Consider the following 530,641-nt stretch of genomic DNA (forward strand, 5'->3'; position numbering starts at 1 on the left):
TGAAATCTGTGTTCACAACAAAGTCTGAAACCAGGATGTACAGTACGTTTATTCTAACTCTAATGATATACTTTTGTTGCTGCCTTCCAAATAAAAGATTAGCATAACTTTTGGCTGGTCTTTGACTGAAGGTGAATTACCAGGCAAAATAAATTGACCCTCTCTCAATTATCATGCATGCATTCATTCACTTACACATATAAGTCAATACTGTTATGTGCGCATATTATGTAAAACAATTTGATTCCAAACATTTATTCCCAGTCATGAGGATGACTGTATTGTAAGATTTGTCTGTAAAATATACTAAGTGTTTTCCATACAATTCAATGTAAAGGAAATTTTTGCCTCCTCTCACATTAACTTTGCCCAGGTGTAATCTTGTCTCATTCCAATAATCTACCTAAAAATGATCCCTAAATATGTTGAGGAAATAACAATGCTACTCTGCAGCTCTTAAGCTTTCATATTAGTTCTTGTAAGAACATTGACAACTGGTTCAGACCCACTTCAAGGTATGGGTGCTCTCATTGGATGTGTTTACTGTAGAATCCTGTGAATACTGCAGCTATGTAGGAACAGTAAATTGCAATAGCTTAGATCAGAAGACTGCACTGTATAAAATCTGGTATACCACTGGCTTCTGGTTCCTATATTGCTTTGACAGTCTAGGAAAATTAGTATTGGACTTAATTTGTCCTGTCTGTATCTAGACTAAAGAAAATTTTTAGATTCCAGACTATTTATTTCAATCCAGTAAGTCATCCTCAATGAGAAATGTCAAACCTGATTTTTCTCATCAGGTATACTAAAACAATCCGCCCACCCTCTCTTTCAGCTTTACATGCAACTCTAAACAAATAGGTTTTCTGATGGAAGAGATCAATGACTTTAGATGATACACAATTTTATGTCTTTATAAGTAACGTTTCTACACTGAAACATGAAAGCTCCACTTAAAAAAATTAATATTGTTTTCAAAGCAATATATGCATTTATTATAAATGAACAGAATTCATTTGAGACATCGATTTTTCAAATGAAAGGATTAAAATAATCCCAACATTAAAACCAAAACAAAAGCATTTTATCTTCTCACATCTTTATTACATATTTTATAATCCTAGCCCAATAATCACTCTTGTACTTTTAGATCACAAATTTGCCTTTAAGTAACAAATAATACACTTAAGGCAGATTTGCCTTATAGGTGGCCTCAGCTTCTAAACACCACTACACTGCTTTATATAAAAAAACAAAAATCACATAGAAGAGAACCTAGTGACATCTTTCTTGGTACTTTAGATTTGAAAACTGCATAATAAATTGAGTTCCCATAAAATTTTGCCCTTGGGATAGGAAACAAACACTACTACTATTTTATAGTTGCCTTTATCTGATTTGATTGGATGCAGTTATAATAGTATTAATAACATAACCTTTAAATTTGTGACGGAAAACCAATACTTTATATTCACTCCTCATAAAAGGTTCAACAGCAAGCATAATGAGGAGCCATTATAAAAATCATATTGTGAAATATTACTTTAACTCATAATTCTGCTTATATAAGTGTATGCATATCACAGTTAACAAATACTATTTAATTATCAACACATATGCAAAAGCATTCTTTGATTGCATTAATAGCAGTAGGCTAGACAGCATTAAAGCTTCCTTCTCTGATCTTCTGGTCATTAGTACAAACTGAGAATTTTGAAACTATTTGGTGATCCCAGTCTTTGGGGGAGGGTTAATATCACAAAACCTCCATGAGAACAATGGGCTCAGGTGGAAGACTTTGAAGACTAAAAGCCTTACAGTTAAGGCAGAATTATCACTAGTAGATCTTAGGGAAACAGGAATGCAACCAGAATCACTCAATTTATTTATTAGAAAGCAAGATTCATTAAATCATTCCTCTTTTAGAAAAATATCTTTAAACTTTTATATTTTCAAATGTTCTTTTTCTTAAAGAACATAAAAAATTAAGATATTTGTGAAAATAAACATTTCGAATACACTTGTTTCTCTTCATTTTCCCCTTTCAACGGAATTCTTCTCATCAAGCACAAATGTATTAATCTTTAAAGCAAGACAAACTCTTCCATGCTAAATCTTTTTAATCGTTTCTTTTCATCCTCTGAAAAAAGGTCTTCTTCATTGGTTGTAGTAGATGTAAAATCATAGTCTCTGGAATGACCATTTACAAAAGTAAATAAGGGATATTTCTCCTTAGAAGAAAATTTCAGCATCTGTAACAGAAAGTATAGAAGAATTCCTTATTGGATGCAATAGTGCACACTAAGACCACATGACAAATCTACCGTTTTAGCCCTGAACCTCCCCTGTTAGCTTCTTTCATTTACATTCACCCAGTGCTATTCCTTTACCTGTTCTGGCTAAAAGACAAAAAATGATTAGCATTGTATTGCTTATTTATAGGTAAATACATGCTTCTTCATTAGGATTAAATCATCAAAGAATATGCTCACTCACACCTCCCACTTCCCCAAAGTAAGTTTTCTGGTCACATTAGTTTGAAAAAATACTAGAGAGTTAGGTTGTAATTTATCTTCTTTAGGTAGTAATAGACAATGAAACAAAATGGTATCACTGACTATGGTAAAATACTGTAAAAGAGTGTTTGGTAATCTAGGCAGTAAACTGAGTCAGAAGGTCCATTCTAATCTCTGTTTTGTAACTTACCTTGATGTGACCTTGGACACATCACTCTACCTGAATAACATCTATAAAACAGGGCAATCACTGCTTGGCTTTTTGGCTAAGATCAAGAGTATAAAAACAGAGCAAAAGAAATCCAATTTTTCTACCTCAGAGAACTGTTAAGAAGATCAAAAGCAATAATATAAAGTTATTTTTAAAAAATAACTTTGGTCTTTTCAAAGATTCTCTTTTAAAAAATATTTTAAGTAAACTATTTCTACAATAATCTAGTCAACATGAAAAATGGTCTTCTCACAAATAGTAATAATCCACATTTTACATATTATCTTCTAAAGTTACACTACATACAAAAAAAAGGCAATACCTAGAATTTTGTGAGGATACTCACAATCTTTATAGCCCATCAATTTGGAATTCACAAGTATAACATCAACAATTTTAAATATTTCTGTTAAACAAGTTCTATTCAAAAATTTTAATGATTTTCCTTAAAAAATGAATTAAACACTTTGAATAAAGGATGTTCTGACAAAAAGAAATTTTCAATAGGTAATCAGGGCCACAGGGATTCCGAAAAGTTACTATGCAATTTACAGAGAATGCTAAAAAGAATACAATATTTACATATATCATAATTGTTGTCAGTTAAATGCAATTTGTTTTTAAAAGATAATTTCAGAGGTAAAACTACATTGTCTCAAATGTCAACATTCGCCTGAAGGATCATCAATTTCTTATATATTACATTTATAGATTCTCTTGAAACATGGCCAGATAGGTAGGCCTAGCATATGATATAAAATTAAAAATATTTCAATGAGACAGCTATATAAAACATATTTTTAACTGAATGGAAATGAACCATTTAAAAACAATCAATATTAACAAAACTAGACATGACGAAAATCAGATCCTATAGTTCATACTGTGCTTATTTATACATTGCTGAAATTTATTTATATCCTACAAAAGAGGTAAGAGACAAGAGCAAAAATGTGTAAAATGAAAAATAAGAGGCAGAGACTATCGGCATCTGATTAATCATCTTTCACCTCCAGCCAACAGCTAGAATATAGTCCAAAAACTGTTGTCATTTTTATATTCATTTAATGTCACTTGTAAAAGTCCAGCATCTAACGGGCAAGTATCCACATATCATTTTGAGATCAACACAGCAGAGTTAACATTATCATCTCTTAGTCCTTTCTTTCAAGATTAAGAAAGGAGTTATCCGGGTTTATTAATACAGGACTAAGTTGCTCATCAAAGTTAAGATTCAAATCTGTGTCCCAGGTGAAAAAAAATGTCAGAAAGGAACGCGCTACCCTTTAATTTAAAAATGCATCTACTTTTTGCAAATCTTTTTGCAAATGGTCTCCTTATGCACAATATTTATTGATTCAGGCTTGGAGAATTATTTTCCAAACTTTCCTGAGTTTATGTAAATATTTTAAAGAGTATCAAATTAACAATATATTAAAGGTTTACCCAAATGAGTTGAAAATTTATGTCCACATAAAATCCTACACATGGATGTTTATAATAGCAGCTTTAATCACAATTTGATTCTGAAATTTTAAAATGTAAAAAGGTTAGTGTTCTATTTTATATTACAAGAATGGCTACACTGTCAAAACCTTAAAAGTCCTTCCATAATGGATGATATAAAATCCAAATGAAAAAATACAATTTAGGCTATCTATGTCACATGGAGACACTATACAAAATAAAAGTTAATCTAAATTATTTGAAAACTTGGAAAATGTTTATTATATAATCCTAAAAAAACAAGATATAAGCCAGGCACGGTGGCTCACACCTGTAATCCCAGCACTTCGGGAGGCCAACGCGGGCGGATCACGAGGTAGGGAGATTGAAACCGTCCTGGCTAACACGGTGATATCCCGTCTCTACTAAAAATACAAAAAATAAGGTGGGCACTTACAGTCCCAGCTACTCGGGAGGCTGAGGCAGGAGAATGGCGTAACCCAGGAGGCGGAGCTTGCAGTGAGCCGAGATCGTGCCACTGCACTCCAGCATGGGTGACAGAGTGAGACTCTGTCTCAAAAAAAAAAAAAAAAAAAAAGATATAAAGTTATAAAATTTAGTTTCAATTATGTTAAAATAATTTCAAATATATATTTTGAAAAGACTGAAAGGAAAGATAACGAAATATTGTTATCTCTGAATGAAATAGTGATTTTTCTCGTGTGTGTCTCTCTGTGTGTGTGTGTGTGTGTCTACACACACACTTGTATTTTCCAAGCTTCTTTCTTTTGAAACATACTCTCACTCTGTCGCCCATGCTGGAGTGCAGTGGCATGATCACGGCTCACTGCAGCCTCGACCTCCTGGACTCAAATGGTCCTTCTACTTCAGGCTCCCGAGTAGCTGGGACTACAGGTATGTGCCACCGTACCTGGCTAATTTTGTATTTTTTGATGCACATGGGGTCTCACTATGTTGCCCAGGCTGGTCTCAAACTCCTGAACTCAAGTGATCCATCTGCCTCTGCCTCCCAAAGTGTTGGGATTACAGGCATGCGTCACCACGGCCAGCCTATTTTTCAAACTTTCTAACATGTAATTCTTCTATTACATAGTAGGAGAAAACTATTATTTAAAAAAATTTTTAAGGTAACTGAATTAACCATCTCATAGTTGTTTTTTAAAAGGGAATTCAGTGGTTTGCTCAACAACTTTAGAACAGGCAATTCTACACTCTGTTATATTGTAATAACACAGCTAAAGAAAAGCTACACTGAATCTACTTTATTAGCTAAAAGGCAAAGCATAGATTTCAGGAGATCAAATATTTTTATCACACGTACTGAGTTGACAGGTTTCAGAATTTACAAAGGAAAAAGCTGGAGAACAGAAGTTAAGCAATGTATACCATAATAAAGCTAGTAGTTGGCAGGACAGAAATAGAACCAGGAGATGATCGCTTCTCCTCAAGCCAAAACTTTTTCCACTAGTCCCTGCCACCACATATATAAAATTATACCCAGTACAGGGCAGTGTACAGCTATGTAGCATATATTCACCACACTAGAGCTATACCCTATGTAGTGGTTAAGCTCTAAAGTCAGCCCATATTGCAAAATCAAGCATTGTCAAAAATCACCTTTAACAAGTCTTTAAATTGCTTAAAGGGTGATATGCATAATCTTGTGCACACAACCCTGTTCAGTAATATGTGTAAATGTAAAATATATAGTAATGTAAATAGTACAGTCATGTGCCACATAATAACATTTCAGTCAACAAGGACCACATACGACAGTGGTCCTATAAGATAATGGAGCTGAAAAATTCCTATCACCTAGTGTTGTCACAGCTGTCATAATGTCATTCCACAATGCATTATTCACAAGTCTGTAGTGATGCTGGTATAAACAAACCGATTGTATGGCAGATAAAATTATGTACAGTACATAATATTTGATAATAAATGACTTAGTGGTTTAAGTATTTACTATACAATATTTTTTATTATTTTAGAGTGTACTCATTTTACTTTTTAAAAAAGAAATTACCTATAAAACAGCCTCAGGCAGGTGCTTTAGGAGGCACTGCAGAAGAAGGCACTGTTATCATAGGAGATGACAGCTCCATGTGTGTTACTGTCCCTAAAGACTTTCTAGTGGGACAAGACGTGGAGGTAGAAGATAGTGGTATTGATGATCCTGACCCTGGGTAGGCCTAAACTAATGTGTATGTTTGTGTTTTCATTTTTAACAAAAAAGTTTAAAAGGAAAAAAATTTAAAAATTTAAAAATAGAAAAAATCTTAGAATAAGAATAGAAAGAAAATATCTTTGTAGCGCTGTACAATGTGTGTTTTAAGCTAAGTGCTTATAAAACAGTCAAAAAACTAAAAATAATTTAAAAGTTTATAAAGTTAAAAAGTTACAGTAAGATGGTGAAACCCCATCTCTACTAAAAATACAAAAATTAGCCAGGTGTGGTGGTGGGCACCTGTAATCCCAGCTATTTGGGAGGTTGAGGCAAAGAACTGCTTGAACCTGGGAGGTGGAGGTTGCAGTCAGCCAAGATTGCTCCACTGCACTCCCGCCTGCAACAGGGCGAGACTCCATCTCAAAAAAAAAAAAAAAAAAAGTTACAGAAAGATATGGTTAATTTATTATTGAAGAAATATAATGTTTTCTCATAAATTTAGTGTAGCCTAAGTGTACAGTGTTTATAAAGTCTACCATAGTGTACAGTAGTGTCCTAGGCCTTCACATTCACTCACCATAGACTCACTGATTCACCCAGAGCAACCTCCAGTCCTGCAGGTGCCATTCATGTAAATTCCCTACACAGGTACACCATTTTTTAATTTTTTATACCATCTTTTTATAATATATTTTCTATGTTTAGATACATTTAGATACACAAATACTTACCATTGTGTTATAATTGCTTCTAGTATTCAGTACAGTAACATGCTGTACAGATTTGTAGTCTAGGAGCAACAGGCTATACAGGTTGACTACTCCTTACCTGAAATGCTTAGGACCAGAAGTGTTTCCATTTTGGATTTTTTTCAGATTTTGAAATATTTGCATTATATACACTTACTGGTTCAGCATTCCAAAGCTGAAAATTCAAAAATCCAAAATCTGAAATCCTAAATGTCCCAAACAGCATTTCCTTTTGGTATCATGTCAGCACTCAAAATGTTTTGAATTCTGATGTATTTTGGATTTCAGATTTTCAGATTAGGGATATACTCAACCCATCCATACAGCCTAGGTATGTGGTAAGCTATACCATTCCAGGTTTGTGCAAGTACATCCAATTATGTTTGCACAACAATGAAATCACCTAACAACACATTTATCAGAACATATCCCCATCATTAAGCAATGTATGACCGTATATAATAAAGAGTATACATGGAAAAATATATTCCTGTTTTTTATTACAAGAGCTCATATAGTTAAACTAAGCTAAGTGTGCAAGTGATGTTAACTATCCTATTTCCTCACTACAAAATCTTAAATCCTTGTATCCAACTTTTACCCCTCACTGTACTTAAAACACTCTCTTAAAAAAATACTTTTCTTCTAGCCCTCAAATAAAAAGGCCTGTTATTAGTTTCTATTATTTCTACTGCAATCAACACTGCTGAGTATTTCTTTCTTAAAATACCATTTCCCTGATTTCTGCGATATTTTGCTTTCCTGTTTTTCCTTCTATTTTCTGAACGATTTATTCTCCATCTCCTCCTTCATTGACCCTACTTATTTCCACATCCCGAAATGCAGATAAAAATCAATTGTTCCTTTATCTTCTCTCTACATTCACTCCTTCTATATTCTCTTCCTTAATATTATCTACTATCAGTCTCAACAATTTCTCTGCAGGCTTTATTATCATCCATGTTTTTGCAGATGGGAGAACTGAAATATTGAGGGATTAGGTGACTCGTATAAGGTCACACAATTAGTAACTGACACAGTCAGGATCTGAGCATAGGTAGTTTTGTTCTGGTGTAACCATTACCACCTCCAGCAGTAGTCAGTGGAGGCATGACTGCAACATCAATTTAAATTGATCATAAAATTTCCATTTCTTCCTCCTAAAAGTAGCTCTCTTCCAGACTTCTCCATTTCTATCAATGGCAACATCATTTACATTAATTAGGAATATTTTGTTGCAAGTGACAAATAAATAAAAAATAGAAAACAAAAACAACAATTTCAAATAATACGAACTGTTTTCACCAGTCTGACATTGCTACTTTGATTAATTGATATCAGATGAACAGCTTCTACAATTCTCTTGACCTTTCTCTCTGAATCAAATAGGACTGTTGAAACCCCAAGTGTTAGTTTATATTCAATGAAGGGGCAGGTGGATGTAAGAGAACAGCACTGCATCTACATCCCATTACAGCAGGAGAGCAAAGCATTCCCAGAAACTTCCAGCACACACCCACTTATATTTCACTTACACCAAAGTGTTTCTAAAGAAATAGGAGACTAGAAAAATGAGTATTTGGTGGATACTGTCACTGCAAACAAAATCAGGATTCTTCAGCAAAAAAGAAAGAGGGATGAGTATTGAACAGATAACCAATGGTGTTTGTACACCATTCAGAGATGAGAACCACAATAAAAATAAAACCGGCTCATGTGCTCGGGAAGGACTGGAAGGTTTCTTTAGGATGTGTGGTCAGAAAAGACCAAGCTGCAACCTGAATAACCAGCAGTGCCCAACCTTTCAGGAACAAGGGACCGATTTCATGGCAATTTCTCCATGGACTGGGGGGTGGGGATGGATTCAGGATGATTCAAGTGCATTACATTTATTGTGTACTTTATTTATATTATTACATTGCAATATATAATGAAATAATTATACAACTCACCATAATGTAGAATCCATCAGAGCCCTGAGCTTGTTTTCCTGCAACTAGACTGTCCCATCTGGGGATGATGGGAGACAGTGACAGATCATCAAGCATTAGATTCTCATAAGGAGCATGCAACCTAGATCCCTTGCATACGCAGTTCACAATAGGGTTCACACTCCTATGAGACTCTAATGCCACCGCTGATCCGACAGGAGGCAGAGCTCAGGCTGTAATGTGAGTAGTGATAGGAATGGCTGTAAACACAGAGGAAGCTTCGCTTGCTAACCTGCCGCTCACCTTCTGCTTGCGGCCTGGTTCCTAACAGGCCACAGACTGGTACCAGTCCGTGGTCCAGGGCGGGGACCCCTGTGAATGACAATAAGGAACCAGACATAAAAGTTCTGGGTGAAGAGCACTCTAGGCAGGGAAATCAGAGAGTGCAAAGGCCCTAGGATGCCAGCACACTTTGCATATTCAAAGAACAGAAAGCAAGCCAGTGTGGCTTGCAGGTAGAGGAAAACAGTAAGGGTGGTACACAGGGCCAGATCACTCAGGTCCCTATAAGCCAAATTAACACAAGATATAGGTTTCACTGCTCCCTTAAACAGTCTACCTCATAAATATCCTACCATAGATTTCCCACAACATTTGACCTTGGTGGTTCTGCTCAGGATGTTTCTATCATCTAGCCATCCTTCATACTTCTTGTCTGATTGTACTAAACTCCATCAGTACTTAAAGTTCCAGTCCAAGTTCCACTGACAACTATCTCACTCTACAGTGATTATTCCCTTCTCCAAAGTCCTATACATTTGTCTAGTACAATGTAAGGATTACAAACATGCACTGTGGAGCTAGACAGTATCAGCTCAAAACTTGGCTGATACTTATTAATCAAATTACTATACCTGTCTCATTTTCCTTAGCTGTGAAATGTCAGTAATGATAGTATCTATCTCACAGAGTTGTTGTGCAGATTAAATCAGCTAATATATGTAAAGTACTTAGAAGATTGCCTGGCATCTAATGTGTTGGCTTTATCATTATTATTGAACTATCATAATATTAGTCTTCTGGCATTTAATTGTACAGTCATTTATCTTTAACATCCATTTCATGTCTCCCCAACTAAACTATAAGCTGCTGAAGATTTTAAAAGAACTCAGTTTCTATCATTAGATCCCAGAAGTATAGAAGACCTAAGAAAGTTACAAAGTCCCTCACATTTCATGTGGAAAACACAGAACCAGAAGGAGGACCTCTAGGTGAACATAAGCCTGAAACACTAAAGTGATTTCAAAAAGACCTTTACGAAAATAGTGATGGGCATGGGAAACTCTGTACCACTGGAGAAAATGGGAGTAATTGTCCTAGAAGGGGAAACAACCCTATTCTCTTACTCGACTATAGAGCAAACCTATTCTCTTACTCTGTAAGACTACATACAGGCTGATTTCAACTCACCAAAAGAAGAAAGTTTTTAGCAATAAGGGTCTATCTGAAAATTGAAAATACTTCCAGGAAAAGTCATTAGCTCACTATAACCTGAAATAACGATTAGATACTCAACTGTCTGGAACATGGACTGATGTATAAATAGGGGACTACACAGCATAGTGCTTATGAGCACACAGTCTTGAGTTACTGTCTCAGGTGAATCGCAGTACCACCATTTATTAGCTGTGGCCTTTGTGAAAACTGCTAAACCTTTCTAAATATAAGATTCCTTATCTGTAAAATGGAGACAAAAGTAACTATCTCAGAAGGTTTGGTTGGTTAAATGAGATAATATACCACAGGTGAAGACTCAACAAATGTTAGCTTTGGACCAAACAACTTCTAAGATCTCAGGGATTCAATGGCTATAACATAAATTGTGTTTTGCAGCTAGAACTCAACTAGCCACTTGTAAATTTTTCCCCTGTGTTGATATACATTCTACAATCAAGTAATTCATTCCCTAGTACATTTTCATTTGTGATTTTCTGTCCTCAAACACCAGCACTACTAGGTAATAAGATTAACAATGAATCGGCAATGTTTATCCTTGAATGACCAAATGATTAATAATCATTAAATTGAGAACAAATGAAAAAAATAAGAATAAAAGGGGGTATGAGATAAAATAAAAAAAATCTACATCAGGCCATTTACAACACAACAGAGCAGGGGAAATGCAACCCAAGTTTGTGAGTTAGGAAGGAGATGTTTCAGTGGGATACCCATGAAAAGTAAGCAAATTCGTCTTGCGGAACTTGAAGAGCAACAGTATACAAAGGCCAGAGACATCACGGAAAGCAGAGGGTAGACCCAAAAGGAAAACCAAGGGAACTGACAAAAACTTGTATGAACTCAATTCCCAGGTCCCTCCTTGCAACCAATACCCTTCTTCACCCCCTCTCCAGCCATCCCCCATATAGGAAAATGAAGATTTATTCTTTGGAAAAACTGAATAGAAAATGATATGAACTCCAGTACACTAGACACAGTGATGACTTCAGAAGCTGAGTAACTGTCAGTCTAAAAATAGGAAACCGTAGGGTCCTCGGTATCCTTCACTTCCTGCTCCTGGAGCTCAAGCAGACAACATATATTCATTCCACAGGCTCTTAAGATACGGCAGAACTTTTCTTTGAGAAAATGAAACAACTCCAGAGAAAAGACCACCACTTACTAACATGTGGGGGTTACCCAACAAAAAGGCAAGTTCATTATATGATCATCCTAGTATGAAAGTTAACAGCTAAAAAGACAAGTTCAAACACATGGAGCTTCTACTCAGCTTTTTTCTGCCTTACTATTAAATATAAACAGAGAGAAGGTCACTAGTCATTTGGGGGAAAGCATATAAAGGAAAACCAGATGATTAAAAGAAAAAACAGCTGGACGTGGTGGCTCACGCCTGTAATCCCAGCACTTTGGGAGGCTGAGGTAAGCAGATCATGAGGTCAGGAGATCGAGACAATCCTGGCAAACACGGTGAAACACTGTCTCTACTAAAAATACAAAAAATTAGCCGGGCATGGTGGTGGGCGCTGTAGTCCCAGCTACTCAGGAGGCTGAAGCAGGTGAATGGCATGAACCCGGGAGGCAGAGCTTGCAGTGAACCGAGATCATGCTGCCGCACTCCAGCCTGGGCGACAGAGCAAGACTCCGTCTAAAACAAACAAACAAACAAAAACATGAAAGAGTCCAGAAGGAAGCATAAACAACAAAAGAAACAGAAGAAAACTTCAAAATTACTATAATTAATTTTCTAGGGGAAAAGAGAAACTACATCCACAAAAAAGAAAAGAATTACATGAAAAAAGAATAGAAAAAAAAATCAATAACAACTAAAAATGTAAGCATCCTAATTGAAATTTAAGAACAATAGAATAGGTAGAAGGTAAAGCAGAGGGAATCTTCCAGGACAAAAATATGAAGACATGGGAAACAGAAGGAAAAAAGAGAAAAATTAGGGAGCAATTCAGAAGATCCAAACTGTAGAATAAGGGTTTCAGAAGGTAAGAACAAAGAGAAGAAACAATTATTTTTAATTTCAAGGAAATTTCCCATAATGGAAGCAGGACAATCAATGACAAAGAATGCAAACCAAGACACATAATGAAGCTTCAAGATATTAGGGATAAATAACTGTAGCTGGCTGGGTACAGTGGCACATGCCTGTAATCCCAGAACTTTGGGAAGCTGAGGCAGGAGGATTGTGTGAGCCCAGGAGTGCAAGACCAGCCAGGGCAACATAGTGAAACCCTGTCTCCACAAAAAATGTAAAACTTAGCTGTTGTGGTGGTACACACCTGTGGTCCCAACTAGTAAGGAGGCTGAGGTGGGAGGATGGCTTGAGCCCATGAGGTAGGGGCTGCAGTGAGCTATGATTGCACCAATGCACTCCAGCCTGGGCAACACAGCAAGATCCTGTATCAAAAATAAAAATAACAGTAATAATTATAGCTAATATTTTAGTGCTACTATAAACCAAGCACTAGTCTATTAAATCTTTAATCCTCATAGTGATGTTACAGAGAAAGGTAGCTATTAGTATTTTCATTCCATGAGAAAGCTGATGCACAAAGAAGGGAAGCTGTGTGACTAAAGATACACAGCAATTAGGTGATAGAGCTGGGATTCTAACCTAAAAACTTTCAGAGAAAAAAAAAATTCATTTGGAGGAAAATAATGCAGAATGACATTAACTTCTTAACAACCCTAAATGCTAGAAGGGAGTGGAACAATGCTTCTAAAGTTCAGGGGAAAAATTATTTTCATTTTAGAATTTTGTATCCAATTAAAGTATCAATAAATTAAAAGATAAAGCTGGTCAACATGCAGGAATCCAAAAAATTTACCATCTATGCATGTTTTCCATAGGAAGGTACTACAAAATATGCTCCAGCAAGAGAAAGGAATAAACTAAAAGATTCAGAAGATAGGAGATCAAATACAGGAAAGTGGCATCAGGAAGTTCCAAACTGACCACTCCGCACCAGGCCTAGAGAACAGTTAAGACAAGAGTGAACAGAAAACAGAAATGAGCAGATCTCCAGGAAAAAAAAACAGATTTTTTCCTATGTTTATAATTATGAAAAACTTACCGCTAGGTAGTTGACAGATACAACTGAACATTTAGAAAAAAAATAAATAGGTAAAAACAGAACTAAGGATATGAAAAAAGGGGGAAGGAGTACTAATTCCAAGATATACAAAGGACAGGAAAAAAGAAATGTAATCATAGCACATTATGTGATTAGTAAACAGTATTATGGAGGTGTAATGTGAACACTGAATAGTGACTAACCAAAATCTGTTTTATAACTGTACTGTGAGTATGGCTAGGAGAAGAGAAACAAGGTGAAAGGGTGTGGGAAGACCGTTAAATCCTCAAGTACTATAACTGAAAAATAACAAAGAATGTTTACAATGGACTAATCAAGAAATTGCAGAATAAGCACATTACAGCAGGTCCCCAAATAATGTCATTTCGTTCAACGTTGTGTGATTATAATGTTCATGAAGAAAAAAAATCACTTCCCAGCCACAGCCATCTGTGTGAAGTCTGCACATTCTCCTCATGCCTGTGTAAGTAGGTTATTCCAAGTTCTCTGGTTTCCTTTCGCATCCCAAACATGAGGTGAGCTGGTGTGTCTGCACTGATCCAGTCTGGGAGAATAGTGGGGTGTGTGTGAGTATACCTTATGCCGGGTAGCTTCCCACCTTGCGTCCTGAGCCTCCAGAAGAGTCTCCGGCCACCTACAACCTGAACTGAATAGGCCAGCTGGAGAATGAATATATACAAATTATTGCCAAATAAAAATGTGTAAGGTATACAACAATCATACAAATGCTTAACAATAAACACGCGGCAACAAAGCGCTCAGTGAGCCTGCCAGATTTGTAATTGTTATGGAACTGTGTGGTGGTAGGAGGTGCTTCTTACAATTTTCGCTTTGCAAACTATTCCTTGATTTAACCCACCACCACAACTGCTGTCGCTCACTGATCCACCAACAACTGTAAGATAAACAATTATCTTACATTTCTTTTTTTCTAAGCTTTGTTTTTCTTGGAGTTAGTATTCCCATTCCTTTTCTCATTTCCTTAGTTCTCTTTGTAGCTATTTATTTTTTAAAAATGTTCCGTCATCTGTGAAATACCTTAATCTTTCTTAAATACAAGTACAGCTCATATTTATTTCAATGTTTAATATTAGAAGTATTTAAGTCTTTATTTGTAAGTTTGGTGATGCTTCTGTGACAAGAACTATGTCTTAGGAACTTAACTCTTGTTTATATCAATTATCCTATGGTAAAACCAGTTCCATTTTGTATCGTTTCATTTAAAGTCACAGTTTCCAAGAACCTATCAATGATGTTAAGGGAAGACTTATTGTTCTTAGAAATGCAGAGGTAAAATTCTAAATAAATAGCTAAAAGAGTTAAAAGTGAATATCTCTGAGGAGGTATTCTGTGGAGTGGGAAGTAACATGGCAAGGGACCCCTGATTTTCAGCATAAGCCTTTTATTGCAATTTCCATTTTTAAAGTTAGTGTATGCCCTACTTTGATAAATATGAAAATTAATTTTTTGAACAAAACATATTTTGAGTTGTGCATTGAATAAAAGGACTATTCCAGTTTTAAGATAAATACACAGCAATTTAAGGAAAATAGAAGAACTAGGTAAAAACACACTGTAGATTTTCTATAACTCAATCACTGACCTCTTTACTAACTTATAAGTAAGACAACTTTATAACAAAGTCTCTTTAATTCATTTCTTCATTCAACAAATATTATTTACTGACCTTCTACAATGTGATAGCCAGTGCTAAGCACTGGGGATACAAAAATAAACAAAACCAACAAAATCCTTCCTTGTTGAGATGACATTCCAGTGGAATAAAGAGATGATAGATAACTAAACAGAATGTGTATATATATATGATACAGCAGAATATATACATATATGTGTATAGTGATATGTGCTAAGGAGAAAAAACAATGAAGGAAGGGAATTCCAAATGTTTAAAGGATGCCCAGGGAAGACCTAAGAATGTGACACTTGAGTAAAGATCTGAAAGAAGGGAGAGAACCATGAGAATATCTGTAGGAAGAGAATGCCAGGCACAGGAAACAAACAAAACCCATGAAACAGGGGTGGGCACTGATCATTTTCAAGGAGACTAGTGTGCCTGTACTCAAGAGAGTTAAGGAAGAATGATAGGGAATGAGCTCAAAGAGGCAGCAGGGAGAAGCAGAGATTCCATTTACATAAAGCCTTGTGGGTTTGTAAGAGTTGGGGCTTTCACTCTGAGTTAGAAAGCTACTGTAAGATTCTTTAAAAAATTAACATAATCTTAGTTACACTCTAAACAAAATCACTCTGGCGGCTATGTTGCTTCTAGACTGTGGACAGAGCAAGGGAGATCAGTTAGGGAGCTACCGGAATAATTTCAAGGAAGATGTGAAGATGGGCCAGGGTAATAATGAGAGTGGTGAGAAATTATCAAATTCTAAGTACATTTTAAAGAACAGATGATGGGATTTGCTGATGCGTATGACATGGGGTTCGTGAGACAGAGCAAGGGATCCAGTTTTTGGGCTAAGCACCCAGGAAAATGGAGTTGTCATTTATTTAATAATCAAATTCTTTTCATTTGTTATTTTACTTCACTTTTATAATTTACTTCAGTACCATAATTTCTTTGGATGAATAGAAGATACAACTTTAATCTCATGTCTCTCTAAATAGTACTCATGGCAAAATTCTAATGAAATACAGAAACAAAACTTCTGTGTTACAAATTTTAAAAATATTTTTAGTTTATAGTCACATCTTACACCTTAAAAAAATAGCTAAAACAAGTATTTTATAAATATAATAATTAGGAGCATCATAATGGAGTAGCTTATATCAAATCAACCCTACCACCAAGAACCGCCACAAGAAATGGATGAAGTACAGCCAGGTGCAGTGGCTCACACCTGTAATCCCAGCACTTTGGGAGGCTGAGGTGGGTGATCACCTGAGGTCAAGAGTTCAAGACCAGCCTAGCCAACATGGTGAAAGACCAGCTGTACTAAAAACACAAAACTTAGCGGGGCATGGTGGCAGGCACCGGTAATCCTAGCTACTCAGGAGGCTGAGGCATGAGAATCACTTGAATCTGGGAGGCACAGGTTGTAGTGAGCCAAGATCGCACCACTGCACTCCAGCCTGGGGGCCAGAGTGAGACTCCGTCTCCAAAAAAAAAAAAAAAAGGATAAAGTATGATAGATAAAACAACTGTTGGAAAGCATCTGAGAGCAATTAAGACAATTTAAGTCTTGAGAAATAAAAATCTTAGAGAGGCAAAGTCTATTAAGAAATGAGAGAAGCCAGTGATAATGGAATAAATATCTTTAAGATACTGAAAGAAAACAATTGCTAACATGGAATTTTATATCCAGTAAAAATATCCTTCAACAACAAAGGCAAGCTCTTCCTCTTCCCTTCCCCTCCCAAACAATTCATTTTTAAAGCCACTAGACGGGGCTGGGCAAAGTAGGTATGCATGTCCAGGTGGAGGTCAAGTGGGTATGTCGAAGACAGATTGGAACCTGGCAGACAGCAGACATCACTTTAACCAAGGGGTCAAAGTTAGCATCACCAATAAAGAGACAATAAAAATCACACGCCAATCACCAGGAAGCAGTCAAAAAAACATAGCATCACTTTGGTGATATATCTGGCAAAGATGTATAACCTGAAATTAATGAGGAAACTGTACAGACAAACCCAAATTGAGAGGACAATCTACAAAATTTTCAAAAGTGTCCTGTAAAAAACTAAGAAACATGTATCCTGTTATCTTAAAAAATATAATGTGAAAATCAAAAAAGATGATTAACTGCTCCAGATTAAAGAAGATTAAAGATGCATAAATGTAACATATTATTGTGAACTCAATCTTTTTGCTACATAGACATTATTGGGACAACTGGTGAAACCTGAATAATTTTGGGGGAATTAAATGGTGATAATGTACAATGCCACTTTCCTGATTCTGATAGTTATATTGTGATTATGTAGGAGAATGTCCTTATTTCTTAGTAAGAAGTACACACTCAACTATTCAAGGGTAATGGGGCATCATGCTAACAATTTATTCTCAAATGGTTCAGGAAAAAATTATTTGTATTATATTTACAACTTTTCTATAAATTTGCTATTGTTTCCATTTTTAAATGAAGGCATAATAAAGATGTGTTCAAACAAAAGCTGAGAGAATTTATCACCAGGTAACAGCACTAAAAGAAATAATAAAGTTCTTCAGAGAAAAGTGAAATGATCCCAAAAGGAAGCAGAGTAAAAACAGGAAAAAAAATGAAGGGCATCAGAAAGGGTAATACTGACTCTTTAAAAAAAACACAATGCCTTGTGGAATTTAAAATCCTACAGGATTCAAGTATTTGATGACACAAAGTACAAAAACAGAATTTAAGGTAAGAAATATTACTAAGAGATAGAGGAACATTTAAAAGTTGTAATTCAATAGGAAGACCTAACAGTCCTAAGTTTGTATGTAACTAATAACAAAGCCTCAAAATGTATAAAACAAACAAACAAAAAAGATCTTAAAGGAGAAACAGACAATCTACCATCACAATTGGAGACTTTTATAACATGTCTTTCTGTAATTTAAAAATGATATAGCATGGCCGGGCGCGGTGGCTCAAGCCTGTAATCCCAGCACTTTGGGAGGCCGAGACGGGCGGATCACAAGGTCAGGAGATCGAGACCATCCTGGCTAACACGGTGAAACCCCGTCTCTACTAAAAAATACAAAAAACTAGCCGGGCGAGGTGGCGGGCGCCTGTAGTCCCAGCTACTCGGGAGGCTGAGGCAGGAGAATGGCGTGAACCCGGGAGGCGGAGCTTGCAGTGAGCTGAGATCCGGCCACTGCACTCCAGCCCCGGCGACAGAGTGAGACTCCGTCTCAAAAAAAATAAAAAAATAAAAAAATAAAAATGATATAGGAAAGAAAAAAGAACATAAAATATTTCAACAACATAATTACTCAGACATGAGGGGAGGTAGGGAGGAAGATTATTAACAGGAAGATTAGAGACAGTGCTAACTAGAACTATTCCAAAGAGATGCTGAAATCTGAAGAAGGCGAAGAACAGAAGAATGGTTGTTTTGGAGGCACTCCATTAAACCTGATTTCATCATATTCATCTGACCTTCAAATTTTCTACTCTCAACTCTCCTAGACCATTCGCCTCCCTGTCCACAGGGATTTCCACAGTTGACCATTTCAATGAAATAAAAGATACTACTAAACTGACTTGAAATTCTGCTCTCCCCATCATGCCAAACTCTATTGTTCCCTTTACCTACTCCTAATTCAAGGCTTTCAAGAGTCTTAAAGCAAGACATGAAACTCTATTAGGTCCATTATGATTAGAAAGACACTTACTCTTCTCCTGGTGATTTTTTACTCATTGTGTGGTGGATCTAAATAGGGCAGGTTTCATGGACATGTTAAGATCCTCACAGAAAATGCAGTGAATACATACTATTAAACATTTTTTGCACTCCCCAAATTAAATTATGTCTCTTCTATTTTTCTTCCTCAAGACACTGTATTTTCTTCTTGATGAAACTTTTAACTTTTGTTATACACTTGTGTGTTTAATGTCCACTGGACTGTAAGTTCACGAAGCCAGGAGTCTCAACTATCTTGTTGACCACTGCATATCCAGCTCTAGACAGTCATTCAACAAAATGGACCCTTACTATGAGCTGGGCACTGTTCTAGATGCTTTAGGATATGTCAGTGCTTTGACTTACAGTTTCTGTTTGTTTTTTATTTATTCCCAATGCTTCAGTATGACTTATGCTTTTTTTGTTCTGTTTTATTTTGAGACAAAGTCTCGCTCTGTTGACCAGGCTGGAGAGGAATGGCACAATCTTGGCTCACTGCAACCTCCGCCTCCTGGGTTCAAGTTATTTTCATGCCTCAGCCTCCTGAGTAGCTGGAAATACAGGCACACACCACCATGCCTGGCTAATTTTTGCATTTTTAGTAGAGACGGAGTTTCACCATGTTGGCCAGGCTGGTCTTGAACTCCTGACCTCAGGTGATCCGCCCACCTCAACCTCCCAAAGTGCTGGGATTACAGGTGTGAGCCACCATCCCCTGCCCAGTATGACTTATGTTTTGAAAGAATTACGGGGCTGCTGAATTGAGAACCAGCTAGAGGCAGGGAAGTGAGGCTTGGAAACTACATAAGAGATCACTAAAGTAACGACAGTGTCTCAGACCAGTGTTGCAAGAGCAGTAGGGAGGGTGGTGAAAAGAGGTCTGATTCTAGATATACTTTGAATCTACAATTTGTTATGAGATATGAGAGAGAGAAGGGAAGTAAGAATAATCCAAGGCGTTGGCCTGAGCTGACAGTGGATAAATTTGCAATCAAATGAGATAAGGAAAACTGTAAGCGAAACAGGATTCAGAAGGAAGATCAGGAATTTGATTTTGGAAGCGTATGCCAGACATACAAGGGACACTGAATAGCAACTGGACATTATAATCTATAATTTGGAAAATAATTTTGGGCTAAAGATACGATCTTGGATTATAATTGATATTTAAAGCTATATGACTGGATGAGTTCATCAAGATAAAGAAGATATCAGAACTAAAGGCTAAGCCCTAAGCTACCTCAACATTAAGAGGCTGGGGAAGAAAGCAGGCAAAGAAGACTAAAGAAGGAGCAATCAGTGAAGAATGAGAAAAACCAAAACAGTTTGGTGTCCTGGAAGCCAATGTGAAGAAGATGTAGGAAGGTGAAGTGGATGTTCACCTATAGCAAATGCTTCTGTTATGACAAGTAGAATGAACTCTGAGCTTCGACCAATGGACTTGGCAACGTAGGGTCATTAGTGACCTTGAAGAGGAATTCTGGTGGAGTCATAGGGATGAAAGCACTCAAGTATTTGCTGACTAAATGAATGATCGTATTAATGAACTTTTTCCATTAATTTGTTCTCCTGGTCACCTAGATGTAAAACAGACTTGTTAGTGAGCTCTCTCTTTCCCTTGCCACTTTCTAAGTGGCTGTCTTACTGATTTACCTTCACAAACTTTCTCAAAGTACTTCCTTCCTCTTTAATTCTACAGCTTCTGTACTAATCTAGGTCCTTGAAGAAGACATTGAAATCAATGAAGAAAAATCAGACTCTTTGATAAATTATGCTAAAATAACCATTTGTCCATGTGAGGAAAAAAAGATATCTACTTTAAAACATATACAAGTTCTAGACTGGGCGCAGTGGCTCACACTTGCAATTCCAGCACTTTGGTAGGCTGACGCAGGAGGATCACCTGAGGTCAGGAATTCAAGACCAGCTTGGTCCACATGGTGAAACCCTGTGTCTACTAAAAATACAAAAATTAGCTGGGCGTGGTGGTGCATGCCTGTAATCCCAGCTTCTAGGGAGGCTAAGGCAGGAGAATTGCTTGAACCCGGGAGGTGGAGGTTGAAGTGAACCAAGATCACACCCCTGCACTCCACATTGGGTGACTGAGCAAGACTCCATCTCAAAAAAAAAATAAAACATATACAAGTTCTATATGTGAAACATAAAACTTCCAGAAGGAGTATAGAATATGTTTATGACTTTTGCTTATTAAAGATTTCAAAAGCCATAAAAGTGTTATTAATTTGAGTATATTAAAATTAAAGACACAATTAACAAGTAAAAATAGTGGCATAGGAGAATATATTTGTAACACATAAAGCCAACAAAGCAGAAGTATCTAGAATTATAAAGATTTCCTTCATATCAAATAGCCCTATAGAAAAATAGAGAAAAAGAATGAATGGGAAATTCACAAAAGAGGAAACAAATGGGCAAATAAACTTTGATTAAATGTTCAACCTTAGTATCAATCTGGGAAATATAAATTAAAACTACAAAGAGGTACTATTCATATCCACAAGATTGGTTAAAATTTTAAAGTTTGACAATATCAAGTGTTAATAAGGATGTTAAAGAAATTCTTATATACTGCTTGGCATGATCACTCTGGAGAGTATTTAACAACATACAGCAAACCTAAAAATACGCTTATCTTATGACCCAGAAATTCCACTGTAATGTATCTAGTATATCTAATGTAACCCTGCTTAAAGTATTATACATACACAAAGAGATATGTACAAGAATATTATTTAAAACATTATTTGTAATTAAACAAATAAAACAAGGAGTTTTAAGTTCTCAGAAACAAGCCAGATGACCATCAAAGAAAGTAAGTTTAAATAAGAAGAGTGTATTACAGAATGGACCACTATTCAGCTGTTTAAATGAATAAGCTAGACCAACATGTACGGTTACATAAATAATCTCTAAGTCACTGTTAAATAAAAATGTTGCAGATGAATATATCTCTTTATATAAAAAATTAACAAAAAATTTAATAAATGTAAAATAATATTGTTTATGGATATATAAAGTATGGGTATGATACACTAATTCAGGATAGTGATTGCCACTGGGAAGGAAGAAAAGGAATAAGATTGGTGGACGAAAACACACTTATTAATTATATATGTAATTTTCTTAAGCTCAGTGGTAATACATGGGTATTTATTATATTATTCTCTATATTTCCGTATGCCTGAAATTTTAAAATTAATTTAACAAAATCAACATATTACTAAAGTACAACTTCTTCAGCCTTCATTCAAGACTCTCCATGGTATTATTCTAATCTACTTTTCTAGCCTCTTCCTTCAGTATTTCCTACAGCAGTGTTTCCCAAAACTCAGAGACTTATATACCTCTTTCACTATTTTTGTTATGTAGCCATCTCTATCATGATTAATATTTTTCTTTTCATCATTTTTAACTTAAATAGCCTTGTACAAATCAATAAATAATATTTAAGGCCGGGCGCGGTGGCTCAAGCCTGTAATCCCAGCACTTTGGCAGGCCGCGACGGGCGGATCACAAGGTCAGGAGATCAAGACCATCCTGGCTAACACGGTGAAACCCTGTCTCTACTAAAAACTACAAAAAACTAGCCAGGCGAGGTGGCAGGCGTCTGTAGTCCCAGCTACTCGGGAGGCTGAGGCAGGAGAATGGCGTGAGCCCGGGAAGCGGAGCTTGCAGTGAGCTGAGATCCGGCCACTGCACTCCAGCCTGGGTGACAGAGCGAGACTCCGTCACCAAAAAAAAAAAAAAAAAAAAAAAAAAAAATTTAATATGCCAGTTAATATAAGTATTAAAATGTTTGTCCTAGTGCCACCTAAAAACAAGTGTCACATTTTGGGATGCTCTGTCTTATGCAAGTGGTTCTCAAATTTGGCACACAAGATTGTGTGGGAGGCTTGTCAGAAATGGAGACTCTCAGGCCACACCTTTAGGGATTCTGATTCAGGCAGTCAGAAGCAGAAACCCTGCCTAATATGAAGCCTTGGCACCTACCAAGTTGGACTACTTGCCATTCTCTAGACAAACTCTCCACTTTCCTTCTATACTTTTCCTCTTGGTATTTCCTCAGCTTGAAGTAACCCCTCTCTTTCCCTAAGCCAGCAGAAATTAAGCCTATACATTAAAGCCCTTCTTAAATATGACCATCACAATAAAGTACTTTGACTTAGATGTGACATCTCTCTCGTTTCAACCCTCTTCTTTCCTCTATCAATTTATTTCTATTTCCATATGGATGCTTATCATATTCAATGTAATATATGTCTACTTGTCTTATTCCCGCTACTGAAGTATAAATGTTACTTGAGGATGGAAGCTTTACACCTTGTTCTAAAGCAGAGATTGTATCCTGGTCATTTTATGCTCTGTATATGATAGTTATGCAGATACTTGCTAGACTGAATTCTGCTAAACACTGAATCAGTTTAACAATTTTTATTAATATTTTAAAATCATATAGCATAAGGAGTTATTCATTCACAGGGTATTACGAATTAAACATGAGACTCTAGACTAACAGCTTCATTTTCAAAATAAGAAAACTGAAAATATATATCTTATATAGAAACAAATAATTTTAAGTTAATTTAATTTTTAAAGGTTAAAAAAAACTGGTCGAACTAAAACTGCCCAATTCAGTTTTTAAGAAAAAAAGGCAAGTGCTTAACTTATAACCTTCCAGGCAAAAGAAACTGACTGTGTTATTAACTGACATGGTGAGTTTTGGATACTGCTACAAAAAGCTACTCACTTAAGAAGAACAGTATTATTACAGCAAAGTTAATTGATTCTTACACAATTCTCAGTACTGCCAAAAGACATTTCAATATAATTTCTCTTTACCTTAATGCATATTATTCTGATGCTCAAGAGTAATAATTTCTAAGTATTTTTCCAATGTAAAAACCATAACTGTCTTTAATTAGAAAATATCAACACACAACTCATTAATTTTGTTTTTTTTAATTTGCTAATAATAATCTGGTTTGTTTCTATTCTAGGAGTCAACTGCTTTACTGTTTTAAACGTATTTATTTTAGTCCAGATAGAAAATAAATGAATAGAAACAGAGAAATAGGACTTTTTAATGGAAAATGTTCATCAACATCAATAAATATCACAATATCACCTGTATTTGTATACTTTAGCATACACATGATACTTTGTAAAGACAAAAAACTGTCAAATTAAAATATACAAATGCATATACTAATTTCCAGTAATAGGAGGAAAGATGAAAAATATATATTTTGTTATGTTCACCTGGCCTTCCATGTTGAAAAAGGAGAATGAAAAGAGAACAACTGTGAGAAATGAAGACTATGGAATGGTTCTCACATATCTCATTTGCTCCTTTCCTCATTCACTTTTCTGTCATATTCCTGTTAAATTTCCTCTTTCATATGGCAGGTCAAGTAAACTAAATCTAGCTTATATGAAACATTTTATTTATCATTCCACTTTTACACTGTAAAAACAAAATTTCAACTCACTATGTCCACTTTCCCGAATAAAATTAACTGGAAATAAAGCAGTAATAAGTTACTATTATACATAAGCTCCAGTTAAGAATTCTGAGGTCAGGAGTTCGAGACCAGCCTGACCAACATGGAGAAACCGCGTCTCTACTAAAAATACAAAATTGGCCAGGCATGGTGGCACATGCTGTAATCCCAGATACTCAGGAGGCTGAGGCAAGAGAGTTGCTTGAACCTGGGAGGCAGGGGTTGCGGTAAGCCGAGATCGCGCCATTACACTCCAGCCTGGGCAACAAGAACGAAACTCGGTCTTAAAAAAAAAAAAGAATTCCCAAAAATAACTAGTATTGGTCTTACTTACCATAAAATGATAGCCTAACTATTGATACAAATAAAGAGAGCTATCTAAGTATGCTTGCTTCTTTAAAAAGTAGTATTTTTTTTATTTTCTAAAGTACTAAATATAGAGAGCTATTAAGGTTCCATAAATGTTTTAGCAGTACTCAAGGACCAAAAAAATGTAGAAGTATAAATGTAATGAGAAGAAGTTAAATAAACCTCTTTCAAAGATCCTATAAGTAGAATAGATCAGATTAGACAAGCTTATTGGAAGGTAAAAACACAGCTCATTTGATATAGCAGTTCTGAGAAATCCAAAAATACCATTTCTCTTTTTAAAAAAATCAAAGAAGCATTTGGACTAACAAGAAATAATGCACAATTTGGCTTGATCAAATACTTCATTAATTTTTTTCCTACCCCTAAGGGATTGCCCTTTTAAAATCTTCTTCAAATAGAATATAACCTAATTGCTTGCACAGGTCTACAGTTTGCAAAAGGATTTTTATTTCAACAGTGCCACCTAGTGGACCAATCACTACTTTCAACTGGTCACTAGTTTATTTCATTTGCCTCAAACGCTAAGATTCCTCAAATAGCTTTTTTTTTCAGTTCACAATACTCCTAATGATATTAACATTCGAGGAAATTTTTAAAAATATCATAATTTACAGATTTTTACCTTCTGACAGTCTGTCTCTAATAAAATTAGGTCATTTACAAATACAATATTTTAAATAAAGGTACCTTGGTGATTTCTTCAGAAGCTCGTTCGAAGTCCTGAACATTTCGACAATAAAATCCTATTGTACAGCTGGGATCCATTTTTCGAAACGACATCTTTTTGGGAGAAGGGCAGTGGAATGTCTGTAATTTTTAAAGTTCTTTAGGATTAATTTATCTTTATTTGATAGACAAGTTTATATAAAACTATTATTTAAAATTTTCTATCTAGCTTTTTCTCATCACTATAAACATGATTTTCAAATGGTGTTTTAGTTCATCCTATGCAGATGGTCCTCCCCACTCTGCAAAACTATAAAACACAAGAGCCAACTTTTGTATATATTTAATTTACCAAATTTCAGCCTTTTGTGACATTAGTGCCATTCTGCAAAAGAAAGGAAGCGTGTCAAAAGTGGTATGCATTTCTAACACTTGAAAACACGAAAAAGATATGCACAGCCTAGTACAAGGCTTGGAATCGAGTTAGTCATTTCTATTAAAATGCAGTTAAGTCTGTTTTGTTGGAGATTTTGGGTAATGTTTACTTTTTAAACAAATATACAGATTCAGGTAAATGTTCTATATTGACATAAAAACAGGTCAACTTGAGGGGTTTAGCAATTCACACAATTAGTACATAACTGCATATTCTTCAACTTTCTCTTTGAGTGTGCTTTAATTCTTGTTTCTTCTCAGACAACAGGCTGGAACAGGTGAAACCATTCCATTATGGTCCTTGCTCTCTTTCTCATCAGTCCTTTTGTCTCTTTAGTTCACTTTTCTCCAACAGACACAGTGCCACAGATATAAATGGGCTGGGGAGGCTGCCCTAGTTTCTCTACTGTCTTGCTAATGGATTTGGCTAGAGTTTGGCATCTTTAGGGAATACAAAAGTAGAAAAAGGGCAGAATATAAAAGTAATCATTGCAATCTTTATGTTCTTCACAATCACACCTTAGTACTATGTTTAAAAAATTTTTTTAATGCTTAAATGCTTTGCCTGTCCTTAAAAATCACTGATGTGACCAAGTCTTTTTCTGTATGTAGAAAAAATAAGTTTGTGTTAAAAAGAACGTAAGACGATATATTCATATTTATATAAATAAACTAAGGATATACAAAAATTAACAAGTTTGTGGGAAAGGGAGAGAACTGGGCAGATAGGAGACAAGTGTGGGAAATATTTGAATTAAAGAACAAGCTCAATTAAGAAATAATCTAGGAGCTGGGTGCTATGGCTCCCATGTACAATCCCAGCTATTCAGGAGGCTGAGGCAGGAGGACTGCTTGAGCCCAGAAGTTTTGAAGCTGCAGTAAGACATGATCATGCCACTACACTTCAGCCTGGGTCAGAGGGCAAGATTCTATCTTCATTAAGGGGAGGGGAGGGGAAGGGGGAGGAGGAGAAGCAGAGGAGGGCAGGGGAGTAGGGGGGAACAGAGGGGTAGGGGAGGGGTGGGGGTAAGGGAGAGGAGGGGAGCTGGATTTGCGCTCATAAAGTTATAATTTCCCTACATTCAATGCCTAAAACTAAGGGATTTTTAACTTCATGCTATCTATTAAAATGCAGAAAAACAAGTTGTCATATTTGTTATGTTCATGGTGAAATCAATTAAAGTCACTCTCTCCCTGTACATCCTAGTGACCCAATTTGTACCCCATATCATCACCAAAAGATATGCAAAATATACACATTCAAGCTGCTTTTTTTCCAATGAAAAGTTCAATTGCATATGAGATTCAAATCCAATAATATGTCAGTTAATATAGGCCAAAAAACGAGTTTTCAAAACTATGACTTCTGCAAAATGCTTAGCTAACTTACTTTACACACTGAGATTCAACCTAGCTAGACTGGAACCTCCATGGCACTAAGTCAATACAAGTATAATCTTAGTTGGACTTTTTCTAACATTGATCCACCTGTTATATTTGCAAAGAAATATTTAAAACAGATCTAGAAAAGCACAGAAAAGCTAAACAAACTTGTTAATCAACAATTTACAGAAGAATGAGTATATTAGGGTATACACCATAGTTCTAAGTCATATTTGTAAGAAATTATTCTACATACACAGTGTCTACAAATAACCATTTCCCCAGCTCATTCCAAAGACAATAACAAGGAATGCTTCTTAACTTTTTTTCCAGTTGGAGATAAGGAGGGCCAAAAGCTTGTACATGGTCTAATAATATATTTTTGAACTCATCTACAAGGGTATCCTATATTATAGTAAAGCACTGGTAAAAAGTTTTCGTGTAAGAACTTGAGTAAGGCTCATGCCTGTGCCCAGAAACTCAGGAGGTTGAGGTGGGAGGATTGCTTGAGTACAGAGGTTTGAGACCAGCTTGTGCATCATAGCAGGACCCTATCTCTAAAAAAATTTTTAAGTAGCCAGGTGTGGTGGCGTTCACCTATAGTCCCAGCTACTTGGGAGGCTTAGGTGGGAGAATCGCGTAAGCCCAGGAGTTTGAGGCGCCAGTGAACTATGGTGGTGCACTGCACTCCATCTGCACTGGGTGACAGAACAAAACGCCATCTCTAGAAAACAAAACTTTTTAAATTTTAAAAGGCTTTTCATGTAGGAACCAATAATACTAAACCAGCATAGTCTTATTACTATCTCACTGTATTGACTATAATCATCATAGATAATAACAAATACTAAATTGTTATTCATTGTTGTTTTAATATCTACAAAGAACTTTTAAAATATTCACAAAAACACAGATAGAAATCTCTGATCACTGAAACTGCTATTGGGTATTGCTGCATGAGCACTAGGACTCATACAACAGAGGCATTTTATATCATTTAAACTTTTTTTTTTTTCTTTGAGATGAAGTTTCACTCTTGTCGCCCAGGCTGGAGTGCGGTGGTGCAATCTCCGCTCACTGCAACCTCCGCCTCCGAGGTTCAAGCAATTCCTCTGCCTCAGCCTCTCGAGTAGCTGGGATTACAGGCACGTGCCACCACGACGGGCTAATTTTTTTTGTATTTTTAGTAGAGATGGGGTTTCATCATGTTGGCCAGGCTGGTCTCAAACTCCTGACCTTAGGTGATCCACCCACCTTGGCCTCCCAAAGTGGAGGGATTACAGGCAGGAGCCATCATGCCTGGCTATTCATATCATTTTGTTCACCCAAGAAGATTCTAAGGCCAACCAACATGAATTTACAATTCGCAATTGTTGTCTATTGCAGAACAAGTTAAACTTTCAAATATTTTCCTGATTCAGGGCTATGTTCACTTCATGATAATTTTTGAGTTATGCACTTAAGATTTTTTTTTAATTTTTAAAATTCAATGGTAAGAGGAGTAGCATCTACTTGACAAACGCACTTTAAGGAGTATTCACTAGATACACTTCTGTAACAGTGATTCTGGAAATACTGGCCAGGGAGAATCAATTCCCATTTATTTCAATTTTTGATACATTATTTACCAATTGCCGTAATAGTTATTAGGCATCTACAAAATGACAGGCACTATTCTAAGCTTATTGTTTAGAATAGTGAAGTCTAATTACCTAAACATACAAAAACAACACTGAAACATATGCTTATAGGTACAGCTATGCTATTTTGGTGATTCAGATGAAGCTTCCTAAGACAGTTAATTAGAAAATACCCTTACTAAAAAGTACCTACTGATAATTAACCCAAGACAGTTAATTAAAAAATACCCTTACTAAAAAGTACCTACTGATAATTAACCGGGTATGGTGGCACGCACCTGTGGTCCCAACTACTTGAGTGGCTAAGGTGGGGAGATTGCTGAAGCCCAGAAGGTCAAGGCCACAGTGGGCTGTGATTACACACTACACTCCAACCTGAGTGGTAACAGAGCAAAACCCTATCCTCCACCCAAAAAACAACACAAAAAAACCTACTACTAATTGCAGTACACATGTGTAATTCATAAAGGGTATTATCTTTCACTGATGAATTCACTCATCCAATCTATCTAGATGCCCACACACATAATTCTAATAGCTTTACTGCCACTATTTCTGAATTTCCTAAGATAGATTAAAACAGTTACCACTGTATGAACCTCCTAAAATCTGACATTTGGAATTGGGGACCCAGTAATCAGAACAAACTAACATGTCTATTAATAAAGCTTTTCTTACATACCCTCACTGCCAAAGCCCATTTGGGGTCTCTTCTCATTCCCTTCTAATTTCAAGTTGCTCTTTGATGACTTTTGTTTAAGGTTGTTCATGCTGCTCCTCTGAACCTCATTTTCTGTTTGAAAATTACAGTGTGAGTTTCTACATTATAATGTGCCCTCACACCGAACCATGTGCCTTCATTCCTCACTCCTAACCAAAGATATCCCTGGCATATCTTCACTACTAGACTTAGGATCCAAATATAACTGCTGATGCTCACTTCACAATGTGTTAAAAACTCAGTGAAGATAGCTAAAAATGACGAAGAGTCTCTTAAAGGTTAGTATAGAAATTCAATAGTATATACTAATTTATTTCAGAAGAAAATGTCACAAGAATTAAACATTAATAGAAATGTATATAATCAAAACACTTGGAACCACAGAGAAGAAGAATTCAACAAAGGACTCAAGAGTTTAGGACAATCCCTTGCACCTAGAAAATGCTCATTAAAAAAGAAAGATATGAGTTAGTCTGATTTGGTTTCAAAATGTTAAGAGTTCAATTCTAGAAATGTAGAAATTCAACACTATAAGAGCAACAAAAGATGCAATCTGTTTAAATCTCTTCTTCAATCTCAAATATTCTCATATCATCCCACTTCCTTAAAATTTCACAATCTATTAGATTTAGAGCACTCAAAATATCAAAAGACTACCAGCAATTATTTATGTGGAATCAATGGACGATTTAAGATTTCAATTTCTCCATCTATTAACCAAAAAAAAATACTGATCCAAAAAGTTCCCTACAAAAATGATTTTAATAACTGAAGTATAATTGTGGTTTTAGAATATGCATATAATTTTTTATATTAACTACAAAATTTCACTAGCTATAAATATACAAGCAGTATAGCGAAGCGAGGATGGTTAGTAATACAGGGTAGTTAAAACACCTTCAACTGGTGTATTATAAACTTAAAAGATGATTAAAAGCAAAAAGTGAAATTTTATTCCTCTACAACTTGATATAATTTTTATATTATACTTTCATAGGAAAACAAGTGATGCTACTAACTAAAATAAATCCCTTCATTGCAGAAAAATAAAAATTTTTAACAGGAATTTTCCACATAGATTAAGATATTCTACCACAATCTCAAAAATATAACATCTATAAACCCATTCTATAAGTGTCCCAATATATAAGAAATATTTCTGTGCATTTAAAAAGTCAATTTTAACAAATTTTACCTTACACAGTAAAATCTTAAAAGCAAGTATTCCTTTCCATTTTCACTATTCACTAGCCTACTTCAAACCTTTATTATTAATAAGTCCCTCCTGGAGTGTTGCAACAGTCTCCCAATAATGAGTTGAAGCCTTTCTAATTTTGATTGTATACACATAGCCAGGATATACATTTGCTTGGTATCTTTGCAGTCTCTCAAAATATCAGATGGATAATCTCTCTCTATTGGCCAAAATAATCAGACCAATAATCTTTTAATTTGCTTATTTAGGTAATACTAAAATATTAAGAACAATTTTCATCTAAATCTCAAGTACCTACTGTTTATAAGGAGTCAATTTGGCAGTGATCTACTGGAAATGTAACTTGGACACACGAATCAGTGCTACAAGACCACAAGGCAGAAAGAGAATTACAATGTAGTTCATATGGCACAATTATTCTGTAGTGCCTTCCCCAGTATCAATCAGTCAACTAGCAAATATTTATTAAGGTGCAAGATACTATGAAAGAACAAAATAGGCCGGGCGAGGTGGCTCAAGCCTGTAATCAGGAGATCAAGACCATCCTGGCTAACACGGTGAAACCCCGTCTCTACTAAAAAATACAAAAAACTAGCCGGGCGAGGTGGCGGGCGCCTGTAGTCCCAGCTACTCGGGAGGCTGAGTCAGGAGAATGGCGTAAACCCAGGAGGCGGAGCTTGCAGTGAGCTGAGATCCGGCCACTGCACTCCAGCCTGGGCGACAGAGCGAGACTCCGTCTCAAAAAAAAAAAAAAAGAAAAAGAAAAAAAAAAAAGAAAGAACAAAATAGACCTGATGTCTGGCCTCCAGATGCTTATACTTTAATTGAAGTAATAGTTTACAAAGGATGCCAAAATGTTTTATAATATATCTTTCTGAACCAGATTTTAACCTTGTGGTTTATCTATTTTCAACATTCTACCTCTTAAATACTATTAGGTGTTAATATTAGCTAGCAAGCAATTACTAAAACAAAGTATTCAACTACATTTGCAACTCACTGAGTCCTTGAAAATTAGTGATCCATGACACTCAAGTGATTTAAATTATTTTATTCTGTAAAATTACTTTAGTCTGTAAAAGCACCAACTGGGAAAACAATCAAAACCATGTAATAATTACATGTTTCATTTATGTACTCTCAAATTTTTATGAAAAAATACTGGATCACAAAATGACCTATATAAAGGAAAAGAAGAGGTTAAGAAATAAACACTAAAAAAAAAAAAAAAAATTAGAAACCCAACTAAGCTCTTGAAAACTTCCAACTAAAGGCTAAGATTTAATTACTGTACTCAAAGCAAAATAATTTAGCAGATAATCTCATTAAGTCGCTTTGTTACTCTAACCTGTCTATCCCCTTCTATTTTTCTTTTTTTTTAAACAGGCCTAACATTTTAAATTCTTCAACACTGTTTAGCTGTCTCTATACAAAATTACTTGGAGACTTGATCATTTATTTTAGTACGGCCAGGGTTTCTAACGAGTTAGAGACAAAGATAAATGAAGAAAAAAGTATATCATAAATTAAAATTCAGCAATAAAGTACTTAACCTTTGACCACTGTGTTAATTATGGTTCTATAAATCAGTAAAATATTGATTATTAACCAGTAGTTATAATACTATAAAAGTATAGCTACCTAGCACATCTCTAAATAATTAGTTTACTTCATATGGTAAGAAAACAGTATCAGCTCTTTATCCATAGTACCTCAAGAGGGAAATCCTTTATGCTGACATCTACAAAAGATTGGCAGTAATGAGGATCCATGTAAATCAAACTGTCATCTACAAGGACAAAACAGAAGACAAGTAATTCAAAAAACACCTTATTATTACACCGCTTACAATCCAATTTCTATGTAGAATAGCTGAAAAAAATCTGGGAGTAACAGCTTGCCAGACTGATACTCATTGACTGAAACATAGGTTTGCACAGGATAGATTAACTTTTGCATAATCAAACATGCTTGTATAAGCAGAATTTTTATAAAGTGATGAGACTGTCATTTAATTTTTGGTGATAAAATTACTTTCACAAACACACAATTATATTCTACAGTTTGCATATGAAAAATGTATTGCACTTCTTTATCTTGACAGGAAGAACATATTGCTTGTCATTTTATCATCAACTTGCACCACTAAAACTGGTAAAAAGTAAATGTGTAAACAGCAACTGCCAGAATGTGGCAGCAATGTCTTCTGAAGTTTAGTGCAACCAATAAATTATGCCTTGTTTATGCAATAACAGAAATTAAACATACATTTTACAGAATCTAATTATGTTGTGGACCAAATGACAAATGAGTGGCTATAGTAGGACTGATGAATGTATAAGGTACTCTCTTTGCTCTGTTAATCATCCTGTTTCCAGATGATCTCATATTAACTTTCTGATTTTTAAAAGAAAATAATGAAGAAATATATTTTACTAAATCACTAACCTTGAAATCCAGCAAAGTAATATGACTGTTTGGGTTTGCCACCAATAATACCCACACAATATTCCAAGCTTAAAATACCCTGCGCCAAAAAAAATTAATACAGATTTAGTCAAGAGACAAGTGGTAATTATTCAAAGCAAACCAATTTCTATTACTAATATTAGTAGTTCCCAAATTTACCACTACCAGTTATCATTTATATTACATTTGCACCCAGGTTCTGAAATCCACTTGTCTTCCAAACTGCCTTCCTCTTCTTTAAATCACTCAACATTAACATGACAAATCAAATATTTTGATCAGCATGTTGCTCAACAACATTAAACAACTACTACATAGAGAGATAATCAATTTTATCACCTTAAGGCAATAAAATTCTTGCCAAAGCCAATACACTTAGCCTTCCAGTTAGCTGGTGCAGCCTCACTGTGATCAACGTAAAATTTTTGTCAGGCTTTTTGAAATGCTAACAATAGTTCTTAGACCTTATTGCTGTTTTCATTGAACCTTGAGTCTTAGAATCGCAAACTGAAAGCCATTTTCTAATCAATGGCATTCACTCAAATTTTTTATGCTACTTCATTTGAAATAAATATAAAGAGTAATGAAAACAACTTAATCCAAGGAAAATAATAATTATTACTGCATTTAAAGCCAATTTATTTTACTAATCATAAAATATCAGGAATACCACAATAAATTATTTAATACACCCCTCAGCAATCTATTCTAAGTAGAACTCTAAGTTAGGCCAAATCAACTCTATATCTTTTTAAAAACATGTCCAATTGAGTAAGTTTAAAATGTCTAGTGGAATGAATTAATGTCTTATCAATAGTTCCTGCAATAATTTTGATATATCCTATAAAACACAAATAATGATAAAGTATAGGTTATAAAATCCCAAAACCATTAAACAATAGTTAAGCTTTCCTTCTCTTAAATGAGAGGATGTTTTGAAATCTATAGGATACAAAAATAAAGAATATATGGACAAATGTTCTTTTTCCTTTAACAAGTAACCAAACCATAGAGAACACACAAACATACAGGAAATACAGAAAAAAGTAAAACTTTTCCAAAATTCCAACACCAAAGCTCATCATTATTAACATTTGAGGGAATACCTTCTTAACATCTGTCTATATTATATATATACACACAGAGATTTACAAATACAACTTTATATATGTGAAATCTCACAACATATGCCATTGTAACCTTTTGTTGCTCATTATGTCATGAATATCTTTTCCTATCAATAAATAGAAATCTATATTAACAATATGTAGTAGCTGAAAAATATTCTATTTTATGATGACAACAAAATGTGCTTTAAAACTTTCACTATAAATATTTAAGTCGTTCCAAGTTCTCACTGTTATAAGTAACCCTCCACTATAGTTTGAACATTTTTATTCCCTCCAAAATTCATGTGTGGGAACTTAATCCCCAATACAGTGTTGAAAGCTGGAGCCTGTGGGGAGGTGTTTAGAAGTCATGAGGGCAGAGCTTGCATGAATGAGATATCAGGTTAAAATCTTACAGCTAACTAAAAATAAAGATAAAATTGTATCAAAAATCTCAATGTTGCTATAAAAAGGACTTGTAGGAGTGGGTTCTCTCTCCTGCTTCTCTGCCACATGAGGACAGCATTTACTCCCTTTCGGCCCTTCTGTCTTCCACCATGTGAGAGCGCAGCAAGGAGACCCTCATCAGATGCCAGTGCCTTGATCTTAGATTTTCCATCCTCCAGAACTGTGAGAGAATAAATTTCTGTTCTCTATAAATTACTCAGTCTCCAGTATTCTGTTATAGCAGGAAAAAATGGACTCGGACACCCTCTAAAGAACAACCTTGTATATTTTTAGTATTGTAAAAATATCATAAAGTTTTTTCTGAAATGGAGAGCTGCAACTGAAAAAAGTTAAATAAAACAGAGAAGGCATATCAGGTTAAAATCTTCGAGCTAACTAAAAATAAAGATAAAATTGTATCAAAAATCTCACTAAATAGTAAAAAGTTACTTATCAATAAAGAATTCTACTGTTTTCCCCCTAAATAAAAATCCTTAATACAATTAGAGAGTGCCTTACTTTACCGTGAGGCAGTCTAATCAGTTGAAATGCAATGTTTATATCATAGAGACCTGTGAGGCAGTGAAAGTTCTGTCTCTTACAACTGAGAAAAGAAAGAAAAAAATATATAGCAAGGATTGTCACTGACTCTCCTCAGAAAACAAATGGTTTTAAGTAATGGAAGAAAGACTTTGGTTCTTGACATCTGTATTTCCCTTGCAACACTCTCCTCAGAAAACGAATGGTTTTAAGTAATGGAAGAAAGACTTTGGTTCTTGACATTTGTATTTCCCTTGCAACGCATTAGAGCAATAGGTTTAGCAATAAATGCTTAGAAGCAGATTAGGAGCTAGAATGCCATTACATATAAGAGGCTGCATCTTTGGATTGAAACACTTTTCAGTTCCTAAAAGAGCTTCTTCACAGTTATTTTTCTAGTGGTGAAAATTTATTGAGCTGTATCCATGAAGCAATAAATAAGACTGAAGTAATCAGTCAAAAAGAAAAGTCCTAATTTGTCTCACTGAAGAAAAAGAACATACTGGATTTTTTTCATTCCAGGTCCTTAAAAATATATACATACATAAATAAATAAACCTCCTGTGGTAAGGTCTAATAAAGCACACAACAAATTTCCTTCTTCTCATACAATGTAGCAGAATGCTATGTTGGCACTATCTCTGAAATACCTTGTTTAATAAGTTTGAAAAATAGAACTAAACAGTAAATTTTAGATTCACCAATGTACATTGGTTTGGCAGGAAAAAATACAATGGCTGACCATATATGAAAAAAAGAAAAAAAAAATTTTCTTTTAGGGCTAATGAACACACTACCTTTTCACTTCTAAGTGAATACCTCTTTACATGCTCTCATTTGGGCTTTGACTCAACCATTCCCTCTGGCCAAACATAATATCTATCATATAACCTACTCCACTTAACCATTACAGCCATTTTTACCTAACTGGAAAATCAAAATGTTTCATCAGTCACTGCTCTCCCACTTTAGTGGACTACAGTGTATATAGAGTTAGTAGAAGTTCAAGAAAATGTTACCTTTCAAAAAGTTCATGTGTTAGAGAAAAATATGAAAAACTTAAGAGTCAAGAAAAGTCTAGTCTCTGCTACCAGTTTGCTATCTGAACTTGAATATATCACTTAACTTCTCTATGTCTTTTAGATAAATTTATATTGAAAAGTATTATAAAAATTAGGGTTAACAAATATGTATTGAGTAACTCCTATATGTTAGGTACTGAGGCTTCACTTTAACAGCTTAACCATAGTTTGTTTCACTACAAAAAGAAAAGTCCTAATTTGTCTTGCTGAAGAAAAAGAACATCCTGGATTTTCCTCATTCCAGGTCCTTAAAAAAATTAATATAAATAAATAAACCTCCTGTGGTAAGGACTAATAAAACACACACCAAATTTCCTTCTCCTCATACAATGTAGCAGGATGCTACATTTCACTACAAACCATGGTTAAGCTATTAACCATGAATCACTCAAGAGCATTAGGCAGTGTGACCATCTGATGAATACTATCAATACCACCAAATAGCAAAGTCCTCAGTCAGATGAAACATGCCTGAAGCCATCTGCAGCCCATTCCACCAGGAATGAAACTTTGGCTAAAGGAATCAGTTCCAAGACTGCATCAGTTTCTAATCATCTCATGGTAGTAGAGAAGGCAAAAAAGAATCCAGTTCAGATTTGATTAGAAGAACCCACCTAGAGGTGACAACATGTCAGAAGTCTCAAAACCCTCAACAGCTTCTCTACATGAAGTGGTTTACAGTTTCTCACACTGCACCAATAACCCTACTAAAGATACATGTCAGACATCAAAACCTTACCTTTATTTGGAAGATTAATATGTCATTGATATATCACAGTATTGTTACTGTAACAAATGTGCTTCCAAAATCTTAGTAACTATTAAGAAAAGCCTGTATAACAGCTAAAAAACTTCCATGTATCATATGTTAAAAACAATTGCTTTAGATTTCTAGAATTAGCACAATCTACCCTGAGAACAGATGTTACAACTAAATATACAGAGACCATAATATGGGATTAATGCCTCATGGAAGGAACAAATTGTTATTAATCATAAAAGACAGATCCAGACTTTATTTCAACATTACTATATCCCATAACACTCCAGTTAAAGAAGAATTCCAACTATTGCTACAAAAAGAGACTACTAAAAAATGAAGAATTTTATTGAAACTACGAAAAAATCTAAAAACTTTCACCTTAATCAGAAACTATTTCCAAGATATTTTATCGTAAGTGAATGTCTTGGTGCCCAAAACAAGATAACATAACTACACAGATTCTTTTGGTGCAAGAAACCAAACAATGTGCTCCACAAAGAACCGATTTTTAACTGGCTAAGATGAAAAAAAACAAAGTTGGAACTCCTCCAAATACTATCTTCATATGTTCATTATTTCTATCTACATAAATAATCTCATCTCTTATTGACATCATGGTGTCACAGGAAACATATTATGAGATAATACAGCAGTAATAGAGTTTTTTCAATAATTAATGTGATATAGTTTAATGCTAGTTTTATGAATAAAGATACATACTTAAAATTACAAATAAGAATAATGAAACTGTAACTATATTACAGGTTATGATTATTGCTGCATTTGTGTCTCCCTGATTAGCTACAAAGATTAAAAGGCTTTTCATTGTTATAGAACACTGTGCTCTTCAACTCACATTGGTCTTATAATACTGAAATTTAAAATCTCTAATGTCAAACTTTACGACATACAACTGTAAAATCATCACTACTCATTTAACAGAAAAAAAAATTGCAAACCTTCTATATTTTTCATATTAGCTAGTATTGCCTTAAAAAAAATCAGCGCTTATTTCATACCTTCACAAATTCTAAGTAGTCGGTGTTGGTTCTTTCTCCACCAAGTCTAACAGGAACTAGAATAATAACAGCTTTGTCATCTGCGTTATCAGAAGTCATGGAAGCACTCTGTTTATCAATTACATCACAATTGTAAACTGAGAAAAACATAATGAATATGTATTAAATTTTATATAAAAGTGATTTTCAGAAATATTTTTACCCAAATTTATCCTCCACCCGCAATGGACAGTTGGCTATGTCATCTCTGGCATCACCAGAAATGTCTTAGTAAGTTAAAAATACCACTAGGATAACTGGCTAGCCATACACAGAAGACTGAAGCTGGACCACTTCCTTACACCATGTACAAAAATCAACTCAAGATAGATTAAAGACTTAAAGGTAAAACTCAAAACTGTAAAAACCCTAGAAGACAACCTAGGCAATACCATCCTGGACATAGGAACAGGCAAAGATTTCATGACAAAGACACCAAAAACAATCTCAACAAAAGCAAAAATTGACAAATGGGATCTAACTAAACTAAGAGCTTCTGCACAGCAAAAGAAACTATCAAAATAGTAAACAGATAACCTATTGAATGTGAGAAAATATTTGCAAACTAGACATCTGACAAAGGTCTAATATCCAGCATCTGTAAGGAACTTAAACAAATTTACAAGAGAAAAACAAACAACTCCATTAAAATGTGGGCAAAGGACATTCAAAAGAAGACATACATGTAGCCAATAAGCATATTTTAAAAAGCTCAATACCACTGATCATTAGAGAAATGCAAATCAAAACCACAATGAGATACCATCTCACACCAGTCAGAATGGCTATTATTAAAAAGTCTAAAGGTAACAGATGCTGGCGAGGTTGTGGAGAAAAGGGAATGCTCATATACCACTGGTGGGAGTGTAAATTAGTTTAACCATTGTAGAAAAGAAGTATGGCAATTCCTCAAAGAGTTAAAAACAAAACTACCATTTGACCTAGCAATCATTATTGGGTATATACCCAGGAAAATATAAATCATTCTACCATAAGGACACATGCACACGAATGTTCACTGCAGCACTATTCACAACAGCAAAGACACAGAATCAACCTAAGTGCCCATCTGACAGATTAAAGAAAATGTGGTACATACACACCATGGAATACTATGCAACCATAAAAAAGAATGAGATCACGTCTTTTGTGGCAACATGGTTGAAGCTGGAGGCCATTATCCTTAGCAAACTAACACAGGAACAGAAAACCAAATACTGCATGTTCTCACTTAAAAGTAGGAGCTAAATGATTAGAACTCTCGAACACAAAGAAGGGAACAATAGACACTCGGGTATACTTGAGGGTGGAGGGTGGGAGGAGAGAGAGGAGCAGAAAAAATAACCACTGGGTACCAGGTGTAATACCTGGGTGATGAAATCATCTGTACAACAAACACCCGTGACATAAGTTTACCTATCTAACAAGTACCACATGTGCCCCTGAATCTAAAATAAAAGTTTTAAAAAAATACCTATCTGATTTATGTATTCAATAGATACTTATTGACAGCTAGCTACTATATGACACTGGGCTTTCAGCAGTAGGCAAAACAGAAAAATTCCCACTCTCCTTGAGCATGCATGCTCATGGAGGAAATACACATGGTGATGTGTGTTTTGAAAAAACAAAGAGAGAAGGGTAAACAGGAAATGCTGAGGGCAAGGCAATTTAAAATAAGGTGGCCAGGGAAGATCTTATGAGAAAGTAATATTTGAGTCAAAACCAAAAGAAAGAAACCAAGTAATACACATTCCTAGGGGAAAAGCATTCCAAGTTAAAAGATCAAAAACTACAAATATCTTAAGGCAGAAGTATAATTAGCATGTCCCAGGAACAAGAGGACAGTCTTCTGGAGGGAAGTAAACAAGGGGTACAGTAGGAGGAAATGAGATTAGAAGATAACATTATATAGAGGAGAATGAAGACAGATTGTGTGAACTCTTGAAAACCATTATAAAGACCAGTTTTTCAGTGATGGGAAACCATTGAAGAATTGTTTAGGGATGTACTAATCTGACTCATAGTTTAACAGCCTGTTTCCTGTGTTCATAATAGACTGCACAGGCAAGGGGCTGCTCTGCCTATGGAGTAGCAATTTTTTTATTCCTTTACTTAATAAACTTGCTTTCATTTTACTCTAAAACTAAAATAGGCTACAGGGGCAAGGGCTACAGCACAGAGAATAGTTACAAAGCCATTGCAGTTATCCAGCAAGAGATGATGGGGGCTTGAACAAAGGTAGTAACTGTAAAAACAGGGAATGGTCGGCGGGGCACGGTGGTTCACGCCTGTAATCCCAGCACTTTGGGAGGCAGAGGTGGGCGGATCACGAGGTCAGGAGATCGAGACCATCCTGGCTAACACGGTGAAACCCCATCTCTAGTAAAAATACAAAAAAATTAGCCGGGCGCGGTGGCGGGCGCCTGTAGTACCAGCTACTTGGGAGCCTGAGGCAGGAGAATGGCGTGAACCCGGGAGGTGGAGCTTGCAGTGAGTGGAGATCACGCCACTGCACTCCAGCCTGGGTGACAGAGCTAGACTCCATGTCAAAAATAAAATTAAAAAAAAAAAATAGGGAATGGTCACTTACAGGTAGTAGAAAGTGATCAGTTCAGCCAAGCGCGGTGGGTCATACCTGTGATCCTAGCACTTTGGGAGGCCAAGGTGGGTGGATCACTTGAGGTCAGGAGTTCGAGGCCAGCCTGGTCAACATGGCGAAACATTGTCTCTACCAAAAATACAAAAAATTAGCTGGGCATGGTGGCAGGCACCTGTAATCCCAGCTACTCGGGAGGCTGAGGCAGAAGAATCGCTTGAACCTGAGAGGCGGAGGTTGCAGTGAGCCGAGATCATGCCACTGCACTCCAACGTGGGCAACAGAGTGAGACTCTATCTCCAAAAGAAAAAAAAAAAGTGATCAGTTCATGTATCTGAAGATAAAGTAAGGACTCACTATTAAATGTAAGATGTGAGAGAAAAAATTGAGTCACAGGTGATTTGAAGGGTTTTGGTTTAAGCAAACCATTTGTAAATGGTTTGCCATTTACAAAGACATGGAAGACTGGAGGAGGGGAAAATATAGGAGGGAGAACTGGGAATTCAGTTTTAGACACGGTAAGTTTGAGATACTTGTTAGGTAAACAGAAAGGTTGAGTAGACAGGGACATATGCAACTAGAGCTTGGAGAGAGGACTAGGATGGATCTATCAATTTGGGAGTTACCAACATGCAGATTACCATCTGCATTATAAAGCCACGAGACTTGGTGAATTCAAATCAGCATAGACAGAAAAAGAGATGAGATGAAGTCTAAATGCTGAGCACTAAAACAGCATTTTTAGAAATCAAGGAGATGAGGAAAAACCAACAAACGAGGCTGTGAAGGAGTGAATAAGGAGGTAGAGGGAAAATCTACAGAGTAGTGTCTAGAAATCAAGTAAACAAAATGTTGTAAGGAAGAAGAGGAAAGAGTCGACGCTGTCAAATGCTACTGACAGATTGTGTGATATGAGGACTGAGAAGTTACTACGAGGCTTAGAAAGATTAAATTATTGGTAAGAGCAGTTTTGGGGTGGGCACAATGGCTCATGCTTTTTTTTTTTTTTTTTTTTTTTTTTGAGATGGAGTCTCCTTCTGTCTCCCAGGCTGGAGTGCAGTGGCACGATTTGGCTCACTGCCGCCTCCACCTCCCGGGTTCAAGTGAAACTCCTGCCTCAGCCTCCCGAGTAGCTGGGACTACAGGCACCTGCCACCACATCCAGCTAATTGTTTTATTTGTAGTAGAGATTGGATTTCACCATATTGGCCAGGCTAGTCTCAAACTCCTGACCCTGTGATACCCCCGCCTCGGTTTCCCAAAGTGCTGGGATTACAGGTGTGAGCCACCACACCTGGCCAGCTCATGTTTATAATCCCAGCATTTTGAGAGGTTGTGGCAGGAGGATCACTTGAAGCCAGGAGTTCAAGACCAGCCTAGGCAACACAGCAAGACCCCCCCATCTCTATAAAAAATTTCAAAATTGGCCAGAGATGGTGATGCATGCCTTTAATGCTAGTTACTTGGGAAGCTGAGGCAGGAGCAACACTTGAGCTCAGGAGTTTTAGGTAACAGTGAGCTATGATTGCACCACTGCGCTCCAGCCTGGTCAACAGAGTAAAATCCTGTCTCAAAAAAAAAAAAAAAAAAAAAAGAGAGAGAAAGAGAAAAGAGCAGTTCTGGTAGGGTGTTGGGTATGACAGTCTAAGTACCACAGTTCAAGAGAAAATAGGAGGATTTGGTAGAAGCAAAGATAGACAAAATTTTATTTTATTCAAATTAAAGTAGTTTTATTCAAAACATACTTTACATCCGTACTCCGTGTCAGTTGAATGAAACTCTTCTGATCTTCCCAGAAGAGCTGAATAGGAAATTCTGCCACTTCTGTCCCAGTTCTTTCCTTTAAATTCCAAATTTAGACTGAGCTATCAAATTCTTCTCTTCACCTAACTCCCCTATCTCCCATAGTCAATTGAAACCAAAGCTACAAAAATGCCATGGTAGCTCTCCCTCATCAGGATGGAGATTGCATTCTTACCCTTCATCTTTAATCAACACACATTTATTGAGGACCTGCTATTTATTGATGTATTCTATACTAGAGAAGTATACAATAAATAAGATCCTGACTTCAAAGAATGTCGAGCCCAATCGTTTGGTATTTTCCCTCCACTTCCAATATAAATGTAAGGGCTATGACATAATCCAATTCTGTAACAGAGGCTCATTACAGCAGCAAATCTCAACCAAATGATTCTGACACCTTACTTCTACGCTTGCTACCTCAACAATCATTATATATAAGAAACAGATAATTATAAGGTGATATCACAAGTGAATTACAAGTACAATATTTAATAGAAGTATTGCCAAAATGTTACAGACCACAGAGGAAAAGTAAACTAATTCCGCCTAACAAGAGTTGGGAAAGACTGCCAAAGGTGTAACCTTTGTGCATGTTCTTGAAGAATGAATCAGACTTAACAAGAGGCATTCTAATAATAAAGAGCATTCCAAGCAGAGGCAATAATATGCACAAAGGCATGGGGATAAAGATAATGACACCATGTCTAAGGAATGGCCTGAGGGTGGAAAATACTTTCGTGTACTGTGTATGGAAGATAGTGTTAGAAGGTGATGCTGGAAATGTAGTTCAGGACAAATTATATAAAGGACTTCATTGTGCTTCATATGCCAAGATAACATGAGACTACAGTTAATGGGCATTCATTCATTGGTTTGTAGATAAAGGGACATGATCAGCTTCTTTTGATCAGATGGACCAAAAAGGGAAGAGAGACAGGGAAATCAAGTTAAAGTCCAAGCAAGAAGTAAGGGTCTGATCTAAATCAACGAGAATGGAGATGAGAGAACAGATTTCAGGACCATTTTCTTAAATGTTGACTGACTAAATATAATATAAGCAACGAAAAAGCGGTCAAGAATAAGTGGGTTCTACTTAGGACTTGAGTACATAGGTGGACATGCCACTATTAGTCAAGAGAAAATAGAAAGAAAAAGGGGTGGGACCGAGGGAAACAGTAAGTGTACTTATAAACATGCTGAATTTGAAGTGTTTGTAGAATATGTAAGTGGAGATATTTGAAAGGTGGCAGAAAATATGTGTTATCACATTTTGACTCTGGTAGGATTAGAAATGTAGTTTTTTGAGACAGAGTCTCACTCTGCTGCCCAGGCTGGAGTTCAGTGGCACAGTATCAGTTCACTGCAACTCCGTTTTCAGGGCTCAAGTGATCCTCCCACCTCAGCCTCCCAAGTAGCTGGGACTACAGGCATGTCACCACCATGCTCGACTCAGTTTCGTATTTTTTGTAGTTATGGAGTTTCACCATGTTGCCCAGGTTGGTCTCAAACAGCTGGGCTCAAGTGAGCCCCCCCACCGTGGCCTCTCAAAGTGCTGGGATTACAGGCATGAGCCACCATGCTCGGCCCTAAAAATGTACTTTTAAGTCCGAGTACACAGTACATAGTCCTAAGTATTTAAAGCCATAAAAATAGATGCAATTACAAAGGAAGAGAACACAGAATAAGAAAAAGAGAAAATAAATGGAAAACAAAACCTTTAAAAACACGAATGAAGACAAAGGCGGAATAAATCATTGATAAAATCTAGTTTCACTTAATTCCTAATCTCATAGTCTATCAAATTATACAAATACAAGTTCTCCCTTTAGGAATCTTAAACATGAACGACAAAAATTTTAAGAACTACTTCAAATTACACAAGCCATTTCTATAACAAGGAACATTGTAATGTTTGCTTAATTAACTATATGTAGCAAATATCTAGGCTGACTGTGTCAATAAAAGCACAAAAGGCAAATTCATACATTCATTTAATGATTACTTGTTCAGGTATATCCTTAGGCTTAATTAGAACTATTTAACACAGCAAATATTTTGCAAGACTTCCTACTTGAAAAACAAACATAGTACCTGCAAAACTCATATACTTATCTGAAAATTTAGACCTTTTTTTTTCATATGGCTATAATTATGGATATTAGTCTTTCTTTACAAAGAAATTAACCTTAACAAAAGGCCAAACAAAAATGCATGAATATTTGGTAACTATTATTACATACTACAAACACTAGCTGGTTATCAGGGTAACCTTAAGCATTTTATAGATTGTATTAAAACGTGATTGAAATATATTTAACTTTTCTAAAACATTAACATATTTTATTATTGTAACAGTATTCCTGTAAAAAATACACTTAACAGCATGAGGTGGCTAAGCCATTTTTATTTTATTAAGAATTAAGGTGTCGGCCCGGCGCGGTGGCTCACGCCTGTAATCTCAGCACTTTGGGAAGCCGAGGCGGGCGGATCACAAGGTCAGGAGATCGAGACCATCCTGGCTAACATGGTGAAACCCCGTCTCTACTAAAAAAATACAAAAATCTTAGCCGGGGGTGGTAGCCGGCGCCTGTAGTCCCAGCTACTGGGGAGGCTGAGGCAGGAGAATGGCGTGAACCTGGGAGGCGGAGCTTGCAGTTAGAGGAGATGGCGGCACTGCACTCCAGCCTGGGCGACAGAGCAAGACTCCGTCTCAAAAAAAAAAAAAAGAATTAAGGTGTCTATTTTATCCGCAACAAAGTTTCAAAATTACTACAGGTTGCTCATTCCTAATCCAAAATCTCAAACTTTAAGAGCACAGCATTTTTCACAAGTGAAAAATTCTACATGTGACTGCATGTGACGGGTTGCCATCAAAACATGGGCAAAACTTTGTCTCATGCACAAAATTGTTAAAAATAGTGTATGAAATTTCCTTCAGGCTATGTGTATAAGGAGTATACAAAACATAAATGAATTTCATGTTTAGACTTCAGTTCCATCCCCAAGATATCTCATTATGTACGTGCAAATATTGAAAGGTCCAAAAAAATACAAAATCAGAAACACCTGTAAATCAGAAACACCTGTGGTCTCAAACATTTTGGATAAAAAATAACCTGTATAGAGAGTGATCATCAAAAAGAAAACCCAAAACAATAGAACAAAGCAAAACTGGACAATAGCTGCATCATTATTAGATGATTTACTGAAGTATTAGTGAGAAATATATTCAATTCCTCATAAGATAAACTAAGAATTTTCTTTCCTTGAAACACATCCACCAATGAAATGATACCCAGCATACATGCAGCCCAAATATATACCTATGTTACATTTTCCTGCCTATCTCTTTTAAAGTAATTATTTGAAATGCTGAAATTCTTTGAGAATTTATTTTAATATCACAACTAAAAATTCATAGTATGTATTCAATCAAAAAATATTTTTATTAAGTGCTTACTACATTTAGGAACAAAAATGTATAAGACATGGTCCCTACCTTCATAATCATTTACAGTATTACTGGGATAAGCTAAACACATATAAAAAGTATGACCAAATAAAACAGATAAAAATTAGAATTATATACATTCCTTACCTGTACAATCTTGTGCAACATAAATAGTTATTCCTTGTAAATCAGGGTGTCTTGCTTCTTCAACTGCTTTTCTGAGAAAATAATAAGCATTATCCTTCAAAATCCTAACATTTCCTATTGGTAACTAAAGATTTAATTTAAGAAGGAAAAAATGCCAGCAGTTTTGTGACTTTCCTATTTAATTCATAGTGTCTGCTGTCAAAAACTATTATCTGAATGGTATCAGACATCAGACTAAAATTTTCAAAGTTGAATATTACATTAAATTATTCAAAGAACATTAAAACATAAATTACAAAATACATTTTAAAAATTATTGGGTATAAAGCTCTACTCCTCTCCCTCCAAAACGAAGGATTTCTCTCAACCACTCACCTTACCAGTGGTATGAATATGCTGCAAGATTTGCTGCAAATTAACTTACATTACTGACTAGAAGTCAATTACTGTGTCTGTCCTCTGGTACACTTAAGAAACTTTTCATTCTTTAAACAACAGCATGACTTATTTCCTTCATTCAAAAACCTGTACGACCTAAACAAATGAATTTCCTAATTTCAAGTCTTGAAATTATATAAGTAAAAATGTAAATTAAACAATATTCCTAAGTATAATATTCTCAATGCTGTACATGACGTGAAAAAAACACAGTATCTGTAAACAGTGATTATGCAAATTGTGGATATATAATTTTATTTAACTGTATATGTAATTATTTAATTTAAAATGTCCTATTATTCATGTTCCTATGTGATAAGCACATAGAAGAAAGATTGGCAAACTATGCCCATAAACTGAATAAAACCTGTGTCCTGTTTTTATACCATCTGCAAGCTAAGAATGGTTTTGACAGTTTTTTTTTTGGTTTTTATTTTTGAGACAGAGTTTTGCTCTTGAAATTATACAAGTAAAAATATAAATTAAACAATATTCCTAAGTAAGTATAATGTTCTCAATGCTGTACATGATGTGAAAACAATCACAATATCTGTAAACGGTGATTATGCAAATTGTAGAAATATAATTTTATTTAACAATATATGTAATTATTTAATTTAAAATGCCCTATTATTCATGTTCTTATGTGTTAGTGTAGAAAAAAGATTGGCAAACTATGCCAATAAACTGAATAAAACCTGTGTCCTGTTTTTGTACCATCTGCAAGGTAAGAATGGTTTTGACAGTTTTTTGTTGTTGTTGTTGTTGTTTTTTGAGACACAGTTTCGCTCTGCCGCCCAGGCTGGAGTGCCCTGGTGCGACCTTGGCTGACTGCAAGCTCCGCCTCACCGGTTCACGCCATTCTCCTAACTCAGCCTCCCGAGTAGCTGGGACTATAGGCACCCGCAATCACGCCCAGATAATTTTTTGTGCTTCTTTTTTTTTTAGTAGAGACGGAGTTTCACCGTGTTAGCCAGGATGGTGTCAATCTCCTGACCTCGTGATCCGCGCGCCTCGGCCTCCCAAAGTGCTGGGATTACAGGCGTGAACCACCGAGCCCGGCCTGTTTTGACAGTTTTAAAGGACAGGAGGAAGAGGAAAGATGGTCAACAGAAACCTTTACAAGACCTGTGAAGCCTAAAATATTTACCATTGACACTTCACAGAAAAAGTTTGCTGTCCCCCGCAGTAGAGAACATCTTGAAGGGTAGAAACTATGCTTTTATGATTATGCTCTTATAAATGTCATACCAAGTTGGAATTGATATATTATTAACAATCAAATTAATAACATTAGGCAAATACTTTTCAGCTGTAAGCATCTGACCTATAAAATATAGGAGCATGTTATGCAAAAGTGCTTTGTAATGATTTCAAATTTATACATGATTTTAAATGGAGTAAATTTAAATCACATGCTATACTTTTATGAAATATTAATGATTTAGTTTATAACAAAAATGGGATACACACACAAATAAGATAATTTTTTTTAAAACTTGGTATCGAAATAAATGGTACATAAAAAGCTGAAGTAAAGTGAAATTCGACTTTCAACTTTTTTCTAACTATCCTGAATGTCACAGATCCTTTACTTTTACCATGATATAATTATATTATTAATAGTGCCATACATTTACAATTCACAAGAATTTGATGTGTGCAAAGAAATGCTGAAAACATCAATTTTAGCTCTTGACATTTCATTACACTATCAGTACATTACAGCCCCCAGGTTACACTATTAAAAAAAAAACTATAATGTTATGCATGTTCCAAGGTTGAAAGAGATGTTAGTGTTTAGAGCATTTCAATAAGGTATTCTAATGAAAACTTGGTTAGAAAGAGACCTGGCATATCTATATCTAAGAGAAAGAGAAGAAAAATTTGTCAGTAAATAAATTAAATGTAACTTGAGCCGCAATAGGTCTTCTTTTTTCTTTATAGGCAAATGAAAGCGTCTTTATCAACATTCTCATACAGTTAGACTATTAAAGTTCCAATTATATATACAAATTGCAAAAATCAGTATCTCTTGATCCTGGGGACCTCTATCACAAGAAGAAAGATTTTAAAACAATTTACCTTAAAATGTGAGCAACCACAGCTGGTCCATACCAATCTCCTGCTTTTTTCCCAGACTTCTTTCCATATTCTATTAGTTGATGTAAGCCAAAAAGAGCCAAGGGGGAATCACCAAACCAAGAGATGATTTTCCTGTGATAAACTTCATTTCGCATTTCATGATCATCTGAATATTTCCCAATTGTTTCCTTCAGAGAAATTGTTGGGGTTTTGAGTTCTCTTTCCCCTGAAAGCGATGCTTCAAATGATGCAGTAAATTTTTTGACAGTGTGGGAAGTCCATGACTCAGAGTCTGAATTTTCAATATTCAAAGCATCAGGCCAGGTCCAAGCTATAGTAGTTCCAAAGCAAAGTGTTCAGATCTTTTAAATAGATACTTAAACAATTCTACTAAAATAAATATGTAGCATTTAAGGTCATTTGGGTTACTAAGATAGTAAATTCAAAAACAGGCAAATATATGGAAACAAAAAGTAGATTAATGGTTGCTTATGGAGAGGTATTGGGAGTGGCTGCTAATGAGTACAAGGTTTCTTCAAGGGATGATAAAAATGTTCTAAAATTAGATTTATGGTGATGATTGTGGAACTCTATAACTATGCTAAGAACCATTGAATTGTTCACTTGAAATGAGTGAATTTATGGTACATAGGTTATAGCTCAATAAAACTGCTTAAAAAACAAAGGTACAAGACAACAATATGCCAAAATATCAATGATGTTTATACCTTAATGGTATTATTCTCTGTACTTTTTTGTAGTTTCCAAAATTTCACATAATCAAGAAAAAAATTATAAAAATACAAGACAAAAGAAAGAAAAAATAGTAACCTTGGGTAAAAATGGACAATCCCAGGTGTTCTTTTTTCTGTTCTTTGACAGTGCTGAGATAAAATAAAGACTTTTATATTTCATTATCAGACTGCTTATCAAACATCCAGTCTTGACTATCCAAAGGCACAATAAACATACTTACTGACATTTATGATACTCATAAGAGATATCTTCAGAAAGTGGATGTTTTGATTATATGTTAAAATAGAAGTCTGACCATGGCAGTTTGAAATTTTTTTCAAAATATTTTCCTCTACATTTCTTCAGAATAACTTAATCATTATTAACAGAGTAATAACAATTCTCTAACAGTTAATAAAGGAAATCATAAAAGATCAAAGACCTCGAAAAATCAAATATATCCATTATGTCACTATTTTGAATAACAAGAGAATCCCCAAACATGCATATAATTTTAAGTTAACAAAATAAGTCACAGATTCAGAGATCTAGTGAGGACTGAAAAATATTCCAATCTTTGCCCACAACTGCACAAGACTATAAATAAATCATCCCAGAAAACCATTTTAAAAATTATTTTTCCTTACATTTTCGACACCATTCTTCAATAAACATTCTCTCTAAATAATCTCATCAATAATCTCTACAAAAAAGTTACTAAATATATGCCATGCATTGTAGGGATACTGTCTTAGCACTTATAAAAATCTGACAGTATTTAATAATCAAATGATATCCTAAAATTGTAAATTAAAATATTTCTGTAAATGTACATATTAAAAATGGACTAACACAAAGGTGGCACATTAGGAAAAACATATATATGTAAGTTAAGCATCAACGACATTTTTTAGGGTCTAAAACTGCATGATGACCTTATTAAGAATATGTCTAGTGCCAGGCACAGTGGCTAACACCTGTAATCCCAACCTTTTGGGAGGACAAGGTGGGATCATCACTTGAGCCTAGGAGTTCAAGGCCAGCCTGGGCAACATAGTGAGACCACATTTCTACAAAAAAGTTTAAAAATTAGCTAAGCATGGTGGCATACACCTGTGGTCCCAGCTACTGAGGAAGCTGAGGAAGGAGAATAGCTTGAGCCCAGGAGTTCGAAGTTGCAATGAGCTATGATTACATCACTGCACTCTAGCCTGAGCAACAGAGTGAGACCCTATTGCTAAAATTTTTTTTTTAATTTAAAAGAGTATGTCTAATCGATTTAATATAACTGAGTATAATCACACTAATAAAGATAAAAAAATACTTTTAAGCCATTATTGACATGTAGGGAGAAAATAAAGAAACCAGAGTAAAGTCTCTTAAAATTTCAAAAATACTACATATCTCCCCAAAGTCACTGTTACTGACCTGCCTAGGACTTAACTAAACTGGAGATAATCCAGAGTTCAACCAAAAGGAAAGAAAAACAGTAACAACAATAAAATCCAAAGGGTACTAAAAATTGAACTAACTTAACTCATAATGGTGACCAAGAATAACAGGTATATTTAACCTGCATTTTTGAAAAGGGAATCAGGAAAGTTTACATATAAGTCATATCTGACACAGTTCAAAAAAAACATGCAATACCCCAAATTAGTTACAACTCCTTAGAAAACCTCAGTCAAGAAATTAACCTCAGGGAATTTCATGCAGTTTGTAAGCTGGAATTCAAATGGAAAAATATCGACGACAAAAACAACACCAAAAAAAAAAAACAGAGATTTGATTTACCTCTACCCAGAAAGTGTAGTATGAGTCCTTGAGCCAAGAGCATCTGGCCAGTTCTCAATGTGCAGCCCCACCCACAGTCTGTTGTCAAAGCTGAGCCTTCTATTTGAGGGAATTCTTCCCTGTAGGTCAGCCATATTCTAGAAATGAAATCTTTACGAAATTCTTCTACATTTCCTGCAATTACGTGATCCTCTATTGTACATCCCGATCCTGCAGGTAAGGTTTTATCTTCATCTAAAAAATAAACATATGGTCTAAAGAAAACCAGAGAAATGTCTATAATGGTAACAAACATTATCATTACTGTCTTAAGAGGTGAAGTATGTCACAATCTTTCTAATCCTTTTTTCTAATTTTAAAAGATAAATCTTATTCTGCCTATGAAAATCAAGTTAGAATGAATGCTGAAATGTTTTACATACTGTAGCGTTAACTAATATAAGGTATTATCAATAATACTCGTTATTAATAATAATATCCTAATTCTATACATAATTAACTCTTTGAAGAGGGGACACAGACAAGGATTATATTAGATTTCTTACCGGAAACAAAAGAAGATAGTGCAGCAACATCTTTAAGTACGGAAAAAAACAATCATTAACTCAGAATCCTATACGCAGCAAAAACATCTTTCAAAAACAAAGGCAAAATAAATACTTTTCCAGACATACAAAAGCTGGAAAAAGACATCACCAGCCGACCTGCATTAAAAGAAACCTTAGCCAGGCATGGTGGCTCACACCTATAATCCCCAGCACTTCGGGAGGCTAAAACAGGAAGATTCCGGCTGGGCACGGTGGCTCACACCTGTAATCTCAGCACTTTGGGAGGCCAAGCCAGGTGGATCACTTGAGGTCAGGAGTTCAAGACCAGTCTGGACAACATGGTGAAACCCCATCTCTACTAAAAATACAAAAATTAGCCGGGCATGGTGGCAGGTACCTGTAGTTCCAGCTACTCGAGAGGCTGAGGCAAGGGAATCGTTAGAACTCGGGAGGCAGAGGCTGCAGTGAGCCAAGACTGTGCCACTGCACTCCCGCCTGGGCAACATAGTGAGATCCTCATTTCTACAAAAAATAAAAAATTAGCCAGGTGCGGTGCAGATACTTGGGAGGCTGAAGTGGGAGGATCACTTGAGCCAGGAGGTTGAGGCTGCACTGAGCCATGATTAAACCACTGGTCCAGATGGAAATACAGATTCACACAAAGGAATGAAGAACACCAAACATGATACCCTCTTTGAAGGATATTGGACTATTCAAAACAAAATAATAGCAATTTACTATGGGGTGTGTAACATATAAATAAGTAAAATGTGTGGGGTGCATAACATATAAATAAGTAAAATGTATGGCAATAATATCATAAAGACCAAGAGGGAGAAGGTGAAGTATACTGTAAGGTTCTTTACTACACGTTAATTGGTATATCACTTGAAGGCACACTGTGATAAGTCAGAGATGTATACTATAAACCTTAAACCACTAAAATAACAATAAAAAGTTATAGCTAATAAGACAACAAAAGAGATAAAAGAGAATCATAAAAATAATCCAAAAGCAGGTAGAACGGGAAGAAAAGAGAACAAAGAAAAGATTTAACAAATAGAAAGCAAATGATGACATGATATATTTAAACCTAGCTTTATCAATAATCATATTAAATGTAAATGGTTTAAACATATTTATTTATTAATTTATTTATGTATTTTTAGTTTTTGAGAAAGAGGCTCATTCTGTCACCCAGGCTGGAGTGCAGTGGCACAATCTTGGCTCACTGTAATCTCCGCCTCCAGGATTAAAGCAATTCTTGTGCCTCAGCCTCCTGAGTAGCTGTGATTACACGTAAGTATGCACCACAACGCCAGGCTAATTTTTGTATTTTTAGTTGAGATGAGGTGTCTCCATGTTGGCCAAGCTGTTCTCAAACTCCCGGCCTCAAGTAATCCACTTGCCTCGGACTCCCAAAGTGTTGGGATTACAGGCATGAGCCACCGTGCCTGGCCCTAAATACCTTAATTTAAAAGGCAAGATTATCAGATTGAATAAAAAAGCACGACTCAGCTAGTACTTCCTATTAGAAACATATTTTAAATGTAAAGACACAAATAAAGTGTAAAGTATGAAAAAAGATACACCATGTAACTTTAAGCAAAAGAAAGCTGAAGTGGCTATATTTTTATTATTATTATACTTTAAGTTCAGGAATACATGTGCAGAACGTGAAGGTGTGTTACACAGGTATACACACGCATAGTGGTTTGCTGCATCCACTGACCCATCACCTACATTAGGTATTTCTCCTAATGCTATCCCTTCCCTAGTCCCCCACCTGCCGCAAGTCCCTGGTGTGTGATGTTCCCCTCCCGGTCTCCATGTATTCTCATTGTTCAACTCCCACTTACGAGTGAGAACAGGCAGTGTTTGGTTTTCTGTTCCTGTGTTAGTCTGCTGAGAAGGATGGTTTCCAGCTTCATCCATGTCCCTGCAAAGGACATGAACTCATCCTTTTTTATGGCTGCATAGTATTCCATGGTGTATATGTGCCACATTTTCTTTATCCAGCCTATCATTGATGGGCATTTGGGTTGGTTCCAAGTCTTTGATACTGTGAACAGTGCCACAATAAACATACATGTGCATGTGTCTTTATAGTAAAATGATTTATAATCCTTTGGGTACATACCCAGTAACAGGATTGCTGGGTCAAATGGTATTTCTGGTTCTAGATCTTTGAGGAATTGCCACACTGTCTTCCACATGGTTGAACTAATTTACACTGCCGCCAACAGTGTAAAAGCGTTCCTATTTCTCCATATCCTCTCCAGCATCTGTTGTTTCCTGACTTTTTAATGATCACCATTTCACTGGCATGAGATGGTGTCTCATTGCGGTTTTTATTGCATTTCTTTAATGACCAGTGATAATGGGCTTTTTTTCATATATTTGTTGGCCACATAAATGTCTTCTTTTGAGAAGTGTCTGTTCATATCCTTCACCCACTTTTTGATGGGATTGTTTTTTTCTTGTAAATGTGTTTAAGTTCCTTGTAGATTCTGGATATTAGTCCTTTGTCAGATGGAGAGATTGCAAAAATTTTCTCCCATTCTGTAGATTGCCTATTTACTCTGATGATAGTTTCTTTTACTGTGCAGAAGCTCTTTAGTTTAATTAGATCCCATCTGTCAATTTTGGCTTTTGTCACCATTGCTTTTGGTGTTTTAGTCATGAAGTGTTTGCCCATGCCTATGTCCTGAATGGTATTGCCTAGGTTTTCTTCTAGAGTTTGTATGGTTTTAGGTCTTATGTTTAAGTCTTTAATCCATCTTGAGTTAATTTTTGTATAAGGTGTAAGGAAGGGGTCCAGTTTCAGTTTTCTGCATATGGCTAGCCAGTTTTCCCAATACCATTTATTAAATAGGGAATCCTTTCCCCATTTCTTGTTTTTGTCAGGTTTGTCAAAGATCAGATGGTTGTGGATGTGTGGCATTATTTCTGAGGCCTCTGTTCTGTTCCACTTGTCTATGTATCTGTTTTGGTTACTGTAGCCTTGTCATATAGTTTGAGGTCAGGTAGTGAGATGCCTCCAGCTTTGTTCTTTTTGCTTAGGATTGTCTTGGCTATGCAACCTCTTTTTTGGTTTCATATGAACTTTAAGGTAGTTTTTTCCAATTCTGTGAAGAAAGTCAACGGTAGCTTGATGGGGATAGCATTGAATCTATAAATTACGTTGGACAGTATGGCCATTTTCATGATATTGATTCTTCCTATCCATGAGCATGGTATGTTTTTCCATTTGTTTGTGTCCTCTCTTATTACCTTGAGCAGTTTCCTTGAGGAGAACTTCCTTGTAGTTCTCCTCGAAGAGGTCCTTCACTTCCCTTGTAAGTTGGATTCCTAGGTATTTTATTCTCTTAGTAGCAATTGTGAATGGGAGTTCACTCATGATTTGGCTGTTTGTCTATTATTGGTGTATAGGAATGCTTGTGATTTTTGCACATTTTGTATCCTGAGACTTTGCTGAAGTTGCTTATCAGCATAAGGAGATTTTGGGCTGAGACAATGGAGTTTTCTAAATATACAATCATGTCATCTGCAAACAGAGACAATTTGACTTCCTCTCTTCCTATCTGAATACCCTTTATTTCTTTCTCTTGCCTGATTGCCCTGGCCAGAACTTCCAATACTATGTTGAATAGGAGTGGTAAGAGAGGGCATCCCTGTCTTGTGCCGGTTTTCAAAGGGAATGCTTCCAGCTTTTGCCCATTCAGTATGATACTGGTTGTGGGTTTGTCATAAATAGTTCTTATTATTTTGAGATACGTTCAATCAATACCTAGTTTATTGAGAGTTTTTACCATGAAGCAGTTTTGAATTTTATCAAAGGCCTTTTCTGCATCTATTGAGATAATCATGTGGTTTTTGTCATTGGGTCTGTTTATGTGATGGATTACGTTTATTGATTTGCGCACGTTGAACCAGCCTTGCTGCATCCCAGGGATGAAGCCGACTTGATCATGGTGCATAAGCTTTTTGATGTGCTGCTGGATTCGGTTTGCCAGTATTTTATTGAGGATTTTCGCATTGATGTTGATCAGGGATATTGGCCTGAAATTTTGTTTTTTTGTTGTGTGTCTGTGAAGTGGCTATATTAATATCAGACAAAATAGACTTCAGACCAAAGAATTCAACAGGAATAAAGAAGGTCATTTCAAAACTACTAAGGAGTCAATTCATTAAGAAACAATAATTCTAAATGTTTATGTACCTAATAACAGAGCTTCAAAATAGTTAGTCCTCACTTAATGTTGTCAAAAGGTTCTCAAAAACTGTGGCTTTAAGCAAAATGATGTACAATACAATCAATTTTTTTCTCATCATTGTTATAATGAAATGAAGTTGAACAAAAGGATGTTGAGGACCTGTGTATATCATTTCACTTAATATCGCAGTTTCCAAGAACCTATCTGTGACATTAAGTAGGAATTACTGTAAAGGAAGCAAAAACTGATAGAACTTCAGGAAGAAATAGACAAATCCACAATGACAGATGTTAAATCATTTTGGTCCCTGAGATACAACTGGTATACCAGAGATAACCCTAAAGTAATTTTTCCTTAATGGCTCTTAGGCCCATCATGTCCTGGTCATCTGAGAGAAGCCCTGAAAAAATCCTAGCCAGGTGATGGCATGCGATCTGTGGAAAGATGAGGCTTATTAAAAATAAAATAAATTCTTAATTGTTTTCTTCATAGACAGATCACAGACAAATTGCAACAATTTTTTTTACTTTTGGTATTTGGTCTAGATAATACTACGAGGGCCATTTGGATTTATATACTATACACCTTGACATAACAGTGCATAGCATGATATAATGAGAAGGAAAAACTGCATAATACAAGGAAATATGTTTGTAGCTCAGAAAGGTAGGATACGTTTAAAAGCTTGATAAATCAGGACAGATTCAGCATTGTTAAAATAATCTAATTTTTGCAACCATGTTCTAATATTACTAGAAATTAAATAACAGAGACAGAATCAAGTTTAAGAATCTTGTATTAAATTCTTATGAATGAATTCACTGTAGATGACTCAGAGGGTAGTAGTGATATAAAACCACTGTGGCTGAAAGCCGCTACCTTCTAAGCACTTAGACTTGTGAGATATCAGAATGTCAATGCCTTCAAATAGAAAGGGAACTGAAACAAATGAACGAAACTATCCATCAGATAAACACCATAGAAAATGGGAGTTGAGTGACACAGCTAAAGTAATTTCACTAAAATCCTTAGCAAAAGTAACTACTAGAAAATTTCTCTATGATAGAAAAGGAGATATTAAAGAATCAAGAATTTAAGTAGGAATATGATCCAGTTAGAAATACATTTCAAATATTAATTTGAATTCATGCCTTTATAAGAAAAACACTGAAAACTTTTATCTGTTCTAGCTTGTCCACTGAAATGGCCTGGGTCAATATCATCCCCACAAAGCACCTTTGCACTCAGATTATGGTCTCTAACACTTTTTCTGCTAAAGAAAAAAAAAAAAACAACGAGGACTCAGTGGGAAATTGCTAGCTTCCTATCTGATACTGTAAAGTACAAAGTGGGTCTGAACATGTGGTTTGCAAGAAAACAAGATGTCTCATAAGATTGATATGGATTTGTTGAAAGATACAGAAGCAAATCTCAAAGGACCTTCCACTGGCCAATGTCATGACAATTTGAGCATCAAAAGATTATCGGTTGAGATCAACCAACATACAGTAAATGTGAAAAGCCATAAGTCTGTAATGACAAAAAGAAAATGTTAGCATTAAAATATCTTAAATGAGGTGAAGAGAATATTATATTTCTGTTGAGGCAACAAAGAAAGTCTTGACAAGGCAGGGCAATAACCTCTAGACATGTGTTAAGAACTAAAAATTCACCAAAGTGAATATTTTTCTAGTTATTTAATGTCTCTCATCTGCTGGACTGTAAGTTGCTTGAGAGTAAAGATTGTGTGTTTCATACCTTTAGCAGTAACCCCAGTGCCTGGCACATAGTAAGCTCTCAATAAATATTTGTGGAATGAATGAATAACTTTATCCATCTAATCCTCTTCTTGTGAATACTTGTTTCCAACTTTTTATTAAAGCTACAATAAATTTCTTGTACATGTGTTTTCCACACATATGGAGAACTTCTCTGTAAATACTTAAGGGTCTTAGAAATGCTGGGTCGTAAGTTATACATATTCTCTATTTTTCTATGTACTCGCAAATTTCTCACAAACCGGTTATACCAATTTACCCTCCCACCAGCAGTGTTTCAGTTCCTATTTCTTCATACCCTTGCTAACACTTGGTATCATCAAACCTTTAAATTTTTGTATATTATATCTGATAAGTAAGAATAGTATCTCATTTTAATTTGCATTCCCCTTATTACCAGGATATGCATTTTCTTATATTTGGCCATTCAAGTTTCTAATTAAACAGCACCTTTTCGTGATCTTGGCTCATTTTTCTTGGGTTGTTCAAGTTTTTATATTCAATGCACATTCATTTGTGGTTCTTTATTGTTGTGGAGACTAATCTTTTCTGATACATCTTCACACATACTATAATATGTATGCATAAATATAATATATATTTATATTATTATAAATATATATTATATATTATATTATCTAAGTGATATATAATTATACTGTATAATTATATTATGTAATTATATAATTATACAGTATGATTATACAGTATAATTATATAATATAATTATGATTATAGATTAGGTTATATACACTATACGTCTATGTCTATGTATATATACACATGTGTATACATATACATATATATTTTAAATACATATGTATTTATGTATTTGTATATACACACATATATAAACATATACATATATTTAATGTAATATATTGTACATATATTTATTATATATGTATATACAGATTTGTATAAATATCATGTGGATATTTTAAATTTTATCTGGTCAAACTGATTAATATTTCCCTTTATAGACTGTGTTTTATAGTTTATACAAGTTCTTCTTGGCTGGCACAGTGGCTCAAGCCTGTAATCCTAGCCCTTTGGGAGGCCAAGATAGAAGGACTACTTGAGCCAAGGAGTTTGAGACAACCCTGGACAACATAGGGAGACCCTGTCTCTACAAAAAATAAAAATAAAAAATTAACTGGGTGCGGTGGCACACACCTGTGGTCCCAGCTACTTGGGAGGCTGAGATGGGAGGATCATTTGAGCCCAGGGAGGTCAAGGCTGCAGTGAGCCGTGATTGTGACACTGCACTCCAGCCTGGGCAACAGAGCAAGACACTGTCTCAGACTATAAAAAATAAGTTCTTCTCTACTCCAGTATCATAACTATTCGTTCTATAAAACAATGCAATTTAGTTTTAGCACATATCATGGAGCCACAGCAAACAGCACATATCACAGCATCAGTAAATGTAGACTAGCTGCTGTTAATATGATTGCTTTTACTTTTGTATTCTTACCACTCTAGTAAAAATGCTCTCTCAAAAGTCATCAGTAATTTCTCATTGCCAGACCCTACACTGTCTACTCAGGCTATTTCCTGCTCTATCTCTTTTAAGCATTTATACACTTTGTAAAAACCCCCTTTTCCTGCAAATGTCCTTCCTTTGGTTTCTACAGTAGTATACTATTGTGAATTTTGTGCTATATATTGCCTTTCCTTTCTCAGTTTAATTCACTGATCCTTCTTCAGTATATCCTTAAAGACAGATATTTTCCACGTATACTTTCCATCAATGTGATCTTATCTATTGGCCTTAAATGCCACCTTGCTGGGGGGGCGGGAAACTTAACAAATCAATATGTCTATCCTTCACTTCCACACAGCCTATCTGAAATAACACATACCTGAATTTAAATTATCTTCCCCCTAAAATTCAGGCTTCCTCTAGTATACCACTTTTGGTTACCAACACTATCATCCAAGATGGAGATATTTAAATATTTGTTTCCCCTCTGTCTTCGAAGACCCCAAATCCAATCATCTGCCAGATGCTGTTGATGCTACCTTAAAATATTTCAAATCCGTCCTCTCTTTTCCAGATCCATTGCCCTATATCAAAGTCATCATGTCCTGCCTGCTGACTTTCAATTCTTTTACATTACCATCAGTTATCTTTTTAAAGCATGAAATGGAAAAACACGTCCTTTTAGTCTACATTCAACACTTCACTTCTGACACCAAACGTGTGAAGGTTTTTCCCACACCAACCGATATTCCAACTCTCCAGACACCAACCAGGAATCCCATACTTCAATTATGGACTAACTACCTAAAGTTAGCACAGACCCCACAGGTTAAGGGCTGTCCCATAAGATCAATCTCCACTTCAGATACCAATCATCAGAAGTAGGTTCCAGATTACCCATACTTCCGTCCAACTTGGCTACAAATCAGCGGTTCCCACTATCCCCTCCTCAGGTTTGGTAATTTGCTGTGATGACTCACAGAACTCAAGGAAACACTTGGTTATATTTTGCCATTTATTATAAAGGATGTCACAAAGAATACAGATGAAGAGGTACACAGAGCAAGGTCTAGAAGGGTCCCAAGCACAGGAGCTTCTGCTCCCATGAAGTTGGAGTGTGTTAACCTCCCAGGAGGTGGATGTGTTCACCAACCCAGAAGCTCTCCATATCCCATACTTTAGGGATTCGTATGGAGGCTTCATGACATAGGCATGATAAATTATCAACTCAATCTCCAGCTCCTCTTCCCTTCCCCAGAGGATTGGGAATGGGGCTGAAAGTTCCAAGCTTCTAATCATGGCTTGGTCTTTCTGGAGACAAGATGCCATCCAGAAACCAACAGAGTCACTTCATTAGAACAAAAGATGCATTCTAATCACCCAGGAAATTCCAAGGGATTTAGGAGCTCCATATGAGACACTCCCATCACCCCCATTACTCAGGAAATTCTAAGAGTTACCAACTGTGTTAGGAACTGGGATCAAAGACCAAACACTAGAACAAAAGATGTTCCTAGTACCCCTACCACTTAGGATATTATAAGGGTTTTAGGAGCTCTGAGTCAGGAACAGGGGACAGAAACTAATATATATAATTCCTATGATTTCACAAGCATATATTCAGTTATGATTTTGATGTGCTCCTTCTGGGCATGATCAGTGTCCTAGCCAGCATTTGTTTGAACCAAAAATGATATGACATGTAGAAGTCCAAAGCTAGCCCTAAGGTTTCTGCCAGTTCTTCACAGCTTAAGGTCATGGTCCTATGTGCATTTAGCTCTTGCAATGAAAATGTGTTGTTTTTTTCATCCCAGATGCCAAATTTAACCTTTTTCCAGAAAAATTCCTCTTACATCAAATATTTCATGAGCTTAACTGACTTTACTGAAGATCAGGGACAATAACAAGGAAACCTCTCAATGGACATAACGCCTCCGGCCGCCTTTCTGGCTCGCTCTCTTTTCTTATCCCCTCTTCCCACAGCTTTCTCCTTTCCTATATCCCCAATCCTACTCCAGAAAAGAAGTCTTGTATTTCCCTCTTTCATAGCTTCTTTATAATTTACTTTTCATCTCTTGATTTTTCAAAGTATTTATTCCAAAATATATATAATAACACTATCCTAAGAATAACTCTAATAACTTTAATTTTTGCATTCATAAATAATATCACTTAAAATGCTTATATGTATCAGACATATAGATACAAACCCATACTCTCAACCATACGTATTGCTGTGTTGGTCCTCAGCCCAAAAAAAAAAAAATGACCTAGCTCTTTAGCACAGCACTCAAGATCTTCCTCTATAATTTGGTCCTTTTCAGAATTATCTCCTACCATAGCTAAACTGGACATCTCTCTGTCTCCTAAATATGCCCTTTAATATCTCACTGCTATTGCTTTCATTATGCCATTCTATTTACCTGAAATGCATTCCTTCTTTATCTATCAAATTCCTACTTATCCTTCAAGATTGTTGTAAGGACTCAATGAGTTAATACATGTAAATTATTTAGAATACCACTTGGCACATTATAAATGCTCAACAAATGTCAGCTGTTATTACTACAAGCCATTTAAAAGGTTTTAGAAAATTGCTAATAAATGATATACCAAAATAGGTCAACCAAAAATGAAAATCCATGGTAACAACGTACTGTAACACATATTCACTCTCTCTCTTTCTCACACACAAAACATAAAACCAAGTAAGGACGTATATTTAAAAGAATGCCAGTATTAGAGACACAGTCTTGGTTTAAATTTCAGCTCTGCCACTTAATACCCATGTGACTTTGGACAAATTATTTAACTTCTCAAATTTCCTGCCTTCACATTCATAAGATGGGAATACCTAAATCTATCTTGTAGGTTTGTTGTGAGAATTAAAGATATTTCCTCAAGAGCCTAGCATGGTGCCTGGCACCCATTGAGTGACACGAATTATTAAAAAAAAATATAAGAAAATTACTGAAAGAATTAGTATACGTAGAAATTCAAAACCATCAAGTAAAGTCAATTTCAGATACTGAAACATCCTTAAGAATTGAAAAAAATTATCATTTTTAGATTAACTAAGGTGATACTTTTAATTATCAAAGAATGTGACAAAGAATATTAACATATCAATTCAAATAATATTTACTTAGTACTCATACTATAAGTCCAAAATCACGGGAATATAACAAAAGATGACAAGATCCTTATCCTCAAGTAGCTAACAAGAAACCCAAATAACAAATTAATATATCATGGGTTATAAGAAATACAAATACTTAATAGAAATATTGCAAAAGTAGATTAATCTAGAAATAAAATAATAAAAAGTTACATGATGATTTCTACAAAAATTTTTCAATGATTCACAAATTTTGCACTTACCTTCATATTTAAAATGGTAACATTTTCCAAGCAATAATACAGGAGAATTTCTACTAAAATACGTCTTTGTTTTCAACACCCAACCTAACAATAACAACAAAAAAAATTTTGTAATTAAAAGACTTCAGACTAAAAGTACAGCAGCATTTTCTTTTATTTAATTTCAAACCATTAATTATTATTTATGGATGTGCATTTTTTGGCAACAGTTGCAAAATACAATATTTGTACAATGAACTGGAAATACAGGCAATTTATGCTAGTTTCAAATAAAGTTAACAATTTTCAACACACTTTAAAAACTATCCAACTAAAGGGCAAAAGAAAGAAAAAAATTTTAATTTTAATTTATTTTCAGATAGCTCACAATGGTCTTTACCAAGTTCTCACAATGTTCTTATAGTACAAAATTTAAACTGCCAATTGTGTTTTTCCTGAATTTGCATTATCAAGGGGTTATACTGAATTCTGTTTTCACACTTATTTTATGAATACGAGCTTTTTTTCTGTTGAAGCTGGTTCTGCCCAAGTACCTGGCACAGAAATGAGGCTGCCTGAAATTGTACCTGAAAAGCCAAGGTATTATCATCACCTCAAATTCTATATGCTTTAGAATGCTAAAAAAAAAAAAAAAAAAAAAAATTACACAAGCCATGAGGATATTAATATACTCTAGCAACTTAAAAAAAAAAAAAAAAAATCAGGTGCAGTGGCTCACGCCTGTAATCCCAGCACTTTGGGAGGCCAAGGCAGATCACGAGGTCAGGAGTTCAAGACCAACGTGGTCAATGTGGTGAAACCCTATCTCTACTAAGAATACAAAAAAAATTAGCCAGGTGTGGTGGTGCGCACCTGTAGTCCCAGCTACTCAGGGGACTGAGGCAGGAGAATCACTTGAACCTGGGGGGCGGAGATTGCCGTGAGCCGAGATTGCACCACTGTACTCCAGCCTGGGCAACAGAGCAAGACTATGTCTCAGAAAAAAAAAAAGACCACATCATATGCTTCAGTTTCTAAGCTTTCTAAGCAATGTTTATGATGATACTTGGCTCTTTCTTCAGGAGATATTTTTAACTACATTCCTTATAGAAATATTTCATTCAAAGTAAAGTATGCCATTTATTCTCAAGTAATTGTCAGTGACTTAAGAGGGAAGATGATAAATATTGCCAAACATTTCTTTGGATTTATACAATTTTCAAAACATGATACTTACTATATTTCATGTTGTTCCAAGCAGACATAAATTTAGTTTTTAGCTTGTCAACTTCATCTGTTCCTGTAGCCTCCATATTCAAATTCTAAAGGAAAAGCCATCACTTGATTGCATTCTTCTGTAGAGTTTAATCTTTTATACTGACTTAAAAAATTAAGGAAAAATAAGTAATTACTACATATATGGTTATATGGAGCCATGCCTGTTAAAGTTACTTAAGTAATTAAATACAATCTAAACTGGAAATGAACAATTTCTCTTTTTACGGTAAGAAATAAACAGGAAACCAATTTATCATTTTATAAACAGAAATCTTATAGAGTAAGATATTCTATATTTTAATTACAAAAAACCTTTACTACCAAATATACAACAATAAACCTATCATGCAAAACCAAGCAATAATCTCCCCCAACTGCTCACAGTTGAATACAATAAATCAATTTAGGAACACAGCTCTGCTCTGGTGCACTGGCGCAAGTGAGAATATCCAAGATTTGTTTTATCTGTAATTAGAGAAGGTGATTTGAAATCTTATTAAAAAAATCTTGACTATCTTCAGAATGGAAGCTTCCACTTATATTGATTAGTCACTACTTTCACATAAAGTCTAATTACTTTGTTTTGTTTTTTAAATAACATATTTCCTACATTTCCTTCCTATCTCCATACTGCAGCACTTAAAAAAATAGAATGGCTTAAATTTATAATGGAAAATGTTGTCTTACTTTAAAATAGAATAAATGTAGCTCATAAGTGTTTGTTTTATTACTGACTTCAGGGAAAACTGAGATGTGTGATATAATCTGAAAAGGAACAAATTATCACTGAAAATGCTTGTGCTTATTTGCAATAATTCACAGTTTACTTTTCAAGAAAAGAATGCTACACAGAACATTACCCTTTTAGGATTATAAATATCTACTCAAAAATATTGATACATTCATTTCTCTAACAATAGACATTCCATTTTATAATATGCATTAAAAGTTACCAATTATACATCATAGTTCTGAGCCAGGAGAAGGCATGGTCTATTCCAAGAACTTAAAAAGTCAATGTGACCAGAAAACAGAAAAGTCTAAAAAAGTGGCATGAGATGCGGCTATAGGGTTATACAGATGCCAAAGCACAAAGCGCCTTGTAGACCAGGTTAAAAAATTTGTTCTTCATCCTAAAAGCAATTTGTTTCAAACAGGAATATCATAACCAGATTCAGTAGGTTGGTTTGTTTTACTTCAATAGCAGCATGGAGAAGAACATGGAAAGGAACAAGAGTAGATAATGAGTTTACTACTACAGGTTGAGTATCCCTTATCCAAAATGCTTGGAACTGGGAGTGTTTGGATTTCTATTTTTTTTAAACATTTGCATTATATATACTTACTAGTTGAGAATCATTAATCCAAAAATCCAAAATCCAAAATGCTCCAATGAGCATTTCCTTTGAGCATCATGTTGGCACTCAAAAAGTTACAGATCCTGGAAAATTTTAGATTTCTGATTTTCGGATTAAGGATGCTCAATCGATATTATACAGGACTAGGAGATGATAGCTTGGACTGGAGCAGTGAAGATGGAGAAATGGATATCTGAGGAAACATGTAGAAAATTCAGTAAGTCTTGGTGATACAATGGATATGGAAAGTAAAGAACAGGGATATGCCAAAGATAAACCCAGGGTTTGGTCGGGGAAACTAAACAGATGGTGCCAATCACTGAGATAGAAAACATCAGGAGAGTGAGAGGTTAGAGGGAGAAGATTATGAATTTTGACTTGAGATATGTGGTATTTAAGATGTCTCTGAGAAACACAAGCAGAGAGCCATTCTTTTCCTTTTTTTTTTTTTTTTTTTTTTTTTTTGAGATGGAGTCTTGCTCTGTCTCCCAGCTGGAGTGCAGTGGCGCAATCTCAGCTCACTGCAAGCTCTGCCTCCCCAGTTCATGCCATTCTCCTGCCTCAGCCTCCCAAGTAGCTGGGACTACAGGTGCCCAACACCACACCTGGCTTAATTTTTTGTATTTTTAGTGGAGACAGGGTTTCACTGTGTTAGCCAGGATGGTCTCGATCTCCTGACCTCGTGATCCACCCACCTCGGCCTCCCAAAGTGCTGAGATTACAGGTGTGAGCCACCTCGCCAGCTTTCTCTCTCTTTTTTTTTTTTTTTAAGACAGAGTCTCGCTCTGTCACCCAGGCTGGAGTGCAGTGGCGACATCTCAGCTCACTGCAATCTCCGCCTCCCAGCAGGCTGGTCTTGAACTCCTGACCTCGTGATCCAACCACCTTGGCCTCCCAAAGTCCTGGGATTACAAGCATGAGCCACCGCACCCGGCCATTCTTTTCTTTAATCATTAAATTATTGCCAGGCACTGTTCTAGGCACTGCAGGTACAGCTGAGACAACAAAGGCAATTAAATACCTGTTCTCTTGGAACTTATACTCTAGATATATTCTCGGGATGTCAATCAACTGGACAGTTGGATATATAGATCTGGAACTCAAAGGAGAGGTATGGGCTAGGCATATTAATTTGAGAACTGCTGATATATAAATGAGAATGAAAGCTATAAACACATTCCTCAAGGACTCTGCTTTGTTTGTTTGTTTATACCCCTAGCACTTGGCATAGTTCCTGGTACTTAAGGATGATGATATTTAAGGCCCTTCATGAAATAACCTCTGCCTACTTACTCGGCTTCCTCTTTTACTACTTCACTTGCAGCAAATGCTGAAACCACATTTACTATTAATATCAAAGCTTCCTGAACTTGGTATGTTATCTGGTACCTCATGCCTTTGCATCTGTTCCCTCTACCTCAAGTGCCTTACTACTCACCCTCACTGTATGACTACCTTACTATCACAGAGTCCCTGAAACTCAGCTTCAGTTTCACTTCCTCTGGTAAGACTGGTAAGATTTCCTGACTACCCTCTCTAAACTGTAAACTAAGATAGGTGTCCTCCACTTAGTTCTCATAGGATCCTACGTTTTCCTGTATCACCACACTCATTGCACTGTACTGTAACTGAGTGTCCTTAAATTCTGCCTGGCACACAATTGGTTCTCAAAAATATTTATTAAAGGAATCAGTGAACTGATATGAAATATAGGTACATCACTAGCAGCACTCTCACCAGAATTAGAATTTTTTTTAACTGACACTAGAATAAAGAAAAGGAAAGAAGAATTTTCCTCAAGAAAACTGCATACATAATTTAGCAAAATCTGGAAAAGCAAGAAAAGGAAAAGAGTTTATAAAATGTGTGAATTATATATAGTGCATCCACATGATGGATTATACATCCATTAAAAATGTCTCCGAAAATGGGGAAACACTATGCAGAATCTGAAACTTATGTATCATACGACACAGGCAAGGGCAGGGACAATGGAGGGGGAATGAAGGGAGTTAGAAAGTAAGAAAGAAGTATACCAAAATGTTAAAAGTAGTTTCTGTGTGTGTGTGTGTGTGTGTGTGTGTGTGTGTGTGTTTTATACCACAATTGCCCACATCTTAAACAAAAGCATTTATTTGTAGAATTTAAAAAAATTATTTTTAAAAAGTCACCAAGCTTGATCTTCTAGATCCAAAATTTTTAAATGAGAGAATGTACATGCAGGTATCTTCTTTCTAAGTCTGAAAGAAAGAAGGCCACAGGGAAGACTTTGTTTCAGACAGTTCCCATCACCAGTCATCCAGAATACTCTGGACAGCTCACAGCAAGTGTGAAAATCAAGATGCCTTAAACTGGATGGGGAAAAAATGAAGATAGTGCACAATTAGACATGTTAATATGAGGAAGTCTGCATCTTAGATAATGACTCCTAAGTAAATACATAAGCAAGATAAGATACTGTGACAAATCCGTGGAGGCAGAGAGTAGAAGGATGGTTACCAGAGGCTAGGAAGGGTAATGAGAGGGTTGGGAGGTGTGGGAATGGTTAATGAGTACAAAAAAAAAAAAAAATAGAATGAATATGACCTAGTATTTGACAGCACAACGGGGGATTAGAGTCAATAATAATTTAATTGAATATTTAAAAATAACTAAAAGAGCATAACTGAATTATTTGTAATACAAAGGATATATGCTTGAGGGAATGGATACCCCATTTTTCATGATGTAAGTATGACACATTTCATGCCTGTATCAAAACGTCTCATGTACCCCATAAATATATACACCTACTAAGTACCCACAAAAATTAAAATTAAAAACTAAGAAAAGATGCTGTGATAGATACAGAAATTAATGAAACAAATATTCTAACCTCAAGGCACTTACAGTGGAATAAATTGTTGAGTTGTTATTTCATATTTTTGGTCAAAATTCCTGCTATGTAGCTACACTATTTACTCAGAGCAACTTTACCTCCAAACTTGAAACAACTGAAATGCCTTTGGAACACATCCTTAACTATTCTATGAAAATACTTTCATTATCATTGTTAGAGTAGTTGAGAACAATAAAATTATTATTATAAGGTTAAACTAAACATGAGTTGTTGCTAGTTTAATAAATAATTCAGCATAGTTACTTTTCATATGACTAAAATCAAATTCCATTCTTCCGTAAAGACTGAAACCCACTTTATTTCTGTAAAAAAATTAAAATGGAGCCAGGCATGGTGGCTCACACCTGTAATACCCACACTTCGGGAGGCTGAAGGGGAGAACTGCTGGAGCCAAGGAGTTTTCAAGACCAGCCTGGACAATGTAGCGAGTTTTTCTCCCTATAAAATTAAAAATTAGCCAGACATGGTGGCGTGCAACTATAGTCCCAGCTACTGAGGAAGTTGGGGGATCACTTGAGCTGAGGAAGTTAGGGCTGCAGTAAGCAATGATTGTGCCACTGCACTCCAACCTGGAAGACAGAACAAGATCCTGTCTCAAAAATAAATAAAAGCCTGGCGCAGTGGCTCCCGCCTGTAATCCCAGCACTTTGGGAGGCTGAGGTGGGCAGATCACGAGGTCCGGGGTTCAAGACCAGCCTGACCAACATGGTGAAACCCCCATCTCTACTAAAAATACAAAAATTAGCCAGGTGTGGTGGTGCACACCTATAATCCCAGCTACTCAGGAGGCTGAGGCAGGAGAATCACTTGAACCTGTGAGGTGGAGCTTGCAGTGAGCTGAGACCGTGCCACTGTACTCCAGCCTGGGCAACAGAGCGAGACTCTGTCTCCAAAAAAAAAAAAAAAAAAAAAAACAAAACAGATATTAAAATGGCTATTTCTAAAAATCTTAACTTTGGAGAAATCATAGATTATCTTAAAAGATGATCCCTTGAGCCATGGTGGAAAGTAATACAAACTGAGACACTTTATAAAGGATAACCAAAAATTCCTATTGAAGAGGAGAGTTGCCTTACCACATATTAAAACACACTCTAAAACTACAGCAAAGTTTAGTACTATTTAAATTTATTTTTCTTATTAGCACAGGATGACACTGAATAAAACATAATGGAGAGCACAAATATAAACCTAAGCATATTTAAGAATTTAGTACCAAAAAGGAAAAATACTTCACATGAGTGAGAAAAGATGGCTAATTTAATAAATAATGCTAAAATAATAAGCTATACAGTTTTTAAAATAAAGCTAAATGACTACCTCAATAAATGATGAATTCTAGATGAATCAAATTTTAAATACAAATGCAAACACGTAAGAATATGTGCACATACTCCAAGGAAACATAGATTTAAATTATTTTTTAAATCTTGGGGTAGAAAAGGCCTTTCTGGCTGGGCATGGTGGGGCTCATGCCTGTAATCCCCACACTTTGGGAGGCCGAAGCGGGTGGATCACCTGAGGTCAGGAGTTCAAGACCAGCCTGACCAACATGGTGAAACCTCGTGTCTACTAAAAATACAAAAAAATTAGCCAAGCGTGGTGGCAAGCACCTGTAACCTCAGCTGCTTGGGAGACTGAGGCAGAAGAATTGCTTTAACCCGGGAGATGGAGGTTGCAGTGAGCTGAGATTGTGCTACTTCACTCCAGCCTGGACAACAGGGCAAGATTCCATCTCAAAAAAAAAGAAAAGGTTTTTCCAAGTGTGGTATACGAAACCAGAAATCAGACAGTAAAATGTAATTAAATAAAAATGAAAACTTTGTAAAGAAAGAAGAAAAACAGCATGAGGTTCAGTTACAATCCAACAATAAGGGAAAAAGTTCAATACCAATTACATATATTGAGTTAATGTCCTTAATATACAAAAAGGTCTTATAAATCAATAAGGAAAAACCTAAACAGAAAAAAAGGCAATTGGAAAAAGAAAAAAGCCATAAACATACGAAATATTTTCAACCTTACTATACCTAAGAAATGTACATTAAATGAATTTTTTTCATCACCACAAGAGATAAAACTGCCAATCCTGAACAAGCATAATTAACAATAACATAACTATTTCTCAAATTATTAACTCATAAACAATAACATAATTATTTCTCAAATTATTAACTCTTTGATGGCAAAGAATAGCACAGCCAGCACATAACAGACACAAAATCATCTGCTGATGACTAAATTATGGCATATATGTATTACAATGATATAGATCTATATTTATCACCATAAAAAGATATCAAAGGCATGGAGTGAGAAAAAAAAGGGAACAGTATGAATATAACTTATGCATGTTGATAGATACATATCATATATGTATATACATACGCCCACACATGTACATATACACATAAAACAATGTCTAGAAGTTCATAATGTTAGTTTCTTTTTCTTTTTCCCCGAGACAGAGTCTTGCTCTGTTGTCCAGGCCAGAGTGCAATGGTGCGATCTCAGCTGCAACCTCCCCCTCCTAGGTTCAAGCAATTCTCCTGCGTCAACCTCCAGAGTACCTGGGATTACAGGCATGCACCACCATGCCCAGCTAATTTTTGTATTTTAAGTAGGGACAAGGTTTCACTATGTTGGCCAGGCTGGTCTCGAACTCCTGACCTCAGGTGATTCGCCCACCTTGGCCTCCCAAACTGCTGGGATTACAGGCATGAGCCACCGCACCCAGCCCATAATGTTGGTGTCTAAGAAATGAACCTCTACTTTGACTTTCCTCTTTGCATTTCTCTTTATTTAAATTGTTCACATTGAGCCTCTTTTAAAAAATACCAAAATTATTTAAAAGTAAACTGCTCAAATAAAAAACTGAATACACTAAATTACAAATGTAACCAGGTTATATTAAATTCTAACAATACAACTGAAACTGCTGGACTAAAAAATTGACAGAGAAGACATCCTATTACAAAATTCCTAAACAGCTGCAAAGTTAAAATGCTGAGACATTTTTTTTCTCCTTTTTAAGATAAAGAACCTTATTCTTGTGATTCTTAAAGACATCAGATTCAGCTATTTAGTCATGTGAAAATTTAACTTCCTCAATTTAATTGCCCATGGCAACTCTAGCTAAATAAAACAACTGGGAGGATTATTCCTTGTTAATTCATAATTTTTGTTTCTCCTTAAATGGGGTAACATTTGGAAAGAGAAAAAGTAATAAATTAACGCTTTGTTCTATTAAAATATTTTATTTATGTTTGTCTCAGATAAGCCAAGGAAAGTAAGACAAACAGTACTTTTAGTTTAACTGTAAATGAGAAAACAAAACAAAACAAAAAAAAACCACACAAATGAGGAAACCACTTTCCTGGTTTTGTAAAAAAAAGAAATTAAAATGCATTTGTCTACAAAGCATAAAGAAAAGTAATAATTTAGCCATTACTCAGTGTATTTCAATCCCTGGAGCAGTTAAAATACCTGCTTTCACTGCCCCGGTGATTAACTGATAGCCAAAATTCTTGTTTATTCTATGTGGTGTCATAGATTCTCAGTCTGGAAAAGCATCGAAATAATATACTTCACAATTTCCAAACTATTTTTAGAAGGTGCTTATTATTTCTTTAAAAACTATGAGAAATCATTAAATATTCTCTTTCTTTTTTAAGTAAAAAGGGGTCTCCCTCTGTTGCCTAGGCTGGACTGTGCAGTGGTGCAATCATAGTTCACTGCAGACTTAAACTCCTGCATTCAAGCAATCCTTCTGACTCAGCCCCCGCAAGTAGCTGGGACTACAGGCACCCATCACCATACCTGGCTTAGAGAAATTACTAAATCTTTTTTCAAGCAGATGTTCTTTACTAACACATACTACAACAACCTTATCATCTGCCATCTTCATATTTCTGTGCATTGTTAACATTCTAACAAATCCATTTTAACTAGATGATAAAAGTATTAGAGAGAAAACTGTATTTTTTTTTTTTTTCTGAGACGGAGTCTTGCTCTGCCGCCCAGGCTGGAGTGCGGTGGCCGGATCTCAGCTCACAGCAAGCTCCGCCTCCCGGGTTTATGCCATTCTCCTGCCTCAGCCTCCCTAGTAGCTGGGACTACAGGCGCCCGCCTCGTCACCCGGCTAGTTTTTTGTATTTTTTAGTAGAGACGGGGTTTCACTGTATTAGCCAGGATGGTCTTGATCTCCTGACCTCGTGATCCGCCCGTCTCGGCCTCCCAAAGTGCTGGGATTACAGGCTTGAGTCACCGCGCCTGGCCTAGAGAAAACTTTATTTTATCCTATCTCAGTAAATGAAGATAAAGCTAACAGATGAGGTTTATTCCTAACTTTACTGTTAATGATACAAAAAGCACAGTGAAGACTAAGCAGAATTCTTTTGGAGAGCAGAGCTACAACATTTGATATGAAAATTATCGATTGAGACCTAGATGTCATTTTTAGAGTCACTTTTCTAACCAATAACCATACATTAAGATAGTCAAAAAATTGTAAACTGATAAATGTAAAGAGTACTCAAATCAATGTACAAGAAGGGCAGGTGAAGGTAATCAGCCTCTCCCATCTAGCAATAAGTAGACTACTTTATCCACTGAGGATTTAAGGCCAAGTAAATGCTCCTGGCAGAACTTTAGGGACAAAGTCTATGGAATACATCTCAGTCATATGGTGCAATGGGTAAAAACGCTGCACACCTCTGGAATTTGCGAATGCTTGGACATCTTCCTCAAATAGTATTCTGCTGTTAAATGAAATATAGGTATTGATTTAGAATTTTTTATGTGCTTTTAGCTATATCATCAAATAAAATGAACCGTGAAGTCTACTCTTTTATCTATTGTATGTAACCTTTTCTACCTGCTTGCATTTTTAGTAACAAATATCAATCCCTTATCTAATCCTGAAGGTCTCTAATACAATGGGCTATCATCTTTGCTCTCATTTCTTCTTTCCCTCTTCTTTGTTTACAGAAACATCAATTATTGTGTCCATTTCTATTCCTTCTCTTCACCTATATCTGCCAATCTTCTATCTTCATGCACTGAACTTGTACTCTATAAATGGTCAGTTTGTAAATTCTTTTCCTTATCTTTTTAAAAAGTGGCAAATATGAAGGGGAGAGCAATAGTAATAATATTTATGTGCAATGTCCCCTTTCAGAGCTAAGGGGTAGGCAAGGTACATAGCAGTAAGAGATAAAGACAAAAAGACTGAAAAAAGGAACAGCAACACAATAAAGGCAGGACATGCAAGTTCAGAAAATGGTTTTGAAAAGAAGAATAAAGGGCTGATAGCAGAGAGACTAATAAGATAGTTTTGCCTCAAGAAAAATCTTATAGACATTCTTAGGACTCCTCAGGATCACATCCTCCAATAAAAAACACTGAATCAATGCCCCGCTACTTTATAATGACAACTTAAATAAAATACCAATGCATTCTTCTCTTAAATCTAACGAGTAAAATATACATGAAAGAAGCTAAGTATTAAGCAGACACACATTTATGGTCACACATGACTTCTACCAAGTTCCTCACACCCGGCTTGTGGCAAAAACCTCCACTTGTGCAGCACTGCATATTACACGTTCACAGACTGTGCAAAGTCATCATCATAACCAACTTAAATAAGATGTAAGGAGTTTGAATGACCTCAATCATGTACTTGAAGACCAAAATAAGAATTATTAATACATCTAGGCTATTTTTAAGATAGCGTTAAGCCTTGATCTTATCTCTAAGAACATAATATTTACCACACAGTTGTTTGATAAATACATTTTAATTATGTCAGGTTCTTGGTAACCTCTGATAAGTCGAAGGTAACTACGAATACTTGGAGCCTCCATACTTCAAAACGCAACTTTTCAAGCTCTTAATATTAACTCATGGTGTTAACCTCTTATACAGAGATAGTAGTCTTTATATAAGAGGTAACACCATGGGTTAATATAGAGACTTATATAGAGTCTTATACAGAGATTTACCGAGTCTTATATAGAGACTGCTATCTTTATATAAAAGGTAAAGAGTCAAATCATTTAATTAATAAAGTGTAATTAACCCCTACAAGAAATGAAGGATGTAAGAATCTCAGAACTGAAAGAGAATTTACAAAGCATCTAATAACTAACACTTTTTTTGTTTTTTGGTGTTTTGTGTGTGTGTTGGGTTTTTGGGGGTTGTTTTGTTTTGTTTTGTTTTTTGAGACAAGGTCTCACTCTGTTGCCCAGGCTGGAGTGCAGTGCCAAATGCCCTGACCTCTCAGGCTCAAGTAATCCTCCCACCTCAGTTCCCTAGTAGCTGGGACTACAGGCAGGCACCACCACGCCTGGCTACTTTCTTCAATTCTTTGTAGAGATGGGGTTTTGCCATGTGGCCCAGGCTGATCTCAAACTCCTGACCTCAAGTGATCCGCCCGCCTCAGCCTCCCAAAGTTCTAGGACTATAGGCATGAGCCACTGCGCCTGGCACTAGTAAGTATTAATATTAACAGTAGTTCTGGACCATCGTCTCACACAATACAAGCTATCACTAATCTTTCCTAATCAATAGTACTTGGGTGGAGAGGAGTAGTGAAAGAAAACGTGTAAATTTTAAAAAATACAAAAAATCACAGCCGGGCGCAGTGGCTCACGCCTGCAATCCCAGCACTTTGGGAGGCCGAGGCGGGTGAATCACGAGATCAGGAGATTGAGACCACCCTGGCTAACATGGTGAAACCCCATCTCTACTAAAAATACAAAAAATTAGCCGGGTGTGGTGGCGGGCGCCTGTAGTCCCAGCTACTCAGGAGGTTAAGGCAGGAGAATGGCATAAATCCAGGAGGTGGAGCTTGCAGTGAGCCGAAATCACGCCACTGCACTCCAGCCTGGGTGACAGAGCGAGACTCCGTTTCAAAAAAAAAAATCACTACCATCTTGAAAGCTGTGATCTGCTCTCTGGTTCAGACTCACTAATAACTAGCTACTAATTGGGTTCAACCACCTGTACAGTAACAAGATCTCCTTTACAACAACATCCTTGCCAACTGCAGTCCCTCAGCCTCTGACTGAACACTTGCTTCTAGAAAAGGGAGGTCGGCACTGAATGAATATTGTACTAAACTCAAAATACGCTATAAATGTAAAAGCCTGACAATGTTTTAAACTGTGTATTTTCCTATCCGTTCTAGAGCATCCATAACTGTCTTAGAGTATCCATAGTAACTACATGATACCTGCTAATTTTAAACAACTAGATTTGCTACAATGATATTATGTGGAACCAAGTTTCTGTCTACACATTATTTTCACTAGATGGTCCTGGTTGTAACCTCTGAAACTAATCCTTCCATTGGAGAGCCCATCTGATGTTTAAAGACATACCTCCTAACCTCCCTAGCCCCCAGTCTTCTCTTTTCTACATTAAATGTCCCAATTCCTTCAACTGATCAGAAGACTGTCTATGAGTGGTAATGAGAGCCTCAATCAGGGTACCGGTGAGAGGATTAGAAATGAGTAGGTAAGGCAGGGCGTAGTGGCTCATGCCTGTAATCCCAGCACTTTGGGGGGCTGAGGCAGGTGGATCACGAGGTCAAGAGTTCAAGACCAGCCTGGCCAAGATGGTGAAACCCCGTCTCTAATAAAAATACAAAAATTAGCCAGGCGTGGTGCCAGGTGCCTATAATCCCAGCTACTCAGGAGGCTGAGGCAGAGAACTGCTTGAACCCTGGAGGCAGAGGTTGCAGTGAGCCGAGATTGTGCCACTGTACGACAGCCTGGGTGACAGAGAGACACTCTATCTTAAAAAAAAAAAAAGAGTAGATAAAAGTAACAAGTTGACACGGTAGACCTAGCAACATCATACAAATATATGGATGTGTATATGCCCACACACAGGAGAGGAGACTAAAGTGACTATGAGATTTCAGGTCTAATGTCTAGGAGGATAATGGTTCCATTAACTGAAACAGAACCCAAGTAGAGAAGACTAAGGTGAAGATAGGAAATTCAGTTTGAGATACAGTGATTTCGAGGTATGTAATAAGTAAATATGAATGTTATCATGGTGCCTTTAAGAGGTGACTGGATAATGGGGGTTCTGCCCTCATAAATAAGTTAATTCACTCATGGATTAATGGATTAACAGGTTATCAGAGGAGTGGGACTGGTGGCTTTATAAGAAGAGAAAGTTGGCCGGGCGCGGTGGCTCAAACCTGTAATCCCAGCACTTTGGGAGGCCGAGACGGGCGGATCATGAGGTCAGGAGATCGAGACCATCCTGGCTAATACGGTGAAACCCCGTCTCTACTAAAAAATACAAAAAACTAGCCGGGCGACGAGGCGGGCGCCTGTAGTCCCAGCTACTCGGGAGGCTGAGAGAGGAGAATGGCGTGAACCCGGGAGGCGGAGCTTGCAGTGAGCTGAGAGCCGGCCACTGCACTCCAGCCTGGGCGGCAGAGCGAGACTCCGTCTCAAAAAAAAAAAAAAAAGAGAAAGTGAGACTTGAGCTAGTGTGTTTAGCTCCTTCACCATGTGATGCCCTGCACCACCTCAGGACTCTGCAGAGTCCCCAACAGCAAGAAGGTCCTCACAAGATGCAGCTCGTCAACCCTAGACTTTTCAGCTTTCATAACTATAAGGAATAAATTCCTTTTTTATATAAATTACTCAGTTTCAGTTATTCTGTTATAAGCAACAAAAGACAGGCTATGACAATAGATAAGATCATTTCCAAGGCCCACTATATTAGTTACTCTTGCCAAGAAAAAGATGCATTCATATTACTGAAGCTAGTACTACATGTAATGTAAACACAAAATATAACATTTATTCATCAAGTATTTGAATGGTTACTCCTACAAGGCACTGAGGGAGATACAATGGGCCATGAAACCTAGTTCCTGTCCTCATTAATCTTCCATTCTAACAAGCAAGATGGTTATAACTAACCATAAGGCTGAATGTGGTTATATCTCACAATAGAGATATAAAGTATTGTAACTATTAAGAGACATATTTTCCCCCTTTCCAATGAGAATATTCACACATGAATAATATCACAGGGTAAAATACAACAAGCATTCTTCAAATACAAAGAAGAAGGACTTAAAGAAAAACATAAATCTTTCCATTCTGGTTATAAATACAGGAAAACATTAGACCTATTACTTGGGAATTAAGTACCCCTAACAATTATGTCTATTGTTAAAGATTAATGCTTGAATTGTATCAGCAGTTAAAAGAAGAGCATTGTTTAAAATGTTCACAAACACAATTGTTTTGGCTTACAAATGGAATCACTCGATGTCACTTTTCTTGCATTCCTTATTTTAAATAATATTACAACTGAAAAAATAGAGCTGCAAGTTTAGAGCCTTACAAGTCTTCAAATTGAATATTCTCCAGCTGATATAAATGTTCTAGAGTTCCCTATAACTATATATTATGATAAAGTTTTAAATTATGTCACTTTAGTAGTTTTACAGATAACTGATTTTACAAAGAGTCTATTAAAAAGTAATTTAGTAGGAACCTAACTATATTTTACATTCATAACATAATCACACAGAAAAAAATAATTCAAATAATTTTGAACACCTACTTTGCCTATATATACCTTTAGTGGGATTATTCTAAGAACATAAAATGGAAAAAAAAAAAATCCTTACTTGGTAAATCTGCTGCTGGAAGCAGTATCAGTCAGTCTAGTAATTCCAAAACTATTTTATGTGTATTGTAGGATAGGTCAGATGAGTAAAAAACAGTGATATAATTGAGAATCAGAATTCTCTCTTTGGGAAAACAGATATAAACAAGAACTGGAAGGAAGTGATGAGAACTCTGCAGTGTTGAATTTGAAATGAAGGTATCCTATGAACTCATGATTTCTTAAAAAATGTATATGTTGGCCTGGTGCAGTGGCTCATGCCTTTAATACCAGCACTTTGGGAGGCCGAGGCAGGCAGAGTATCAGAAGTCGGGAGTTCGAGACCAGCCTGACCAACATGGAGAAACCCTGTCTCTACTAAAAATACAAAATTAGCTGGGTGTGGTGGTGCATATCTGTGATCCCAGCTACTCAGGAGACTGAGGCAGGAGAATCACTTGAACACGGAGGCAGAGGGTGTGGTGAGCCCAGATCCGCCACTGCACTCCAGCCTGGGCAACAAGGGCAAGACTCTGTCTCAAAAAGAAAAAAAAAAAATGTGTATATGTGCGTCCATTTAAAAGGTCCAGAACCAATGACACCCCAGTAGCAAAGAGCATATTAAATACCCAGATCTTGTTTTTCCTTTCTTTTCTTTTTTTTTTTTTGAGATGGAATCTCACTCTGTCTCCTAGGCTGGAGTGCAGTGGCGTGAACTCGGCTCACTACACACTCTGCCTCCCAGGTTCCCGCCATTCTCCTGCCTCAGCCTCCCAAGTGGCTGGGACTACAGGTGCCCGCCATCACGCCCGGCTAATTTTGTGTGTGTTTTTTAACAGAGATGGGGTTTCACCGTGTTAGCCAGGATGGTCTTGATCTCCTGACCTCATGATCTGCCCGCCTCGGCCTCCCAAAATGCTGGGATTACAGGCATGAGCCACCACGCCCGGCTCAGATCTTGGTTGCTAAGTATCATTTTCCACTAAAACAAACCAGGATTCTGTGGTAAAATGGCTTATTCCATGTATTGAGCAGGAAATTTACAAGGTGAGGCTGGAACATCTCATTGTGCAAATATGAGTAAGAAAGTGCTCAAACACCAATGTGGACATATCCAAAGGTCATGGGAACTAGCTTGAAGGATCTACTACTGACCAGATTTGAGATAATTTAATCATCGAAAGGAACAATGGTAGCAAATTATAGCACACTGCATAGCTTTTGAAAGAAAGGATCCTTGGGTACACAGTGACACTAAAATAAAAGAGAAGAGAAAGCTCTTATTTAGAGAAGAGAACCAGGAAATGTATGTAGGAATGACAGAAGTGGGAAATCACTATTTGGCAACCACCGATGCTTTTATTAATGACCACTAAAATCACTGGATAGGAAAACAAAACCTGCAAAACAGAATATCCACATGACCTCAATTTATCACCCCTACAGATTATTAAATTCAAAAGGGAAAACGTACTTTCAGAATATAAAACTCTGGCTAAACTAAGTGATCCAAACTTAATCACCAATCATGGAATAAACCATCATTATGTTAATCGTAATACGATTAAATGGAAAGTTCAAAATATCACCCATGTAATAGTAAAAAACAAACAAAAACAAACCCCACAATTATTCAATCTGAAACTAATTGTGAGGAAAAATTCAGATAAATCAATTTTGTGATGCATTCTACCTGAAGACAAAAAAAGAAAAAAAAGGTAAAGATTGTTCTAGATAAAACAGACATATAAGTACTAAATACAATTAATATCTTTAATTGGATTCAGTATTTTTGTAATGCTACAATGACATTACTGGGATATTTGGAAAAATCTAATTGTTGAATATGGACTGTACATTAGACAATATTATCATATCAAGGTTAAATTATTTGGATATGCTAATGGCATTATAGTTATGTAAAATAATGTGCTAGTTCTTAGGAGACGCATGATGAATTATTTGGGGGTAAAGTGTGATGTTTCCACCTTACTTTCAAATAGTTCAGGAAGAAAAAGTGTGTGTGTGTGTGTGTGTGTGTGTGTGTGTGTGTGTGTGTGTATTTATAGAGAGAGAAACAGCACTTGTCTAACAGCAAGGAATGAGAGTAAAAGAGGCACAATGTTAACAACTAGTGAATCTAGATAAAAGGATATACAGGTATTTGTCATACTACCATTTCAATGTTTTTATAGGTTTGAAAGTAAAAAGAAAAAAATAAGGGAAAAAGGTAGAAGTTAGGTTGATTTTAGAGCAGCTAATCAGACTTCATAAAGAATAACTACTCTTCACCCTATTCATAAGAGCTAAAAGCGAGTTCAAGCTTCGAAAAGGTTTGGCTAAAAATAAAGGTAATAATCCTAACAAACAATAAGTAATCACAAACTATTCGCCCTAAGTTTCCCATCACAGCTGTAAACTATACATAATCTCAGAATTCTGTGAAAGATTAGTTATGTGGTTTATCTGGGACAATAGTGAATAAGCAAAACTATTTTATATATTTTCTCCAAATCTAAATACCAAATAAATTTTTTTTCTCAAATTGAGTTTTATTAGTTACAAGGTATCCTAAAATTAAAATGGTGTCACAGGAGTCAAGATGATCTTGGACCCAGTATCACTATAATAATAATGATAATAAACACTTAAAATCTGTACCAAGTATTTTATTAACCTATGTACATATATCATCTCATTTAATTCTCACAACAATTCTATAAGGCTGGCACTATTATTATCCTCATCTTATAAATTAAAAAAAAAAACAAAAGGCTTGGAAAAGCGGTGTAACTTCTTCAAGGTCATACTGCTAGTATATAGCATATGGAGACTGTGAATCCAGGCAGTCTGACACCAAAGTCTCTTTGCTGTATACACTCTACCACTTTACTAAGAAATGTAAAATTTAAACAATAAACTATAAATCACTACTGTTTGGGTTCAATATCTATCAAAAATTACATGAATGAAGCATTTCAGAGAAAAATCAAAAGCATGTATTTTTTCCCTAGTGAATTTGTATTTATATATGTACCAAATGAATGAAGTTAGAATTTAACCAGATGCCAGTTTACTGCCAAATCTCAAGTGAAAATAAAGATGACATGTAACTGCATTATTCAGTTACTTACTCATATGTATAGTTTAATATATTACAGAGAGATTCAAAACAGAGACCAACGTATTTCCAGATGCTTTCATGTAGAACTCCACCCCTACTCAATCAAGAAAAAATGATACCAAAAAAACATATTTTAGGCATAGCATTACTCAAATATACAAAACTAAAACAATGACAAAAGGGTAAAAAATAACTAAGAAATTAACCTTAAACGCTGCTACCACAATAAAAAATACTAACAAACAAAGCATGTTTCCCAGATCTGGTCCTCTTTCAACGTTCTCTACCTCAGTGAACAGTGCAACAATCCTTCCAGTTATATAAGCCAAAAACCTAAGATTAGCCAATATCTTCCTCTACCTCACCTTCCATATCTAATCCATCACCCAGTTCCGCCTCCTGAACACCTCTGGAATCCATCCACTTCTCTCCCTCTTACCACCACCACCTTGTCCAAAATACCATCTCTCAACTGGGCTACTCCAACAATCTTCTAACTGGCCTCTCCCCATCCCCACTCTTATCCCCTCTGTAATCAGTCCTTCCTCTGTGTAACATCGAGTCCTTTTTTAACAGCATTTACTACAGTTGTAACCTTAAATTTCTTTGACTATTTATGTCTGTCGCCTCTGTTAGACAGTAAATTCTATAAGTGTAAAGACCGTATTTACTCACTACTATACCACTGTGGCCTAGAAGAGTGTCTAGTTAATAAATAAATGCTAAATGATTGAATGCATGTCAAAGATTACAATTTTATTTATAAATAGTCCAAAAAAATTAAAAAGTGCTTTATAAGGCGCACCAATTATTCTATATCACAGATTTTTACTTTTTTTTTTTTTTTGAGACAGGGTCCTAATTTCTACCTAACAATCCCTAAGCACTATTTAAATTCCAGATTAGATCTCATTCTCATGAAACATTCCCTAGTTATCTCTCTTCTCACTTTTAACATACTGAAACACTCCCATAAAATCTAATACATATTGACTATATTTTCTGCTTCCTGAAGGCAAAGTTTACATCTCATACATTCTGCCAGAGTATAAGCTCCCTAAGAGCAGGGACTTTTCTTGTTCACTGCTATATTCCGAGCACCTTGAAGAGTATCTGGTATGTAATAGCTGCTCAGTAAGCATGTGTTGATTTAATTTGCTTTATATATTTCAGGATAGAGCACAAATCCTTGCAGCTGTTGTAGTGGGAAGAGTAGAAAGGAACTGAAGTAAATTCCTTAAATTCTTCAAGTTTCAGTTTTTTTTTCATCTGTTAAATGTAAATAATAATAGCTTACTTAGTTGGAATAACTGAGCTAACGCTTTAAAAGCATCTATGCAGAGCTGAGGACAAGAGGATACTCTTACAAATAAATGTTTTGGTGATTTTGTGACAATAGTTAAATAGTAAGTAGTCACTAAATGCCTATTAAATGAATAAAATCTCAGGAGAAATATTAAGAGATTGAGTAATGGCTAGCTTATCTTTTTTTAATAAAAAATTATATGAGTAAATTTATTCTGAAATATATTTCGCCCAAATCATAAGTATGGCTGAAACCATTTCAGCATTTTGTGCATTAATTAGAAATAATCCCAATTTAACATTGTACCAATATTAATATTTATATTTTAATGACATGTATAGATCATATTTGATAGCTTAAAAAAGAATGATAGTCTTAGTATAAGAACCTCTTTAGTGCAATAATTGGAAGAGAAAACAAGCTGCAAACTCATTTCAGTTACGTGGCTCCCCAGAAAGAAAATTTCTGCCTTTTTATAAAACATTAGTGAACAGAACACGATGCTGTTCAACAGAACTATCAAAATGTCTAGAAATAATTCATAACCAATCACCATGAATACATTTTTTCACATACTTGAATCCTATTTTAAAGAAAAAGAGCATTAATTAAATTGCTTTTAATGACTTTTTGCTAAATTATACAGTTCCTTAGATTGGCCACTTTTTGACATGCGGTTCTAAAAATTTTATAGCGAATGAACTGATAATTCAATATAGCCTCAGATTATTGGACTAACTAGAAACTCTCCCCTGTTCAAAGAAGAGTTTTATCAATTTGAAACTCAGAAAATACATAGACTTTACCTTTCAAAGCCTTTCCAATCCCTCTGGGTACTCTCAATGGTTCATAATCTAATTACAAGTCACAAGCAAGCAAGAAAGATCATTCCCTTGTCTCTTTCTGCCATCAACTGACACAAAATCACTGCCAAAAATCCACTGGTGACATATGGTCCAAGCAGAAAAATGTAAGAAAACTCCTAAGTAATTCGGATATAAAAAGATGTAAGACGAGGTATTCTTCTCCAACTATAGTGTAGCAGTGAGCCCCATGTGGGTAAATAACCAATACAAAACGAAAAGGTAAGCCAAAGAAATCATAAGAAATATAAACTCAATAAGCAGTGATGCTGAGTTGACCGCTGAAAGTTCTCATATATGAACAGTCATTATATGTAAGAATTTATTCTAATTCTACACCTCCAACCTCAAAAGCCCTTAGATGCGGGTAGGGTTGGGAAGAGTTCACGGTGAGCGTGAACCAAATAAAGTGAATGAACGTTAATATTTAGATAGAAAGGCATTCATATATGCAAGGTAGTGTGTTATGGCTTGAAGCAGTAACAAGCACCAAAAAGGGAGAAAGAGGCTAGGAATGAGAACAGAGAGATAGTGGGGATCCAGTTATTATTACTTGCCTTTTTTTATTTTTTAAACGAGGAGAAACAGGGACGACAGAGCACTGGCATGAGGAGGGATCAAATGGATGCGATAGATCAGGGGAAAGGGTCTTGCCTGCAACATCTAAGAAAACCATAAGGAAAGGAGGAACAGCTGCCCACAGTTAGGCTTACGGTTTATCTCTGGAACCCAGGACAGAGCGAGGAAGAGTCAGAAGACAAATGACACTACAAAGGAGAGACAAGGGAGGGGCCAAAACCCTCAGAGAACCCAGATGGTTGGCCACAGGGTCTTCACCGAAGGCGGACTCCCCAAGAAACCCGGTCATTCGGGGACCAGAGACACTAAGTCCCAAACTTCTCGATTCCTCTAGCCTCAAGCCGATCCCTCACCGAAACAGAAGGACTGGAGAACTGTAAAAATGTACAGGAGCCACCAACCCGGGAAATGCTCCAGCTCTAGCAGCAGCCGCCACAAAAGCAGCCCGCACACACGCAGACGTTCCGACCTCAGCGCCGCAGCTACAGGTACTTTTAGTACGCCGGCCACCGTAGCAAGAGGAACCGCCTCCGCGTCAAAGCCATCAGATCAGCCACTTCCGGGATACGAAAGCCTTGCGATTGGCAGTAGCGATAGCAGCGGCGTAGAGGCCTCTGCTATGCTTACTTTATCCATCTCTTTTTCCCACCTGTTCGCCACCCCAAGCCGCTAATCCACCACCTGTGCAGCTAAGCGAAGAACCAGGAGAAAGTATCCATCTGTGAGCATTGTCACTCTGATACACAAACCACATTACGGCTGCCATAAATTCCTGTTGAGCACTTAGACTTCAACTACCAGCAGGCCATGCAGCATCACTCCCTTGCCTCTGGAGCAGGAACTGCAAGATCCAGCATGCATTGCGGCCCTCCTTCCTCGCACTCAGGACCAAGATAAGAGCCTCACCAAGCCTCACATTGATTTAAAAAAAAAAAAAAAGGCCAGGATGCCTTCTTATCCTGTTGTGAAGGAACTCTAAGCCAAGCCATAATTAGGACTGTAGGTTACTTATAAAACATCAAGGGATATGTGCACTTATTTTCCATATTCAGGTTATTTTCAAGCATTAAAACACAAGACAGCCGGGCGCGGTGGCTCGCGTCTGTAATCCCAGCACTTTGGTGAAAGCCCGTCTCTATTAAAAAAGTTAAAAAATTAGCCGGGCGTGGCGGCGGGCGCTTGTAATTCCAGCTATTCGGGAGCCTGAGGCAGGAGAATTGCTTGAATCCGGGAGGCAAAGGTTGCAGTGAGCGGAGATTCCGCCACTGCACTCCAGCCTGGGCGACAGAGCGAGGCTTTGTTTTAAAAAAAAAAAAAGAAAGAAAGAAAGAAAAAAGGACGGTCTGAGGATGCCTTTTTTTTTTTTTTTTTTTTTTTTGAGACGGAGTCTCGCTGTGTCGCCCAGGCTGGAGTGCAGTGGCCGGATCTCAGCTCACTGCAAGCTCCGCCTCCCGGGTACGCCGTTCTCCTGCCTCAGCCTCCCGAGTAGCTGGGACCACAGGCGCACGCCACCACGCCCGGCTAGTTTTTTGTATTTTTTAGTAGAGACGGGGTTTCACTGTGTTAGCCAGGATGGTCTCGATCTCCTGACCTCGTGATCCGCCCGTCTCGGCCTCCCAAAGTGCTGGGATTACAGGCTTGAGCCACCGCGCGCGGCCTGAAGATGCTTTTTATAACGTGTAAATTTCTGGCCAGGCGCGGTGGCTGTAATCCCAGCACTTTGGGAGGCCGAGGCGGGCGGATCACTTGAGCCCAGGAATTCGAGAACAGCCTGGCCAACAGGGTTAAAACCCGTCTGTACTAAAAATATAAAAAATTAGCGGGGCGTGGTGGGGGGCGCCTGTAGTCCCAACTATTCAGGAGGCTGAGGCAGGAGAATCACATGAACCCGGGAGGCGGAGTTTTCAGTGAGCCGAGATCGCCCATCTGCACTCCAGCCTGGGCCACAGAGCGAAACCCTGTCTCAAAAAAAAATAAAATAAAATAAAAGTAAAAATAAATAAATAAAATGGAAATTTTTATCTTCACTCCTAAATGATGTCAAGAAAAATACTGTTACTGTAAAATGTAATCCTATTCCGTTTTACAGTACCGCAGATTTTGTTGGAGCAAGGACTACCAGACATGCTTCTGAATTACATAGGAAATTACACTAAAAACTATGAAGTCTATACCACCGGACTATGAAACCACATGGGAATGAAAACTTTCAAGAATGAAGAGTTGAAAAGTTCAAAATTAAACTTGAAATTTTTTCAATTTTGTAATGGATTTGGTGGTTTAAATTATTTTTTTATTCTCACAAAAACAGGTAGCTGGATCTATTTATTTTTTAGTCATGTACTTGGACAACTAAATAACAAAAAAGCAAAGGGTATGATAAAATCACAAATGGCACACTTACTAGAGTGAGAAAACAAAGTAGTTTTCTTGCATGATTCCATTGCCTGTGGTTTCATGTTTCGAAATCCCCAAACTCTGTTCTGATTTTTTTTAGGAGAGAGAGCATGCATCTAACAAGCTGTTTAGATGCCTTTTTATAACTTTCGTAAAGACCTGGATTACAAGAATGCGTATATTTTATTTCTGGTATTGTGCATTAACAGGCCATGAGAAACAATGCTTGCATTCTTAAGATAACTATATAATTATACAAAAGTAAATTGTGTGTATACTACAGACTTGGGTTTTCTGTAGGTTTACCACAACAAATTTTAATTGGTTAGAAAAAAAGGAGTAGAGTACCTTTCGTTGTTACTTCACACAGAAGTCACAGGAGGAAACTATATTCTGCAACACTGACATGGCATCAGCTATCATACAAACTGCTTTCCAACTCTAGTGCGTTAAATTATGCAGCGCTAGCAAGTAAATATTTAAAATCTATGAGCATGGAAAATAATCTGCTGTTTTCCATGCTGATGCACCGAAGCAATATGAATGCAGTGAGAGAGGACATTTCCATTGGAATGATTCAAAGGTAATGTTGATAAACTATAATTAGGTGATCTGATATTCATAGGTGTTTGCTGTAAATAAACACAAAATTGCATCCACTTATTAGTGATGTTATTAAGGAAGCTTTAAAAATATGCTAAATATTTGATACACATATTTCTAAAGTCGTTTCCATGATCAATTGTGTAAATGAACATGAGAGTTTAAAGAGTACATAATTTATGTAATCGACTTTATGTTTTTTAAAGAGATTCTTACAGCTGCAGCACTCAGAGAGAATATTCTATCCTCTAAATGTGTCTTCACATTCCAGTTCAGCCAGTTGCCAACCATGCAAGAGTTAAAACTGGAGAAGCTGTTCATTTTAGTTCAACAAAAATAAAATGAGTGCTACTAACGGCAAGCCACTCTGTCTGGGCACTATAAGCTGTTTATGAAACACTGGTAGTTTTGAAAATTAGTTAAGATTTAAAGGGAAATTAAAAGCATACGTGAGCTTCATCAGAATAGAAAACAAAGTACAGTATGTATAATGCTGACTTTTAATAATCATCACACATTTGGTTAATTGAAACTTATAATAGCTAATATACCTTCTTAAAGGCAGGATCTGCATCTTAAACATCTGTGTCCCTCCCAGATCTATACACAGTACTTTGTGCAGAGTAACTGACTCTCGGTAAGTGTTTGTGGAAGTTCACGGTGATGACTAGGCCGGGCGGAGTGGCTCATGCCTGTAACCTCAGTACTTTGGGAGGCTGAAGCAGGCGGATAACTTGAGATCAGGAGTTCAAGACCAGCCTGGACAACGTGGTGAAACCCTGTCTCTACTAAAAATACAAGAAAAAATAGCCAGGCGTGGTGACATACGCCTGTAATCCCAGCTACTCAGGAGACAGAGGCAGAAGAATCCCTTGAACCCGGGAGGCAGAATGATCCGAGATTATGCCACTGCACTCCAACCTGGGCAACAGAGCATGACTCTGTCTCAAAAATAAAAAAAAAATTCACAGTGATGACTGAGGCCCTGAAACTCCCTTTCCATGAATACTGTGTAGTTTTAATGTAAGCAGTTTCTAACACTAGTGTTTTATTTTTTTATTAGTAATTCAAGTTGTATAATAAAATAACTATTAAAACCAGAATAATTAATCAGAATGTCACATTCAATAATCATGAAAGCAACAATTTATATATATGTGTGTGTATATATATGCACACACACACAAACACATACTGCTTAGTATGTGTATATGTGTGTGTGTATACTTGGTGTATATGTGTGTGTGTGTACTTATATATATATAATACATTTATAATATATAGGTAACATTTATGTTAAGAGTCAAGCCCTTTCTAAAATGTCATCGTATTCCAGGCATATACTTTGAAAGTATACCAACCATTCTAATAGCATTGATTGTGAGGCAGCTCCAGATTTTTGTTAGGAAACTTTTACTTCTTAACTTCTATCAAGTGTATTTCTTATCCATCTCCTTCCTGGTCCAGGAAAAGATGAAGATTCTATTAAATAAATGTATACCATGAATCCTTCATTGGGAATATTATGTTAAGCGACATTGAACTCAGCCTTGATGGAATGAATACCCTGTAGACTTCTAAAGCCTAAACAATTATTTTAAAGAACCCGGGAGGCAGAGGTTGCAGTGAGCCAAGACCATGCCACTGCAATGCCGCCTGGGCGACAGAATGAGACTCTGGCACAAAAAAAAAAAAAAAAAAAAAGAGAGAAAAGAAAACTTAGTGAAAACCCTTCCTCTTTTCCAAGTAACCTTATTTCTATCCCCTCTCTTACATCTTCAAACTTTCTCTCTCTCTCAACTATGCTCCCTTTAGTTCAGCAAACAAACATGCACAGAATCACCATAATTGTGAGAGCACCTTCAGTGGACTCACCTTTCCTGCTAAATGCAGTCACTCCCAATGCCCAGGCTGGAGTGCAGTGGTACGATCACAGCTCACTGCAGCCTCGACTTCCCAGGCTCAGGTGGTTCTCCCACCTCAGCCTTCTGAGTAGCTGGGACTACAGGTACACACCACCAAACCCAGCTAATTTTTTGTATTGTTTTGTAGAGAAGGGGTTTCGCCATGTTGCCCAGGCTGGTCTTGAACTCCTGGGCTCAAGAGATCCTCCTGCCTCAGCCTCCCAAAGTGCTGGGATTACAGGCATGAGCCACCGCACCTGGTCTGGTCTATTCTATCTTCTCTTTTTCTTTTCATAGCCACACTTCATCAAGTGCTACAAAGTAAACCTTAGCCTTCATGCAGCATGGGATCGCTTCACAGCAACTAGTATTTACGAAACACCCACAACTATGCTGGAAATATAGACAGAATTCGGTAAGAAGCTTATGGTCCCTCAATACAATGTGATAAATGTTATGATAAAAGTAAGGACAAGATATTAAGAGAATGAGGAAGGTCAGTTACTCTCAAATTGAGTGAGGACCCTAGAGGAGGAAGTTCCCAAGATGATTTAAATGACAAAAATAAGAATTAACTAGCTGTAGAAGAGGGAGGTTCAGCCAGATTAGGACAACCTGTAAATTTATTATAGCTGGAACATGAGAGTGGGGTGAATAGTATGATATAAGTCTGGAAAGACAAACTGGAGCTATTTCACAAAAAGACTTTGTAGGCCAGGCGTGCTATCTCACACCCATAACCCCAGCACTTTGGGAGGCCAATGTGGGTGGATCACCTGAGGTCAGGAGTTCAAGACCAGCCTGGCCAACATGGTGAAACCCTGTCTCTGCTAAAAATACAAAAATTAGCCGGGTGTGCTGGTGGGCGCTTGGAAGTCCCAGCTACTCGGGAGGCTGAGGCAGGAGAATTGCTTGAACCTGGAAGGAGGAGGAGGCTGCGTGAGCCGAGACTGCATCACTGCACTCCCACCTGGGTGACAGAGGGAGACTACGTCTCAAAAAAATAAAAAATAAATTTAAAAAAAGACTGTATACTATGATAAGGATCTTAGACTTTAACCTAAATATAAAGAGAACCATTTACGAGTGACATAACTAGATTGCATTTTAATCTGTTATTTGCTGTATGAAGAATGGATTGGGCTGGCAAGACCAATTAGGAGATTGTTTTCATAATTCAGTTTTTTACAATGAGAGATCTGAAATAAAGTAGTCTAGGGGCCGAAAGGTATTATATCTTTCCTCCCCGCCATAGGAGTCATGACCAACACTCGGGTAACAAAAGACAGGTTAACAAAAGAAAAGCATTACAAATTTATTTAATCAAAGTTTTATGTGACATGGGACCCTTCTGAAATGAAGACCCAAAAACCCAGGGAAAACTTCCCCTTTTTATGCTTAGATTTGATGAAGAGTGGACAGCCATGGAGAAATGCAATTAGACAAAAAGGAAATGATCTAATAGTAATTGAGTGGGGAAACCCAGTAGAGCCTGACTGTTCAGATTCTTCCTGCCCTCTTTGTGTGACATTCTTCCCTCCTGGGTACAGGTCAGGATTCCTTCTGGAATGTGGCTCTTATGATTTGCTTTCAGTCAAGGTAGGTCAGAGAATTCCTTTCAGGCCAGCTCCACCACTGAAAGGTGGGGAAAGATTAGAGTAGTATTTCTAGATTTTATGGCAGACTGTCAGGGAGAGGAATTCTAGTTCCTATGACCTGCCTTGGGGAAAAGGAATTCTAGTTTCTATGGCCTCCCTTGGGGAGAAAGGCAAGCAGGAGAAAGAAGAGCAGGAGAAGGTCAGAAAGAGATTTTGCTTCTGAACCCTTCCAACATTCTTCAAAGTACTCAGCGTGCCAAAGTGTCATTGTTTGGGGTGTTATCTTCCAAGCCCCAACAGCAGGGATAAGAGAAGAGTGAAATACTGACCAGAAATATTAAGATAATAGAATCAAGAGGAAGTGTGAGTGAAAGAAGGAGTCAAGGGAGACTCCCATATTTCTGGCTTTTCAATTTTCCACATGTTGAGTTAACGGAGTTGTCCCTATAGCTATGCCCAAGAGATAGTTAGATACAGAGCTCAAGGGGAAGATTTGAGCTGAATATATAGCTTCGTAAGTCATCCACTTTAGAGGATAACTGAAACCATGAGCATAGATAAGATTATCAGCCATGTAGATGGGGATATGAGCTAGTAACCAGGAAGTCAATAGGTGATAACACAGGTAGAGTGGAGAATAACATACACAAATGTCATGGAGTCCTTCAGAGGAATGGGATTTTAACATAAGAGCAGAGGAGTACTGGTTCAGATGCAGCACTGGAGAATGAAAAGAGAGCTGAACTCAGCCATTGACCCAGTATTCTGAATGAATGAGACCAAAAAACACAAAAAGCATAAATTCAAGGTTGCAGGGGAACAACATTTTCAGGGAAAGTTGGCATTCATTAAGACCAGGAAGCAAAGCAATAATTCTGAGGAAAATGAGGATGGAGCAGATTAGAACATCAAATAAGGAATGGAGAGATTTAAAAGGAAAAAAATATCAGGAGACTGGATCGTAGGAAAGGCACAGGTGACAAAGAAAAAGAAAGATGATGACCAAGAGGACAGAATATGAAGTATTATTCACCAGTCGTGGCTTCAAAACAGAAATCCTATATAAATCTGAGGTTCACCCTAGCCTGAAGAATGGTACAGCACGGATAAACTTTGAGCATTTTGTTAAGTGAAATAAGCCAGCTATGAAAAGACAAATACTGGCCGGGCGCGGTGGCTCAAGCCTGTAATCCCAGCACTTTGGGAGGCCAAGACGGGCGGATCATGAGGTCAGGAGATCGAGACCATCCTGACTAACACTGTGAAACCCCGTCTCTACTAAAAAATACAAAAAACTAGCCGGGCGAGGTGGCGGGCGCCTGTAGTCCCAGCTACTCAGGAGGCTGAGGCAGGAGAATGGCGTAAACCCGGGAGGCGGAGCTTGCAGTGAGCCGAGATCTGGCCACTGCACTTCAGCCTTGGCAACAGAACAAAACTCCATCTCAAAAAAAAAAAAAAAAAATGATTACAACAATAAACTTGATGTTATGTGTATTTTACTAGACACACACACACACACACACACAAATCAACTGGGTGCAGTGGCTCACACCTGTAATTCTAGCCCTTTGGGAGGCCAAAGTGGGAGGATCACTTGAGGCCAGGACTTCAAGACCAGCCTGGGCAATAGAATGAGACCTCATCTCTACAAAAAATTTTAAAATTAGCTGGGCCTAGTAGTGCAAGCCTGTAGTCACAGCTACTTGGGAGGCTGAGGCAGGAGGATCACTTGAGTCCAGGAGTCTGAGGCTGCAGTAAGCTATGATCGCACCACTGCACTGAAGCCTGGGTGACAAAGCAAGAGCTTGTCTCTAAAATAATAAAAAACAAACAAAAAATTGGAAGAAGAAAAGCAGTGCATGCCAAAACCATGCAATGACAGAAGAATGTTCTCTTCAACAAATGGTGATGGGACAAATGAAGTTGGACTCCTACCTCACACAATATACAAAAATTGAATTAAAATAGATGAAATACATAAATATAAGAGTTAAAATGATAGAACTTTTAGAAGAAAACATACAAGTAAATCTTCATGGCCTCAATTTGGTAATGGCTTCTTAGGTATGATACCAAAACAACCAAGACAGAAAAAATACATAGGCCAGGCATGGTGGCTCACATCTGTAATCCTCACACTTTGGGAGGCCAAGGTGGGAAGACCTCTTGAGCCCAGGAGTTTGAGATTAACCTGGGCAACATAGCAAGACTCTCTCTCTACAAATTTTTTTTAAAAATTATCTGGGCATGCTGGTGGTATATGCCTGTAGTTCCAGCTACTCGGGAGGCTGAGGCAGGATGATGGCCTGAGCCCAGGAGTTTGAGTCTGCAGTGAGCTATGATCAACACTGCACTCCAGCCTGGGTGACAGTGCAAGACCCCGTCTCAAAAAAAAAAAAAAAAAAATAGAAAGAAGGAAAAATAAATAAATTGGACTTCCTCAAACTGAAAATGTTCACGCATCAAAGGACAGTGAAAAGACAACCCACAGAATGGGAAAAAAATATTTGCAAATTATGTATCTGATAGGATCTAATATTCAGCATAAAGAACTCTTACAGCTCAACAACAAAAAGATAGCAACCCAATTAGAAAACAGGCGAAGGACTTGAATAGACATTTCTCCAAATGAGACATACAGATGGCCATTAAGCACATGAAAAGATGCTCAACATCACTAATCAACAGGGAAATAAAAATCAAAACTACATCAAGATACCACTCTTGTTCTAAGAATATAGATGTTGAATATGTTGTGGGAAAGTTGGTGCAACCACAGGAGAAGAGGACAAGGCTTCAAAGGAAGTGTATCATACTCACAAGTCCCAGAGGGGAGGGTGGTCCCTGCCTGTCTCACAGGACAATGTGAGAAGTACTAGGTTTGGACCAGGTAGCAGAAGACAAGAGCAAGGGGAAAATCTAGGTCAGAGTCTTTTTGGAGTTTCCATGGTAAAGACAAAGCAAGGCAGAGTAAACAGTTTAGGATTGGCTAGTTTGAATAATTCCAGGAGGCTATGGGCTATAAGAGTTATCTCCAGTTGCCTGGTACCTGGCTCTGGGACATTCAGGACAAGGGAATATTGGCTTGGGTGTGACAATTAGATAAGGAGATGGGTGATACGGTGAATAGATGCTGGACTGGTTGGTTTGTGTGAAAGGCATACTCCTAGGCAAGTTGTTATTATCTTTAGGAATTAGTTAGTCTGAGAAGGCTAATCTCCCCCAGAGTCAGCAAGGCTCTCAAATACCAGAACATCATGAATACAGAACATAGGAAAATAGAGTTAAAATAACATTGATCCTGTATAGATGCCAAATAGAAAAGTACAGAATCAAAGAAAATGCAGTTAGAACGTATTAGGATGGCTATAATAAAAAACTGAAAAATAGGAAGTGTTGGCAAGGATAAGATGAAATGAGAACCCTCGTACATTGCTGATAAGAATGCTTAATGGTGCAGTCATTGTGGAAAACAGTTTGGACATTTCTCAAAAAGAGTTACCTCAATAGAGTTACCATATAGCCTAACAATTCCACTTCTAAACATATTCCCAAAAGGATTGAAAATAGGGACTTGGCCGGGCGCAGTGGCTCAAGCCTGTAATCCCAGCACTTTGGGAGGCCGAGACGGGTGGATCATGAGGTCAGGAGATCGAGACCATCCTGGCTAACACAGTGAAACCCCGTCTCTACTAAAAAATACAAAAAACTAGCCGGGCGTGGTGGCGGGCGCCTGTAGTCCCAGCTACTCGGGAGGCTGAGGCAGGAGAATGGCGTAAATCCGGGAGGCGGAGCTTGCAGTGAGCTGAGATCCGGCCACTGCACTCCAGCCCGGGCGACAGAGCGAAACTCCGCCTCAAAAAAAAAAAAAAAAAAAGAAAAGAAAACAGGGACTCAAACAGACTATCATATGCCAGTGTTCATTGCAGCATTATTCACAATATCTGAAAAGTGGAAATAACCCAAATGTCCATCAACAGATGAATGGATAAACAAAATGTCATTTACCTATACAAAGAATATTATTCGGCTATAAAAAGGGATAAAGTACCAATACAACATGAGTGAACCTTTAAAGGGAAAGAAGACAGCTAAGGGAAAGGTAACGGAAAGAAGCTAAGGAAAAAGAAGACAGCTACAAAAGGCAACATATTGTAAGATCCAATGTATACGAAATATACAGAATCAGCAAATCCATAGCAGATTCATGTTTTCTGGGACCTGGAGGAGGGGCAAATGAAGAACGACTGCATAGTGGTCATGGAGTTTCTTTTTGGGGTGATGGGAACAATATGGAAGTAGATAATGGTGATGATTGTGCAACATTGAGAATTCACTAAATACCAATTAGCTGTATAGTTTGAAATGGTTGAAATGGTTAATTTCTGGTGGCTGTTGTGAGGTGACAATGTGCTAGCAGCCTTCACTCTCAGCACCTCCTCGGCCTCCGCGTGCACTCTGGCGGCGCTTGAGGAGTCCTTCAGCCCACCACAGCACTGTGGGAGCCCCTCTCTGGACTGGCCGAGGCCGGAGCCGCCTGAGGCGTAGAGTGAGACGCGCGGGCGGGAACCGGGGCTGCGAGCAGCGCTCGCCGGCCAGTGCGAGTTCCAGCGGGTGCAGGCTGGGGCTCAGCGGGCCCGCAGACGGTGCGGCCGGCCGGCCCCGCCAGCCCAGGGCAGTGAGGGACTTAGCACCCCGGCCAGCAGCTGCAGAGGTTGCGCTGGGTCCCCCAGCAGTGCCGGCCCGCATGGCGCTGCACTCTAATTCTTAGCTGCCTCCCGGCGAGGCAGGGCTCAGGACTTGCAGCCCACCATGTCCAAGCCCCACCTCCGCGGTGGGCTCCCCAGCGGCCCAAGCCTCCCTGACGGGCGCCGCCCCCTGCTCCGTGGCGCCCAGTCCCATCAGCGGCCCAAGGGCTGAGGAGTGCAGGCGAGGCTTGGGATTGGCGGGCAGCTCCGCAGGCAGCCCCAGTGCAGGATCCGCTAGGTGAAGCCAGCTGGGGTCCTGAGCCAGATGGGGACTTGGAGAACTTTTATATCTAGCTGGAGGATTGTATGTGCACAAATCAGCACTCTGTATCTAGCTAATCTGGTGGGGACTTGAAGAACTTTTATGTCTAACTAGAGGAAGGTAAATACACCAATCAGCACTCTGTGTCTAGCTCAGGGTTTGTAAATACACCAATCAGTACTCTGTGTCTAGCTGAAGGTTTGTAAATACACCAATTAGTACTCTGTATCTAGCTAACTCTGTGTCTAGCTAAGTTGTAGAACTTTTCTGTCTAGCACTCTGTGTCTAGCTCAAGAATTGTAAATGCACCAATCAGCCCCCTGTCAAAAATGGTCCAATCAGCACTCTGTAAAGTGGACCAATCAGCTCTCTGTAAAATGGACTAATCAGCAGGATGTGGGTGGGGCCAGATAAGGGCATAAAATCAGGCTGCCCCAGCCAGCCAGCAGTAACCGGCTCAGGTCAGCTTCCACACTGTGGAAGCTTTGTTCTTTCACTTTTTGCAATAAATCTTGCTGCTACTCACTCTTTGGGTTCATGCTGCTTATATGAGCTGTAACACTGCAAAGGTCTGCAGCTTCACTCCTGACAGCAAGACCACGAACCCACCAGAAGGAAGAAGCTCCAGATACATCTGAATGTCTGAAGGAAAGAACTCCGGACATACCATCTTTAAGAACCGTAACACTCACCGCAAGGGTCCACGGCTTAATTCTTGAAGTCAGTGAGACCAAGAACCCACCAATTCCAGATACACTATGAGGAGAGACTTCTTCTGCTTGAGAAAAGGAGAGGGAAGAATAGACTGGGCTTTGCTTGCACCTTAGGTGACAGTTTGGCCACAGCGGGGAAGAGTACTAAGTGGGCATTTGGGGTCCTTGATTCCAGGCCTTGGCTTGTGGACAGCATTTTTGGACCTATCCTGGGCCAGAAAGTGGCCCATTGTCCTGAAGGGTGAGTCCTAGGCCTGGCAGCACTCACTACAAGCTGACCGAAGAGCCCTTGAGCCTTAAGGGAACATTGGGAGTACCCTGGATTACTCCCATGGGCCTGTGGTGGTGGTGGACATGAGTAGAGACTCCTCTGCCTCAAGAAAGGGGAGGGAAAAATGGAAAAGACTTTGTCTTGTGGTTTCAGTGTCAGTTTAGCTGCACTAGAATAAAGTACCAGGTAGATTTTTAAGGTTTCCAGCTCTGGGCCCTAGCTCCCAGAAAGCATTTCTGGACCTGTGTATGGTGGAACTAGCTGCCCTGAAGGGAATGACACCAGACTGGCTGGCTTCACCACCTGCTGATTGTAGAACCTAGGGTTGTGACCAGACAGAGGCAGCATCCAGATACTTGTTACAGCATGTTTTAGGCAAGACCCAATGCTGTGCTGGTTTCAGTTCTGACCCAGCATAGTCCTAGCTGTGGTGGCCACAGGGGTGCTATGTCACCCTTTCCCCAGCTCCAGGCATCTTAGCACAAAGAGAAATACCCTATTTGTTTGGGAGAAGGTAAGGAAAGAGAAGGAGGAGTCCCTGCCTGGTAATCCAGAGAATTCTTCCAGATCCTATCCAAGACCACCAAGGTGGCACATCTATGAGTCTGCAAGAACCACAGCATTACCAGGCTTGGGATACCACCTAATGCAGATATGGCTGCAGTGATTACAACACTTTTAAATAATTTTTAAATACCTGAAAAGCCATCCCAAAAAGGACTGGTACAGACAAGCCCAAACTGCAAAGACTATAATAAATACCTAACTCTTCAATGCCCAGATAATGACAAACATCCACAAGAATCAAGACCATCCAGGAAAACATTACTTCACCAAATGAACTAAATAAGGCACCCAGGGCCAATTCCAGAGAGACAGAGATGTGTGACCTTTCAGACAGAGAATTCAAAATAGCTGTTTTGAGGAAACTCAAATCCAACATAACAGAGAAGGAATTCATAATCCTATCACATACATTTAACAAAGAAATTGAAATGATTAAAAAGAATCAAAAAAATTCTGGAGTTGAAAAATATAACTGACATACTGAAGAATGCATCAGAGTCTCAGTAGCAGAATTGATCAAGTAGAAGAAAGCATTAGTGAGCTTGAAGACAGCTCATTAGTTGTGAAAATACAGTCAGAGGGGCTAAAAGAAAAAGAATGAAGCACAGCCTACAAGATCTAGAAAATAGCCTCAAAAGGACAAATCTAAGACTTATTGGCCCTAAAAAGGAGATAGACAGATTGGGGTAAAAAGTTTATTCAAAGGGACAATAACAGAGAACTTCCTAAACCCAGAAAAAGCTCTCAATATTCAAGTACAAGAAGGTTATAGAACACCAAAGAGATTTAATCCAAAGAAGACTACCTCCAGGCATTTAATAATCAAACTCCCAAAGGTCAATGATAAAGAAAGAATTCTAAAAGCAGCAAGAGAAAAAAAAGAATAACATACAATGGAGTTCGAATATTTCTGGCAGTACGCTTTTCAGTAGAAACCTTACAGGCCAGGAGACAATGGCATGACATATTTAAAGTGCTGAAAGAATAGTATAGAATTCCCTTAAATAGTATATCTGATGAAAATATGCTTCAAACATGAGGGACAAATGAAGACTTTCCCAGATGAACAAAAGCTGAGAGATTTCATCAACATCAGACCTGTCCTGTAAAAAACGCTAGAGTCCTATAGTCCCATCATCAGATCTGTCCTATAAGAAACTTTCAGAGTGGAGTTCTTCACTCTGCAAGAAACTTCATTCTGAAATAAAATAACATTAATGAGCAATAAGAAATCATCTGAATGTACAAAACTGACTGGTAATATTAAGTACACAGGCACAGAATATTATAATACTGTATAGTACAATACAATATAATACAGTATATAATAAAATACTGTATATGATATACTGTATATCATATAAAACTATAATAATTGTGGTATGTAAACTACTCATATCTTAAGCAGAAGATGAAAAGATTAACCAATCATAAATAATAGCTACAGGCCAGGGGCAGTGGCTCAAGCCTCTAATCCCAACATTTTGGGAGGCCGAGGCAGGTGGATTACCTGAGGTCAGGAGTTCAAGACCACCCTGACCAACATGGTGAAACCCTGTCTCTACTAAAAATACAAAAAGTAGCTGGGCGTAGTAGCAGGTGCCTGTAATCCTAGCTACGTGGGAGGCTGAAACAAGAGAATTGCTTGAACCCGGGAGGCGAAGGTTGCAGTGAGCTGAGACCGGGCCATTGCACTCCAGCCTGGGCAACAGAGCGAAACTCCATCTCAAAAATAATAACAATAATAACAGCTACAACAACTTTTCAAGACACAGACAGTACAATAAATACAATAGAAACAATAAAAAGTTATAAACAGCAGAAAGATGAAGTATAGAGTTTTTATTAGTTTTCTTTTTGCTTGCCTGTCAGTTTGTTGGTTTATGCAATCAGTGTTAAGTTGTCATCAGTTTAAAATAATGAGTTGCTGGGCGCGGTGGCTCAAGCCTGTAATCCCAGCACTTTGGGAGGCCGAGACGGGCAGATCACGAGGTCAGGAGATCGAGACCATCCTGGCTAACACAGTGAAACCCCGTCTCTACTAAAAAATACAAAAAATTAGCCGGGCGAGGTGGTGGGCGCCTGTAGTCCCAGCTACTCGGGAGGCTGAGGCAGGAGAATGGCGTGAACCCGGGAGGCAGAGCTTGCAGTGAGCTGAGATCCGGCCACTGCACTCCAGCCTGGGCGACAGAGCCAGACTCCGTCTCAAAAAAAAAAAAAAAAAAAAAAGAGTTATAAGATACTGTTTGCAAGCCTCTTGGTAACTTCAAATTTAAAAGCATACAATGGATACACAAAAAAATGAATAATCTAATTGTACATTTTAAAATAACTAGAAAATATAAGGAGCTCAAACAACCCTGTAGGAAAAAATATAATAATCTGATTGAAAAACAGGCAAAATATCTGAATAGATATTTCTCAAAAGGAGACATACAAATGCCAAACAGGCAGATGAAAAGATGCTCAAATTCAATGACCATTGGATAAATGCAAATCAAAACTACAATGAGATATCATCTTACCCCAGTTAAAATGGCTTTTATCCAAAAGATAGGCAATAACAAAAGCTGGTGAGGATGTGGAGAAAAGGGAACCCTTGTACGCTGTTGGTGGGAATGTAATTTAATACAACCCCTATGGAGAACAGCTTGGAGATTCCTCAAAAAAACTAAAAGTAGAGCTCCCATACAATCCAGTAATCCCACTCTTAGGTATATACCACAAAAAATGGAAATCAGTATATCAAAGAGATATCTGCACTGCCATGTTTATTGCAGAACTATTCACTACAGCCAAGATTTGGAAACAACCTTCATCAACAGATGAATGGATAAAGAAAATGTGGTACATATATACAATGGAATACTATTCAGCCATTAAATAAAGGAAAGAGATCCTGTTGTTTGCAACGACATGGATGGAACCTGAGGTCATTATGTTAAGTGAGTAAGCCAGGGACAGAAAGACTAACTTTGCATGTTCTCATGCAAAGTTCTACTTGTGGGAGCTAAAAATTAAAACTGAACTCATGAAGATAGAGAGTAGAATGATGGTTACTGGAAGCTAGGGGGTTGAAGAGAAACTGGGGATAATTGACGGGTAAAAAAAAAATAGTTAGAAAGAATGAATAAGATGTAGTATTTGATAGTACAACAGGGTGACTATATAGTCAATAATAATTTATTTATTTATTTTTTTTCTGAGACGGAGTCTTGCTTGTCACCCAGGCTGGAGTGCAGTAGCACGATCTGCATTCACTGCACCCTCTGCCTCCCAGGTTCAAGCAGTCTCTCACCTCAGCCTCCCAAGTAGCTGGGATTACACGATACCTGGCTATTTTTTGTGTTTTTAGTAGAGATGGGTTTTCACCATGTTGGCCAGACTGGTCTTAAACTCCTGACCTCTAGTGATCTGCCCACCTTGGCCTCCCAAAGTGCTGGGATTACAGGAGTGAGTCACCATGGCCAGCCTAATTGTACATTTAAAAATAACTAGAAGAGTATAATTGGATTATTTGTAACTAAGGAATAAATGCTTAAGGTGATGGATACCCCATTTCCCCTGATGTGAATATTACACATTGTATACCTGTATCAAAATATCCCATATACCCCATAAATATATACAGCTACTAGGTACCCACAACAATTAAAAATAAAAAATTAAAATTAAAAAACAATGAATTTCATGTTATGTGTAATCATGTTATGTGCATTTTTTAAAAAACTGCACCAAAAAATAAAGTCCATCTTATGCTGGACATTTTGGATCTGAATGTGACACCTGGAAGAAGAGGTACTAAAAGGATAAAATCACATAATGTATGTAAAAGCTTCAAGCACACACAGCTACATAGGCAATACATAATATCTATTATTATTCTGAAGTAAATTAATATTAATCTATAGGTATTTGGGTTTATGACACAACAGAACAGCTGTAAGTCTCTAAAATAAGAAAATGCTGTTGCAGAAAAGTCGATGATGGTCTAGGCAATCTGTTTCAATACTGAGAAAGGAAAACTGCAGTCATTAGCTTACTTATAATCATTTAATTAATGCTTCTTATTATGATTATCTGTTTTAAAACAATAGATGTTAATGTTGGCATTTTAGATGATTTTATTTTAAATAGGATCAATAATGCTAACAAGAAATTCCATGTAAGTCTACACACAAGACTGTTATCTTCATGAAGTAAGAGTATCATAGCTCAGTAAAGTTTCAGTCTTTTGCAAAGAATAAAGATTGGTTGAATAAAACTAATTTTTTATTTTTATTGAAAACAATAGTATTAAAAAGGGTTATCTTGGGCCGGGCCCGGTGGCTCATACCTGTAATACCAGCACTTTGGGAGGCCGAGGCGGGTGATCACTTGAGGTCAGGAGTTCAAGATCAGCCTGGCCAACATGGTGAAACTTCATCTCCACTAAAATCATTAATACAGGCGAATGACTAAATGAATTATAACACACCAATAGAATACAATGCAAACAATTACAATCACATTGTAGAAGCACAGTTATTAATGTGGAAAATGTCCAAAACATATTGCCAATTAAAATAATTAAGCTATAATATTGTATGTTTGCTATAAAATATATTATGTATATGTATACACATATATATAAGGATTATAGCATTATGACTTTCAGTTTATGTTTACTTTGTGATTTTTCTGTTTTGATTTCTGCACTGATTAGAATTGGCAATATCTGTAGAAGATATTCCCTGTATTAATGATTTAAGTAGTTTCCAAATTTGTGATTTAATAAATACTGCTATCCTGTATGTCTTTGTTTATGTATGTTTTACTATAATTGTTTATTTCCCTAGAATAAATTTCTACAAGTGCTGTACTTAGGGAACGTCATTTGATTTTTAGACTCTTATACATATTGTCATCTGACGCTTAAGAAACTTTGATTAATTTATATTGTATCCATTGATGTAAGAGTATCTGTTTCCCTATTCTTTCTCCAACACTGAAGTATTAACATCAGTCTTAAATTTTGCCACTCTCATGGGTCTGAAGTAGTATCTAATTTTAATGATCATTTCTTTAGGGACTGTTTAGATCTTAAGCATCTCTTTATCCTTCCAATACTGTAGAAAGAGCTGGCTGGCTCCAAGGATATGTGTAAGGTGGAAACATTAGGAAATTTACCAGGCACTAATTCTTTTTTCAACTATTTAGTCCACTGTTTAACTTTTCCATTGAGTTTGTTATTTTAAAAGACTCTATTTTTTATATCTAGAAATTTTATCTAGTCTTCTTCAAATCTGCTTAGTCTTTTCAAATCATGTCTTGTTTTTTTCACCATTTTTAAATTTAAAAAATCACTCAACATTTTTATTTAATAGTCCCTATCAAATGGTTGTATTTCCAGATGTTCTCTGATTTCTAAGCTCTTGTATTTGCTATCTCATTCCTGATAAGTTGTTTCCTCCTGTAACTAGGGATTTTGACCACATCTCGAGCAAAATAAGCATCTAGCAGTGGCCTGAGTTTAAGGTGTGTTCCTTCAGAAAAGTTTCACAATTATAATTGAATCTCATTATTCAAAAGAGTCCATATCTGCAGGTTCACCTACTTGCTAAAATTTGTTTGCTACCCCAAAATCAATACATATGGCTGTTTCCCAGTCATCTGCAGACATTCACTTGTGCCGAGCTGTGAAAAAATTTGAGTCCCATGTGCACATTTCCAGCTGACGTCAAACAAGGCTAGGCTCCACCTTCTTTCAGCTCGTATACCGTAAACAAGTGTCCTTTCTCAGTATATTTAGTGCTACATTATTCACATTCTTGTGCTTTTCATTGATGATTTGGCTGTTTAAAATGGCCGCCAAACATAGTGCTAAAGTGCTGTCTAATGTTAACTCAGTGCAGGAGGATGTGCTGTCATTGTACACCTTAAATATATACATTTTTACTTGTCAGTTCTACCTCAATGAAGCTGGGGGGAAAAATACAGTTAAAGAAGAAAAGAGGCTGTGGTGTGCCTTACAGGGAGAATATTATTAGACAAGCTTTATTCAGGCATGAGTTATAGTGCTGTTAGTAGTGAAGTCAGTGTTAATGAATCAACAATACACATTAAAGAGGAGGGATTTAAACAAAAACACATAAAACAAGGTTATGCATACATTAAGATAAAAAAAAATTGTGTTGGCCGGGCACGGTGGCTCAAGCCTGTAATCCCAGCACTTTGGGAGGCCGAGACGGGCGGATCACGAGGTCAGGAGATCGAGACCATCCTGGCTAACACAGTGAAACCCCGTCTCTACTAAAAAATACAAAAAACTAGCCGGGCGTGGTGGCGGGCGCCTGTAGTCCCAGCTACTCGGGAGGCTGAGGCAGGAGAATGGCGTAAACCCGGGAGGCGGAGCTTGCAGTGAGCTGAGATCTGGCCACTGCACTCCAGCCTGGGCAACAGAGTAAGACTCCATCTCAAAAAAAAAAAAAAAAAAAAAATTGTGTTAAGCAAGCAGTGAACTGTGGGGAGAGGGCAGGTAGGTAACTTTGGTATCACTAAGCTGTATGGGGGAAAGGTGTTTCAGTTCTCAGATCCATTTTATTTTGTTTATTTATTTATTTATTTTATTTTATTTAGTTAGTTATTTTTGAGACAGTCTCACTGCATCACCCAGGCTGTAGTGCAATGCCATAATCTCGGCTCACTGCAACCTTCGCCTCCTGGATTCAAGCAATTCTCCTGCCTCAGCCTCCCAAGCACCTGGGATTACAGGCACACGCCACCATGCCCAGCTAATTTTTGTATGCTTAGTAGAGATGGGGTTTTGCTATGTTGGCTGGGCTGGTCTCGAACTCCTGACCTCAAGTGACCTGCACACCTCAGCCTCCCAAAGTGCTGGGACTACAGTTCAGACACATTTTACATTAATTGCTCAGCTTGAGGATCACTGCCATGTATGGAGCATACCTCCAGACCTCAGATCTGAATGAGAGTGGCTCAAATGACAAATTCTCAAGGGCAAGCCACTACCTCTTTTTTCTCTACTCTGGTTCCAGAAGAAGATAGATGTCTTTATCTCAGGCTTGCTTGCTTGCCTACTTTTCACTTAGCATTTCTATATATGTTTTAGCAAAAGAGTTTGGGCATTATCTTGTTCAAAATATTACCTCTATTACTTTTATTTATTTATTACAATTTTTTTTTTTCACCAAAGCCAGTTGTCCTGAATCTAGTACTTTTATAACTAGGAAAATATGCTATTGAGAGTCCAAATATACCCTGATCACCCAAGAGAGGAGGGAAGATGTACAACAAATACTTCAATAAAATCAGTATATTCTGCAAAAGAGAAAAATAAGAGGTAAGGCATTTAAGCATTATTATCCAGGAAATATAAAGTAGAAGGAGAGGCTGGGATTTGGATTTAGACAATTCTAGATGCAAAATCTACTTCTTTCCCTTATGCCTATGGGATCCTGGGCAAATTAATGAACATCCCTCATCTTCATTTTCCTCACCTGGAAAATAAGGACAACATGTACAGCTGAGGCTATGCTACATTAGGTATTTGCTGAGATGTCAATGACTAAGAGATTGAAGCAATGATATTCAAAGTGTGGCCTGCAGACTTCTGGGGTTTCCAAGACCCTTTCAAGAGATCCATAGTCAAAACTGTTTTCATAATAATGCTAAGGCATTGTATCGTTTTTACTATGTTGATGTTTGCACTGATGCTGCAAAAGCAATGGTGGGTAAAAGCATTGGAAACTTACTGGAATCGAGGAAGCAATGGTGGGTAAAAGCATTGGAAACTTACTGGAATCCAGGCAGTGGCACCAAACTGTGCTAGTGGCCATTGTTACTATTCATTGCCATGCACTCAAAGTAAAAAATGCCACTTTCATTTATTAATGTCACTGATAAAGCAGTAAAACTTTTTAATTTTATTGACTTTCAAGTCTTCAGTGAAAGGTTTTTGGGTGACAAAATGGGAAGGACAAATAAAGCACTTCTGCTGCACACCAAAGCAGGATGATTATCTTGAGGGAAAGCACTTGTGTGATTTTTCAAGTTGCCAGGTAAACTAGACAATTTTTTCTTGGAACACAATTTTTATGTGAAAAAGTAACAGATAAATTATGTTTACTCAGACTTTGGCATCTGGCAGAAATTTTTTCAAAAATGAATGAAGTGCTCCTGTTACTTCAAGGAAAACACCACAGTATTTCTTGCGGATGATATACAATTTTGAACTTTTAAGTGAAAATTAGAATATCAAAAAATTTTTATCTGCCACAGCGACCCTGTTAGCTTCCAAATACTAAAGACTTTCCTGACTAGGAAAATGCACAGGTGGCCAGGCGTGGTGGCTCAGGTCTGTAATCCCAGCACTTTGGGAGGCCAAGGAAGGCAGCTCATTTGAGCCCAGGAGCTCAGGACCAGCCTGGGCAACATGGTGAAACCCCAACTTTGCTAAAAATACAAAAATTAGCTGAGCAAGGTGGCATGCCTGTAGTGCCAGCTACTCAGGAGGCTGAGGTGGGAGGATTGCTTGAGGCTGACAGGTGGAGGATGCAGTGAGCCGTAATCACACCGCTTGCTTTCCAGCCTGAACAACAGAGTGAGACCCTGTTTCAAAAATAAAAATAAATTGTAATCCATTCCTCAGGAGTCTTGATCCTCCTTTCCGTCCTCTGTTTTTCTTCTCTCTATCCCTATAGGACTTATCACCTTCTAGCATTCCACATAATTTTTTTTTTTTTTTTTTTTTTTTTTTTTTTTTTTTTTTGAGACGGAGTCTTGCTCTGTCACCCAGGCTGGAGTGCAGTGGCTGGATCTCCGCTCACTGCAAGCTCCGCCTCCCGGGTTTACGCCATTCTCCTGCCTCAGCCTCCCGAGTAGCTGGGACTACAGGCGCCTGCCACCTCGCCCGGCTAGTTTTTTGTATTTTTTTTTTTAGTAGAGACGGGGTTTCACCGTGTTAGCCAGGATGGTCTCGATCTCCTGACCTTGTGATCCGCCCGTCTCGGCCTCCCAAAGTGCTGGGATTACAGGCTTGAGCCACCGCGCCCGGCCAGCATTCCACATAATTTACTTATTTCTCTGTTTGTCTATTTTCATCTATTTACATCTTCACTGATGTAACTCAAGCCTGTAAAACAGTGCCTAAGACATTGTAAGCATTACATACATATTCATTAAATTAACAGATGTTTGTAATAGTAATATCTTTTGTAAGTATATTTATAAAAACTTAAGATTATACTTCAAGCTCTTAAGTGTCATTATCATACGGTTATAATACATAAACTTCCTTATATTTTTAATTTTTTTCAATAAACCTGTGTTTTTAAAAAAAAATCAGTGTAGGCCGGGCACGGTGGCTCAAGCCTGTAATCCCAGCACTTTGGGAGGCCGAGACGGGTGGATCACAAGGTCAGGAGATCGAGACCATCCTGGCTAACACGGTGAAACCCCGTCTCTACTAAAAAATACAAAAAACTAGCCGGGCGAGGTGGCAGGCGCCTGTAGTCCCAGCTACTCGGGAGGCTGAGGCAGGAGAATGGCGTAAACCCAAAAGGCGGAGCTTGCAGTGAGCTGAGATCCGGCCACTGCACTCCAGTTTGGGCGACAAAGCGGGACTCCGTTTCTTAAAAAAAAAAAAAAATCAGTGTACACACACACACACACACACACACACACACATCTATATATGTATACACACTTAGCCCAGTCCAAATTTCTTTTTTTTTTTTTAAGACAGAGTCTCACTTTGTTGCCCAGGCTGGAGTGCAGTGGCAAGATCTCTGCTCACTGTGGATTCCGCCTCCTGGGTTCACACCATTCTCCTGCCTCAGCCTCCCGGGTAGCTGGGACTACAGGCACCCACCACCACGCCCGGTTAATTTTTTGTATTTTTAGTAGAGATGGGGTTTCACCATGTTAGCCAGGATGGTCTCGATCACCTGACCTCGTGATCCGCCCGCCTTGGCCTCCCAAAGTGCTGGGATTAGAGGCGTGAGCCACCGCTCCCAGCCAGCCCAGCTCAAATTTCTAACTGTGATACAAAACCCTCATCATTCAGAATTTATTCTTCTTTCATGCCACAGTAAGACTTTGGGGTTCTTTTTGTTTGTTTGTTTGTTTGTTTGTTTTTGAGACCGAGTCTTGCTCTGTTGCCCAGGCTGGGGTGCAATGGCGCAATTTCAGCTCACTGCAACCTCCACCTCCCAGGTTCAAGGGATTCTCCTGCCTCAGCCTCCCAAGTAGCTGAAATTTTAGGCGCCCACCATCACGCCCGACTAATTTTTGTATTTTTAGTAGAAATGGGGTTTTGCCATGTTGGCCAGACTGGTCTCAGACTTCTGACCACAAGTGATCTGCCCGCCTCAGTCTCCCAAAGTGCAGGGATTACAGGCATGGGCCACTGCACCCGGCCAACTTTGTGTGTTTATTAAATGCTGCTCACATTCTTCTTTGTTTTATCATTTATTATGTACATGCTTACCTCTCTGAGTAAATTTCAAGCTCTTCAAAGGCAAGCCAATTTGGCGTTCACATAGAACTCTAGTTAATTGAGTTTTTGACTGGCCATGCCACAAAGACAACATTTTAAAAGCTAGAATTTTTTTTTGTTGCTGTTGTTTTTGTTTTGTTTTTTTCTGAGACGAAGTTTCACTCTTGCTGCCCAAGCTGGAGTGCAGTGACGTGATCTCAGCTCACTGCAACCTCCGCCTCCCGGGTTCAAGCGATTCTCCTCCCTCAGGCTCCCAAGGAGCTGGGATTACAGGTATCTGCCACCACGCCCGGCTAATTTTTTTTTTTTTTTTTTTTTTTTTCAGTAGAGATAGGGTTTCACTATGTTGGCCAGGCTGGTCTTGAACTCCTGACCTCAGATCATCCACCCCTATCTGGGCCTCCCAAAGTGCTGGGACGATAGGGTAGAGCCACCGCGTCTGGCTCTAGAATGGATTCATTTTAAAAACTGCTATTTGTCATTCAGTGATGTAGCATGGTGGTGGCTCATGCCTGTAATCCCAGCACTTTGGAAGGCCGAGGCGGGCAGATGACCTGAGGTCAGGAGTTCGAGACCAGCCTGACCAACACGCAGAAACCTCGTCTCTACTAAAAATACAAAAAAATTAGCCAGGCGTTGGCCGGGCGCGGTGGCTCAAGCCTGTAATCCCAGCACTTTGGGAGGCCGAGACGGGCGGATCAGGAGGTCAGGAGATCGAGACCATCCTGGCTAACACGGTGAAACCCCGTCTCTACTAAAAATACAAAAAACTAGCCGGGCGAGGTGGCGGGCGCCTGTAGTCCCAGCTACCCGGGAGGCTGAGGCAGGAGAATGGCGTAAACCCGGGAGGCGGAGCTTGCAGTGAGCTGAGATCTGGCCACTGCAGTCCAGCCTGGGCGACAGAGCGAGACTCCGTCTCAAAAAAAAAAAAAAAAAAAAAATTAGCCAGGCGTGGTGGTGCATGCTACTCGGGAGGCTGAGGCAGGAGAATCGCTTGAACCCAGGAGGCAGAGGTTGTGGTGAGCACAAATCATGCCATTGCACTCTAGCCTGGGCAACAAGAGTGAAACTCCACCTCAAAAAAAATAAAAAATAAAAAATAAACTTTAAGTACTGCCACTAAATAAACATAATCCTGCCCAACTTTTTGCTTCTGTAGAGAAGCCAAAAAGTCAAGAGTTCTTTCTGGCTGCCTTTTTATAAAATACATAAAGCAGGCCAGCTATAGTGGCTCATGCCTGTAATCCCAGCACTTTGGGAGGCTGAGGCAGGTGGATCACTTGGGGTCAGGAGATTGAGACCAGCCTGGCCAACATGGCAAAATCCTTTCTCTACCAAAAATACAAAAATTTAGGTGAGCATGGTGGTGCACACCTGTAGTCCCAGCTATTTGGGAGGCTGAGGCACGAGAATTGCTTGAACTGGGAGGCAGAGACTGCAGTGAGCCGAGATCACCCCAGTGCACTCCAGCCTGGGCGACAGAGTCAGACCCTGACTCCAAAAAAAAAAAAATATATATATATATATATATATATATACACACACACACACTTAAACACACACACAAAATATACATAAATATATATAAAGCTAAGATTTTTTAATAATTATATTTTAAAAGTAGAGTTCTTATGATATCAAGAGTCAATATTAAGTTAGTAGCTTCCTTCTGAACCTTGCCCCAAGTCAAAGTTTGAGACCTGGCTTTTGGTTAAAGTAACAAATGGCCCAGTTTGACCCTTTCCTTTTCTTCCAAGCCCACTGAATTCCTGAGTCTCCAAATACCAAAAATAGTTCATCCTCTATCAAGACAGAGAGAGAGAGAGAGAGAGAGAGAGAGAGAGAGAGAGAGAGAGAAGGTTATTTTTAGATTCAGAGGAATCTGAAATTGGGCCAGGTTGAAATTTAGGCTAACAGAAGGAATGTTTATGAGCAATATTTGACTTACTGTCTTCCCCTGGAAAGCAGTGTAATGTAGAAAAAAGAGCATGGGTTTGTTAAAAATAATGTTTATGAATAGTTCATGATAACATGGAAATGTGCCTTGTTTGTAATAGTAAGTGAAAACAACTGAATAACAATTTATACTTGTAAAATAGTCACACCTCTGTTAAACAAAAAATGAAAAATTACAACTAGAAGAAAAAATATCAAGAAATACAGATCAAAATATCAACAACGTTGGCATTTAGATTATGAAACTTTGAATAACTCTTTTTTAGTGCTTTTCTGCATTTCACAAATCATTTATAATCTGTGTGTGTGTGTGTGTGTGTGTGTGTGTGTGTATAATTAGAAAATAGTAACTTTCAAAAGAATGAAAGGAAGTAAAAGAAGGAAAGAAAGAGAAAATGTGAGTTTTGGAGTCAGACTGATCTGAGTTCAAATCACCTAAAAGTTGAGACATGTTAGACAAGCCAAGGAGTATAATAATATTTAGTCCCTACTGGGTTCCAGGTGCCTTAGCAGTTCTGCCACTACCCCTGAGCAAAAAGAACTGCTACTCTGTATCTTCATGCTTCAGAGGGTCTTACATATAATATACCCTTTCTTTCTCTCTTTCACACACACACACACACACACAAAACAAAACAAAAAACACGTGTGCCTTCATCATTGTCTAACTGGTGCTCAGCACTGGCTCAGTGCAACCCTTCATCTTAAACATCTATTCTCAGGACTAACATTGTAACATTGTTCAGGCCCCAGAGAAATGCTTCTCCCTATCTCTTGCCCTACCAAAGGCAACTGTGTTCAAATGCTTTAATAGTTTGTGGGTTTTCCTGGTGGCAATATCAAAGATAAATACTGGGCCGGGTGCGGTGGCTCAAGCCTGTAATCCCAGCACTTTGGGAGGCTGAGACGGGCGGATCACGAGGTCAGCAGATTGAGACCATCCTGGCTAACACGGTGAAACCCCATCTCTACTAAAAAATATATATATATAAAAAACTAGCCGGGCGAGGTGGCGGGCGCCTGTAGTCCCAGCTACTCGGGAGGCTGAGGCAGGAGAATGGTGTAAACCCGGGAGGCAGAGCTTGCAGTGAGCTGAGATCCGTCCACTGCACTCCATCCTGGGGGACAGAGCAAGACTCTGTCTCAAAAAAAAACAAAACAAAAAAGGTAAATACTGCTTCAGAGCATGGAGAGGGCTTGAGTGGCAAAATGCTTAGGTAAGAAAAAAGACTAATTAATTAACTTAAATTCTTCCTCTCAGCATGAATGCAATAGATTCTTCCATAGCCAAGAATCATTTTCCATTAGAGCAAAGCATCCACTTACTTGCTTCTGCTCCTATTCCAGTTTGTGGTTCCTAAGTACTCACGAAGCAGCATGGTATTCACAAGAGTTATGTATTGTGACTATGGCAGGCAATCTTCTAAGATGGTCTCCAGTGATTCTCACTTCATTGTATTTATGCCCTTTAAAGTACTATGACTTCCATCTTGCTGGCAGACTCTCTCTATTTCTTTCCTGGCTCACATGCTTTGATGAAACAAGCTGCTATTGTTGGATGGACCCATATGGCAAACAACTGAAGGTAGCCTGGGACCAGTAGCTAGTAAAGAACGTAGGCCCTCAGTTCAACAACCTGCAAAGAACTGAATCCTGGCAACAACCACTGTGTAAACTTGGACACACATTCCTCCCCAGTCATGCCTTCAAATGAGACCAAAAACCAAAAACCTTGGCCAGCACCTTGACTGCAGCCTTCAGAGACCAGGAAGCAGAGGACCCACCTAAGTAAGCCATGGCAATTCCTAACCCATGAAAAGTGTGAGATAATAAATGTTGTTCTTTAAAACCACTAAGAGACTGGGCACGGTGGCTCACACCTGTAATCCCAGCACTTTGGGAGGCCAAGGCAGGTGGATCACCTGAGGTCAGGAGTTTGAGACCAGCCTGCCAACATGGCAAAACCAGTCTCTACTAAAAACACAAAAATTAGCCAGGTGTGGTGGTGGGCACCTGTTATCCCAGCTACTCAGGAAGCTGAGGCTGGGGAATCACCTGAACCCAGGAGGCAGAGGTTGCAGTGAGCTGAGATCGCGCCACTGCACTCCAGCCTGGGCAACAAAAGTGAAACTCCATCTCAAAAAACAAACAAACAAACAAAACACTAAGAGTTGGAGCAACTTGTTATGCAAAATAAATAATATAGCAAAAAAGAAAGATTTTGCAATATTAAACATTACATATTACTCTTAAATGTACATGTATACATGTATGTAGATCTAAACATAATAATTCATGAAGAAGTTTAACAATTCTTTACGTTGGCAACAAGACAAGCATTGCACATTAACAGTGCAAATAGTTTTACCTTTATAAAAATATTTAACAAGAGTTAAAGAAAATTAAAATTAAATACAATTAAATATTTTCAAAATATTAAATACATTTTTATTTTACTTGAATAATTTTTATTTTGTTAATAAAAAAATTTGCTTTAAATTTTAATAAATGAAATTAACAATTTCAGAAGAGGCTGGGTGTGGTAGCTCACGCCTTGTAATCCCAGCACTTTGGGAGGCCGAGGCAGGTGGATCACGAGGTCAGGAGATCAAGACCATCCTGGCTAACACGGTGAAACCCTACCTCTACTAAAAATACAAGAAATTAGCCGGGCGTGGTGGCGTGTGCTTGTAGTCCCAGCTACTCAGGAGGCTGAGGCAGGAGAATGGCATGAACCCGGGAGGCCGAGCTTGCAGTGAGCCGAGATTGCGCCACTGCACTCCAGCCTGAGCGACTGAGCCAGACTCCATCTCAAAAAAAAAAAAAAAATTTTTTTCAGAAGAAAAATAACTTAAAATACAAAAATAATTGTTATATTTTATTTATCTTATATTTTTATAAAATTTATGCAAATTTTATAACTTTTTTTATTTTTTAATTCCTCAGGCCATTTTACAATAAAATACAATTTGTGTAAAAATATTGATTATAATAAAATTTAATTATTTTGTTGAAATTAAGGGAAGAAAACTAATCCTATGGAATAAGCATGTGTGATGAGTTGAATTGTGTCCCCTGCTCCTAAAATTTACATGTTGAAATCCTAAACCCCAGTAACTCAGAATATGACGTTATTTGGAAACAGAATCACTGCAGATATGATTAGTTAAGGTAAAGTGAGATAATATAAGAGTAGGGTGAACTGCTAATCCTATATGACTGCTGTCCTTATTAAAAGGGGAAATTTGAACACAGAGACAAACATGCAGGGATAATTCTATGTGACGATCGGAATTATACTTTCCAGTAGAAGCATGAAACAGATCTTTTCTAGCTCCTTCAGAGGGAACATGGCCTTGTCAATGCCTTGATCATGGACCTCTGGCCTCTAAAATTATGAGATAATAAATTTCTGTTGTTTAAGCCACTCAGTTTGTGGTACTTTGTTATGGCAGCCCTAGCAAACTAATATAGTATGCAATAATTTATAAATTATGTATGTCTTTCTTTTATTACTTCTCCAAACATTGCCAGCCTATCAACAGGATACACAGTCACAAGCAATAATACTTAATAATAGTTGAGCTCAGTCAACTTTGATAGTCAATCAATTTGTTATTCATCAATTTGATGGCATTCAATAACAGAAAACCGTAAGTTTAACCATATTTCCCAATTTGTTATTATAAAAGTATATTTTAGACAAGGTGAAAGATTTTAAAAAGTATAGTTTTAGCTCTTATAATTAGGTCTATGATCAATTTTGAGTTCCATTGATATATGCTATGAGGTAAGAGTTCATTCTTGTGCAAATGGATATTCAGTTGTCCCAGTGTCATTTATCGAAAAGATTATATTTGCTCCACTAAATTGCATTGGCATGTTTGCTGAAAATCAGTTGCCCATAAGTTATGGATCTATTTCTGAACCTGCAATTCTATTTCGTTGATATATGTCTATCCTTATGCCAGCACAATACTGTCTTGACTACTATAACTTTGCTGTAGGTTTTGAAACTGGAAAATGTGAGTCCTCCAACTTTGTTCTTTTTCAACACTGTTTGACTCTTCTGGGTCTCTTGCATTTCCTTATGAAGTTTAGAGCAATCTTGTCAATTTCTGTATTAAAAAAAAAAAAAAAAAGCCAGCCAGAATTTTCATGGGAATTACACTGAATCTGTAGCTCAATTTCAAGAGTATTGACATCTTAACAGTATCAAGTCTTCCAACCCATGAACATAGATGCCTTTCTATTTATTTAAACCTCTAATTTCTTTCAATGATTTTTTTATGTTTTGTGTAGAAATCTTGCATTTCTTGTGTTAAAGTTATTCCTAAGTATTTTATTCTCTTTGATGCTATTGTAGATGAAACTGTTTTCTTAATTTCATTTTCAAATTACTTGTTCCTAGTGGATAGAACAACTGATTGTTGCATATTGATGTTGTATCATACCACCTTGAGTACACTAGTTTATAAACTCTAAAACTTTTTTGTGGATTACCTAGGATTTACTTTCTGTGTATGTGATGTCATCTGTAAACAGATAATTTCGCTTTTCTCCTTTCCAATCTGGATGTGTTTTATTTCTTTTTCTTAACTAATTGCCCTGATTAGAACCTCTAGAACAATGTTGAATAGAAGTGGCAAGAACAATATCTATGTCTTGTGTCTGATCTTAAGGGAAAAATCTTATTAGCTGTTGGACTTTGGGCAAGATAGCTAACTTCTATGGAGAAGTTTCCTTATCTGCAAAATGAAAATAATAATAGTACCTCCTTTATAAGGTTCTTGTGAAGATTATAAGAATCAACACAAGTAAAGTACATGGACCAGTGCTGGACATACATTGTTGGCTTTTATTAGGATCACTTTACTAAACATCATGTATACTGTCATCATCATTCTTAGCGTAATAGTCAAGTTGGCTAAATTTCAAAGAATAATTCCTAAACCTGGGTATCTGTGTTACAAATTGTAGCTTATATTAAAGATATCCTCCTTCATGCAAAGTATAACATGAAGGTTGGGCAGATTAAATAGGTCTAGAAAGTTGACCCTAGAGAGAGAATATTGGGCATAGAAACCTAACAAATTAAACAGATTTCAATGAGTTGCCAGTAGATGGCTCTCTTAATTTGCTATTTTATTTTGAGTTCAGATCTGTGCTTTTTTATATATTAAGTCACATCATCAAAAACTCCTGAAGAATGAGGCAGAGTGCTTTCCAGGAATTATCTAATTTATTTGCCTTTCTTCTGGTAGGATTTACCATTCACAGTTGTAAACACATGTGCAGAGAAACCTCCTCCGTCAACCTCTGAGCTGAGAAACCTCCTCAGCTATGGTTTTGTTTCTTTGTTTTTAATTAATAAAACAGGAGGAAACACTTTTGGATTTTGTTTTGTTTGGTTTTGTTTTGAGACAAAGTCTCACTCTGTCACCTAGGCTGGTGTGCAGTGGCGCAATCTCAGCTCACTGAAACCTCTGCCTCCTGGGTTCAAGCAATCCTCTCACCTCAGCCTCCTAAGTAGCTGAAATGACAGGTGTGTGCCCCCATGCCCGGCTAATTTTTTTAATTTTTAGTAGAGACAGGGTTTCACCATATCGCCCAGGCTGGCCTCAAACTCCTGACTCATTCGCCTGCCTTGTCCTCCCAAAGTGCTGGGATTATAGGCGTGGGCCACCACACCTGGTCTGGAAATGTTTTAATTAGAGCCTAGAATGTCAATTATTTTTATTCATCATGCTAGATGGATGAAAATAATTCATTTTTAAATGTTTCATAGACAATGAACTTCCAGTTTTTCTTGCTATCTCATTTCTTTTTAATAGCTTTAGACCTGTCTAATCCTTCCCTCAGTTTTTCTCTGTATTATAATAAAGCCTAGTAATGACTTACACAAATTTAACTTTTCTTTCATTTTTTAATTTTAGAGATAGGATTTCTCTATGTCGTCCAGGCTAGATTTGAACTCCTGGGTTCAAAGTGATCTTCCTGCTTCAGCCTCCCAAGTAGCTTGGACTACAGATACACAGCACCAGCCAGGCAAATCTATTTGTTCTTTAATGTATTGGTTAGCTGTTCAAGGCCTTTCTGTTCCTGTGGCACTTTGCCTTCATTTTATTATAATGTCATTTATTAGCACTGATTACTGTTACTACTAGTTCCTCAAATGTTTGGTGAAGCTATATCTTATTCTCTAAGACATTAGTTGTTGTGACAGATACATCCAGATGTTTGCCAGTTAAACCTTACAATGTATAGAGTTCATAGCCCTACCTACTGTTTCTGCAAAGTTCTAGAACTTATTTCCTGAGATTTATGTCTCTAAACTCCTAAACATGCCTGTGCTCTACAGTTCCATCCCATCCTAGGCCAGTTCAGAGGGGAAGGACAGACTCTTCCACTGGTTTCACAAAAAACCCACTTGTAGCCAAATACTTGATAAAAGTCTGCAGAGTTCCAGAAAGGAGTCACAGGACAAGGTGCTTAGTGTTTCACCAGTTGGGACAGTAGTTTGGTTTCACTTCATATTTTCTCTTCTTTACTTCTCTCCATTTCATCCCTGTATCTCCAGAATTAAAATAAATAAATAAATAAACTCAACCCTCTTTTCCACAGAACAGTTCTGCCAAGAGTCAGATGGCAAGTCCCTCAGATTCCTGAATTGATCCCATGGGTAACTCTAAGCTGGATGGCCTTTTAGGTACGTCCTGAATCAAAGCAAGAGGCCAGCCCTTTGTGTCCCTCATTGATCAGTCTTCGGATTCAAGGTGATCTGAGGGAGGAGGGATAAACTTGAGTGAGACACCTCTCTTTGTCTCAGAAAGAGACTCAACTATGAGCCATCAGCAGCCAACACTCCCAAAACCTGAAGGAAACCAGTGCTTCGATTCTAAAAGAGGCATCTGGGTAGTGCACTGTAGAATTCACTTCAGAGTCCATCTTCAGAAGAAAAAAGCAAGGTCCCAAAAGCAAGAAATAAACCCAGAAAAAGATATGAAGACCCAGCAACATTATCTGATTCCCTTAGCACAATTCTATTCCTGGAATTCCTAGGGACGTGAGCCAGTAGATTTCATTTTCTGCTTAGGCTGTTTGGAATTGGGTTTCTGGCACTTACAACTGAAAGAGTCCTGACTAACAATACCTTATGTTTGAAGAAAGCAGTAATCACTATTTCCTACTTCCTGCTCTTATCACAATGTTCGTATTATAATTTCTTTGTTTATACATCTGTTCTCTAACAAAATTATAAATTTCTTATAAAATCATATTAGATTGGTGCAAAAGTAATTGCTGTTTTTGCCATACTTTTATTCATCCTATCTCTAGCATCTATAGAAATGCATAAAGGTGATAGTGAATAAATATTTGTTGAATTAATGAATAAGAAAGTGCCAAGATTATAGACAATGAATGAGTATGGACATGAAAGAGTTCACAGGACACAATAAGTAAAGAAAGGGTAGTCAAAAATTGACTTATGAAAAAAATAGACTTGAAAGACATAACATTTGGGCTCTCAGAGTCACATCTCCTCTCTTAGTCCTACCTAAAGTGGAATTTAACTCATGATACTTAGATTTATTTATTTATTTACTTATTTATTTATGAGACAGAAATGCATTCTGTTGCCCAGGCTGGAGTGCAGTGGCACAAACATGGCTCACTGCGGCATTGATCTCCTGGGCTCCAGTCATCCTCCTGCCTCAGCCTCCTAAGTAGCTGGGACCACAGGCATACACCACCATACTTGGCCAATTTTTAAAAATTATTTATTCATTTATTTTTTTATTTTTAAATTTTGTCCTTAAGTTACTGGGGTGCAGGTGGTATTTGGTTACATGAATAAGTTCTTTAGTGGTGATTTGTAAGATTTCAGTGCACTCCATCACCCGAGCAGTACACACTGCACCATATTTGTAGTTTTTTATCCCTCACCCCCTTCACACTCTTCCCCTCAAGTGCCCAAAGTCCATTGTATCATTCTTATTATGCCTTTGTGTCCTCATAGCTTAACTCTCACATATCAGTGAGAACTTATGATGTTTGGTTTTCCATTCCTGAGTTACTTCACTTAGAATAATAGTCTCCAGTCTCATCCCGATCACTGTAAATACTGTCAATTCATTCTTTTTTATGGCTGAGTAGTATTCCATCATATATATATTCCATCATATATAATATATATATTCCATCATATATATAATATATATATTTTTTCCATCATATATATATGTATACACACACACACCCACACCATAGCTTCTTTATCCACTCATTGATTGATGGGCAATTAGTTTGGTTCCACGATTTTGTGACTTGTGAATTGTGCTGCTATAAACGTGTGTGCAAGTATCTTTTTCGAATAATGACTTATTTTTCTCTGGGTTAATACCCAGTAGTGGGATTGCCGGATCAAATGGTAGTTCTACTTTTAGTTCTTTAAGGAATTTCCGCACTGTTTTCTATAGTGGCTGTACTAGTTTACATTCCTACAAGCAGTGTAGAAGTGTTCCCTGTTCACAGCATCCATGCCAACATCTACTATTTTTTAATTTTTTGATTATGGACATTCTTGCAAGAGTAAGGTGGTATCACATTGTGGTTTTGATTTGGATTTCCCTGATCATTAGTGATGTTGAGCATTTTTTCATGTTTGTTGGCCATTTGTATATCTTCTTTCAAGAATTGTCTATGCTTGTCCTTAGTCCACTTTTTGATGGGATTGTTTTTTTCTTATTGATTTGTTTGAGTTCATTGTAGGTTCTGGATATTAGTCCTTTGTCAGGTATAGATTTTGAAGATTTTCTCCCACTCTGTGGGTTGTCTGTTTACTATGCTAACTGTTCCTTTTGCAGTGCAAGAGCTCTTTAGATTAATTAGATCCCAGCTATTTATCTTTTGTTTTTATTGCATTTGCTTTTGAGTTCTTGGTCATGAAATCCTTGCCTAAGCCAATATCTAGAAGGATTTTTCCAATGGTATCTTGTAGAATTTTTATAGTTTCATGTCTTAGGTTTAAGTCCTTAATCCACCTTGAGTTGATTTTTGTATAAAGTGAGAAATAAGGATCCAGTTTCATTCTCCTACATGTGGCTAGCCAATTATCCCAGCACCATTTGTTGAAAAGGGTGTTCTTTCCCCCCTTTATGATTTTGTTTGCTTTGTCGAATATCAGTTGGCTGTAAGTATTTGGGTTTATTTCTGGGTTCTCTAGTCTGTTCCATTGGTCTATGTGCCTATTTTTATACCAGTACCACACTGTTTTGGTGACTATGGCCTTATAGTATAGTTTGAAATCAGGTAGTGTGATGCCTCCAGATTTGTTCCTTTTGCTTAGTCTTGCTATGGCTATGGGGGCTCTTTTTTTGGTTCCATACGAATTTTAGAATAGTTTTTTCTTTTTTTTTTTTTTTTTTTTTTTTTTTTTTTTTTTTTGAGACGGAGTCTTGCTCTGTCGCCCAGGCTGGAGTGCAGTGGCGCGATCTCCACTCACTGCAAGCTCCGCCTCCCAGGTTCACGCCATTCTCCTGCCTCAGCCTCCCGAGTAGCTGGGACTACAGGCGCCCGCCACAGCGCCCAGCTAATTTTTGTATTTTTGGTAGAGACGGGGTTTCACCGTGTTAGTCAGGATGGTCTTGATCTCCTGACCTCGTGATCCACCTGTCTCGGCCTCCCAAAGTGCTGGGATTACAGGCGTGAGCCACCGCGCCCAGCTAGAATAGTTTTTTCTAACTCTGTGAAGAATGATGGTGGTATTTTGATGGGGATTGTGTTGAATTTGTAGATTGCTTTTGGCAGTACGGTCATTTTGACAATATTGATGCTACCCATCCATGAGCATGGAATGTGTTTCCATTTGTTTGTGTTGTCTATGATTTCTTTCAGCAGTGTTTTGTAGTTTTCCTTGTAGAGGTCTTTCGACTCCTTTATTAGGTATATTCCTAAGTGTGTGTGTGTGTGTGTGTGTATGTATATATATACATTTTTTTTTTTTTTTTTTTTTGCAGCTATTGTAAAAGGAGTTGATTTCTTGACTTGATTTTCAGCTTGTTTGCTGTTGGTGTATAGAACAGCTACTGATTTGTGTACATCAATCTTGTATCTGGAAAGTTTGCTGAATTCTTTTATCAGTTCTAGGGGCTTTCTGGAGGAGTCCTTAGGGTTCTCAAGGTAAACGATCATATTATCAGCAAACAGTGACAGTTTGACTTCCTTTTCACCAATTTGGGTGCTCTTTGTTCTTTCTCTTGTCTGACTGCTCTGGCTAAGACTTCCAGTACTATGTTGAAGAGAAGTGGTGAGAATGGCCATCCTTGTCTTGTTCCCATTCTCAGAGGGAATGTTTTCAACTTTGCCCATTCATTATTATGTTGGCTGTGGGTCTGTCATAGATGGCTTTTATTACATTAAAGTATGTCCCTTGTATGCCAATTTTGCTGAGAGTTTTAATTATAAAGCAACATTGGATTTTGTTTAATGCTTTTTCTGCATCTATTGAGATGATCGTGTGATTTTTGTTTTTAATTCTGTTTATGTGGTGTATCACATTTATTGACTGATGTATGTTAAACCATCCCTGCATCCCTGGTATGAAACCCACTTGATCATGGTGGATTATCTTTTTGATATATTGTTGGATTCGGTTAGCTAGAATTATTTTAGCACCTATGTTCATCAAGGATATTGGTGTGTAGTTTTCTTTTTTGGTTGTATCCTTTCCTGGTTTTGGTATTAGGGTGATGCTGGCTTCATAGAATGAATTAGGGAGGGTTCCTTCTTTCTCTATCTTGTGGAATAATGTTAAAAGGATTGGTACCAATTTTTCTTTGAATGTCTGGTAGATTTCTGCTGTGAATCCTTCTGGTCCTGGACTTTTTTTTGTTGGTAATTTTTTAATTACGATTTCAATCTCGCTGCTTGTTATTGGTTTATTCAAAGTATCTAATTCTTCCTGATTTAAGCTAGGAGGGTTATATTTTTCCAGGAATTTATCCATCTCTTCCAGGTTTTCTAGTTTATGTGCGTAAAGGTGTTCATAGTAGTTTTGAATGATCTTTTGTATTTCAGTGGTGTCCATTGTAATATCTCCTGTTTTGTTTCTTAGTGAGGTTATTTGGATTTTCTCTCTTCTTTTCTTAGTTAATCTTGCTAATGGTCTATCAATTTTATTTGTCTTTTCAAAGAACCAACTTTCTGTTTCATTTATCTTTTGTGTTTTGTTGTTGTTGTTGTTTCAATTTCATTTAGTTCTGCTCTGATCTTGGTTACTTCCTTTTTTCTGCTGGGTTTGGGTTTGGTTTGTTCTTGCTTTTCTTGTTCCTTGAGGTGTGACCTTAGATCGTCTGTTTGTGCTCTTTCAGACTTTTTGATGTAGGCATTAGGGCTATGAACTTTCCTCTTAACACCACCTTAGCTGGATCCCAGAGGTTTTGATAGGTTGTATCATTATTGTTATTTAGTTTGAAGAATTTTTAAATTTTCATCTTGATTTAATTTTTGACCTAATGCTCATTCAGGAGCAGGTTATTTAATTTCCATGTATTTACATGGTATAGAAGGTTCCTTTTGGAGTTGATCTCCAGTTTTATTCCACTGTGGTCTGAGAGAGTGCCTGATATAATTTCAATTTTCTTAAATGTATTGAGGCCTATTATGTGGTCTATCTTGGAGAAAGTTCTATGTGCTGTTGAATAGAATGTGTATTCTGTGATTGCTGGATGAAATGTTCTGTATATGTCTGTTAAGTCCATTTGTTCCAAGGTATAGTTTAAATCCATTGTTTCTTTGTTGACTTTCTGTCTTGATGAACTATCTAGTGCTATCAGTGGAGTATTGAAGTCCCCCACTATTACTGAGTTGCTGTCTATCTCATTTCTTAGGTCTATTAGCAATTGTTTTATAATTTTGGGAGCTCCAGTGTTAGGTGCATATATGTTTAGGATGGTGATATTTTCCTGTTGGACAAGGCCTTTTACCATTATAAAATGTCCTTCTTTATCTCTTTTACCTGTTGTTGCTTTAAAGTTTGTCTTGTCTGATATATAAATACCTACTCCTGCTCACTTTTGGTATCCATTTGCATGAATTGCCTTTTTCCACCCCTTTACTTTATGTGAGTCCTTATGTGTTAGGTGAGTCTCCTGAAGGCAGCAGATAGTTGGTTGGTGACTTCTTTTCCATTTTGTGGTTCTATATCTTTTAAATGGAGCATTTAGGCCATTTACAATCAATGTTAGCATTGAAATGTGAGGTACCATCATCATGCTGTTTGTCACCTGTGTACTTTGGTTTTCTTTGTTTTTTGTTTTTGCTTTTTAACTTGTATTTTTGTTTTATAGGTCCTTTGTGATTTATGCTTTAAAAAGGTTCTGTTTTGATGTGTTTCCAGGATTTGTTTCAAAATTTATAACTCCTTTTAGTAGTTCTGGCAGTAGTGGCTTGGTAATGGTGAATTCTCTCAGCATTTGTTTGTCTGAAAATGACGGTATCTTTCCTTCATATATGATGCTTAGTTTAACTGGATACAAAATTCGTGGCTGATAATTGTTTTGTTTGAGGAGGCTAAAGATAGGGTGGAAACTTCTCCCGCACACAGATCTTCAGCTTCTGCATTGGGGTGGGGGGTGTGTTCAGGAGAGGAGGGTCTCCCTTTCCCACTTCTGCAGTTGAGGCATTCACAGTATTTGGGGTGTCTCCCAGGTCCTGCAGGAGCAGTCTGCTTCTTTTAGAGAATCTGTGGGTACTCTCAGTATTGCTGGTTTGTTCTTACAGTCAATCTGGAGCTAAAATTCAAAGTCCAAGCCTCTGCATGCTGCTTTGTCTGGAGCTACAATCTAGTCCTGCCTCCCGTCCACCATGATTCCACAGTCTCCTTTGCCAATTTTTTCAAAACAATTTTGTAGAGATTAGGTCTTGCCATCTTGCCCAGATTGATTACTTAGATTTTTTTTATTTTTTTATTTTTTATTTATTTTTTATTTTTGAGATGGAGTCTCGCTCTGTTACCCAGGCTGGAGTGCTGTGGCTGGATCTCAGCTCACTGCAAGCTCCGCCTCCCGGGTTCACGCCATTCTCCTGCCTCAGCCTCCCGGGTAGCTGGGACTACAGGCGCCGCCACCTCGCCCGGCTAGTTTTTTGTAGTTTTTAGCAGAGACGGGGTTTCACCGTGTTAGCCAGGATGGTCTTGATCTCCTGACCTCGTGATGCGCCCGTCTCGGCCTCCCAAAGTGCTGGGATTACAGGCTTGAGCCACCGCGCCCGGCCTTACTTAGATTTTTTTAACATCAGGTAACTCTAGGTTGATATTTAAGCTAGGCTTGTAGAATACTCATTCCTTCTTAAAATATACTTTTTGCTTCCACTATGATTCTGAGCTCCATGTTCATTCTTGATCTTTTATTCGTTTGGTCCCAGACCTGTGCTGGACTCTGGGAATATAGCTGCAAGTATGATAGGAAGCCCAGCCCCCAGGGAGTATATATTCTAAAAAAGGAAGGCAGATTCTAAGCAAATAATTACAAATGCAAGCTATCACATTGTAACATCTTTTGTATTACAAAAGGTAATTATGGGATTGTATAGCAGGAGAGGATAACCTAAATTGTGAGATTAGGGAAACTGTACTTGAGAAAGTGATATTTTAACCAAAGGAAAAATACATGTTAGCTCCATAAAGAGAAAAGGAAACAGAATACAAAATAAAGAAGGCTGGGCACATGGGTCATGCCTGTAATCCCAGCACTTGGGAGGCTGAGACAGGTGGATCACCTGAGGTCAGGAGTTTGAGACCAGCCTGGCCAACATGGTAAAACCCCATCTCTGCTAAAAAAAAAAAAAATATATATATATATATATATATATATATATATATATATATACACACAAAAAAAAAAAATTAGTTGGGCGTGGTGGTGGGCACCTGTAATTCCAACTACTTGGGAGGCTGAGGCAGGAGAATTGCTTGAACCCAGATGGCAGAGGTTGCAGTGAGCCGAGATCGCACCATTGCATTTCAGCCTGGGTGACGAGCGAAACTCCGTCTCAAAAAAAGAAAAAAGAAAAAAAGAATACAAAGTAAAGAAATAGCAAAGTGAGAGTCTGAAGTGGTAGACAAACTCCAGGTTTAGGAAAGGTCCTAGAAACTCTTGCCAGTCATCTTGTCACCATGAAGGGAGTCAGAGTCATAGGCCAGGTTTTTTTCAGACTTTATCTTAAGGGCACAGGCAAGTCTTTGTAATGTTTAAAACTGAGAATAAGATTTGGTCAAGTGTTTATTGAATGCCGTGCCTTATTCTAACTGCTTACTTACTGATGTGACAAGTACTGTTCTAAATGCTTTACAGGTGCCATTATCTTCATGATATTATAAGGTATTTTCTGGGCTCTTCATCATAGTCGAGCAATTTGCTATCTACCTCTCTTCGAAGTGGAAATGACATGATCAGTTTTGAGTTCACAATGGAAAATGATTTAAAAGAGAGTATAGTTAGGATGTTTTTGGTTATAAATTATAAAAAAAGCCTAACTGAAAGAGGCTTTAACAATTGAGTTTCTTGGGTTATATAACTGTAAGTTCAGAGGTAGAATGAACAATGTCATGACGTCTTTCCATTTCTCTTGTTTGACTTTTGCATGATCTACTTCATCTTAAGGTTGGCTACCCTCTTGATCCCAAGATGGGTGCAGCAGCTTTCCATATTTCTTTGTTCATGCCTCTCTTGGAGGGAGAAACTTCCTCCAAGAAGCCCCCAACAAATATTTCATGGGATCTCATTGGCCTAAAATAATAAGGATGGTGAAGGGAATAGATAAATTCACTAAGTTAGTCAGTGAATTTACTAATTCAGTAGGAAATCAACAGGAATTCACTAAGTACCCAAGCTAACCAGAACCCACTCTTGGAACTGAGGGTGAGATTGCAATGCAATCTTTACAATGCTATCTCACCCAAATTAGATGGTTGAGAAGGGAAAGTGGTGTTTTTCCAAAGGAAATTTTGAGTACTGCTACCAAAGGGAGCAGAAATAGATGCTGGGCAGCAAACACATGCATCCATTTAGGGAGCAAGACTTGAGTCAGGGAGCCAGTTAGAATTCTTTGCAGTAATACAAATGAAAGATGAGAATGGCCTGGACAAGGAGAGGTCAGTGAAGGCTGAAAGAAGTGGACAAATTCATGTGATGCTTAAGAGGTAAAATGGACATGACTTGATAACTGGCTGAGAAGTATAAAAAATTGAGGGGACTAGGGCCAGGCGCAGTGGCTCACGCCTGTAATCCCAGCACTTTGGGAGTCCGAAGCGGGCAGATCACGAGGTCAGGAGATCAAGACCATTCTGGCTAACACAGTGAAACCCCATCTCTACTAAAAATACAAAAAATTAGCCAGGCATGGTGGCGGGCGCCTGTAGTTTCAGCTACTCAGGAGACTGAAGCAGGAGAATAGCCTGAACCCGGGACGCGGAGCTTGCAGTGAGCCGAGATTGCGCCATTGCACTCCAGCTTGGGCGACAGAGCAAGACTCCTTCTCAAAAAAAAAAAAAAAAAAAAAAAAAAGAGGGGACTAGTTACAAATGACTTCAGGATTAAAGTTTTCTCTTGCCCAAGCTGTGACAGAGTTAGCCTATATATTTAAATTATTAATTGGTCCTGAGTCCCTGAATAAGAAAAGCTTACCATAAACAAGTAAAAACAAACAAATAAACAAAAACCAAAGGAAAAAAATAAAGAAAAGCTTACCATAGGTTTCTTTCTGGATTGTTTGTTTGCTTGTTTGTTTTTGAGACAGAGTCTCGCCCTGTTGCCTAGGCTGGAGTGCAGTGGTGACGCAATCTCAGCTCACTGCAAGCTCTGCCTCCCGGGTTCAAGCAATTCTCCTGTCTCAGCCTCCCGATTAGCTGGGACTACAGGCGCCCACATCACGCCCGGCTGATTTTTTTCAGTAGAGACAGGGTTTCACCATATTGCTCAGGCTGGTCTCAAACTCCTGACCTCAGGTGACCCGCCTACCTCATCTTCCCAAAGTGCTGGGCCACTGTGCCCAGCTCTTTTTGCGGTTTTCTGAACTAAATGTGTAATTGGTTCCTTTACCCGTTAGAGTTCTCTCTTGTTCTTTTGGGCCCTCATATGTTTAATTCCATAATGTACTGCTTATCTGTACCATATTCATTCAAATACTAAGGTTATTTATATCTTAACATATTTATATATTAATACTACACTAGGCAAACATCTGACCCTTAATACAAACTATTGGTCAATGTATTGAAGTTAGAAATTACTTCAAAGTAATTTTTTGGTGTTTTTTTTTAAGTGTCACAAATTAGTATACCCAGAATTGAAGACACATATAGGAATGGCTGCTCAGCTGATCATTCCCCTGTGGCTTTTTCTGGTAAGAGATTCCAGATCCCTGGCCACAAAAATAGGCAGGATCCAGCCTGGATCAATTTAAGTTACTCACTTCCCTACGTGCAATGACACGTCCAAGGGGTGGGCTTATGATTCCTTTCTAGAAAGTTTTTAAACTGAAGGCGAGCAAAAGAAATTCCCTCGCTCCTAAAATGACTAAGCTTGAAAATGACGAAGCTTGAAAGAATTCAATTCCAAGTTACTTTGGCTGTGTACTCTTCACTAATTCAGCTCATCTATAGATGTTTTAACATCAGCATGCAGAAAGATTCAGAGACACAGATATGTAAAGGGGGAGAAGGGGTGAGAGAGAGAGAGAGAGAGAAAGTAAGAGAGAGAGAGAGAAAGAAAAAAAGAGAGAGAGAGAGTCAGAAATCATGAAATATGGTAGCATTTATATTCCTGGATCCAGATGTCTCTGGAGCCAGCTCTACTTCTGACCTTTCTGCAGTTTGATCATATGTTCCACAAAAGCAGGGATCCCAAGGGCCTAGGACATAATAGTCCATCCAGAAATAATTGTTGAGATAGAGACTTCACTTTGGACCATGATGGAGTGACAAGGGCCAGATTTATTCTCCCATCTGAGACAATTTTTAAAAATAGACCAAATATATGACACAATGGTTTTCAGACATTGGATATCAGGAGGTGGAAGGCAATGATCCCTAGAGAGAGAGAGTGATCACCCCACTTTCCTGCCTAGAGAGATTCCATATTATATTACAAAAAGGGGCAGCCCAAGTGGAGCCTCACAGTCTGTGAGCTGAGGAAATGGACCTGGGAGGAGACTGCTGCATAGGACAGCTCCAGAGATCTGTAGAGGGTCTTCCTTCATTGTTCAGCTAAGTATTGATCAGTGTGTGTATATGAGGAATGATCTGATGTGAGAGCTCTAAAAAAGCCTTCAACATTCATTACAGTTTATTTTGGGCAGACCTGTGTTCTGATTTGGGAAATAAATGTATCCATAGTTTCAAATGAATAAAAACTCTAATCGTTAAAAAAAAAAAAATCACTGAGGCTGGGTGTGGTGGCTCACACCTGTAATCCCAGCACTTTGGGAGGCTGAGGTGGGTGAATCATGAGGTCAGGAGATCGAGATCAGCCTGGCCAACATAGTGAAACGCCATCTCTACTAAAAATACAAAAATTAGCCGGGCATGGTGGCACACACCTGTAATCCCAGCTACTTGGGAGGCTGAGGCAAGAGAATCACTTGAACCTGGGAGGCGGAGGTTGCAGTGAGCTGAGATCAGGCCACTGCACTTCAGCCTGGGCAACAGAGCAAGACTCTGTCTCAGAAAAAAAAAAAAAAAAAATCATTGAATGAATGCGAATCAATCAAGTCTTTTTTTCCTTAAGCCAGTTCCAGCTGGGTTTCTGTAATTTGCAACCAAAGAATCTTAATATACCCTACAATTCCACTTCTCAGAGTTTATCTTCAGTGGCTAATGAAGGATTCTAGACACTTTAGTTATAAGAATGTTCATCATTTTGGCCGGGCGCGGTGGCTCAAGCCTGTAATCCCAGCACTTTGGGAGGCCGAGACGGGCGGATCACGAGGTCAGGAGATCGAGACCATCCTGGCTAACATGGTGAAACCCCGTCTCTACTAAAAAATACAAAAAAAAAAAACTAGCCGGGCGACGTGGCGGGCGCCTGTAGTCCCAGCTACTCGGGAGGCTGAGGCAGGAGAATGGCGTAAACCCGGGAGGCAGAGCTTGCAGTGAGCTGAGATCCGGCCACTGCACTCCAGACTGGGTGGCAGAGCGAGACTCCGTCTCAAAAAAAAAAAAAAAAAAAAAAAAAAGGCCGGGCGCGGTGGCTCAAGCCTGTAATCCCAGCACTTTGGGAGGCCGAGACGGGCGGATCACGAGGTCAGGAGATCGAGACCATCCTGGCGAACACGGTGAAACCCCGTCTCTACTAAAAATACCAAAAAACTAGCCGGGCGAGGTGGCGGGCGCCTGTAGTCCCAGCTACTCGGGAGGCTGAGGCAGGAGAATGGCGTAAACCCGGGAGGCGGAGCTTGCAGTGAGCTGAGATCCGGCCACTGCACTCCAGCCCGGGCGACAGAGCGAGACTCCGCCTCAAAAAAAAAAAAAAAAAAAAAAAAGAATGTTCATCATTTTAATGTTTGTAAACTCAAAAATCAGAAGCAAACCAGAAAATTGTTGTGCAAATTATGATAAATTTGTCTACTAAAATACTTAACTAACATGACATGTTAGTGACTTTTATTCTTTTTTCTTTTAACTTATCTGTATTTTCTGTTTTTCTACCACAAATTTGTTTCAACTCCTTTTTTTTAAAAATTTTTTTTGAGACAGAGTCTCGCTCTGTCGCCCAGGCTGGAGTGAAGTGGCGTGATCTTGGCTCACTGCAAGCTCCACCTCCCGGGTTCATGCCATTCTCCTGCCTCAGCCTCCCCAGCAACTGGGACTACAGGTGCCTGCCACCACGCCCAGCTAATTTTTTTGTATTTTTAGTAGAGATGGGATTTCACTGTGTAAGCCAGGATGTTCTTGATCTCCTGACCTCATGATCCACCCGCCTTGGTCTCCCAAAGAGCTGGGATTACAGGCGTGAGCCACCGTGCCCGGCCTCGACTCCTTTTATAAAAATGCCTGTCTCCTTAGTTGACCTCTGAGTGTCTAGGTTCTTTCTATTTTTTCTTTTTTCTTTCTCTCTTTCTTTCAGACAGAGTTTCACTCTTATTGCCCAGGCTGGAGTGCAATGGCATAGTATAGGCTCACCACAACCTCCACCTCCCGGGTTCATGCGATTCTCCTGCCTCAGCCTCCCGAGTAGCTGGGATTACAGGCATCCGCCACCATGCCCGGCTAATTTTTTGTATTTTTAGTAGAGACAGGGTTTCTCCATGTTGGTCAGGCTGGTCTCAAACTCCCGATCTCAGGTGATCCACCTGCCTTGGCCTCCCAAAGTGCTGGGATTACAGGCCTGAGCCACTGCGCCTGACCAGTTCTTTCATTTTTTGAGTTTCTGTTTCTGATCTAAAGTTTACCACTGATTTCCAATTTGTCTGTGAAGCAGAGAATACTGACACACTTTTAGTTGGTTGCATAATTCATTCCTTTCCCATTAAGATTATAGACTCCTCTTATTTCCCCAGATCCTTTTAAAGGTCTCTAATCTTTGCAGCTTTGCTGCATAACTGTTCATACTGCACACATACAGGCACAATAACAATCACTGAGTAGATGGTTAATCTTTCACTAATAGCCTAAGAAATAAATGCTGTATTGTCAAAGACATATGTTCAATAAATTGGGGCCAGAGATTTTAAACTTTTATCAAAACACATTGAAGCAGCTCAGTTATTAAGCTCCGAGATGTTTCCCAGTGTCTGGCTGACCTAATGCTTTGGCAAATACTGAAAGTGACCTATGTCCCTAGGGAGACACATGTTATGCTTAACAATTCAATGTCCCAGATATTCCAAAAAAGACCTGATTTCTTTCTTTGTTTTTCCATAACAAAGGTCATTCCTTTATTGGATTTTGACTTTCATATCTCTGGAAGGCTTTTCCTAGAAAATGAATTCATGTATAAAAGATCTCTAAACAAATTAATGCAGGAACAGAAAACCAAATACTGCATATTCTCACTTATAAGTGGGAGTTAAACATTGAGTACACATGGACACAAAGAAGGGAACAACAGACACTGGGGCCTACCTGAGGGTGGAGATAAGAGGAGGATAAGGATTAAAAAACTACACATCACATATTATGCTGATTACCTCAGTGACAAAACCATCCGTAAAACAAACCCCCATGACACATAATTTACTCATGAAACAAACCTGCAGAGGTACCCCCTTGGGCCCAAAATAAAAGTTGGAAAGAAAATAAGTAAATAACATATTTTGCTAGATTACAAATCTCTCTCTCTCTTTTTTTTTTTTTTTTTTTTTGTTGAGACAGGGTCTCATTCTGTCAGCCACGCTGGAATGCAGTGGCATGATTGTGGCTCACTGCAACCTCTGCCTCCTGGGTTGAAGGGATTCTCGTGCCTCAGCCTCCCAAGTAGCTAGGATTACAGGCATGCACCACCATGTCTGACTAATTTTTTTGCATTTTTAGTAGAGACGGGGTTTCACCACATTGGCCAAGCTAGTCTCTCACTCCTGATCTCAAGTGATCCACCCATCTCATCCTGCCAAAGTGCTAGGATTACAGGTGTGAGCCACTGCACCTGGCCTCAATTTTTAATTTAGAAAAGATGACTACCAATTCATCTTCAGGTAGGATAATGTGATATTACAGTAGGATCAAAAGAGATATGAGTGTTGTGGATATTAAAAATCAAATTGGGGCCAGGTGCAGTGGCTCACGCCTGTAATTCCAGCACTTTGGGAGGCCGAGGCAGGCGGATCACCTGAGGTCAGGAGTTTGAGTCCAGCCTGACCAACATGGTGAAACCCCGTCTCTACAAAAAATACAAAAATTAGCTGGGTGTGGTGGTGGATGCCTGTAATCTCAGGTACTCAGGAGGTTGAGGCAGGAGAATCATTTGTACCCAGGAGGTGGAGGTTGCAGTGAGCTGAGATTATGCCACTGTACCCCAATCTGTCTCAAATATGAATAAATACTTAAATAAATAAATGGAGGAAAGTTAAACTGTTCTGGTTGAAGAGAATATGAAAACCAGAAGCCCTTTATCCAAATTTGGTGGGTTACTCTTGCTTTTTTTCTACGTTTATTAAAGGAAAATTAGAACAAGAAAAAAAGAGTAAACATCACTAAAAATTCCACTACCTAGAGAACTGCTAATGAAATATAGTTTTTCAGACTCTAAAGAATGTCTTCAAATAAATTTGATCAGCAGACTGAAATATTTTTCCCATCTTTCCATGGGGCTGGGAGAGTGAGATTCTGGGCCAAGGGTCAAAGTGAAGAAAGAAAATTTTCTCATCAAATTCAGGAGGCAATGGCATGCATGGCCAGAAAGAGGAGACAAAGGCCAGAAGCTACTGGATGATGAATTCGATTGAACAGCCAGACTGCAGCAAACTCTGAGAGTGCTGGGTAATAGCTAAAACAGCAGGGCTGGAGGTCCTTTTGCTTGCCTTTTTATTGCCCAGCAACTGTAAGCTGTTGGTTCAATGGGAGTCATTTAAACAGGCGGGGTTATTAAGAAAATAAAGCTTGGAATGTGGCCATTTTGTTAAACTTATGAGACTGCAGGTATGAATTTTTGGTTAAAAGTTTTGACTGCCGTAAGAATGTTACTTCGAATATACTTTGAGTTGTAAGGTCAAAAGAAAGAGAATCCTCCTATACATTTTTTCATTTAATCGGGATGATTTTTCAAGTTTCTGCAAATATGGTAATTGTAATTTTAAAGCACCATGCATTTATTGATGAACAATATTCCCACTGAAAGAAATGTAAGTGAGTGAAGTTGCAATACTTTCTTTAAAGTTTTTATTTTTCCCCTAGGAAAAGAGTATTAGGGTATTTGATACCCCCGATTTCTCCTAATCTCTTATATCTCCAAGGCAAAAAAAGGAATATGACTTGCAAGAAATATTCTCAGGCCTGAGTAAACAGAGATTTTTCCACACCTGTTGTTTTAAAACATTACTATTAGGCCGGTAGCGGTGGCTCACGTCTGTAATCCCAGCACTCTGGGAGGCCGAGGCAGGGGGATCATTTGAGGTCAGGAGTTCGAGATCAGCCTGACCAACATGGTGAAACCCTGTCTCTACTAAAAATACAAAAATTAGCTGGGTGTGGTGGCAGGTGCCTGTAATCCCAGCTACTCAAGAGGCTGAGGCAGGAGAATCACTTGAACCTGGGAGGCAGAGGTTGCAGTGAGCAGAGATGGCACCATTGCACTTTAGTCTGGATGACAAAGTTAGACTCCCTCTCAAAAAACAAACAAAAAATTGCTATTATTTGGCCTGTTTTCCCTTCTCTTTACCAAATCTATAAAGAGATTATTAAAATATTAAAACCACCAGGCATGCTGGTTCATGCCTATAATCCCAGCACTTTGGGAGGTCAAGGCAGCTGGATAGCTTGAGCCCAGGAGTTTGAGTCCAGCCTGGGTAACAAAGAGAGACCCCGTCTCTACAAAAAACAAAAAAAATTATCGGGGCATGGTGGCACATACTTGTGGTCCCAGCTACTCAGAAGGCTGAGGTGGGAGGATCCCTTGAGCCTAGGAGGCAGAAGCTGCAGAGAGCCAAGATCATACCACTGCATTCCAACCTGGGTGACAGAACAAGATCCTGTCTCAAAAACAAATAAATAAGGCCGGGCGCGGTGGCTCATGCCTGTAATCCCAGCACTTTGGGAGGCTGAGGCGAGTGGATCACCTGAGGTCAGGAGTTCAAGACCAGCCTGGCCAACATGATGAAACCTTTCTCTATTAAAAATACAAATAAATTAGCCGGGCATGGTCGCGGGCCCCTGTAATCACAGCTTCTCGGGAGGCTGAGGCAGGAGAATTTCTTGAACCTGGGCAGTGGAGGTTGCAGTGAGCCAAAGGTTGCAGCATTGTGCCATTGCACTCCAGCCTGGGTGACCAAGAGCAAAACTCCGTCTCAAAAATAAATAAAATAAAAAATGCAAACTCAGATATTATTCTGATAGTCAAAAACATTTGTCTCAAAACTTTCAACCTATGTATGCCAAGGTTCAAAACCTTTCTGAAACAATTGATTATTGTTCTATATCCTTCACTAACCCCTTCCACACCACATCCATCTGGCCTGGGCTCAATGCGCCTCCTACGCATTCTTAGCATATCATTCCTACCTACCACCTTTGCATTAAAACGATCGGCTTATCTGCTTCTCTTTGGCTAAACTGTAAGCTTCTGTATGGAAAGAAAGCCTCCACAAACCCCAGATGAGACTGAATTCCCCTATTGTAATTGTCTACAATTCCCTATAGTTTTGCTTTATAATACTTATGCGTATGATTATATTTGTAACAGGAATGGCAATTAATGCTCTCTAGTCTTACATAACCATTATGGCTAAGGCTTTCTTTCACATACCATCAGTTTGCAATGTTTCATGCAAGAAGACAATGGAGCAATATCTTCAGTATTCCAAGGAAAATGGTTTCAAACTAGAATTCTATATTTAGCCAAGCTTTAATTCAAGTGTAGAAGAAAGACATTTGCAGATGTCTGTGTTAAAATTATACCCAACATGTACTCTTTCTCAGGAATTACTGGAGAATGGAAGCACAAAGCAAGAAGGCCAAACATAAAAGAAAAATAGAGGATCCAGAAAATAGGGACTCCAACACAAGCAGGAGAACCTACTCCTCAGGATGGGCATGCAGGAGATCCCAGAGTGACACCTACAAAACATTTCTAGAAAGCAGTCTATTCATGTTGGGGGCAGGGTTAACAGAGACCTCCAAGAAGGATGTTGTCACAAAATGAATAAAAATAAGAAACAACCAATGTATTTCAACATTGTGAAAGGAAATTTATAATTCTCGAAGAATGTTTGAGGATGAATTAGTTATAGGTACATAGAAAAGTAAGCAAACAATAGAGGCAATTATTAATTCCGGGAAAACCAAAAAAAAATTGTACAAGAGAGGAAATGTAGTCATTGTGCAATGCATGGTCATGTTGGATTAACCAAAAGTTGTGCAATGATGTAATTATATAGGGAGAAATGGAGGAGGAAAAGAATGTATGTGAATGTATTTATGATGAGGTATGGTGTGGGGAACATTAGAAGAGAGCTTAATCTTCATCTTCCATAGGAGGAAGCCAAAATATACGAAACTGAACAATCTCCAAATAACAGCAATACAAGAATGTTATTTAGGAAGACGGAGGCAAGTATCTGAAGAAAGAATTAATAAAATCTTTTAAATGTTGCCTTTGAGTACTGGGAATTGGGGGTAGAAAAGGAGAAACAGTGTACTGCTTTTTTCATTATAAGATTTATAAAATTATGTAATTTTAAAAACTCTGCACAAATATAAACCATTGTTTTAAATAAAAGAGCAAGAAACATTCAACCCTTTTTTTCAAAGTCTTTTGAAAATAAAAGGAATGCTGTGAGGAAACTGATGGGGTGTGAAAGAAAGTCTCAGCCTTAATGGTTATGTAAGACTAGAGAGCGTTAATTGCCGTTCCTGTTACAAATATAATCACACGCATAAGTATTATAAAGCAAAACTATAGGGAATCGTGGACAATTACAATAGGGAAATTCAGTCTCATCTGAAGCTTTCCATACAGAAGCTTACAGTTTAGCCAAAGAGAAGCCAATAAGCAGATCATTTTAACACAAAGGTGGTAGGTAGGAATGATATGCTAAAAATGTGTAGGAAGGGCATTAAGCCCAGCTTGGATGGATGTGGTGTGGAAGGGTTTAGTGAAGGATGTAGAATAATAATCAAATGTTTCAGAAAGGTTTTGAACCTTGGCATGCATAGGTTGAAAGTTTAGAGGCAGTCTGGGTGCAGTGGCTCACACCTGTAATTCCAGCACTTTGGGAGCCCGAGGCGGGCGGATCTCGAGGTTAGGAGATGGAGGCCATCCTGGCTAACACGGTGAAACCCCGTCTCTACTAAAAATACAAAAAATTAGCCAGGTGTGGTGGCACGCGCCTGTGGTCCCAGCTACTCAGGAGGCTGAGGCAGGAGAATTGCTTGAACCTGGGAGGCAGAGGTTGCAGTGAGCCGAGATCATGCCACTGCACTCCAGTCTAGGTGACAGAGCGAGACTCTGTATCAAAAAAAAAAAAAAAGTTCAGAGGCAAATGTTTTTTGACAATCAGAATAATAAGTGGTTTTGTTTTATTTAATTTATTTATTATAAATAAATATATGGAACACCATTATATATTTCTGTGAGACAGATGCAATAGATATAAAGAACCTCAAGAAGATAGATAATAGTAGGATTCACTAAAATAATTAGGAAGTGATGAGTTTTGAGTATTACCTTTGTTTTTAATATAATTTATTTCATTATAAGTTACAATAAACATTCTAAGTTTATTTAATTTTTAATAATGGTTAACCACTGCCTCATAAAATTTCTGAAAATAAACCATCTATTCTTATGAGCCAGTGTGAGCTGGCTCCAGCACTGTTGGAAATGTTATAATATCTTGAAATATTGGCCGGGCGCGGTGGCTCAAGCCTGTAATCCCAGCACTTTGGGAGGTCGAGACGGGCGGATCACGAGGTCAGGAGATCGAGACCATCCTGGCTAACACGGTGAAACCCCGTCTCTACTAAAAACTACACACAAAAAAAACAACTAGCCGGGCGAGGTGGCGGCGCCTGTAGTCCCCCAGCTACTCGGGAGGCTGAGGCAGGAGAATGGCGTGAACCCGGGAGGCGGAGCTTGCAGTGAGCTGAGATCCGGCCACAGCACTCCAGCTTGGGTGACAGAGCGAGACTCCGTCTCAAAAAAAAAAAAAAGAAAGAAATATTAATATTTGTGCTTTTTCTCTCCTGTACTTTTGAGGTAGGAGGCGGGACTTGATTCCAGGGGCGAGACTTGAATACTGGACTAGACTGAGTACTAGCTAAGACACTTTTTCACACTTTCTCCCTGGTGTTGCCAAGGAGAAAGCAGTTTTCAATCAGACCCACCCACCAGGGTGCCTTGTCAATTTACTGTCGCCATGGCAACACCTGTGTTATCACCCCTTTCCATGGTACCAACCATTCAAAAATTACTACCCCTTTTCTGCATAAACTGCCCCTTAATCTGCATACAATTAAAAGTAGTATAAATATGACTGCAAAACTACCCCAAGCTTCTACTCTAAGCCCTGTTCTGCAGGAGCACTCACTGAGCTGTAACACTACCTGTTCAACAAAGCTGTTTTCTTCTTTCTCTGGATTGCCCTTGAATTCTTTCCTGGGCAAGGCCGAGAACACTCGCTGGCTAAGCTCACTTTGGTGCTTGCCTGTCCTACATCACTTTCTTGCACTTGATCTTTTGCCTGTAACTCAGTGGTATCTATGCTGCCTTGAGAAGTATGACCGTTATAGTTGGAATGCAAATGGTAAGAAACAAAGGACCTGATTATGCATGGTAGATTAAAGATGTGCCTTCACCACTGGTTCTTCCTGAAATCCCAGTAATGTGACCCCATAAAAGGTATAAGCCAAAAAGGACCAACAGAAAGGGAGGGGAGACAATATAACAAAATTTGAAGAATGGAGGCAGGAGAATAAGTAAGAACAAATATTCCTATCTAGAGAAAACTCAAATCTAAACTTGAAGAGGAGGAGGGTAATAACAAGCTGATTTCATGCTGTGAATCACCCCAAAAGCTCAGGAATGGGGAATTAGAAAATAAAATTTGACAAAATCTCTGAGAAAGTAGAGCCAAAATATAAAAATGAAAATGAAAGCTGGGTGCGGAGGCTCACGCTTGTAATCCCAGTACTTTGGCAGGCCGAGGCAGGTGGATCACCTGAGGTCAGGAGTTCGAGATCAGCCTGGCTAACATGGTGAAATCGTGTCTCTACTAAAAATACAAAAATAAGCCGGGCATGGTGGCGCGTGCCTATAATCCCAGCTACTCAGGAGACTGAGGCATGAGAATAGCTTGAACCTGGGAGACAGAGATTGCAGTAAGCTGAGATCGTGCCACTGCACTGCAGTCTGGGCGACAGAATGAGACTTTGTCTCAAAGAAAAAAATAGAAAAGAAAAGAAAAGGAAAAAGAGACAGAAAATAGAAAAGATAAGAAAAAGACTTAGTTCAGCATCTAAATAATAAGAATTTCAGAAAGAAAGAATAGAGAAAACAGAGGGGAGGTAATAATCAAATGCAGGAAAATTTTCCACGACTGTATTGACTTTCTAGAGTGAGAGAGCCTGCTGTGCTCAGCATAATAGATTTTAAAAGACCCACACCAAAGCACCTGATGGGAAATGTTATTTACTAGGGACAAAAAAAGTTCCTAAACATTTTCAAAAAGAAAAAAAAGAGGCCACAAACAGATAGAATTAGAAAAGCATGGCCGTGTGTGGTGGCTCACGCCTGTAATCTCAGCACTTTGGGAGGCCGAGGTGGGCGGATCACGAGGTCAGGAGATCGAGACCAGCCTGGCCAACATGGTGAAACTCCGTCTCTACTGAAAATACAAGAATTAACTGGGCCTGGTGGCGGGCACCTCTAATCCTAGCTACTTGGGAGGCTGAGGCAGGAGAATCACTTGAACCCGGGGGCGGAGGTTGCAGTGAACCGAGATCATGCCACTGCCCTCCAGCCTGGGTGACAGAGTGAGACCCTGTTTCAAAAGAAAAAAAAAAAAAAAAGAAAGAAAGAAAATAAAAGAATTGGATTCTCTTTCTTTTTTTTCTTTTTTTCTTTTTGGAGAGCTGGTTGTTAAACATTTAGCAGTGCAACACTGTCTCTAATCTTCTCTATATTATAAAGTCTACGAGGGCAGTCACTTTTTCTGTTTGATTCCCCAAGACTCACAGTTTTATTACCTAGTAGGCACTCTATAAATATTTATTGAGTGAGTGAACGAAAGCTCAGGAATTTTGCCTTCTTCATTTTTATATCTGATAATAAGCACAGTCCTGACAGAGATGAAGCCCTGAAAAAAAAGTTTGCTGACCTGAACTGAACTTGTATCAGAGCCTCCCAATGCTGAAAACAATCCTATGACAATGCAATACCCATCCAAGAAAAAGAGTGAGAGGGTTTATTTCTTGAGGCACAAGGCGGGCAGTCACATGCTAATTTTCATGATTGCTTTGTAAGTTAAGTCACTTGTTGCAGTAAGCCCAGGGGGGAAGCCAGATCTCCTTCCTAAAACAGTACCCTATTCATTAGATTTTCTATTTGTCAGAGGCACCAGCATTTTCTGACACTAACGTTGGACAGGGGAGCTGGTTACTTGCTTCGTGGCTACAAGATTTTTACTTAAGATAAACGACAGTAAACCAGAGTTGGGAAGAATCAGATAAAGAAGAACAAATGTCTACCATTTAATGAGCACACACTATGCTCATTATAAAACCCAGGTTTAAATCCAGTAGCTCCTGTCAAAAACTGTATAAAGAAGGAATTATCCTAACATTACAAATGAAGATACCAAGGTTTAGAAAGTTTTGTGAATTTGCCTAAAGCATACAACTGATCATTAGCAATAGTGGGACTCAAAATTTGTCTTAAAACAAACCCCAGTATATTTTGAAATAAAAAGAAGTAAAACAACCTATTTTGCTGAGAGATAGGGAGGGATCCTGACTCCTACTTGCTGAACAAATTCCCATTGCACAAAACAAGGAGGTTTACAAAACCTTCTTCTAGGGTCACTGAACTCTTCCAAGCAACTGGATTGGAATTAAACTTGGCAAAGATTACTAAATGCCACCAGTGTTAGACAATTGAGAGTTTCTGCAGAACAGAATTCAAGAAAAATGAAACCAAAATTTTGGAAAGCACCTAAAGTGAGAGTCACGTAGGATTCAAAAGTCTAAGAAAAGCTTCCTGGCATTTGTGCTGCCCCAGCTGGAGCTGATAGAATTGTTTCTATTCTTTCCTGTATGTTGGAGGAGGAAGTAGTTGGGTTGTCTTTCTCGACTGTTGAGTGGGAGGAATAATACAGCATTATCAGAGAAAATGGCAAAAGAAAAAAAAGGGGGGGGGGGAGTTTTTTTTGTAACTGCTGTAAAAATAAATTCATATCTCTGTGGCGGAAGAACTTGGATTTGGTTTAGTAGGTAATTTGGAATGTTGTCCAGTGCATTTCAATGGGAAAAAATAAAATAATCTCAGAAACCTAACAGCCAAGACTATAGTGGTAGATTTTTTTTTAAAAGCTTCTAAGCCGGGCGTGGTGGCTCATGCCTGTAATCCCAGCACTATGGGAGGCTGAGGCAGGTGGATCACTTGAGGTCAGGAGTTTGAGATCAGCCTGGCCAACATGGCAAAACCTCTCTTTACTTATTCCCAGGTATTCAGGAGGCTGAGGCAGGAGAATCACCTGAACCCAGGAGGCGGAGGCTGCAGTGAAGCAGAGATCGCACCATTGCACTCCAGCCTGGGCAACAAGAGAGAAACTCCGTCTCAAAAATAGAATAGAATAGAATAGAATAGAATAGAATAGAATAGAGAATAGAATAGAATAGAATAGAATAGAATAGAATAGAATAGAATAAATAAAATAAAATAAAATGAAAGAAAAGTCTCCTGTAACACTTAGAGTTACGAGGAGTCCTGCATTTCTTGAGGAAATGAAATCTTTCACGATAATGAACACTTTGTGATTGAACATGTGTTTTCATTTTGCCCTGGTTGACTGTGTGGCAAATTAAATAACTTCTAGTTGCTACAGAATCATCCCCAAAATAAGAGAGCATTTTTCCTCCCTTTGGCAGTATAGAATAGCTTAGGACTTGGTGTTCTGTTTGTTAAGGTCTAGGATTCCTTAGTTAAGAGAATGCTGCTTCTGAAATCTAGGGTCTTGGAGATTTGCTGGACTGACGTTAAGACAGAAGAAGGGCCGGGCGCGGTGGCTCAAGCCTGTAATCCCAGCACTTTGGGAGGCCGAGACGGGCGGATCACGAGGTCAGGAGATCAAGACCATCCTGGCTAACACGGTGAAACCCCGTCTCTACTGTAGTAGAGCGCCTGTAGTCCCAGCTACTCGGGAGGCTGAGGCGGGAGAATGGCGTAAACCCGGGAGGTGGAGCTTGCAGTGAGCCGAGATCGCGCCACTGCACTCCAGCCTGGGCGACAGAGCAAGACGCCGTCTCAAAAAAAAAAAAAAAAAAAAAAAAAAAAAAAAAAGACGGAAGAAGCTGGAGCAGAGAAATATTTCCAGAGTAGGAAGAAGGGCAGTGGTAGCTCCTCGAGCTGTGGGGATCAATACTCTGCTCCCTCATGGTTGCCTGGAAATAGCAGGAATTTTGATAGGCATGGCCTTGTATGTACCTGGGGACTGAGTGCTAAGCTTCCAGCCTTCCCTCTGGAATGAAGGTCTCAGTTGCCAAGTCTGGCACAAAGGGAGTAGATGTTGTCTTCAATAGAGGCAGCTACCTTTGAATAGACTATATAGATTTGGACAATGTGTGTTTTACCAGCAAATCAGTGGATTCAGGACTCAGTATACACTCTTCCCCCACATCGGTTTTCCTGAATAATGTAAGCCTTAGAGCACTCTAAAAATAATTGATTAAATTATCAACTGTAATGGACTCGGGGGATTTAATTTAATCTAGAAAATAATTAAATGTGATATTTCCTACACTTAAGTTGTATTCATTATCTATCGCTGTGTAACAATACTACCACAAACTGAGAGGTTTAAAACATAAGTCATTTATTAAAGGCTTAAAACATTATTATTTATTATCTCATACAGTGAATCTGAATCATAACAGCTCAGCTTGGCTAACTTCTTGAGTTCAGCCTCGTGAAGCCCTAAGCAGAGAGCTCAACCAAGCCACCTAGATTTCTCCTTCTCCTTCTCCTTCTCCTTCTTCTTCTTTTTTTTTTTTTTAGACAAGGTCTCACTCTGTCGCCCAGGCTGGAGTGCAGTGGCATGATCAGGGCTCTATGCAGCCTCAACCTCCTGTCTCAAGTGATCCTCCTGTCTCAGCCCCTTGAGTAGCTGGGACCGCAGGTGTGTGTCACCATGCCCAGCTAATTTTTGTGTGTGCGTTTCTAGTAGAGACAGGGTCTCGCTGTGTTGCTCAGACTGATCTCGAACTCCAGAGTTCAAGCAATCCTGTCTTGGTCTCCCAAAGTGCTGGGATTACAGTCATGAGCTACCAGGTCCAGCCACTAGATTTATTCCTTTCTTCTTTTTTTTTTTTGAGACAGAGTCTCACTCTGTCACCCAGTCTGGAGTGCAGTGGCGTGATCTCGGCTCACTGCAAGCTCCGCCTCCCAGGTTCACGCCATTTTTCTGCCTCAGCCTCCTAAGTAGCTGGGACTACAGGCGCCCGCCACCACGCCCGGCTAATTTTTTGTATTTTTAGTAGAGACGGGGTTTCACCGTGTTAGCCAGGATGGTCTCGATCTCCTGACCTCATGATCCACCCGCCTCGGCCTCCCAAAGTTTTTTTCTTTTTTTGAGACACGGTCTTGTTCTGTTGTTCAGGCCAGAATGCAGTGGCATGAACGTGGCTCACTGCAGCCTCAATCTCCTGGGCTCAAGTGATCGTCCCACCTCAGCCTCCAAAGTAACTGGGACTACAGGCATGCACCACCAGGCCAGGCTAATTAAGAAAAAAAATTTTTTTGTAGAGATGGGGTTGCACCATTTTGCCCAGACTGGATTCAAACTCCTGGGCTTAAGCGATCCTCCCACCTCAGCCTCCCAAAGTGTTGAGATTAAAGCATGAGCCACCACACTCATTCCCACCTAGACTTCTGACTTACAGAACTGTGAGCTACTAAGAGGATGTTAAATTTGTTGTAATTTGTTATGCAGAAGTAGAAAATAATTACAATGCAGCTTTCTCTCTTGCTTGCTATGTTTTACCACACAGGTCTCATTTCTCTTTTTTAAATATGCGAAGCGTCTTTCTGCCTTAGAACCTTTGCACTTAGGTTTTGCTCTTCCTGAATACTCTAATATTAATGACTGGCTCTTTCTCATTCTTTCAGTGTCACTTAAATATTACAGCCTCAGGAAGTCCTTCACAGACTACCCTGTCTTAAATAGCACTCTCCCAACTTATCATCATATCTTCCAATTTATTTTCTTCATAGTATTAATATATAGCTCTTATGCAATTACTATGTGGCATACACAGTTCTAAGCACTTTACATGGATTCATTTATTTAATCCTCATAATAATCTCATGAGGTTATAAAGTAGATGCTATTAATATGCCCATTTACAGATGGGGAAACCGAGGCACAGAGATTCAGTCACTTGCAAAGACCACACAGCTAGTAAATAGCATAACCAAGATTTGAACCCAGGCAGTCTAATTCCAGAGTGCACACACTGAAAACTATATATCTTCTACAGTATTTATCACAATCTAAAAATCATCTTTTTATTTACTTATTTATTGTCTTTCTCTCCCTCCATACTCCTAACATACAAGCTTCTGGAAGGTAGGGATCTTATTTGTCCTTTTATGTAGTACCTGCTCAGCAAATATTTTGGGATGAATGAATGATTATTCCCATTTTTCAGATGACAAAAGTGATACCAGAGAAATTAACTAGCTTGTCTAAAGTCACACGGTTAGTATGTGGTAAAACCAGGATTTGTACCTGGGTCTGTCTAATGTCAAACCTGTGCCCTTAGCTCCTATCGCCTTCTTCATTAAATATAACAACTATAATAGTAATAATTAGATGCCAATTTCTTAATATGTGACATTGCCCCATAGTATGAATACAGTTTTTTCAATGAGCAAAATGAGTTATCCAAAATGGTTTCTTGGAAAATATTGTGACATTCGGGAAGGAAGCTCATCTTTGCTGTCCTATCACTTCATTTTGTGCTTTTCTGTTTTTCCTCCAGGGGACTTTTCTGGCACTTCCTCTGAGGCATTTTCTGGGTCAGGGAAATCTTTCTAGTGCCCTTCAACTGTCTCTGCCTACCCATAAGGCTGGCCTTGTGTCTAATACACACCAGCTTCTCTGCCTCTGAGGGGTTAGCCTTCCCTGGCCATGACATATAATAACTGTTTCCCTTTCCCTTTCTTTCCACACTAGTTTCTCTCTCATATAAGTGGCCCTTCCCACCTCCGAATACCCAAATTACAATGTATTTTAGAGAAAACTTTCTGCCCCCTCTGAAAACCTCCCTTCCTTGTGGTAGACCTCTGAGTGCTATATTCAGATTTTACTATAGATAGTTATCACTGGTTAAGGTCTCACAGCTGACTTCATTGACAAAACAACACAGTAAAGCCAAGATTCTGGCCTGCGAAACATTTCCTCAATAACCTGACATGAAACAAAGACAAGCACACTGAGGCATTTGGCCCAGGCTGCATGAGTCCATGGAAATTAATTGTTTGGTGATTTCCTGTACCTGAGGCACAAATGCTTCCTTTTCCAGTAATAGACTCACTAAAGCCTCTGTCAATGCAATGAAATTAGGGACTTCAAGGGCAGCCTGTATTCAGATAACCCTCAGTGGTAATTCAGGCTGTGAGGTTTGCAGGACCGACACATAGTTCATAAAGGAACCACAGGCCCTCCCAGTTTGAGGATTCTTGATTATAGTTCTGAATATTTCTGGAGGAGTGCTGGCCCTCCTATCAATGATTCCTTGCTGCTATTGCACCCCATGGAGTTCAGAGCCTATTTCTTACAAAGGAGAAAAAAAGTGGGTGTGGATAGTATGCAAATATAAGCTACCAAGGCATCCACATTCTTAAGCCTAACATAAAGGACCCTTTATGAATTGTGTATACACACACACACACATACACAAGCTTTATATATATTAAATTTTCTCTGTCCCTTATGAGGTTATTGAATTTTTAGGGAATGGACCAGGTTTCCTCAATACTTAATCTATTGTATGGCACATTATAAGCTCAATAAAATGTGTATTTAATAAAGAAATAAAAGATTTATCAAGTTGTATACATTATGTGCAGTTTTTTGTATTTTTTTTTTTTTTTTTTTTTTTTGAGACGGAGTCTTGCTCTGTCGCCCGGGCTGGAGTGCAGTGGCCAGATCTCAGCTCACTGCAAGCTCCGCCTCCCGGGTTCACGCCATTCTCCTGCCTCAGCCTCCCGAGTAGCTGGGACTACAGGCGCCCGCCACCTCGCCCGGCTAGTTTTTTGTATTTTTAGTAGAGACGGGGTTTCACTGTGTTAGCCAGGATGGTCTCGATCTCCTGACCTTGTGATCCGCCCGTCTCGGCCTCCCAAAGTGCTGGGATTACAGGCTTGAGCCACCGCGCCGGGCCAGTTTTTTGTATGTTAATCAAACCTCAGTAAAGTGTTTTTTTTTTTGTTTTTTTTTTAAAGAAACTTTTGGCCGGGCGAGGTGGCTCACGCCTGTAATCCCAGCACTTTGGGAGGCCAAGGCGGGTGGATCATGAGGTCAGGAGTTACAGATCAGCCTGACCAACATGGTGAAACCTGGTCTCTACTAAAAATACAAAAATTAGCTGGGCGTGGTGGCACGCTCCTGTAATCCCAGCTACTCAGGAGGCCGAGGCAGGAGAATCGCTTGAAACCGGGAGGCAGAGGTTGCAGTGAGCCGAGATGGCGCCATTGCGCTCCAGCCTGGGTGACAGAATGAGAGTCTGTCTCATTACAAAAAAAAAAAAAAAAAGAGGAACTTTTTTTTTTGAGACAGAGTCTCACTGTGTCATTCAGGCTGGAGTGCAGCAGCAATCTCAGCTCATTTGCAGCCTTGACCTCCTGGGCTCAAGTGATCCTCCTGCCTCTGCCTCCTCAGTTACTGGGACTACAGGGGCATGCCATCACGCCCAGCTAATTTTCTTGATTTTTTTGTAAAGATGAGGTCTCACTATGTTGCCCAGGTTGGTCTAGAACCTGCTAGCTCAAGTGATCCTCCCGCTTCAGCCTCCCAAAATGCTGGGATTACAGCTGTGAGCCACCGCACCTGGTCTCACTTTTAAGAAGAAATAAGAGAAATACTAGATTTTCCCTTATTTTAAAAGTATTTTCCACCATATAAACATTTTAACAACTGGGGGTTTATTTGGGTTAATAAGCTCCTCTTTTAAAGCATTGACGTTCAATGTAGAGTTGAAACCATCAGTCACCCACACTTCGGTGTGAATTACTTTAATCTGCTGAAAACCTGGCTCAGATCACAAGGAGTTGAGAGGCTGAAATAAAGAAGTACACCTTTGTTATTCTTATTGGCTGCCCAGCACCTTTGAATATTCTTGTTATATTTGATGATTTCTCTACGGAATGGAAGCCAAATTTCACTTTCTGTCTCCTGTGCAGTTAGACTCCTCTAATCAGATACATTTGCACCAGGCTTTGAAGTGAAGGCTAGAGAGATAAAGAAGCAGGTGGAACTCAGTCTAGGAAGTGCATCTAGATTCCCAGGAAGCAGTACCAGAGGTTCTATTAGAAGTGTTCGTATCTCACATTAATGTAGTGGAGGCAGTAATGGTTTCCCAGTGTTCTGAGATGTAATTTGGGCTCCTACAAGCCTGGTTTTTACACCTTCCAGGAAATTCCATGAATTACTTAATGATGTTCAATAAATTCCTGGCCAGGTGCAGTGGCTCACGCCTGTAATCCCAGCACTTTGGGAGGCCGAGGTGGGCAGATCGTTTGAGGTCAGGAGTTCAAGACCAACCTGGCAAACATGGTGAAACCCCGTTTCTACTAAAAATACAAAAATTAGCTGGGTGTGATGGTGGACACCTATAATCCCAGCTACTCGGGAGGCTAAGAAGGGAGAATCACTTAAACCCAGGAGGCAGAGGTTGCAGTGAGCTGAGATCACACCACTGTACTCCATCCTGGGTGACAGAATGAGATTCTGTCTCAATAAATAAATAAATACATAAATAATGAATAAATAAATTCCTTTTCTGCTTAACCTAGTTAGAACATGTTCCTGCATTTTCTTCCTTCCTTCCTTCCTTCTTTTCTCTCTCTCTCTCTCTCCCCCGGCTTTAAGTGATTCTCCTGCCTCAGCTTCCTGAGTAGCTGGGATTACAGGCACCTGCCACCACACCTGGCTAATTTTTGTATTTTAGTAGAGACGGGGTTTCACCATGTTGGCCAGGCTGCTCTCGAACTCCTGACCTCAGGTGATCCACCCACCTTGGCCTCCCAAAGTGCTGGGATTACAGGTGTGAGCCACCACGCCTGGCCTGTACTTGCTATCTAATATGTTGACTAACATGGAAGTACACTGGAAGAAGGGAGTATCTTATAGTGTGGTGCTTTGGGAAAGATAAGATGGAATAAAGATGGGTGATTTGGGACAGGGGAATAGCAGTAACAACTGCGAATCCTTGGAGGAGCAGAAGGAAAGAAGCAGATATGATGGTAAATGAGAGTCACGAAATTTTGCCTATTTTGTAATTTTCCCTGTGTTTGTTATAGGAGCCACTGAGGACTTAAAAATGATTGCTTATCTTTTCATGAGCAAGCTGTATGCTGAGATATACCATGACTGGTCTCAAAAACTGGGGACTTCAGTCTTCTCTAACCCACTCTAGCTCCCCAGTCCAGAGAATCCCAAACCCCTCTAACATAGATAGGGCTCTCTAAATTGGTTTTTTTTTTCTTGTGTAACATCTATCCGTTTCTTGGTGAGGAAGAACAAGAAGGGAAGGGGAGGGGAGAGAAGAGCAGAAGAATAAAAAGAAAGGAAAGGAGGGGGCAGCTGTGTGGAGAGGAGAAGATTCTAAGGCAAGGAGAATTTATGCAAATATCCATTTGGAAAAGGAGCAAGCAGCATGCTGCCTCTTCTATCCTTGACTTTCCCCTTTGAGGCATCCATACAGTACTGAAGCTTTTCCCATTGGAAAAGTCTTCCAGAACATATTTCTTTGAAAATAGTTAAGGCCCTCTTGTAAACACTAACTTAGATATGGAGCACCAGGGCCCAGGCGTGGTGGCTCACGCCTGGAATCCCAGCACTTTGAGAGGCCAAGGCGGGCAGATCACCTGAGGTCAGGAGTTTAAGACCAGCCTGGCCAACATGGCGAAACCTTGTCTCTACTGAAAAAAAAAAAAACATATATATATACGAAAATTAGCCAGGCATGGTGGCATGCTCCTGTTATCCCAGCTACTCAGGAGGCTGAGGCAGGGAGAACTGCTTGAACCCGGGAGGTGGAGGTTGCAGTGAGCCAAGATTGCGCCACTGTACGCCAGCCTGGGTGACAGGGCAAGGCTCCATCTCAAAAGAAAAAAGAAAAGAAAAGAAAAGAAGATACGGAGCACCAGAATAAATGTAGAATTTGAAGAACTTTATTAATTTTATTAATACATGTATTAATTTATCCAACAAATCTTTACTGAGACCCTTTATGTGCCAGGCACTAATCTTGGGAGCAGTGTTGAATAAGACAGATAAAGGCCTTTGGGAGCTTTCATTAGCATTGAGCTCATCTATACTCTTATGTTTCATAATCTATTAAAATAAATGTCTTCTCTTGAAATCATAGCGGTGGTACAATGACAGATTAAAGTATCCATCCAAGGTTACATACAGGTAGGTGCTTAGTATAATTGCTTTGTAATGATAAAATGATGACACTATTAAAACTCTGAGTATAGTCAGGGTAATTTCTTAAGCTGTATAAGGCAATGGAAAAAATAAACTTTTATCAAGAATATTAGAAACAGCTATAAATCCATCAATTGAGACCTTCTATGTAGACAAATAGATGTATTTAACCTGTGAGTAGGCTATTAGTGTTATTGAAGAAACTTCTTTCCTGTTCTTGATGTTTCTTCCATTTGACAGGAGCCCATTAGTGTATATATCAGTACAGTGCTCCTGATCTTCTGACAACACTGCACTTGTTCCACTCTGGGGCCATCAGTTAGTTTGAAAAAAAGAAACTGGGCATGAGCAGTTTAGCTTCTTCCTCTTGGGAAATAGCTGAAGAGAGGAAGCATGGGTTTTTCTTTCTGCTCCTGTAGGGACAGGTACTGCCAGTGCTTGGGGTGAGAGGTGGGGCCTGCCTAGTTCCAGCACTGCCTGCAACTAGGTAGGTATGTCTGAATAATTCTGGACTGAGTATTACAAAGCCCACTTGCTCAGACTTTAGCCCTCCAACTTAACCTTTACCCATAATAAAGTTGATTTCTTTTGGCTCCCACTGCCTTACTCCTATATCTTGTTTTCCCATTTATTCAGAAGTCAGGTGAGAAAACGGGCTAGTTATTGGTTCCTCAAATTAAGTAAAGATTGCCCCACAATTGAGTAAAGAAAAACATAAAACTCAGTGGAAAGAGCCCAAGCTCTGACATCAGACCTGGATTTTGAATCCTGGCTGTGTGATCTTGGTTAAGCCACCCTGCCTCAAAGAACCTAATTTCTTCTTTAGTATCCTGGAGACAATACGTCTAGTATTGTTTCAAAGATGAAAAGTATCATATGTGGCCGGGCGCAGTGGCTCAAGCCTGTAATCCCAGCACTTTGGGAGGCCGAGACGGGCGGATCACGAGGTCAGGAGATCGAGACCATCCTGGCTAACACAGTGAAACCCCGTCTCTACTAAAAATACAAAAACTAGCCGGGCGAGGTGGCGGGCGCCTGTAGTCCCAGCTACTCGGGAGGCTGAGGCAGGAGAATGGCGTAAACCCGGGAGGCGGAGCTTGCAGTGAGCTGAGATCCGGCCACTGCACTCCAGCCCGGGCGACAGAGAGAGACTCCGCCTCAAAAAAAAAAAAAAGAAAAGTATCTTATGTAAACTACCAAACGCAGTTCCTGGCATTTAATAGACAGTAACTGGTAGTAGTGGTAGTAAGAGTAGTAGTGATAGTAGTAGTGATTTGGGGTATCAAGCATTAGTTAGAAAGGTGTTTTTGCCTTCAGGAAAACTTACCTTTTTGAAGCGATAACTCTAAACTTAAAAAAAAAACTTACCAATTAACTAAAAAATGCACATTTCACACAAAACATTGCATGTCTTTAAATTTGGACACTCAAAGATTTCTTTGGAATTCAGGAGAGATGATGAAGATGACTAAAATGAAACATTGAGTTTATTATCCCTTTGATTATCCTGGAGGAAAACTTTGTTAGTAATAAGATTTTCCGGCTGGACATGGTGGCTCACGCCTGTAAGACCAGCACTTTGGGAGGCCAAGGTGGGTGGATCACCTGAGTCAGGAGTTTGAGACCATCCTGGCCAACATGGTGAAACCTCATCTCTACTAAAAATGCAAAAAATTAGCCAGGCGCGGTGGTGTGTGCTTGTAAACCCAGCTACTCAGGAGGCTGAGGCATGAGAATCACTTGAACCTGGGTGGTGGAGGTTGCAGTGAGCCGAGATAATGCCACTGCACTCCAGCCTAGGTCAGAGTGAGACTCCATCTCAAGAAAAAAAAAAAAAAAAAGAACGAAAATGAAAACAATTCTTTTGTGCTGACAAGTGGAAACTGTATGTTTTTGCAAAGCTCTAATGAGCAGTTTGTAGATTATAAGAACTCCATGCTTCAACATTCTATTATGAAGGGTTCATTTTAGGAACCAGCCCAAGCCAGAGAGGAAATTCTTTTAGACTGGATTGCTCACCCATAATGCAAGTCATCAAAGAAATGGCTGAAAACAAATATTAATAGTATACATCTATTTGGTCAATATAGACAACTAGGGATACTTTAATAACTGGATTCAGTTAGGTTTCTGACACTGACATAATAAAATAAAGTGATTCTCCCCCCTACCCTTAAGCAATATTGCCTAATCAAAATGCTCCTATTGGCTCCAAAGGAATAAGGTTTTCAGACTGTGTTTTTTCTTTTAGCATCTTCTCCAGTTTCTGCCTGGGGGAAAAATAGGTTTGGGATGACATATTTGCTGAACTAATTCTTTTACCATATATATATATATATAAACACATATGTATATATATATTTTTTGAGATGGAGTTTTGCTCTTGGTGCCCAGGCTGGAGTGCAATGGGGCGATCTTGGCTCACTGCAACCTCCACCTCCCGGGTTCAATTGATTCTCCTGCCTCAGCCTCCCGAGCAGCTGGGATTACAGGTGCCTGCGACCATGCCCAGCTAATTTTTGTATTTTTGGCCAGGCTGGTCTTGAACTCCTGACCTCACGTGATCTGCCTGTCTCAGCCTCCCAAAGTGCTGGGATTACAGGCGTGAGGCACCACACCTGGCCTTAGCTAATATATTAATTAGAACTCTTTTGGTGGACAGTATCAAAAATTCAACTCCTGATATAAAGAAATAGCACAAGCAAAAATGTGTATTTACTGGCCTATATTAGTTCAGAGTTATATAACTTTAGGCATGCATGGCTGGATCTAAGTGCTCAAACCAATGCTATTCAATATAAATACAATGCAAGCCACAAATGTGAAACACATGTATAATTTAAAATATTTTATTTGGCATATAAAAAAGAAAAAAGTAGATAAAATTAATTTTTCTAATGTTTTATTTAGCCCAATATATCCAAAATATCATTCCAACATGTAATAAATATAAAAATTATTAATGATAAATTTTAGATTCTTTTATTCATACTAAATCTTTGAAACCCAGTGTAATTTTATGCTTACCACACATCTCAATTTAGACTAGCCACCTCTCAAGTACTCAATAGCCACATGTGCCTAGTGGCTACTATACCAGACATTGCAGGCTATAACAATACATCTGGATAATATTTCTCACTATTGTTTCACTCTGCTTTTGTCTCTGTTGGCTTTAGCCACTGGGAGGCAAGATAGCACACCTTATACCCCATAAGCTTAACAAATACAGTAAAAGAGCATTGTTCCTAAAAGTTCCAGAAAAACTCTTGCTCTTGATATTCATTGGTCTGTACTGGATCCTGTGACTCTTCTCGAGCCAATTATCAATAACTGTGACCAGAGGATGTGACACTCTGATTTGTCAGATTTCACAAATAATTCCTAGAGCTAAGAGTAGGATAAGTCCCATGACATGGATTGAGATTGAGGAAAGGGTTTCCAAAGAGAGTAACTATGATGCTGTAAGAAGGTAATCAGTGCTAGGTACCCCAAAGCAAGGAATACTCACTGCTTATATTTTAACTCCAGGAACATTAGATACAATCTGAAATGACACAGTGTTTCTAAAGGAGGCTTCATGGGTGCTTGCCTAGGATGTACCCATAGGAAGTACAGTTTTATCACCTGTGATCTAGGGCCAAGTTGATTCCTGGTTTCCAGGGAGATATGAGAAGCACAAGTTGGTAAACAGAAGTGGAAAGCCACTCTTTGAGTAGAGTGACCTTGTAATTTTTATTTTTCTGAGACTTGGCAAAAACTGAATAACAAGGGAAGCTTTGAAGGTGAGGGAATAATAGAGTCACCATGAAGGCAGAAGGGAGACAACTGCTGGTAGCCAGCTTCAGCCTGCACTAGTCTCTGAATATGTAAGTGTCTCCAGTAGGTTTCAGCTCCAGCTGGCAGCACCTCTAACTACCTTCCTCCAGTTGGAGAGCCCTAGCACCTATCCCACAAAGGAACATTAGGTCTTGAATGACTCCAAAATCACATATTCAAGGAGCATTCTATTTCCTTGTTTCTTATCCATGATTCTTCTAATATAAAGACAGCTTTGTCTAGAGCTGTGGTGAATCAGGTCTGGATCCAATTAGGAGACAGAAAATTACACAGTAATTCAAGGAGGGCAAGTTCAATATAAATTTGATATAAAGAAGGAGATGAGAGTAAGATGGGATTAGCTAGTGGTAAAGAAGTAAAGAGAATTAAAAGAATATAGAAATAGCAGATATGAAGAGCTACTGCTAGGCCTGAGAGAGTTTGCCAAGGATAACCCCACCTCCATCCCACACGGCTAAGATTTTGACCTTCTTGGAGAGGGTACCACTGTGGCTCAATGGATGGCAGATAAGTCACTGTGGTGCAGCACAGGTAGAAAGAAGCTTGCTGGAATGGGGTCACTAGAACTTGCCAGAAATTCACCTTCTGGGTTGCTGGGAAAATTTCACCAGAGGGCTTCACACAATTCCGGGGGAAGCTGATGACTTCTGGATGCAGAAGCCAGGCACTAGAGAAGCTGGGAGTGCTGTAGGATCTGCTGAGGGATCACATGGACCAGGAAGGAAAACTCAACTTCCTCCTGCAAAGTCTCCCCATCACCAACCTCTACTGACAAAACTTAACGGCCAGCTGTAACAGAAAAAAAATATATCTAAAGGGCACATATTCATTTTTACAGAACAGTTTAAAAGAGTTAATATGGAACCATAAGGCAATAAAACAACCAGATCCCAGGTTCCCAAATTTTCCCTAAAAAGACGCAAGATGACATTTCCTTGTGAGACACCTCTCCATGTGCTATCCATGGCACATGCTGTTATTCTATCCTTTTCTACTCAAGATAGACTGCTGTCAGAATGCAAATAAATAAGAGTGATACTATTATGGAGATGATCTTAATGCCTCAAAAGGCATGCCATAAAACATTGCTTTTTATACACTTCAAAGTGAATAATTTTGTTGGACACTTAGACTGTTTCAAGGTTTTCACTATGATGATTAATGCCGCAAAAGAGAACCTCTCTGCATTATGCCTATATTGAGCATTAATTTCTCGGGTTTGATTTAGAAATATGAACATTTCTAAAAATCACTCACCAATTGCTTTCCTTAAACTATTAATAATATCTTCTACCTATTGAACTCTTCCCATGTGCCAAACACTACAGAAAGTGCTTTACTGCATACATATTTAATTTGATCCTTACAATTAACTCAGTGAGGTAGATATTACTTATTTCTATTATACAGATAAAGAAACTGAGGCTCAGAGAAGTAAAGTAACTTGCCACATGAAAGTCACAAAAAGAGAATGGACCACAGCTGCTGTTCATGGAACACAGCAGATTTATTGGCCACAGAAGAGAGAACTAAATCTAAGGCCACAGCATCTAGCTTCACCTCGCTGACTCCTAGCTATTCTTCAGTTTTCAGTTTATGCACCTCTGCGTATGGTGATCTTCTACATTACTCAGCCATATTTACTGCTAAATTACTAGAATGGAGCAAAATACTAGGCACAAAGTGGGTGTTCAAATATATGTTTTTATCATAAAGGTTTTAAGGGAAAGAGCAGATAGACCAGAAAGAGTAAATCAATCAGTATTAATAAGGGAAAAATTCACAGATACTGATTTACACAGAGGGTAGGATTTCAAATATCCTTCTGTTCCCATCCATGTTCTTCCTGACACAGAAAGGACATGATGGGTTAGTTGTACCATTTGCACAATAAAAAGCACCATTAATGCAATATTTGAACTTTGCACACATTTGGTGTGAGAATCATTATTTATATTTGTTCTGCCTTGAAGAGCATTTGGGAACTTCATTGTCTTCTGAGGCTTGAAATACAGCAAACAGCACAGTGAACTCCCCCGCAATCCCCAAAAAAGAATGAGAATTGGGGAGGCTAGAATCAGAGTAGTAACAGAAGCTAACATCTGTACCAGGCACTGTGATAAATACTTTATATACATTATCTATTTAGGCCCCATTATAGCCCTGTGATGCTACTATCTCTTGTATTATCATAATTATTTAACTGATCAGGAAACTGAAGTGTTGTGAAGTTAAACAAAATTCTCAAGGTGACATAGTAACAATGTCTTAATTCTGACCCCTAAGTTCATAAATACTACGCTGTAAAGTACTCTTAGTAAGTTTGATGTCTCATAAAAACATATACCATAAGGACACCAACAGTGAAGTCACATCGAAATGCAGAAAGATACAGGATACAGCAGAGACAAGCTTTTAAAATAGCTGGAATCTGCTCAGCCAATCTGAATTTGTAGTAGTTGATTTGAGTTTGTATGATAGCCAGATCCACCGACTTGACCATACCAAAAGGGTTGCAAATGGAAAGAGTTTAGGTTTTTCACATGCCTCTTAATCGATTAGGCATTATTCACTAATAGATTAGGCATTATTCACTGTGATAATAAGGACAGGCAAGACATGAAGAAGGGAGCTGGGTAGTGGTGTGCAGCTGTAGTCCCTGCTATGAGGGAGGCTGAGGTAGGAGGATCCCTTGAGCCCAGGAGTTCGAATCCAGCCTGGGTAATATAGCTAGATCCTCTCTCTGGAAAAAAAAAAAAAAAAGTAAGCAGGAGCAGGAGGAAGAGATAGGGGATAGGAAGTAAAGTATAGGTAGTTATTAAACAGATTTTTAAACAATCCTAATCATAAAAACAACAGCAGAAATAGCTAATCTTCACTGAGGCCTTACTACGTGTTAAGTCCCTGAATTATTTAACCTTATCCTTTCAACAATCAGTAAAATAGGTGCCATTATTGCCCTCATTTAGGTTCCCTGACTCTAGAAAATGGCTAAATCATCTTACCAATAGAAATCTCTAGCTTTTGCATCATTTTTTTTTTCTTTTTTTTCTGGGAATATCTTTCACAATTTTTTTTTTTTTTTTTTTTTTTTTGAGATAGAGTCTCACTATGTCACCCAGGCTGGGGTGTAGTGGCGTGATCTCACCTCACTGCAACCTCCACCTCCTGGGTTCCAGTGATTCTCCCGCCTCAGCCTCCCAAGTAGATTGGATGACAGGTGCCTGCCAGCACGCCCAGCTAATTTTTGTATTTTTAGTAGAGATGGAGTTTCGCTATGTTGGGCAGGCTGGTCTCGAACTCTTGACCTCAGGTGATCCACCCACCTCGGCCTTCCAAAGTGCTGGGATTACAGGTGTGAGCCACTGCGCCCAGCACTGAATAAGTTTTATTGTTCCTTCTTCTTGAAAAGCTCTCTTCCCTTGGCTTCTATGACACATCTCCACATTTTCCTACTTCCATTGTCCTTTCTACCTATCCCCCTCTTTGGGATCCCTTCTCCACTTTTGTCTTTAAAAATCTGGTTCCTCTCCTCAGCCTTTTCTTCTTTTTCTCAGTTGACCCATTCTGTCTTCTCTCATACCTTAAGTAACATCTGCTCTTACACTCTGTACATGCTGATGATTCCAAAGTCAGTCTACTGGACAGTTCTGTCTGAATGTCTTGCATACACTTCATTTTATTTATTTTTGTTTTTGAGACAGAGTCTTGCTCTGTTGCTCAGACTGGAGAGCAGTGGCATGATCTCGGCTCACTGCAACCTCTGCCTCCCAGGTTCAAGCGATTCTCCTGCCTCAGCCTCCTGAGTAGCTGAAATTACAAGCATGTGCCACCATGCCCAGCTAACTTTTGTATTTTTAGTAGAAACGGGGTTTCACCATATTGGCCAGGTTGGTCTCAAACTCCTGACCTCAAGTGATCCACCCATCTCGGCCTCAAAGAGTGCTGGGATTACAGGAGTGAGCCACCATGCCCGGCCTGTCTTACATACACTTTAAACTCAGCTTGTGCAAAACTGAATTATATTCTTCACTTGTTCCCTGAATCTCTTCTGTGCTCTTGCTCAGTAAATGTTATTCGCCATTATCCCTCCAGGTGCCCAAGTCAGAAACCTGGGTATCATGTTTGACACCATCTCGGCCCTCACCTATCTTTCTAATCCATAGCCAAGTCCTATCAACTCAACTTCCCAATTCTCAAAACTGGCCCATGTCACTGCCACTACCTCAGTTTAGGTCTTTTTCTTTTCTTAGTTAGTATGATAGAAGCTTGCTAGTAGCCCTAAAGTTCATGCTGCCCTTTGTCTATGGTAATAAATCCCTGTGTTTAAACTGGGCACATGGCCTGACAAAATAAAATCTACATTTCCCAGCTATCCTTACAGCTACACAATGTTCATATGTCTAAATTCTGGCTAATGGGGGCTGGGCATGGTGGCTCACTTGAGCTGCTATACCAGCCCTGGATTGCTTATGCTCAGCCTGTTAGGTGAGGAAGGAAGTTTTATCTTGTGCAAACCACTGTTATTTGAGTTTCTGTTACAGTAACCAAATCTATAGATTAATACTCTTAGACTAATGCAACAGCCTTCTGATCAGTCTTCCTGCCCCTACTTTTAACTTCGCTTCAACCTATTTTCTTCCTTAAATTCAGATTAATCATTGCCAAATTCAAATGTGATTATATTATTCCCTGCCACCCTCCACTTCCCATGCCGTTTCCTTCAGTGTGTACTTTATATTCCTTAGCCCGGCATGCCAAACCCTTCATAAACTGATCTCGCCCTTATCTCTCTAATCTTATTTCTAATCGCTCCCTACCTTGTATTCCAAGCTCCAACCATGCAGAACCATTTGCAGTTTCACAGAACAAGCCAAGCTCTTGTACTTCAATGCATCTGTGCATCTGGACATGTGGTTTGCTCTGTCCAGAATGTCCACTCCCCACCCTTTCTAGTTTCCCTGGTTAGCTAGTTTCTACTTGTCAGGATTCAGGGCATCTCTTCTTGGAAGTTCTTCTTGACCACCTAAGAGTCAGTTACAGTATCCTCTTATGTACTCCCAAAGTATTCTGTGCATATGTTTATCAAAGAATTGCTGGTTTACTTGTCTACTTCCCTCCCCACCCCCCTTCCCTATTAAGTGTTACTTCCTGGATGGCAAGACCTATTTTCTCATTCACAGGTCTATCACCAGGCCCTAGCACAAACCCTGGAACACAGTAGCACTTAAAAAATATTTACTCGGCTGGGCACAGTAGCTCACACCTGTGATCCCAACACTTTGGGAGGGCAAGGCGGGTGGATCACCTGAGGTGCAAGAGGTCGAGATCAGCCTGGCCAACATGGTTAATCCCCATCTCTACTAAAAATACAAAAATTACCCAGGTGTGGTGGTGGGCGCCTGTAATCCTAGCTACTTGGGAGGCTGAGGCAGGAGAATTGCTTGAACCCAGGAGGTGGAGGCTGCAGTGAGCCGAGATCATGCCACTGCCCTCCATCCTGGGCAAGAGTAAGACTGTCAAAAAAAATAAAATAAAATTTACTCATGGCTGGATGTTGCAGCTCACGCCTGTAATCTCAGCACTTTGGGAGGCTGAGGCAGGTGAACTGCTTGAGCCTAGGAGTTTGAGATCAGCCTGGGTAACATGGTGAAACCCTGACTACACTAAAAATAAAAAAATTAGTTGGGCATGGTGGCACATGCGTGTAGCCCCAGCTATTGGGGAGGGTGAGGTGGGAGGATCGCTTGAGCCCAGGGGGTCAAGGCTGCAGTGCACTGAGATCGTGCCACTGCACTCCAGCCTGGGTGACAGAGCAAGATGCCATATCAAAAACAACAATAACAACAATGTATTCAGTAAGTCAATGATGAATGGATTCTATGTAGTTATGACAATAGTACTTGAATAGAATACAGAGACCATAGTTTTGTGCCCAGTTTGGCCACTTCGTGGGTGGTTTTAGTTGAAACCATTTCATGCTGCTTGAATTGAATCAGATAAGCTCCCAGGTTCCTTCCAGATCTATGATTTATAAGTACATAATATAGTAAAAGTATGCAAACTTACAGAGCTGACAAACTTAAAGGACTGGCTAAGTGATTCTTGGATTAAAAAATACTTTCGGCCCAGCGTGGTGGCTCACGCCTGTAATCCCAGCGCTTTGGGAGGCCAAGGCAGGCAGATCACGAGGTCAGGAGTTCGAGACCAGCCTGGCCAACAGGTGAAACCCTATCTCTACTAAAAATACAAAAATTAGCTGGGCATAGTGGTGCACATCTGTAATCCCAGCTACTCAGGAGGCTGAGGCAGGAGAATTGCTTGAACCCAGGAGGCGGCGGTTGCAGTGAGCCAAGATGGCGCCATTGCACTCCAGCCCGGGTGACAAGAGCAAGACTCTGTCTCAAAAAAAAAAAAAAAAAAAAAAAAAAAAAACACCTCTGGCTAGGTATGGTGGCACACGCCCATAGTCCTAGCTACTCGGGAGGCTGAGGCAGGAGAATCGCTTGAGCCCAGGAGTTCTACGCTGCAGTGTGCTATGATTACTGGTGAATAGCCAATGGACTCTAGTCTGGGCAACACAGCAAGACCCCATCTCTTAAAAGAAAAACTTTGAAAAAACATGCCAAATAAAAAGAAATTTTATAGCGATATTTAAATTATTTCTACTTGTAGCTTTAAAAACTATTTTTTGTAGAATCAATTATTTTCACGAATAGATACTTCTAAAGTATCTATTATAATCTCTGTTTGAGAAGTAGAGAAGGTAAAATTAAGAGATATTGGGTAATTTATTAGATCTAGAAGCAGGGACAGAAGCAGAGTCAGAATCTGATTCTGAATGGACTTGACAGAATATCCCACCTTTGGAAAAACAGTCATATGATATAATAAAGCTAAAACAGTCAAAAAAGCAGAGAACTAAAACAAATTGCAGATAGATTAAAACAGCAAATACCAGGCTGGGTGCGGTGGCTCACGCCTGTAATCCCAGGACTTTGGGAGGCCAAGACAGAAGGATCACTTGAGTCCAGGAGTTCTAGACCAGCCTGGGCAACATAGTGAGACCTTGTCTCTACTAAAAATTAAAAGTAGAGACAAGGCAGGGCATGGTGGTGCATGCCTGTAGTCCCAGCTATTTGGATGCTTGGGCAGGATTGCTTGAGCTCAGGACAGTGAGGTTGCAGTGAGCCATGAACATGCCACGCACTCCAGGCTGGGTGACAGAGCAGGACTCTGTCTCAAAATAAACAAACAAATAAATATTTTTTTAAATAATTAAAAGTAAATAAACAAATTAGCAAATACCAGAGCTAAGGTACAAAATGACATTCTAGTTCAGAACCGCATGATTATTGGTTTGGCAGCATTCTTTTTTTTTTTTTTTTTTTTTGAGATGGAGTTTCGCTGTTGTTGCCCAGGCTGGAGTGCAATGGTGCAATCTCAGCTCACCGCAACCTCTGCCTCCCAGGTTCCAGCGATTCTCCTGCCTCAGCTTCCCAAGTAGCTGAGATTACAGGCATGTGCCACCATGCCCAGCTACTTTTGTATTTTTAGTAGAGACAGGGTTTCTCCATGTTGGTCAGGCTCGAACTCCTGACCTCAGGTGATTCACCCGCCTCGGCCTCCCAAAACTGCTGGGATTACAGGCGTGAGCCACCGTGCCCGGCCAGGCAGCATTCTTAAGTGGTAATCATCTACCTTTTCCCTACCTTTAAGCAAGGCTATGCCTAAGTAGTCCCCAAACAAACAAATAATGCAAATCTTTAAAATATTTGGAAAAAGAATATCCTACAATTCTTTTTCTATACTTGCACCAGTACCATACGATAATGGTAACAGAGAAATGTCATTTACCTTAGCAATCATCTAATTTCATCACCTTTATTTTACAGCTGAAGAAAGAGAGGCCCAGAAAGTTTGTGATTTGCTCAAAATTTTACAGTAAGATTGTGGCAGAACCAGAACTAAAACCCCAATTTTTCTCATCTTCAGTCCCCTGCTCCCTCTGTTTCAAGAGGGATTATGACTTTCAGCACCTTCCCCATTTGGTTCTCCGTATCTCTTGATAAGTTTTCAGTATAGTCTCTAGTTCCCCTTCCAAGGCCTTATCTCTTAGTTCATAGGCTGAACCAGTTCCAGCAATGTGGGATCATACATCCAAGATTCTCATCCTTACCTGGCTGTGGTAGGCAATTCTAAGATGATCTCCAAGATTCCTGTCCCTGGCATACATGAACTGTAGAGGCCCTCCCGTTTCATGTGGGGAGGACTTATGGATATGAGATAGCTGATGGCTTGATAGGTTACATTATACAACAAAGAGGATGGTCACCTTTGGTCAGACAGTGGCAAAAATCTACTATACTAGCCTTACATCATTATATTTAGTGAGAAAATGAAATGCTGAATTAAGCTCCTTCAACTTCCCTTATTTCCACCTCTAAAATGCTGTGTGGTTTTCCAACCTTTTCTTCCCTCCCAAGCAGGTGAAAGATACCTCTTTCTTTTCAAGATTATCAAAAGTATCTCTCAATATTTTCACTTTTTCTCGCTCCTCTAGTCCTGATTACTGACTGATATTTGATGGTATTAAGAAGTATTGTTTTCTAGATATCTTCCATTTGCTCCTTCAGATCCACTCTCCACCCTGTTCTATGCTCCAGAAGGCTGGTTTTTATGCACTACTCAGCAGGGCTCCCATGCCCTCTAGCTATTAGTTGGATTTGGCCAATAAGAAGTCCCACCAAGAGAACTGAGGGACGGAGGAGAATAATGTCAGGGTATTATTTCCCTGTCCCACCTCCTTCAGGGTCACAAATTAGCCCATAACCTACAAACATGTACAGTCTCCTGCCTGACAGAACCTTTCCATGACTGCAACTCTTTTGAACTTTGATGTTCCTGTCCTTTCTCTGTGTCAGACCTGCTTGTCCCAGATCTGCCCTACCGTTCCTAAAGAACACTGGGCTCATCTCTGCCCAGATCCATAGTCATTAATGTTCAGCAGGTCTCAGTTCTTAGCTCAGTGAAACAAAATGAGAATGGTGCACAATAGGGCACTAGAGACATTGGTTCCAAGGTGGCTTTTGGCCAGACATTTCCTCTACTTGTGTGATTACCTTAACCTCTGGCTGCTTAGACCTTCTAGACTGGTTTCATGATTGATTCATTCTCTGAGCTAAGCTTTCAACCCTTTCTTCTCTAATCAGTAAGTTGTCTTCTCCCTTCTGACATAATACTTATTTGGGGGTCTTTTTTCAACTTATAAAAAACGATGTAATGAAACCCCATATTCTCATTACCCAGCTTCAACACTCATCAACAGAAACCCATGTTAGGTTATTTTTAAAGCAAATGTCATATCTTATATCATTTTATCCCAAAACACTTCAGTATATATCTTCAAAGAATAAAGAACTCTTCTTTTTTTTAATAACCTCAGCATCCTTATCAGAAGTAAATCAAGGTACCAACAGGAAACAGATGACACATGCAAAGATGTATAATTTAAGAGGGTTCATTTCTGAGGTTGTATAAGGAACCACAAGGTATAGTGCGTAACCTAGGGTAAGTGTCTGTAAAGTTGGTACTACCTCCAGACCCAGGTAAGGGAATGGTTGCCAGAACCTGGAAGAAGAGTAGATAAAGTTGGCTACTCAGAGAATCAATGACCTTTGGTCAAGAGACACAGTATGCAAGAGGTGACCCTGAAGAAGGTGGGGCAGGGAAATAATACCCTGACATTATTCTCCTCCCTCCCTCAGTTCTCTTGGCGCGACTTCTTACAGGCCAAATCCAACTAACAGCTAGAGGGCATGGGAGCCCTGCTGAGCAGTGCATAAAAACCAGCCTTTTGGAGCGTAGAACAGGGTAGAGAGTGGACCCGAAGGAGCAAATAGAAGATATCTAGAAAACGATACTTCTTAATACCATCAAATACCAGTCAGTGATCAGAATGTGCTGCCTCACAAATGTCTTTTATTTTACAGTTGGTTTGTTTTCTTTGGACCCCAAACGCTCTACACATTGTATTTGGATTGGTATGTGTGATGGTTAATTTTGTATGTCAACTAACTGGGACACAGGGTGCCCAGCTACTTGGTCAAACATTTTAGTTCTGTGAAGTTGTTTTTGGATGACTTCAATGTTTAAACTGAATGAGTAAAGCAAATTGCTCTCTTTAAAGTAGGTGGGCCTCATCCAATCAGCTGGAGGCCTGAATAGAACAAAAAGGCAGACCTTTCTCTGAGTAAGAGAGAATTTCTGACTGCCTTTGAGCTGCGATATCAGTTTCTTCTTGCCTTTGGACTCAGACCGAAACATCAGCTCTTCCTGGGTCTCATGCCTTCTGGCCTTCAGACTGAAACTATGTAATTGGCTCTCCTGGTTCTCAGGCCTTCAGGGTTGTGCTAGAACTGCATAATCAGTTCTGGGTCTCCAGCTTGCACACTGCAGATCTTGGGACTGTCAGCCTCCATAATGCCATAAGCCAATTTCTTTTCGTTTCTTTTTTTTTTTTTTTTCAGACGGAGTCTTGCTCCTGTCGCCTAGGCTGGAGTGCAGTGGCACGATCTCAGCTCATTACAATCTCTGCTTCTAGGGTTCAAGCGATTCTCCTGACTCAGCCTCCCAAGTAGCTGGGACTACAGGTGCCCACCAACATGCCTGGCTAATTTTTGTATTTTTAATAAAGACAGGGTATTATCATGTTGGCCAGGCTGGTCTCGAACTTCTGACCTCAGGTCACCACCCACCTCAGCCTCCCAAACTGTTGGGATTACAGGTGTTAGCCACCGCACCCAGACAAACCAATTTCTTATAATAACTCTGTCTCTCTCTCTCTCTCTGTGTATATATATACACACACACACACAAACATATATCCTGTTGCCTTTGTTTCTCTAGAGAACCCAGATTAAACAGTATATCTCTTGTCTATTTTATTTTTAATAACAGCTTTATTGAGATGTAATTCACATGCCATATAACTTACCCATTTAGTGTACAATTTGTAATTTTTAGTGTATTCAGAGTTGTACAACCATCACAATTAATTTTAGAACATTTTTATCACTCCAGAAAAGAAACTCTATACCCATTAGCAGTCATATCCCATTCCCCCTTCCTCCCAGCTACTGGGAACAAACCTAGTTTCTGTTTGTATGGATTTGTCTATAGTGGACATTTCATGTAAATGAAATTGTACAATGTGTTCTCTTTGGTGACTGGATTACTTCAATCAGCATAATGTTTTCAAGGTCCATCCATATTGCAGCATGTATCAGTATTTTATTTCTGGAATAATATCCCTGTATTAGTTCATTCTCACGCTGCTACGAAGAAATACCAGAGACTGGGTAATTTATAAAGGAAAGAAATTAGGCCGGGCGTGGTGGCTCAAGCCTGTAATCCCAGCACTTTGGGAGGCCGAGATGGGCGGATCACGAGGTCAGGAGATCGAGACCATCCTGGCTAACCCGGTGAAACCCCGTCTCTACTAAAAAAAAAATACAAAAAACTAGCCGGGCGAGGTGGCGGGCGCCTGTAGTCCCAGCTACTCGGGAGGCTGAGGCAGGAGAATGGCGTAAACCCGGGAGGCGGAGCTTGCAGTGAGCCGAGATCTGGCCACTGCACTCCAGCCTGGGCGACAGAGAGCGAGACTCCGTCTCAAAAAAAAAAAAAAAAAAGAAAAGAAATTTAATTTACTCACAGTTTCACATAGCTGGGGAGACCTCAGGAAACTTACAATCATGGCGGAAGGCACCTCTTCACAGGGCAGCAGGAGAGAGAATGAGTGCAAGCAGGGGAAATGCCAGATGGTTATAAAACCATCAAGTCTTGTGAGACTGACTATCCCCAGAACAGCATGGGAGAAACCACCATGATCTGATTACCTCCACCTGGACATGTGGGGATTAAAGTTCAAGATGAGATTTTGGGTGGGGACATAGCCAAATCACATCAATCCCATTGAACGGATACATATTTTATTTATCCTTTCATCAGTTGATGGACATTAGGGTTGTTTCTACTTTTTGGCTATTATGAATTATGCTTTTATGAATATTGGTGTACAAGTTTTTGTATCTATCAATCAATCTATCTATCTTCATTTCTCTTGGGTATATTTCTAGGAGTGGAGTTTCTGGGTCATATAGTAACTTATGTTTAACCTTTTAAGGAGCTGTTAGAATGTTTTCCAAAGTGACTGCACCATATTACCTTCCTGCCAGTTGTATATGAGAATTCCAATTTCTCCACATCCTCATCAACTCTTATTACTATCCGTCCTTTTGATTAGTCAGTCTAGTGGCTGTGAAGTGGCATCTCACTATGGTTTCAATTTGCATTTCCCTGATGTATACTGATGTTGATCATCTTTTTTTTTTTTTTTTGAGATGGAGTCTCATGGAGTCTCACTCTGTCGCCCAGGCTGGACTGCAGCGGTGCGATCTCGGCTCACTGCAAGCTCCACCTCCTGGGTTCACACCATTCTCCTGCCTCAGCCTCCCAAGTAGCTGGGACTACAGGCGCCCGCCACCACACCCGGCTAATTTCTTGTATTTTTAGTAGAGACAGGGTTTCACTGTGTTAGCCAGGATGGTCTTGATCTACTGACCTCGTGATCCGCCCGCCTCAGCCTCCCAAAGTGCTGGGATTACAGGCGTGAGCTACCACACCTGGCTGATCATCTTTTTATATGTGTGTTGGCCATCTGCATATGCATATTTTCTTCGGAGAAATGTCTATTCCAATTGTTTGCCAAGTTTAAAATTGGGTTGTCTTTTTATTATTGACTTATAAGAGTTCTTTATATATATATATTCTAGATGTAAGTTTCTAGATAAATGATTTGCAAAAATTTTCTCCCATTCTGTGGGTGGTCTTTTCAATTTCTTGATGGTGTCCTTTGAAGCACAAAAACTTTACATTTTGATCATGTCCAGTTTACCTCTTGTTGCTTATATACTTACTCTACTTTTAATCTTTTTTATTCCTTGAAATTTATTTGTTAAAGGAACTAGGTCATTATGTCCTGTAAAATTTCCTGTATTTTGAATTTTGCTAATTTTAACCCAAGAGTATTATGTGACATGTTTCTCCATCTTCTGTATTTTCTATAAACAGAACCAGCATTAGCTTTAAATATCCAGGAATTAGCCAGGAATGTTTCCTAGTCCATGCTGTATACATCCTACACATCTTCTACAGATGTATCATCTTACACTCCCTTCTTTACATCATGTGATGAAGCACATAGTGCCCCCGGTGTGTTTGACTGGTTGACTCTGCGTGTGTGTGTGTTTGATGTTAAGATTCATCAGTGGGTTCTGGTCTTATCAGCCTGATCCAGTCATTTAAAGTTCCCCACTAAAGTTCCGCTCTTATCTAATGGTTTAGCAGCAATGATCTTTGGATCAGTGCTGTCCAACAGACCTTCCTACGATAATGGAAATGTTCTGTCTGTATACCGTCCAGTATGGCAGCCCTTAGCCAGCTGTGGCTTACTGAATACTTAAAATATGCCTCATAAAACTGAAAATTCAAATTTTAGTTTTATTTAATGAATTTAAGTGGCTACATGTGGCTTGTGGCTATGTACTGGACTATACAGGTTTAGCTTCATTATTTCATCTGAGTCTGCATTTCTCAGCTGAAATTCTTTTAAAAGAATTTTACTTCATCAAATATGACTATCTTGAAATATAGTTGTGATACTGTGAAACCTATACTTGGTCTTCATCCTATTTCCTGGCATAAAACTCATAAAATCCTTGGGATTGCCAAAGGAATAAATATTTTGGTATGCTAATGAAATGACTGGTGGCTGGCAGCTCCTGTATAGCTTCAGGATGGGGGCTGGTAAAAGATGATTAGAGGTTTGGGGCTGGTATGGTTTGGCTCTGTGTCCCCACCTAATTCTCATCTTGTAGCTCCCTTAATTCCCATGTGTTGTGGGAGGAACCTGGTGGGAGATGACTGAATCACGGGGGTGGGTCTTTCCCGTGCTGTTGTGATTGTGACTAGTCTCAAAAGATCTGATGGTTTTAAAAACGGGAGTCTCTTTGCACAGGCTCTCTTTGCCTGCTGCCATCCATGTAAGATGTGACTTGCTCCTCCTTGCCTTCTGCCATGATTGTAAGACCTTCCCAGCCAGGTGGAACTGTAAGTCCATTAAACCTCTTACTTTTGTAAACTGCCCAGTCTTGAGTATGTCTTTATCAGCAGTATAAAAACAGATTAATACATGACTTTTTAGCCCTACCACCTAACCTCCAGGAAGGGGAGAGGGGCTGAAGATTAAGTTGATCATCAGTGGCCAGTGATTTAGTTGATCATGCCTCTGTCATGAGGCCTCCATCAAAACCCAGAGGGCTGAACACGTAGAGGTTTCTGGAGGGTGGTGCACCTAGAGAAGGCATGGAAGCTCTGTGCTCCTTCCCACATGCCTCGCCCTATGCATCGTTTCTACTTATCCTTTGTAATATTTTTTATAATAAACTGGTAAATATTAGCATTTCCCTGTGTTCTGCTCTAGTATATTAATCAAACCCAAGGAAAGGGGTTGTGGGAACCCCAATTTACAGTCAGTCAAAGCACTGATAGAACAACCTGTGGCTTGCAATTGGCACTGGAAGTGGGGGGTAGTCTTGAGGGACCAAGCCCTCAACCTGTGGGATCTGACGCTAACTCCAGCTAGACAGTGTCAGAACTGAACTCCAGGTAGATTCCAGAACTCCAGAACTGAATTGGAGGAGACTCGACTGGTGTCTGCTGCAGAATTGATTGCTTGCTTGATGTATGGGGAAAAAATCCCACATATCTGGTGTCAGAAGCATGTTGTGAAAGTATGGGAAAAACTGTTTTTTTTTCTACTGATATAATAGTACATTGAGGAAAAACTTTACGGAGCTAATTTTAAAGTAGGCACTGACTGTGCACTGTGGGTCATTTTGACTCAGGTGGTCTGGCCTTTTGGTCTTTCCTAATTCTGTAAAGCAGCAGAACCATGAGGTGCAAATACGTTCTATTCTGGCAAGATCGCTATTGTAGTCTCTGCACCACTTTCAGGGGATCTGTAATAGACACTATAGGTACCCTGTACTTCATCCATGGCTTCTTTCTGATTTTCGGTGCAGCTGTGGTGATAATTCTCAGGGGCACTGATAGCTGGCCACCAGAAGCACACACCATGTCTCTTAGCTTTTTGTAGTATTAAGTGTGTGGGCAGTTAATATCCCAAGAGTAAACCTTTAACTAAGGGATCTAGAAGGCATCATGTAAATACTCAGCCTCAGAGAGACAATTCTGAGATGCATTCTACACCTTACACAGGTCGCAGGCGCGATTGAGCCTCAGGTGCCTACAGTGGTAACACCTCAACAACACTATTTACTAGCTCTCCCTCCTCTGTTCTACTCTCTCCACCTTCTCATTCCAGCTTCTTAGCATCACTTCCTAATAAACTACCTGCATCCAAGCCTCAAGCTCTATTTTGGGGGAAATATAAATTAAGGCAGTGATATGGTTAGGCTTTGTGTCCCCATCCAAATCTCATCTTGAATTGTAGTCCCCATAATCCCCACGTGTCAAAGGAGAGACCAGGTGGAGGTAACTGAATCATGGTGGCAGTTTCCCCCATGCTGTTCTTATAATAGTGAGTGAGTTCTCAGGAGATCTGATGGTTTTATAAGGACTCTTCCCCCTTTGCTTGGCACTTTTCCTTCCTGCTACTTTGTGAAGAAGCTTCCTTGCTCCCCCTTCACCTTCCACCATGGTTGTAAGTTTCCTGTGGCCTCCCCAGTCATGCTGAACTGTGAGTCAATTAAACCCCTTTCCTTTATAAATTACTCAGTCTTGGGCAGTTCTTTATAGCAGTATGAAAACGGATTAATACAGGGAGGATCTAAAAATACTTTAGTTCATGGCATTTATTCACTCAAAAACATTTACTAAGTTATTATAATGGACCAGGCAGCGCATTAGATACTGGAAATATAGTGGTGAACAAGAGATCAAGTTCAATGGGGTGCAAAGATTAATAGGCAATACTTGAATAGTGTAGTGAGTATTACAACAAAGTAAATGTGGGTGCTATTAGTTGTGAAGTATGGCCAGGTTTAGGACCCCTTAATTTCCCCCTGCAAAAATTATACTTGCTAGATATTGAGAGGAAGTGAAGCACAGAGGACAAAGTCAAGCAAAAGCATCTGTAGCTCAGATTTAGTGTCCAACTCCTAGGCTTCAGTTTGGGATTGAGGTAAACCCATATATCATGCCCCAGTTCTCCCTTTCTCTGGGCCACATTCATTTGGCCTTGCTAGAGGCTTCCAAAGAAGGAAGCTCCATGTCCATCTTATTGTATGAAACCAGTGGTATTTCATAAAAGCCCATGCCTGAAAAAAGGAACCATTCCCTATGCTCCCCCAAATCTCAAAAGAAAACACATTCTGCCTGCAAAGCCAAAACTTTATCCGTCATGACCCGAAAACTCTTACTCCTTTGTGCTGTAGCCTTAGACCCTTGACCAGGCCCCTCCACAATCTTCCTTGGTGCTATATTAAAGCAAGTAGACCTAAGTTCGATAAAGGTTAGAATGCAAAAGTCATAATTTTCCCACCTTCTTTCCCCTTTTCTTTTTTTTTCTGTCATATCCCTAAGTTTTCTGCTTGAGGGACTTAGTGCACTGGTATGTCTAACGAAAACTGTTCTGAGGCTTTGTTACCTAAAACTCACTGTTTTGAGCATAGGCTGCCAAATTGGTCCTGGTTCTGGCAAGTAGTTTCTTTGTATCTTTCCATTAGTGGGGAGCTTGGGCCCTGAATTCTGAATTAGGTCACTCATGCTCTCTGAGTTACAGCCAGCCTTTCTGCTAGGTTATATAACATGGCTAAGGACAGGGTTAAACTCCATCCAGTTTTTAACACCTCATATCTGAGAACTGGTGCTATCAAGAATTTATATGCACTCCAATAGCTTTCTTAATTTTTCCTGTCTCAGCATGTAACTTACTATTTACTTACTTTTCTCTTCTACCAGACCCTAAACTCTTTGAGGACAGAAATAAGGTGCTATTTACCATTTTATTTCCAGGGTCTACTATAGTAGGTACTTAATGAATGTTAGTTGACTGAATGAAGTCCTGTATCAGGTAAGACTGAATTGCTAATGAAAGCAAACCTAATGAAAAACCAGCCACCCACCCCCAAAAAAATTCCAGCACATTTTTAGCTCATGTAACTACAAAGTCCAAGGCTCAAGTCATGTTATATTCTAAGGAACTTCTTTTTCAATATTTTTGCTCTCCTCTCTGCTGTGTTTGGCTTCATTCTGGCTTCATTCTCAGGTAGGCCTTCTTTAGATGGAGTGCCCTGGTATACCAAATGCAATTTCTAATTCTGGTTGGGCCGGATTGTCTTGGTTTGATTCATGTGCCTATCCCTAAATCGGTCACAGAAGCCAGAGGAGTGTGCTGCTTTGCTTGGTCAGGCCTAGGTCAAAAGACTCTTGAAACTGAGGGTGGTGGAGTGAGCTCCCCAAAAGTATAGTGGATTGACGTGTGTGTGTGTGTGTGTGTGTGTGTGTGTGTGTAGGGGGTGGTATAGACAGCATGGATGCTAGGCAGCTGAAGCAATTCCACTTTCACTCCCATTGCTGCATTCCGTAGCTTTTCCTGACATTGAAACCCTGTGGGGCAGGGATACCAGCCCACATGACTTGGTCTGTGACCACCAGCTCTTCCCCAGAGGTGGGGGTCACCCTTACTGCTTAGAGTGATCCCCAGACTCTGCATTACCCTGCTTACAGCGTGGTCCTGCTTGTCCTCTTCCCGCTCTAAATGTTTCCAGTAAGCTGCACAGTACATGCAAAGTCCTTTCAGACACTTTGGCACTAGTGAGTCATGTATACAAAGAACTATTCAAAGCAAAATGTGGCCAGTTCTCTAAGAGAGTAGTGAAAAGATGTTTGGAGAGCAGAGATAAAGGCATGCAACATCTGGCTGGGAGTATGAGAGCAGACAACCAATTCAGGGACTATCAAACACCCAGGACAAGCTTAAGTATAGGATGAATAATGACAGTAACAGTGATAATAATAACAGCTGACACATATAGTACTTACCATGAGCCAGGCCCTGTTCTAAGAACTTTATATTAATCAATTCAATAAATCTTCATAACACCCTTTCAAGTAGATGTAATTATTTTCCTCCTTTTAGAGACGAGGTTAAGTAACTTGCCTAAGGTTACAGAGTTAAGAAAGTGGCAAAATAAGTCTGGGTTCCTATCACAGAGGATCTTAAAAGCCAGGTACAGTGATAGCCTTGACTTACAGCCTGTGAGTTCCTGATTCATCTTTCCCAATGGACTCAAACATTCTGAGAGCAGGTCTGTGTCTAGTTCACCTTTGTGTTTTTTAGAACACCTAGGTGGGCTCTATACTTAGGTAGAAGCCAAATATCTGTCCTCTTTGAACAGACTATTTTTTCCCTTAGTAAACAAGCATCGGAAAACAGTGTGTTACTGGAGGGCGCCCTGGCAAGAGCCTGTGGTACTAGCTACTCCTCCAAAGTCTGAGGCAAGAGGATTGCTTGAGCCTAGGAGTTTTAGGCTGCAGTGCCCTTTGCATTCCATGCTTGAGCAACACACAGGGATTCTGTCTCAAATAAATAAATAAATAAATAAGTGCAATGTGTTACTGGAATGAGCATTGTTATATACATACACAGTCTTCCACAGAAGCTACGGTACTAGACAGGAAGTTATGGATCTGACTAATTGAGGCTTTCACCTCTGACTCAGTGTGTGACTCTGGCAAGTGACCTAATGGCTCCAAGCTACAGATTTTCCAATGATAAAAGAGAGGAAAACAGGTATCCAACATATTCCACCAGGACATACTGAGAATATAATAATAACAATAAATAAATACACATATTAAGTTCTTGAAATACTTGAGGAAAGGTACTATAAGAAACCAAATTTCAGTAATCAACAGATATGCATTAGGTGCCAAATATTCTGGACATTATGGGATTACAACGGAACAGATGAAAACAGACCTCTGCTAGTCTCTATTTTATAGGCTATTATGGACAAGGTCAGTTTCAGTGGTCAACACAGAGATTATTTAACAGAACATCAAAATGGGGGTGAACGTTAGAGCTCACCTGGATTTTTTATATATCTATAAATATACATTATATATATTTATATACATATATTTATATATTTATTTTATTTATATATTTCATTTCATTCATTTTAATATATATTTTAAGTTATACATATTTTATAAATATACACAAATAATAAATTAATAAAATAAATATATTATATATATATATATATATATATATATATATGTATGAGAGAGAGAGACAGAGAAACCCAAAACGGGGAAATAATACGGAAACAACTGCCCTAAAAGAACAGGCTCTGGGTTTGAGTCTCAGTGGAAGAGTTTACCATCTGTGCGACCAGTCACTTAGCTTTTCTGAGTCAATTTCCTTCCCTCTAAAATGGGGATAGTAACGATCTACTTCAAAGCGCTCATGCTTGAAAAACCTTAATCCAGTGGCTGGCTAAGCACCAGAAGTCAGCTATTACTATTGTTATCTCTGCAGGAGCAAGGTATTTTCTGACCCTTTCTCTATAAGAAAAACCACTGTTTCTTCAGTTATACCGCATTCATGAGGCCGAAGCAGAAAACCAAGTGCTTTAAAAAGCTCGGAGACGGCTGCTGCAGAAACATGAACCCAGTCATCCAGGCCGGTAAAGCACAGCCCCCTCGGCAAAGCCCACCTTCCATTTCCTTCCCTTCCATCTCGGGAAAGCCAAGCTCCCCCTACGCGTTCGGTTATCTTATTTTCTTGCCTCGCCAGGTCGCTGGCCTGTCTCTGGCTTCTCTCCGCGACCTCTCGTTCATGCAGGCTCCGCGGCAGCGAAGCAGCTAGGGCTGGCGCCTCGCTTCCTCAGCGCTCCGTTCTTCCCCTCGGCTCCCGCCTGCCGCAGCTGCTTTCCGAAGCCGGGGTTCCCGCCGGGATTGACGCGCTGGGGGAGGAGCGGTTTCTCGGTGCGCGCCTCTAAGGAACATTACGGCAGGGCTCGTTCCCGGCTCCGGCCGCCAGCCCCAGCCTCCCAGGTCCGGAGCCGGGACTGGCGGAGGCCGCGAGGGAGGGAGCACGAGCAAGGAGGCACGCGCCCGCCGGTCCGCGCCCAGCCCGCCGCCGCCGCCGCCGCCGCCTCAGCAACCATGGCCGAGCGCCGCGCCTTCGCCCAGAAGATCAGCAGGTAAATCTCGGGCGTGGGGCGCGCCGCCGCCGCCCGAGAAAGAGCCGCGGAGTCCTGCCAGGCCGGGCCTAAGAGGCGGGTGGGTGTGGCGAGGCCGGCACCGGGATCCCGCGGCCTGGCCCGCGGCGGGGCGGAAGGGGTTCGGGGTGGCTGAGGGGGTAGCGGAGGCCTTGCGCCGCCCTACAACCCCGGTCTTCAACCTGCGTCCGCCGCTGAGTCTCGGCCGGGAGCAGAGAGGGCCGCGGACGCCAGCCAGCGCGCCCGCCTCCGCCTGCTCCTCGGCGGCCCAGGCCTGGACTTTCCCGGCGGTTTATTTAATGGAAGGGCGGGTGGGGGAGCTCGTCGGCCGCTTCCCAAATTCTTTGTGTCCCCACCCCCGGGCTTGTCGGGGGCCGCCGCGTTTCGCCCCCTCCCCTCTCTCCGCCCACCCCCTGTTGGCCCTTAGAGGGTGCGGGGTCCGCCCTCCTCTCCACCCCAACAAAAGGAGAAACGCGCGGCGGCTCGGGGCGGGTGGGAGGCCGCCCCTCCTTCACGCGTCTCGCTCTTCCTGAGAAATCTGACAGGAACCCTCTTTGCACCCTGGGGCCAGGTTCAAAGTGGGCTTATGCGTCCAGGATTGCAAACGTGTGGACAGAATGAAAAGTTGAGAGCTGCGGGCTGCACCTTCGGTGTGCAGCTGCCGAATCCCTGACGGATTGCAGGCTGAAGCTCGTTCTGAGTTCGCCTGTGAATTTAACTGTGCGCCTGTGTTTCTCGGAGCACCCGAAGAAGATGGATGATAGGCAGTGTTCTTTATACACCGGCTTTCTCTCATATGTTAGCAGTCTTGAAGTAAAGCAAGTGATCAAGGTGGAGGTTTCAAAGCCTTTCACCTATTTGGGGTGGTTGGTTGCCACCTTTCTCCCACCCGCCAAATAAGAATTGAATGACAGGATTCTAATATTTGTAGAATTTCTTTGTGGAGTGTACTTATGTATGAGACAGTGGACATTTTTGTTTTAATAAAATCATGTTTGTGTGAATTATGATGTCCCAAGAAAAGAAGCATTCAGATTAAATTACCTTTTTTGTTTTTGGACAGTTGTATTTCTGTGACTCTGAGTCTTTCTGGTTTGTTGACATTTCTTAAAAAATTTTGGGCCGGATGCAGTGGCTCACGCCTGTAATCCCAGCACTTTGGGAGGCCGAGGCAGGAGGATCGCTTGAGGCCAGGAGTTCAAGACCAGCCTGGGCAACATAGCGAGTACCCCCCTTCCCACCCCATCTCTGCAAAAAAAAATTAGCCAGGTGTGGTGTCGCACCTGTAGTCCTAGCTAGCTTCGAGGCAGAGGCTTTTTTTTTCTTTCTTTCCAGAGTTCTAGCACATATTTTTTTCCTTAAGGGACAAAATATCTAGTGTTTAAGAGCATGGGCTCTACTGTCAGACTCCGACATGGGTTCAAATCCTGACTGATATTTTCTAACTTGGGACTTTGGCCAAGTTGTTGGGCCAAATTTCCGTTTCCTCATCTGGCAAATGAGAATATTAATAGGACCCAGATCATAGTGTTGTTGTGAACATTAAATGGCATAATTTGTGTAATGTGTGTAAGATAGTACATGGCCTATACTACCTGTCATCCAACACTTGTAGTAATTACTTTCTCCCAGGGAGTTGTGATGACAGGACTTTTTTTTTTTTTTTTTTTGGTAAAATAACTAGGTCTTACTTCTGATGGTGATGTCATTAAAAAATGTTATTACTTGACATGTATTCCTAGTATTAATTTCTCTTATTAGAACCAGAAATTTATCCCTGAAAACGTCATACTGATAAAGTAAGTGCACATTAGAGACTTGGATATAAAATTGTGTGTCTATTAGTGGAGTTTACCACCAGATGGGACAGGACAAACCGCAAGAAAAAAAGAGAATCAGTTGTGCAAAACAACACAAAATGCAAATAAGAACAGCTTTCTAAGAAGTTATAAAATTAAGGTAACATGAATGAAGAGATATGCACTTATTGGACAGACAGGAGGTGGATATGGTAGTGATTGGTGATTGGACATGCAAGGTGAGGCAGATTGAGGAATCTGGGATGACATCCTAAGTTGGGCAACCACGTGGATGTTGGTGACAGTCTTTGGGGTAAGGGAGTACAGGAGGGAAAAAGAGTTTGAGATTGGGAGATGCAAGTGGGATGGAGATGATTCAGTTTTGGAGTTGTTAATTTTGAGGGGCTCATGAATCACTCAGAGAGAAATATCTGTTTGGTTTTTGGTGCAGGTTGAAGGTGCAGAAGAGAGATTGGGCTGGAGATCTGGATTTGAGAATTATCAGCAAGTAGATTGTATTTGGAGCCGGGGGCGGGTGGGAGTTGATGAGATTGTCCAGTAAGAATGTGCAGATTTAACTTGGAAGGAACACCAAAGACAGAACTGCTACGAGTAATGAATTATTAGCTGCTTATTGTGAATGAAAGGTTCTTCCTTGTTATCAAATATGATTGAATAATAGCTAATACTTCTGAATCAATTCGTGTTCTGCTTTTTAGTTTTCTATTAGAGGGAAGTATAGCACAAATTCTGGAGATGAATTTCCTGGGTTTGACACCCCAGCACAGCCACTCATTGGGTAAACATGGCCAAGTTACTTGACCACACTTCTGCCTCATTTTCACTATCTAGAAAATGAAGATGATAGTAAGACTTAACCTGGTAGGGTTGTTGTGAGGATTAAATGAATTGATACCTCTAAAGTGCTTAGAACCGTGCTCTGTGTGTCTAGTAAGTATCAGCTGTTTTTTTACCACCGTATTTATAATGTGGTTTAGGACTTTTGTTGGAAATGATAATCCTTTTCATAGTATGCATATATGAAATTTGTTGCTCTGTGAAAAGCCTGTTGCTGTTTGGAACCTTATTTCTTTTCAAAGCTTTGTGATTGTTCAGAAACCTTTACTTAAAAAAAAATTATAATGATCTTCTTTCTGTCTCAGTTATTTTTTAGCCCTTTGCATTTAGTGCAGTTATTTTTTGAGGCTGTAATTTGGTGATTTCTGAAGGCTCTTTATTCTTATATCACTAATTATACTGTTTACTTCAGCTCACCATAGAAAAGCAGCATGTATACTTTGTCCATATCAAGTAGTTGTCTTTTTATGTGTGTGTCCCCTTTGCTTTTTGAGGATAAGGCCCATGGATTTATGAAATGTTGACTGTAGATAAATTGTCTAGGATTTTGTTGGGATTATTTTGTCCTGTCGCTTGATACTCAGCAGTATGATGAACATTTGTGTACACTTAAAGCACTTTTTACTGCATTCTCATCTTCATAACCCAGAGAGGCAGAAAATGTACTAAAGAATATAGGATCTGGGATCAGATTGCACAGGTTGAAATTCTGCATATATCACAGAAAAATGGGGATAACAGCCTCAATAAAGTTAATGTGATGATTAAATGAGTTAATACATGTGTAAGTGAGCTAATACAGTTCTAATAATGCATTAGTACTGTGTCTAGAACATAAGCATTCAAAAATGTTAGCCACTACTATTATTTATTTCTATATTACTTACTGTTATTGTTATCATTTTCTAGATGGGGAATTGAGGCCTAAAAAGAGCCATTGTATTTGCCTAAATTGGGATTCAAATCCTAGTTCTCTGATTTCAGATTTTTTCTTTTTCTTTTTTTTTTGAGATGCAGTTTTGCTCTTTCACCCAGGCTGGAGTGAAGTGGCACAATCTTGGCTCACTGCAACCTCCACACTACCCCCCACCCCCGTCCCCTGCTCCCGGGTTCAAGCGATTCCCCTGCCCTCACCACCACGCCCAGCTAATTTTTGTATTTTCAGTAGTAAGAGGGTTTTACCATGTTTGCCAGGCTGGTCTCGAACTCCTGACCTCAGGTGATCCACCCGCCTTGGCCTCCCAAAGTGCTAGGATTACAGGCGTAAGCCACCTCGCCCAGCCTGATTTCAGATCTTATGCTTTTTTTTTTTCTTGAGATAAGGTCTTGCTCTGTTGCCCAGGCTGTAGTATAGTGGTGCAGTCTTGGCTCATTGCAGATTCTGCCCCTGGGTTCAAGCGATTCTCTCACCTCAGCCTCCCAAGTAGCTGGGACTATGGGCACTATGCCTGGCTAATTTTTGCATTTTTTTTGTAGAGACGGGGTTTCGCCATGTTGCCTAGGCTGGTCTTGAATTCCAGGGCTAAAGTAATCTGCCCACCTTGGCCTCCCAAAGTGCTGGGATTACAGTCATGAGCTACCGTGCCTGGCCTACTCTTTTTATTTGACTATGTTTTTTTTCTGCAAACTATTTTCTGTGGTAGTTCCAGGTTTCCTAACAGTGTCACTGCTACTATCCCAAAAGTTATGCCAGCTTTCTTAGTCCTTCCTTTGTTAACCGGGTATCATTTTGCTGCATAAGCAGCATAATTTAATGAAAGGTTTCCATCAGATCTTTATTTCTGAGGGAAAATCTTATATGAGTGGGATTTCCTGGATATAGACTTATTTAACACCTCAGATGTTTTTAGTCATGTTTGTGTTAGTAACTCTGTACAGATGGGCCCAGCCTTTCAATCTACAGAATCTACTTTGTTCAATTCATAGTTCCATGTATTACCAGCTACTTCAGCGCTGCCTGTTGTGTCTCACTGGACACATAATCTTCCCTGATCTTTTGTTGTATTCATCTCAGTAATTCTTAATGCTGAATAGCTAACATGCCTCTTGCTCTTAAGCTGCAGAATAATGTTAGAGAGAGACTAGAACATTTCAGAGTTGATCTTTATGTCTCAATATCTTGCCATTTGAGATGAGATTTACCGTAAGTCATTTCTCTTATTTAACAATTTCATTTCTCTACCTCATCTTACTGAAAAGTTTGGGACTACCATTAGTCCTTCATTTTAACCTTAGCATACTACTCTCTCAGTATGTGATTTAACCATCTTTCTCCCTTGAGCCTGAAAGGTCTCTTGTTCCTAAAGCTTACCTATTTTATTGTACTTCAAAATTCTCTCTTGCCACCTCTCTCAGAGTCTGGATTCCACAAATGTCCCTGTTCTAACATCTTCAATCTACTCCTTTTTGTGGACCTTTCCCTTAAACCATAGGACTTACTATGTCTTTCTCATCAAAAAACAAAGATCTATTGAGTGTTCTGGCGTTTTCAGCTGCCAATCAAACATTCCTTTCCTCGTCACATTTCTCCTATGTATGTGGTATAGTCATGGCTACTTCCTGTTTATTCTCTTCCTCATCAATTCTTGGGCTATATAGTTGAGCTTACCTTATGTCTAGAATTATAGGGCTCTTGAGGGCTAGGAACCTTTGACTTTTTTTCTTTTCTTCATCACTGATTTCATGAGCTATTTTTAAAAAAAGTTACATTTCTTATGTCCCTCCACCCCCTTCCCTATTTTTGTACTGCTTTTCAGAGCTCTTTGATGGCAGGTCTGGTCTTGACTTTTTGTCTCCAGTGCTTCACACAGATCCTATGGATACCTGACATGTTAGTTGAAGCATCCTTCATTATTTCACTTCTGGATGACCCTAGAAAACTGCTAGCTGATCTAGTCCCTCCCTCCTCTAATTCAAGTATATTGCAAATTAAGTCTCCCTAAAACACAGCTTTCATCATGTCATTGTGCAGTTCAAGAATATAAGTGGCTTTTTACAGTGGTAAAGCCAAACCCTTGCTTGGATTTTAAAGTTAACTGTGACCTAGTCCTCCTTTTGTTGACTTACTCTCTAGTTTACATATTGTCCTCCAGTCAGTCTGGTGTTTTCACTGTACCTCCACAAATGCTATGCTCATTTCCATCTCTGTAACTGTTGTGCTGTTTTTTTTTCTTTTAGATACATTCTTCCTTTTCTTTCCTGAATCTTGCCTCTTCTTAAGACTACTCCAGTCCACGATTCTGACTTTTGGGACAACCATTTCCTTTCTTGCTTTAATGTTACCATCTGTGAATGCATTGCTAAGCAAAATCTTTTCTTCTCTTTTTGAAGTTATTCGGGTGGAATTGTATTGTGTGTATGCTTCTCTGTCTTGCTTCTTTGCAAAAAATTATAATTTGTGAGATAGATTAATTAATGATATTCTGAGTAGTTGAAGTTCATTCCTTTTCATTGCTTTGTAGTATTTCATTGCATAAATATACCACAATTCATTCTATAGTAGGTGAACATTTGGATTGTTTCCAGTTTTTTACTATTACAAACAACGTTTCTATGAACACTCCTATACAAATATTCAGGTGTACATATGCTTGAGTTTCTGTAGGGTATAGCCACCCTTGCAATTTCTGAGTCATAGATGGCAATCTTTATTGCTACAGGAATGTTTATTAGGTAGTGCCAAACTGATTTCTAAAGTGGTGGTAGAAATTTACAATCTCACAACAATGTTGCTTTACATCAATGCCATTACTTGGTTTGGCCAGCTTTTTCATTTTTGCCACTATCTGGTGGATGCGCAATGCTATCTCATTGTAAGTTTTAATTTTTATTTTATTACTAATGAGGTTGAGCTCTGTTTTGTATGTTTACTGATCATTTGGATTTCTTCTTTTATAAATTGCTTATTTAAATCTTTTGCTGTTATCCCCCTCCTCCATTGTTTTTTCCCTTTGGTTTTTTTAAAAATTGGTTTTGTGTGAGTACTTTACATACAGTCTGTGTATTCGTTGTTTGTTGATTATATGTGTAGCAAATACCTTTTTCCACCCTGTGGCTTGTTTTTCATTGTTTTAATGGAGTCTTATGAAAGCTCTAAGTTCTCAGTTTTAATACACTTTAACTTACTTACCAGTCTTTTTTAATGGTTATTACTTTATGGGTCTTAAGAAATATTTTGTTACCCTGAGATATTAAGATATTCATCCATATTATCATGAATTTGTAGTTACTCCCTTTTTATTTAGGTTTATATTCCACCTTGATATGTGTATGGTGTGAAATTTTAATTTTTTTCTAAATGTATTATTCTTTCCCCATTAATCTGCCCTGCTGCCTCTGTTGTAGATTAAAAAAATTAACTTTAATATTTGTGGGTACATAGTATGCATATGTATTTGTGGGGTACATAAGATATTTTGATACAGGCATACAGTGTATAAGAATCACATCAGGGTAAATAGCGTATCTATCATCTCAAGCATTTATCTTGTGTAACAAACGATCCAGTTCTTTTAATTATTTTTAAAATGTACATTGAAATTATCTGTTGTAGATTATATATCCTTATTTGTGGGTCTTTTTCTGGGATCTCTGTTTTGTTCCATTGGTCTGGTTAAACAGTATTTTTTTTTTTTATAAATTATAAATAATCTTAGTTATAATCAGCCTTGGCATTTGGTAGAGTAACTCCTTCTACCTTTAAAAAAAAATCTTGACTGCTCTTAGCCCTTTGAATTTCCATGTAAATTTTAGAATCTACCAAAAACAAAACAAAACTCCCTGAACCCAAAACTCATAGAATTTGATTGGGATTGCATTGAATCTATATGTTAATTTGGAGGATAAATAACATCCTTATAATACTGAGTTTCCAATCCATGATCCATAGCGTATCTCTCCATTTATTTAGGTCTTCTTTATGTTGTACAATGAAATTTTATAATTTTCTCTGTCAGGTTCTTGCTTATCTTTTGTTAGATTTATTCCTGGGTAGATAACAATTTTGTATCCAGCTATACCTTGCTAAACTCTTGTTTATTCTAAGAATGTACTTGTGAATTCCTTTGTATTTTCTGTGTAGACAACCGTATGATCTGGAAATCATTATTTTTTTTGTTTCTTCCTTTTCAATCCTTATAATTGACTTACTATTTTTTTTTTTTTTTTTTTTTGAGATGGAATCTCGCTCTGTGGCCCAGGCTGGAGTGCAGTGGCTGGACCTCAGCTCAGTGCAAGCTCTGCCTCCTGGGTTCACGCCGTTCTCCTGCCTCAGCCTCCGGAGTAGCTGGGACTACAGGCACCCGCCACCTCGCCTGGCTAGTTTTTTGTATTTTTTAGTGGAGACGGGGTTTCACTGTGTTAGCCAGGATGGTCTTGATCTCCTGACCTCGTGATGCGCCCGTCTCGGCCTCCCAAAGTGCTGGGATTACAGGCATGAGCCACCGCGCCCGGCCCAACTTACTATTTTTTATCTTGCTCTGTAGACTATTATTTTGTATTACTGTGTAGATTGGTATCATTGCTATTCAACATTGTATTAATATTGAACATTCTTAACATTTTTATTTTTCTGTTTTGTAGTTTTTATTTATTTTTTTGAGATGGACTCTTGCTCTGTTGTCCAGGATGGAGCACAGTGGCGTGATCATAGCTCATTATAACCTTGAACTCCTGGGCTCGAGCTGTCATCTCACTTCAGCCTCCTGAGTAGCTGGAACTACAGGTGTGCACGACCATGTCTGGCTAATTTTTAAATTTGTTTTAGAGATGGGGTCTTGCTGTGTTGCCCAGGCTGGTCTCAAACTCCTGGCCTCAAGCGATCCTCCCACCTTGGCCTTCCCAAATGCTGGGATTACAGGCATGAACCTCTGTTCCTGGCTTTCCTTGTTTTATTTATGATCTCAAAGGGAAAGCATTCTGTGTTTCACTGTTAAGCCTAATGATAGCTGACAGCTTTTTGTAGCTTTTAGTTTGGGTTCTCTAGAAAACAGAGCCTGTTATAAGAGTTAAGAATTGATGCTTTATTTGGGGCTTTTCTTCTTCATTCCAGTCAATTCAATTTCTTCAGACTTAACTCCCTTTTACTTTAGGGTTGCATCATTTGGACCCCCTTGGCACACACTCGGGATATCTCACTGCTTTTTCAGTGGCTTTTTACACGGGATTTTTTTTCTTTTTTTTTTTTTTAGCAGGGGTTACAAGTGACAGATCAGATTGTTTTGCACAGACACACAGTGTTGACTCATGTAACCGAGTGTATTGGGTCCAGGGATACAGATGATGTCAGCAGCCGCTTATCTTCATGTCTTGGATAGGTTTTCCACAGAATGGTCACTATGAGATTTGACAGCCCCAGGCTCAAATCCTACCAGTTTAGTTCTGGCGGAAAAGATCCAAGGACTCAATTATTGGTGTGGGTTGGGTCACATGTCCTTCCTTGAACCAATTACTATGTTTAGGGGGATAGGAGAGTCTGACCACTGTGGGTCACATGCCCTTCTCTATGGCTTGGGGGAAAGATGTGTTAGCCCCACCCAAATCTTACAGAACTAGTTCCTTACTAAAGAAGGGTTTCTAACCTAAAGAATGAGGATGAGAGTACTGGTCATAGCAAAACAACTGATGTTCTTTAAAATTAGTCATTTTAAGTGGTTCCACATCAGTATAATTACTTAAATGTGTGGCAGTATAGACAGCTATCCTATCTGCAATTTAGATGGAATTGATGAAATACAAAGAAATTCAAAGAAAACCAGTGTAATCTGATGCTAGCTAGCTGTGGCTTCCCTGTCCCTTAACTTTTTAAAGTTTAGCTCAGATCTTAGTACCAACTCAAAGCCCTCCCAAGGATGTCTTCCTTTTTCTTTTTGACTTTTGTCGTTCTCATTTTTTCCTTCTGCATCTGTATGCTTGCATCATCATGGGCTGTTTCTCGTTTGCCCTGTGACACCAGAAAACCGAACTAACTCCTTCATTCATATCGACCATTTAATAATTTTCATAATTGCTAATGATACAGGATCATGGTACGGAGTCTCAGGGTGCAAAATTTTCTTAGTGACTACATTCAGCTCTCCTTTTTCTGCCATCATCATTCTTTCTTTTACAAATAAACAGTTTCTTCCACTTATCTTTGCAGAGCAGTTCCAGCCATACCCAGATCCTTAGAAAAACAGAACAAAACAAAAACCAGCTTTATTGAGGTATACTTTATGTATCATAAAATTCATTCATTTTAAGTATACAATTAAATGATTTTTAGTAAATTTACAGATGTGAAACCGTCATCCAGAATCTAGTTTTAGAACGTTTCTATCACCCCAAAAAATTCCTTGTGCCAGTTTGCGGTCATTCCCTATTTTGACCCCAAGCTCTAGGCACAACAAATCTTTTTTGTATCGATCTCTCAATTTGCTTTTTATGAAGATTTCACATAAAGAGAATCATGCAATATATGGCCTTTTATGTCTGGTGGCTTTCATTTAGCGTAATGTTTTTATGGTTCATCTGTGTTGTAGCATGTATCAGTACTTCACTCCTTTTATGACTGAATAATACTCCATTGTGTGTAGCACATTTTGTTTATCCATTCATCAGTTGATGGACATTTAGGTTGTTTTTTCTACCTTTGGCTTTTGTGAATAGTGCCAATAGGAATACAAGCTTTTGTTTGAAGACTTGTTTTCAATTCTTGTGGGTATATACCTATCTAGGAGTGGAATTGCTAGGTCATAGTATAATTTTGTGTTTAGCTTTTTGAGGATCTGCGAACCTGTTCCACAATGACTGCCATTTTACATTCCTATTAGCAATGTATGAGGGTTATGAGGGTTCTAATTTCTCCACATGCTTGCTAACACTTGTTATTGTCCTCTTTGATTCTAGACATTCTGGTGAGTGTGAAGTGGTATTTCATTGTGTTTTAGATTTGTGTTTTCCTAATGACTAGTGACTTTTTTTTTTTTTTTTTTTTTTTGAGATGGAGTCTTGCACTGTCACCCAGGCTGGAGTGCAGTGGTGCAATCTCAGCTCATTGCAAGCTCCGCCTCCCAGGTTCACGCCATTCTTCTGCCTCAACCTCCTGAGTAGCTGGAACTAGGCATCCGCCACCATGCCTGGCTAATTTGTTTTTTTTTGTATTTTTAGTAGAGAGGGGTTTCACCATGTTAGCCAGGATGGTCTCGATCTCCTGACCTTGTGATCTGCCCGCCTCGGCCTCCCAAAGTGCTGGGATTACCGGCGTGAGCTACCACGCCTGGCCGACTAAAGTGACCTTTTTTATGTGCTTATTAGCCACTCACATATCTGCTCTGGTGAAATACCTATTCGGATCTCTTATTTATATTGATTGATTGATTGAGACAGGGTCTTGCTCTGTTACCCAGGCTGTAGTTCAGTGGTGTGTTATAGCTCACTGCTGCTTTGAACTCCTGGGCTCAAGCCATCCTCCCAGCTCAACCTCCTGAGTAGCTGGGGCTACAGGCCCACATCACCACATCTGGCTAAGTTTCTGTATCTTTTGTAGAGTCAGACTCTATGTTGCCCAGGCTGGTCTTGAACGCTTGGGCTCAAGTGATCCTCCCCCCTCAGCCTCCCAAAGTGCTAGGATTACACGCATGCACCACCATGCCTGGCCTCTTACTTATTTTTCAGTGGGATTATTTATCTTGTTTTTGAGTTGTAGGAGTTCTTTATGTGTTCTGGGTAAAAGTTCTTCTTTAGATATATAATATTGTCTCCTTGTTTGGCTTGTCCTTTCATTTTTTAGGTGATGTTTGAAGCACAAAAGTTTTCAATTTTGATAAAGTTCAGTTCATCAGTTTTTCTTCTTTTATGCATCAGGATTTTGGTGTTGTAGCTAAGATTTTTTGCCTAATCCATTGTCATGAATTTTTTTCTATTTTCTGCTAAAAATTTTATAGTTTTAGTTCTTATATTAAGGTTTATGTTCCATTTTGCATTAGTTTTTGTGCATAGTTTGAGATAAAGGTCTAAATTTGTCTTTAGTGTGTGGATGTTCAATTGTTGCAACACTCTGTTGAAAAGAATACTTTTGTCCAATTGAATTGCCTTGGCACCATTATCAGAAAAGATCAGTTGACCATAAATGTAAGAGTTCATTTCCTGATACTCAGTTCTGTTTCATTGATCTGTTTGTCTATCCTTATACCAGTACTGTACTGTTCTGGTTACCAAGGCTTTAAAGTAAAATTTGAAATTTGTAATTGTGAGTCCTCTAGTTTTTTACTTTTTTCAATATTGTTTTGTCTGTTCTGGATTTTTTGCATTTTCATATACATTTTAGGATCAATATCCATATAAAGTATGCCAGTTTCTGCTAAGTCTTGTTGGGATTTTGATAGAAATTACATTGAATCTGTTGATCAGTTTGGGAGAATTGCCATCTGAACAATATTGAGTCTTCTAATCCATGAAAATGGGGCGGGGAGGATCTATTTATTTAGATCTTACTTAATTTCTCTCTTCAGTGTCTTGAAGTTTTCAGTGTACAGGTCTTGTACTTCTTTTGTTAAATTTATTTCTAAATATTTTATTATTTTTGATCTTTTGAATGAAATTAAATATTTTTGGTTTGTTCATTGCTAATATATAGAGATACAGTTGATTTTTGGATATTAAACTTGTATTCTTAGACCTTGCTGAACTTGTTTGGTATTTCTAGTAGTTTTTTGTGGGTTCCCGAGAATTTTCTGTAAAAGGATAATTTTTTTCTGTGAGTAAAGACAGTTTTATTTCTTCCTTTCCAATCTAAATGCCTTTAATCCCTCCCTCCCTCCCTTCCTTCCTTCCCATTTCCTTCCTCTCTCCCTCCTTCCCTCCCTCCCTCTTCTAGTACAAGGTTGAGTAGAAGTGGTGAGAGCAGACAGATATACTTGGCTTTCTCTTGCTCTAAAGAGAAAAGCATTCAGACTTTCACCGTTAAATATGATGTTGTTTGTAGGCAGATGTTGTAAAAAAGGAAAGGTGGGGATAAGGATTTGAGAAATATTTAAAAGTTAGAATAAACACGATTTAGCAACTAATTATATACACTTCACACCAGGATATAATTTTGTATGTTTATGGGTAAGGCAGCTCTGGGTTTATTTTTATGAAGTAGGGTAGAATTTAAGATAAATTTATATCCTTTTAGGAGGATTGGCTTTTTGCAGTAGATACTTTTCTTTTCCCTCTGTTTTTAATTGCCAATTTCAGGTCAGTGTTAATATTTACAAATGCTAAATTTTTGAATTCTTTTCTTTATGTAGTTATAATGTAATATGTTCCATGAAATAGGGAACAGCATTATCACCAGCTTTTTAGTTGATGAAATTGAGATTTATATTGAAATGCTATTGATCACAGTGATAGAGCCATCCAAATCTCCTTAATACAGTACTTTCTAGGCTGGGCACGGTGGCTCACGCCTGTAATCCTAGCACTTTGGGAGGCTGAGGCGGGCGAATCAAATCACGAGGTCAGGAGATCGAGACCATCCTGGCTAACACGGTGAAACCCCGTTTCTACTAAAAATACAAAAAATTAGCTGGGCATGGTGGTGGGCACCTGTAGTCCTAGCTACTCAGGAGGCTGAGGCAGGAGAATGGCGTGAACCCGGGAGGTGGAGCTTGCAGTGAGCCGAGGCCGCACCACTGCACTCCAGCCTCAGCGACGGAGCGAGACTCCGTCTCAGAAACAAAACAAAAAAAACAGTGCTTTCTAATGTGAAAATAATTTTGAGTAATGTTATCCCCAAAATAGTGTCAAATGGGATATATGAGACACCTGACATCTTTTTTTAATCCTCTTCCCCTCCAGAAAAGGAGGTATATTTTAAATGTTAAGTGTATTATCTAGAAGGACTGTTTCTTTTTGTTTGTTTGTTTCACATGTTAATCTGCATGTTTTAGTTTTCTTGAGACTTTAGTGGTTACTATGGTCCAGTCTTCTGTGTTCTTAAACATTTTAATATGGGCTAACTTACAAATGACACGAAGACAGTGGCTTAGATTGGTGTTTTATTTAGCCATACATGAAGGATAGGAAACAGATCATAACAATGGTGGTAGTCATTCTAGTGTTCCTGTTACTATGTTAGTATATACACCAGACATTTTCACTGGATATCTTTAACTGACCTGTGAAAGGCTGGGTTTTGGAAAATAGAAAAATCATTAATATGAACTATATCAAGAATTATTTTATCTTTGGAAAACTGTTTCCATGGAAAGCTTTAGGAACTTTATGAATCTGAATTCAAACCCTACCTCTACCTTTCATAGACTTGGGCAAGTTACTTTATTTTTGTAATGTATCTAAAAATATCTGTTGTTTAATTATAAAATAATGTTGCTGCAGAGAATTTGGAAATACAGAAAGCCCTCAAAAATCACCCATAATTCTTGATTCAGACAAAAATCTCTGCCTCACAGAACTTACATTCTAGTGATAATTTTTGGAAAAACCAGAAATAGTTTAAATGTCCACCAGTGGAGACTGGTTGAATATGTTTGTTTATGCATACCAGGGACTTTATAGCAGATAAAAAGGAGATTAGTAGTTAAGAATGAGGTCTTTATGTTCAAATCTTGGCTCTATTCCTTATCAGTTATGTGAAACTCTTGAAATTTCAATATTTGAATAGAGTACCTACTTCATAGGGTTTTCTAAAGATTGAGGTATAACAAAAGTAACACTTTGCACAGTATGTGACACACTGTAAGTGCCTGACAAATGTTGCTAGTTTTATTAGTTTTATGTGCCAATATGAAAGATTTCTAATATGTATTGTATAATGTAAGGTATCAAGAAATGATTATTGTATGATGTCACGTGTGAACATTGAAAAATAAGAATTTCTTATATATATAATGATAGATACACATCTATTTCTTGAAGGATACCAAGAAAATAGTAACTAGTTACATCTGGGGAATAAGACTGGGGATTGGGAATTGGAGATGGCAGAGAGATGGACGTTCACCTCTTTGTGGAGTTTGAAATTTTTTCTTCCTAAGTTTGCATTTTGTAATGCCATTTATTTATTTATTTAAAAGATTTCTTGTATCAGGTTTTTTTTTTTTTTTTTTTTTTTGTCTTCGTTTTGGAAAATCTTATTTCCTCTGCTTCTCATAGTAACTTTAATAGTAGAGCTTGAAAGTAATTCTTTAACCAGCCCTTTGCAGGTATGCTAAAGACACATTAGAGACTATTTTGAGATAAGCAAACAAATTATATATCCTGTTAGAAAATGTTTTTAAAAAAGTTTCATACAGAATAGGAGAGTATTGTGTTTTGGTAGTAGTTTTTTTTTTTTTTTTTTTTTTTTAGTAGAGACGGGGTTTCACCGTGTTAGCCAGGATGGTCTCGATCTCCTGACCTCGTGATCCACCCGTCTCGGCCTCCCAAAGTGCTGGGATTACAGGCTTGAGCCACTGCGCCCGGCGGTAATAGTTTTTTTACTTTACTGGATTACAAAGATGATAATAATGAACTCAACTAGATTGAGACTTCTTTTTCCCTGCAAATATTTTTCTATTTGACAATAATAGATAAGAAGGCTTACTTTTTTCTTCCCTTTTAATCAATTAGAAACCAACATCACTTATGAATTGGTTTACTCTAAAAGGTGTTTTGAAAGTATTAGGTAGTCTCCAAGTTCATTCTTATTCCCTATCTCTCTTTTTTCCTCTCTCTAAATTCTTTTATCTGTTTCTCCATTTATCTCTCTCTCCCCATTGTCTTAGACTTCGAGGATGTTAGGAATAATAAGATATGGTCCCTGCCCTGAAGGAGGTCTCGTAAGTTGTTCCATTCAAGCATTCTTACTCAATTACTTTTCTGGGGAAAGAATTGTGATTTTTTCCTTTCTATTTCTGTGTTTTTCACTTTAGCTCTGTAAACATTGGGTAAGCACTTTGTATGTGCTACAGATAAGATGAAGTTTTGACTTTTAATTGCTTAATTCCTTGTAAGGAGATAGGTAAACAGATTTCAAAACAATTTGATAGTTGCTGTGACTTTGGTATTGTTTGGTTATCACAATGAAATAGAAAAATGCCACTAGAGTTTGAAAACCTGTAATTTCTTTAATGGCAGAAGTGAACCTGTTTTGGGACATTTATACCAAGTAAGAGACAGCATAGAGTACCCCAATCAGAGGTGAAGTTTTCTTGTCTATTCCTCAAGGAGGTTGCAGAGGTGCTTCTGAAGAAGTAGTGTATCAGACCTGAGAAGCCAAATTCTTGATACTTCACTGTACTCTTTTTTCCCCCCACCATACTTTTATACTTATGGGTTGTGTGAGTACTGTTCCATAGAAACCTTCTCAGCTTACATGCTTCTCTCAAAGAGAGTGCTTACAAATGTTGGGCTTTCCCACTACTGAAATCAAACCCAATTAGCAAGGCAAGGTTCTTATTCAACAATAGAAAGCAGTCAGTGGCTAGTCGCTGCCTGTCTGAATTTGTCTCCTGGAAGCTCCTTTTCTTTGAATGTATGCAGATAAGCACAGGGTGCTTTGAAAGCATAGGGAAGAGTGTCCAAACAGATTTGGACACTCAATGGTATGGAACAGAAAGAATCAGGCAGCGCTTTAGGGAGGCTGTGATATGCATACCACTTGAAGTTTATTTGCCCCATCTTACTTCGTATTCGATTTGTTAGTTTTCCCTACTAAGGCAGAATAATAATAACTGAAGCCTTCTTTTTTTTTTTTTTTTTTTGAGGCAAGGTCTCACTTTATTGCCCAGGCTGGAGTGCAGTAGTATGATGAAGGCTTACTGTAACCTTGACCTCCTGGGCTCAAGCTGTCCTCCCACCTCAGCCTGCCAAGTAGCTAGTCCTCCCACCTCAGCCTCCCAAGTAGCTAGGACTACAGGTACACACTACGACTCTTGGCTAATTTTTTGTATTTTTAGTAGAGACAGGGTTTTGCCATGTTGCCCAGGCTGGTCTCGAATTCCTGGGCTCAAGCGATCCTCCTGCCTGGACCTCCCAAAGTGCTGGAATTTCAGACATGAACCACTGCTGAAGCCTCCAACTGAAGACTTTTAAGCTAAATTACAAACATCATTTGCATCTCTAAAATATTGATATAAGGACATTTTACTATATGCTGCTTTCCACACAGTAAAAACATTTTTAAAAACCCTATTAACTCTTATGTATTACCTTGCCCGTGTTCAAATTTCTCATCCCCCAAAATATCTTTTATAGCTGGTTTATTCAAATCAGGATCCAGTAGTAACCATATGTTGCATTTGCTTTTATCTCATAAGTCTGTTTTTCCACCCTCTTAAATAGACCTTGTCTTTTAGTCTTAAGTCTTTTTTACACTAAAACTTAGCCCACTGCCTTTACTTTTTAATTTATCCACCACATTGACCCATAAGAGATTTTGGCACATAGCATGACCTGCCTTCTAGTTTTTATCTGATGGCTTCCTTGCAATAGTATTGTTTTTTTTTTTTTTTTTTTTTTTTTTGAGACGGAGTCTCGCTCTGTCGCCCAGGCTGGAGTGCAGTGGCTGGATCTCAGCTCACTGCAAGCTCCACCCTCCCGGGTTTATGCCATTCTCCTGCCTCAACCTCCCAAGTAGCTGGGACTACAGGTGCCCGCCACCTCACCCGGCTAGTTTTTTGTATTTTTTAGTAGAGACGGGGTTTCACCGTATTACCTAGGATGGTGTCGATCACCTGACCTCGTGATCCGCCCGTCTCGGCCTCCCAAAGTGCTGGGATTACAGGCTTGAGCCACCGCGCCCGGCCTGCAATAGTATTGTTATACTGTTCTCTGTATTTCTCGTAAACTATAAGTTAGATGTGAAGGTTTGATTCAATTCAGGTTAAACATTTTTTGGCACAAATACTTAGTAGGTGGTACAATGTTGTTTTTCTTTAGTCTATTGTTTTCTTTCTTTCTATTTATTTATTTATTTAGAGACAGAGTCTCGCTCTGGTGCCCAGGCTGGAGTGTAGTGGTGCAATCTAGGCTCACTGGGCTCACTGCAACCTCCAGCTCCCTGGTTCAAGCAATTCCCCAGCCTCAGCCTCCCGAATAGCTGGGATTACAGGTGCCCACCATCATGTCTGGCTAATTTTTTTGTATTTTTAGTAGAGACGGGGTTTCACCATGTTGGCCAGACTGGTCACGAACTCCTGACTTTAGGCAATTTGCCTGCCTCAGCCTCCCAAAGTGTTGGGATTACAGGCATGAGCCACTGCACCAGGCCTATTTTTTTATTTATTTGTTTGTTTATTTTGAGACAGAGTTTTTCACTGTTGTTGCCCAAGCTGGAGTGCAATGGTACGATCTCGGCTCACTGCAACCTCTGCCTCCCAGGTTCAAGCGATTCTCCTGCCTCAGCCTCCCTAGTAGCTGGGATTATAGGCATGTGCCACCACACCCGGCCAGTTTTGTGTTTTTACAAAGACAGGGTTTCTGCATGTTGGTCAGGCTGGTCTCGAACTCCCGACCTCAGGTGATCCACCCGCCTCGACCTCCCAAAGTGCTGAGATAACAGGCTTGAGCCACCGTGCCCAGGCTATTTATTTATTTTTGAAACGGAGTCTCGCTGTGTCACCCAGGCTAGAGTGCAATTGTGTGATCTAGGCTCACTGCAACCTCCACCTCCCAGGTTCAAGCAATTCTCCTGCCTCAGCCTCCCAAGTAGCTGGGACTGTAGGCACACGGCACCATGCCCAGCTAATTTTTGTATTTTTAGTAGAGATGGGGTTTCACTTGTTTTCTTTATTGTTAATTCGAACTCACACAGTGTTAGAACTCTGATACAACCCATCATTCACCAGTTTTGAACTTAGATAGTTACACTACTGCAGTGTCAGCTGCTTTCTTCCTCTTCCTTTGGGGATTTTTAGCTAGTCCTTTTTTCCTTTGTCCCTGATATATCCTTTACCCTTCATTTCTTCCCTGACTTCTATCTGAGATACGAATAGTGCCAGTTCCAAGAGATCTTATTATTAGACTTAGTACATTGCAGCTATTTGTGTGTGTGTGTGTGTGTGTGTGTGTGTGTGTGTGTGTGTGTGTGACTTTATAGGAGTAGCTCAATTAAACTTTCTTATGACTTTAGTATGAACTCTCCTTATTCATTTTTACTCAGGCTTTACTTCTGGTCCCGTAAAGAATGTCTAAGAGAAAGGCAGGCCCAGATTGGCCTTATCACCCTTGGTTCATTCTGGAAATCATGGCTAGAATAGTGTGTCTGAAAGTAGGAGTGGATTAGAAGAAAGGTTAAATGCAACGTAATTTTCTTTTGGAATGTGGGTCTTTTGCTGGTTATTTCCAACATCATATAATGAATGGCCTGAGTGGATGCTTTCTTTTGTGAAAACTGTAATGTGTATTAACATATGTAACTTGTAGGAATGGAGAGAGTGGATAAAGAGATAAATAGGTCAAATACTGGATCATGTTTTCTTGGGAGGGATAGAAGGTTTTTTCATATTATAATTTAAGGGCATAAGTAACTACAGAATTTTTGACCTATTCTTTCTACTTTGCAGTAAAATATTAATGGTTTATTGGAAGGAAAAAAGACTACCTTGTTTTTCTTTCTGAGCTATCACTAGGAGTAAGAAAAAATCTGGTTGGAAAAAGTAACCTCTGATAAAGGATTTTAACTGGTATCAGGGCTTATATTTATTCATTACATTTCTTTCTTGCATACTTTGGATGATGATATGGTTAAGAGATAAAGTTTTTTTATTTGGGAAGATTTACGAAATCTTTGCGGAAGGTCTCAGTTGTAAATACATCCCTTGTCTGGGTTGCACATGTTTTATGGCTACTATAGCTCAGTTTGGAAATGGTTCTTGTTGCATTATCACAGCTTCTTTTCAAATTAATAGATTTTCTTTTTGGGGGAAATTAATGTCATGTAGAAAGATATTTGTAATATGAGGATTATAGTTTTTATGTCTGTTATTAAACAAAAGATTGCCTCTTGAAGTAACTGTTTCATTATTTTAAATTTCACATTTTAACATCTGAAATCTTCAATTTACTGATGGTGTGATGGTTAATTGGCAAGGTTTTTATTTATTAGCTGTACATGGACTAATGTCTCTTCTTAACAATTAGTGATTTTTTTTTATTTTTTGCGATGGAGTCTTACTCTGTGGCCCAGGCTGGAGTGCAGTGGTGCAGTCTGGGCTCACTGCAAGCTCTGCCTCCCAGGTTCATGCCATTCTCCTGCCTCAGCCTCCCGAGTAGCTGTGACTACATGCGCCTGCCACCATGCCCGGCTAATTTTTTTTTTTAAATATTTTTAGTAGAGATGGGATTTCACCATGTTAGCTAGGATGGTCCCGATCTCATGACCTCGTGATCCGCCCGCCTCGGCCTCCTAAAGTGCTGGGATTACAAAGGGGTGAGCCACAGCGCCTGGCCAGTGATATCTTGAATTTGATGAAATACAGCAGTTTACTATTCAGTTTACTCATGATTTAGCCCCAGAAACACTGAGCTAGTGCTGAGATTGGTAGAGTGAGGTGAGTAGCAGTGAGGTAGGTAGAATGTTCATATTGTGTCCTTTTTTTTTTTTTTGAGACGGAGTCTCGCTGTGTCACCAGGCTGGAGTGCAGTGACGCAATCTGGGCTCGACGCGATCTGGGCTTGACGCGGTCTTGGCTCACCGCAACCTCCGCCTCCCGGATTCAAGCGATTTTCCTGCCTCAGCCTCCCGAGTAGCTGGGACTACAGCCAGCGCACCATCAAGCCTGGCTAATTTTTCTATTTTTAGTAGAGACGGAGTTTCACTATGTTGGTTAGGATGGTCCCGGTCTCTTGACCTCGTAATCCGCCGGCCTCAGCCTCCTAAAGTGCTGGGATTACAGGTGTGAGCCACCGCGCCCGGCCAGTAGAATATGTATTTTGTGTCTTTTTTTTTTTTTTTCCGAGATGGAGTCTGTGTGCGTCCCCCAGGCTGGAGTGCAGTGGCGCGGTCTCGGCTCACTTCAAGCTCCGCCTCCCGGATTCACGCCATTCTCTTTCCTCAGCCTCCGGAGTAGCTGGGACTACAGGCGCCCGCCACCACGCCCGGCTAATTTTTTTGTATTTTTAGTAGAGACGGGGTTTCACTGTGTTAGTCAGGATGGTCTCGATCTCCTGACCTCGTGATCCGCCCTAAAGTGCTGGGATTACAGGCATGAGCCACCGCGCCTGGCCTGTTTTGTGTCTTTTTAAAGGCTTTTACATATTCTCATCTCAGCTTTGATGAGAGGATCAGGATATGTAAGGACTTCAAGCTAAACATAATAACGAATACTCACATTATATAGGCTTCATTAAAATCCCAAATGAGGCTAGGCACGGTGGCTCATGCCTGTAATCCTAGCACTTTGGGAGGCTGAGGCAGGAGAATAGCTTGAACCTGGAAGGCGGAGGTTTTGGCGAGCTGAGATCGCGCCACTGCCCTCCAGCATGGGCAATAGTGAGACTCTGTCTCAAATAAATAAGTAAAAGCCCTAATGGAGTCCTAAACTGAAGCGAATGTTCCTGTCTTTTCACACAAAGGATTACATAATTCGCCCTTTGCCCTCTCCTGAATCTATTCTCCCTCTCCAAGGTTTCATTCTGTCTCCAGATTTCAGCTCTAACCTCTGATTGTTTTCTTGATGCTTTGGTGCTGTTGTCTTCCTCCCTTGTCATTAACTTGTTTTTTTTTTTTTAAACTAGTAGACTTTTTTGGGAGGGAGCAGTTTTCGGTTTACAGAAAAATGAATGGAAAGTATGGAAAGTTCTTATACATCCTCCCTTCTCTCCCAGATTTCTTCAGTTAGCATCTTGCATGGGTGTGGTACATTTGTTATAATTGATGAGCCAATATTGATGTACATTGTTATTAACTAAAATCCATAGATTAAGTAGGGTTCACTGTGTTGTACATTCAATGAATTTTGACAAATATATAATGACATGTATCCACTATTACCATATCATACAGAATAGTTTCATTGTCCGAAACATCCCATGTATGAGTTTTTTGCTCATGCTGCTAATAAAGATACATCCAAGACTGGGTAATTCATAAAGGGAAGAGGTTTAATGGACTCATAGTTCCACATGGCTGGGGGGGCCTCACAATCATGGCAGAAAAGGAAGGAGGAGCAGAGGGACATCTTACATGGTGGCTGGCAAGAGAGAATGAGAGCCAAGCAAAAGGGGAAACCCCTTATAAAACTATCAGATCTGGTGAGACTTCTTCACTACCAGGAGACAGTACGGGGGAAACTGCCTCCATGATTCAGTTTTCTCTCACAGGGTCCCTCCCACAACACATGGGAATTATGGCAGCTACAATTCAAGATAAGATTTGGGTGGGGACACAGTTAAACCATATCACCCTATTTCTACTTATTCATTCCTCCTTTCTTGTCCCCACTCCAGCCCCTGACAACCACTGGTCTTTTTACTATCTTCCATAGTTTGCCTTTTTCAGAATAAAATATAGTTAGAGTCATACAGATTGGCTTCTTTCACTTAACAATATTCTTTTAAGGTTCCTCTGTGTCTTTCATGGCTTGATAACTCATTTCTTTTTATCACTGAATAATATTTCATTGTATAGATGTAACACAGTTTGTTTATCCAGTCACCCATTGAAGGATAGCTTGATGCTTCCAAGGTTTGGCAATTATGAATAGGAAGTTAGCCTTTTTTTTTTTTCAGACGGAGTCTCGCTCTGTCACCCAGTCTGGAGTGCAGTGGCTGGATCTTGGCTCACTGCAAGCTCCACCTCCTGGGTTTACGTGATTCTCCTGCCTCAGCCTCCCAAGTAGCTGGGACTACAGGTGCCCGCCAACTCGCCCGGCTAGTTTTTTGTATTTTTTGGTAGAGACGGGGTTTCACCGTGTTAGCCAGGATGGTCTCGATCTCCTGACCTCGTGATCCGCCCGTCTCGGCCTCCCAAAGTGCTGGGATTACAGGCTTGAGCCACCGTGCCCGGCCAAAGTTAGCCTTTTAAAACACAAATATTATATAAAGTACCTCAAGTCACCTACTTAGAAAAGGTTGCGCTAACTCGGTATCTTAAGCCCTAAAGAATGGTAACTCTTATTTTTGTGTAAACATTTCTAATTGTGTAGTTGGCTCATAACAATGCTCAGTAAATGTATGTGAAATGATTGAATATGAAAGAAGGAAGGAGGAATTGAAGAGAAGAAATAGGAGAAAAGATTATATCCTAAATCTGAATACTTTTAGGAAAATGAGATTATCTTGAAACTCAGCTGGAAACTCTAATGGGAACCAAGATGGTCAGGGCTCTGAATTAAATCATTAACTTGAAAACACTCCAGAGTTTTTTATTCCTAATTATTGTACTTTAAAGTATATACATTTTAATATAATACACATTTTAATGTACACTTTATATACTTTAAAGCATATACATTTTAATATACACATCTTTTTATAGCTCCCAACAATAGAGCCGGCTCTATAGTTCTAGCTCTATTGTAGGCCAAAGTGTGTTCCCTATAATGCCAATATAAAATAGCCTCATATAGGTTGTCTGTCACTCTAGTACCCTACATCAACATAAGACGTTCTAATGTAATTATAAGCTAGAAAAGTATTTCCTAAAATATTTTATGAATTTATAGCCTTATTGTTATGCCGAGATTTTGTTTTTCTTTAAATGAATCTTTAATGTATTTAGCTTCCCTCCATTTTAAACTAGTTTAGCTTTTTTTTTTTAATAATACGTATAATGTTTTTGCTTTCTTCATTATAGAACGGTGGCAGCTGAAGTTAGGAAGCAGATCTCCGGACAATATAGTGGTTCTCCCCAACTGCTCAAAAACCTTAATATTGTTGGCAATATATCCCATCACACCACAGTAAGTAACGTATTCAAAATATAGTATGTTATTGGTGTATGATTGACTAGGCCATGAAAAAATAGTGGAAAGATAAGAACTAATTGGGTTCCATCATTAATCTCATAACCTTACTTGTTGTTACCTCATTTTGTTGAAATCTGTGTTGGGAGAGGATGTTATGGGGTGTCATAGAATTGCTAGTTTCCTAGCCAACTCTGAAACTTTGTAGTCAGGATTTAATCAATCCTGGAATTTTACATTTATAACTTTTTTTTCCTTCTATTTATGAGACCGAGTCTCGCTTTTGTCGCCCAGGCTGGAGTACAATGGCGCGTTCTCGGCTCATTGCAACCTCTACCTCCTGGGTTCCAGTGATTCTCCTGCCTTAGCCTCCCGTGTAGCTGGGACTACAGGCATGTGCCACCATGCCCAGTGTTTTTAGTAGGGACGGGGTTTTACCATATTGGCCAGGCTGGCTCGAACTCCTGACCTTGTGATCTGCCCTCCTCGGCCTCCCAAATTGCTGAGATGACAGGTGTGAGCCACCACATCTGGCCTTAGAACTTTTAAAGACTGAAGGTGATTCATTATGTGAAAATTTAGGAATCTATTCTAGAAACAAGCACCAAAGTAAATAATTATATGGGTTTGTAGAATTATCTGTTGCCTTTAAGATAAATGAATTTATATTTATTGAATTATTACTGTAAGCCTAGTACTGTGTCAGAGACATAAATGTTCTCTTATTAAAGAAGCTGGCATGAGGAAATTCAGTTTTGATAAAAACTAATATTTATTATGTTAGAAATATGAATTAAAAACATACCTCCATTTGTCTTAAAATTAGAGGTCATTTTTACAAAATGCTCTGGAAAACTAAAAAAGCAAATAAGCATGATAGGGTGGAGTTATAGATTAGCATTTTCCATTTAGCTGTGAAAGGGTACCTGTTATTGAACAAACTGGGAAATAACAGTTTGATCGACTTGTAGTGATATATTTATAACGTTCGTTTTACTAAAATTTCAAAACATTAAGTTTATTTTTAATTACAGTAACATGCTAATTGGAGAAATTTTAGAATATATGGATTTCTGGCTGATTTCAATGTACATGGAGATAATCCTTCCAAAATGCTCTCGGTGTCTTGAATGCCTCTCTTCCAGTGATATTATTTTGCATCCTGAATTACACCTTAACTACTCAAAATTTCTATAACCAGAGCTTAGATTTTTGTCATTATGAATAACTATAACCCATGTGTAATCTTGGTTTTATGCTTCCCACTCTCTGATCACCACCTCTTATCTTTATGGCCTTCTTGTTATGGTACCCTGACTCCAATTGTCCTTCCACATCACCAGGACCTAGAATCCATGAACTCATTGAATTAGACATATGTAGCGACTTCCCAGGTTTTGTTGTTATTTTCACTGAGTACTTATTTGTGACATTTTAAATTCTGAGCTGTATATTGCCCTAGAAATAATATCTGGGCAAAAAGCGCTGAATGAGAAAAAAAAATTGAATTTAAAAAAAATTTTATGTATGTGTACTATATACTTACATGCTATGCTTATATACATAATAGATATAGTGGTAAAATATACATAACATAAAATTTACCATTCTAACCAGTTTTATTTATACAATTCACTGGCATTAAGTACATTTACAGTATTGTACAACCATCACCACTGTTTATCTCCAGAACTTTTTCATTATCCCAAACTGAAACCCTGTACCCATTAAACAATAACTTCCCATTTCCCCCCTCTTCCCAACTCCTGATAATATATTATCTTTCCTGCCTTTATGAATTTGCCTCTTCTGTGTACCTGATGTAAGTGGAATCATACAATATTTGCCCTTTCGTATCTAGCTTATTTTACTTACTTAGCAGAATGTTTTAAAGGTTTATTCAGGTTGTAGCCTGTATCTTTTTTTTTTTTTTTTTTTTTCCAGACAGGTTCTTGTTTTATCATCCAGGCTGAGTACAGTAGTACCATCATAGCTCACTGCAGCCTTGACCTTCCAGGCTCAAGTGATCCTCCCATATCAGCCTCCTAAGTAGTTGGGACTACAGGCACATGCCATCATGCCTCGTTAATTTTTGTATTTTTTGTAGAGACGGGGTCTCACTATGTTGCCTAGGCTGGTGTTGAACTCCTGGGCTCAAGTGATCCTCCTTTTCAGCCTCCCAAAATGTTGGGATTATAGACGTGAGCCACTATCCCTGGCTGATTTAATTCCTTTTTAAGGCTTAATAGTATTCCATTGTATGTATATGTCACATTTTATTTATTCATTAATTTTGATGGACATTGGGGTCGTTTCCAAACTTTTGGCTATTGTGAATAACGCTGCTATGAACATGAGAGTACAATTATCTTTTTGAGTCACTATTTTCAGTTCTTTTGGGTGTATACCTAGAACTAGAATTGCTAGATGATAGAGTAATTCTGTGTTTATTGTATGCTTTTTGAGGAACCACCAATCTGTTTTTCTTAGCAACTGTATCATTTTACATTTCCACCATCAGTGCACAAGGGTTCAAATTTCTCCATATTGTTGTCCACACTTGTTATTAACCATTTAAAAAATAATAGCCGTTCTAATGGGTACGAAGTGGTATCTCACTTATATTTTTGGTTTACATTTCCCTATCTGCAAATTTTATGTTGTATTTTCATTTAGTTCAATGTATTTTTTCATTTCATTTTTCAGACTTTTGTAACTCATGGATTATTTAGAAGTATGTTTAATTTCTAAGTGTTTGGAGATTTTCCTGTTACCTTTCTGTTGCCACTTTCTAGTTTGATTCTATTACAGTCAGAGAACACATTCTGTCTAATTTCAGTTCTTTTAAATTTGTTGAAGTTTGTTTTATGGGTCAGAATATGGTCTATCTTGATGTATACTTTTGGGACCTTTGTAATGAATGCATATTCTGTTGTCATTGGGTGGAGTGTTCTATAAATGTCAGTTAGATCTATTGGTTGAGGGTGCTTTTGAATTTTTACTATATCCTTGTTGATTTTCTAGAATCTGCAGAAAAGCGATCTCTTGAATTCTGCAAGTATAATTGTGATATGTCTTATTTATTCTTTCAGTTCAATCAGTTTTTGCTACACCTACTTTATAGGTCTGTCATTTAGTACATACACAGAGTATAGCTCTGTTATTTAGTACATACACATTTAAGATTGCTGTGTCCTCTTGGATCATTCCTTTTATAATCAAGATAATGTCACTCTCTATTTGGTACTGTTGTTTGCTCTGAAGTCTGCACTTTCCCTTATTAACTTAGCCACTCCTGCTTTCTTTTGAGTATTGGTCACCTGGTATATCTTTTTCCATACTTCTATTTTCAACCTACCTATGTTGTGTTATTTGAAGTGAGTTATTTGTAGATACCACATTGTTAGGTCATATTTTTAAGTCCATTCTGCTAGTCTCTTACTGTTTACATTTATGTTTATAATATAATATATAAATTTATAATTTAATGTTGTTACTCTGTTAGGGTTTAAATCTACCATTTTATTTTTTGTTTATTCTGTTTTTCATCTCTCTGTTTTCTTTTTTCTACTTCTCGAGGGTTACCTAAATGTTTTTTAGGATTCCATTTTGATTTATAGTGTTGTTGAGAGTATCTCTTTTTTTTTTTTTTTTTTTTTTGTGAGACGAAGTCTCGCTCTGTTGCCCAGACTGGAGTGCAGTGGCCAGATCTCAGTTCACTTCAAGCTCCGCCTCCTGGGTTTACGCCATTCTCCTGCCTCAGCCTCCCCAGTAGCTGGGACTACAGGCGCCCGCCACCTCGCCCGGCTAGTTTTTTGTATTTTTTTTAGTAGAGACGGGGTTTCACCGTGTTAGCCAGGATGGTCTCGATCTCCTGACCTCGTGATCTGCCCGTCTCGGCCTCCCAAAGTGCTGGGATTACAGGCTTGAGCCACCGCGCCCGGCCGAGAGTATCTCTTTATATAGCTTTTTTAGTGGCTGTACAAGGTATTGTGTTATATACATGACTTATCACAGTACTGGTGTTCATATATTACCAGTTTGAGTAAAGTGTAGAAACTTTACCTATTTTTACATCCCTTTACCGTCTCCTATACATAATTGTCTTAAACATTTTCTCTATATACACTTAGAATCATATTGGACAATTTAGAAAAGTCAAGAGGAAAAGGAAAGTCTATTGTATTTACCTATAATTTTTGCTCGTGCTGTATTTGTTTTTCCTTCCTAATATTTCCAGATATCTTTTATTATTTCCTTTTGGTTTAAGGAATTTCTTTTAGCCATTCTTTTAGAATAGATCTGCTGGTGACAGAGTCTCTTAGTTTTTCTTTATCAGTGTATGTCTTGATTTCCCCTTCTTTCTTTCTTTTTTTTTTTTCTTTTGAGACAGGGGTGTCACTCTGTCACCCAGTGTGGAGTGTAGCGATGCAACCTCAGCTTACTGCAACCTCTGCCTTCCAGGCGTAATTCTCCCACTTCAGCCATCGGAGTAGCTGGGACCACAGGTGTATGCCACCATGCCTGGCTAATTTTTTGTATATTTTTGGTATAGTTGAGGTTTTGCCATGTTTCCTAGGCTAGCCTTGAACTCCTGAACTTAGGTGATCCACCTGCCTTGGCCTCCCAAAGTGCTGGGATTATAGCCATGAGCTACTGTGCCCGGCCTTCCCCTTCATTCTTCAAGGATATTTGCAGGATCTAAAATTCCAGGTAGTCAGTTATTTTCTTACAGCACTTGAAAAATGTTGTGCCACTTTCTGACTGCCATGATTTTTTATGAGAAATTTGTAAGTTGAATTTTTTTCCCCCTAGAGGTAAGGTGTCATTTTCTCCTCACTGCTTTCAGGATTTTGTGTTATTTTATTTTATTTTGGAGACTGAGTCTCGCTCTGTCCCCCAGACTAGAGTGCAATGGTGCAATCTTGGCTCACTGCAACCTCTGCCTCCTGGAGGCAGATTCAAGCGATTCTCATGCCGCAGCCTACTGAGTAGCTGGGATTACAGGCGCCCGCTACCACGCCTGGCTAATTTTTATATTTTTAGTAGATATGGGGTTTCACCCTGTTTGCCAGGCTGGTCTTGAACTCCTGACCTCAGGTGATCCGCCAGCCTCTGCCTCCCAAAGTCCTTGGATTACAGGCATGAGCCGCTGCACCTGGCCTTTCTTCTTTCTTTTTCTTTTTCTTTCTTTCTTTTTTTTTTTTTAATCTACATTTGGTTGCTGTGTCATGGTACATATTTCTTTGGGTTTATCCTGTTTAAGGTTTGCTTAGCTTCTTGTGTCTGTAGGCTTATGTATTTTTATGAAATTTAGAAGTTTTTAGCCATTGGTTTTTCAAATATGTTTCAGCCCTGTCTTCTTTTTCCTCACTTTCTAGGACTCTGGTGGTGCTAGTATTGGATATTTTAGTATAGTTTGTCCCTGAAGATGCTTTCTATTTTTGTTTTTGTTTTGTTTTGATTTTTCAGTCTGTTTTTCTTTTAATCCTATTCAGATTGGATAATTTCTATTTTTCTTTCTTCAAGGTAACTGATTTTTACCTTCTCTATCCCCTCTTTTCTACTGTTGAATTTGTCTATTGAATTTTAAATTTGGTTATTGTGTTTTTCAGTTACAAAATTTCCATTTAGTTCTTTATATCTTCTGTTTCCTTGCCGAGATTTTGTTTCTTTACAGAGAGTTTCTGGTTTTTCATTTATTTTAAGAGTGTTTACAATTGCTGTTGAATTATTTTTCTGATGTTTGCCTTAAAATCTTTGTCATATAATGCCAAGATCACTTATCTTGGTATTGACATCTACAGGTTGTCTTTTTAATTAGAGTTAAGATTTTCCTTGTTCTTAGTATGATGAGAGATTTTTGATTGGAACTTGTACCTTTTGGGTCTTATGTTGTGAATTTCTAGGTCTTATTTAAACATATTTTAGCTGGCTTTCTTTGATATTGCTCTAGTTATAGGTGGATGCTATCTTGTTTTGGACAGATGGAGTAGAAGTTCAGATTTCTTATTTGTCTTCTTTTGGTATACATGGAGGGGAAGGATTCCTTGTTACTTATTGTTGAGCAGGAGGGAGAGTCCCCACTTCTACTGGACCACAGCTCACACTACTTAGCTGGGAAGGGTAGTAGTGCTCCAGTGCTCCTTACTGTTCCTCACATGGCCTCTACTGACATCCAAGGGTGTGTGGCCTTGTTACACTGGGCATTGGTGAAAGTACTTACTCTCCACTAGACCTTCTCTGACAGTGCCCAAGTGATAAAGCAAAGAGGAGCCATGTTGCTGCTTCATAGGAGTTGATGTCCAGATTTCCTTAGTGGCCTCTACTGACACGATGAGAGTCAAAGATTAATTATTGCTTGGTAGATATAAAAATCCCAACACCCTACTTGTAATTCTCTGATACTACCCTGGTGGGGAGAGTTGGGATGCCTTGTTACAGCTTGGTGAGGGTAGAAATATAGCTCCCCACTTGGCCTTTGAGCAGTTAAAGTCTAAATGTTTTTTGTCAGGTTGCTTCTTTCTTGATCTTTTGGCTGGGGAAAACAGGCTCACCACAGCCCAGTCCCACTACCTCTAGTGCTTCTTGTCGTTTTCTGGGTTGTGGGCTTTTCTAGTTCTAAGTCTGGAATGTATAAGGCAAAAAGAAATTTTGAAGTAACTCACTGTCGTGCCATTCCCTGGGTTCTGATGTCCCTGCCGGCCAGCCTTTTTCTCTATACTTTTCAGAGTCTTCTTAGGTTTGTTTTCTATGTAGTATCTAGGCTGTTGTACTTAGTGGAAAGAATAGAGAAAAGTACTTCTACTTCGTCTTTCCAGAAGGGAAAGTTTCCCCTAGTGACTTTTGATGTTTGAGCAGTTTTTTATGTGCTTTATTTTTTCCCATTTACTTGAGGGTGTGACTTTAAAAAAAATTATTGAGATGTAGGACTTGTTCATATATTCTAAGTACTAGTCCTTTATCAAATATGTTTTGTAAGTTCTTTCTTTTAGTGTGGCTTGTTAATCATTTTCTTTCTTTCTTTTTTTTTTTTGAGACAGAGTCTCGCTCTGTTCCCCAGGCTGGAGTGCTTCGGCTCACTACAAGCTCCGCCTCTCGGATTCATGGGTTCACGCCATTCTCCTGCCTCAGCCTCCTGAGTAGCTGAGACTACAGGCGCCTGCCACCGCGCCCGGCTAATTTTTTGTAGTTTTAGTAGAGACGGGGTTTCACTGTGGTCTCAATCTCCTGACCTTGTGATCCGCCCACCTCGGCCTCTCAAAGTGCTGGGATTACAAGCGTGAGCCACCGCGCCCAGCCTAATCATTTTCTTAACAGTGTCTTTTAATGAATTCAATTTTTCTTTTATGATTCTTTTTTCATGTCTAAGAAAACTTGGCCTATTCCAAAATTGTAAGGATATCCTGCTGTGTTTTCTTGAAGTAGCTTTATAGTTTTAAGCATGTATGTTTGTGTCTGTGATCCATCTCAGTTTAATTTTTGTATATGTTGTGATACAGAGATTGGGGTTCATTTTTTAAATGTGGATACCCAGTTCTAATAATAATGGTTCAAGAAGATTTCTCTTTTCCTGTTGGATTGCTTTCTTTTTCTTTGTTAAGAACATCATAGTATAATTTGTACTTAATAGGATAGGTGAGGCAGAATGCTTAAAATCGTAGAAAAAATTTTAGAGGTCGAAAACCCAGTTTCAAATTTCTGCTCTACCATTTTGTGGCTATTTTATTTTCAGTTGTTGGTTAACTTTTTTGAGCACAAATGCCCTTATTTGTAGAACTGAAATAGTAATTATATCTAACTTACAGGGTTTGGGGGAGGTTTAAAATGACATAACATATACTGATAATGATAAATAACTGCTATCTTTTGAGTGTTTAAGATGTGTTATTTATTATTTTACTCAATATCTTTAAAATGTTAAGTCCAGGCTGGGCACCATGGCTCACACCTGTAATCCCAGCGCTTTGGGAGGCTGAGGCAGGCAGATTGCTTGAGCTCAGGAGTTCCAAGATTAGCCTGGGCAACATGGCGAGACCCTGTGTCTACAAAAAAAAAACACAAAAATTAACCAGGCATGGTGGCTCACGCCTGTTTTCCCAGCTACGTGGGAGGCTGAGGTGGGAGAATCCCTTGAGCCCAGGAAGCAAAGGTTGCATGCAGTGAGCTGAAATTGCACCATTGCACTCCAGCCTGAATGACAGAGGAAGAGCCCATCTCAAAAAAAAAAGTTCAGTCCAAAGAAGCATAGATTAAAGCACCTTCTGTTTAATAATGTACACCTGCACAGAGGCAGGTTTCAGTGTTTTTATTCCAGATGAATATCCTGAGAAATAACATGTTCTTATTTTCATTGGTCTATAACTGCATATTTGTTATATATCCTTTATAGGTTTGTCTGAATATTTTTTCTTTTTCAAACTAGATAAGAAGTATGATATTTTATTAAAAAGTATCTTGTTAAAAACTTGGCTGAAGAATGCTACCAGTCTTTTATTATTATTAATGGGTAGTTTTAATAGGGCTTGTGTATTCCTTTCCTATGGCTGCTGTAACAAAGTACTACAACTGGGTGGCTTAAAATGAAAGAAATTTATTCTCTCACAGTGCTAGAAGCCAAACGTCTGAAATCAGTATCTCTGGACTAAATAAGCTTTTAGCAAGGCTGTGCTTTCTTCAGATGTTCTAGTGGAATATCAGTTCCTTGTCTCTTCCAAATTCTGATGGCTTTGGCATTCCTTGACTTATGATCATATCACCTCTATCTTTAAGGCTAGAATATTCAAATCTCTCTCTTTTTCATCTTTATACAACTTTTTTTCTCTCTGTGTATAGCCTAAATCTCCCTCTGTCTTCTCATGAGGATATATGTGATTGCATTTAGAAACCACCTGGAAAATCCAGCATAATACCCCCGTTTTAAGAACCTTAATTATATCTGCAAAGACTGTTTTATTTTTTTCCATGTAAGGTGACATGTACAGGGCCCATGTGTTAGGATGTGGAGAATTTTTGGAGGGAAACTTTTTTTTTTTTTTTTGAGACAGAGTCTCGCTCTGTCGCCCAGGCTGGAGTGCAGTGGCCGGATCTCAGCTCACTGCAAGCTCCGCCTCCCGGGTTTACGCCATTCTCCTGCCTCAGCCTCCCGAATAGCTGGGACTACAGGCGCCCGCCACCACGCCCGGCTAGTTTTTTGTATTTTTTAGTAGAGACGGGGTTTCACTGTGTTAGCCAGGATGGTCTCGATCTCCTGACCTCGTGATCTGCCCGTCTCGGCCTCCCAAAGTGCTGGGATTACAGGCTTGAGCCACCGCGCCCGGCCGGAGGGAAACTTTTTAGCTTACCCCAGTCTGATTATATGTTTTTACTAGGATACTAAACAAAAACAAGAAATAAAGTCAGAGCACTGTTTAGAAATGTAGCAACTTACTTTTTTTAATATTCAAAGATATAAAAAAGCAAAAAGAATCCTTCCAGTGAGTACTTTGTAAACTATAAAGTAGAATAAAACTGTTAATTCTTACTAGTGTTTTTATGTGAGAGTTCTGGGCAAAGCGTCAGCAAGGACATTAAAGAGAGTATGACCCAAAACATCGAGAAGTGCAAGAAGGGTAACACTTTGTGTTTTCTTTAGTGCGTCTGGTTGAATATCTTAAAATTTTAGAAAGAACTAGATTAAAAGCTTTTATTTTAAAAAATAATAAGTTATTTGCCTTAAGTTTTAAAATTACTTTCATCTCTTATTTTCTACCCATCTCTTATCCCACCTTTTTACAAAGGTGCCCCTTACTGAAGCAGTAGATCCAGTGGATTTGGAAGATTACCTCATTACTCATCCTTTGGCTGTGGATTCTGGGCCTTTACGGGATTTGATTGAATTTCCTCCAGATGATATTGAAGTTGTTTATAGTCCTAGGGACTGCAGAACTCTTGTTTCAGCTGTACCTGAAGAAAGGTAAGGAGACATTGACCTGTTTTTGGCTTTAGAGTAACTATAGAAAGGCTACCTTCCATTATTTTATTTAGAGCCTATTTTCTTATAGCATCATCGTTTCCTATTATGCGAACAGCAATTGTAGCAACCAAATTAATGAACATCAGTGCTGTCCCGTCTAAATTACAAATGTATTTTCCTTTTTAAAATAGTGAAATGGATCCACATGTTAGAGACTGTATAAGAAGTTATACAGAAGACTGGGCAATTGTCATCAGAAAGTAAGTTATATGTTTATTACAACATTTACAAATACTGAATAAGATTTCTAAACGGATTAAGGCAGATTCATAATGATTATGAGACCTGAAAATTTATTTAAACAAAATAGCTGAAGAAACAAAAGAAGAACCTTTGTGTATAGATATTTACTCCTTAAGAGTTCTACAATTACTTTTACTTACTTTCTTTGTAAAATATAATTCATAGAAAAATAGTATTTCTGTATTATTATAAATAATTAAGAGCTAATAATATATGATAATTTTGTAGTCTAATTCTTTTAGGAAATATTGGGTAGATATTGGTGAATAATTTGTATTTCTCAAAAAGAATCCAGTTTAGTGAAACTTAAATGGCTAAGTTAACATTAACAGGCAGTTTTATAGACCAAGCTATTTGAAAGGTCTCTGCTGTTTCTGATATTTATAGGTCTTTGACCTCCATATCCAATCAGGTAAATATTTGTAAAAAATAATATTTTGTTCTAGCCAAAATTTATTTTCCTGATAAATGTGCAATAACAAGTCAGATTAAGAAGTATATTAAAACTGATTTACACAATAATCATTTGCTAATTTGCATAATGGAGAAGGGTCTTCATGCTGAATCTTCTTAACCTTATTTTATTTTTCTGAAGGTGATGTGATTGAGGTAGTGGAGAATTCTGATACGGCATTATAGTTTTCACAAATGAAATAATCTGTGCAAAATAGCACTAGCAAAAGTGATATATCCATTGCTTATTGTTTTGCCCTCATGGCTGTCTTATTTCACTAGGCTTTACATTGTGCTAAATATCACTCTGGAGGATAATGCTGACATGCTTTTTAGTTTCAGTGTGACCTAATAAAAGCACAGTCTGCTGCCCTTTATATAGAAGAGCTGTTTTTATGAACTTACAGTTTTGATAAGTATTCTGGTAGCCAGCTTTTAGACATTACTGAAGAATACTGTTCCTCTGTCAGATAATTCAAAAGTCTTTACTTCTGTGCATATATGTTAGAAACCTATAATCAGAAATCTTAATAAAAAGGTTAGTTGTAAAATATATTGACCTCAGAATCATGGAAATCTGCTACTTAATTCTAAGCATAGGATTATTAACCTTGGTTTAGGCAAGAGGATAAGAGAATTAACATTTATGGGTTTACTGTGTGCTGGGCATTTTATTGGGCACTTTGCACTCATCTCTTAAGATTTTAACAGATAAGGTATCTCAGGCTCAGAGTAGTTAAGTAACTTCTCTGAGATCCCACAAACCAAAAAATAGGGTAGTCAGGATTAGAACATAGGGGCATCAGATTCTAAAGCTCTTACTTTTTTCTATTATACTAGATGTTATACATTATTTGCACTGGTAAGTGGAAGACCAAGTGGAGTACTTTTGGTGAACTAGAAGTTATGAGGTATCTCTGAAACAAAGAAGATAGGTATGATTGGAATGTAAGAGAAAACCATAGTACAGAATAATCTAAGGAGAAGATACATACAAAAGCTTCAGTAGTGCTTTAAGCTCAGAACCAGTGAATGCAGGCAATGGAAAGGGAGACTTGGTAAATATTGGATATGTGGTCACTTTGAAACCTCTTCCACAATGTGTGCTCAGTGACAACAGAGATATCTGCGTTTTTTTTTTTGGATCAGTAATTGTGGAGGCTTAGGCTAATAGGATAGTGCCCAGGGTGAGCATGTCTTGGAGGAAGAAGGAATGCTCATACCCAGAAGACTAGGTACTGGCAGACTTGGTGGCGTGATCTGCCCTTTCCCTACAACCACTGGATATGGGCTGGGATAAGCAGATACAGTAGTTTAAGACAGATGTGGGGGATACAAATTAAAAAATTAAGATAGAACCTAAAATTGCCAAGAATTTGATGCAAACCAATACACTTGAAAGAGAATTATCCAACTACAAATAAAAGAACTAATAATTTAGGAAATAGTTAATAGAATAGAGATTAAGACCTATAAGTGTAAAGAATACTCTTAAATACATGAGAATAATGTACATGAGAAATGTGAAAGGATATTTTAACCACATAAAAATCAATTAATTATCTTTGGAAATTATAATTTTGATTAGTGAAAAAATATTACAGACTCAGCAGATGGGCTTAATGGTGGTGTGGATGTGGCTGAAAAGTAAAATAGCTATAAGATGAAGCCACAAAGTTCTTCCACGATTCAGCACAGAATGATAAAGAGACACAAAAGTACTTTATTTATTTACTTATTCAGTAAGTGTATTGAGAGTCTTACATGTACCAGGCACTATACTAAAGACTGATGATACAGCAGTGAACAAAACAAACTCTCTACCCTCATGGAGTTTATATTCTAGTGGGAAATGAGATTGTCGATAGATAATAAACCAACACAGGTAAATATAGACTAGATAAGATCTAGGTGAGTCAAGTGGAGAAAAAGGTAGGGTGAAGTAGATAGACAGGGCCAAGAAGAGGAACAAATATTTTTATTTTGTTATTTATTTTGGTTTCTATTTAGTTATTTACTTGGGACAAGGTCTCTCTCTGTTGCCTTGGCTAGAGTGCAGCGGGACAATCGTACCTCATTGTTACGTTGAATTCCTGGCCTCAAGCCATCCTCTTACCTCAGCCTCCCCGAGTGTTGGGATTACAGGTGTGAGCCCCCGTGCTCAACCTTCTGTTTTATATAATTAATCAGAGGAAGCCTTACTGATAAGGTGGTTTTGAGCAGAGACCTGAAGGAAGTGAGCCTTGTGAATATCTGGGGGAAGAATGTCATTAGGCAGAGGGAAGAGCAATACATGCAAAGGCTTCATATTGATCACATGCTAGAAATGTTCAAGGAACAAAGAGTAAAGAGGACAGTGTGGCTGGAACCGTAAATGAGAGTGAGAATGCCAAGAAACAAGTCAGAAAAATGGTGATGTGTGTGGGGTTGAATGGGTAATTATTAGAGCCTTATCATAGCAACTGACTAGAGGACTGGGTGATATAGAAGAGAGTATTGATCATGAATCATTCTTTGCTTTCTTGAATTTCATATTGTCAATTTTTTTAGGATAGAATTCAGTGGCATTCTGATTTATCAGAACAGCTTACCTATGCAGCTTTACAAATTAAGACACTGAAACATTCCATTAAATATTAAGATATCTGCTTCTAAGTAATAACTTTCATATTACTATACTGAGTGTCTTTAGTTCTTTCTCTTTTGCGATTATGCGGTGATGTTAATATCATGTAATTGCTATTTTAATAGCTTCAGCAACAAGACTGGATGTAATTCATATCAAATGTGATTCTTTACTATCTCATGAATTGGGTGATAGCAAGAACTGTACCATCTTCTTGTGAACATTATTGTTTTGCTTCAACTAAAATATTCCTTCAGTTTGGCTCTGTGAAGTGTTGAATCATGAACAATAATTGCTCTTTGATCAGCTCATATTTGATGTTCTTGGGTATTAGGTTGTTATTGGATTGTTAAGAAAGAAGCTTGCATTAATTTAAGAGTTGTTTTTAGCTACCTGTGTATATATTTAATGTTAAGTAATATATATGTACACAGTGATGGTGTAGATTTTGCTGTTTTTCATATTACAAGTCTGTAGCTTTAGGTTAAGATCTTTTATAGATAATGAGAGATAGCAAAAAATTTGTTGGCTACTTGAAATTTTAAGATTCAGTGCTTTATATGTATATAACCTTTGAAAGTTTATATTATTTTTAATTCAATGTATATTTTCTATTTTCTCATTTTATTCTTTAACCCAAGTTACTAGCTTCCCAAGTTTTCTTTTTACTGACCAATTCTCTGAATTGAAAGTACAGCTTAATTTATATACACATGATTGGCATGGAAAGAAGGAAAATATGATTTGCTTTCGGAAACTCATACTCTACTCCTTAGGTGGGTTAAAGGAGCATTGAATGGAAATTTTCTTTAACCTCAATTGCTAGAATGGATTCGTATTACATGAAGAAATAATGCAGAAAACACTTGGCTTATTACATAATGATGCCCAAAAAGTGAGAACATTCTGAAGTTTGATAGTTGATCTTTATGTAACTTTTTTCTTTAATAGATACCATAAATTGGGAACAGGATTTAATCCCAACACATTAGATAAACAGAAAGAAAGGCAAAAAGGTTTGCCAAAACAAGTTTTTGAATCTGATGAAGCTCCAGATGGCAACAACTACCAGGATGATCAAGTAATACTTTTATTCTTAAATAACTATAAGAAGTTATTTTAAAATAATTGTCAATTTATTTATTAATTGATATAATTATATTTAATGTTTTGCGTGACAGGATGACCTTAAAAGACGTTCAATGTCAATAGATGATACCCCAAGGGGTAGCTGGGCCTGTAGTATCTTTGACTTGAAAAATTCACTTCCTGATGCTTTGCTTCCCAATTTACTTGATCGAACTCCAAATGAAGAAATAGACCGTCAGAATGATGACCAAAGGAAATCAAATCGTCACAAAGAACTTTTTGCTTTGCATCCATCACCAGATGAGGTATAGATGTTTGCATATAAAGAAGCAAATGATTATTAAAATCGATCTTTTGCGATTATGATTAATGTAGAGTATTTATTACAATAATGTAGGTCATAAAGCAACTGAAACATAGCTGTAATTTTTATAAATGAATACATTTTATACTAGTGAATTTCCTATTCTTAATGAGTAACTTATAATCAAATGACTTCTGTCTGTGGATAAATAGGTCGTTCTTTTCTATGTTCTATTGTGAAGACTAAAAGTATTAGATTAGTAAAGTAAGTTCTTAAAAAAAGAGTTGGAATATGATAAGCATATTCATTTTGGTGTTGCTTTTCAATTTGTAGGAAGAACCGATAGAACGGCTTAGTGTTCCTGATGTACCCAAAGAACATTTTGGTCAGAGACTTCTTGTAAAATGCTTATCACTTAAGTGAGTATTTATTTCTTTTACTTACAGCTTTTATTTTCCAGGATAAAATTTTAGTACCGGTGTAACAAAATCTGAGTAGATTTTATAGTTGTATTTGTGTCCTTTTGAGAAGTATTGTTCTACATGTCATTTTAAATGCTATTCAGCATTCAAACGTATATATGAAACTGAGCCTACTGTGCTAAGCCTAACATATTTATGAAGCTAAGCCTACTGTGTAGCAAGCGTAAAGTCAACTTTTAAATTCTGTATATCATTTTAAATGCTATTCAGCATTCAAACCTATGTATGAAGCTAATCCTACTGTTCTAAGCCTAAGATATATATGAAGCTAAGCCTGCCGTGTAACAAATATAAAATCAATTTGATTTTACAGTAGGCTTTGTTTTTTGAAGATTTTGACATATGTATTTTTTTCCTTCTTGAAAAAACTTAGATCTGGTTTCTGCTAACATCATTGAGGTGATATATTTACATTCTGCTTTACAAAGTGCTTTCTCTTATTTCGTGCTGTTATGTTAATATTATAAGTTTAATTATTCGTTCCAACTTAAGAAAAAAGTTTCTATTCATAGAGCTTTCTGAAACAAGCAACTCATAGGGACAGACCATGTCTATATATAATTCTGGCAATTTCTTTCCTTGAAAGCTAAGGCTTTGTATATTTAGATTTATTCAGAAACATGTTAGATAGATTAAGTGCATTGAATCTTTTGAATAACAGGACACCTAACATCAGTTCTTACTTACAGTCTTGTTCTGTTTTTTAACAGCTTTTTTGTGATCTAATTTATATATCATAAAATTAACCCTTTTGAAGTATACAGGTTAGTGGTATATATTCACAGAGTTGTATAGCTGTCATTACTGTCTAACTTGAGAACATACTCATTATCCCAGGAAGAAACTCCATGCCTGTATTAGTCTGCTCAGGCTGCCATAGTAGAACCATAGGCTGGGTAGCTGAAACAATAGAAATTTATTTCTCACAGTTGTAGAGGCTAGAAATCAAAGATGAGGGTGCCAGTGGGTTGGTTTCTCATGAGGCATCTCTCCCTGGCTTGCAGATGGCTGCTGCTTGCTGCATTCTCACATGACCTTTCTTCTGTGTGTGCCCAGAAAGAGAGAGGTCACTTGTATCTCTTCCTGTTCTTATAAGGATACCAGTTCCATGGGATTAGTGCTCCACTCTTAGGACCTCATTTAACCTTAATAAGCCTTTAAAGGGCTTATTTCCAATTACAGTCACATTGAGGGTTAGGGCTTTAACATACGAATTTTGGGGGATGATACTGTTCAGACCATAACAATACCTGTTAGTAGTCACTCCCCGTTCTCTTTTTTCCTCAGCCCCTGACCGTCACTAGTTTTCTTTCTGTCTCTATGAGCTCACCCATTTTGAATATTTCATGTAAGTGGAATTATATGCAGCCATTTGTGTCTGGTTTCTTCATACAGCATAATGTTTTCGATGTTCATCTATATTTTAGCATATATGAGTAGTTCTTTTTTTTTCTTGAGACAGAGTCTCACTCTGTTGCCCAGGCTGGAGTGTAGTAGTGCAACCTCTGCCTCCAGGGTTCAAGCGATTCTCCTGTCTCAGCCTCCCGAGTAGCTGGGATTACAGGCACCTGCCACCACACTTGGCTAATTTTTGTATTTTTAGTAGAGATGAGGTTTCACCATGTTGGCCAGGATGGTCTCGGTCTCCTGACCTCGTGTTCTGCCTGCCTCAGCCTCCCAAAGTGCTGGGATTACAGGTGTGAGCCACCATGCCCGTTCAAGTAGTTCATTTTTTTATATGACTGAACAGTATTCCACTGTGTGGATACACCACCTTTTATCCATTTATCAGTCAGTGAGCATTTGGGTTGTTTCTACTTTGAAAAGAAACATAGCTTTATTGAAGTATAATTCACATATTATGTGGTTCACTCAGTGTATATTCAGTGTACAGTTCACCAGTGAGTTTACCCAGTTCACCAAGGATACAATTCAGTGGATTTTAGTATATTCTCAGATCTGTGCAACTATTATTACAATAAATTTTGGAGTACTTTCATCATCCTGAAAAGAAATTTCGTATTCGTTAGTAGTCACTCCCTGTTTTCCCCAACTCCTCCATCCTTAGGCAACCACTATCCTACTTTCTGTCTCTACACATTTGCTTATTCTGACTATTTCCTGTGAATGGAATCATGCAATATGTAGTCCTTTTTTTTTTAAACTTAGTTTTTCATAGTGTTTTTAAGGTTTATGCTGTAACATGTGTCAGTACTATAATTTCTTTTGATATTCCATTGATGAATATGCCACATTCTGTTTTATCTATTAATCAGTAATGATTGCTTCCACTTTTTGGCTGTTACAAATTAAGTTCATAATTTGTATATAGGTTTTTGTGGGACATGTGTTCTCATTTCTCTTGAGTATATACCTAGGATAGGAATTATGGTTAGTATAGTAACTCCATGTTTAACTTTTGGAGGAGTTATCCAGACTGTTTTCCAAAGCAGCTGCACCATTTTACATTACCACTAGCAAGTTAGAATGATTCTAATTTCTCCACGTTTCACCAACATTTGTTATTACCTGTGTTTTTTTTTTTTTTATCATAACCATTCTAGTGGGTGTGAAGTATTGTCTCATTGTAGCTTTACTTATGATTTTCTTGATTAATAAAATTTACAAGTTTGTTATTTCTCTCTTAGAGAAATAAAATATAGAATTTTTTTTTGTACAACTCTATTTTCTTTACCTTTTGTTTGTTTGGCTCTCATTAAAAATTCTAAAGTAATAATTATATACATCTGATTTGTCTATGATAAGAAAAGTCCAGGTTTAAAGTGAGGAAGAACTTGAGGTCACAAAAGTTCAGAAAGAGTCAGAAATGATAAATTTACTTTAGCTCATTATAGAAACTGATATATTTTTGAAAATTGTTTCTCTTACATTTTATTCCCTAAGAACAGCCTTTCTTTATCCTGGATGAGAAAATTATTTCTACTATTAAGAAGACTATTAGTCAGTAACATAGTGATTTATACATTCAGGGTAATATCTTCTAGGCATGGTCAAGTTGATACGAATTTAGCCAAGAAATGCTAAGAAGTCATAATTTCCCAGGAGTAAGTGTTCTATAGCTAATTTTACATTAGGGCTATTGCTCTTCCTCGTTTTAATGGGCTACAAGGAAAAGAGCTTGGCATGCAAGCAGGATAGAAACACTCCTGCATAAATGCTTAACACCAGATTTCACGAGAGTAAAATTAGAAATGGTAGTGATATTTGTTTGCTGCAACTTCAGCTTTGGCAGGGAAAAGTCAGACAGGAAACAGGAAAAAATAAAAAGAGAAAACTCTGAGAATTCCTAGTCATAAGCTTACCTACTATATGTGTGGCTCAAAAAATTCCAAGGCAAAAGTTTACAGTGGTTCTAGGTTTGCAGTGGCCTTAGGTACCTGGCAGAAGCATACATTAATTAATTGTTTTTAGAGGAATTCACTTTAAAAATTTAGGCCTCAAAATATTTCTACAGATAAAGTTTCAGCTCCAGTCATAAATCAACAAACATGGCAAAACAAACTGCAGACCTGAAAAGGACTACCAGTCAGATTTAGAATATAAGTACTTTTAGTATATTTAAGTAAATAATTATTTGAAAATATTATAACGGAACAAGAAACTGTCAGAATTGACCAGGAAGATTTTGAAAAGATTCATGTGATCTTTTTCAAGATTTTATAATTGAAATTATAAATCCATTTAGGTAGGCTCGGCCGGGCGCGGTGGCTCAAGCCTGTAATCCCAGCACTTTGGGAGGCCAAGACGGGCAGATCACGAGGTCAGGAGATCGAGACCATCCTGGCTAACACAGTGAAACCCCGTCTCTACTAAAAAAAAAATACAAAAAACTAGCCGGGCGAGGTGGCGGGCGTCTGTAGTCCCAGGTACTCGGGAGGCTGAGGCAGGAGAATGGCGTGAACCCGGGAGGCGGAGCTTGCAGTGAGCTGAGATCCAGCCACTGCACTCCAGCCTGGGGGACAGAGCCAGACTCCATCTCAAAAAAATAAAATAAAAATAAAAAATAAATAAATAAATAAATCCATTTAGGTAGGCTCAACATAGATTAGTTAAAACTGAAGAGTGAATAAGTGAACTTGATAATAAAACAACAAATTTATACAAAGTGTACACAAAGATGTATATAGATGGAAAATAAAGTGATATCAACAAAAAGTCTAATTTGAATTCTAGAATGGAAATAATTTAGGGAAGAAGAAAACAGTTATTAAAGAGATAATGACTGAGAATTGTTCAAAATTTATGAATCATAGTAGTAACTCTCAATTCTGGATGTCTAGTAGGATCTAGGAATAATAAATAAAAAGAAATTCATATCCAGACTAAACATAGTAAAAATGGAGAACACAAAACCAAGAAACTATGTTAAAAGCGGCCAGAGAGAAGAAGAGATCCTATGCAAAGATATTACAAAAAGCCGTCAGGCTCAGTGGCTCATGCCTGTAATCCCAGCACTTTGGGAGGTCTAGGCAGGCAGATCACAAGGTCAGGAGATCAAGGCCATCCTGGCTAACACGGTAAAACCCCGTCTCTACTAAAAATACAAAAATTTAGCCAGACGTGGTGGCGGGCGCCTGTAGTCCCAGCTGCCCGGGAGGCTAACGCAGGAGAATGGTGTGAACCCAGGAGGCGGAGCTTGCAGTGAGCTGAGATCGCGCCACTACACTCCAGCCTGGGTAACAGAGCAAGACTCCATCTCAAAAAAAAAAAAAGAAAAAAGAAATTATAATTAGGCTAACAGCTGATTTATCACAGCAGCAATGGAAGCCAGAAGACATTGAGTGTTATCTTCAATGTTGTTAAGAGAAAATAACTGTTGACCACAAACTTCATACCCAGTAAAATTACCTTTCAACAAACACATTCTTGAAGCAGTTAGTTTTTGCTGCACTGTAAACTACCTTAAGATGTAATGTTTTAAAACAACAGATGTTCAGTATTTCTCATGATTCTGTGGGTTATTTGGGTAGTTCTTGTAGTTTGGGCCAATTTGGTTGGGATTGGATGATCTATAAAGGAGTTGTGCATGTCTGGTAGTTGGCAGGCAGGTTGGTCTAGGAGTCTCTCGTTTATGTATTTGGCAGTTGGCTTAATGTCAACTGGGAAAGTAGCTATGCTTTTCCCATTGTTCAGTGGGCTGACCTGGGCTTGTTCATGTAGTGGTGGAACGGTTTTCAGAAAAAGGAGAGTGGAAGCTGTAAGACCTCTTTGTGGCCTTGGATTAAAACTCTTACAGCATATCATTTATTGATCAAATCACAAGACCAGCCTGAATTCAAGGTATGGAGAAATAGACTTTTCTTAATGGGAGGATATGCAAAGAATTTGTGTTCATTTTTTGAAATCTGCAAATGATGAGGTAAATAACTTTTTATACTGATAAAAATTGTTAGTGTTTTCTAACAACATTTTATCACTAAAAATGTAACTTCTAAAGGAAGTACTTCAGGAAGAAAGATTTTAGGTGAAAGAAAGAATGATGAACAAAGAAAGAAATGGAAAACAAAGATAAACCTGTTTTTGCTGTAATAGTCTAGTTTATGAGGTTAAAATAATTAAGATAGAACTAAAAATCAATAACTATAAATTGGGGGTTGATTAGGGTTAAAACATTCTAAGATCTTATTGTTTGGGAGAATAATAAAGATATTGATTAATATTTAAAAACTTAACTATGTACTTTAAAAGTTCTTGAGTAACCATTGCAAAAATAGAAATGTAAATTATAGGCAAAGGAGAAAAACTGGCTTGAAAGTGGAGCTATAAGTCAATTCAAAAGAAAGAAGGCAGGAATGGAAAAACACTTAGAAAAAGTAGCATAGGCTGGGCACAGTGGCTCATGCCTCTAATCCCAGCACTTTGGGAGACTGAGGTGATGAAACCACTCTCCACTAAAAATACGAAAAATTAGCCAGGTATGGTGGTGTGTGTCTATAATCCCAGCTACTTGGGAGACTGAGGCAGGAGAATCGCTTGAACCCAGGAGGTGGAGGCTGCAGTGAGTGGAGATCACACCATTGCGCTCCAGCCTGGATGACAGAGCAAGACTCCATCTCAAAAAAAAAAAAAAAAAGAAAAAAGAAAAAAGAAACAATAAAAATAAACTGCTAGAAATGAATCCAAATATAAGTCTTAAGAATAAGTGTAAGTGGACCAAACTATCCATTTAAGAGACTGCATTTAAAAAACTCAGCTACGTGTCTTTTATTAAAAAAACAGGCAATCCACGTAAAACATAAGCACCCAGAAAGGTTGAAAGTAAAAATATTTATTAAAATTAAAATTTATAAAAAAATTATATTAAGATATAATGGCAAATATTAACCAAATGAAAGCTGAGGGAACAATATTAACATCTTACAAAATTGACTTTAAGTCAAAATGGAGGGTCAACACATATTGATAAAATGTTCAAAACTGTACTGTAATTGTTTGTAAGTAAATGTGAAAACACACCCAGTTTAACCTTTCCCAGGCAGCTGCCAAAGTTGGGAGGGGGAAGGTCCTGGTGCTTGAGGCTGAGGCTATCTCCGGATTGCCCAGCGGCCATTGTGGTCAAGCAGGTACTGCTGGACTGGAAGGTGGTGATCATGTGTTGTGAGGGCATCCACATTTCTGGCAATTTCTACAGAAACACGTTAAAGTACCTGGCCTTCCTCTGCAGGTAGATGAACACCAATCCTTTCTGAGGCCTGTACCATTTCCAAGTCCCCAACTGCCTCTTTTGGTGGACCATGTGAAGCATGCTGCCCCACAAGACCAAGTGAGGGCAGGCTGCTTTGTACCACCTCGAGATGTTTGATGGGATCCCACTCCACTATGACAAAAAGTGAATGGTGGCTGCTCTCAATGTTGTGTGCCTGAAGCCTGTGAGAAAGGTTGCCTACCTGGAGCTCCTGGCTCATGATGTTGGCTGGAAGTGCCAGGCAGTGACAGCCACCCTGGAGGAGAAGAGGAAGGAGAAGGCTAAGATCCTCTATTGGAGGAAAAGACAGCTTACGAGGCTACAGAAACAGGCTGAAAGAACATGGAGAAGAAAATTGACAAATACATAGAGGTCCTCAAGACCCATGGACTCCTGGTCTGAGCCCAATAAAGACTGTTTAATCCTCATCCTTGGCCTGGCCTGCCCTTCTTTGATTGCTGCCCTGGGATGTGGGGACCCAGGAGGGGCAGTCCAGGTGCCACAGGCAGCCTGGGACGTAGGAAGCTGGGGGTAAGGAACAGACCTCAGTCACTGCCTTTTTATAAGGTTACTTTAAGCCACTCTAAGAATTGTGCAGACATAATTTGTCTATGACCTACTTGTTCATGAAAGAATTTTAGAAGATCAATAGTAGGGACAACCAGCTACTTTGGTTTCAGTAGTAGTAGCAAAAGAGAGCTGGAACACTATTTGGAGGGAGACTCTACCTTGTGAATAGGGCATCTGTTTTTACTTCCCACCTGGTCATGTGCTATTCTCTGTAGCTGTTAGAATGTGAAACAACGCTTGGAGGATAGCATGAGTTTGGTGTTATACAAAGGGTATTTATAGACACATAGACTAGGAAAATGTGCGACCAAGGGGTTATAAGTGTTGCCCTTGCTCCTTCCCTGTGTTTTGTGATCAGAATCAAATAAATTATTTTTAAAGGGAATAAATACACACACACACACACGTAATTTTTTCTTTCTTTTTTTTTGAGACAGAGTCTTGCTCTGTTGCCTAGGCTGGAGTGCAATGGCACAATCTCGGCTCACTGCAACCTCCACCTCCCAGGTTCAAGTGATTGTTCTGCCTCCGCCTCCCTAGTAGCTGGGACTACAGGCACATGCCACCACGCCTAGCTAATTTTTTGTATTTTTAGTAGAGACAGTGTTTCACCATGTTGGCCATGTTGGCCAGGATGGTCTCGATCTCGACCTCATGATCCACCTGCCTCGGCCTTCCAAAGTGCTGGGATTACAGGCTTGAGCCACTGTGCCCGGCCCACACACTTAATTTTTAAAAGACCGAACAAGTAAGTCACATCTTATTAGTAATGTCTTACAGTAGGCCTTTGGTGATTAAAAAAAAATTTTTTTTCATTGTTGTAAGTATTCTCAGCATTTTAAATAAGTGAGTATGTAGAGTGGTACATTTATAGTGAATAAAAAAATACCTTTTTTGCAGCATAATAGCCTTTGAGTATTGCTCAGCAAGTAGCATTTCTTGAAACATGCCTATGTTTGATAGTATAGAAATAATGTAGCATTCTTTTTTTTTTGAAGTTACTCAAATTGTGTACTGAATCCGTGAGGAATATAAAAAAGAAAAAAACTCTGCATATATGTTTTTGGTACTCTGTAATGGAAGAACCTTTTGAAACTTAAAAAAAAATCAAATAATGTATCTAATTTATAAATTCTTGTTGCATTTATAAATTCTTGTCTACTTAAAGTGGAGCTCACTGGATTTGTATTGGTTTCTTCGGTTTATTTTCTCGAGTTCCGCCCTTTGTTCATCATAGTAATAATATGGATCTTTAAATGCCGTTTAAGAATATTATAGTTATTGGCCAGGCGAGGTGGCTCACACCTGTAATCCCAGCACCTTGGAAGGCTGAGACGGGTGGATCATCTGAGATGAGGAGTTTGAGATGAGCCTGGCCATCATGGTGATGAAACCCCATCTCTACTAAAAATACAAAAATTAGCCGGGTATGGTGGCACGCACCTCAATCCTGGCTACTCAGGAGGCTAAGGCAGGAGAATCGCTTGAACCCGGGAGGCAGAGGTTGCAGTGAGCCGAGATCGCACCACTGCACTCCAGCCTGGGTGAGACAGCCAGACTCTGTCTCAAAAAAAAAAAAAAAGAAAAAAAATTATAAAATTATTACACAGTAATTTTATGGCACTAAGTTACACATTTGGGTACTAATTTTCTTTCTTTTAAAAATTTTTTTAAAGAATTAGAAATTGAATCTTGCTGTGTTTCCCAGGCTGGTCTTGAACTCCTGGCCTCAATCGATCCTGCCTTGGCCTCTAATTTTCTGAATAAGTAAATTAACATTTCACTTTGATCTGCTTTTGTTTATTTTTAGCTGAATCTACAATTTATATGCAAATACAAAGGGCCAAAAGAGGCAGGGCAGTTTGAAGAACTTTGTTTAAAAAAACCCAACCAGATGTCAAGACTAGTATGAAACTATGTAATTAAGACAGTGTAGTATTAGTACATGATTAGACAACTAGAGCATTGGAATAGACAAAAGAGCTAGAAAAGTCTGTACTTGATATATTCCCACTTTATATACAGTAGTACTCTACAAACATGTAAATGTTTGGCCAAATGAATGCTGTTAATATTATGTAAAATTATTTCATTAAATATTTATTACTTCAACTAAAAAAATAAGGAGCTTAAAAAAGACCCACATGTTTATGCATTTTTGATTTGTAGTAACAGTGGACATTTTTTATAGTATGGAAAGGGTAATTCTTTCAATAAATTGGTAGGAGAGTTGGGTATCTGTTTCTCCCTGCTGCTTTCCTCTCTTTGTGTCTGTCTGTCTGTCTTGTCTCTCTATATATGTGTTTCTCATACATATGAAAATAGGAAACTTGACCACTGACTCACATGATATACAAAATTTTTTTTACAGATTGATAGTAGACATAAATGTGAAGGACAAAATGGTAAAGTTTCTAGAAGATAATGTAGGGATATCTTTATGATCTTATAGAAAGAAAAAGATTTCTTTGACATAAAGCACTACCCCTAGAAGAAAACATTGACACATTTTACTTCATTAAAATGGACAACTTTTCATCAAAAGATGCAAGAGAAGATAAATCATAGAAAAGGAGAAGGTATTTCCAACACCTATACTTGGCAGTGTGCTCATTTGTAGAATGCATAAAGAATTACAAATTGATGAGGAAAGAGTCAATAAATAGAAAAATGGGCCAACAGAAGATACCTGAATGGTCAGTGAATATACGAAAAGATTCCCATGAAAAATCCAATGGAATACCACTTATTTACTGGATTGGCCAAAATAAATGGACTGACAGTGTCAAAAGGATGCAGAGTAGGTTTTGTAGAGGTTGACACATGTGGACAGGATCACCAAGATCTCTTTTCATTTGTCTTTTATTTGGGTTTTACTAAGGGATGTATCAGCAGGAAGTTAGAGGGCAGAAGAGAGTGAGGTCTCCTTCCCTGCTCAGTCACTTAGATCTGTTGCCTCTTTCTTTCCAAGTCTAGTTTCTGTGATGGATCTTTGGTATAGTTATCCTTTCTAATTTTTGGTTATTACTTCCATGTTCTCTTTTAGGTCTGTGGTTGGTAATGACTCTTGCTTTTGCTAGCCCCAGGGAATGGCACTCTCTGTAGTTGTTTTCTCAAGATCCTGTCCAAATCCTTGTAAATGGCCCTTTATTAAACTCTCACCCTAGTGTGAATATGTTGTGTATTTTCTACAAGTTCCTCAATTCTCTTTTAATACAAAAATATGCAATGTGGAGCAGGGTTATTACAATGTCGGCACTATTGACATTTTTGTCTAGATGGTTCTTTGTTATCAGGGACTGTCCTGTACAGTATAGGATGTTCAGTTCCATCTCCGACTTCTAACTGCTAAGTGACAGTAATACTCCTGTAGTTTCGATAACCAAAAATGTATGTAGGTATTGCCAAATGTTCCCTTAGGGGCAAAAGTGTCCTTCGTTGAGAACCTCTACTCTAGAGTTTTAGTTAACCTCATGTTATATATTATTTCATTCAACAAATATTTGCTAGATGTTTACTGTATGTAAGTCATTGTTCTTAGAAATGAATTAGACATCTCAATTAAGTATAAAATTTTGCCATATTCATACAATGGGAATTACTATGCAAGCATTAAAAATGACGGTAAGAATGATATATGCAATGTGAAAATTTGTCCATAAAATGTTAAGTTAAAAAAGCAGACTACAAAGTGTTATGTATACTGTGACACTCTTTGTTTAAAAAAATTCATTTGACAAGTGCATTTATGCATAAACTCTAGATGGATTGGGCATTAAACTGTTAATTATGATTCTTTGGATGCTCCTGTTTTCCTCTGAATATTCTAATGTGTTTTCTTAGATTTTTGCCTTGAATATGTTATTTATAATCTGAAAAAGAAAACATTAAGCTTTTATTTTTAAAACATATTTAAAAATGAGCATATATACATATATAAATGACCATGTTAGAAAGTGATTAGTGACTCAGAATGGACATAATATGTCATTAGGCTTTTAGGCAGTTTGAGTTTCTTTGTAGCTGGATAAATTAATTAAGATTAACTAGAGAAGATAAAGTTGATTTAGACTCAACGATATGCATAGAAGAGTGTATTTCAGGAAGAAGTTTTAATATAGGCAAAGGCACAGGTGTGGAAAAGTGCCAGGTATTGTGGTAATGTAGTTTTGGAATCAATTTCTCTGCAACTGTGTATTTTGTATTTATTTTTAAATTATTTTATCCTTTTTCTTCATAAAGGTTTGAAATTGAAATTGAACCCATTTTTGCAAGTTTGGCTTTATATGATGTCAAGGAAAAGAAAAAGGTAAAATTATATAATTTGACCATAGTCATTTGTCATAATCATTGGTTTTGGAAACCTGTTTTGTTTTGTAAGATTGATTTTTTTGAGAATTGTTAAACGTAGATCTTTTTAAAAAGGAAATAGAAATTTAATTTATTAGGACTAGTTAAATATTTTTTTATTATAAATTACTGTAATTGAAAACAGGTTATTGTTTCACTGAAAGAGTTCTAAAAGTAAATAGCGGAAGCAACTTTAAGAAATAGAAAAGACAATACAAGAAAAGCACTTTTGGCAAGCAGTACCTAACAATAGGAATGACAATGACCGTGAATTTTTATTGACATGGTTTTCATTTTCTCACCAACTAAAAGACCATTTTTGTGTGTTTTAAATATTCTGTTTTAATGCTCTTAGTTTTACCATCATATCATGATTAAATTTAACTTTTTGGAAGGTTATTTTACAACATTTCTTAATTTAATATTCTAAGACTAATATGTGGTAGAAACCTGAAGTGCTGACTGGGTGCTTGTGGCTCACATCTGTAATTGCAGCACTTTGGAAGGCCAAAGTGGGAGGACTGGTTGAGGCCAGGAGTTCAAGAGCAGCCTGGGCAACGTAGTGAGACCCCCATTGCTACTAAAAACAATTTAAAATTACAAAAAGAAAAAAGGAAACTTGAAGTGCCCTCAGTGACTTCTGCTGCCAACACAAGACATATTATGGATTTCTTTAATGGAATTCTGCTCTAGCAACTTTTATTTGCTAACTCGAAACTGCTGAGATATTATTCATAAATTTTTTAAAAACTCAATTTGGAATCCATCATCTCAATGATAATTTCTTTGTGTACTTTATTAGAGATTACTTTTTTTTTTTTTTTTGAGATGAAGTCTTGCTCTGTCACCAGGCTGGAGTGTAGTGGCGCGGTCTCAACTCACCGCAACCTCTACCTCCCAGATTCAAGCGATTCCCCTGGCTCAGCCTCCTGAGTAGCTGAGACTACAGGCTTTGCCACCATGCCTGACTAATTTTTTGTATTTTAGTAGAGACGGGGTTTCCCCATTTTGGCCAAGATGGTCTCAATCTCTTGACCTTGATCCCCCTCCTCTAATTAAAAGAATTTGGAATATGGTTGTTTAGAATATGCTTATTGTATTTTCCAAGTAGCTTGTAGACTTCTTTTACTTTGATTTAGGTATGTAAAGATTGGTCTCAGTGAAATATAAGCTTAATATTAGAGTATAATATCCTACTATCTGTAGATAAATAAGCAATGGTTTTTTTCAGAATTATTTAACATGAATGTTTTTAAAAAGAAAATAGAAATTTAATTTATTAAGATTAAATGTTTTATTATAATTACTGTAATTGAAAACAGGTTATTGTTTCATTGAATGAGTTCTAAAAGCAAGTAACAGAAGCAACATTCTTTTAATTTAAGAAATAGACACTGTAAAATGTGCAGATTTTAAAGTTTAACATATTGATATTTTTTAGATTTCAGAAAACTTTTATTTTGACCTTAATTCTGAGCAGATGAAAGGGTTGTTACGTCCACATGTACCACCTGCTGCCATTACCACCCTGGCAAGATCAGCAATTTTTTCTATCACTTATCCTTCCCAAGATGTTTTTCTTGTAATAAAGGTGAGAATAATGTTAAATATATTTGTTTATTTTGTAGTGTCTGTATACTTGTCTGTCAGTATTATAAACTTTTCAACGGCAAAGATTTAGCCTTTACTTATTTTTTTTTCATCTTGATATTCTGTAACACAATATTGGACATACACTGTAGGTGCTACCTAATTTTTCTTGAACTCTTTATTAGACTTCTCCAGTGAAACTGAACCAATAGGAATGTGTGTGTGTGTGTGTGTGTGTGTGTGTGTGTGTGTGTGTATCTCGTATCTGTTTTGATTATTGTAGTTTTTAAATAAATTTTCATATCAGGAAGTATGAGACTTTCAACTTTCTTCTTTTTTACCTAAATTTGTTTTGATTATTCAGGGTCTCTTGAAATTCCCTGTGAAGTCTAGGATAGGTTTTTCTATTTCTGCAAAAAAAAAAAATCATTGAGATTTTGATAGGGATTGCATTAAATTTATAGATTGCTTTGGGTAGTATTCACATCTTAATGATATCAAATCTTTTCAATCCATGAACACAGGATTTCTTTTCATTTATTTGTGTCTAGTTTAATTTGTCTCAGCAATGTTTTATAGTCTTCAGTGTATATAGATCTTTTACTTCCTTGGTTAAGTTTATTTGTAAGTATCTTACTCTTTTTGATGGTATTATAAGTGATATTTTTTTTAATTTCCTTTTTCAATTCCTCATTGCTAGTATGTAGATTTTGTATGCTGTAACTTTGTTGAATTCATTTATTAGTTCTAACGGTTTTTTTTTTGTGGCATCTTTAAAGTTTTCTGCTTAAAAGATCATAGCATTTGCAGAGATAATTTCACTTCTTCCTTTCCAATTCAGATGCTTTATGTATTTTTCTTGTTTAGTTCTCAGGCTTGGGCTTCCATTACTATGCTGAATAGGTGAGGCTAAGGTGGGCATTCTTGTCTCATTCATGATGTTAGAGGTAAAGCTTTCAGTCTTTAACTGTTGAGTATGATGTTAACTGTGGGCTTTTCATATATGGCCTTTTATTATGTTGAGGTAGTTTCTTTGCATTACTAGTTTGTTGAGTGTTTCTGCCATGCAAAGGTACTGAATTTTGTCTAATGTTTGTTCTGCAGCAATTGAGGTGTCATATATTTTTTTCTGTCATTCTGTTAATGTGTTATATTGATTTTCATATATTGAACCATCCTTGAATGTCAGGCTTTTAAAAGCTTAATCTTAACTTTTTTTTGCCTTTGACAGCTCGAAAAAGTCCTACAGCAAGGAGACATTGGAGAGTGTGCAGAACCATATATGATTTTCAAAGAAGCAGATGCCACCAAGGTAGAATGTCATGCTTCTCATTTCCCCCACATTATTACGATTGCAATTTGGGAGGATACTATACAAAGCATATTAAAGAATTTTACTAGTACTATATTTTTTTCTGTTGGCCTGCTTCCTATCTTCCTTTCTTCTTTATTTCATTTGTTAGCTAGCCTGTGTCATATGCTGTGGTATTCTTTAAAAATCTCTTCTATCTCAAAACTAACTGATTCTTTAAATTTTTTTCTTCATGGAGAGAACTAAATTAATTCAGTTTAACTCCTAAATAATGAAAAGTTTTCTTTATTTATAAAATAGTGATATTGATAGAAATTTTCCTAGCAAAATAGAAATATTCTTGGCTTCCATCTGACTGCAGATTATTAAGGAATATAGTAAAAATATAATAGTCTTAAAGAAAAGAAAATACAGTCTCTTTTTTTTGCCATCAGATGGTTAATTTCTAGATTTTTTTTTCTTTTGAGACAGAGTCTTGCTCTGTCACCCAGGCTGTAGTCCAGTGGCGCAATCTTGGCCCACCGCAACCTCTGCTTCCTAGGTTCAAGCGATTCTCCTGCCTCAACCTCCCGAGTAGCTGGAATTACAGGCATGTGCCACCACACTCAGCTAATTTTTGTATTTTTAGTGGAGACAGGGTTTTACCACGTTGGCCAGGCTGGTCTTGAACTCCTGAACTCAAGTGATCCACCTGCCTCAGCCTCCCAAAGTGCTGGGATTACAGGCATGAGCCACCACGCCCAACTTAATTTCTAGAATGTGTATAAAATTATAAAAGCAAAAAAAAGGTTGGATAATTGATAACAAATTTCAGATACTATGTGTTAGTTATAAGAATACAAGTGGTCTTTGGATCTTTGAACACAAGATTTAATTCTGGAACTTCCTGGAGAAGTATGCTTGAGGAATACTAGGTAAGCAACCCAAACCCAGAAAATGTTTTGCTGTTTTCCCAAGATTCAGAACAAGAACTGAGCTTTTTCTGTAGATCTGAGCACAAGATATTTTTTTCTTGATTCTTGATTACCTGGCTGAACTCATGGTTAAAGTATAATATTCTGGCTGTCCCCAGGTTGTCATTTTACATATTAAATTTGCCCTGTTACTTAGTGCTCTTAAATATACTAGCAGCTTATTCCACTCTTTGCTTGTATGTACATACACTGTTAGAATTAAATATACTTGAAGTATACTTAAAACAAGAACTGTTTTAGAGGTGTAATATAGATAGTAATAAATAGTGCTATCATTTAGTTATTGGTTCATCTTTTTCTAGCCCTTAGTCCCAAGGTAGGACACTGTCATTAGTGTATAGTTCAACATCTCATCTGCAAAGAGTATATGAGAGGTATAGGTTTCAGGCTTAAGAGTGTTGATTGGCTTTTGCAGGCCACCTTTAGGTTTGTTTCAGGAGTAGCCTAAAAGTTGAGCTAGCCTCAAGATGTCTTCCACATATGCTTGTACTATTAAATATTTGGACCATTAGTCTTTTTCCAGTGTTTAGTCTTCTTCTAATACTTTTTACTTTCCTTCTTTTGTTACAACTCTGAGCTTGTTTATCATTGGCCTATTCGTGCTTCCCCACTCTTAACTCATGGTTGTTATAAGTTAGGGACTATTTCAAATTTGCTCAGCTACTTCCATCTTTTATAGAGTAACAAAATTTAACAAATTATAACCTAGAATATTTTGTAGTTCCCAGTTGCTAACTAGACCATGGTTATGCTTCCTTCCTAAAACAAATACTTGCGATACATAATACCTGTTTGGTACTTGCTCTCTTCTCCCCAGAATAACATGATCACAAACAGAAATTTCAAGACCTGCTCTGCACGTACATTTGTAGAATATGTTGAGTTTGTTCACTGTTTAAGATATTACACTAATACTTGATCTCTGTAAGGTACAGATTTTTTTTTCATCTCTGCTGGGAATTGAGACTTCTCATCCTTTTCCTTTATGTAGTATGAAATAGCCTTTAATTGATTTCTTTCAAGAATAATCATATAATATATAAAGTTCTGTTTTGCAGAATAAAGAAAAACTGGAGAAACTGAAGAGTCAAGCAGATCAGTTTTGCCAAAGACTTGGGAAGTATCGCATGCCTTTTGCTTGGACTGCAATCCATTTAATGAATATTGTTAGCAGTGCTGGGAGTTTGGAAAGAGATTCTACAGAAGTAGAAATCAGTACTGGAGGTAAGAGTGTTTTATACAAAACATTTCTAAATGTTTACTTTTTTCTTTTTTTTTGAGATGGAGTCTCGCTCTGTGGCCTAGACTGGAGTGCAGTGGTGCGATCTCAGCTCGCTGCAACCTTTGCCACCTGGGTTCAAGCAAGTCTCCTGCCTCAGCTTCCCAAGTAGCTGGAATTACAGATGTGCACCACCACGCCTGGCTAATTTTTGTATTTTTAGTAGGGATGGGGGTTTCACCATGTTGGCCAGACTGGTCTCGAACTCCTGACCTCAAATGATCCGCCTGCCTTGGCCTCCCAAAGTGCTGGGATTATAGACATGAGCCACGATGCCTGGCCTCTTTTTTCTTATATAAGCTTGTTTCATTTGTAGACTCTGCAATGTAATATTGCATAAAAAGAATTTTCTTTTTTTGCCTTTTTGCCTTTTTCTCATTTAACACCATTGTTAAGATATAATTCACATACCATATAAGTCACCAATTTAAATTGTACAATACAGCAGGTCTTCAGATATCTCATTTTGTTTTTGATTTTTTTATGATGTTGATGAGCAAAAGAATTGATTCCTGGCTGGGGCTACTGTCTGTGTAGAGTTTGCATGTTCTCCCCATGTGTGTGTGGGGATTTTTGGGTACTCATTTCCTCCCACATCCCAAAGCTGTGTGCATGAGGTGGCATGTCTAAGTGGTAGCAGCATAAGGTAATGTGGGTGTGTGTGTGTGAGTACACCTGTGATGGAATAGCATCCTGTCCAGGACAGGTTCCTGCCTGTCATGCTGGACCCCTATTGACTTCGGTATGTATTGCATTGTATCAGAGAGGCTGAAGAAGAGATGGGGAGCCAGAGAATGAGACATAGGGTTTACTGAGGGAACTTACATACAGAGTGGCGAGCTGGACAGAAAACCACAGTCACTTGAAAAAGCATGCAGTTTATGTAGCATTTTCCCTTAGCATCCTCCCCCTAGTAACTTCCACCTGAAAACCCTCATTTAACTCAAAACAAAGGACCTTGGTTCCGTGTATGGCCTAGATTTCACTGGATGGGCTAGAGGTTCAGATGTCTTTATCCTCATAGATAAGGAATGAATCTTCAAGTCTGGCCACTCCCAGGTTCCTTAGCTCAGAACTCCGAATACACATTCTTTTTAGACCATAGAGTCATTCTCAGGGTTTGCTTAAGTTACCGCTGTCAGGTGCATTTGCCATACACTGCCTTCTTTCCTGAGCTGCTGGAACAGGCTTTGGCCACTTGTGACCCTGAACTGGGATAATTGGGTAAATAATTATCCTACTTATTTTTAATTAATCTTTCTTAAATATATATATAGTGCACATTTATTTGAATGTTTAATATTAGAAGTGTTTTGAGTATTTATTTAGAAGTTTGATGAAATTTTCGTGACCAGAAATATGCTGTAGGGACTTAACTCTTGCTTATATCAATTAACATATGGTAAAATTGGTTTGTTATACAACGTGTTGCTTAAAGTCACAGTTTCGAAGAACTGATCCGTGATGTTAAATGAGGACTTACTGTACAGTGTTTTCTTGGTATATTCACAGGGTTCTGCAACCACTACTACAGAATACTTCTGTACCCATCTTGGAACACTTTTGTACCCATTAACGATAGTCACTCCTCATTCCCCCAGTCTTCCAACCTGTCCCTAAACAATGTTTAATATATATTCTGTCTCTATAGATTTGTCTATGCCAGACATTTCATACAAATTGAGTTGTATAATATGTAGTCTTTTGTAGCTAGCTTCTTCCACTTATCATAATGTTTTTAAGGTTCATCCATGTCATAGCATGTATTGGTATTATTTCTTTTTATTGCCAAATGATAGTCTGTTGTATTGATATGCTATATTTATTTATCAGTTGATTTGGGTTGTTTTCTACTTTTAGTTTGTTATGAATAATGTTTCATAGTGTTGAAATGTCATGTACAAGCTTTTGTGTGGACATTGTTTTTTTCTTAGGTATGTAGATACATAGCTAGGAGTGAAATTTCTGGGTCATATGATAATTCTGTGCTTAATCTTTTTAAGGACTGCCACACTGTTTTCCAGTGTGGCTGCACCTTCAGAAATTCCACTAGCATTCCACTAATGTATGAAGGTTCCAGTTTTGCCGTATCTTTACCAATATAACATATTGTCTGCTCTTTGATTATCATCATTCTAGTGCAAGTGAAGTGGCACTCATTGTAGTTTGGATTTACCTTTTCTTAATCACTAGCTATATTAAGCATCGTTTGTGTGTATTGGCTATTTGTGTATCTTTCTTGGAAAAATAGGTATTTTTAACCTTTGCTCTGTTTTTAATGGCTTTTGGTCTTTTTATTATTTATGAATAGTTAATGCCTATTTTTTAAATGGGGTTTCAACGTTCTTGGTATTGAGTTGTAGGAGTTCTTTATATGTTCAGGATGCAAATTCCTGACCTAATACATGATAGCAAATATTTTCTCCTAGTCTGTGAGTTCACTTTTCTTGATGGTATTGTTTGTAGCACAAAAGTTTTAAATTTTGATGAAGTTACATTTTTCTATTTTTTTCTTTTGTCACTGTGCTTTTGGTGTTTTATCTAAGAAACCATTATGAAATACGAATCAAAATTTACTTGTATGTATTCTTGTAAGAATTTTATAGTTTAAGCTGTTACATTTAGGTTTATAATAATCCATTTTGAGTTAATATTTGTACATTGTGAGGTAGGTGTCCAGTTTCATTTTTTTATGTGGATATCCAGTTGTTTCAGCACCATTTATTAAAAAGGCTATTCTTTCCCCCATTGAATTGTCTTAGATCCCTTATTGAAAGTCAATTGACCATTCATGTGGGGTTTATTTCTGGACTCTCAATTCCATTCCATTGATATATTTGCCAGTGCTGTACCACAGGGGTTCCTAACCCCCAGGTGGCGGACAGGTACCTGTGTGTGGCGTCTTAGGATCCGGGCCGTAGAGCAATAGGTGGGCAGCGGCTGAGCGAGCATTATCGCCTGAACTCTGCCTCCTCTCAGATCAGCAGTGGCATTAGATTCTGTTAGGAATGTGAACCCTATAGTGAGCTGTACATGCAAGGGATCTAGGTTACGTGCACCTTATGGGACTCTAATGATAAATGTAATGTGCTTGAATCATCCTAAAGTGATCCCCCTACCCCCATGTGTGGAAAAATTTTCTTCCGTGAAACCAGTCCTTGGTGCCAGAAAGGTTGGGGACTGCTGCTATACCGAATTACTTTACCTTTGAAGTAAGTGTTGAAATTGGGAAGAGTGGGTCTTCCAACTTTTATCCTGTTTCAAGATCTGTTTTGGAAATTTTGGGTTTCATTTATTTTTGTATAAATTTAGGACCAGCTGTTAGTTTGTGCACAAAGGCATCTGGGATTTTGATAGGGTTGACATTGAATCTCTAAGTCAATTTATAGATTGTTGCCATTTTAACAATTTTAAATCTTTGAATCTATGAACATGAAATTTTTTCATTTATTTAAATCTCTTTCATTTTTTTCAGTGTTGTGTCATTTTCGGTGTACAAGTCCTTCTCGTTAAATTTATACCCTAGTATTTTATCGTTTCTTGATAATATTTTAAATGGAATTGTTTTCTTAATTCTGTCTTTACAATGTCCATTTCTAGTGTATAGAAATAAAATTGACTTTTGTATATTGATCTTGTACTCTGAAACCTTTTTGAATTTGTTTACTAAATTCCAATTGTTATTGTTCATTTTTTTCCCCAGATTTTTTAGGATTTTCTGTATACAAAATCATGTCATCTGCAAATAAAAAGAGTTTCACTTTTCTTTTTCAGTCTGGGTGCCTTTTCTTCCTTTTTCTTTTCTGTCTTTATTAGAACCTCTTCTGCAATGTTTTAGAAATGACAAGAGTGGATATCCTTGTCTCATTCTTGACTTTAGGGAAAATGCATTCAGTGTTTCACCGTCAAGTATGATATTTGCTGTTGGCTTTTCATAGATGTATTTTGGTAGATTGAGGAGATTCTCTTCTATTCCTAATTTTTAAAAGTGTTTTTATCATGAAAGTCTGTTAGATTTTGTAAAATACTTTTTCTTCCTCTATTAAAATTATTTGTCCTGTATCCATTCAATATGGTGTTCCATCGAATGATGTGGTTTTTGGATGTTAAATTAACCTTAAATTCCTGGGAAAAGTCTTGCTTGGTCATGGCATGTAATCTTTTTTATGTGTTGTTGGAGTCTGTTTGCTAGTATTTTGTTTAGGATTTTTGCATCTATATTCATAAGGTGTAGTAGTCTGTAGTTTTTCTTTCTTTTGATGCCTCTGTCTGGTTTTGGTATCAGGGTAATACTGGCCTCATAGAATGAGTTGTGAAGTGTTCCTTCCGCTTTTTTGGAAGAGTTTTTGAAGGATTGGTATTAATTCTTTGAAAGTTTGGAAGAATTCACCAGTGAACCTGTCATGGCCTGGTCTTTTCTTTGTGGTAAGTTTTTTCATTACTAATTTGATCTCTCTACTTGTTTTGGGTCTATTCGTATTTTCTTTCATCTTGAGTCAGTTTTAGTATAAATACTTTGTATCTTTCTAGAAATTTGTCCATTTCATCAAAGTTATCTAGTTGGTAGCTAATCTAAGTGTTGGCCTACAGTTGTTCATAGTATTGCTGTATATTCCTTTATTCCTTTTACTCTGTAAAGTCAGTAAATGATATCTCTTCTTTCAGTCCTGATTTTAGCAATTTGATCTTCTTTTTTTTTTTGTTCATCATTTTAGCTAAAGATTTGTCAGGTTTATCTTTTTGAAGAAACAGTTTTTGGTTTAATTGATTTTTCTATGTGGTTTTTATAGTTTCTATTTTCCTTATTTCCACTCTGCGGTTGTCTCTTTTGTAGCCTTCTGCTGGCTTCGGATTTAGTTTCTCTTCTTTTGAGGTTTGTTGAAGTCTGAGGTTATATTACTGATTTGAGATAGTTATTTTTAAAATAGACATTAATAGCTGTAAATCCTCCCCCCAGCACTGCTTTGGTATGTTGTTTTTGCATTTTCATACATCTTAAATACTTTCTAATTTCTGTTATTCCTTCTTTTTCCATTAGCTATTTTTTAAATGTGCTATTATACTTACACGCATTTGTGAATCCCCCAAATTTTCTTCTGTTATTGATTTATAGTTTAATTCTTCTGTTGTTGGAGAACGTATTTTGTATGATTTTAATCTCTTTGACTGTATTGTGTCTTGTTTTATGGCTTAGTATATAGACTGTTTTATAGAATATTCTTTAAGTGCTTGAGAAGAATGTATATTCTGCTCTTGCTTAGTGTAGTGTAGTGTAGAGTAAATGTCCATTAGGTCTAGTTTGTTTATAGTTTTGTGCAAGTATTCTATTTCCTTGTTAATCTTCAGTCTCGTTCTATTGGTTTTAAAAAATAGGATGATCTTGCAAGTACTTTGAATACAAGTTATCTTACAATTTTCTTTCAAACCAAAGAGCTAAGACTGAGGGACGATTAATGATGACTAAAATTTTCCTTGTGGTAAATATTTTGTAGTAAATGCATACTTCCTCTATAGTTACTCTTCATGGCTCATCATTGGTCATGCCCATAGATCTTTGCATGTTAGAAACTTATTTTTACATTTGTGATGTTATAAAAAGACAACCAGAAGATTTAGGTACTTTGTTACTAATCTCTCCAAAAGCAAAATTCTCCTACTATGCTTGATATGCTGAGTGGGTAATTTTCAATTTAGTAGATTCTTCCTTGTGTTTGGAAAGCTACTTTAAAACAAAATTTAAATTTTATGAAAATGAATTTTTTTTGTTTTTAATTCTTTTGTAGAACGAAAAGGGTCTTGGTCAGAGAGGAGGAATTCTAGTATTGTTGGCAGACGATCACTTGAAAGGACGACAAGTGGAGATGATGCTTGTAACTTGACGAGCTTTCGACCAGCTACTCTCACAGTGACAAATTTTTTTAAGCAGGTATTGTTCTGTCATGTAGGAATTTTGGGGAGATGTTTGTGCATGATTTTTTTTTAGTTTCAGAAAGTTAGCAATTGTACTGTACATGTATGCGAGGGTGATTACAGGAAACTTAAAAACTTTAAAAATAATAAAAGCAACTATAAGAATGAGAAATGATTTATATTGTTCCTATTTTAGCATTATATTTATTTAAATGTTGAAATGTTGACCATGACTAATAATGCATCAAAATCCATCTTTCATATTTGTATCCTATTTTTTTTTTTGAGACGGAGTCTCACTCTGTTGCCCAAAGTGGATTACAGTGGCACAATCTCAGCTCACTGCAACCTCCGCCCCCTGGGTTCAAGCAGTTCTCCCTCCTTCAGCCTCCTGAGTAGCTGGAATTACAGGTGCCCACCATTCCCAGCTAATTTTTATATTTTTTATTAGAGACAGGGTTATGCCATGTTGGCCAGGCTGGTCTTGAACTCCTGACCTCAGGCGATCCGCCTGCCTTGGCCTCCCAAAGTGCTGGGATTACAGACGTGAGCCACTGTATCCAGCCTGTATCCTATTTCCAAATTGTTAATAGTGTGACTTTTCTTAAACATTGGTTGTTTATGAATTTTCTTTATGAGAATGAGTCTGTGACCTGCATGTCTTCCCCACAATTTCTGGCCTAAACTACCATATTCATAATATATGAAATAAGACTTTCAGGCCCTAGTAGTGCATTTGGTGCTAAAGTGAGGTCAGTGTTGTTTTTAGAGGTTAATGTATAGATCCAAGATGTTCTCTATCAAAGATATTTTTACTCTTTGCAAACCTGTTCCCTTCACTTTTAACCATGAATCAAATTTGTATTTTTCCAGTGCCAGTCATGATTCTTAATGATAATGAAAATTGGCTTAGTAGATAACACCCAGGTTAAAAAAGAAAATAAAACATGAGTAGAATAGAAAAAATAGTGCATTGCATGTAGTAAGGTTAAATATTACTTAAGGGAGTTGTTTCCCCCCTCCCCTTTTTGTATGAGCATACACGTGTGTATATGTATGGATTCTGTGTCATGAATTAAGATGAGAAAATTTTGAAAGTCTTTGTTGTAAGTGACTAGGTGATTAGAACCATATAGGAATGGGGAGAAAATTTGTATTCATGTAACAAACTGGAGTAGTATGTGATTTGGAGTGGATTAAGGGAAAATGCTAATAATTCCTTCAAAATTCCTTTATCTGAGATGTTATTCTGAGTAAGAAGAGGAAATCCTGGCTTACTGATATCTCATAACTTGAGAGGGCAAGAATCAAGGGTAGACCTCAATTGAATGGACCTCGAATAGACAGTAGCAATCTACTTGAAGTCCCCTTCACTGTTACATATCAGTATTCACAGGCCGCTGCTCTGAGAAACTCAGGAAAAAAAGCCAGTGATACATGTCTCAAATGGTATTGGTCTTTTTATTATGGACAGTAATAAAAGAGAGTCTAGAGAAGACTACACTTGCATAAAGTGATAGACCAGATATAGCTATGTTAATGGGGCAGTAGATTTGCTACAGTGACACAACCTTGCAGGTATGTTACTTCCCCCCCTTTCTACTTCTTCAGCTACTACACCACTTCTGCTGGTATTTCCTTCCGCAGCTTTCTTTTCATTTCTTTAGCCTGTTATTTATCAATAAATTGGTATTGTAAGCTTAAATCAATAAGCCATCCACCCCCTGTCTGTTTATCCAACAAGTATTTTTTGAGCATTCCTCACCATGTTCTGGACGCTGTTTTGAATACTGTTACTATAACTGTGAAGTAGCACAAAATGATTGTGAAAACTTAAAAATAAATGATTGCTGGAAACACAGAGCAGTGGAAAATGTTTACATTACAGAAACTGTTTAATACAGTTCTGTATTAAAAATTTTTAACCATGAGCATATACCATTTTTGTAAGTATTTTTAAGTAGCTAGAAAATTATGCATCAGGCAAATGCAAATTAAGTTAAAAAAAGAGATTACCATTTTAATTAAGTAGAATTCAAGGCATAGATTTTTCCCTAAATGAGACACAGAAGGCAATTTTTCCTTTTTCATTTATGAGAGATTACTATCTACAGTAGGGATATAGTAATCATTAGTGTTTACGTACAGATTTAAAATGTGTTGGCCAGGCATGCTGGCTCGTGCCCGTAATTCCAGCCCTTTAGGAGGCCAAAGCTGGAGGGTCACTTGAGCCCAGGAGTTTGAGGCCAGCCTGGGCAACATGGTGAGACCTTGTTTCTATAAAAATGAAAAATATTAGCTGGGCGTATTGGCGCATACCTGTAGTTCCAGCTACCTGGGAGGCTGAGAGGGGAGACTTGCTTGAGCCCAGGAGGTTGAGGCTGCAGTGAGCAATTATAATGCCACTGCATTACAGCCTGGGTGACAAAGTGAGGTCTTGTCTCAAAATAAATAAATAAATAAAATGTGTGAAGTCAAAATTATTAGAAACACATAGATATTTAAAAGCAAAAACCCACACAATAGTTTTGAAGACATTTGTTCTATTTGTTGACAGATACGTAAGTTATCTATTTTTTTCAGTGGTACAGGACAATAAACAACTAATGTAGAGGAAAGGGTATCAGCTAGACTGCTTCAGTGAACTAGGCTCAATCACAAGTTTGGAGGTTGGCTGAGATCAGCTAATATAGGCTGACTTCTACTGGGAAGATAGAAATGACTCAACTCTGTGACATGTCTCTCAAATTCTACCCTCATCTTCTAGCAGGCTAGCTTGGTCATGTTCTCATAGCTGTGACAAAAGTTAAAGAGAGAGGGCAAACTAAATTGTGCAAATGTTTTTCAAGCTTCTGTTTGCATCATGTTTGCTTATTGGCAAAGCAAGGCATTTGGCCAAACCTAGGGAGGGAATTGTGCCTCACTCACCAAAAAGGCATGGAAACAGGGAGTAAAGAATGGAGACCAGTAATATAATTTAAGTACCAAAAGAGAAAATATAAGTTAATGGGTGAAATAGAATAATGAAGACTAGAGATAATCTGAATATATTATGAATAAGGACCATTTAAAGATCTATATTAATTTCATATGTTGGCACCTTGGTCTAAAAAAAAAATTGTATTACTTCTGTATGCACAAGGAAAGAATATACTTTTTCGACAACTGATGGAACATTTATAATAATTAGTTATATTGGGTCACTGAAGAAACCTTGTAAAGTCAGATTTTCTAACGATAACCCAATAAAACTGAAAACTTTTTAAGTTATTAATAAAAAGCTATAACCACTTAGAAATTAAAAAGTATTTTTTCTAAACAATGGGATAAAAGAAGATCAATTCTGTATCCTTGTTTAGAATATAATGATGAAGAACGAATGGGTTGTGGCTCAAGGTGAGTTAACAGTAATAAAATAGCCTTAAATATATTCATTATCAAATAAGATAAAAGAACAATGTATGATATATGCATAAAACAATAAAATGTCAAAGCAGGAAGCTTGGATTAATAAAATCTAAACACTGACTCTTCAATAAAAGAATAAAAACCCTAGCTATTTTAATTGTAAGAAGAAAAAATTAATATTAAATCGAGCATTTGTGTTAATCAGCTATGGGCAATTTGTTTTTTTTTTTTTTTTTTTTTTTTTTTTTGAGGCCTCTTTTCATACTGGTTGAAGTCCTTTTGGAGTTTTCTTTCTGTTCTTAGTATCAGGGTAGTTGTGATTTTCCTTGACAGTAGTGTTTTTCTCCTCCTTCTCCCCTTCCCTCCCTTATCTAATTCCTCACTCCTTCTTCTTCCTCTCTCTTCCTCCTTTCTTCCTCCTTCTTCTTCACTTTAGCCAGTGCTGCAGATTTTGCATTGGAGAAATTTGTGATATAAAGTTGAAAACACAAATATGAACTCAAGAGTAATATATTTATGAGACTCAAGTATTTTTATATTAGTTTGCTTTTTGATTCTGTTTTATGTCTGTATTCTTATTTTGCTCTTTTCATCTATCTCTAACTTGTATTTGTTTTCTATATTTGAGAGTATTTTATAATACTTTATAAGCATGGATAATGGAATATAGATAAGAAAAAAGATAATGGTATTATTAAATCTTAGTAAAGTTTGAAAGCATAAAAAAGGAAATAAACTGATATATTTATAATCATAATTATTTTAATTTTATTTTTAATTCTGACTACATTGTAGGCATAAGGGTATGCTTACTAACAAACTATAAATTTATTTCTCATCTACTATATATTATATATACATATATATATATATTTTTTTTTTTTTTTTGAGGTGGAGTCTTGCTCCATCACCCCAGCTAGAGTGCAGTGATGTGATCTTGGCTTACTGCAGCCTGCATCTCCTGGATTCAAGTGATTGTCCTGCCTCAGCCTCCCATGTAGCTGGAACTACAGACACGTGCCACCATGCCTGGCTAATTGTTTTTGTATTTTTAGTAGAGATGGGGTTTTACCATGTTGACCAGGCTGGTTTCGAACTCCTGACCTCAGATGATCTGCCTGCCTCGGCCTCCCAAAGTGCTAGGATTACAGATGTGAGCCACCGTGCCCAGTTATATTTGTTTTATCAAATACTTTTTCCTCTATCATTGACATCAGGAAGGAGACCGCTTAAGTGATGAAGATCTCTACAAATTCCTTGCTGATATGAGAAGGCCATCTTCTGTCTTACGGCGACTAAGACCTATTACAGGTATTTTAAAATGTTGAGTAGGAATGATTCCAACTATTCTTATCACTAGTATGTTGTATTGCTTATAATTATATATATATATATATATATATATATATTTTTTTTTTTTTTTTAATTTATCTGGCTCAGACATTTTTCTGTGCTCAATGCCTGTGAGTCTTCTTCACTTTATTAACTGTCGTGTGATCTGACAGTTTGGATGCAGGATTCAACATCTTTGGTACTTTGAGTACAGTAGTCCCTACTTACCTGTTGTTTCACTTTCTTTAGTTTCAGTTACCTGTAGTCAACTACAGTGTGAAAATATTAAGATATTTGGAGAGAGGGAGAGAAAGAGACCACATTCATATAACATTTATTATAGTATACTGTTACAATTGCTGTGTTTTATTATGAGTTAGGGTTATTAATCTCTTACTTTGCCTAATTTATAAATTTAAATTTATTGTAGGCATGTATGTATAGGGAAAAACAGTATCTATAAGGTTGGGTACTATCTGCAGTTTCAGGCATCCACTGGGGGTTGGGTCTTAAAATATATCCCCAGCGGGGAGTGGGGGGAATTACTGTACTAAAGTGAGTGTGATTAATAATATCATGGCTTAAAATTATTTTCTAGAACGGTAATAGAATGGTAAATATTAAAAAAATAGATTTATATTATGGTTGGAGCAAACCATTCCAGAGTAAAAATGTCTTGAAGTTTGCTAAGTCAAAACTAAGTCATTTAACCTTTGAAATGACTTAGCTTCTTTGTATGCCAGATCCCTGGTTTTTTTTTTTCTATTTTTGCTTCCTCCTTCCTTCATTCCCATTCATTTATTTAATAAGCATTTATTATTTTACATGCATTTATGTCTGGATCAGTAATTTTTAAGTTTGAGACTTTGGGAAATGAAATGATTTAGAGGTGTGAGATGATGATAATAGAAATTTGGTTTCTGTAATATTCTTCCCAGACTTCTTGCAAAAATAGGATCTAAGTCCTTTCAAAAACATGTTTAACATGGAGTTTTAAAATTTTGTTTACATTGTTTTTTAATATATAATTTGCAGCTCAGCTCAAGATAGACATTTCTCCCGCACCTGAAAATCCCCATTATTGCCTAACTCCGGAGCTGCTTCAAGTGAAACTTTACCCTGACAGTAGAGTTAGACCTACCAGAGAAATCTTAGAGTTTCCTGCAAGGGATGTTTATGTTCCAAACACTACTTACAGGTAAGAGATTTTAATTTGGAGAATTCTGATAGAAGATACTGTATATTCTAAAATATTAAAGTGTAACAAGAATAAAACTCTCCAAAAATCTTAAGTAGTTTTGTTACTTAATTCTATCTCTTACTGCACAATTTCATTAGTAGTTTTCACGTATTAAGGCTTTCTGTGTGTCAGGTATAATGTTAATTACTTTACATGCTTTATCTTTTTTAGTCTTATTTAATCTTTATTTGAGGTGAATTTTACCTTTATTTTAGAGGCGAGTAAACCGAGGGTTAGAGAGGTTAAACATTTTGCTGAGCATCACGCCTTAGCGTGGTGATGATGGGATTTGATTCCTGGGCTCTTAGGTTAAAACATTTGAACTCCTAATTACTATATTTTCTCAAATGATTTTAGTAGCAGAATCTAGCATTACACAAGAATCAAATTTATGTGCCTGCATTATGTTCTAATCAATCAACAATATTTGTTGAGTATACACTATCTAGAGAATACTTGACATGAAGTTGTCAGGTATAACTTTTCAGGCTGAACATTACATAACTCTGGGGGTGCCGTTTGCATGTACTCCTTATGAATGATATACCCTTTGCTTGTGAGTGCTGAGACCAGAACTTGACATGTCTGTTGGGATATTCAACAGGGCAGCTCAGGTATAAGATTCTAAAACAGAATTTTGGATTTCATCCTAGACTTCCCCATCCTGGTATATTTTTACCACCATTTGCTGAGTTCCTGAGGACAAAATTTTTGGAATTATTATGATTTCTTTCCTTTCCTTACCCTTCACATTTATTCAGCCAACAAGTTACATAGGCTCTACTTCCAAAATATATCCTGGTCTGTACTGCTTACTACTTCCACCTTTTAAAAATTCTAGTCTGTCACCATCTAGATCAGCACTGCCAAGCAGAAATATAATGGGAACCACATTTGCAATTTAAAATTTTATAATTGCTACTTTAAAAAAAGAAACAGGTAAAGTTAATTTTAATCATATATGTCATCTAAACCAGTGTATCTAAAGTAGTATCATTTCAACATGTAATAAATGTTAAGAATTATTGAGATATTTTACTTCTTGTCTCTTCTGCTAACTTCAAAATCTGGTGTGTATTTTATACTTAAAGCACATTTCAGTTCAGATGAGCCACATTTCAAGTGCTTAATAACCTGAGGCTAAAGGCTACAATATTGGACAGCCTCTGATCTCGAATTTTGCTATCCTTTCTAATTTGGCTATCTTATTTCTACTCCTATCTCAGTCACTTCTCAACATTATAGCCAGCCAGATAATTCTTTGAAAATTGTAAATCAAATCATTCATTCCTGTGTCTGAAATCTTCCAGTGTTTCTATTACAAGCAGAAAAAGAATGAATTTTTTCTAATAGTCTATAAGCCACTGCATGATTTGGCTCCTTTTCTATGTGTTAGCACTAAAACTCTCTGTAAAACTTCTTACAGTACAGTGAAAGACATCAATAATCAACTATTTCCTCCCTTGCAGAGGAAGTTTTGTAGGGTTTTTAGGCTTACTGTACAATTGTCATCTTAGAGCCTATTTACTATTATCCTGGAAATTTTCTTTGCATTTTTTTTTTTTTTTTGCAATAGAGTCCTTATTTTTCATATATTTTCCTTAGTTTACTCATTTCACTGAAAGCTTTTTGTATCTTTCTTAAGTAGGATGTATGGGAGGTAAATTTTCTTTTATGTCTGATGTTATCTTTATTTTACCTTTACTCTCAAATTACTAGTTTTGCCAGGTATAAAATTATAAATTCTATGTCATTTTCTATCATAATTTTGAAAATATAACTACTGTCTTCTGGCTTTAAGTAGTGCCCTTGAGTAGTCCAATATTATACTGATTGCTAATGTTTTGTGTCTTATTTTTCCCTAAGACTTTCTGAATTACTTTCTTTATCATTGGTGTTCTGCGATTTCATATTGACATATTGATATGATGACATTTGTTTAGTGCTTTATAGAATACAATTTCATTTAAATTAGTTTGTTCAGTCTCATAGAAATCTTATACATTATGTAATTCTGGCAGTATTATTATCTCCACTTATCCACTGACAGAGGCTGAATTAAGAGACTTATTTGGACTTGAATCCAAGCCTTCTTATTTCATTTTCTGTGTTCTTCATCCTTTGGTAGGGTAGGACATCCAGCATTCATAATTATATGTAATTTGAATAAAAATAAAATTTCTTACTGGTAGAGAATTGTTTGCTATATTTTTATTAAAACTAACCAGAACACTTTTATCTTACATTAGCCTCAAAATCTACACCATTATTTATATTTGTTTAATATTTTTTAAGGTCTTACAGTTGATATAAGTGAAACACTTGATATAAATGGATTCTAGGGTATCTTGTCTGTGAATTAATGGAAAATAGGGCCACTATAGATAATTTAGACATGTTACAGAACTTGAATGGGAATCGAGTAGTGCACTCATACCAAGTGAGAAGATACATTGCCAAATAAGGTAGCACCTTGTTTTCTCTTGAGGATGTATCCAGTTTTAATGTAACATCCTCTTCTGGAGGAGATAAAAAGTTCATACATTGAATGATTTAAGGGGTTTTATAAATTATAAGTTAGTATGGTTTTGCTTTTTGAGTTTAATGGAAATTATATAAACATGTATTAATGCTTGTTTAAAATCATTTGTTTTTTTGGGTTTGCTTTTGGTTTTTAGGGTGGAATGCTTTATCACTTGAAGTGGTTAGTATTGGTAAGGCTAACTGATAGTCCAAAAACTATAATTAGTTTCTATTCTGGGAGTTAAATTTTTCAAGTATAAAAATGAATTATAGCATATTAATTTGAGAATGATGTTGAGAGATCATTTAATGTATCTCAGTGCCTTTAGTTTGGACTGTATCTAAACATTCTATTAATTACAGAGTTAATACTCATTCCAGACATTATTAGTAAAAATAATATTGTAGGCAAGAAGCTTTTAAAAACTGATTCATTAAATGTTTATAGAATAGCCATTTTTCTCTCATGAGTGAGCAGTTTATTTCCAGAGAATAATAGAACTTGCTAAGCTCATCATAAACATTAGAGTTATGCCTATTTAACATTTATTGAACATGAATACTGATTTAGGCTTTAATGTTTTTCATTAAAATGAATTGATTTCAAATTAGGGTCTTACATAACCTTATTCCTCCTTATGTGCAGTTTATAAGGAACTTAAATGCTTTAACCTATTAACAGACATTGATGAAATGTGATATAGAATGTCAAGGGTACTAGTTTCTTAGTTTATGGAAATGATCCTAGTGCTCTCTTAGTAGCATGTACCAGTGAGAGCTGTTGAAGCAAAAAGGATGCATTATTTTGTTTAAGAAAGAGATTAATAATTTTCTAGTATAAGAGTGTCCTCAGCGAAGTAGAGAAAATTAGATACAACATGAAAATTCAGAAGTAGAATTGTGATTACTATACTTTGTTGACTTTTTTCCTGTTGTTGCTTTTTTTGCCAAATAGTTTCTTTAAAAAAATACGATTATAAAGTTGACTATTCCCTTTTAAAAATAATCGATCTCCAAATTACATAAAGAAACAATTTTTGTGTTACTTGAAATGGTATGACTATATGTCTAGCTTATGAAAAATTGGGAGATGGGCTCTTGTAACCAATATTTTGTAACCATGTTTCATTTTTAAGAATTACGATAAGTTCTCACTTAAAATTGTTAATAGGTTCTTGGAAACTAAGATGTTAAGCTAAATGACATGTGACAAAGCCATTTTTTTCCTCGTCAATGGTACGACAAAACAATGCTGAACAAAATTATATTCAAAAACCAGCTGCACATGGTCCTTAAAGTCCTTCTCTTAAAGTCACAGTTTCCAAGAACATTATCCAGTGTCACAGTATGTATGACATTAAGTGAGGACTTGCTGTATTTACAACTGAGGAATGATTTTTCCTTCCTTTAACATGGGCATGATAAAGGTACCTATATCTTAGAAATCTATGAGGATTAAATACATGTAAAGTACATGGCACAAAGTAATGCAGTACATATTAAATGCTCAATAGAAGTTGTTATTGTTTTTGGCTTGATTAGATTACATTTACTCATGTACTATATAACTTGAGAGAGATTGGTTTGAAAAGCATGAGGGTACTAGGCATTTGGGGTATAATTGGGTAAGAGAATTATTTTAAAAGGGAAGTTATCAGAGTCAATATTGCCCTGCTTTATATTATTACTTAAACCATCAATGTCCATGGGACCTTAAAACCAAATCATTAAAGGTTGTTTACTCTATCTGATGCTGTTAGAAAAACTTGGTCTCATGGACAGCTTGTATGTTTAGGAACTGATAGTTTATTTTTTAAAAAAACCTTTAGCATATCTAGAAAACCTAGCATAGATAGAAATAATTTTGGATTGACAAAAAGGGATGTATGACAACCTCAGCAGCTAACAGCTAATATACAAATATCATCAATAATTTACAGACATTTCCATAAATATTTGCTAACTGAATGGTTGTGCTGGATCATGGTAATGATAATCTTTTAGTTCATTTGGATTCTTTTTGCCTTCTCAGGAATGTTTTAGGATAAGCCATAATTTCTGATAATACATACCAGTGGTCACTATACAAATATTTGTGTACACATTTTCGCAGTGAATAATGTTTAAAAAAGGAAGATAAAGTTGACACTAGGGCTCCTTTTAGTTTATATATGGCCATTATCTTATTAAATCTAATAGCAGCCTGCACAGAACCAATATAGTTATCCCTATTTTATAGATGACAAAGCTGAAGTTCCAGAGGGTTCAAATTTATATCTGAAAAAACTAGGAATTTAAGCATTGTTCATGTGTGTTTTAAGAAAATATTTGCATATTGTATTTAGTTTTAGTAAGAAACTTGAGAGGATTGTAAAGGGTCTCATAGGGAAAAAATAACTGTCTGAATACAGGGGGAATGAATGGACATCGTTGAAGCATTTGACTGAGTTGAGAAATCATAGGAAAGAGAGCTGTATTCTGAAAGTGACACATTTCCTATACACCTTTCACTTCTCATTTTTATGTTCATTATCAGACAATTCAGAGAAAGCTGTCTAAAGGAGTATATATTAGTTCAATTTACTTTTATTATGTATACTTTAAAAAATTGTTCTTTTGAAGATATTGAGTCTTCTTAAAGACTTAAATCTGTTATTTAAGTTATACCTGAAGTTAGAGATTTTCACCTTTAAATAACAAACTCTGTCGTTCCCCGTGCCTCCCTACCCCCACACACAGCTGGTCAAATTTATTTGCGTAGGGTTAACTGAAGAGGGACCTGATCTTTTCAAATTCTCTATAGGGGTAAATGAAGATACACAAATATATGGTAGTTTCTAACAATCAGAAAATGAATGATGTTTCTTACTGCACCATACAAGTGGGGTTTACATCAAATTCTTGCTTTATCAAGGAAGTACTTACCCTGTCACAGTATTTTAGAAAAAGTGCTAGTGTAATTGTTAACATTAAGTAAACCAAATAAAGATCTTTCTCAATGGTGAAAAAAATCTTTTACTGGATATTTGAAATCATCTGAAAGTTAGGTAATAGATTGTATGCAACGTTACTTGTGTTCCAAATTATTACTTGATCACCACTGTTGTATTTGAGTTGTAATAGATCAAGGTACATTAATTGAGCAAATGCTTATGTGTTTTACTGACATTCAGTTTTTAAGAGATACATCCGCAGAACACATGGTGTTCTTGGCAGGACTGTTAGAGTTAGCCGCTTTTCCAATAATGGCCTTAGTTGTAATCACCTGTTGAATGTATGTTTTTCTACTTAGTATTTTTGAAAGACTGTATCTAGCAAACATGGTGTTACTAAGAATGTAAGAATGAATACAGTGGTTCAGACCTGGTAACTATCAGGGTGAGAAGCAAAAGGATTTTGGTCTGTTAGGAATATGCCCATATATCTCTTAATAAATTTCAGTAAATCTGTTTTCTGTGATCTAATCTGAATATAGTTTTAAACTTCTATTATGGAAAATTACAAAAGTAAAGAGAGCAAATTAGTACACCTACACCTAAAATTAATACACCTAAAAGTAAAGAGAACAGATTAATTTTTTTTTATTTTATTTTACTTTAAGTTCTGGGATGCAAGTGCAGAATGTGCAGGTTTGTTACATAGGTATACGTGTGCCATGGTGGTTTGCTGTACCTGTACCTATCAATCCGTCATCTAGGTTTTAAGCCCCACATGTATTAGCTATTTGTCCTGATGCTCTCCCTCCCTCCCCTCCCCTTGCCCCCAACCCCCTGACTGGCCCCAGTCTGTGTTGTTCCTTTGCTGTGTCCATGTATTCTTGTTACAGAACGGGTTAATTAACTTGCATTGTCATTTTTGTTTTATCTGTTGCTTGTCCTGTCTTTTGTTTTGTTGGTAATATTTTTGAAGCAAAGCCTAGACATCATCTCATTTCACTTGAAAATCCTTCAGTATGTATCTCTAACAGATAAGGACTTTTTTTGTGTTTGTGTGTGACAGAGTCTTGCTCTGTTGCACTGGCTGGAATACAGTGGCATGATCTTGACTCACTGCAACATCTGCCTCCCTGGTTCAAGCGATTTTCCTGCCTCAGCCTCCGAAGTAGCTGGGACTACAGGTGCAAGCCACCACACCCAGCTAATTTTTTTTTTTTTTTTTTTTTGTATTTTTAGTAGAGACAGGATTTCACTATGTTGGCCAGGCTGGTCTCAAACTCCTGACCTCAGGTGATCCACCCTCCTCGGCCTACCAAAGTGCTGGGATTACAGGCATGAATCACCATGCCCGTCCAGATAAGGACTCTTAAAAGTTAACCTCAGACTCCGTCTCAAAAAAAAAAAAAAAAAAAAGGCCGGGCGCGGTGGCTCAAGCCTGTAATCCCAGCACTTTGGGAGGCCGAGACGGGCGGATCACGAGGTCAGGAGATCGAGACCATCCTGGCTAATACGGTGAAACCCTGTCTCTACTTAAAAATACAAAAAACTAGCCGGGCGACGAGGCGGGCGCCTGTAGTCCCAGCTACTTGGGAGGCTGAGGCAGGAGAATGGCGTAAACCCGGGAGGCGGAGCTTGCTGTGAGCTCCGATCCGGCCACTGCACTCCAGCCTGGGTGGCAGAGCAAGACTCCGTCTCAAAAAAAAAAAAAAAAAAAGTTAACCTCAATAACAGATGAAATGTTTTATGATCTCTTTAGAATTCACTATCATTAGTTTATCTTGAGTAGTTAAATGAGCTTATTAAATACTGATTAAATTTTTTTCCTAAAATATTGTTTCAAGGAAGAGCTTGGCCAGTCAGAATATGTGTATTATTGATGGTATGACATGAGAGCAATGTAATTCATGTTTCTTAAACTAGGTTATTACATGATAGTAGGTCCTTTGAACATAGGCTTCTAGTTTTTTTGTGTGTACCATAGTACCTTGTGGTTGTCTTGTGAATCCTGTGATACCCTTTTTTGCAATATAGATTGAACATCCCAAATCTGAAAATCCAAAATCTTAAATGCTCCAAAATCCAAAACGTTTCAAGCACCCATATCATACTCAAAGAAGATCTCATTGAAGCATTTTGGATTTTCAGATTTGAGGTGGCTCAACCGTGAGTATAGTGCAAATATTCCAAAATCCAAAACAAATACGAAATTTGAAAGACTTCTGGTCTTAAGCATTTCGAATAAGTAATACTCAATCTGTAATGTTTAAATGTTTTTTAAATGCATAAAATATATAGAATAACAAAGGAAATCAGTTACATTGAATTAAAATTATCAAAATATTAAAGTTGTGATATATGTGTTTATTAATGAATTAAATAACATGATCGGGCTTCAGGTTCAAAAACTATTGTATTTTCTAAATAGTAATAAGCATCAGCAATATTTTGAGATGTCTGTAATAGTGATATAAAAATATGTATGCTTCATATTAGTTCAACCATTGTGGAAGACAGTGTGGCGATTCCTTAAGGAACTAGAACTAGAAATACCATTTGACCCAGTCATCCCATTACTGGGTATATACTCAAAGGATTGTAAATCATTCTACTGTGAAGACACATGCACACATGTTTATTGCAGCACTATTCACAATAGCAAAGACTTGGAACCAAACCAAATGCCCATCAATGATAGACTGGATAAAGAAAATATGGCACATATACACCGTGGAATACTATGCAACCATAAAAAAGGATGAGTTCATGTCCTTTGCAGGGACATGGATGAAGCTGGAAACCATCATTCTCAGCAAATTAACACAGGAACAGAAAACCAAACACGACCTGTTCTCATAAGTGGGAGCTGAACTATGAGAACACACGTACACAGGGAGGGGAACATCATACACTGGGACCTGTCGGGGTGGGGTTAGGGGAGGGATAGCGTTAGGAGAAATACTTAATGTAGATGATGGGTTGATGGGTGCAGCAAACCACCATAGCACGTGTTATACCTATGTAACAAAACTGCATGTTCTGCACATGTATCCCGGAACTTAAAGTATAATAATAATAAATGTATGTTTCTATTAATGACAAAATCTTATATACTGCTTATACTGCTAATACTGCTGTGGTTGGTTTACTACATTCATAATTTAAGGAAGTATAAATTTCAGCTGAACGTTACTGAAAATTCAGGAACTTTTCTTTTCTATTCAAGTGTATGGTCATCTGCTTTAGAAAGTATTGGTTTTTGTTTTTTTTTAGAGTTCATAGATGGCTCAAGCTACTGCCACATACTCTGCTATTTTGGTTTTGTCCTTGTTATACCACTCTTGAGTTTTATTCTATCTAATTGGTCCTAGTTTATTTCAACTATAAAAATTGAGTCGGCCAGGTGTGGGGGCTCACGCCTGTAATCCCAGCACTTTGGGAGACCAAGGAAGGTGGATCACAAGGTCAGGAGTTCGAGACCAGCCTGACCAACATGGTGAAACCCCATCGCTACTAAAAATACAAAAATTAGCCTGGCGTGGTGGTGCACACCTGTAATCCCAGCTACTTAGGAGGCTGAGGCAGGAGAATCACTTGAACCCAGGAGACGGAGGCTGCGGTGAACTGAGATCACTCTGCTCACTGTGCAGTGCCACTGCACTCCAGCCTCGGTGACAGAGCGAGACTCCATCTCGGGAAAAAAAAAAAAAAAAATTCTTGAGTCAAGAGCTCTATTTCTTAACATTTTAACATAGCCACTCAGAAATTTAGTTAGGGGCTTGCATCTGAAGGTGATGGAGTGTTTTCTTAGATTGCGAAGGGAAGGAGTAAAGTTCCAGAAACAGATGCAAACTGTGAGAAGGGCAGTTTTGTTCTTCTGTCCTGAGGATTATATTATGTTCAGTTAGGAAGAGTTTATAGAGATTATTTACTTAAAGGAATGTGAAAAATGATATGGAAGATCCTGTTTTTAAAAAGTATATACATTTGTTATAGTTCATGAAGCTATTCAAATACAGTGTCCGGCTTGATTATTACAACCCCAGGAAGTATTAATAGATTTGACAGGATTATTATTCCCATCTATTGGGTGAGGAAACTGAGGTGTGGCTGGATTTTTGAAGATAAATAGCTACAACCTTACATCTTCAAGGTTGTAATTTATTGCTTTTTCAAATTACATACCCAATCATTTTATTAGATGTATGACTTTTCTTAGGACTAAACATGAATTTAGAAAAAACAGCTTTTATATTTTAGATAGAATCTTTAAGTTTATTTTATATTTCCTAAAATGTTATTAAAACCTCATTTGATTAAGGGTTGTAGTAGGGGATTGTTAGGGCTACTTTCATGACCTTAAACTGTGCACCAGTTAAGTAATTTTACCCTAGTTGATTTGCCATGAGGATACTTTGGACTTTGATAAAAGGGCCAATTGTTTGGTCACTTTCTTTTCATTTTTAAAACTGCTGTGTTGGATAATCACTCAGTAGTACATACATAAATGCAGTGTTTATGGCTATTAGTGATGGGGAAAAATCACAAGGAAATTTGATTATCTTACAACAGAAGGTAGAGTATATATGAGTACAAATTTGGAATACATTTTTTAAAGGAGGCAAATAGTAGATGCTCAATAAATATTGGTCAATACCATTTCTAAAATTAATGAATGAGTTAATTGATGTTTATGAGTTATGCTATTAGGAAGTAAAGATACAAGCATGAAAATATGGTGATTCCAGGATGACACAGTGTATGTAAATAGATTACACTACACTAGGTTACCCCATAATGAGACACATGTGTAATTGGTTTCAGTAAAATTCATACTGATTCAAAATAAACCCTTAATATAGGAGTTTTTCAGTAATTCACTAAAATCAAGTGAAACGACTATCTTTGATGCTTTTGGAGCTTTTAGTACTATTTTTCAGAATTTTTATTATGATGATTTGCCATATTTACTTCTCTGTATTTTCTCAGTAAGTGCCATTTGAGCGGTATGGACGGCAATTCTGTATAGTTTCAGAGGAATGAGCTGCCATTTACTAGAATATTTGTGGAAGAATCGAGATATCTGCACCTTAAAATATGGCACAATCTAGCAAATCAGAAACGTGTGGGGAGACATTCTAGACAAATGGAATATATTAAGAACGTGTGGAGGAAATGTTTAAAAGTAATTTTGATTAGAACAGAAGGTGAAGGCCTATACTCTTCTAATTGGCATATGCATTCTTGTGAGGGCAGAACTGTATGGGATGTGCAAGTCCTCAGGATAAACATGACACATCTTCTAGGAGCATCACTTTTTAGAATACTTGGGGGAAAATAAATATTTTTATGTGAAGTTTTTTTTTTGAGACAGAGTCTCACTCTGTTACCAAGGCTGGAATGCAGTGTTATGATCATGGTTCACTGCAGGCTCGACTTCCCGGGCTCCAGCGATTCTCCTGCCTCAGCCTCCCAAGTAGTTGGGATTAGAGGCACCTGCCACCGCCTCCAGCTTATTTTTGTATTTTTTGTAGAGGTGGAGTTTTTCCATGTTGCACAGGCTGATCTTGGGACTCCTGGGTTCAAGCAGTATTCCCGCCCCAGCCTCCCAAAGTACCAGGATTACAGGTGAGCCACTGCAGACGTGAAGATAGATTTATAAAGTATAAAACACAATTCACATGCAATTTTAAAGTAAAATTCTAAGATTTAAGCTAAGATCCAATAAGATTCTGAAAGGAATTTGTGCATATAGTAAGTTATTTTATCCTGTAACTCTAGAACCTAAAAGGATTTGTTTTCATTATCCTCTGCTCTTATACTTCTTCAGTAGATGAGCTTGAAAGACACAGGTCCAAGCAGTATGCAACCATTACAAATTTATTTTCAGAAGATTGACAGGGAGAGGGACATAAAATTAGGAGGAAAGAGAAGACTAATATAATCTAGCACTCAAGTTAAAGACAGACTTTGGGGAAGAAAGCTTATAAAATTAAGAGATGTTTCAAGAAAAGATTGTGTTGAACTCGGTGGCTTATACAAAAGAGGTAGTTTACAAAGTTGAGTGAAAAGCTAGAGATGTCTTCCAGGTTTCAGGCCTCTGTGACTGGGAACATGCTGGTCATATTAATGGATATAAAGAAGTGAGGAAGATGCTGTGAAAGAGTCGAAAGGAGGGAAAGGTGAGTAGAAAGAGATAGCAGTAGCAGTCAGGGGCTGGTGAATTATTTATTTTTTTGAGTCAGTCTTGTTCTGTCACCCAGGATGGAGTGCAGTGGTGTGATCTCAGCTCACTGCAACCTCCGCCTCCTGAGTTCAAGCAATTCTCCTGTCTCAGCCTCTTGAGTAACTGGGACTATAGTCACATGCCACCACACCCGGCTAATTTTTGTATTTTAAGTAGAGACGGGGTTTCACCCTGTTGGTCAGGCTGGTCTGAAACTCCTGACCTCAGGTGATCCACTTGCCTCGGCCTCCCAAAGTGCTGGGATTACAGTCATGAGCCACTGTGCCCGGCCTGTTATTTTTGATATGTTGAATTTGAGTGAAGTATAGGGTATTAAAGGGAGAAATGGCAGATAGGCAATGTAAGAAGGGGAACTGGAAAGAGACTTGGGATGAATACGTAGATTTTGGAACTTTATTCGTGGTAAATAGATGAGCCTGTGAGAGCAGATAGAATGTCTGAGAGTCAATGTAGAAAAGATGATTGAAGGTTGTCCGTTGGCCCACAGTACTAAATATGAGAAAGGAATAGGGTTATAAAGATGAATTCAGGTAAGGGATAATCCATGGAGAGTATAGTATTGTGAAAGCAAAATGAAGGTCAAGTTTGAAAAAAAGATATTCACATTAGTAAGTAGTAGAGAGATGAAAGGGAAGGTAGACTGAGAGATCAAAGGGGATTAGACTTTGCTTAGATTAGACAACTGTGAGTTAGTGGTGGAATTTGAGCACTTTAAGCAAAGTAGTGAGGACAGGAGACAGTTGTGTGAACCGTAAAGAAAAGAGCTCCTTTCTCCTGTTCTACCAGAAGTATCTTTCTAGTAAAAGAAAGCTTTGTATGGGGAAAAAATCTAGTTTACTACTCCTAAAAGGAACAAAATGAAACATGTCCTATGAGAATTTTTTTTTTTTTAAAGGAAACCAAATAGAGGAAGCAACTCATATATTAAATAATGAATTATTTTGCATTTGAAATTGTCCAATTTTGGGGGAAGAGAGGAGCTATTTTAGTATTCTGGCCCTAAAAAAATCAATGTTAATTTCGACAGCTTAGTCTGTGGTCCTGAAAATTATGGATTATTTTTACCTTTATTATTTTGCACTTTTCTGGAACAAAATATTTACATAGGATTCACATAAATCATGTATATCTTTTATATATGTGACATAAAAATATACATGACATGTATATTGGATAATTTGAAATACATAATGCTAAATATTGACAAAGGTAGGTCACCGTATAACTTGGGCACTATATCCTTTAACAAATGGGTTTAATTTAAAATTTCTGGCCGGGCGCGGTGGCTCAAGCCTGTAATCCCAGCACTTTGGGAGGCCGAGACGGGCGGATCACGAGGTCAGGAGATCGAGACCATCCTGGCTAATACGGTGAAACCCCGTCTCTACTAAAAAATACAAAAAACTAGCCGGGCGAGGTGGCGGGCGCCTGTAGTCCCAGCTACTCGGGAGGCTGAGGCAGGAGAATGGCGTGAACCCGGGAGGCGGAGCTTGCAGTGAGCTGAGAGCCGGCCACTGCCTCCAGCCTGGGTGGCAGAGCAAGACTCCGTCTCAAAAAAAAATAAAATAAAATAAAATAAAATAAAATTTCTTACTGGTAGTTTTAAAAAATACATTTAAAAATAAATTCTGACTATACTGTGGTAAAAAAAATTTGCATCTAATCTTTAGGGATTTAGGGTTTAAATTACTTAAAAATAACAATACATCTTTTGTGATGTCAATAAAAATGCAAGAATAATTTAAATTTCTATAATTTAGGGGACTGGGTCTTTATTTATTGAATTTTAAACATATATACATACTTGTCAGGCTGTTTAGACATTCAGTAACTTGTTACAAGGTTTATTTCTGCTTGAAAACCTACACGAATATATTAGAATCACAGAATATTTAGGGAAAATATAAACTTTAACTCGATGTCACCAATATGTTCATTCCTATCGTAATCTGACAAGATACGTTTACAATTACTTGTTTTCATAGTATTAAGTATTAAAATACACAAAATGTATACAGTATATATTTTAACAAATATGTTAAGGTATAGTGATACCTCATATTAAAGTCAATGTGACTTAGTATTCATCATCTCCATTTGTTTAAAAGACAGTGAACCTATTTTAATACAGTATTTAATCCTGCTTCATTAGGTTTCATAAATAAATCATATCAAAAATTTACGCCAGATTATTTTGTAGCAAAATGAGGCATCAGTTTAAAAATGTATATTACAGATTTTTACACATACTCTGTGCTGACAATTTTTAGTTTTGAAATTAATATTACAACAAATTTAAGAACTGTATAATTATCAGTACTCTGTATTTAGTCAAGTTTAGAGTTTTAACAAGAAAACTAGTTTTTTTTTTTTTTTTTTTTTTGAGACGGAGTCTCGCTCTGTCACCCAGGCTGGAGTGCCCGATCTCAGCTCACTGCAAGCTCCGCCTCCCGGGTTTACGCCATTCTCCTGCCTCAGCCTCCGGAGTAGCTGGGACTACAGGCGCCCGCCACCTCGCCCGGCTAGTTTTTTGTATTTTTAGTAGAGACGGGGTTTCACCGTGTTAGCCAGGATGGTCTCGATCTCCTGACCTCGTGATCCGCCCATCTCGGCCTCCCAAAGTGCTGGGATTACAGGCTTGAGCCACCGCGCCCGGCCTGAAAACTAGTTTTTTAAACTGGGAAAGTTGTGATATTAGCTCATATGATGACTTAAAAGTCTCTAAATTTTTTATTTAGAAAAGTTATTTAGTAAGTTCACTTATTGATTATAATTTAGATTGTGACCATCTAAAATTGATTCCCACATCACAAAATATAAAACAAATAGCATTGTAAGAATTTTGATTGAGAAATGTAAATGGTATTCTTTTAAGGTTATGTGATTGTATGTTTAATCTTAAATTGACAGTGACTTTAAGATAAAAAAATCTATTTCTCAAGCCTTCTCTTAAGGATTTAATACCAGATTATTAAACCACATTAACTTGGAATGAGTTTAATGTTTAATTTATTGCCTTTTAAATTTGCCTCAGTTCATTCAAAGCTTTCTGAATCTGTTGGATGGATCAACATTTTGGTTGATTTTATAGAGTATAACTTTCCATTTTGAGACTTCCAGGATAATCCTCTTCTCCGGTCTGGCTTAGATTTTGCTCTTGGTTTGTTATATTTACCATTTAGGTTGTTTTCTCCACACTCATCATGCCACCACCAGCCTCCTAAAGGAGATAGATACACAGTTTAGTGGGTACAGACTCGTATGTAGTTACTGTTGCTGTATTCCCCCATGAGTTTATCTTCCTTTTTTATAAATATTGTGTTTTAGTTGCATGTATCCCAGTTTTAAATAATCTGTATAAGTTCCAGTTTTAAATAATCTCTATAAATAATCTGTAAACCACCAAAAATAGAAAATCTGAGGAAGATTAGAGGTAAAATACCTGGTTGAACTAGAATGAACACTTTCATTATAGTTAAGAGGTTTTCATCTAGAGAGAAAACACTTATTTGGGATTTGGATTTTTAAAAGTTGTCATTGCAGATAATAGCTAATAATATGGGCAGATACTTTGAAGATATGAAAATAAAGTATTGTTATCAGAAAAAGATACCTGAATAACTCTCTGGACAGCTGAAGTGTCCTTTTGCCTTGTGATCCCAAGTAGAAAACACCAAATCTTTGTTTTCCGGGATTGCATTGGGGACATTGCCAGTAATCTTAACTACATGTAGCGTATAGTTGGTTTCGTAATTTCCCAAGTAAAAAGAATATTCAATATAATGTTTGTTGTCTTTCCAGTCTTCCAACTCAATTCGTAAAACGTAATTAGATTGCTTCACTATGGAGTATATCTTCTCTAGGCCCAACCAAAATTCTCCTGAAAAGAAAAGTTTTAAAAATCTGTGAATTATTAACTACAGGTTGGACACTGACAGTTTTTTTAAGTGTTTTTTATTGGTGCAACTAATTGAGTTGTTTAGTCTTGAATCCCCTGATCAGAGTATCTTAAAATAATACCTTTTAAAACAATTTTATTGAAGATATCTATATGCACAATAATGTTAAAAATATTAATAGAACTGAAAGTCTGAGTATCCTTTCTATAATGCATATTACAAGACATATTTCACCAGTGAAGTGTGTTACATTATTATAGATATTTTAAAGTCTCGTCATTGGTAGAGGAATATTTTCTTGTAAGTCTTTATATGGATAAACTTTACTATCAGGTATTTATTAACATCCATATACAGTCAAGAGATTTTTGTTAAGTATTCCCAGAGACTTGAGTAATAATAATGTCATTTTTTTCAAGTGTAAACCTGGCCTTTGGTATTTGCTTAATATATGTTTTCTTTGTAGAAAAATACAGGAATAAATTTTAAAAATCATTTTAAATGAAAAAGCATGGTTCTTAATAACTTTTTTCTATAATTTTAAAAATTATTTTTATTTGGAATTAAAAACATAAATAACAGATATAAATAGATTTTTTATCACAATCCTTTTTATTAAAGTATTTAGTAAAATGCTTAATAAATTACTGTTTTCATTAAACAGTCACTGTTGTCTTATTGCTATTGAGTTAGTAGGAAGCTTCATTTTAAGGATTGCTGGTAAATACAAGTACAAATGGGTTAGTTTCTTACCAGAATTAAGTGAGTATTCTCGACTTACCTGTCAGCCTTTTATTTTGGGGTTACACTCACTATTAGAAGATTTGGAGCTACAAAACATATCACGGAGTATACCTTCTAGATAGGGCTTTAACTGGTAGTTTGAATACAAAATTTTTAAATGGTCAAATAGTACTGAGCATTTAAAAATTTGGTACAATAATGAATGTCTTCTACTTTATAAGTGAGTACTTAGACATCATTCATGGATTTTTGTATGTGGTTTTTGGATTTTAAACATCTGTTATTTTATCTTGCTTATTTAACATTATTTATTTTGTAATCAGAATAATTTGCATTGAGTTAACTAATTCATTATAAGCCACACATTCTATATATTATATTTAAATAATTGAAATTTTAAAATTTATACTGTATGTCTGAGTTTCCTGGTCCTTTTAACTTCCAATTAATTGATATGTAAAACGTTAATGAGAGAATAGAGTGACTAATGCTAGGAGTGGTTCTTTTCACAGCTTATTTGTAACAGTTACTACTTATATAACATTTAATCAGAATTGTCTTTAATAGTTATAGTTATGATCATTATAAGCCATCAAATTAAATTGTGATAAGTATATTTAAGAACAGACATGTAACTGTGATAAATATAATTCAAATAATAACAGTTGTAATAAATGTAATTTACTAACAAATGTGTAATTGTTTGATAATAAATTATATGAAGGCTGAGACTGCTGCTCCTTCATTACTACTTTTCCTAATGCCCGGTCCACAATAGGTTCTCAGTAAATATTTGTAGATTAGCAAATGAATGAATGATTGAATGTAGTCACCTTACCATCAAGCCTCCCAAAACCATATTTGTAGTTCTCCCACGTTTCATTGAAGTTTTGTGATCCATCTATTCGATGTTGAATTAATGTCCATGGACTACCTGAATATAATGAATGAAATCATGTATTTTTAGTAGATTGATATTGACAGATGTAAATAACACTTTTTTTGTTTGTTTGCTTGATTTTAGTTGGTGGCTTTGTAAGGTAGTTTATTAATGTTATGGCAATACATTTTATTATTTATTATGGTCCCAAAAACTTAAGTGAAGGGCAGTTAATGAATTTTGGAATAGTAAACTTATTGATAATAGTCACTTCAGATTATTTTAGAGGAAAAGGAGAATATTGAGTAAATGCATAAATAAACAAGATAAAAGTATTAGATTTATACTAATACTCATATTATATATATTTCATATATATATGTATAAAACAATTATAAACAGGTTAATCTTCCTAATACGTACTGAGTAACTTGAACTAACTACTGTCTATTCTCCTTAGACAGGTTTTACCTGATATAACATCACAGTAGACATGAAAAACTTGAGAGTTGCTGGGTCTGATGGCATACATGCCACTTATATGTTCACCTCTATTGTAAATGGTGGTACAATCAGCAGGAATGCCTAGAATCAATAAAATGTTATTACATCAGATTTAGTAATAGGAATAATATTTTTGGAGCTTGAGATTTCACTTGACATTTTATGAAATTGTGGCAAATGTAGCATTTTTTTCAATAATGTTTATGTTAAAGCATTTTTCTTAGATGGCACGTTATTTAAGAATGTAAGAATCATTCTTACCAAACTATTTTCTTTTAAAAAAATTAATTATTTTTTTAGAGACAGAGTCTTGTTCTATCACCCAGCCAGGAGTCCAGTGACCTTTAACTCCTTAAATATTTCAGCACGTATCTCTTAAACAGGAGGTTGTTCTCCTTTAAAGCTGCAATACCATGATCACGTCTAAGAAAATTAATAAACCTTCTATATTATCTAATAAGCAAGTCCATATTTATATTTCTGTGATTTTCTTAGGTATATCTTTTATAGGGTATAAAAAGAACCCCGGATCCAATTTAGGATGATACATTGTATTTGATGGATATCTCTTAGTCTTTTAGTCTAGAACAAGTCCTAAGAGTAGGGAATTTGATAATAATAGCTTCAAGAAGGAAACCCACCAAAGTGTCTTACCATCATGTTTTACATTTCTTATTTCACTCAGCTGAAGAAAGGGAGTAGTTCTTGGTGCTCTTGGCTTGGAAGATAGAGAAATTTCTGTGGGTTCTTGAATATTAGTCATTCTGAGCTGATAAAAGAATATAAATCTGTTTTTTAAAATGATACTGAATACATAATTAGGGGAGATCTGAGTAAGGATGTCAAAAGTACAGTTTGTCTTTCAGTTCATAATGTTATGGTGTTTGATATTTAGATAAACAATGTTATTCAGATTGTACAGATTACCTGTTCTCAAAATATTTAATCAGGGACATTATTTAATAAATTTAAAAAATAAAGCAAGGCAAAAAAATCAGACATTGGTCAGAAAACAGAACAAGGCCAAAAGTAGAGACTGCTTTGCTTAGAATGTTGTAATGTATTTTTTTATATGAATAGAATATATTTGATATTCTGTTCAGATTTTAAGTTTAATAATTTTCAGTTTTAGGTCTTACTGATCTTGAGACCTGTTTTAAAGACATAATACATAATTTTAACCTGGCTTTCTTGATAATTTGATAATTTTTGACCTGTAAACATATCTGTAGACGTTGGCAGTTTGGCAAGTTTATTTGCTTACTTTCCATATATTCAGTAGTTTATCGTTAGTTTAGCAATAACATTTTATTTAAGTGTGTTGGGTTTGCAATTTATTGAATGATAGTTTTTCTCATTGACAGTCAGAAAAGTAGAATATATAATATCTTGCATTATTAGTGTTAGTTTTTTGATCCTGGCATAAATGACATTTCCTAGGACCTTATTTAAAAGGATCTATTGTAAAGTTTACTTGCTGGATATTACTCTTTTCTACTACGTAACTATGTGATTTTAACGTTACTTAAATTTTTAGAGTTTTGTTTTTTTAATTTAGATATGAGAAAGTTAAATCAAATGATCTAACTCTTCTCCCAACTCAGAAATTCATTGTTTTGGTTTCTTCACACATTTTTATTTTTAGACAGAATGTATATTACTGTAGTAACATTGCTTTGGGGAGCAGGTTCATTTAATCATAGTAAAAGATATAATTGAAAAGAATTTAGAAAAATAGCATCATAAGAAGTATGGAAACCAAAAGTAGTTGGTAAAAAACCTTTTAGTAGCACTACTAAAATTATGTTTGCTTAGTGGAAATTGGTAACAATATTTGTTTCATATCTCTTGAAAATCATTTTGTTTACCAGTTTCTCTGAGTTTATATTATTTTTTCTGAATCCTCTTGAATGACTGTTTAAGAGTATTATTAATATTTTTTAACTATTTACTGTATATTAGAATACTTAGATTCTGACATAGCTTTATTCTAAACAAGTGCTTCCCTCTCTCACTTCACCAGTTGTTTACATTGTAGATTAATTACGTTGTTGAATGTTGACCTTTAATTATGAGGCACACTATTTCTAGTAATCCAAGTAATAATAATAATTATAGCACACACTTCTGTGTGAATATGACATTACATTTATTAATTCAACAGAAATGCCTAGTATGTGCCATACAGTATTCTATATTCTGGAGTATATACAAATAATGGAAAATATGAAGATAATGGAAAAAAAAAAACCCCTGTATTCACAGAGCTTACATTTTAGTGCAGGAATAGGAGAGAGAAATAACTAAAATTTATGTTAAATAAAGGTGAGTGTGCAGGAGAAAAGTAGTTAAGGAAGTACAAGTTTTCAGGGATGGGACCAGGCAGTTGTAATTTTTGGTTAAAATTACCTTAAGTGACCTTAGAAATCTTCATTGAGAATTTTATGTTTGATAACGACCCTAAGGGAGATCAAAGAGTGGGCCATGTAGACAAAAGAGCATTCCAGATAGAGGAAACAACAAGGGCAAAGGCTTCGAGGTGGCAGCATGTTTGATGTGTTTGAATACTGGTAAAGCGATCAAAATGACTAGAGTAGAGGAGGTGAAGTCAGTGAGATGATGAAGGGTCAGGTAATCTTGGTCTAAAGAGCCAATATGAGTGAGATGGAAAGCTATTGTGTGGTTTTGAGCAAGGAGAAGCATGATCTAATTTGAATTTTAATAGGATGACATTGGCTGCTATGAATTAATTTTTTTCTTACAATAATCCTGTAAGTTCTCTTACTTTCTTTGTAGTGTATGTGAGGAAACTGAGAGACAAAAAGGTGAAGTAATTTATTCAAGGTCACACAAAGTTTTGGAGTCATGGTTTAAATACAGGTAGTTTATTAGCTTCAGATCCTACAGTTTTAACAGTTAGGCTGATGTGATAATTTTACTCATGATCCAGTTAAAGCTTGTAAATAATTTTAGGATTCAGTGTTTTTACAAACCTGTGTGAAAGATGGGACATACTATTAAAATATTGACTTACCTGATTTTCTATTTCTTTTATTTGACTGTGCTGTTGGTTTAATTGTTTATATTGTTCTTTCACAGTCTGAAGAAGGTCTTTGATGCTATTATCTTGTTTTTCTACAAAAGTCTGGATATAGAGATTAGATTGGTTATAAGTTGCTTTCTTCTTTCTTTTCTATTAGAGTTTTAATTTCCTGTAACACTATCATAATCTAAATTTTTAAACTAATAATGGATTTGAAAAATGAAGATTGGCAATTCCTTCCCCTTGTATGCTTCTTTCAAATAGCATATATTTTTGTTCTTAACATTTTATTTAAATTGTGCTATCTCTAAAATTTGTTTTTCTGAACTTCAATTAAAAGAAAAAGCCCAGCAGCATATTTTAATAGGAATAAATCTTTTCCATTTATTGTATGACTTTAATCTGTTTTAAACACTAGAGAATAGTTTTAAATTTTTTTAACTTTTTACTTACCTTCAGTAATTTGCAATAGTGTAATGACATAGTGTTCTAGATTGTGTTACTTAACCAATTTGTCATTTTCATATAAAATGTAAAGCTTCAAGTCTTTTCATGTATAACATTAGGGAAACAAAAACTAACAAAATTATAATGGGAAATTTTATTTTCTGGAGATTATTTTTCTTGGAAAAAAATAAAGTATTTCAGCAATGCAACGAAGTATTTCAAGTAGCATGCCTTAGAAATATTTTTTTTAAATGTTCCACATTGAAAACATAAACATGAACCCTCTTTATTTTCTACTTACTTTAAGTGAGGTTACTTCTGGATGTTCTGGAGTTTCAGGTTGATTTTGAATTAAGTTAGTTAGTTGCTCTTCTAAATATTTCACTTTTTGTTGAAGTAGAATTTTTTCTTCTAGGAGGCTTTCAAGTTTTGAGTTGAGTTCAAGTGACATATTCTTTACCTCTTCATTTTTGACTTGTAGTTTATATGTAGTTCTTCTCAATTCCTTTTCTTCTTCTTTGATTTCACTGGTTTGCAGTGATAGATCATAAAAAGACTGATCAAATATGTTGAGTTTTTGAAATATGTCATTAATTTGGCCCTTAGTCTTATGGACAAAGTCTTTAAGACCATGTCCCAACTGAAGGAGGCCATTGGCTAAAATTTTTACATCGTCTAACATAGCAAATCTTGATTTTGGCTCTGGAGATACAGAATCAAATGATGAATTGTCTTGGTCAATTCTGGAGGAAATAACTAGAGGAACAATAAAAAGAAGGAGCTTAATTGTGAACATTTTTATCCTGATTTTCAATTTCAAGCAACGTGGAACTGTGTTCTTCTGGAAGCAGACCTAGACTTCTTAACTCTATATATACCAATGTTTGCCACAGAAACAGTAAGGTTGGCAGGTGAATATGGTTAATCATTAAGCCTTGTTAACTTGCACGAATGTAACCTTCTTCCACATTGAGTTACATCAATGCTAAATGAAATCAAAGAAATGAGCAACTAAATAGGTAATTTGAAATTGTATTTAACTTTGCTGTTTTATAAACTGCACATTCAATGATATGGTGACTACCTGTTTTTAAAAGCTGATTTTACTTTTTTATGGTTTTAAGAGATTTACAAGTCAAAAATAAACTTTTTTGTTGAGTAAATTTATTATTAAAGTTGAGGAAAAGAATTAAGTATGTGTTTCTCAAACTGCACTTCAGTTCTTTTGGAAACATTGATCCATCCCAAAAAACACTTTCTCTCTGAAGCCTTTCTCCATTCCTTCAGGTGGTGGTACAGCTCTCAATGCTGTATTCCTTTGGTACTCTGTATAAATCAACGTATAATTATATGCTCCTTATTTTTTGTCACTATAATTGTTAATATGGTTTTTTTGCATCACCTCATATGTCTTAACCATCCTTGTATATTATCACAAAATCCCACATATAGTAAGTTTCATTAAAGACATTTCACTCCCCTTTCTCCACTGTGTTCTGTGTCTCTCTGTTCTAGGCTCTTTTTTTTTTTTTTTTTTTTTTTTGTGAGGCGGAGTCTCGCTCTGTCGTCCAGGCTGGAGTGCAGTGGCCGGATCTCAGCTCACTGCAAGCTCCGCCTCCCGGGCCCACGCCATTCTCCTGCCTCAGCCTCCGGAGTAGCTGGGACCACAGGCGGCCGCCACCGCGCCCGGCTAATTTTTTTGTATTTTTAGTAGAGACGGGGTTTCACCATGTTAGCCAGGATGGTCTCGATCTCCTGACCTTGTGATCCGCCCGCCTCAGCCTCCCAAAGTGCTGGGATTACAGGCGTGAGCCACCGCGCCCGGCTTGTTCTAGGCTCTTTACCATGTGCTTACTGAAAGAAAAATGGATATGTGGTCATCTAGGATCAAACAGAATTGAATCTTAAATACTTTCAATGTCACAAGCAACTTACCCATCATAAGTTTTTCTGAAGTTTGTGAGCTTAGTAACAATTTTGATAATATACATTTAAAAAAATAAAAGATTAATAACTTTTTTTTTTAAAGACGATGTCTTAATATATTGCCCATGCTGGTCTGGAAATATTGGGCTCAAGTAATTCTTTTGCCTTGGCCTCCCAAAATTTACAGACCTGAGCCCAGTCGATTACAGGCGTGAGCCCAGCCAATTCATAATATTTCTAAAAATAAATGTTCCACTGTGCTTCCAACTTAGTGTTAAAAAGAAAAATACTGGCCGGGCGCGGTGGCTCAAGCCTGTAATCCCAGCACTTTGGGAGGCCGAGACGGGCGGATCACGAGGTCAGGAGATCGAGACCATCCTGGCTAACACGGTGAAACCCCGTCTCTACTAAAAAATAGAAAAAAAAAAACTAGCCGGGCGAGGTGGCGGGCGCCTGTAGTCCCAGCTACTCGGGAGGCTGAGGCAGGAGAATGGCGTGAACCCGGGAGGCGGAGCTTGCAGTGAGCTGAGAGCTGGCCACTGCACTCCAGCCTGAGCGGCAGAGCGAGACTCCGTCTCAAAAAAAAAAAAAAAAAAAAAAAGAAATACTAATATTAGTGATTATTCTTATTAAGTGTTCATATAAAGAACTTTGTGAGAAAATAGTATCCTTTAAAACTACTTAATCTTGACATGTTAATATGGTGAAATTGTTAAGAATATGGGTGCTGGAGTCAGACTGTAGTGGGGTCCAAAGCCAGCTCTAGCTGTCTGACCTTGGACAAGTTACTTAACTTCCCCTTGGATTAGTCTCCTCATCTGTAAAGCTGGGGTAAGTATAGTACATAATTCATAGTATTATGATAATTTAACAATAATACATGTAGAGCACTTACAGGTAGTCCTCAAAATGCTAGTTATTATGTCACGTGAAACTAACTTTTAACCTGTGTATGTGTGTGCGTATATATAATCAACCTTACCTAAAATAAATTTTTCATAAAGTTAATATCTTTTTAACACAGGGAAAAGTTTTATCATAATGAATTTCAGTGTAAATTATAAATTGTTACTACAAAATGAACCATTTCCAAATTTCTTTTCTTTTTTTTAGAGACAGGGTCTTGCTCTGTTGTCCAGGCTGGAGTGCAGTGGCATGATCATAGGTCACTATAGCCACGAATTCCTGGGCTCGAGTGAGCCTCCTCCCTCAGCCTCCCAAGTAGCTGAGATTACAGATGCGTGCCAACACACCCAGCTAATTTTTAAATATTTTGTAGAGACTGGGTCTCACTATGTTGTCCAAGCTGGCCTCGAACTCCTGACTTCAAGTGAACCTCCCACATCAGCCTCTCAAAGTGCTGATATTACAGGAGTAAGCCACTGTGCTCATCCCTAAATTTCTATTCTTAGAAATGCCTCTTCATTGTATAAAATAGAGGCTCTTCTTTTTGATGACTCAGGATTTTGGGTATAATAGTTATAGTACAGGTAGTATTAAGGGTTTTGGATGTAATAGTTATAGTACAGGTAGTATTCCATAGTGGTTAAGAGCATGATTCTGGAACAAGACTGCCTGAATCAGAATCCTGGATTTGATATTCTTCAGCTTTGTGACCTTTGGTCAAATTACTTCACATTTCTGAACCCCTGTTTTCTCATCTGTCCAGTGAGAATGACACCTATTTTATAGGGTTGTATAAAGATTAAAAGTTTATATTTTCAAAGCACTTAGAACATTACCTGGTGTGTCATAAACACTACATAATATTATATATTAGCCATTTTTGTAATTAGAACTAATCAATGCATTTGTACCCATAGTATAGTATTTTACTGGTGAAAATTAATTGCATATTAAGATAATGTAAACTGGGAAATTTTGTTATAGTCTAGATTTTTTGAGTTTTGGTCTCCTGTACCTTTTTAAAGAATTATGTCTTTTGATTAGGTTGTGTATGATTTTTAAGTGTCCAATATGGAACCACAAAAGGGTAAGAAAATATTCTTCATTTCCATCTTAGCCTTTACTCTGGTTTGTGTTATGGAATTATAAAAGTGTATGTTGAGCTAGAGAAGAAATTCAAATTTTCTCCTTCTTTGAATAGAAAAGTTACAGTTGTAATTATTGGCCATGAAATACATATTTCAAAACTTCTCTTAACTAAGCTGTCAGCTTTTATGGCTTACAACTCTTGACCCTGATATTTCATCTACCTGCTAGTTGAAGGAGAATATAGATGGGCCAACTTCTCTCCCCTGTTACACTGTAAGCCGTTTATTGGCAAGATTTGTATATGTTTTTAATTTCTATTCCTTATAATGCTTTAGTACAGTAACGCCTTACACATTTGTAGAAGCATTGTTTATTGAATGAATAAGAGAATGATAAAATCAACATATAGGGATTTTCCAAGTGCAGAATGTACATGTAGTAGTGATTACCCCCTTTTGATATACTACATTCTTTTTAGAGCAGGGAATTTCTCTTCTCTATGGAAGAAGAGTAGCCCCTTTTTTAGTGCATGGAAGTAACTGAGCACTAGTACCAAAGAGAGACTTTATGAAAGTATTTCCTTCTATATTTATACTGTACTAGGATACTAACACTTTTTGCTCAATTTGTGAATTTCTCACAAATAACACTGACAGAGTAGAGGTAATCATCACGTAGTCTTGGTTTCTAGTATATTGTCTCCTGGTGTAAGTATCTGTATAATTCTTTTCTTAGAGTAATATGAACGATATTATTGATTATAATTAAAGTAAGTAATTTGCCTAATTATAAACTGCAGAAGTATTTCAACATGGGAAAATACATTGAAAGTAGTAATTTTATAAAGGATTTTCTGCCTGCCTTTTAATACTTCCTGTCTGAGTACACATTGCTAGAAGCAGAATCTAATCTTTCCTTGAACTTGTGCCTATTTAAATAGAACCCTGGTCAAATATAACCAGCAATGTAAAAACTAAAAAATTTTATGCCAAGGAAAATAAGAAACTTGTAAGCAAATGTAGGCCCTAATTTAAGGATTCCTAGTTCCTAGGAACCAGTATAAAAATTTCTTAGCTGTAGAGAATTTTAGGACATTTAAGAGCCTAAATTGTTAAATTCCAAGCAGAGCAAAGTCCTTTATCCTACACCAGGTTGTGTAATCTTATGGAGATATGACTTTCAAATAAAATACAAGGTATTTTGGCTCTTTTTTACATAGTATTTCTTTAATTTCTTCCTTTTTAACTATGATAATTTGTTTTTGAATTAATGTTCGATAGGAAGATCCTATTGTATGTTTTATACTAATAACATTTCTCAATTAGAACCACTCACCTGTCAAGTCTTCAGTTGTCTCATTAGACCATCTTTTTGGACAGTGTAGATCCAGAAGTTAAGTGACCTTTGAAGGAATAATTTTATCTATTTTACTGTTTTGTATGTTCACTATTAACACGTTAAGTTTTGTACATATATATTTTTTAATTGAACAGCCATATCTTTGGACATGTAAAGATTTTTATTTGTTTGTTTGTTTGTTTATGAGACGGAATTTTGCTCTTTGTTGCCCAGGCTGGAGTGCAGTAGCACAATCTCGGCCCACTGCAACCTCCCCGTCCTGGGTTCAAGCGATTCTTCTGTCACAGCCTCCCGAATAGCTGGAATTACAGGTGCCCCCAACCGCGCCGGGCTAATTTTTGTATTTTTAGTAGAGATGGGGTTTCAGCATGTTGGCCAGGCTGGTCTCGAACTCCTGACCTCAAGTGATTCACCTGCCTTGGCCTCCCAGAGTGCTGGGATTACAAGCATGAGCCACTGTGCCCGGCTAAGATTTTTAATGCGCAAAGGACTTCTTGTGAAAACTCAGGTATTTCAAAAACCTATAAAAAAGAAAAATCTTGACTCTCTTTACTTTTTGGATCTATCATACCAGACCCTTTGAATGACTAACCATACTTTTTAATAACACAAATGGGATCTTGTTATATATAATAGCTCATGATATATATATTTTTCAGGATCTTAGTATTTTAAAATTTATTTTCCTATGAATGTCTATAGAGTTACGACATCCTTTTTGATAGCTGCATACTCCTCTGTTATATACATGAACCTCAATTTAATCAGCCCCCTTTTAATCATGTGTTTCCAATTTTCTAATTATAAACAGTATGTATAGAAAATGCTTTTATGGTGGTGGTGTATGTATATAAATATTTTCATATACATTCATAGACGTTGACTTTTAACTTATGATTGCTTTTGTCAGATTGTCCTTCAGAAGGGTTGTACCAATGTACATCTCGCCAGGAGTATATGAGAGTTTCTCTTTTCCTATATCCTTTACAAATGCTTTTAATGAAAAAGGCAAAAAATGTTGATAAATCTAACAGACAAGTATATATCTAGTTTGTTTTGCTGGCCATCTCTGTTGCCCTCTTTGCAAATTATCTGGGTAGGTACATAATTTGCTCCTCTCCTTGTTACCCTCTTTTTAAGTTTGTCTCTTTCTGACTAATTTTAGGAATTATTTACATATTGTGGATACTAATTTTTTGTTATATATGTAACAAATAATAGTTTTTTTCAGTTTGTCATTTTCTTCTACCTGTGTTTATGGTTATCACTTGCTGTGTATTAATGGATGCTTTAAAATTTATATCTTATAAATGTTCTGGCTTAGGCTAAGAAATGCCTTTCTCACCTGTAAAATCTCGTCTCTTTAAAGCTCTTCTAGTATTTTTGTGGTTTTATTTTTGTTATTTTAGCCTTTGATTAATCTATAATTTATTCTGATGAGATTGAAATATGAATTCATCTTTTTCCTGCTAAGTAGGCAACTACCTCAACATTTTTCATTAGTTTACCTTGTTGATTTGAAATTTCTTTGAAGGAGAATTTTAAATGCAAGGTAAATACCTACTAGATTTACTTGGGAATTTATTAATGGAGTCAGTAGTCAAATGGAAAAGAATTTGGATTCAAAATTCAAAATTGCATGCCTTTCACCTTCAGAGACGAGTTTAAAATTATATTGCTTATGTTGAAAATCAAACATAGTTTATCGATAGTGTTCAGTCAATTTCTATTTAGCCTGGAATCTAAACTCCTAGAAGTGTTAAGTAACTAAATTTTTTAATATCTGTACTATTTATTCATTTATTTATTCATTAAATATGAGGCACTATTTAAGGGACTAGTAATAGAGCAGTTATACAGATAATAAGGTCCCTGCCCTCATGTTTTGGTTGTATTAGAGGAGAAATAAAAATAAGAAGTAATACATAAATGAGCAAGATAATTATAGATTCTATAAGAGTTCTGAATGAAGTAACAAAGTGGTGTGATGGGGGAAGGGGAAGGGTGAGGCTTTCCTGTATTTGAAAAATGGGAAGTAGCAAGTCATGTCCATGCCCACAAAGCAAAGATAGTAGTAATCCAAATGTGGAGATTTGGGAGTGGGAGTGGCAGAGGGAAGCATGCATGGCGTGTTTGCTTTTCTGTATGTTTTGCATGTCTATTTCATTTGAAAATCTCTCATTGACATTTGTGAGCAGATTTTTTTGAGTTTTTTTCCTTTTATTATTTTTTATTTTTTAATGTAGATTAATTTTTTTGAAAACTTTTAGGTTTGGGGACACATGTGAAGGTTTATTAGATAAACTCGTGTTATAGGGATTAGTTGTATAGATTATTTCATCACTCAGGTATTAAACCCAGTACCCAATAGTTATCTTTTCTGCTCCTCTCCCTCCCCCACCCTCCCTTCTCAAGTAGACCCCTGTGTCTGTTGTTTCCTTCTTTGTGTTCGTAAGTTCTTATCATTTGGCTCCAACTTATAAGTGAGAACATGCGGTATTTGGTTTTCTCTTACTGCATTAGTTTGCTAAGGATAATGGCCCCCAGCTCCATCCATGTTTTTGCAAGACATGATCTTGTTGTTTTTTATGGCTGCATGGTATTCCCTGTGTACATGTACCACATTTACTTTATTTCTTTATCCAGTCCATCATTGATGAGCATTTAGGTTGATTCCATGTCTTTGCTATTGTGAATGGTGCTGCAGTGAACATTCATGTGCATCTGTCTGTATGGTAGCCTGATTTATATTCCTCTGGGTATATACACAGTAACGGGATTGCTGGGTCGAATGGTAGTTTGCTCTTTGAGGAATCACCATACTGCTTTCTACAATGGTTAAACTAACTTAGACTCCCAACAACAGTGTATAAGTGTTCCCTTTTCTCCACAACCTCACCAGCATCTGTTGTTATTTTTTTACTTTTTGATAATAGCCATTCTGACTGGTGTGATATGATATCTTATTGTGGTTTTGAATTGCATTTCTCTCATGATCAGTGATGTTGAGCTTTTTTTCATATGCTTGTTGGCTGCATGTGTATCTTCTTTTGAGAAGTGTCTGTTCATGTACTTTGTGGACAGATTCTTTAATCCCAGGTCCTTGTCTGGCTGCAATATGATTCTGTGTTCACAGCATTGATCATACTACATTATTATCATTATTTGCTTGTCTGATTTCCCCTCTAGACCATGAGTTCTCTGAAGTTAAGGACTTCATTTTTTATCTCCATATTCTCAGTATCTATCACACTGTGGATACTCAATAAACGTTACAATGAGGAATTATAGACATACTTCAGGTTAATATATTATCATGTGCTTTGCATTCTGTTCTTTCCCACCATCTCCTCAGGAATCTTATATTCTTGTTCTAGTATATGCAGACTCTGTCTCAACTAAATTTTTTTCACAAGGATGTAATCAAGATCAAACCTTTCTTATTTTAAAAGACTTCCAAAATTCCCATATTCTGTCTCCAATTATTACATTATCTTTTTCCCCTTCACAGCTACTTTTAAGAATTTCATTTTCTTTTATTACCTCCGTTTTACTCCTGAACCTACTTTTATCTTTTTGCAGCCTGAGATTTTCAGTGACTTTCATTTTGCTAAACCCTGTTGAATTTTTTCAGTACTTGCCTAACTCTTGAGTAGCATTTAATATTTAATTATTTCATTTTTCTTATATTTTCTTGCTTTGGTTTCCATGTCATTGTACTCTCATACTTTTCTTTCTTCTGTATGGGTGCCTTTCCAGTCTTCTTTGCAGACTTGTCTGTCTCTGTCTGAACATAGAATCTTGGAATTCCTTAAGATGCCATTCTTAGAACAACACAGATGAGTAATTGATATACTTTTAATCCATTCATAGCTGGTATCCTTGAGAATAACTCTCAGCTTGGGAAAAATTATATATAGGTGCAAGACAGAAAAGATTAAGTAAAAACTTTGTAGTCCTGAATTTGAATTGGAAATATCAGTTCGAAGTCAGGATACTTTTTTTTTGTTAGAAGCATTTCCCCCCAGCTCTTTATAACTGAAATCATCTAGAAACAGTGACCAGTCCACAATGAATGCTCACATTGTGGTTTGAAAAAAAAAAAAATGTTTCTTGAGAAAACTACAGCTTCTTGGTAAAATCACTGACTCCAGGTCTGGGGAAAAACAAGTAAGAAGAGTCTGGAACATCTTGTCATAACAGATAATTGTCACAGACTACTACAATTGAATCAAAAACCAGCTTGCATTGTTTTTTTCATTTGCCAAAGATGGGACAATTTAATCATCTATAAGGATAATAACTATAATATACTGAGATTCATCAAATATGTTTCATCTGTGAGTTTATAAATGATGCTAAAAAATAAGATGTAATTGATCCTTTTTGGAGGATTGTAGTACACCAATGTATTATTTTGCAAACTGGCAGATAATAGAAAAGAATCAAGCATTTATTCCTGCCTCTCATATAATGGTTCACTGGCAAAGCAAATAGTAGATGAGGGAAAGCACTCTTCATAAGTGTGCTCCAGATGTAAAATTAAAAAGAAATGATAGAATATTACCGTTTGGCAACCTGAATGAATTAATGGATTTAGGTGGGCTAGGCACTGTGGCTTGTGCCCGTAATCTCAGCATTTTGGGAGGCCAAGATGGGAGAATCACTTGAGCCCAGGAGTTTAAGACCAGCCTGATCAACATAGTGAGACCCCATCTCTACAAAAAATAGAAAAATTAGCCCAGATCACTTTAGGCCAGGAGTTCAAGGCTGCAGTGAGGTATGATCACACCACTGCACTTCAGCCTGAGTGACAGAGTGAGACCTTGTCTCTTAAAAAAATAAAATAAATTTTAAAAATTAAAAAAAAAATGGATTTAGGCATTGATCATCATTGTCTACTAATTTCACAAAAGGAAGCAACCAAATATTTCCTGAAAAAATAACACAGTATCCTTTATAAAGTGATCTTCCTGAAAAAAATTCTAACCTCAATGTGACTAAGGCTCTGGATTCAACTCTCAATTTACAAAACCCACAGTAGAATATCTCAAATGACACTACAGGGGTGCGATCAGTAAAATCTAGGCTCTGGAAAATCTACACAGAAACAGTTCACTTTCCTCAACAAATAAATCACAAGGCTAGAAAAGATGGGGGATCTTGTAAATGAAAAGACATCCCCATAGACAGCTAGGTACCTATTTTTTCCTCCTATAGGGCTTTTGCATGCCTGTCTTGTAACACTGTGTTGTTTTGAAGTGGTCTGTGTATAGGCATTTTTATCCCGTTATACTATGTTCCTTAAGACCAGGGAGTGATTTCTTAATCCTACTATTTATTTTTCTAGTGCCCACCACAATGCCTGACATTTATTGAAGCAATCAGTAAATGTTTTCTTTATGCATTTTACTTGATGATTTCAGTGGTTGGTCAGTCACAGTCAACTTTGATCTAACTTCTTTAGATTAGCAAGCTAACCAGTCATAACAGTTCCATATTTGCCTTTTATACTTTTTGACTATTTTGAGCACAACTCATTCTTCTCCATTTTTTTAGTACTTCTAGATGGTGTGCTTATTGTCAAAGACATTCCCATCCTCTAGCATGGAAATTACTTTATTGCTTTTTCTAATTGTAAAGATCATATATTTTCACTGTAAAATTTTAAATAAAGTATAAAAATGAAAACCATTACTATTAACTAAAACACACTCAAGCCATCATTATTATTTTTTAGAAATATGATTTTATCCATTCTCTCTCTCAGCCTTCCCCCACACCCCCATACAGAGTTTTCCACAAATAGGGTAATGCCACTACACATCCTGCTCTGGAACCTGCTTCTCCCCCACCCTGTGTCCCATTCAATATGCTAGGTATCTCTTTCCACATCAGTAAATATGGCCGTACATTGTCAGTTTGAGGACACATGATATTCCTTCTTATTAATATATGTTAACCAACTCAGTACTGATGAATATTGTGTTTCTTTGTAATTTTGTGTAATCATTCTCTTATGGAACACAATCATTTGTACATGTGTGCAGTTTTCTTCTCAGGTTAGAGGTGTGTTTGTTGGGTCAAAGTGTTGTGTTCATTTAAAATTTCTATATTGCCCTACCACTCTTCAGGAAATTTAGACCTGTTTTCATTGCCCCAGCAGTTGATTAGCGAGGTTCTATTATACTCAACGTCTTGTTCATTGGCTATAAGCACTAGTCTTCAGGTAAAGTAACTCTTAATTTTTTTTTTTTTTAAGCTCTTTGGTGTCTTTTCTTGAATTATTTCTCTTCTGTGTGTTGGCAGCGAGGACTATTAAAGTTTGTCTATGATAGAGATCATAAGCTGGACAAGAATTCAAACAAATGCAAATTAGGATGTTACTGTCTTGTAGTAGCTACCTAACTCTATTATACCCATCATATTGTAATGCATTTTTGAAAAATAATGTGGAATATTATACCTCTTAAATTCTTAATCACATTTATACAAAAGCCACATTTATAAATGTCATCGTATTTATATGTGCTTGGAGGAACTAAGATAATATTATAACTTTTTTAACTTAATAATGTTTCAGTCCATATTCATTTATTCCATAAGCCTCTTGTAGAGTGAAGATAATGAGTTTTGAGGTCTGACTGACCTGTACTCTGATTTCAGCTTTGTCATTTACTTGGTTGTATATGAAAATCAATTAACTTTTCTGAATCTCAGTTTATCTGCAAAATTGGGACATGTTTGCTGTGTATTTGAATGATTGCTCTCAAAAGAAAATAAAACATCACATGTTAAATAGTTAGCATAATGGCTAGCCAATATCTGTAATTCAGCATTTGCTCACTTATTTTGTGGCATTTTGTGAGTGATACATAGTGTTTTTTAGATTTGTATTTACTATCTTCTATGCTGTTGCTTTCACAGGAATCTTCTCTACATATACCCTCAGAGTCTTAATTTTGCCAATCGTCAAGGTTCTGCTAGAAATATAACAGTGAAAGTCCAGTTTATGTATGGAGAGGATCCAAGCAATGCCATGCCGGTAAGAAATGTTCGTTTACTTTTCTAATTTTTTGTATACAGTTCAAATAGACATTTTTTCTTTCTTTTTGGTTGGCAGCTCCAACCTGGAAATTAATGTGATCTTTCAAACCAAATTTCTAACTGCATTACTTTCTGTATAGAGATAGTAATGACATTACTTAAAGACTAACTTGTTTTTGAAGACTTGGTATATGTTAGACACTCCTAGAAATACAAAGATGAATAAGACTTGTAATACAGAGGATATAAAATGAATACATATAAATCTAAAATAGTAGTTTTCAAAAGAGAGTTAGATCAGTATCACCTAGAGAACTGTATCAAATTAGAGATACCTTTTCTGTACTTTTGGCATCTATGATTCTTATTCTCCTCAACTCCCTTTAGAATGTAAGGCCAACTAGGGGAGGTGGGAAATGATGTGTGGTATATGAGGCTGTGTTATAGTTTGAAAATGCTCCGCAGGTGATTTATTATGTGTGGCTTTCCCACCTTGGTTGACAGACTCTGGCATTAGTTCTCAATCTTGGTTGCACATTAGATTCACCTGGGGAGCTTTTCAAAAATACCAGTGCTCAGGCTGAATCTCATTTAAATTAAATCGTAATCTCTGGGATTGAACCAGATTTCAGTATTTTTAAGTCTCACCAGGGATTACATTTTGCAGACAATGTTGAGGATCAAGCTATGTGCTAATTATTAGAAGATTGATACAGGGATTCAAAGGAATAGGTAGGTATTCAGAGGTGGGAGAGAATGCCTTACTAAGGTAAGAAGCATCTCATGGAAGAAGTACTTTTGTGCTGAAATCAAAGGTCATTAAAATGTTAATAGCAGTGTGTTTGGAGAGTGGGGAAAGGAAAGCATTTCAAGTTGGGGAATGCCCATGAACCATAATGACAATGGTGAGTTGCCAGTGAACCAGAGCACTGGAAGAAAAATCAGAAATAGTAGATTGAGACCAGACTAGAGATTCTTGAATGTCCAAATTGTCATTCAGGATTTGTGGGACACTAGTAAATGCAAGTTTCATGAGAGTGAATTTTTGGCTCAGCCGAAGTTAGTAATATATGGAATAGAAATATGCTATTGCTATAGATGCTCAACCTCTGAGAACCCTAGTGGGATGAAAATGAGCTAAGGTGCATTGTTAATAGTCTTATTTTATCCTTCCATGTCCATCTTTTAATGAAGTTCTTCTGATTTTCCACGTACTAGGAAAGATTCGTTTTCTTCTATCCTATTGCCTCGGTTGCATCAACATTTGTATATCTCCTTGACAATAGTGAGCACAAATTATTCATCTTTGTATTCTCCTATGGCATTTTTTTCAGTTTATTGCATATACTACATACTGAATAAATATTTGTTGAATAATTGTAGAACTTATTTTTGAGGTTTGGAATTCACATTTCATGTTTTATACTAGTTTATTTCTGCTGAAGGAATGAATGTACTATGATAGTTGATGAAAAGATACTAGATTGTGAAAATAGATGCTTGGTCAGCCTGTGTGTGAGTTGCCATATAAATTTGAGCATGTGACAAATATAGTATATGTAGAATAATCTACTTTTATTGTTTACCTAACAAACTCTTTCTTGTCTTATCATATATGTGGCCTCCTCTACAGAGCCCCAGCTGCACCCATCCTATACTGGCAGTTAGACCACTCCCTCTTTGGTGCTACCATAGCATCTTCTCACTTCTTTCATGGGACTTTATCACTTTATAATTCTATATTTATTTCTTAATCTCGCCCATTAGATTGTGAGCTCCTTGAGAGCAGGGATGATGTCTTACTCCTATCTATATCTTGACTCCTATCACATTTTTGGATAAATAATTAATGCTCAGTCTATATTACTGAATGATTAAAAATACATGTCAGATGGTCAAAAAAGGAACACTGTCTGCTTTATGTCATTCATATTATGAAAGTAAACAAGTTTTTTGAAAAGTGATAGCATCTCAGAGGGAAATAAAGGTATTGCATTTCTTTTACTTGTGTGTTATTAGTCATATGAAAATACAATGTTTTTATGTGTGAAGTGGCTGATTTGAAAGAGTATATAAACAGAGACATACTGTGTTTGCTTTTTTTTTAAAAAAAAGGACTGTTTAAATGGGTCCTAAGATAAATTTTTGTAATGTAATATTGACATGATAAAATCGTGAACTTCATAATTCTGGCACAGGAACAATTTATGAAAACATACTAAGGTATTTGTAAATTGAGGAAATTTTATACATATGTTAGGAAAGTCATAATTATTACACTTGTATATACCCTTAAAATAACAGAGCCTGCTTGAAATGTTGCAAAAAGAAACAGAAATACCTGCTAATATGCCTTTCTAATTAAGGATGCCAATTAATCTCTTTATATAAATAATAAACTTTGAGTTGTTTTACCAGTTGTGTTGATGGAAGTGTGCTGACATGTTCACACATCTATTCATGCATGTGTAAAGATGGCTATACAGACTTTAAAAGTTTAATCTCTGGCTAGATAACACTGCAAGTGTGTCTCACCTAGGAATTATTGCTATAACCTTGACGTTGAGCCATTTATCTAATCAGCTGCTCTAATTAACCACAGTATTCCTGTTATTACTCCAGAATTCAAGAGACAGATATACAAGACTGAATTACTTTACCTATAAACTTATTCCAAAAGTAATATTGTATTCTTTTTAACGTGGTGGATTAAAAAATATATGTATGCAAAAATATAAGAATGGAGCTCCTCCTCTATTGTAGAGTAGCTTGAAGGAAATATTAGAAGCAAAGGATACATAGCTTGACCTAAAATAGGATTTCTGATATCATATATAATTTATATTTGACTTTCAGAATGACTCTGCTGTTTTAGTGTTGAAGCCAACAATTTGTATAGTAGGTTTATGCCACTATTTATATTTCTTATATAAGTTCCAAATAATATGCTACATCTGATTAAAAGTGAATTCTTCACCTTCTTTAAGAAAAAGGAAAGAAATGTATCTAATTTTCAGTAGATATAAATAAAATTGATAGAAACTTTCGAAATGTTTGAATGTCAGATGGGTCTGTTGTTGAAAAGAAACTTATAGTTAAGCAATTGAACTTTTTGATGAACGTCAGTAGGCACATTGTTCTTCATTGGGCTGATTTTGCCCATTTTTCTCAGATAGTTATTAAATCAGACAAATTCTTACATAGGTATGAAACATCCAGCATTTACTACAACAAAGTTTCAACATGCTGTTATTTGTTTCAGGTAATCTTTGGTAAATCTAGCTGTTCAGAATTTTCAAAGGAAGCCTATACAGCCGTAGTATATCATAACAGGTACTGAATTCAAATATTTCTTTCAAAGTTACTCACTTCTCAGTGGCATTGTTAGCACTCACATTAGTGTGTTTACCAAATGCTTTGCTGCACTAAATGTGCCAAATTCAAGGCTGACATCAGAGTTATAATTTTCAACCTGTGGATGCACAGCCATTCTCTATTGACATCTCAAATGTGACTTTGTACACCAACATCTTTTCTATCGAATTCTCTGATCCTTTCATTTTTATTATATTGTTATTGATTATCATTGTGGCCTCTGGTCCTTTGGTCTTTCCCAGTTATTTCCACCTGACACTTTGTAGTAACTTAACCCTTTACTAAACTTGAACACATTAGTCAGTTAAATTGGTGATGCTACCAGTATCCATTAATTCTTTGATTTAGTGACTTGCCATTTTTCTTCCTTGAGAAATTGCTAACTTTGGATAACCTTTAATTTCTGCTTTCTTTTTGGGGGGATTATTGAATACTGTTGGAGAAAAATCACAAAATTGTATTAATCAGGACTATCACAAATTGATGTTGTTGTATCATATGATAGGGCTATAGTAATTCATTTTATCTATTTTTTTTTTGGCCTCAGCTCTTTTGTAATCTTATTGTCATTGTTTTTTTGTTTTTTGTTTTTAAAACTTTGCCCTCATTTAGCAATAGCTACAGCAGTTTCTTCTAGCTCCTACTTCTTTTCTGTGTGCTTTACTCTCTGCATTCCTATTTATTAAGACCATCCAACTTGAGATGGTCCATCAGCTTCTCTACTCTTCATCTCAAATTCTCTATACTGATTTGCCTTTCCTTCTGTTTCATGGGAAATGATGGCCTGCTCCCTGGTAAATGTGAATCTTTTCACCTCTGCTTTCAAATGATCCTTTTGACCTCTTTCAGAATATAAGTCAATCATTTATTCTGTTTCTTGCAGCATTAGTCTCCTGCTTCATTGGCTCTGTTTCTTATTCTCAAAAAGAAGCTTCTGTTTCCATACTTACAAACACAACAGTCCTTTCTCAGTGCTGTTGTATAGTATGTATTTTCCTCGCCCTTCTTAAAACTTTCCTCTTATCTTTATGTTATGGCCTTGTCTTGGACTTCCTTCTACCTCTTTGAACACTTCTTTTTTTTTTTTTCTGTAGTATTCTTTTTCCCGTAAGTGTAAGGCATTCCACACAAAACACTAAAGTTTTGCCCTTAACTCTCATTCTTAATATATTGTTTTCTTAAATAATCGTACACGTATCTCTCATAGTTACATTCAGTGAAAATGCTACTGCCTTAATGTTTATGTGGATTTTTTCCAGTTCTGTTTTTAGTCATACCTTCCTTTTGAAGTACAGATACATATTTTTAGTATTTTTAGTGGCCTATTGGACATGCTCATTTGGATGCCCTGCTGTCTTCTCTGTGTTCATGTATCTATCCCTGACTCTTGTCCTGACCCTATGTCTTTCTTACTCTCCGTTTTTACTAATGGTACCACCATTTTTCCAGATACTCTGGCTCAACATTTAAGACATCTTTGTCTTTCCTCTTTAATATTCAATAATCTGTTAAGTCTTGCTGATTTCCTTTCTGCTTTATTACTAAACATAACCTGTGCTGTCCTGTTTCTGGGCCATTCTTGGGTTTTTTTTCTATTATAATATCAAATCCCTTTATTTATTGAACTCCTACTCATTCTTCAAGGTCCATATCAAATATTATCTCCTAAGTTACAATTTCCTGATCTCTAACTTGAAGTAATCTGTTCAGCTCTGTTCTTGAAGCACATAACCCTATATGCTATATACCAGGGGTCGGCAAACATTTTCTACAAAGGACTGGATGGTATATATTTTAGGCCTGTGGTTATATGGTCTCTCTTGCAACCATTCATCTATGCCATTATAGTGCAAAAACAGCCATAGACAGTAAGAAATGTTACAGGTAAATGGGTATAGCTGTGTTTCAATAAAGCTTTATTTATGGACATTGAAATTTGAATTTCATATAATTTTCACATATTGTGAAATATTATTATTCTTTTTTACCCCCATTTAAAAATGTAAAAACCATTCTTAGTTTGCAGGCTATACAAAACCAGGCAGTGAACTATTTTTAGCTCATAGGCCATAGTTTGCCAACCCCTGTTTTATAGCATAGCTATTGATATATGTGTGTCTTATTTATATTCCTACTAAGTTGCATACTTTTTGAGGGTAGTTGTTTTTTAATGTTCATCTTTAACACCACTGCAAAAGTAACGCAATGTTTAGCCAAAGGTGGGCAATTAAACCTACTTATTGAATGAATAACTCTCTTAGATATTTAATTTTCAACAAAAGTCTTCACATTATGTGATTTTTAGGACAGAAGTGAACTAAAACACTGAATACCAGGAAATGTATTGATAAAGAAGATAGTAATTTCTAAAAATTATCCCATTTTATTACTAGGTCTTTTTTTTTGTTGTTTGCAGCATCAGTGGAATTAAAATGACTATGCCATCTGACATTGTTGGTAAACTCAACTTTCTCATAATTCAGTGGTGATTGGTGGGATTAGTAAGAAGATGCCTAGTGTCTTTTTTTTTCCACCAAAGTCATCAAGTTCTCAGGTGGCTAACATTAGCTGTCTTTCTTGCTTATTATCAAAAGCCTTGTTCTACTTAATATTCCTGTGTTCAAGTCTATACCTGTTAATGTTTTTGAGGCTTATTTGAGATGGAAGGATATTTGACCTATTAACATCTAAGGAAGAAAACCTGATTGATGGGACAGACCTCGCTTTAAGGATAGTTGGAGAAATATGGTTTGGTTGCATTTTTGTTGAATATAATTCTGAGAGACACTCATTGAATATGGAAGGTTGGAATGCTAAGGTTTTATCCCTTTTTGTTATGAATAGCAGCCATGCTTTTCTATAAAAGTGCCCTCTTGGGATTATTCTCAGTGAATATTGAGAAGAAAGTGTCATTGGTTTGATCAAACAAGATATTTGTTGTATTCTTAACAGTCTGGAAGCGCTTCTAAACTAAGACAAATGCAGTTTGTGGGCGTTTCCTGATTTTACTGGGTTTTTTGTTTATTTTAGCGGTCAATTCTAGTCCATATTTTGGTAACTTTTTTTATTTCTTCAACGAGATGGTTGATGTAAGACAGTCTATAGAGCAAAACTAGATCTTTTTTTAAAAAATATTTTATTTTATTTATGTTTTGTCTCATTCTGTCACCTAGGCCGGAGTGCAGTGGCAGAATCATAGCTCACTGCCGCCTTGAACTCCTGGACTCAAGTGATCCTCTCATCTCAGCCTCCCAAGTAGCTAGGACTTGTTTTTTGTTTTTTATTTTTTTGTTTGTTTGTTTGTTTGTTTGTTTTTTTTGTAGAGATGAGTCTGGCTATGTTATATAGACTGGTCTCAAACTCCTGACTCCAAGTAATCCTGACACCACATCCTCCCAGAGTGCTGGGATTACAGGTGTGAGTCACTACACCTGGCCTCCAGTGTGATATTTTGATATTAAGTTGTCTAAAGATGCCTTTTTACCACTTTGTTTACAAATTGGTTTTTTTACATATTAGTTTTAATATGAAATTATACTCCTATGTAGGGAAAATGTTTTATGAATTGTTTATCAGAATTGGCTCATAAATATAGAACTCCCTACCTTAGTGTCTTTTTTTTTTTTTTTTTTTTTTTTGAGACAGAGTCTCCCTGTGTCGCCCAGGCTGGAGTGCAGTGGTGTGATCTCAGCTCACTGCAAGCTCTGCCTCCCAGGTTCATGCCATTCTCCTGCCTCAGCCTCCCGAGTAGCTGGGACTACAGGCGCCTGCCACCACGCCCGGCTAATGTTTTTTTGTATTTTTAGTAGAGACGGGGTTTCACCATGTTTGCTAGGATGGTCTTGATCTCCTGACCTTGTGATCCACCTGCCTCGGCCTCCCAAAGTGCTAGGATTACAGTCATGAGCCACCGTGCCCTGCCAGTGTCCTCTTTTATACAGCTTCCAATCTAATGGAGATCTCAAGATCAAGGTGGTGATTATTAATGAACTTTCAAACAGTAGGATTACTCAGCCCATTAAGAAAAATGGGATGAGAAGTTTCAGAAACAGTGGCAGCTCTCTTTTATGGAAGTAGGATTTAGTTATTTAGAGATTGGGGATAAAGAAAAACATTTTGGACTAGAGGAAAAATTAAACATGAATCTTAAAATTTTTAAATTATTCAAATATACAAATACATTATTTATTTTGGACAAGTTACTGACTGTTGTGTTTTTTTGTTTTTTTGTTTTTTGTTTTTTTGTATGAAGGTCTCCTGATTTTCATGAAGAAATCAAGGTTAAGCTTCCTGCTACTTTAACTGACCATCATCACTTGCTTTTTACTTTTTATCATGTTAGTTGTCAACAAAAACAAAATACTCCTCTTGAAACACCAGTGGGATATACGGTAAGTCTTTTTGGTTGAATATTTAGATCAAAGAGCTAAAATAATGGTGATATTTAAGATATAGTTGATATTTCTTGTCAGTTTTTGTTTTCTTTCTGTTTTTCTTTTTCTTTTCTTTTTTTTTCCTGAGATGGAGTCTCACTCTGTCGCCCAGGCTGGAGTGCAGTGGCATGATCGTGGCTCACTGCAAGCTCCGCCTCCTGGGTTCCCACCATTCTCCTACCTCAGCCTCCTGAGTAGCTGGGACTACAGGCACCCACCACCGCGCCCCGCTAATTTTTTTTGTATTTTTAGTAGAGACGGGGGTTTCACTATGTTAGCCAGGATGGTCTCCATCTACTGACCTCGTGATCTGCCCGCCTCGGCCTCCCAAAGTGCTGGGATTTCAGGCGTGAGCCACCGCGCCTGGTCTTCTTTTTCTTTTTTTTGTTTTTTTTTAGACAGAGTCTCTGTCTCCCAGGCTGGATTGCGGTGGCGCAATCTTGGCTCACTGCAACCTCCGTTTCCTGGGTTCAAGCAGTTCTCCTCTCTCAGCCTCCTGAATAGCTGGGATTACAGGTGCCCTCCACCATGTCCAACTAATTTTTGTGTATTTTCAGTAGAGGTGGGGTTTCACCATGTTTGCCAGGTTGGTCTCAAACTCTTGGCTTCAAGTGATCCACCTGCCTTGGCCTCCCAAAGTGCTAGGATTACAGGCGTGAACCATGGCGCCTGGCCTATTTCTTGTTATTTGAATATTCCCTGATTCCCCATAGTTATGAAGTTGCATTGATTAGGAAGAGCCATCATAACAAGAAAATGGCCATTAATGTAATTAGCTAATGTAATTATTGATTTATTAACTAGCATGTATAAACACTTGGGTGTTAGTCCTGATTATTAGGTGTATACCCAACAATGCAGCATAAATATAATAGGTTCACTGACTCTTCAGCAGATAATGATTTTAATATAAAATGAGTAAAAGAGAATATTGGAGAAAAAATTAAAACCCTTGAGTCTTTTTCAAAATTATGATTGCCAGCCTGGGCAGCATGACAAAACCCCATGTCTACCAAAAATAAAACAATTAGCTAGGTGTGGTGGCATGCACCTGTGATCCCAGCTGCTAGGGAGGCTGAGTTGGGAGGATTGCTTGAGCCTGGGAGGCAGAGGTTGCAGTGAGCCAAGATCATGCCACTGCACTCCGGCCTGGGTAACAGAGCAAGACCTTGTCTCAAAAATAAAAATAAAAATAAAAAATAAATTACTACGATTGAATTGCAAAGATAAACCTAAGATGAAGGACATCATAGTATGGTATAACACAATTCTGTCAGAAAAATTATGCTTTCAGCCAAAAGAGAAAAGCTAACATTTGATTCATTATTTTTGTCTCTGGCAATTTGTGACATGAGTTTTGCTCTAACTATAAGATAATAAATTTATGATCATACTTTTTGTTTCTAGGATTCCTATCTAATCAATTATTTCTTTCACTATTTACATTGAAATGATTATCTCAGTTTTAAAATATATTTACTTTATGGCTTTTTTCTAAGACTGACTTTTCGCCTCTAGATTTTAATATTGCATGGTTAGTAATAATAATGTTTTGAGGATCTCCTGCTTAATAAAATTTCATTAGGGAAACTTCTCTTTAGAGGAATTATGAAGGCCTATTATTATTATTACTTATATAATTAAATCCCTTAATGTTTGATGATATGAGACAAATTTGGCTTGTACCAAGTTCTTAAAACATGCTTTCTAAGTAAGTATTTTTATAGCAAATGTATTTAAAATAAAATTGTTTTATTTTCTTTAAAAGTGGATACCAATGCTTCAGAATGGACGGTTGAAGACTGGCCAGTTTTGCTTACCAGTCTCGCTGGAGAAACCACCACAGGCTTATTCTGTACTGTCTCCTGAGGTCAGTATCTCCCATGTTGACATTCTCCAGATTGAATTAAATGGGTTTTTTACTATAAATATGTTTTTACCAAGCAAACTCTTGCCATTTCTTCTACTTAAAGTTGATAGATCATGAAGGAAAAGTATTTTCCCCCATGATTAAAATTCTTTTACATAAAACTTAGAAGCTTTTATCCTGTTTTTAAATTTAAATTTAAATATCCTCATTTTAAAAGCAAAATAATACATGGAATGAAAACTCAAAAGATCATTTTGGAGAATTTTCATACTGTAACATGAGAAGCTTCTTTAAATAAATGAATATTTCTTTTTTTTTTTAGTAGACTGTTAACATTTCACTAAAAGACTGGAGGAAGAAAAACATTTAAATTAATTTTTTAGAATCTTTTTTGTAATTGATGATTGTGTGAATGAAAACAAAGTTGCTGTGAACCTGTAATACAAGAAATATTGGCAACTTTGATGATTACATATGTGATTTGAAAGCCTCGTAACACAAACATTGGAAAAATCTCAATCAAGAATCAGTAGCCACTGTTCATAAACCAAAGTTACTCTTGAGAGAAACACAGTGGTTGTCAGTGTCTCTTAATGATTTTGAATATAACTGCTGTAAATGTTACTCTAAAATATGTCTTGTGAATATTGTCCTGGTGACATTTGTTTTCAGAATACAATTCAAAATGTATTCACAAATAAATTTGTATGTATTTTTATTTTTTAAAAACGATTCAAGACTTTTGCTCTGATCTTATTTCTCACAGTTCTCTGTCACTCACTTTGCCCTAGCCACATAGCACAGAGCCTCTGCTGTTCCTCACACATGAAAAGTGCATTTCCATTTCAGGCCCTTTGCTCTCCCCTCTGCTGGCAGTGCTCTGTTGCAAAGCCTGTTTCTTCATTTTACTCAGACCTCCACTCAAATATCACCTCACCAAGGAAGTTGTCTATGATTATTCTAAATAGCAGCCTCTCCCACTTTATCTGTTTATTTTTCCTCATATCATTTATCATTGACTTTATATTTAAAATGTTTTTTGTTTATTCTCTGTAGAGTATAAACACCATGAGGGTAGGAACTTTGTCTGTCTTGCTCATTGCTGTCTACAAGTATTGAGAACAGTATTTGGCATGTCATAGACAGTCAATATGTATTTATTAGATTAATGAATAAAGACAATAGAGTAAGAAATATGACTCTCCCTCAGCCCAGTCTTTCATTCATTTTTCCAGGGACACATCTTTTCAGGATGACTTTTTCGTGTGACTTTGTTATACAGAAAGGTGGCCTTTTGTCAGAGAGTATTGTATTTCAAAGGAGATGTTTTAAAAGAAAATATATTTTTGTTGAAGTTAAGGATTTGTTTTTACTTAATTGCAGTGCAAGTTCAGCTTTCTAAAGGAAGACTCATGATTTTCTTCTAGCTACCATGCTATATATGCTCACAGATCAAGAATATGGTGATAATTTGGATTTGACTATAGACATAAAATATAGACTGCTTGACATATGAAATAAGCCACCTGATTAAGAGCCAAAACTTTTTTAAACAGTTGACCCTTAAACAACATGGCGGTAAGGGGTAACATCCCTCCTCCCTAGCATGCACTTGAAAATCCACATATAACTTTTGACTCCCTAAAAACTTAAGTACTAATATAATAGTTTACTGTTGACTGAAAGCCTTACCAGTAACATAAACAGTTAATTAGCATGTATTTTGTATGTTAAATGTATTATATACCGTATTCTTAAAATAAAGTGATATAGAGAAAAGAAAATGTTCTTAAGAAAATTGTAAGGCACAGAAAATATATTTACTATCCCTCAGTAGAAGTGGATCATCATAAAGGTCTTCATCCTCATTGTCTTCATGTTGGGTCGGCTGAGGAGGAGGAGGAAGAGTAGGGATTGGTCTTGCTGTCTTAGAGGTGGCAGAGGTAGAAGAGGTGGAAGGGGAAGCAGGCACATTTGGTGTAACTTTACAGAAATACATCATAATTTCTGTCTGACATTTTTGCTTTTTCATTCCTCTAAAAATGTTTCCAGAGCAGGATGCAGTGGCACACCTGTAATCCCAGCTTCTTGAGAGGATCACTTGAGTTCAGGAGTTTGAGGCTGCACTTTGCTGTGGTTGTGCCTTTGAATAGCCAGTGCCCTTCAGCCTGAGCAACATAGCAAGACCCCATCTCTTTTGAGAAAGTGTTTCTGGCCAGGCATGGTGGCTCATGCCTGTAATCCCAGCACTTTGGGAGGCTGAGGTGGGCAGATCACCTGAGGTCAGGAGTTCAAGAACAGCCTTGCTAACATGGCGAAACCCCTTCTCTACTAAAAACATAAAAAATTAACCAGGTGTGGTGGCGGGCACCTGTAATCTCAGCTACTTGTGAGGCTAAGGCACAAGAATCGCTTGAACCCGGGAGGCGGAGGTTGACAGTGAACCGAGATTGTGCCATTGCACTCCAGCCTGGGCGACAGAGTAAGACTCTCTCTCAATATAAAAAAAAGGAAAAAAAATTCCTATGTGGTGCCAATGTTTATTCCATCATTTGTTTTAGTTTCAGTGCCCTTAGCACAGATGGGTCCATGTTTTAAAAGAAGTCGAAAGCAGTCTTGAATAACCCTTCTGCCATGTTGTATAGTGTCAGTTTGTTTTCTGACACAGTTTCTTCTATGTTTTCTGCCTCAATGTCTGGCACTGGTTTAGAAGCACTCATCTCCATCAGTTCATTTTCTATTAATTCCTCCAGTCTGGTGTCTATGAGCTCATGAATTTCTCCTTGGAAATCTTTACCCCTCTTTTTTTTTTTCTTTTTTGCCGTATCCACAATTTATTTCATGATTTTCTTAATTGGCTCTGTCATGAAGTCTGTGAAGTCATGACAACCTCTGGACAGTTTTCTACAGCAAGAATTTATTGTTTTGGGCTTGATGGCTTTTGTTACAGCAATGATAGCATTTTCAGTGGTATAATCCTTCCAGACTTTAATGATGTTCTATTTATTGGGGTTCTCTTCATAGCATTCACACTCCTTTCCATAGAGTGCCATGTGTGATCAATCTTAAAGATCCTTATGACTCCCAATCTAGAGGTTGAATCAGAAACATGGCATTTGGGGGCAGGTAGAAGACTCTGATGCCTTCTGTGTTGAACTCATGGGGCTCTGGGTGGCCAATGGCATTTTCTAATATCAAAGTAACTTTAAAATGCAGTTCCTTACAGCCAAGGTACTTCCTGACTCCTCCCCTTTTTCGTAGTCTTCTTCCTTGTAACTGTATAAAATTAGGGTTTTTAAAAATTATGGTAAAAATGCTTGGTGTGGTGACTGATACCTATAATCCCAGTGCCTTAGAAGGCTGAGGAGGGAGGATCCCTTGAAGCCAGGAGTTTGAGTTTACTGTGAGCTGTGATTGCACCACTGCACTCCAGCCTGGGTGACTGAACCAGAACCCATCTCTTCAAAATAAATAAAAATGTTATGGTAAAAATATATATAACATAAAGTTTATCATTTTAATTTTAAGTGTATATTTCTGTAGCCTTAAGTATATTCAGTGTCCTGTAAACAAGCCTTTTAAAACTACTTTTAAAACGAAATATTTGTATGCCAAAATACAACATTATTTACTTTATTTTATGAATTTAACAAAAAGCTTATCATGTGATATATAATCCTCTGGGACTTGGTTTTTTTCATTCAACATTGTATTACTAAGATTTAGTGTTTCTGGTATATATAGTTCCTATTTCATTCACTTTCTCTGCTTTATAATATTTTTCAGTTCTTGCCTCTTTGAAACCCATTCTCACAAAATAAAGCAATTTTAAAATTAAAATTAGGTGGTTTCATTCTATTGCTTATGATCAAATAAAACATTTCTCTGGCTTTTTCTTGCACATAGACATAATCCAAGTATTTTTTCCCATGGCCTACAAATCTCTGAATGATTTGGTCTTTTCCACTTCTCCAACATCATTTTCTACAATCATTACTACATCCCTTTCTCTCTGCACTGACAGCTTCTTCCAAGCTTTTTTCTGCCTCCAGCCCTTTGAATTTTCTCTTTCCTTTTCTTGATCTTGACATAGCTGAGTCCTTTTCTTTATTAAAATTGTAGACACAGCAGCATCTCATCAAAGAAGTCTTTCCTCACGGCATGAATTTGCAACCTTTCCCTCCTCCATGCTGCTGATACACTCTTTCTTTTTAATTCTATTTTATTTACTTGACAAAGTAGCCACAATCCAACTTTGTATATAGGTAATTGTGTAGGAGCAAGTTAAATCTTTATATACCAAATTGAACAAAGTTAGCTCTCAGAAGAGGTGTGGGATTATGAAAGGATTTTTGTTATTTTTTTAAAAATCTATATGCTTTTGAACAGCAATATAACATAATCTTCTAGGGCTTTAATCCTGGCTGCAACACTTAATTGTGTGATCCTGGGCAAGTTTCTTAATCTCTCTGCTATGGAACAAATTGTTTTCCCCCCAAAAAATCATATATTGAAGCCTAACCCTCAATGTGATGACATTTGGAGATGGGGTCTTTGGGAAGGAATTGGGTTTAGACAAGGTTACAATGGTGGGGCCTTCATAATGGGATTAGTGCCCTTGTAAGAAGAGACCAGAGAGCTTGACATCCCGTCTCCCCCAGTGTGGGTATACAAGCAAGAAGATGGCCATCTGCAACCCAGGGTGAGAACCCTCACCAGAAACTGACTATGCTGGCACCTTGATCTTGGATTTCTAGTTTCCAGAGAACAGTGGGAAAATAAATTTCTGTTGTTTAAGCCACGTAGTCTATGATATTTTGTTATGCAACCTGAACTGATGAATGCAGACTTTGGTACCAGGAAGTGGGGTGCTACTGTAATGTATTAGTACATTTTCACACTGCTGATAAAGACATACCCAAGACTGGGAAGAAAAAAGTTTAATTGGACTTATGGTTTCACTGCCTGGGGAAGCCTCAGAATCATGATGGGAGGTAAAAGGCACTTCTTACATGGTGGTGGCAAGAGAAAATGAGAAGGATGCAAAAGCGGAAACACCTGATAGAACCAACAGATCTCCTGAGGCTTATTCACTATCACAAGAATAGTATGGGGAAAACCACCCCCATGATTCAAATTCTCTTCCACCGGGTCCCTCCCACAACACATGGGAATCCTGGGAGTACAATTCAAGTTGAAATTTGGGTGGGGACATGGAACCAAACCATCTCATGTAATAAATACCTAAAAATATAGAAGTGACTTTGGAACTGAGTAATGGGTAGAGGATGGGAGAGTTTTGAGGTACATGGTAGAAATAAGGACATTAAGGGCAATTCTGGTGAGGTCTCATATAGAAATGAGGAACATGTTATTAGAAACTACAGGAAAAGTGATTGTTGTAATAAAGTAGCAAAGAACTTGGCTATACTGTGTTCTCATGTTTTGTGGAAGATAGAACGTGTGCTATTTGGATATTTGAAGAACTTTCTAGAGGTATTGAACATACAGCTTGGTTCCTCTTGACTGGTTACAGAAAATGTGATAGGAGAGAGTTGAATTGAAGAAGGAACTGTTAAAGGAACCAGAACTTGAAGGTTTAGAATATTTTTAGCCTATCCACATTGCAAAAATGAGAAAGCATGTTCTGAAGAGAACACCAAGTGTATGACTGGACTGCCACCTGATAAAGAGTTTATGGAATTATACAAGCAGAAGCACTGCCACTTTCAACTGAAGGGGAAGGAGATGGAGTGAAATGAAGGAAGGATGTTGGACTTTTTGGATTTGACAGGATATAGAGCTATTCAGCTGTCAACATGTACTGTTCTTGAAAATGAGGAGAAAATGACCCTGAAGGTGATTCAGAGATCATCAGGCCCATTGCCTTGGTTTCAACAGCCCAACAACCTCTGCCTGAAGCCTTGGGGGCAGAGTCATTTGGCAGAGCCTTAGGGCAAACCCCTGCTCATAGGAGCTCTGGGGGTAGACCCACACTAGACCTGTGGGGATGATGCTGTTGCCCCAGTGGTCCCAGAGGCAGAGCATGAAGCCAAAGAGCGTAATTCTTTAGAGACCTGAAATAAATCCCAACATATGGACAGCTAATTTTCAACAAGGGCACCAAGAGGATGTGATGAAGAAAGGATAGTCTCTTCAATAAATAGTGCTGGAAAAACTACATTTCCACATGCCAAGGAATGAAATTGGACCCTTATCTTACACCATTACATAAACATCAACTGAAAATGGAAAAAAGACCTAAACATAAGACCTGAAACTTTAAAATTCCTAGAAGAGAACATAGGAGGAAAAGTCCTTGGCATAGGCCTTGGCAATGATTTTTAGGATATCACACTAAAAGCTCAGACTACAAAGGCAAAAATAAATAAATGCGATGAAATAAAAACTAAAAAGCTTCTGTACAGTAAAAGAAATGAAACAACAGTCGGTGAATTGGGAAAAAATATTTGAAAACCACATATCTGTTAAGGGGTTAATATCCAAATTTTACAAATAACTCGTATAACTCAGTAGTAGAAAACCAATAACCTGATTTTAAAATGGACAAAAGACGTGAATAAACTTTCTCTAAAGAAGACAAAAATGGCCAAGAGGTGTATGAAAAGGTGCTCAAGATCGTTAATCATTAGGGAAATGCAAATCAAAACCTATGCAGTATCACCTTACCTCCATTAGTGTGGCCGTTATCAAAATGTCAAGAGATACAAATGTTGATGAGAGTGTGGAAAAAAAAAAAGAGAACCCTTGTACACTGCTGGTAAGAATGTATATTGATGCAGTTATCATGGAACACAGGATGGCGGTTTCTAAAGAAAAATAGAACTACCCTGTGACTCAGCAGTCCTCTTCTGGGCAAATACCTAAAGGAAATGAAATCACTATCTTATAAAGATATCTGCACTTCCATGTGTATTGTGGCATTATTCACAGTGGCAAAGATATGGAAACAACCTAAGTGTCTAACAGATGAGTAGATAAATTGTTATGTAGAGAGACATAAATACATATATAGTGATAGACATATACTATATATGAATATATAGTAATTGTTTTTTAATATATTCACACACACACAATGGAATATCAGTCAACTTTTAAAAAGAAGGAGATTATGCCATTAGCCACAGCATGGATGAACATGGAGGACATTATACTAAGTGAAATAAGCTAGACATAGAAATAAATATTAAATGATCTCACTCAGCATGAGGACTATAGTTAATAAAATTGCACTGTATTTGGTATTCTTAGCAGGTTTTACCTGCTCTTGCCACAACAAACAAAAAAATAAGTTAACTATGAAATTATGGATATGTTAATTTGCTTGACTGTAGTAGCCATTTTACTGTCTGTATATATCCCATAACATTGTGGTGTATATTAAACATATACAATATAATTTATTTAGAAAACAAAAACCAGTATTGTTTGAGCTTGAAGAGCTAATGGACCCTTAAGAGCCAATTCCTTGTTAGATTTTGGACTTTCTTGGGACCTGTCACCCCTTCTTTCCTCTTTCTCCTTTTTGGAATGGGAATGTCTATCCCATCCCTGTCTCACCATTGTATTTTGGAAGTACATCTCTGGTTTCACAATTTTTTTCTCATTGGGATATTGTAATTTTTGTTTATTTTCAGAGTTCATAATCTACTTAAGCAGCTGTGATCATTATATTTAATATCTTACAGGTTCCTCTACCTGGCATGAAATGGGTAGATAATCACAAAGGTGTTTTTAATGTTGAAGTTGTTGCTGTTTCATCTATCCATACACAAGTGAGTTTTAATAATTTTTATTATCAAATTTCACCTAAATAAATTGAATGTATTATCTAATATTTGTGATGTCAGTTTTGTTACTTGTCATAAATCTGTCATTGCTGTCAGATTTATGAGAATATATGTCAGTTAAAAACATGGAATATTTAGAAGATTTTTTTAAAAAGAATCAACAAAATGTCATTGAATGTCAACAAAAGCAAACATTTTATGTTTCAAAATGTCATTGACTTCATTTTAAATAGTTAATTGACTTGTTTTTTCTAAGTTTCTGGTACACAGCAGAATAATTAGAATTGAGAAACCATCATCAGCTCACTTTATTTGTCATAGACTTGGGTATTTCAGATGGAAAGAGTTTTTAGGGATCATTTGTTCCAAATTCCTTATTTTTGGAATATACCAAGTTCTAATGGGTTTTATACATACTCTTTCTCTGCCTGGAATGCTTTTCCTCCTGGTATTCATTTGACTTATGAATTAGAGTTTCGCTTCCTCTCAGAGAGGCCTTCCTTGGTTACTCTTTTAAACATAGCAGCCTCAGTACAGTATGTCCTCTTACTCTGCCCTTATTGCTGCCTATGCCCAGCTTCTCTGTTGCGCTTTGACTCTGTCACTCTGTGTGTATGTATATAACACACATAAATACACATTTGTTTATTGTTTCTTTCCCACATTAAATGGTAAGTTCCATGAGATCAGAGATGTTACCTGTTGAGGAAAGAGCTTTTCCTTCAACAACCTTACAGTGTAATATGGGAAAGGGTAAAATGTATAATAAAATTAGTACAGTGTTACATATATTAACTAAATTCTTTAAAGTACAGAGGGGAGAGTTATCTGTTCTGCTAGAGACTGAGCTGTTGCATTTGTAAGTAGGCATTTACTACACGGAGAAAGGGTGGGCAACTCAGATGATGAGTAGCAAGTACAGAGTTACAGTAGTCTAAGGACCATCAGGTAACCTGGTGTGAAAGTAGTTTTAAAGTGCGTAGGAAATCATGATGCATAAGGATAGAAGGCTGGTAATAGATTGTGAAGGACCGTGAATGCCATAGAGTCCAGGTAGATGGTAATTTCTACCCTAAATAGAGAACATGAGAGAAGTACTTTTCGGGCCATGCTAAGGGGAAGCAGTTATGGTGCCTGTGAATTTATTTTTGAACCTTTTGAGTTTGAAGTGCCTATGTACTTCAGATGGAGATGTCCTGTAGGTGGTTGTAATTAGTTTGAAGTTTGGGTTTGGAGATAACAGAATAAATGTGATAACTGAAACTGTATTGGTAAATGTGGTTTTCCATGGAGAATATGTAGAGTGAGAAGAAGCAAGTATTTAAAATGAAATTCAGGCTTCACTAACCTGTACAGGGAAAGGGTGGTGTGGAGGGCTTCCCAAAGCAGAATTCGCCAAGGGAAAAGGCTCATAGGGTGAAGTCCAGAGGAAACAAGAAATAAGCTTCCAAGAATCCTCTCCCAGTGGAATCAAGTGGGGCAAGTTGAAACAGCATGTGTGAAATGTTGTCTGCCACGGAAGTTCAGTACAGACTCAATTCCCAGGGTTTTTTACTAGGGGCTTGTCACATAGACACCCTTTGCCCAACATGTACCAAAATTCCACATTCCCAGAAGGAAAGTAGGTGTTCAGCTTATACCATATTGTTTGCACAGATGGTTTAGGCACAGTGAACCATCTCTGTCAATGGGAACCCCCCTGAAATCCAAGTTCCCAGTCATTAGCCCAAGGCCAAACTTGTAAACAGGGCTTTCAAAGAATAGCTGTCTTAAGCCCACTGTGTTAATTCTTTTCTGCACAGTGAGGTAGGGGAAAATAAGCAGACACAGCACCTGTATGCTGTCTTTGGGAAGAAAGTTGGTAGTATATAGATCTTACTTAGCAGTACACAGGTGGCTTCCAGTAAAAGAATGACTCCAGTATTATAAGATATGGCAGTGAGTTTGCCTTGTATCCAAAGGCTTTGGAGCTGAAAGACAATAAATTAATAATGGACAAAAGTGGGTTACTCATATGCCTGCCACAATAATTGAACTTCAAACTGATAAAGCAAACTAAAACTAAAAAAAAAGAAAAAAAACTCTTAATTAGTATCAGTAGTTTTCTTAACTAACTAATAGTATTTGAAGTGATCATTTTATAATAATAAATGAAAATAGATTTGTTTAATTGGAAACAATGTTTGTTTACCTATATGAACTTTTTAGTGTTATCAAGTAATATGACATGTTAGTGGTCCGTGGTCCTTTAGAATTGGGAAATGTATAAAGTTGTAAGTGCTTAGTGCTTTTGTTCATTCTTTGTTTTAGGATCCTTATCTTGACAAATTTTTTGCTCTGGTCAATGCACTGGATGAACACATGTTCCCAGTCCGAATTGGGGACATGCGAATCATGGAAAATAACTTAGAAAATGAATTGAAGAGCAGTATTTCAGCACTGAATTCATCCCAGTTGGAACCAGTGGTCCGATTTCTTCATCTTCTGCTAGATAAACTGATACTTTTAGTTGTTAGACCTCCTGTCATTGCTGGCCAAATAGGTAATTTACGTTTGTTTGGGGATGAGACATGAACTCTATAACTTGACATTTCTAAATTTTGTTTAAAAAAAAAAACCATGGTTTCTATTTGCTCTATATAAGGACTATATTTGATTTGAGGTGGAGGATGTTATTTACTTGTTTATAATGCCAGAAAGTGATAACTTTTATTTTATTTTTATAAAATGTGTCCTTTAGGCATATACTCAAATTATAGAAACAAATGTATTTATTTACCAAATATTTATTAAGCATTTACTATGTACCTGACACTGATAGACACTGTTCAAGGCATGGTTCCTGACTTTAAGATCTCACAGACTAGTTAAGAAAACAGGCAAACAGGTAAATCAAATCATGTTGTACTTTACAGGGTGTATAATCTACCTACTCTACATTTTCATTCATCTGCTATCCTCCACTTAATGTAGCTCTTCTTTCCTTCATTTGCTTAGTCTCTGTATTCTCTTTTTCTTTTTTATAATTCTGGAAGGAAAGATGTTTTTCATTCCCATCCTTTTTCAAGGTTTACTCCTTACTTTTTACTAACAGCTTTCACCCAAATCCTGCAGGGAAGTTGAACTTGAAAGAAATTTCAGCTAACCAGATAGAATTTTTATGTTTGACTAGTGGCACAAAGGAGAGGAGTATTCGATTAGTTGAGTTTTTTTTAGGGGAGACTTATAAGTAGAAATAATTCCTGGGCTGAGTAAAGATGAATAGGAGTCTGACAGGTTAACATTATTCCAAGGAGCTTAAACAGCATGAAACAGCATGTGCATAGTACGCAGACATAATGAACTCAGAATGAATTTGGGGAAGAATTGTAAGTAGTTATAAATTGGAGGATTGATTAGAGGTAATATGGAGAGTGGGAGATGAAGTTGGGTCTTCCACACTTTAGGAAATTGGGACTATTTTTCTGTAGGGAATAAATAGCCTTTGAAGGATTTGGTCTTAATTAGAGAAATAACATGACCAAGTTTGACTAGAAAAAGATGGCTGTGCTATGTAGAGATGAGTTAAAAGTGGGAAAACCTACAGGTGGGGAGACAAATTAGGAATCTTGCAGAATTTCATACAAAAAATGATGAGTTCCTGTAGGTGACAATGGGATGGAGAAGAGAGAATGGATTATGAGATCATAGAGTGTACAGTTACAGAAATTATAGAAGAAGAAGGTTTTAAGGAAAAAAAGGTTAGCATTGTTTTTTGTTGTAGATTATTTAAGTAAAATAATAGTAATAACAGTAATTGCAAACACTTGCATAGCATTTACTGTATACCAGGAATAGTGCTGTATGCTTTATTTACATTTGAGAGCCAAGATTCAAACTGGTTCCAGAGTCCCTCTCTTATCTAGTATACTTGAGAAATGTCTGCTTGTGAAATTACATCAGTAATTTTAGTCTAAGTGAAGGTAGAAACCAGATTACAGGGAGTTAAGAAGCAAATAGTATAAAATAAACACAAGAAGCATATACTACTCTTTTACGAAGTTAATTGAGTAGGGCAAAAGAGGGGAGACATTTTAGCATGTTTACATGCTGAGAGAAATCAGCATATGAACATGCTCAAATGGGAGAAGGGAGAAAAATATATGGGGAGAAAAGAGGTTAATCAATGAAGTAGTTACGTGAGACAAGAGTAAAGGTGATAGATCACTCTTACATAGGAGAGGGCACTAATTCCTTTGGAGAGGAGATAAAGTAGTTTCAGATTCTGATAAATTTGTAGAAAAATATGAGGATTTTTGGCCAGGTGTGGTGGCTCACAACTATAATCCCAGCACTTTGGGAGGCCAAGATGGGAGGATTGCTTGAGGCTAGGAGTTCCAGACCAGTCTGGTCAACATATCAAGACCCCATCTCTAAAAAAAAAAAAAGGAAAAGAAAAAAAAGACACGAGGACTTTCATGCTTTATACATTTCTTCTGTGAGACAGAAGGCAAGATTTGCTAAGGAGGGATTAAGGAGGACCTGAGTTTTGAGAAGGATTCTGGTAATTTAGAGTAGCCACTGTGAGAAAAAGGAAAAGGATTAACCAGAAACACAGGTAGGATAACTTAACTTCACTCAGGTTTCTGTCTCTGGTCTCTTTCCCCTCTAGTTCAGTATATATAGATTAATCTTCCTAAATGACCATTTTATCTGGTTATTCTACTTTTGGGAAAACTTAATTGGCCTCATTATCTCTTCATAATTTCCTGTCTTGGTTAAATAAATTATAGAATCTAAGATTCTATTGCTCAAAGTGGCTGTTCAGTTTACCCATTTATTCAGTATGCTATTTATCACAATTCCCCAATTTTTGTAAAATTATTGTTATATACTGACTTGAGTGACTGAGTAGGTGTTAGTCTTACCTCAACCTGTTTTTCTAGCCCTGCCTTTTTTCCTCCTTCTAATCATTTTACAGATTCACTCATTCCAATCAAGTTGCTTATTCACTATTTTATTATGATATTATTAATATTTTCAATAATCCATTTTGTTATTTTTAATTTTTTTAAACAGAAGTAATATATGCCCTTGTATGCTATTTAGATTTTTGGAGTAATCTTTAAAATGAGAAATTGCTTCTTAAGGTATTACACACATTGTATTTTCTTTTTTCTTATGTACTTTGTATTGTTTTACTAGATAATAGATATCTGTTAAGCGTTGTTTTCTTTTTTGACTAATCAAACCCATGTAATTTTTGTCTTAAATTAGTAAAATGAGTTATTTCTCATTTTGCTCAGAAAAGTATTTTTGGCTCAGCTAATCCAAGGTGTCATTAAAAGTCATTTATCAAATAGTAATCATCTTTATACACTTACTGTGTAATCACCATATTTAACGTATGTAGAGATGACAAAACTTTGGTGTTTGTGGAATTTACAGTCTAAAAACAGTTAAAGCAAAGGTATTTTCTTCTTTCTCAAAAGTTAACCTGGGTCAAGCATCTTTTGAAGCCATGGCATCAATTATAAATCGACTGCACAAAAACTTGGAAGGAAATCATGACCAGCATGGCAGAAATAGCCTTCTTGCATCATATATTCATTATGTTTTCCGCCTACCAAATACTTACCCTAATTCATCATCACCAGGTATTTTATTCTTTTTACTATGAAACTGTCTTTCATAAATTATATGTTCATGTCAGTATTGAGATAATTTTGTAGTCTGTACTGTGACCCATTTATTCAATAGCAAACATTTATTGAACACCTGCTAAGTACCATTCACTGTGCTAGGTGCTGAAGTTAAAGGGATAAATAAATTACATTTTTGGTCATCTTTTTTTTCATACAGTTTTCTTTAGTTTGAATTAGGGTTCTTGGTTGAATTAATTTTTGGAAATGAACTTTGCAAATAACTTTGTCTCTGGAAGCATTTTATCATTCCTTGTTAAGATAAGGAATTGCTTGCCCCTGTAATCCCAGCTGTTTAGGAGGCTGAGGTGGGAAGATCTCATGAGCCCAGGAATTTGAGGCCAGAGTGAGCTATGATCTTGCCAGTGCACTCCAGCCTGGGCAACAGAGTGAGATCCTGTCTTTTAAAAATAAAAAAGACAAAAAAAAATAGAATCTTGTATTTGTCATTCAGAATGCTATTGGTCATTTAAGGAGAAATGTGGTGGCTCGGTAGTTTTCTGAAAACCCTTTGAAATCTACAGTGATATAAAAGATTGTTCCTAGAAACATAAAAATTCTATCTGGTTAGCTGATCTCTTCATGGTCACTGAAATAATATAGTATTGGAGACTCAACTTGTTATTGTCTTTCGTGTACCACTGGTGATAGTGGAGGTAGTGGTGGGAGATGTCTTAGTGTGAATAATCCTTTAGTTGTTCATTTAACTAACTAATGATTATGTTGTGCATATCATTTAATCTACTCACATATATGTCTGTATGACACTAAGGATAATGGCAAGTGCCCTTTATCAGCTGTTGGCAATGTTAACATTCATAACGGTGACTGATAATTGTGACATTCCTCATGAAAACTAGACATAATAGTAACCTGATTTTAAGTTTCAGCCCAATTTGTTTCTTCACTTAATTGCAAAAAGAAAAGCAATTGACATTTATATTCTGGTTTATAATTTACTGACTTGATTTTTAAAATTATACCACTTGAGGACATGAGTGTGTGAGTGATTATGTAATATCTACAACGCTACTCCATTTACTGTTTTATTCAGTACACTATTAGAATTCCACAGATTTTGTAAAACACCGTTTTTTTACATGCCAACCTGAAAGAGTGTATGAATTAATTAGGTAACAGGTATGTATTAATATCATTTGCAAATATGACATTCAGAAAGATGAAGATAAATTATCACTATAATTCCTGGATGTTTTATTTTAAAAATAAAAGACAGGTTGGAAGATGATGTTAGGCTTGATTTTTCTCAGACAAAAAGGGAGTCTTTGCTTTTTTTTTTTTTTTTTTTTTTTTTTTTGAGATGGAGTCTCGCTTTGTCGCCCAGGCTAGAGTGCAGTGGCTCAATATTGGCTCACTACAACCTCCGCCTCCCGGGTTCACGCCATTCTCCTGCCTCAGCCTCCTGAGTAGCTGGGACTGTAGGCACCCGCCACCACGCCTGGCTAATTTTTTGTATTTTTAGTAGAGATTGGATTTCACCGTGTTAGCCAGGCTGGTCTCAAACTTCTGACCTCATGATCCACATGCTCGGCTTCCCAAAGTGCTGGGATTACAGGCGTGAACCACCGCACCCGGCTGCCTTTGCTTTTTTATATCACTTAGGACCTGAAAAATATCTTTAGTTTTTTGTATGTATATCATAAAGATACCATTTTGTTATTCACATTGTCACTGATGAAGATAGAGAAATAAAACATGCTCTCATTTAAAAGATGTTAGCAATAATGAAGGTAGAGAAATAAAACATGGTTTAATTTAAGAGATGTTAGCAATAAATTGGCACTCTCTCTAGTGACTGTCAAGGGGCAGAGTAGGAGAGGTGGGAAAAAAGGAAGAGACACCAGCTGGAGCATCTTGGGTCCAAAAACCAACTATACCGAAGTGAAAGGGGGGGGTGTGTGTGTGCATGTGTCTGTGTGTGTGTGTTTCCTGTTAATATTGGTTTTTATTGTATGTGTAATATACAGTTATAGAAACACTGAAGAGATAATGATTTTATTTACAGTTCATATGGTTTTATAAACTGCCATAGAATAGAGCATCTTTGTACAGCAATAATTAGTTCTTGAGTGTTTTTATTTTCTTTCTTTCTAAAAAAAAAAAATTTCCCAGTGCTTCAGGAGGCCAAGAGAGGAGGATTGCTTGAGGCCAGGAGTTCAAAACCAGCCTGGGCAACATACCAAGACCCCGTCCCTACAAAAAAAAAAGAGAAATTTATCCAGGCATGGTAGTGTGTGCCCGTAGTCCTAGCTACTCAGGAGGCTGAGGTGGGAGTCCAGGAGTTCAATGTTATAGTGAACTGTGGTCTCACTGCTGCACTCCAGTGCTGCCTCTTAATTCAAAAAAAGGCACCTGCCTGTTTAAAATCTCTCTCTCTCTCTATATATATATATGTGTGTGTGTGTGTGTGTGTGTGTGTGTGTGTGTGTGTGTGTGTGTGTGTGAGACTTTTTATTTAGAAGACCATGTCTCTTCAGGCAGATTGTGAGGTCAAGAGATTGGCCATCCTGGCCAACATGGTGAAACTTCATCTCTACTAAAAATACAAAAATTAGCTGGGCATGGTGCCGCGCCTGTAGTCCCAGCTACTTGGGAGGGTGAAGCAGGGGAATCGCTTGAACCCAGGAGGCAGAGGTTGCAGTGAGCCAAGATCAAGCTGCTGCTCTCCAGCCTGGCGAGACTCTGTCTCAAAAAAAAAAAAAAAAAAAAAAAAAAAAGTTTAATATTTTTTATTTAGAAACCAAAGCAATTCATGATCTTTGTGGAACTTTCTGAAGTGGCAGAGATTTTTTTCTAATCCTTTCCTGACTAATTTTCTTTAATTATGTGCTATTTCGTGTGCCACTCCAGGTCCTGGGGGTTTGGGAGGATCAGTGCATTATGCCACAATGGCTAGATCTGCGGTGAGACCTGCAAGCCTTAATTTAAATCGTTCTCGAAGCCTTAGTAATAGCAATCCAGATATATCTGGGACTCCCACGTCACCAGATGATGAAGTTCGATCAATCATCGGGAGTAAGGTAAACTGAAGACCTGCATCTGTAAATTTGGTTTTTGTTTTGTGAACAAACGAGAAATATCCAGTTGTTGTAATTCATTCTGAATTTTAAGATGTATGTAAGTTAGGAATTAGTAAAGAATTGTACATTTCTGTTCTATCGATAAATACTGTTTTATTTTTCTATTAAATATGCTTGCTCTTACAAACTGCACTAAAAATCCTAAAATTTGTCTGGGATCACTAGCTGCATATAACTTACTGTTATCAGTCTAATACTCTATGATGTGAAAAATGGCTAGATTGACTTCATATAGAATTAAAATAAATCTATGTGACTGATATGTGGAAGACAGATGTCATCATTGATTTAAGTCATGAGATCTTTTTCTCCAAAAAATATCAAGAACAGTGATTAAACAATTTTCCATTTTTGTAAACTAGAAAGAGTGATACTCAGGGTTATTTATAAGGGATACTGCGGAGTAACCTGAGTACTATGGCAGCTGCAAAAAGAGAAAGCTTCCCCCCCCACATATATATATTTCCATGTTTAAGAAAAGAACTCAGGTTTTTTATTCTTGTTTTCATTATTGATTATATTTTATTATAATACAGGTAGTACTTAGCATTATTTGTATACTGTGTATTTATATAGTGTATAGTTCTTCTGTAGAATAAGTTTGATTTTTGGATTTTCAGAAATTTTCCTAAAGAAGCTATAGACAGCATTTCCTTAAGGTTCTTTTAAAATGTCTCTTAATTTTTGTAAGATTTACATTAGGACTCATTTAGCATAATTCTAGAGTTAGTTATTTCTTATATGTTTGATAGATTATAAACTCAAGATTTAGAACAGAGGCCTATATATATATATTTAAAAAATGATTTTTTGCCTTTTTCCAAGATGTCCTTTAAATGGATCAATGATTTTTAAAATAGATATCAATACATACAAATATATAAATACAAGGTAATTTCTCAGAAAGCCATTGCAAGATGAGAATTTGTCAGCCTTGTCCTAATGAAGTATTATTTACATAGTTTTTATGTTGTTTTCTTTTTGTTGCAAAATTTTTGATAGCTACCTTCCTATTGAATTACTTAGTCGTAATCCCTAATAAAGTGTGTAATTTTATCTCTAAATTATAAGGAATCTAAAGTTTATTTATAGCTACCCTTCATTGTTTCTTATTTTGTTGACCTGGCAGTTCAAGAAACTCTTCTCTTTTTTTTTTTTTTTTTTTTTTTTTTTTTTTTTTTGAGATGGAGTCTCACTCTGTCGTCCAAACTGGAGTGCAGTGGCCGGATCTCAGCTCACTGCAAGCTCCGCCTTTCGGGTTCGCCATTCTCCTGCCTCAGCCTCCCCAGTAGCTGGGACTACAGGCGCCCGCCACCTCGCCCGGCTAGTTTTTTTGTATTTTTTTTAGTAGAGACGGGGTTTCACCGTGTTAGCCAGGATGGTCTCGATCTCCTGACCTCGTGATCCGCCCGTCTCGGCCTCCCAAAGTGCCCCTGTTAGTGTTTTTTTTTGTTTTTTTTTTTTTTTTTTTTTTTTTTTTGAGACGGAGTCTTGCTCTGCCACCCAGGCTGGAGTGCAGTGGCCGGATCTCAGCTCACTGCAAGCTCCGCCTCCCGGGTTTACACCATTCTCCTGCCTCAGCCTCCCGAGTATTTTTTTTTTTTTTTTTTTTTAGTAGAGACAGGGTTTCATCGCGTTAGCCAGGATGGTCTCGATCTCCTGACCTCGTGATCCGCCCGTCTCGGCCTCCCAAAGTGCTGGGATTACAGGCTTGAGCCACCACGCCCAGCCTAAGAAACTCTTCTTTAAGTGATCATGTTTTCCGCTCCACCTCAGTCATGGTCTTCCCTTATATCAAACTTGTTCAACCTGTGTCCTGCAGGCCACATGTGGCCCAGGACAGCTCTGAGTGCAGCTCAGCACAAATTTGTAAATTTCTTGAAACATTATGAGTTTGTTTGGGGATTTCTTTTTTTTTTTTGTAAGCTCATCAGCTGTCATTAATGTTAGTGTATTTTATGTGTGGCCCAAGACAATTCTTCTTCCAGTATGGCCCAGGGAAGCCAAAAGATTGGACACCCCTGCAACTTGTCATTACCAATAACTTTAATTTTCACAGTCTCAATTTCATGTATTTTGTTCTCTGTTATCTCCTGTTTTTCTCGTAGTACCACAGCTTAACAATGTATCTACTCCTTTGCAATCTCTAATCTTGATCCTCCAACCTTTTGACTGTGCCTCACCCCCTTAATGTTCTCTCTTCTTCCTCAGCCAGCTTGATGTCTATGGGCAATCATTATAATTATTCCCATCAGGCCGAGTGTGGTGGCTCATGCATGTAATCCCAGCACTTCGGGAGGCCAAGGCGGGCGGATCACCTGAGGTCAGGAGTTTAAAACCAGCCTGACCAACATGGTGAAACCTCACCTCTACTAAGAGTACAAAATTAGCCGGATGTGGTGGCAGACGCCTGTAATCCCAGCTACTGGGGAGGCTGAGACAGGTGAATCACTTGAACTCGGAAGGCAGAAGTTGCAGGGAGCCGAGATCTTACCATTGCACTCTAGCCTGAGAGACAAGAGTGAAACTCTATTTCAAAAAAAAAAAAAAAAAATTATTCCCATTATAAGCAAACTTTGGTTCCCTTATCTTTCCCAAACCTGAAACCATAGTTAAACCCTATTGACTGCCTCTGCCATGTCAGCATCTGTGCAGCTAAACATGTCTTGAGAAATACCATGGTGATTGATCTCATTTGAAATAAACCTTGAGAGAGACCTTGATGCTGTCGGGCAATTATACTGTATTGCTGTATCTCCATCACTTTCCTGTTGTCCCAGGAAATGATTTCATTCCTTCTTTTGTTACCTCAAACTTCGTAACACTTCTCCCCTCATTCCTTTTCTCATTTTATCTCCCATTTCATTGAGACAACTGAAACCATCAGAAGAAAACTTTAATAAACTTTTACCATCCTATCTAGCTACCTGTTACCATCTACTATCTACTGCCTAATATTCTTCTGTATTAAAAATGAGTAGATGAGCTATTTATTTTTCTAAATTCTTTCACTCAAGCTCTCATCTGGTCTCACCTGCTCAAGATCTACACTCCACCAGTTTTTCCATATCTCTTCCACATCATCAGTTTCTCCCTGAATACTGAATCATTCCCATTCACATACAGGCATGCTATTATTTTTCTCATTTTGAAAAAATAATTCCTCTCATTTGAAAGCAATCTAAGTGCCCATCAACAGATGACTGGATAAATGAAATGTGGTATATACATACAATGGCGTACTATTCACCTATAAAAAAGAATGAGATCCTGTCATTTGCAACAACAAGGATGGAAATGGAGATCATTATGTTAAGTGAAATAAAACAGGCACAGAAAGACAAACTTCACATGTTCTCACTTATTTGTAGAAGGTAAAAATTAAAACAATTGAACTCATGGAGATGGAGAGTAGAATGGTAGTTACCAAAGTCTGGGAAGGAGCGGTGGGTGTTGGGAGGGAAATGGAGATAGTTAATGGGTACAGAAAAATAGTTAGAAAGAGTACATAAGATCTAGTATTTGATAGCACAACAGGATGATTTGTACAATTAAATAATAAGTAAATGTTTATTATTTATTTTAAAATAATTAGAAATGTATAATTTGATTATTTGTATCACAAAGGATCAATGCTTGGGGTGATGGATATCCCACTCATTCTGATGTGATTATTACACGATACACCTTTATCAAAATATCTCATGTAAACCATAAATACATATGTCTACTATGTACCCACAAAAATTAAAAATAAAAGTAATAATTATTCTCTAGTATTTCAACTGCTACCTTATTTGCTATTTCTCCCCTACCTTTCATAGTAGAATTCCTTAATAATTTTCTTTACTTGCTATCTGCAGTTCTTGTACTTCTATCATCTCTACTTCAGTCAAATATTCCTCCCATTTTCCACCAAAACTGTCCTTGTTAATGTCACCAGCACCCTTCATGTTGCTAAATCCAGTGATTACTTTTCAAAACTCAGCTTACTTTTACCTATGAGCAGCTTTTGATACAGTTAAACTTTTTTTCCTCTGTGATTTAGTCTATTTATTTGACTTCCAGGGTACTGCATTCTGTTGGTTTCCCTCTTGGTTTACTGATTATACCTTTTCAGTCTTCTTTGTGGATTCTTCCTGTTCTGATCTCTTTATCTGGATGTGTTTCAGGCCTCTGTCCTTACTTCTCTTCTCTTGTCTTCTCTCTACACTCTACCTGGGTGAGCTTATCAGGTTCCATGGCTTTAAATACCACATAAATGTTATGCTAATGATTCCCAAAATTGTGTTTCCGGTACAGATCTCTCTCTGGAGTTCTAAACTTAACTGCTTTTTCTAAATCGTTTTGTTCAGATTTGGATATATATGAAAGGTAGAGACACTTCTTTCCATCTCCATTACTACCATCTTGGTCTGAGCTACATCATCTCTCCCAGAATTAATGTACTAGCTTTAAAGATGGTTTCCCTACTTCTACCCTATGCTGTGTTCACAACACAGCAACCAGAATGTTGCTTTAAAGACTTAAGACATGGTCGGGCACGGTGACTCACGCCCATAATCCCAGCACTTTGGGAGGCCAAGGCAGGCGGATCACCTGGGGTCAGGAGTTCGAGACCAGCCTGACCAACATGGAGAAACCCCGTCTCTACTAAAAATAGAAAAATTAGCCAGGTGTGGTGGCACATGCCTGTAATTCCAGCTACTCAGGAGGCTGAGGCAGGTGAATCACTTGAACCCAGGAGGCAGAGGTTGCTGTGAGCCGAGATGGCGCCATTTCACCCCATCCTGGGCGACAGAGCTAGACTCCGTCTCAAAAAACAAAAGACTTAATGTCTTAACTCATTATGTCATTCCTCTGAGCACAGTCTTCTAATGACTTATTCCCTCAGTCCTTTAAGTCTTTACTCTGAAGGCCAACTTCCCAGTGAGGTTGACTCTGATTATCTTATTTAAATGTATAACCAGTGGCTGTGTCCTCAGCCTTCTAATCCCCTTATTCTGTTTTTTGTATTTTTTTTTTTTTGTCTCACATTTACTACCTTTTAATGTAGCATATGAATTAATTATTTTTACTTTTTTTTTTTTTTTTTTTTTTTTTTTTTTTAGTGTTTATCTGCCTTTAACAGAGTGTAAACTTCATCATGGCAGGGAATATTTGTTCCAAGGCACCTGTAATGTCTAAATTATTCAAGGTGTTCAGTAGATGTTTATCCAATGAAGACATGTTAGTATGAGTAAACACTGCAAGACTAGACACTTTTTCAAGAACAGAATTATGCTTTTGTTCGCCCTCTTACTGTTGGGATTAATTATATATTTAAAGATCTCTAGAGATTTGACTTTATGAAAGTTTTGGTTATATTTTATTCCCCAATATAAAATACAGTACTCCTAAAATTTAAGAATATTTATATAACATGAACAGGCTTTTATTACTCCAGTGGCTGTAATGTAAATGTGAAAATATTTGTGAGACTTCTTCATACTTATGTTGCCAAAACTAGCTGTGCTTCCTTAATTCTAGCAAGTCTTTTAACATTCAGTTATGTAATACATGGTTGCATCAGGTCTGAACTTTATTGCTTTTAATCAAATGCCAGTGGAATTTTGCCTTGATATGTTTCTTTCTCATATATCATCTTCTATTTTTTTTTATTTCTCAAACACTGAGAGCTTACTGTGTGCTACGCACTATGCTGAAGACTTGTGAATATGAAGCAAAATCTTTGTAATATAACACAAGTGTTGATGTCAAATCAAATACAGTATGGGCCTTGCTGAAGGATCTTATCTATATGTAAGGGAAAAAATTAATAGTGTTACTGGGATTTGGCCAAAAAAACCTCACACTGACATACTCATGGGCACATATTTGGTTAATCTGTTCCATGTTTGTTGGAAATCAGTAAACATAAAGTTATTATTTTAAATATAAATGGTAAATTTGCTTAAATACGGGCTGTTTGGTATAATTCTTAGCTTTATAACACCTGAATTATGGGATTTACCTGCTTTGCCAAATAACTGAACACAAGTTTTCTTTAAATAGTTAGCTTTTACTGGCATAATTATAACTGTTCGGAGCATCAGTATTGTGTATATAAATATAATTCATAGCACAAAGAGATTTTTTTATTCTCATATTAGCAATTATCATATATTGTAGTTTTAAAGGAAATTGTTAAACAGTGAGTTAAGTGAATTTAAGAGCACAGCAAAGTCTTTATTCTTTTTGTGGAAATTTATGAGAGAAAAGAGGACAGTTATAATTTTGCAAAAATCAAATGCTCATGTTTTGTTATTTTTGTAACATGAGTTGTGACTGTAAAAATTGAATGTAGTAGGAAGAACTTTACACTTTTATACAAAAGAGACATAATTTTGGACTTGGACATAATTTTGGAGACTAGTGAAAACTTTGTTTTAACTTCTCTGAAAAACGTAAGTCTTTTGGTTTGCTTTTATTTGAAATATTGTAATGGGATTCTGAGAAGGTGGATATTTTAAACAAATCTGATGGCATAATTTTACTAGTATTTTGATATTGTCTAATTTACTTTGATAGAAAGCATTTTAAGAAAAATATGTATCCAGCTACTCGGGAGGCTGAGGCGGGAGAATGGCGCAAACCCGGGAGGCGGAGTTTGCAGTGAGCTGAGATCCGGCCACTGCACTCCAGTCCGGGCGACAGAGCGAGACTCCGCCTCAAAAAAAAAAAAAAAAAAAAAAAAGAAAAGAAAAATATGTATGGAAAATTTTTATACAACTGTTTTTGAGAGTTTACTATATTCAAGGCATTGAACTTAGTAATTGACTTCCATTATTTAATTTGATTCTTACCGTATGAAGGGAGACGTTCTCATCATTTTTATTTTATAGATAAGAAACTGAAAAAGAAATTAAGTAATTTATCTTAGATTTTACAGCTAGTAAGCAGGAGAGCCTGGATTGGAACCTTAACTCCCATATTAGACAATCACTGTCAAAAATGATGAGAAATGGGTGATTACTGTACCGTCATTTCAGCTTCTCTATATATTTGGGAAAAAATGAAAAAAGGTGGAGCACATATTCTCCTAAAACCTAAGCCTTTGAGGGTTGCAGTTTTTCTTTTTGAAAACTCTTGAAGTATTTAAAAAATACTGATGTCTAGGCCACACTCACAGCAATTCTGATTTAATTGTTTTAAGGTAGGGCGCTGCACATTTGTTATGTTACTGTTGTTGTTAATTAAGTTTCCCAAATGACACTAATGTCTAGACAGAGTTGATTACAGTTGTTCCAACTCTTCACTTTTACCTGTCTTTCCTTTGGTGGTTTCTGGTTTGCGTCCGTACTCATGCCCTGATCTATTTATGTCAGCTTGTCTTCGATTGTCTTTGCTATTATTACCCTAATAATTCTTTAAAATCTTTTACAACTTACTCCAGCTCCAGTTATTAGATTCTCAAGTCCCCAGTCCAAATTGCTGAATCAGATTTATGGAGATAGAGCCCAGGATCTGAATTTCATAAAGCTTCTCAAGTGATTCTGACGATCAGTCAGTTTTAGGAAATAGAAGAAAAGCCTCTGTTTCCTTCACCTGGAATCACAGTAACCCCTTTCAGACAAAGATAAACATAAATTCACTTCTGGACATATACTTTAGTAGCATCTTAAAGAAATTTTAAATTCATAAAGATGATGAAGATATAATTCCTATAGACAGCCCCAGCGTAATGTTTTTCCTTGTAATATTTATTAATAAATAGTAGACCAGTGTGTTTAATTACAAGTGCAGCCCGAAATCCATTATTAGGAAGAAGTAAATATTAGGTATCATTTTTTTCTTAAGTTTTTACTTAATTTCTCCTGTCTGTCCCTAAAAGAGAGTGAAGGTGGTGGCAAGGTCAAATAGAATTATGGAGTATCACTGCATAGTAGTTTTCAGTTGATGAGAGATGGAGTGAAATTAAAGTTTAAAGCAAAGAATGGGGTGTTTTTCTTCCATTTTTTCCTTTAAACCTCAGTTAGATACAGAGGAAATTATCTGTTGCTAACTTGCACTGTCTTTAAAGAAAGTTTGGGGTGTGGTACTGTGGGAACATTAGTTATTGGTACTTCAAGAGTATTTCTTTACATAAAGAAAAATTACCTTTAAATACTATACTTAATGGTCTTGGTGATTTTTTTAAAATTGTGTTATATAATAAGATAATTTTGGTGAACTAATACTCTGTAGGTGCCTACAAATTTTGGTTGCTTTAACAGTACTAATTAAAAACATGTTTGCATTAGAAGATCTGAATTTCTTTTAAGAATAATTTATAGCATGCAACATGTAATATTTCTTTCCTTTCAAACTGCTTTCTATTATATGCTTAGGGTTTAGATCGCTCCAATTCCTGGGTTAACACTGGTGGTCCAAAAGCTGCCCCATGGGGATCCAACCCCAGTCCAAGTGCAGAATCAACACAGGTGGTGTTTATATTAGAGGTTTCTTTATTGGCTGCTGATGTTTCCCGTTAGAACATTACTTTTTAGTATATACTATGATTTCAGTGGCTTGCTTTTTTTAATCATTAAAAAGTGTGTATTTTTGTTTACTTAGCACATTTTCCAACTACTATGCATGAATACCACCAATTGCACCAGTAATGTGCTTCTTTCCTATTTCCCATCTCTGCCCTCTTTCTTCCTTACACACCCTATCAATATTTCAGTGCCTGCTGCTTATGCAATTGATGGCTTTTATAACAGTTTCTTTTTTAGGGGTAGCACATCTTTAATAGCAATTTTTAAATTGTTATGTGGAGGAAAAAAACCCAACAGTTTTCTATTTGCTTTTGGTTTAAAGTGTAACTATTGTATCATTTTCATTTAACATTTACTATCTTGTTATTTTCTTCGTAATCACCAAATGGAAAGACTGGCAATAAATTGAAATTAAATGTGAACAGTATATGATCACCATGCTGTAAGACTCAATACCAGAAGCAAAAATCCATTTTAATTTGTACTGTGTTGCAAAGTACGAAATTTGTTATACCTTAGCTGAATTAGGTTTTGCTTACTTAAGACTAGTTGCTTGATAGCTAACACTGCATGATATCTCAAAATATACTTCTCATCTGTGTTGGCTTTGGAGGGTAATCCTGTTCTTAAAGAAAATTTTTAATTCCGTTTCTAATATAGTAAATGATTTATATTTGATTTAGTATATGACCAACCTGAATAGTAGTTTTTGATAATAATGAAAAAGTGAAATAAATTATGCTAAACTTTTTATTTTCTTTATTTAATGTAAAGTTACTGATTTCTTATTTGTTCTGAGACCAGTTGAGAAGTATGTTTTTACTTTTTATATATTTTTACTAGATATGTGCATGTATATAGATCACACAGATAAAAGTTTCATTCTTTGCAACACTGAATATTATATAATCACTGAAATACTCATCTTTTTTTAAAGACCAAAAATATGTAGAAGCCATTTTGATACTACTCATGCATTGTCATTAAAGCAGCTTAAAATGGTGAAAATGAGATGAGCAATAAAATAGATGGTTTTTGAAACCATAATAAAACTCTGTTTTAAACTTGTACATAATCCGTCAGCTGCAAAGTCATCCACTGCAAACATTAATGTTATCTCGTCATTCATTCATCTTCACTCCATAGGCTATGGATCGAAGTTGTAATCGTATGTCTTCGCACACAGAGACGTCAAGTTTCTTACAAACATTAACGGGACGCTTACCAACTAAAAAGGTAGATTCATATGAAGACAATTCATAGGGGGAAAATAATTTCACCAATTAAATAGATGTAAGATTTCTTTACATAACCAGTATGAGATACAGTAATTGCATTGTGCTGAAAAATATATCTGAGGAAGCATTGCTTGTCTGATGCCTTTTTGGGCATACCTTGTCAGTATATACTCTTTTACATTATGATAATGTTTATATCTTTGGGATTGACTATTTTTAGAATTTAGTGAATTCAAATTTGATCATCAAATTTTAGTACCAAAAAAATGTATCAACTCTTAAGTATATTTCTGTAACTGCTTCTGTTTTGTGTTTTAAATCTCCAGGGAAAGGAAGATGAGTTAGAAAAATTGTCACTCTTAGTAAGATATGTTGATTTGCTTCCCTTATGCACAGTTTTGTTAGTCCTTTTTCATATTAATATACACTACTTTGCAAATGCTTTGTATGCATATCCATTATAAGGCAGAAATCTTCTGCTATTTTTTTAAAAAGACCTTACCTGAAAACTTGAAAATTAATGGCTCATAGCAAAGTTTAAATTTTAAAACGTATTTCCTAAATTGTACCAGCAAAGTTCATGCGTGTATTTGCGTATGTTTAAAAATGTACTTAAGATACAAACAAGATATTACTGTACTGTAAGTTTTTAGTCTAGTTTCTGTTTGCAGGTACAATTTAGGAGGCTATCTTCTACCTGTCGTTTTAAAATTACATTTTACTGCAAGATAACATGTAATTTTTTCAGCTGTTCCACATACCACTGTCTTACATGCTTAAATAGCCGTTTCGTTAATGGGTGTCTTCAGTGCATCATTGAATGGTTCACGTGCCTTATTTTGCTTATTCTCATTATATCTTCATTTGTATTTGCATTATTATTTGGTTTATGTTATCAGCAGACTTGACTTTGATAATAACTTTGGATTTACTTCTGGATAGCTTTTTCATGAGGAGCTGGCTTTGCAGTGGGTTGTTTGCAGTGGCAGCGTTCGGGAATCAGCTTTGCAACAAGCCTGGTTCTTTTTTGAGTTAATGGTGAGCAAAAACAAAAACTGAGCATGTTCTTTAATATTTTTTCTCTTAGTGAACAATTTTATGCTAGCTCATTTGTTATCTTAAAAGTATTTTTCTGTTGTACATCTTCCTCTTTTACATGTGCCTCTAAGGCAAAATTACATGTGTTACATCTCAATAAACACTGTGGACACTCAACACAGTTTAGGTGGAATAATGAAGAGTGAGACTCATTTTAACCCTTATTTTCTCAGGGATAGTTGCATAAGCTAGCTATATTTTCGTTTTTTTTTTTTTTTTTTTTTTTTTTAATTGAGACGGAGTCTCGCTCTGTCACCCAGGCTGGTGTGCAGTGGCCGGATCTCAGCTCACTGCAAGCTCCGCCTCCCGGGTTTACGCCATTCTCCTGCCTCAGCCTCCCGAGTAGCTGGGACTACAGGCGCCCGCCACCCCCCCCGGCCGGGCGCGGTGGCTCAAGCCTGTAATCCCAGCACTTTGGGAGGCCGAGATGGGCGGATCACGAGGTCAGGAGATCGAGACCATCCTGGCTAATATGGTGAAACCCCGTCTCTACTAAAAGTACAAAAAGCTAGCTATATTTTCAAAGGAAACTTGTGATACATTCTTTGCTAGTCATTATACATGAAGTCTATAATGACAGTATTGTAGATTTTATACCAAAGATACAAAGAGCTTTATAGATACCTACTGCTATTATTATGGCTAATAAACTCTTAGGGAAATACCAGTTACAATAAATAAAAAAACAACAGTACTGGCTGGGTGCAGTGGCTCACACCTGTAATCCCAGCACTTTAGAAAGCCGAGGCAGGAGGATCACTTGAGATCAGGAGTTTGAGATTAGCCTGGGCAACATAGCAGGAACCCATATCTACCAAAACAAAATTTTTTTTTTAATTAGCTAAACCTGGTGTCACACACCTGTAGTTCCATCTACTTGGAGGGCTGAGGAGGGAGGCTTGCTTGAGCCCAGAAATTCAAGGCTGCCGTCAGCTATGATCACCATGGCACTCCGCATGAATGACAAAGCAAGATCCTGTCTCTTTAAATTTGTTTAAGTATTTTTTGCTTAATCAAATAAATGATACTTTTAAAATGAGTGAATTAATATTTTAATTAATAAATATATATGAACAGTTGACTCGTGAACAACATGGGGTTTAGGGGAACCAACTCCCTCACACTGTCAAAATCTGCATATAACTTCTGGCTCACCTAAAACTTAACTACTAATAGTTAAGTTGACCAAATAGTTACTGTTGACCAAATGCTTTACTGATAACATAATCATATTTTGTATGTTATTCGTAGTATATACTGTGTTCTTAGAATAAGCTAGTGAAAAGAAAATGTTATTAAGAAAATTATAAGGAAGATAAAATATATTTGCTATTCATTAATTGGAAGTAGATCATCATAAATGTCTCCATCCTCATTGTCTCCACATTGAGTAGACTGAAGAGGAGGGTTTGGTTTTGCTGTCTCAGGAATGGCAGAAGGGGGAGAAAACCCACATATAAGTGGACTCATGCAGTTCAAACCCATGCTGTTCATGGGTCACCTGTACATATAAACTTGTATATGTAAACATACACATATGTAAACAAAGGCAACAAACATTTATCAAGTGGGCACAATATGCTAGTACTGCCCTGTGGCCTAGGTGTTACTAAGGCACAGAGAGGTTAAGTAACTTGTCTTAGAGTGCACAGCTTGTAGGTAGTAGGACTGTAATTAAAACTCAGACATTTCAGCACTTGAGACCATCTTCTTCACCTTCCTCTTCAGCCTCTAGAAAGCTGAAATCACTGAAACTTTTTCTTCCAAAAAAGGAGTATGTAAAAAAATATAAAACAAAACAACAAAAAAGATAAAAGGATCTTCCAGAGTATGTCATAGGGTGGTACTCAGCATTGAATGCTGCCTATGTTATGGGTAAGAGAATATTTTATTCTAGAGATTTAATAATCTACAGAAAAAATAAGTCAGGGACTACATGTAAGTGACAACTCATTTTTTTCCTAGAAAATAAACCTTAAATTTGTAATTCATGTGCTTCTCTGCTTCTCTTGTAAGGTAAAAATTGTAATTTTTGACTTTTGTAATAGTCTTACATTTATGTTCAGGTTTCTAAAATACAAAATAGTCAAAGACTGCAATTTAAAACTTGGCTGTGCTCTATTTTAAGTATAGGACTTTAGCTTCAATTTCCCTGAATTTAAAGTTTATTCTTTATTACCATTACCACAGTGTTATAATAAAGAATCTGTACAATATCAATACAAATACAGTACAATATAGTCCTCGTATTTATTGTATTCCCACTATATGCCGTCATCTGTGTATTAGCTACTGAGGACACTATAGTGAAGACTGGGTTTCTAACCTTTCAAAGCTTACAGTTTGGGAGCTTTGGAATGGCAAAATTATTGAGTCTTGGAAAAATTTAATTAAATTTTTTTTGGCTACATGTGATAGATTATATGCCTGTAATCCCAGTATTTTGAGAGGCCAAGGCAGAAGGATCACTTGAGGCCAGGAATTTGAGACCAGTCTGGGCAACATAGCCAAACCCTGTCTCTATAAAAAATTTTAAAATTAGCTGGGTGTAGTAGTGTGCACCTATAGTCCTCGCTACTCAGGAGGCTGAGGCAGGCGAATCACTTGAGCCCAGGAGTTGGAGGCTGCAGTAAGCTATGATCATGCCACTGTACTCCAGCCTGTGTGACAGAGTGAGACCCTGTTTCCTTAAAAAAAAAAAAAAATTTAAAGGTTGAAATTTTTTTTGTTGACATACACAGAATTTTTTGTCCTATTGTTAGCCAGCATAATTTTCTGAAGGTAATATAGTGTTTTGTTTGTTTTTTCAGCAAATACAAAACATCACAGGGAACTTTAAAAAATATTTGAGAAGCTAAAAATATTTCAGTCATCTATTAAATTACATGCCATATTTTAGAGAGAGTCCAGGTGTTTAGAGTTGTTGTAATTGTTAATTATATTCATAGGAAATTAAACTCATAATTTCTATCTTTTTTTCAGGTAAAGAGCATGGTGCACCATTTATACTTTAATGATAAACTTGATGCTCCAAGGAAAAGTCGTTTTCCAGAACGTTTCATGGATGACATTGCAGCTCTTGTCAGCACGATTGCTAGTGATATAGTTTCACGATTTCAGAAGGTAATAACTTTTTCCCCACTTATCTCTCTTTCAAGTTCAGATTAAACTATCATACTTTAATATGTTTTTGTTTTATATTCTGTTTCACAGGACACAGAAATGGTTGAGAGACTCAATACAAGCCTTGCATTCTTTCTCAATGATCTGTTGTCTGTTATGGACAGAGGATTTGTTTTTAGCCTTATAAAGTCCTGCTATAAACAGGTAATGCATAGTTAGAAATAATTAGTAATCAAATAATTTAAATACTATGTTCTTTTCAGAGTTAGAGCTAAGAGACCTTAAGAACACATTTATATACTGATATTAAAACAAAAAGTAGCCTAAAGTAACATGTATTTACTAGCAAGGCAAAAATAAATTATACTTGTTTTATCAGGACACAAGGACTGTGGCAAGCTGTTATCAGTACAGCCAGTATTTCCTTGAGTTATACTGGCCTACTCATAACTCTTTAATCCCATTCTGGATCATACCATCAAGTCAGTAGTAATGTAAAGCAGTCTCAAGATGTCATGCAAGTGGAGCGTTTATACCGAGTGGACTTTTGTTATCTTGAGTGATTTTTAAAGCAACTGCATTTTGCTGGGTATTCCTCCTAATCCAGCCCTGGATGTTGTAGAGTTTGGAAATATGGACACATGTTTACGCATTTGCCAAATGTTGTTCATTATCTTGACTTTACTAAATTAAAAGCATCCTGGAACTTTTCCACACATAGCTGATTTTGTTTTAAAATTTTTATCAACTGATTAGTGAAGTCTGCCTTCTAGAAAACATTAATTATTGGTTCTGCTAGGCCACTTTGGTAGTAAACTATGTAAGCCTTTTAGAATTACCTTTTAAAGGAGCTTTAAAAATACACATATTTCTGAGTCCCTTCGCAGAATTATTGAGAAGTTCAAACTTCTCATGGTGGTGGGGTGAGGAGTACACAGTGCTTGTGAAGCACCTCACAACTGGTCTACAGATTAGCTTTGGGGAACTAATAGTCCAGAATTCTATTTGGCAGTCTAATATTTAGAATTCTGAATATTCTATAGGATGCCTTTATTGTTTATCTCTTCTTTTTTGTTGTTGTTGTTGTTGTTGTTTGAGACGGAGTCTCGCTCTGTCGCCCAGGCTGGAGTGAAGTGGCCGGATATCAGCTCACTGCAGGCTCCACCTCCCGGGTTTACGCCATTCTCCTGCCTCAGCCTCCCGAGTAGCTGGGACTACAGGCACCCGCCACCTTGCCCGGCTAGATTTTTGTATTTTTTAGTAGAGACAGGATTTCACCGTGTTAGCCAGGATGGTCTCGATCTCCTGACCTCGTAATCTGCCCGTCTCGGCCTCCCAAAGTGCTGGGATTACAGGCGTGAGCCACTGCGCCCGGCCTTTTTTAGTTCTTCTAATAGAAAAGTTAAAACTATGCATGGGCACTCACCCACATGAAAATACTTCAACACGATATGTATCATTTTTACCTTTCCCCCAAAACTTTATGTACTGTTGCTACCAGAACTTATCCTGTCTTTATTCTTTAAGCATTGACCTCCTATGTTTGTCAAACATAGAGCTAAGCTGTAGGGATACTAAAGCTATTAAATCAGTTTATAGTATGTCTCCTCAAGTAGCTTATGATGTCGCTGAGAAAACAGACAAATTATAAATGTAGGTAAGCACAAATTGCTATAAAAAGAATTGATAATTTCTTTTAAGAAGGAAGTAATATGAAGTTATTTTGGTGGTATATGTTTTCCCTGTTTTATGAGAAGTAGAAATATTGATGCTATATTGGAAACACAAGAATGTGGCTTTTAGGTTAGTCAAATGTGTTTATATAGTAAACCTTATAGTATTAAATTTTTAATTTTAGCAGTAACTCTGGAATAAGGTGATACTGTTACTTAAGCCACAAAATCCCAACTGGATACCAAGTACTACCTCTTCAATTCTAATTTGCCATTCTGGTATTAGTATTAAAGAAATAATAGATTCAATTGGTGTTCTCTTACTTATGCGTTGCTTACAAGGTGTCTTCAAAGCTTTACTCATTACCGAATCCGAGCATTCTGGTGTCCTTGAGGCTGGATTTTCTGCGAATCATCTGCAGTCATGAGCACTATGTTACATTAAACTTACCCTGCAGCTTACTTACTCCACCTGCATCTCCATCACCTTCTGTTTCTTCTGCAACATCTCAGGTATGCAAATTGTGTGAATATACATGTATTTAAAGTCACTTTAGTGAAGAAGAATTTTAAACAATGAAAAAAATAACACTTACTGAATAATAGCTGTATGATAGGCTTAGTTCTGAGTACTTTGTAAGCATTAAGTCATTTAATCCTCAGAATAACTCTAAGAAGGCAAGTTCTGTTATTATACCCATTTTGCAGATTAGAAAAACAGAAACACAGAAAGGTCACTGAGTAAAAAGTGGCAGAGCCAGGCTTTGAACCAAGGCTTTATTCTAGAGCCCAAGTTCTCTCTTTTTTTTTTTTTGAGACGGAGTCTCCCGGGCTAGTGTGCAGTGGCGTGATCTCAGCTCACTGCAACCTCTGCCTCCTGGGTTCAAGCGATTCTCCTACCTCAGCCTCCCGAGAAGCTGGCACTACAGGCGTGTGCCACTATGCCCAACTAATTTTTGTGTTTTAAGTAGAGACAGAGTTTCACCATGTTGATTGTGCAGGATGGTCTCAATCTCTTGACCCCGTGATCCGCCGGCCTCAGCCTGCCAAACTACTGGGATTACAGGTGTGAACCACCGCTCCTGGCTGAGCCCAAGTTCTTAACCACTGTTTTGTATTCCTTTCATAGACTTAATGCACATGTGAATGAATTCACCTAAATAAACTTACTAATTTAGATGTTTTCACAAATTGGGTTCTCTGAAACAGACACGAAGAATGAGTCTCAAATGCAGGATGTTTTTTAGAGATCAATACCTGTGAAAGGAAGTGGGGGATGAAGCATAATTGAACAGAGAAGTCAAACTGCAGTGGAGGCATGACAAAGCCCTGCTTAACTCTCTTGTGTCCAGAAGCCCCAAAGGAAACTGGATGAAAATTGATGGGTTTTTCAGTGGGTGGTACTTGACTTCAACAGCTAGTAGGGTCTCTGTAGATGAAAAAGTGTTATTGTAGCAGGTAATATGTACGTCCTCTTTTATAAATTGAGATTAAGAGATTTTGTGGTTTTAGTATCAGAGAAGCCTGTATTTTCCTTTCTCCAGTGAAACACTCTTATTTCTACTATATTGTTCCTGAGGCAAGGAGGCTACTTTCTTTAAGCTCTTAATTTCTTAAGTGAAAGTTAATCTTAGTACTTCTTAATTTTGTTTTCAATATATTTAATTCCTGAATAGGATTATGTAGGTGATATCTCATATGCTTCATTTAAAAAACAAAATTTACACTTCAGCTAGAAAGACTAGAAAACATCAAAGGGTGCCCACAACTTTTCATTTTATCTTTGTAAAAAACATCTTCTGGATCAGCCTATTTTTCCACAAACTGTTCAGTCTGGCCAGCATGCCCTTAATCTAATGGATGAGGCTGCCCTTTTTCTCTCTTTCCCTATCCTCTGCCAAAGATGTAGCTACACAGACAGATTAATCATAAATATGATTGCTAACACCCTTAAGGAAGCATATTTGTTTATATCTAACTCCTTACTGAACATCTCATTGAGCCAGGAAATGCTCATAGAATTTCTTCTGTTATCTGTTGCCCACTTTCTCAGCTAGCTACATAATTTTCAGATTCTATTAGATAACAGAGACATCACTCTTTTTTGGAAGGCTAGGAAGAGTTTTATGTTCTCATTAGGAGATGATTTTCGCCATGGAGAAATATGAAATCTGTTGTTGCTCTAAGAAACCCCACGTGAGTCCTCAATATGGACTGTATCTTGGAGAATGCTATAATATTTTGCAGTATTAAGACGTTAAAAAAAAAACTCAGTAGACAACAAAATGATGGTAATTTTCCAGACATAGTATATTCTGTGAAGAACAGTTGTACCGGTGTTTCGAATTTCTCTGGAAACCAGTAGCCTTAACTATGAATATTTCTCTTATACTTTGGGGTAAATGCATCTATGTCATTTGGATTTAGTTGCTTTTTTTTGTCAGAATGTGATACTGAAAAGTGGCTAAGAGAATAAAGGGGAAAATGAAAGTATATATGAAAAAAGAAATGTAAAATAATTAAATTTTCAATGGTTAATTTCTTTAGTAAAGTAATTAAATTAATAAAGCAATCTCATTATAGTTTCCTGTCCCAAAAGTCTGAAAAGTTGCTTTCTTTTTTTTTTTTTTGAGACGGAGTCTCGCTCTGTCACCCAGGCTGGAGTGCGGTGGCGCGATCTCCACTCACTGCAAGCTCCGCCTCCCAGGTTCACGCCATTCTCCTGCCTCAGCCTCCCATGTAGCTGGGACTACAGGCACCCGCCACCACGCCCGGCTAATTTTTGTATTTTTAGTAGAGACAGGGTTTCACCGTGTTAGTCAGGATGGTCTTGATCTCCTGACCTCGTGATCCGCCCATCTCGGCCTCCCAAAGTGCTGGGATTACAGGCGTGAGCCACCGCGCCCGGCCAAAGTTGCTTTCTTTAGTGTTAGTAATATAAAATAAGCTACCCTAGGAAAAAGTATTTCATTTCTTATATTGCTCTGTCTGTATAGGATGTTTTGTTGCACTGCTGTTATAGTCTTGTTCTGCCTCACTCTCCAACAGAGTTCTGGATTTTCTACGAACATACAAGACCAAAAGATTGCAAATATGTTTGAATTGTCCGTGCCTTTCCGCCAACAGCATTATTTGGCAGGACTTGTGTTAGCAGAGCTGGCTGTCATTTTAGACCCTGATGCTGAAGGGTAAGTAGAACAGTTTTTACCTTGTAGAATATGAGTTTGATTTTGAACAGTGGACAGAAGTATTCCACTCACATTTCCCAAGGATTAGGAGAGTAATCTTTCACACTCTTTTTCTACTTCCCTCTTCACTAAGTTTCTCACTTATCTGTTTAATCAATTTTATGAAAGACTTTTTCTCATATTTTGTCACCTCTGAATTTGGGATTTGTCTTAAAATTGGTGGCATATCATGATTCATTTAGTACCATTCTTTTTCTTCTTAATAGTATGTAAAATAAATTGTGCATATTAGTAGATAGATTTGTTGATACAAAGTAAGTGCCTTTCATTTGAGGAAAATGGTCTTTGATTCCTTGTCAGAAAAATTTATCCTTTTTTGTTTGTTTGAGATAGATTCTTGCTCTTGCAACATCTCAGGTATGCAAATTGTGTGAATATACATATATTTAAAGTCAGTTTTGTGAAGAAGAATTTTATACAATGGAAAAAATAGCACTTATTGAATAATAGCTCTATGATAAGCTCAGTTCTGAGTGCTTTATAAGTATTAAGTCATCTAATCCTCAGAATAACTCTAAGAAGGCGAAGTCTGTTATTATACCCATTTTGCAGATTAGAAAAACAGAAACACAGAAAGGTCACTGAGTAAAAAGTGGCAGAGCCAGGCTTTGAACCAAGGCTTTATTCTAGAGCCCAAGTTCTCTCTTTTTTTTTGAGACGAAGTCTCCCGGGCTAGTGTGCAGTGGTGCGATCTCGGCTCGCTGCAACCTTTGCCTCCTCGGTTCAAGCGATTCTCCTGCCTCAGCCTCCTGAAGCTGGGACTACAGGCACAGGTCACCACACCCAGCTAATTTTTTTGTTTTTGTAGTAGCGATGGGGTTTCACCATGTTGTCCAGGCTGTTCTCAAACTCCTGACTTCAAGTGATCCACCACCTCAGCCTCCCAAAGTGTTGGGATTACAGGTGTGAGCCACTGCACCTGGCCAAAAATTTGTAATTTGCCATCATACTATGTAGCATTTCATTTCAAAAATTGCCCTATAAACAAATGTCTTTAGGTTTTAAAAACTTACAAAGTTGGCCGGGCGCGGTGGCTCAAGCCTGTAATCCCAGCGCTTTGGGAGGCCGAGACGGGCGGATCACGAGGTCAGAAGATCGAGACCATCCTGGCTAACATGGTGAAACCCCGTCTCTACTAAAAAATACAAAAAAAAAAAACTAGCCGGGTGAGGTGGCGGGCGCCTGTAGTCCCAGCTACTCGGGAGGCTGAGGCAGGAGAATGGCGTAAACCCGGGAGGCGGAGCTTGCAGTGAGCTGAGATCCGGCCACTGCACTCCAGCCCGGGCGACAGAGCTAGACTCCGTCTCAAAAAAAAAAAAAAAAACTTCCAAAGTTGTGTACATTTTTAAAGGATGTTTGGAAATTGATGTAGTTAGAAAAGTATGTTGTCTGATGAGGTGATTTTTGTTTTGTTTTTTTTGAGAATAGGTCTCACTCTGTCACCCTCATCCAGGCTGGACAACAGTAGCTTGATTTCAGCCAGCTGTAACCTCTGCCTCCCAGGCTCAAGCAATTCTTCTGCCTCAGCCTCCTGAGTAGTTGGGAGCCCACTTCAGCCTCCCAACATGCTGGGATTATAGGCGTGAGCCACTGCACTGGCCTGATGATTTGAATTGATAGAAATAGCTTGATGTAGCCAGGCGCAGTGGCTCACACCTTAATGCCAGCACTTTGGGATGCCAAGACAGTCAGATCACTTGAGGCCAGGAGTTCGAGACCAGCCTGGCTGACATGGCAAAACCCCATCTCTACTAAAAATAACAAAAATCAGCCACACACGGTGGCTGTGCCTTTAATCCCAGCTGCTCGGGAGGCTGAAGCATGAGAATTGCTTGAATCCGGGAGGCAAAGGTTGCAGTGAGCCAAGATCACACTGCTGCACTCCATCCTGGGTGATAGAGCAAGACTTCTTCTCAAAAAAAAAAAAAAAAAAAAAGCTTGATGTGTTGTTGTGGTCCAGCATCCTAAGTATGGTATGTCCATCTTAATACTATGACCATAACTCATTTGGGTAATAATGGCTTAAAAGTTTTTTTTCTCATAGTAGGAATAATACAAGTTTATAATGCAGTTTAGCCTCATACAAGAACTCCAGAGAACAAAAAGAGATACTTTAAATAGGTTTTTACAAGGGTCCTCTGATATATTTATTGAATGAATAAAAGAGGAGGTATGTCAAGTTCTTAGCAGTATGTCAGGGGCATAGTCAATACCGAATAAATTGTGAAAGGCCAGATCTGCAAGTGAAAGACATGTGTTTTTATAATGGCAACTTCCTAAGTTTGGAATCTATTTTAAAGAAATCGTTTTTCACCCTGTGTTCTAAACAGAACTAGAGGGTCCTGAAGAGGTGCTTAATGGGTTTCCGTGTAGATTGGGGTGGGCAGTGTGTGCAGACTTTGGAATACAGAGAGGGCAAACTAAATGGGTGAAACTCTGGGCCTTCCACCCCTGCTTGGCGCCACTTTTGTATTTTGCCATTTGACAAATGACTATGATGTCATTAAAAAAATAATAAAAGAATCTGTTGTTTGGGGAAAAACGCTCTAAAAACAACTTATCTAAACATACTAGCTTTTTAAAATAACTGGTATAGCTCACTCATTTGAATCTATATTTTCAGTATGTTTACTTGGTATATGAAGGTGTTTTTGGTTACAATAAATAGAAAATTCTTCCTCCAGCTGGCTTTATTAAAGGAAGGAAATTTACTATTTCAAAATTGGAAGAAAGATAGGATTTTTATTATTTATTATTTATTATTTTTGGTTTTAAGGAACAGAAAGTTTAATAGGCAAGAAAGAGGAAAGAAAGAAGAAAACAGCTCCCTGGTATAGAGCCGGAGGGGGCTCCGAACGGATCAACCCCCAGAAAGATAGGTTTTTATCACAGTAATATCATCAGTTCAGTGATACCATCATGATTCCAGTTCTTTACATTTCTTACTTCTGCTGGAAGTGTCAACTTTATCCTAAGGCTGGAGCATCTCATGACTGCAAGATAGTCTTGCATATAGTTGCCATATATAGCTTCTTAAGGCCCTGTATATCTGGCTCTTGTCTTCTCCTGCCACTCTCTTCCTCCTCACATACCAAGATCTGGCCTTGCTGGCCTACTTTCTGTTCTCTAATGCGCCAAGCTCATTCCCACCTTCAGGCCTTTGCACGTGGATTTTTCTCCTCTTGAAGCAATGTTGAACAGCCCTCAGATGTTCACATAGTCATTTCTTGCTTGTGGTTCTTCAGGTATCTGTTCAAACAGCATCTTCTCAGTGAGATTTTCATTGATCACCCAACCTAAATTACAGCCATGTTGACCAGGCACGGAGGCTCATGCCTGTAATCCCAACACTTTGTGAGGAAGAGGCAGGAGGATTGCTTGAGTCCAGGAGCTCAAGACCAGCCTGGGCAACGTAGTGAGACCCTGTCTGTACCAATAATTTTTTTTTTAATTAGCCAGACGTGGTGGTGCATGCCTATATAGTCCCAGCTACTCAGGAGGCTGAGGAGGGAGGATCACTTAAGTCCAAGAAGTCAAGGCGGCAGTGATCACACCACTGTATTCCAGCCTGGGTGACAGAGTGAGACCCTGTCTCAAGAAAATTAAGTAAATAAATAAATAAATAAATAGGCCAGGCGTGGTGGCTTATACCTATAATCCCAGCACTTTGAGAGGCTGAGGTGGGTGGATCACTTGAGGTCAGGAGTTTGAGACCAGCCTGGCCAAAATGGTAAAACCCCATTTCTACTAAAAATACAAAAATTACCTGGGCGTGGTGGTGCATCCCTCTAATTCCAGCTACTCAGGAGGCTGAGGCATGAGAATCGCTTGAACCTGGGAGGCAGAGGTTACGGTGAGCCAACATCATGCCACAGCCTAGGCAACAGAGCAAGACTTTGTCTCATAAATAAGTAACAGCCGTGTTGCCCTTGTCACAGTCATTCTTAACCATATAACCCTGTTTTAGTTTCTACAATGCACTTATCTGAAATTTGCTTGTTTATTATCTGTCCTCTCACAGTAGAATGTGAGCATGTGACAGCATAAGAACAGGCACCTTGTCTTTCTTGTTCAGTGCTGTATTCCCAGTGTCTTAGTATTGTGTCTGGAACAAAGTGGGCACTTGGTAATGTATGTTAATTTGATGAATGAATGATTAACTGTAAGAAACTCACATCTCACCTTTAAATTTTACTGTCTTGGGAGGTATATAGATTATATGCAGCATTGTCTTAGAAAGATCCTTGAGAGGAATGTTTGTATTTTAATCCACATGCTTGCTATATTCAAGAATAATTCCTTAAGTGGCAATAATATGTTCTATAATTAACCAAAGATTTGCTCTTTAGAAACTTTCATTATAATTAGAAAGTTAAGACTGCAAAACAGTACACTATGATTAAATGTTGGTTTTGTAGTACATGGTTCTTTAGAAGATGAAAGGATTTATATTCCTTTATTGTAGCATTTATAAAGAATTGAAAAATTCTTTGAAGTATTGAAGAATTATTGTTTTTGTGTCTGTGTTTCTCTCTTGCTAAAGTGAGCTCCTTAAAAATGGGGAATGTCTTATCTTCAACATCTAGAATAGGATATTACAGATCTTGTATTAATCTATATTTAATAACTGAATGGGATTAAGCAGTGTAAACATATGAAAAGGCTTTATGAAGACGAGTGGATAGAGTTTAGATAGATTGAAGTATGAGTATGGTAGCTGCTGAGAGATAAGGAACACCTTTGGCAATCATTAGTGCTTATACAGGAAGTCAAAGAGGAGAACGTGAAAAGCAACTGACCAGAATCTAAGCCTTGGGAATAATGATGGGGAGTCTGGGGAAGGTGGGAACTACTGGAGAAAATCCTGAGAAGATGACAAAGTGTCAAGTGGAGCTGGATAATGAGATCTGAGATAGGTTCACTAGATGTGGTTCTTGACAATGTTTAAACGTATACTTTCCACCCACTGGCCCTCCCTATACCCACTAGTCAATAAAAGGGAAACATGGGCCATGGGGCTTGGCAGGAGGCCACCCAGTGGGAGAAGGAGGAGCCAGGGGAGGTGTCTTATTTGACTTTCTTTTGGGAACGCAGCATGTTTTGTGGCTGTACTTCTTGCGGCAGTTACGGCACAGGGGTGCAGGTGAGCATAACCCTTGAGGCAGATCATCTTGTCACAGTTGTGTTTCTGAGTGAGCTGGTGCAGGCAAGGCCCAGTGGTGCCACCTTGTAGGCAAAGCGCCACGTGCAGGCAGACTCTTTCTGGATGTTGTAGTCTGAGTGTGTGGCCATCTCTTAGCTGTTTGCTTTCATGTGTTTAAAGCCTCTATAAAAGTATACTTTATGAATAAAGAGCTGGAAGAAAGAATAAAGAATCTCCATCTAGATTTCACATACAGCTTTGTAAAATGGCAGATACAATCAAGGGCTTTGGAGGAAGACTACCTGTTTTCTAGTCTCAACTTTTTAAAGTGATGACGTGTTTTCAAGATAGGAAAGACACATTTGAAGAAAGAAGGGAAGAGCATAATGAAGGGAGACATTGAAGCTATTGAAAAAAGGTGGGGTTCATTGAACATATGGAGAAATTATTTTCTGTGAGAAGGTACACTTTTTGTGAGACAAAAAGAAAAGATATTTGTGAGCTATAAAGATGGAATTGTGTTAAAAGACCTGGCCAGAGCAAATTCAGAATGGCTCCTTTCCTAAGTTGGAAGTAAGGTCTTCAGTTGTGATTGATAGTAAGAGGCTTAAGGAGAGAGAGATCTGAAACTGCTGGTGGATGCAACATTAAGGGACAGTTGAAGTTGGAGTAGATAAATTTTAAATTAGAATGGTTTGCATAAAGTGCCATCAGCTTAAGGAGAGACAAAAATGTTTAAGTGAAAGTGACCCTTGTTAGTGTATTAGCCCATTTGAAACTGAGGGGGACTGGGAGTCTAAAAAAGTTGTAAGGGCCCAAATGAGGTATATTAGTAAAGAAGTGCAGTTTAAATAGAGATGTCAAAGGCAACCCCAGCCTGTGGGCTACATAATCCATTAGGTAGGGGATTTTTCTTTTAGAAAAAGGGAATAATTTATTTTTGGTAAATGTGAAAAGGTCTGATTTGATGAAATAACATTTACAGCATTTTAAAATTTACCTTGTTTAGCTTCAAAATGTAACTATAAGTAGTCTTAGTTTCTTTATATTCAAATATACTAATAAGGAGTTAATATAAAAATATTCTGATTTAATTCTAAGTGAATTTATATAGCATTTCCTTTTCTTCAATTCTTATTTTACACATTTTTTACATTTTTATACATTTAATTTATTTTAAAATGAGAAATGTTTTGTAGGAATGGAATGCATGCAAATATATGACAAAGGTAAGAAATTGAACAAAATTTTTTCAATACCATGACTTACTGTTTGTTTTAAAAATGTTAGCTAATCTCTGTGGCCTTACTGCTTTTTTTCTTTGTCATCTTCTTTTTAAATAGACTGTTTGGATTGCATAAGAAAGTCATCAATATGGTACACAATTTACTCTCCAGTCATGACTCAGACCCGCGGTACTCTGACCCCCAGATAAAGGCTCGAGTGGCCATGTTATATCTACCTCTGATTGGTATTATCATGGAAACTGTACCTCAGCTGTATGATTTTACAGGTACCTGGTATAATTAAGACAGATTTTAAAGGCAAAGCTCAATGTTTAAAAGTGTTAGAAAATATCTCAAGGATGAAGATCTTACTTTAGGAAAGTAAGAATTGTGCACTGATAAAAGTAAACTATAAATATTTAAGTATATTGCCAAAAAAAAACCTTTGACCATGTGACAGAATTCTGTATAAGATTGCTTTAAATCGTTCTTATGATGAATTTTAAAACAATGATTTTGTAGCAATTCTATACCTACATTTTAGGAAATGTTTGTGTAAATAAACATGCACTGTACATCTGAAAAAATACAAGAAAACTTGACAGATGTTTACCACCGTCAGTTTTGACTTTATTCATATATATAAAATTGAAATGAATATTCACTTGAATATCAGGAATTATGTTTATTGCTAACACCAGGTTAATAAGTTGAGTGGTATTACTTCTTCAAAACTAGAACCTACAAAGTTTTATTGCTCTTGCTTTGCATATTTAGAATTTACTTAAACATAGAATTTAGTTTGCAACAATATTTTCGTTAGGGCAAATGAGGGAATTTAAACTAGCAATTAGCCCGAAAGCTTCCAGTTTAGTAAAACAGAAACGTTTCCTGAGTATCTAATGTGTATTAAGAACTTCGACAGGTGCTGGTGTTACAAAGATAACCAACTATTTGCCTTTAAAAGACTGATAGTTGAGCAGTCTTTCTAGTATTTTGATCACTAACATGAATTTCCTTACCTGAAGGCAGAAATGTTTATATTCTTATATCTTCTTTGACTAGCAAGTTAATGTTCTCTATAAACTATAAATTAATACCATAGCAATGAGTTACTGTTAAAGATATTTAAAATATTATCTAAAAGAAGTAAATCTAATAACTATTACATGTTAACAGGTTATTCTTTTAAAGAATAGTGGAGAATAGGAAAAGGAATTAGTTCAACTAAAGAGTTTTATTTATTTATTTATTTTGGACTATTTTTCTTTAGAAACTCACAATCAACGAGGAAGACCAATTTGTATAGCCACTGATGATTATGAAAGTGAGAGTGGAAGTATGATAAGCCAGACCGTTGCCATGGCAATCGCAGGGACATCGGTCCCTCAACTAACAAGGCCTGGCAGTTTCCTCCTCACGTCAACGGTAAAAACAATCCTCCTACAGAATTTTTTTTGCTAGAAAGACAAATATTTGGATATGCCCTTAAGTATATGAGATTATTGTATCAACTGATGCAGAAGTACTCAGTTTTATTTATGAAAACATTAAAGTTCCCAGAATATTAACTGTCTTCTACCAAACAGTTTTAAAAATGATTACCTCAGGCTTTGTAGGAAAAAGCCCTGTATTCTGTCATTCAGAATTGGAAAATTGCCTCATTATAGATAGTTCATTTCTTTATCTTTTAAACCCGTTTTATTCTTTATCAGCCCTAAGAAAGATTCTCAGTCATTTGAGGATTTTTTTTAATCTGTGAGGATTTATACTTTTTTATGTTTGGAAAACACTTGGTATTTACTATGCCCCTGAATTTCCCCCTCTTAAAGGCAGAAGGATTGGGGCAGGAAGGAACCAAATTGTCAATAGAGCAATATCAAGTTCTAGAAGTTTTAAATGATTTTTTCCCAGAAAAATGCAGTAATATTTAAGGAAACTGCCCTACTTGACAAATTTATAGCTTTATTAAGATATTATTTACATATAAAAAAATTCACCTATTGTAAGTGTATACCTTAATGGTTTTTAGTATATTTACGGAGTTGTGCAGGTATCACCACAAGCTAATTTTAGAACTTTTCCAACACTCTGAAAAGATTCCTTATACCTGTTAGCAGTCACTCCTACCCAAGCACTAGAGAGTGACTAACCTACTTCTATCTGTATAGAGTTTCCTATTCTGGACATTTTATATAAATGGAATTATTTACTGTATGATCTTTTGTGTTTGGATTCTTTCACTAAGCATAAGTTTTTGAGGTTCATCTGTGTTGTGTATGTATCAATACTTCCTTCCTTTTTTATTGCCAAATTGTATTGATACACTAAAGTTTGTTTATCCATTTGTCAGTTGATGAACAGCTGGGTCATTTCCACTTTGGGGCTGTTAGGAATAATGCTGCCATGAACATTTATGTACAAGTCTTTGTGTCCACATATGTTTTCATCTCTCTTAGGTAGATAGATACTTAAGAGTGGATTTGCTGGATCATATGGTACCTCTATGTTTAACATTTTTAGAGACTTCTAAACTTTTTTTTTTTTTTGAATGTGGCTATGTTATTTTTCATTCTCATCAGCAATGAATAAGAATTTCTGTTCTCCAAATCCTCATCCACACTTGTTATTATCTGTCTTTTTGATTAGGACACCTTTAGTGATTGTAAATTGGAATTTCACTAGTTTTTTTTTCTGTTTTTTTTTCTTTCTTTCTTTCTTTTTTTTTTTGAGACGGAGTCTCGCTCTGTCACCCTGCAAGCTCCGCCTCTCGGGTTTACGCCATTCTCCTGCCTCAGCCTCCCGAGTAGTTGGGACTACAGGTGCCCACCAACACACCCGGCTAATTTTTTGTATTTTTAGTAGATTCGGGGTTTCACCGTGTTAGCCAGGATGGTCTCGATCTCCTGACCTCGTGATCTGCCCGCCTCGGCCTCCCAAAGTGCTGGGATTACAGGCGTGAGCCACTGCACCCGGCCAGAACTTCACTAGTTTTGATATGCATTTCCCTAACAACCTACACATGTTGAACATCTTTTTGTGTGCTTCTTGGCACATTGTTTTGTGTACCTCCTTTGGAGAAAAGTCTATTCAAATCTTTTGTCATTGGCCAGGCGCAGTGGCCCACACCTGTAATCCCAGAAATTTAGAAGGCTGAGGTGGGAGGATTGCTTGAGCTCAGGAGTGTGAGACCAGCCTAGGGGACATGACAAAACTCTGTTTCTATCCAAAACCACAAAAAATAGCTGGGCATGGTGGCATGTGCCTACTGTAGTCCCAGCTACCTGGGAGGCTAAGGTGGGAGGATCGTTTGAGCCTGGGAGGTGGAGGTTGCAGTGAGCCAAGATTGCACCATTGCTCTCCAGCCTGCACAACAGAGCAAGACCCTGTCTCAAAAGAAAAAAAAAAAGTTTGCTATTTTAAGATAATGTTATTCGGCCGGGCGCGGTGGCTCAAGCCTGTAATCCCAGCACTTTGGGAGGCCGAGACGGGCGGATCATGAGGTCAGGAGATCGAGACCATCCTGGCTAATACGGTGAAACCCCGTCTCTACTAAAAAATACAAAAAACTAGCCGGGCGACGAGGCGGGCGCCTGTAGTCCCAGCTACTCGGGAGGCTGAGACAGGAGAATGGCGTGAACCCGGGAGGCGGAGCTTGCAGTGAGCTGAGAGCCGGCCACTGCACTCCAGCCTGGGCAGCAGAGCAAGACTCCGTCTCAAAAAAAAAAAAAAAAAAAAAAGATAATGTTATTCATCTTCTTGTTGTTGAACTGAAAGAGTTCTTTATATATTCTGGATTTGTAAAATAATCAGCTATCTGATTTACAAATACTTTCTCCCTTCCTATGGATTATCTTTTTACTTTCTTGATGGTGTCATTTGAAGTGTGAAAGTTTTTAATGAATTCCAGTGTATCAAATTTTTTTTATTAATTGCACTTTTGGTGACCTTCTACCTATAAAATAATACAATAAAGTACAGTACAAAATGTAATAATAAACAGCAACGTATCCACTGCTCATTTTAAGAAAGCAGACATCACAGCCTGGTAGCCTTCAAAGCTACCAATGGCCTTCCTCAATTTGATCTCTCCCTCTCCTGAGAACCATTGTTCTCAATTTTGTAAACCTTTTTATTTTTTTTAACTTTTGTGAAGTATACTACATATGACAAAGTACATAAAACATAAATGAATGAGGTTTTAAAACATTAGAAAATAAACAGCTTTGTAATTACCACTCAGGACAAAAACAAGAACGTTGGCTGCCTTCCAGAAGTTCTTAGCATGCCCTTTCTCAACCACAGCAACCCACCAAACTACTCACTGTCCTGATTAATGATGTAATTGCATAATTTTGTTTATAGAGTTTTACCATCTAGGTCAGGTGTAGTGGCTCACTCCTGTAATCCCAGCACTTTGGGAGGCCGAGGTGGGCAGATCACTTGAAGTCAGGAGTTCGAGACCAGCCTAGCTAACATGGTAAAACCGATCTCTACTAAAAAATGCAAAAATATTAGCCAGACATGCTGGCAGGTGCCTGTAATCCCAGCTACTCAGGAGGCTGAGGCAGGAGAATCGCTTGAACCTGGGAAGTGGAGTTTACAGTAAGTCGAGGTCGTGCCACTGTACTCCAACCTGGGCAACAAAGCAAGACTCTGTCTCAAAAAAATGGATAGAGAGAGAGAGTTTTACCATCGAAGTTTGCATTCTAAGATACTATAGTGTGTATATATATAGAGAGAGTTTGTTTGGTTTTGGTTTTGTTTTTTGGAACGGAGCCTTGCACTGTAGCCCAGGTAGGCTGGAGTGCAGTGGCATGATCTTGGCTCACTACAACCTCTGCCTCCTAGATTCAAGCGATTCTCTTGTCTCGACCTCCCGAGTAGCTGGGATTACAGGTGACCGCCACCACACCTAGCTAATTTTTGTATTTTAGTAGAGATGGGGTTTCACCATGTTGGCCAGGCTGGTCTCAAACTCCTGATCTCAGGTGATCCACCTGCCTCGGCCTCCCAAAGTGCTGGGATTATAGGCGTGAACCACCATGCCCAGCTAAAATACTATAGTTTAGTTTTATATTATGTTTTTAGTATTCATTAATGTTACAAAATGTAGCTGTAATTCACTGATTTTCATTTCAGTATGATATTCCATTGTCTAACTATAAATCAGTTTATTTTCCCATTCTGCTGATAGATGTATGAATGGTTTCTGATCCTTGGTTATTTGCAAACAGCAATTTTGCAGACTTTTAAAAATATATATCCTGCATGCATATATATACTTTTATTTAGGGTATTTTCTAGAAGTGTAATTTGTTGGGTCATAGACTGTGGGTATCTTAATCTATAGCAGGTAATAGCCAACTATTTTCCAGAGGGCGTACCTTAATTTATACTTAACACCTACAATATGAGAGTTCTCATTCCTTCGCATGTTCATCAATACTTAGAGAATTGTCAGATTTTTAAATTTTTGCCAATCTGGTCATTTATAGTTGAATCTTATTTTAGCTTTTATTTCCCCAAAGACTTATGTGGTGTGCACTTTTCCATATGTATGATTGACCATTTGGATTCTCTCTTTTGAAGTGTCTAGAGTGCTTGTTTTCCATTTGGTTGTTTGCTTTTGTTTAATGATTTTTAGGACTTTGTGTGTTCTAGATCAAATCCATTGTCAGTTATAAGTGATTCAAATATTTCTTCTCTGTGGCTTGCTGTTTTACACATTTAATGGTGAATTTGGTGGTTAGAATGCCTACTTTTATTTTATTTTATTGTTTATTTATTTGTTTATTTATTTATTTATTTATTTATTTATTTATTTATTTTGGAGATGGAGTCTTGCTCTGTCACCCAGGTTGGAGTGCAGTGGCATGATCTCAGCTCACAGCAACCTCCGCCTCCTGGGTTTGAGCGATTCTCCTGCCTCACCCTCCTGAGTAGCTGGGACTACAGGCATCTGCCACCATGCCCAGCTAATTTTTTTGTGTTTTTAGTAGAGACAGGGTTTCAGCGTTTTAGCCAGGATGGTCTCGATCTCCTGACCTCGCGATCCACCCACCTCGGCCTCCTAAAGTGCTGGGATTATAGGCTGAGCCACCCGCCCGACCTAGAATGCCTAATTTTAAAATACCTAAATGTATCAGTCTTGCAGCTAATATTTTCTGTATCTTATTTAAGGAATTTTCTTCTATTTCAGAATTTTGAAGGTATTCTGTGTTATATTCTAAATTTTTTTTGTTCTCCCTTTTACATTGAATCTTAAAATCTACCTGAAATAGATTTTTTAATATACAGTATAATTTGGGAGTCCAGATTCATTTATTTATTTATATTGCATATTATACCAGATTATTTCAGCACCATTTATTAAAAGAATATTTTCCCTACGTCTCTGTAGTACTGCTTCTATATGATCTACTATGTAGAGAAAGTAATACATTTTAAAATTTTTTCTTGGCTACTTTTTGGCCCTCTGTATATCTACATAAATTTGAAAATCAGCTCATAAAGTTCCACTAAAATAAATAAACAAAAACCAATGAACCTGTTGGAATTTTAATTAAGATTGTATTGACTTATAATTACACTATTGAATCTTCTAATTTTTGAACAGAAATCCCCCCATCGTTTAGGCGGCCTTTAGTGTCTTTTAGTACATAAACTTTTTTAGTTTCTACCAAGTAGGACTATCATATCTTTTGTAGATTTATTATTCGTGCTTGATATTTTTTAATGTTCTTATAAATGATATCTTTTTCAAAAATTCTGTTTTCTGTTGTTTGCTTTGTATGGAAATGGAATCAATTTTTGTACAGAAACAAAATACTCATTATCAAAAAAATAATGATTTTTGTACAGTGATTTTTATTTCCACAAGAATTGATAAAGTGAGAAACTGATAACACATTTATAGATTCTTTTTTCTACACACAATCATATAATTTGTGAATAATAACAATGTGGTTTCTTCCTGTCAATTTTTTAAAATATATATAATTTATTGTACTGACTGGTACCTCCAGTACACTGTTGAATAGAAGTGGTGATGTTTGTATCTTTAAAGGTAAAACGTTCAGCATTTCATTCTTAAACATATGTTCTGCGTGTTTTGGGTTTTTTTAAAGATACTTTCCTTTATTGTGGAAGTCTCTTTCTGTTACTAGTTTACTAAGCATTTTTTTTTTAGTTATGAATAGTTGAATTGTTATCGAATGCCTTTTCCGCATTCAATGAGATGGCTGTATTGTTTTGCTTTTTGGTCTTTTAGTGTTGTTTATTTAAATTGATTTTCTAGTGTTAAACCAACATTGTAATCCTGAATTAAACTCAGCTTCTTCATAATTGTGTACTAATGGATTTTGTTTGCTAATATTTTGTTAGGATTTGTATATGCATGGTGATAAGATTGCCTATAATTTTTCTTTCTTATATTCTTTTCGGGTTTTAGAATCAAGGTTAGGTTAGCCAATTAAAATGCGGTAGGGAGTTTTCTCTTTTATTCTCTTCTCTGCAAGTACATAAGATTAGAGTTATTTCTTCCTGGAATATTTGGAAAACTTATAAAGCCATCTGTGCTTGAAGTGTTTTCTTTTTTAGGTTTTAAAATTACTGCTATAATTCATTATCTATGAGAGTGTTGAAATTTTCTGTTTCTTCTTACATTGATTATTTATTTATTTATTTATTTATTTATTTAGAGATGGAGTCTCACTCTATCACCCAGGCTGGAGTGCAGTGGCATGATCTCGGCCCACTGCAACCTCTGCCTCCTGGATTCAAGCCATTCTCCTGCCTCGGTCTCCTGAGTAGCTGGAATTACAGGCGTCTGCCACTACGCCCGACTAATTTTTGTATTTTTAGTGGAGACAGGCTTTCACTGTGTTGGCCAGACTGGTCTTGAACTCCTGACCTCAGGTGATCCCCCGCCTTGGTCTCCCAAAGTGCTGGAATTACAGGTGCAAACCACTACGCCTGGTCTTCTTAACACTGCTTTTTGTAAATTTTATCCTAGTAGAAATGTATTCAAATTTCTTGACTTACAAAGTTATTCAAAAGACCTTGTATAATTTTTTAAATGTCTGTATCATCTGTAGTAGATGTAAACTTTTTTTCTATGGCTAGATTTTTGTACCTTTTCTTATCTTTATCAGTCTTACCAGACAGTTGAAATATATTGTTATTCTTTATAAAGAACCAGTATGGGGGCACTGTTGACTCTCACTTTTTAATGTTTATTATTTATTATCTTCTGCTTTCTTTGGGTTTACATTCATGTTCTTTTTCTAACCTCTTGAGATAGATGCTTAACTCACTAATTTTCATCCTTTCTTTTTTGATATGTATTTTCAGCCTATGCATTTTTCTTCTATTGTTTAGTTAAATATTGTTTATATGTAACATTTTTTCCTTTTTGTTTATTATATTTTAAGTTCTGGGATGCACGTGCAGAATGTGCAGGTTTGTTACATAGGTATACACATGCCGTGGTGGTTTGCTGCACCCATCAACCCGTCAATTACATTAGGTATTTCTCCTAATGCTGTCACTCCCCTATCCCCCTACTCCCCGACAGGCCCCATTGTGTGATGTTCCCCTCCCTGTGTTCATGTGTTCTCATTGTTTGACTCCCATTTATGAGTGAGAACATGCGGTATTTGGTCTTCTGTTCCTGTGTTAGTTTGCTGAGAATGATGGTTTCCAGCTTCATCCATGTCACTGCAAAGGACATGAACCCATCCTTTTTATGGCTGCATAGTATTCCATGCTGTATATGTGCCACATTTTATTTATCCAGTCTATCATTGATGGGCATTTGGGTTGTTTCCAAGTGTTTGCTATTGTGAATAGTGCCACAGTGAACATACAGGTGCATGTGTCTTTATAGTAGAATGATTTATAATCGTTTGTATATATACCCAGTAATGGGATTGCTGGGTCAAATGGTATTTCTGGTTCTAGATCCTTGAGGAATCAGCACACTGTCTTCCACAATGGTTGAACTAATTTACACTCCCAAAAACAGTGTAAAAGCATTCCTATTCCTATTTTTCCACATCCTCTCCAGCATCTGTTGTTTCCTGACTTTTTAATGATCGCAATTCTAACTGGTGTGAGATGGTATCTCATTGTGGTTTTGATTTGCATTTCTCTAATGACCAGTGATGATGAGTTTTTTTTCATATGTTTGTTGGCCTCATAAATGTCTTCTTTTGAGAAGTGTCTGTTCCTGTCCTTTGCCCACTTTTTGATAGCGTTGTTTGTTTTTTTCTTGTAAATTTGTTTAAGTTCTTTGTAGATTCTGGATATTAGCCCTTTGTAAGTTGGATAGATTGCAAAATTTTTCTCCCATTCTGTAGGTTGCCTCTTTACTCTGATGATAGTTTCTTTTGCTGTGCAGAAGCTCTTTAGTTTAATTATATCCCTTTTGTCAATTTTGGCTTTTGTTGCCATTGTGTTTGCCCATGCCTGTGTCCTGAATGGTATTGCCTAGGTTTTCTTCTAGGGTTTTTATGGTTTTAGGTCTTACGTTTAAGTCTTTAATCCATCTTGATTTAATTTTTGTATAAGGTGTAAGGAAGGGGTCCAGTTTCAGTTTTCTGCATATGGCTAGCCAGTTCTGAACACCATTTATTAAATAGGGAATCCTTTCCCCATTGCTTGTTTTTGTCAGGTTTGTCAAAGATCAGATGGTTGTAGATGTGTGGTATCATTTCTGAGGCCTCTGTTCTGTTCCATTGGTCTATATATCTGTTTTGGTACCAGTACATGATGTTTTGATTACTGTAGCCTTGTAGTATAGTTTGAAGTCTGCCGAGACCAGCTCAGTCGGGGAGACCCTAACCCAGTGGTGCTAGAGGAATTAAAGACATACAAGGAGAAATATAGAGGTGTGAAGTGGGAAATCAGGGGTCTCACAGCCTTTAGAGCTGAGAGCCCCAAACAGAGATTTGCCCACATATTTATTCACAGCAAACCATTTATTAGCATTGTTTCTATAGATACTAAATCAACTAAAAGTATCCCCTATGGGAAACGAAGGGATGGGCCGAATTAAAAGAATAGATTGGGCTAGTTAACTGCAGCAGGAACACGCCCTTAAGACACACATAGCTCATGCTATTGTTTGTGGCTTAAGAATGCCTTTAAGTGGTTTTCCACCCTGGGCGGGCCAGGTGTTCCTTGCCCTCATTCCCATAAACCCACAACCTTCCAGCTTGTTCATTAGGGCCATTATGGACATGTCACAGTGCTGCAGAGATTTTGTTTATGGTCAGTCTTGGGGCCAGTTTATGGCCAGATTTTGGGGGGCTTGCTCCCAACATGTCTCCCTTTGATTTGCAAAGAGATAAAAGCAAGGGCTCATAGGATTTGGGATTCACATCTGCATACTATACAAAGACAGACAACATAGATTAAAAACACAGTCATTGAAATCACAGAGCTTGTGTTTTTATCCATTTTAATGGGTTACTAGCTGCTAATTTGTCTGCAGTTCCTTTAAGCACTTCAGTTTCTGGCATTAAGGTCTGGTGTGCCTGGGATGCTTTAAATATTTGTTCTTTTAATTTTACTATATCCAAAAACAAGTTTGTAGAGTGTCCTTCTAGATGCTTTTTTATTCTTTCCCGGATTTTGATCTTATTAAGAGCATTTAACAGTTTCCACAAATCCTTATATTTAGCTCCTAGAGCAGGCCATATCATTTGAGGTTGAGGTGCCATTATATAACCATGGTTCCAGATAATAGGAACTTTTGCCCTACTTCCTATCATTTCTACCATCTGACCATTTTGTTCAGATCATCTGAACATAGTGTGGCCGTGGCACGCAGACTGAGAGGTGCAGTTCAAGCTAAACATCACATTAGGGGACCAATTAATAATTAATGATTCCACAGGAATCGTTGTGCAGCACCTCTGCCTGTTCTGCAATGCAATCTTCCTAAACAAGTATGTTCGTTTTTTCTAACTGGGCCCAGTCCTGTTTACAAATAGGTTTTTGAGGGCAGTATGCCTCAATTATAAGAGTAGATTTATTACGGTAAATACTGAGATCAGAAAGCATGTGTAACTGTGTCAAAGAGTGATTGCATCTAGGCATTATTACCAGCCCTTATTGAAGGAATGCTCACGGCAGTGGTGATAACCACTATCATAGCTACCATTAAATTATTTATTGTGACTGGTTGTCCCGCTTTCCTCAGGTTTTCTTCCGCCATCTGTGACAGCTTCTTGATCTTTGCCCAGGTGGGTGGCTGTGTTCAACGGGTGTTGCTCGTGACAGTTGGGGTCCTCCTCAGCGTCAGTCTAGACTGGGGGGTCCTCAGGATCCTCCCGGAGTCTCTTCCTCGGCATCTGGCTCATGATAAGGTTTCAAGTATCTTGATGGTATCCAAATAGGCTGTTGATTTTTGCCTGGAGAAACAGAAGCATAACCTCTACCCCAAGTTATTATTTTACCTATATCCCAACTTTTTGTTATTGGATCTTTTCACCAAATAATACTAGATTCAGTTGTGTATAGGCTGTCCTGTAATCCCTATTTTTTTTCCTTTTTTGTCATCAGTCATTCATCTGTATGAAATCGTAACTGAGAATTTTCAATTAACTGTGTGGAGTGAACCATGTATGAAGAATCAGAAATCACATTAAAAGGCTTATCAAAAACAGTCAATACCTCAATTATCGCTACAAGCTCCGCTTTTTGAGCTGAAGTATAGGACGTCTGGAAAACTTTACTTTTTGAGCCAAATAAGAAGCTTTTCCATTACTAGACCCATCTGTAAAAACATTCTCAGCACCTTCGATTGGTTTAAACTTAGTTATTTTAGGGAGAATCCAATTAGTTAATTTCAAAAATGAAGCAGCTTCATTTTAGGAAAATGATTATCGAGAATACCCACAAAGTCAGCTAAATGGATTTGCCAAGTAAGACTATTTATAAAAGCTTGCTGTATTTGTGCCTTCATGAGAGGGACAATAATTTTTCCAGGATCATATCCATGTAATTTAATAATCCGAGTTCTCCCAATCCCTATCATAGTGATTTGATCTAAATAAGGAGTTAGAGTCCATGAATTAGTATGTGGAAGAAAAAACCACTCTACTAAGTCCTGTTCTTGGACAGTAACACCAGTAGGTGAATGCTGAGTTGAAAAAATTAGCAAATCTAGAGTCTTCTCTGGATCTGTTCTATTTATCTGAGCTTTATGGACTGCTTTTCAATCAGCTGTAACTCCGACCTCAGCCTCTTTTGTTAATTGCGGAGGGCTAGTGTAGCATTTCCTCTAAGGATAGAAAACAGATTACTCATGGCATAGGTAGCAATACCTAGAGCAGGTCGTATCCAATTAATATCCCCTAGTAATTTTTGAAAGTCATTTAATGTTTTTAGTTGATCCCTACGTATGGTTACTTTCTGTGGCACAATGGTAGTGTCATTTACTAAGGTCCCCAAGTAGGAGTAAGGAATAATAGTCTGAATTTTGTCAGGAGCTATAATTAAACCAGCGCCACAAATCGAATTTTGCAAGTGATCACAACATTGGAGTAATATTTCTCGAGTGGGGGCAGCACAAAGTATATCATCCATATAGTGAATAATGTAACACTGTGAAAACTTTTTACTAGTAGGTTCAATTGCTTGCCCCACATACGTCTAGCAAATTGTTGGGCTGTTTAACATGCCCTGCGGCAGCATTTTCCAATGATAATGCTTAGCAGTCTGCAGGTTGTTTACTGCAGGAATTGTAAATGCAAACCATTCACAGTCTTGCTCAGCTAAAGGGATAGTAAAGAAACAGTCTTTTAAATCTGTAACTATTAAAGGCCAATTTTTTTGAATTATAGCAGGAGAAGGCAATCCTGGCCGTAATACTCCCATAGGTTGTATAACTGAATTGATGGCTCTTAAGTCAGTTAACATTCTCCATTTTCCTGATTTTTTCTTAATTACAAAAACTGGAGAATTCCAAGGAGAAAATGTTGGAGCTATGTGCCTATTTTCTAATTGTTCAGTAACTAATTTCTCTAAAGCCTACAGTTTTTCTTAGTGGCCACTGTTCTGTCCAAATTGGCTTATCTGTTAACCCTTTTAAAGGTATAGGTTCTGGAGGCTTAACAGTGGCTGCCATCAAAAATTATTTCCTAATCTTTGGCGGGAACTTTGTTTTTCTGCTTGAAGCGGTTCTTTCAGACCTTGCAAATTTTTTTTCTAGTCCCATACCAGGGACATACCCCATTTCATGCATTGTATGACTTTGAGGGCTATATAATTGTTCTGGAATTAGAACTTGTGCTTCCCATTGTTGTAATAAATCTCTTCCCCATAAATTTATAGGTACAGAAGTTATAGTTGGTTGAATAGTCCTAGGTTGTACATCGGGCCCTTCACAATGCAAAATGTAACCACTTTGATATACTTCAGCGGCTTTACCAACTCCAACTATGTTAAATCGAGCCGGTTGAATTGGCCACGTGGACCGCCAGTGCTGTAGAGAAATGATTGAAATTTCCGCTCCTGTATCCACTAAACCTTTAAATTTCTTTCCTTGAATAGTTATTTCACAGGTAGGACGTTTATCAGTAATTTGATGTACCCAATAAGCTGCTTTGCCTTGTTTATTTGTGCTTCCAAATCCTCCTGTTCATTTAATTTCACTTTTTCCCATTCCTACATACCGCACAATCAGGAGCTACGCCATGAGCTCTCCTGGCTCTGCTTTCCAGGGAACAGAAGTAGATATAACAATTTGAATTTCCCCATTGGAATCCGAATCAATGACTCCTGTATGTATTTGTACGCCTTTTAAACTTACACTAGACCTTCCTAAAAGTAATCCTATTGTCCCGGCTGGCAAGGGTCCACAGACTCCTGTTGGGACCTTTTGCAGGGGCTCCCCCAGGTTTTGTGCAGCATGAATCGACTGCGGCACTACCGGCTGTGGCGGGGGACAGGCATTGTACAGGGGTGAGGGAATGACTTGAGCTGGAAATGCCCCGGTTTAGAACAGGGCCCCACCCCTCATGGCATTTCCCGAAATGGGGACACTGACTAGCCCAATGTTTTCTTTTTTTTTTTGAGACGGAGTCTCGCTCTGTCACCGGGGCTGGAGTGCAGTGGCCGGATCTCAGCTCGCTGCAAGTGCCACCTCCCGGGTTTACGCCATTCTCCTGCCTCAGCCTCCCGAGTAGCTGGGACTACAGGCGCCCACCACCTCCCCCGGCTAGATTTTTGTATTTTTTAGTAGAGACGGGGTTTCACCGTGTTAACCAGGATGGTCTCGATCTCCTGAGCTCGTGATCCGCCCGTCTCGGCCTCCCAAAGTGCTGGGATTACAGGCTTGAGCCACCGCGCCTGGCCCCAGTGTTTTCCTTTTTTACATTTTGGACATATTTTAGACTCAACAGTTTTCTTTTTTCCCTTATCTGGCGGCCTGACTTGCTGATTTTGTCTACATTCTTTTTTAGTATGACCATGCTTCCCACAGTTAAAACAAGCCCCAGGAAATGGAGTATTTCCTTTATCTACTTTCAGTCCTGCCATTGCCTGTGCCAACAAGGTAGCTTTATGCAGATTACCTCCGATACCATCACAGGCCTTGATGTAATCAACTAAATGTGCTTTTCCTCTGATAGGTCGCAGAGCAGCCTGGCAATCGGGATTAGCATTGTCGAAAGCTAATAACTGCAACACTATATCCTGAGCAGCCGAATCTGCAATCATCCTTTTAAGAGACTCCTGTAACTGAGCTATAAAATCAACATATGGTTCCCTTGGTCCCTGTTTTATAGCACTAAAGGAAGGGTATCATTCTCCACCTGAAGTGATTTTTTTTTCCCAAGCTCTAATGCCCACTCCTCTAAGCTGTTTTGTGGCATCATCCTGTATGACCAGTTGTGCATCTAAACCAGCCCAGCCGCCAACCCCCAAAAGTTGGTCTGCAGTTACAATAATTTGAGATTGGGCATGGGCATTGCGAGCAGCCTGAATGGAAGCTCCATCTGCCCACCAAGTTTTAAATTGTAAGAACCAAGCAGTAGTTAGACAAGCTCGAGTAAGAGTGTCCCAGTCAGTAGGAATCATCGGACTGGAAACGGTAACATTCTTTAACAGTCCCATTACAAAAGGAGAACCTGGTCCATACTGACTTATTGCTTGTTTTACTTCTTTGAGTAATTTAAAAGGAAGAGGCTCAAATGTAGCTGTAATTTTTCCCTGTTGATCTGGGGGGTGTATTCTAACAGGGAATTGCCAAGCCTCTTAATCACCCTCTTGTCTAGCTTGCTGAATTCCTGCCTGAATAGAACTAAGAGCAGTCGCTGGAGGCACTGCTTGAACAGTCACTGGGGCAACTACTTTTCACCCAGTGTCCTCCGGAAAAGAAAGATTTGGGGGGTCATTTTCTTCAAAATAATAATGAGGGGGTGCAGAAGGGTAGGAATGAATCTCTCCTTCCTTTGCCGCTTTGGCTTTAGCTGGTAAATAAACCTGCTCTGTAACCTCATCTGTTACTTCGCTATATTCTCGTTCCTCCTCATTATCAGTGTGAAAAAGTTCCAAGGTGAAACGAACCAGACCCCATACCTGTCCCATTGCTACCCTGACGCTTCCAAGCTCCCCTTCTTACTCACCACGGGGATTGCTTTAAGAGTACTCAGGTGTCATCCAGCTAGTGTGCCATTCCAACCCTCTCTCCGGCGACCCTTCGACCTGGATTTGAGCCCCCATGAATGGCACCACTTGCCAAGACCAGCTCAGTCGGGGAGACCGTAACCCAGTGATGCTAGAGGAATTAAAGACACACAGAAATATAGAGATGTGAAGTGGGAAATTAGGGGTCTCACAGCCTTCAGAACTGAGAGCCCCTAACAGAGATTTACCCACATATTTATTAACAGCAAACCAGTCATTAACATTGTTTCTATAGATATTAAATTAACTAAAAGTATCATGGAAACGAAGGGATGGGCCAAATTAAAAGAATTGGTTGGGCTAGTTAACTGCAGCAGAAACATGCCCTTAAGACACAGATCGCCCATGCTGTTGTTGTGGCTTAAGAATGCCTTTAAGCGGTTTTCCACCCTGGGTGGACCAGGTGTTCCTTGCCCTCATTCCTGTAAACCCACAACCTTCCAGCTTGGGCAGTAGGGCCATTATGGACATGTCACAGTGCTGCAGAGATTTTGTTTATGGCCAGTCTTGGGGCCAGTTTATGGCCACATTTTGGCGGGCTTGCCCCCAACAGAAGTCAGGTAGTATGATGCCTCCAGCTTGGTTCTTTTTGCTTAGGATTGTCTTGGCTATGCCAGCATTTTTTAAAAAGTGTGTATCTTATTTATTCAACTTAGTTGCAGTCTCTTACATCTTCCCCAAATGGTTTTATCTTCTCTCTCTCTCTCTTCGCCAGTTAGTCATCCCTTCTCATTGCCTCTAGGGTCACATTGCCTGCTACATCCTCCCTTCTGTCATCTGTGACTTCTAAATTGTGAGCTGGGGGAACAAGTTTACCATGATCAATAGGTAGCATTTTCAAGATTCATTTCAGAATGACTCTGAAGTTCATTATGATTTCTTCTTAGGCCTTTGGATTATTTAAGAAGTTGTTTTTGTCTTAAATTTTCGGTCTTGAAAATTTCTAAGTATCCTTTTGTTTCTGATTTTGGCCTAATTAAATGATCAGAGAACATAACTCTGTATGATACCAGTTTGTTATATTTGTGGCAACTAGTTTTATGGTCTAGTATATAGTCAGTTTTTGTAAATATCTGATGCATTCTAAAAGAATGAATATTCTTTCATTGTTAGTTACAGCATTCTATGTCCTGTACTCTTGTTTGTTTAAATCTTTTTGGTCTTTACTAAATTTTACATGCTTATTCTAATATCCCACTATAATTGTGGTTTTGTAATTTCTCCTTGTCATTCTGTCAGAGTTTTGTTTCTCTTGAGGCCTGATTATGAAACATTTAACACTTTTATGTAATTTTTGGTGGATTGCACTTTCATCTACATGAACTATGATGCTTTTTAAAATTAGTTATAACTACACTAGGTTTTCTTTGCCATGTGTGTGTGTGTGTAGCATGACTTTTTCATCCCTTTACTTTCAACATTTCTTATTATGTTTTAGGTGTTTCTTTTAAAAACAGCATATAGTTAGATTTTTTTTCTTGTCTCTTAAAAATCTGGTTAATCTTTCTCTTTCACTAGAGTTTCTAATCCATTTACATTTAGTTTAATTAAATTGAATGTATTTAACATTTTATATTCTACTTTATATCGTCTTACCCCATTATAGTTTTTTTTTTTCCTCTCATTTATTGACTTGTTGTTGTTGTTGTTGTTGTTGTTGTTGTTGAGAAAGGGTCTTGCCTGTGGCTCAGGCTGGAGTGCAGTGGCACAATCTCAGCTCACTGCAACCCCTGCCTACCACGTTCAAGTGCTTCTCCCACCTCAGCCTCCTAAGTAGCTGGGCTTACAGGCGACTGCCACTGTGCCTGGCTAATTTTTTTTTTTTTTTTTTTTTTTTTAAGATGGAGCCTCACTCTGTCGCCCAGGCTGGAGTGCAGTGGTGCAATCTCAGCTCACAGCCAGCTCTGCCTCCCAGGTTCACGCCATTCTTCTGCCTCTGCCTCCTGAGTAGCTGGGACTACAGGTGCCTGCCACCATGCCGAGCTAATTTTTTTGTGGCTTTTTTTTTAGTAGAGACGGGGTTTTACTGTGTTAGCCAGGATAATCTCGATCTCCTGATCTCGTGATCCACCCGCTTCAACCTCCCAAAGTGCTGGGATTACAGGCGTGAACCACTGTGCCTGGCCATTTTTTTTTTTGTATTTTTAGTAGAGACGAGTTGCACCATGTTGGCCAGGCTAATCTCAAACTCCTGGCCTCAAGTGATCTACCCAACTCAGCCTCCCAAAGTGCTGTATATATTCTTATAGATATAAGGCAGTTTTGTTAATGACTGACCATGTGTTTCAGAGGTCATAGTGGAAGAATTTTAGGAGATGGAGCAGACTTGGCAAGTGAGGTAAGAAGAAAGACTATAAAGAGCCATGTGTGTGGTGATCAGAGTCCGAGTCATGAATGAAGGCTTTTGAAGGCTGGGCCTGTTGAGGTGGTAGACACAAACTGGGGAAAATAATTTAATGAGGTTAATCCTGCTGGTCTGAAGGCAGAGAGTAATTGTGAAACTGTGACTGTTGTAATACGGAAGGAGAGGTATGAATCTTGGCCTGGAAAATGTACAACTCTGGGACCTCTTCCTCATTCCTGGTAATAGTGTTATGAAACAATTCTTTCTGTTTTCTAGAGGTCATCCCTTCTCAACCAGAAAATTAAGAATAATGAGCTAGGGCATTTATTGTAGATGATAAATTAACTTCTATACACCTAGAGTGGTCCTTGCTGTCAATGTCTTTGGGACAATGGAGAAAATAGTCCCTCAAATCATTTTTTGTATGGCTTAATTATGCCATGAAACCCTGGTTAAGACTGTTCTGGATACTAATCTTAGGTTGGTTTTATATGTGCACATTTCTACTAATTTATGATGTGCCTTTTTAATGTATTTATTTGAATGAATACAAATTCTCATTTTTAATGTAGGCAAATGTGACCATCTTTTTTATGGTTTATGATTTTTATGTCTTATTTAAGATATACTATCCTTCCCCCAAGATTATAAATATATTGTCTTATATTTCCCGTTGAAAGCTTTAAACATTTTGCCTTTTGTATTTAAAGTTCTTTCTTTGTCTAGATCTGTTTTCTGTATGATGGTACAAGGTTGGAATCTGCTTTTTTTTTTCTCGAGGAAGATCAGTTATCTCAACATCATTTATTAAACAGTTCATCCTTTCAGTAGTGGTCCGCAGTGCCAGCTCTGTCACATATCACATTTTCAGATATGCATAGGACATTTTTTGTGTTCTTTATTCTATTTCATTTGACTGCCAAAAATACGCCAAAATCAAATTGTCCTAATTATTTTAGTTTTCTAGTAAGTGCACGTATCTGGTAGAACACATTCATCTCCCTCCTCCCCACATCCCACCTTGTTCTTCTTCAAGAGTATCTTGGCTCTCTGCTTTTCCTGCATTAAATTTTAAAAATCACTGGTCAAAGTTGCAGGAAAACCCGACTGGGATTTTGGTTAGAATTGCATTGACCCTATAGAACAATTTGAGGGAAAACTGACATCGTTACATTACTGAGTCTTTTTCATGTTTGTCTTAATTCTTCCAAAATGTGTCCCTGTGTCATTGGCAATTTATGTGGGAATATAAGAGATGTCGGTGTATGCCTGTTTGTCAAGATGAGAATAATTTTTTATTGTATTTCTGAAAAACAGGTACTTGGAAATTCAGTCAGTGCTGTGTATTTATGCGTACCTGAAAGTTCAGCTATAAAAAGTGTCTGTCTTTAAAATAAAGGAGCATTTTCCTTATGAGAACAATTGTGGATTTAGGGATGAGGGTCAAAGTTCTTTTGTGCCCAGCTCAGAAGCAGTATAGCAAAACAGTTAAGCAAGCTTATGTGGGTCACTTATATGCATGGGCAACCATGAGAGGCAGTAAACAAAGTGGATATGAGCTTGGAGCTTGTGTCTCGGGAGCCACACTTTCTGTGTTGAAATTCTTGTCCTGCCACTTATTACAAAATACTTCTGGTGGGTCAGGTTTTTTTGTTTTTTGTTTTTTGTTTTTTTCTGTAAGATGGGGTGAGTAGTAATACTTAATTCTTTGAGTGATTGTGAAGAATAAAGTTAATACACATAAAGCATTTGGTCATTAATTATCACCCAGTATAGAAGGAAGACTGGTGAGGTAGTTGAGATCATGACTTCAGCAGTTGTGTATGTTCAACTTTCCTATGTCTTTCCTCTCAACATCCCCTCTACTTCTTCCTCATTTTTAGTTAGTATATTTGTCAACCGAGTATTAGAACGTAGTATAATAGTGAAGAGTATAGGCTTTGGAGTCTGGTTAACCTGGACTAAAATGCTAGCTTTACCCTTTTTTAGTACCATAAGGCAAATTAATCTCTAGCCTTCAGTTTTCTTACCTGTAAACTCGTAATAATAATAGTTAATGTCATAGTTTACAGTTGTTGTGAGAGCTAAATAAAACATGATTAGCATAGTTTCTTGCACATTTCAAATTTTATTTTTTGTCATCATCATCATTATTATTATCATCTGTATTCTTATCTGTAAAATTGGGATGATACAACCTGCTTGGTAATACTGTTGGAGGACTAAATCAAATAATGTATGTAAAGTGCTTAGTATGATGACTGAAACAGAGTGTATGTCCAATAAATGGTACTGTAAATGTGTTTTTATTTAGTTTTTCATTTCTGTTTTACATACTGTATACTAATATAGATTGGTGATTGAAAATAGCGTTTCAACCTTACATACTATAAGTAGAAATACCTTTTTACTTCTGTATGGCCTAAGACTTTTCCTCTTTGTATCAGTGGTGCTTGATTAGAAACAATAGTCTTCTAAGTCTGACATACCCAATTTTGTCGTACTTTCTACTCTTAGCCCACTCTTATTTACTGTGAGTCAGTTGCTTTTTTCCTTTATTTTCATTATATCTGATATTCTGTGATGTATATCTTTTAGTTTTTAATGGTAGAATCTTTTTGTTTTTATCTTTATGTTTTTTATTAACGTGTGTTTATCCTCTGCTGACAGTCATGCAGTAGATTACAACAAACTTCTATTAGCAGGAAAGTTTCATTAAACTTCAGGCTCTTAATCTTAAGGTTATATATGATCCTTTTATACAAGTGTTGTCTAAAATGGTTCTTTTTAATTGTATCATTTTTAAGCAATTTTTGTTTTATCGTTTTTAGAAGAGAACAGTTGATAGCCAAAAAAGAAGAAATGGTCATTGATCCATCTGTCTCATTCTACTGCTCTTTATTTTCAGAGTGGCAGACAACACACTACCTTTTCGGCAGAATCAAGTCGAAGTCTTTTGATCTGTCTACTTTGGGTTCTCAAAAATGCAGATGAAACAGTTCTACAGAAGTGGTTTACAGATCTCTCAGTCTTACAACTAAACCGGCTGTTAGATCTGCTTTATCTCTGTGTATCTTGCTTTGAGTATAAAGTAAGTGGTCATTATACCATTGCAAAGAACAAGAAAGGAAACATAATGTGGAAAAAATAGAAGAAAATTTCCTCAAAACCTGTTCTCTTCTAATGTTTAAATTTTAGGGGAAAAAAGTGTTTGAAAGAATGAATAGCTTGACCTTTAAGAAATCAAAAGACATGAGAGCAAAGCTTGAAGAAGCTATCCTTGGGAGCATAGGAGCTAGGCAAGAAATGGTACGCCGAAGCCGAGGACAGCTCGGTACGTACACAATAGCTTCTCCTCCTGGTGAGAATTTCTTCAATTTCCTTGAGTTATATATTGTAATGATTATTGTTGCTAGTCTTAAATGTCAATCCTATGCTTTTCAAAAAGCATTTTAAGTGTAACTGTAAATTAACTAGAATAATCATTTCTCTGCAGTAATACAAGTTAGAATTATGATTAAGGTGAGTCAACATACCCCCCAGTTTTCTCTAGATAGTCTTGGTTCATACCTGTTGCCCTTATATAATTAATAGCATCCATCTTCCCTTTTTAAAAAGACTTTATTTTTGTAGAGCAGTTTTAAGTTCACAGTAAAACTGAGCAAAAGTACAGAGATTTCCCATATACCCCTTAGCATGCATAGCCTCCCCCATTATTAACATCTGCCATCAGAGGTGCATTTATTGTAACTGGTGAACCTACATTAACACATCATCACCCAGAGTCCATAGTTTACATTAGGGATGATTCTATGTAACATCTATTTTTACCTTTTTTTTTTTTTTTTTTTTGAGACGGAGTCTCGCTCTGTCGCCCAGGCTGGAGTGCAGTGGCCGGATCTCAGCTCACTGCAAGCTCCGCCTCCCGGGTTCACGCCATTCTCCTGCCTCAGCCTCCCGAGTAGCTGGGACTACAGGCACCCGCCAGGTCGCCCGGCTAGTTTTTTGTATTTTTAGTAGAGACGGGGTTTCACCATGTTAGCCAGGATGGTCTTGATCTCCTGACCTCGTGATCCGCCCGTCTCGGCCTGCCAAAGTGCTGGGATTACAGGCTTGAGCCACCGCGCCCGGCCTTCTTTTTTTTTTTTAATTGAGACAGATTCGCCCTCTGTCACCCAAGCTGGAGCACAGTGGTGTGATCGTGGCTTACTGCAGCATTGACCTCCCTTGCCCAAGCAATTCTTCCACCTTCACCCCCCAATGCACACATACCCTGGTAGCTGGGACTACAGGTGTGAACCACCATGTCCAACTAATTTTTTTTTTTTTTTTTTTTTTTTAGAAACGGTCTCACTATATTGCCCAGGCTAGTCTTGAATTCCTGAGCTCAAGTGATCCTCCCACATTGGCCTCTCATGGTGCTGTGAGCCACCATGCCTGGCCCATTTTTACTCTTTATTTGCAAAATGAATTAATATGCCCTGTATATAAGGGAAAAATATTGCCCATCAAACTCAAGTATCAGTGAGACAAAACAGTTTAGTAGCATTTGAGACTGGTTTTCTAATCCCCAGATCTGCTACCCATTAGCCAAATAACCTTGGCCAAGTCACTTAATCTCCCCACCTTCCTTTTCCTTATAAATTTGTGATTGTTTTCAGAATTTAGAAGGTAGTGTAACTAACTGATCTTATCATCTTTATAGTAATCATGTATGTGGAAACGTTTTGTAAATTCTAAAGTGACATACAGACAAAACTGTTGCTAAGAGTTTCTTAAGGCCAGGACCATGGGTTGGTCATCTGTGTAGATGATACATGCCAACAGCACAATATGTATTTGTTGACTTAAAATATGAATGTAAGTGTGAATGGATTTTTAATTGTTTTCTGACAGTCCATTAGCATAATAATCATCTGTTTATCATTTATATACTGTGTGTTTTGTAATAATGAAAAGACAGTCTTTGCCTTTAAAAAAAATTAGTAGAGCACCATTTTTTCACTTTAGTTATACACAATTTAAGGTGTACTTTTGGGTTTTCGTTCATTATATATGGAAACCCTTGGCTGGGCGCAGTGGCTCACGCCTGTAATCCCAGCACTTTGGGAGGCCAAGGCGGATGGATCACGAGGTCAGGAGATCAAGACCATCTTGGCTAACATGGTGAAACCCCGTCTCTACTAAAAATACAAAAAAATTAGCCAGGCGTGGTGGCAGGTGCCTGTAGTCCCAGCTACTCAGGAGGCTGAGGCAGGAGAATGGCGTGAACCCGAGAGGTGGAGCTTGCAGTGAGCCGAGATCGCGCCACTGCAATCCAGCCTGGGTGACCTAGCGAGACTCCGTCTCAAAAAAAAAAAAAAAAAAGAAAAGAAACCCTCTGAAAACGTATGAAAATTAACTTTTACTGAGATCATTTAATTATTACCAAAACCTAATGAATAATTATAGTCATCTTTTAGATTAAGAAAATAAAACACAAAAGAAGTAAATAACTGCCTAAGATCATAAACTAAGTGACAGAACCAGGATTTTTTGATTTCTAATTTAGCGTTCTTTCTATTATACCACAACCCTGAGGTTTATTTTTGGAGAGAATGGAACTATTAATAATATACTTGTTACATTTTTTAACCTGTGGCCTCAGGAAATCTGTCATTGTTTGAATATAAGAGTTGAACTCTTCTTATCTTATAATTCTTGTAATTATTATTTGTCTTGTAATTCTTATTTACATTTCTACATTTAAGTGAGGTCAATAATAGACATTGGTTTATTAGGTCTAATAATAGACATTCTTTTATTTTTCTTAACTTTCAGTTCTAAGACATTGTTAACTAATGAGACAGTTTCGTGGGAAAAAATGTAAATGATAGAAAATTATAGTTAATTTTGCTAACTATCTTAATATAGGCATATCTTTGGTTTTTTTCCAGAAATTTCTTAAAGACATGGATTTCAAAATTTTAAAAAGGGAAAGAGATAAGGAAAGAAAGGAAAGGAAAGGGAAAGAAATTGGAAGAAATAGAGACATGTCCTTTATTTTGCAGGAAATCATTCTTATTTCTCAGTATTTTTTGTATTTCTTTAATTGACATATATAGTTGTATTCTTTTGTATTTGTTTTTCAGTATTTTTTAAAATTTCTATTTGAACTCTTAACTTTTACTTTCATTGTTCTTCCATCCTCTCAACCAATTTAAACTTATCATTTTCAAAAACAAGCAGTTTTGTAATTGAAACTTTGAAATTATGACTGAGTCCATTGTTTAAATGTATATTGTGTATTATCCACGTTCTCAATGCTGTCTCCACTTCTAATGGATTTGTATGAATCATTTCTATAGCTGCCACCCCTTAAAGGAACCCATATATGCAGTCTGCCTTCAAACCTAGAAACCTCTTAAGGGAAAACTCCATTCTTCCTCTTGTTCTGCCTTATATAGACCGAAACAAGTAATTACTTTAGGAGTCCTTCCTATTTTGTTTATGTATTAAACAGAAACTTACTGAGCTCTCAGTATGCACCAATTTATCAGCCTAGACATAACATGCTGAACAAGGTACATACCATTTCTGTTCTTAAGGAGCTTTTATATACTTGTGGTCGTAAGTGTTATGGAAAGGAATAAAGCAAAGGAAAAGGAAAAGGAGGTATGGGAGAGTGGGAGGCCTTTCTAAGGAGGTGGTAAATGAAAATTTGTGAGAAGAACAATTAAGAAAAAGGAACAACAACCACTGCTCAGGTTGTAAGTCAGAAACATAGAATATATACTGATAGATTTGCAAGGAAAACAGAAAGCAGTAAGCAAGAGGAAGAATTAGGAAATAAAGTCATATCATGTAGGGCCTTATAAGCCATGGTTAAGATTTTAAGAAAATCAATGTTAGAACATTTGCTTATTTAAATGGATATTGTTTTCAAAAAAATACTGCATATAGCAAGTACATTTCTTCTGAAATTATTGTGAAAATTTTTAATAAAAAGCATCATTGTCAGGTTTTTCTACTTGTACTGAGGATAAAATGGCTTGTACAAATTACTGTATTTCTTACATGATTGCAAGTATACATATAGGTGGTCCAACTGAAATATCATTTGAAAATTGGCTTTGAAATTTATTTGACAGAGAGAAGTCCATCTGGAAGTGCCTTTGGAAGTCAGGAAAATTTGAGATGGAGAAAAGATATGACTCACTGGCGTCAAAACACAGAGAAGCTTGACAAGTAATAGAGCTTTCTATTTTATGTTACTGATGGGTGTGTTGAATTTTAAAATGCAAGAGGAAATTGATAACTTTTACTTTATATTTGTATTTAGTATTTACATTTAATAAATATACTTATTAAGTCTTGGACAAAATATTTAATTTTAAAATTTTAGATTTAAAAAGATTGGAGGAAGAACTTCTCATGTGGTATAGTAAGGCAAAATGTTGTATTTTAAACTCCATTTTCTCTAAAACATCCTCTTGGAAAATGCATTCAGCAACTATTTTTGGAACATATTTTAGGTGTTACATTGAACTAATTTTTTTTTTTTTTTTTTGAGACGGAGTCTTGCTCTGTTGCCCAGGCTGGAGTGCAGTGGCCTGATTTCGGCTCACCGCAACCTCCACCTTCTGATGAACTAATATTTCAAATATTACAAAGAATTAGAAACCTGACATTTGTCTTCATGGAGCTTATAATGTAATTCAAGAAAGACAAAACAATACAGGTCTTCTGTTTCTAGCATGAAGGCAGACTTGATACATTGACTGATACTACTGCCATAAACACCTAAAATGCACTTACATGAGTCTTCTCACTGCCCAAGTGGCTGCAGGTAAACTTGCCTGGCTTGAGATTTGGCATTGAGTCAAGGGGCTAAAATTTTTCTCTTGAGAATTTATAATTTTAAGTTACCCTGCAAGTAGCTTCACTGGCCCATAAAACTTTGAGAATGGAGTGACCAACTCATTCAGGTTTGCCTAGCACTCTCCCAGTTATAGCGCAAATTGTCCCACATCCCAGGGAGCCCCTTAGTCCTATTCTAAGGCAAACCAAGATGATTGATTACCGTGTCTGAGAACTGTCATCAGCCCAAGCCTCAGAAGATTCTCACAAATAAACTTTCACCAGTATTTTCTCACAGACGGTTAAATCATAACAAAGAGGAAACAAGTTTCAGTACCGTATGTATGAGAGCTTGAAATAATCAGATATTGAATGTAATATTAAAATTCTTAACCTTTGAATATGCGCTTTCCTTTCTTTTTCTCCATCTGTCCAAATCTATTTCTCTGATGTTTTTTCTACTTGTGTTATTTTTTAGAAATCACAGAGTAGCCAGGTGCTACACTCTCAGTATATTGTTTTATTTCTGCATTTGTAGAACATGTTCTCTTGGTTTACCTTGCTGTGTTTTGAGGGAGACTTTTTTGGTGTTCTCCTGATTCTTTTTGTTTAAACCATCTTATGTTTCTTTATAAAATGTCACTGGAAATTTTAAGTTTGAACATTAAATATTTTGTTTTCTAGTTTAATGTTGTAATGTTGATAATTGTATTTTATTTTATTTTATTTTATTTTTTTTGAGAAAAAGTCTCACTCTCACTCAGGCCAAAGTGCAGTGGCACAATCATGACTCACTGTAGCCTTGACCTCCTGGGCTTAGGTGAGCCTCCCACCTCAGCCTCCCAAGTAGCTGTGCACCACCACACCCGGATAATTTTTGTATTTTTTTTAGTGGAGACAGGGTTTTACCATGTTGTGCAGGCTGGTCTCTTCACTCCTGGGCTCAAGTGATCCCCTGCCTCAGCCTCTCAAAGTGCTTTTATTCTTAAATTGAATTTGTAAAATGTAAATTAATGAAGTATTCTCCTTAGTGGTAATAATAAAGATTCACAGACTTCTAGATCTAAAAACTTAGAAAAGCTAGCATTTAATATGTCCTTGTACTTTATGTGTTATTTTGTCTACTTTGGTATAATATATAGTGCCTGTATATCTGTTGTTGCTAAAACAAAAATGTTGGCTATATTCATAAATCATGTGTAAATATCTTTAAATTTTTATTTGCATTAAATGATACTTTTATAAATATTAGTGTTTAAACCACTTTATTGCATCAAACTGTTTTGTTCTTTTTTCTTTATTTTTCTAGCTTTGTTGAGTTGTAATTGACAAAAATTGTGTATATTTACAGAATATAACATGACCTTTTAATATATGTGTACAATTGTGAAGTGATTACCACAGGCAAGCTAACTAGCATATTCATCACCTCACGTCCTTTTTTCCCTAAATTGTTTTGTTTCCAATGAGTGATTCCATCTAGTCTCACTGAAGAGGTAAATTATCATCTGAGCATATTTATATTTAAAAAAGTGGGGGAAAATTAGATGAAACCTTAGACAAAATAAGTACATTTATCCTGAATACAGACATTGGAAATCTTTGAAATAGTAAGATAAATACTAAATATTTGAGTGTTGTTTTCTGTGAAGCAGTCCTAAATACAAGCCCACATAGCACCACCTAGTGTCAGTGTGACTTAGAATAAAACTGCTGCATGTTTGAAAGCTAAAACATAAACATTTGTGCTTTTAGTGGCATTAAGCTTCTGTAATGGGGTGAGAAAATGTGTATTGTTGTGGTTAACAAACAAGCCATGTAAATGTGTAAACTATTGCCTTTTTTCTTATTCTCTTGTAATTTTTTGTCGGGCAAATGTTGAAAATGGTTTGAAATTTTTTATTTCTTTTTTTTTTTTTTTTTTTTTTTTTTTGAGACGGAGTCTTGCTCTGTCGCCCAGGCTGGAGTGCAGTGGCCGGATCTCAGCTCACTGCAAGCTCCGCCTCCCGGGTTCACGCCATTCTCCTGCCTCAGCCTCCCGAGTAGCTGGGACCACAGGCGCCCGCCACCTCGCCCGGCTAATTTTTTGTATTTTTAGTAGAGACGGGGTTTCACCGTGTTAGCCAGGATGGTCTCGATCTCCTGACCTCGTGATCCGCCCGTCTCGGCCTCCCAAAGTGCTGGGATTACAGGCTTGAGCCACCGCGCCCGGCCTGAAATTTTTTATTTCTATGCATCCTTAAGTCTTTTCAGAATTGTGGTTTTCAAAAAGATAAATATAATTTCGTACAATATTTTGTGTTAGATCAAGAGCAGAGATTGAACACGAAGCACTGATTGATGGAAACCTGGCTACAGAAGCAAACCTAATCATTTTGGATACATTAGAGATTGTTGTTCAGGTAAGAATTCAAAGAAGAGAAATTTAAGATATAGATTTGGTAAATTGAGGTTGGAGGAAAAAGTCTTTACTGTGAGCCATAAAATTACATTTAAATATTAGTACTTCCTAAAAGTTTCATTCCAAGCATTCTGAGATTCTTTGTAATTATAAATTCCAATAGCTTCAACTGTTTCTTCATGGAGGATGATTATGAAATCTTTAACTCCTTGTCTTTCCCCTTCATGGCCTAGTCTTGCATTTCCAAATATCCTCTGAGTATTTATAGTTGGATGTTCTGCCATCAGGTGAGATTCAACATGCATGTATAGCTATAGCTACATATAGATACACTGAGTTTATGCAGTATCCTCTGTATACTACAGCAGTGTTTCAGGCTCTTTATCTATAATCATCATGTTGGGTCCTAACAGTAGCCCTCTAGGCAGTATTATCCTGTAGTAACAATGTGATAGCCGACATGTATTTAGTTTTTTCTGTGTTAAACATTGTCCTAAGCCCTTTACAAATGTTGACTCATTTGATCCCATGGCATTGAAACTGTCAGTATCCTCATCTTGTAGATGAGAATACTTAGGCACGAAGATGTTAAATAACTGCCCATAATGACGCAGCTAGTATGTAGAAGAGCCAGGATTCAAATCAGTTAGCAAGATCTCTCAGACATTTTAGTAAATATATCTCTCACCTATTCCTTCCATTCCTTTTCTCCTACCACTGCTCTGCCAGGTTCATATTTCAGCGCTATTACAATGGCCACCTGCTTCATAACTCACTCTGTGTTCTTCCCACCATCCATTCTGTACATTTTCATGAGACTTTTCCTTTAAAAATATTTTATGGCTGGGCACGGTGGCTCACGCCTGTAATCCCAGCACTTTGGGAAGCTGAGGTGGGCGGATCACTTCAAGTCAGGAGTTCAAGACCAGCCTGACCAACATGGCAAAACCCTGACTCTATTTATTTATTTATTTATTTATTTATCTATTTATTTTTGAGACAGTTTCACTCTTGTTGCCCAGGCTGGAGTGCAGTGGCGTGATCTTGGCTCACTACAATCTCTGCCTCCCAGGTTCGAGTGATTCTCCTGCATCAGCCTTCCAAGTAGCTGGGATTACAGGCATGTGCCAGCACGCCTGGCTAATTTTGTGTTTTTAGTAGAGACAGGGTTTCTCCATGTTGGTCAGGCTGGTCTCAAACTCCTGACCTCAAGTGATCCGCCCGCCTCAGCCTCCCAAAGTGTGGGGATTACAGGCATGAGCCACTGCACCCAGCCAACCCTGACTCTACTAAAAATAAAAAAACTAACTGGGTGTGATGGTACGCATCTGTAATCCCAGCTCCTCAGGAGGCTGAGGCACAAGAATTACTTGAAGCCAGGAGGCGGAGGTTGCAGTGAGCCAAACCACTGCACTTCAGCCTGGGTGACAGAGTGAGACTCCATCTCAAAAAAAAAAAAAAAAGATTTTATCAGTCATTATCCTGACTTCCTGACTAAAGTTTTAAAAATATAAAAAATTTACTAAGTCCAAGATACCTAATCCAAGATGGTTGCTTGAGCTGCAGCTGTCATGTCTGTATTTCATTCAGTGAAAAGAAACAGCAGGGACAGAGTACATTTCTTCTTTCAAGGGCATGACTCAGAAGATGAGACTTCTGTTTTGTTCACCTCTCTCTGTAGCCGGATTCAAAGTCTTCAGCTAAAATTCAGGGTTTCAGTTATTTAAGAAGAAAAGAATGGTTATTTGTGTACCAGCAACATTTTTTGCTCCAGGCACCACTCTATTTTTCAGCCTTATCTGTAGTTATTTTCTACATGAACCTCAAGTCAGTTCAGACTTACTTACTAATTTTCCTAAAAAACACCTTATGATTTCTTGCCATTGTATCTTGCTCCTCTTTTTTCTCATTTAAATTCTATTTATTCTTTTCCCCCTTTTCTTATTCAAATCCTTCTTGAAGCCATCCTAGATCTTATATATATTTTTTTTATCTTTTAAAACTTTATTTATACATAGGGAGGCCTGTAACCTCCCTAACTAAATTGCAGGTACATCTCTATTTTATTTGTTTATTTTTAAATTGCAGACTGTTTCTGTGACGGAATCCAAAGAGAGCATTCTTGGTGGAGTGCTAAAAGTGCTACTACACAGCATGGCCTGTAACCAAAGTGCAGTTTATCTACAACACTGTTTTGCTACACAGAGAGCCTTGGTTTCAAAGGTGGGTTATTGTATACCTGCAGTGTTGTCAGACTTTGTTTTCTTTGTTAACATTGTCTAAGATCATTTGACACATTCATTGGTTAGTATATGTAATAATATATTAATGAATATGTGTAGTTAAAATTTAAATAATAAGCTAAGACGCTTGATTCTTCTTTGCCTCTCTACTACTGCCTGCCTTTTGGAATTTTTCATTTATTCGAATCACCTTTAACCAGTTCTGGTTTAAAAAACAGTAACTTGGATGTGGAGAAGGGCCTGAAATTAATAGCCAATCTTAAATGTGGGGCTTCTCTTGTTTTCTCTCCACTTGGTTCTGTTTTTTAAAAAAACTCAATTTATAAAGAATTCAATATATAAGCAATTCAACCCACTGAAATTATTTTATGATGAATGGAAAAGAAGGTGTGTGTTTGTTCAACTGCTTTAAATATTTACTTCTTATATTTGTTTTCCCTCAGAAATATGTATATTCTTAAATTTTGAAGGTAGCTATTTCATTTTAATCATCCTAGAAGATGGAGTGCAGAGACGTTGATTAAAATAACTTATGTATTATTTTGTAATAAATGTAGAATTCATGTATGTTGATTACTAAGTGTTTTATGCACATTCTGATAGAAGCTTCACAACAATCCCTTGTAGATATATTATTAGGCCTATTTTGTGGATGAGAAAACTTGTCCAAGGTCACACTACTAGTTAGTAAGTGGCATAATCAACATTTGAACCCAGTTTGACTCTGTGTCTCACACTAGTAACTACTAGCTAATATCGTCCTAACCATTCTTTTAATTTCTGGGCTATATTAGCAAGTTTCTGGGCTATATTAACAAATCTCCAGCTCAGGTTGTATTAACATATCTCAGGAACTTTTACTGTAAAAATTCAGTGGTGGTTTGTTGTTGTTTTACAGTTTCCTGAACTCTTATTTGAAGAAGAGACAGAGCAGTGTGCTGATTTATGCCTCAGGCTTCTCCGACACTGTAGCAGTAGCATCAGTACAATACGGTCACACGCCAGTGCCTCCCTTTACCTTCTAATGAGGCAAAACTTTGAGATTGGGAATGTAAGTATTTAATCATGAAAGTTCTCTGTATTCATAATGAAATATAACTTCTGCTGATAGTTATTAAATCAGTTTTGGGAGAGCATGGAGTTTTTTGTACATTTTAAGTCTAATCATAGGCTATCTTGATATTTCTCATTCTGTGTATATCTTACAAAAATCCAAATCTCTAATTGTGTGCATATCATATGTATGTATGTATGTATATTAATACACACTTAGAATATAAATGTACATTGAGCAATTTTAAATTTTAATTGTCCCTAAGTAAAAAGAAATAAAAGTTTAAGTATCTTGGCTTGATATTTTACAATTACATGTCACAGCCTTTGAAGAATTCCATTTTTTCATTTAAGTCTTTTATTATATGTTATATTCACGTGTTATATTTTTCCTTTTGAGTCAAATATTTAGTTCATTTATTTTTGCGTATGTAAGTATTTAAGGCCTTGAATTTTCCTTTAAGCACTATTTTTGGCATCTCCTTGGTTCTAATATTTAGTAATCTTGTCATTTCAGTTTGTATTTTCTTTTTAACCCAAAGAGTTGAGTAGCCTTTTTGTTTCAAAGTTTTGGCTGGTTCCAGTGACTCACACCTATAATCCCAACACTTTGGGTGGCCGAGGAAGGAAGATTGCTTGAGGCCAGGAGTTTGAGATCAGCCTGGGTGACATAGTAAAACCCTATCTCTGCAAAAAAATACCAGCCAAGCTGGGTGGCCCGTGCTTGTGGTCCCAGCTACTCAGGAGGCTGAGGTGAGAGGCTCCCTTTGAGCCCAGGAGTGTGAGGTTGCCGTGAGCTGTGGACACACCACTGTACTCCAGCCTGAGTGACAGAGTGAGATCCTATCTCAAAAAAAATTTTTTTTAATGTTAGTTTTCAGCTTTATTACATTGTGATTGTACAGTGTATATTCTGTTTCTCCCTTTCTTTACTGTGGATCTGTGTATTTGTGTGTCTAAATATAATCTATTTTTATGAGTGTTCTACAAAAAATCTTTAAAAGGGGAGTATTTCTGTTTTCAGAATATTGAGTTAAACATATACCAGATAAATACACCTTATTAATCACATAGACTCCATATCATTGTTTTTTTTCCACTTGGTAGAAGTAAATTAAAGCCTGTAACTGTGTTTGTCTGTTTCTCCTTCAGCTTTTATTTGGTGTATTAATACTCATAACTACTATATTTTCTTAAGAATTTTTCTCCTTTGGAATTTAAAAGAACTTGTGTTGGTTTTATTTAAAACCTTTATTCTATTTTATTTTTTGGCCTGAATTTCATCTCTTATGGTATTAAGATTTTGACCTCTGCTTTCTTTTTAATTTGAACTTACTTTATTTGCTTTTGCCTGTTCTTTAATTTTCACTTTATTTTAAGTGTGCCTCTCATATACAACATAAGAGTTGAGTTTTGCTTTGTGATCCAACCTTTAATTGAATGAAACCTTTCATACTTGTTATTATATTACATATGTCCTGGAATCCTATTTTATTATTTTGTTATGCCTTTCCCTCTTGCCTCCCCTTTGAAAAAAAATGTGTGTTGGTTGTTTTCATCTTACACTGTATGGTCTGTTTACCTTGTTTTGGGGATGTAGTGTTCATCATATTTAGCAAAATTTCTGGTTTTGCTCTAATGGTTGCCTTTATAGTCATGTAATACCCCTAGTCCTCTATTTCTTTAGATCATGCATTCTCAACCAGGGCAGTATTACCACCAAGGGAGTGAAAATTGGTTTTTGTGGAGGATGAGAAAAATCTTAGCTTATGGTCCTCCAAAGCTCAACACTACCCAACAACATGGCATTGCTTAGTATTTATTTCTCTCATTGGTGTTGTTGGGTATCACATGAGCAGCAGTGACATTAAGTTCTTGGAAAATAAAAAACAAAATGTATGCAAAATTGGGTTATAAAACTGGAGAATAAATGACTGTCATTGGAGACTTTTAATCAATTGCTTGATCTCAGTCATATGGCAAGAGGTTGCTTCCATTGGCTGCCTTGTGGATATTGTTTATATTTGGTTCTCAGTGCATTCGTGTGTGACTTGGGCTTTGAAAATTAAGCCCAAGAAAAAAACTTTCCAATTTATTACTTCATTCTACAAAAGTTATTCAAGCCATTTTTAATCATGTCAGTTGCTGAAAAGAAAAAAAGTCAACAATATCTAAATGAATATATAGTAGCCAGAACTTATTTTCTTTTGTCAAGCAAATAGTGAAAGTTCACTGAAATATTTTTAAGAAATTAATTTTTAATTCTTTTGCTGGATAAGTAGCAGTTTTGAATGGTTTAAAAAAATTGATTACATTGCTGCTTTTGTAGTTATATAAGTTGCTAATTTATTTGTGTAATTTGATATATTGCAGTTTATTTAAGCTAAAAGATTATATTAAAAGTTTTTCAGAAAACCAGCCCATAAAGGTAAGCTAAATGTAAATTATTTTCAGATTTTTAACTTAAAATTTTTATCTAAGTCATTCATAACCTTGCACTGAGTAAAAAGAGTAAGCTTTATATTTACTTTCTTATGTGTATATAAATCCAGATATACATAGAGTGCATAAACAGATGTATACATCTCTGATATTAAAATATCATAGGGATGTAATTAGAAAAATTGTTCAAAAATATTTATAAGAGGGACAATAATGAAAAAAATTGAGAAACTCTACTTGAGATAAGTATCTGTTAACTCCCTTTAATGAGCAGTAATAAAATTGCTGATTTTCTTTCTCTCCTCCACCCTGTCATTCTTTGTAACTCAGTATTTCAAAAAAGTATCTTTCTTACTGTTTACATTTTTATTGTTGAATCTGCATGTACTTCACTTGATTTAATTGCCACCTTCAAATAACGTTATTTGTTTTATGTCTACTGTAGATTGTTAAGTACTTCTTTCCATCTCCTTTCTCACCCTCCTAGTTTTTATCTTAGCTGTAACATTTCAGTCTTAGTTCATAGTCTTAGTTGTAAAATGAAATATTGCTCACCACCAGTTTTTTTGGGCTATAATTATCTTTTATTTAGCTAAACGTTGTCCTCATCAAGGTTCTTAGGAGTAATATTTTCCAAGTGGTGTTTTGTTTTTTTTCAGTAGAGACAGGAACTCACTTTGTTGCCCAGTCTGGTCTTGAACTCCTAGGCTCAGGCAGTCCTCCCTGCATGGCCTCCCAAAGTGCTGGGACTGCAGATATGAGCCACCTCACCCTGCCCGCCCCACTCACCCCACTTTTAAAAATAGAGACAGCGTTTCTTCCTGTCACCCAGGCTAGACTGCAGTGGCATGATGGTACTTCACGGTAGCCCAGAACTCCTGGGCTCAAGCTGTCCCCCCACCTTGTCCACCCAGAGTGTTGGGATTACAGGCAGTAACCATTGCACCCGACCCGGCCAATTTTCCTAGTTCTTGATTGTTTAAAGTTGTCTGTACTTGTAGGACAGCAAGGGTGGTTATGAAATTTTTGCCTTATACTTTGAATAATAATAAGCATGAGAAAAATCAGCAAAACTTACCAGATAAAGAACACCTCATAGGAAAAAAGGGTACTTGAGTACCATTGTCTTCTGACATTAAATATTGTTGTAGATGCATTGAAAGGTAGCCTGATATTTTTCTCTGTTTTAAATAATGTTTTTTCCTCCAGCTGTTCATGAGATTTTCTTTATATTTACAATTAAATGCCTTTTCTAGAATATTTGTCTTAGTATTGAAAAGGCTTAGCTTTTTCAATTACACCTTTATCCTAGCCAACTATAAATTATTTTATCACCATACTCTCAGTGCCTAGTATGTAGTGTGACATATTTACTGAGTTGAATTCTTGAATTTTATCCTTAAAACTTTGGACAACTGCCTTAGGGGCATTTTAAGGAGAGGAGGAACATGTTCAGATTTGCATTTTATAGAAAGTTCCCTAGTGCTAGGTAGAGGTTAGACTGAGAGATTTGAAAGAAAAAGGCATGGAGATCCATTAGGAAGTTATTACAGTAATCCAAATAAGAAATGGTGAGGGCGTAAAATAAAGCAAAGGCATTGGGAATGGAGAAAGGATATATTGGATCACATTAGGAGATGGTGTAGATTTGGATTTATGGTATGAAAAATGAGAGGGGAGAATGAATAGGGGACCCCTAGATTTTTGGCATGACTACAAGAATAGTATCACTTTTTTAGATAATCAATAGGGAGAGAACGTATTGTAGACATGTTGACTTTATGGTACCTATGAGACATCCAGATGGTGCTATCTAGTAAACTATAATAGCCTGGAATTCTACAGAGAAATATCAGCTGGAGACGGAAACGTGTATATATTGGTCGAAGCAAAGACATGGATGAGGCTCTTTAGAGTATGTTAAGTGAGAAAAGTTTTTTGACAGAATCTTTGGGAATACTGGTATTTAGGAAGGACATCCAAGGAATAAAGCAGAAAAAGAGTTGAAAAAGAATAGAAAACCAGGATAAAGTGGTGCCACTGAAGATAAGGTAGGAGATTTTCAAGGAGAAAGTAATTTAAATATACAAAGATGTGAAGTAGAATATTGAGCAAAAAATATTGGATATGACAATTGATATATTATCACCAATAATCTCTTAAGAATGATTTCATGGTAGAGAATGGTGGAGCAGAAATGAATTTACACTAAAAAGAATGTAAGTTATAAGCTGTTAAAGGCGTCACTCCAAAAGATTCTGCCTTACATTACTTTACGCATGATGTGTGTTAAATTGTTTTCATCATAGTGTGGATGTCATGAAATGGACTAGAATTTAAATACTCCATCTACCATTTAAGAATCTTATAATGTCAATCAAGCTATTTAACCTCATCTGTAAAATGTTATATTAATAACATATGCCCATAATAAGTAAATGTAAAGACATAAGCAGAATTTCTAATTCAACTCTTAACACATGACTTCTTAAAATCCTGTTTTGTAGTACATTATTCAGAACAAAATTCTAAGTTTTACATCCTTTCTAAAATAAGATTTTTATTTGCATATTTTATTACTTTAAAAAATATTTTGCTTAGAATGGTATTTTTTCACTAAATATACTTTTAGCAAGGAAAAATAGCAGACTTTTTAAAGCTTTTTAATATTAAGTATTGACTGGACAATTTTTCTGTTACAGAACTTTGCCAGGGTTAAAATGCAGGTAACAATGTCACTATCCTCCTTGGTGGGCACATCTCAGAATTTTAATGAAGAATTCTTAAGACGTTCTCTAAAGACTATATTGACATATGCTGAAGAAGATCTGGAATTGAGGGAAACAACATTTCCTGATCAGGTCAGAAATGCTACTTTCTAGATCATTAATTGAAATAGGCTTGTTAAATAGGCACTTTCCAAATTGTTAAATCAAAAGTTGGTTTTTGCTGGAGGATCATTTATTTCATTTTGAATCCACACATTATGTGCCATAAATAGGACTGAATCTTTTTGTTGTAGTCAGCTACCCTTCTTTTTGGAAATAATTAATTCTTTGGTGTTTAATTCTGTGCACTTATAATAAGTAGAACAGTAGACTTGGACAGTACAGACAAAGCTTTCTGCCAAAACGTTCCTACTTATTAATCAAATAATAATATGCCTGATAAACTAAAGTTTCTACAAACTACCTTTTAGTAAAATCAGAAATATAGGAGAGAATTTTCCTTTTGTATTCTTGTATTTCCTATAGCCCTCTGTTTTATTTCTACTTATAGTTCTGCTTGTTTCCAGGTGAAAGAACAAAAAATATAGATAGTCTGCTAAGGAATTTATATAAAGTTTACTACCCTTCACTTACCATATCCTCACATACCTATACTTTACAGAACCATATCAATATCATACAACTTGTTTTGAAATCTTTAGATATTTATCTGAAATATCTCTGAAACTAATTTGGTTATTATGGATGAATGACAATTCAAGAATGTTTTTCATATCATTCTCTGCTGCAGGTCCAGGATCTGGTTTTCAATCTCCATATGATTCTTTCTGATACTGTGAAAATGAAGGAACACCAGGAGGATCCTGAAATGTTGATTGATCTAATGTACAGGTAGCATTTATTTGATTCATTTATGCTTTGTATAAGGGACTTAGTAAGACATACAGTAAGCATTAGATGAAAAAAATAAACACACAAAAGTGATTTGTGATGATTTTTCTGTATTTACATTCTTTATTGTTTTTATATTTATATATTTTTTACTTTTTTGTAGAGATGGGGCTTCACCATATTGCCCAGGCTGGTCTTGAACTCCTGGGCTCAAGAGATCCGCCTGCCTTGGCTCCCAAAGTTCTGGGATTACAGATATGAGCCACCCCACCTGGCCTTGAGTGATTTTTCCAATGGTAGATTGAAAGTCCAAATGCATTTTTTCCAGGCGGCATCTTCAGATCTTCTGTGTCTCTTCTTTTAAGAACAATGCAAATATACTTATTGATTATCAAAAATAAGAGGATTTTTTAAAATATTCATAACACACATTTAACACCTTGGTGTCCTGGGCCCCAGACTTCCTTTAAAGGTCCATACCAATATTTTAAATGTAAAACTCAGTCTTTTAAGAAGAAAATACAGTATATGAATGTTTTACCGTAACAGTAATTACCTTTTTTCAATACAATTATGACTAAAGAATGATATTTCTAAGGGCATATTTTGAAAACTCCATAATTTTTATTGTATTAACAACTTAATAGATACAATAGTAAAACTTAAGAATTTTTCTCTGTCATATGACCCTCTGTTCCTACAATTTTGGAGTTCATTGAAAGCACAAATAAAACAATTTAATCTCTTTGAAATAAAGTTGATGTAATAAAAGTACCTTTTAGAAGTTTTCTTTTTTCCTTGCATATAAAACTTCTCTATATTTCTGTAATGAACACATAAATTTCCATACTTTTTCCCTTAACTGATTATTTCCTTAATGGTCAGATTTTAATATGGCATATTTCTTTTTTGCCCCTCCTGCCCTCCCCCGCCCCGCCCACTGATATTAGCCATTCCATAGGCCACAGTTATTTCTCTAAGCCTGCATAGTGACATTTTCATACTACTTTAAAACTAAATAGGTTGTGCACAGTATCAAAAACCTATCGAGGTAAACTCTGAGTGAGCTAGCTAAACTCCCTCCCAGCTTGGGAAGCATATACTAATGGAGAAGAATTTCTGTTCTAATTAGAATTGCCAAGGGTTACCAGACCTCTCCAGATCTGCGATTGACCTGGCTGCAGAACATGGCTGGCAAGCACTCAGAACGAAGCAATCATGCTGAAGCTGCACAGTGTCTAGTCCACTCAGCAGCACTTGTTGCTGAATATTTGAGCATGCTGGAGGACCGGAAATATCTTCCTGTGGGATGTGTAACATTTCAGGTAGGAATCTTCCAGATGTACATTAAATCAAGGTATGTCTTTTTTTGGTTTTAGCTTTTTCTCACTGGTGTTGAGATTTTTTTAGTTCGCAGGGAAAACTTAAAGACTTAAGCCAATGCTTCACAAGGTAGATTAACATTTCACAGTGATTGTCATTAATACATTTTTAAGGAGTACTTCTTGTTAATTGTCTTTCCACAGTTTCTTACCTCTGAATTATCAGCACTATGCTTATTTTTTCTTTTTGTCTTTACTGCCTTGTAATCAGTTACATACTTTAACATCTGTGGAAATGTATTACTGAGAATCAAAATTCAGTAGAAATTCTTAATTGGCTTTTACTTAACATAGCAGATATACTAACATTCTCTTTTCCCTACATAAAATATTAGTACATTTTATGACTAATACCATGACTCACAGATGAGTTTGCCCTCTAGTAGGGTACATAGTTCTGACCCACTAGTTGAATTCTTTGCTTACCAAGGGTCAGTTATGCTTTGCTTTTCTTCACAACCTGTTAATGGTAGGTTTGGGATATTATAAAATTTAGTTAAATGTTTTATCTTCTGATGAAATCAGAATGCAAAAAGAAAGTTACCGTTTCTCTGATAGCAAAGGTGAATGTTTTACAAAGACTCAGGAAAGGTGAATCTCCAAAACAATTGCTGTTGAATTAACTGTGGGCCAGACAAATAGGTTGGGGGAGAGGAAACTCCTAAAATTCTAGAATAATTTGATAATCGATTTAAGTTTAAGTTTTCACTCAAAAGAAACCAAAACTTGAAATCTTTAAAAAGAATGTTGCCTTTTGGGTATTTACCCATAAGAGATTCCATGGAAATCTGATCTGGAAACCCATACACACAAAGAGAAGGCCTTAGATCTACTTCAAAAGTTGATAAATGAGTGTACATCTACTGTACATGTTTAGGAGGTTAAAATAAAATAAGGTATGTATGCATCATTTCTTTTTTAGAAATAATGGCTGATTCCAATCTCATTGAATAAGAGGGCTTTTATTATACTTGAGTTTTTTTTATTAACTCCGTGTATATTAGATAAGAGACCATTTTTGTACCTTTTTTCCTTTATAGAGAGTTTTGAGAAGATCAATTAAATAAATAAAAAAGGACTATTGATATCTTCTTAGCTGTCTTATGTCATATTACAATTTCCTTTAGCCCATGATGTTTCTTAATTTTCTTTCATACCACTTTTTATTAAGAGAAAAGTTATCTAGCAGTGGTGTTTTCGTTTTATCATCTTCAAAATACAGGAAGTTTTTGGAGATTTGTCTTTACCTTTATATTACTCTCCTTTTTTTAACCTAACCTGATAGTTACAGTTCATCTTCAGTTATTTCTTTTTATACATTTTTATGCTAGAAAATTCTGTTTCAAAAACCTTTTCAATTTGTTTTTTCCCTAGAATATTTCATCTAATGTTTTAGAAGAATCTGCGGTCTCAGATGATGTGGTATCTCCAGATGAAGAAGGTATCTGCTCTGGAAAATACTTTACTGAGTCAGGACTTGTGGGATTACTGGAACAAGCAGCTGCTTCTTTCTCTATGGTAGATGACTCTTGTTAATTCTTTTTCCAGAGTTTCATACCTCTAATTATTAATGACGTGTATTTATTCTCTCTGTCTTATGACCCTACTTTTCTTTAAAGATAATTTATTCTGGGCCGGGCGCGGTGGCTCAAGCCTGTAATCCCAGCACTTTGGGAGGCCGAGACGGGTGGATCACGAGGTCAGGAGATCGAGACCATCCTGGCCTACACGGTGAAACTCCGTCTCTACTAAAAAATACAAAAAACTAGCCGGGCGAGATGGCAGGCGCCTGTAGTCCCAGCTACTCGGGAGGCTGAGGCAGGAGAATGGCGTAAACCCGGGAGGCGGAGCTTGCAGTGAGCCGAGACTGCGCCACTGCACTCCAGCCTGGGCGACAGAGCGAGACTCCGTCTCAAAAAAAAAAAAAAAGATAATTTATTCTGGACCCGGTATGGTGGCTCATGCCTGTAATCCCAGCACTTTGGGAGGCCAAGATGGGAGGATTGCTTGAGTCCAGGAGTTCAAGACCAGCCTGGGGAACATAGTGAGATACCATCTCTACAAAAAATTAAAAGTTCACCAGGCATGGTGGCTCATGCCTGTGGTTCCACCTACTTGAGAGGCTGAGGTGGGAGGATTGCTTGAGCCCAAGAGGTTGAGGCTGCAGTGAGCCATGATTATGCTGCTGTACTCCAGTCTGGGCAACAGAGTAAAACTCTGTCACCAAAAAAAAAAAAAAAAAAAAATTGTTTTTTATTCCAGGTCCCCTAAAAACTATCTAGGAACAGATTTTCTTTCTAGATTCATTATTGGCTTACTCCTTTTCATCTTAATACACTTAGTACACTTAGAACACTTAATACACTTAGAACACTTCCCCCAGTGTTCCAGTGGTTTGGCTCACTGCAGCATCAAACTCCAGGGCTCAAGGGATCCTCCCACCTTAGCCTCCTGAGCAGCTGGGAATACAGGGGCACACCATCACACGCGGCTAATTGTTTTATTTTTTGTAGGGATGGGGTTTCACTTTGTTGCCCAAGCTAGTCTCAAACTCCTGACCTCAAGTTATGTTCCCCTGATCAGCCTCCCAAAGTGTTAGGATTATAGGCATGAGCCACTGTGCCCAGCCCACCAGTGTTTTTCATTTGCTTGTTTATGAACCAGCATGTGATTTGTAGCAGATATTTTTTGGTTCATAAAACTTTTACTGCCAAATATTTTCTAAAACCTTTAAGTTAAAAAACATAGTAAAACAAAACAGAAAGTCTCTGAGTGATATAAGTTCCTAGTTGGTAGACTGACGGGGCTCTATAAATAGATCTTGTCTATTGGATGAAATGGAGAATCTTCTTTCCAGTATGATGGGCATTGCCCTGGTGTCCAAGAAAGTTATGACCACTCATTCCATTGGTTGCATAGTAATCCTCATTAGGTAGTTATCGGAGCCCTGGACCTTACTCTTTAATGAACTGCATCCTGAATCCCTTACCTGACTATGCTACCATGCTATGACCCCAATCTTTTTCCCTTCCATCTGTATGTGAAGAATTAAAGCAGTCAGATAAAACCCAGATGGGATGTTTATTGGAGAAAGAGAAGATAGTTAGCTGAATTCATGCTCACCTTCTTTAACCATGTTGATAGGGTCACTTACTTCCTCTGACTTTTCTGCTGAATGTTTAGTGTCCCAGCACCCAAGGTTTAGGAGACTCTGAGGTTCATGTTAGGGTAAGAAAGAAGCTTGAGGTAATATGCAATGCTGCCCTCTTTCCCCTTTTTTACTTCTGTTGGGAATTGATTCGTTCTTCACCAGGCCTTATCCCTATCCTGCAATATATTGATTAAGGGTAGATTTAGAAGGCCTACTGCCAAAGTTCAAATCCTGGCTCTGCCATTTAGTAATTGTGTTACTTCAGGCACAAATTATTTAACCTCTTGGTGCCTCACTTATCTATTAAATACATCTAATAATAGTACCTACCTCGTAGGAATGTTTTTAGGATTAAGTAAGTTCATGTATTTAAAGTGCTTATAACAGCTCCTGGCTCCAAGTAAGTACTAGTGTGTTTACTGTTACCATCGTTTTCATCATTACTGGCAATTGTGAGACTCTGAAGAGTATTTTTGCAGAGTTAAAATATTAGGTGTCGATCCTCTTTTAAAATGTTTGCCTCTAAGGACCTTGACCATTCCAATTCCACCCCTACACTTGTCTAAGCTAGCAGGGGGCAAGGTTTTTTTGCTATTGGTGGAATGTTTTAATTAGCATAACTCTGTGTGTTTGTATGTGTGTGATTTTAATAATTCACAGTAGTGCATTTAGATTGGGGGACAGTAACCTATATTATTAAAATTCTTTTGCAGTTGTATATGATTGTAAATTTTATTCTTTTTCAATTAATCTGATTTTAGTTAAAATAATTACTGGAGCATTTTAGTTACACTAAACATATTTCACTAGTACAACTACATTATTGTTTTTTTTTGTTTTTTTTTTTTTTTTTTTTTTTTTTTTTTTTTTTTTTTTTGAGAAGGAGTCTCACTCTGTCACCCAGGCTGGAGTGCAGTGGCCAGATCTCAGCTCACTGCAAACTCCGCCTCCCGGGTTTACGCCATTCTCCTGCCTCAGCCTCCCGAGTAGCTGGGACTACAGGCGCCCGCCACCTCGCCCGGCTAGTTTTTTGTATTTTTTTAGTAGAGACGGGGTTTCACCGTGTTAGCCAGGATAGTCTCGATCTCCTGACCTCGTGATCCGCCCGCCTCGGCCTCCCAAAGTGCTGGGATTACAGGCTTGAGCCACCGCGCCCGGCCTACATTATTGTTTAATTATACTCCTACAAACGTACTGGGAAATATAAGGACCATGTGTTTTTCTTTGGGAAAATATGTTTGCTGATCTGTGAAGCAATGAGGACTCAATGGCTTTTGGAAAACATCTCTCTCTTCTCTTACTACAGCACCAATCCATTATTAAATATAAAGGATGGGTCAAGCCCAGTGCCTCACGCCTGTCATCCCAGTGCTTTGGGAGGTTGCATAGTAATTCTGGGATTACTGTGCAAGGTGGGAGGATTGCTTGAGGCCAGGAGTTTGAAACATTTGAAACTAGGTTGCCTGCTCAATATAACAAGATCCCCATCTCTATATAAAGTGAAAAAATTGGCCGGGCGCGGTGGCTCAAGCCTGTAATCCCAGCACTTTGGGAGGCCGAGACGGGCGGATCACGAGGTCAGGAGATCGAGACCATCCTGGCTAACACGGTGAAACCCCGTCTCTACTAAAAAACACAAAAAACTAGCCGGGCGAGGTGGTGGGCGCCTGTAGTCCCAGCTACTCGGAGGCTGAGGCAGGAGAATGGCATAAACCCGGGAGGCGGAGCTTGCAGTGAGCTGAGAACCGGCCACTGCACTCCAGCCCGGGCAACAGAGCGAGACTCCGTTTCAAAAAAAAGTGAAAAAATTAGCTGGGCATGGTGGTGAGCACCTGTAGTCCTAGCTACTTAGGAGGCTGGAGTGGGAGGATTGCTTGAGGTCAGGAGTTCAAGGCTGTAGTGAGCTATGATCACACCACTGTACTCCAACCTAAAAAACAGAACAAGACCCTGTTTCTTATTAATTAAAAAAAAAAAAAAAAAAGGATAAAGGATAGAAGACCAATACAAACACATCTTGTCTCTCACTCTGATTATAACCATAGCAACCAGTGGCCAACTAGCCCACAGTGGAAGGAAATCTGGTGGCTCAGAACTTTCTATGCTTTATTAAAGATTTGTGATTTTTTTCCACAGGAGATTTACAATAGGAGATTGCCTGTGTCAGCTTAATATTTTGGAAAAGTAAATGATTTTTGTGTCCCAGGAGGCCACGGGTTGTCTGATTATAGGAGAATTGGGTATCTGTGACCAGTGTAATATTAAATTTCTTTTTCCGCTGCTCAGAATTAGTTTCTGCAAAAGTTTATATGCATAGATAAGTATACATACACACATTAGCCTTAGTGAAGTAATTATTGGGCAGATAAAAGGAAAATGCCCAATTCAAATTATAGAAATATAAATATGCACATATGTGTATATGTATATCTTAATATACACATACATACACGTATCTGCATACATACCCATTTATCCAGAGGAGAAGATACATTGGAAAATTCTTTTTATTAAGCCTTAATACAGTTAAAAACTAGTATTTGTTTTTGTTTCCTATTGGAAAAGCTCCAGTGGTATTATCTTCCCCCCGCCCACCCCCCCCCCCCCCCCCGCCGCCCCCCCCCCCCGAGATGGAGTCTCACTCTGTCGCCCAGGCTGGAGTGCAGTGGTGAGGCCTGGGCTCACTGCATGCTCCGCCTCCTGGGTTCACGCCATTTTCCTGCCTCAGCCTCCCGAGTAGCTGGGACTATAGGCGTCCGCCACTACGCCCGGCCAATTTTTTGTATTTTTAGTAGAGACGGGGTTTCACCGTGCTAGCCAGGATAGTCTCAATCTCCTGACCTCGTGATCCACCCTCCTCGGCCTCCCACAGTGCTGGGATTACAGGCATGAGCCTCCGCGCGGCCTCAGTGGTATTATCTTAATAGAAATATTGCAAATTCATATAATTACTTTACTTTCTTATTGATGTAAAAGAAAGCAACATCTTATAAACTTTTTTCTTATAGGCTGGCATGTATGAAGCAGTTAATGAGGTTTACAAAGTACTTATTCCTATTCATGAAGCTAATCGGGATGCAAAGAAACTATCCACAATTCATGGTAAACTTCAAGAAGCATTCAGCAAAATTGTTCATCAGGTAATGATTCCAATTTCTAGCTTCACTATTAAGGGAAAAAACTGTCTGAAAGCATTAATGTTGTTTTGTACTGATGTCAAACTAGATCCTGTGAGATGACCGTTTTAATCAGACTACCAATGAACGGTCAAAATGATAGTTCGTGGCCAAAGCAAAGCTCAGTACCAAAGTAATGGTGATCATCATAAACTATCCGCATAGTTTTTTTTTTCCATTTTTGAATTATTAATTAGCAAGTTTTAAAATATTGTGATTTTTGTTTCACAAGGTAGATCATATTTCAGCTTTTTAAATTAAATGATGTGAAACTAATAAACTACTAATATTTTTAATGACTGCAACTGAACTTTATTTTTCCTAGATGTTTACATTCAATCATCCTTTGATATATTTCTAATACAAAAATATTATTTTGTGAAAATAATGAATAAAATGGTTGTCTTAATGTATATTTAATTCTAATAGTATTTCATTACTTTATAGTTCATTATGGAATCTACATATTATCACTAAAATTAGAATCAAATTAAACTTAGTTTTAAAATGAAGTACACTACTAGCAGTTGATTTCTTTGAAACTAAATCCTTGGCTTCATTGAAATACTGCAAAATATCCTATCGAGTCTCCTCCTCCTCCACTTTTCTGTTCCCTTCCCCTTGCTACCCTACTATTACCTACTGCTGCCAGTGTCAAAGGAGGTGGAGTATGACTATCCACTTTTGTATTCAGTATTAGTCCTACTTTGTTACCTGTCAGCTTGATCTCTTCTTTTTTGCAATGAATTAAGCTGTTCTAAATGAACTGATTAATCTGAAAAGCCTTTGACAGTCTAAAAACAGGGCTGCTATCCTGTGAAGTCAGGATTTTATTGTCATCTATTAAAATGTTAAAGTCGAAAAATATTGATTAGGTTTCATTACCATAACACGTAGGTCTTTTAATAATCAGTTGTACATATACTGTCACAGGAACCTCAAGCCAGTTTCTAGAGCTGTAAATTGCAAATTATAAATGTTAGGTCTGGCACATTTAGAGCTAGTCGTTTCTGAGAAACTTTCAGCCATTTGTGTCATTGGCATTTGAGCAGAGTTGCAATTTGTATTTTAATTTATCCTGGATACTTAGTGAAGTGCAGCTCACATTAGTTAGAGATCACTTAAACATGTAAATGGAACAAGCAGCTGGCTCTCTTTCCCTAAAATTTGTACTTTCACTTAAAGTTTTTAAAAGGCAAAATTTTAGCCACTGGGTTTTGACCAAGCAATTTATGAAATTATTGCAGGTCTTAAGTAAATGAATATGCTGTTTAAAATATCCTGCTGTCTTCTATTTATGGAGAAGAATTTATGGTATATGGTGCCTTTGGCCTTTTTTGTTCTTTTTAAACAGTTTTTTTATGACTTGCCCTTTTTTACTTTTTATTATACAGAGTACTGGCTGGGAGGTAGGTAATGTTTTAGTTAGTTAAAGACACTAATAGATTGATTTTATAAGATTTCTTATGCCAATGCTTTGCCCACATGTGCTAGCTGTGGGCATTCTGTTGCTATCTGCTATCAACTGAATTCATTAACCAAAGAAATTTTGTTAAAATATTGTAAGTTATTTTAAGAAATATCTTATTAAGAGGTTGTAGGCAGTGCATGGAAATCCATATGTTACACTAATGAGATTCTTTGGTAAATGAGCCACTTTGTCATCACTTTAGTTTTTATCCTTTGAAGCATTTCTCTCATCAACATTTATACACAGATTTCTTTTTTTAACCATATTGTTTCACCTCATTTTACAGAGGTCGATTTATGTGTTATTGCTCAGAGGTGTAAATAGAAAATACTCTATTTCATCTGATCTCAGATGGCATCAATTACAAAACATACTAGTATTTTATATGCCTTTAAGAAAGGAAAAAATAAATCCCTGTGTGTTAAGACAAGATATCCTGTTAGTTGAAAGATGAATACCAACTATAAAAGCATTAAAATGTGGGCAAAAAAAGTACATTTTAGAATTGATGAGATACTGTGTTAATTTGATCTTGAGTCACTTCACCTTGACTATAAGCACTACTGAGGAAAGAAATTCACTTTTGTCATTTAAATTTTGTTGGGGAGAGAGATAAAGAAATTAAAAGAACTTATAATTTAATTTGACCTCATATTCTGACAGCATTTGATATATTGTTTGATAAGACACACATGCTTCCTTTTATGTAGTAGTTAAGACTCACAAAAAGTTTTATGTAAATACAGTCTTACCTGAAAAAAATGCCAGGAAAAATTGATTACCATTATTTTAAATGTTTCTGCAAAGGAAATAATTCTATAAAATATGCCCTAATTTATGTTGATGAGGTAAAGCAAGGTAGTAATAAGTCAGGTTTATTTAAAGCTAGGTATATTTGTGAAGTTGTGTGCTTTGCCTCTCACTTGTTGTCAGATTTATGTTGATCGAACAGCTTAGGCTTCTCTTTTTGGGTTTGCATTGCAATCCTTGTTTTAAGCCCCAAATAGAAAACCTTGGGAATAAATATTACTGCTGAGTTTTCCTCCATTTCTGAAATAGTACCCAAGTCTTGTTTTTCTTTAGATGAAGCCAGTACTTTTATAAATCTACCTTAGTTCTCTTATATGACTGTATTAATACTCAAAATATAATCCTCATTCCTATGGCTCAGTTAAGAAATACATAGACTTGCCATGGTTATCTATGAATGATGAAACTCCTTATAAATTTCCTAACATGAAATAGAATTAGTTGAAAATTAGGCCTAAAATAACATATTGAAACCTCTGAGCAGTTTATTACTAGTTTCCGTGATGCTAAATCGACCCCTGAAAGGTATAATTTTCACTGGTTATGACATTAATATCATTCTGTCATCATGTTTATTGCATGGTAAAAGTCTCACAGACTTTATTTTCTTGTTTATATACTTGTCACTACCTTTTACTGGACCTTTAGCTTTGTAGCTGCTAAATTTGTTGCACGTTTGTTTTTTGCTTTTCCTTTGTAAAACTTAAATGGATGCCTGCATTTAAAAAATGTGTTTTCTACCATTTGCTGCTTATTTGTTTTGAAATTTCTGTAATTAAAATGCTTTCTGTTTTCTCTTCTCTCTTGTCCCTGGTTGCTGACCCTACTCCCCACTTTTACTATTGTCTATTGTGGTAAGTTCTATCTTGTGGATATTTTTCTTTTTGACTCTATGAAAACTTCAGTAGTTTTGTTTTTCCTAAAAGCTATGTTTCCTAGCTAATTTTCTAGTATTCTGATAGAACTCTCACTGGATTGAAGTCCAGTAAGGATAATCTGTACATTGTAGAAAGGCTCTTTGAATTGATAACTTGCTCCGCAACTTATAGGAAAACCCCATCTGGGCTTATATATTAGTCACATGTTTCATGTTTTTATTGTGCTCCTTGATTTAGTACAAATTATTTGAGTTAGCAAAGCTTTTAGGGGCGTGTGTGTGTGTGTGTGTGTGTGTGAAAGATAACTCTAAAACTTAGTTTTTCGGTAAAGTATTTACCACGCAAAATAATAAATCATGAACCTTTCAGGAATCATGTGACTGTTATCTCCTCTGGTAGTTTCAGTTCTTTAATGGCTGTTTAGTGTTCACTTTTATTTTTACTTTTCCCAAAGCCTGTTTGTGTTTCTCGAAATAGTAAGAAGTAAAAGCATGTTTGTTGTCTTTCAAAATGTTTGTTTTTTGAGATGGGGTCTCATTCCGTAATTCAGACTGGAGTGCAGTGGTGCGATCACAGCTCACTGCAGCCTTGACCTCCAGGGTTCAGGTGATCTTCCCACCTCAGCCTCCCGAGTAGCTAGGACTGTAGGCACATTCCACCAGCTAATTTTTTCTATTTTTGTAGAGACAGGGTTGTGCCATGTTGCTCAGGTTGATCTCAAACTCCTGGCCCCAAACGATCCACCTGCCTCAGCCTCCCAAAGTGCTAGGATTATAGGAATGAGCCCAGCCTAAAAGCATGTTTTAACACTTCTTTTTTATGATGCATATTTAATTATTTTTAGCAGAAAAAGAAATGTTAAATTTCTGTATGAAAATTTTTATAACTACTTTCTATGTTATGTATGTATATGTATTTATTTTTGTAATTATGTTTGTACCAGCCTGGACAACATAGCGAGACCATCTCTATAGAAAGTTAGAAAAATTGACCAGGTATGGTGGTGTGCATCTGTACTCCCAGCTACTTGGGAGGCAGAGGCAGGAGGATTGCTTGAGCCCAGGCATCAAGGCTGCGGTGAGCTATGATGGTGCCACTGCACTCTAGCCTGGACGACAGAGTGAGACCCTGTCTTAGGGTTAGGGTTAAAAAAGAAAAGTTTGTTCAGTTATCAAATAGTGACCAATTTGTATTCAGAAGTACACTAATACAAGTTTAAATTTTTCAGAAAAATCAAAACCCAAACAGTGATAACATAGTCATGTGATACTTTTTTTTTCTTCAAAGATCACAACATATTTATTTAAAGAACACCACTACTCTAGTAAAGTATATCTTACATTTTTCAGAAAGGCTAGAGAAGATCTCTACTAGACCACTAAGAAAATATAGATTACCCTAACTTTTGAGATTGACACATGCAAAATAAGTATATCTTAACTCTCATTATTGAACTGAATGGGCATGAATATGAGCCAGTATTTTGGTTTTTATATGTTCAGAAATACTGGCCATAGTTCTGACTCAGTGGCTTCTGTTGGATTTTTATTTTCTTCAATCCACACTAAAGCTGAGTGAGATAAAGTAACACATCCAAGCAATTAAAAGACAAAACAGGATTAGAAACAGCAAATTATATTGAGCAGGCGGATCAACTCTGAAAGAAGGAAATGAAATAAAAATTCAAGAATAGAACATAGTGAAAACAAGTACTTTTGGGTAGTTGAGTCGGTAAATGTAACACTCTAAAGAAGAAAGAACAGGTCAGGCGCAGTGGCCTACACCTGTAATCCCAGCACTTTGGGAGGCCAAGGTGGGAGGATCGCTTTAGTCCAGGAATTCAATACCAGCATGGTCAACATGGCAAAACCCATGTCTCTACCAAAAAAGAAACAAGAAAAATTGCCGGGGCATGTACCTGTGGTCTCAGCTACTTGGAAGACTGAGGTGGGAAGATTGTTTGAGCCAGGGAGGTGGACTTTGCAGTGAGCGGAGACCACGCTACTATGCTCCATCCTGGGCAACAGAACGAGACCCTGTCTCAAAAAGAAAAGAAATCAGAACATTGTAGGTATAACACATCCATGAGCCTTTACCTCAGGAAGGTAAAGTTAGATATGAAGAAAGTTAACGAAAACATAGTAAATGGGAAGAATCTTAATGTCTCTAAGAGGAGATACTTTCTGGTAGTTAGTGACTCCCTGATGACCCATATAGACCCATAACTGAGCACCTGATAATATATGCCATACCACTGATTTTTTTCTGCCCCTTATGCTACTTTTGAGAAGAAAAAGAAAGATACGAAAGCCCAGCATGGTGGCTCACACCTGTAATCCCAACATTTGGGAGGCCAAGGCAGGAGGACTGCTGGAGGCCTAAAGTTTGAAACCAGTCTAGGCAACACTGCAGGATCTCATCTCTACCAAAATAAATAAATAAATAAATTAGCGCCGGGCGCGGTGGCTCAAGCCTGTAATCCCAGCACTTTGGGAGGCCGAGACGGGCGGATCACGAGGTCAGGAGATCGAGAGCATCCTGGCTAATACGGTGAAACCCTGTCTCTACTTAAAAATACAAAAAACTAGCCGGGCGACGAGGCGGGCGCCTGTAGTCCCAGCTACTCGGGAGGCTGAGGCAGGAGAATGGCGTAAACCCGGGAGGCGGAGCTTGCAGTGAGCTGAGATCCGGCCACTGCACTCCAACCTGGGTGGCAGAGCAAGACTCCGTCTCAAAAAAAAAAATAAATAAATAAATAAATAAATAAATTAGCTAGGCATGCCCCTGTGGTCCTAGCTACTTGGGAGACTGAAGCAGGAAGATCACTTAAGCCCAAGAGTTCGAGGTTACAGTGAGCTATTATCACACCACTGCAGTCTAGCCTGGGTGACAGAGTAAGACTCTGTCTTTTAAAAAGAAAGAAAAATATTGACAGCAAATATTTACTATGTAGATGATATTAGATGTGATTTCTTTTTTCGGTACTGGGACATAAAATGGTCAGATAGGTCCTTCTGATAAGAAATGGAGTACAATATATCTTGGAAGAATGTGTTTTGTCAGTAAGCCACCAACCTGATTTTTATGCTGAAGTATAAAGGATATGCAAGCATGCAAAAATAATTGCAGTAGAGGATGGAACATAGAGGAAAACAGAACATAGGGAAGGAGGTAATCCTCAAAAGAATTTATTGAGGAAATTTGTAAGAATTCTCAAGAAAACACCAGAGAAGTGGATGACAGTTCAGGGGTTATACTAATGTCCTGGTGTTAATACCAGTATATATAGAATATGGGGAACATAAAGCTTAATTAAGAGCTTGAGGCTCATGTCTATAATCCCAGCACTTTGGGAGGCTGAGGTGGGCTAATGACCTAAGGTCGGGAGTTTGATACCAGCCTGCCCAACATGGAGAAACCCCGTCTGTACTAAAAATACAAAATTAGCTGGGCATGGTGGTAATCCCAGCTATTTGGGAGGTTGAGGCAGGAGAATTGCTTGAACCCGGGAGGCAGAGCTAACATTGCACCATTGCACTCCAGGCTGGGCAATAAGAGTGAGACTTCATCTCAAAAAAAAAAAGAGTTTGGAGTCGAATGTCAAATATATTAGAGTATAACTTCCTGCTCGCTCCACCACTTACTAACAGTGTGACCTTGGGCAAGACACTTTTCGTCATCTATAAAATGAGGGTGAAAATAATGGAATCTATCACATAAAGTTGTGATAAGAATTGATATAATACATGTAAAGTGGTTAACCAGTGTCTAACACATCGTAAGTACTCAAAAAATGTTGGAAGTTATTTTTGTTGTTAATATGATTTTATCATCATTACTATTAGAAATCTTAACAATATTTAGTTAATAAAATCTAAGAGGTTTTGTATTTCCAAGTTGAGATCTGCAACTAGAAGTGAACTGGTAAATGCTCTTTAAGAGGAATAAACCTAGTAGAAGGAAAGAGAGATCACCATTGTGTGAAATACTGGTATGCCTATATGGAAATCAGTTAACTTAAAGGAAGTATAGTGGAAAACAACTGGGAGAGGATAAAAGAAGTTAGAGAAATGATGTCACTGTGGAAATATACAACTAGTCCAACGGAATGTTTCTTGCTAAATAAAGACAACAAAAGTAAAACAGATTTATGATATATTTGTCTTACAAGGGGTTTGAACCATTTAGAAACATGGTAGATGGATTTCTTTGTCCCAGACATAGTTTTATCACCCAGAGGATTGTGGAAGCAGTAAGCAGTATTGCTAAGGAAGAATAAGCTGTTTTGTGAGGAGTGATAGAAAGTTCAGAAAGGATTCATAACAGTAAAGAAAGGTAATGCTAGAAAAACAGGCTAATTTATAGGAAAGTTTTTTATTTTTGTTTTTTTTTTAATTCAAAAGGAAAAACAGGTATCATCCTGTGGTCCAAAGCTCTGAAGAGGAAACAAAGATGAAGTGATGTTTTTCCTGCAGGCGAAGCAATATGACTGTGCTTCCATGAAGCATACTTCCATAGTAGTTTGACACTAGAGGAGTCTAAGTTGAAAATAGTCAAATTCTCAGCCTTTCTTTCTCCCTAGCCTCATCCCCTGCTGCTCTCTCCCTCACTCCATTCTGCACACAAACATTTATTTTTAAATATCCAGTAACTCCTTGTAGTTACTTCTCTAACCTTATCTCATCCTATTCTACCTGCTTGCTTACTCTGCTCCAGCCACACTGCTTACTTTCCTGTTCCTCAAACACACTCGGTAGGCTTTAGCCTTTGGCTCTTTGCACTGGCTCTTTCCTCTGCCTGGGATGCACGTCCCTCAGGGATTCACATGAATGTCTCCCATCTCCTTCAGTCTTTGCTCAGATGAAACCCACCCTGACCACCTTCTTTGTCCGTTTTCTTCACAGATTTATCATAAATACCTAGAACAGTTTGCTGACACATAGTGGGCACTCAATAAGTATTTGAATGGATGAATGCTTTCCCTCATATTTGTATTTGTCTTCCCCCCACCCTCTATCACAGTGTTCCTTCCCTTTCCTGTCTACTTGGCCATTTATTTTGAGTAGAACCCTATGTGTTACCTCTGTTGTGACTTAGCTGCAACAAGATTAATCTTTCCTTATACCTCTTTTTAGTATAGCCTATATCCCTTTGCTTTGTAATTGTTTGAATACATTTTTTTACTCTCTTGGGAAGCAAATCTAACTTATTTTTACTTTCCTATTACTGAAGATGAATGGTGGCTAACATAGTAAACACCGATTAGTTTTTTTCCTTGAACCAGATGTCATTGTGAGATAGTATAATAAAGAGGTAGGTTAGTTTTAAGCTACCTTAATAAAATTCAGTGTTCAGATTCAAGGAGACATTGAGCCCACCAACACACCTTCATTGGTCAGATCACATCAACAGTATTATGTTTATATCTGGGATATCACACTTTAAAGGATGGCATTGAAAAACTAATAAAATGCCAACAGAGTAGAAATTACTGTCATATGAAGATTGAAAACTGGAAAGTTTAGCTAAAAGGAACAAGTCCTTATTGTTATCTTCAAATATTTAAAGGGCCACAATATTGAAGAATTGGAATATTGTTTTAAACTGGAAACCTCTGAGAGGAGGACAGCCAGAATAGCAGCATATTAATATTTGTGGGTTTAAAAAGTAGGAATGGACCCAGCGTGGTGGGTCACACCTGTAATTTCAGCACTCTGGGAGGCTGAGGCAGGTAGATCACTTGAGCCCAGGAGTTCAAGACCAGTCTGGGCAGCGTGGCAAAACCCCCTCTCTACAAAAAGTACAAAAAATTAGCTGGATGTGGTGGTATGCTTCTGTAGTCCCAGCTACTCAGGAGACTGAGGTGGAAGGATCACTTGAGCCCAGGAGACAGAAGCTGCAGTGAGCTGAGGTAGCACCACTGTATTCCAGTCTGGGTAATGGAGTGAGACCCTGTCTCAAAAAAACTAAAAAATAAAAATAAATAAAAAATAAAAAATAAATAATAGGAATGTATATGTATATATGTATATGACATGTTTTGAAAAATAATCAAATTTTTAAGTAATTTTCTTAGATTTTTTTTTTATTTTTCATGCAGTGCCTTTATTACTTAAGTCAAAATGTACTATTACTTATGGTTTTAATCAGAATTTTAATTGAATCATTTAATCTATCTAGATGGATTAATTTGCTGTAGAAATCAGTTAATTTTTATGTGTGTTAAATTGTTAAATAAAGTAACTAAAAAGTTTTTAAATTAGAAACCTCAACTTTCTTTAGCTCCAAAGACATTTTTCTTTAAAATTTTACATGTTTTTGACCAAAAATGTGGGGATGTTTTTCATCACTATACCTTTTTTTGGTATTATAAAACTGGTAAATTAAGGATTAGAGCTTCCCATTTTGCTTAATTATGTGCGGCATTTCTAGCTTATTTTATATGCCCTTTTGCTTTTTCAGTATAGGGAAAATCAATATAAGGCAGATTAGGCTTAAAGAGAATTCAGAGGTATTTACTTACTTGTAATGTGCATATAGGCACCACCAGAGAATGCTAAAGTAATTTTGTATCTAAATTGTAAAAATTAGCTGAGGAAGGTGGCACACACCTGTAATCCCAGCTACTCAGGAGGCTGAGGTGACACTTTTAAAAAAAAAATTGTAAAAATTGCATAGAAAGTGTCCAAATATTTATTTTTATTGAAAGAATTTATCTTCTGATATGCTGTGTGAGAATTAAAGTGACCTTAATGTACTTTGTACCTGATATGAATGTGTAGTTAATGCATGCCAATGGGTGGTTTGGGTGCTTTAGAATAACCAACTCATCTCAAAAATTTTTTACTGATTATCTTTCACTCATATATTTTTTTCCCTTTCTGTTCCATTTTTAGTAACTCTTCTACATAAAATTTTTTACTGGGCTGGGTGCAGTGGCTCACACCTGTGATCTCAGCACTTTGGGAGGCTGAGGTGTGTGGATCACCTGAGGCCAGGAGTTTGAGACCAGCCTAGCCAAAATGGTGAAACCCTGTCTCTACTAAAAATACAAAAATTAGCCAGGCGTGGTGGCTTACGCCTGTAATCTCAGCTACTCGGGAGACTGAGGCAGGAGAATCACTTGAACTTGGGAGGTAGAGGTTACAGTGAGCCAAGATTGTGCCACTGCACTCCAGCCTGGACAAAAGAGTGAGACTCCATCTAAATAATAATAATAATAATGGTGTATTGGCACAGGGCTGCCAATTGTAGAATTTTTGCTTTAGTGCTTCTGGAGGGTCTTGACATTTACATTGTCTGTTCTATGCCAGGTGCTATCTTTGACTCCTAACTTACACAATCTCATTTAATATTTGTAAAGAGGTGGGCCGGGCGCGGTGGCTCAAGCCTGTAATCCCAGCACTTTGGGAGGCCGAGACGGGTGGATCACGAGGTCAGGAGATCGAGACCATCCTGGTCTACACGGTGAAACCCCGTCTCTACTAAAAAATACAAAAAACTAGCCGGGCGAGATGGCGGGCGCCTGTAGTCCCAGCTACTCGGGAGGCTGAGGCAGGAGAATGGCATAAACCCGGGAGGTGGAGCTTGCAGTGCGCCGAGATCGCGCCACTGCACTCCAGCCTGGGCGACAGAGCGGGACTCCGTCTCAAAAAAAAAAAAAAAAAAAAAAAAAATATTTGTAAAGAGGTTATATAAAGGCTAATGCTAATTTAAAAATATGTAAGTGTTGTTTGATTAATTTGATCTAGTATGCTCTAGTATCAGCACAATTAAGACAGTTTATGTTATATCAAGCATCTTTTCTTGCAATAAGAAAAATGAGTTAATTTATCTCAGTTATATCGATTTTAAAAACATAGACCAATGTGATAGAGGCACTTCATACAAACTGAAAAATATTACATGCGATTTAGTCACTTGTTAGCAGCCCTATTTACATAGTTATTTGTTAGAAATAATGAAAAAAGAAAGACTTTATTTTGTTTAAACCCTCATTTAAAATATTCTAATTTTGAATTAAAACTTTTTGTAATGTTTTAGAAATTTTATGCTGTAACAATCTAAACATAATGTGAAAAACAGGAAGATTTCATATTAAAGTTTCTTCATTTTCCTAAACCTAGGATGGTAAGCGGATGTTTGGCACCTATTTTCGTGTTGGTTTTTATGGAACCAAGTTCGGGGATTTGGATGAACAAGAATTTGTTTACAAGGAGCCTGCAATAACCAAACTTGCAGAGATATCTCACAGATTGGAGGTGAATGCTGTGGTGGTTCATAAAATGTCATCTTTAGTTTGTATTCTCTCTGATGATTAGACTTTCAGATCCAGATCTAATCATTTAATAAGCCAGATCTTGCCAAATAAACTACTCTGTTAGAGAATAAGGATTTTTAATAGTTACAATAATACTCTTTCAAATCTTTTATGGCAGCTATAAAATAGTAATACTGTTTATTTTTTGAGACTATTTTCACACATATTTTGGAAACCCCTGTATCCTTCAGAATTACTGCGACTTATGGAGAAATATATAGTATAATCCCACATTTTGTTGAAAAAGAGTAGCTAATAATTGAACTAGAACCAGAACCCCAAGAAATTTCTGACCCGAGCATATTATCTCTTTGGCTTAACTGGTTCCTGGTGAGATATCTTTAGAATGTAAAAGCCTGAAATCACACCTTAAAAACACTTCCTTTAACCTTTATAACTTCTTAATTTTCACCATAAATGATTGAGTTTCGTATTTACTGGGCTAACCAGTTTTTTCTGTTATAGTTGTTCTTTCCAGCCTTTCTCTGTTTTTGTTACCCAAAGTATAGTGGATGGACCAGAAACATTGGGATCACCTGGGAGATTGTTTGAAATGCAGAACCTCAGACCCCACCCCAGCCCTTCGGAATCAAAGTCTGCATTTTAACAAGATCCCCAGGCGATTTCTATTCACAAAGCAGTTGGAAAAGTAGTACTGTAGGCTTGTTTTTATTCTCACTGATGTTAATTTCTTGATGTTATATTCCTACTGGTGACTTCTCTGGCCAAACTGACATAAATTGGCTCAAACTGTTACTTTTTATTTTTCAAGAGGTTTAGGTGTAAGTCTTGGGAAATATTAATTGAGACTGTGTTTATCAAACTTACTCAATTATAAAAATCACCTTTGGGATAGCAGTGGGGGTTTCTTCTTTGAAGATTCAAATTTGATTTTTCCTTTTGAATAGCTTTATCCTTTGCCCATGCTGCTACTCAGTGTCACATGGAATAGTCACTGTATTCTTGACCTAAGGTTGCCTTTCAAAATGTAAACCTATACAGAACTTCAACAGGTCAATGCTTTTATTTGAAAATTCTGGGATTAAAAAATTAGTTCCTAAAAATGGATGTTTATTCATTGACCCATGGTCTGTAAAAAGCAAGCCACAACAAACTCAGTAAAACTAAGATTTTTATACATCAACAATAATGAGTTTCTTTTGTCTTTGCTTTCTGTTCCCTTTTGTTTCTCTTGAGGACTTCTTGTGGAAACCTGTGTTTTTATTGGAGAAAATTGTTGTTTTCTGATATTTTATGTTATTTAAAGTTTGTGGATGGGAATAATGTCAAATAAATATGGACCAAGACCATGCTAATTTATAAGCTAGTATAATTTTTATAAGCCTAAATCATTATGTTTTAATTATTGATATGATTGTACAGAATGCACTAATTCTCCTAATTTTGCTCAGGAGTCACCCTCAGGCCTTCTCTATTTCCCAATCTTTTTAACTTCATTAAAATGTTTCTTTTTCTTTATTGTAGGGATTTTATGGAGAAAGATTTGGAGAGGATGTGGTTGAAGTAATCAAAGACTCTAATCCTGTAGACAAGTGTAAATTAGATCCTAACAAGGTATAGTTGATTCGACTATGATGACATGTAGGCATCTCTTTGAGATCCTCTGTGCAATTTTAAGAAAGACTAAATGATGACTTAACAGTGAGGAAATGAAGGACTTTTTTCTTTCCTAGGCATATATTCAGATTACCTATGTGGAGCCATACTTCGACACATATGAGATGAAGGACAGAATCACCTATTTTGACAAAAATTATAATCTTCGCCGATTCATGTACTGTACACCCTTTACTTTAGATGGCCGTGCCCATGGGGAACTTCATGAACAATTCAAAAGGAAAACCATTCTGACTACATCTCATGCCTTTCCTTATATTAAAACAAGGGTCAATGTCACTCACAAAGAAGAGGTAAGTCCATAAATGAGCAAACAGCATTAGTGAAGCAAATATATTCAAGCCATGTAACAACAACTTAGATGTACCAGAAGATATGTACCATCCCTTACACCATAATATATTAGAACTTTACCCATTTTTGAGTCCTTAGTTTTTTACTTCTTTTCTGAGATCCTAATTCACCCCCAGCTTTTTCTTTAAAAGGTTGATTTTTTTTTTTCATTTGGGGATCCAAGTTTGGAATTTTATTGTTACATAAAAGTTTACAATTGATTTTTTTTTCTAATTTCAGTTGATTATACATAAAGTTCATTAAATAGTATTCAGTCAGTACACCAATTTAACAGATGCTCTTTTACTCAGATCATCTTAACACCAATTGAAGTTGCTATTGAGGATATGCAGAAAAAGACACAGGAGTTGGCATTTGCAACACATCAGGATCCTGCAGACCCCAAAATGCTTCAGATGGTACTCCAGGGATCTGTAGGCACAACAGTGAATCAGGTTAGTGCTTTTTGCTAGCACTGTATGATTTAAGCTGTAAATATGATTTGGGATAATTTCAGATCACAAATAATTGTTAAGTCAAATGAAAAGCATCTGCCTTCTCTACTGCCTATATTTTTCTATCTATGCATTCTTATATATTCTATTAAGAAGGAATCGATTCACTTAAAATAATATTTCCTTAAAAAGCTTGTACTAAAAGACTGTGATCGTTAAAACACTCATTTTCAGAGCTGTGCACATATATGTGAACCTCTACTATGTTAGGTTCTCCCTGATGTTGCCTTCCCCAGATCTCCTTTACAATAAGTTGTGAGGATTAAATAAGTGATATGGAATCATTTTTTAAAATTTGAATAATATAGTGACACAATAAATTACTGTTCTTTTGTCATATGCAGATTAGAAGCCATCCCCATTAGTCTTTGTGGTTGGTTCATTAAAATTATCTTGTTGATGATTATCTTGTTGATGGCCCCAGTCTTAGGAATATTCCATGATAAGGGAAAATGCAGAAAGGCTTCAAGTGAGATTTCCTTTACCATGTCTTAACTACTTTTCAGATTAAAGGAACAAAGCCAAAAAATGCCCCACCAAAACTGAAATAAATACCTTAAGACCTTTACCTCCTAGAAACGTGCTTGATTTTAAGGTTTTATCTGCAAATGATGTAGCTTACAAAAGATATCTTCTTTAACACAATGTCCGGAGCACCTTTGGAATACTGAGGGAAGCTGTTTTAGCAAAATCAACTCTGATAATCAGCGGACTGGCAAATGTAGTAGCTTGACAACTTTTACATCCAAGATGCATTTAAAAATGTGAAAAATACAAAGCAAAATACATTAATGAACACAGTAGTCAGTCCTTGAGTTCCTGTTCTGTTTCTTTGAAGAATAAACTAATAAGAAGTTAATTGCAGTAGATAAGAATGTAGAATGAGCCGGGCGCGGTGGCTCAAGCCTGTAATCCCAGCACTTTGGGAGGCTGAGACGGGCGGATCACGAGGTCAGGAGATCGAGACCATCCTGGCTAACACGGTGAAACCCCATCTCTACTAAAAAAAAAATACAAAAACTAGCCGGGCGAGGTGGCGGGCGCCTGTAGTCCCAGCTACTCCGGAGGCTGAGGCAGGAGAATGGTGTAAACCCGGGAGGCGGAGCTTGCAGTGAGCTGAGATCCGGCCACTGCACTCCAGTCCGGGCGACAGAGCGAGACTCCGCCTCAAAAAAAAAAAAAAAAAAAAAAAAAAAAAAAAAAAAAAAAAAAAGAATGTAGAATGAAATTAGAAAATACTGAAATAGTCTGTCTGTGGAGTTTTAATATAGGCATGGGCACATATGTATTAAGCTTAAATGTAGCCATCTCAGTGCTAAGAAAAATCATTTGAGTAAATTCTGTCTCTGTGATTTTAGAGATAACAAAAAAAAAAAAAAACACTTCTTGTTTTATTTTCTTATTTTGCAGGGGCCTTTGGAAGTTGCCCAGGTTTTTCTATCTGAAATACCTAGTGACCCAAAGCTCTTCAGACATCATAATAAACTGCGACTCTGCTTTAAAGATTTTACTAAAAGGTATTCAAGGCTTTCTGCATCAAGATCTTCAAGTTGAGACTGTCCAATACCACAGTATGACATACGGGCTTTAAGGAACTATTGAAAAGAAAAAATAGGCCAGGCACAGTGGCTTACACCTGTAATCTCAGCACTTTGGGAGGCTGAGGCAGAAGAATCATTTGAGGCCAGGAGTTTGAGACCAGCCTGGAAAACAAAGCAAGATCCCATCTCTACGAAAAATATTTAAAAATTAGCCAAGTGTAGGTTGTGCACCTGTAGTGCCAACTACTCAGGAGGCTGAGACAGGAGAGTCGCTTGAGCTAGGAGTTGGAGGCTGTAGTAAACTATGATTGTACACTGCACTCCAGCCTGGGTGACCTAGTAGGAGCCTGTGTCAGAAAGAGAGAGAGGAAAAAAAAAAAAAAAAAAAACAGAAAAGTGGTTGACAATAATAAGTAATCTGTGTAGAATTTACTATTCTTTAATAGCATATACTTATTCCCCTCTCCCACAACCCTACCATACTCCATAGTGCCGTATATTTAATTTTAAAAATTAGAAAAGCCAAGGCTCAGGAAATTTTATTAACTTGAAACTACTATTAAATCATTTAACTTAAAAGCTACTATTTATTGTGAATCTTCAATATTTGAGTTTCTGCTTCCCTCCCCCGAGGGAACTTACAAGCAGTAAACTTGGAAGCAAAAAACTTGTGTTCAGATCCTGACCTTATCATTGATTGTGCTTTTCCAGGTCACTTAATTTCTATGATCCTGCATTTTCTAATCTTTAAAGTAAGGATGATATCTACTTTATCTATAGGGAAGCTATGCAGATTAGGTGAAATAATTTAGGGGTGTGTCAGTCCCCAAGACTGTCCCCAGTTTCAGTGATTTGCTAGGAGGACTCACAGGACTCAGCATATAGTTGTACTACTGGTGCCTGTGATTTATTGCACTGAAAGAATACCAAGTAAAGTCAGCAAAGGGAAAAAGTGTATGGAGTGAAATCTGGAGGAAACCAGGAGCAAGCTTCAAAGGGTCCTCTGCCAGTCAAGTCACAGAGGACTTACTTAATTCCTTCAGCAATGAGTTGTGACAGCAGGTGTGAAATGTGGGAACCTCATTAGAGACTCAGTGCCAGAGGTTTTTATCAGGGTCTGGTCATGTAGGCACCCTCTCTCTGACATGTACCAAAATTCTAGACTCTCAGAAGGAAAGCAAGTAGTTCAGCAGGTGAACTGTGGTAGTAAAAGAAAGAAACCTGTTTCCTGCTTTTAGAATTGACTGATTTCTGGCGTTAATTTTATTATTTGGGAGGTTTAAGAAGACAACAACAAAATACACCCTACCATCTTTGTAAGCCAGATGATTATGGAACAGTACATACTTCTTTAGGTCATAGACATTTAGTAACAGACAATCAGGTGCTTTGTTTCTTGCTTTTGTTTTTGGAATATTTTACCATGACTACAATTCTTAAATGTCCTCCTTTTGTATACATTTACTATAATGAATTCCTGTAGTCAACAGGTCTCCTTAAGTGTTACTATCTGTAGAGGTTTTCTCCTTTTATATTGCAAAAAACAAACAAGAGGTCGGGCATGAGTGGCTCATGCCTGTAATTCCAGCACTTCAGGAGGCCAAGGTGGGCGGTCAGGAGTTCAAGACCACCCTGGCCCACATGGTGAAATCCCTCTCTACTAAAAAATAAAAAAATTAGCCAGGCGTGATGGTGGGCACCTATAATCCCAGCTACTTGGGAGGCTGAGGCAGGGAGAATTGCTTGAACCCAGAAGGTAGAGGTTACAGTGAGCCGAGATCATGCCAGTGCACTCCAGCCTGGGCAACAGAGCGAGACTCCATCTAAAACAAACAAACAAACAAAAAAAAACGAACAACAGCAACAAAGACTACATAATATAAACCTTACAAAGGAGTTATAGGCAATACTACATTTTTAATTTTTTGTGTTACCATTCAGTATGGTAACTAAATAGTATGCCTTTATGCATATGTATTTTACAATAGTCATATGTATAATCTTAAATTATTTTTCAATTAAAGTTTAAACTGTTATTCTAGTGGTTATATTCTTCAAATTAATATACTGTAGTCAAAATATACTTATAATCTTAAATTCTTATTTTTTAATTAGAGTTTAAATTATAATTCTAATGGTTACGTTATTTCCTAAAATTAATATACTAGAATTTAAGTTGAATTTGAATGTGATATAGTTTATACTACAATGGATCTTTTTCTTTTGTTAAATTAAAATTTCCAGCATGAGATGACTGAGGCACAGTACCTGAACATTTTTTGTTTTAGAGACAAGGTCTCACTTTGTCACCCAGACTCTGTAGTGCAGTGACACAATCACAGCTCACTGCAGCCTCGAACTCCTGGGCTCAAGGGATCCTCCTACCTCAGCCTTATGCTATGCACCACCATGCCTGGTTATATTTGGTTGGATGGGGGGTTTTGGTAGAGATGAAGTCCTGCTATGTTGCCCTGGCTAGTCTCGAACTCTTGGCCTCAAGCGATCCTCCCACCTCAGCCTCCCCAAGTACTAGGATTACAGGGAAGAGCCACCATGCCCAGCCTACATGAACATTTTTATTGGCTCACAATATGTAGTACATTCTAAAAAGTTTCTAAGTACAGTTGACCTTGAACAGCACAGAGGTTGGGGTGCCAATCCCTTGTACAGCTGAAAACCCGTGTAAACTTTTGACCCCCCCAAAACTTAACTAATAGCCTGCTATTGACTGGAAACCTTACTGATAATATAGTCATTAGGTACATAGTTTGTATGTTATATGTATTACATACTGTCTTCTTACAATAAAGTAAGCTAGAGAAAAGAAAATGTTATTAAGAAAATGATAAAGAAGGCCAGGCACGGTGGCTTATGCCTGTAATCCCAGCACTCTGGGAGGCCAAGGTGGGTGGATCATGAGGTCAGGAGTTAGAGACCAGCCTGGCCAAGATGGTGAAACCCCGTCTCTAATAAAAAATACAAAAATTAGCTGGGCACAGTGGTGGGCATCTGTAATCCCAGCTACTCGGGAGACTGAGGCAGGAGAATCGCTTGAACCCGGCAGACGGAGTCTAGGGAACCGAGATCACACCACTGCACTGTAGCCTGGGCGACAGAGCAAGACTCCATCTCAAAAAAAAAAAAAAAAGAAAATCATAAAGAAGAGAAAATGTATTTTACTCTTCCTAAGTGGAAGTGGATCATCATAAAGGGCTTCATCCTCCTTGCCTTCATGTTGAGGAGTCTGTGGAGGAGGAGGAGGAAGAAGTGGGGTTGATCTTGCTATCTAAAGAGTGGCAGAGGCAGAAGAGGTGGAGGAGGTATTAGGGGAGGCAGAAGAGGCAAACACACTCAGTATAACTTTTTTTTTTTTAATTTCCGTAGGTTTTTGGGAAACAGGTGGTATTTGGTTACATGAGTAAGTTTTTTTTGTTTTGTTTTGTTTTGTTTTGTTTTGTTAGAGACAGAGTCTCGCTGTGTTGCCCAAGCTGTAGTGCGGTGGCGCAATCTTGGCTCACTGTACCTTCTGCCTCCTGGATTCAAGCAATTCTTCTGCCTCAGACTCCTGAGTAGTTGGGATTACAGGTGCCCACCACCATGCGCAGCTAATTTTTTAAATTTTAGTAGGGACAGAGTTTCACCATGTTGGTCAGGCTGGTCTCGAACTCCTGACCTCGTGATCTGCCTGCCTCGGCCTCCCAAAGTGGAGTAAGTTCTTTAGTAGTGATTTGTGAGATTTTGGTGTACCCATCACCCGAGCAGTATACACTAAACCCAGTTGATAGTCTTTTATCCCTCATCCCAGTCTTTTATACCTCATCCCTTCCCACCCTTTCCCACCAAGTTCCCAAAGTCCATTGTATCATTGTTACGCCTTTGCATCCTCATAGCTTAGCTCCCACTTAATGAGTGAGAACATAACGATGTTTGGTTTTCTCATTCCTGAGTTACTTCACTTAGAATGAATAATCTCGAATCCCATACAGGTTGCTGCAAATGCCATTTACTCATTCCTTTTTATGGCTGAGTAATACTCCATCATATGTATACACCATAGCTTCTTTATTCATTGATTGGTGGGCATTTGGGCCAGTTCCACATTTTTGCTATTGCAAATTGTGCTGCTATAAACATGCATGTGCAAGTATCTTTTTCATGTAATGACTTCTTCTGAGTAGATACCCAGTAGTGGGATTGCTGGATCAAATAAATGGTAGTTCTACTTTTAGTTCTTTAAGGAATCTCCACACTGTTTTCCATAGAGGTCATACTAGTTCACATTCCCACCAACAGTGCAGAAGTATTCTCTTTTCACCACATCCACACCAGTAACCTTTTTTTTTTTTTTTTTTTTGATTATGGCCATTCTTGTGGGAGTAAGGTGGTATTGCATTGTGGTTTTGATTTGCATTTCCCTGATCATTAGTGATGTTGAGCATTTTTTCATATGTTGGCCATTTGTATATATTCTTTTGGGAATTGTCTGTTCATGTCCTTAGCCTACTTTTTGATGGAATTGTTTGTTTTTTTCTTGCTAATTTGTTTGAGTTCGTTGTAGATTCTGGATATTAGTCCTTTGTCAGAGGTATAGATTGTGAAGATTTTCTCCCACTCTGTGGGTTGTCTGTTTGCTGACTGTTCCTTTTGCCATACAAAAGCTCTTTAGTTTAATTAAGTCCTACCTATTTATCTTTGTTTTTATCGCATTTGCTTTTGAGTTCTTGGTCATGAAATCTTTGCCTAAACCAATGTCTAAAAGGGCTTTTTCTGAAGTTATCTTCTAGTATAGTTTCAGGTCTTAGATGGAAGTCCTTGATCCATCTTGAATGGATTTGTATAAGTTGGGAGATGAGGATCCAGTTTCATTCTCCTACATATGGCTTGCCAATTATCCCAGCATCATTTGTTGAATAGGGTGTCCTTTCCCCACTTTACGTTTTTGATTGCTTTGTCGAAGATCAGTTGGCTGTATTTGGGTTTATTTCTGGCTTCTCTATTCTGTTCCATTGGTCTGTGTGCCTATTTTTATACCAGTACCATGCTGTTTTGGTGACTATGGCCTTATAGTATAGTTTGAAATCTGGTAATGTGATTCCTCCAGATTTGTTCTTTTTTTGCTTAGTCTTGCTTTGGCTATGTGGGCTCTTTTTTGGTTCCATGTGAATTTTAGGATTGTTTTTTCTAGGTCTGTGAAGAATGATGGTGGTATTTTGATAGGAATTGCATTGAATTTGTAGTTTGCTTTTGGCAGTATGGTCATTTTCACAATATTGATTCTACCCATCCACGAACACGGGATGTGTTTCCATTTGTTAGTGTCGTCCGTGATTTAGTTCAGCAATGCTTTGTAGTTTTCCTTTTAGAGGTCTTTCACCTCCTTAGATAGGTATATTCCTAAGTTTTTTGAGGTTTTTTTTTTTTTTTTTTTGCAACTATTATAAAAGGGGTTGAGTTCTTGATTTGATTGTCAGCTTGGTTGCTGTTGGTGTATAACAGAGCTACTAATTAATGTATATTAATTTTGTATCCTCAAATTTTGCTGAATTTATTTATCAGTTATAGGAGCTTTTTGGAGGAGTCTTTAGGGTTTTCTAGGTATACAATTATATCATCAGCAAGCAGCAACAACTTGACTTCATCTTTACCGATTTGGATGCACTTTATTTCTTTCTCTTGTCTGATTGCTCTGGTTAGGACTTCCAGTACTATGTTGAGGAGAAGTGGTGAGAGTGAACATCCTTGTCTTGTTCCAGTTCTCAGAGGGAGTACTTTCACCTTTTCCCCATTCAGTATTATGTTGGCTGTGGATTTGTCATAGATGACTTTTATTACATTGAGGTATGTCCCTTGTATGCCAATTTTGCTGATGCTTTTAATCATAAAGGGGTGCTGAATTTTGTCAATTGCTTTTTCTGCATCTGTTGAGATGATCATGTGATTTTTAATTCTGTGTTTGTGGTGTGTCACATTTATTGACTCATGTATGTGAAACCATCCCTGCATCCCTGGCATGAAACCCACTTGATCATGGTGGACTATCTTTTTTTTTTTTTTTTTTTTTCTTGAGATGGAGTCTCACTCTGTCGCCCAGGCTGGAGTGCGTGGCCAGATCTCAGCTCACTGCAAGCTCCGCCTCCAGGGTTTACGCCATTCTCCTGCCTCAGCCTCCCGAGTAGCTGGGACTACCGGCGCCTGCCACCTCACCCGGCTAGTTTTTTGTATTTTTTAGTAGAGATGGGGTTTCACCAGGTTAGCCAGGATGGTCTCGATCTCCTGACCTTGTGATCCGCCCGTCTCAGCCTCCCAAAGTGCTGGGATTACAGGCTTGAGCCACCGTGCCCGGCCTGGACTATCTTTTTGATACACTGCTGGATTTGGTTAGCTAGAATTTTGTTAAAGATTTTTGCATCTATGTTTATCAGGGATATTGGTCTGTGGTTTTCTTTTTTTGTTATGTCCTTTCCTGGTTTTGGTATTAGGGTGCTACTGGCTTCTTAGAATGATTTAGGAACGATTATCTCTTTCTCTGTCTTGTAGAATAGTGTCAGCAGGATTGGTACCAATTCTTCTTTGAATGTCTGGTAGAATTCAGCTTTGAATCCATCTGTATGGATATCACAATTTCTGTCTGACATTTTTGCTTTTTCGTTTTTCTAAAAATGTTTCCATATGGTTCTTCCACCATTTGCCTTAGTTTCTGCACCCTTATCATAAAGAGTCCATATTGTAAAAGAAGTCAGAAGCAGTCTTAGGTTATTGAAACCCTTGTGCCAGATTGTCTCATGTCAATTTGTTTTCTGGCACTGCTGCTTCCATGTTTTCTGCTTTATTTTCTGGCAGTGGTTCAGAAGCACTCATCTCCATCAAGTCATCTTCTGTTAATTCCTCTGGTATAGTTTCTATTAGCTCTTGAATTTCTCCATGATCCATATCTTAAAACCCTTCACGTTCCACCTTTTAAGCCATATCTACAAGTGTTTCATGATTTCTTTGATTGGCCCTGTTGTAAATCCTGTGAAGTTATGCATAACCTCTGGACACAGTTTTCTCCAGCAGGAATTGATTGTCTTGGGCCTGATGGCTTTCTCTGTAAACAGTGGTGACATTTTCAGTGGTATAATCCTTCCAGACTTGTGATGTTCTCTCTATCAGAGTTCTCTTCCATAGCGCTGACACTCCTTTCTATTAATATAAAGTACCAGGTATAATGAGCCTTATAGGTCCTTATGACCTTAGATCTAGAAGCTGAATTAGAAATGTATTTTGTTGTTGTTGTTGTTAGTTTTTTTGTTTTGTTTTGTTTTGTTTTTTTGAGACAGAATCTTGCTCTGTCACCAAGGCTGGAGTGCAGTGACACAATCTCAGCTCACTGCAGTCCCCGCCTCCCGGGTTCAAGCGATTCTCAAGCCTCAGCCTCCTGAGTTGCTGGGATTATAGATGCCCACCTCCACACCTGGCTAATTTTTGTATATGGGGTTTTGCCATGTTGGTCAGGCTTGTCTCTAACTCCTGACCTCAGATGATCTACCCGCCTCGGCCTCCCAAAGTACTTGGATTACAGGCGTGAGCCACAGTGCCCGGCCTAGATGTTGTTTTTACAGGGGCAGGTAGACCACTTCAAGACCTTCGGTGTTAAACTCGGGGTTCTGGGTGGCCAGATGCAATGTCCAATATGAAAAGAACTTTAAAGGGCATTCCCTTAACTAATAAGATACTTCCTGACTTCATGGACAAAGCACCCATGGAGCCAATCCATAAAATGGGTTCTCATCTAGAACTTTTCATTGTTCAGCCAGAATACTGGCAGCTGGCTTTTACCTGTTCCCTTCAAGGTTCAGGGGTTAGCAGCTTTGTAAGTAAGGGCAGTCTTGATTATAAACCTGACTGTATTTGTACAAAACAGTAGAGTTAGCCTATCCCTTTTTGCCTTAAATCCTCGTGCGCACTTCTCTTTTTTACTAACAAATGTCCATTGTGGCTTTTTTTTTTCTAAATAGGGCACTTTTATCTGCATTAAAAATCTGTTCAGAAAAACAACCACCACCAAAAAAAAAAAACCTGTTCAGGCAAATATTCCCCCTCTTCAGTGATTTTTGTAATGGTATCTGGGAGCTTGTCTGCTGCCTCTTGGTTGGCAGAAGCTGCTGCTTGGTCAGTAGAAACTGCCTCTCCTGTCTCTTGGCATTTTAAAAAGTCAAACCTCTTTCTAAAATTATCAAACCATCCTTTGCTGGCATTGAATTCTCCAGTTTTAGATCCTTTACCTTCCCTTTGCCTTGTCTTGTAATGACTTCACTTTTTCTCACATCATTAGTCTACAGGTATACTTTCCTTACAGCAATCCTGTACCCACATAAAAGCTGCATTTTCAGTATGAGATAAAATGGTATTTCTAGGCCAGGTGCAATGGCTCACACCTGTAATTGCAGCACTTTGGGAGGCCAAGATGGGTGGATCATGAGGTCAGGAGTTCAAGACTAGCCTGGTCAAGATGCTGAAACCCCCATCTCTACTAAAAATACAAAAATTAGCCAGGTGTGGTGGCCCACACCTGTAATCCCAGCTACTCCAGAGGCTGAGGCAGGAAAATCGCTTGATACTGGGTGGCAGAGGTTGCAGTGAGCCGAGATCGTGCCACTGCACTGCAGCCTGGGTAACAGAGCAAGACTCCATCTCAAAAAAACAAACAAACAAACAACAACAACAAAAAAAAACGGTATTTCACAAAAAGTGCAAGGTTTTCATGCCTACTGGCTTACAAATTTCCTTTTCCTTTTCTTTTTTTTACAGTGGTCTTTACACTGGATTCATATGTCTTGAGATGGTGGGCAACTAACTGTAGCTGCAGATCTCAATCTATAATACCAAGCAATTCACCTCTTTCCTGTAATGTCATAACTTTTCTCTGCTTCTTGGAAGCACTTCCAACATCACTAGTGGCACTTCATGTAGGCCCCATGGATTATTCAAAGTTTATGGTTGCACTAAACACAATAAAAAATACACAAGAACTATGAGAAATCACTCTTTACTGTGAGATATAATTTACTGAAGCAACAACTGCTCACCTGGAGATGAGTAGCATCACGTGGCATTTTAAGCAGATACATTTGAGCTCATCACAGTAGCAACAAGAGGTGGCTACAAAATTATGGCAGTAGTGCAGTATGTACTGCAGTTTTTTTCAGTTGTGACTTAATAATGTATCTTTACATTTGTTTACATTTTTCTCTACTACAAATGGTGCCATGCAAGGTTTCTTTATGTGGGTAAGTTTTGTATATATTTTATGGTAGTAAATAATAAAATAGGCTAGTATCTTCATATGCTTTATGCATTCATGACATCTTTTTAAAATTTTTCTCAGCTACACAATTTGTCTTCAAGGTGTTTCACAAATCTCCAAAGAATTATATTCATTGGAAAAAATCCACATATAAGCAGACTTTCACAGTTGCAAACTATGTTGTTAAATGGTCAGCTGTATTAACAGTGCCAACAGTGCACATTTACTAGTCCCAATACACCTTGCATTTAAATAGGATTTTTTTTTTTTTTTTTTTTTTTTTGGTCAGTGTGTTTGTTTTTGTTTTTGTTTGTGGGGATGGATTTTCCCTCTGTCAGCCAGGCTGGAATGCAGTGGCATGATCTTGGCTCACCGCAACCTCTGCCTCCCAGGCTCAAGCGATTCTCCTTCGTTAGCCTCCTGAGTAGCTGGGATTATAGGCACGCACCACTACGCCCAGCTAATTTTTGTATTTTTAGTAGAGATGGGGTTTCACCATGTTGGCCAGGCTGGTCTCGAACTCCTGACCTCAGGTGATCCACTTGCCTCAGCCTCCTGAAGTGCTGGGATTGCAGGCATGAGGCACTGCACCCAGCCAATACAAGCAAATTGAGGCACCATTTAAAACAGACTGACGGCCGGGCATGGTGGCTCAGGCCTGTAACACCAGCACTTTGGGAGGCCGAGGCGGGTGGATCACCTGAGGTCAGGAGTTCAAGACCAGCCTTGCCAACATGGCAAAACCCCATCTCTACTAAAAATACAAAAATGAGCCGGGTGTGGTGACATGTGCCTGTAATCCTAGCTACTTGGGAGGCTGAGGCAGGAGACTCCCTTGGACCCGGGAGGCAGAGATTGCAGTGTGCCGAGATCACACCACTGTACTCCAGACTGGGTGACAGAGTGAGACTCCAGCTAAAAAAAAAAAATTGCTTTTATTACTAAAAACAGTAAGCACTTTTCCATATGTTTACTTTTTGTTTTGGAGTTTTGTTTTTTAAAACGTTTTTCATTAAATCTTGAATAGATTGAAAATAATATTTATAACATTTGCTATTAAAGAATAGAAAGAAAAAAGTCATGTGTCTACCACCCAGCCTAAGAAACCAAGTATGGGCCAGGCACGGTGGCTCATGCCTGTAATCCCAGCACTCTGGGAGGCCGACGAGGGCGAATCACGAGGTCAGGAGATCGAGACCATCCTGGCTAGCATGGTGAAACCCCATCTCTACTAAAAATAGAAAAACTTAGCCGAGCATAGTGGCAGGCGCCTGTAGTCCCAGCTACTCGGGAGGCTGAGACAGGAGAATGGCGTGAACCTGGGAGGCAGAGCTTGCAGTGAGCCGAGATCGCGCCACTGCACTCCAGCACTCCAGCCTGGGCGAAGAGCAAGACTCTGTCTGAAAAAAAAAAAAAAAAAAACACAAATATGACCATGACTTTGAGATCCCCTCCCTATGTATATTTCTCTGATACCATTTCCCTCCGTTCCTTCAGGAGTAACCAGTATCCTGAATTTCATATTTATCATTTCCTTTCTTGTCTTTATAGTTCTATCATAAATGGTTCCCTAAATAACATATTTTGTTTTGCATTTTTTTAACTTTAACAGTGTATACAATGTTTTGTGACTTGCTGTTTTCAGTGTTTGTGAGATATATCTATAGTAAATGTTGCTTTAATTTATTTTACATATTCCATTTTATGAATATGCCATGATTTATGCATTCTTCTGTTGATGGATATTTTGGTTGTTTCCTGTTTTGTTTTTAGTTACAAAGAGTGCTACTCAAATATCCCTCCTATTTCTGGACGTACATGTACAAGAGATTTTCTAGAGCTTAAAATTAAGAATAATGTTGAGCCGGGCGCGGTGGCTCAAGCCTGTAATCCCAGCACTTTGGGAGGCCGAGACCATCCTGGCGAACACGGTGAAACCCCCTCTCTACTAAAAAAAAATACAAAAATCTAGCCGGGCGAGGTGGCGGGTGCCTGTAGTCCCAGCTACTCGGGAGGCTGAGGCAGGAGAATGGCGTAAACCCGGGAGGCGGAGCTTGCAGTGAGCTGAGATCCGGCCACTGCACTCCAGCCCGGGTGACAGAGCAAGACTCCGTCTCAAAAAAAAAAAAAAAGAATAATGTTGTTGGGCTGGGCGCAGTGGCTCAAGCCTGTAATCCCAGCACTTTGGGAGGCCGAGACGGGCGGATCACGAGGTCAGGAGATCGAGACCATCCTGGCTAACACGGTGAAACCCCGTCTCTACTAAAAAAAAAAATACAAAAAAAAAAAAAAAAGCTAGCCGGGCGAGGTGGCGGGCGCCTGTAGTCCCAGTTACTCGGGAGGCTGAGGCAGGAGAATGGCGTCAACCCGGGAGGCGGAGCTTGCAGTGAGCTGAGATCCGGCCACTGCACTCCAGCCTGGGTGACAGAGCGAGACTCCGTCTCAGAAAAAAAAAAAAAAAAAGAATAATGTTGTTGGTTCATAGGTTCATCCTCAATCAGACGATGCCACAATTTTTTCAAAAGTGTGTAAACCAAATTTACATTCCCATTAGTAGCATTTGATTTCCTATTACTATATATCCTCACCAATACTTGATATTATCTAACATTGTAACTTTTACCAACTAGTGGATGTGAAATGATAGGTAGTCGTGGATTAAATTTGCATTTCCCTGATTACCAAAGAGGTTGAATATCTGTTCATGTGTCTGTTAGCCATTTCTCTTCCCTCCTCTGTAAAGTTATATATTCAAGTCTTTTGCCATTTTCCTATTGGATTCTTTTCCTTACTGATTTCTAAGGGTATTTGTGTGTTCTGGATGCTTTATCATTTGTTAATATCACAAATATCTCCTCTGAATTTGAGACTTGTCATTTTTCTCCTACAAACATAAGTTCTTAAATTGAATGTAGTTAAATGATTCAATCTTTTCCTTTATCAGTATATGTTAAACAAAGAGTGGGAGAGGCAAAAAAAAAAAAAAAAAAAAGCTTTTTTTACTTTAAAAAAGATGTGCCTGCAAGAGCCGGGTGCTGTGGTGAGTGCCTGTAGTCCCAGCTACACAGGAGGCCGAAGTAAAATGATGGCTTGAGGCCAGAAGTTCAAGTCTACATAGTGAGACTCTCTCTCTTAAAAAAAAAAAAAAAAATCCATTTGCAATTGATTTTTGTGTGTGGTTCAAGGTAAGGATCAGTTTGATTTTTGTCCATACTGATAACAGATAATGATCTCAGTGCCATTTGTTGAATATGTTATGAGATATGGTTTAGGTTTTTTTCTCCCCCTTAAGGATATCCAGTTGACTCATAACCATGTATTTAAAAAGCAGACTTTCACAGGTTTGTGGTGAAATCTGGTTTGCAGTGTCATCACTATTACACATTTCTTTCTTTCTGGTTTGCGGTGTCATCACTATTATAAATTAAGCACCCATGTTTATGTGCATATTTTTATGGGATCTTTATTCTCCTACAGTAGTCTATTTATCTCTCTTTCAGCTAATGTCATGCTCTCTATGGCAACTACTGCCACTTTATAATAAGCTTTGCCATGTAGCAGGGCTCTCAACCTTGTTTTGTTGAAGGACTGTTTTTGGCTGTTTTCATTTTTATATAAATTTTAAATTTTGGAATCAATTTGTCATTCCATACACCCACAAAATAACCTGAATTTATAGATCAGTTGGAAGAGAATTGACATCAGTCCATGAATATGGTATATTCTTCCATTTACTTAGGTCTTTTAAGTGTTTTCTTAATACTATTTAAATTTTTTGTGTAGAGGTCTTGTACATTTTAAAATTTATTCTTTAGTATGTAATGCTTTTATTATTTTATTAATTTTTTTTTTTTTTTTTGAGACGAATTTTGCTCTTGTTGCCCAGGCTGGAGTGCAATGGCGCGATCTCAGCTCACAGCAACCTCCACCTCCCAGGTTCAAGCAATTCTACCTCAGCCTTCCAAGTAGCTGGGATTACAGGCATGTGCCACCACTCCTGGCCAATTTTGTATTTTTAGTAGAGATGCAGTTTCTCCATCTTGGTCAGGCTGGTCTCAAACTCCTGACCTCAGGTGATCTGCCCACCTCAGCCTCCCAAGGTGTTGGGATTTCCACTACTTTGTAGTGACAGGGTCTCACTATGTTGCCCAGGCTGGTCTCTCACTCCTGGGCTCCAACAGTCCTCTGGTCTCAGCCTGCCAAAGTGCTGGGATTGCAGGTGTGAGCCTCTGTGCCCAGGAGTGAGAGACCAGCTGCGTTGACTTTATATATTACTTTTACATGAGAATTTTACCAGACTTTATATATTACTTTTACATGAGAATTTTACCAGATTTATTAATTCTAATAATTTATCCGTAGAATCTTTTTCTTGTCTTATAATGATAATTAGGACGTCCAGTACTGTGTTGACTAGGAATAGAGAGGACATCATTTTCTTGTTCCTTCTCTAAAAGGGTTTTCACTGAGTGTTTGCTACAGGTTTTTTGTAGATTTTTAATTAGGTTAAAGGACTACCCACCTATTTGTAGTTATGCAGAGTTTTTAATATGACAGGTTTTACAAGTTTGTTATCAAGTGCTTTTATTCTGCATCTCCTTTAATCTTTTAATCTAAAAACTTAGTGATTTTATAACCCAACTTTTCTTTTATTCCAGGGATTAAAAAACGTGGTCAGTGTGATACCTTATGCCTATAAATCCCAGCACTTTGGGAGGCTGAGGCAGGCAGATCGCTTGAGCTCAGAAGTTTGAGACCAGCCTGGGCAACATGACAAAACCCTATCTCTGCTCAAACTACAGAAATTAGCTGGGCATGATGGTGCATGTCTGTAGTCTCAGCTAACTAGGAGGCTAAGGTGGGAGGATCCCTTGAGCCCAGGAGATCAAAGCTGCAGTGAGCTGAGATTGCGCCACTGCACTTCAGCCTGGGCAAAAGAGCAAGACCGTGTCTCAAAAAAAATTCACGTCTGTAATGCCAGCACTTTGGGAGGCCGAGGCAGGCAGATCACGAGGTCAGGAGATCAAGGACCATCCTGGCTAACACGGTGAAACCCTGTCTCTACTAAAAATACAAAAAAATTAGCCAGGTGTGGCAGCATGCGCCTGTAGTCCCACCTGCTGGGGAGGCTGAGGCAGGAGAATGGCGTGAACCCGGGGCCGAGATCACGCCACTGCACTCCAGCCGGGGTGACAGAGCAAGACTCCATCTCAAATAAATAAATAAATAAATAAAAATAAAAATAATTGGGGGGGTGTGTGTTCAATACACTGGCACAAGTTTCCAACTAAAATTGTCCAGTAGTATGCCTTCTGTGGATACCAAATTCGAAGACGAGCTTAATATGTTATATAAAATGGTGTATTTGTATATAACCTATGTACATCCTCCTGTATACTTTAAATCATTTTTAGACTACTTAAAATACCTAATATATAATGTAAATAGTTAATACTGTATTGTTTAGGAAATAATGACAAGATAAAAGTCTGTACATGTTCAACACAGTTTTTTAAAATTATTATTTCAATCCATGGTTGGTCTAATTCATGCATGCAGAACCCACAGATAGGGAGGGCCAACTGCGTTTTGTTTGGAAGTTCTGCAATTATTTTTATAGGTGAGGTTGGATTACAGTGTTTTTCTTATAGTCTCCCGTAGGTTTTGGTATCCCAGCCTTGAAATATGAGTTGGGAACTCCCCTCAAGAATAGTTCTTTTCCCCTATACTCTGGAATCGTTTTTTTATATACTCTGGAATAATGTTGTTACATTCGGGTTATTGGTCCCTAGAATGTTTAGTAGAATTTAGTGTTTTCTTTGTAGATAGATTTGTGACAGTTGTTTCAATTTATTTTAAGATTGTTGACATTTGCTTCATTGTGTTTTGCTAAAATATTAATCTAGATTAACAGATTATTAATAATTTAGCAAAAAATCTACATTAATCTATTAATATCAATTAATATAAATTCAGGGGGCTTTTTTTGTATTAAATTGTACAGTTTATTGGCTGGCCGTGGCGGCTCACTGCCTGTAATTCCAACACTTTTGATGGCTGAGGTAGGCAGATCACTTGAGGCCAGAAGTTCAAGACCTGCTTGGCCAAGATGGAGAAAATCCGTCTCTACTAAATATACAAAAACTAGCTGGGTGTGGTGACATGAGCCTGTTGTCCCAGCTACTCAGGTGGCTAAGTACAAGAATCACTTGAACCCAGGAGGCAGAAGTTGGAGTGAGCAGAGATCATGCTACTGCACTTCAGCCTGGGTGACAGAGCAGCCACTCTTGTCTCAAAAAAAAAAAAAAAAAAAAAAAAGTACATTATATTCTCTGTGCCTTTTAAAACTTCTGCTGTATTTAACTTTATGTTACATTTTAAATTTCTGTTAGGGGATATTTGACCTTTTTCATTTAATCTTGCCAGAGCTTAGACTGTTTTTTTTTTTTTTTTTAAGTTTTTTCAAAGAACCAACTTTTGCAATTTTTGATACTCTAATATATTTTAAAATTTTATTTCCTTCCTAATACTTTAAGTTGCTTAGCTCTTCAGTTTTAGACTTCTAATATAAGCATTTGAGGCTTATACTAAGCATCACTTTAGTTGCATTCCACAAATATATAGAAATATATTATTTGTAAATATCCTTTCCTTCATTGTCAGGGTCCAGATACTTCTCTCAAATATTTGAATAACTTGGATAAAGGACTGTCATCAAAATCTATTCATTTGGCCGGGCACGGTGGCTCACACCTGTAATCCTAGCACTTAGGGAGGCCAAGGCAGGTGGATCATGAGGTCAGGAGTTGAGACCACCTTGGCTAAGATGATGAAACCCTGTTTCCACTAAAAATAAGGAACATTAGCCAGGTGTGGTGACGGGTGCCTGTAATCCCTGTTACTCAGGAGGTTGAGGTAGGAGAATCACTTGAACCCGGGAGGCAGAGGTTGCAGTGAGCCAAGATCGTGCCACTGTACTGCAGCCTGGGCTACAGAGTGAGACTCCATCTCAAAAAAAAAAAAAAATCTATTCAGTTAAGAAATATTTGAACACAGGCAAAGCACTGTGCCAGATGACATTGGTGCCACATAAATGAGGATGATTACATCCCTGAAAGAGCTTCTAGTCAAGTGGTGGTGTGAAAAAAATGCCTTCAGATAATTTTCAATTTAATGATACTGGAAGTAAATGTTTAATAGATTTTAAAAGAACTCAGTTGATTATCTGTTCCCTGCCTTAAACCTAAAACAAAAGATGATTATTTAACATTCAGCTAAAAAACTAAATGTCCTCATCATGGCAAATACACACACACACACACACACACGTTTGTTTGAGACAGTCCCACTCTGTTGCCCAGGCTGGAGTGCAGTTGTGCAATCTTGGCACACTCACACACGTTTGAGACAGTCCCACTATGTTGCCCAGGCTGGAGTGCAGTGGTACAATCTCAGCGCGCGCGCGCGCACGCACACACACACACACACACACACACACACACACACACACACACACACACAGTTTGAGAGAGTCCCACTCTGTTGCCCAGGCTGGAGTGCAGTGGTACAATCTCAGCTCACTGTACTCTCCACTTCCTGGGCTCAAGCGTCCTCCCACCTCAGCCTCATAAATAGCTGGGACTACAAGAGTGCACTACCATGCCTGGCTAAGTTTTGCATTTTTTTGTAGAGGCGAGGTTTTGCCATGTTGTCCAGGTTGGTCTCAGAACTCCTGGGCTTAAGTGGTCCTCCTGCCTTGACCTCCCAAAGTGCTGGGATTACAGCCGCGAGCCACCATGCCTGGCCTATATTTTGTGTGTGTGTGTGTGTGTGTGTGTGTGTGTGTGTATTAGGCCCACATATGTATGTTGTGTGTCATTAAGCCCACATATATATGTGTATGTGTATGGCATTAAACACACAAACTATGCCAGAAGTAATTTCTTGATAACATCCTGTTTTTCCTAGGTGTGAAGATGCCTTAAGAAAAAATAAGAGCTTAATTGGGCCAGATCAAAAGGAGTATCAAAGGGAACTGGAGAGAAATTATCATCGCCTTAAAGAGGCCCTACAGCCACTGATCAACAGAAAGATCCCTCAGTTATACAAGGCAGTATTGCCTGTCACCTGCCACAGGTATGCTTATTTTTAAGTGGTTTTAGATATTCTTTCCTCTGAAACCTAACATGTTCAACTAGTATAAGTCTTTTTACAGCTTGAGCATCTGTTATCCAAAAAGCTTGGGACCAGAAGTGTTTGCGGTTTCAGATTTTGGAATATTCGTGTTACACTTACTGGTTGAGTATCCCTAATCCAAAAATCTGAAATGCTCCAGTGAGCATTTCCTTTGAGCATCATGTCAGTGCTTAAAAAGTTTCTGATATTGGAACATTTCAGAATTTTGGATTAGGGATATTCAACCTGTATCATCTACAATCATTCTACAAGGTAAATAACTTGAGAATCAAAAAGTTGGTACTCATATTAACCGGGACACCACACGAAGTCCTGTCATTAACTTGGATTTTTCTACAACTAAATCCTAGTTGTTATTTAAGCAGATAATTTTTTTAGATTTCTTCTCTGTATAATGAGACAGAACTTAAAGAGGCTATTGTGGAGATTAAATGACATTACAGATGTGAAGTTCCTAGGACAGTGCCTGACATTTCATTTTATAGCACCGGAATTCTGGAAAGGACACAACTGCAAACTTTCTTGCATTGTGAAGTCAAATTTACATACAAGTATTGAAGATGGTTTCCTCTCAAAATTACCAATGGGAAACATACTAGTCTTCTCCACTTTTGGTTTCCCCTTCAGTCTTTTTGGAAGTTTTTCCTTCTTGCTGCTTCCACTCCCCCTCTCCCAGTCTTAAGCCCACCAGGTCAGAGATCCCAGAGAGCCAGGGTGCTGGGTCCCTGAGATAGGCCTAATCCTCATCTCAGTTCCTTCAGATCTCCATGGAAATTCCTTTCCATGGAAAGACTGTATTCTTCCTGACCAAAACTTTGCCTTACAATATCCGAGTTTTGCCTTCCTCTGTGATCTACTTTTTGGCCAATCCTCCAAGCTTTAGTTCTTAATATTTGTAGGCAGTTTTGTGGAATTTAGAAAAAAACTTTTTCTTGATGAACAGTATCTAGCTTTCAAGACTGCTGTTTCCCTTCAAAGTAAGCTTTGAGATTTGAAGCCAGTGTGATTGATCTTTGTACTTGGCCTTTTCCTTTCCTGGAGATATTAAGCCTCATGGCTTAACCTTAATGGCTGGAAGGATAAGCAAAAGAAACCAACTGATAATAGAAAATATGTTAAGAGTATTCCAAGAGTATTTTTCCCTTCACTCTTTATTAGAATTTAAGTTTTAAATTTTTCTTTAGCGTTTGAATTTTTAATTTTGCTGGTTTACAAAATCAGGAATATTTGCAGTAGGGATCCTGGACCCATGAGAGGGGAGTCCCTAAGACCCTTTCAGGAATTTCCCTAAGTCAAAACTAATTTCATATTAATGCCAAATATTAGCCTTTTCTCACTTATTCTCTTGTGAGGGTACAGTGGAGATTTCTACAGATTGAGATGTGACATTGGAAAAGATTGACTATAGAGGCAGATGTGAGACCATAGGCATTAAGCCACACTCTTACATGAGTACCACTCTTCTAAAGCTTCTTGCAAATCATTAATAAGCAATGCTATTTATAGTATACATGTAATGGGTTATTTTAATAATAACTTAAGATGTTCTTAGTTTTAATTTCTAATATGATAAACATCCATATATAGCCCACATAAAAGATTCCTGGGTTCTCAATAATTTTGAAGAGTGTAAAAAGGACCTGAGACAAAGTTTGAGAACAGCTGGTTTGAGACTTAAAATTTAATAAACACCTGCCTTTTGCCATGTAAAAACCCCAAATCTTTTCCTGAAATCTCTCCCATTATCCCTTAAGTCCTTGTCTTGTTTATTACAATATCTGCAGCATCAACTGGACAAAAGAATACAAAAGACCAGTAAGTGGTGACTGTAATACACTCTATAGCTAAATCTGTAAGCCAAAATATGTAAGGCAGAGTATGTAGGATGAGTATCCAACTTGGAAGTTAGCAAGAAATGGTGGCAAAACTTTGAGGTAACTGGCAGAAAAAAGCATGTAAGACATTTGAAAGGTATATGCAAAAATTGTTTTCTTGTAACTATGTCCTCTCACTTTTTTCCCCAGAGATTCCTTCAGTCGAATGAGCCTTCGCAAAATGGATCTCTAAACTGAATGCACTTGTTTTGTTCATCTGCAAAGAGCCATGTATTCAACATCGAGTTTGAAAAGATCTATTGGAAAACAACATGGAATGGAATTCTGGAAATTATTATTCATTGAAGAATGCAGTGGCCAAGAAAATATCACATGTAGATTGTTAACGCTTGAGAATCATGGCTATGGTTTCTTAATGTTCTGGTAACAAGCTGTTGTCTTTTAAGACATTTTAATGACTCAAAGGTACACTATACATTTACCATTATTTATACCATAGCTAACGTTAAATGTATTTACTTTAAGTTCGTATTTTTTAATTTATATTACCATTTATAGATTCATTTTGGAACCATTTTAAATGTAGTAATGCTTATTTTAAAGGTACTATTAAATATGTGAATGTTTACACTAGTTTTACTGAGTGGGACTTCAAAATTTTTATTTATTGACAACTGCAGAGAACAACTAAAGGGTTGACTCAAGAACTAGTTCCAAACCTAGCAAAATAAAAATCATAGATAGCCCCAAATTTGAGTTTGGTAACTGTTTCAAAGTTATTTTCCATTTACATTCCCAAAAAAGGAATTTAGAACTACAGAACTTTACTTAGTAAAACCTTTGTGTAAAATAATTTAAATACTGGGATAACTAATACCAGTGACAACAGCTTGACTTTACGATTAAATCTTATTATACCAATGATAGTAGTATGAACTTCATGATTCTTGGCAACTAAAATGAATGATTCCTCTGTTTCAAATTAAAGCCAGCCATCAGTTTTTGACGATGTAAACCAGTAAATTAGAATCTGCTTAAAGCTATCTTGTAGTACCATGAAGGTAACACAGCTGGGGTTTGAGAGAAATCACATATTTTCTAACACTTGTAGAGTTTAGAAGCTTATAAAAGTAATATTAGGTGCTTTAATTCATCTAAAATTATATGAAAAAGTCATACAGAAAAAAAATTTGAGAAGTAACATTTTTAATTTCTTGGCAAGTTTTTCCAAAACAATGCATAGTAATGATTTCCACAACAGTTTAGAACAATGTTTTTTGGGTAGTAGTGCAGCTTACAAAATGGCATCATTTATAATCCTTTTCTTCTACTGACCAGTTACATGAATCACTTAAGAACTGACCAGATCCAGGCCCAGTGGCTCACACCTGTAATCCCAACACTTTTGGAGGCCGAGGTGGGTGGATCACGAGGTCAGGAGTTCAAGACCAGCCTGACCAAGATGGTGAAACCCAGTCTCTACTAAAAATACAAAAATTAGCCAGGCACGGTGGCAGGAGCCTGTAATCCCAGCTACTTGGGAGGCTGAGGCAGGAGAATCACTTGAACCCAGGCGGCAGAGGTTGCAGTGAGCGGAGATCAAGCCACTGCACTCTAGCCTAGACGGCAGTGAGACTTCATCTCCAGATTGGCTTGGCGCAGTGGCTCAGGCCTACCTATAATCCCAGCCCTCTGGGAGGCAGGGGCGGGCAGATCATGAGGCCAGGAGTTTGAGAACAGCCTGGCCAATATGGCAAAACCCCATCTCTACTAAAAATACAAAAATTAGCCAGGCATGGTGGCGCATGCCTGTAATCCAAACTACTTGGGTGGCTGAGGCAATAGAATCACTGGAACCTAGAAGGCAGAGGTTGCAGTAAGCCAAGATTGCACCACTGCACTTCAGCCTGGACAGAGCAAGGCTCTTAAGTCAAAAACAAAAACCCAGCACTTTGGGAGACCGAGGCGGGCGGATCCCAAGGTCAGGAGATGGAGACCACCCTGGCTAACATGGTGAAACCCTGTCTCTACTAAAAATACGAAAAATTAGCCAGGCGTGGTGGCGGGAGCCTACAGTCCCAGCTACTCCGGAGGCCGAGGCAGGAGAATGGCATGAACCCGGGAGGCAGAGCTTGCAGTGAGCCGATATCACACCACTGCACTCCAGACTGGGCGACAGAGCTAGACTCCATCTCAAAAAAAAAAGAAAAAAACTGGTTGTATTGCCTTCATTCTATAGTCAATGTACTATATATTGAAAATACTATACTCAAAAAATATCTACTTCTGAGAGTCTAAGTGATGGTTGATAGCCCACACTCCATGTAACTTTAATGGGCAGTATCATCTCAAATTCCTTTTATCTACACCAATTCAAAGACTGAGATTTTTCAGATGAGTCAACATCGTTAGACCAAATCTGAGTCAGAAGGGCATATAACCTCGAAACTCAATTTGAGGAGCCAAATGAACAGTAAGGAAAGGTAAGGAGTCAAGAATGGAAATCCCTCCCCTCCAAAAGAGTGACATTTTCCCTTCTTCTCTGGGGGACAGTGATAGGTATAAAGGAGAGAATAAGGAACCCCTGAAGGGTCACTTCTCATTAGGTTATATTTATGTAAGCGTTTGGACAAAAATCTCACAAATCTCAGTAACAATATCAAAGACTTTATGATTTGTATGATTATAATTATCATGCAAAACCAATTATTTTGACATCCTTCAGAACAGAGGCTTCCTCTTAAACATTCATATGATACTAAATACTTCCTTCTTACAAACTTCATTTTTCTTAAAATGTAACTTTCCCACATCAGGAATTTATATTAGTTCTTAACACTGGCTGTCTCTCGAGTATTAGAGGCCCAGTGTCTATCCTAGACCCATTCCATTCAAAACTTACAGGTAGTACTCGGGACTGTTTAAGGATTTCCATCAGTGATTCTGAAAGGTGGGGAGAACCATGATTTTATTATCATCTCATCATCCTATGGAAGAATGTAAGACATTATGTAACTCTGTGTTTTGTTGTTTGTTTTTTTAAGATGGAGTTTTGCTCTGTTGCCCAGACTGGAGTGCAGTGGCATGATCCCTGATCCCGGCTCACTGCAAGCTCCGCCTCCTGGGTTCATGCCATTCTCCTGCCTCAGCCGCCCCAGTAGCTGGGACTACAGGCACCCACCACCACACCCAGCTAATTTTTTGTATTTTTAGTAGAAATGGGGTTTCACGTGTTAACTAGGATAGTCTCGATCTCCTGACCTCGTGATCCACCTGCCTCAGCCTCCCAGAGTGCAGGGATTACAGGTGTGAGCCACCACACCCAGCCTACTGTGATTTTTTAGTTGAGAAGGTACTCCTTGTTGAAATGGGGTATTATAGTGTTATCCCAATAGCATTTATATATTTAGAATCATTTCTAGGAAAAACTCTTTAGTACTAAGAATGTCCCTTAACAAGTCATGAAATCATTCACCACTTACCAATTCAGTATACTAGTTTAAAATGAAATTTTAACCAAGTTTTTATGTGTGCCCAAAGCATCATCTTAACTTTTCCAGTTCTGGATTCCATTAAATCATGTCTACTTTAAAGGACAATTAGATGTAACAAATTTCATTATAAACCTCTTTTAAGTATGACAGCTTGGATGGACTAAGCACAATTTCTCCTCTGAAAAACTCTTCTCCTGCACTGTCAGAAAGTATTCCGTAATAAAGGTACTGATTATGCATGCTTATTCTCTCATATATATACATATATATATACACACACTTAGTTCTCTTTAAGAAAATTCAGCTGTATTTATAAAAATATACAAGTAAAAAATTCAAATATTCATATACATAGTTAAGCAGTTTAAATTTTATTGACCTCCCAGTTTTTAAAAAAAGTTAAATTTAAGGTCACACCTCTAAGTTTGATATACTATATACAGATCGTGCAGAATATGAGTTAAAGAGATACAAATTAGTCCATGCCCAAAAAGATTATACTAGAGTACAGAATCATCTTCATAAATACATATAAAATTCTTGTGAAGATAGAAGGGCAACTGTCCAGGTTTTCTGAGCACACTTTTCTAAGTGAATCAAGGCACAAAATGTACACTATTGTTAATACACACATTCTAGACTTTGTGCCTCTGACATAGCCCAAGGATTTCGCTTCATGACTCTTATAAAACTAAACGTACTGAATGAGATTCTGCTTCTTGGGTGAAAAACCACAGGAACTATAAACATCATGTAGATAATTACTCCAAAATATGGAGAATACAAATACGAGCACTTTATTTTAAAAAGCAAACACAAAAGATTGGTGTAAATCCAAGTGTTTAAATGCTTCCGTTTTGGATAATTTAAGAACCGATACAAGTTTGTTCCCAGAAGCTAATGCATCACTAGTCTCTACTGAGGAAAATGAATTCTAAAAATTAACATGGTTTTCAGTAATTCAAATTTCACTATTTATATAAAAACGTAGAGAGACCAATAATATCCAGTAGCTTCAAAAGATAAGCTAAAGACTCTTTGATATAATCACCTTTACCAATGTTTGTGTGGGTGTGTTTAATATATACACAAGGAAAATACACTCACCCTATAATTTCTTATAAAATAGCAAGTAAGGAGTAGAAGTAGGAGATGTAGAAGGGGAAAGAGAATTCAGGAAGTCCTTCTCTTCAGTAACTTTGACTTCAGAATCATCAAAAAGCAACCACTTCCCCTCATACTCCTTTAAGCTTTGCACTACATATGAAATTTTGTTCTCAAATCCACTAATATTAATGCCTGTTTGGTCACTGGATTCCTTGTTTCTATCAGATTCATGGGTCCCATTAGTATCGTTAGTCTCAGAATTTCTATTTTCGGCAAACGCTGTACTAGCAACCTTATCGGGATTAGAGGCTTTGTTGTATAGCTCATAATCTGCTTTGCTCTTTTGTCCTCCAAGAAGTCCAATAGCTTCTACATTTTTTTTGTTCAAAACTTTACTTGGCTGTGTATTTCCACCAACTCTAATCGACACTTCTTCATCATCATAATTCTCAACCACACCCCTTGCTTCCTCCTCATTCAATGGTTCTGGCTTACCTATTTCACACATTTGGTCAACCACGAAATTTCCTTTATCTAGTTCTAAACTGTTAAGGTCAGTGACTTTAACAGAAGCAGTGTAATGCCCACTACTAATTGTAATGCCACTATGCATCACAACCGCAAACAATCCATAGCTGTCGTTAGTTGGCTTTGTGCTCCATTCTTCTAGTGATAATTTAAGAGGTGTCAATAAAGGAGTGTTGATCTTGGAAAGTCCACCACCGTAACAATCAAACCTTTGGGAGGAAAAAAAGAAAAGGTTTCCTGCAGTTCCATTTTAAATTCAAAATGTTATAACCCAATCTGAAACCAAGTAAAAATCTGAATGAACCCTTAATATTCAGTCTTCATATATCAGAAAAGCAGAATCAAAACAAGACCCCAACTTTGAATAATATTTGTAATATATGCAGAAACAAAAAAATACTTAATAACTTCTAATATTCAGGCATTTCTGTGGAGGAAATAATTGTATTTTTTCCTTTATTTTCCTAATTTTGTGCAGTAAGAAAATAAATGGTATTTTAAATAGCCTGAACCTGAACCAAAAATGTTACATTTTAGGTTTTTTTTTCAGACAGGGTCTGTCACCCAGGCTGAGTGCAGTGGTACAATCATGGCTCATCACAGCCTTCTGGACTCAAGTGATCCTCCCATCTCAGGCTCCTCCTCCTCAGCCTCCTGAGTAGCTGGGACTACAAGTGCCCGCCACCACACCAAACTAGTTTGTGTATTTTTTGTAGAGATAGGGTTTTGTCATGTTGCCCAGGCTGGTCTTGAACTCCTGGGTGCGAGCCATCTGCCTCGGCCTCCCAAAGTGCTGGAATTAAGTGTGAGCCACCCATGCCCAGCCCATTTTAGTCATTTTTAGTGTGAAGTTTTTCTCTACCAAAAATTGGGAAAGTAAATAAAATATTATTTTTTACTATTAGCAAATGGAAGGTCCACTGAATAAGGGGCCTTATCTTATCTTCTGACATAACCAAGTGTGAGAGAGCTACTGTGAAGCCCTCGTGGTAATTTCAAACAAGCAACTCATGTAACAAAGGAGTCACACATACAATGACATTATACATATCAGAAAAAAAAAAACAACAGACTATCCAAAACAATTAGCATTTTTTTCAAACTGTGGAAAGACTAGTTTGATTTCCTGGTTTACCTTAAAACTAGGAAGAATTTAGCCTTTCCCGCCCTTTCAAAAAAATCTTGATGTATATAAAATTTGTTCCCTGCTTTAGTCAGCTCTACTGAATTCTGCTACTAACATCTAAGAGGGAATGAATGTGAAAAGATGAATAAAGAAACAGGCCGGGCATGGTTGCTCACGACTGTAATCCTAGCACTTTGTGAGGCCAAGGCAGGTGGATTGCTTGAGTCCAGAAGTTCAAGATCAGACTGGACAACATGGTGAAACCCCGTCTCACTAAAAATACAAAAAAATCAGCCGGGCATGGTGGCATGCACCTATAGTCCCAGCTACTCAGGAGGCTGACGTGGGAGAATCACCTGAGCCTGGCAGGTGAAGACTGCAGTGAGCTAACATAGTGACACTACACTCCAGCCTGGACAACTGGAATGAGACCCTGTCTCCAAAAAAAAAAGAGACATCATACTTAATAGAATGTGTATTAATATCAAAAGCATTTGTTTCATTTTTACAGGGAAACTGTTAATAAGAGAACAAAACTTTACTAAAGCAGTCTTTACGATCTACTTCGAGTACTTTCTATTCCTACTATTACAGCATTTTGAACAAGATTTATCTTCTACAGCAGCTCATTTTCTTCATATAGCTCTTATTTACAATACTTACTCCAAACCGCTAGCAGCAAAGCACTTCAAATGAATAGTTATAACTTCAGGCATTTTGTCAAACAAGAGACTTCGTTCAGCTTCAGTATAATGATGGCAGTTTTCACAGAAATATTTATCTTCTCCTACGATCCTTTCTACTGAAGCAAATTGTGAAATTGCCCATCTCAGAGTCTTCATTTCTGTTTTTGGCTCTGGAGAAACTGAAAAAGAGAATCCTTTCACTCACAAATACTTCTCTCAGACATTCAAAAATAAACCACAAAGTTTCATGTTCAAAATCAGCATTTAATTTCAACTGACCAACCCATTCCTAAATAACTAGAGTTTTTTTTACTTCTGAAACTACTTTCATAAGTGCATCCTCAACAGTATACGTATCTTTTAAATATCTATATTTGATCAGCCCAAAAATATGACAGACAGCAAAAACAAAATAAGCCTGGTCTGTGTCCCTCAGTATAAGACAAAATAGTTTACGTTTAATTGCCAACTTTCAGTATGTGACAGGTAAACCTGTCTATGATTATTTCCTATGGTATTTCCATATTTTGTGCTATGCACTAGACACAACAGTGGCTCAATTATTGTGTTAAAAATAACCTCAGTAGCTCTCAAAGACTCAGGTTCCCAAAAGTACACTTATTAAATCATTTCAGTTTTCCATTCTAACACACTCTATATCAAAATCAAGATGTCATGATTTCCCAAATGCTGACCATGTATAAGTGAAGCCAGATAAGCAGAAAGATCACATTAGATGCTAAAAGCTAGCTTTTTTCCCCTCCCTAATTAGTCTATTAGACTTTGTGCTGTTAAAGAATTATAAATATTCCATCATGGTCCACACAAGACTCCAATTTTGCTTACTTTCAGAACTCTCCTCTACTTTGGAAAGCTCATCTTCTTGTACTGGCACACTGATGTCTTGAAAATCTTCTCTTCTTTCTGTTAAACTTTCACATTCCAAGCAACGCGTCCTTAATACCAGCTGACCTTGAAATAATTTCTCCACTAGCTCAAAACCAATTTGTTCCTCACCTAAAATGAAAATAGGAAAATGTACATCTATACAGATTAGCTTCTCATTATAGTCCAAATAACCAATTTTCCATTTAAATAAAGTATATCATGAATAACAGTTCCATTTTCATAGATCAGCTTATTAGCATTATTAGCTTATTAGAGGTACCGTATTAATGAAATTTAAAGTCCCTGTAAAGATAAAAACTTTGACTATGAATTACTACTGTCTCTAAAAGAAGTCAGTTGTAGGCCAGACACGGTGACTCACGCCTGTAATCCCAGGACTTTGGGAGGCTGAGGCGGGCAGATCACCTGAGGTTGGGAGTTCAGGACCAGCCTGACCAACATGGAGAAACCCTGTCTCTACTAAAAACACAAAATTAGCCAGGTGTGGAGGCGCATGCCTGTAATCCCAGCTACTCGGGAGGCTGAGGCAGGAAAATCGCTTGAACCCGGGAGGTGGAGATTGCGGTGAGCCAAGATCACGCCATTGCACTCCAGCCTGGGCAACGAGAGCAAAACTCTGGCTCCAAAAAAACAAAAACAACAACAACAACAACAAAAGTCAGTTGTATTGTAACTCCCTTCCTAAAGACACCCTCTCCATAGAATAAACCCAGAATAAGAATGACATTTTCAGTAAAACTATTCACCGTATCAGTATTACACATTTTCCCTGATATATGTAGATCTGGACAAAACTAGGTAAAAATCTAGTTCAAGTATGGTGTAACTTACAGTTATGCACCACCTACCAACGTTTCAATTATTTAACAATGGACCACATATTCCCATGATTTTTACTGTACCTATGTTTACATATCTATGCTTAGATACACAAATACCATTGTGCTACAGTTGCCTACAGCATTCAGTAGTTACATGCTGTACAGGTTTGTTGCCTAGGAGCAATAGGCAAAGCTTGCCTGCAGCCCATAACAAATTCATAAACTTTCTTAAAACATTATGAGACTTTTTTCTGATTTTTTTTCTTTTTAGCTCATCAGCTATCATTAGTGTATTTTGTGTGTGGCCCAAGACACTTCTTCCATTGTGGCCCAAGGAAGCCAAAAGATTAGATACCCCTGGTCTATACCATATAGGCTAGTTATATAGTACACTCTAACATCTAGTTATGTAAGTACACTGTGATATTCGCACAATTATATTAACAGCACATTTCAGGCCGGGCGCGGTGGCTCAAGCCTGTAATCCCAGCACTTTGGGAGGCCGAGACGGGCGGATCACGAGGTCAGGAGATCGAGACCATCCTGGCTAACACGGTGAAACCCCGTCTCTACTAAAAAAATACAAAAAAAACTAGCCGGGCGAGGTGGTTGGGCGCCTGTAGTCCCAGCTACTCGGGAGGCTGAGGCAGGAGAATAGCGTGAACCCAGGAGGCGGAGCTTGCAGTGAGCTGAGATCTGGCCACTGCACTCCAGCCTGGGCGACAGCGAGACTCCGTCTCAAAAAAAAAAAAAAAAAAAAAAAAAAAAAAAAAAAAACAGCACATTTCTCAGAACATATTCCTGTTGTTAAGCAATACATGACTGTACTTAGTCTCTACTTTAAAAATTTCACTAAGTGCAATGTCCTTCTTCAGTTTATGTCAAACATTGCATAAAGGGAAATGTATTCTTAAATGTACATTAAAACATACTGAACTTCCCTACTTTATATAGTTTTTTGAGACGGAGTCTTGCTCTGTCACCCCAGGCTGGAATGCAGTGGCACAATCTTGGCTCCACCTCCTGGGTTCAGGCAATTCTCCTGCCTCAGCCCCCCGAGTAGCTGGGACTACAGGCGTGCGCTACCATAACTGGATACTTTTTGTATTTTTAGTAGAGATGGGGTTTCACCATGTTGACCAGGCTGGTCTTGAACTCCTGACCTCAGATGATCTGCCCGCCTTGGCCTCCCAAAGTGCTGGGATTACAGGTGCGAGTTAACATACCTAGCCAAACTTCCCTACTTTATAAGCTCTAAGTTAAAATTCCTTTAATGACATCACACACACACACATATGTAATACAATATACACACACACACTAACCTAAACATAGCACTTTAAACACCATAGTTCACATTCAGTGTTAAACTTCCTTCTCTTTTTTTTTTTTTTTTTTTTTTGAGACGGAGTCTCGCTCTGTCGCCCAGGCTGGAGTGCAGTTGCCGGATCTCAGCTCACTGCAAGCTCCGCCTCCCAGGTTCACGCCATTCTCCTGCCTCAGCCTCCCGAGTAGCTGGGACTACAGGTGCCCGCCAGGTCGCCCGGCTAGTTTTTTGTATTTTTAGTAGAGACGGGGTTTCACCATGTTAGCCAGGATGGTCTTGATCTCCTGACCTCGTGATCCGCCCGTCTCGGCCTCCCAAAGTGCTGGGATTACAGGCTTGAGCCACCGCGCCCGGCCACAAACTTCCTTCTCTTGAAACAATTTTAGTCAGAGATTATATGCTCCTACCTATCAAAGTCTAAGAATTATACTAACCTTTGTTTATGGGTTTAACTTCATTAACATTCACAGGTGTAACAGTATTTCCTGGAGATTCAAATCCACAACCATGAGTTGTGTTATCACTTTCATACTTCCCCAAGTCCTCTTCAGGATCATATTCATTTTCTTTAGATTGTCCTTTGGCTCCTTGGTTTGTTGTTATTTTTCCCAGACTACAGAATTTAGAAAGAATGCTGGGTTGCTTAGTTGTAGACTTTAACCAATTTATTTTAACTCTTGATTTCTTTTGTGAGGGTCTTGGACTCTCATTTTCAGAAATATACTTGGGAATTATTTTAGGAGGAATCTCTAACGTATCACTTGTAGCTTTTCTTTTTGATCTAGTTTGTCTCTGGTTCTCTTCCAATGACTGGTGTTCCTTGGATACTTTAACTTTTTTCTTCATGTTACCAAATTCAGTGTCACTTTTTCTTTTCCCATTTCCTTTTGGGAGTTTTTCTTTACAGTCTTCAGAATGCCTCATACTGTCCATCTCCATGCTGTTAATATCACTCATTTCCTCTTTCTGATGAGGTATTTCTTCTACCTTAGTAGGTAATTCTGCCACATTTTTTACTTCTTCTTTTTTTAGGAGTTGGCATGTTTCTTGAATGTTTCCCAAAATACACTGTAATACTTCCTGTGCATCATGCTGTAGATAGCCTTCATACATAGGGTTGAGTTCCCTATAAATAAAAATTTCCATTTCATCTATTCTAGTTTTGAAGATACAGTACATAAAATCTATATAGAAATTAATTCATGTAAGGAAAATCATAAATTATTTCATTTTTTAAATCTCAAGACATTTGGAATTTGGAATTTCTTACCTGTAACTAAATTTGGAATTTCTTACCTGTAACTAAAAGAGTAACTTGTACCCTACTTTCATTATAATACTCTGATCCTCTTCTAAATATAATAACTAATACTTACATAATGCTTACCATATACCAGGTTTTAGTCAAATGTTTTTTATCTCCTATGTATACATTATCTTCACAATAACCCTATGAGGTACTATTATCACCACTATTTACAGATATATAGGCACTAAGGCACAGAGAAGTTAATTAACTTGCCTAAGATCACAGAACTACTTAGGATGAAAAGCCAGTATTCAAATCAGCACGCTCTTGGCCACCACACTACAATAGCTTTTTTTTTTTTTTTTTTTTGGGACAAGAGTCTCGCTCTGTTGCCCAGGCTGGAGTACAGTGGCGCAATCTTGGCTCACTGCAACCTCTTCCTCCCAGGTTCAAGCGATTCTCCTGCCTCAGTCTCCTGAGTAGCTGGGACTACAGGTGCGAACCACCACGACCAGCTAATTTTTGTATTTTCAGTAGGGGCGGGGTTTCACCATGTTGGCCACACCAGTGTTGAACTCCTGACCTCAAATGACTCACCTACCTTGGCCTCCCAAAATGCTGAGATTACAGGTGTGGGCTGTGACTGGCCTACAATACCTCATAATTAAGGTATAGGAATAAATTGCACCTAGTTCTATTTTTAAACTGAATGCTTAAGTGATTGTTTTAAAGACTTGCCCTATTAGTATAATTTTATTTGAATAAGGCTATTTTATATGTAAAGTTTCATTTTTAAGAAAATACCAAAAAGCAATCTAATCCAGTTAGCCAACAGTTCTCTAATCACATATAACAAAAATAGAATATTTGGAATTTATAGTTCTTACACATATTTTGAATATAGTCCTATAATTCCTAATTTGAAATCCTTAGGACCATGCATTTAGAAATTCAGACATTTTCAGATGCAATGATAATATGGCATATAAGTAAAATATTTATCACCGACATGATATGGGAGTAATTAAATACATTACTACTTCTATAGAAGAATGAATTAATATTCACATTAGAGATAAATATGAATGACTATAAAAAGCCTCATATAATACATTCAGATCTAACAAATTTATCACCAAACATATGAAAAAAATTTCCAGTATTCAGAGCCTCTGAGATACAAAGGACTGTGGACCTACAGTTTCTACTTTCCTTGCCCTTTATTCCTGTTTCTTCACATATCATTCTCCTCCAAGGATATAAACAAGTAGCTAAATTGAAACCCTAAAATTATATTATAAGCTATACCTGAGTGTGTTAAGCAGTCGCCTTGGCTGAGTGGCAAGTTCATCAGTATATTTCTCTGGATTTAAGAGAAAACTAGCTTGGAGCTGTTCAACCGAAATGATTAAGGACTGTAAACTGCATATCAATTCATAACTTGCCAAAGAATCTTCTTTGCAATTTCCCTGTCAAGAAAGAAACACATAAACCAATAATTTTATGAACAAATTAAGTACCTTCCCCCTTTGTCTTTGTCTCACTTAAGAATACTAGGTTTTCGAGGCCAGGCGCGGTGGCTCAAGCCTGTAATCCCAGCACTTTGGGAGGCCGAGATGGGCGGATCACGAGGTCAGGAGATCAAGACCATCCTGGCTAACACGGTGAAACCCCGTCTCTACTAAAAAATACAAAAAAACTAGCCGGGCGAGGTGGCGGGCGCCTGTAGTCCCACCTACTCGGGAGGCTGAGGCAGGAGAATGGCGTAAACCCGGGAGGCGGAGCTTACAGTGAGCTGAGATCCGGCCACTGCACTCCAGCCTGGGCGACAGAGCGAGACTCCGTCTCAAAAAAAAAAGAATACTAGGTTTTCTAAGTTGCATTATAGCACTAATTTTAAGGGATATACAAATAAGCCTTATTTTTTATTTTTTTGAGACAGGGTCTCTGTCACCCAGGCTGGAGTGCAGTGGCTTGATCGCGGCTCACTGGAGCCTCAACCTCCTGAGATCAAGCAATCCTCCACCTCAGCCTCCAAATTAGCTGGAACTACAGGCTCACACCACCACGCCCTACTAGTTTTCGTATCTTTAGTAGAGACAGGGTTTTGCCATGTTCCCCAGGCTGGTCTCAAACTCTTGCACTCAAGCGATCCACCACCCACCCTCGCCTCCCAAACTGCTGGGATTACAGGCGTGAGCCACCACGCCTGGTCTTTTTTGTAATTTTAAGAGGAATTTTTGAATTACTATTTATGTGACTTACAATGGTTTTTTAATTATGGAAGTCAAAGATTTCTTTAAATACTGTGTAGTTACTTAAATTTTAAGTCAATTTGAAAACACAATGGGTAAATAGGTTATACATGGGTGTGACATACTGTGATTATAGTACACAATAATGTATAGTATACAAGTAACAAAAGTTTGATACACAGATTACAGGAGCAAACACTCTGTAAAAGGGAATTATCTAGTTAGCTACCTTGAAAGAATGAAAAATAACTGCCTGACAATAGTTCGTTAACAGAGAAATAATCTTTGTCACCCACTCCCCCAGTCCTCTTCATTTCCAGGCAAGTAAATTTCCATTAATTTACTTTTGCTTTTTACGCTATTTTCTGTTACTTTTCTTACCTTGTCTTTTTGATTGGCTTCATCCTTTAGAGCTTCTTTCTTCCTTGAAATAATATTAAATAAGTGCTTTACTCCAGATTTAAAACCGGGACAAAAATATAATACCTATAAAAAGTGAGACTGTCTAAGTGTTCACTGAACAATATACGTAAAAATCATTAAAACAACATCATGCTTTCTATAGGGCCCTTTTAATGTGTAGTAACTAAAATTCTGAGATTAAGTTTTGTGTCAAAATTTGTTCTCCACCTCATCAGTAGTAGCCCAGTGTATTCCCTCATTGACACAAAACACTGAGTCTGGGCAGATACTGCTAAGACTTTAAGGTTACAAGAACACACAACACAAAGCCAACATTATTTCCAAGGGATAAGATACGTATTACTGTAGCACCAGCCATCAGAGAAAGAAATTAAAGGTTTGACCTTCCACTTAAGGTCTACTCAATTTTGCTATCCCACCTTTATTTAGTCTATCACTTTCTCTTATCCCAAAGCAAGTTTAATAACATGCAACGTATTATTTTAACCTGTTCTGGTTCATTTACAATCAAAGGCAAAGACAGTATGGACATTAAAGTCCTCCAATAACTCAGAAACATTAAATGTTACATCATTCTTTGCCTACTAAAGCTTTGTTATATAGCAAAACTGTCAATTTACCTGAAGTATACTATTAAGATAGCAAGTATTGCCGAGATTATTCAGTCCCACAAATGGTAACAAGTTTTCTCTCTTCTCACAGTTTATAGGTGAAGACTGTGCTGCAGGAACAACTTGATCACTATTAAATATAGAAGGGGGAAAGATAATCAAGTAGTTAGATTTCGTCTTTTCTCAAAAGCTGTATGATCTGAAAAGTATGTGAATCTTGTTCAGATGACATTTTAAGAAATACAGGCTCAAAAACTGCTATATGCCCAGAATAAAATTTTTAAAACACATACCAAGCCACAGAACAATTCCCTTAAAAGGATGTTAGTTAATCCTATTTTACAGAGCAGAAAATTGAGGAACTGAGAGACTGTGATTTGTTTTACCTACTTTGACATTTTAATCAAGTAGTTTAACGGAACAGAAACCTGGGAATAAATTAACCATGGCAATATTTGGGAGAGGCTGAACTAAGTAAGATTATATTAATAAGAATTCAAGGAAAAGAAAGTCTATGAAGAGAATTATATGGCCGGGCACGGTGGCTCAAGTCTGTAATCCCAGAACTTTGGGAGGCCGAGACGGGCGGACCATGAGGTCAGGAGATCGAGACCATCCTGGCTAACACAGTGAAACCCCGTCTCTACTAAAAAATACAAAAAACTAGCCGGGCGAGGTGGTGGACACCTGTAGTCCCAGCTACTCAGGAGGCTGAGGCAGGAGAATGGCGGGAACCCGGGAGGCGGAGCTTGCAGTGAGCTGAGATCCGGCCACTGCACTCCAGCCTGGGTGACAGAGCAAGACTCTGTCTCAAAAAAAAAAAAAAAAAAAAAAAAGAATTTTATATGACTTCTTGCTGGCAAAAAAAAAAAAAAAAAATTATGTAGCTATCTCTCACTTAAAAATAAAATGTTCAGAAAGTCAGAAGGTCAGTGTGGTGGCACTGAGATGTAATCCCAGCTACTTTAGAGGACTGCTTGAGCCCAGGAGTTCAAGACCAGCCTGGGCAACACAAGGAGACCCTGTCTCAAAAAATAAACACTTTATTATTCTTTTACTTCTTTAACAACAAAAAAAAACCCCACTAGGTCCTCCCAATATTTTATTTTATGATTGCTAGCTATTATTACTCCAGCACCTCAAAGTATTTAGAAGTATGAATGCTAATAAACAAAAGGTTCACTCTCACACAATCTCCTCAACTGGTTATTGATAGCTATTGGAAATTAACACATGGGACCAAATCCACCTTAGTCACCCAGCAGAGTACTATATGTTAAACAGGGAAGCAGTACAGACTCCAGCTAGAGCTGCTGGTGGTGGAATAAAGTATCACTTTGTTCTGATTTATTTTCTGTAGCTAAAGAATTTATTTGCATCAAAAGCATTACTTATTTTTAAGTTTATTTCTATAATTTGCAATCGTATGCCTCCAACAGGTATGACTAGTTACATGACTACAGAGTTTAAAATGTCTGATAACTGTCAAGTCTTCTGAACCAAACAAATATATATATAAATACATAACCTTTTACCCCTACACAAATGTTTTGCACGACAAATAATCAAATTTAAACTCAGAAAGACAATTTTAGTCTATGAATATTTCTCCAAGTTAGTCTAAATGGCTGAGCACAGTGTTCATGAGTTAAACATTACGGATGTGATCTCCATGGGGAGCCACCAGTTTTGCTGTTCCTACTATAAACGGCTAGACTTGACTTATTAAGAAGTACAATGAAGTGTACTTTTTTATGCCTCTATAGACTATCAAGTCAGAGTGGAGGTGTCAACCAAGTTCACTGCTGCTTCACTGTAGAATTTTTAAAGTACAGAAATGTAAGATACATACATTTCAGATGCTCTATATTCAGAAGCTTTTTCTTCATTTTCTTGAGAATCTGTGAAATCCAAAGCTCTCTTAGTTTCCTTTTTCTGAAAAAACTTTAAGGAAAGTCTGTTTTTCTTTGATGGGCTACCTCTTGAAAGTCCGTTACTTTCACTAGGTATGACACCAGGCATTTTTTTCTCAAATCCCAAGGAGTTGTCAATAATTAATTTATAGAGGAAAGTTGTAATCAATTATATCTGTCAATCACAGAGAAAAAGTTTCATTAGTTTTCGGTTATCTGTTTTAGGCAACAAAATCATCAATTCTGAAAACAAATTTACCAAGGGAATGGTACAAATTAGAAATTAATATTTGAAAACCTAATGCCTGCCAATGGGCACTCAATATTTATCGCTTAAATGAAAAAGCTTACCACACTATTCTTAAAGAACAAAAAATAGAAGCTACTGAATTTTTAAAATCAGTCTGCTATGGATTAAGGGTCGCATTACAAAATATCCTATTTAGCAGACCTACAGTAAAGTAGTGTAAGTAATAAAAACTTAATATTTCATTATAATAATTCATTCAGAAAATACTGACTGAGCACTACCACCTCTAATTCTCAAGTACATGGAAAGGATGAATGGAAAATCAAAGTACTGCTGGACGATAATGAGTCCTCTCTTCCAATGCCTTTTCTAGTTATTAACATGAATACATGAAAATAAAGTACCTAAAAAGTTTACTAAAGTATAATTTGCATTCAAGGCATAGAGATGGTGTTAAGTTATACCTAAAACCGTAAGGTTTTATTATCTTTCAATAATAAAACACATGCAAAGTTGAGACAGTGATACAAAACACTGTTGGATGCACTTTGTGTAAATCCAATTCTTAATGCGCCAGAAATCACAATACTCGTTTTTTCCAAACTTTTTTAAAAACTTTGGATTTCAAAAATAGTGCTTTGAGTAGGAAAAAAGATGATTTGGTTTGTTTGCCATTTGCAACTTTCCCACCCTGTTTTAAAGTAAAACTTTCACAGGAAAAAATATGGCAACATTTGTAGGAGTTATTAATATTTTCTACATCAGTCCTATTTTTCAGGACATGTGAGGAAAAATTATCTAACTAGAGTATTACCATAATAAAATTACTTAAAGCCCAAAACTTCAGCAACGAGTTTCAAATTTAAAATGCAGAGTAATAAAATGAGCTACACAAAACTCACTCAAATTCCATCCTTAACAAGCATTTCACGTGGCTGACACTGATCTAGGAATTCACACTGAACTCAGCACTGAAACCATTTTTGAGACCCAAGTCAGGAAGAACTGGAAAAGCTGATCAGTCTCCCCATTCTGTCTCCGACTTCACTTACTCTCCTATCCACCTAATGCTTCACCTAATGCTTCTGAGGAAGCGCTGTCTTCTGAATGATAAACTAACCTACGCTGAGTTCTTAGGGATCGCCAAGCATTAATGATTCTGATAAAATGTTTTTCTCGAGAGCCAATTCTAATGGATGACAGAAACTGGATCTCAAACCGACAGAGTAACCAGACTTCACAGGAGGGAGGAATGATTAGGCAGGTGAAATAGCGGATCGTCAGCTTAATCAACAAACCAAACCTCCTAGCCCCTCAAAGCAATGTTCACACCGAGAATGTAACATTTTGCCAGGTGCAGTATCTTCCGTGCTATTATTTCTTGCTCCTGGCTTTCCTTATAACTGGGGAGGCTGTTACATCCAAAACATTTCTCCTGTAACTAAATCAACTTTCGCAGAAAGCACGACGAATCAACCATTATCTGTTGACAGCGTGAATACTCAGTCCCAACAGTTTTAAGTTCTTTTTGAGATGACACGACTCGATTCTGATTTTTCAAGAAAAATATACAAGGACATCTTCGCCAAGGTTTAAGACACGCGGCGTTCTAAACACTTCTGGAAAAAGTGTAAGTGAAAGAAAATGCGCGGTAAAATTTCGCAATTACCGACCGACACAGGGCAACCTGCGTGGAAACGTTTCTTTCTCCCCAGCCTTCACCGCTCTCGGGAACGGAAAGGAAGCTGGAAGAACGAGCAGCGACCAGGCTGCCGGGCCGGGGGAGGCTGGCGGCGGCGTTCCCGGCCCACACCCCCGCGCCGAGCGCCCTTGCAGCGGAGTTGGCCTATTTACGCCCAGCCCGCACCTGCCTTCTCGCGTCCCGGCGGCGGCAAGACAGGCGCCCCGCCCGACGCACACAAGGCTCTCGCTGGCAGCTCGACCAGGGTGCGAGGCCAACACGGTCCCGGGGGTCTCCTCGGCAGCTCCTCTCCCGCGCCGGCCGAACTTGCCCCCGCGCCGGGGCGCCGGCCCCTCCTCCCAGGCCCTCCTTACCTGGTCATGGCCCAAAGCGAGGTCCGCGGCAGTGACGCCGGCAAGTCCAACCCGAATGAGTGTGGGTGCGACAGGTGAGTCCCTGTCCCGAGTCCGCCGGGTCCCCCCGGCCCCAAGAAAATCTGGTCGGATCACCCTCCCCGCGGGGGAGTGACCATCCGCTCCCAAGAGCGGGAACCCCGACCGCCGCTCGGTCCCGCCTTGCACCGGCACCAACTACATCCCCGGAGCGGCGCCTATCCGCGCCCGCCCCGGGATAGCCAGGAGCGCAACAAGCAGCAGCCCCGCTCGCCGAGCGCCTGAACCGCTAGGGTCTTTCGCACTCCGCCACCGAGGGGAACTTGGCGCGTTTTCCTCAGTCTCAGGACCCCCGTGTTTTAGCCTCCGCCCGCGCCAGCGCTGCGATTGAACGTGGCGTCCTTTGAAATTGCCGGTTCCAGTCTCCACGCTGCAGAGACGCGAAAGGCAGGAGCCGTCTCTCGTGACGGTCACTCGCCCCTGGCACGCACGGGCTCCAGAGCCAGCTGGGACTGTAGCTCCCCAAGAGCCTAACGGGTTCCACAGTTTCAAACAGCGCAGGCACAGAACCGGGCAGCTCGTGCGGGTCCTCGCTAAGGGCGCGCGCGAGGTGCTAGCGGCCTGGCTGGCGGGCTCGAGCCTCACACCCTTTTTTAACCATTCGTGCGCGGGAGTTGAGGGAAACGCGTACGGGTCGGGAGACGGGACAGAGAGCAGACGGGACGGGCCACCGCCTCGAGAAGGAGCCCAAATTCACCAATCCATGATAAACAATCCCCAAAACCGCGCCTCCCACCGCCCGGGGGAAACCAATCAGAAGTACCTAGACCAAAGCCAATTAGAAGGGCGGGAGCAGCAAGTCCATCTAATAGCAAAAAAGAAGAAAGGTGGGCTCCAGCCAATCATTGTTCGACATACGGAGTGTTCCTCAGGCACGGCGCCCCTCCTTCCGCTCTCATTGGCGCTCGAGTGCGCGCTTTCGCTGCCGACTGTTGAAATCTTGTTTGGCGTTTTGTTAATCCTCGACGGTGGGACGCCGCGGAGGGTGCGGCTTCCGGAGCGAGGCCCTCGCGGCCAGCCCCGCCTCCCTTCGTGCGTACGCGCCCGGGCGGGGTTACCGGGAGAGCCGCTCCGGAAAATGGCTGCTCGGCTGCAAGCCGGCGCTTCGCCCGGGCTTTCAGTTCGGAGTCACGGACACACTAGGCCTAGGGGCATCCAATGAGACAAGGCGCTGCCACGGATAACAATACATTCTTAGGCGAATGCTGTAGAGCTGAGGCCCAGTCGTCAGCCCCTACTCGCCTCATTTTCGCCTGTTTACCCCTCCCCTTCTCGGCCGCAGGAGGAAACGAAAGAACAGTTTCAGGCCCAGCTCCGGCCGCGGGAGCTTCCCAGGGTTCCGCCGCGAGCCCTCCCCAAGGGTTCAGGAGCGGCAGGCAGGCCTCATCTGGTTGTGCTTCCTTTTGTGTTTGTGTGCTTGCTTTGATGAGGTGACTCAAGTACTGCAATTAAGCGGGATACGTTCAGCCCAGATCCATTTAAATCAAGTATTTGTAAGGTGCCTACTATGTGCCAGGCATTTTTCAAGGCGCGAGGGATGAAAGGCATTCCCTGTCATAAAGGAGCATTACATTCTGGAGACGGAGACATAAGTGACACTAAAATAAGTGATGGGTACAATAGCCTGGAAAGATCTCTGAGTTGACATTTGAGCAGAGCTGAATGAAAGCTGAGCGAGCCTTGGAGGAATCTGGGGGAAGAATGGTGCGGGCAGAGAGAACAGCAAGTTACAAACGTCCTGAAGCTTAATGCGCTTGGTGTTTTGAAAAGCAGCAAGGAGGCCAGGGCACTTAGAGCACAGTGAATTTGGGAAAGAAGATGGGAGGAGATGAGATGAGTGAGACAGGCAGGACCCTGGGTAAGCCGAGTAAGGAGATGGGAGGCGTTGGATTATTCTGAGCTTGGGAGTGGTGGGATTACACGTTGACCTTCAAGAGTACAAGCAGGGCCGGGCGCGGTGGCTCACGCCTGTAATCCCAGCACTGGGAGGCTGAGGCGGGCGGATCATTTGAAGTCGGGAGTTGGAGACCAGCCTGACCAACATGGAGAAACCCCGTCCTTAGTAAAAATACAAAATGTGGCTGGCGTGGTGGCGCAGGCCTGTAATCCTAGCTACTACTGAGGCTGAGGCAGGAGAATCGCTTGAACCCGGGAGGCGGAGGTTGCGGTGAGCCAAGATGGCGACACTGCACTCCAGCCTGAGCAACAAGAGCAAAACTCTGTCTCAAAAAAAAAAAAAGTACTAACAGAAAGGTCAGCCAAGATGCTAGTTCAATACAAGATGCTAGTTCAATAAGCCAAGGAATAAATTATGGTAGTCTGGAAGAAGACGGTGAGATGTTGAAAACTGGTGGGTTCAAGATACATTTTGAGCACAGCCAACGAGCTCTACTGCTGGACTGGCTGTATTATAATGTAAGAAAAAACAGATCGGGTGGCCAAGGCCGATGGACCGCTTGAACCCAGGAGTTCAAGATCAGCCTGGGCAACATGGCAAGACCCATCTCTACAACATCTCCAAAAATTGGCCGGGCATGGTGGCATGTGCCTGTAGTCCCAGCTACTCGGGAGGATGAGGGGGGAGGATCCCCTGGCTGCAGTGAGCCGAGATGCACCACTGTGACAGTGTGAGACCCTGCCCCCCACCCCCCCCAAAAAAAGAGTAACAATGATTTTTTTTTTTTTTTAACCTGAGCAACTTAGTGTTGGTCCTTGCTAAAATGGGAGTCTTAGTGGACTCAATGGGAGGGATCATCGTTCTTAGAATATTAAGATTGAGGTGTTTAACGTACAAACAGATGTTGAACCAGCAGATAACCAGATACATGAGGACAAGATTAGAAAATTATATAGGTCAGTCTTAGCCATTGTGCACCACAGACTGGCAGTGTCTCATTTTCTAGTACTAGCAGAATTATTGCTACTTTCAAACTCTACGAGAACAGATAAGCTATTCTACTTTCCCATATCCCTGAGATCCTATTGTCTGCAGCCACTATTCTTCCTGTACACAGTGTGTGGTATCAGTTAAGATTCAATCTTGGCCGGGCGCAGTGGCTCAAGCCTGTAATCCCAGCACTTTGGGAGGCCGAGACGGGCGGATCACGAGGTCAGGAGATCGAGACCATCCTAGCTAATACGGTGAAACCCCGTCTCTACTAAAAAAATACAAAAAACTAGCCGGGCGCGGTGGCGGGCGCCTGTAGTCCCAGCTACTCGGGAGGCTGAGGCAGGAGAATGGCGGGAACCCGGGAGGCGGAGCTTGCAGTGAGCCGAGATCCGGCCACTGCACTCCAGCCTGGGCGACAGAGCAAGACTCCATCTCAAAAAAAAAACAAAAAAAAAAAACAAACAAACAAACAAAAAATTCAATCTTAACTGATTCAATGGGGGATTGCGGAAAGTAGAATCCATTTCAGGTAGTATAAACACAAAGGGTATTGAATATTTGGGAGGGTTGATTAAATAGGCTCTAGATTAGTTTTTCAGGAATGAGTCCCAAAGTCTTCACAGAACCAGGCCACTAAGGGAACAGTGACTCTTCTATGATCAGGAAATGACGTCTGTGAATCACATTGCTGCTGCCATGGCTAGGAGACCTCCGCCATCAGAAAGCTGCTTGTGCTGCTGACCGTAGAACCACACTATACCCACTATTATCTGCACCAGTGCTATGCATGTCCTACGTCCTGTTTGTCAAGGCGCATAGGACAAGTAGCTGGACACTGAGGCTTCTGCTAATGCTGCTTCAGAAAAATCAAACGCCTCCACAACTGTGCTTGTCAGTAGCAATAGCAGAAGCTTGGTGTGTTTCTGGCAATACAATTAATGTAAACATTTAATATGTTTCTTATCCTTTTGCTTTTAGTCAGTTGTTTGTGGGAGAAATTCTAGCCACAGTTCTTGCCTAGATGAGTTTTTAAGCCCAGAATCTTTTTTCCTAGTTTCTCTGTGCTCCCCAGCTACCACACTCTTAATGACAGCTAATCCCTTTGGAAACAATGGGATTTAATAGGTTCACAGCATTCTCAATCCTATATTTGTCAGTCTTGTGTGGGTAAATGCCAGGCATATTTCCTTCCAAAGTTTCACAGGCACTGTTTCTGTGTACAGTCATCCCTTGGTATGGGGGATTGGTTCCAGGACTGTTACGGATGTCAAAATCCGAGGATGCTCAAGTCCCATATATAAAATGGCGTAGTATTTGCATACAACTTATGCACAACTTACGCACATACTTTAAATCATCTCTAGATTACTCAGTTACCTAATACAATGCCTACACATCACTTCATTCACATGGATTTAACATAGTATTTAACACTTGGCACGTGGCAAATTCAAGTTTTGCTTTTTGGAACTTTGTATACCTTTTTCATAAGGTTTTTTGATCTGTGCTTGGTTGAATCCATGTATATGGAACCCATGAATGTGGAGGACCAACTGTTCTTCTAAAGGTATAGAAGTCTAAAGGTATAGAAGTCTAAAGGTATAGAAGAAGTGGGGTTTTTTTTCCACCCTTTAAAGCTTCAAATTATGAAACTTTTTTTGTTTGTTTGTTTTGAGATGGAGTCTTGCTCTGTCGCACAGGCTGGAGTGCAGTGGCATGATCTTGGCTCACTGCAACCTCCACTTCCTAGGTTCAAGCAATTCTCCTGCCTCAGCCTCCCCAGGTAGCTGGGATTACAGGTGCCTGCCACCATGCCCAGCTAATTTTTGTATTTTTAAGAGAGACGGGGTTTCACAGTGTTGGCCAGGCTAGTCTCGAACTCCTGACCTCGTGATCCACCGGCCTCACCCTCCCAAAGTGCTGGGATTACAGGCATGAACCACCACGTCCAGCCCAAATTATGACACTTTTAATCCACTTGGATTACAGACAGAATTTCTCCTTTGGCAAAACTGTATTCTTTTCCATTTCTACATGCAAATTGGTTACTTCTGGCCTGAATTCATCTCTCATAGAACTTGGTTTAAAGTGTCAAGAAAAGCCAGCAAATACCAAGTTTATAGATATTTCCAACCACTTCCCTTCATGCCACAATTTTGATTGGCGTGTGATCTGTCTTCTAAAGCTGGCAACAGGTTTACCAAATGTCTGGCAACTGGAGAACAAGGGTCACCAGTTTTCCATCTTGCAGTATCTGAGTCTTTAACACCCACTGCCCAAATGCTTTCACTAAACACCACATTTCTTTTAAGGTTATGTGTAGCACAAATTTATAGGAACCAAACTCTGCATCCAATAGGAATAGGTTTGTTTATAAGTAACTGAATATTTTTAAGTGTCCTTAGCTAAAATTAACATTAATTTCTTTATCATGTATACATAATGCAGAAGTAGGCAGTCTAGATTAGTATGGTGATTTCGTGACCATCAGGGACCTAATTAATTTCTCCCATTCTCAACATATGGCTTCTACCTTTCGGTCCTTGACAGCTATTTAAATTACAGCCATCATGTCTATACTCCTAAGCAGGAAAGAAAAAAGGACAGAGATGATCATGGTCCCCTCTCTTTAAGGATACTTCCTGGAAGCTGAACACACAATTCCTACTTACTGCCCATTGGCCAGAACTTAGTCATTTGACAACAACATTATTCTGGGTGGCCATATACCCAACTAAAACTCAGGGGTTATAATATTAAGGAAAAAGGATAGAATGGATATTAGAGGACAAATAGCATTATCTGCTATGCTTCCGCTTACCAGGTTAAAAAAATCCCCAGCTGGTGGAGGTATCCCCAAAAGATGAAAAATTGAAAAATACTGTACAGCTTTTGGTTCCTTGAAAAGAGAACGTGCTGGGTATCTGTTTGCCCTTGTGGTAGATATGGAGATGAGCTGCCCAGATCCCCCTTCAAGGAAGGACTTGCTCCCAAACTGCAAAGAGTACCTCCAGTTGTCAGTTCTTTCAGGCTGTGCTTCAACCGCAGACAATGGCCTTGCCCACAGTCACGCTCTTTGCAGCCTAAACTGGGTGATTAAGCAAGGCTGGACTATAAAGGCCCAGCCATTATGTCCCACCACTGGACACCTCTGATGGGCAGTATTCACTCCAGAGCTCTTAGCCAAGCTGGCCAAAGCTTTATTGGACCTGTACTGGAATTTGACTTCGTTCTCTTCCCAGTCCTACTTCCTCTTCCTTCCTTTCACACCTTGTGCTCCAGCTTTGTCTCTCTCTGCATCTGCTCCTCAAGAAGCCTGCCTGCAAGAATTAGTACGAGGATTGGTTGGAGAAAGTAGACAACCAGATGGGGTTTGGGAGCTGAATTATAAACTACCTAGCAGGTGCTAGGTGAAGCATAATCAGCTCCTGGCACAAGATAATGGTCCAATCAGGATGATGTACCAGGTGAAAGAGAATGCACTAGCAGGTGTGATATATCTAGCAGTTAAGACATATGGTGGAAGTAGTAGCTATAAGGATAACAGAATTGGATGACTATTGCTAAACTGCATTGGTTACAGAAAAATAAAGAACAGCTAAGGGTAGGTAATAAGCAATTGAAAGTCTGGTGTGAAAACCAGAGCACCTCTTTGTTTCACAAAAAGCAGCTCTCATCTGCAGGGGAAGGGTGGAGAAAGCTGGGCATCAAGACTACGTTGGAGTGGCCCAACTTAAAAGATGGTTAAATGCCTAAAATAGGTCTGTTGTGTCAAAGGCAGGGTCGGAGCACCTTGACACATGGAGGGGACATCTGGGTAGTGATCATGAAAATTTTGATTCCCCAGGCTCCTCTGATGCCTGCAGTATGGCCCCTCCTCCCTACTAAGAGCTATCACTTTCCTGTACTAGAAGACATTGCAGAGGCTTCTACTTGAAAGGCATGTTCTCCCTTCCCCCAGCACCCACACAGCTCATCTAACCTTCTGGCCAGTAGGCCTATAATTAGGGTTAAATCATAGCATAACCTAGTTGGGAAGGTGCTGTGCCTGATTGGTAGAGGTAAAGGACTGTTCCCCAAAGAAGATGTAAGACCTAGACAAGCATGTACCAACAGGAGCTTCAGAAGAGTATATGGGACTGGATTCAGATGATGCTTAAGCAAGGGGAGCTGGAACATGAAATTGAATGGGAAAGTTATATTGAATTTGGAGTATTCTCCCAAATACAGGATTTAATATTCTGCCAAGGACCCCCAAAAATTGACATGAGCACTCACTAACTTCTACAATGGCTCCTAAAAGCATGGGAAAAGAAAACGAAATGCTAGGAGTGCTAGGGCAGGCAGGTGGCTCGAAAAGGGATTAAAAGGCTCACAGAAATGAGTCTGCTAGAGTGGATATATTATGTACAGCTGGAAGGTTATTATCATTATGTTCTGAGGGAAGGCCCAGAGGACACACCGTTTACCAAGGCCATAAGGAATGCACTGGTGCAAAGGACATAAACATCACTGAAAAGTTCAGTGGTGGCTCTCTGCAAGCCAGGACTGATGGTAGCAGAGGCCTCCCAGACTCTGACTCACTGATAGCAATGGAGATGATAGACCCCAAAACAATACTGGCCAAGTGGCAGTGCTTAATTACCAGAAGCTGGGAGGTCACAACTATAATGACCTACCAAGGGGACCTGACCCTCAGAGAATTATAGAAATGATTACTAGATGGGGGTGTCTTTAGGGGCAAAATAGATACACAACAAACTAAGCTCTATTATTTTGTACCAGTGGGAAAAAAATTAAGGATAGATGACCAGGATGCTAAGGATAGTCACCCAATAGTCAATTCCTTAAGTTTCCAAACCAGAGCATTTTTAGACCTGGAACCCATTGACTGAAGAGGCCAGGAGGAAGGACCTTGCTATACCTCAACAAGTATAAATGGTAATGGTTTCTTCAGTCCTTCCCCAAAGGGATCTTTAGTCATTGGGTGATTGTACCCTGGGGAAATGGACATACCCAAACATTCCAAGGATTATGAGACAGAGGGTATGAATTTAACTGTTATCCACAGACCACAAGCATTATCATGGCCTTCTGTTATAATGGGGGCATAGAGAAGCCAGTTAATAAATGGAGTCATGGCAAGGTCCAGCTCAGAGTGAGTTTACTACTGGATCTGTGACCACACCTAATGGTCATTTCCCCACTCTTCGAATGTATAATGGGGTTGTCATTTTTGGCAATTGATGCAAATGCATTAGGACCTTTGCCTATTTGGTAAAAGCTATAATGGTGGGGAAGGCCCAGTGAAAGCCTTTGAAACTGCTTCCTAGCTCCAGCGAAACACGGCAGTCTCAGTCAGCTCAGGCTGCTGTAACAAAATACTATATACCAGGAAATTTAGACAATAGACATTTACTTCTCATAGTATTGGAGGCTGGAGAGTCCAAGATCAAGGTCCCAGCAGATTCCATTTCTGGTGAAGGCTCTTTCTAGCCTGCAGATAACCACCTTTTTGCTGTGTCCTCACGTGGCCCTTTCTCAGTGTGAGTGTGTAGAGAGAGAACTCTGAATTTTTCCTCTTCTTATAAGGATACTAATCCCATGGTGGGGTCTTTACCCTCATGACCTTATCTACTAGAGACTGAATGTCTATGTCCCCCAAAATTCATGTTGAAATCTAATCCCCAGCATGATGGTATTTGGAGGTGAGGTCTTTGGGAGGTGATTAAGGAATGGTATCAGTGCCCTTGTTAAAGAAACCCCAGAGAGTGCCCTCACACTTTCCCCAGGCCAAGATGCAACAAGAAGACACCTATCTTTGAACCAGGAAGCCTTCACCACATACAGAATCTGTCAGTGCCTCAATCTTAGACTTCCTAGCCTCTAGAACTATGAGAAATAAATTTCTGTTGTTTATAAGCCACCGAGTCTATGGTATTCTGTTATAGCAGCCCAAATGAACTAAGATATAATCTAAACCTAATTATCTCCCAGAGACCCCACCTCCAAATACTATCATACTGTTAAGGCTTCGACATATGAATTTTGGGGGGACACATAGGAAATACAGGAAATCAAACAATATTATATCTCAAGAGAAAACAGCAGGAATTCGTGTCACTCCAGATTTTAAAGGAAACAGAGGTGCTGATTCCCATCATATCTCTGTGTTATTCATCATATGGCCCTGCAAAAATAGATGGACTCTGAAGGATGACAGTAGATTACTGCAAGTGCAACCCATTAGTAGGCCTGATCGCAGCTGTCATGACAGATGTGGTATATTTACTAGAGTTGATTAATACATCCTCAGATATTTGGTATGTACCACTGATTTTAGTGAATGCATTCTTTTCTATTCCAATCGTAAGAAAGGATCAGAAACAGTGGCATTCCATGAAACGGACAAAAGTGCACATTGGCTGGATGTGGTTGCTCATGCCCATAATCCCAGCATTTTGGGAGGCCAAGGCAGGAGAATTGCTTGAAGCCAGGAGTTCCAGACCAGTATGGGCAACAGAGCAAGACCCTATCTCTATGTTAAAAAAAAAAAAAAAAAAAAAAAAAATTTAATTAGCTGGACGTAGTGGTGAGCATCTGCCCAGCTACTCAGGAGGCTGAGGTGGTAGGATTGCTTGAGTTCAGGAATTTGAGGCTACAGTGAGCTACAATTGTACCACTGCACTCCAGCCTGGGTGACAGAGCTAGACCCTATTTCTTTTTCTTTTTTTTTTTTTTTTTTTTGAGATGGAGTCTCGCTCTGTCACCCAGGCTGGAGTGCAGTGGCACGATCTCTGCTCACTGCAAGCTCCGCCTCTCAGGTTAAAGCCATTCTCCTGCCTCAGCCTCGCGAGTAGCTGGGACTACAGGCGCCCACCACCACGCCCGGCTAATTTTTTGTATTTTTAGTAGAGACGGGGTTTCACGGTGTTAACCAGGATGGTCTCCATCTCCTGACCTCGTGATCCACCTGCCTCGGCCTCCCAAAGTCTAATATTTTTCATTAAAAAAAGTGCACATTTACAGTTTGGTTCCAGGGCTATGTTAACAGTATTCCTGCCCTCTATCATAATATAGCCTGAAAAGATCTGGACCTTCTGGACATCCTGCATCAATTACATCCTCTTGATTGTGCAGGATGAGTAAATTATAAGTTTCAGGAGAATTAAAGAACTGAAAGTGTACATGTATGGTGGAGATGCAAAGGAGTGTGCAAAAGAAAGCTAAATCCTCATCTTCCATATTGGGAAATCAACAAAATAGTAACTAAAAAATGAAGAAGATGAAATATAAACATATTTGTTTTGTTTAAGACAGGGTCTCTATCGCCCAGCCTGGAGTGCAGTGGTACAGTCACGGCTTACCGCAGCCTCAACCTCCCATGCTCAAATGATCCTCCCACCACAGCCTCCTGCATAGCTAGGACTACAGGCACACTCTACCACACCTGGCTTATTTTTTGGTGTTGTTTTTGTAAAGACAGTGTTTCACCATGTTGCCCAGGCTGGTCTTGAACTCCTGAGCTTAAATGATCCACCCACCCCAACCTCCCAAAGTGCTAGGATTATGGATGTGAGCCACATGCCTGGCCTAAACATGTTATTTAGGTATATGGAGGTAAATACCAAAGAATCAGTCAAAAGTTGAAAGTGGTTGCCTTGGAGAATAGGAAGATACGTTGAAACCTTTAACTCATGTACATGTATAACTTTGAATTTTTTTTTTTTTTCTTTTTTGAGAAGGAGTCTCGCTCTGTCACCCAGGCTGGAGTGCAGTGGCACGATCTCAGCTCACTGCAAGCTCCGCCTCCCGGGTTCACGCCATTCTCCTGCCTCAGCCTCCCAAGTGGCTGGGATTACAGGCGCCTGCCACCTCGCCCAGCTAGTTTTTTTGTATTTTTTAGTAGAGACGGGGTTTCACCGTGTTCGCCAGGATGGTCTCGATCTCCTGACCTCGTGATCCGCCCGTCTCGGCCTCCCAAAGTGCTGGGATTACAGGCTTGAGCCACCGCGCCCGGCCTTTTTTTTTTTTTTTTTTAGAGACACGGTCTCGCTATGCTGCCCAGTTTGGTCTTGAACTCCTGCCCTCAAGGGATCCTCCTGCCTCAGCCTCCTAAAGTGCTGAGATTATAGGCATGAGCCACCACACCTGGCCTATGTATAACTTTGAAAAACACAAAAAGCTTTTTTTTAAGAAAGCACTGTAAATGAATTGTTTTCTTATTTCATCCCCTGGGAAAGGTCAGAGCAAATGGGCACAACAGGAGGAGGATAATATTTTGGACTAGAGTAACAGTTCTTCTGACACTGTAGTTGTAAGTTAAAGAAAGGCTCAGTGTGTGACCCACTGGCCTTCATCCAGCATTTTTAGTAAAGACAACCAACCTCGAAACAACTGGTGAAATCACCATTCAGTAATTAAATTTAAGCAAAAGATTAATCCACAAACTAAAACCTGTTTAAAAGGTAAAAATTCTGCTTTTCTGGCTGCTTTAGAGGAAAAAGAAGAACATAAAAATACAAAGGTAAAATCCACTTGGCTTCACAATTTTGAATTCTTTTTCAGTTTCTAGCCCCAGGGTCAAGTGGGAGGACCTCTCATGCCTGTGAAAGGAATGCCTTGCCCCACTTCCTTAATGTTTGGTAACAATATAGTGGATGAATGTCCGGTAAGTGGGCGGGTGCTGAGGGGGTTGCAGGAAGTCTCATGAACCTATTTATATTTTACAGGAAGGGTCTTGTCTTTCTCATGCCATTGACATTCTCGTATTCTTTATATGTTTAAACCATCCTGAAAAGAGACCTACACTTAAACTTCAACAATATTTTTTTCCTTCCCTGAATAAAATTTGCTATAATAAAATACTAAGTATTTGAAGAGAAAATAAATTATTTTCTTTTGAGTATCATGGCTCAAAGACCTATGGCTTTTTACAATCTTAACTTGCTTTGATTAAGTATAATTTTTATTTTCTTTTTAAAGCAAAAAATAAATGATCACAATTTAATATGTGGGAACTCAGCTAGCTTCTGGGTCCTCTCACATTTTGAAAGCATCCTTACCTTCTGGCAAATTTCAGGTCCATCTTTAAAAATATTTTCTGACTAACTTGAGTATGTCATATAACATACTGTTTTACTATATTGTATGTTTAAAAATCACAATATTATTAAAGGTTTATAAGCCTTAGTTTTTAAAAATAAATCTTATTTAAGCATGTCATAATGTACTATTCATTGTATATTACTTTGCCATTTTATGTTGGACTTTGTTTCTCTTCTTTATTATTACTGTTTTTTGAGACAGTCTTTCTCTCTCACCCATGCTGGAGTGCAGTGGTATGATCATAGCTGCAGGTTTGAACTACTGGGCTCAAGTGATCCTCCCTGCCGCACCCTCCTGAGTAGCTAGTACTACAGGCACACCCCACCATACCCAGCTAGGTTTTTTTGTTTTTTAAGGACAGAGTCTTGCTGTGTTGCCCAGACTGGTCTCTATCTTGCTTCTAGCCTCATAGGCTCTAGGCTAGCTGTCTTTGCTCACTCCTGGGGGTAGGGCAGGCTAACCATGGGGGGAGTTTTTTAAAGCAAGAATGATAATAGTCCTTCCCTAAAACTGAGTTTGGGGACTGAAACTGTGTGTGTCAAACTAATAAAAGGCCAAAAGATTAGGATTATGAGAGGGGCCTGAATTCTGCTAGAATGTGAATGTAGGCCTAGTTTTCAGGTAGCAGGCAGGACTCAGAGGTGGAACTCAGACATGGGACCAGATTGAGGTTTAGCTAAAACAAGACCAGGGCAAAAACAGCTTTCAATCAGACATGTCTACCAGTGTGCCGTGTCAATTTACCGTTGCCATGGCAATACCCAGGTGTTACTGCTCCTTTCCATGGCAGTGACCCAATGATCCAAAAGTGACTACCCCTTCCCTAGAAATTTCCTCATAAATCGCCTCTTAATCTACATGCAGTTAAAAGTGGGTATAAATATGACTGCAAAACTGCCCTGAGCTGTTACTATCTGCCTAGAGGTAACCCTGCCCTGCATGTAACACTGCCTCTTCAGTAAAGTTGTTTTCTTCTCAAGTCCTTAAAATAAAATTTTTTTTTTTTTTTTTTTTTTTTTTTTTTTTTTTTTTGAGACGGAGTCTCGCTCTGTCGCCCAGGCTGGAGTGCAGTGGCGCGATCTCGGCTCACTGCAAGCTCCACCTCCTGGGTTCCCGCCATTCTCCCGCCTCAGCCTCCCAGTAGCTGGGACTGCAGGCGCCCGCCACCGCGCCCGGCTAGTTTTTTGTATTTTTAGTAGAGACGGGGTTTCACCGTGTTAGTCAGGAGGGTCTCGATCTCCTGACCTCGTGATCCACCCGCCTCGGCCTCCCAAAGTGCTGGGATTACAGGCTTGAGCCACCGCGCCCGGCCTAAATAAAATTTTTAAAAATGTAAAAAAGCTGTTTTCTTCTACCTCTGAGTTGCCCTAGAATTCTTTCCTGGACAAAGCCAAGAACTCTTGTGGGCTAAGCTCCACTTTGGGGCTCACCTGCCTTGCATCAGTTTCGCTAATCTCTTACTGCTCAGGTCCAGAGGTCACAAGATTTGTGACTTCCCCAATTGCTCCTATAGATAACATCACTATTATAGAACCCAAGATTGTTCTTTTAAGATGTTTGTCAGACTTTTGGCAAATGACTGACCCCACCCATACTATGACTCATGACTCAGCCAGTCTTGCGGCCCCCCACCAGAGGGGTACACAGTGCACGATGATTGTTTTCCACACCCCTATGATTGCATTCCCAACCAATCAACAGCATCCATTCACTTGTCCCCTGCCCACCAAACTATCCTTGAAAAACCTAACCTCTGAGCCTTCCGGGGACTGTTTTGAGAGATAACTCCAGTCCTGCTTGGCTGCCTTGCATTCGTTAAATACTGTACTGTAATACCATGGTCTCAGTGAATTGGTTTTGTCTGTGCAGTGGGCAGGAAGAACACGTTTGGCGATTACAGCATCTGGCCCTCATTTTGGACTTTGAAAACAGCCCGTGTATTTTTCAATTAAAGAAATATACAATTTACAGTGTACAGTATACAGAAGTATAGAGGCTCTAATATGTGGATTGTGTGATGGTTATGACGTATTTTTCCTTCTTTCAGCCTAAATACCTTGGAATTAGGTTTTAGTATAGGTCTTGGTATGGAATCACCCCAAGACTTGGTGACTTAAAGTAACCATTATTCCTCACGTTTCTCCGCTTTGGCCGCACAGTTCTGCGGATCTTGCTTGAGCTCCCTCATTGGCTACATTCAGCTAGTAGGTCTGCTGGGCCTCTCTCTCCCTGTGATTACTCCGCCGCCGGAGGGCCGGATCTGGCTTTCCATATGGTGATGGCAGTAGCATTCCAAGGGAGAAAATCCCATGTACAAGCGCATGCCAAGCCTCTGCCTATATTTCAGTATTATTGAGTCATTGTGCAAAGCAAATGTCATAGCCAAGCCTAAAGTCCGTGTGGGAGGGGAGTTCACAAGGGCATATATACGGTGTCCTTAATGTTATAGTTCACCCAGTCTTCCTATATTATCTTTTTTATTTATTTATGTATTTATTTTTGAGACAGGATTTTGCTCTGTAGCCCAGCCTGGAGTGCGGTGGCACAATTTCGGCTCACTGCAACCTCTACCTCCCAGGCTCAAGCAATCCTTCTGCCTCAGCCTCCCCATGTAGCTGAAACAACCGGCCTGTGCCACCGTGCTCAGCTAATTTTTCTGTTTTTTGCAGAAATGGGGTTTCACCATGTTACTCAGGCTTGTCTGGAACTCCTGAGTTCAATGACCTACTATTTATATAGAATTTTATGAAATTTGGTCTAAATAGTCTCTTTTTTTATTTTTATTTTTATTTTTATTTTTTTGAGACGGAGTCTCGCTCTGTCACCCAGGCTGGAGTGCAGTGGCCGGATCTCAGCTCATTGCAAGCTCCGCCTCCCGGGTTCCCGCCATTCTCCTGCCTCAGCCTCCCGAGAAGCTGGGACAACAGGCGCCCGCCACCTCGCCCGGCTAGATTTTTGTTTTTTTTTGTTTTTGTTTTTTTTTGAGACGGAGTCTTGCTCTGTCGCCCAGGCTGGAGTGCAGTGGCCAGATCTCAGCTCACTGCAAGCTCCGCCTCCCGGGTTCACGCCATTCTCCTGCCTCAGCCTCCCGAGTAGCTGGGACCACAGGCGCCCGCCACCTCGCCCGGCTAATTTTTTGTATTTTTAGTAGAGACGGGGTTTCACCGTGTTAGCCAGGATGGTCTCGATCTCCTGACCTCGTGATCCACCCGTCTCGGCCTCCCAAAGTGCTGGGATTACAGGCTTGAGCCACCGCGCCCGGCCCTAAATAGTCTCTTAACTACAGTTTTTACATACAAATATGTACCTCCTAGTGTCGTTTTTATCTTTTACCAAAGCAATTCAGTGTTGCACTCTAATTTTTTTCTTTAAGTCTTTGAGTAAATTTATATATTTACTTCACCTACAGCCCCGAAGCCAAATTAAGAAATTTTTAAAGCAATTTACTATTAAAATATGATAAATTTTATATTAAAATTAAGAGTTATCATAGAAAAAAAAATCACGGTTTAAAAACTACCCAGTAAGATTAAGCAAAATGCTATGTTTGTGTTTTTTGGTTTTTTTTTTTGAGATGGAGTCTCGCTCTGTGGCCCAGGCTGGAGTGCAGTGGTGCGATCTCAGTTCACTGCAACCTCCGCCTCCCCTCCCGGGTTCACGCCATTCTCCTGCCTCAGCCTCCCGAGTAGCTGGGACTACAGGCACTCGCCACTATGCCCGGCTAATTTTTTTTGTATTTTTTAGTAGAGACGGGGTTTCACTGTGTTAGCCAAAATGGTCTCGATCTCCTGACCTCGTGAACCGCCCGCCTCGGCCTTCCAAAGTGCTGGGATTACAGGTGTGAGCCACCGCACCTGGCATTTTTTTTTTTTTTTTTTTTTTGAGACAGACTCTCGCTCTTGTTCCCCAGAAGTGCAGTGGTGCAATCTGGGCTCACTGCAAGCTCTGCCTCCCAGATTCAAATGATTCTCCTGCCTCGGCCTCCCAAGTAACTGCGATTACAGGGACGCATCACCACGGTCAGTTAATTTTTGTATTTTTGGTAGAGATGGGGTTTCACTATGTTAGCTAGGCTGCTCTCGAACTCCTGACCTCAGGGGATCCACCCGCCTCGGCCTCCCAAAGTACTGGGATTGCAGGCATGAGCCACTGCGCACAGCCACTTTCTATCTTTATATGTTAACATTTCATCTATGATTCAGAACCAATTTATAAGAGAGCCATATGTGAATTGCATTTCAAATGTAATCCCATGTTTACATGTAATTCCTTACATTTAAACATTATTCAATTAGCCACTAAATATTTTAGCTACTTTAGGAAAAATTTCTGAATCTTTGCAAGGAATACAATAAACCATGTTTGTATTCCCAATTTTATGTTTTGTAGGTCTACATCTTCCCTGATGATGTGAACCATAAAATCACATTTAAAATACTAATGTTCATTTTTATTTTTTTATTTTTTATTTTTTTGAGACAGAGTCTCGCTCTGTCACCCAGGCTGGATTGCAGTGACGTGATCTTGGCTCACTGCAACCTCCACCTCCCGAGTTCAAGCAATTCTCCTGCTTCGGCCTCCCGAGTAGGTGGGACTACAGGCTTGTGCCACCACGCCCAGCTAATTTTTGTTTTTTTATAAGAGAAGGGGTTTCTCCATATTGGCCAGACTGGTCTCAAACTCCTGACCTCGTGATCTACCCTCCTTGGCTTCCCAAAGTGCTGGGATTACAGGTGTGAGCCACCGCACCCAGCCTAAAGTTCATTTTTAAAAGCTTAATTTTACTGGCTCAGCGGGGTGGCTCACGCCTGTAATCCCAGCACTTTGGGAGGCCGAGGCGGGTGGATCACGAGGTCAGGAGTTCAAGACTGGCCTGGCCAATATGGTGAAACCCCATCTCTACTAAAAATACAAAAATTAGCCAGGCGTGGTGGTATGCACCTATAGTCCCAGCTCCTTGGGGCAGGAGAATCTCCTGAATCTGGGAGGCGGAGGTTGCAGTGAGCCGAGATAATGCCACTGCACTCCAGTCTGGGTGGCAGAATGAGGCTCCATCTCAAAAAACAAAGAAAAGCTTAATTTTACCAATATATTTTCTTTTTAACTTGTTAGCATTAATGTTAACAATCTCCACAATAAGAAATGTTGATTTCCCTACATTTGTTATAGCATTTATTTTATTTTACTTTATTATTATTATTTTTTTTTAGAGACAGGGTCTCATTCTGTTGTCCAGACTGGAGTACAGTGGTACCATCATAGTTCACTAACTTCAAACTCCTAAGTTGAAGCACTCCTTCCACCTCAGCCTCCTAAGTAGCCAGGACTACAAGTGTCCACCACAACACCAGGCTAATTTATTTTTTTGTAGAAATGGGGTCTTGCTATGTTGCCCAGGCTCATATCAAGCTCCCAGCCTCAAATGATCCTCCACCTCGGTCTCCCAAAGCAGTGGGATTACAGGTGTGAGCCCCTGCACTCAGCCATATATTTTATTACCTTTGAATTTAAACACAATATACAAATTCTAAGATTTGAAATTATAAAATTTGCATCAAAGACAAAAATAGAACCTATATATGATTTTTCTCTTTCTATCAAAAAAGGGAAAGGAGTGGCATTACTCCCTATGCTCTTTGGGTACCCTACCCTCTTTGGGTATCAAGATTCAAATTCACACCTTTTTTCCCCACTGAAGAGTTAGGCATGGAGGAACTGTGTATGTGTTATCATATATGTAAGTATGTGTGTGGAGAGGCCTATGTAAAGGCATCTTATTATTACACCATAATATAATTTTTCTGTCTGTATGTTTTCACTTTTTTGGAGCAGGTAAGTTAATTTTTTTCTTCTGTAAGAGTATGCTGAGTATTATGCTGGATAAATAATTAGTTAAAAAATTTAACTCATAATAATATCTTTGCTTTACTGATTTATCACAATACCAATAAAAGTCATATATTTAGGTCTACATGTAAAACATGCTTATCCATATTTATTCTTTCAAACAGATGTTTTACAATAATTTGGTTTCATATCTTTTATCAGTGGAAGATTTATGTTTCCCAAGGATTTTATTTGGCTGCTTGGAAGGAACCTTTTCTAACCAATCACATTTTGAGGTCTCGAGACATCCAAATATCTCTCAACAACTCAATTAGTTTGTGAAACATTTGACAAATTACATGGCTTTTAGGTCATGCTCTTTCAATTCTTTGTCTTTAAAAACAAAAAACATACTAATTCATGTTAAAAGTTACTCATATGGGCTTGGCGCGGTGGCACACACCTGTAATCCCAGCATTTTAGGAGGCCCAGGTGGGTGGATTGCTTGAGCCCAGGAGTTTGAGACCAACCTAGGCAAGATAGCGGGACCCTGCCTCTACAAAAAACTAAAATTAGCTGGGCATGGTGGCACACGCCTGTAGTCCCAGCTGCTCGAGAGGCTGAGGTAGGAGGATGGCTTGAGCCCAGGAGGTGGAGGTTTCAGTGAGCCAAGATCACACCACTGCACTTTAGCCTGAGCAGCAGAGCGAGACTCTGTCTCAAAAAAAAAAGTTACTCATATGTATAATTTTTTAAATGTTTTGCTTTCATCTGGAATTATAAATTATACAATAATTTCTGCTCTCTTGATCACTCTCTTGTCTTTTGTCAGTTGGGATATAAAAAGCAGGCTGGGCTGACTACCTTGTTTTGCTGAACTTTGACCTGGCCTTTTAGATTATTGAAGGCTCCTCAGCTGGCACTCCTTGTTTCCTCATCCATTAACTGTCTAATCCACTCAGCTGTCTTGGAGCATCCTCCTCTTTGAGTTTTAAATGCATCCTTAAGACAGCAACAACTTGTCCCAAATTACCTGTGATATACCATTTTCCAACATTTATAAATCAACATTTATATAAACATTAAATATGTTGATGGACATGTCCTTGAACTACCCTCTATGTCTTAGTTCTCACAAAAACAAATGTGTTCAGACTATTCAGCCTTTGTTTACCCAAGGTATTTTCTCAGTTCGCACAGAGTAGCAGCACACTCAAACTGAGTCTTTTCCTAGGTCAAAATGCTTTCAGTGTAAAGACCAAACCCATCCAGATCGTCTTCCCTAAAGACCCCTTGAAGCAATGTAGCCGGGGCTGCCTGGCAAGTGTCCCTCTGGGAGAATTCAAGAACGTTGCCTTGTTGAGTCCACAGTCTTGAACCTATTGCTTCAGTTATTTACATAATCAGAAGTGCATATACTGTATGTTAATTCTTACAGGGACACCCACTCATTGATGCTGTATTTTTCTTTAAACACCATTTTTGACCAAGCGTGGTGGCTCACGCCTGTAATCCCAGCACTTGGGAGGCTGAGGCAGGCAGATCACCTAAGCTCAGGAGTTCAAGAATTCAAGAGCAGCCTGGGCAACACAGCGAGACCCCATCTCTACAAAATCAATTAAAAAAAACAAACACCATTTTTATGTTTTTCTTACCTAAGAATAAGTCTATCAGGTCTGTCGGCAAAATGCATACTACTAGACCAAAGCTAGGCTCTCAGGCTGTTCTCCATAGAAGGACCCTAACAGTGATTTCAAAGGGCTTGTGGATTTTCTCTCCAGAGTTGGATATCCCATCCAACTATTCATCTATTAAACATAGTAACTTCAAGTCAGGGGACCACCAGTTGTTGAAAGAAACCAGACTTCAAACTTGAAGATTTGCTGGATAGTATTTTAATGTGGCTAAAATTTTAACAATTGCTGGAGAAAGACCAGAAAATATTAGAAAGAGACCATCTGCATAATCAAAATTTTCTCATTCCCAGAGGCAAGACAGACCTATTTTTATAACAAAAAAAGTTACATGAAAGATACAGTTTTGACTTTGTTCCACTTCAGTCTTTGTTTTTTTTTAAGTTCAAGCAGAAGGGTCATTTGAACCCAGGTGGTCGAGGCTGCAATGAGCCAACATGGTACCACTGCACTCCAGCCTGGGCGACAGTGAGACCTTATCTCAAAAAACAAAACAAAAACGAACAAAAAACCCATAAAGAAAAAGACTAATAAATTTGATCATATTGCAAGTAGGAACTTCAAAACAAAGCGAAACATAAAAAGTGAAAAGGCAAGTCTCACAGATGAATTTTTAAAAAATAAATGGACAAGTTGACTAAATTTACTTGGAAATGCAAAGCAACTCTAGAATAGCTAATTTTGAAGAGGAAGTACAACGTCAGAGGACTTTCTCTACTTGATTTCAAAACTCACTATAGAGCTACAGCAATCGAGATTGTGTGGTATTGGTATAAGAATAGACATATAGATTTCTAAAACAAAATAGAGTCCAGAAATAGACTCACATTATTGTAGTTAACTGATTTTTAACACATGTACCGGGGTAATTCAAAGGAGAAAAAAATAGTCTTTTCAACAAATGGTGCTGGAATATTGCATATTCAAATTTGGGGAATCTCAACTTCTATTTCACATCACAGACAGAAATTAAAATATCAACTAGAACTAAATGTAGGAACTAAAACTCTAAAACTTCTTGAAGAAAACATAGGATAAAATCTTTGTGAACTCAAGTTAGGCAAACATTTCTTAGATACACCAAAAGCATGAACCATGAAGGAAAAAAAACACGACAAATTGGAATTCACTGAAAATTTTTACGTTTCAAGACATTAATAAAAAAGGAAAGCTACAGAATGAGAGAAAATATTTGCAAATATATCTGATAAAGACTTGTATCCAGAATATAAAAAGAACTCATAGAACTTAAGAAAGAAAAAAACCCCGATTTTCAAAAAAATGGGCAAAAGACTTTTTGATGGTTAATATTATGTGTCAACTTGAGTGGGTCACAGGGTGCCCAGACATTTGATCAAATATTATCCTGGGTTTTTCTGTGAGGATGTTCCTGGGTGAAAGGAATGTTTGAAAGGGTAACTTGAATAAAGCAGATTCCCTTCCCTAATGTGGGTAGGAGGCCTCATCCCATCAGCTGAAGATCTGAATAGAACAAAAAGGCTAAAAGGGAACTCCACCTGCCTGACTGCTTGAGCTGAGACATCCGTCTTCTCAGCTCTCAGGCTGGAACTACACCACTGCTCTCCAGCTTGCCAAATGCAGATTTTGGGACTGCTTGGCCTCCATAATCATGTTAGCAGATTCCTTACAATAAATCCCTTCATGTATATGTACATCTGCATATATACATCCATATACATATAGTTTATTGGTTCTGTTTCTCTGGAGAACAATTGGCTAATACAGATTTGAGCAGAAATGTCATTAAAGAAATATTCAAATGGAAAATAAGCACATGAAAAGATGCTGGGCATCATGAGTCATAAGGAAATAAGAATTAAAGTCACGGCAAGTTACTGTTTTCTATCGTCTAGTTTAAGAAAAAATAAAATTTAAAAACTAGACAATACCGGCCGGGCGCGGTGGCTCAAGCCTGTAATCCCAGCACTTTGGGAGGCCGAGACGGGCGGATCACGAGGTCAGGAGATCGAGACCATCCTGGCTAACACGGTGAAACCCCGTCTCTACTAAAAAATACAAAAAAAAAACTAGCCGGGCGAGGTGGCGGGCGCCTGTAGTCCCAGCTACTCGGGAGGCTGAGGCAGGAGAATGGCGTAAACCCGGGAGGCGGAGCTTGCAGTGAGCTGAGATCTGGCCACTGCACTCCAGCCCGGGCGACAGAGGGAGACTCCGTCTCAAAAAAAAAAAAAAAAAAAAACTAGACAATATCAAGTGTTGGTGAGGATGCAAAGAACCAGGAATTCTTTTACATTGTGTGAGTGTAAACTGGTACAAACACTTTGGAAAAACATTTGGCATGCAGCCGTAAAAAGGAATGAGATCATGTCCTTTGCAGGGACATCGATGGAGCTGCAAGCCTCATCCTCAGCAAACTAACACAGAAACAGAAAACCAAACATTGCATGTTCTCACTCATAACTGGGAGCTGAACAATGAGAATACATGGGCACAGGGAGGGGAACAATACACGCTGGGGCCTGTCAGGGGGTGCGAGGGGAGGGAGAGCATCAGAACAAATAACTAATGCATGTGGGGCTTAATACCTAGGTGATGGGTTGATAGGTGCAGCAAACCACCATGGCACATGTTTACCTATGCAACAAACCTGCACGTTCTGCACATGTAGGAACTTAAAATATTAAAAAAATTGGTCATAGATAATATATACCCTTGTACATCAGAAGATATACATGTTAGAATGTTTTTGGTAGTATAGCTGTAATGTTAAAAAAAAAACACTGGAGGCTGGGCACAGTGGCTCACGCCTATAATCCCAGCACTTTGGGAGGCTGAGGTGGGTGGATCACGAGGTCAGGAGATCGAGACCATCCTGGCTAACACAGTGAAACCCCGTCTCTACTAAAAATACAAAAAATTAGCCAGGCGTGGTGGTGGGTGCCTGTAGTCCCAGATACTCGGGAGGCTAAGGCAGGAGAATGGCGTGAACCTGGGAGGCGGAGCTTGCAGTGAGCTGAGATCGGGCCACTGAACTCCAGCCTGGGCGACACAGCGAGACTCTGTCTCAAAAACAAACAAACGGCCGGGCGCGGTGGCTCAAGCCTGTAATCCCAGCACTTTGGGAGGCCGAGACGGGCGGATCCCGAGGTCAGGAGATCGAGACCATCCTAGCTAACACAGTGAAACCCCGTCTCTACTAAAAAAATAAAAAAAAGAGCCGGGCGAGGTGGCGGGCGCCTGTAGTCCAGCTACTTGGAAGGCTGAGGCAGGAGAATGGCGTGAACCTGGGAAGTGGAGCTTGCAGTGAGCTGAGATCCGGCCACTGCACTCCAGCCTGGGCGACAGAGCAAGACTCCGTCTCAAAAAAAAAAAAAAAAAAAAAAAAAAACAAACAAACAAACTGGAAAGAATTCAATTGCTCATTGATGGGGGAATAAATTGTGGTACATTCACACAATAGAAATACCACACAACAGTGAAAATTAAATCAATTATAGCTTACATGTAATAACAGTTGAATTTCACAAATGTAAAGCAAGTTATAGAATGATAGCACTTATATAACTTGAGAACCAAACATATGGGGATAGCTTAACCCAAAGCACATACATATTTGATAGATTTATAAAGATAAGAGGAGAAAGAAAAAAAACCCCACAAAAACAATGGAGGAGACTTTTCCTAGAGGAGGAAAACAGGAGGCTGGGAGAGGGAAGGGAGTCAATACGGGGCTCCAGGGCGATTGATGCGCAGTTTCTAAGTTGGTTGATGGCCCCATGAGTGCTGAATTTTTTATTATCCTTCATAATTTACATTTATGTTTTGTATATTCTTTCCTATCTCTCAAATAGTTCATAATGAATAGAAATTAGGCCGGGCGTGGTGGCTCAAGCCTGTAATCCCAGCTACTCCGGAGGCTGAGGCAGGAGAATGGCGTAAACCCGGGAGGCGGAGCTTGCAGTGAGCTGAGATCTGGCCACTGCACTCCAGCCTGGGCGACAGAGCGAGACTCTGTCTCAACAAAAAAAAAAAAAAAAAAGAAAATATTTGCAAAGTTGTCTAAATGGGTGAGGAAGAAGTCTAGGTTATAAGTTACTATAGTGGGTGTAAATCTATTATGGGTAAATTTTTTTAAATTTCTGAAACTTCTTTCCCTCTGCCATATATTTTCTTCCCTGCTGTGGAATCCTGATTTTTCCAGCCAATTCTAGCTGAATTTGTTACCTAAACTTTTGCTAGGTCTGTTTAAAAGGTTTGTGCAAGAAACATGAAAGCTTGTGCTGCTTTACTTAAAAGATTGAAGTGGTGCCGGGCGCGGCGGCTCACCCTTATAATCACAGCACATTGAAAGGCTGAGGCAGGTGGATCACCTGAGGTCAGGAGTTCACGACCAGCCTGGCCAACAGGATGAAACCCCATCTCTACAAAAATACAAAAATTAGCTGGGCATGGTGGCGCACACCTGTGGTCCTAGCTACTTGGGAGTCTGAGGCTGGAAGATTGCTTGAGCCCAGGAAGTTGAGGCTGCAGTGAGCTGTGATGGCGCCACTGCACTCCAGCATGGGCAACAGGGTGAGGCCCTGTCTCAATAAATAAATAAATAAAAATTTAAAAAAAAGAAAAGAAAAAAATTACAAAGAAAATGAAAAACTCAATGCCAGGGGAAACAGCAAACTAGATGCAGCTAAACAGAGAGTTGATGAAATAGAAGATAGATAAAGAAGTTAAGCAGAATGTAGATCAAATGTATGAAAAATATAAAGAAAAATTAAGAGGCATGGAATGTAGAGTTAGAGAAGTTTATTAGATACATTTCTTTCTTTTTCTTTTCTTTTTTTTTTTTTTTTTTAATGAGACAGAGTTTCAAGCGGGCCGGGCACAGTGGCTCACGCCTGTAATCCCAGCACTTTGGGAGGTTGAGGTGGGTGGATCATGAGGTCAGGAGATCAAGACCATCCTGGATAACACGGTGAAACCCCATCTCTACTAAAAATGTGAAAAATTAGCCAGGCGTGGTGGCAGGTGCCTGTAGTCCCAGCTACTCGGGAGGCTGAGGCAGGAGGATAGCGTGAACCCGGGAGGTGGAGCTTGCAGTGAGCCAAGACTGCGCCCCTGCACTCCAGCCTGAGCAACAGAGTGAGACTCCATCTCAAAAAAAAAGAGTTTCACTCCTGTTACCCAGGCTGGAGTGCAATGGCACATTCTTGGCTCACTGCAACCTCTGCCTCCCAGGTGCAAGTGATTCTCCTGCCTCAGACTCCCGAGTAACTGGGATTACAGGTGCCTGCTACCATGCTCAATTAATTTTTGTATTTTTGGTAGAGACGGGGTTTCACCATGTTGGTCAGGTTGGTCTTGAACTCCTGACCTCAGGCAATCCACCCGCCTCAGCCTCCCAAAGTGCTGAGATTACAGGTGTGAGCCATCATGCTCAGCCTATTAGGTACATTTCTATCTTCTATGTTGCTATAGATAACCATATTGCCAAATATTTTGCCATTGTGCTGTTCTTCAGGCATTTACCTGCTGTATAAAATCCACACCAAAACATAATGGCTTAAAATCAACCATTTTATTTTATTTTATTTTTTGAGACAAAGTCTCACTCTGTTGCCCAGGCTGGAGTGCAAGTGGTGCGATCTTGGCTTACTGCAACCTCTGCCCGCTGGGTTCAAGTGATTCTCCTGCCTCAGCCTCCTGAGTAGCCGGTATTACAGGCTTGCACCACCACGCCCAGCTTTTTTTTTTTTTTTTTTTTTTTGTAGAGATGGGGTTTCACTATGAAACTCCTAACCTCAGGTTATCCCCCCCTCCTCGGCCTCCCAAAATGCTGGGATTACAGGTGTGAGCCACCACACCTGGCCCAAAATTAACCATTTTATTTGCTCACAATTCTGTAGGTGGACAGAGCTCGGCTGGGTTGTTCTTTTGCTTTGCATGGCCTTTACTGGGATATCCCATGAAGTTGTACTCAGATAGCAGGTAGGGCTGAAGCACCCAAGATGACTTCATACATGCGTCTGATGCCTTGGCATTGGGGACTAGAAGATTGGAACCTTCTAGCCACCCCTGGAATTGTCTTTCTACAAATGTTTTTCTTCACATAGCTTGTTTGGGCTCCCTTTAACAGTGGCTCAATCCCAAGAGAGAATGTTCCAAGCAGCCAAAGAAGAAATCAAAGATCTCTTAAAGCCCAGGTTGGAAATGGGAAACTATCACTTCTACCAGAATCTATCAGGAAACATGTGTCACAAAGCCAAACCAAATTCAAGAGAAGGAGAAATCAAACCCACATAAGCTAGTCAGGGTTTTTAATGGAATTTTACAAGCTGATTTTTATTTTATTTGTTTATTTATTTTACTGATTTTTTTTTTTTTTTTTTTGAGACGGAGTCTTGCTCTGTCACCCAGGCTGGAGTGCGGTGGCCGGATCTTGGCTCACTGCAAGCTCCGCCTCCCGGGTTCACGCCATTCTCCTGCCTCAGCCTCCCGAGTAGCTGGGACTACAGGCGCCTGCCACCTCGCCCGGCTAGTTTTTTGTATTTTTAGTAGAGACGGGGTTTCACCGTGTTAGCCAGGATGGTCTCGATCTCCTGACCTCGTGATCCGCCCGTCTCGGCCTCCCAAAGTGCTGGGATTACAGGCTTGAGCCACCGCGCCCGGCCTATTTTACTGATTTTTAAATGTACATTGAAGTATAAAGGCTAAAATTAGGTAAGACATTATTGAAGTAAAACAGAGTATAATTATTTTCCCTACCAGATAACAAGATTTATTACAAAGCTATAGTAATTATACAAGTAATAGAACAGAAAACCCAGAAACAGACTCATATTTGCAAAGTAGATATATGACAGAGGGGTACTGCAGATCCCTGGGGTAAAGATAAGCTTTTTAATAAATGACCTGGGATAATTTTTTATCCATATAGAAAAATAAGGCCAGACATGATAGCCCATGCCTGTAATCCTAACACTTTAGCAAGCCAAGGCAGGAGAATTGCTTGAAGCCAGGAGTTCAAGACTAGCCTGAGCAACATAGTGAGACCCTGTCTCTACACAATTTAAATTCAGCCAGGCACAGTAGCTCATGCCTGTAATCCCAGCACTTTGGGAGGCCAAGGGCGGTGGATCCCTTGAGCCCAGGAGTTCGAGACCAGCCTTGGCAATGTGGTGTAACCTCATCTCTACCAACAATACAAAAATTAGCCAGTTTTATAACCTGGTCTCAAAATAAATAAGTAGATTTTTTTTCAAATTTCCTTTTTACAAAAGGGGAGACCAGGTGCAGTGGCTCACATCTGTAATCCCAGCACTTTGGGAGGCCAAGGCCAGTGAATCACCTGAGGATAGGAGTTTGAGACCAGCCTGAACAATATGGAGAAAACCCGTCTCTACTAAAAATACAAAAATTAGCTGGGCATGGTGGCGTGCCCTGTAGTCCCAGCTACTTGGAAGGCTGAAGCAGGAGAATCGCTGGAACCCAGGAGGTGAAGGTTGCAGTGAGCCAAGATAGCACCACTGCTCTCCAGCCCAGGCGACAGAGTGAGACCAAAAAAAAAAATTAAAAAATTTTGTTTAGACCTCAGTTTATAAACAAAAATCTGTAAAAGCCAAATGTAAAAACTTTTAAACTTTTTTTTTAATTTTAATTTTTTAGAGACAGGGTCTCACTCTCACTCACCCAGGCTGGAGTGCAATGCTGTGATCACAGTAAAATGGGAGAGTTCCCTGATTCTCCTTGCAGGTTGTATGACAGGGATATGGCTCACCTGTTCAGTTTATTCAAAACTCAAACCCCGGCCGGGCGCGGTGGCTCAAGCCTGTAATCCCAGCACTTTGGGAGGCCGAGACGGGCGGATCACGAGGTCAGGAGATCGAGACCATCCTGGCTAATACGGTGAAACCCCGTCTCTACTAAAAAATACAAAAAACTAGCCGGGCGACGAGGCGGGCGCCTGTAGTCCCACCTACTCGGGAGGCTGAGACAGGAGAATGGCGTGAACCCGGGAGGCGGAGCTTGCAGTGAGCTGAGATCCGGCCACTGCACTCCAGCCTGGGCGGCAGAGCAAGACTCCGTCTCAAAAAAAAAAAAAAAAAAAAAAAAAAAAAAAAAAAAACTCAAACCCCTAGAGGCAGCATGCAGACAAGTAGTTGCAGAGGCTGGGGCAAGTGCTTTGGGCCCTCAGGTCTGGCGGTAGCATCTCGGGGTGGGTGCCTAGAACCCCAGTGTTACAGAGCTCTTTCAGCTTTGCCATCTGCAGTCAGCTTGTGTGTTAATTAGCTCAGTGCACCCTCTGCCTTATCACAAGGGCAGAGGGCCAGTGTAACAACTTTCTATATGCCGAGCTCTTGCCCAGTGTCTCGGAAAAATCAGGTCACACGCAGGGTTGAAGGATGAATGTAAGATTTTATTGAGTGGTGGACCTGGCTCTCAGCAAGATGAATAGGGAGCTGGAAGGTGCCTGGGTGGGGAAGATAATCCTCCCCTAGAGTTTGGCCGTTCTTGGCCGATGTTCAGACACCTCTTCCCTCCGTCTCTGCCGTGCCGCTCTGCTGCTCTCCTCCACTTTCTGCCGCTGTGTCCCTCTGTTCCTCTAAACGTTTGGCCCGTTTGTGTGCGTGTTCACTAAGGTCTCAGGTTTATATGGGCACAGGATGGGGCATGGTGGGCCAGGGTGATCTTAAAAAATCTCACATTCAGGCATGAAAACAGGAATGCCTGTTCTCACTTAGTTCTGTGGGCACAGGCCTGAGGGTGAAGCCCTCTCCAGGGCTTCTCTACCCAGCACTTCCCTGCCACACCCCTGTGTCAATGGATCACTGCTGCCTCGAACTCCTGGGCTCACGCAGTCCTCCTGCTTCATCTCCTGAGTAGCTCTAAGTACAGGTGCATGCCATCACACCTAGATAATTAAAAAAAAATTTTTTTTTGTAGAGACAGGGGTCTCACCGTGTTACCCAGGCTGGTCTTGAACTCCTGGCTTCAAGTGATCCTCCTGCCTCAGTCTCCCAAAGTGCTGGGATTATGAGTGTGAGCCACCACACTTTTAAACTTTTTGAAGATAATATTGAAAAAAAAGATGTTTAAACTCAGGATAGGAAATATTTCTTAAACAAGATGCAAAAGAAAGAAGAAAGAAGGAAGGACAGAGGGAGAGAGAAAGAAAAGAAGGAAGGGAGGGAGGGAGGAAGGGAAGGAAGGAAGGAAGGAAGGAAGGAAGGAAGGAAGGAAGGAAGGAAGGAAGGAAGGAAGGAAGGGGTGGCTCACACCTGTAATCCCAGCACTTTGGCAGAAGGAAAGTAGCTGGGCCTGCAGGTACGTGCCACCATGCCCAGCTATTTTTTTGTACTTTAGTCAGGACGGGGTGTCACCATGTTGCCTAGGCTGGTCTCAAACTCCAGACTCAACCGATCCACCCACCTCAGCCTCCCAAAGTGCTAGGATTACCTGCATGAGCCACCAGACCTGGCCAAATATTCTTATTTTAAACGTTTTTATCCCATAATTCCAGTAGCCGAAATCTTTACCTAGTCTAGTTTTATTGCTTTTTTTTTTTTAATTGGAAGCTCAAAAATATTTTGAGGCATGGGTTGAGAGGTCCTTTTGGTAGGCAGATTGATGGTCCTCCAAAGACAATGATGCCTTAATGCCTGGAACCTGTGAATAAAATGCCTTACATGGCAAAAGGGACTTTGCAGATATGATTATGGTTAAGGACCTTGAGATGGGAAGATTATTCTGAATTCTCTGGTGTACCCAATATAGTCAAATCAGCCCACAAAAATGGAGGATTTTTGGTAGCTGTACCGAGAGCAGGTGATGTGACTAGAGAATAACGGTCAGACAGGTATAAAGTTGCTGTCTTTGAAGATGGAGGAAGGGGGCTGTGAGCCAGGAAATGTGGTCAGCCTATAGAAGCTGACGAAACCACCAAGGTGGGTTCTCCCTTAGAACCCCCAGGGAAGAATGCAACCTTGCTGGTTGCTATGTTGCCTGGCCTGGTATCAAACTCCCTGGCTCAAGTGATCCTCCCACCTCAGCCTCCTGAGTAGCTAGGATGACAGGTGTGCACCACTGTGCCCCTTGCTGACACTTTCATCTTAACCTATTGAGGTTCATGTTGGACTTCTGACCCATGGAACTGTAAAGTAATAAATGTGTGATGTTTTAAGTCACCATATTTTTGGCAATTTTTTATAGCAGCTATAGAAAAAAAAATCCCGTGTTTTTCCCAAGGAAGATTTCTTCAATTTCTCACTTATGCCTTGAGGCACTCCAGATCTGGTCCATTTTAAATAATGCTTTATAATATGTGTGTATGGGGGCGAGGTATCTTGCAGTTTTTAAAACACTCATGTAGATTCAGGCCCAAAACCTGTGTGAGAGTTGGTCAATCACTAAAATTCTCTGGGAACTTTTAAAACTTTCTCTTCAAGCCAAGGGCAAAACAAACTATTTTCCCTGTTCTCTACGTTTGTGGGAAAGATTATTTTCCCCAGGTTCCCAGGAACAATATTTTCCTGTTCCTGAGTCCTAGCTTCACCTGTGGTGGTCTCTGCCCTGGGTGGGCCCAAGGCTTTATTCCCGGGTTCCTCTGTGCAGTGATGCACCTGCCGTTGGTCCATGTATGCCTCTAGGTTATCTGATGGTGTCACCATCGACTTCTTGGGTTAATTTCCTCATTCGTACTCCCCTCCCTGCTTGTATGTTCCCATTTCATCCCTGACTTCTTCAAGTTTCCCTTTCCTTCTAATCATCTAAGAGTCAGAGAATGTGTGTTTGTGTGTGTGTTAGTATTTTGTTGAGTAGTTTTAGATGATATACAGCAAAGAATGTAAGGATCTCTAGTCTTTCAGAGCAACAAAATAGACATCACAAAAAAACTTTTGAATCTGTCTCTTTTTCTCTATGGCCTTAATTTGGTCTCTACTCTCTACTTTCACACTTTCCTGTCAAGTTCCTCCTATTTAGTCTTTCTCACTCTGATCCATCCTTTCCATTGCCATGAGGGCTGTCTTTCTAAGACAGGCATCTATGTATAATGTCCTGTCTCCCGTGTTTGGCATGCAAACCCCTCCATGGTGTAGGTTTGCCCCTATTTCTCCAATCTAATCACTTCCCTCTTCCAACCCTACACTCCAAATATACTGAGTTATTCGCGTTTTCCCCAGTGAGCTATGTTGTTCAACAAATCTGTGTGTTTTTTTTTATATTGATTCCTTTACTCAGAGTACTCTTTTATTTTCTCAACCCCATCTCCATTTGTTAACCTTGAAAACTCCTTAACTTAAATTCCTACTTTTGTTGTTGTTTAATTTGAGACAGGGTTTGGCTTTGTTGCCCGTTATACAGGGATATAACGTTATACCTGTCTGGGAGAGTATAGTGGTGCAACCATGGCTCACAGAAGCCTCAACCTCCCGGGCTCAAGGGATCCTCCCACCTCCGCCTCCTGAGTAGCTGAGACCACAGGCACGCACCACCACACCTGGCTATTTTTTTGTACTTTTAGTAGAGACAGGGTTTCACCATGTTGGCCAGGCTGGTCTTGAACTCCTAAGCTCATGCAATCCACCTGCCTTGGCCTCCCAAAGTGCTGGGATTACAGGCGTGAGACACTGCGCCTAGCTGATCATCTTTTTTTTTTTTTTTTTTTTTTTTTTTTTTTTTTTTTTTGAGAGGGAGTCTCGCTCTGTCACCCAGGCTGGAGTGCAGTGGCCGGATCTCAGCTCACTGCAAGCTCCGCCTCCCGGGTTCACGCCATTCTCCTGCCTCAGCCTCCCGAGTAGCTGGGACTACAGGCGCCCGCCACCTCGCCCGGCTAGTTTTTTGTATTTTTTTTTTTTAGTAGAGACGGGGTTTCACCATGTTAGCCAGGATGGTCTCGATCTCCTGACCTCGTGATCCACCCGTCTCAGCCTCCCAAAGTGCTGGGATTATAGGCTTGAGCCACCGCGCCCGGCCTGATCATCTTCTTGATGAGCCTTCTTTGTCCATCCTTTTCCTCTCCTGAGCACAATTCAGTCAGCTTTGATTGGCCACTATGTTCCAGCCCCAATGCTGGTCCAGGAGTTACAAAAGTAATAAGATCAGATTTCACCCTTTAGGAACTCATATTTCTGTAGAAGGACTCACCAAGTAATGAGGTTAATCAAGTCATCTTTATGTTACCATTTCACACAGGACTTACTCCTGTTATAGTACTTTATACCAGGGGTTGACTCCTTTGTGTACATGAGTATCTGAGTCTCTTGATGTTTATATTTCCATTCCTAATTAACACATTTTATTCTGATTTTATACAAAGGGATGGGGAGGAATAAATAATTTGTTTATATATCTACCTCCTCTGTTAGGCTGTGGCCTCTTTTAGAAAAAGAATCCTGCATTATTTGTCTCTGTGAATATAGTAGGTACTTAATAAATAAAGGGACACATGAATAAATTCTTACCTGTTCTGACATTCTATAGTTCAAAAGTTGCCTCTGTAGAAAAGCCCACAGCAAATTTTCCTGATTTTTCTTCATAGAGACTTCCATTGTACTACTTAGCCTTTTTGTTATATTTTTATATTGTTTGCTCTACATTAAGATAATTTTTTTAAAACCCTAGATTTCTAGTATCTAGGGCCTGGCTGGAGTGCAATGGCGTGATCTTAGCTCACTGCATCCTCCACCTCCAGGGTTCGAGTGATTCTCCTGCCTCAGCCTCCAGAGTAGCTGGGATTACAAGCGTACACCACCATGCATGGCTAATTTTTGTATTTTTAGTAGAGATGGGGTTTTGCCATGTTGGCCAGGCTGGTCTTGAACTCCTGACCTCAGGTGATCTGCCCACCTCGGCTTTCCAAAGTGCTGGGATTACAAGTGTGAGCCACTGTACCCGGCCGAGTTAAAGTTTTTAAATGCAAGCCCACCAAGTAGGTCTTAGAAATGTCCACTATTTAAAACATTCAACATTACATATAAAACAACTTAAATTGTAAAACTTAAAACTTAAGTAGTTAAAAAACAGAGTTTTGTAGTTAAAAGAGAGAACATGTACAAATAATTGACTAGTTTACTAAATAACTAAAGGTTAAAGAGAAAAAAATTAAAGGGAACTTGGCCCGGCGCGGTGGCTCACTCTTGTAATTCCAGCACTTTGGGAGGCCGAAGCTGGCATATCACCTGAGGTCAGGAGTTCGAGATCATCCTGGCCAACATGACGAAACCCTGTTTCTACTAAAAATACAAAAAATCAGCCAGGCCTGGTGGCAGGCGCCTGTAATCCCAGCTACTGGGGAGGCTGAGGCACGAGAATCGCTTGAACCTGGGAGGCGGAGGTTGTGGTGAGCCGAGATCCCACCACTGCATTCTAGCTTGGGGGATGGAGCGAGACTCTGCCTCAAAAAACAAAAAAAAATTTAAAGGGAACTTTTAGAGTTTTAACCTTTTAACTAGTTGACTGAAAGTAAGTATCACCTACAGTTTATCCAACTGAAGTATCTCTGGAACATGTGCTATAATAACCAATTCAAGATACTAGCACTATCTGATATGTGCTTTTAAGTTTCTTAACAGTAGGTGGCGCTCACATCATAGTGTTGGTTGGTCTTTTTTTTTTTTTTTTTTTGAGGCAGAGTCTCACTCTGTCGCCAGGGCTGGAGTGCAGTGGCCGGATCTCAGCTCACTGCAAGCTCCGCCTCCCGGGTTTACGCCATTCTCCTGCCTCAGCCTCCCGAGTAGCTGGGACTACAGGCGCCCGCCACTTCGCCCGGCTAGTTTTTGTATTTTTAGTAGAGACGGGGTTTCACCGTGTTAGCCAGGATGGTCTCGATCTCCTGACCTCGTGATCCGCCCGTCTCGGCCTCCCAAAGTGCTGGGATTACAGGCTTGAGCCACCGCGCCCGGCCTGGTTGGTCTTTAAATTTGCTGGTTTTCTAAAAGATAATGGCTTGGGGAGGCCAAAAGATGGTTCTCCATATTCATTATGTATGTGGAGATCAGAATGTGTAATCGTTATAAGGACAAAAAACAGAACTGTATTAAACAATAAGTATTGCTAGTAATTTATCCAGACTTTTAGCTAGTACTCTAGGCAATTGGGCAAGTTTCTTTGCTTGTGTGGTTTAATCAATATACTGGTTAAAGAAAAGCAGGAGGGAAGAGTGACAATTTGGCAGGATGTTGAAAAGTGAGGAGTATGGGCTTTGGATTTAGATAGACCTACAGTTATATAAAACAAGGGATACCAAGCCCCTTGTTAATATTTACTCTTCAGTGTGGTTTTCACCTCCATTACTCTAGTAAAAACAGTTTCCCCACCACCACACCTGGCTAATTTTTGTATTTTTAGTAGAGACAGGGTTTCACCATGTTGTTCAGGCTGGTCTCAGGCTCCTGACCTCAGGCAATCCACCTGCCTTGGCCTCTCAAGGTGCTGGGATTACAGGTGTGAGCCACTGCACCGGCCTTAGCTAGTCTTCTTGCATCTAATAGCAATACCCTACAGGTCAGGAGGCGATTCCAGGCGTAGATCAGACTTCAGGATCAGTAGGGATTCTCAATAGAGGAACAATATGGCAGAAAATCTCAGTTACAGCCAATGCTCAATTAATTCCAGCTTCTACCCATCCTACTCTACCTTGGTCCCCAAGGTAGCATCCAGGCTCTGACAGACTCATGTGGCATGAAGGGAAAGAGGAGGTTTCTAGTTTGTTGTCATCCTTGGCCAGCATCAGCCACTGTCAGTCTTGTGTTGCATCCTTGTTAATTGACCTCTATCTCCACTGCATTTGGTGAGGTAATTATGAGTAATTAAGTCTCTCTTCTATGTTCTTGACTTAATTTACTCATTTAGTTCACACAACCATCCTATCAGGTAAGAACTATTGTTACATTCATTTTACAGGTGAGAAAACCTAGGTACAGAGAGGTTAGGTAAATTACCCCAGGCCATACAGCTAGACAGTGGCAAATACCCCGGCTCCAGACCTGTCTCTTAACCATAGGCTGCATTACCTCTTTCTGTCTAGTGTTCCCAAGGGCCCTACTTGGTCAGGAAAGGTTTTGTTTTTTTGTTTTTTTTCCTAATATGGTACTAAATTTGATTTGTCACTTAAAAAAAATTTCGACTTTTATTACATATGCAGGCTTGTGACATGGGTATACTGCACCCAGGCAGTGAGCACAGTACCCAGTAGGTGCTTTTCCAACCCATGCCCCCTCCCTCCCCAACTGGAGCAGTCCGCAGTGTCTGTTCCCATGTTAATGTCCATGTGTGCTCAATGTTTAGCCCCCACTTATGAGACCATGTGGCATTTGGTTTTCTGATTTGTTAACTTTTTTTTAAAAGGTTAAAAACCCTTTTTAAAAAAGGTTTGCATCTACATTCATAAGAGACCATGGCTTACAATTGTATTTTCTTGTACTCTTCTTATTTGGGGGAGTATCAACATTATACTAGTCTCATAAAATGAGTTGGACAGCTTTCCCTCTTTTTCTATTCTATGAAAAACATCTATAAGAGCTTATTTCTTCTATGAAGGTGTGACAGAGCTTGCATATAAAACTGGGCAGCCGGGCGTGGTGGCTCACGCCTGTAATCCCAGCACTTTGGGAGGCCGAGGCGGGTGGATCATGAGATCAGGAATTCAAGACTAGCCTGGCCAACATGGTGAAACCCTGTCTGTACTAAAAATACAAAAATTAGCCGAGTGTGGTGGTGAGTGCCTGTAATCCCAGCTACTCAGGAGGCTGAGGCAGGAGAATTGCTTGAACCTAGGAGGCGGAGGTTGCAATGAGCCGAGATCGTGCCACTACACTCCAGCCTGGGTGACAGAGCGAGACTATGTCTCAAAAAAAAAAAAAAAAAAGTATCTGGGCTGGCTTTTTGAGCATGGTGAGACTTTTACTTAACTAACTTCCATCAAGCAGCCATTCTGTACTAGACAGAATGAGGCTGCCGCCTCCTGCACGGAGCACTGACTGAGATCTTGTCCCTACTGTCAAAGGTACAGAGTGTCAAGTGGTGGAGGTGATGGCAATGACATTTCTGCTGGGACAATCTCATGATGTGAGTAGGCATTTTTCCTAGTTGTGTGGGTCCTGATATACAAACCTGGCTGTCAGCCCTACTTGTAGAACTGTAGAATTACCTAATGTCTTATTAGCTCTTCTCTGCTTAAATTAGCTTGAGTAGATTCATTTTTCAGTAACTAAGAATAAACTTTAGGACATAATACATGGTAATTTTTGTATATGTATACTCTTTCTTATATAATACTATTTTTGTCCACTTAAACTATAATTTCTGATAGAAGTCTGTTAACATATAACAAGCTGTATTAATACGTCCATTTAAATTTATGATTTTTTATCAATCCTTTTATCATCAGATACTGTCCTACTTTCTATTACTTTTAGCCCTAAATTCTATTTTATTGGATATAATTTTGTTACAGTGGCTTCTTTTCTATTACTATTCATATTAGTTAGAATTAGGTTTAGCTGCAAACAACTGAGAACCAAAATAACAGGAACCTAAGAAAAGAGAGGCACTTTTTCTCTCAGGTGGAAGCCTTGCGAGAGGCAGCCCAGGGTGAATAGAATGGCTCTGTTTCAGAGCCCTTGGGGACCTAGGTATTTCCGCCTCACTACTCTGTCATCTGTACTGCACACTCCTCATCCTCATGATCCTCCGCTGAACTAGAAGCCTTCTCAGCATAATTCAAGAAGGAGCCTGCACATAGGCAGTAAGGTCAGCCCACTGCAGGATACCTTTCTGTGGGTTCAAGATAGTGTCTGTGCTCTTTATTTTTTTAATTTTAATTTTAATTTTGTAGAGATGGGGGTCTCACAATGTTGCCCAAGCTGGTCTTGAATTCCTGGGCTCATACAATCCTCCTGCCTTGGCCTCCCAAAGTGCTGGGATTGCACAGGCGTAAGCTACCATGCTGGGCCTCTGTGCTCTTTATGATCTTACTGTCAAACATCCCACTTGCAACTCACAGTCTTATTTTTGCAGATTTCTGTCTCTAATATCCCAGCTCAATCATCTTTCAACTCCACTGGGGCCTTCCATACATTTCTGACGTCAGTTCTCCCCGCTCTACTTTCTCCGAGCATCAGTTGGGCCATTTTTGCTTGCATCTTATATCTTATTTGGTCCAGCACCTTCTCATCACCTCCTTCTGCCTGCCAATTATGGTCTCATTTCTTTTTCTTCTTCTTCTTTTTTTTTTTTTTGAAACAGTCTTGCTCTGTTGCCCAGGCTGGAGTGCAGTGGCATAATCTCAGCTCACTGCAACCTCTGCCTCCCGGATTAAAGTGATTCTCCTGCTTCAGCCTTCCCAGTAGCTGGGATTACAGGTGCGTGCCACCACGCCAGGCTAATTTTTGTATTTTCAGTAGACACGGGGTTTCACCATGTTGGCCAGGCTGGTCTGGAACTCCTGACTTTGTGATCCACCCGCCTTGGCCTCCCAAAGTGCTGGGATTACAGGCGTGAGCCACCGCACCCCAAGCCTGGTCTCATTTCTTTAATCATTTTTGCATCAAAATTCTTGAAAAAGCTGTGAGTTCTCACTGTCTCCAATTCTCTCTCCTCCCATTCTTCCTTAAGCTTACTGTAATCAGGCTTTTGCCCAGGTCACCACAGAAACTTCCTTAATTTTGCCAAATCCAGGAGTGGACTCACCATCTTCATCTGCTGGGAGATCAGGTTCCCTTAGGGCCAGAAGACGGGGAGCTGTGCCCTGATGAGACAGCTGTCCGCTGATGAGAAGGGTCGGCTAGACCTTTCCACACCTGCCAGCATTTATCTCATCAGGGTGGTTTGCTTTCCCTGACATCCAGTATTACCAATTCATTATTTTAAAAGTTACACCGTGGGTCTGTGGTTTTGACTGCCCACAGGACTCCACGTAGAGAAACTGTCATTGGTGAACTCATATGTCATTCTTCCTTCAGGAAACATGCACACCAAAGTGATGACTTTAGCTGCAAGCACACCAGGGAAGTCCAGCCTCCTCTGAGGCTCCCACTGCAGCCCAGGTGGTGGAATCAAGGCTAAGCTGGGAGACAGAGAGAGGGGCAGATGGAACGGAAAGACTAACCTCACTAACTGGTCTCACAGGGAGTACCCAAATTTAAGAGGGCTTGACATTTTCAGATCCATGGATTTGGAATTTGAAATAGTCTTCGAATGAGAATTATGAGCTTCTTTTTCCAGGTTTTATTGTTTTATTTTTTGAGACAGAGTTTCACTCAGCCACCCAGGCTGGAGTCCAGTGGCACGATCTTGGCTCACTGCAACCACCATCTCCTGGGTTCAAGCGATTCTCCTGTTTCAGCCTCCCGAGTAGCTGGGATTACAAGCACCCACCATCATGCCCAGCTAATTTTTGTATTTTAGTAGAGACAGAGTTTCACCAAGTTGGCCAGGCTGGTCTTGAACTCCTGACCTCAGGTGATCCGCCTGCCTTGGCCTCCCAAAGTGCTAGGATTACAGGTGTGAGCCACTGCGCCTGGCCAGGTTTTATTCTTAACAAGCATTCATCAAGTAAAACAAGTCAGGCACGGTGGTGGTTCATTCTTGTAATCTCAGCTCTTTGGGAGACTGAGGCAGGAGGATCGCTTGAGGCCGGGAATTCAAGACCAGCTTGGGCAACATAGTAGGACCCCACTTCTACAAAAAATTTAAAAATTAGCAGGATGTGCAGTCCATGCTACTCAGAGTTGAGGCAGGAGGATTGCTTGAGGCCAGAAATGAGCTATGATTGCGCCACTGCACTCCATTCTGAGCAACAGAGTGAGACCCCATCTCTAAAAAAAAAATTCAAGTAGAACAGTAGTTGTCCAGCCCCACCTGGCTCCCAGTCTCTCAGGCCCGCCTCTCCCCACAGCTGGGACCACTTAAGACCCACTTTTTTTTTTTTTTTTTTTTTTTTTTAATCTCAGACACAACACAAACTGTGGCCTCAGGTCAGAGGGCTCTAAGGAGCTTTCACCCAAAACTCTGGTTGCCTAAGTATATATCCTTTAGAGTCCTAGGCCTGATTTGCGTGATCCTTTGTTCGTTGAGTGCTACCACTGTGGTGGGCTCAGTGTTAGGGGCTGAGATACAAAGAGAAACAAGACATGTTTTCTTATCCTCTCCTCCTCCAAATACAGCTCAATGAAATATACAAACTGACATGTGCAATTACTGCACAGAATCTATTATTTGTCAAACAGAAGGGCCTATGTGTGGATCTTGAAACCTCTCCTTCCCCCCAAAAAATGCACACCTCTGACTCAGGCCTATTCCACCTCTCTTCTTAAAAGATTTTTAATTTGTGTGGGTACATAGTAGGTGTAGGTATGGGGTACATGAGATGTTTTGATGCAGGCATGCAATGTATAATAATCACATCATAAACTTCCCGCCCACCTTGCATCTGCTGTCAGAGTGGTACCCAGGGCTGGGCTTTTTGCCAAGGAATATTAGCATCAAAATGGGCCCTCTGGGGCTTCAACCAAACTCAACTGGAGCTTCCAGTTTCTATTCTATTCACTTTCCATCAGGAAAAATACCAAAACATTCTAACAAGTGTTTCCATAGATGACAGCTACATCCCTTTAAAGAAAGCAAACTCCATGGTTGCAAAGGGTAAGTAATATGGTTGAGCAGGGGTTGGTTGACTATGACCTGTAGGCCAAATTCACCTGCTGCCTCTTTTTCTAAAAATAAAGTTTTATTGGAACACAGCCGTGCCCATTCATCCACAATTTGTCTATTGCCCGCTTTGCACTGCGATGGCTGTGGAACAGTTGTGATGGAGTCAGGCGGCACACAAAGCTTAAAATATTCACTTTCTGGCTCTTGACAGAAAGTTTGCAGACCCCTGTGGCTTGAGCACAGCTTGACCTCTTTCTTCTAAACAATTAATGAATTCAAGCTACCAAGTATTTTACCCCAGGGCTCCTGTTTGCCTCTGACAGCCGATTACGTATAATTATTCTCAGTCAGTTTTTACTGTAAGATTTTCGAAAGTGGCAGTATAGTTGATTGCTGGGGCCCTTAGGTCAAAACCACAGATGGCACAACTTAAAATGAAAGGACTCACCCATTAGCACTAGTATGTTATTACCGATGACTGCTGAGAATAGAGTAGCCTGGCCACCAAGTGTCCTGGAAAAAGGACAGCTACTCCTCATCTCACGACTTGGTGAACTTCATGTACAAGGTTTTCCCTCATTCTCTGGTTTCTACTGCCTGGGCAATTACCAATGGCTAACACCAGGGTTTCTTGTTTCCACCTCAGCTTCCTGGGCCATGACTATCGAAGGATTCTGTTGTGAGGTAGTTTTTGTAGGAATTATTTTTCCAATCACAAACAAAAACAGAAAACACTTCTGACTCTAATTTTAATGATTAAACTACAAAACCTACTATAAAGAGATTAATAATTACAATTGGCATTTATTCAGTAATCTCGAGAATGATATTTCTCAGTCTTTTTTATTGCCCCTTAAGCTTTTTGGCCAAATTTTTTAAAAATTACCCTTCTCCCCATAAAGTTCTAATATCACAGATATGCTATGTATCTGTGTATGTACCATGGCCCTTTGCAAGGTCACAAACCATTGTAATGGTTTTGTCACCCCCCACTGAGAATGCATGTTCTAGGACAACTGACTAATAGGAAAAAAGGAAAAAAAATAATTCAGCATGTTATTTTATTTTATTATTTTTTTGGAGACAGAGTCTTGCTCTGTTGCCCAGGCTGGAATGCAGTGGCGCGATCTTGGCTCACTGCAACCTCCACCTCCTAGGTTCAAGTGATTTCGTGCCTCAGCCTGAGTAGCTGGAACCAGATGTGCACCACCATGACCGGATAATTTTCGTATTTTTAGTAGAGACGAGGTATCACCATGTTGGCCAGGCTGGTCTTGAATTCCTGGCCTCAAGTGATCTGCCTGCCTTTGCCTCCCGAAGTGCTGGGATTACAGGCATGAGCCACCACACCCAGCCCCATCATGTCACCATTTTAAATCCATAACCCTCATTTATTTATCTGATCTTAGGGACACAGTTGATAATGTGGCTTCCCTTCCTGGGTGAAAGCCCCACTATCCTTGTCCACTTTGGGTGAAGAACCAGGTATGTGCTTGAGCCCCCTTGTACAGGGGGAGCCAGGTCTACCCTCAGGGCACAATTAACAGCCTCTTCTTTTCAGGTCTGTGTTCACTTAAAAAGTTTGAGACACTGCCAACTATCTTGGTTTGGCCAAATCTACTCGGCTCATTGCCAGCTAAAAAATGTTGAGGATTGGTCCAGGATGAGGCTAAATACAATATGATTGAGAATGTTCCCTGTGTGAACAGAGGCCATAAAGTCTCTTCAGGAAAAAATTGGACCTGGCACATACTCCAAGGCATTTTTCTCTAGAATACCTCTCAGTCCATGTACCACTCTCAGTCCAGAAGCAAAGCTAATCCAGCATAAGAGGTATTGCTGTCAATCAGCCTAAAGAGGAATGGTCCAGAGAGGACCAGGATGATGGAGGGATTCAGGAGTAACCAAGAAAAAAAAAAGGAACACTTCAGATTGCCTCATGTGTTTAAACATCTTAGGAGATTTATGCTTAATTCCAGAGTTTGAAAATTAAATAGTGATGTTTACCTAAGAAATGGAACAAAACAAAAGCAATTATTGACAGAAAACAAAAAGTTGTATCATATAAAAAACCACAATGCACTATATGGTTCATCTGGGAATAATATTTACATGGTTCTAATAATGTTAACATTGAGTATTGATCTTAGGCTGGCATGTGTTTTTATCCCCAGTATTTCCGGTTTCTGATGTCTTCCTCAAGAATACTTGAATACGAGGCTGGGCGCAGTGGCTCATGCCTGTAATTCCAGCACTTTGGGAGGCCGAGGTGGTCGGATCACCTGAGGTCAGGAGTTCAAGACCAGCTTGACCAACATGGAGAAACCCCGTCTCTACTAAAAATACAAAAATTAGCTGGGCATGGTGGTGCACGCCTGTAATCCCAGCTACTCAGGAGGTTGAGGCAGGAGAATCGCTTGAATCCGGGAGGTGGAGGTTACAGTGAACAAAGATCACACCACTGCACTCCAGCCCGGGTGACAGAGCGAGACTCTGTCTCAAAAAAAAAAAAAAAAGAATACTCGAACACCGTTTAGCACTTGCTGATGTTTCTCACCAAGATATTATGTAGGCTGGCTATTCATTCTTCCCACCACCCTGTGAGTCACCATGATCTTTTAACTAATGTCATAATTGGTGAAAGAAGTCTCAATCGGGGCTTTCTTTCTAAAAGGGAACTCATCCTCGTATCAAAATGCATCCACTCCAGGATGGGGCGGCATCAGCCCATGAAGTGGGACAGCTATACTCCACACTGGGAAACCCTGTGGTGTCCATGATTGTGACTAAGGTCTGGATATGGACAACGCTGAAACATCCAGCTTTTGGAAGTGGGCTCTCCCGCAGTAAAATGGACAGGAGTGGGGTGCGTGGGTGGGTGGGGTGATGTCTTCTTATCAGGATTATTTTTAACTGGGCCTTTAGGAACCTGAAAGAACCATATCAGTGTTCTCTTACCACATGTGTTAGTTTCCTGTGGCTGCTGTAACAAGTACTAACTTTGTGTCTTACAACAGTTTATGATTTTGTAGTTCTGAAGAAGTCTGAAATCTGTTCACCAGCTTAAAGTCAAGGAGGCAGCAGGGCTGCACTTTCCTGGAGGCTCTGTGGGGAGAAGTCATTTCTTTGTCTTCTCAGCTTCTAGAGGCTGTCCATTCCTTGGCCGATGGCCCCTTTCATCTTCAAAGCCAACGGTGGCCTCCCTCTGACTCTGCTTCTGCTGTCAATCCCTTCTGTGACTCTGACGCTCCCACCTCCCTCGTATAAGGACCCTCGTGATGACACTGGGCGCACCCACTGGATAATCTCCCCATCTCAACATCTTTCGTTTAATCACATCTGCCAAGTCCCTTTTGCCACGTGGGATAACATTCTCCAGTTCAGTAGATTAAGACATGGACGTCTTTGAGGGGCCATTTTTCTGCCAACCCCACACCAGGGGCTCCAGGTAGTGGATCTGGTTGGGGGAGGTTGAAGGGGTTGGGATCAAATGGAGGGGCTGTGACCACTACCTTCTCATTCTAAGTTAGAAAAATATTTAGGGTCCTTGGCCAAGGATTTCATTCATAGCCTGTCTTCCCAAATAGCTCCAAGCCAGGTGTCTGGATGCCAGCCACAACCCACCTGTGCCCTCACTTGACACATAGATTTGTTTAGACTTGCAATTTCACCATCTCTGCAGATCTGCAGTTCTCAAAATAAATTTCTGGAGCTGCAGCTCAGCCTGTTTAGCTAGCATGTCATGGAGAGTCCTCCAGTGTCTTAGGTGATAGAGATATTTAATTTGGCCCTGGTTCTTCTTACCTCTTTCCTCCTGGCCCCCAAGCTTGCATTTACTATGGCCTGTGGGGAGTTAAAAATCCCACTATCCTACTCATGAATTGCTTGACATCAGGGGATCCCGGAGCTAGATCCTTGGCAGTGCTGGGATAGTCTTAGGGTCCCCAGGGCCTCTGGCCCCACCTTGGAATGGGAAAGCAAAGAGCCCCGGGGTAGAAAGCCATGAAACCTTCCCTGCTCCCCTTCCAGGCAGAGGCCCGCCTCCCTCCTTGCTTAGGCAGAGGCCCGCCTCCCTCCTTGCTTGGCTTCTTTTTTGCATTCTCATTTGGCATTTGACTAGTCCTGTCTCTCTCTGGCAGATCAACATGGGGACTCCCTGATGCTGGGAGAAGTTTTACATTTTAAATCGCTAAGGCCCCAGGGTGATGGGAGAGCTCAGACTTCCTTCAGCTGGCACCTCTGCTACAGGAGGGACCCTGGTCCTGGGAGACAATTTTGTACCAGAGAGCACCTGGGTGGAGAGAAAGCAAAGAAGACTTGCCCCAGAGTGAAGTGTGAGGTGTTGGATACCATACTGTATGGTTTTGTTTCTGAATTAGACTGTCTATTCCTGGCTTTAAGAGTGTAGAAAAACTCCCTGATTTTCGAGAGATTGTGAAAATTTTACCCACTGAATTGATTTAAAGAGATGGTAGAACACAAACTAAAACTGCATTTTGATTATGTGCCATAAGTCAGGCGTGTTTTGTTCAACGTATGCAATACATTAATTTCCTTTATGAGGGCTCAGTATAAATAAATTTGCCTGCCTGCAGATTCACTGCGTATTCTCTAACATATCATTTCTGTTAATGCTCTTTTATTTTTATTTATTTGTTTATCTGGAGGTGGAGTCTCACTTTGTCACCCATGTTGGAGTGCAGTGGCACGATCTCAGCTCACTGCAACCTCCACCTGGCTGGTTCAAGTGATTCTTCTGCCTCAGCCTCCCAAGTAGGTGAGATTACAGGCGCCCACCACCACACCCGGCTAATTTTTGTATTTTTAGTACAGATGGGGTTTCACCACGTTGGCCAGGCTGGTCTCGAACTTCTAACCTCAGATGATCCGCCCGTCTTGGCCTCCCAAAGTGCTGGGATTACAGGCATGAGCCACTGTGCCCAGCCCCATTTTATTTATTACTATTTTATTTATTTATTTAAGACAGAGTCTTGCTGTGCTGCCCAGGCTGGAGTGCAGTGGCACAATCTCAGCTCACTACAACCTCTGCCTCCCGAATTCAAGCAATTCTCGTGCCTCAGTCACCCAAGAAGCTGGGACTACAGGCATGCACCACCATGCCTGGCTAATTTATATATATATAAAATATATATATATATATATATATATTTTTTTTGAGACAGAGTCTTGCTCTGTCGCCCAGGCTGGGGTGTAGTAGCTCAATCTCAGCTCAGTGCAAGCTCCGCCTCCCGGGTTCACGCCATTCTCCTGCCTCAGCCTCCTGAGTACTGGGACTACAGGTGCCCGCCACCACGCCCGGCTAATTTTTTTTGTATTTTAGTAGAGACAGGGTTTCACTGTGTTAGCCAGGATGGTCTCAATCTCCTGGCCTCGTGATCTGCCAGTCTCGGCCTCCCAAAGTGCTGGGATTACAGGCGTGAGCCACCGCGCCCGGCCCTAATTTTTATATTTTTAATAGAGACGAGGTTTTGCCATGTTGGCCATGCTGGTCTCGAACTCCTGGCTTCAAGTGATCTGCCCACCTTGGCCTCCCAAAATGCTGGGATTACAGGCGTGAGCCTGTAATAAAAAAAATTTTTTAAATATTTTTAGAGACAAGGTCTTGCTTTTACTCAGGCTGGTCTTGAACTCCTGGCCTCAAATGATCTTCCTGCCTCAGCCTCCCAAGTAGCTGGAATTACAGGCACTAGCCACTGCACCTGGCTTATTAACCCCTTTTAAAATTTCCCCATTGTATGCCTGTTGGGAAATGTACCGGAAACCTAGTTCAAGTGTCCTCCCTTTCCAAATAGCACCCCCTCTTCCAGGCCACTTGATCACTTCAGTGGGGCACAAGGGGTAGACTGGAAGCTAGAAGGATTTCCTCCTCGTGAAACAATTGGCCAGTGTGGGAGGCCAGACCATCTGGGCCCAGCACAGAGGCTGCTTTCTTCCAAGAGGAATGCTGAGCACAGAAACGCCCTGACCCTTGGCTGTTCCAATCCCTGTTAGGATCCTCTGTTCCAGGGCCCTGGAGTAGGACCTGCAGGTCAGTCCTGTTCTGTGACTGCTGACGGGACCCTGTATCCCAGTGGCAGCTTGGTCTCTTCAGACTGGGGCCTGGCATAATTTCCCTCTCCCCACCTCAGCCTGGATCACTGGCAAGGGAGCAGAGAGATTTAAGTAGGTGACTACTTGGAGAACTGGCAGGACTGGGGTAGTCATCTCTTATTCGGTGGGCACTGCTGGGGTTCAGGCACTGTACTGTGTGTGTCACACCTCAGGGACTTTCATCGAACATTCTCAGCTGCCCCATGAGGTAGAGGTTACCATCCTCATTTTGTGAGGAGACTAAATCCTGTCTCCATCAGGGAAAACGGGATGGCGTGCTCAGAAGGTTTAATTGAAAAGAGTTTAAGGAATGAACTCTTTACAAAGGTCTGGGCAGAATGAAGGGGACTAACAAGAGATGATGAAGCCCTCAGGGGTTAGTAGCAGCTGGAAGCCATGATCACCCCCAGGCCTAAAGGGGAATAGAAGGTGAGTCACCCCTACCAGACAAGAGCTGGGGTGGGGGAGAGGGTGGGAGCACTGCAGAACCACCAGAGGGAAGGTGGCAGTGGGGAATGAACACCTTCCCGTGGCCTCTGCTAGCACTGCTTTCCAATGGCCAAACTCAGCTGAAAGCCAGAGGCCCAGGGCGCCTGGTGCCGCAGCCCACAGAGCTCAGCCTCCCAAGGGGCCCAGGGACACTAGTCGGCGCATGTCCTGAGAAATAACCTGACCAGAAGTCCTGTGCTGAGATTTAAACACGAGTTTTCCTGAAGCCACTGCTGTCCTTCCTCCTATTGTCTACATTATCAAAAATAGCAGCTAGAAATCAGAAAGAAAGAGAGGTGGACAAGGAAATTAAAGTTCAGCTCATAGACCAGTCACATCCAAAGTGTATTCTGAGGTACACTAGGCTCTTTTGTTGCCACATAGTTTGACAGAGGCTTTATTTCATATCTCCCAGTTGGAGTTCCAAAATGTGTTTTAGCATATTGAAGACTGAGATGTAATTAAACCTAACTAATTTTCATTCTTTTCTTCAACTTAATTGACCATGGAAACTTCTTTTCATTCATATAGTACCATGGAGACTTTGTATTCTTTGAAACACGCTTGGGGAAGTACTGCTGTGAGCAATGGGGTTTGATGCAGGGAAAGGCTGAAGATAAATTTCGCTGCAGTGTAGCAGGTGGGTTTGAAGAGGTCAATGAGGGAGACAGGCAGATCAAGCAGAAGGCTCCTCTAGTAATCCAGGCAAGAGATGAGAAAGGCTGGAGCCTGGGAAGCAGCAAGAGGAGGGAGAAGAAGAGCCAATTCTTCCTTGGTAATGGGGTGAATGGTGAGGTCATCATGCAATGGGCCAATCTGGAGGAGAATCAGACAGAGGCTGTGAGATATTCAGGCCAGTTTTGGACACATTGAGCATAAGGTGCTTTGGTATAAACAGAGATTTTTTAGTTGGAAATTGAGGGTGTAAGATTAGAGTTTGGGAAAATGGTTGCTGCTCAAGGTCCACATTTGAAAGCCATCAACATATGGGTGATGATGGAAGCCCTGGGGATGGTTGGCACCCCCACTGCTGAGAAAGTAGAGCAGAGGGTCTAACTTGGCTTGAGGGTGTGAGGAATCTCCTGAAATTACTTAGGGTATTATGTATCCAGGAATATAGGCATTTTTACTTATTTATTTTAGGGATGACTGTCTCATAGCTTCCAGCATGTTTTCAAAGATGTCCTTGAAAAAATAAGCTTAAGAACCAGTGGTGAAGAATGAGAAGAGATGAAGATCAAAGGTAGAGTCTGCAAGAAGAGTCATCAAATAAGTCTGACACCTTTGAGCCAGAGGGGTAGGAGCAATGCAGGATGCAGGGGCCATAGGATCCAGAGCGGAAGGAAGGATCAGCAATTTCCCATGATCGGAGAGGTCGAGTATGATTAGGTCTAGAGATAAGCCTTTGGATTTGGCAATTAGAAAGTCATTGTCTTGTCAAGAGCAGTGTCAATGTTGGGTGGAGGAGATTATAGAGGATGGAAATAGTGAGTGGCTTGGGAAGAAGCCATTGGTGTGAGAACTGACAAAGTCCTTCAAGAGGCTTGTGGTCAGGCTGGGCACAGTGGCTCACACCTGTAATCCCAGTGCTCTGGGAGGCTGACGTGAGAGGATCACTTGAGGCCAGGAGTTCACAACCAGTGTGAGCAACACAGAGAGACCTCATCTCTACAAAAAAAATTTTAAAGTAGCTGGACAGCAGAGGTGGGAGGATCACTTTAGTCCTGGAGTTCGAGGTTGCAGTATGCTATGATCTGGCTCATTGTGTACCTTGAGCAGCAACCATTTTCCCAAACTCTCATCTTGAACCACCAATTTCTGACTAAAAAATCTTTGTTTATACCAAAGCACCTTATGTTCAATGTGTCAAAAACTGGCCTGAATATCTCACAGCCTCTGTCTGATTCTCCTCCAGATGGGCCCACTCCAGCCTAGCTGTAAAAGTGAGACCCTGTCTATAAATAAAAACATAAATAAGATGCTTGTGGTCAAAGCAGGACTAGGATTAGGTGTTTATATTGGTTTGAAATTGAGAACAATAAAAGTTTGATATTCAGGACCCATCCGTGAAGACAATGTTTTTAAAGGGAAAATTATAACCCACATACTGAAAGACAAAATTTATCCGGGTGCATTTGGGCAGCTATAACAAACTAGCATAGATTGGGGGCTTATAAAAAACAGAAATTTATTTCTCATAGTTCTGCAGGCTGGAAAGTCTAAGATCAAGATGCCGGCAGATTTGGTGTCTGGTGAGGCCTTGCTTCTTGGTTCATAAATGGCCATCTTTTCACTGTATCTTCAAATGGTGGGAGGGTAAAGGAGTTCTCTGGAGCCTTCTTTTAAAAATAAAGGCACAATCCTATTCATGAGGATTCCACCCTCATGACTTAATCACCTCCCAAAGGCCCATCACCTCATACCGTAACCTTGGGGATTAGGTTTCAACATATGAATTTTGGGGGGTCACAAGCATCTAGTCTATAATACTGGGAAAAATATATATATGGTTCATGAAACTTATCAACACACACACAAAAGCAGCAAGCGGACATGGGGAGAAGAGGCCCAGTAAGGATAAATGTTGAGGAGCAGAATTGATAGGACTTGCATTGGAATTGGATTTAAAAGAAAGAGAGGAGTTAGGGCTGATTTGTAGACTTTTGACTTGAGCCAGCTGGGTGAAGGGTATGTCTTTTACAGGGTTGAGAAAGACTGGGGGAAGAGCAGGTGAGGAGTGGAAAGCAAGATTTCTATTCCAGATGTCTTAAATCGTCTGACATGTCAGGGTCCTATCAGATGCCCAAGTGGAGAGGTTAAGATGGAGATAGAGTCTGGAACTGGGGAAGAGGATAAAGCTGGAGATAGAATTTGGGAGTCATTGTATGTGGATGGCATTTGAACTATGGGCCTAGATGACATCACCTTGAAAATGGTAGAGGAGATGCCCAAAGACAGATCTAAGCACTCCTGCATTTAGAGGTTTAGAGGGAGGAGAAGGAACCTGCACTTGGCCAAATACGAGACAAAGTGATCTTCTACCCTCAGGAAGAACATGCTGGGAGAGGTTGCTTTCTGAGTACAGTACTCATAAATCTGCATTCATAACCACTGCAATAGCCACTAGGGTAGCAGTCATCATAGCAGAATTGTCTGTTCTTCATTTAATGTCAACCCCAAGCAACTTACCCATGGTCAAAGATCATAGGAGCTTATTGAAACTTCAAAGCCCGTGCTCATTCAGGGCAGGTGGTCCTGCTGCAGTCAGTACCCAGCACAACTCCAGGGATGCTAGTCCCATAAACTATAATACAAACAGCACCCTCTCTAGGGCTCAGCATGCACAACCATATGTGCCCTTTCTTACTATGTCTTGCTGCCTTGGCATCTTTCCTGCAAAGTTCTGCCATTTTTAATGTAAATAAGTCCATCCAAAGCCTCCTGATATAAAAGGTTTATTACAGTGATTATAAGCTTGAGCTTTAGAGTCAAAAAGAAATTTGTTCAAGTCACAGCTCAGCCTCTTACTAGTTGTAACCCCTTTAAGCTCCAGTTTCTCCATGTATGAAATGAAGAGAATTAAAGCAGCCACCTCAGAGGAATGGATGAGTATTAAAGGAAAGAAGGCATGAAGGTTTAGCATGTTTTACTCAATTTTTTTTTTACTCAGTGTTAATTCATTTTTGTTTCTAACTGCACTTCCTGGGCCCAGACTTTGGCTTTCAGGAGAGATTGGAGGTTTTATGGAAAGGATGGGAATCAGATTTGGTTCAAATCTGCCAGCAGATTAATGAAAAGGGCACCATGGATCAGGAATCAGTGTGCAGAACAAAGATTTGCAGCTCAGCAAGCAAGGAAAACAGTTTGGGTGGCTTTGTTTGGGACTGTTACTCTTTCTGTTCAGGAAAATGCTGAAAGTTTATTGCAAGGTTGTTTCTTTTTTGAGTCATTTATCATGTAATTGTTTTTGTTTCTAATCACTTAAGGAATTCCAGGACTGCGTAAAGAAGAAAACTTTCAAAAGCTGAGAACTAGGATATTGGCCATGTAATTTCACTGTGGGCAGGGCATTAGGAATTAAAGGTAGGCTGGCCCAAGGGATTAAAATCTATTTACAACCCAGTTACCATATATGTATATCCTGTTTTCTCCCCATTGTGCTGGGCTGAGTATCTAACAAAAGATTCTCCCACATATCTGAAAATAAAATGAGCGCCTGGCTCCAGTGTCTATGAGAAATGGACATAGTGTACTTGTATTTTATTTCTGTGAAAGGTACATAATGTTTTCCAGGTTCTTCTACTCTTTTTCATTCTTTAAAGAAATGGAAAGAAAGAGACCAATCCTGACAAGAAGGAGATGCTGGCCAAGAGCCCCAGATCTTCCTTCTGGTCTCAGAACAAAATGTGAAGATGTTCTGAGTTTTCAGTGAAGACAGGGAAAAAATGTTGGAGTTCTGGAGTGTGACATCATGGTCCTCTGTTGTTCCCTACCCTACCAAATAATGGTGCAATAACTTGATGTTGGAGAAAGTCGCTTTTAAATGTTTATTGGGTTCTGTTATTTTTCAAGACTTCAGTAGATGTGAGCGACAGAGCAGAGTCACACCCACTTCTGCAGGCTCCAGACATACCTCATCCCACAGGAAGGGGGACAAGGGGTGGCTTCCTTGGCCACCTTTCAAGAATGTGCAAGGTGAATCCTTTCAAGAGAGGGAACAATCAATCCTACTTACATTTATTTTTATTATAGAAAAATCTTACTGTATGCAAAAGTAGAGAGAATAGCACAATGAATCTCCATGAAACCCCATCCAGCTAGACAGCAATCAACTCACAGCCCCTCTGACTTCCTCCATGCCCTCCATTCCCCACCTCCAGATTATTTTAAAGCAAATCTCAGGCACAATATCATTTTTCCATGAATATGTATAAATTTTTAAAATATAAAAACTTTTAAAAAAAATAGCCAGAGCCATTTCCACACTGTAAAAAATTAACAGTCCTGGTGCAGTGGCTCTTGCCAGTAACCTTAGCACCTTGGGAGGCTGAAGCATGAAGATCTTTTGAGGCCAGGAGTTCCAGACCAGCATATTGAGACCCCATCTCTACAAAAGATAAAAGTTAGCTGGGTGTGGCAATGTGTGCCTTTAGTAGTCCCAGCCACTCCAGAGTTTGAGGCAGGGTGGATCGCTCGAGCTCAGAAAGTTGAGGCTGCAGTGAGTCATGACTGTGCCACTGCAGTCCATCTTGAGTTACAGAGGGCGACCCTGTTTCTAAAAAACAAAAACAAACAAAAAAACTGGTGCAGTGGTTCATCCCTGTAATGCCAGCACTCTGGGAGATTTCAGGAGGCCAAGACAGGCAGATTGTTTGAACCCACGAGTTTGAGACCAGCAACATGGCGAGACCCCGTCTCTACAAAAAATTAGCTGGGTGTAGTGGTTCATGCCTGTAGTCCCAGCTACTCAGGAGGCTGAGGTGGGATGATCGCTTGAGCTTAGGAGGTTGGGGCCGCAGTGAGCCGAGACCACAGATTGTATTCCAGCCTGGGCAACAAAGCAAGACCCTGTCTGAAAACAAAACAAAACCAACCAACCAACCAACCAGCAAACAGTCCTTAATATTGGTATATATCCAGTCTGTATTTAGCTTTCCTGAATACAAGAATGTCTCATAATTGTTTTACTACTTTTGGTTAGAATCAGGACCCAAATAAAATCCATGTATTGAACAGCTGATGTGTTTAAGTCTGTTTTAATGTACAGGCTTCAACTATATTCTTTTCTTTTCTTCTTTCCTTGCAACCTATTCATTGGAGAAACTGGACCAGTGTCATAGTGTTTTTCATACAGTCTGTCTTTTGCTGATTTCATCTTCCTCTGACCCCTGTATGTCCTGTAAATTTTTAATTAGATCTAGAGACTTGATCAGATTTCAATTTAAGCTTTTTTGTGAGAATACTCCATAGATGCTGTGTACTTCCATCAGGAGGTAATGTTTGATTGTCTCCTTTCTTGTGTGATATTATTAATAGCAGCTATCAATGATTCCTATCCATATCCATTAGGAAATGTAAATTGATGATAGTCAAATTATATCATTCCTTTATAATGTATTTAGCGAAAATACTCTGTAAAAAAAAAACACCTTTCTCTTTATTCACTATTTGGCTGAAATATAGATTGCACAGAAATGAGGCTGAGTGCTTGATTCTTTCCCTTTATTTACCAATATTCAAAATAATAAGGTATTTCCCTAGGATCCTCCAAATGTAACCAAGGCTTTTTTTTTTTTTTTTTTTTTGCCAATGAAACTTTAAATGTATTGAAATAAATTCAGGGATTTTTAATACATTCGATGGCTTAAATACATTGCAGTGATTATTCTTTTTTTTTTTTTTTTTTTTTTTTTGAGATGGAGTCTGGCTCTGTCTCCCAGACTGGAGTGCAGTGGCCGGATCTCAGCTCACTGCAAGCTCCGCCTCCCGGGTTTACACCATTCTCCTGCCTCAGCCTCCGGAGTAGCTGGGACTACAGGCGCCCGCCACCTCGCCCGGCTAGTTTTTTGTATTTTTAGTAGAGACGGGGTTTCACTGTGTTAGCCAGGATGGTCTCGATCTCCTGACCTCGTGATCCGCCCGTCTCGGCCTCCCAAAGTGCTGGGATTACAGGCTTGAGCCACCGTGCCCGGCCTGCAGTGATTATTCTTATTGATATTCAAATTATTCCATCTTTGGCTAGTAGGATGCTATTTAAATTAGCTGCTGAGTCTTCCTGAAACTTCTTTGATAGTTTCCTTGCTTTCTAGTATGACAAAGCAATCTAGGGTCATCTTGCAATTTTCTGCCCCAGATTTGGAATCAGCTATTTTTCCAAAAAGCAGTGGCTCCTTTTGGTGGAAAATAGGATTTATTTATTTATTTTTAGAAACATGGTCTGTTCTGTCTCTGTCATCTGGACTGGAGTGTAGTGGCGCTCTCATAGCGCACTGCAGCCTCTAACTCCTGGGCTCAAACAATCTCTTCACTTCAGCCTCCCAAAGTGCTGGGGTTACAGGCATGAACCACCATGTCAAGCTGAAAAATAGGATTTAGAGACTACAGTGAGTATTTGCTGTGCTCATTCTACTGGGTTGATCATTTGCTTCTAGTCCTTTTCAGTGGACAGAGCTAGAAGATATATGTATTTTTTAATATCAAATATATCATGGGTTCATACCAATACATCCATTTAAAATTCAGGGGTCAGGGTTTTTACTTAACCTCACAATCTTATGTCTGCATTTCCTTCCTCCAGTGTCAACTCTTCTCTCACACTGATGACTACTGTTTTCAAAGATGTTCAAAGAGATTCTAAAATCTTCTGCTTTCCTTCCCACTTGCATCATTGATTTGAGCAAGTGTAGGTGCATCTTAAAAATGTTTAAACTTCACATAGAAATGACAGTTTGGGAGCATCCCAGTCTAAGTTTTCTTTCAGAGAAGTTAAACTCGCAGAAACTGTTGGCCCTTTGCCTTCAGATTGTCTCAAGGGATTGGTTGGAAAAGTAGCCCTCATGTTCCCAACCAATTCTCACAAATGGTTGGGTTGCTCTCAGGGACTGACTGGCTTCCAGAGAAGCAAGAGGAAGCGAGCAGGTTTGGAGTGTGTAGGAGTTTGAGATTTGACCACAAGTCACCATCTTACCTCGGGAGCCATTAGTGGAGTTATGAGGTTCTGAAACCATCTGGATGTCAAAAGTTGTAAATGTGAGATTTGGGGAAAAGAATAGACACTAGGACCCTGCGTGGACACCAGCTTAGAAGCTGTCAGAAGAGTTTATGGGAAGAACCCTCACAGTTCTAATAAGCACAACAAAACTACGGTTTGTGGCTTCCCACAGGGCTTATGGTGTTGTTGACTTGTGAGAAGTAGATATCTGTCTCATACAAACTTAACCAGATGCCCCTCCATCATCGGGGAGAACCTACAAAAGGAAAATTTCTCAACATCTTATTTTAACTCCTAGTGAGGGGGCTGGTGGATCGCCTACCTCGCAGAATCACAGAATTACAGAATGGCAGGGTTGGAAAGTCTCTCAGTCATCTAGTCAAGGTTTCCCCACCTTCCTTGAATATAGGGACCTAAAGCTCCTGTTTAAAAACAAACAAGCAGGCAAGCATAGAAGCAAGTGACTAAAAAACAAACAAAAACCAGGTTATTGGGCTCCAGCCCAGATCCATTTCATCAGAATTTCCATGGAGGGTTTAGTAATCTCAGTATTTAACCACTACCCCAGGGATTCTTATCTTTGGAGAAGTTTGGAAACATTGTAATCCAACACCCTCATTTTTCAGATGTCAAATTAAGATGCATGTAGGGAAAGTGATTTGTCAAAGTCAGCCAGCTGGAGAATAGTTAATATTCCTGGAAGACACATGCCCTACAGTTACTACCCATTAACCCACCCACAAATGGATGGTCACGCATTTCCTTAGCATGCTGGCTATGTAGTTGTCCAGTGGATTCACAGACAATGGAGATTGTCTAAGTATTTATGGGTCTCTCATGGTTAATCCCATAGTAAAGAACTTTTTAATGCACTGTACTATTGTTTAGCTTTCTAATCTCAGAAAGGTCTTTATCACAGTAAAATGTGTTCCCAGAAGTTGGCTTTATTGGGAAATGTAAGACTTTGAAATGCAAACACACTTTTCTTGCACAAAGGACTCCTGTAGGGCAGAGGGCCTCATTTAAAGAGAAACCAACGTTTAAAATAGAAAGCAAGATGAAAACACAACACAAGGATTATGTTTCGTTTCCCTTGGTCATGGGCCAGAGTTTATTCACCTATGTCTGCTCATTACATTAAATCAGTGTGTCGTGAGGAGCTCTGTTCTATGGATATTAATAGATGTGCTGCCAATATAGATTTTCCTTGATCAAAGTTTGGGAAAGGCCGCATTAAGCTGCTCTGTCTTAGAAATTTGTAAAACACATTAGCTCACTGCTGTTAGGCCCGGTGGCAGAGTAAGAAATACAATACTTAGCGTATGGCACAGAAAGGAATCCTTTCTATGGAAGAAGGCTGACCTTTGCGAGCTGGTGGCCCCTGCCCTACTCTAGGGATTGGAAGGGCAGCAAGCCCACAGCTCTGCCTCCTCCAACTTGGTGGGTTCCTCCTTACCTGTGGACTGCTTTAACCTCTGCACTTCAGGGACCGCCCCCCCATGAAAAACAAGGAAGGCATTAAGGAACTTTGTCCTCTCACATGTAACCTTATTTTGTGATCACTACTTTTCTGTGAGCTGTACCAAGATGTTCTCCTACTAAAATCTAGTGCTTCTGTATTTTCCCCAATTTTCAGGAAAATACATTAGGCCAATGGGTATCATTTTAAATTTTAATTTCTTCTGTAATTTCTTCTTAAATCTTAATTCCTTGTCCCATGTAAGAGTGCAGTATAAAGCAATGCATGATTTTCCACACAACGGTGTTAATGGTTACTTGCAGCTGAACAGATCACAGTAGTTCATTGTCGGGCAAAGAGCCCTGTGATCCACTGGTACTTACTCCTGCCAGGGCCTACAGACTGAACACTCTGCTGCCTGCCTTTTATCGAGGGCTGACACCAAGAGTAGTCACTTGGATTGTGGTCACACAGCCCCTGCACCAACTCCCATGAAGATATTGTTGATCAGGTCACTCAATATTCCTCCTATGAGAATCCACACCATCAGTTTAGCTGAGACTTTGGTGTCAGGAACAAGTATATATTTTGAAAAACTGAAAAGTGCCTGGCAAATGTAGATGGCTCCTAGATTTTAATGATGAGTATCTGTGTAGGAGTGTGCCAGGTTTGGGGTGAGGGAAGGAAGAGCAGGGCTTCTCTTTAAAAATCAGATATCATATGACATTTCGCCTTGGTCTCTGGGAGGCTTAGTTCTAAATTAATGCTTGATGCAGTAACAATTTTATCCCAGGTTCCAGTCTCAGTTTTTGACCCCCAACCCAGAGGCTTTACTTATTTATTTTTTGCATTCTATTGTACAGGCATTTTCATTGGCAATAGCTGCAGACTGTTGTAAGAGGTAGAGTGGAGTGATGTAATCTGGAGTCAGACACATGGTGGTTCTAGTTGGCCGATCCTTGGGCAAGCTACTCATCTGCTCTGTGTCTTGTTGAATGGGGAATGTTGAGAGCATTTTAAAAGGCAATGCTTTGAAAGTGCTTTACAGAGTGCCTGGGACATAGTAAGCATCTGAGAAGTGCTAACTGACTGCAACAGCAATGTATTAGTCTGTTCTCACATTGCTATAAAGAACTACCTGAGTCGGATAATTTATAAAGAAAAGAGGTTTAACTGACACACGGTTCCCCAGGCTGTATGGGAAGCATGGTTGCAGAGGCCTCAGAAAACTTGTAATCATGGCAGAAGGCAAAGAGGAAGGAGGTATGTCTTACATAGCTGGGGAAGGAGGAAGGGAGCCAGGGGGCAGATACTACACACTTTTAAACAACCAGACGTCGGCCGGGCGCGGTGGCTCAAGCCTGTAATCCCAGCACTTTGGGAGGCCGAGACGGGCGGATCACGAGGTCAGGAGATCCAGACCATCCTGGCTAACCCGGTGAAACTCCGTCTCTACTAAAAATACAAAAAAAAAAAAAAAAAAAAATTAGCCGGGCGAGGTGGCGGGCGCCTGTAGTCCCAGCTACTCGGGAGGCTGAGGCAGGAGAATGGCGTGAACCCGGGAGGCGGAGCTTGCAGTGAGCTGAGATCCGGCCACTGCACTCCAGCCTGGGCGACAGAGCGAGACTCCGTCTCAAAAAAAACAAAAAAACAAAACAAACAAACAAAAACAACCAGATGTCATGAGAACTCACTATCACGAGAACATCAAAGGGAAAATCCTCCCCCATGATCCAATCGCCTCCCACCAGGCCCCTCCTCCAACACTGGAGATTACAATTCGACATGAGATTTGGGCGGGGACACAAATCCAAACCATATCAAACAACAATTAAAATGAGGCAGTACAAGGCAAATCATAATTACCTTTAAAAAAACTTGGTATGTGTATTCTGATAAGACTATTTGATCATTTTTGTCTATTACCCCAGAATTGCTCCTCATAATAAAAGTGAATATTTAAATAATGCTTGTGAGGCATGTCTTTGCTTTACGTGTTAATGTATGTGTTCATTAATGGAAATGCTGTAATCCTTATAACAGCGCTCTGAGGTGGGCCTATCATTTTCTCTGCTTTACAGATGAGACAGTTGGGGCACAGAGAGGTCAAGTAATTTGTCCAATCCTTCTGATGGTGAGAGGTAAATTGCCAGGATTCATCATCAGGTGTTCCAACTCCAGGTGGTTTAACTACTGTTCTAATCCCAGCCTGCATTTACTGAGCACTCACCAGGTACCAGGCTCTGTGACAAGGGCATCACCTACACCATCTCATTTAATCCATCCAGCAACCATGTGGGGTAGCCCCATTTTATTGACGAGGCCGCAGGTGGCTAGTTTACTTCACCAAGGTCACATGGCTACTGAGTGGCAAAGCAGGGCCTCAGATCTAGGTCTGCTTAACTCCCAAAGCCCTCAGGTGCCGCAACACTAACTGCCCTTCTGATCTTCTGCTTTACTTTTTTTAAAAATTGTGGCAAAATATATATGACATAAAATTTATCATTTAACTATTTTAAGTGTACAGTTCTGTGGTATTAGCTATATTCAGATTGTTGTACAACCATCACCACCATCCACCTCCAGAACATTTTTATCTTCCCAAACTGAAATTCTGTACCCATTAAACAATAATGGGTTTTTAAAACAATAATAGCAGAGAATTTCCCGACTCTCTCTTCACCCTAACCCGTGGTAAGCACAATTCTACTTTCCGTCTCTATAAATTTGACGGAAATAAGGGGAATAATATAATATTTGTTCTTTTTGTATCTGGCTTCTTCCACTCAGCATGTTTTCAAAATTCATCCATGTTATAACATATATCAGAATTGCATTATTTTAATTCTGCTTTACTTTTATAACTACTATTAATTATAACACTCAGGCAAAGAAATATCCCTTACCATCCTGAAGGTGCCATTTGGGAAAAAGAAAAAAACCCAAACCATTGGCTCTGATATAAAGATCAAATATGGAATCATCTGCAAATGAAAATGGTCAAGATTTATACATTATTCCCTGTCTGACCATGATGGTTACATCTCTTAGAAACTCTTTATTAATAGAATTCACAGTTGAAGAACAGAAGATCTTGTGTGAAAAGGGACCAAAATAATGAATGAAGCTATGAAAGCCCTTATACCTATTAATGTCAACTAAAATTAAACCAGCAAATACACTACACTAAATAAACTAGCCATGGCATTTTCCTCTCCTCGATTACTGACAACCCAGATACTCATTGTGTCTCACAATCCCAGTTACAGGGAAAACATGACAGCTGCAACAAGATTGGAATGATTTGCACTTCAGGTTCACTCAAGGTGAAACTTCGGGCAATATCGAATAACTTGTAAACATATGTGTGAGGCCTAGAGTTTCTCTTAAGGGTGAACTTGCATTCATAAAGGGATTGCTATATCCCTAGAATCTTGGGATCCACATGCATGAGCTGGTGAGTGAAGCACTTGCCAACATCGATATCCATCTAAGAATTGCAAGAAAGAGCACCAAGAAAGGCCTACCCCACTCTGGGATCACTGGTCAGGTCTAAGATGCTGTGACATGAGTCCAACTGATCCTAAGCGTTCGGGATAAACTACTTTTCTAGTGTCCACAGACCACAAAACAATAAGCAGTCAACTTCTTTTAAGAATAGGTGACTTGAATTTTTTTCAAGACAACCTCAGCGTTTTGAGCTACTAAGCAAAGACATGAATAACTAAGGCCTTCACGAAGTTGCTCAGTTGCCAGTAATGCGAGGCATTTCAATGTGTGGTTGCAGTTGCCGTGTGAGTTTTTCAAAGAGTGACTCTGAGACAGAGTGCAGTGTGCAGATGTGCATCGAGAACACCCATGGGGCAACAGCTGTGGAAGGGAACAGAAAGAAACAGGAGCAGACAGAGGAGACGTCCAGTTGTGTTGCAGCCTTAAATGACACCCCCCGACCACCACCCTGGAGCTGAACAGCCTGTCAAGAGTTGTCCTGCATTGAGTCACTATGGCCGGATCACCACATGCCACACTGCATGATGTGAGCTGCCCCTGAAAGGGCATAACCTTGGAGAAGGCATCTCTCCACAACTGAGGCAATCTCTGAAGCTGTCTACTGACAGCATGCCCACCAACTGGGGCAACAAGTTGGGGGCGCATCTCCACATCCACCAGAATCACTTACGGGACCATTTTCACTCAGTTAAAAAAGTATTGTTAAGCTTTTCTAAGGGGAACATATTAACAGGAATAGAGAAAAGCTTCTGGTATCCATTATCTCCAGCTTCCCTCAGCTTAGCAGCACCTTTCCAGCGTTAAGGAGTTGAGAATGTGTTTGGGAATCTCTCAATTCTCTTGGCTGGGTTAGGAGGGGAATGATGTGTTATTTTAACTGGAGTGAGGGTAAATCATGTTCAATGAACAGGAAAGAGGGGAGAAAAGTTGTTATAATTTGTGAGGAATGATTTGAATATATTAATAATATTGGTAAAATTTTGCTTTTCAAAACTGGGAGAAAATTAATCACCCTATATTTGTGAGTTAATAGATGGGTGATGAGATGGGATCAACTTAGTGTTTAAGAACATAATTTTTTAAGTCTTTAAAAAGTTTTGGGCTCGTGCCTGTAATCCCAGCACTTTGGGAGGCTGAGGTGGAAAGATCACTTGAGCCCAGGAGTTTGAGACCATCTAGGGCAACATAGTGAGACCCTGTCTCTAACAAAAACAAAAAATTAGCTGGGTGTGGTGGTGCACTCCTGTAGTCCCAGCTACTTGGGAGGCTGAGGCAGGAGGATTGCTCAATCCTGGGAGGTTGTGGATGCAGTGAGCTGTGATCACACCACTGCACTCCAGCCTGGGCAATAGAGCAAGGCTCTGTCTCAAAGTAAATCAATCAATCAATCAATCAAAAATAAAAATATTTGTTGTAAGAAGATTTTCAAACATGTAAAAACAGGGAGAATAATATAAGAAACTCCTGTGTACTCATCATTCGGATTCAAAAATTATAAACACAAGATCAATCTTGTTTCATCCATATTTCTAGCCACTCCTCTCCCCCATTGAATAATTTTGGAACAAATCCCAGACAACATAATATTTCACCCATAAATATTTCCATATGTAGGTCTAAAATATAAAGAATCGAAAAACCCATAATAACATTAACATATTGAAAAACTGAACTTGATTTTTGTCAAATACCCATGCAGTCATTGCTGTGAATTCCCTATGGTCCTCAAAATAATTTTGGGCTGTTTGTTAGAATCAGAACCCAAGTAAGAGTCATACATTAAAACGGATTATGTCTCTTAAGTTTCTTTTAATTCATGGGTTTTCCTTTTCATCTCGTTTTTTATTCGGTGCAATTTACTTGTCAAAAAAAAAACAAGTTGTTTTTCCTATAGAATTTCCCATGGCCTGGAATTTACTGATTATGTCCCCAACATGTTGTTTAACATGTTCCCTTGTTCTTGTAGTTTCTGTAGCTGACAGTGAGGTCACGAAGCTTGATGACAATCAGGTTTGAATTTTTTTTTTGCAAGACTATAGGTGGTTGTGTTTCCTTTCATTGTGCAGTTGGTAATATCTAGCTGTCTCCTGTCTGTGATATTAGTATCTGTTCGTGATCATTGCCTATGCAGAGTAATTCATAGGGGTTGCAAGGTGATACTCCTCTGATTCTCATTCTTTCTTATATGAGCTGAAATACTTCTATGAAGAGAAACTTCTTGCCACTAGTTTGTACAATCAAAATACATAAGCAAATATATTTTTTATGTAAGTAAATAAGTAAACACACACACACACATATAATTGGAGTACTTTTTTTAGGAATGGCAGGATAAAAGTCTTGATTCTTCATTTATTTATTTATTTATTTATTTATTTAAGACAGAGTTTGGCTCTTGTCCCCCAGGCTGAAGTGCAGTGGCATGATCTTGGCTCACTTCAACCTCTACCTCCTGGGTTCAAGCAGTTCTCATGTCTCAGTCTCCCAAGTAGCTGGGATTACAGGTGCCTGCCACCAAGCCCGGCTAATATTTATATTTTTGGTAGAGACGGGGTTTCACCATGTTGGCCAGGCTTGTCTTGAACTCCTGATCTCAGGTGATCTGTGTGCCTTGGCCTCCCAAAGTGCTGGGGTTACAGGTGCGTGCTACCATGCCTGGCCTGTCTTGATTCTTCTAAAACAATTTACCAATTTTCAAAACAATCATATGGTTTCCAGGTGTCTTCTGAAGTAATCAAATTAGTCAAGTATTTATGTTTTAAAGTCACTTTATCATAGGCTTAAACTGTACACAATTCAGGTTCACATGTGTCATTTGGTTTTATGTTCTTCAGATTTAACAAAATGAAGAAAAGTGTGCTATCATTTCTCTTAAAAAGGTATTTGTTTGAGTATTTTTTCAACATTAGAAGGATAAATCATCTTAAAAAGAGGTTACTTATGGGGCAGAATGAAATAGCATGAGGGGAAAAGAATAGAGACTATATTTTTGTAGATTTGACTTGAGAACCATGTTCACATTTTACATAATTATAAGACAATATTAAATTAAAGAAAAAGTCCCTAAAACTCAAAAGAACCTAACTTTTGAAGACTGCTTCTACCTCTTCAGAACTGGGAGGCCCTTAATAGGTTATATAGCCTCAATAAGCGCCAACTACCTCTTCTCTAAAATTGGGATAATTTGAATGATTTTCTCTTTGCTCTAATAAGCAGATTAAATAATGTGCACTAAATACACTTAACATGGTACCTGGCACAAAGCAAGTGTGCAAAATATTTTGACTATTATTTGTAACCCTAGAACTCATAGCAGAGTAATTTGGAAGCAGGTATTCTTTTTATGGAAAGATTCTCCCTGAGATCCTTTTAAGTATTGAGATCTCTCAAGATATTTAAATATCTTAGTCACAAAAATTTAGTTTTTTAGAAATGGGTCCTACAGCCTCAAGAAGAGAAGCTGTGGTCTCTACTAGCCCAGCACAGAGAATCTGCTAAGGGTCAATTCTAACTCCAGTGAACAGGAGGCAAAGGAGCTTCCTGCCTCCTTGAAAGGAAAGAAGCTTCTAGAATTCCACACCTAGGAGACAAGGGCTTTCCTTGGTGGGGAAAGTGAGACCTGGTTGGAAGGAGCCTTCCTTTCACAAGGGCCTTGGCCCAGCCAGGCCAGTTTTTCTTCAAACATGTTTGTCCTCCATTACTTACATACTTAGGAGTGTAGTCTCTTCCTGTCATAAGTCTGAAGGGAGTCCATATATGGTTGGTAGGGAAATTCCTGAGAGCCTTTTCCCACACTAGGATGTCTAGCAATAACTAAATTATAGATCAAAGTGAATTGGAGGCACATAAAAATGTCCCTCTAAACCCAGACTAAGTAGGATTAGACCCAACTCATACTTCTTTTACCTGGATCCTGAAATTGCTCCCAGACACCCAAAACCATGGATGCAGGGAAAGGGGCATGTAGGGGAAGGAGATAGTAGCTATAAGCAGTTACAATTAATATACTATGTCTTTGAAAATGTGTTAAAATATGACCATGGAAACACATTATTAAGGAACTTCCCATGGCATTGGAGGGGCCTCTGAAAATGAGTGATGTCATGTAAGCTTTTTTGGCTTCGTGGTAAATCTGTCTCTGCTAATCAGGAAAGCTCAGTTTTCAGAAGGATTTTCTGGGAAATCCGTTTATAGAACAAAGCCTCCTCTCTCGATTTATTAGCTTGTGGACTGCGGTATTTCTGTGACTCATTTTCCAAAAATGGAGAGACACCTGCATTTAAGAGCTGAAAGCTATGCATGATAGTTGACAGGGCCAAGTGCCGGAGGTTGGGGGCCAAGGAAGTGCAGTGAAAACATCAGCTGATTCCAGAATAGTTCTTGAGGTACCATAGCCATGGCAAGGCAGGCCCTAGGGAGCCAGGTCTGAGCAGAGAGGCAGCACCCTAAGAAACAGACATACTCCAGACACAGAGTGAGGGACTGCTAATGACCCACAGCAGTTAACAAGATCTACAGTGGCAGGAGGAAAGCTTCCTGAACAACCCACACTTCCAAACCCCACACCACACATCCTCATTCTCATCTCCATCCCCATGTCTCCACCCCCTCACTCCTACTAGAGAGTTATATTTTCACTGGGTGAGTTGAACTGGAGAATGTTGGATGTGTTCCCATTATGGCCTCACTGATATCCCCTCTGTTATCGTGCCTTGGGCCCCAAGCCAGGGGAAGCACCTGGCGTAATTCTATTTATCCCTAGATCCTTAATATCCCTGGGGAGAGCCAGGGTTCCTCATTCCAAAGGCTGCATGTATGAAGAATATTACTGCAAATTGCTCATCTCAGACCTGGGCCCAGGCTTCTGTTTTACGTTTTAACAAATGGCTAAATGGTTAGCTTAGGTTGGATCAGTTAAAATCATAACATTCTTAATTTCACTTAAAGGTAGCTGCTTAGAAAATGAATGATTTCAGAAAATCAGGATGTGATGAATGGATTAATTGGAAATTATTATTAGAATTAATGAAGCTTTCAGAACTGCCCTTTTGAGCTCTGTAACAAACTCCCTTTTGTTTGAATTTCAAAAGTCGCCCCATAACATGGCCCATAGTTCCTTAGATGCATATCTCTGTAATGAACAGGAGATTTGCAAATGTGCCCTGCTTCTGCAGCAGACTTTAATGCTCTTCAAGATGGAAAGTTTTTTAGCTTTCAAAAGAACAACCACCACCATTTCCCTTGTTAATGCTCATCCCTCCAACAGAAACACACAGTGAAAGAAGGAATCAGTTGGGTGGACTCTTCATGGCCTCCTGTGGTTGTAGTGTCATTGTGAGACAGAGAGGACCTTCAGGAAAAATAAAAGTGAGATTGAGTTCATATTTTCATAAAGAAGGAATAGAATAATATTTGCCCATATGCAAGACTTTGGGAAGTATATATGTTGCTGCAGAAATGAATTACCTAATCACTACACTTACATAATTATTTGTGCAATAGTTGATTTCCCCACTAGTTTATAAACTTCATGTGGGCAAGGCTACATTTTTTTCTAGTTCACCTCTACATCCCTAGACTCTAGCACTGAGATGCCAAAAATATACATTGAATAAACACTATTGAGGTCCCAAAGAGTGATTAAAAAGAAAAAAAAGCTAAGGCTCACATTTAAAATATAGATATCATGGTAGGAAAGAAAATGCACTATTTTTTTCATAATTTTTTAGTATTAAATAATTTCAAACTTAGAAAATTTTAAAAAGTTATACCAAGAACTACTGGATACTCTTTGTTCAAATTCCCCAAAGCTTAACATTTGCCACATTTGCTTTTATATGTATGAGAGTAAGTAGCAGACATGATGCCCTTTTACTCCTCAATATTTCAGTATGTAATTCCTAAGAACAAAGACATTCTCTTACATAACCACCAAACAGATGTCAAAATCAGGAGATTAATAACAAGACAATATTATTGTCTAATCCATAGACCTCATTCAACATTTGCTAGTTACCTTAATAATATCTATATAGTAATAGAAAAATAATTTTTAAATATTACATGTCGATTAAATACAACATGTAATCCTAGATTAGATATTTTAAATTTATTTGAAATATTATTTTAAAATATTGCACTTAATCAGCATGTAATCTCTTTAATAATCTGTAACAGTTCTTCAATCTTTCTTAGTCCTCCATGACCTTGATATTTTTGAAAAGTAGAGGCCAACTATTTTGTAGGATGTCTTTCAATTCAGGTTTATTTGATGTTCCTTCGTGATTAAGTTCAGATTTTGTGTCTTTGGCAGAATTACCAGGGAAGTGATGCTGTGTGTTTTGCACTGCACCATATCAAGAGTCTGGGCTGGGTGCAGTGGCTCACGCCTATAATCCCAGAAATGTGGGAGGCCAAGGTGGGCAAATGACTGGAGTTCAGGAGTTTGAGACTGGCCTGGGCAACATGGTGAAATCCTGTCTCCACAAAAAAATACAAAAGTTAGCCAGGTGTGGTGGCACGCGCCTGTAGTCCCAGCTACTCAGAAGGCTGAGGTGGAAGACTCATCTGAGCCCAGGAGGTGGAGGCTGCAGTGAGCTGTGAACCACTCCTGTCTCAAAAAAAAAAAAAAAAAAAAAAAGTCATATGTTAGTCTGTTCCATTGCTGGTGATACTAACCTGGATTGCTGGGACGAGCTGGTGTCTCCCAGCCTTCTCCACTGTAAAGCTACACTTTTCTTCTTTGTAATTAGTAAGTATTTTGTGGGGAAATACTTTGAGACCATATAAATATCCTGTTCCTTATCAAATTTTCACCCATAAACTTTCGCATCCATTGATAATTCTTGCTTAAATTATTACTATGATACTTGCCAATTAGTGATTGTCTAACTCTATCATTCATTCAATGAACTCTATCATTCATATCAATGCATTTCTTAGTTGGCATTCCCTTCTAAGAAAGTTGATCTCTTTTTTCCTATTTACTTGTTAATGTATTTCTTTATATTAGCATGAACTTGAATGATTATTTCAGTCTATTGGAATTATAATCTGTTAATATCATTTCTTATATGATATACATATTCTCCGAGATTAGGCTGGCCCCCAGGCTCTTTTGATATGTGCCGTTGTTTTTGAGCATTCTCTTTCTCCCTGAGATAAGGTGTTCCAGGCTCAAATTCAACCTTCTCTGCACAGTCCTAGAATCAGCCATTCTCGCAGGAGCCCTAGCTCCTTTTAATGGAGAATGTTCGCAAATTTACTTTTAAAATAAAAAATGAAGACAAAATAGATAATACAGAACTATTCAGCAAATACAATAAATATTAAACAAAAATCTACTCTGACCTATGCCATTATCAGTTTCACAGGAGAGACACAAAGCTTGATTCATTAATATAGTCTATTATGGGATAGATATATGGAAATATATAAATGAAACAGAATAGACCAGGCATGGTGGCTCACATTCATAATCCCAGCACTTTCGGAGGCCGAGGCAGTAGGATCACTTGAGCTCAGGAGTTCAAGACCAGCCTGAGCAACATATCAAGACCTCATCTCTATTAAAAACAAAAAATTAAGTGAAATAGAATGGAGCTACTATAAATTCATCTTGGCATAGCATATATCAGACCTCAGAATTGTTTTTTTGTTGTTGTTGAGACAGAGTTTCACTCTTGTTGCCCAGGCTGAAGTGCAGTGGCGTGATCTTGGCTCACTGTAACCTCTGTCTCCCAGGTTCAAGTTATTCTCCTGCCTCAGCCTCCCAAGTAGCTGGGATTACAGGCATGTGCCACTAGGCCCAGCTAATTTTTTTGTATTTTTAGTAGAGAGGGGGTTTTGACATGTTTGCCAGGCTGGTCTCGAACTCCTGGCCTCAGGTGATCCGCCTGTCATAACCTCGGGGGTTGGGATTACAGGCATGAGCCACTGCACCCAGCCCAGACTTCAGAACATTATATAGGTGGCATTACAGTGAACTATTCAATTAATGGTATTAATTTTTTAATATTAATCAACTGAATTCCCTACTCACAATTCAAAAAATTATGCTCTCAATGTATTTCTTTGTTGTTGTTTTTTTTTAAACTTTTTCTTTTTTTGATGTTTCTTTTTTTTTTTTTTTTCCTTTTTTTTGATTTGTTTTTAGAGATAGGGTCTTGCTATGCTGCCCAGGCTAGTCTTGAACTCCCGGGCTCAAGCAATCTGCCCACCTTGGCCTCCTAAAGTGCTGTGATTACAGGCATGAGCCACCATGTTCAGCCTATGCTCTCCATATACTAAAGCTTCAGTTATGAAAACAAAACTTTAGAATTATTAGACAAAGTTTAGAAACATATATTTAGAATACAGAGATAGTGTGAGATTTATGCTATGGTTTGAATGTGTGTGTCCCACCAAAATTCATATGTTAGAACTTAAACCCCAAGGTGATAGTGTTAAAAGATGCAGCCTGTTGGGAAGTGATTACATCAGGAGCACTCAGCCCTCATGAGTAGATCAGTGCTCTTACAAAAGAGGTTTGGAGGCAGCATTATAGTGCTTTTGCCCTTCCATCTCTTCGGCCATGTGAGGACACATAGAAGGAACCATTCATGAGGAACTGCCCTCACTAGACACCAAGCCTACCACTGCCTTGATCTTGGACCTCCCAGCCTGTAAAACTGTGAGAAATACATTTGTTTTTTATAAATCACCCAGTCTAGAGTAGTTTGTTATAGCAGCATGAGTGAACTAAGACAATTTCCTAAATAAGCACAAAGTACATACAAGTTCATAATTGTTACATCTTTTTTTTTTTGAGACAGAGTTTCGCTCTTGTTGCCCAGGCTGGAGTGCAATGGTGCAATCTTGGCTCACTGTAACCTCCGGCCTCCCAGGTTCAAGTGATTCTCTTGCCTCAGCTGCCGAGTATCTGGGATTACAGGCGCCCGCCACCACGCCTGGCTAATTTTTTAATTTTTAGTAGAGACCAAGTTTCACCACGTTGGCCAGGCTGGGCTCAAACTCCTGACTTCAGGTGATCCAACTGCCTTGGCCTCCCAAAGTTCTGGGATTACAGGTGTGAGCCACTGCGCCCGGCCTGTTACATCATTTTGGTGGACTGTTTCTTTTATTATTGTACATTGACCTTTGTCTTGGACCATTTTGTGCTGCCATAACAAAATACCACATTAGGGGTATACCACATTAGAGCTGGTCATACAGAATATAAAGAAAAATGAATGGGATATTTTGAACATATGCATAATAAACTGTTTATAATCCAATAATTGTTTGTTACAGGTTTTCAAACTAGAAGTGAAAAAGCTACTGAAGCATCTTACAAGGTAAGTCACCATATTACATTGCTCAGAAAAGTACTACAGTAGTAGAGAGATTAATAACAACTTGTATAGTTAACATTGCTAAATGCCTGCAGGATGAAAAGTCATTAAAAGAAATTATAGGCCAAGAGTGGTGGCTCATGCCTGTGTTAAAAGAAAAACCTTAGCCAAATTATATTTAACAGAGTTCAATTGAGCAAAGAATGATTTGTGAATTGAGCAGCCTCCCAAACCAGAGCAGGCTCAGAGACTCCAGCGCAGCCACATGGTAGAAGGTTTATGGACAGAAGAAGGAAAGTGATGTACGGAAAATGGAAATAAGGCACAGAAACAGCCAGATTGGTTATAGCTTAGCATTTGCCTTATTTGAACATGGTTGCCTTATTTGAACAGTTGGCCACATTTGAGTGGCAAAAACTCAGTGACTGGCACAAGAGTAGGCCACAGCCAGTTTACAATTCCATTTAGGTTATAGTTCATGATGTACAGAGAAACCTTTAGGCTGAACTTAAAATATGTAAGGATGGCTGGGTGCAGTGGCTCACACCTGTAATCCCAGCACTTTGGGAGGCTGAGGCAGGTGGATCACCTGAGGTCAGGAGTTCAAGACCGGCCTGACCAATATGGCAAAACCCCGTCTCTACTAAAAATACAAAAAAAAATTAGCCAGGCGTGGTGGTGCACACCTGTAGTTTCAGCTACTCAGAAGGCTGAGACAGGAGAATTGCTTGAACCCAGAACACAGAGGTTGCAGTGAGCCGAGATTGTGCCACTGTACTCCAGCCTGGGCAACAGAGTGAGGCTCCATCTCAAAAACAAAACAAAACAAAACAAAACAAACAACAACAACAACAACAAAAACCCCAACCAACCAAACAAACAAACAAAAATCAATATGTAAGGAAGTAGCTCAGGTTAAACTTAACACCTGTAATCCCAGCACTTTGGAAGACCAAGGTGGAGAATTGCTTGAGCCCAGGATTTTGAGACTAGCCTGGGCAACATCATAAGACCCAGTTTCTATGAAGAATTTAAACAATTAGCTGGACGTGGTGGCATGCACTTGTGCTTCTGGCTACTCCAGAGGCTGAGGCAGGAAGATCACTTGAGCCCAGGAGGTTGAGGCTACAGTAAGCTGTGATCGTGCCACTGCACTCCAGCCTGGGTGATAGAACAAGACCCTGTGTAAAAATAAAAAAGAAAAAGAAAAAAGAAATGACATAACTACCACTTTTCAATGATGTGGTAACTCCAAGTCAAGAATTAGTTGCAAACATAAAGACTAAGTGAATATCTCCTCTGTAAAATTGAACTTTTGCCTTAAAATGAGCAAATCTATGCATGTGCCTAGATTTGCAACTCGGCTTGCATTTGTTCAGGTTCAGCATCAACCAGTCATCAAAGATTGATGTTGTATATGTGGGTATGGATGCAATGAACACAGTGGTGCTGAAATGTTCAAAGGGTTGAATAATTTTTTTGAATTGCCTGGTTTATCCTGTAATAACTATGTTAACAGCTGTGCTGATGGTGCAAAAGCAATGGTTGGTAAAACTGCTGGTGTCTTAGCACAAATCAAGGCAGCGGTGCCAAACTCTCCTAGTGGTCATTATATTCTTCACCACCAAGCAGTTGCAGGGGATAAAAAGCAGTTTCACTGAAGAATATCCTTGATGAAGAAGTAAAAAATGTGAATTTTATGAAATTTCATCCCTAGAGTACATGTCTTTTTAATATTCTCTGTTGAATAGAAAGTATGCATAGAACACTTATGCCGCATACCAAAGCATGAGAGCTGTTTCAAGGAAAAGCCCTCGTGTGATTGTTTGACGTGAGAGGTGACCTCGCCTCTTTACCCAAGGAACACCAGTTGAAAGAATGACTAACAGGCCAACTTTGATTATTCGGATTTGGGTATTTGGCAGACACTAACAAATGAACAAAGTGAGTCTGTTTGACAGGAGTTATTTGTGAACTATTTGTTGACAATGATAAAATTCACAACCTGCTGGAAAACTTGTATCTGTCTCCATGAGCTTGGCAGCTTCTCAATACTTAAAGATTTCTGATGAGATCAGTGATGATACTAATGACTGTGACTTTTTAACAATCTTATATAATTAAGTATGTCAACATTTAGAATATCTGCATACTTCTGTGAACCAATATTTTCAAATAGGTGATGCATGATGTTACAGTATCATGCATGGGTGAAAAAAATCCATTCAAAGTACAAGATAAATCAATAGATTTTAATGTAACTGAGTATGAAAAGTTGATTATTATGGTTTGAAAATCTAAACTGTGACTAGCCTTTAAAAAATTACCACGTCATGTTTGCGCACAATATCAAAGAAGAATATCCTCAATTATCTGAAAATGCTATCAAAATATTCCTCACATTTCTAATGATTTATCTGTGTCTGTGGATTTTCCTAATATACTTCATTCAAAACTGTATTTTATAACAATTTGAATCCAGAAGCAGATATGAGAATCCAGTTATTTCAAGCCAAACATGAAAAAAATTTTATGAAAATATAAAACAGTGCTTCTCTTCTCATTAAAATTTTTTAGAGTTTGAGGCTGGGCACAGTGGCTTACACCTGTGATCCCAGCACTTTGGGAGGCCGAGGCAGGCCGATCACTTGAGGTCAGGAGTTCGAGACCAGCCTGGTCAACATGGTGAAACCCCATGTCTACTAAAAATACAAAAATTAGCCAGGTGTGGTGGCACATGCCTATAATCCCAGCTACTTGGGAGCCTCAGGCAGGAAAATCACTTGAACCCGAGAAGCAGAGGTTGCAGTGAGCCAAGATCACTCCACTGCACTATAGCCTGGGCAACAGAGGGAGATCTGTCTCCAAAAAAATAGAAATTTCTTCTGGAGTTTGAAAAATATAGTTCTTTTTCATAAAAATGTGTTATTTATGTTAACATGTAATGGGCTTATATTGTTATTTCTAAATAAACAATACATATATTTAAAATATCTCAGCTTTAATTTTAATATAATAAATATCAATAGGTATAATCCATATAACGATAGCTCTTTAGGGTCCTCAAATTTCAAGAGTTATTTAAGGGGCCCCAAGTCCAAAAATTCTGAGAACCACTAGATTTGAGTAAGGGCAGCAGATGAGTTTTGGAAGTTTGAAGAGGCAAGAAAAGATGTGTGATAATTCTGATCATTTAGCAGAATGGGAAAGTGACTGGCCTAGGCAATGTAGTAGGATTGATGTGGCAGTGTGGCTTTCTTCAGCTACATTCAAGTATCTAAGAGCAGGCTTGGAACAGCTGAAGACTTGATTTTAACACAGATTGGCTTGTCAGGCTGGTGAAAAAAAAAAGGAAGACTAGAGTAAGGGGATTTTGTGTACACAGGGGCATGATTATGGTGATGTTTGGTGGAATCTAATCTGGGTGATTAAATTAGTCTAATCTAAACTGGGTGATTAGATTAGAAAAGACTGGAAGGCATGAAGGAGGATAGGCATAGTGGAAACTGTGATATATAATGAATTGTAGGCTCTGATTAGGTGGGAGAATGTTGAAGTTGGGGCTGTCGGTGGAGTAAGCTGGAAGGACAGAAGCTAGAGGTCCAAGAGTGGGATGTTTACAATTTACATCGTGGAGGGGGTGTGACTATGTACATGGGTCCAGCACATGACAATGGGAGTGGGTAGCTGAGCTAGCATGGAGGACAAGGTGACAGGAGAAGAGAGACCAAGAAACTTGGGAGGATCATCTGCACTCAGGGCTAATAGCACCTGATAGGATCAGTGTGTCCATTTCAGTTGTTAAGATGTTAAAATTCTTTCATATCAGTTGGTTAATGGCCACTGCTTAAGACCTGTGAGTGCTCCTCCATTGCCTTGGCTACCCTGGCTCCTGTCCCTGGACCCAGGACCTCCCTAAGATCTGACCCAGCAATTAAAGGGTAATACCATGCCCAGCAGGAGGCCCTCCAGAGGACTGACATTATTTCTGATTGGTCACTGCCTGTGCTTTACCTGAACATTGTCTCTATTTCCATGAATATTGAAATCACCAAGAACTGAGGCTGACACTGTGTTGGAGAGAGAGACAATGAACGCAGGCTAAAATCCTCAAGGAGCAAAGACCCAGAGCTCTGAAGAAGGCAGAGGCTAGGAGCTTCAGAGCTGGGGATTTTCAGAGAAGGAGAACAAAGGTCTGGAACTCTTAGTGGGGAAGAAGCAGACAACTAGCCCACTTCTGAGTCCAGTGGTAGGAGGATGTAGGAGAGAAAGCAACCATCAGTTGTGAGGGCTGCAGAAGAAACAAGATTCTGAGAGGAGAACCACATTTCAAGAAGGCAAAAGGAACTTTCAGAGAAGAGATTAAGGGTGGAGAGCAGTGCAGTGACCCAACAACTACTGTGTAATATCCCTCAGTATTCTGAAATGGAGTTCATAGATAATTTACCCTGCAGATACACATGATTTTGTAAAGTGAATCTAACACCCAAGTGTCATATAAAGGATAAATAAAAGGAGATGTTTTTGAATTAAATAGTGTGTATTTAAATATGGAAAATCTTGGAAATGCCCCCAATCAGTGTTAGGATAAAGTGGTGATATTCTTGCATTTGTATACAGAATCACCATGGATGATGGACACCCACAAATGCAGACAGATACTGTAATATTGCATTGATAACTCAAATACTATGAGCTACTTTGCCTTTGGTGATGTGATTTTTTCCAAAATAATAAACAACTCCTGGTAAAGTTTCAAATATAATAAAGTACAATCTTCTCTTGATTTGCATAGTAATTGCATTCTTGGAAAATTCAGCATATATTAAAACCATGCAAAAATATCTTAGTTTATATGGAAAGCAGAGTCAGATTCTAGCCTCAAATAACTATAATTGAGTTTTTTACCCACATGAATGTCTACCAAACATTTGAAAATCGAATCGTTTATGAAACAATTCTTCATATATAGGACTGTCTCATGATCACAGAACATCTAGCATCCTTGGTTCCCACCCATTTAATGACAGTCATGCTTTGCAATCACCCTATTTAAAATATTCCCACAAATGTCCAGAGTTTTCCCTAAGGATCAGCACCAGACCTGCTGATGCCCCAGTGCAGGAGAATGAACAAATGCATGGTCCCAGGGGTGCCCTGTATATCTGGCAGTTGAGAAAGGGTGGGTGTTGGGGTCAGGTGGGGAGGAGCCCTGCAGAGAGTTGCAAATCTGTGATGCACAATCTCTGTTCCAGAGGGCCTGCCAATCTGGTCAGTGGATAACAGAGGAGTCTTTTAAGGGCATTGAAATGGATAGTTTTGATGTTTTGTGCTCCTATAACAGAATACCACAGACCAAGCAATTTATAAACAATTGAAGTTTATTTGGCTCACGGTTCTGGAGGCTGGGAAGTACAAGGTCAAAAGGCTGCATCTGCATCTGGCAGCCTTCTTGCTGTGTCATAACATGGTAGAAGGCATCACATAGTAGAAGGCGTCACATAGCAAGAGAGTGTGTGCATACATGAGAGAACAGGAGGTTGAACTCACAGCCTCAAGCCCTTTTATAATCAGTGCTTAATCCATTCACAAGGTTGGAGCCCTTGTGACCTAAACACCTCCAATTACACCCCACCTCCCAACACTTGCATTGAGGATTAAGTTTCCAACACATGCTTTTGGGGGGACACATTCAAATCGTAGCAGTTATATAAACCTAAGTTTTTAAATTTGTTTTGATAATACAAGAAATCCCAGGAAGGCCCACAATAGCAACAGTTTTAACAGGACCACTCAGTCAAGCCCTTCTGGATCTTATAAGCATTCCCTTGTCAATTCAGGTTTTAAAATATCAGACAGAAGCTTTTCTGCATGGAAAGGAATACTTACAGGTGCTTGGTTTTCATTGATAGTCAATGTAATAAGGTTGTAAGTTTAAACTATACCTTTTTCATAAGCCTTAAAGCTCAATGTACCAATCTAGTTAATTTATTCACAAATCTAGTCATTTTGTATAAAAATAACATCACTTTCATTTGTCCTTTAATTAATGTTCAGTTAAGTTTAAAAAATAGTATTTCCTTAAATCACCCCATTTAACCATCATGGTTAATTAAATCCCTTTAAATTTTAGGACAGGTGCAGTGGCTCACGACTGTAATCCAAGCACTTTGGGAGGCTGAGGTGGGTGGGTTACTTGAGGTCAGGAATTTGAGACCAGCCTGGCCAACATGGTGAAACCCCATCTCTACTAAAAATACAAAAATTAGCCAGACGTGGTGGTGCATGCCTGTAATCCCAGCTACTTGGGAGGCTGAGGCACGAGAATTGCTTGAACCCGGGAGGTGGAGGTTGCAATGAGCTGAGATCACACTGCTACACTCTAGCCTGGGCAACAGAGCAAGACTCTGTCTCAAAAGAAAAACAAAAATAAATAAACTAATAAATAAATTTTAAATTATAATCCCAAATTTAATACACAGTTGACCCTTGAACAACCCAGGTTTGAACAACAAGGATCCCCTTAAAAAATATAAAATTTTTTTCAACAAAAGTTACATCAAGTATGCCTACCTCTCCTACCTCCCCTTCTACCCACATTCCCACAAATGTCCAGAGTTTTCCCTAAGGATCAGCACCAGACCTGCTGATGCCCCAGTGCAGGAGAATGAACAAATGCATGGTCCCAGGGGTGCCCTGTATATCTGGCAGTTGAGAAAGGGTGGGTGTTGGGGTCAGGTGGGGAGGAGCCCTGCAGGCTCTCTGCTTTTCCCACCTCTGCTATCCCTAAGACAGCAAGACCGATCCCTCCTCTTCCTCCTCCTCTGCTTCCTCAACATGAAGACAAGGAGGATGAAGCCCTTTATGAGGATCCACTTCCACTTAATGAATAGTAAATATATTTTATCTTCCTTATGATTTTCTTTTTTTTTTTGAGATGGAGTTTTGCTCTTGTTGCCTAGGCTGGAATGCAATGGCGCCATCTCTGCTCATTGCAATCTCCACCTCCTGGGTTCAAGCAATTCTCCCAAGTAGCTGGGATTACAGGCATGTGCCACCATGCCCAGCTATTTTGTATTTTTAGTAGAGATGGGGTTTCACCATGTTGGTCAGGCTAGTCTTGAACTCCTGACCTCAGGTGATCCGCCCACCTCAGCCTCCCAAAGAGCTGGGATTATAGGCGTGAGCCACCGTGCCAGGCCCCTTATGCTTTTCTTAATAACATTTTCTTTTCTCTAGCTTACTTTACTGTAAGAATATGGTATATAATACATGTAATGTACAAAATATGTATCAATTGACTGTTATCAGTAAGTCTTATGGTCAATAGTTGTCTATTGGTACTTAAGTTTTTGGACTGTCAAAAGTGATACACAAATTTTTCACTGTGCAGAGAGTCCCTAACTCCCATATTGTTCAAGGGTCCAACTGTAATTGATTCTCTCAAGCACGTCAAATACCCTAGAAGGCTGATTTACTCATAAGACAAACAAAACGCTCTTCAGCATGGAAACTCTAGTTACAAACACAATATTCCTATAGACTTAAAAACATTTCAGTCTTTTAGACAGTCAAATACTGTTTATAAGTTAAACAAAGTTTGTTTAACTTATAAACAGTATTTGTTTAAAACGCATGTTTTAAAATAAAATGTTTAATAATAATTAAACATTTCAAATTAAAATTATACAATTAATATGTCAGATTTCCCTAAATGTTTCAACCATCTGAAATAACTATTATATGCTATGTTTCTTGAGGAATTCAAAATGTATTCCTCAACAGCCTGTGGAAGACGTAATCCCATGGAAGTGGGCACGTCGGCATTCAGTCATTTGCCTTCATTTCACAGTCAGTAACAGGGCCTGAATTCTAAAGAAAATTGATTTCATTTGCTTGTTATCTCTGTAGTTTTTTTGTTTGTTTGTTTGTTTGTTTTTTTGAGACAGAGTTTTGCTCTTGTTGCCCAAGCCGGAGTGCAATGGTGCAATCTCGACTGACTGCAACCTCCGCCTCCTGGGTTCAAGCAATTCTCCTGCCTCAGCTTCCTGAGTAGCTGGGATTACAGGTGTGTGCCACCATGCCCAGCTAATTTTTTGTATTTTTAGTCGAGATGGGGTTTCACCATGTTGGCCAGGCCGGTCTCGATCTCCTGACCTTAGGTGATATGCCTGCCTTGGCCTCCCAAAATGCTGGGATTACAGGCGTGAGCCACCGTGCCCACCTCATCTCTGTAGTTTATTATTAACTTTCCTGAGTAGCAAAGTCATTTCCTCTATTACATGAAGCAGCTGTACCATCTCAGGCCAACTGATGGTCTTTGCCTGCAACTGGGGTTACAGGTTCAAATTCGAAGTCAGAGGTGCTGGCCTGCATCTGTGATAGTATTTCTAGGCTGATGGTACCCAAGATTCAGGTTCACCTCTCTAACTCTGGCTTAAGGTTATGGGAATTTAAGTCCCCAGATTTTGTTATTACTTGGATTCTGAGTCACTAAGGGGAAGAAGTTATTCCCCTTAGTCACATTTTTTTTTTTTCTTAATTTTATTTTTATTTTGAGACACGGTCTTGCTTGATCACCCAGATTGGAGTGCAGTGGTGTGATCACAGCACACTGCAGCCTCCACCTCCTGTACTTAAATGATCCTCCCATCTCAGCCTCCTGAGTAGCTGGAACTATAGGTATGCACCACCCTGCCCAGGTAATTGTTTTTATTTTTTTGTAGAGACAGAGTCTTGCTATGTTGCCCAGGCTGTTCTTGATCTCCTGGCCTCAAGTGATCCTCCTGCCTCAGCCTCTCAAAGTGCTAGGCTTAGTCAAATTTTTAAACCTTTACTGTCACTTATTTTACAACTGTGTTGCCTGATAAGATTCCACACTCTTCATGTATTTTAATTCCTTGCATATCTCACTGATTAATTTGTATAATCATTTTATTGACACCCTTCCTTTGTGTCCCCCTTGAATCCTACACAGTCTAGCATAGCTCCTGAAACAATGGTTTCAATGTAGTCATTCAACCAAAATGTATTAAGAAGTACCTTCTATGTGCCAGGCACTATTCTAGACCCTGGGAGTACAATAGAAAACAAAACAGAAACAGAAGATTCCTGCCCTCATAGAGCTTCCTTTCTAGTGGGTCCCCTTGCCTCCTCAATATCTTGAGCTACCACTTCAAGTCAGGGACTACGTTATGGGAAACCCCGGCTGGCTCAGGGCCCAGCACATAACAATAACAGTTGTAGCTAATGTTTTTGAGGGCTTACCATGAGCCCAGGGTACTTCTAAAGTCTTTGCATGTTTCTCTCATGTAATCCCTGCAATGGCCCAATGTTGGGAGGAGGTAATTTTGTAGATGATTATGTGTCATTTGCCTTCATTTCACAGTCAGCAAGTAGCAGGGTCTGGATTCTAAACCAGTTTTTTGGCTCATATTTAACTGCTGTGCCACATCGCCTTCCAGAGTAGTGTGAAATAAATGTTTGCCCATAAAAGAAGAAAAAAATCCACGGGAAGTTCACGTGGCCCTAATCAGCTGGTTACCTTGGTGTGTGTTGACAAACCGGGCGCCTCCTTCCACCCGCCCCCCACGGCAGGTCTTCTGCGCTGGCTGGCTGGGTGTCTGCTGCTGTTTTATTTATGTAATATCCTTAATCTAAACCAACTGTACACCAGGTGTTCGGAGTCAGATTCTATCAGGAAATTCTTGCCTTATATTTGCTGCCGGAAAAACGGGCTTTGATTAATCCATAAGGGAAAAACGATGAAGTGTCTATTGTTCATCTCCTCCTACCCCTTCCGTGGCTGACCACATGCAGACTGGAGGAAAGATGCCCTGTGGGAAAGCCACGGGGCCTGAATGTTTGCACATCAGCCAGTGTTCGGAGAACACACAGATACAACTTTACTTGGATTCTTGTTTCCTGAAGAACATGACCAAGGTCACTAAATTAAATTCCTAATAAAGCCAAGTTAAGGAGTCCTGGCTCCCAAAGCCCACATCTGTGCTGTCCTGCAAGAGTGACAAACAGGACACTCAGTGGACAAACAGGAAGAGCCCTTATGGCCTGAAGGGCAATAACAATGACTTTTAGTGGCCCCTAGCCATCAGGTGTGCGGAACTAGGCTCCTTTGCTTTGGCAAAATCTCCAGCTAGCTGTGGCACCTGCAGACACTGTCTCTTTTAAACTGTACAATAAGTAGATGAGGTCAGTAACTTTCCAGGTGAGAAAACTGAGGCTCAAAGCAGGGACTCTCCTTCGTCACACCATGCTCACACTTCTGTTGAAGCACTCATTATGCTATATCGTAATAATTTTGTTCCAAAGGGGCTTTGTCTGTGGTATGATTCTATGACTTAGAAACCTCAAGAGTGAGCGTTTTGGAGCTGGGCACGTTTTTCAGTCTTCTGTAAAATGGAGGTTGACTTCACCTTTGAAGCAGATTGTTCCTTTGCTTTGGCAAAATCTCCAGGGTGTACCCTGTAGATGTAAGGCACCAGGATATAAGCCAGGTGTCCCTCCCTGGATCTTAAGGGAAAAGAGCAAACACACTATTCATAGATGCTTTGGACTAGGAAGCAAATGCCCCACTTGGTGATGGAAGCTGTTGGGTGCCATTGCCACAGAACCATATCCCAGCTCTTGCTTTGTTGGGAAAAGAACAGGAGCAGCTGCTTCTTGGCTATGTTCAAACAGAGCTGTCACTGGCACTGATGTGCTGCCTGCTCTTGATGGGCCTGGACCAGCTCCCACTGTTACAGAAGGTGGTGAGCAGAGGACAGAAGCCAGGTTGGCAGATTCCTGGCTCTGGGACGTGTGATGGAAAATTCCAGGTGCACTTCAGTTACCTGGGGCAAATCATACCTGCAGCTGGAGAGGGTCAGCCCTGACAGCAAGGCTTCAGCATGTAGCAAGGAAGAGTCCTTCGCTTGGAGCCCAGGGCTGCACAGTCACCTCAGGCAGCAGCTCCTCAGGAGCACCAGGAGACAGCACCCATGATGCAGCAATGACGATTTCATGAGAAGTGGTCAGCAGTGGCCACAGAAGTTCTCCCTCTCCAGACTGCTTCCTGAGCAAAGGGCAAAACAGGACCTGACACCTGAAAGTAGTATATGGTGGCCCTAGTGCCAAGATACCCTTGTAGGAACCCCTGAGATTGCTTCAATGGGAGTGTCAATGTTCATGAGGCTCTTTATTTAATTCTTTTTTTTTTTTAAATTAATACAGGGTCTCTCTCTATCACTCAGGCTGGAGTACAGTGGCGTGATCTCTGCTCCCTGCAACCTCTACCTCCCAGGTTCAAGCGATTCTCCTGCCTCAGCCTCCCGAGTCGCTGAGATTACAGGTGCCCACCAACACGCCCAGCTAAGTTTTGTATTTTTAGTAGAGACAGGGTTTTGCCATGTTGGTCAGGATGGTCTCAAACTCCTAGCCTCGAGTGATCCACCCGCCTTGGCCTCCAGAGTGCTGAGATTACAGGCGTGAGTCACTGTGCCCAGGCTTAAATTTTTTTTCTTTTTTTTTTTTCTTTTGAGATGGAGTCTCACTCTGTTGCCCAGGCCAGAGTGCAGTGGTGCAATCTTGGTTCACGGCAAGCTCTGCCTCCCGGGTTCACGCCATTCTCCTGCCTCAGCCTCCCAAGTAGCTGGGACTACAAGGCACCTGCCACCACGCCCAGCTAATTTTTTGTGTTTTTAGTAGAGATGAGGTTTCACCACGTTAGCCAGGATGGTCTCAATCTCCTGATCTCGTGATCTGCCCACCTCAGCCTCCCAAAGTGCTGGGATTACAGGCGTGAGCCACCGCGCCCAGCCAAAATTTTTTTAAATAAAGAATTTAAATTTACTCTTTTTTATGTTAAAAAAGGCTCATAAAGTACTTTATTTATTATTATTACCTTTTTTTTTTTTTTTTTTTTTTTTTTTGAGACGTAGTCTCACTCTGTCCCAGGCTGGAGTGCAGTGGCACAATCTCGGCTTACTGCAACCTCCACCTCCTGGACTCAAGTGATCCTCCTGCCTCAGCCTCCTTGACTAGCTAAGACTACAGGTGGATGCCACCACACCCAGCTAATTTTGGTGTTTTTAGTAGAGATGGGGTTTCATTATGTTGGCCAGGATGGTCTCAAACTCCTTGCCTCAAGTGATCTGCCCTCCTTGGCCTCCCAAAGTGCTGGGATTACAGGCGTGAGCCACTGCACCCAGTCTATTATTATTATTTTTTGAGACAGAGTCTCACTTTGTCACCCAGGCTATAGTACAGGGGTGGGAACATAGCTTACTGTAGCTACAATCTCCTGGGCTCAAGTGATCTTCTTGCCTCAGCCTCCCACCTCAGCCTCTCAAGTAGCTGGGACTACAGGCACGTGCCACTATACCCAGCTATTTTTTAACATATGTGTAGATACAGAGTCTCACTGTGTTGCCCAGGCTAATCTCTTGCTCCTGAGATCGAATGGTCCTCCCCTCACCAGCCTCCTAAGGTATTAGGATTACAAATGTGAGCCACCACACAAAACCATGAGGCTCTTTGTTCTTGATCGTCATTAAACAACAACAAAAATGCAACAGCAAAATAGTCAGTGACCTGTTCATGTTTTCTTAATATTTCTTGAAAATTAAACTATAATTCTGTTTTTTCTCATCCACTAGTTTAGTCTCAATACTCTAAAATGAGTTTGATAAGGAGATAAAGACAAGTAAGAGGTGGAGGTTTTCAAGCCATTGTGACCTTGATATCAAAACATACTGTGACTGCTTTTTATCCTCAGGCACTGGTGAATGTAAACAGAGAGGTTACGCAGGCTTGTCACCACCTGTACAAGGGAGGACTACATTCAGGTGCCTGTGACAGAAAATCCAAAAATATCAGTGGCTTAGACAATAGGAATTGTTGCAGTAATGGCCTCCAATAAATCATTTTGCAGTAACTATGCCTGTGAGTGACTTGCTTAGATCAGGGGAACATTAGCATGTGTGACACAAGCAGAGGCTTGCAAAGCACTCGCATGTGGGGCTTCTCTTGGTTTTTGCCTTTTTTGTTTTGGAAGTCTGAAACTGCCATGTGAAGAAGCTTAGGCTAAGCCTACTGGAGAGTGAGACCAGATAGAGCAAAGGTGCACCATCCCAGCTGAGGCCCTGCAGAACAACCAGCCTGCCAACCACCAGACACACAGAGTCAGCCTAGGCCATTCAGCTCCAGCCAATCCTCCAGCACCCAGCTGACCCATAGCATCAGGAACTAAATAAGATGGCTGTTGTTTTAGGCCATTAGCTTTTTTCTTTTTTCTTTTTTCTTTTTTTTTTTTCCTGAGACGGAGTCTTACTTTGTCACTCAGGCTGGAGTACAGTGGCACAATCTCAGCTCACTGCAACCTCCACTTCCCTAGTTCAAGGGATTTTCCTGCCTCAGCCTCCTGAGTAGCTGGGATCACAGGCACCCACCACCATGCCTGGCTGTTTTTTGTATTTTTAGTAGAGATGGGATTTCACCATGTTGGCCAGGCTGGTCTTGAATTCCTGACCTCAGACAATCTGCCTGCCTTGGCCTCCCAAAGTGCTGGGATTACATGCGTAAGCCACAGCACCTGGCCAGGCCATTAGCTTTGAAGTAGTTTGTTATTCACCAAAAGTTAACAGATACATTTAATATAGAAACTTGTTTTCTTTCTCTTCTGAATGAGAAATATGAAGCCTAAGGATGATACAGCACCCTCACCTTGGCTTATTCCATCTTGTTGTTCTTCCATCCTCAGCCATGGCGTATACTTCCTGATCCAAGATGGTTGCCCAAGCTCCAGCCATTGCAGTTTGATTCTAGACAGTAGGAAGTGGGATAAAGGGGGAGGTAAAGAAAGAAGGGTATCCCCCCTGGTCTTTTGCAAACACTCCCCGAGAAGTTTCACATACCACTTATGCTCATGGGCCATTTTCCAGAACTTAGTCACGCAGCCATAGCCAGTTACAAAAGAGACTGGAAAATGTAATCTTGCACCTGGGAGCCATGAACCCAGCTAAAAATCTGTGTTTGTTTTATTTATTTATTTATTTATTTTACTAAACAAGAAGGGAAACCATTTTGGAGAAAATGAACAGCATCTCGGTAACTTCTCTCAGCTGTGAACTTCTGCAGCATAGAGTTTTATTCATCTTTGAATCTCCAGTACTTAACAGGCACTCAGTAATTCAGTAATGTCTTGGAATGCTGTTGAGTGAATGAAGGACTGTCTATTCCTCAGACCACTGAAAGGGCACTTGCAAGTTTAGGAACTGCACTCCACCTCCAGCAGATGGTCCGCACTGCCCTACTATGAGTGATCAGATAGGGATCTTCTAGAGAGGCTTTGACTGCTGTAAGAGGACCACTGGCTTCAAAGTCAGATATCCTGTCTCTGTCATTTATTTCCTGTGTAATGCTGAGCAAAGTTCTTAACCCCAAATATCCTTATCTTTAAAGTGAGTATAAAAATTTCTACCTTAAGGAGTGATTGCCTAATGGGTACAGGGTTTTTATTTGGGGTGATAAAAATATTTTGGGAATAGACAGTGGTGATGCCCGCACAGCATTATGAATGTAATTACTGTCATTGAAATGTACACTTACAAATGGTTTAGAAAATTTCCTGGCTGGAGGGAGCGGCTCACAACTGTAATCCCAGCACCTTGGGAGGCTGAGGTGGGAGGATTGCTCAGGTCTGGGAGTTTGAGTTTGCAGTGATCCACCGTCATGTCACTGTGCTCCAGTCTGGGTGACAGAGTGAGACCCTGTCTCAAAAAAAGAAAGAAAAAAAAATTTTGTCATGTACAAGTTTGCCATATTTCTGTGTGTGCCTCATGTGAGTTTATAGAAAAACATGACAAGAGAAACCATAAAAAGGGCAACAGGAAAGAGCCATCACAAAAGGGTGGTCTGGGATGGGGCGAATGGATAAATGACAGTGATTGGAAGATAATAATTATATTTTCCTGGAATGCTTTGACCTGTAACCAGAATTCTTTATGGTGTTTTGGCAACATGCAGACCTCTCAGAGATATGCCTGACACACAGAAATGGTGAAGCAGTGGTCCTCCAGCGGCCTTCAAGGCAGGATTGATAGTGCTTATGTTTGTGAACTCTCAAAAACTTTAAAAGTCCAGCTGGCTGAGACAGAGTTCTCTCCATCTCTCTCTGAACTAGTCATTCTACTTCAATTCAGTCAATACTTAACGGGTGCATACATGCAGTCATTAGGGCTGTTAATGAATATTTTGGTTCTTGCCTTCAGAACATAAAGTCAAATTTGACCTCCCCACTTCCTTAGCTTTGGCAAATGAAAGAAAAGCAGAAGTGATATGTGTCATATTGGATGGAAAGACCTCCCCTGCCCTTCTCCTGCTTTACTGATTGCAGAAGCACTTAAGCAGAAACCTCCCTCCCCTGTCTATGAGTCACTCTCATGAGCCATACTTGCCACCTTGCACTAGACATGTGGCATAAGTGAGGAATAAACCTCTGTGTGGAATGCTAGTGAGATTCAGCATTGTTTGTTGCTGCAGCATTACCTGGCCTATCCTGACTGATGCTCTGTGTGTGTTTCACCCACGGCTAAGTGAGTTATTTCACATAGAAACTAAACTCTGGAGCTAGAGAGCCTGGGTTTCAATCCTGGTTAGCTACTTTCTTACTGTGTGATCTTAGACAAATCAATAAACGTTCCTATTTATTTACTTATTTATTATTATTATTTTTTTTTTCGAGACAGAGTCTTGCTCTGTCACCCAGGCTGGAATGCAGCGATGCTATCTCAGCTCATTGCAACCTCCATCTCCTGGGTTCAAGTGATTCACCTGTCTCAGCCTCCCAAGTAGCTGGGATTACAGGCACACCACTACCATACCCGGCCAAGTTTTGTATTTTTAGTAAAGACGAGGTTTTGCCATGTTGGCCAGGCTGGTCTCAAACTCCTGGCCTCAGATGATCTGCCTGCCCCAGCCTCCCAAAGTGCTGAGATTACAGGCATGAGCTACTTCGCATGGCCCTTATTTCCTATATTTGTAAAATGGGGATAATAATGGCAATCATCTCACAGGCTTTTTGTGAGGATTAAACTATGTGAGTAATTAGCTCAATGCCAGGCACATAGTAAGTCCTCAGAAATGTTTGATGGTTATGATGTTGATCTCATGTGACTCTCACAACAACTCTGTGTAAGTGATATAGTTTGGATATGTGTCCCCGCCCAAATCTCATATTGAAATGTAATCCCCAATGTTGGAGGTGGGGCCTGGTGAGAGGTGATTGGATCATGGGGGCAGGTTTCTCACGAATGTTTTAGTACCATCCCCTGGGTGTGGTCCTTCTGATAGTGAGTGAGTTCTTGTGAGATCTGGTAGCACTTTCCCTGTGACTCTGTCTTGCTCTTGCTTTCACCATGTGATGTGCCTGCTACCCCTTTGCCTTCCCCCATTATTGGAAGCTTCCTGAGGCCTCCCCAGAAGCAGATCCTGCTATGCCTCCTGTAGAGCCTGCAGAACTGTGAGCCAATTAGACCTTTTTTCTTATGAACTACCCAGACTCAGGTATTCTTTATAGCAATGTGTGAATGGACTAATACAGTAAAACATGAGGTTTCAGCACTGTTCCTGCAACATCACCTGGCCCCAGCCACACAAGTCATAAGATTAGGATCCAGCACTGGCTCATCAGTCCACCTTGGGGGCATACTTCTAAGTCCCTGGAAGCTGGCCAGCTCCAGTGTCCAACTACTTCTCATTCTGTCCTCATCTGATCTCTGGGTTAGTCATTCACTTACTCAACCAAATTCGTGTAAAAGAGCTGTCTGGGCCAGGCGTGGTGTCTCATGTCTGTAATCCCAGCACTTTGGGAGGCTGAGGCGGGAGGATCACCTGAAGTCGGGAGTTCAAGACCAGTCTGACCAACATGGAGAAGCCCTGTCTCTACTAAAAATGTAAAATTAGCCAGGTGTGGTGGCGCATGCCTGTAATCCCAGCTACTCGGGAGGCTGAGGCAGGAGAATCGCTTGAACCTGGGAGGCAGAGGTTGTGATGAGCTGAGATTGCACCATTGCACCATTGCACTTCAGTCTGGGCAACAAGAGTGAAACTCCATCTCAAAAAAAAAAAAAAGAAAAAAAAAATGAACTGTTTGAGGGTTACTCAGAGCTACAGCCATCAACGCTGGTCCCTCAGTCAGAGACTGGTCCTGCTCTCATGCCTGAAAGGCAGGCCAGGAATCTAACCTTTAACTCTTGGGATCCACTTGATTTCCTCTGGCACCAGACTCACTGCTTGGTCTGCCAAAACCAAAAGGTTTTTTTTTAATGATGATTATTATTTCTTAGTATAATTGACATGGGGTCTTGCTATGTTGCCCAGGCTAGGCTTGAACTCCTGGCCTCAAGATATCTTTCCATCGCCACCTCCCAAAGTGCTGAGATTACAGGCGTAAGCCACAGCATCAGCCCAAACACTTTATTTAAATCTTTCAAAAAACGTAATTGGTGTACAAGGTAAAAATACCCAGAAGATGCAAAAGGGTATGGAGAGATGTCTCCCTCTCAGCCTACATTCTGGACTCCCATTTCCTCTCCCCAGAGGCAACCATGGGGACCAGTTTCCTCAAAGTGGATCCTGAATCAATTCCTTGTTTCTTTCTCTAGCCGCACCATCCTGGGGCTGTAATTTTGCAGCACGCACCCTCAGTGCCCTATGGCCACACTCCCTGCTCTGATACCAGCAAAACCCATCCAAAATCCTCCCTCCCCTCCTTCCTGCCTCCTAATCCTGCGCATCCTGCTATTTCTCTTCAAGCCACCTTCTCCAGGAAGAAAATTTTTTTTTTTTTTTTTTTTTTTTTTTTTTAGCAATTCCAGCTGTTCGTCATCCCTCGTCTTCCTGACAACAGAACTTACTATTTCTGCCACATATTCGGACATTCTGTCTTATCCATTGCATCAGGTGCTAGTTTCTAACTGCTCAATGTGGGCCACCCTCCAGTCTCCAATGAGCCTGGAGTTACCTGTCCATCCCGATGGCCCCCACTACTACCTACACCCTGAGGACTCTCAACTCCACTCTCCTCAGCTTCAGATTTGTATTTCCAGTTGAAACTGGGCATCTTCCCAGTTCTCCTGTGAGAATGTCCAAAATGGAATTCCTCCTTTTGGCCCTTAACTTAGTACTTCCTGAATCCCCTCTCTTAAGGAATGGCATCAACATCTATTTTGTCATCCAAACTTGAAACTCCAGTCACTGAGACTCCAATGCTGGCCCCGTTCCCGCCTGCAGCACCTAGCCAGGAGGATGTGTGCACAGGAAAGTGGGGGAGAGGGTTCACAAACCGTGTCATCAGAAATGGCTTTCGGCTCCATCCCTTTCCCCGCATTCCCACCATTCCCTTGCCACAGTCTTTTGCCTGATATAGGGAGATTGCTTTCCCTCCCTATAGCCTCTCTTCCCTCCAATTCACTGTCCCTTCACTTGGCACTGTCATCTTTCTAAAGGACAGTTGTGATCCTTCCACTTTCCTGCTTGAAAACTTTTCAGGGCTCCCCGCTTGCCTGCTGGCCCCTCCAGAGTCACCTCCTGTACTCCTCCTGCCACTCCCACTGCCACTGTCCCCCAAGCCCCTGAAATTCCAGTCAGGTGGTCACCCTGCCATTCTCCAAACAAGCTTCCCTTTCCTGCCTTTCCTCCTTTTAGCCCCTTGACTCCCATCCTTCCTCCTCTCCTCTGCCCACGCCAGCAGACGCAAAGGCCAGCACAAATGTCACCTCCATGAGGCCTTTCCCCTTTCCTCCAGCCCTGGCTGCCCACCTCCTAGGCAGAATTGCGACTTTGTGCTTTGTGGCCCTGCACGCTGTCCCTGAAGCTTACTCATCCTAAGGTAGTGTGATGCCTCCAGTTTTGCTGTTTTTGCTCAGAATGACTTTGGCTACTTTCCTTTCTTTTCATCATCCTTCAGATAGTTATTAAGGGTTTCCTATGTGCCAGGCCCTGGGCTGGACACTGGGGATATTGAGGATAATAAGGATTTTTTTTTTTTTTCTGCTTTCAAGAAGCTCACAGTGGCTGGGCATGGTGGCTCATGCCTATAATCCCAACAAGGAGGCCCAAGCAGCAGGATTGCTTGAGCCCAGGAGTTCAAGACCAGCCTGGTAGACATAGTGGGACCTTGTGTCTCAAAACAACAACAACAAAACCCACAGAAAACAAAACCAACTTAACCAGGTGTGGTGGCATGTGCCTATGGTCCCAGCTACTCAGGAGGCTGAGGTGGGAGGATTGCTTGAGCCTGGGAGGTCAAAGCTGCAGTGAGCTGTGATCACACCACTGCCCTCTAGCTTGGGTGACAGAGTGAGAACCTGTTTCAAAAAAAAAAAGCTCACAGTGTAGCGGGATATGGTGGGGGAGGGTACAGAATATTGCAATTTAGACACTAAGGCACCGATTTCCCCTTTCATAGAGCACCTTTCTTTAACTTCCGGGCTAACATGTCTGGCCTCTCTCCCATTTGTCCACTACAGTAGGTGCCATGCATATTTCCCAGTTGCTTCCAGTTCCTCTGTGGGCCACCCTGTTTACTGCGGGTCACTACTTGAAACTTGGAGTCACGGCCCCTCAATGGAATGAGGACCCTCCCGACTAGCACCAGGAAGGATTTAGAGAGGCAGGCTTCCTTCTCCGACTACCTGAGAAGAGGTCCCTAGGCCTCCCCAGACTACCAAAGCAGTCCATGGCACAGAGAGCTTAAGAACCTTGGTCTAGGCTGTGCGTGGTGGCTCACACCTGTAATCCCGGCACTTTGGGAGGCCAAGGCTGGTGAATCACTTGAGGTTAGGAATTCGAAACCAGCCTGGCCAACATGGTGAAACCCCGTCTCTACTAAAATACAAAAATTAGCCGGGTGTGGTGGCATGTGCCTGTAATCCCAGCTACTCAGAAAGCTGAGGCAGGAGAATTGCTTGAACCTGGGAGGCTGATGTTGCAGTGGGCTGAGATTGCATCACTGCACTACAGCCTGGGTGACAGAGTGAGACTCCGTCTCAAAAAAAAAAAAAAAAACAAAAAAAAAAACAGAACCTTGGTCTAGCTCCAGGTAAAGACCACATTCAGGTGACACGCCCAGGGTCCTGAAGCTGCTTAGATAGCACAACTGGGACCACAACCACATCTGCCTGTGAATATCACCAGAAGGGACCTCCTCATTCTGAGGGCCTCTCCACAAGGACCACTCTTTTGCACATGCCATCCCCTCAGAGACCTGGCAGAGCACTTGGCAGGGAAATTCAAATGGGTTCCATAAAGCGGATCAAGCGCTGGCCAAGTGCAGAGTTGTCTCGGGGGCTAGAGGACAGTGCTCCTTCAGGTGCAGCCCAGAGACCTGTGTGGTCTGAAAACTGTTACTGGTCAAAGAAGATAGAAGTACAGAAATTGAAAGTAAGGGTTTAGAAATCCTTACAGCAATTTGACTATAATAATAAAATAAAGCTTCTTATATGTCTGCTTTTTCTTTTAACAAAGACAAAGGCTTATATTTTCCACCTATGTCTTTCATTTTATTTTACAAAATCATCTGTAGGCAATGGATTGGAAATTTTTAAAATGAAAACTAAACAGCAACAAAAAATACTAGTCTTGGCCAGGCATGGTGGCTCACACCTATAATCCCAGCACTTTGGGAGGTTGAGGTGGGCAGATCACTGGAGGTCAGGAGTTCAAGACCAGCCTGGACAACAGGGTGAAACCCCATCTCTACTAAAAATACAGAAATTAGCCAGGTACGGTGGTGTGCGCCTGTAATCCCAGCTACTCAGGAGGCTAAGGCAAGAGAATCACTTGAACCTCAGAGGCAAAGGCTGCAGTGAGCCGAGATTGTGCCACTACATTCAAGCCTGGGCAGCAGAGTGACTCCATCTCAGAAAAATAAACAAACAAAACAACATACACACACACACACACACACACACACACACACACACACACACACACACACACACAAAACAAAAATGTTACTAGTCTTTCCTCCACACAGAGTTTGAGAATCACCATTGATTATGGGGAATACAGTGGACAGAAAGTGGGGGAGAGAGACGGCACAACCAGGCAAATGCTCTGAAAATCAGATAAATAAAATGCTGGTCACAGATGAGAACATCAGTCTAGCAGAGCTGGCAAAGACAGCAGGGAGGAGAAAACCTCTGTGCTATGTTTTGCCCAGTGTCCATAGGTAGAGATGATGCCCTCCGTGTATCCCAGGCCATGGGTTCAGCAGGAGCTAAGGCAAGGACTGCAAAGTGCAAGGTAGATCAGAGTAGGCGGGTTGGCAGGCCCAGTGAGGCGTTTGCCCGTGTGTGTTTGTGTGTTGATGGTTTGGGGCTTTTACAGTAAGTTGTGAAGAATCATACATCTATTTTAAGCAGGGAATGAAATGGTCACATCTGCGTTTTAAATGATAAAATTTGTTGAGTTGAACTAAATTGAAAAAGTGCTCAAGCACTGGTTGTCTCAGAGAAGAGAATTTTCCTCTTCCATCAGAATGTGCAAATATCAGAGATGGATTTCCATGCCCAGATGAACACCTGCAAGGATGTGCATGAATGAGGAATGCTCTGGAAAACCAGTTTGCCTCTTTTGTCCTCTCCTTTCCCCTTCCCTTTCCCCTCATCTTCTCTCTATCTGTGGTTGGCCAAATAATGGCCCCACAAAGATGTCCATATTCTAATCCCTGACACTTGTAAATCCTGCCTTATATGACAAAAGAGATTTTGCAGATGTGATTGAATTAATCATCCTGAGATTGGGGAGTTGCCTTGGATTATCCAGGGGGGCTTGATATGATCACAAGAATCCCTGTAAGAGAGGAGAAGGGAGACCGGAGTTAGTCGTAAGAGGTTGGAGCGATAGCGGAGGGGCCATGAACTGAGGAGTGCTGGTGGTCTCTAGAAGCTGGAAAGGCAAGGAAATGGACTCACTCCTGGACCTCTGAATGAACCAGCACTGCCAACACCTTGATTCTGGCCCAGGAGAACTGATTTTAGGACTTCCGACATCCAGAACTTTAAGAGAATTAATTTGTGATTTTTCAGCCACTAGGATTGTAGTAGTTTGTTACAGCAGCAGTAGGAATCTCACAGGTCACCTCCCCTTCCCTCCCTTCCTCTCCCCTCCTCTCCTCTCCCCTCCCCTCCCTCCCTTCATCTCCCTTCCCTTCCCCTTCTCCTCCCCACTTCACCCCTCACAACCCCTCCCTTCCCCCTTCCCTCCCCACTTCTCCCCTCCTAATGCCTCCCTTCCCCTTCCCCCTCCTCCCCTCTCCTTCCTTCCTTCCTCTCCCCTTATCTCCCCTCCCCTCCCCACCCTTCCCCTTTGCCTCCCCACTTCTCCCCTTCCCTCCCTTCCCCTCTTCGCTTCTCTCCTTCCCTCCCCTCCTTTCCCCTTCCCCTCCCCTCCCCACTTCCCCCTCCCCTCCCCACTTCCCCCTCCCCTCCTTTCCCCTTCCCCTCTTCACTTCTCCCCCACAACCCCTCCCTTCCTCTTCCTTTCCCTCCCTTTCCCCCTTCTCCCCTCCCCACTTCTCCCCTCCCTCTCCCACCCTTCCCTTTCCCTCCCCTCCCCTCCCCATTTCGCTCCTCCCCACTCCTCTCCTCGCCTCCCCTCCCCTCCCTTCCCCTCCTCTCTCACTTAGCACTGCCCACTAGTACTTGCTATAATGATGGAAATGTCCTATATTTGCACTGGTTGCCGCTAGCCACATGTGGCCACTGAGCCCTTGAAATATGGCTACTGTGGCTGAGGAACTGAATTTTAAATTGTGTTTAATTTTAATTTAGACTTAAATAGCTACACGTGGCTATTGAGCATATGGAACAATGCAACAACTTTTACTACAACAAAAACAGGAGGAAAATACAGTTGCCAAGAAGTCTTCAGACAGGATGTCATGGCATATTTTGTTAATGATGGTAGTCAGAATAAAGTAATGATGGAAATGAGTCCTTCTGCTTTAACCCAACTGTGCATGTCTTAATGTATCTGTGTCCATCAGCCTCTTGGAAAGAGGTCTGGGAGCCAGGAGCCTAGAGTTCTCACTTGATTTTGACGTGTTACCTTAGGCAGGTCACTGCCAGGATAGGGACAAGAACTAATGACCTTTGAGCATTAGCAAAGTGCCAGGTGTGAGGTGGTAAGCATTTTTACAGATAAGCACATCTGAACAGCACAGCAAATCCATGTGTGTTATGGTTTGGCTCTGTGTTCCTACCCAAATTTCATCTTGGATTGTAATCCCCACGTGTCAAGGCAGCGACATGGTGGGAAGTGATGGGATCATGGGGGTGGTCCCCCCATGCTGTTCTCATGATAGTGAGTGAGTTCTCACGAGATCTGATGGTTTTATAAGTGTTTGGCAGTTCCTCTTCCTTGTCTATCTCTTTCCTGTCACCTTGTGAAGACGGTGCCTGCTTCCCCTCCACCTTCCGCCATGATTGTCAGTTTCCTGAAGCCTCCCAGCCGTGCAGAACTGTGAGTCAATTAAAACCTATTTTCTTTATAAATTACCTAGTCTCAAATATTTTTTTCTTTTCTTTTTTTTTTTTTTTTTTTGAGGCGGAGTCTTGCTCTTGTTGCCCAGATTAGAGTGCAAAGATGTGACCTCAGCTCACCACAACCTCTGCTTCCCGAGTTCAAGCGATTCTCCTGCCTCAGCCTCCCGAGTAGCTGGAATTACAGGTGTGCAACACCATGCCCAGCTTATTTTGTATTTTTAGTAGAGACGGGGTTTCTCCATGTTGGTCAGGCTGGTCTCGAACTCCTGACCTCAGGTGATTTGCCTGCCTCGGCCTCCCAAAGTACTAGGGTTACAGGTGTGAGCCACTGTGCCTGGCCTCAGGTATTTCTTTATAGCAGTGTGGAAATGAACTAATACACCATGAAACAGATATTTGTATTACTATGTTACAGGTGAGAAAAGGAGGCTTAGAGAGACCCAGGCAGTGAGGTGTAGGGAAGGTACTTGGAGCCAGTTCTAAGGCCAGAGCCCTTTCTACTGCCCTCTGGGCTTCCCTAAACTCTTCCTGGCCAGTGACACATGCCTGGCAGGCCTCAGGCTGTCTACCCTCTCAGAGGTTAGGAGGACCCAATGAAGGAATGACCCTGGAATGTGAACAGGGCGAAGGTGCTGAGTGTGCTCAAGGGAGGGAGGTGACATTTTCTGAAAATCCAAACAGGCGCAGTGTTTCAAGATGGTTCTGCACTCTCACTGATATTGAAAATACTTCAAATTTTCCATTTAAGAAATGCCTCAGGCCCAGCCTGTTTCAATCATGTAAAAACCAATATCAGCTTGGAAAGGTTATCACTACCTTTCCAATTCCAGTCAACATTAAAAATGCAAATGTTTGCTATTTAAGTATAGCCTTTGGACGCCAGCTCAGAGTATTCAGGACATCAGGTAAACCACAGTGGGCAGCCACCTCCCCAGAGCTCAGCCAGCTCCACAGGAAGGAGGCAGAGGACATCCAGAAAGCCTGTGTCACACCAAGATGATGGTACCACTTCCAGCCCCATGGAGGTCTGGGTCCTCCAAGGCTGGCCAGTTTCAGCCAGTGAATCAGACATCCATTCATTAGGGTCAGGGACCCCATTGGTTTTCTTTGTTCTTGCGTCCCTGATACCTGGCTTAGTGCCTGCTTTGGAGTAAAAGCTCAAGGAATATTTGTTAGATGAATTAGTCCATTCTCCATCTGGTTTTTGATATTTTCTCATGTCCTAGGCACTGTGCTGGGCCTTTAAGCTGATACAGAAATAAGCCATTTGGGGAAATTAGTCCTGAGTAATTTACCATCCAAGAAGGATGGTAAGATGTGCAAATAATAGTAATAACATCAAATACTATCCAGTTATCCTCACCATAAGTATTATTTGTGGAGGTCTGTCAACCACAGGTGTTTGAAAATGTGCCAGACAGGGAATGCTTGTGTGGCTGGACATCAGGATTCTCGGAGATCTGGGAGCAACTGGGCAGTGAAGCCAGCAAAGAGAGTTTCTGGGAGGAGGTACCAAGAACTCTTCCAGGTGCTCTTTGTTCTTGGTGGTCCCCTCCACTCTGACTGTGAGATCCATCAGGCCTGGACGGTGTCTTCTGCAGCTCTGCACCCCAATACCTCACACGGGGCCTGAAACATCACAGGAAACCAACATAGATGAATAAGTGAATAAACATTAGGCATAAAGGCATAATAACACCAAGTTTTTATTGAGAGCTTAGTACGAACCAAACATTTTACAGACATCTTAATTAGTTATGACAGTCAGGAGATAGAGACCACATCAGTTTCTTCTACAAAGTGAATGTCATGTAAAGGATTGCTAAATAGGTATAAAGTTGTTAACTAGGTAACTGAAAAAAAAAAACAAGAACTGACTTGGTCTATTTGGGCTGCTACAACAAAATACCATAAACTGGATAGTTCGTGAACAACAGAAATTTCTTTATTACCGTTCTAGAGGTTAGGAAGTCCAAGATGACGGTGCCAGCAGATTCAGTGTCTGGTGAGGGTCCTGCTTTTTGGCTCATAGATGGCACCTTCTCCACGTGCCCTCGCACAGTGGAAGGGGCAAGGCAGCTCTCTGAGGTCTCTTATAAGGACACTAATCCTATTCATGAGGGGTCCACCTTCATGACCTAGTCCCCTCCCAAAGGCCCCACTTCTTAATACCACCACTTTGAGGGTTAGGATTTCAACACCTGAATTTTAGGAGGGACACAAACCTTCAGGCTATATTCAGACAAACAAGAACTATAAGGAATAATAGAGACAGCAACAGTAGGAAGCAGCGATCATCCTAGGAATCGGCCTCACTGGGGAAAAGTTAGAATGATGAACATTTAGATGCTTCAAGGGGGGACTCTGAGCTGCAACTCAGAGCTCTGAGGAGGGGACACTGTTAGTCTGGTGCTGATGTCTCTGAGTTGGATGTGGTGAAGCTGGTTCCATTAGCATTGGAAAAACTGCAAACTGGCTTCAGCTATTGCTGTGGGGAAGCCTTGCTGCTGCCACCAGGGTTAAAAGGCATGGATGAGGTGCTGCTCCTAGAAGGAAAATAGACTAGAAGCCCACAGGACACATGTAAGAAGGAGCAAGTCTGTTTTCTCCTCCAATTGCATGGCTCTCTCTAGCACCCCGACTGGCAGAATTTCAGAGCGAGTCACCTGGCTGAGTAGAAATGGGGTTTGTAGAGCCCCAGGCCCAGCAGCACAAAGCAGAGTACAGAAGAGTTTGGAGCTGAGACCCCATGACTACACAACTGGTACAGGAATCTTCCCGCCAGTGCCATGATGCAGGAATGCACTGCTATTACTCTTATTATATGATGAGGAAACTGCGGGTCTAGGGAAGTCAAGGTGACTTGCCTAGCAAGTTCGAGTGACAGAGCCCTGATGTGAAGCCAGGTCCATCCACTCTTTTTTTTTTTTTTTTTTTTTTTTGAGACGGAGTCTCGCTCTGTCACCCAGGCTGGAGTGCAGTGGCAAGATCTCGGCTCACTGCAACATCCGCCTTCCAGGTTCAAGCGATTCTCGTGCCTCAGCCTCTTGAGTAGCTGGGATTACAGGCGCTCACCACCATATCTGGCTAATTTTTGTGTTTTTAGTAGAATTGGGATTTCACCATGTTGGCCAGGCTGATCTTGAACTCCTGACTTCAAGTGATCCACACGCCTTGGCCTCCCAAAACGCTGGAATTACAGGCGTGAGCCACGGTGCCCGGCCTCTATCTGCTCTTAATGGCAATGCTCTACCAAGTTTCCTTCACATGTTTATGCTAACAATATGTCAGGACAGAACAGACTGAAGTCCCAGTGCTGTCAGGTTGGAGCTGAGGTGGGACAAGATGGGTGGGGAATTCAGGCATGGGGTAGTCCTGACAAAGTCTCCCAGCATGCCGCTGGGCATCCACCAGCTTTGATCAGCTCTGCTGTGAAGCTGATACTCGTATCACTGACCCTGCCAGCCCTACCTGAAAAGATTTTCTCCTTAGAAAGGGGCAGAAATAACCTCTCGCTTTACTGTCCTTTAAGAAAGTTGAGATCTTTGTTCTTTGACCAACAAACTCTTCTCCACGCTTCAAGACTCAGTTCAGATGTTACCTCCCCTGAGAAGCCTTCCTGATCTCTATGGACCCCGTCATGCCAGTATGGGTGCTTGCATAGGATTTGGTGCACACTCCTCGATGGGGCTTCCTTCTCTATAATACTACACTAGATTGTGGGCCCCTTGGGGATGGGCCTGGGTCTACTTAAGCTCTGCCTGGCACATGGTGGGCACCCAACCTAGCAGTGATTGTAAAGACTTGTCTCTCCCAAAAGCATGCTTCAGTGGGAGCCCTGAACGTCTCAAGACCATATTTTTTTGACTCATTCTCTAACTTTCAAGTGTTCTCAATCTAATGGTGAAGACATGTTTAAAAAAGAAAAACAAAAATCTACTGGCACAGGCCTTCATTTCTCCTGTATTCCAACCCATTCTTTACACTTCAGTCAGACACAAATGTAGCCATCTAAAGTTCCTGCTAAAACCTTCCAGGGGCTTCCCATTGCTCCTAGGATGAAGACCAACTCCTCAATGTGATCTCCGAGGTCCTCCAGCGTTGGTCCCTGCCCTCCTCCAGCCTGGGGTCTCAGCACTCCCCGTTCCCCTTCTTCCAGCCTCCTGCTGCCCCTCCCTCCAGCTACTGAACCTCCTTCAATTTGCCAAACTCACCCATTTCTTTGCATCTTGGTGTTTGCAAGAGGAGTTTCCTCTTCCCAGGACCCTCTTCTCTTTCTTTGCCTGAGTCCCTCCTACCTGTCAGCTGCTGAATCACTTTTGGGATGTTATTGGCAAGGTAACTCCATGCTTCCAGAGCAGCCAGTTCCCGGATCCTGGCTCCCATCCACGAATTGCAACCGCCCACATTCGGTTAGTTCACTCCACTCAGTGCCAAGCTCCCAGGCATGTGGCAGGTACTCTGTAAAAATCCATTCTAATTAATTAATTTAAAACTTAAACAACAACAGCAACCAAACTAAGAGAGTTCTCTCCGCACAATTTTGGAAGTCACAGGCTGCCCAAGACATGGTGAAGTAACTTTCTCCCAGTGTCTAGGGGCCATGTCAAAAGAGGACCTCCAGATTGGTGGAGAAGGTTCTGGAGGCAAAGTCAGGAGAGCAGAGGTGGAGCCTGGGTGCCCTGGGGGGTAACCAGTTGTCACAGTGAGTGTTAGCTTCTTCGTCTTTATGATGAATATAAAAATGCCTGTCTTGGCCAGGCATGCTGGCTCACCCCTGAAATCCTAGCACTTTGGGAGACCAATGTGGGCGGATCACCTGAGGTCAGGAGTTTGAGACCAGCCTGGCCAACATGGTGAAACCCCGTCTCTACTAAAAATACAAAAATTAGCCAGGCATGGTGACAGGCACCTGTACTCCCAGCTACTCGGAAGGCTGAGGCAGGAGAATCGCTTGAACCTGGGACGGGGAGGTTGCAGTGAGCTGAGATTGCGCCACTGTACTACAGCCTGGGTGACAGAGCGAGACTCCATCTCCAAAAAAAAAAAACCTGTCTTTCCTGACACACAGGGGTGTGATGGCATGGCACATGCACATGTGCAAACCCTGTGCAAACTGTGAACAGCTGTATAAATGTCAGGTATAATCATTTTCACTGCCATCATCTTCAGGAGTCAGTCCAGGTCACAGCCTTCCCAGCTTTCTTCATAGCAGCCCAAACCCAGGCCTTAAGCTTTTCATCTCCTTTTCCCCTTGGAACTAGGCCCCAGCTCCCTACAGAGAAGATATATCAAAGCCCCACATGAGGATTTTTATTGCTCCATATTGAATAAGCTTCCTCCTCTTGAGAGAGATTACAGGGAAGGTTGGGAAGCTAACCTAAACTTCCTGCTTCCCAGCCACCTTCCCCACACCTGACTCCAGTGAGGGGAGGCCTGTGGCTGCTCCTGCCTTTGTTCACTTTACTCATGGTCCTCTGCCCACTGTCTCTCCCTGAGATTTTCTTATTGTTCTTCGTGGACAACCAAGAGCCAGAGAGACTCATCAGGTAATTAAAAGGACCCAGCACACCCCCATCACTCCAGATTCCCAAAGCAATAAACCAAAGGACAGTTTGTGGAACATGACTGGGCCACAGGAATAAAATTGCCCTGAAATTGACTCCTTAATAAGGCAAAAGACATCCATTGCAAAAACATTATGAACCTATTATATGTCAGGTATTTAACATGTTCTATATCACTTAAACCTCATATCAACTTTCTCCATTTTATAAATAAGCAAATCGAAGCTCAGAAAAGTTTTAGTTAGATGAATAAATGGATGGGTCGATGGATAGATGGATGGATGGGTGGGTGAATGGGTGGATGGATAGGTGGATAAGTGGATGGATGAATAGATAGGTAGGTGAGTGGATGAATGCATGGGTGTCTGGGTGGTTGGGTGGGTGGAAGAGCAAATGGTTAGATAGATATGTGGATGGATACATGTATGGATAAATGGATGTGTGGAAGTGTGGATGGATGGATGGATGGATGGATGGATGGATGGACAGATGGATGGATGGTTGGATAGATAGATGGATGGGTAGATGGATGGAGAAGCTCCTTACCAGAGTCAAAAAGAAGTGGGTCCATCTCCCTAAAAATGCACAGCTGCCATGTCACTTGCGCTTTCATGTTGAGGTCCCTCATAGGAAGGGTTGTGCATGTCACTGGGCAAATGTAAGACAAGGCCATTGTCTGGCAAAGCTGTTCCCTAGAGCAGCAGAGTCACACATTTTAGACTGAAGATTATGGAAAGAATCTTTCACTTTTTTAGTTGCAGTTTCAGAGTTAGAAGAATTTGCATCTTTGCACCATCATTTATTTACTGTGTGACATGGACAAGTTACCAAACACCTCTGTGCTCAGTGTCCTCATTTGTAAAATGGAGGACTATCCAACTTTGTATTGTTATGAGCTTTAAATGATGTCACTCAAATAGAAGATGTTAAATATGTCCGTTTTCTCCTCTCTCTCCCCTTGGCAATGCAAACATCATTGCAGAGATGAGCTAAGAGTGGTTAGAATTTTCCCTGAAGGGGGAAAAGCCAGATGTAGCTGAGTTGCTCTGTAGCAGGCCTCGCTGTACTCCTCTGGGATTGAGAAGAGAATCTTTTCCCTCCAGGTATTCTCAAAAAGGAAATGAATTTTCCCATCAGGAGGAAATGGAAGAAGACTCCTATTCTTGGTGACCTCTGAACTGTGGCATCATTTCAGTGGCATCTGAGAGACTCAGGTCCAGACCACCCAGGGTTTGTTCTTTCAAATGAGAGGGTGGAAGACGTGAAGGAGAGCCAGGGCAGAAATGGGTAAGAGGCTGAAGACCCAGAACATCCAGCAGGCCAGGTTTTCTTTTCCTGACTTCCTCTAAGGAAGGATACAGAAGGAAAAGATTTTTCCTAGATTACTTGAGGATGGGAGAGAGACAGAGAGAGAAAGTGTGTGTGTGTGTGTATGCACGTGCATGTGCCCACACATGCCCTCATGTGGATGGGTGTAAAGAGGGGAGCGTGTGGGGAAAATGGGTGTGGGTGTGTGGATATGGGGTGCAGTGACGGGCCGTGTGTGTTTGTGTGTGAGGGGTATGGAAGTGGGGTGGGATGTGTGTATGGGAGGTACCGTGAAATGGGAGTGGGCCTCTGGGTGGGTAGATGTGGGTAGGGATATGGCAATGGGAGGTGGCGGAGAGTATAGGAGGGGAGTTTGGAAAGTTGTGGGTGTAGGTCTGTGTCACATTGCATCACACTGAGGGGATGGGCCTCTCTAAATGCATAAAACCACACATGTCTAAGCACTGTTAATAAACTCTTCTTCACTGGAAATTTTAAGCAAGTTTATTTTTCACTCATTCATTTTTCCATCATCAACACTGGTCTATAATGAGAAAAACAAAAAATTAAAGTGCCTTTAGGAACTTGCAATCTATGTAGAGAAGGTGAGACACAGGTGAATTCAATAAAAATAACGAGTACATTTGCCATGTGCCAGGTGCTGTTTTAAGCACTTTATGTGTATTACCTGATTAACTGGTCATAACAGTTTTACACAAAAGGTACTATTGTGACTCCCATTTCACAGATGAAGAACCTGAGGCTTGGAGGAACTGGCTGCTGTGGTTGAAGGTGTCCCTCTAAAATTCATATGTTGAAACGTAATCACCAGTATGATAGTATTAAGAGGTGAGTGACAGGGCTGGGCACAGTGGCTCACACCTGTAATCCCAGCACTTTGGGAGGCCAAGATGGGGGGATCACTTGAGGTCAGGAGTTTGAGACAGCCTGGTCAACATGGTGAAATCCCGTCTCTACTAAAAATACAAAAATTAGCCAGGTGTAGTGGTGGGCACCTGTAATCTCAGCTACCCAAGAGGCTGAGGCATGAGAATCACTTGAACCCGAGAGGTGGAGGTTGCAGTGGGCCGAATCACTCCACTGCACTCCAGCCTGGGTGATAGAGAGAGACTCCATCTCAAAAAAAAAAAAAAAAAAAAAAAAAAAAAAGAGGTGAGTGAGGCCCTCAGGAGTGGAGCCCTCATGAATAGAAGAATTAATGTCCTTATAAAAGAGGCTTGAGGAGCTGTTGGCTGTTGGCCCCTTCCGCCATGTGAGAAGGCAGCAAGAAGTACCATCTTGGAAGCAGACAGCAGCCCTCACCAGACACGGAATCTGCCAGCACCTTGATCTTAGACTTCCCAGTCTCCAGAATTGGGAAAAACACATTTTTGTTATTTATAAATTCCCCAGCCTCAGAATTTTTTTGTCTTTCAGCTTTTGTTTGTTTTGTTTTTGAGATGAGGTCTTACTCTGTCTCCCAGTCTGGAGTAGAGTGGCACAATAATAGCTCACTGTAACCTTGAACTCCTGAGCTCAAGTGATACTCCCACCTCAGCCTCCCACGTTGCTGGGGCTATAGACATGCACCACCAAGCTCAGCTATGTTTTAAATTTTTGGTGGAGACAAGGTCTCACTTGCTATGTTGCTATGCCCAGGGTGGTCTCAAACTCCTGGGCTCAAGCAATCCTCCAGCCTTGGCCTCCTAAAGTGCTGGGATTATAGGTATGAACCACAGCTCCCAGCCAGGTACTTTGTGATATCAGCAGAAATGGACTAAGACATTGGTCCAAGGTCAAACAGCTTGTGACTGGTGGAGCTGAGATTCCAATGCAGGCAATGTGTCCCCTGAAAATGTATTCCTAGGTATAACACCAAGTCTGTACCATCCGTCCTCAGTTGATATCCAAGGGATAGGCTCATGTCCCTTATAAAGGACTGGCTGCCAGGGAGCAATCAACCCAGTAAGATGCATAGTGCGCCTCTGAAGTCCTAACCCATTGCCCTAGGTCTACCGCTGTCGGCATCCCATCTCTTCATCCTTCCTCACCCTATGTCTCCTACCTGTGTTTCTACTTCTCATGTGACCCCAAGACCAGGCAGACAGGGAGTACAGGAAGGAGACATGTATAAACTTAAAGGCCAACCTCCCTCTCCACTCATCACCTTCCCAGCAGCCCTGGGGCTGGGACACTGGTCGCATGGTATTCTTCATCCCAAGGGTCTCCCTCCTGCTCCTCCTGGGAGGCAATACCTATGACAGCTATAGTGAGATCACTGGGCCTCACGCACATGGCCAAATCTGACTTCAGTTCTCAGGGTCATAATATTAACAGCATTTCCATCCATATATCTCTCACCAGGGACCAGAATAGGCTCTGGTGCTTTAGGCGCATTACCTCATTCAGTTTAATTCCCACAACAACCCCATGAGGAAAGATGATTCCCCATTTACAGATAAGAAAACCAAGGCTCAGAGAAGCCAAACAGCCCACTGGAGAGGAGACAGTGGCATGAGAGGACAGGCTTGTTTGCCTCCAGGACCCGGAACCCTGGCCGCACTGCCATGCTGTTTGGTCTCTCCCTCTCACACCAGGTTGTATGTAGAGTGAAAAACTGGTCCTGACTATTTCCACTGCCAGGTGGGGGAGACAGGGCGGGTGGGTGCTCCATGCTAAGTACCTTCACCCCTGAGGGTCAGACTTTCTGGGGAGGCCCACCCAAGTCTACGGCCCAGGAGACCAAGGAGTCTGTGGGGAAATAACTTCTCCCAGGTGAATCGAGTCAAGGGTGGTCACCCCTAGGCCAAGGCAGAGGAAGGCCTGCTGTCCCCCGCTTAACTTTGCCCCAGCATCCCCAGTCCTGGCCGCAAAGGCATTTGTGCTGGATCCTGGGCATAGTGGCCTTCGAGCAAAAACTAGGCATTCAAGCCCCTAAAACATTGGGGCCCGAGTATTAAAATCCTATTTAATAGGGGGTAATGCCCGCAAACAGGGAGAAGAGCTCTCCCTATGGTGGTTCCTTGAATCATGGCAGGGCTCAGGGATGTTGAGGGTGCTGGCAGAGGCAACTCTGGGGCCGGGAGATAGAGTGACCGCTGCCAAAATCCAAGTGTCAAAGGTCGTGGGGCCAGCAGTATTTGCAGTGGGAGGCAGTTGGCTGCAGACTGGACTCACCCCTGAGTCACCACTGGGGGCTCCCAGAGACAGATTTGGGGCGAGGGGAGGAGTTTGAAAGAGAAGGGGGTACATGTCGTGAAACTGGAGTGAGAGCCTTCGTATTGTAAGTTATTGTTTCTAGCAGTTATTTATAAAGGACCCAAAAGACTGTGTTCCTGCCTCAGGCCAGCAGAGGCTTTAGAAACACAGTACAAATGTTGGCCATTGTCCCTTCTAAAAGGAACAATTCAACAAACAGCTTTGGCTGAAAGGAGGGGACATTCCTCAGCGTGTTTTGTCCTACTCAAATCTGGCTGTCCATGGACGGCCAACTCAGGCTGGCCAGCAACCTATGATCTGTGGCCCAGCACAAAGGGAGCTGAGCCAATCAGATTCCTGCCTCAGGAATTTGAATCAAGAAATGCTGAGCCATGCAGGCTGTCCGCTGCGGGGCTGCAGGCCACAGGAACTCCTTGGAAGATTCCAGATGATGGAGCTAGAGCTGGGGGGGCCTATGAGGAGGAGAGAGACGGGGGATGCAGAGAACTGGCTAGTAGAAGGTTTACAATGAGAAGTCAGACTGGGAAGACAAGAGAAAGGCAGTGACACAGACAGAGGCCATGAGGTCTGGCCGGCGCCTCTGTCCCTGCCCCAGGCTCTCCCTCCCTGCCTTTCTCCTTTGGTGACTGAGTGTCTGATGGGACAGGAAGGGAGGGGAGCCGGGCAGCGACCACTTCCACAAAGTAGTTCTGGGGTGAAGAGGACCTGGTCATCAGCCCATGATGGCTCTTTCAGTTACGACAAGGACACCGAAGAGCCAAGTGAGCAAGAAAGAGAGAGTCCAGCGGTGACCATCAGCCACCTCCCACCACCACCCAGGCAAAGCAAGAAGTTGGCTTCAAAGGCCTGGGCAGCATCTAAATAGTGCCTCAGGAGGGCAGGCACGGTGGGGAGTGGTGACTTACAACCCTCTTAATTCCCAGCTTCTCTTTCTAACTGTGAGAACTTGGAGAAGAATGGACCCGCCCATATCTTTGTTTTCACATCTATAAAATGGGATAAGAATAGAACCTCATTCCTTAGGCTGTGGGAGTGTCCAGGAGGGTCAAGGCGGAGCCTGGGAGAGGCAACGCCTGTCCATGGGGAAATCCTCCTTTCAGCCACAGAAATTCTGCTTTTGAGCTCCTCCAAGAAGGGCTAGAGCGGGCATAAGAAGTTGAGGAGTCCCTTCCCCTATAGAATTTTCTGCCTGAAATGACTGCCTGTCCATCGACAAGAACATGCCCCTCTGTCTGTCGCCCTCAGGGACTCTTTGGGGAAGGAGGCTTCCAGAATCACCCTGGCTGCAGATCAGCCTTACTTAGCCAGGCTTATTAATAGGAGAACATCCATTTCTGTCTTAAAATAGCCGTAGAAAGTTATTTAAAATGAGCCGCAGTTGGGTGGTCAGATGGTTTGTTACTGTCTTCCTCTCAGGAGAGTTCAAGAACTCTCTCATATTTTCCTGTTTCATTTATAGTAAAACGGTCCTAACAGGAAGGTCCATTGCTCTGTGTAACTTCCTGAGTCAAGGATGCCCAGGCTGTTGGAAGGGTCTCAGAGTCAAGTGCCACCCCCATCCACTACCCACCACCTGCTCTACAGAGCTCTTGGCAGGCAGGCAGCCATCCAGCCTTGGCCTGGCTCCTCTAAGTGCAGGGGCTTCCAGGCTCCCGGGGAGGAGCCTGGTTGGGAAGAGCCTGGTTGGGAAGAGAACTGGGCTTGGGAAACAAGGATGCTGGCCTAGAAAGAGTCACTCAAGACCCATCTAACTCCTGCTTTTTCCTCTGTTCTGAATATCTTAAGAGAGGCCCCGCAGAACAGAAAACCAAATACCGCATGTTCTTACTTCTAAGCAGGAGCTAAATCATGAGAACACATGGACATGTAGAAGGGAACGACATACACTGGGGCCTGTCATATCAGAGGGTGGAGGGTGGGAGGAGGAGAGGATCAGGAAAAATAACTAATGAGTACTAGGCCTAATACCTGGGTAATGAAATAATCTGTACAACAAACCCCATGACACAATTTACCTATGTAACAAACATGCACTTGTATCCCTGAACTTAAAATAAAAGTTAAAAAAAAATAGAGGTCCTGCCTAGAGCAAGGGTCTTGTAACAAAAAAGGCCCTCCCCCTTGGCCAGGCTCAGTGGCTTACGTCTGAGGCAGGTGGATTACCTGAGGTCAGGAGTTCGAGACCAGCCTGGCCAACATGGTGAAATTCCATCTCTACTAAAAATACAAAAATTAGCTGGGTGTGGTGGTGCACACCTGTAATCCCGCTACTCAGGAGGCTGAGGTGGGAGAATTGCCTGAACCCTGGAGGCGAAGGTTGCAGTGAGCTGAGATCATGCCATTGCATTCCAGCATGGGTGACAGAGCAGGACTCTGTCTCAAAAAAAAAAAAAAAAAAAAAAAAAAGGCCCTTCCCCAACCTCACATCTTGTCTTCCCCCAGCCTTTCTATACCATTCCTTTCCCTCCTTGTATTTCTTTCTCACTCCAGCTTCAAAACCTATTTAGCCATGACACTCTCTGGAACCCTCTATCCATTGTGAACACACTTCCTTTTTCCTCCAGATCATCATCTTTTGCCTTCACAGAAGTCTGCATTTCCTCTGCAGCCCTGCAGGAGAAAGTTGCTCACCCACACTCCACGACTCTGAGGCAGAAACGGTGGCTGGCTTGTCCCACCTCCCTCTTGTCACTTCCACATTGTTGCTCAACTCTTTCTTTGAGCCAAATGCCATCCAATCACTGTCCTCCTGATATGGTTTGGATCTGTGTCCCTGCCCAAATCTCATGATGAATTGGAATCTCCAGTGTTGGAGGTGGGGCCTGGTGGGGGGTGATTGGATCATAGTGGTGAGTTTCTCGTGAATGATCCAGCACCATGCTCTTGGTGCTGTTCTCGAGATACTGAGTTCTCGTGAGACCTGGTTGTTTCAAAGTGTGTAGCACCTCCCCTCATCTCTTTTGCTTCTGCTCCTGCCATATAAGATGCCTGCTCCTGCTTTGTCTTTCGCCATGAGTAGGAGGCCCTTCTGAGGCCTCCCCAGAAGCAGATGCTGCCATGCTTCCTGTACAGCCTGCAGAACCGTGGTGAGCCTATTAAAACTTTTTTTTTTCAGTAAATTACCCAGTCTCAGGTATTTCTTTATAGCAATGTGAGAACAGATGAATACACCTCCTAAACACTAAAAATGGTCCAGTGCCGTCTCACTGAATCCCTCAAGACCTGGCTCATGGTCTTCCTCTCCAGCTCAAGTCCTCAGAGATTTCAATACCCGGGCGCACAACTGATTGGCCTGTACTTCTTGGACAGTATTAACTCCAAGAGTCTCCACCTCCACTTTGCTGCGGCCACCACTCCCAGACCCCACCCTGGATCTTGTCATGAGTCAGGACTGGGTCATGTAGAGTTCAGTATCTTCCCTTCTGGTTGCATTCTTCCATCCTTTGAGCTATCTCATGACCTCACGCCCATGACAACTATATTTTGACCTCCAAGAGGCCCCATCCACTGGTCCTTCCATTTCCTTCAGCCTATCAGTCTTCTTGGCTGAAAGTCCAGACCCTGTAGGTGATCATATGAACTGCACCCACACCATCCTCCTTGCACTGCTATCCTACTGTACCTTCCTCTCCTGACAAATCCTTGTTATTTTCTTCCAGTCTCAGTGGAGATCCTTCAAGCCAGCTCCTCAACTGGTGCATCTCCGGAGCCCTTGTCTGTTGCATCCTCTTCTCTTCAACACTCCCTGTCTTCTGACATTTTCCCCTTGGCCTATATATCTGTCCAGTCTACACCATCTGACAAGAACCCTCCATAAAACCCCTCTACCACCCTCCACTTTGGTTTCCTCTCACTGTAGTCTATTCATGCTGTCACCCACTTCCTCACCACTCATTCCCCAGCCCACAGCACCCTGGCATCAGTCCTGGTCACTCCATGGAAACTGTTTTCTCTGAAGCAATAGATTCAAGCACAATTGCTGTGTAACAAATTACAAATGACTCCAAAACCTTTTTTTTTGAGATGGTGTTTCACACTTGTCACCCAGGCTGGAGTGCAACGATGCAATCTCAGCTAACTGCAACCTCTGCCTCCCAGGTTCAAGTAATTCTCCTGCCTCAGCCTTCAGAGGAGCTGGAATCACAGGCACCCGCCACCGCACCCAGCTAATTTTTTGTATTTTTTTAGTAGAGATGGGGTTTCACTATGTTGGCCAGGCTGGTCTCAAACTCCTGACCTCAAGTCATCCAACTGCCTTGGCCTCCCAAAGTCCTGGGATTACTGACGTGAGCCACCGTACCCAGCCAATAACCCTTTTTTTATGCTCGTGGATTCTGAGGGCCAGGAAGTTAGATCGGCCACATAGTACAGCTCATCGCTGCTCCGTGGGGCCTTGTCTGGGCCGGTGACTCATCATCTGAAGGTTCATGCACTTTCACGTCTAGCACCCAGGCAAAGACTGGGTCTGCCAACCAGAGACCTATACACGGCCTGTGTGTGTGGCGTGGCTTCCTCACAGTGTGGCAGCCTCAGGGTGGTCTCGCTTCTTATGTTGTGTGCTCTAGTGTTCCAGCAAACAGGGTGGAAGTGGCATTGCCTTTTATGACTCTGAAGTCACTACGACTTTTATAGCTCAGAAGTCCTATAGCATCATTTCCACTATGCTTCATCAGTCAAAGCAGTCACAACCCCACCCAGAATCAAGAGGAGATCATAGAGATCCCATTTCTCTAGGGGAGAGTGAAGAGGTTGCATTGCAGAAGAGCATGTGGGATAGGAAATACTGTTGCAGTTTATCTTTGAAAAATACAATTGGCCACAGACTTCAGTGATCTTCCAGTTACTAAATCCAAGGGACATGACTTAGCCTACTTCTGCTGCTATAGCAAAACACCTGAGACTAGGTAATGTATAAATAATAGAAATTTATTTCTCTCAGTTCTGGAGGTGGCAAAGTCTAAGATCAAAGAACTAGCCCATTTGGTTTCTGGTCAGGGCCTGGTTTTTCCTTCAAGGCCATGTCTTTAATTCTGTGTCCTCACATGATAGAAGACATGGAGCGACGAGCAGTTCCCTTCTACCTCTTTTCTGAGGTCATTAATCCCATTCATGAGGGCTCTACCCCAAACGCTTAATCACCTCCTAAAGGCCACGCACCTCTTAATACTAACACATTGGTGATTAAGTTTTAACATATGAATTTTAGGAGGACACGTTCAGAACACAAGATGTTTTTTAGTTAATATCTTGATCTCTTCTGTATTTTGTTTTGTTTTGTTTTGTATTTTGAGACAGGGTATCTCTCTGTCACCCAGGCTGGAGTGCAGTGGCACGATCTCAGCTCATTGCAACCTTCACCTACCAGGCTCAAGTGATCCTCCCATGTCAGCCTCCTGAGTAACTGGGACTACAGGCATGTGCCACTATGTCTGGGTAATTTTTGTGTTTTTGTAGAGATGAGGTCTCACTTGCCTTGTTGCCCAAGCTGGTCTTGAACTGTTGGGCTCAAGCGATCTGCCTGCCTTGGCTTTCCAGAGTGCCGGGATTGAAGATGTGAGCCACTGCTCCCAGCCTGTATGTGTTATTATTGATCATTCCCTGCTTCAGGAAACTGTCTACATTGTCCATGTGGGTTACCACACTCTTCCAGCTCTAGACAGACCTTTGCCCACTACCCCATCCCCCACTTCATGTGCACCTCTGCCTTCCTGTTAACGAGAATGTTCCCCAAGGGTCTGTTCTCAGACCACGGCTTAGCTCATTCTTTGGCTTCTCTCCTGTGACTTAGATTGCCATCTAGGTGCCATTAACTCCCAAATTTATTCCACCATATACCTCTCTAACAGTTGGTCTTATATACCCATCAGCCTGGTGGATGTCTTCAAAGACAGCTCAATTTTGGCATGTCCAGCATTGAACTCACCAACTTCCACTCTAAACTGGCCTCTCCTCTGGTATTCTCTTTCTCCCTTAGAGATATGTAGCTGCCCAAACTTTGACACCTCCTTTTCTGTCACCTCTCACATCTAATTACTTACTAAGTCATGATCATTTTGTCTCTTAAATGTTTCTACAATTTTTAGTTGTCATCATTTTAAAATTAGAAGATTAAGCATCAAAACCAGGTACAATGCATGCGCCCATAGTCCCAGTTACTCAGAAGGCCAAAGTGGGAGTATCACTTTGAGCCTGGCAGTTTGAAGCTACAATGTGCTATGATGGTGCCTATGAATAATAGCCACTGCACTCCAGCCTGGGCAACATAGCAAGATCCCATCTCCAAAAAAAAAAAAAAAAAAGAATCGGAGAGTCAGAAAGGTTGTTATTTTCCAAGATTAAACAGCTATCATCTATTTATTCTTTATGTGTTAATCCACCACTTATTGATTACAACTAAGTTCCAGGAACTGTAGTGAAAAAGCTTGTAAGACATAATCTCTGGTTCTTTTCATTGGAGTGATAAGCAAGTAAGTACTAGATTACTATAAAGTGTGATAAATGTTGTGATCATGGGAAGCGTTGGGTACCACAGGGGCAAGAATCCAATGTGGATG

At 38.9% G+C, this 530,641-nt stretch overlaps 4 protein-coding genes and 1 pseudogene across 17 annotated transcripts; 2 read left to right on the plus strand and 3 right to left on the minus strand.

Annotated features, from left to right (window-relative positions):
* Positions 1 to 974: 974 nt before the first annotated feature.
* On the minus strand, positions 975 to 84,739 carry ATG4C (autophagy related 4C cysteine peptidase). Of its 7 annotated transcripts, none has more exons than XM_010370691.2 (11): positions 84,345 to 84,464; positions 64,126 to 64,269; positions 62,910 to 62,993; positions 51,500 to 51,733; positions 48,971 to 49,301; positions 46,448 to 46,518; positions 38,406 to 38,542; positions 33,425 to 33,503; positions 32,689 to 32,765; positions 25,603 to 25,722; positions 975 to 2,255 (listed from the first exon to the last, which is right to left on the minus strand). In XM_010370691.2, exons 2-11 carry the CDS (start codon positions 64,199 to 64,201, stop codon positions 2,088 to 2,090), a joined length of 1,377 nt encoding a protein of 458 aa, XP_010368993.2. In that variant the 5' UTR covers positions 64,202 to 64,269; positions 84,345 to 84,464; the 3' UTR covers positions 975 to 2,087. The 7 variants fall into 7 exon arrangements, with proteins under 7 accessions (XP_010368993.2, XP_010368994.2, XP_030768886.1 ...); XM_010370692.2 differs by having other exon boundaries at positions 1,090 to 2,255; positions 84,297 to 84,449; XM_030913026.1 differs by lacking the exons at positions 975 to 2,255; positions 84,345 to 84,464 and adding exons at positions 13,885 to 14,328; positions 84,593 to 84,739.
* An 86,190-nt stretch (positions 84,740 to 170,929) lies between these two features.
* DOCK7 (dedicator of cytokinesis 7) lies at positions 170,930 to 404,783 on the plus strand. Of its 6 annotated transcripts, XM_010370685.2 has the most exons (49): positions 171,049 to 171,175; positions 194,609 to 194,714; positions 204,497 to 204,672; positions 204,864 to 204,932; positions 209,006 to 209,135; positions 209,236 to 209,448; positions 209,781 to 209,866; positions 221,448 to 221,514; positions 222,997 to 223,146; positions 224,377 to 224,457; positions 226,490 to 226,655; positions 232,494 to 232,636; positions 237,246 to 237,339; positions 238,396 to 238,558; positions 272,028 to 272,145; positions 275,410 to 275,480; positions 279,775 to 279,913; positions 281,724 to 281,825; positions 289,538 to 289,624; positions 291,950 to 292,181; positions 295,111 to 295,275; positions 298,192 to 298,361; positions 308,087 to 308,176; positions 309,121 to 309,216; positions 312,259 to 312,399; positions 312,490 to 312,603; positions 314,415 to 314,585; positions 317,121 to 317,260; positions 323,807 to 323,976; positions 324,963 to 325,117; positions 344,641 to 344,823; positions 344,931 to 345,066; positions 348,863 to 348,959; positions 351,877 to 351,973; positions 354,061 to 354,195; positions 355,114 to 355,266; positions 360,413 to 360,571; positions 361,230 to 361,330; positions 362,463 to 362,655; positions 364,087 to 364,230; positions 368,872 to 369,003; positions 370,434 to 370,448; positions 380,334 to 380,459; positions 382,004 to 382,093; positions 382,213 to 382,449; positions 382,801 to 382,944; positions 384,415 to 384,521; positions 401,800 to 401,967; positions 404,052 to 404,783. In XM_010370685.2, exons 1-49 carry the CDS (start codon positions 171,138 to 171,140, stop codon positions 404,092 to 404,094), a joined length of 6,303 nt encoding a protein of 2,100 aa, XP_010368987.1. In that variant the 5' UTR covers positions 171,049 to 171,137; the 3' UTR covers positions 404,095 to 404,783. The 6 variants fall into 6 exon arrangements, 5 of the variants coding, with proteins under 5 accessions (XP_010368991.1, XP_010368990.1, XP_010368987.1 ...); XM_010370687.2 differs by lacking the exon at positions 370,434 to 370,448 and having other exon boundaries at positions 380,325 to 380,459; XM_030912971.1 differs by lacking the exons at positions 171,049 to 171,175; positions 194,609 to 194,714; positions 204,497 to 204,672; ... (6 more) ...; positions 224,377 to 224,457; positions 226,490 to 226,655 and adding an exon at positions 231,053 to 231,135 and having other exon boundaries at positions 404,052 to 404,615.
* On the plus strand, positions 216,463 to 217,037 carry LOC104668057 (annotated as a pseudogene).
* Positions 253,030 to 260,696, minus strand: ANGPTL3 (angiopoietin like 3). Of its 2 annotated transcripts, XM_010370683.1 has the most exons (7): positions 260,122 to 260,696; positions 259,365 to 259,475; positions 256,985 to 257,099; positions 256,298 to 256,411; positions 255,785 to 255,880; positions 253,917 to 254,183; positions 253,030 to 253,523 (listed from the first exon to the last, which is right to left on the minus strand). In XM_010370683.1, the coding sequence occupies exons 1-7, from the start codon at positions 260,614 to 260,616 to the stop codon at positions 253,339 to 253,341; spliced, it is 1,383 nt and encodes a 460-aa protein (XP_010368985.1). In that variant the 5' UTR covers positions 260,617 to 260,696; the 3' UTR covers positions 253,030 to 253,338. The 2 variants fall into 2 exon arrangements, with proteins under 2 accessions (XP_010368985.1, XP_010368986.1); XM_010370684.1 differs by lacking the exon at positions 259,365 to 259,475 and having other exon boundaries at positions 253,172 to 253,523; positions 260,122 to 260,660.
* Positions 404,784 to 407,644: 2,861 nt separating the features above from the next.
* On the minus strand, positions 407,645 to 423,722 carry USP1 (ubiquitin specific peptidase 1). Of its 2 annotated transcripts, none has more exons than XM_010370682.2 (9): positions 423,458 to 423,722; positions 420,251 to 420,486; positions 418,408 to 418,528; positions 417,746 to 417,850; positions 416,418 to 416,578; positions 414,295 to 414,986; positions 411,650 to 411,820; positions 410,781 to 410,982; positions 407,645 to 409,200 (listed from the first exon to the last, which is right to left on the minus strand). In XM_010370682.2, exons 2-9 carry the CDS (start codon positions 420,418 to 420,420, stop codon positions 408,465 to 408,467), a joined length of 2,358 nt encoding a protein of 785 aa, XP_010368984.1. In that variant the 5' UTR covers positions 420,421 to 420,486; positions 423,458 to 423,722; the 3' UTR covers positions 407,645 to 408,464. The 2 variants fall into 2 exon arrangements, with proteins under 2 accessions (XP_010368984.1, XP_010368983.1); XM_010370681.2 differs by lacking the exon at positions 423,458 to 423,722 and adding an exon at positions 422,617 to 423,417 and having other exon boundaries at positions 407,705 to 409,200.
* Positions 423,723 to 530,641: the final 106,919 nt, after the last annotated feature.

This window comes from Rhinopithecus roxellana, chromosome 12 (genome assembly GCF_007565055.1).
Source record: "Rhinopithecus roxellana isolate Shanxi Qingling chromosome 12, ASM756505v1, whole genome shotgun sequence".
In the NCBI taxonomy this organism is placed as follows: Eukaryota; Metazoa; Chordata; class Mammalia; order Primates; family Cercopithecidae; genus Rhinopithecus; species Rhinopithecus roxellana.

Coding starts and splice junctions, on each gene's coding strand:
- ANGPTL3 (XM_010370683.1), bottom strand. CDS start 260,616: ATGTTCACAATTAAGCTCCTTCTTTTTATTGTTCCTCTAGTTATTTCC. Junction 254,184..255,784: donor TGGTTTTGGGAGGCTTGATG/GTAAGGTGACTA, acceptor TTTTCTTTTCAG/GAGAATTTTGGTTGGGCCTA. Junction 253,524..253,916: donor CTGTCCAGAGAGTTATTCAG/GTATCTTTTTCT, acceptor TATCTCCTTTAG/GAGGCTGGTGGTGGCATGAT.
- USP1 (XM_010370682.2), bottom strand. CDS start 420,420: ATGCCTGGTGTCATACCTAGTGAAAGTAACGGACTTTCAAGAGGTAGC. Junction 417,851..418,407: donor ATCTTAATAGTATACTTCAG/GTAAATTGACAG, acceptor CACTTTTTATAG/GTATTATATTTTTGTCCCGG. Junction 410,983..411,649: donor AGTAGAGGAGAGTTCTGAAA/GTAAGCAAAATT, acceptor TCTCTTTTTCAG/TTTCTCCAGAGCCAAAAACA.
- ATG4C (XM_030913026.1), bottom strand. CDS start 64,201: ATGGAGGCTACAGGAACAGATGAAGTTGACAAGCTAAAAACTAAATTT. Junction 62,994..64,125: donor TTGGAACAACATGAAATATA/GTAAGTATCATG, acceptor TGTTATTGTTAG/GTTGGGTGTTGAAAACAAAG. Junction 25,723..32,688: donor TAAAGGATTTCCCTCTTGAG/GTACTATGGATA, acceptor TAAAAATTACAG/ACATTCCACTGCCCTTCTCC.
- DOCK7 (XM_010370685.2), top strand. CDS start 171,138: ATGGCCGAGCGCCGCGCCTTCGCCCAGAAGATCAGCAG. Junction 317,261..323,806: donor TTAGACCCTGATGCTGAAGG/GTAAGTAGAACA, acceptor CTTTTTAAATAG/ACTGTTTGGATTGCATAAGA. Junction 323,977..324,962: donor TCAGCTGTATGATTTTACAG/GTACCTGGTATA, acceptor ATTTTTCTTTAG/AAACTCACAATCAACGAGGA.